This window comes from Cynocephalus volans, chromosome 9 (genome assembly GCF_027409185.1).
Source record: "Cynocephalus volans isolate mCynVol1 chromosome 9, mCynVol1.pri, whole genome shotgun sequence".
NCBI classification, from domain to species: domain Eukaryota; kingdom Metazoa; phylum Chordata; class Mammalia; order Dermoptera; family Cynocephalidae; genus Cynocephalus; species Cynocephalus volans.
Genome location: NC_084468.1, coordinates 39,179,459 through 39,756,174, shown reverse-complemented (window position 1 = coordinate 39,756,174; position 576,716 = coordinate 39,179,459). Strand labels below are relative to the sequence as shown.

General features: G+C 36.2%; 4 protein-coding genes and 2 pseudogenes across 9 annotated transcripts; 4 read left to right on the top strand and 2 right to left on the bottom strand.

Moving 5' to 3' along the window:
• Window positions 1-77,278: 77,278 nt before the first annotated feature.
• Window positions 77,279-102,933, top strand: GNPDA2 (glucosamine-6-phosphate deaminase 2). 2 transcript variants are annotated; one of them, XM_063107568.1, is made up of 7 exons: window positions 77,279-77,399; window positions 80,595-80,756; window positions 84,193-84,217; window positions 85,280-85,462; window positions 91,556-91,740; window positions 96,619-96,793; window positions 101,934-102,933. In XM_063107568.1, exons 2-7 carry the CDS (start codon window positions 80,658-80,660, stop codon window positions 101,993-101,995), a joined length of 729 nt encoding a protein of 242 aa, XP_062963638.1. In that variant the 5' UTR covers window positions 77,279-77,399; window positions 80,595-80,657; the 3' UTR covers window positions 101,996-102,933. The 2 variants fall into 2 exon arrangements, with proteins under 2 accessions (XP_062963638.1, XP_062963637.1); XM_063107567.1 differs by having other exon boundaries at window positions 84,116-84,217.
• Window positions 89,631-125,374, bottom strand: GUF1 (GTP binding elongation factor GUF1). Of its 5 annotated transcripts, XM_063107563.1 has the most exons (18): window positions 124,986-125,372; window positions 123,295-123,406; window positions 123,023-123,171; window positions 122,660-122,740; window positions 121,371-121,448; window positions 120,441-120,524; window positions 116,871-116,935; window positions 116,153-116,356; window positions 114,679-114,818; window positions 113,400-113,523; window positions 112,908-113,040; window positions 111,927-112,070; window positions 111,049-111,182; window positions 108,509-108,610; window positions 107,454-107,573; window positions 105,820-105,856; window positions 104,859-104,999; window positions 89,631-90,079 (listed from the first exon to the last, which is right to left on the bottom strand). In XM_063107563.1, the coding sequence occupies exons 1-17, from the start codon at window positions 125,148-125,150 to the stop codon at window positions 104,862-104,864; spliced, it is 2,010 nt and encodes a 669-aa protein (XP_062963633.1). In that variant the 5' UTR covers window positions 125,151-125,372; the 3' UTR covers window positions 89,631-90,079; window positions 104,859-104,861. The 5 variants fall into 5 exon arrangements, with proteins under 5 accessions (XP_062963633.1, XP_062963632.1, XP_062963635.1 ...); XM_063107562.1 differs by lacking the exon at window positions 89,631-90,079 and having other exon boundaries at window positions 104,824-104,999; XM_063107565.1 differs by lacking the exons at window positions 89,631-90,079; window positions 116,153-116,356 and having other exon boundaries at window positions 104,824-104,999; window positions 124,986-125,373.
• A 14,006-nt stretch (window positions 125,375-139,380) lies between these two features.
• Window positions 139,381-139,900, bottom strand: LOC134386470 (high mobility group nucleosome-binding domain-containing protein 3-like; annotated as a pseudogene).
• Window positions 139,901-155,119: 15,219 nt separating this feature from the next.
• On the top strand, window positions 155,120-177,726 carry YIPF7 (Yip1 domain family member 7). Its single transcript, XM_063107974.1, is given in 5 exon segments — window positions 155,120-155,236; window positions 161,609-161,781; window positions 167,668-167,813; window positions 174,402-174,583; window positions 177,315-177,726. Coding segments are annotated over 5 exon segments (780 nt in total). The 5' UTR covers window position 155,120; the 3' UTR covers window positions 177,478-177,726.
• Window positions 177,727-274,851: 97,125 nt separating this feature from the next.
• Window positions 274,852-310,345, top strand: LOC134385689 (heterogeneous nuclear ribonucleoprotein A1-like; annotated as a pseudogene).
• A 19,663-nt stretch (window positions 310,346-330,008) lies between these two features.
• Window positions 330,009-558,343, top strand: KCTD8 (potassium channel tetramerization domain containing 8). Its single transcript, XM_063108206.1, has 2 exons — window positions 330,009-331,355; window positions 557,075-558,343. The coding sequence occupies exons 1-2, from the start codon at window positions 330,401-330,403 to the stop codon at window positions 557,533-557,535; spliced, it is 1,416 nt and encodes a 471-aa protein (XP_062964276.1). The 5' UTR covers window positions 330,009-330,400; the 3' UTR covers window positions 557,536-558,343.
• The last annotated feature ends 18,373 nt before the right edge of the window (window positions 558,344-576,716 follow it).

Sequence of the window (576,716 nt, the reverse complement as noted above, 5' to 3'; positions counted from 1 at the left end):
GAACTAGAATGTACCAGCTGACTAATAATTCAGATATGACTGCCAAAAAAAAGCTTCCTCTGTTGCCAGTTCTCGGGAGCCAAATACAAATTAGGGAAAGAAAATTTAAGAGAAGGGTAGAAGATGCAAAAAAAAATAGAGTAAAAACAGGCAAGTAGAAGGTGCCGGTTGAAGGTAATGAGCATGATTGGCTGTTTTACTTCCCATGTTTCCACTCAGTCCTGATTTAGTTTTCATCTGCAATAGCTTATCTGAGTCTAGAGTTTGGAAACAAACATAGTGGTGTATTAGGATTAATGTGTCAAAATCATTACGAGTAGAACATAACCATGAGGAGCAAAAATAAGTAATGAAAATTAAAAATTATAATATTTGCTTATATATTTGGTATCATTACACCCCACATCTTCAGTGTCAGACTTTTGTTCAATTTGATTAGTTTGGTTGGTGTTTTAGTCCGTTTTGTGTTGCTATAACAGAAATACCTGAGACTGGGTAATTTATAAAGGAAAGAGGTTTATTTCGCTTACGATTCTGGGACAGCTGCATCTGGCACGGGCTTCAGGCTGCTTCTACTCATGGTGGAAAAGTAGCAGGCAGCCGGCGGGTACAAGCAGATCACACGGCTAGTGGAAGCAAGAGAGATAGAGGAGGTGCCAGGGTCCTTTAAACAATCAGCTCTCGTGGGAACTAATAGAGTGTGAACTCACTCACTACCCTTCCTCCCCCAGGGAGAGCATTAATCCGTTCATGAGGGATCAGCCACCATGACTCAGTTTCCAACACTGCCACACTGGAGATCAAATTTCCACATGAGTTTTGGAGGGGACAACACATCCAAACTCCATCATTCCACCCCTGGCCCCTCAAAATGCATGTCATTCTCACATACAAAATAAATCATTCTATCCCAACAGTCCCAAAAGTCTTAGCTTGCTCCAGCACCAACTTAAAAGTCCAAAGTCTCATCTGAGACCAAAAGCAAAAGTCCTTCCAGCTTTGAACTTGTAAAAGTCAAAACCAAATATATCTACTGCCAAGATACAATGGTGGAACAGGCATTGGGTATACATTCCCATTCCAAAAGGGAGGACTAGGCCAGAAGAAAGGAAAAACAGGCCCCAAACAAGTTTGAAACACAGCAGGGCAGTCATTATGTCTTAAAGCTCCAAAATAATGTTCTTTGACTCCAAGTCCTGCATCCTGGGCACAATTGGGCATCTGGGCCTCTAAAGCATCAGTCAGCCTTGTTCCCACAGCTCTGCCAGGCACAGCCCAGTGGGCCACGCTGGTGCCTGTGGCTTTTTCAAGCCTGCATTGCACATTACCAGTGGCCCCAAAGTTCTGGGGTTCTGGCGGCAGCCCTGCTGCATTGGCTCTACTAGACATTTCCCTGGTGGGGGCTCCCTGTGGGGGCTCTGACCCCACTTTCCTGCTTGGCGCTGGTCTAGTAGATGGCCTCTGCAGTGGCTCTGCCCCTGCAGCAGGTCTCTGCCTGGGCCCCCAGGCTTTTCCATACATTCTCTGGAATCTGGGCGGAGGCTGCCATACCTCCACTGCTCTCACGTCCTGCCGGCCTGCAGACTTAACATAATGTGGATACCACCAAGGTTTCAGGCCTCTACTCTCCAGGGCTGCTGCACGAACCACACTTGGGGCCACGCCAGCCAGAGCAGCTGGGATGCAGGGAGCAGGATCCCCAGGGCAGTTGTGCCCCAGGTCTGTCCTCCAGGATAACTCAGTCCTTCTAGGCCTCGGGGTCTGTGATGGGTGAGGCACCCTTCCAGACTTCTGAAATGCCTGCAGGGCTTTCCTCTCATTTTCTCTGCCATTAGCATCTGGCTGCCTCATCACCAAGATAATGTCTTTAGCATCTGCTTCACCCTTGCATTTTTCTCCAGCTCTCTGCTTCTCTACCACACAGCCAGGCTGAAAAATTTCCAAGTCTTTACACTCTGCTTCACTTTAAATTCTGTCTTTACATCATGATTTTGCCACCAAAACTCATAGTAGGCTCTTAAAAGCAACCATGCAGCTTCCTTAATGCTTTGCTGCCTAGAAATTTCTTTGGCCAAATGCTCTAGTTCACAACTCTTAAGTTCCAACTTTCACAAAGTCCAAGGGCATGGACACAATGCAGACAAGTTCCTTGCTATGGTGTAGCAAGGGTTATCTTCTGTCCAATTCCCAATAAGTTCCTCATTCCTATCTGAGACCTCATTATCTGCATGGCCTTTACTGTCCACATTTCTATCAGCATTCTGCTCGCCACCACGTAAGTTTCTAAGACATTCCAAACTTTCCCTCCTCTTTCTGTCTTTTAAGTCCTCCAAACTCCTCCAACCTTTGCCCATTACCAAGCTCCAAAGATGCATCCACATTTTCAGATATCTGTATAGCAACACCCCACTCCTCAGTACCAATTTTCTGTTTTAGTCCATTTTGTGTTGCTATAACAGAAATACCTGAGACTTTATAAAGGAAAGAGGTTTATTTGGCTTATGATTCTGGGACAGTTGCATCTGGCACGGGCCTCAGACTGTTTCTACTCATGGATGAAAGTGGCAGGGAGCTGGCAGGTACAAGCAGATCACATGGCGAGAGGAAGCAAGAGACAGAGAGAGGAGGTGCCAGGGTCCTTTAAACAATCAAGTCTCACGGGAACTAATAGAGCGATAACTCACTCACTACCCCTCCTTCCCCAGGGAGAGCATTAATCCATTCAAAAGGGATCCACCCCCATGACTCAATCAGTTTCCAACACTACCACATTGGAGATCAAATTTCCACATGAGTTTTGGAGGGGACAACACATCCAAACTCCATCAGTTGGAGATATTCACAAAATAGTATACATGTTTCTGACTCCAGTGAATGATACTACCAATGGTTACATAATAAAAACAATAATAAAAAGATGTCTTATAAAGTTGTGTATATATATGTTAACATTTGCACATATATATATACACACACATATTTGTTGACTTAATTCACAATTAAATGTATGCATTTACTTAAATTGATATCTAGTGTGTGTAAAGCTACATGTCTACACCAGTTGTCAAGTAAGGCAAATTGTAACTAAAGCCAAAAATGTTACATTACTTTAGTTATACTAAGTTTTTATTCATATTGTCAGGGCTAGGGCTTAGATCCCTCAAACCCATTGTACAGACTGGATCATAAACCCCTCACATGTCAGGCTGGGTCACCAGACACCTCACACACAGGTCCACACTAGGTAATTGGGAAAGATCCTAGGAGCCACTGGCAGATGACACAAGCTCAGTCCTCAGCAACGGTAGCAGCAGCTTACAGGTCCGGCAGTGACAGTGGCTTCACAGTGGGTCTTAGGGACACTGGCAGCAACAGCTTGCAGCAACAGCCTCCAAAAACAGTAGCAGCCTCCCCATGAACCGCCCCCCCACCACCACCACCAGGAGAATCCTGGGGCTGGAGGGCCCTGTGGATCAGAACCACTCATCCTTTATACTTACATCCATAACCCAGGACACCTGGGTGCATGTGCGCAATTACATTAGACAATAACCAAGGAATACCTGGGTGCACATGCATATTTACATCAAATGCTCAGCAAGATCCTGAACATCTGAGGGGCCCTGACCATTTTCCTATATCTTCCCCGAAATGTGTCATAATTTCCTTATACATTGCATATATAAATACACAGCTAAGTTACTATTTATAATATGGCATCTAAGAACTAGTAATGAGACAATACCCACACATAAACATGTTCTTGAAATAATTATTATGTGTATACATTTGGGGGCTCTGATGTAATGCACACAAAATATCTTAAGTATGTTTTAGAGTTTTCAGCCTTTCCCTCACTGTCCGTTTGTCAGCCAGCATTTCTCAATGTTTCCAACGTGCAATCTCAGAAGTCTCCTTAACTTACCCCAGATTCTTCTCCTACTTTTCTTTTGATTGAAAAAAGAAATAGCCAAGTGTAGTGGGTTGAATACTGTCCTCAGAAATTCAGGTCCACCCAAAACCTCAGTATGTGACCTTATTTGGAAATAGTATCTTTGCAAATACAATTAGTTAAGATGAGGTCATACTGGATAAGGGTGGACCCTAAATCCAATGGCTGATGACACTATGTAGGAAAAAAATAGGAAAATGGTCAGGGTCCCTCAGATGTTCAGAATCTTGCTGAGCATTTGCTGTAAAAATCCACGTGCACTCAGGTTTTCCTTGGTTGCTATCTAATGTAATTGCACATGGGCACCCAGGTGTCCTGGGTTATGGACTTAAGTATAAAGGACTAATGGCTCTGATACACAGCACTTCTTGGGTTGCTCTGGGAGGCCACTAGGGCAGCTGCTCCTAGCTCTGAATAAAGCCTAATAATTTTTTTTACCCACAGCTCCCAGGATCTTTTCCTATTACCTAGCTTGTGGGCCTACGTGTGAAGGGTTTGTGATCCAGTCTCTACAATGGACTTGAGGGGTCTGTGAGCCCTAGCCCTAGCCTGAAACCCTATAAGAAGAAGAGAGGACACACAGACACACAGAGAAGATGGCCATTTAAAGACGGAGACAGACTGGAGTGATGCAGCTACAAGCCAAGAATACCAAGGATTGTAGGGAGCTACCAGAGCTAGGAAAATCAAGGAAGAAATTTCCCTAGAGCCATCCAAAGGAGCATGGCACTGCAGACACCATGATTTTGGACTTCTTAGCTCCGGATCTGAGAGAATAAATTTTGGTTGTTGAGAGCCACCAAATTAAGTGGTAATTTGTTACAATAGCCTTAGGAAACTAATATACCAACTTTATAGAAATTGTATTTAAAAGGGTTATTAAAATGCAGAGCGGCACTTCTTTCTCTAGATGCAGGTTAAATGTACCTACATTTCAATGTAGGTTAAAGAACCCTTCCTAAGAAAAATCTCTGGGAGGTCACAAACTTCTAAGTGTTTATTCTGGGCTCTAAGCCAGAAGAATCTGGAATTGTAAAGTTCTCAAGAGAGCGAGGGAGACCTAGAAACCACAGATCCCTGCCTTGCCTGGTAATAACCTAACTAGTCCCTGAAATCTCTTAAATGCTAGAGAAAAATGAATGTGTCATTCCACCTGATAATCTCATTCCTTGAACAAAATCCAGGTGCTCATCTAAGGTCGGCACCACAACAGAAAAAAAAAAAAAAATAGATGGATCCCAGTTGGAGTCTCCAAACATCATGCATCACACGTGAACTGAAGGTCCACGGCCCCACTCTATTGAATCACGTTTATAAGCAACAGCAGACTACAATAAAAGTTAGCAGTGTACTCCCATTACCTGAAGGGAAAAGGACAGTTTGCAGCTGATGTATTTGGAACGAGATATGCTCTACATCGTATTCTTTGTATCTCACTCCTTATTATTACAAACATGCAAAGAAGAGTAGCAGAGTAGCAAAATGGTCATTCCTATGGAATTTGAATAGAATTTGATTTCTTTTTATAAAAATAATTAATGTTTCTTGCTTTCTGAAATTCTTCTGTTGGCTTTTGATGATTCACAGAACTACAGTGAGGCGTGAGAACAAGAGACTTAAGTTTATTCTCCCATCTTTGAGCAGAGAAAATCTGAGGAAGATGGCCCGATTTTCCAAATGATATAACACACACAAAGTGCCAGAAATATAGTGTAAGTATCCACCAAAAATTAGATCCTTCCACAGTTACTCTAAAGTCTCCTTCGCCCCCTCCCCCCATCCCTCCCTTCCTCCTCCTCTTCTCACCCTCCTCCTCCTTTAGTGTAACAATCAGAGGAAGATTGCCTTGCGATTCTAGAGTCTCACAGTGACATATTCAGAAAGCAAACTCCTAAATTCTTCTCCAGTTCCCATTGTCGTGTGCTTAGTAGTACTAGTTCTAATAACCAGGATTGTTGCATAATACACTTTAAGGCAGTTAAGTGTTTTCTCACTTTTTCTTTCCACAGAATTTAAAGCCTCACATGTTTTGAATATCTTCATGAGCTTATTGTTTTATTTATCTATTTATTTTTTGTTCTCCTGCTATGATCTGAAAATTTCTGTTTCCCAAAATTTCATATGTTGATATCCTAACATCTGAGGTACTGCTATTAGAAGGTGGGGCCTTTTAAGAGGTGATTCAATCATGAAGGCACAGTCCTCAAAAATAAGACTGATCCCTGTATAGAAGAGACTCCAAAGAGCTGCCCTCCCCCTTTTGCCATGTGAGGACACAGTGAGAAGTCACCATCTATGAACCAGGAAATGGGTTCTCACCAGACACCAAGTCTCCTGGCCCCTCAATCTTGGACTTCCAAGTCTCCAACACTGTGAAAAATGAATTTCTGTTGTCTATAAGCCAGTCTATGGTACTGTGTTATAGCAGCCTGAATAAACTAAGACGTATCGACTAGAGGCTCTTTAAATTTTTCACATTTTATATAAGGATTCATAAAAGAAAAAAAAAAAAAAAACTCTACATTATGATAGTATGTCAAACAGATATGAGAGCTGGCTAAAGAAGCTCCCAGTGGCCAGAGCTGAGACAATTTGAACCACAAAATAAATAAACCACTGCTGCATATAACCCAAACTATAAAATAAGTATCCATGATTTCATACTGATATAAATAAATGATTGAATAAATAAATAAGTAGGGAAGAAGAATAAATCTCCCCTGCAGAGGTATTTCAAATAATTTATGTAGGTCCTGTGCCCTCCAGGAGGTGGAGCTTAACTCCCCTGTCCTGAAGTGTGGGCTCCACATAGTGACTTCCAAAGTATGAATGAAGGACGTAGTAACGTTGCAGTAGAAAAACCTGACAAAAACTGTGTAGCCAGGTGATCAAGTTTAGCTTCAACAATGATAAGGCACTGTCGGTACATAAGTTACATGCCCTTGGTATGATGTGATGAGAACGGCACTTTACCTCTGTGGTCTTCCTCCCAAATACCGATACCCCTGTCAAAGCATGAGAAAAAGATTAGCAAACCTCAAACTGTGGCATATGCTACAAAATACCCAACTAGTACATCTCAAAACTGTCAAGGTCATTAAAAGAAAGGAAAGTCTGAAAAACTGTCACAGCCTAGACTAGCCTAAAGAGACCTGACAACTATCTCAGATGAAATCCTGGAACAGAAAAAAAGTAATATTAGTTGAAAACTGAGAAAATATAAATATAGACTTTACTTAATAATAATAATGTGTAATTCTTATTAATTTTGACAAATGATACATATTAATGTGAGATATTAATAATAAAGGAAACTAGATGTAAGGTATATGGGAACTCTGTACTATTCACTGTAATTTTTCTGTACATCAAAAACTACTCTAAGGGCCAGCCTGTGGCTCACTTGGGAGAGTGTGGTGCTGATAACACCAAGGCCACAGGTTCGGATCCCTATATAGGGATGGCCGGTTAGCTCACCTCCGAGACCATGGTGCTGACAACACCAAGTCAAGGGTTAAGATCCCCTTACCAGTCATCTTTAAAAAAAAAAAAAAAAAAAAAAAAAAAAAAACTACTCATTTTTAATTTTTAAATGAAATTCATTTAAAAATATATACACATGTGTATTCTTGGTTTCCTAACTATAGCAGGCTAGCTTGTCCAGGAAACTCACCCAGCTAGGCACTGTATTAAACCTCAAAAAATCCCTATGAGGTAAGGTTCTATTATTATAGCATTTTTACAGATAACAGACTGAAAAAGTTTAAATAGCCTGCCCAAAGACCTGCCCAAAATGTTGCAGAGCTGGAATTGAAACAGCCCAATTCTAGAATCTATACTCTTAACCACTATCCCTTACTATCCCATAATGTGACAATATACATAGAAAATACAAAATAATCTTTACATACATTTTTAGAATTAATCGATTATTTTAGAAAAGTTATTGATTACAAGGTCAACATAGAAAAATCTATCATATTTTTATAAGTCTCCATAATAAATGATTAGGAAGTAAAAATATTAAAGAACATATATTTACAGTAGCATCAAAATTATAAAATATAGCAAATCTAATAGCAGATGTTTATACCACTATATAGAAAACAATAAAACATTATTGACATAAATTAAAGGCCTAGATAAAGTTAGGAATATAGCATGTCTATTCATGGAAAGACTTGATATTATGAAAATATAAATTCTCCTCGAATTTCTAAAGGATCAACAAAATTACTAAAGGGTGTGGGTATGGCTGTGTGTATGTGTTTGTGTAACTTTACAAATTATCTTAAAATTTATATTGAATGCAATGGACTTAGACTAGTCAAATGTTATTCAAATAGGAGAAGTGAAAGGAATTATCAATTGGATAAAATATAAGAAAAATTACATGTAGCCCTACCTCACATCATACATAAATATCAAAACTAAGTATATTGTAGCTATAAATGTAAAAGACAAAGATATAAATTTTTATAATGTAATATATAATATGAGAATATTTTCATGACCTTGAGATAGGAAAAGCTTCTTAAACGAAGCACAAAAAGCACTAAACATAAAGAAAAATATTTTAAAATTGAACTACATAAAAATTAAAAATTTATATTCTTCCCCTGGGGGGCCCTGAAGACAACAGCAGACCCTGGGCCTTGGCCCCGCCCACTGCCCACCACAACTAGGGCAACAAAGGAGCCAGCCATAAGCTAGACTTGCCTTCCCTTGTCACCCCCTCCCCTGAAATAACATCTTAGAATGTACTTACTAAGTTTAAAAAAAAGAAAAGAAATCAAAGTATAATCTACCAAGCTGAGAGAAGCTTTGTAAACTCCTACCTCTTCACTGAAGCAGGGAAAACTAGCCAGATAGGCTCCTCCTCTCCACAATTAGAAGCCCTGAGTCTACCCTCCTCTGAATTAGTTGCTGCAGGCCACAGAACAAGAGACTCTCAGGTTCCCATTTCCAGATATACCTAACTTGCAAAACACCTAATCAAAATGAAAGTGAAATACATTTTATGCTAGAAAAAAAAAGATATATTTATCAAGGATGACTGGAACTTCTTTAAGTACAAATTGTTCATGGTTTCCAATAAAGTCTTTCTGTACAAGGCAAGACTATAATCACTATCAATACTACACAGTGTCCCAGTTGTGCTATTAGACAAGATGGTAATTAACATGGTCACAACTATAACTGTCAAGCACAAAAGCAATCCTAAGTGTATTTCTGACCCAGCTGCTATCAGCATGGGGTACAAGGATTGAAAATATTGCCAAGAAATCAATCCCCTCCATCAAAATTGAGCTGACTCTGAGCAATAGTTCAGTAGCTTTATGAGAACAAACACAAGTACAGCTAATTGCTAGCTAGAAAATTAACACAAAAGGCTCTATTCCATTTTTCACCTATGGTTTATGTACAGGTGTTCTAAGTGCCTGCCAAGAAAATAATGTTAGATGTCTCAGGAAGCAAGAATGAGGTGAATAGCATCTTTCTGAGTACGCAAAAAGAATATATCAACAGCCAAAACTAGTTACGATCAAGATCATCTCTCTATTTGCAAGACATTTTTTTGTTATGTAAAGCTTCTCATTTCTAGAAATTAATAATGAATGACACTGCCTCACCAACTGGGCAGTGGTGGGTCATTAATATGAGAGAAGAAATCAGACACCAGCATTTTTCAGCAGAATTGTGAACGTTGAGCAAGAAGACTAGCCAGGAAATTACCTGGATTGGGTTATGTCCCCTCTAGGGTGTGCGGGGCCCCAAACAGAAAAAATTTTTAAGCAGGGTCCCTTTCTATAAAAACAATTTGGTTATAAACACATGACAAAAATCCATGCGTCTGTGAAAGATGTAAGCAGGACTGAACGTGGGAATGATTTGAACTGAAATGCAGGCCTGACAAAGTCTTGGCCAACCTGGTGGAGAGCTCTAAAGGGAATATTGTCTATCGGAGTACTCTAAAGTCAGGCCAAAATGGCCAGGTCTTATATACTCCACCTGTTCAGTCATCAGTTGTGGTCTTCACTGGGAACGTGTGTCCTGGAGTGGAACAGCTTTGGACAACAGAGGCAAGTCCTGAAGGAGCTCAGAGCTGTGGGCTGCCTGCTGACTGGGTTGCATGCAGCTAAGCAGCAAGTCCTTCTCTGAAGGAGCATCTACATGATGCATCTCTGTCTACCATAGTCCACACCTGCTGTCACTCATACACACTTCTCCATAGACACTCAGAGAACAGCCTCGCCAGGATTGCTGCAGGCCTCATTTTCTGGGGAAAAAAAAAAAACTTGGAAGAGGGAGGGTTAGTCTTTGGAAGGCAACTCATACTCACTGTCTTTCTCCTCTTCTATCCACTCTACAGTTTCCTATCCTCAGATACCAATTCTGCTCACCTTGGAAGCTTACCTGATGATGAGAAACACTCTCTCATTTCTGAAGTCCCTGAACCATAGTAACTGTGTCCTTCTCAGACTGGGGTTGCTAAAACTGTCCATTTATAGTCACAGTAGGGAAAGAAAGAACAAAAAGGCACTGTCTTGGTCAGTCCAGGCTACATAACAAAATTACCATAGACCAGGTAGTTTAAACAACAATCATTTATCTCTCACAGTTCCGGTGGCTGGGAAGTCCAAGATAAAGGTGCCAGCAGACCTGATGTCTGGTGAGGGACCACTTTCTGGTTTGCAGGCAACTTTCTTCTTGTTATATTAGGGTAACACATTGTTGTGGGTTTGAATGTTTTCCCCCTCAAAATCTCAGGTTATAGTTTGGTTGCCATTGTGGTGGTGTGACCTTTGGAAGGTAATATAGGGCCATGAGGGTGCCATCCTTATGGGTGGAATTAATGACATTATAAAAGAACAAGTTAGTGCCCTTTTATTTCATTGCCCTTCCACCTTCCACCATGTGAGGGCACAACATTCCTACCCTTCAGAGGACACAGCAAGAAGGCCCTCGCTAGATGCCAGCACTTTGATCTTGGATTTCCCATCCTCCAGAACTGTGAGAAAACACTTTTCCATTCTTTATAAGTTACCTAGTCTGTAGTATTCTCTTATAGCAGCACAAAACAAAATAAGACACATGAAAATAAATCGATGTAATACATCATATTAACAGAAGAAAGAACAAAGAGCACATTATCATTTGAACAAATGCAGAAAGAACATTTGACAAAATCCAATAATACATTATGATAAAAACACACACAAAGTAGGAAGAGAAAGGGACTTTCTGAACCTGATAAAAGATATCTATGAAAAATGCACAGCTAAGCTCATATTTGATATTGAAAGTCTGAAAGCCTTCCTAATAAGATTAGGAACAAGGCAATTATGTCCCCTTTCAATATTTTTATTAAACATTTTACTCAAGGTTATTCCTAGACAAATTAGGCAAGAAACAGAAATAAAAGTCATCCAGATTTGAAAGGAAGGAGTACAACTATTTTATTTCATAGATAAAACACTCTTGTATACAGAAAATTCTAAGGAATCTACCAAAAAATTATTACAGCTAATAAATGAGTTCAGCAAAGTTGCAAGGTACAAGTTCAATATAGTATAATCAATTGTATTTCTATACACTATCAATAAATAATCAGAAAATAAAATTAATAAAACAGTTTTATATACAATAGCATCCAAAAGAATAAAATACTTAGGGGTAAATTTAGCAATAAAAGTGAAAGGCTTATACTTTGAAAAGTACAAAATGTTGTTAAAAGAAGTAAAAGAATAACTAAATAAATGGAAAGACATTCTATGTTCATGGAACAGAAGATTCACTATTGATGAGATGGCAATACTCCATGAATTATTTTACAGATTCAATGCCATCCCTATCAAAACTACAATGACTTTTTCTTTTTGCAGGAATGGAACAGCTATAATTAAACTGATTTGGTTGCAACCAAATCAACAGTTAAACAATTTAGATAATTGATCTCTAAGAAGTTCAAGAATAGACAATAAAAATCAGAACAGGAATTACTGGAAGGATGGAGACTGACTAGGAATGGGTGTGAGGTAATCTTCTAGGCTGATGAAAATATATTACCTTTTGATCAAGGTGTAGGAAACATACCCGTAAACATTTGTCTTCACTTATCAATCTGTATACTTAAAGATCTGTGCATTTCCCTTATATAAGTTATACCTCAATTTTTTAAAGAGTACAAAGCCAATTCACCCAATGATTAATTTTCCAAAAGCCAATTCTTTAGTTATAGGCTGACCTTTTTCTCCCCCCTTCCACGAATCTGATTTTGCTTTTTCATATGCAAATGAATGGATTTCTAACTGGTAGCTGTCCCTCTGTTTTTTCACACTTATGTTCTGTACTTGCCCCAGAAGCTCTTAAACCTTAAGTCAGGTGTCAAACCATTTGTGGCAGTTTCATGCCAAGCTGTAGGAACAGGAGTAACGCAGATAGAAACATGATACCACAAGATAAGAGATGATAGTAAACTCCCCCTGAGTGAAAGATCATGCATTTGTATACAAAACATCTGGGTAAGGAAAGAGAAAGCAGGAGAGGTGCAGCAGCAGAGGATGGACCAGGCCACACAAGAAGAAAACTAAACCTTTAAAAAGTTGTTAGAAGAGGCTGGCTAGTTATCTCACTTGGTTAGATGGTGGTGCTGATAACACCAAGGTCAAGGGTTCAGATCCCTGTACTGGCCAGCTGCAAGAAAAAAAAGTTTTTAGAAAGGAGTTGTAAAAATGCTTCCTCATCAAAAATCAAAATGTAACTCCCTGTAACTTCTGAGCTTCCACTTGAGTATAGGAAAAATACCTTGTTTTTGAAAATCCTCTTTTTTAAATCTTCTGCTATATTAAAATTTTACTAACTCTTAGTGTTAAATTCCTCTTCAAGGTCTCTCTCTCTCTCTCTTTCATTTAATAAAGTTAATTCTTATGGTAGATGCTTTCAAAATACTCTAAGCCTATATAATTCTATTAGTCCATTTCTGTTGCTTCTAACAGAAATATCCGAACTGGACAATTTGTAAAGGAAACAAAATTTATTGCTAACAGTTTCAGAGGCTGGGAAGTCCAAAATCCAGGGAGCACATCTGGTGAAGGACTTGGTGGTGGCAATAATGACTGAGGGTGTCACATGGCAGAAAATGGTGGAAAAGAGAGAATAATCTCTCGTGTGCTCTTCTTTTAAAGCCCTCAGAACCACACCTCCATTATTAATCCATTCACTACAGCATGATCCTACAATCTAGTCACCTCTTAAAGGCCCCAACTTTCAATTACCATAATAAGATTTCCCACTCTCAACAGTTAACAGTGGGAATTAAGCCTCAATGAGGTTGGGGGGTGGGGAGCATCCAATCTACAGCAGAGTATGTGCCATTTGCTCTGTTAACACTACATGTATATTTATGTCTCACTTTATTTTCTTGTGATGAAAGTTATTGCAATTCGGCTGAGATTTACTTTTAGATATAATTGACTAATATGTATTATACTTCATTTAGCCTTGTATAAAATACACAAGGATTTTTTTTTTCTTTTTCTTTCTATTTCTTTGGAAAAATATTTTTAGTATATCTGCCCTAAAGAGACCTTATCATTTAGAAAATCATACAGGGAACTAAAAGATGTACTACAATCCCATAACAATAATATTACTGTAATTTGGATGTTTGGGCTTTGCTTGGGTGACTAAATAACAAAAAATAAATAAACTTACTACTTTGAGTTTCTTTTTCAAAAGAGCAATCATTTTTCACACTGTAAAAGCACAGCATCTTGTTCTAGCAAAGCCATAATCAGCCATCATTTTCTTTCACATTTTTATGACAGGATTTAAAATTTGTAAACTCTAATGAAATAATCTGGAGATTGATTGGTTTACTTACTGTTAGTTATAAGCAATCCTTTTAATAATTTAAATGTTTCCCAATTTAAAAAAATAAATGCATTTAAATAGTAACATTGAAATTTCTGTACTTCCAGTTTTGTTGATGTGTTGTGCATCTGAAAATGCAATAAACAAAATTAAAAAGTAAACAAGATGGATATCATTAGTAAATAAGGCAAAGCACAATAAATATCTTTCTAAAGAATGCACAGAATTCAAGCAATTCACAAGAGGAGAATGAAACGTAATCAACAAACTTATGGGGGAAATCTTACGCTTAGAACCAAATGTACGTTAATATAGTACAATACTGTTTTGCCTAACAATTTGTAATAGTCTGTAATGAATTAGCTGGTGGAATTTTAAATTGGAATAAGCTCTGTAGAGTAATTCAGCTACGTGGTATATCAAGAGCCTTAGAATTATTCACACCCTTTGATAGAGCAATTCCAACTTCAGTAATTTAAACAAAGGAAAAATTGGACAAGCACAAAGGATGATTACAGCAGAGCTCTGTTAAGTTCAAATTGTTAACATGAAATATTTTTTGTAACCTCAATATCCAAAATTTGGGTACTAAAGTAAATTTAAAAGGGCCTGTATTTGATGAAATGTCATACAGTCCTAAAAATCACATTCTCCAAGACTTAATGAGTAAATGCTCATACTCCAATTCTAAGTGAAAAAAACCAAAACAAACAAAAACAAATGCTACAGGCACAGTTTGACCAGCTGTATATGAAAGGGCTCTTTCTCTCCTTGGAATTTCGGAGGGAAACTAATTGTCCTCAACGGATTGTGTTTTAAAATTAGTACTGACTGAATCAGAATATACATATGCAGGGGGGAAAAGCCTCTGAAGAGACAGAAGTGTGCCCATGCCACCAACTACCACCTCGGGAGAAGGAAGCCCCCATACCTTATATCACCAAGATTTGTCACTTACTTGAAAATGTTGGTTAAAATGGGAAATTAAAACTACAAATAGAAGGATGATGACAGAAAAATAGATGATAGTTAGACTCAGTTATTCTTTCAGCAATCTTTTGATATATGACCAAGGCATAGTCCTTACATATAGTAAGGACTGCTGACTATAGTTCAGTGCCTTCTTGATGAATAAACTTTATAACAACAACAAAAAAAAATCTATGGTTTCCAGTGTATGAGGGTACTTCAAAAAGTTCATGGAAAAATAGAATTAGAAGAAAATATAAATCTTTCTGTGAACTTTTTGAAGTACCCTTAAATGCCTTAAAACTAGAGGACAACTAAAGTCAGTTGTAAGTAATATGAGTACAAAATCATTTTAAATGTCTCTTATTCCTTTCTTCCTAATCATTTACATTTGACTCATCAAATCCTAATTTGGCAGCAATTTCTTTTTAGTAACTTCCATTGTCTTGTCTTTCCAAAGCTTTCAAGTTAGCCTTTAAAAATAAAGTTACTTCATTTTTTTATCCAGTTATATCTCATTAATTTACAGAAATTTTAATTTTAACTTGAGTTACTCCATATGAAAAATCTGAACTATGTGGCATTAGCTTAGTGGTCAGATCAGAGGAAGGTGAAATAAGCTGAAGAAATAATTACAATTCATGTAAAGCAGTGCTAAACAGCAGATAAAAAGAACAACAAGACTAAACGTCACTCCAAATAATTGAACAAACACCAAAAGCCACCATGAAGCTAAAGTTTAATGATTAATTCTGAAAAAATCTGAATTATTAGCTCTGAATTATTGACACTGAGATTCACAGTAAGGAACATATGGATATGGGTACCCTTTGCTAACAGTATTTATGATTAAGCTACAAACAGTTGAAATGTCTTTCAAGTTCAGTGAAAAGAATATGGGATATAATTTAGAAAAACTTCTACTTCTTAGGACATATTGCTTTGGTTTTCTGCATGTCGTTTCTAATAATCTCATAAATTGTCCCATATGATACATAGTGGGAATTTTAAAACAGCACGTTGCCTCCATTTGTAGCCCCTCACTGACCCCACAAGCTACAGAAGTTTTAATCTGGCTATCTATAGTGAAAACCAAGTACAGGAGAATAGAAATGGATAGAAAGGACAGAATAGAATCTTCCCAAAGAAGGTCAGCTGGGCTCACACTATGGTTTGAGTGATAGTGTCCCCTCCAAACTTCATGTCAAAACTGAACCCTCGATGCAACAGTATTGAGGTGAAGCCTTTGGGGAAGTGATTAAGTCATGAGAGTTCTGCTCCTTATAAAAGAGGCTTCAGAAAGTTTTCCTCTCTTGCTCTTTCACTCTTCTGCCATGTGAGGACACGCATTACTCCCCCCTCTGGAGGATACAGCAACAAGGCACCATCTTGGAATCAGAAACCAGGTTCTTACCAGACATCATAGCTGCTGGTGCCTTTACCTTGGACTTCCAACCTCCAGAACTGTAGGAGAATATAAATTTCTGTTCTGTATAAATTATCCAGCCTCAGGTAATTGCTACAACAGCATAAACAAACAAAGACAGCTTGTTCCACTGCTTCAAAGGCCTAAAAAAGAACACTTGTCCGTTCTTGTTTGATCAATTTGAGAGAGCCAAATTTAGGTTAACTACATCATATACAAATGGCTTCTCAAACTAGGTACTTAAATGGGATATAAGTGTGCCAGAAGGCATTGATGGCTATAAAAGTTTTAGAGTGATAAATTTTCTACAATGATGAAAAATTTACCACAGTTACAACTATCTTTGAATACTATTCATGTGGCTTTCTTTATAAACACTGTTGGGACAAAATTTCCATGGGCTTCTCATGTTTCTGTATATCTTGTAAGCAATGCTACTGACAGATATTTTTCTGGACTATCTTTTGAGGGATGTTCAGACAGCAAGGAGCCATGGTAGATGGAGATACTGTCTCCCTCTGAGGCAGAGGGCAGGTGTGTTTGTAGTCCAGTTTAATAAAACTAATGTCTCCCTTCAGAGCAAATATTAGTCAGGTTTTCTTATGGTGATCTTATAAAAGATTGGGGTTTCCTAAGCATGGGGTTTCTCAGCTGTCATACAAACACACTGTGTGCACAGCATCTACCTGGGCATACCTCTGTGTTGCTCCCGTAGGGCTTGGCCAAGGGCAGGGCAAGGGGATCAGATGGAATGTAAAACTCATGCTGCCTGCCATGCCAAGGGTATAAAATCCTTTGTCTTTGACCTACGAGTCTCATGTTTTCTGCCAGTATCCATGAAACCATAGCAGGTAACTTGTTAGCTTGCAAGTAGTATAAAATCTCAGACCCTTCACAGTAATTGTAAACTTCTGAATTTAAAATTAATATTTTGGCACATAGAACCTCATCTGCCTTTAGAGAGTACTCTGTGTTGACAATACCTCTTCATCTTGCCAGGTGGGCAATATAAATATATGGATTTTGAAGTTTCCTAATTTTAGTATAGTAGATTCCCTGGAATGTGTGCTTCAAAGATTATAGTTTCTTTTTTCTGATATTATTTTCCTGCAAGACACTTGGACTTCAGAGGAATCATCTATTCGCTTTCATATTTTTGTGGACTTTTATATCTCCAGCATTCAGAGAAAAGAATTGGCAAAAAGAAAGATAGTTTGGCCCTTCTTATCTGTGTCAACTGCAGAGGGACTGTCACTTGGCTCATATCACTGAAAACTCTTTTCTCTGATTCCAGTTCACTTCCCTGGCAAGCTGTGTATGGTTTGTTTTAAAATGTACATTGTCCCCGTCAAGGCATATATCCACTGCCAACGTATAAAAAAAGTCTCTTTGTTGATTATTTAACTTTTATTTCCCATATTTCTTGAGAGAACTATTTGAACCTTAAATATGATTATCAGGATTGAATAACTTCTGAATTTAAAGAGATTAATCTTGTGGGTTCTCTATCAGGGGGTTTTACAAATCCTTTAACTGGTTCACCTTGAGCCATAAACATCTCACCTATAATCCTGCTATTGCAACCTCATTTATCTCCCTGTGTATTAGTCTGGGTTCTTCAGAGAAACAGAGCCAATAGGATACTGACAGATATGCACAAAGAGATTTATTATGAGAGATTGGCTTGTGTGATTTTGGAGGCTGAAAAGTCCCACAATCTGCCATCTGTAAGCTGGTAGTGTAGTTCCAATCCAATCCTTAAGATTTGCAAATCGGGGGTCCAATAATATGAGTCACAGCCCAGGTAAAAAGGTGCAAGAACAAGGAATGCCAGTGTCTATGGGCAGGAGAAAACGGATGGCCCAGCTTAAGCAGAGAGAGCAAACTGGTCCTTCTTCAGCCTTTTTGTCCTATTCAGGCCGTTGATGGACTGGATGATGCCAACCCACACTGGTGAGGGCCATCTGCTTTACTCAGTCTACCTATTCAAATGCTAATCTCTTCTGGAAACTACCTCATAGACACACCCAGAAATAACGTTTTACCAACTATCTGTGCATCTTTAACCCAGTCAAGTTAACACATAAAATTAACCATCACATCCTGATTTCACCATTGCCTCCCAACAATCTATTCTACAGATAGGCACCAGAGTAATTTTAAACATGCATTATACCATAAAATATTCTAAACCAAAATAATTATTTTCATTATGTGTTTTCTAATTTTTTTTTTTTTAATAAAGATGACCGGTAAGGGGATCTCAACCCTTGGCCCGAAACTGTGGCCTTGGTGTTATCAGCACCGCACTCTCCCGAGTGAGCCACGGGCTGGCCCTGTGCTTTCTAATTCTTAAAGTGGATCTTAATCAATAAACATGCACAATATGTTAAGTCCTTTCAGTTACTTTGCCATACATTTGTAGCACATACAAAAGAAGAATAGTGCTCAAAGTTAAACATGCTATGAGTATTTCGCTGACCTTGTCTTTATGGCTGAGGTATTTGTTTACTCCTGCTTTCAGAACTTTCCAAGATGAAATTATTGTGCCTCTGCTCTCTGATTTAAAATTTGTGAGCCTTGATTTCACATTCATCTAGATACTGGGTCAAACCCCAAATTATACTTTCATTAGAATACTGATATTACCCACAAGAAGCTTCAGCCTATCTCTATACAGAAATAGAGGGTTTCTATTTATCTAGCTCTTCACCTTAAAATCTTCTTTTATCCCTTCCAAATATCAGACAGGAGTTTTACCCTTCATCAACAACTCAGAACAGCTATACTCCAAGTACTTGTCAGAGAGTAAAGCCACAAAATCACTTCAGATCAATACTTATGACAAACTATTTTGAAAGAAACTATTTATAGATGATTGTCTGAAGAACAAGTCATCCATTCATTCACCTACTCTAAAATATCTCACTGGATTAATTCTAATCTTAACAAAACTCTGAAAGTTTTGGTTTGCCTAAAAGCTTACTGTAAGAGAAATGTAATTTGGCATTAGGCTATCATTCTTTATAGACATAGTTGTTTTTTAAAAAAATAATAAATTGTATCTTGGTAATAATGATAGCTTATTATTATGTGTCAACTATGTGCCTGGCATTATTGAAAAAATCATATGCATAAAATTTAATTTAATCCTCACAAAAAACACTTGAGTTATATCCTATTATTTTCCACATTTTAATAATGAGGAAACAATCAGCAAAGACATTGAGTAATTTGCTCAAGATCATTCAGTTTGTAAATGGTGGTATGAAAAACTGAACCCAAATTTAAGAGCCCATTCCATTAATCATTACAGAAACTACTACTGTAGTTATTTTCAAGATGTAGCTAAGCACAGTTTTTATTGCATTTATATAGTGTCCCCTTCCTAAGGATTTATGAAAGGAATAGCACTTCCACATAAGTAAAAAGAATTATTCTTCTTCTTTGGAGGCAAAAAAATCCTTCTTAATTTTCTAGACATTACAAATTATGTAAATGAAAATTTATTCATTTTTGCACTGCTACCTAAAAGTTGGACCCATAGTCGTTCATATTGGAGAAACTGACCAATTTTATAAAAACACTCTTTGCATATTAGACTCATCATACTTTCTTTTTCTCTATATTAAATACAAATATATATCAGATATAAATATAAATCAGACACTTAGCTAGTTGTTAGAAGTTAGGAGATCTAAGTTGCTGGTGTCCTAATTGAATTTGTCTTTTTATTGTACTATCCTCAAATAGCACAGTAGATGGAGAAGGAGAAGACAAATACAAACAAAAGAAAAAAAGACCAAACATACTTTCAAAGAACTGAGTAAACAGCAGACCACAACAGTGGTTTACTGCGTGGTTAATTCTGAAAAACTAGGATCCTTAACTACAACTCTATAGACTGTGTTTTGGAGTGTGTGCGTGTGCGTGTGCGTGTGTGTGTGTACACACATATACAAGAAAAGGAAGGAAGGAAGGAAAGAACAAAGGAAGGGAGGGAGGAAGGGAACAGAGAGGGGCAGGAATTTCTTAAGTCATCGTGATGGTTAATTCTAGGTGTCAACTTGATTACATTAAGGAATGCTGAGAAACCTGGTAAATTTATCTTTTGAGGTGTGTCCCTGAGGGTGTTTCCAGCAGAAATTAGTATAAGAGCCTGAGTGGACTGGGTGGGAAAGATCTGCCCTCAAAATGGCCTGAACCATCCAATCCTCTGGGGGCCCAGGGAGAACAAAAACAGAGAAACAAGGTGAATCATTCTCTCTATCTCCTGGAGCTGGGATACACTCTGCTCTTCTGTTCATGGATATCAGAGCTCCAGACCCTTCAGGTTTTGGGTCTCAGAACTTACAGCGAGGACATGATCGTTCCCTGGTCCTGAGGCTTTGGACTTGGACCGAGCCACACTACCAGCATCCAGTTTGCAGACCGCCTATCACGGGACTCCTCCTCACAATCACCTGAGCAAATCCCCTAATAAATCCCCTTTCATATATTTCCAAACATACCCTATTGGTTATTTCTCTCTGGAGAACCCTAACTAATCCTGTCAACTGTTAAATTTTTTAAAAGATATCTGTTTTTACCTTATTTTGTGATTAATATAAATTGAGATTTCACTAAAGAAGTCAAGTCTTTTAATATCATGTATGTCCAGTCCCTCTGCTAAGATTTCTTGATGTTATGTCTACATGACTGTGGTTTTCTCCATGTAAATCCACACTCCCAGCCATTGGAACTGGACCGGGAGTAAGCACCTGATAGCAGGGTAGCCAAGCCACCCATTTGTACATGGCTCATGGCCAGGCAAAATGATAAATTTGCTAATCAAATTTTGTCCTCCTCAGCATTTCAAAGAGGAGACACTGAGAGACTATGTTGGTTAGCAGCAGAGCTGCAATTGAAATATATCATGTGATTGTGTCAGGGCATAGCAAGCTAAAAGTAGATAAAGATCAAGAAGAGGTGTTATTAGGTAGAATATGGGACTTTACTTTTTATGTAGTGATCAGGAAAAGTCTTTTTGCAATGACATTTAAATGAAGATATGAAGGAGAAGGGGGGTGTAGTGAGTTTAACAGTATATCCAAGTCTTAACCCCTGGTACCTGTGAATGTGACTTTATTTGGAAGTAGGGTCTGTGCAGACATAATTAAATTAAAGCTCTTAAGATGGGATCGTTCTGGATTAGGATGGATCCTCAGCCCTATGACCAATGTCCTTAAAAGAGAAAAGAGAGGGAGACTGGACACACAGAGATGCAGAGAAGAAGGCAATGTGAAGATGGAGGCAGCCACTGAAGTGACACATCTACACGCCAAGGAATGTCAAGGTTGACTGGCAGACTTCAGAAACTAGGAGAGGGGCTTGGAAAGGATTCTCTCTCATGGCCTCCAGAAGGCTCTGTCAACACCTGGACTTTGGACTTCTGGCCTCTTAAACCGTGAGAAAATTGATTTCTGCTGTTTTAAGTCACTCAGTTTATAGTAATTTACCACAGCAGCCCTAAGAAACTAATACGGGGGCTAAGTCATACACATTTCTGAGTAAGAGAAAAGTGGGTGGTCAGAGATTCAGTGAGAGTATGTATGCCAACGTAGCTTGTCAGTTACAACTCCAAGCACCTGTAGCCAGAGAGTGTTTTTTGTTTTTACGGGGTTTTTTTGTTTTTGTTTTTCATCTTGTACATAGGAAGCTCCATAGAGTCCAGGTGGAGTTGTGATTTGTCTAGTTTTGACCAAATATGGAAGTTACCTGTCAGCTTGGAGGATGGTCTACCCTCATCTCAAAGGGACCTCATACAGGCAGTTGAGGAGAAGCAGAGACACAAAGAAAAGAGGCAGCAAGACCAGAGAGAACACAATAGAGATGAAAGTCAGAAACAGGAAGAGGCCATTACAGACTATATCAAGGCCTTGCATTTTGCTCAGTGATTCTTCTTAAGTTCTCTGAAATAACTGATATAACAAAGTAATAGAAAACTATCTTTCTGGAAAATTCCGATTTACTAGATTTGGGAAAGTACATTAGGCTATTAGTATATACTAACAACTCACTATGAATTAGTCTATCAGCTAATTATTTTTCCAAGTGCAAGGGATTGATAGAATTAAGTGATAATAATGGAAGTTAAGCCAAGAGCAAAGTTTGTCTCTGAGAAGAGTAAGGTTCTTAGCTGAGATTTTATAGCAGATCATCTTCAGACAGAAAAACACACAGGAGTACTGTGCATCTTATCCAGGAGGCCCCAAGAGTAGATAAGGAAAGATAAACGAATTCAAGGCTTAAACATCATGAAAGAATGGAACAATGATCTCATCAGCTTGTTTCTCTGTCTCTTGTGTGTTCCTCTGTATAGATCTTCCTCTTTCACGACCTTTCCACCGACAAGGCTCATTTCTTTCACAATCCATGTAATGAAACAAGTAACCAATAACCCATGGGTCTCCTATTTACAGTCTGGGAACTAAGGATAAATTGACTCCAATTTCCACGTGTATTCCCAGGGAATGGACTCAATAACCCAAATGGGTCAAAGTCTCATCTCTGGTCCAACCAGCTGTGGCAATGGACAAAATTACATAGCAATGATATGGCGACTGTCACTGCAACCCTGTGAATGGACGGGGAGACAGTTTCCAGGCATTACAGTATAAAATCCAAATAGCAAATATAATTATAGTCAGCATATGCCCACCCTGTTCTCTTTATCTCCAAAAAAATTCAGGCATTTTCTCTCCTCACTCTATACTTATTATAACAGATTATATTAGGTTCGTGTAAATGCTGTAACATTTTGAGGCTGCTAATAATATTTGGAGAAATTGATTCTTATTTTATATTGATGTCAATGAGAAGCTCTATTAGAAATAATTTGGCTATTTTTATCAGAAATCAGGCATATGTTTTCTCTTTAAGTATTTCTAAAGAAATAATATAAAATGAAAAAGCTAAACATATTCATGGCCTCTTTCCCCCCTTCACTTTCCTCTCTCTCTCTCTCTTTCAGAGATCTTCAAAAGTTTCTCCTCTATTTCTCTTTTGTGTGATTCTGCACTCTTCTCGAAAGTCTTGGTCTTAGCTGAGGTATTAATATCTCATCTTCTACTTTAGGCTTGCAAAACATATTTTTATGAAGACAGATCCTCTCTTAAAGGGATTTTAGTATATGTTAATATTATTTATGACTATGAAAAATTGGTAAAACTTAATCATCAAATGCTACAGAAATAGGCAGCCATAGCCATTGTGGGGAAAATAGAATAATTTAGTCAGGCACCCTCAACTCAGGTCCGGTTGGGGGTGGTGAAGCACATTTCTTGTAAACAAGTTGTGTGTGGGTGGAGTTAGTGCACATGTGCACCCCTGTGTCTTTTTAGTTTGTTGCTATGTATGTTCTTCAGTTTGTGAAGCAGAAGTTGGCCACAGAGCTCACATCTAAAAATAGAGCATGTTTACTCTGCTGGCAGCTGTTCAGTTTTCAAATGGACTTTGCTGGTAGCAGTTGAGTTCTGAGTTTCTCTGTGGACTGCTTAGCTCTTAAATGTGTGTGTGCTGAATAAAAACTATTCTTTCTTCAACCAAGGCCCCAGGGGCCTTTTTGCTGGTTACCTAGCTCATAGACCTGTGTGTGAAGGGTTTGTGAATGGGCTTGAGGGGTCTGTGAGCTCCAGACCTAGCGCTAGCTCTACAGCGATGAATGAGATGATTTAAAAACTAACAAGAACATAGAATAATTTTTATAAACAAATGCTGGTGTAAAAAGATTTTAATTAAAAAACTGCATCAATGCAGTGACTATAACTACTTAAAAATGACATGGGTGCATATGAGCAACACCTTAAAGGAATAAATAAAAAGAACCAAAAAAAAACTTGTTAACAATGTCTTTAACAGATGGATTTTTGAGAAAATATATTTCTTTCAGAATTGTTGTTATTATTATAATTTTCTTTGCATAATAAATAAATATGTGTGGAAATCTGGTGGAAGAAGAGTTACAAGAAAGACATACCCAGAGCCTCGAGCCACCATTGGTTGCTTTGATTGGGAAATCCTCAGTAGAAGCTCAAGTCTCCTCCCCTGACCCCCTCCCACCACACACTCACATGTTTGTCGCACCGTTGCAAGGGATAATTTTTAATAACAACTTAAAATCATTTTCTGAAGGAACAGAAACATTCCTACTCTCAGCTCATACATTCCTTTTCTGTTTCTGGCCCTTTAGAGAAATAATTCCTTAGCCATGCCATTAAGTTTCTAAATATAGAGCCCTGGTCTTCCTTGTCTACAGGAAGCTTAAAGTCATGTAAACACAACACTTGCTCAAAATTCCTGTGAAGAGCAGTGAGAAACCACATTTCTCCAAAATCCTTATTCCACATCTCCTCAACACTATTCCTGGGTTTTGTTCCCAGTCACTCCTCTCTTATTTGTTTATTTTGTAAAGAAACATTTGTCTCAACCATTTGTCTTCAACCATGTATCTCATCTTTAATGCAGTTTTTTTTCTGATTTACCAAAGCACTAAAAAGAAAAAGTACATGACAACTTGTCAATTCATTCTCCATAACTACACCATTTGCACTGATGACAGTGGTTGAGTACTTTGAAACCTTAAGATTTGGAGCATTAAGATTCCTGTTTTGTAGCCCTTCCAATATAATCTCTCTTCCACATATTTAGAGGAAGCAATTTTACCTCCTACACTCCACTTTATACTCCTTGGATGGGAAATCATTCCTCTTCACAAAAGCTATACTAAAGTGAACCTGTCTACACTGGTATTCCTAAAAATCAATATCAGAATTTAAGCATGGTTTCTTTAAGATTATATCTGACTCGATTGTTTGTCCCCATCTATTTTATTTTATTTTATGTTACTGTAATTTTTTCTGTTTCTCTTTTGACAAGCAGATAATGGAGAAAGAGAGAGGCAGGGAGGAGAAAGGATGCAAGCCTGCACTTACTGAGCAGAAAAGCAGAACCAAAATAACTTTAGCTATTGTATTCTTCTCTGCGTCCACCAAAGGTAGTTTAGTTTCAGGCTGAGAACAATTTGTCTCCTTTTGCTTTAGATGATTCTCTTGCTTTAACTAAGGGGGAGTCGGGGGGGGGTGGACACAATCTGTTCTGAACATTCTTGGGCAAAATTACAAAGTTTAGGTTAAATGAACCTAGAAATACACACAGCACCATTCCGCATTTAGTATAGTTCACAAAGGGAAAGAAAATACAGACACTTTTTATACAGCTTCACATGCTGCTCCTTCTCTTTGCCAGTGGTTTTCCCAGTAGCTCTCAAGCTATTTTAAACACACACAAAAAATACCAAAGTACTGACATCCTTTCTGTGGACAGGAGAGCCTTTAATCTTTTATAACATGCCAGTGAACTTAGTTGGGACATAGTTTGGGGTATAGATTGATTGTGTTTTGTGATACTAGTTTATAAAACTGTCCATGGCACAGTCAACTTTCGACTTTTTGGAAAATGGAAGCAGTAATTGGGGTAGCTATTCTACAGCAATGATCCTTTAGTAGACAGAAATATTGTGACTCATGATAGTCTTAGACCTGGGCAACCATCCATCTCTGGAACAATCTACGTGGCAAGAGGCACCAAATTACATGATACGCTAAGTCAACTTCCAGAGGATGTGGACATAACACCGTGCTCCCCTCACCCCAAATAGCATGGCCGGTACACAATACTCTGGAAAATGAGCTGGGGGGAATAAAAACATAATATGTAATAAATTTTTAAAGAATTAATGGATAATCCAACATTGCGGGGGAGTGCCTGGGGTCCTCCTGCAGACCCAGAAGGAGAAGGAGCTGACAGGATTACCCCACGTGTTGGGACCGAGGGATCTCGGGGAAAAGTGAGCCTGCTGCCCACCAACCCAGCCCCGTGAAAGAGACACTCAGACATGGCAGGGGTTCTGTCAGGGCAGTTCCACTTTATTGCCGTTACACTGCAATTTATATAAGCAAGCAAGTAGGGGCTCTCCATGAACTAACCAATCAATTAAAGGATCATGCAGGCATGCATTTTGTACTAACATGTTGAGCATAGCGATCACGCAGGGTTCACGAGTGTGGAAATACTGGAGGACCAATAAAAACCTTTTGGCTCTATCTTGGGTTACGCCGCCCCTACTTCCCGCCGGCGCCATCTTCATCCTCCACCCATAGGCGTCATGTGGCTCACAGATAATGTTTGCTCCTAAAAATGGGCCCAACATATTATTAAATAAATAATTATATATATCTAGTAAATATTCAATAAATTTACTTTTGGAGACATGTTACTTCTTAAAAATTCTATACAGAATTTTATTTCTTTTTTATGGAGGTTAAATATACATAATATAAAATTTAACATTTTTACTGTACAATTTAGAAGTACTGTTAAAGACATTTGCAGTGTTGTGTAACCATCACCACTGTCTATTTCTAGAACTTTGTACTCTGTACCCATTAAACAATAACTCCCCATGCTCCCCTCTTCCCAGCCCCTGGTAACTTTGCTATATTTTCCATTTCCTGACGTAGTTAGAAGAGGATTTGCCTCTTCTAACTACCTCATGTACGTGGAATAATACAATATTTGTCTTTTTGTAGCTGGTGTATTTCAAATAGCATACATTTTCCAAGCTCATTTATGTTATTACATATATAATATTCTGTTGTATGTACAGGCCACATTTCATTTATCCTTTCATCTGCTGACAGACATTTGGGTTGTTCCCACCTTTTGGCTATTGTGATTAATGTTGTTATGAACATCGGTATACAAGTATTTGAATTCCTGCTTTGAATTCTTTTGAGTATATGCCTAGATATCAAATTGCTGAATCATGTGGTAATTCTATGTTTATCTTTTTGAGGAATTGCCATCTTGTTTTCCACAGTGGCTGCCGTATTTTACATTCCCACCATCAATACACAAAGGTCCCAATTTCATGAAGATACTTCACTTTTTAAATCACATCTCTCTTTCTCTCTCTAGTGTTCATTGAACATTTATTATCAAAAAGATGCCAGGGTGAGAACAAATGACGCATTGTCAAACTTGCATTCTTTGAACAAAAAAATAAATCATTATACTACCGATCAGAGGTTGTATAGTCCAGAATTAAAATTTCATTTTAACTTATTTGTATGAAAGTATGTGTTGCCTATCAGTCCAAATCATTTGCATTTATGGGTATTTTTGTTGTTTTATTCCTGTGCATATTATTTTTAGATCCTAGAAATATCAAAAAATTGAGTCCTTTAGTAAATGTTAATGTTTGCTGTAGTCAACAGAATGCAAACATTGCAAACTATTTTAGTCTGTCTGCTCAATACATAATGATAATAGGACAGATAAAAACAATATAGTTATTATAGCAACAATTACTTTTAAATGCTTACTATGTGGTAAAAACTCAGTTAAGTGCTTAATACACATTATCTATGAATTATAGATGATTACGCCCACACTAAGAATAAAGAAACTGAGACTTGAAGATGCAGGGGAATTTGCCCAGGGTCACATAGCTAGTATGTGGCAAAGCAAAGATTCAAGCTGAGCCTAATCTCTCCAGTGCAGTATATTAAACATCCTCATTTATTTGACAGTGTTTGGTAATGCTTCAATACACAATGCTTTTTATGAGAAAATATTAAGAAATAATTTCATGTTCTACCCTAGCTCCTGGCAGTAATTGACAGTGTTTCAATTGCTTCCACACATAGCTCAGAGCAGCTGGAATAGGGCTATATTGCTATTATTTATCAATTTAGCATGTTATTATCGTTTACTTCTGGGAAATCACATACCTCCCCAGAATATTGTTTATCTATATTTGTTTAATACATAAAAGTTTGATTCTTCCTGCTTTTGAGTATAAAGGCCAGTAGAATTGGAACTAGAACTCTTAATCAATTTTAAGAATTTCAGAAAGTTTAGCAAAAATCCTTCTAAAAGATTTTTCCTAATAAAATCTTCCCTTGGCTTCCACTTTACTAGAGTAAAATCTGAAACTCATTACCTAAAATCCATGACATTTCTCAGACCTTATGGCCACCACTTCCACCTCATTCACACTCCTCCAAATTTACAGGACTCCATAGTTATTGTTCTAACCCACCAAGCAGGCTCCGTCATGAGGACATTTGCACTTGCTATCTTCTGCTTAGGTGTTAGCTGCATGGCTCATATCTTAGTTACCCTTAGGTATTGATCAAATGTTACCTTCCTGACAACCCTCTATAAAATAGCACTACCTAACCCCTCATCTCTACCAGTTGCCAGTATTTACCTTGCCTTGTTCATCTTTATAATACATATCATTATGTGATATATGATATTTTTATGTGTATTATCTATATACTTCCGTAAAAATGAGGGACTTGATTTTATTCAGTTCTGTAGTCTCATCACTTAGCAAGTGAGTGGCTCTCAGTAAAGATGTGCTTGTAAGGAAAGTAGAAAAACCTTAGTTAGGCTCACTCTCCTCACATTTGTTACAAATGGGCAAGATTCAGCACATTCACTAGAAACAAGTTATAAAAGTAGTATAACTGTGCATGTGTGCCCATTAACTGATTCAGCATGATTGTTGTAATTATGTGATGCTTGGCTTGCTGCCGCTATTGTGTATGGAGAATATAAAGGTAAGTGCTCTGAACTGCTGGTCAACAGAGCATGGAGGGTCAGCAGAGCATGTGGAGGGTCAGCAGAGTGGGCGGTAGAGCTCATGTCTGAGGATAAAGCATGTCTGTGAAGCTCACTTCTGAAGAATAAAGTATGTCTACCTTGCATAAAGCTGTGAGAATCTTCTTTCAATCACCTGACTCACAGCCTGCACAGGAATGGGAAGAAGGTTCTGAGATCCAGCCCGACAGTGCTGTTTGAAGGAGGAAAGAGAGAAGTAGGGAGGAAAAGAACGAGGATATAAAATATTTTATTGATATGGAAAGCAAGCAACATAAAATGTCTTTGAATCCAGGAAATTAGTGGTGCTAGCATAGACCTTACTGAAGTACTAGATACTTTGAATCCAGACTGTTGTCATTATGTTAGATTTACAAAGCACCGTTGAGTATTTTCCAGCAGCACTGAGTTTGGAAGATGATTTGGTGAGAGGGAAAGGCCATGCAATAGAAGCCAAAATCAAGCAACATGTAAGAAAGACAATGGAAAGCAACAGGAGAGGTACATCAGATAGCCAGTAGTGTTCTCATGGGTCCTGCTGACTCCACCCAACTTCAGCACGACAGTGGCAGTATTGGATTTTAGATAATAACTATGAACTATTTTTTAATCATTTAAAAAAATGTTATCGTACATGTTTATGGGGTACGATTTGTTGTTTCAATGCATGCATATATTATATAATGAACTAATCAGAAATGTTAGCATATGTATTACCTAAACATTTATCATTCTTTGTGGTTATAACATTCAAAATCCTCTCTTCTGGCTATCTTGAAATATGCAATACAATATTATGAGCTATCGTCACCCTAGAGCACCAGAATTTACTCTTGCTATCTGACTGTAACTTTGTAACTTTATACCAGTCTACCAACCTTTCCTCAGTCCCCTCCCCACTTCCCTGCTTCTGTTAATTGCTATTCTACTCTCTTTTTCTCTCCTTTCTCTCTTTTTATTTTTCTTAATTGACGTATGGCAATTGTATATATTTGTGGAGTACTATATGATAATTGGGTACATTCATACTGTGTGCAATGATCACATTGGAGTGCTTATATATACATTACTTCGAACATTTGTCATTTCTTTGTGTTAGGAACATTCAACATCGTCTCGACTAGCTATTCGAAGATAAACAGTACTTTGTTAACTGTAGTCTCGCTATATTACTATAGAACCCTAGATCCCATTCTTCCTATCTTTCCAATATTTTGTGTTCTTTCCACATTCTCCTCTCTCCCTTCACCCCACCAGTCTCTAGTAACCACTATTGTGCCTTCTATTTCTAGAGGATCAACATTTTTAGTTTCCACATATGAGTGAGAACATTCTCTCTCTGTGCCTGGCTTTTTTCACTCAACATAGTTTTCTTCAAGCTCATCCATGTTGGTGCCAATAACAGAATTTCTTTCTTTTTTATGGCTAAGTAGCATTCCATTGTGTATATGTACCACATTTCTTTATCCAGTCACCTGTGGAAGGACTTTCAGGTTGGTTCCAACTCTTGGCTATTGGGAATAGAGCTGTGATAAACATGGCAGTGCAGGTATCCCTTCAACCTGTTGATTTCCATTCCTTTGGATATATACCCAATAGCAGGATTGCTGGATCATATAGTAATTCTCTCTGTATTTATTTGTGGAATCTCGCTACTGTTTTCTGTAATGGCTGTACTAATTTACAGTCCCATCAACAATATATGAGTTCCCCTTTATCCACATCATTGCCAGCATTTGTTATTTTCTATCTTTTTGATAATAGCCATTCTAACTGGGGTGAGATGATATCTCACTGTGGTTTTGATTTGTATTTTGCTGATGATTAGCAATGTTGAGCATTTGTATGTGTCTTGAAGAAAGTCTATTTAGTGTCTTTGCCCATTTTTAATCAAATTTTTACACTATTGAGTTGTTTGAGTTCTTTGTATATTCTGGACATTAATCCCTTGTGGGATGCATAGTTTGCAAATATTTTCTCCCATTCTGCAGGTTGTCTTTTTACTCTGATTGTTTCCTTTGCAGTGCAGAAGGTTTTTAGTTTGATGTAATCCCATTTGTTAATTTTTTCTTTTGTTACCTATGCTTCTGAAATATTATTCATAAAGTATTTGCCTAGACCTAGGTCCTGAAATGTTTCCCCTATGTTCTCTTTTAGAAGTTTTATAATGTTGGGTCTTATGTTTAAGCATTTAATCCATATTGAGTTGATTTTGGTATATGATAAGAGATAAGGGTCTAGTTTCATGCTTCTGCATATGGATCTCCAATTTTCCCAGCACCTATTTATTTAAGAGACTGTCCTTTTCCTGCTGTATGATCTTGGCACCTTTCTCAAAAATCAGTTGGCTGTAGGTTCATGGATTTATTTCTGAGTTTTGTATTCTGTTCCATTAGTCTATGTGTCTGTTTTTGTGCAAGTACTATGCTGTTTTGATTACTATCTCTTAGTAGTATATTTTGATTTCAGGGAGTGTGATATTCCCTGATTTTTTCTTTTTGCTCAGGGTTGCTTTGGCTATTCTGGGTCTCTTATTCAAATAAATTTTTGAATTTTTTTTTTTTCTATTTCTGTGAAGTATGTCATTGGTAGTTTCACAGGTATTGCATTGAATGTGTAGATTGCTTTGGATAGTAGGATCATTTTGACAATATTAACTCTTAAATTCATGAGCATGGGATGTCTTTCCTTTGTGTGTGTGTCTTCTTTAATTTCTTTAACCAGTGTTTTATGGTTTTAATTGTAGAGCTATTTCACCTCCTTGGTTAAATTTATTTCTAGGTATTTGTTGTTGTTGTTGCTATTATAAATGGGACAGGTTTCTTGATTTCCTTTTTTATCAGTTCGTCGGTGGTATATAAAAATGCTACTGATTTTTCTATGTTGATTTTGTATCCTGCAACTTTACTGAATTTGTTTATCAAGTTTAGGAGTTCTTTGGTAGAGTCCTTGGGTTTCTCTATACACAAAATCACATCATCTTCAAACAGAGACAACTCAACTTCCTCCTTTACAATTTAGATGCACTTTATTTCTTTCTGTTGCCTAATTGCTCTGACTAGGACTTCCAGTACTATGTAAATAGAAGTGGTGAGAGTGGGCATCCTTGTCTTCTTCCAGTTCTTAGGGAGTAAAGCTTTCAGCTTTTTCCTGTTCAGTATGATGTTAGCTGTGGGTTTGTCGTATACAGCCTTTACTGTATTAACATAAGTTCTTTCTACAGCTAATTTGTTGAGGGTCTTTACCATGAAGGATGTTGAATTTTATCAAGTGCTTTTTCTGCATCTATTGAGACGATCATTTTAAAATCTTTCATTCTCTCGATGTGCTGTATTATGTTTATTGATTTGCATATATTCAATCATTCTTGCATCACTGGGATGAATCCCACTTGATCATGGTGTGTAATCTTTCTGGTGTGCTGTTGGATTTGATTTGCTAGTATTTTTTTGAGGATTTTTGCATTTGTCTTTTATTAGGGATATTGGCCTGTATTCTTTTTTTGTTGTGTCCTTGCCTGGTTTGGGTGTCAGGGTAATGCTGGCCTCAGAAGTTTGAGTTTGGAAGAATTCCGTCCACTTCAATTTTTTCAAATAGTTTAAGAAGTATTGGTACTGGTTCTTCTTTAAATGTTTGTATTGAGTAGTAAAGCCTTCTGGTCCTGAGCTTTTCTGTGTGGGGAGACTTTTTATTACTGATTTAATCTTGTTACTTGTTATTGTCCTTCTTAGTCTTTCTGTTTCTCTTTGGTTCTGTCTTGGTAGGTCATATTTGTCTAGGAATTTATCCTTTTCCTCTAGGTTTTCATATTTATTGGTGTATAGTTGTTCATAATAGTCTCTGATGATCCTTTGTATTTTGGTGCTATCTGTTGTCTCCATTTGCATTTTTGATTTTATTTATTTGGGTCTTGTTTTTTCTTGGTTAGTGTGACTAATGGCTATTGATTTTGTTTATCTTTTCAAAGAATCAGCTTTTTGTTGACTGATTTTTTAGAATGTATTTTTAGCCTCAATTTCATTATTTCTGCTTTGATTTTTATTGGTTTTTTTTTTTTTTCTTCTACTTATTTTGCTCTTACTTTTCTAGTTTTGTTGCATTTTTAGGCTGTTTATTTGAAATCTTTCTTTTTTTAAAATTTTTTTTGTGATGAATGTATTTATTGCTATAAACTTTCCTCTTAATATCATCTTGGCTATATCCCATATCATAACCATACCAGGTTTTGGTATGCTGTGTTCCTGTCTTCATTATTTTTAAGAAATTTTTTGATTTCCTCCTTAATCTCTTCTTTGACCCATTGGTTGTTTGAGAGTGTGTTGTTTAATTTTCATATATTTGGTAGTTTCATAAGTTCTTCTTGTTAATGATACCTAGTTTTATTCCATTATGATCAGAAAAAATACTTAATATGATTTTGATTTTTTTTTAAGTTGTTAGGATTTATTTTATGGCCTAACATATGGTCAATCCTAGAGAATGTTCCATGTGCTGTTGAAAAGAATGTGCATTCTGTAACTGTTGGATGAAAGACTCTGTATATCTCTTAGGTCCATCTGGTCTACTGTGCCTTGTTGATTTTCTGTCTTTATGATCTGTCCAGTGCTCAGAGTGGGGTTTTGAAGTCCCCAGCTATTATTGTGCTCATGTCTATCTCTCCCTTTAGATCTGATAATATTTGCTTTATATATCTGGGTACTCCAGTATTGGGTATCGATATATTTATGGTTATTATATCCTCTTTCTGTATTGTTCCCTTTATCATTATATGGTGCCTTTTTTGTCTCTTAGTACAGATTTTGATTTAATGTCTGTTTTATCTGACATAAATATAGCTACTTCTGCTTGCTTTTGTTTTCCATTTGCATGGAATATCTTTTTCCGTCACTTCACTTTCAGTCTATGTGTGTCTTTGCAGGGAAGGTGTGTTTCTTGTAGGCAATATATAGAGAGGGATCATGTTTTTTATCCATTCAGCCAGTCTATGTCTTTTAACTGGAGTATTTAATTTGTTTAAACTCAAGGTTATTATTGATATGTGAAGTCCTACTCATGTCTTTTTCTTGGTTGTTCTCCAGTTGTTTTTTGTATCCTTTGTTCCTTTCTTTCTTAATGTTTATCCTTGCAGTTTGGTGGTTTTCTGTATTGATAAGGTTTGATTCCTTTCTCTAATATGTGTACTCTACCAGTAAGTGTTATTTTAAATTTTTAAATTTTTAAATTTTATTTTATTTTATTATGTAGTGTCCTTTTACCTTGTTTTTTCATGTTTCTTGTTACCCTGTGTTGATAACTGTGCAGCTGTTGGAACAGTCACCATTTTTGAATTTTGTGGAGTGGCTTATGTGGGAAAAGACACATGCAAATGCATACTACAGTGTCAATTGAGTACAGTGCAATGGCTTTGTTCCAGATGAATGCAGTAGTGTAGACTCTATATAGTTTCTTCAGCTGTAATCCACTTTTGCTATGTCTAGGAGTGACTCAGTGACCTATGCTTTGGAGTTTTGTGGCAGTGGTGGCACAGCTTATCCAGGGGAGGTATTGCTGGGTTGATTCACAGGCTGGGGGTATGCACATGCATCTTGTGGGTTGGTCATCTGAGAAGCTGGCCCACTGGGGAAAAGGTTGCTGGATTGATTCTCATGCTGGGGGTGTGGGCATATGCTATTTCAGGATCTCCAGGACTGGTTTTCCAGTGGCAGGGTCTCCATTCTGCTTCTCTGACCAAAGGTTGTCCTGCCAAGCATAAATTAGCAAAGCTGCTTCTCACTCTGATGCATAGATGTGTGATGGCTCAAGGACTTGATGGTAGTTTTCCCAGGGCTGTGACAACTGAGCTGTTTCTCTGAGCCAGGGGTATTGGTTCACTTTGGCTCAGTTAGCTGAGTGCAGATATGTTAGTAGACCTTCTGCTGTGCCAGTTCTTGGGGCCTGATGTGAGGTCATGCTTCCCTCTGCAATTCAAGACCTGGACCAAGGTCAGAGCTGCTGAGCCACTTCTCAGGAAGTGGGTGAGATACTAGGCAGTCCTACAGTGAGGTGAACTGTCCAGCTGCCTCTGGGCAGTGGGCAAGGTCAGTAGGCAGGCCTGCTATAAGGGAGACAGTGCAGCTACTTCTGGGACTATTGGCCAGGCTTTTAGGTGGAACTGTTCAGGATGGAAGCTTTTGGCTACTTTTCTTTTCCAGGAAGGGTAGATGCACTTTATTTCCACCAGCCCAAGGGTAGAGACCTATAAGCTATTTTTCCAGGTTGGGAGCTCAGGTACACACAACTCAGTCAGTTGGAGGAGCTGGGGTTAGAAGGAGGAATGGGCCATCTGCCTGAGGAGGGTCTGCCTGTCTCATCTCTGGCTGGGAACATGTGGGGTGGATAAGTTCAGCAGGGAGAGGGTTGGCTTCACAAACTGTGGAACTAGAGTCACAGCAAGCAGCTGTGAGCCCAGGCTTCATGCCACAGGAATCGGGGCGTTGTAGCCTGTCATGTGAGTGCACTGGGATGAAGGCAGAGACTCAAGGTTGGGGAAGCACCATGCCACTTCCTCTCTCTCCTCTCTATGCCAACATCCTGGGTTTTTATGCTCCACAAGGATCTCACCAGTCTCCTGCTGCACTCCTATGCTCTTCCACTGATAATCCTGTCAATATTTAGCTGTTTGTTAGTTGTTCTGGTCCTTTCCTTAGAGAAATGTGCCCGGGACACCTCTAGTCTGCCACCTTGCCCCACCCACTTCTGCATTATCCCCTCTAACTGTGAACTCTTAATTGGAGGGCCTTTCCAAAAATAGAACATAGATGTGAATTTCTTATTAAAATATTTGTAAATGGATACAGTTTACCAGGCACAATTTAAGACACAGGCACAGCTTCTATACATACAGCTTCTATATACACAGCATAGCCATTCTCACCCTACCCCATTTATATCACCAAGATGCTAAGACTAAGCTCCATGTGAGGTGAAAAAAATGTGTTAGATGAGTGTTATAAATATTAGTAGAAGTTCACAAGTCACCTGCTAAAGATTTTGAAACAAAAGTCATAGTGCGTTTGACAACAGTGCAAAAAATCTCCAGTTTCTCTCCAAAATAAGAGGCAATCTTTCAAAAGAAAGGCTATATGTGCCATTTTTTTGAGTGGCCACATTAAAAAAATGTAACTCCTCCCCTAAACATTCTAATTAAGGCAAGTCTACTCCTGCATACCAAGAACAAGCTCTTGCAGATGGAGCTACAACTCAGCAGCAGCTCATGTTAACGTTTGAAGCTGTAACTTCCTGTATCTCTTTCTGGACAGAACCCTGTTCCCATTAACATGCTGGGGCAGGATGCCTTGTCTCCAGCCCAGCCGTTACTCAATGCATGGTCACAGAAGCTGACAAATAAGCGAATATTCTGAAGTTTAGCCTCAAAGGTGCTCAGAGTTCTTCCAGGTGAGCTTTATTTCTTCTAGAATATTTATTATTTTGCCATTCAAACTTAAATCTATAATGCACCTAAAATTAGTTTTTGTGTACAGTGTAAAGGAAGGGTCAAATTTAATTTTTTATATGTATATTCAAATGAGGCAGCACCATCCCTGTATAATCTATTCTTTTTACTCTTTGATACTATCTAAATAATATTCTAATTCTTCTTGTGTTATATTTGGTTTTCAATAAATTTTTCCACTTTATCTAGAATCGTATTTGTTTATAATATTGTTATTATCCTTATAACGTCTGTGGAATCGGGTCGGCCCTGTGGCTCACTCGGGAGAGTGCGGTGCTGGGAGGGCAGCAGCGCTGGGAGAGCCAAGGCCGCGGGTTCGGATCCTATATAGGGATGGTCGGTGTGTTCACTGGCTGAGCGCGGTGCGGATGACACCAAGCCAAGGGTTACGATCCCCTTACCGGTCACACACACAAAAAAATAATAATAATAATGTCTGTAGAATCTATAGTGATTACCCTTTCATTCCTGATAATTTCAATCTTTGTGGGGTTTTGTTGGCATTAGAACTTTTTGTATTTGTATTATTTTATTTATACACATTTATGGTGTACAGAGTTGACTATCAGTATTTGTGTAGAGTATGTGATGATCAAATTAATATTAGCATGTTCATCATTACAAATCATAATTACTTTTTTTGTCTCTTACCCAATTACTTCCTATCTCCCCTCCTCTTTTCCCACCTCTAGAAACTATACATCTGTTAAACTCCTTCTGAAAGTTCAACGTTTTATTATGGTCTTTCTTTGTTTCTTAGCTCCCACTTACAAGTGAGGACATGCTGTATTTCTCTTTCTGTGCCTGGCTTATTTCACCTAACATAATTTTCTCCAAGCTCATCCATGTTGCTATGAATGGCAGAATTTCATTCTTTTTATGGCTGATTAGTACTCAATTTTTGTTTAACCTTTTTTTTTATCAATCTTGCTAAAGTAGTACATATTTTACAATCTTTTTAATTCTTCTTTTAGAATATTAAAATATATTTAGTAGTTTGTTTTAATTTTTTAGTGACTTTTTAGTTGTAACTTTTGTTATTCTTTGTTGGTTAGACTGAAGGCTACAAAATTTATTCTTATAACATTCTACTTACAATTAATATTACACAACTTTGGGCCAGCCCGTGGCTCACTCGGGAGAGTGTGGTGCTGATAACACCAAGGCCCCTGGTTTGGATCCCATATAGGGATGGCCGGTTAGCTCACTGGCTGAGCGTGGTGCTGACAACACCAAGTCAAGGGTTAAGATCCCCTTACCGGTCATCTTTTAAAAAAAATATATATATTACACCACTTTATGAACTTTGCAAGAATATAATTCCATTTACCCTCCCCCATGTTCTTTTTGCTATTGTTGTTTTATTTTTATATTTTACATCTATATGTGTTATAAGCACCATGATCCAAGCATTTAATATAGTATTGAATAGTCATACATCTTTTGAAGAAATTGAGAGAAAATTCAGTCTCCTATATTTATCCCTATTTTACCATTTTTTGAAGCTCTTTATTGTTGCTTGTAGATCCAGGTTTATATCTGGTGTCATTTCCTTTTATCCTGAATAACTTTAAATTATTTCAGCTGTTGTGTATCTGTAAATGTCTATTTTACCTTGATTTTTTTATATAGAGAGCTAGATATTAAATTCTGGATTGACCCTTTATTTTCCTAGAGTACAGTCATGTGTCACTCAATGACTGAGATACATTCTGAGAAATTAGTCATTTGGTGACTTCGTCCTTGTGAGAACAGCACAGAGTGTACTTATATAAACCTAGATATTATAGCCTAGTATGTACCTAGGCTATCTGGTATAGTCACTGTTGTGTATGTGGTCCATTGTGGACCCAAATGTCCTTATGCAGCTCCTGACAGTTTTTCAAATTTATCATTTTATTTTCTTCTGGCCTCCATTGTTTCTCATGAAAAGTCAGTTTTAATTTGTATCATTTTTTCCCTTCATGGAATTTATGTCTGTTCTTCTACCAACTGCTTCTAAGATTTATTTCTTTACCTTTGGTTTTCAGTAATTTAACTATGATGTGCCTAATGTTGTACGTATGTGTTGTCTTCATGTTGCTTGGGGTCTACTCAGCTTCACGTTTCTATAGGTTGATGTTTTCAGCAAATTTGGGGAAATTTAGCCATAACTTCTTTAAACATTTTTCTTCTTCATTTTCTGTCTTTTCTCTTTGTATATATCAGATACACATATGTTAGTGGTTTGATATTGTCCTACTCTTTACTAATGTTTTATTCGTTTCTTAAAATTATTTTTCTCTCTGTTCTTCAGATTGTATACTTTCTATTTGTTGGTCTTCAAGTTCACTGACCAACCTTTTCTTCTGCCATCTTCTATCTGCTATTAAATCCATCAGTGAATTTTGCATTTCAAATATTATACTAAGTAAAATTTCCATATCTTTATAACATCCATTTCTCTGCTGAGATTCTTCATCTGTTCAGCATTATTTCTTTTGTATCTTTGAACATATCTATGGTAACTGATTTAAAATCCTTTTTTCTAATTCTTACATCTGAGTCATCTCAAGGAATGTTTCTGTTGTTTACTTTTGCTTTTGATTATGGACACATTGTTCTGTTTTTTTCACATGTGTAGTAACTTTTGGTTATACATTGTTCATGGTGGATTGTACAAGGTAAGACTCTGGATTCTGAAATCTTATTCTAAAAATTGCTGTTATGGAGTTTGCAGATAACTACATTACTTACTATGTATCTCAAACTTGTGTGGGTTTGCTTTTATAATTTGTTAGGGAAGCTTTTCTTAAGTTTAGCCTTAGTCTTAGGAAGAATGTTTAGTCCTTAAGAAATAATCATTATTCCTAAGTCATAGGCCTTCTGGGATGTCAATTAAAAGCCTCTCTCATTTGGAAAGATTTAAATGTCAATTGCTGTCATCCCTGTGGTGGGCAGCAATTCAAATCTTTGCTTAGCGTTTTCAACCAACAAATTGTTTTATTCTCCTACATTCCTTGGAATCTCCCCTGTATGGGCACAGTTCAGGTTTATCCAAAGATATGACACAAATTTATAGGCAGATTTTGGACCTTTCCTTTTTAAAAAATATTTCCCTCCTCAATTTCCAGCTGGTTGGAAGTCCTAAATACTGACTCTAATCACTCGAGCTATTAAAACAGTGTCTCTCTGCTTGAGTCTTACCCCCTGCACCACATACAAACACTGGTTATTTATTATTGACAGATCAGAGGCACAAGATCAAGGATACCTGACTTAAACACCTAAGTAATGCTAGAGACTGAAACAGAACAAAGTCAGAAAATGGAGGCTAAAGTGTTTGTCTGAGAGTGAGTCTTCCTTGGCCAAAAGTTGGAAACAGAAAAGAATCCAGCAGCAACTTGGCCAGGAATATTTACTCTTATGGATCAATCAGTATCAAGTAAGTAAATGGGTGGGGGAAGCACTGGCACAATAATAATTCATTAAGCAAAACTGACCAAAAGCATGTTAACCTGATCTAAAATGTCATAAAGACTTTCCAGGAAGCTGGTTCCCCAGGTGTCTCACATCGCTACAAAACAGTAACATCTAATAGCAGTCACTTCCTTCTGCTGTCATAAAATATGAGGGGCATCAAAATAGTGCTTTTGTTGTTGTCTTCATATTTGTCTATCGTGGACTTGAAAGAATAAAAATAGCATCATTCCCTTTCTTCCAAAAACTTTAAAATATGACAGATACTGACAGGCAGTCTTAGAAACTAGTACTAGAAGGAACTATTGAAATCGTGAGGGTTGCCACTTTCATTTTACAAAGGGAAAAGCTGGAGAGTAAGAGACTAGATCAGGTCCCGGGCAGTGAGTGATCGAGCCAGGGTGGAGCCCAGCTCCTGCTCGCCTTAGTCCTCAGCCACGCTCTGTCCACTTCACTGAGTCCTGTCCCCTCCATTATTCTCTGGGGCCTTGGAAAGCATCCAGCCCATAAACTGTACAAATTGGTAAAGCATCCTAAAGTACATACATGGTTATTTGAACGCAATAAGTAGTTACCTTTGAATAAAATTTCTAAAAAAATCATTGGCTCTGTGGAATCATTTAATTTACCAAGGATGTTATTTTAGTCTCTAGGAACCTCTGTCTAAATTTAGACTTTTCCTGCAGCAATGTTTCTTTACACTGTAAACCATATATCATGTTATCCAGTTTCATCACTTTTTTCAGCAATTAGCTTTTTAAAATACAGATAAATAGTGACCCCCAGTGGTAAAACTTCTTAGGATCTCCAAGCTGTAAAGAATGGAAATAAAATGAGATGCTGGTTAGAAACAGTTTCAACTAGTGGTAGAAAATGTGTCCAATAAACATACCCTCACTAAAATAAAAATGAAAAGAACTTAATGACTCTCTCATGTACTTCTATGAACTATCTCTAAAAGAGAAGTGGAAAGTTATTGTTTAATGATGTAGAATTAAATACTATTGTTTAATTTTAATTATAATGAAACTTTTTTCACTTTTATTACATTACAAAAATTAATTTGAGAATTAATCACAACATAACTACTACAGTGTTTAAAAATAACAGAACTTGAACTACATTTTTATAATAGTGCTACTTCAGCAAAATTCAGAACACAATCTATATATTTAGGTTTGTGGATTGACTCATATATATTTAGTGAGTGGGAAACCAGTAGGTAATAATTATTTATTTGCTAAATAAATATTGCCATTTCAAGAGGTATATGCTGAGACTACGCAGACTCCCCAAATTCTTAAATATTATTATAACATATAATTTCCTTTATAAAATACCATAACTACATATAAAACTTTAGTGTCTTTTTTACTCACTTATTGATTTTATAAAACAGATCTAAATGTTTGCACTTAAAAGCTATAAAAATTAATTCCCCTGGAGCACTCACTGAAATAATTTTATGATTCATGTTTCACATTTGTATATAAAACATTTGGTGGTCTTGCTTATGACATACAGCCAAGCCACCCCTGAATGTGACTGTTTGGTCTTAATTTAGACCATGCTTCTATTTTCTAAGCATCTATTTTGTAAGACTTCTTTACTTTCTGATTAGTCCCATCACCAGCAATAGCAGTTCATGTTTTTTTCAGGTGGATTTGCAACAGAATAAAAAAAGTTCTCTTTTTACATTTTTACATTCATACATGATGAATGAAAAACCCTATATCCATGAAATCCACTCAGTCCTTGTGCATGTATGTGTGTGCTTGTGTGCGTGCAAGAGTTTAATCTACAATTATCAAGGATCTTCTGTATTCTATGAAAATTTCTTTGAATCATTGTTAGGGTTTAAAATATATACCAAAACATACACATTTACAGATAGATGTTCTACTTGGATATCATACTGCGTATGGGGTTAATAACAAGATGAACTCTCGTTTAAGGTAATTAAAGTATCAGCGTGCTTTGAAAGGGAACTATTGGTGGTTAATATAAATGTGAATTTGTGGCTGATTTAGAGAGAAATAAAAAGCAAGCTGCAGCATCAGTGGAAGCTGAATGTTTAAAATTTTTAGTATGAGTTCTGTAAGATGTAGGAAAACCAATTCTGACTTTGACAGTAATTTGTTTACTCTGTTTAGTTCAGAAGGACTCTTCAACTGTCCAACTTATTTTGCTGCATGTGGGAAGGGACACATCACTTGCATGTGAGGACCTACTAACAAACTAATAGAATTTCATTTTGGAAAATTCTGGCAAACTGCTACTGGGGGTATTAGTTTCTGGACTTCAGTTTCGAAATAAGTGGTTTATTTATTGAGTAAATAATCATTAAGGTCACTTAGTTTCCCTGGTATGTTAGCATAACAAAAAGGTTGATAAAGTCCACTAACTCTAATTTAATTTAACCCTAAGAATATATTTAGAATAAGTTAGCCCACTTTTGATGTTCTAATTTCCCCCACAGGACCAACACTTAATAAACAAGTCATGGAATTACATAACTGGTAAACAGAACCAGAGTACACAAATGTGTTACTGTTCCACTTAAAGTCAGACTATACCCACTACATAGTATTGAAGTGTGTACATTAAATGTTTGTTTCAGTGACATTATATTGACTATTACTTTTTATTCAGGAGCATTTCTATGCTTAGCAATAATGAAAACTTATATTAGTAACGTGGAGACCCTGAAACATTGTATGAATCATGAAAGATTAATTATAATGTTGATGTAGTCTTCTGTTAACTAGATAATAAAAGTAGCAGTGACATGAATAGTAGTGATCGTAATAGCAACAGTGGCTTACGTTCACTGAGCACTAAGTGCTACTCATTGTTCTTTCTATGTGAGCTAAAACAACCCTATGATGTAGAGATGAGAAAAATAAGCTCAGCAAGGTTATGTGGCCAAGGTCACATAGGTGTTAAATGATAGAGGTTATAAATGTAAAGTCACATAGGTGGTAGGTAGTATAGGGTGGGTATTTAAACTAACACAGGTAAGAAGTAGTAAAAGTTAAGTGTTCAAGGTCAGGCATATAACAAGTGGCAGCAATTACATGTCTGAGGTCACAAAGGTATTTTTGTCCAAGGTCACACAGATAGTAAGAGGTTAGTTATTCAAGTGGAAATAATCGTAGAGGTTATTGGTATAATAATGGCAGTGGTAGAAAGTGGTAGAGGATACATGTCCAAGATCACATATGTGGTATGTAGTAGAACTTATATATCCAAGTTTACATAGGTGGTAAGTGATAGTGTCTCTAGCCTCAGTTTTCTCATTTCTCCTTTTCTGGCATAAGAAGAGATTTAGAGCTGACATGACTGCCTAACCAGAGCTTCATTTCTCAGTGCCCCTTGTAGACAGGTGTAGCTTAGTGATTGAGTCTTACCTGTTGCTTTGCCTCCCACAGATTTGTCACACCTTTTCCCCTGGGTGATGGAGCTGCCAAAGATTACCTAAAGCCCATCTCTTTGAGCAGTGAGAAGCCCCAGAAAGGGGTTAATACCCCAGAACTTCCTCAAGTGAAAGGCATTTCTTCCATTTGGGAAATTAACCACGAATTGGGGTTCTCTTCCTGCATTTATTCTCCAGACCAGCAAGTTACAGGAAGAGACATAGGTGGGGTTTTGCTAAGTACAGTTTAACAAGTTTTACAATAGAAGCTGGTAACATTCAGTAAAAACAAGTCAGATGACATTCTGTTAGGCAATTAAGTGATCCACTAACAAAGGCTTGATTTAGAAACATTCCTTTTTCCTCCAGCAGCTTTTTAGTAACTTTACATATCAATTAGTAACTTGTTGGTCTTTGAGCCAGCAGCCTTGCTGTGTTAGGATTCTTATCTTGCAACAGAGACTCAATAGCCCAGGGGAAATTTCCTGTCCTTTGCAAGGTCAATATTTGAAACTGCAAGGCTTTGGAAAACCAAGCCCTGTGAGATACATTTGTTTTATGAATCCTCTACACTTACCAGTGGAAAGACAGCAGAAGTGACACTCACCATTTCCAGGCCTGGCCTGTAAATTCTTGCACTGAAGTCTTGTGTTCAGGTTCTTCCTTTTTCACAGACTGGAAGAAGGAAGTACCTGAACCCCACTTCACTCAAGCAGGTGAGGGCAATGCCCAAGGGTATCACCCAGAAACAAAGTAGAAGAAGCTTGGTTCTCTAAAGGATTTCCCAGAGCACAGTTATGCACCAACCTAGAATGCTCACCTCAGACTGTAACATGAGAAAGAAAATTTTATATTCTTTAAGCCACTAAACTACTGTTTTCCTCATTACAGCAGCTAAGCCTTCTCTTAACTAAATAGTGAACTTTCAGATTCCTAAAAATCCTACAGTTTTAAATAAATGCAAAGTTGGTAATGTTATGCTCATAAATTAGAAAACATATACAGCAAAAAATGGTTTAATAAAACTAGAATCGCTCACACTGACTCTTTTCCATAAGATGTTTTAGAATGTATGTCACTTCTGATATTCAGTTCCCTGGATTTTAATCACTTTGTCTTTTTTTTATATTATGGCGTCACTAAATATAACCTTAACATCCACAATCACATTTCCTTAGGATTTTAATCCATAGCATGATGTTAAATGAAAATTATAATAAAGAGATTATGGTATTTTATTGCAGATAAGAAGGTGCATCAGATCAATTTTATAGCATTTGAATAACTTTATGCTTAGAATCTGACTAAACTGAAAGAGATTTTCTTCCTGTAATACCAATCACTTGAGTTTTAATGAGTATAAAAGAGGGAAAAATATTGTGAAAATAAATCAACCCATTCTTCATCAGAATAGCAGATTGCAGTAAATAGTATGTTTGATAACTTGTATTATGAAAAATATGTTTGGTATTTTCTTGTTGAAAATAGTTCCATGGAAATTATTCCAATTTTGGCAAAATGGGAGTAATCTCCAGCATCTTGCACATTATATAATAGTAGCAGTTCCATCTTTAAATCTCTGAGTGTTTCGAATTATCCAGTAAGTGCCCATCGATTGCGGCAAGTACAGGCTGGTGTCACAAAAATGTGTAAGTCAGGATTCTTACATTCCAGAAGTTTCCAGTCCAGTTGGGGAGAGAAAACTAGCACATCTGATATTAATTATAAATGTGAAAGGCATTCATAGAAAGAAGAATTCAATACATTCTGAAGTAATTTGGGGAAAATTTCTAGAAAAGGAACATCTTAATTTAAATTTGGATGGACAGCAGAAAGACAGAAATGAACAAAATTAATAAAATAGTGAGACAATTCCAGACCAGGAGAATTGAGGAGATGGAAATTTGGGCCTGACTGGAACAAAAGTTAAGGTTAAAAATGCAAGATGTCACTAGATTATTCAAGACTTTGAAATGTGGGCCCAGGATCTGTACAACACAGGAAACACTAACAAATTATGTTTCCAAAGAGGTGCCTCATTAAATGTTTTAGAAATATCACTATGATAGTTTTATGGCAAATGGATTTGATTTGTGGGAAATTTAAGACAAAGAGACAATAGTTTCATAGAAATATGAAATATACATGTTGATAAACCATAACAAGTTATGAGGATGTAGATAAATTGGAACCCTCATTCATGCTGGTAGGAATAAAAAGTTATGAGACTGCTTTGGAAAACAGTTTGGCAGTTCTTCACAAACCTGGAGTTGCCCTATGACCAAGGAATTCTACTCATAGGTATATACCAAAGAGAAGTAAATGTATATGTCCACCCCAAAATTTGTACATGAATGTTCATAACAGCCTTAATCATAATAACCAAAAAGTTGGAAACAACATAAATGTCCATGAGCTGATGAACATAAGTAAACAAATGATAAGTAAATGTGATATATCCATGCAGTAGAATATTTTGTTTGGTAACAAAATGTAGTGAAGCACTGATATGCACTACAACATGGATGAACCTAGAAAACATTATGCTGAGAGACAGAAGCCAGTCACAAAGGAGCAAATATTGTGTGATTCCATTTATATGAAATGTCCAGAATAGGCAAATCTATAGAAGTAGAAAATGTATCAGTGGTTGCCTAAGGTCAGGGTAGGAGGAGGTCTATTGGGAGTGATTACTAATAGGTAAAGGGTTTCTTTTAGATGTGATATAATGTGTTCTAAAATTTATTGAGGCTATGATTGCACAGCTCTGTGAATATGCTAAAAGCCATTCAATTGTTAGTATACGTTAAGTGGGTGAATTTTATGGTACGTGAATTATTTCTCAATAAAATTATGTTAAAAGAGGATTTATTGGAATAACCATAATAGGCAGCTGGAATGACCTTGGGGTTATAGGTTTGCAAATTTAGCCAGTATATTTGATACTAGAATAAACTCTATACATTTAATGCATAAACAAGCCCCACCCAAATTGAAGGGGAGGGGAAATAGGTCTACCTCTTGATGGAAAGACTGCAAAGTCTCATTAAAAAGGGTGCCGATATGGGGAAGAGTAGATAATTGTCCCTCTGTTTTTAAATCTGAGGAGAATGAGGAAAAGGAAAGCATCAGTAATGACTTTCTCATTTCTTGCCTGAGAAACTGGGAGGATGATGATGCCATTTACAGAGATGGGGCCAGGAGGGTCCTACACTGTTTTTATCTGGAAAACTAATTAAAGTTCCATGCAGGTTTCCAGTCACCTAAAAGATAAATCTACACAGTTCCATTGTTATCTGCTTCATTTACTGATCTATAGACTTCCACACAATATATCATTTGAGGAAAGAGTTCGGCAGATTTTAAAAGTTTGTGGACTACTGTTTACTTATTTTTGCATTCTCTGCTGTTCTAGACATAATCCTTTCCCCATGGTGGTGGGCAGCAATGGAAGTGAGCTAAAAGTAGTGTGATAAATAAAACTGTCCTCTTCCTGCCAGAGGAAACAACAAAGTAATACCAAGTATTCGAAATGTCATGTTGAGTCAGCCTCATATATGAGACTCATAAATAAGTCAATAATATCACATGTTATTGATAATTGCAAAATCATTTACTAAAAAAAGTGACAAGCGGCAGAAAAATAAGCACTTTAAGCACTGTTAAAGAAAGTAGTTGCCAGTGACGGGTTCTACCTGAATCAGGTGGTACCTGAATTATGCCACAAAAAAGCATAATTAGAACTTTCTAAATGATCAGAATATCTTAAAATAAGTGGTGAACTAAGATGTGAGCAAGTATTAAATTTTAGTGCATATTAACCTCTGTACTCTTGTCCTAAATATTCAATTATAACTGTAATATCTTATACCATCTTATACCTCTGTCTTTGCTTTATCCACTGTGATACAAAATAATGGCTCCCAATAGATGTCCACATCCTAATCTCCCAGACCTGGGAATATGTTATATTACGTGGCAAGAGAGAGTTAAGGTTGCTGAGGAATTATGGTTGCTAATCAGCTGGTGTTAAAATAAGAAAATTATTCTAGATTATCCAGCTGAGCTCGTTGTAACCACAAGTTTCCTTTAATGTGCAAGAGGAATCAGAACAGTCAGAACCAGAGAGAGAGCATTATGAGAAAGACTTTGCCGGCTTTGAAGATTTGGATGGGGGCCATGAGCCAAGAAATCCAGGAAACCTCTAGAAGCTGTAAAAGGCACAAAAATGGACTCTTCTTTACAGCCTCCAGGAAGGACTGCAGCCCTGTCTGCACTTTGATTTTAGCCAAATGAGACCCATTTCAGACTTTTGACCCTAGGAACGATAATATAATGAATTTATTTTGTTTTAAGTTATTAAGTTTGTGGAGTTTTTTTTTTTTTTTTTTTACAGCCACAATAGAAAAATAACACAGCCACAAAAATTATTCCAACTTTCCCCAGATGCCCAGAAACTGCTCTCTCCTTACCAAATAGCTTTCCTATTTCAATCACCTGTCATTACTCCCAAACTATCTTTATTTGTAAGGCAATCATTATTATTTGATAAGATAGTGATGTTTTCTATAAATTTCTTTGTCAAAACGATTGCTAGGAAAGGTGTTACAGAAGACAATAAATATTTAAGTTATGATTAGATGCGTATTTTAATAAATGTCACTTTAGACACCAATTTACAAGCAAAATATATATTTTTTTAAATCTTCAAACAGCACATAATAATGTTATGTTTCTTTTTAATATTCAGAAAAAGTTGCTATTTGTGTTGAGTTGATCTCTCCTTTGGAAAAAACTATTTCAGAAAATTAGGCAATATTTGTTTGATTTTCCCATAATAGGTATGTAGGTGAAGCAAAAGAGAATGAAGAGGATTAAAGTAATGTTTCACATCTAATACAATTTCATCAGGATATTTTAAATGTACTTAAAAGACAGTGAAGGTCAAACATAATTGGGAACTGGAGAAGAACTCAAATCAATGTTCATGGATATATAGATTGTTTATGTTTTAAAATGCTTTTATTTCAGTTTCTTTTTGAAAATGTGACACACTTTTCACCTAGACCATAAAAAAAAAAAAAAATCGCTAAGATTTGCCAGTGTACTTGAAGGAAGTGCTTTTTACAAGGGTATAGGGAAAATACAGCCAAAAAGTCAAGTTAAGAAACAAGGGGAACAGAGTCAAACAGGATATCTGTGGTTATGCACCTGGGCCCCGGCCCGAGGCAAAGGGCGGATAGTTCCCAGAAATAGACAAGTCAGTTAAAGTTTCAAGAGTGCCCCTCAGCTGTTTCAAGGACTCCCACCAGTTTCCAGGGTGCCCCTCAGCTGTTTCAAGGACTCCCACCAGTTTCCAGGGTGCCCCTCAGCTGTTTCAAGGACTCCCACCAGTTTCAAGAGTGCCCCTCAGCTGTTTCAAGGACTCCCACCAGTTTCCAGGGTGCCCCTCAGCTGTTTCAAGGACTCCCACCAGTTTCAAGAGTGCCCCTCAGCTGTTTCAAGGACTCCCACCAGTTTCAAGAGTGCCCCTCAGCTGTTTCAAGGACTCCCACTTGACCGAAGTTCACCCCTGGCTTGATTCAAACTAACCAATTAAACTCGCTTCTCGCTTCTGTACCCGCGCTTATTTGAACTGACCAATTAAACTCGCTTCTCGCTTCTGTACCCGCGCTTTTTGCTATAAAAAGGACCCAGGAGCTCTACTCGGCGCGCCAGTCTTCCAAAAGACTGTGTCGCCCGGGTACCCGTGTGTTCAAATAAACCTCTTGCTGTTTGCATCCGTCTTCGTGGTCTCGCTGTTCCTTGGGAGGGTCTCCCTGAACTGACTGACTACCCACTTTGGGAGTCTTTCATTTGGGGGCTCGTCCGGGATCGGAGACCCCCACCCAGGGACCACCGACCCACCAACGGGAGGTAAGCTGGCCAGCAGTCGTTCTGTGTCTCGTTTCTGTGTCTCGTTTCTGTGTCTAATCCTGTGACTCTGACTGTCTTTCTGAGTGCGCGCATTTTGGTTTCAGTTTGTTCCGGGTTAGTCGCTCTGGGAGCGAAGTGCGGGTAGCGAACAGACGTGTTCGGGGGCTCGCCACCCGGCAATCCTGGGAGACGTCCCAGGATCAGGGGAGGACCAGGGACGCCTGGTGGACCCCTTGGCAGAGGATTATTGTGTTTTGGTCTCACCGCGTCTCGGGAGGCGCGCTCTGCCATCGGACTCTTTTTTCTATGGCACTCGGTCTCGTCGCCGTTTCTGGTTTCTTTTTGTCTTAGTTGTGATAGGTCTTTGCGTCGTCGTTCCCCTATTGGAAATTTTCGAGATGGGGCAAGGTGCCCTTACGCCTCTCTCCCTTACTCTAGATCATTGGAAAGATGTCAAAGCCAGGGCTCACAATCTGTCCATGGAGATCAAAAAAGGAAAATGGCAGACTTTCTGTTCGTCTGAGTGGCCCACATTCGGCGTAGGTTGGCCGCCAGAGGGAACCTTTGACCTTTCTGTCATTTTTGCAGTTAAAAAGATTGTTTTCCAGGAGATCGGAGGACACCCGGACCAGGTTGCATATGTCGTGGTATGGCAAGACCTCGCCCAGAATCCCCCTCCCTGGGTGCCACCCTCCAGCAAAGTCGCTGTTGTTTCGGGATCAGAAAATACTCAAAGGCCACCTACAAGGAAGCCTTCCGCCCCTCCCCAACCCCCCGTCCTCCCGACACCAGATGACCTATTTTCCCTCTCTGAACCCCCACCTTACCCGGCGGCTCCGCTGCCCCCTCTGGCCCCTCAACCAAACAGATCGGCACCAGGACGAGCACCCAGTGACCCCAACCCTGAGGGACCGGCTGCGGGGACTAGGAGCCGCCAACCTCGCAGTCCGAGAGGCGACTCGGGTCCTGACTCCACCGTAGCTTTGCCCCTCCGAGCCATAGGGCCCCCAGCCGAGCCAAATGGCTTGGTCCCTTTGCAGTATTGGCCTTTTTCCTCAGCAGATCTTTACAATTGGAAGTCTAACCATCCTTCTTTTTCTGAAAAACCAGCAGGACTCACGGGACTTCTTGAGTCCCTTATGTTCTCTCACCAGCCCACTTGGGACGATTGCCAACAGCTACTCCAGATCCTCTTCACCACTGAAGAGCGAGAAAGGATTCTTCTGGAGGCCCGCAAGAACGTTCTCGGGGATAACGGGGCCCCTACACAACTCGAGAACCTCATTAATGAGGCTTTCCCCCTCAATCGACCTCAATGGGATTACAACACGGCCGAAGGTAGGGAGCGTCTTCTGGTCTACCGCCGGACTCTAGTGGCAGGTCTCAAAGGGGCAGCCCGGCGCCCCACCAATTTGGCCAAGGTAAGAGAGGTCTTGCAGGGACCGGCAGAACCCCCTTCGGTTTTCTTAGAACGCCTAATGGAGGCCTATAGAAGGTACACTCCGTTTGAACCCTCTTCTGAGGGGCAGCAGGCTGCGGTCACAATGGCCTTCATCGGCCAGTCAGCCCCAGACATTAAAAAAAGGTTACAAAGACTAGAGGGGCTCCAAGACCTTTCCTTACAAGACTTAGTAAAGGAGGCAGAAAAGGTGTACCACAAGAGAGAAACAGAAGAAGAAAGACAGGAAAGAGAAAAAAAAGAGACAGAAGAGAGAGAGAGGCGGCGTGATAAACGCCAAGAAAAAAATTTAACTAGGATTTTGGCCGCAGTGGTAGGTGAAAGAGGGTCTAGAGATAGGCAGACAGGGAACCTGAGCAACCGGGCAAAGAAAACACCTAGGGATGGAAGACCCCCTCTAGACAAAGACCAATGCGCGTACTGTAAAGAGAAGGGTCACTGGGCAAGAGAATGTCCCCGGAAAAAGAACATCAGAGAAGCCAAGGTTCTATCCCTAGATGACTAGGGGAGTCGGGGTTCGGACCCCCTCCCCGAACCTAGGGTAACATTGACAGTGGAGGGGACCCCCATCGAGTTTCTGGTCGATACCGGGGCTGAACATTCGGTGCTGACCCAACCCATGGGGAAGGTAGGGTCCAGGCGGACAGTCGTAGTAGGAGCGACCGGCAGCAAAGTCTACCCCTGGACCACTCAGAGACTTTTAAGGGTCGGACATAGGCAAGTGACCCATTCCTTTTTGGTCATACCTGAGTGCCCTGCTCCTCTGTTGGGCCGGGACATCCTGACCAAACTAAAGGCTCAAATCCAGTTTTCCACAGAGGGCCCACAAGTAACATGGGGAGATCACTCTACCATGTGCCTGGTCCTAAACCTAGAAGAAGAATACCGGCTGTATGAAAAGCCGGCCTCTCCCTCCATCGACCCATCCTGGCTCCAACTTTTTCCCACCGTATGGGCAGAAAAGACAGGTATGGGACTGGCCAATAACGTCCCACCAGTAGTAGTAGAGCTGAAATCAGGTGCCTCACCGGTGGCCGTCCGACAGTATCCAATGACTAAAGAAGCCCGGGAAGGCATCAGACCCCACATCCAAAGGTTCTTAGACCTAGGGGTCTTAGTGCCCTGCCAATCGCCCTGGAACACCCCTCTGCTACCAGTAAAAAAGCCAGGGACCAATGACTATCGGCCAGTCCAAGACTTGAGAGAAATTAACAAAAGGGTGCAAGACATTCATCCCACGGTCCCAAATCCATACAGCCTCCTGAGTTCCCTTCCGCCTAGTCACACTTGGTACTCAGTCCTGGATCTCAAGGATGCCTTTTTTTGCCTCAGACTACACCCCAACAGCCAGCCACTGTTCGCGTTCGAGTGGAGAGACCCAGAAAAAGGTAACACAGGTCAGCTGACCTGGACACGGCTGCCACAGGGGTTCAAAAATTCTCCCACTCTCTTCGACGAGGCCCTCCACCGAGATTTAGCTCCTTTTAGGGCTCTCAACCCCCAGGTCATATTACTCCAATATGTGGACGACCTCCTAGTGGCAGCTCCCACATATGAAGGCTGCAAAAGAGGGACACAAAAGCTCTTGCAGGAACTGAGTAAGTTGGGGTACCGGGTATCAGCTAAAAAGGCCCAGTTATGCCAGAAAGAGGTCACCTATTTGGGGTACCTGCTCAAAGGGGGAAAAAGATGGCTGACCCCGGCCCGGAAAGCTACAGTTATGAAGATCCCTACTCCCACAACCCCCAGGCAGGTCCGCGAATTTCTGGGTACTGCCGGATTCTGCAGGCTCTGGATTCCTGGGTTTGCTTCCCTGGCTGCACCCTTGTACCCCCTGACAAGGGAAAACATTCCTTTTACCTGGACTGAGGAGCATCAAAAGGCTTTTGACCACATAAAAAAAGCCTTGCTGTCTGCCCCCGCCTTGGCTCTCCCAGACCTCACCAAATCATTTACTCTGTACGTAGATGAAAGAGCCGGTGTAGCCCGAGGAGTGCTTACTCAGACCCTAGGACCATGGCGACGGCCAGTAGCTTATCTATCAAAAAAACTGGATCCAGTGGCCAGTGGGTGGCCAACCTGCCTAAAAGCGGTTGCTGCAGTGGCACTCCTCCTCAAAGACGCTGATAAGTTAACCTTGGGGCAAAATGTGACTGTGATTGCTTCCCACAGCCTCGAAAGTATCGTGCGGCAGCCCCCCAATCGGTGGATGACCAATGCCAGAATGACTCATTACCAGAGTTTGCTGCTAAACGAAAGAATATCTTTCGCGCCCCCTGCTGTCCTGAACCCAGCTACCCTACTACCAGTCGAGTCAGAATCCACCCCAGTACACCAATGCTCAGAAATCCTTGCTGAAGAAGCTGGGACTCGACGGGACCTGAAGGACCAGCCATTGCCCGGAGTGCCTGCCTGGTATACAGACGGTAGCAGCTTCATTGCGGAAGGTAAGAAGAAAGCAGGGGCCGCCATCGTAGATGGCAAACGGACGGTATGGGCAAGCAGCCTGCCAGAAGGGACATCAGCCCAGAAGGCCGAGCTAATAGCCTTGACGCAGGCATTACGCCTAGCCGAAGGAAAAAACATCAACATCTACACGGACAGCAGGTATGCTTTTGCCACTGCTCACATTCATGGGGCAATATATAAACAGAGGGGACTGCTCACTTCTGCTGGAAAAGACATTAAAAATAAACAAGAAATTCTGGCTCTGCTAGAGGCCATTTACCTCCCTAAGCAGGTCGCCATTATCCACTGCCCAGGCCACCAGAGAGGAAATAACCCTGTGGCGGCCGGGAACCGGAGGGCCGACGAGGCTGCAAAACAAGCCGCCCTGTCGGTCAAGGTGCTAACAAAAACTACAAAGCTTCAAGAGCCAATCGAGCCTGCTCAAGCTAGGACCAAGCCAAGAGAGCTCACTCCTGACCAGGGAAAAGAATTCATTCAGCGGTTACATCAGCTAACACACTTAGGACCAGAAAAGCTCCTTCAACTGGCAAGCCGCACCAGCCTCTCCATCCCGAACCTCCGGTCCACTGTTCAAGAAGTCGCCAATCGGTGTCCAGCTTGCGCCATGACTAATGCGGCTACCACCTACCGAGAGACCGGAAAAAGACAACGGGGAGATCGACCCGGCGTATACTGGGAAGTAGACTTTACAGAGGTAAAGCCTGGCCGGTATAGAAACAAGTATCTGCTAGTATTTGTAGATACTTTCTCTGGATGGGTAGAAGCTTTTCCTACCAAAACGGAAACGGCCCTGACTGTATGTAAAAAGATACTAGAAGAAATCCTGCCCCGTTTCGGGATCCCTAAGGTGATCGGGTCAGATAATGGCCCAGCCTTTGTTGCTCAGGTAAGCCAGGGACTAGCCACACAACTGGGAATAAATTGGAAATTACATTGTGCGTATAGGCCCCAGAGCTCAGGTCAAGTAGAGAGAATGAATAGAACCATCAAAGAGACCTTAACTAAATTGGCCTTAGAGACCGGTGGAAAAGACTGGGTGGCCCTCCTTCCCTTAGCGCTGTTCAGAGCCAGGAATACCCCTGGCCAGCTTGGTCTGACCCCTTATGAAATCCTCCACGGGGGACCCCCCCCCATACTTGAGTTGGGAGGAACACTGGGTCCCGATGATAACTTTCTTCCTGTCTTATTTACTCACTTAAAGGCTTTAGAAGTTGTAAAAACCCAGATCTGGGACCAGATCAAGGAGGTATACGAGCCAGGTGCCGTGGCCATCCCTCATCCGTTCCAGGTCGGAGACCAAGTGCTGGTCAGACGCCATCGACCCAGCAACCTTGAGCCTCGGTGGAAAGGCCCGTATCTGGTATTGCTGACCACCCCGACCGCAGTAAAAGTTGATGGCATTGCAGCCTGGGTACATGCTTCTCACCTCAAGCCTGCGCCACCCTCCGTACCAGATGAATCCTGGGAGCTGGAGAGGACTGATAATCCTCTTAAGTTGCGCATTCGGCGGCGGCGGAGCAAGCCTACCAAGTAATAACCCTAACCAGCCCAACACCCTCACCTGGCAGGTACTGTCCCAAACTGGAAAGGTTGTCTGGTTCAAGACAGAAGTCCACCCCCTTTGGACTTGGTGGCCCTCCCTTACCCCTGATATATGTGCCCTGGCGGCGGGTCTCGAGGCTTGGGATATTCCAGAAATTGATGCACCGGCCTCTAAAAGAGTCAGGCCTCCTGACTCAAACTATGAAAATGCTTATAACCAGATCAAATAACTCCCCTTGGTTGACCACCCTACTGTCAACCATCGCCGGGCCCCTATTACTCCTCCTTCTGTTGTTCACCCTTGGGCCCTACGTCATCAATAGACTAGTCCAATTCATCAATGATAGGGTAAGTGCAGTTAAGATTCTGGTCCTTAGGCAAAAATACCAAACCTTAAATGGCGAAGATAACTTTTAATTCCGCTCTAAGATTAGAGCGATCCACAAGAGAAATGGGGGAATGAAGGAAGTGCTTTTTACAAGGGTATAGGGAAAATACAGCCAAAAAGTCAAGTTAAGAAACAAGGGGAACAGAGTCAAACAGGATATCTGTGGTTATGCACCTGGGCCCCGGCCCGAGGCAAAGGGCGGATAGTTCCCAGAAATAGACAAGTCAGTTAAAGTTTCAAGAGTGCCCCTCAGCTGTTTCAAGGACTCCCACCAGTTTCCAGGGTGCCCCTCAGCTGTTTCAAGGACTCCCACCAGTTTCCAGGGTGCCCCTCAGCTGTTTCAAGGACTCCCACCAGTTTCAAGAGTGCCCCTCAGCTGTTTCAAGGACTCCCACCAGTTTCAAGAGTGCCCCTCAGCTGTTTCAAGGACTCCCACTTGACCGAAGTTCACCCCTGGCTTGATTCAAACTAACCAATTAAACTCGCTTCTCGCTTCTGTACCCGCGCTTATTTGAACTGACCAATTAAACTCGCTTCTCGCTTCTGTACCCGCGCTTTTTGCTATAAAAAGGACCCAGGAGCTCTACTCGGCGCGCCAGTCTTCCAAAAGACTGTGTCGCCCGGGTACCCGTGTGTTCAAATAAACCTCTTGCTGTTTGCATCCGTCTTCGTGGTCTCGCTGTTCCTTGGGAGGGTCTCCCTGAACTGACTGACTACCCACTTTGGGAGTCTTTCATACTAACTACAGCTTAGACAGTGAATCCTTCTAAACCTCAGTTTTTCACATGTAAAAGTGAGTTGATTTTACCCAGTTTATTTCCTACACAGGTTGGTTCTGAGGATCAAATGAGAGCATACATTTAGAGCAACTTGTAACCTACCAAATAAGTTCCTGCCCCGCCCCCCCAGTTCCTACTAGGGCTGAACACCAGGCAAGGCACACAGCAAGAATTGGGTAACATTTCAACAATTGATGTACAGTATGACAGAAAATGCTATGACAGTCCATGTCTAATACACATTGAAAGGGAGCCAGTGAGATATCTCTGTTCCTAGGCAATCAAAGTTCCTGCTATGTTTCAGGAACTTTGCATACTATTTGCTGCACGTTATATTATTTAACCCTCTGATGGAGTTTGGATGTGTTGTTCCCTCCAAAACTCATGTAGAAATTTGATCTCCAATGTGGCAGTGTTGGAAACTGATTGAGTCATGGCGGCAGATCCCTCATGAATGGATTAATGCTCTCCCTGGAGGAGGGGGGATTAATGAGTGAGTTCTCGCTCTCTTTGTTCCTGTGAGAGCTGGTTGTTTAAAAGACCCTGGCACCTCCCCTCTCTCTCTTGCTTCCTCTCGCCGTGTGATCTGCTTGCACCTGCCAGCTGCCTGACACTTTTCCACCATGAGTAGAAGCAGCCTGAGGCCCGTGCCAGATGCAGCTGTCCCAGAATCATAAGCCAAATAAACCTCTTTTCTTTATAAAATTACCCAGTCTCAGGTAGTTCTGTTATAGCAATACAAAATGGACTAAAACACCCTCACAATAACTTGATGAAGTAATGCTATTGTTTTCCTCTTCTGACTGATGAGAAAGACAAGGCTTAGAAGTTTAACTTTTCCAAGGCCTGGCAACAATAAGTGCTAAAAGCAAGGCTCATTCACCTACTTATTCATTTAACAAATATTTACTAAGCATCTACTGTGTGTGAGGCATTGTTTCAGATGCTGGAGTTACAATTTTGAAGAAAACAAAAATACATGCCTTTGAGAAACATATTCTAGTGGGGGAAGCAGAAAATAAATGGGATAAAAAGTTTAAAAATATATATCATATGGTAGATAGTGACAAATTCCCACCAAAAATAAATGAAACACAGAAGAGAAATAGAAGGGGTAGAGATTGAAATTTTAAATAAAATGGCCAGTGAAGTTCTCATGTCAAACATGTTAAGTGTGACATGCTTGTTAGACATCCAAGTGTGTTTGTCAAGTAGGCAGTGAATATATGACAGAAGGTAACATTTTGGTAATTGCCTAAAGGTAGTCAGGGAATATGACATGCAAATGTCTGAGGGGAAGGCATTTAAGAGAGAATAAATAGCAAGTAGGAAGATCCTGAGATGGGAGGTTTGTGTGGCTGTAGCTAAGTGAGAAAAGGAAAGAGCAGAAGAAGATGAACTCAGCAATGTCTGTAACAGGAAGGAAAGGGAGAAGGCCTTTACACAGGCAGCTCTGTTTTTTAATCAGGGTGGAGGATTTTTCCCAGAAGCCTTTGAGCAGATCTCCCCCAAAGTCCCAATATTGAGGACTGGGTCAAATATCCATGCCTTAAATGCAAGGAAAATTGAGAGAGGAAAATCTGGGCCTTTCAGTCTCTATAAAGGGTGCTAGGTTCCAACAGTAAGGAATAGAGGGTTGGGATTGGCTGTTGGAGAGACAAGCAGTAATGATTCCCAGAGGAGTTGATTAGATGTGGCCGCTGAGAAAGAAGAATTCAAAATGAGTGCTTAGACATCTGGGTTGGGCCATTGTCCATATGGTATTGACATTCGCTGAACTAAACAATAAGAAGGAAATGGATTTGGGGTAGAGAGTGATGCAATCTCTTGGAACACATTTATATTTTCAGTAGGAAAGCCAGACCTCAGCTTCATAGGGGTCTGGAGCTCAAGACTGAGAGCTGAGCTAGAGTTATAAGTTGGAGACAATGTAACAGAAGCCATAGAAGTGTTTTTCCGCAGTGGGTAAAGTGACTAGAGAAGACAGCCAAAGAAGGAACGTTGGAAAGAGAAGCCCATTTGAGAGACTGGAAAGGAAAGTCCACAAGGGTAAAAAGAAAAGCAGAAGAAAATAATATTTTATGGTGGGAAAGAGGTCAGTGGCACTAAATAAAAAGATGAAGAGTGGCTATCAGTTTTAGTAATTATATGTTATGGTGAAAACTGCCAAGGAAGAAAAATATCTGGGAAGGTAGTTGTAGAGAATTTTTGTTGATGTTATTTGGTTATTTATTATGCTGTTTTCTTTTTTATTTTATTTATTAATTTTTTGGAATGCAGGCAGTGTGAGCCCATGGGGAGAGAGGTGGAAGACAGGGGAGTAAGAGTGATCCATAATGGCTATACAGTTATAATTTACAATTGTCAGGAAGGGTCTGTGCCTTGGATCTTTATAGAACCAGCACAGCCACCTACCAAGAGTCTAGAGTGGTCAGTGGAGGGAGGTCCTTCCGCCTCCCAAGACATAAAACTTTAGGGACCATTTTTCCAATTTCACCCATGGTTTATTATTGCTATTTTACTCTCTAAAGAATACATTTTGCTAATCAAGGTTAAGTGTTTTGACATTAATTTGTTCACTATTCAGAAAAATGGGTAAAAAGAAATTTAATGCTATCCAAAGAAAAGCAAACTTCCTCTGGCAATGACCTGAGACAGAGTCCCAGTTTGTGTGGATGAGTTGCTATTAAAGAAAAAAAAAATCCAGAAATGTTTTATAACTATTTTGTGTTTTTCTTTTTGAGTTCACCGGTATTTCTGTTAAATCTAACAAATGAGGATGAATACTAAATTCTTAATTGTAGTAAACTTCAGTTTAATGATTTTTTAAAATAGTCTTTGCTGTCTGTTACTGCTATTCTATAGAAGGTCATCCAGAGTGACCTGCTATCCATAAAGAAAAAACAAAACCCACAGTTAATAAGAAAACGCAGTACTACCCAATATCAGTTTCAATTTCGCCCTCTTGTGGATATGTGTAGAATAGCAGCTCTAATTTTAAATTGAAATACTATACTCAACACTAAGCACACACTGTGTCAGGTTCTATGCTAGGTGCTAAGGATACAGCTGTGGACAAGACCTACAAGGTCCCCCTCTTCACTAAGATTGTTTAGTACTTATTTAATTATTCTACTGTTCAAATTCCATTTCAAAACTTCTCTGTATGAAGATTAAGTATTTCATTATATGGTACAAATAGTTTTATCAATAGAAAAGAAATATTGTCAATAGCTTCTTTAGTGTACAACCTTAAATTATAGATGCAGTTTGCCTCTAAACTTTTCTCCTTAGCTTTTAGCGGTAAAAATTTTAGAATACACTGACTTAGTGTTACAGCTATTATTTATAAAGATATATTCTCCAATACAATACATTGTGATGTTTAATTCTAAAGCTTTTATTTACTCTTAGTGCTAGTTGTCATTGACAAGCCTCTGAGGCTGTAATTTTGTAGTTTATGATTCCTGGAAAACTTGTTTTATTTAATTACAGGCAGGGACAGTGCTTTATTCTATGTTAATAAAATTGAAATTCCCTAAATCTCATTATATATTCTTACCATCTGCATTTTTATGATTATTGTCTAAAGAAATCTTCTGAAAATCTCAGTGCTGTTATAAGTTCCTCACATTTTACTGTCTGTTTTTTGTGGTTTTCAGAAACCAAAGTTCCCATTTTAATTTAAAGGAAAAGTGACTATATTATGATGATTGCCTGTAGGTGATATGTGGCCCAGAATGATTCTTCCTATAATTAATGCAAACATGACGAGATGTAAACTACAGTGGGCAGATTTGGCAGAATTAGATTTTAATGAAACACTTAAGTCAGTAATCATCCAGTCCAGTTTTTAGTTACACAAAGACTATTGCTTCACCCTTAGGAGTTAAATGATCATATCTACATCAGGAGATTGTTCTTTCTTTCTTAAGTGTGCAAACCACTGTGCATTATTCACTTAATCAATTGCCTCCCGACTCTTACTGTGATTGCATTTATTCTGCTTCAGTGTTTGGGGGGACGAGGGTATCTAGTTAAGGTTAGTCTTATGAGTGGTGACTTTAGCCCCTCCTCCAACTTTATCAAACCACAAACAACCTCAAATAATCCTAAAATATAGTTAAAACAACAATCTTGCTTTGCAAATTGTAACTTCAAATCAAGTTCCCCAGTCTCTTCTTACAACCAGACGACTGACTCAAAATCCCACTTACATTAAAAATCTAAATGCCCCCATTTTCCCTCAAAGCGTGCATATTTTCTTTAAGAAATGGTTGATGTGAGCATATTCCATTGTCCTGTGAGAAGGCTTTTGTCCCGGCTGACCATATATTCAAATCTTTGGCTAGAATTATGAATAAAAGCTCATCAGATGTTTAGGCACCCTGTATTGCCTGCTTTATGGGGAGGCCTAAGTCATGAGCCAGGGAACCTGATCTGACAAACATTTGCTTCTGCAGGATGCGAAAGGTAAGGCAAGACCTTTGCTTGGGAACATGAAACCCATCTTAGATATCCAATGTCTCTGAGAGCCTTATTATCCTGCTCAATGGGCAGGGGAGCCACACATGAACACATTCTTTCTCCAGTACATTACAGCAGATGTGTACCAGTTAGCAATTGCTCCAACAATGATGTGAACTAAGCCAACCCAAAGCTCGGTCACATTAGAAAGGAGTAGATACACGAAGAGATAGAGAACTGAGGCCTTTTTTCAATCAGTATCCCACAAGATGACTAGCAAAGATGTCTATAAGATTATCTACTTTCTTAATGAACTCTGACCTTACTTTTAGTTTTATTACACACTCTGAACAAGGAAAACTAAAATGCACACACAGGCACACACAAACTTTCCGGGTACCCCCTACCAACATGCATGAGCTCATGCCAATTCACACCTCTATTGTTGCTACTTTTAGCACAAGGATCTTCCAAGATTTAGAGTTACTTCTCATCTGAGGGCTTACAAATGTTTTCATATAAGAAAAGATCAAATATAGAGCCCTATAGTGCACATATGTATATACTTAGAGGAGTTTTGAGGACATCTATGTCAGACTAGCAGAAAAATGTATTAATTTCTTCATATTACATAATTCAGACAAGAAAAATAAAACAATTAAATACAAGGTATTAAGAAAGATATTAACATTTAATTTATATAAAACTTTAAAATAAAATCTTATTTTTATTTCCTGAAAAGTTTGAACTTGACTCTACAAAGATAAGTTTTTTATTCAGTTATATGCTTAACATGGCTACAAGTAATTCTTGATAATAACTTTATAATGAAGATCTCTCTAAAAATTTAAAAGCTACCTTTTACAGGGAGGAAAAATGTTGTAACAACAGGTAGAGGAAAGTGAATTGCTTTTTTCACCAACCACAGCAACTTACTTTTCAGCATTAGACAGAATTTGGGTAATAAGATTTCATTGAATTTTACTTAAAGGATCCAGCCACTCTTTAAACCCAGCTGAGATGGAGTCAGAGGAATCTGATTTATGCTCCTGATTTAAATAACCAAAAAACTGAACAAAGTATGTGAAACAACATCTTCCAAGACACTGGACATCAGACCATGAAGGGAAGTGTCTCCTGAGTTATGGGAAACAAAAGAGCGAGCTCTACAATTGCCCTGGCTTAATGTCTAGAGAAAGCTTGGGGAGAGGAAACTCAGACAGAGGCCCATGGTCTATCTGTGTTGAAAGGACAGAGCCGGACATCCAGGGAAGCCAAGGTGACTAGAGTTCACAGGGCAGAGTACCAAAAGAAGAGAGCTGCACTGATGAGAACTCTGGAGGTCTGAAGAGTGTTCCCCTGCAGTCCTCAGCTGAGTGCGGATCAGTACCAGCATGGGAAGACTATCTGAGGCTAGGGAGAGAACCACCTGAAAGGATTAGAGGGAACAGTATCTGAAGCACACGTGAGGACAGACATAGTGCCTGTTTCCACAGCTAGAATAGGAAACATTACAATTCATGAGGCAAAGGTTAGAATACTAAGAAAGTTCCTGCTTCAGTAAAAGCCCTGCTCTATTCTTATCTAAAAAAAGCATAAAAGCAAGACCCAGAGACCAAACTGTTTCTAAGTAACTTAGCCATGTCCCAGAACAAATCTCAAGGACATTTTTAGAAAAACAATAATGTCCAGTATCCAAAAAGGTAAAACTCATAATGTGAATACCAAATAAAAAATTACCTGGCATGTAAAAAAGTAGAAAAATATGGAAAATAAGAAAGAGGAAAATCAATCAATAGAGATTGAAATAAAAGAAATGATATAATTAGTCGACGAGAACATTAAAACAGTTATTATAACTGTATTCCATATGTTCAAGAAGCTAAAAGAAAGACAAAATGTTAAGTAGAAACATGGACAATACAAAAAAAAACCCTAAAATCAAATTCCTAGAGATGAAAACGACAATGTCTGAGATGAAAAATACCCTGTATTGGATTAACTGTATATTAGACATCTTATTCAGAATCTAGAATGCCAAATACATGCATAGGGCTATGCATATGCTCAGGAAAGACCTGGGAAGACCCTAAGCTCTTGCCTTTGGCTGACAGTTGAGGTTCTGTGCAAGCAAAAAGTGAAGGCTAAAGTAGAGTTGTAAACTTCCTGGCTCAGAGTTACATGTGAGTCCCACCACACGCGCACATAAAGAACCCCTCAGCAAAGCCTGTTTTTTTCTTTCTTCCAGTCATTTAAGGAAATCTCTGTCCAATCATTAGCTCGCCGTTAAACTAACAGAACAGACTTCAGCGGCCACACACACAAAAAAATTTACTTATGACTTTTACTCAGAAATGTCAGTAATGAAACAAATAATAACTACAACAAGCAGCAATGACAAACCCTATGGAAACTAGAAAAGGAAGAGCAAACTAAAACCAAAGCAAGCAGGAGGAAAATCATAGAGTTGAAATAAAAGAAATAGAAAATTTTAAAAATTAAAAAATCATTAACACCAAAAATCTATAACATCAATAACCTTTTACTTTTTTTTTTTTTTTTTTAATTTTATTTTGTCGATATACATTGTAGCTGATTAATGCTCCCAATCACCAAAACCTCCCTCCCTTCTCCCTCCCCCCTCCCCCCCAACCATGTCCTTTCTGTTTGTTTGTTGTATCAACTTCAAATAATTGTGGTTGTTATATCTTCTTCCCCCCCCCCCCGGTTTGTGTGTGTATGTGTGTATGTGTGTGTGTGAATTTATATATTAATTTTTAGCTCCCACCAATAAGTGAGAACATGTGGTATTTCTCTTTCTGTGCCTGACTTGTTTCACTTAATATAATTCTCTCGAGGTCCATCCATGTTGTTGCAAATGGCAGTATTTCATTCGTTTTTATAGCTGAGTAGTATTCCATTGTGTAGATGTACCACATTTTCCGTATCCACTCATCTGATGATGGGCATTTGGGCTGGTTCCAACTCTTGGCTATCGTAAAGAGTGCTGCGATGAACATTGGGGAACAGGTATACCTTCGACTTGATGATTTCCATTCCTCTGGGTATATTCCCAACAGTGGGATGGCTGGGTCGTATGGTAGATCTATTTGCAATTGTTTAAGGAACCTCCATACCATTTTCCATAGAGGCTGCACCATTTTGCAGTCCCACCAACAATGTATGAGAGTTCCTTTTTCTCCGCAGCCTCGCCAGCATTTATCGTTCATAGTCTTTTGGATTTTAGCCATCCTAACTGGGGTTAGATGGTATCTCACTGTGGTTTTGATTTGCATTTCCCGGATGCTGAGTGATGTTGAGCATTTTTTCATATGTCTGTTGGCCATTTGGATATCTTCCTTAGAGAAATGCCTACTTAGCTCTTTTGCCCATTTTTTAATTGGGTTGCTTGTTTTCTTCTTGTAAAGTTGTTTGAGTTCCTTATATATTCTGGATATTAATCCTTTGTCAGATGTATATTTTGCAAATATTTTCTCCCACTCTGTTGGTTGTCTTTTAACTCTTTTAATTGTTTCTTTTGCTGTGCAGAAGCTTTTTAGTTTGATATAATCCCATTTGTTTATTTTTCCTTTGGTTGCCCGTGCTTTTGGGGTCGTATTCATGAAGTCTGTGCCCAGTCCTATTTCCTGAAGTGTTTCCCCTATGTTTTCTTTAAGAAGTTTTATTGTCTCAGGGTGTATATTTAAATCCTTAATCCATTTTGAGTTGATTTTAGTATACGGTGAGAGGTATGGATCTAGTTTCATTCTCCTGCATATCGATATCCAGTTATCCCAGCACCACTTGCTGAAGAGGCAGTCCCTTCCCCAGTGAATAGGCTTGGTGCCTTTGTCAAAGATCAGATGGCAGTAAGTGTGTGGGTTGATTTCTGGATTCTCTATTCTATTCCATTGGTCAGTGTGTCTGTTTTTATGCCAGTACCATACTGTTTTGGTTATTATAGCTTTGTAGTATAGCTTAAAGTCAGGTAGTGTTATGCCTCCAGCTTTATTTTTTTTGCTCAGCATTGCTTTGGCTATGCGTGGTCTTTTATTGTTCCATATAAATGTCTGAATAGTTTTTTCCATTTCTGAGAAAAATGTCTTTGGAATTTTGATGGGGATTGCATTGAATTTGTATATCACTTTGGGTAGTATGGACATTTTCACTATGTTGATTCTTCCAATCCAAGAGCATGGAATATCTTTCCATCTTCTTGTATCCTCTCTAATTTCTCTCAGCAGTGGTTTGTAGTTCTCATTATAGAGATTTTTCACCTCCTTGGTTAACTCAATTCCTAAGTATTTTATTTTTTTGGTGGCTATTGTAAATGGGCAGGCTTTCTTGATTTCTCCTTCTGCATGTTCACTATTGGAGAAAAGAAATGCTACTGACTTTTGTGTGTTGATTTTGTATCCTGCTACTGTGCTGAAATCATTTATCAATTCCAAGAGTTTTTTTGTAGAGGTTTTAGGCTGTTCGATATATAGGATCATGTCATCTGCAAACAGGGACAGTTTGACTTCATCTTTTCCAATCTGGATGCCCTTTATTTCCTTCTCTTCTCTGATTGCTCTGGCTAGTACTTCCAACACTATGTTGAATAGGAGTGGTGAGAGTGGGCATCCTTGTCTGGTGCCTGTTCTTAAAGGAAAAGCTTTCAGCTTTTCCCCATTCAAGATGATATTGGCAGTGGGTTTGTCATATATGGCTTTAATTATGTTGAGATACTTTCCCTCTATACCTAACTTATAGAGGGTCTTTGTCATGAATGAGTGCTGAACTTTATCAAATGCTTTTTCAGCATCTATAGAGATGATCATATGGTCCTTGTGTTTGAGTTTATTAATATGGTGTATCACATTTATTGATTTGCGTATGTTGAACCAACCTTGCATCCCTGGGATGAATCCCACTTGATCGTGATGAATAATTTTTCGTATGTGTTGCTGTATTCTGTTTGCTAGTATTTTAGTGAGGATTTTTGCATCTATATTCATCAAGGATATCGGCCTGTAGTTTTCTTTTTTGGTTATATCTTTACCTGGTTTTGGTATCAGGATGATGTTTGCTTCATAGAATGAGTTTGGGAGATTTGCGTCCGTTTCAATCTTTTGGAATAGTTTGTAAAGAATCGGTGTCAATTCCTCTTTGAATGTTTGGTAAAATTCTGCTGTGAATCCATCTGGTCCTGGGCTTTTCTTTGTTGGGAGCCTTCTGATAACAGCTTCAATCTCCTTTATTGTTATTGGTCTGTTCAAATTTTCTACGTCTTCACGGTTCAGTTTTGGGAGCTTGTGTGTGTCCAGAAATTTATCCATTTCCTCCAGATTTTCAAATTTGTTGGCGTATAGATGTTTATAGTAGTCTCGAATGATTCCTTGTATTTCAGATGAATCAGTTGTAATATCGCCTTTTTCATTTCTAATTTTTGTTATTTGAGTCTTCTCTCTTCTTTTTTTTGTTAGCCATGCTAATGGTTTGTCAATTTTATTTATCTTTTCAAAAAACCAACTTTTTGATTCGTTGATCTTTTGAATTGTTTTTTGGTTTTCAATTTCATTCAGTTCTGCTCTGATCTTAATGATTTCTTTCCGTCTGCTAACTTTAGGATTGGATTGTTCTTGTTTTTCTAGTTCTTTAAGGTGAAGTGTTAGGTTGTTCACTTGCCATCTTTCCATTCTTCTGAAGTGAGCATTTAATGCAATAAATTTTCCCCTCAATACTGCTTTTGCAGTATCCCACAGGTTTTGGTATGATGTATCATTGTTTTCATTAGTTTCAATAAACTTTTTGATTTCCTGCTTGATTTCTTCTTGGACCCATATGTCATTAAGTAGAATGCTGTTTAATCTCCATGTGTTTGTATAGTTTCCAGAGTTTTGTTTGTTATTAATTTCTAGTTTTAATCCATTGTGGTCTGAGAAGATACATGGGATAATTCCAATTGTTTTGAATTTATTGAGACTTGATTTGTGACCTAATATGTGATCTATCCTGGAGAATGATCCATGTGCTGATGAGAAGAATGAATATTCTGAGGTTGTTGGGTGGAATGTTCTGTAGATATCTGCCAATTCCAATTGGTCTAGAGTCTTGTTTAGATCTTGTGTTTCTCTACTGATTCTTTGCCTAGATGATCTGTCTAATATTGACAGTGGAGTGTTCAGGTCCCCTGCTATTATGGTATTAGTGTCTATTTCCTTCTTTAGGTCTAATAGAGTTTGTTTTATAAATCTGGCTGCTCCAACATTGGGTGCGTACATATTTATGATTGTTATGTCTTCTTGATGGATCAGTCCTTTTATCATTAAGTAGTGTCCCTCATTGTCTCTTTTTATGGTTTTTAGTTTAAAGTCTATTTTGTCAGATATAAGAATAGCCACTCCAGCTCGTTTTTCTTTTCTGTTTGCATGGTAAATCTTTTTCCATCCTTTCACTCTTAGTCTGTGTGAATCTTTATGGGTGAGGTGGGTCTCTTGTAGGCAGCATATAGTTGGGTCCTGCTTTTTGATCCAGTCAGCCAGTCTGTGTCTTTTAATTGGGGAATTTAAGCCTTTAACATTAAGAGTTGTTATTGAAATGTGTTGATTTATTCTTAGCATTTTATTGGTTGTTTGGTTGTCTTAGGTGTCTTTTGTTCCTTGCTTTCTGATTTACTGTTTAGTTTCTTTGTTTGTTGGTTCCTTAGGTTGTAGATAGTGTTTTTGTTAGCTTGTTTTCTCTTCATGAATGCCATTTTTATTGTACTAGCGGGTTTAGATTTTTCTTAGGTTTTTATGGCAGTGGTAGTTATTTTTCAGGAACCAAACCCAGTACTCCCTTGAGGATTTCTTGTAAGGGTGGTCTTGTGGTAGTGAACTCCCGCAGTTTTTGTTTGTCTGAGAAATATACTATTTGCCCCTCATTTCGGAAGGATAGCCTTGCAGGGTAGAGTATTCTTGGCTGGCAATCTTTGTCTTTTAGTATTTTGAAAATATCATCCCATTCCTTTCTAGCTTTTAGGGTTTGTGATGAAAAGTCTGATGTTAACCTGATTGGGGCTCCCTTATAGGTGATTTGACGCTTCTCTCTTGCAGCTTTTAAGATTCTCTCTTTGTCTCTGAGTTTTGCCAATTTGACTATGACATGTCTTGGAGAAGGCCTTTTTGGGTTGAATACGTTTGGAGATCGTTGGGCTTCCTGGATCTGAAGATCTGTGATTTTTCCTATACCTGGGAAGTTTTCTGCCACTATTTTTTTGAATATGTTTTCAATGGACTCTCCATTTTCCTCCCCTTCTGGAATACCCATGACTCGGATATTTGAGCGCTTGAGGTTGTCTGATATCTCTCTCAGATTTTCTTCCATGTCCTTGATTCTTTTTTCTTTCTTTTTGTCTGCTTGTGTTATTTCAAACAGCCCATCTTCAAGTTCAGAGGTTCTCTCTTCAACTTCGACAAGCCTGCTGGTTAAACTCTCCGTTGTGTTTTTTATTTCGCTGAATAACTTCTTCAGTTCAGCAAGTTCTGCTACATTTTTTTTCAGGACATTGATTTCCTTGTATATTTCCTCTTTCAGATCCTGTATACTTTTCCTCATTTCATCATGATGTCTAGCTGAGTTTTCTTGTATCTCATTCAGTTTCCTTAGAATTATCACTCGAAATTCCTTGTCAGTTATTTCAAGGGCTTCTTGTTCTATAGGATCTAGAGTATGAGATTTATTAACTTTTGGTGGTGTACTTTCTTGATTTTTTGTATTTCTGGTGTCTTTTTTTTGGTGTTTATTCATTGTGGCAGGGGGTTTCACAGTCCACCGGTTTAAGACTAATGACTAACTAGGATGTTGCTGTGGTTGCCAATTTGGTATGGCTCCCGCCGTGACTGCTCAGTTGGCCTCTAGTGTCTTGTGTGTGTGGTTGCCTCGGGTCTTGGGCTTCTCCGGGGATCCACCTTTCTGGTCAGCTTGTACTCTGCTGGGCTGGTGGATCACGTACCACAGGGTGTGTGATCTCTGTTGAGCTTTCACTTTCTGTACAGGACTTCTCCCCGTTCCGTGTGCTCTGGCCCAGGCTGTTAGATCGTGCAGTGGCGACCCCACCGGGTGTGTGGTTTCTGTCGAGTCTCCGCCTCCCTGGCCGCACGTCTCCCCCCTCTGTGCACACTGTGCTGGGTTGGGGCGTGTCTTCTGCACCCCTCGTCTATCAGCTGGGCCTTCAAGACCCTGCTCAGCACCGCCTCGCCCAGGAAGTCTACCAGGTTTCTGCTAGGCACAGACGACCGGTCTCTCTGGGTGCCTTTGTAGCACTGTGTAGATCTTTCTCGGGTCTTGTTCACCTTTGTATCCCCCCGGTATAAACCGAGTCTAGTGCCCGCCTGCAGCCTGCTCCCCGGCAGGTTCAAGCGGACCTGGGAACTCTCCTACCACACTATTCCCAACCAGAAATTCGTTAGGCTTTTTTCCAAACTGGTGGTCGCAGAGATGGTATCTGCCTCCCAGTAACAGGAAGTTTACCGGGGCCGGAGTCCAGGGTGTGGTGGAGTGACAGTCGGCCCGCCCGTACTTCCTAGCCCTCCCAAAACTGGTCGGGACGCCCCACACCCCCAGCCCTGCCAGAGAACCGTGGAGGGAGTGGGAGAGGAGGCCGGCCCCGCAGGGTCCGGAAAGCCCCGCGCCAGGCCAAGCAAATGGGCTCAGTGATGGCCGAGCAGGGCGGAGCTGCCCGCACCTGGGAAAATGGAGGCAGCACCGGGGCAGTGAGTGGCCTGGTGGTGCAGGCGGGGAGCCGCGCGGGCATCCACCCCCCGAACAGAGCTGTGCCAGGGATCACTCACAGTGCTGTGCCAGGTCGGGCGCTCGCTCTGTCTCTGGTTTGTTGCCTTCCGTGTTCTCGGCGCTGCCGCCTCGGGCTGTTCAGTCGCAGCGCTGCTCGGGCGCTCCCAGGAGTCTTCTTTAATGCCGGCCTGAAACCTCGAATCCTGGATAGGGCAGCTGGCCGCCTTCAGTGCGGCCCCAGCCTCCGGGATCATGGCTGCATCCACAGCAGCCCTGGCGCCGTGTTCCCTGTTTCAAGACTCACTTTTGCAGCTAAGAATCAGTTCTTTTCCTGCTCCACACTTCAAAGCTGTTGCCTGTAAATGAGGCAGCCTCTCCTGCCGGGGGCAAAGTGGCGTTGAGCCCCCACGACCGGCCAGCAGCAGCAGTCCTCCCTTAAGAGATGGCCAGAGGAAGGTCCACAAGTTTCCCGGCTGCCCGAGGCCCAGTGGCCACCTTTTCCACCTCAGCTACTCCGCGCCAGCCGCCGCAGCCGCCGCCATCTTGAAACTCCAATAACCTTTTACTTTTGAAAAGATCAACAAAACTGATAAACGTACAGAAATACAAGAGTCTAATAGATCAAGAATCAAGAAGAGAATATTAACTAACCTCACAAAAATAAAAGGATTAGAAAGAAGCACTGCGAATAATTGTATGCCAGTAAACTAGGCAATATAGATGAAATAAATTCCTAGAAACACGCAAACTCCCAAAAATAACTCAAGAAGGAATAGAAAATCCAAATAAACATATAACAAGTAAAGAGACTGAGTTAGTCATCAAAAATCTTCCCCCCAAAAAACCCAAAACAGATCATTTCACTGATAAGTTCTAAAAATAAAAACCAGTCCTTCTCAAACTCTTCCAAAACATCAGAAGGGGAGGGTACACTTTCTAACTAATTTTGTGGGGCCAGTATTACCCTGATACCAAAGCCAAAGACACCACAAGAAAAGACAACTACAGATTGGTAACACTTCCAAATATAGATGCAGAAATCCTAAACAAAATACTGACAAACCAAATCCAGCCGCATATAAAAAGAATTATACATTACCAAATGAGATTTATCCCAGTATGCAAAGTTGGTTCAACATGGGAAGATCAATATAAATCCCATTTAAAAGAATAAAGCAAAAAACAAACAGAAAACAGGTTATCTTGGTAGACAAAGAAAAGCATTTAGCAAAATCCAATACCCCTTCATAATAAAAGCGCTGAACAAACCAAGAATAGAAGAGGACTTCCTCAACCTGATAAAGGGCATCTCTGAAAAACACACAGCTAGCATTGTACTTAATGGTGAAAGACCGAAAGCTTTCCCCCAACCTTAACAGGACAAGGATACCCAGTCTCATCACTTCTATTCAACTTTGTTGTGGAACTTCTAGCCAGAACAAATAGGCATTAAAAAGAAATAAAAGTCACTCAGATTGGAAAAAAAAAAAATCTATTTTAAGATGCCTAATCTTATATATGGAAAATTCTAAATAATCCACATACACATGCAAAAACTATTAGAGCTAATAAATAATAGAAAATAATAAAATAAAATAATAAATAGAAAATAATAAAAACTATTAGAACTAATAAATTAGTTCAGCAAAGTTACAGGATATAAGATCAATATGTGAAAATCAGTTGTATTTCTACACACTAGCAAAGAACAATCCAAATATGAAATTAAGAAAATAATTCCATTTACAATAGCATCAAAAAGATACTTAGGAATAAATTTAACCAAAAAGGTGCAAGACTTGTACACTGGAAACAGCAAAACATTGCTGAAAGAAATTAAAGCAGAGCTAACTAAGTGGAAAGACATCCTGTGTTCATGTTTCAGTAGACCTAATATAATTAAGGTGGCAATATGCCCCAAATTGATAATCAATGTAATTACTATAAAATTCCAGTGGCCTTTTTTTCGGAAATGGTCAAGTTGATCCTTGCTGTAAAGACAGCCTTTATGGAAAATGATATGGAGGTTCCTCAAACAATTACAGATAGATCTACCATATGACCCAGCTATTCCACCGCTGCAAATATACCCAGAGGAATGGAAATCATCATGTCAAAGGGATAACTGTACTCCCATGTTTATTGCAGTGCTATTTACAATAGCCAAGAGTTGGAACCAGCCTAAATGCCCATTGTCGGATGAGTGGATAAGGAAAATGCGGTATAACTGCACAATGGAATACTACTCTGCCTTAAAAATAAATAAATAAAAATTGAAACAAAAAAATGAAATACTACCATTCACAGCAACATGAATGGACTTAGAGAAAATTATATTAAGTGAAATAAGCCAGGCACAGAAGGAGAAATACCACATGTTCTCACTTATTTATAGGAGCTAATAAAAATAAATAAGTAAATATACAAACAAACAGGAGGGGAGGGAAAGAAGACAGAACAATCACAATTCCTCAAACTTGCTAAGACAAATGAACAGATATGATGTTGATGGGGGAGGGGGAAGAGGAAAGGATAAATTAAAATAAAAAAATAGCTGAAGTAAAAAAAAAAAGACAAACACATAGCTCAATGTGTCTGTGGTCAACTGATTTTCAACAAGTGTGCCAAGACCATTCAATGGAGAAAGAATAACTTTTTAGTATATGATGCCATGATAACTGAATATCCACATGTAAGAGAATAAAGCTGGACCCCTACCACACACTATATATAAGAATTAACTCAAAGACCTAAACGTAAGAGCTAAAACCATAAAACTCTTTGAATGAAACATAAATGTAAATCTTACTGACAAATTAGGCAATGATTTCTTACATAGCACACCAAGATCATAAGCAACCAAAGAAAACAATAGATAAATTAGATTTCATCAAATTAAAAAGTGATCTTGCTTCAGAGAACACTATCAGGAAAGTGAAAAGACAAACCACAGAATGGGAGACAATATTTACAAATCACATATCTAATAAGGGTCTAGTACTGAGAATATACAAAGAATTCTTACAACTCAAAAAGAGCAGCAACAAAATAGCCCAATTCAAAAATCAACAAAGGATGTGAAATGACAGTTCTCCAAAGACACAGAAATAGCCAATAATCACATGAAAAAATGCTCCGCATCATCAGTCTTTATGGTAACACATACAAAAACCACTTCACACCTGCTAGGATGGCTAAAATAAAAAAGATAAATAAGTTTTGGTGCAGGTGTAGAGAAATTTTAATCCTCATGTATAATTGGTGGAACATGAAGTGGTAGAGTTGCTGTGGAAAACAGTTTGGCAGTTCTTCAAAGTGTTAATCATATAGTTCCAATAAGACCTAGGAATTCCACTCCTAGGTATATACCCAACAGAACTGAAAATATATATTCTTACAAAAACTTGTATGTCAGTGCTTATGGCAGCAGGAAACAAACCAAATATCCATCAGTTGAGGAATGGATAAACAAAATGTGGCATATTGATACAATTATCCACAATAAAATATGATGAAGTAGAATACGAATGAAACTTGAAAACATTATGCAAAGTGAAAGTGAAAACATTAGGCAAAATGAAAGTAAGTAGACACGAAAGGCCACATATTGTATAATGTCATTTATGTAAAATATCTAGAATAGGCAAATCCACAGAGAAAGAAAGTATGCTAGCAGTTGCCAGGGAATGAGGTGGGGGAGAGAGAATTAGAAGTGATTGCTAACAGGTTGTGAGGTCTCTTTGGGGGACAGAGACGTTCTGAAATTAGATAGTGGTGATGGCTGTACAACATTATGAATATACTAAAAACCACTGAAAATGGAGAATTTATGGTATGTGAATAGTATCTCTAAAAATTATGGTGAATTTATGTATGTGAACAATATTTTAATAAAAATTATATAATAACCTAAATAATCTTACATCTATTCAAACAATTAGATTTGTGGTTAAAATCTTCCAAAAAGAAAACTCTAGGCTTCCCAAGTGAATTCTATCAAATATTGAAAGAAAAAATAATACTATCACCAATGCAACACAAATTCTTCCACACAACTGAAAAGGAGGGAGTTCTTACAACTCCATGTATGAGGCTAAAATTACTTTGATATCAAAATCAGCCAAAGACTTTACCAGGAAACAAACAAACAAAAATCTACGACTGATCTCCCTCATAAACATAAATGCGAAAAATTTAAACAAATTTTTCATAAATTGAACCCAGCAATGAATATGTAAGAAAGACCATGGCTAAGAAACACCACCACCAAGTCAGATTTACCTCAGCAATGCAAAATGTGCTTGCATTCAAAAATCAATCATTGTAATTCACCTACAGACTAAAATGGAAAGCCGTACTATTGTTTCCATAGCTGTAGAGAAAGTGTTTGACAAAAATCTAACATCCATTATTGCTAAAAAGAAAAACAAAACTATCAGCCATTAGTGAAATGCCTGATACTAGGGGTTGAGGCAGGGAAAATACAGGTGTGCCTGGAGTCTTTCTATATTGGATTCTTCCTGCTATAACGCAGTCTTCACCATTCTACCCTTTTCTTCTTAAAATACATATCTTCTAGTCTTTTTATCTGAGTTCATAAAGCTTAAGTGGTTCCCTATTGCCTACAATAGAAAATCTAACTTCTATGCATAGCCTGCAAAGGTACATTATCATTTCACCTCAATACCTCTTTCCAGGCTCAAATTCTGCCAATTTTCAAAATACATTCTATTCTTAGCCACATGGGAGCCACTCAGAATTCCATGTATATGCCTTTTACTTTCCTGCCTGCTTATCTTTATGCATGCTATTTCTTGAGCTTAGAGAGCATTCCTTTGTATTCTGATTTTGGCAAAATCCACCTTACACTGATTCACTCCTGACCGAACTTCAATCTGTTCTTTACAGGCATAAAGGGTGATTTTATTTTATATACAAATCTGATCATGGTAAACCCAGCTAAACCATTTTGTAGCACATAGAAATTTCATGGGCCATAAGTTTCAATGTGCCATTTCTTATTTTTGTGTAATATATCTGTATAACATTTATCTTTAATAAATTTTTTACTTAAATCTTTTCCTCAAGCTCCATTCCTATGAAAGCAGGAAACTGACACCAGTTATTTTCAGGTTAATTTAATTGTTCTAGTGTTTTCTTAGTCATTTAAAGCATACATTATGTCAATTCGGAGTACCCGTTTTCTGCTCAGGGTGGCATCTAAGATGGGAAGGCTATTGTAGTGTCTGTATCAGAGGAGGCATCTGTTCTGGCATCATTCTCTCTCCTCTGACATTCATCACAGTGGATAGGTGTCTCATCCTGTGTGTTTCTGGTCTTTAGCGTATATCTCCACTAGTATCTGATGAAACATCTTTTGTCCATTGGCCTTCATTAGCATGACACATATTAACTGAACATCACTTCGGCCTCTATGTCAGATAACTGGCAGCCTCCATGTCAGTTACTAAGGATAATAGCATATGAATGTTGTCTGGTGTTTCTCTCCTGTCACCTACATTAGCCATCTGTTCCCTACTACTCCTATGCCTCTGTAATCTTACACTTTTCTGGATTGCACCCTGTTAAAACTTTTCTATCAAACTCTTCAACCAAAACCTTGGTGACATTTCTATGAAGCTTTCCATTTCTCAGAGTTTTATTTGGAGAACAAGACATGGGTCTTTTCTATGCTCAGTTTATCAACAGACATAAAGACATGTCTCAATTACAGGGATTACTTTGCATTATTTCCTTGGTGATGGTGTGGTGGTGATGATTTCACATTTGTATTCCCACAAGACTTTAAGTTCACTGAGAGCAGGAACTGTGTGTCTGTTTTACTCATGTTGGTGTCTGGCTCAGTATTCAATATTGAATCAGTATTTACCAGGAGCCTAACTACTCTCAGACAATATTGAATAGACAAATGAATGACTCAGCTTGTATGTTTCTGCTGTTTTCAAAACCAGTTTTTTTATCTAGTATCAAAAATTTTGTTTCTGACTACAGTAACTTCTTGTTTAATCTAGGTACAAAGAACATGGCAGGTGAGGTGCAAGAGGTGACAAAGAAGAACTTGAGAAAAGAGAAGAAAGGGCATGATATAGTACAGTCAAGGAAGAATTAGCCATAGTCAGGGTTTACAGCATGGGAAGGACTTATTTTTCTTATTAGAAACCCATAAAGAAGTATAACTATTGGGAAATGTCCCTCTATGCTCCAATAATAATATCTGCAAAGCTCTTTTTATTACTTGAGTTCTTTTTAATCAGAGTATATGCACAATAAATGTTTGTTAGATAAATGATAGTACTGGGAATCTAAAAATAGCTTTTGTAAACTGACTCAAGATTACAGTATTAAGAAACCTTTTCTTCTATCAGTGTATGGGAAACTTTGTTTTTGAGGTCATATCGGTGGAATGGAACATCCCACTCTTGCCTACACAATATAAGTAAGCAAGGGGAGTCATTTGACCCAGAGAAGCAGCCCAGATTTACAACCCTGTTGCAGAACTTCAGATGAGTTTGGGGGCTTACCATTTCACATTTATCTTAACTTTGCAGTTTCTGGGGAAACAGGATCTTTGTAACAGCCTGAACAGAAGTGACTCCATTTTGTTAAAACTTTGAATTTAAAAACTTTTTCTCTCCTGTAACCCAAACCACAGAGCCTGGAGCTAATTGCCAGAACGCAATGACTCTTCCTGTCACATTGTACACAAAATAATCACAGAAAATTGTTTAACTCGGGGCCGGCCTGTGGCTCACTCGGGAGAGTGTGGTGCTGATAACACCAAGGCCATGGGTTCGGATCTCCATCTAGGGATGGCTGGATAGCTCAGTGGGTGAGCATGGTGCTGACAACAACCAAGTCAAGGGTTAAGATCCCCTTACCGGTCATCTCTATAAAAAATTTAAAAAGAAAAAAAGAAAATTGTTTAACTTAGATGAGCATTCTTTACTAGCTTACTAACTTTGATCTTATTTAAGAATAACAGGAACTGAACCCATGGAGAATGAAGTATGACACTGGTCAACTCCCACCCAGGAAATTCCTTGAGGATTATTTGAAACATTCAAACATGTCTGAATGACTCCACTTGGTCACCATGAATCAGTTTTCCACCACAGACCCCCTACAAAACCCTTTGGCAAACCTGGAGAGGCAAAAAAGGTCTTTATTTTTATTTAATTATTTAATTATTTATTTTTTGTCTGACCGGTAAGGGGGTCGTAACCCTCGGCACGGTGTGGTCCGCACCATGCTCAACCAGTGAGCACATGGGCCATTCCTATATAGGAGCCGAACGCAGCCTCAGCGCTACCAGTGCTGCACTCTCCGGAGTGAGGCATGGCCCCGCCCCAAAGATGGTCTTTAAGACATAAGTCCACCATTTCCCCAGGCTGCCAGCTTCCTGATTAAAGGCTACTTTTCCTTACACCAACTCTTGTCTTTCAATTATTGGCTATTGAGTGGCAAGCAAACGGACCTTTGGGGGTCTCAGTAACGCCTTGACTTTGCCTAGCACCCCATGCTTGTAGAGAAAACTGTTCCTAACAGAAACCTAAATAGTGTTTCTAATGGGACACGGTGAGGACACACAACCTTTTTCCTTTTGAGTGATTTTTGCTTTAACAATAACTTCCCTAGCTCTGCTTCTTTCCTTCCCCACTCCTGGAAAAAATCTGATACCCCATTCAAAGCTGAATCCCTCTGCTTCCTCCGTTTCTTAGTCATTTAGCACAAGCCAGTACCCTATTTTAATCTCGGTTTCCTCCTACTGAGATGTCCCCTGGTTTCCCATGGTATATGGTTTGGCTTTCTGTAGCATCTTAACAAACTGAACTTTGTTTGGTGAGCTTTATTGATACAAAGCGCTTAGCTCCAAAGGAGACATTCAATAGCTTGGCTAGGTAGGTGGATTCATATTGCCATTATAAGCAACAATTAAAAGTAATATCTACGTGTGAATATTGCAGTCCCACATGCGAAATCTCATAAGCCTTAAGAATCTACTGCAATTCAAGCTCTGAGACATAACAAAAGGAATAGCGACAAGGCGATGCCCCAGAAACGGGAGACTCGCAGGTAGGAGGAGCATCCTGCCGCACGTAACGCGGAAGGACTTGCCGAATCCCGTCCTAGGCGCCCCAGAGGAAGCGCGCATGCGCAGCGTTCGCGAGCCGCGCCGTGTCCCTTTCTGCGCGTGCATCCGGGTCCTTGGGCTTCGTGTTCGGCGCGCCGGCCTGGCTCGCCGGAGGTTGCTGGTTATTGGTTGTTGAAGCTGTTCCAGCGTCGGAAGAGCCGGTGGGTCCGCAGGTGAGTTTAGGGGGCGGCCCAAAAGGGTACTCGGACGGGAACCTGGCTGGCGGTTGCTCCCCTCGGGGTGTTGTGGCGAGGTAGGGACACGGGGCCCTGGGCAGACTGGGGTCCTGGGACCCTCCAGGGGAGGGACGCAGTGGCGGAGGGGGGTGGTCCCGGCCTTGCGCCGCTCACACCTGACTGTCCTCTCCGGAATTGGGCCTCCGGGAGGAGGTTTCCCTGCCCCCTCCTCTTCCGCGGCTTTCTCCTGACACTTCTCCCTACACTTGTTAAAAATTCCTAACAGTCATCCTCATTTGCATTCGCTGTACTTTGCGGAGTGATGGCCCAGCAGCCACACAGTTGGGCTGAGTCTGCAGCCCCCGCCGTCCATGCAGGCACCACAGCCTTCTCTGCTGCTCCTCGTCCCTCATCAGGATCGGTCACCCACGCGCGCGGCCAGGCCACCCCCTGCTGCGCGCACCCTTCCTGGTCGGGGCTTCAGAGACCTTTTCAAGTCAGGTGCAGCGCTGTGTAGAGAAGAGCTCAGAGCAGAGATTCTGAGTCTGTTTGGCCCTGCCACTAACTGGTTGTGTAACTTATGTGGCATAGAAGTTTCCCTCCAGCGCCGAAGTCCTGAACGCTGTGTTCAGCTGCCTTTTCCCCAAGTGATGCACATCCGAAATGAATCAGCACCTGACAGAGATGAGGGAAGGGGTGGTGCTGTGTCTTTTTTGAATGCTGTCTGGTCATGATGCCAGAGAGTTGCATAGGGCCACAGCAGTTTGGATGTCTGAAGATTGGCAAAAACTGAAAAAGGCACTACTTAAAAATCTGAATGAATGTGGTGAAGACATTCTTCTTTCCTCTGGGTAAGGGGATTCATCTGGGACTTTCAGAGGTGAACCCTGCGCCCTCCGACGAGTTTTTAAAAACAAAAGCTTTACTGCACCTTGGTCTGAGACTTGCTTGAACTTCTTTGCAACGAAGTGTATCGTGTTCTTTTCCAAATTTGACCAGATTGTAAGAATCATCTATGATATTTTAAAAGTACAGATTCCTTGGGCCCTATCTCAGATATGTTGAAATACTGTGTCTGGGAAGAGGGGCCTGATAATCTGTATTTTTAACAAGCGTCTTAAGTGATTCTCAACGGATAGGGCATGTTTGGAGCATGGGTCTTTGAGTCAGAAAGACTTAGTTTTAAATCCAGCCTTCTCACTCCCGACTTAATAGCTTTATAACTTTAGCAATAAACTTATCAGAGTTGCAGTTTTCTGTATCTGAAAAGTGAAAATGATAATTTCAACCCTGGAGACTATTAAAGTAAGTGATTCTAAGCCTTTTGGTGATAAGGTCCTTATCTTAATCGTTTTGGTGTCTATAGAACCGAGCATAGTACTTAGCATATTAATAGGTTCTCACAAGTGTGTTGAACTGAGAAAAGAGTTAGCATGCCCAGTACACAAAAGACACTTGTGAGTCTCTAATGCCCTTCCTCCTCCTTATCTTATAATTTTGTTTTTCTTTTTATTAATAATCAGTTTGCTGAATACTCTGATTAGAAGTAAATATATCTTTTGATGATCATACCAGCAGCAGTGTTTCTAATTCTTTGATGTAGCTCTAAAATTGTTTTTAACGTTAGATTATTGATATATTTAAACGGAGGCTGAGCATATTTGTTGGATTAAATTTATGAGTTGCTGTTTAATTTATTATCTGGGAATGTTACTTATTTCTTGTTGCTATGCCACAATTTTAGGTCATGGTGATCATAAATTTTTGTTATGATTTAATTTTTTTGTTTTGTCAGAATTCTAAATCATGTTCTTAAGGTTATCATTCAGATGCCATATATTCATTGTAATGAGACCTTCTACTCCCATTAATTTTAAAAAATTGACTTATCATTCCATGTAAAGTATGTGAGTATAGAACTCAGGAATGCTGAAGCTGTGTTTTAAAAGGATTGGTGTTGGTGACTGATCTATTTAAATATAAAACTAAGAATTAAAATCTGGGAACTGTGGTCATAGAATACAATGTTAATGTTATAAACCTTGATAATACAAAAATAATATATCTTAGAGAAATCAGGAGGTGCAACTTAGTGTAAGAATGCTGATCTCCACATCTTTCATGGTAGTAGGTCAATCCACATTATCTAAAATGGGATCATATAGTTTTAAAATGACTCTGATCTCTAATATTCATATAATAATTTTTCTTAACCTTAGAGTAGTCTTTTTTTTTTGACCGGTAAGGGGATCACAACCCTCAGCACGGTGTGGTCCACACCACGCTCAGCCAGTGAGCGCACCGACCATCCCTGTACAGGATCCGAACCCGCAGCCTCTGCAGTACCAGTGCCGCACTCTCTCGAGTAAGCCACAGGGCCGGCCCAGAGTAATCTTTTAAGAACTAAAATTGCTTTTTGTGAAGAAATCCTACCCCTTCCCCTCCGTTGATCAGCACTTTTAGTTCACCTTCTTTTCTTTTTCTTCTGAATTCACTTTTTATTCAAAGCAGCATGTCTAGCGTGATACCAATGTTAAAAATTGTTACTGTACATCTTATTTATATGTATGCATTAGATAGGTAACTGGAGTGAAGTATACCTAGTAATAATGAAAATTATTTCTGAGTGGGGGGATTTAAACATTGTTCTACAGAAGGGAGATTTGGTTATTATGTTATTTATAGGGAGAGTTGTGGATTTTAGTAACCCAAAAGCTGCTGGGTAATCATTAATGCCATAACTTATAATCAGCAAATGAGTGCTGCTTTGTTTGCTTTTAGGGTTTTTTTATGTTGCTTTAGTACGAGTATATGTTACACCTGTAGACTGTGTAGTGTGGTATCTTTGTAGTAAGATTGCCTTAATTTGAATTCTGGCTTTGTCACTTACTACTTGTGTGACCTCAGTCAAATTATGTGAGTCTGTTTCCTCATCTAAGACTAGATGTTTTATTCACTTCGCAAGATTGTTGTAAGGATTAATATACATACTTTAATGACCTAGCCCACTGCCTGAAACCCAGTGTCTGTTCAAAAGAGAACAACTGTTATTACTATTTTAAAAGCACCGGTTGTATTTGTATATGTGCATGTCCTCCTTCAGTAATGTCCTTTTTAAAATCATCAGTATATTACATTTCTGTTTGAATGTCTGTAAGTTACTTAAAGTGCTCTATTATGGAATTTTCTCAGGTTTGGACTTCTTGTCCTGGAAGCTGTGCATCACCGTAATGAGGCTTGTAATTCTTGATAACTATGACTTGGCTAGTGAATGGGCAGCCAAATACATCTGTAATCGCATCATTCAGTTCAAACCTGGACAGGACAGGTATTTTACACTGGGTTTACCAACAGGTAATAAACACTTTTTTCATTTCAGATACTCAGGTTATCTAAGGTTGTGGAATTGTAGGGTTTCTCTTAGTAAAATACCTTTCCCATTCATTTCTTGTCATATCACTGATTGGACATGTTAGGCTATAAAGCCAGAGATAATTGTATGTATATAATGTAGTATCTACATTTTGTTACTATAGTGTTAAAATTCTATCTCACCTACCATTTAAAATGCAGTAGGAAATATCATCTAACTTAAGTAATGGTCATAATATTTTGTGTACCTTTTTCTAGTAGTCCCTTGCTTATTTTTAGGGATATTGCTTTCACTATTCATATCATTTCTTAATAGATTAGTTTTCTTATTAATCATTAAGAGGTACCTAAAGTATGTACTACTGTCTCTTAATTTCACCATACCTTCTCTTATTATCGTATTAGCCCTTTAATATTTCTTTACTTATTTTCGTTCTATTATGAAGTATTACAAGTGAAAAATTTGAAGACCGGTATGCCTTCATCATAGAATAAACGTAGTATTAATTACGTATTTTATTGGGTTTAGTTTTCTCTTTGAGGCTCAACTAAGATAGTGTATATACAAGTCCGTTGTATACTGTAAATACTATATAAGTTTAAGGTTCTCATAAGTGTGTTTTATCTAAACAGACTATTTTCTCGTATTCCTCCCTGTACATGCTAATTATGTAAAAGCTGTGATCATAATTTTTTTCCACTTGGGTAATTTCCATGAATGGTACTCTTCAAGTTTATGTTTTGTTTATTGTTTTGCTTTTCTCTTTTGGTCCAGGGTAAGAGAATGGTAAAGGAGTTTTTTTTTTTTTTTTTTTAATTAGACACACCAGTAGTGCACACCCTCAGCACTCTCAGTTCTGATATGTGAGCCCTCATGATTGTATATGGCTTCTGTATCATTTTGCATACTATTCACATGGGTTGCACTCATCCTACCTGCCTTAATCTCTTTGTCTAAATTATGATGCAGAAATAAACAGTAATTTGAGTGTAGGGACAGAAGGACTTCAGAGTCCTAAATACCAGCAATGCTAAACACATTTCTGTCTATTTAGATTAACAATGTTTGCTTTATTTTTGATGGTATAGCTGCCTAGTAATACAACTGCCAAGGGAGTATCTCTGGAAAACCTTTGTTGGTATTTTCCAGTACTGTTCTTCATTGACATTGACAGTGTTAATTGTGTGTCCCCACTCCTTTTGAAATTTGAACATACATGTCTGTAAATGCAATAACATGCTGAATGGTAATTATCTCCCCACCAAGCATAATTTCTGGGGAATATCTGTTTAGATATGTTTACTGGAGTGATCTTAATGAACTTGACATTTAAAGGCCTGCAGGCTGTGGGCCTGGTCTGCCTCCCAACCTTATTCCCACCGTTCTGCAACACTGAATTGGGCTAGGCAAATTGGACTACTTGTAGCGTCAAGAATAGGCCTGAACTTGCTGGCTTCTTTGCTTTCACTTATGTTGCTACTGTGTTATATAATGGAATATATATGATCATTGGAACTAGACAGATCTAGATTTGAATCTCTGGCTTCACTGCCATGTGATATTTGGAAAATTCCTTAATAATTTTGATCCAGTTCTTCCATCTTCAAAATGAGAAAACAATGCCAGTTTCACAAGTTTGTAAGATTTACATGAGGTAATGTATAAAAACACCAGCACAGTATCTAGCCACGTGATAGGCATACAGATGTCAACTTTGAACCTCCTCCCCCGTCTTTTTGCTCTTCTCAATTTCAGCTTGCCCCATCTTGATGAATTCCATGTCTTCTTCGACTCATTTAAAATATCATCTTCTTTACTCATTTTTCCAACAAGCAAGACTATTATAGTCATCTTTCTTTGATTCACTGCAATACTCCAGACTTCTTTTAAGTTATTTATAATGTTTTTCCCTGTGTCATGATTGTTTTGTACTTGCTTATTCCTGTATTGAGTTCTTCTAGGATAGAAAAAGTCTGAGTAATCTCTGTTTTATCTCAATCATAGTAGGCACTTGCTACATATTAGTTATGTTAGTAAGGCAAATATTAAAATTAAGTTTCTTTAACCAGTTCACCCTGTACCATATCTTTCATCTTCTTTTCCTTCAGCCACATTGATTAAAAAATAAAAAATGGGTGTGTTTTTTGTCACCACCATTGTGACAACTTCTCACTTTTTCAATTCATGTGTCCGTAAGTTGAAGGATTTCTGTAATTCTTCTCTTGAAACCAAAAGAGACAATATTCATTTACACTTCCAGAAAGGAAGAAGGGAAAGCATATTTATCCATATTTTAGACAGATTTCACATTAGTGGATTATAATTCCTATATGCTCCTTGAGTAGAAATTTTTTGTGCAGGTTTTTTGTTTTGTGTTGTTTTGTTTTGTGATTGTTAGTGGGTGGGTTAGGAATCAATACCCCAAACATGTTTGGGAGGGCCAGGTCACTAGTTATAAGAATGCAGTTAATCTAGTCTTTCAGTTTGGAGTTAAAATGAAAAAAACAGGAAGTTTTGAAAACAAAGAGGGAGGCCATCCACAAGTGGCTAAATTCATTTTTATCTGTACTGTGTTATATAATGAAGCACCAGCAAATAAATATCTTTTCAAATACCAACTAATATTATAAAACATGTAAAAGAATCACATTATAAAACAATAAAATCAAAAACTCAAATGAAAAATTCGAAGTCAAGATCCCATTTCCTAGAAGTCATCTCTTAAACAAATAACATTTCTCTTTCTCACTTTATACATTGCAGTTGATACGTGAAGATTTGACAAAATGAGAAACAGGAGCAACATTAAAATTTTGTAAGACTAATGTTTCTCACTCAGTCATTGCCAGTTTTAGAGTCTGTTTTGAAAATAGGCACACTATTTAAATTTAGCTCCGGTTTCTCTGTTGATTTCAGTAAATGGTTAACACTTGACCTATTTATGTATCATTTATTGTATAACTGAATATTTTTTTCAAAGGACCCGATGTTTATTTTTCTTAGTTTAAAATGTGCTCTCTAGAAGTTTCTAGTCGTAGAATTTGCAGTAGTAATTCCAAATACTCAACAACTCAAGAATAATTTTCCAAACTTAAGTTTGTATTGACAGATTTCCAGCTTATTCAGCAAATTTTAGTTTACTAAAATTTTAAGGTACCTTGTAAAGAGACTAATTCAACATAAATTTGTTAATTGAATATTTAAGTTAATAATTGTTTGCCTAATAAGGTAGAGATACAGAATATTATTAAATAAGAAAAGAATATGTGAAGTTAGTATAAACTTCTTTTAAAAATAGGTTTTCAGGTTATTTTAGAAAATGAAATCTTTATGTTTTTAGGAAGTACGCCTTTAGGATGTTATAAAAAACTAATAGAATATCACAAGAATGGTGACCTTTCTTTTAAATATGTGAAGACCTTTAACATGGATGAATATGTAGGTAAGCTATATTTGAATATATTTAATATATTATTTGGACATGTTATATATTGCATTTTGAAGAAAATGAATATATTCTTAGAATATTAATATATTATTCGAGTTTATTATAAATATAATATGAATGTATTTCTAGGATATAATGTACTGCTTTTTGATTAGATTGGGAGGTTATATAAAAATCTGTATTTTTATGATGACAGCAGAGTATAGTGGAAGGAACACAGGACTAGAAATCAGAAGATCTGCATTCATCCTGGGCTGTGCCACTTACCAGTCATCTAATTTGGAGCCAATGCATTCATATTTCTCATTCTCTCTTTTCTTAATCTTAAGACACAGTTAAAACTAGTATTGTAGGGATAAATGAAGTAATGGGTATGTTAAAGTAATTAGTAAAATAAAGACTTTTTCAAGTAAGAGGCTATATATTAGTAGCCATGAAGCTATTACAATTTATTGAATATTAACTTGCTTAAATGGAAAGATCTATAATGCATAGAAACTCTGTGTTAAAATTTAAATATAGAAAAACATTCTTAATGGTAGCATACATGATAGCCAGAGAATTTTTGTGATTCAATGTACTTTGCATGCATATAGGAAGAATAGAGGAGGAACATGGCCAACATTTCAGTTGAATGGCTAATTTATTTTGAGCATAATGTATAAATCAGTTCCTTTGGTTAAAATTTTGTGTGTTTGAAAAGTGGAGTGTAGTGATTAAGGGCACATGATTTAGACTTCTGGTTTTTGAATCGCAGCACCTTTGTGAATTTCAAGACCTTGGGAAAATTTCTCTGTGTTTCAGTTGTTTATCAATAAAATTCAAATGATAATAGTAATTCAATAGATGTTTTATAAATTAATTGAGTTATTACATACGTGCAAAGTGATTAAAATAATGCTGAGCATATAATAAGCATATATTCCACATAAAAATACTTTTAAATTGAATATGATACAGAAAGGTTGTACATTTTAAATATCATTTATGGCTCAGAAAAATAAACTTTAGATTTATTTTTAGAAATAGTTACATTTTTATTAACTTTATATTTAGGACTTCCAAGAAATCATCCTGAAAGCTACCATTCTTATATGTGGAATAACTTTTTTAAGCATATTGATATAGATCCTAATAATGCTCATATCCTTGATGGGAATGCTGCAGATTTAGAAGCAGAATGTGACGCATTTGAAAAGAAAATAAAAGAAGCTGGAGGAATAGATCTTTTTGTTGGAGGTATGTAAAAACATTTTGTCATTAATCATTTGTTAATATTTGACTTAGGTGTTTAAAATTTTTTTTTTAATCTTACCATTGTGTACTATAAAGAATACCTGCAACTGTCTATATTACCCATTTATTCAGATACTGATATGTTTTATTTTCATCAAAAAATAATCTTAAAATTCTAACAGTTGGAATTGTTTAAATTATGCCCTGAGAGGTAGGTCCCAATTGCTATTAATATTAATCCTGTTTTACAGATGATTTAATTTTACAGAACTTCAGTAAACTTCCCAAGGTCACATAGATAGCAAGTGGCCAAGACAGGATGCAAATTTACATCTGACTATAAACCCCTAATTACCTCTTCTAATACCTCTTTAAGGTTGACAGTTTACCGCATCTTTGAAAATGAGTGATTTGTTTCTTTTTCTAAATGATAATTTTATCTTTTTAATATTTCTTTAAAATTCCAGCCCAGCCTACTTATCAAATTACAGAGTTAAATCTAAAAGTTCCCGTGAAGAACAGGTGGATTTTAGCAGATGACTTAAATTTCATCTCTCATTGAAAAATCAGTTAAGAATGGTGTAAGACTTTTTATTTATCATCAGTCTTTAGTTAATATGAGTAAAGCTATATAATGGTCTTAATAAATTCCAAAGTGAATGAATGTTTAATTGACCAAATTTCACTTATCATTTATATATATATATATATGTTTATATATATATATGTGTGTGTGTATGTATACATAACATACAGTAGAACATAGGAAGAGTCTATTCCTTTATAATGACATGGTTTTCTGTTATCGGTATGAAGCATCTGAGGCAGGTAGCTAATAGCCATTGAAACAGTATTAACGTCAACTAAACTAAAATCAAAATTGTTTTTTGCCAGATTCTTTAGTGTCCAACTAAATATGCTAATGCTCTACATTAACATTAAGTTATCTGTATCTATCTTATAATTAATTTATTAGAAAACTGCTCAAAAGTACATGAATTAGATCTTCAGTAGAGTTGTATTGAGGTTAATTTATGGTTGACATGACCAAGTATATGGTTGTGATGGTTGGATGCCCTTGGAGAAAATTGGAGTTTATAGTTAGACATGAATTTGCATTGTGTTTTGGCCACTTGCTATCTGTGTGACCTTGGGAAGTGTCACCTCTCCCAGGGTGATGGAGATGCAAAGGATTACACAAAGCCCATTTCTCCAGAGCAGTGAGAGGCTCAGAAGGGGTTAATTCCAGGAACAATTCCTTCAAGAGAGAAAGTTTCTTAGGAATAATGCCGAATCAGGTTTTCTCCCAGTTTTTATTGTCGAAGCAAGAAAGTTACAGCAAAGGAACACAGGTGATTACAAAAAGAACAATGAGATAATTGTCATGACAACATTTAGTCTCCCAACCATTAACCTTGAAACTTTTAGCTCACATACTTTCCCATCGGTAGGTTTAGCTGCACCAAGGACGACTGCCCTTAGAGCAAGCATTTTTGCTGTTACAATTTTTTTTATCTACAACAGAGAATTTAGTCCTGGGAAAGTTTTCAGTTTTTCCCAAGCTTAGCATTTCTCAGTGCAATTCTAAAAAGTTAGGCTATTCCTAAACTAAAGGGCTTTGGCCTTGCTAAAACTACAGGGGTGTGGCCCCACTAAGATAAAGGTACTACTAAGCTTTAAGTTAGGCCCCATGAAATACATTTGCTTATTAATGTTAGTATCCTCCACAAGGAAGTTTATTGAAGTTCAGTATAACTAAATCATTTGTAAAACAGGATTAATATTAACTGGATTAATATTAACCATTCCAGAATTTGTTAAGATTAATCAAGCTATAATAGCTATAAAATGCCTCACAGAGTACTTGGTATATAATTGATACTCTGTAAGTGCTACTTCAGTCTTCTTTCTGTCTACACTGTAGATGTTAAAATTATCATTCCTTTGTTTATTTAATTCCTTGAGATTTTTACTGAATTATCTCTAAGGACATCCAGTGAGATTGAAATTTTCTTTGAGAAAGTTTTTATCCCTACCTAGCAGGGCCAATACCATTTACTTTCTAGTGTGGATAGAATGGTTATTTATCTGAGCAAGAATCCAAGTTAGGCTCTTGCTTTTCAAAATAGACAGTTGTCTGTATTTTAAATAAAATTTGCCTATATTATTTCAATAATCCTAGAGAACATTTGCCCACTCCTGTTTTGTATATATGGCTTAATTTTGAGATAATTACCATTTGCACCTGCCAGTATCAGTGCTAAGACAATAGATCCTTGAGGCTATCTTAGGAGTGCACTAATCATCTACTCTTTAGATTTTCTAAACTCAATACCAAAATCAAGTACAGTGACTGGATTATAATATACCTAAACTGTTTATCTTAGTTATATCAAAAAATGTTTTCACTCATTTACTGTTACGTCAAAAAAAATGTTAGTTGTTAGAGGTTCATTATTAAACATGCTGCTTGAAAAATGTCTTCATTTGTGGACTTTTCCCCCCTGTTAATTTATTGACCTTACATAAGAATCCATGTGACAAATCCCTTGTAAACTGAATGCCAGGAAATAGAATTTACTGGAGGAGAGAAACTAAGAATTCTCTAATTTTATTTTGTTTTTCTTCCTGCTTTCCAGAAAGCATTTATAGCTTAATGTAAAGCTTAAGGCTGTAATTCTTCTTATCCAAGATTTTCTCCATTCTCCATGGCTTTAAGTCATTTCTCATTTCTTTTTAGCTAATTTTTTTTTGGTACTTTTCCTCACTGTAAATTTCCTCAGTTCTCCCTTTGAAGTAGGTGGAGCATAAATTGTGTTTAATCACTGATGCTTACTATACTAAGAAGAAACTTGACTTTGTTTTTTAACCAATTTGTCTTAAGCTTCCTGGAGTTCCTTCCACAAAAAAAAAAAAAAAAAAAAAATCTTTTAAGAGAGTTTCCTTACTTCTTCTATTAACATCTTCACTGTAGTCATGTGATGATTCAGGGTCTGACATTTTATATGTTCGATATTCTCGAGAGAGAAGGGTAGGTTTACGGCATATTCTTTGAACTTTTTCCTGTTAGGCATATACTATTACTGGATATGTACTCATGAAAGAATCTCATTAGATTCTTTGTGTTTGTTGATCTAGGTATGTTATCATTGGATTTTCAAGATGAGGCTTGGTATTTGGGTCTTACCACTTACCTTCTTTTGTTCCAGGATTTGGTTAATAAAAACACTAAGAACTGTGCCAAATGGGATCAAAATATCAGCTTTTATTAAAGGTAAAGTTGGAATAGAAATTGCAGGTTGGGCTTGAAGCCAGAATGGGGTTTTCTCTTCTGCCCCTCTGAATTTTAAACAGTAGAACGAGGAGAGCTCAAGAATGTTAATCCACCATTGCTTACTCCAAGGAATTAGAGCAGGAGATCCTTCCCTTGGTAGAGGGATAGAGAAAAGAGAAGATACATATTCTCAAAAGTTTTCATTCTTCCTCTGATGGCAAAAGTGTTGAGAGAAGGATTAAGATGTATTAGGCAATTCCTAACCTACACCCAGCAATAAGATATACAAACATGTAATTTTATAAATAAAATCTAAATATATTAACTTAAACGTATCTTAAAGTATTTTTGTTTTTGTAAAGTAAAAATAAAAGAAGATAGTGGGGAAAACGTTAACCTTCAGATTTGGTTACACTATTGGATTCTTTGGTTTGCTAGTAACAGGAACCAATTAGTGGAACCAAAAGTAAATTAATTTGAATGATTCTGGGATAATAAAAAACTGTAAGAGTTAAAATAACCAAGCCTTTGGAAAAACAAGAACCAGGGAACCTCAGATCTCAGAAGTAGGAATTCATCAACCTTGTCCTACAGTGCTATCATTTGATCCCTCAGTTCTAGATGCCTTCTCTCTTTCTGTATTTCTAGTCAAGGTTCATATCTGGAGAGAGATTCTGGTTGGTTCAGCTTGGGACAGGTGCTTCTGTCTAGACCACAGTCACTTTGCCTAAGAGGGATATGGGGAATTATATTCTAGCCACGGTAGTGAGGGGAACAAAGCAGAAGAGAAAAAGGTGGGAGGTGTGTGAAACTATACTGAGCCGATCAAAGAGCAGAAACCTTTCATTAGTTTATACAGCTGTTATTTATTAAATGCCTTATATGTGTCATGTGTTATTCTAAATGGTAAGGATACAGCAATAAAAATAAAATCCTTATGTTCATGAAGAGTGTATGTATATTCTACACACAAAACTGTAGGAACACAGGAAAGGCATATAATCCAGAAAGTGAGTTTTTGAGATGTGTCATATAGATGCTTATATCTTAATTTAGATTTAAAGGCTGAATAAGAATTAGCCACATTTTAAAAAGTAATTTTATATCAGGAACTTCAGTTTTTGACAGTTATTCATGGTCAGTAAGTAAATGTGTTGACTCTTCCCCATTATTAACCTCTACTCAGTTTCAGTTTAGCTGTACACTTCTGTATGGCCCAAATTACCAGTGAGACCAGTAGTGTTGATCTTAGTAGACTTTCTGTTTTTTCTGCAGCTTTTATTTTCCTGGTTCCATTCTTCTTTGCACATATATAGAGAAATATAAACGTTGGGGTGTATGTATACCTAAGAGGAAAAATGGAACACTTTTGCAGATCTAGAGAGAAATGCATATCTATAATTAAAACTTATGTTTATAACCACATGCATACGTAATAGTAGAAATAATTCATGCATATTAACCACATAGAGGTCTGGCCTTATGACCCCACATTAAAAAAAAATTGTAGACTGTTGTGCTTTAGTCTGTATCTGCTTCATGTAGTATTCATTTCTTTCTTCGTCCTTTAAAATCAGGTTACTCTTAGTCATATTTTACCTGGTTTTAGTCTGGGAAGATTTTGTTAGAATTGTAATGCTAAGTTTCAGTAAAATGCACATACCTTATCATTAAAGGAAATATGCAGAATATAAATGTAAAAGATATTTTAATGACTCAGAACTTTAAGGTTTATTTTTTAATTGAGACTGCCAGAAATCTGACTAGCTACTAAGGTATGTGTATATAAAATGACTTATTTACATCATAGAAAGATTCTCAATTTTATGAAAAGAATTACCTTTCATTTCCTTCAAGTAAGTAATACCATATTCTTTTTTGTATTTTAGATGCAATCCTAGAGTATTACAGCTGGCAGTAGGTCTCTTTTTAAAACTGTGATTGTCACTCATTATTAGGTCATAAAATCAATATAGTCAGTCACATTCAGCATTTCCTTTTTGTTTGTTAATGAAATGGAATGTAATAGAAAATGGCTTATATGGCCCCCTAGTAAGGGAAGTATGGTTTCATGCATTTCTTGTTTTAATTATGTCTTATATTTGTGTGTGATGTGTATAGATTGCAATATCAAATGTTATTTCTTAAAATAGGTTACAGTCAAAAAAGTTTAAAAAAAAACTCCTGCCCTAGATATTACCTTATCCCGTCTACATGTTTTTATAAGTGAGGAAACTATACTACAAAGAATTCCACTAGTTAATTGCCCCATTTAGAACCAAGTAAATGAAAAGTGTGAGTGTAAAGACCACTGGGTTTGGATTAAGAAGACTTAGATTTGAGTCCTGTCTCAGTATTTACTAAATTGTGACCTTGAACAAGTCATTTTTCTTCCTTGAGCATCAAAGTGTCCTTTTGTGTTTTAAAAAAGGTGGGGAGATGAGGGAAACAGATATGCCTAATTTGACCATCTCACAAGATTGTAAAATATATCTGTTGTGATGATGCGTGTGAAAGTGCTTTATAAACTGTAAAGTGTTATACTAATATAAGGTGATACTTAATTTTACTGCTACTATTAGAATTATGCCAGTTCAATGCTGAGCATGTAGAAAACATGGAAATATGTGTTGAATCAAATACAAAAACAAATATTTTAATCCAGTATTAGGAATTCAGCTATAAAATGAAACAAGGTAAGTATGTTTATGATTATTTCCTTGCTCTTAAAATCATGTTGAACTTTGAGAAACTTTGTTTACTTTATGTGAGAAAGCTTGTTTACTTTATGTGTATGTGTGTATGTGTATTTCTTTTGAAAGGAATTGGTCCGGATGGTCATATCGCTTTCAATGAGCCAGGATCCAGTTTAGTGTCAAGGACAAGATTAAAGACTCTAGCAATGGACACCATTTTGGCAAATGCTAAATATTTTGATGGAGATTTATCAAAAGTGCCAACAATGGCTCTAACTGTTGGTGTGGGGACAGTGATGGATGCTAGAGAAGTAAGAATTAAATGTTCTTTGACATTTTCTCTTTGATGTTTATATGCTTTGGAGAGATTATGATGGTGATATTTTGGTTACATCCTATTTGCAGTATAAATTGTTTTCCAGTTTTCGGTAACTTTTGTCAGTCTCATTGACATGTTTAGGAATGAACTAAATTAAATTTTTGGATCTATAAGAATTAGGCACCATTTTTTTGGAAGAAGTGTTTCACTTGCCTATTCCTGCTTCACAGTTTCACGTTCTAAAATCTCACTGACTATATGGTTTATTTTATTGAAAAAGTTTTGTGAAAGGACTGTTGGGATAAAGATGCAATGCTAGTTACACTGTACTACATTTGGAGCCCTCAGGATGGCTTAGTGTAAAGTGCTACATGACTATGTCAGCAGATAGCTTGATTTGCTTCCAACAATAAAGGAACCCATCTAGGGCTGGATCTGTTCTAAATTTGGTATATGTAAGAATGCAAGAGCTCTGAACAGTAGACCCTGCTTAGTTTTTAATTTTTTAATTGACCATCATCTCCTTCCTTGAGAATAACAGTATAAATTATAGTCAGTTCATGATTGTTAAATTGTATGGAAACCCAGAACTCCATTCATTTCTGATAGCAGGATTGGACAGGTTCAGAGGAAAGAGTACAGACAAGGTATGATGAATAAGTAACTGATCGTGATATGATTATATTTAGACTTGAACATTCAAATAGAACTGTCATTCAAAATACAGTAATTTCTCGTTATCTAAAAATCATCGGTTTATGAAAAAAGACATTTCAAGTACTGAAGTTGAAGTTGAAAAGGGATTTTAGAGCTATCTAATTTCTACAATAAGAAACTGAAAGTTATACAGGTAGATTTCTTACTTTTAATAACATTAAAGTTTTAGTGCAACTCAGGCTAATTTTTAGAATGGAAAAAACTCAAATGTTTTTTGTTGTTGTTCAACTTTTCCAACAAAATTATGATGCCTTTCACCTAAAAGTATTTGTTCCCAGCATGATTATAAAGAAGTCATCATAGCAAACTATTCCAGAGCTTCATCATTTTCCCAAGGACCTATCTTAGTGCTTTGATTTTTCACAGCGTTCTTTTGAAACAAGTATTATGTTACCATATTTATTGATTTTGTTATCTTCAATTGTAATGGGCTTAATTTGTACAGATTCTCTTCTGCCAGTGTTTTTTTTAACTCATATTAGCTGCTCTTCAGTGTCATTCTCATTAACAGCACATATTCTTAATTGTATTTTGAATCCATGTGTAGGACAGGTGCTACTGCTAAATGGAAAGGCTTTAGTGGGGAACTGAATTTTTGAATGTTCAGTTCATTGATAAATGTCTTCACATTTTAGCAGCTCAGGTAATGAGGACCTTCTCTATACACCTTAGAAATTATTACAGGTTTCCTTAAGACAGGAATTGCTAGCTAGATAAAGAATCTTACATAGACCACTAGCCTCAATTATTAAACTCTTTCCTTGCCTTGGGATCTTCACATTGATTGTATATCTGGCTCTGAATACTCTTCTTGGGCAGTCTTCTCCATGACTGTTTTTTTAAAACTACCACATCAATCAATAACAGTTACAATAACAGTTACATCTTTGGAACATTCTTTGTAGTTTTATCACTCTTACAAAAAAAAAATTACCTACTCTCAATACAGTGGTAACTACTAATGCATATCTTTAGCCAGTCCTCTTTTTGAAACTGCAGAGAGAACTGCCTGCTGACATCTAGATGTTTATAGACTCCTTATACTTAAACTCTTCAACACGTAAATTAATCTTTCTACCAAAATTGTCTTTCTTCTAAAAATCCCCTCCTTTATTGTATAGCAACACTCTGTGATTCCCTGTTACTCCACTACAAGGTGAAGTTTTAGCCTCTTTGTTTGGCATAAAAGGCTCTGTATTATCAGACTTCAACAAGATTCCAATGATGTCCTTTCATTTCCCTATGCTCCACCCTTACCAAACTTCTAGCTTTTTATTGACTACCCCATAACTGTCTGAAATGCTTCCCTATCTGGAACTTTTCTGCTTATCCTTAAGACTTGGCTTCATACAGGAGCTACTCTAAAGCTTTTCCCAACTCCTCCAGAGAAGTATACCTTCATGTCATCATTTTATCATTTTATATATATTGTTCAATACTGTATATATAATACAGTTATTTGGGTACACATCTGTTCTGGCATTCTTGCCCTCTTAAGGCTGTATGGTGGGTAAAAGCTCAGAACTTAAGAGCTGAAATATTTGTATACTCCATTTGCCAACTCGGTCACATTTTGGCAAGTTTCTCAAATAATTTAAACTTTAGTTTCTTCATTTATTAAGAATTACATTTGATTTAAAAATACCTACCAAGAATGGATGTGGAGGATTAAAAATGAGGTTATAGGTTTCTATAATTCATTCATATCTACTCATTTATGCAATTATTAAGTATTGACTATTACTCTTTCAAATCAGCTTTGTCATCACCTTTTTAACTAGTGCTATTTTTATACATGTGTTATTTCTTTAAGTTGCAAAAACTATCATTGCAACATCTGCCTCAGCACTGGTTCTCAAATATTAGTGTACATAAGAATCACCTGGTATCCATACCCAAAGATTGATTCTTTACCTTTAGGGATTCTGCAGTTTTAGCAAGCATCCCAAATTATTCTGATACAGGTTATCCTTTTCTATAATACAAGACATACTCTCCTTGAGAATAACGGAGCAGGTATAGTAGAAGTAATCACATTAATATCAAGTTACATTCTGAGAGCATTTTTTTTTTTCAATTTCTGCTTTTCCAGATATTTCTTCTTAATTCTCAATTAACAGTTGTACCTATGCCCTAGCCATAGATAAATACCAATGATAAATTCTTCCCCCCCACATTGTCCACCAACCTCCTTTCCTTCCACTTCATAAGGTTAATGCTAACATCATTATGTACTTTCCCTTTCTCATCATCAAAAGTTTGGTGGATGTCTGTTACTGTTTTTTCTCAGTATACACTTGATGTTGAAATTTATTGCCCCCTGTCCCATTATCTTTTTATGGTGTATGCTTCAATAATGAAAGACTATTAGCTCAGATTGTCCAATTGCTACACCTTTTAACAGTTTCTCTCTCAAGAGACAGTGTAACGTAGTTGTTAATTGTTAGGGATATGGGCACTAGAATCAGACTATTTGTTTGTATCTTGGCTCTACCGAGACCTTGGGCAAGTTACAAGATACCTATGCCTTAGTTTCCTTACCTATAAAATAGGGGTAAGAACAGTATCTCAGAGTGTTGTTTTGAGGACTAAATGACTAATTCAGGGAGAGTGCTTACTTCAGTGTTTTAACCACCAAATCATATTTGAAAACTCTCCTGAAATAAATTAAACACCAGAAAATATCCTTCATGTAGCAATTAGTAGATATTTTCATTTAATGCAGTGTGTGTTAAAAAGCGGTATAGAGATTCTTCAAGTGCTGGTCTAAGGACTTCTGCCAGATTGTCTGCATATTAATCACCTAAGGGCTTTGGTTCCTAGGCCTTAACTCCAAACATTCTGAATTAGAAGACCCAGCATGGAGCAAATAACCTGTGTGGTTTTTTTGGTTTTTTGTTTTTTTCCTTCTCTAACATATATATGTCTTAAGGAAAAAAACCATTGGCTAATAATGTCCAACAAGGAAATCTTGCTTACAGATTCATTGATGAGTGTTCTGCTTACCTTATTATATCAAACAGTTTAATTTTTTTAAAAAGATGAATGCTTTTAATGATAGGTGATAGCATATTAAATTCTTCACTGAGCCTAGATCCCAGTACTTAAGAACAAGAAGTAACAATAAAGACCTTAGTGGAAGTTCATACGTATCTGAATACATGTGCTTTGACTATAATCAAGATGTAGCTTCAAAATGAAAATCAAATACTAAATCATGATAAAAAAGAAATGTAATGTCCTCATCCATTAATTTTTTATTTCCTCCAATTTGAGGTCTAGTTATAAAATATGCAATACAAAATTTCTGTGTTGTAAATATTTTAGAACTACAACCACTTTAACATTTGCTTTTTAACAATTATAATAACAAAAAAACATGGTTCAAGATTTATTACATTATATAAACTTATGTGCATAGTTTGAGATGTAAGATGAGATCAATTTACTGCTAAAAGATGAGAAAGAAAAAATAAATTCTGACACAAACACACTCATATTTGCACATGTTCTTTGAATTATTTCATAGGCAGGGATATGAGAGCAAGAGCTTGGATTTTTAAACACATATGACTGAGATTACCCTTATAAATTATGTTCAAATAGACCCCTGATCCTTATTTAAATTTTGTTCCAACACAACTTTAGATTATACATATTCAATGAAATGATCTTCAGGTTTCTCTAGATTACTCTTTAAGTATCTGTTGTTTTAGTCTTTTTGCTTTTCTAAACTATCTGTTGCTTATCTGGACTAGAGCAATTTGGTGTGTCATTCCAGATTATGTAAATTCTTTGAAGACTTTGTAATTCTGCTTTTGCAAGATGGGCCTTTTGTATCTTTTTCTTCATTCTACCAAGTCTCTTTTACACATCAGTATTTACTGTTTTAATAATCATAGGTATTACAATGTATTTATTAATACCCTATAAAAGGATATTATTTTATCCTAAGTAGTAGTTTGTGTTTGCCTGTTACTTTAAAGAGTATAAATAAATACCTTGAACTGTGAAGAAATGTGGAGCTGTTTATTTCCCTCAGAAGAATAAGGACTTTTGAAACTAAAGTCCTTGTTTACAAAAAATAGAGCTTTTTACTCATTTGGAACATGTTTTAACTATTAATTAACAAGTGATGTTAATGATTTTTTAGGTAATGATCCTCATAACAGGTGCACACAAGGCATTTGCCCTGTACAAAGCCATAGAAGAAGGAGTCAATCACATGTGGACTGTTTCAGCTTTCCAGCAGCATCCCCGAACTATTTTTGTATGTGATGAAGATGCTACTTTAGAATTAAGAGTTAAAACTGTGAAATACTTTAAAGGTGAGCATTGAATTTCAAAAGCAGACTGTGAGACGTTCTCTTGTAGATGACAGTTAAAACTTACTATAACTGTGGAGTTAAATCCCACACTATCGCCTATTGAAAACTGGCATTGTGCGGACATAATAAAGAGCCAGTTCATTGAGGGATAATGTTCATTGAGGATAAGTTCACCTCAGATAATAGTAGCTTTTAGAATTTACTATTTTTTTCATGAAGAAAGTCTCTTCATTCTATATTTTCAGTAAACACAATTCTTTTTGAAATACTAAATTTAATAAAATATTTTACAATTGTCCCTCGATATCCACAGGGGATTGGTTTCAGAACCCCCACAGATACCAAAATCCACTGATTCTCAGTCCCTGATGTAAAATGGCATAGTATTTGCCTGTAACCTATGCACATCCTGCTATATACTTTAAATCATTTTACTTACAATACCTAATAACGATGTAAATGCCATGTAAATAGTTGCTATATTTTTTTTATTTGTATCATTTTTTATTGTTTTTTCCCCCATGAATATTTTCAATCCGTGGTTGAGTTGCAAATGTGGAATCTGTGGATATGGAGGGCCAACTGTACTTTCATATTGAATTTACAAAATTAAATAACCCAAAAGGAAATGTATCTGTGTCGTTTCTGGTCTTCTTTTCATGTTTACCAGTCCCACCTCAATCCCTCTTCCCCACCTATGTTTAGAAACTAATCAGTGGATAAGATGGCTCTCCCACTATCTCATTTAGTCTTTACACTTTCAAACAAGTCTGTTCTCATATATTAAAGTTATAGTTGCTAAATGTTAAAATAGTATGGGATAAACTCAGCAAGTAAGCAAGAGTTTGACTGCCCAGACTTCTGCATGTTGACTTTCCTTTTGCTTGTTCCTGTAGTCTAGTTCAGTAATTCTCAACTCTTACTGTACCAGGTTGTGTATAAAAAACAAATGCTTGGTGTAATTGGTAGTTTAAGAGATTTTCAAAGGACATTTTGACTACACTCAATTTAGAACCCATTTCCTGATTAAGAGTAAACTTCGTATATAGACACACACACATAAGCAAGCTATATAAATACATAGTTTTAAAAAGCACCTGTATTTATATAGGTAGTATAAAAAATTACATAATTGATCATACAGATAAGAAAGTGATTCACTAAGTGTGTAGTATATGTGCTACTTCTTTTACATGAGTGTACATTTTTAATCTTTTCACTGTTACAGTTAGATGTTTATTTTAACATGCATTGGAAAAAATATAGTCAACAATTCAAATCTACATTTCATGAATATCATTTCAAGGTTAAAAAGCTACTATGTTTTATTACTTCTGAGACACATTGATTTTGTCTGAAACTGGGATGTCTGTTAAAATTGATGTCATCATAGCTTAGCTAGTAGCCTTTTTTCTTAGTGGTACATAAGATGATGGCACATCTTAGTCTACAGCGTCTCATGTACAGAAATATAGCATATAATCTTAAAAATTGTAAGTCAGTTTAAAAAAACCCAGTAACGTAGTTTATGTAAATATGTGAGTATGGCAAAAATCTTGAAGGTGGTATACAAATGATTGAAGTTTGTCAAACACTGAAAATAGTTTCATATTTTAAAAATTTTTTTTGATTATGGTGTGCTTAAATATTGATGATTATGATTATATTTGTGCTTAAATATTGTATTTTCCTTTTATTAAATATTCTTCAAAAGCATTTTTAATGAATAGTTAAGTAGATGTTTCATAATTTACTTAAGCATTTCCTTATTGTCTAACACTTAGATTATTTTGTCATTTATATTTTTATCATTTAAATTACTAGTTTTGCCAGGCTACAACTATATCAAATTAAACTGAAAAATTGGTAGCTTCTTTGTAATTTGACAGATGGAAGCAGAGAGCATCTCAGTGATGAGTTGTGAATAAGGCAGAACTCTTGGATGGAGTGTTAAGTGATATATTTGCATGTAGTCCTTCAGATTCTATCTCAGATATTATATTCCTTTTAAGTTAATTCAAGGAACATGGCCATTTTCTAGTACCATTATTTCCCAGATAAACCTCTGTTCTAGTCTAAGCTAATTTTGTCACAATTTGGTTTTTACCAGAAGATTTTTACATTTTAGTGATTTTTTTTTTTTTTTTTGGCATCTGGCCAGCACAGGAATCCAAACCCTTAACCTTGGTGTTATAATACTGTGCTCTAACCAACCATTTTAGCAAATATTTAATAAGATAATTAATAATAGCTAATACTTATATGACTAGGCGCTATTCTAAATGCATTATACTTGATTTATTTAATTCTCATAACACTGCTCTGAAGTGGGTACTTATATACCCATTTTCAAATGAATTATCAGGCTTAACAGAGACGTTAAGTAACTTAACCAAAGTCACACAGCTCATATGTGGTCAGTGTCGGGTAACTGAAATCAGGCTTATCTGGATTCTGGGCTTTTGTCCACTCTGTTATACTACCTACTAGAATAAGAAAAAACTCTGGTTATGATATTATCTACAAAACAATAGTTGTTTTATTCCATACCATAATCATTGCTTACAAAAATGGTAAAGACATATGTTAGATAACTTAAATTAGAAGGGATGTAGATGTTTTTATGTATTTAGTTCTTTTAGTTCATCTATTCAAATAAGAAGCTCTTAAACATTTTGAAATGTACTCTATTTATGCGATGATTGCTGCATTGTCTTGTCTGAAAAGGATGCTGTATTGTCCACTTGGGAGCTGTGTACATTTCAGGTTTCAGGAGTTCAACCTCTGTTGGGATACCAGCCTCTGTAAGGATAACTCTTTGGGAATAAAGAAAAATGAAACTAAGATATTATTCTGGGCTATATATATATAGGCCTCATTTTACAGTAAAGTACCTTGATAAAGAGTAATTGAATATTCATAAATTTATGTTTCAAATGTAGTTTTACACATTTGGCATATCCCCATTGAGTTACTGTTACATCATATCAGAATACTGGAGGATATGAATCCTGTAGTTATCATCCATAGTTCTTCAAATTCCATGCACATCACTACCCTTTCTTCTATTATCACTAAAAAATGCCAAAAGGAATCTTTAAGGGTTCTAATTATTTAGTTCCTGAACATGATCTAGATTAATAAGATCCAGAATAATTATTATTGTTATATAAATGGAGGTCTTATTTCAGTAATACCTTTTGAAAGATTCTAGTTAATCACAAGAAAACAAGTTTAATAGTTGGGAATTTGTTTTATTCATTCTAGCTTTCTGTTTTTGCTATTCAAAAAGAATTTCTTTGTCATTGAGTTGGTGTATTTTCGTGACATCATCATCATGGTGCACATTTTTTTCCTGGTACTTTCTCTTTAGGCCCTACCCCAATAGCTTGACAGGAGTAGAATGAGTTCATATTGAGCCAAAACTAAGTTACTTTGTAAAGGCATTAATATTTAGAATCTATGACATTTAACTTTTCTTCTGGCAACATGTCAGGAAGTCTGATGCATCTTCATTAATACTCATGAGCAGGATTTTCTTCTGTTTACTACTTAAGTAGCAATTATTTACTTATGTAAAATTCTTGTGTAGAAAGTCATCGATTTTTACCTGAAGTCATAGTAAATTGTTTATTATTATCTAAAAAATCAAATAATAGAAATTTCAAAATTATTTCTAGTTTGGAAGCTTTACCTTCTATATTAGTTATATCCAATGTATAGTAAAAAACAAACTATGTAAAGGTGTTGGACTTTAATGTTTATTCTGACATTTTAATTTGTGTGTATTTTAAAAATGTATTCTTTCCATGACGGAAGCTGTTAGCAAATGATGGATGAATTGTATCAAGTAGAAAAATGATCCTCTACAAAGTGATCCTCTAGAAAGTCGTATATTTTAAATCACATGACTGAAATTACCCTTACCTTTACTGTCCCCTCTCCTACTGGACCTTACTTGTTAATAAGTATGAGGTGTTGATTAGATCCTGGGCTGTTGAAAAGTCAGTATTCTCTCTTTCCATTGTGCTAGTCAATGGAATGCTTCCTGTCTCCCTCCTTTGAAGACTCCTTAGGATTTTTTTTTCCTGCTACACACTTCCCAATGCTCTTTGCTTATCTCCTAAAAATGGGCCTTCCTCACAGTTTGGATTTTAGGGTGCTTTTTCCGGCCTTCCTGATAAAGAACATCTACTTAGTAACAAGTACCCTATCTCCCCAATCCAAGAACCCCATTATATGAGAAAACTGTGTTATGAGTGCCTTTCCCCAGCCTCGCTGTGTTCTTAATAACCCGGAAAATTTAACTGATTGCTTTAACCTCTAAGATACAAAACCTTTAGTTCACCAATTGGGTTAAAGGCAATCTTTTAAGAACTTTTTTTTCCCAAAGAAATAACGTACTTATGCATTAAGACATGAGTAACTGGAAGATAAGTTATTTCCTAAGAAGCTTTAATGGGTAAGAGCAACTCACAAGCACACAATGCCAATTATAAAATGAAATTTTAAATCTATTTTTATTTAAAGTCTAAATTTCTACTCTAAATTATTTTATACAGGTTGTCTTCTGTATTGTTTTAGTAAACCTTGCTGAATGTGGAATTGTTAAGCTTGTAATCAAACTTTTTTGTAAATACACATGCCAAAATAGTGGAAAATAATTTGACAGATGAATGGATAGGGTAATATATTGGGGGACTAAAGCTGTCCTATCCTAGAGTAACAGCAGTTCTGAGTCACTCACTGGAGTCTGATAGAGAACTGTTAGAGGATCAAAATCAACATGGACTTTTTGATGTGACTAAAATGTATTAACCAAGGGGGTATTCAGATTTATCTTGTCATACTGAAGCTCTCTGAAGACAAAAACTGTTCCCACTTAGTTACTACCAAAGTACTTGTGCACACTTCTAGGGCTATACTGTTTTGTAAATAACTGTAAATTGATATTTGCTAAGTAGTCATAACTGAACATTCTGAAACATTTCTATTTGCATTTTTTCAATAAATTTGACTTTTGTATCAGATGGGAAGAAAATATACTTGGTGTATCTTATACATCTTTTGTTTTCTAAAGTATATGAGATAGTTCCAAATTAACAAAAACACAACTAGAACTTTGCTTTTTTTTTTTAAGGTTTAATGCATGTACACAATAAACTTGTGGATCCACTATACAGTATGAAAGAAGGAAATTGAAGGAGATTGGAGCAAAATTCTGCTTGAATGAACAGAACACTTTTTTATATGTAGTAGGTGAAGCTATGCAATATGATAAAACATGGGGAATTTTGAAGATTGTCATTTTTAAATTCCAATGTCTATGTTAAACATTCCATATTTAGAATGTCTCTCTTTTACACTAGGGTTTAGAAGTAACTGGCTCTCAAAATTGATTGGCTGTTTGTTTATAAAGTACAGAAGCCACATAGCCACCTATAAGCATAGAAATGAAATGTCTGCCTGTATAAAAATCTAAAAAAGTCATTTTAAAGGTAAAGATTTTGTACATCATTTGTGACATGACTCCAGTGGCATATGTAGATTTTTATCTTTTAAGTACAAGAAGACACTCCAAGCCTTTCAGGTATCAAACGGCTGTCATTGCAAACCTTTACTTTTGGAATGCTGTCTTTTTATTTTCCGTGCATTACACACACACACTTTTCTGCACATGGTTGCCTTAGTCCTCTTCATGCAGTAGCATCTGGACATCAAAAGTCCTGCTATGTATATGTTGGTAAAAGAAATGTGAAGAGATGACAGTGCCTAAAAGTATAGTTTACATCCTTTTGGAAAGTATGTGTAAGTGCATGTTTTCTGTGCACCTCCTTCTATAGCACTTTTTTACAAATACGTGTATGCTCCTATTTATATTTAATGACTTGGGTTCATGCCCTTAATATAAGTATCTTGGCAATTATGAGCTTTATACCTAGACAAATGCATAAGGAAATTGTTTTGAGGAATATTTTCTGATTATTGTTAAACTTCATAAGTGATTAGCTTTATTCCATATACATATATATAAAATGTCTAAAAGGATAATATGAAGTGTATATAACAGGAATTATTGTAAACTACTTTAGATTGCTATAACTTACATAATTAAACTGCAAATAAAAGCATATTGTTTTCTATTCTTAATGCAAATAAAGCTTATAATAAATAAGTTATCTAAATTTTATTTCCAGAGGTGAAATTGAAGAATACATGCATTTAAGAGTCCAACAATTAATAGTACCTATGAGCCTGCATTTGCTTTTGGTTTGTTGACATCACACATTTAGGAGATTTAAGTTAAAAGACAATGTCTCTGCCTATAGTTTCAGTCTTGCTCCATGGGGAGTGGGGGGAAGAAAAATGCTCCCTTTCCTTTGCAATTATATTTTATAAGCCCATCTGGTAGATGTCTTACTTATATATCTGCTTAATCGTCTCTGTGATTGAAATGTATTAATACAGTTAAGCTCCTTAAAATATTCAATTAAATTATTTATGAATAATTAAATTAAAAATGAAATAAAGCTGTTAGGGGGAAATATGCTGCATTATTATAGTTCCAAATGATTTAATAACCTTAATAAATGGCTTTTAAATGACTGATCAATCAGTAGTATGTGATACTCATACCTCTGGTAATAAGAACTGTTTACTGCAAACTACCCTAACTACCTTAGAAGATTACATAATATCATAGTGAAAAAGCTAAAGGTATCTGTTTTGGTGCACGGTTCACCAGTTATTTCTGTGCTTTAAATGTCTAAAAGATCTTTCCATTACTTGAGTCCACGTACTCAAGCTTCTTAGCAAACTGCTCTCTGACCACTTTAGCTCCCTAAATCAGGAGCTAAGCTGCTGTTAAGCAAAGCACTTAGAAGCCTACTGAAGACCTGCAATAAGGAATGGTAATTAAGAGTTGGCCTTGAAGAAAGAAGCATTGTTTGAATCCCAGCTCTGTCAATAACTGTGACTCTGGGCAATAAATAAGTTTCAGCCTCTTCCCCAAAACTGTTATGTAGATTGAAAATGAAAAGCATGTAGAGCACAGGGGCTGCCACATTTTAAATTTAATACGTGGTGGCTATTTTAATACTCATATTATTGTTTAAACATTATAATGTTTGCTAAAATCTTAGTAATACAAAGTCCTCTGGGAAATACAACTCCAGATCACTAAAATCATCTGATTGGGAAAGTGGCCATGGAAGAGAAATTAAGCTTATGCTAAAAAATCTGGAAAATGCTGTTTTGGACTATTATCAGTACAAGCCGAACTATTATCTAAAGAATCATAAGTTAAATGAGGATAAAATTCTTCTGAACATAAAAAGCACAGATATTGAACAGTAGCCACAGTGCAAGTTATGTGCCAGGTACCAACTTGTAAATTTCCCTAGGCAATAATGGTAGAATAGAACATTTTGTCTTACAAATTATAATGAATTATTTTTCTAGTTTCAAATATACTGCCACTTTTCAAAATACTACTTGTCATGGAGTTTCATATTTCTTCCGTGTTCTATAAGAGCAAGAAGAGAAAGGGAAGGTATATAAGCTGATTAAGATATATCAGATACACTGATCCAGCTAACAAGTTTGACATTTAGGTGATTGGGAAAATCCTTTAACTTAAACTACATAGAATCTTAAATATGGGGCCTTTTAGTGTAAGAAAAAAATATGCATGAAAACAAGTTAAAATTCACAGAGTGCTTACTATGTGTCATGCATTCTTCTGAATATTTTTAATGTATTATCTCATTTAACCTCAACAATCCATAGAAGTAGTAGTAGTATAATCCCAATTTTACTAAAGAGGAGACAAAGGGAAGTAATTTGGCCAAGGTCACCTTACTACTGAGTAGCTCAGTGGTTGGAACTAGGCAATATGGCTTCAGAATCCAAGCTCTAATCTACCCACTTTTCCCTTTCAAAGGAAAGCCAGTAGGTTATTTAAACCTGAAAACCGTGAAAGTAACAAGTAACTTTTCACTGCTGTCAACATGAAAAAAAGATATATGCAGTTTTTAATTTATGAAAATTATTTTTGTTTTCCCACCAATTATTTGTCAGATTGTGTTTTCAGCACTTTTATAAAAGCATCTTTTGGAACTTCAACATTGCCAATTTTTCTCAATTTTTTTTTTCCTTCTGCTTGTCTCTTCAAAAGTTTCATTTTTCGGGTAATATCACCGCCATACTGAAAAATATTTTAAAAATTGAACAAAGAAAAGTAATCATACAATTAGAGGCATCAATACAATCATAACCACCTTACCAAATTATCTATGAAGAAGACATATGTAAAGTTACCTCTTGAATCTCCTTCCTAGCAGATCCTTATTTTATTAGTTTCTCAAAGAATAATAAAAGCTTTGGGGGGGGGGCAGGGGGTGGAAGGGATGGAGATGAAGATTTCCAAGGAAACCCAGTACTACAATATGCATAGTAAAGGATTATCAATCTCATTACTAATGAGACTTAGAATTTTCGATTACACAGCTACAGTCTATATGACACTCTTAATCACATGCATAAATGTACCCGAAACTATACTAAACATTTAGAAAAAGAATTGATCATTCAATTCTCACAATAAATGAGTTAAGAAAAACTTTTTAGTATTCAAGACAGCAAACTTTAGCAAAGCAATGTAGGAGAGGTAGACTTCAATTCCCATACGCTTCCCTCTGACAGACAATGCCATTGTCTTCAAAATCTTTCACGATATATTAGATTAACAAAACATGTTACCCAGATCATAGAAATAACTTAAAAAATTCTTCCTTAGATAGTACTGCATTTGAAGAAATTTTTATTTATCTTATTTATAGATGAAAAATAAGAAGGTGGTCAAAATAAAGTAATCATGGTCAAGATGAAATTTACCTATTTAGAAAGAAAACTTGGGGATGAAATTAAAGGGTGTAAACCAGCAATAGAAATCAATATATTTATAACCCCTTTGATTTTAAACCATAAAATAGATATAGGTAGAATAAATACAGCTAGATACGTACACATTTTGCCAAAACATTTTTCCTATAGGCTTTCACGCTGTAAAAGAGGAAATGGTGTTTCAGTACATAATTTTATTATAATATTTAAAAAGACTATTTCTAAAAACAATCTCCCCTTTACTAAGGATTTTAATGATAGTGTCTGTATCTATGCAAAGTTGCCATAAGCAAATAAATAGCTCAAATAAATGCTCTTGTATTTATTTTCATATACTTGGCATAAAAGAGCAAACAAATACAACATGACTATCAACATATATTTTATTAAGGAAAAAGTTAAGGCTTGTGGCAGTCCAGTTTGATTAGGCCAAATTTGAGCATGATATGACCTCAAGTACAAGAATTATATAAGGTTATTTCTGGTTCATCCTAAAAATACTGCTACCACTACTACTACAAAAAAATTAAAAATGGTTATCTCATTACTAACTCCACCAATGTGGGTGGTGTGGCTAGGAAGATCAGCTAGGAAGGTAAAGAATTTATTACTAGAATTAGGCTTCTAGAAAAATCAATCTCAAGGTAAACTAATCTTAATATATCCATTCAAGTAATTATAAACTAATAGATTTCTTTAATGTTTCTGAGAAATTCCCAGATCACTCTAATTTTTGAAAATAGCTGCATTTTTATGTAATCCTTAATACATAAAAATCGATATTATTTTCTTTAAGGTATTCTCTACCTCAACACACTTACCTTGAAATGATTATTTGCTAAGTGTTTTAAGTTGCACTTTCCAGATATTTCCTATTTATTGACTCCACTCTACCTAATCTCTGGGTATTCATGAAACACAAAATAACTAACTGAAGTAAAATGCTTTTAGTAAATCAATTTCTTTGCAAATAATAGTATAAAACATATCTCAAGTCTATATAAAAATGATGGTTTTATTTCACCACTACTGATAAATTAGGTTTGGGTTAAGCTAGAATTTAATAACAATTTCGAACTTTTCATAACTGAGGAGATATTTCTTATTTCCCAGATGTCTTAGAATTATTAGGGAAAGGAAATGAGAAATGATGCAAGATACTTCCTGCTGCTTTTGTTAGGAGTAGAGCAGCTTATTCAGTGTTCTGATTTATACATTGCATTTCATGGAAAAAACAAAACAAAACAGTAGTTTCCTAACAAATTAGCATATCTTCCATGTCTACTGTAACCTATGTGAGGTCTCTAATCTAGAATGCAAAGCCTAACATGATATTAGCATTCCTCTCTGACTTAACAACCTCCCTAGCTCTGGGGAAATGATATTAAATGTTTCAGGTAAAAAATCAAATTTTGTGTTTTGGGAAACAAAACCTTGTAGTTTTAGTTTCTATAAGTGTATCACCGAAAGGAATTAAAAATCCTTACACAGGAAATTCAGTAAAATGAGTGGAAATAAAAGCAATTCTTCAAACCAAAATATATTAACTGTAAACATCACCAATGGTGTTATATAAGTGTTTCAAAATAACAGTCATCAATTAAATCAGTGGAACTAAGAGTCAGATAGCTCCATTATACTATTTCTATAAGAATAAAGCCTAGGCTAATGGCAAGTTAAAAGTTTCAATATTCTTCTGTTTCTAGGTATATCATTTCTAAAACCAGCCCAGGAACAAAACTGAATTTCAACTCACGTTTCTCTTGCAATGATCTTGCTTCCAATAGCAGCTTGAATTGCTATCTCAAACAGTTGTCTAGGAAGAGAATCCTTCAGACGTTCACATATGGCTTTGCCAACAAAGTGTGCTTTGTCTCTGAGAAAGAAAAAATACAACTCTTTACATATCCTAAATAAGAATAAAGTATCTTTCTAGTTCATATGCATAATCAATGTAAAGGTGATTTCTCAAGTTCAAATGGAACTTATTTATCATAAACATCTCTTATTCTCTGAATCATGAATGACTTTTGATTTTTTTAAAAAATCGTATCAGCTATTGCAGAAAATTTGGAAATGCACATTAGAGAATAAAAATCATTCTTGATGCCCTTCCCTCACACACAGAAAATCACTGTTAACCTTTTAGAATGTTTATCTTAAACATATGAGGGCACTTTAAAAAGTTCATGGAAAAGCTGATTTAAAATATAATAGGAATCTTTCCATGAACTTTTTTGAAGTACACTCGTATATCCTTCTAATCATTTTTCTGCATACATATTTATATTTAATTTTTAGTTATATGATTATGTATATGATATATTCTACCTTCTTATTTAATAGATGTTTTTCTGTTATTAAATATTACTCCACAATATAGTTTTAATGCTTAAAAACTAATAACTGTATGGGTGCTCCATAATTTATTTTAGCCAACCTACCATTTCTTGAATATATTAGGCTACTTCATTTTTCATTATTATAATTTTTTATGAATATGAAAAACATTTTGTTCTCAATCCTAAATCATAATAAAGCTTAAAAAACATTTACCTTGTTTTACATGTTAAGGTATATATTTCTGTGTATGATATTTCTCTCTGCAGCTATAATTCTATACTCATATTCTTAACAGTCTAGAAAAAGATGTGGAAAAAGAACAGAAGGAAAAACTAGTAGAATGAAATCTGTATTAATCACTTTTGAATATTTTTAAAATCTGGCTATTGAAATAAAAACTAGCAACCAATAACTAAAAATATCAAGTGATTATTTTCACATTCCATGATTAGTTTCTATTCAACTTACTTGTGTACAATAGTTACTAGCTCCTCAACAATATTTCCATTCAGTAGAATATCCATTTTTACAAGTTCTGCAGTCTGATAGCCTGCATCTTCGTAATCAAAACTAACAAAGAAAAAAGTCCAAGTGATAATCATTATACTTCCCAGATTACATTTTACTCTCTTTACAAAATATCTTTTTTCTACCTCCTCCAGTACTCCTCCAAGAAAGATCTATCAAAATATTACATGTATACTTTCATGTGAATGGATGTAAATGTCCACAGCAAGAAACAGACTTCACCTTTTTTACATTTATGAAATGAGGGGCAAAAGCAAGAGGAGTATGTCTAAGGGCAAAGAAAAAGACATTGGTAAACCAGACTAGGAAAATGAATAATTGAAGACAAATGTCACCTTCTTCCCAGGGTTCCCAACAGCTGGTGAGCTTCAGACAACACTATATACAAGTATTAATGGGTCACTCTTGGATTTATGAGTTGGGTTTCTGTTTAGTTTTTTATTACCAATGACAACCCTATATTTAAATAAATGCTACAGCATTGATAAATAGCCATTAATAAGTGAGACTTGGACTTTCTATATGGCTCTTCAGTTTGAACCTTTATAGGGCTTTTGTGAGGATTAAATGAGTTAATACATGTAAAGCACTCAGAGCAATAACTAGTACACAAGTGTTTCGAACAGAGCCTAGCCTAGCACATATAAGCACTTAATTTCATCTAATAGTATCAACATTATGATCAGAGTTTACAATGCTAATCAAAACAGACATGTTTAAATGTTTAACTTATAAAACTGAAGTCCAGCGAGAAAGAAAATTCTAATTATACTGAGAAGTCTTCCCCATCATCGATACGAACATAGGTACTCCTACTGTCAACTTTAAAATAACTGTTGCCTGGAACTGGAAGTATGTTTGGTTTGTAAAGTTTTTTAGTAGGAAAGTAAGAAGGAAACGATAATATACTCTAATACCAGATTATTGCCTAAAGTGTTGCTAACATCCTTTCTTTAAATACTTACCATATGAAAGACACCATGTTAATTAAGTACTATGCAGAATACAGACAGAGATAATAAGACACAGACATACCAGTTGTTTACAGCTCCAAATGATATTATGTTCTGTGCTCCAAATCTGAGAATTTCTTAACTCATTTTTTTCAAAAGAAACCGTTAAACAATTGGTGTCTTGGTTTCCAAGCCAGCCTAATGGAAACCTAATCTCTATTCAAAACACAGGTCTTCTAGTGTTCCCTTCATATGAAAAACACCCATCGTGAACATAAGAAGTACCTTAATTTTAGAAGCTAGAATATTTTATTTTTACATAATTCAAAATAAAACATGTTCTCTCTCAATTTAAAATGTATTTAAGTTTCCGAGTTAAGAGATTTTTAAAGAACATTTATCTAAGAAAGCAGAACCCAAATGTAAACTACAATTGACAGACTTTTGTTAAAAATGTTTATAAATACTAAGCCTAGTAATCATCCTATTAACTACAGTAAATGTTTAACACCATTTGAAATGTTAATTCATTTCAAATTTCATTGCCACTTATTTGCTCAAAGTCTTGTCTGAAAGAAGTGATAGAAGAAAAAAAAAATTGGGTGACAAAATAGAAAAAATAAATTTTCAATGCGAATGAACATAAAGATGATCCCTTGGTGTAGAGTTACTGTATATGCTGACTTTCCTCACTGAAAAGCTCATCCATTAACTTAAACTTCCAGGTCACTGTAGCATGTTATTTAAACACTGGAATTTTTCTTTTAATGTTAATTTTTACATGTGCACATTTATATTTGGGGGCTTTACAAATATGAATGTTCATTTTTTTTCCTCTACATCCCTAGTATGTTTCATATTTCCTTTATACTTAGTATATATACTATCCTATAATATAAGATTTTAGGATACTGAGGGCATTTAGTTATTTGCCCCAACAAAAAAGACTCCCAGAATGTTGTGCAACAGAGTTCCTTATTTGGTATTTAATATTCACTCCTTTCACTTTTATCTGTCTATTCTCCATGTACTCCTCTGAGATACACAATGGTTTTCGTGACATGGACCACTTATTCCTGGGAAGACCAAGTTATCAAGTTATCAAATTCAGGGGCACACGTAGCATCTTTTATAGACTGAACATGCACTTCTATTTTTCAGTGCAAACAGATGCTTCTGGGATCACGTAACATACATTATAAAAGTACCACTGAGGTTACAGTAGCTTTTTGAAATTATGTATAATTCTTAGTCAACAGACAAAAGCAATACAATTCTTCATGCAGAGGGCACTAAAATTTTTTCATTAAAAAAGGAGTAATAGTTTGATGATGAATCAAGGGAACTTTTTTCTCACAAAAGCAAATTATAAGTACTCTGTAACACCAATAAGGCTGTTCCAAGCTTTCCTAACCTTAGAGTATGATTCTCATCTATCTTCAAGAGAGCTGAGATTCCTGAATAAATCTTCCTGTCAATATTTCAAAAATGTTGTCAAGGCATCTGAGGGTCCCATTAATTTTTTACCTAGCATATCCAGAAGACAGGGATTTCAGAGAGTCATAAAAATCTACCACAATTTCATTCAAAGGGAAGAGATATTTAAGCATAACTCTATTTTGATCAATAAATATCATATTCTTCTGAATTGCTCTTCGAGCCTAAAAAGGAAAGAAGAAAATGTTTAATGATAACCTACTCAAATACTGATTTAAACTAATAAAGACAAATATCAATTACCAAGTTACAATCCTAATAATAAAGAGTAGGCAAAATGAAATTTTTTTAAATGGGTCTAGTAAAAACGTGTGAGCAATATTTATAATATAGGGAGAACTACTTTCTATTTCAACTACATTATGCTTGCTACCAAAGCTTTTACTCCTGTGTCCTTAGCCAACAAATTTTTCTTGAGCCAATTTAACTTTTTTAATTACACAGTATTTCATTTAGCAATAAATATAACTACAGATAAAGTCAAAAGTACTAATTTCTTGTTTTACAAATAAAGAAAGTAGGTCCAGAGAAATTAAGTGACTGATCAAAATTACAATCTACTCTGTGACAACAGAATTAAAACTCAAGTCACCACTTGACACACTTTCCAATGAGTCAGAATACGCATATTTCAAATAGGTATTTTTTGAGGAATATGATTCTATACTCTTTGTGGATTACTTCATTTATTACAATGTGGCAAGAACTAATGCAAAATGGGGAATACTTTCCAATTTAAGGTCCCTGAAGTATAATTTTCTTTCAAACTGTATTCAATTTCACATGCTCAAAAAGGCTAAAATTAAATTCAGTGTGCTCAGCAGAGAGAAATGTTTCAAAACCGGAGCTAGGAACCTGTTTACGAAGACTAAAACCTACTTTTGTATTAAATTGTATTACATTTATACCTGACAAAGCATCATTATTTTTCCAGTGAATTCATCTGGTGTGATAATAGTGCCCAAAACAACTGGCTCCAAATATTCTGATACTTTTGATTTATCAGGGAATTGTGCAGGATTGATGATTGTAATTTCTTTATCTCCGTATTCCTAAAATTAGAAAAATCAAAAGAAATCTTAATATAATAATCACTGTTTCTTAAAAATATGCATCTACCTTACATTATACAATTTATTTTGTTATTGAATTTGTTGAAATTCATAAAAACATAAGAGAATTCCTAAAGGTCAGAATATTATCTTAGCATGCTTATTTTTGGGGGAAAAAACCTCCAATTTTAGTCATTTAATATTAATAACAATTATTAATAAATAATATATTCTGGTTATTGATGTTTACTAAACACATTTCATGGTCCATTTAGAAAAAGTATGACATAATACATTTTAATCTGACTCTTACAAGCCACTATAACAACTTTACTAAGTTAATTTTGTTGGAAAATATTTACAGATGTCAAAGTTAGTATTTGTTTAAAATGAACAGACTTTCACATAGATGGAATACAATATTGTCTCTATCATTAATGGGAAATCTAAAATTTCCCACAGCCACAAGAATGCATACTTCACTTTTTATAAGATAAATTATAACCAAAATTATATTTTTCATCTGTATGCTAGATTTAGGACAGTACTTTTATTACTAATTCTATTTCTTACTATCAATAATAGGTTATTTCTGATAATGTGGTGATTGTATCAGGTTAAGGATAACATTGTATAATTTAGTTTTCAAAAAGGTCCTCCATAACTAGCTATAAATAATCCAATTTTTATTACTACTAATGAATCAATAAATATTTAATTAGTTTTAATCAGTAGTCAGCTACTGGTATACTAGTTTCTCTTGCATTCTGCATACACACTTATTTGTTTAGTTTTCCCTTTTATGGTGGTACAAAACAGTATTAAATACTATAGTACCTTTATCAATTTTGCTGATGAAAGAACAGCTTTATATGGAACTGTAGGAGTTGTCAAAATAACAGAAGCATTATATTCTTGCTCTAGTCGCTGGTTGAAAACTTCCATATGCAGTAGTCCAAGAAATCCCAACCTGGGAGAGGAAAAAGCCAAACTCCAAAATGTTTATGTCCCACAGGCTCTATTTTCTTTGATAAGCATACTATTACTTTGTAGGGGAGGGGGTAAAATGAAGACTCATTCAAGCAGTTCACATCATGATTATATGCTAGCATAATTTAATTAAGATTAAAATTTTCGATTGGTGATCTTTTCTAAATCCATATAAAATTTACACATAAAACGTGAATCCACAGTGAAAATAGGCAGATATAAACTTTTAATTCACTTTACACTGATATGAACTTAACTCCAAAAATGTTGAAGAGCAATGCACCATTTAAACTTTACTTTCCTATAAAAATGCGACTCTACAACGTGAATGAATCTTACCTCCAGCCAGCACCGAGGGCAAGGCAACTATCCCGATGAACTGTCACACTGGAGTCATTTAAAGTCAATTTTTCTATAGCACTCTTCAAGTTATTATATTCAGACTGGTCTACGGGGTACATTCCTAGGGACATAATGATTTCTAATTATCCCATGTGATATGCTGCCTACAGACCAAACTTAATATGTATATGTAGTGCTTTTAAGTTACTTTCCAATATTTTACTGACCAAAATATTGGTGTGCTAAAAATCTATGAATATTAGATTAAATTGGCTTCAGAGTATCTTGTAAGTCATTAGCCTTAATGAATATGCAACTGGTTTCACACTCCAAATAATGTTTTTATGTTTTTGCAAAAATATAAGGACAGGAAAAACAAGAACCATGGGAATTAGCCCTATTAGGAAAACATAGTGTTTATTTCAAAAAACAAATGTGCAAGACATTCTGCAACCACAAACGAAACTCTATCAGTAGATTAAAAACATTAGTAGAAATGAAAACTACACTGAACTCCTAATTCTTTAGGGCAGCTATTAATACCAAAGATAAATTTTACTTTTTGTAATTCACTGACAAAAACTATGGGAGTTACTACTGATTCATCAGATTCTCTTTTCTCTGACACCTCTGAAGTTCACACCTCTCAAGTCCTCCAAATCCAAATGACTAACTTCATCTAAATGTGGGGACAAAAAAAGTTCATAATTCCTAATGAGTGAGAAAACGGAGGGCTAGATACCCAGCCCAGAGTAACCTGATGACCTTCCACCAGGTCTTCCTTTTTCAAATGTATTTAAGAACACACAGTAGTAAAAGGTTCTGAAGTTATGCATACTTTAGGTGACACTATTCTGTCATGTCTATATGAGTACATTATGACACTAATGGCCAGCTAAGAGGAGAGCACTCAGTAAATATCTACTGATAATTAGTAATAAAAACATCTAATTAGGAAAATATTTCAAATATAATAAAGGACTTACTCCCTAGAGACACAAGAAAGAAATTCATATTACCATGCTCTGTCAGAGTTTGTTTCTTAAGAACTTAGTCCTTAAGGAGTTCTAAACGATCTCCCATGTAAAATTTTATCATACATATGAAACTATAAACTGATATATAAACAGCACACAAACAAATGCAATGTATCCTGCCATTAGCAGTTACTTAAAATAACCAGACGATATTTATCTTTTAGTAATTTTTCTTTCATCCAAGAGACTTTTAGTTTATATATTCTGGCCCTCAACCTTTGAATTTGTGAGCTCCTCACCTGCAAATACCATTGGTTTCGCTGATTTAAACCCAGGCAAGGGCTCCACTGGTTGTTTATGTAAATATAATGTATCTCCTATTTGAGCTTCAGTGACATCTTTCATTCCAGCAATCAGATAGCCCACCTGTCCTGCATATCTAAATAAAATTATTATATGCAAATATTTACTGCTTTAATGTTTCAAGTGCATGCTCACAATTAGTTCTACCTTCTCAGGAAACTATCACACACTTGCCAAACAAAACCTCATCAAACTAAAGTTAAGTGCCACATATCAATTCTCAAACTCTAAGGCCTACCAGGAAAAGAACACATGATGTCTTGCAATTCATTTCCCAAGGACCTCTGCACCATAAGCCTAAGACCTACTTCATGACTCTGCCCATCTTTGCAAATTAAAATTAAACCTTCTAAAATGTAATATAAACACAGTGAAACTGTAAGTACAGAAGCACAGTACACTACTTGTAATGCCTATTTTAATAATCAGTTGTATTACAAATGTTCTTTTAACAAAGAAAAAAGGGTAAATTTGTAACCAAGCAAAAAAACATGAACTCTCAATAAACCTGACATCTATTTGATGTTCCTCTTGTAGGAAAAAAGCAAATTCCGAGATTTCAGAGTTTTACCTTAGTTTACCAAAAAACATTCCCTACAGAGTAACAAACTAATTTACATTTAGGATGAAGCATAAGAACCTTAAATGAAGATGTGATAATATTCAATATATAATCACAAAATATAAAGACTTTGGAAATATTTCAGTAAAGTTAAAATAGATGTTCTGACTCAAAAAATGTAATGAGCAACATAATGCTATTTTAGATAGAACCCTCAAAGAAAAAATGTAATACCTTAACTTTTACATATGAGGCAAAAGAACCTTACTTAGCTCAAACTATGTGCCCAAGGTCATGTCTCATCAATACCTAACATGGAGTAGGTATTCAATAGATGCTTCATAAGTGAACTCAGATCTATTTTTCTAAAGCATACTATCTTGCTAATCCCACTCCTCATGAAGTTTAATCATGGTTTTCCTATGAATTCGACACTAAAGAATTATTAAAGTTTCCATACTATCTTAGGTTGGAAAATCTAGTCATAAAGAAATTTAATAAATATTGAAAAATGATACCTGATATGGATATGGGTGGAGGGAACTAATTCTGTCACTGCCCCATCAAAAATATCAATATAGGACCCAATTAACCTTGGGTCATAAAATTAGTTATGACTAGTCATGAAGAATAAAAAGATATCGATTTTATTTTATATCCATAGAAGTTTCTATCATCCTTCACACACACAGATTCCTTTTGACAGAGAATTTGCCATATAGTTGCATTAAATAATGTTTTTTTTTTAAGTTTCCAAATTGAGGTCATTGTAAATACAGCAAGTTGAGAAAGAGGCAGAAACAGAAACACATAGAAATGTATATTAATTACAAAGGCAGATTACTTACAATTTATGAGTTGAGTGCTCATTAGGATTCAAAATTCCTACTTCATTAACTTCATATGTCTTTTGAGTATATGCAGATATAATTTTATCTCCTTTGGAAACCACCCCATCAAATAATGCTACATTGGCTATCACACCTCTATATTGGTCAAAGATGGAGTCAAATACCAAAGCTCTCAGGGGATTTTTGCGATGCACTTTAGGACTATTAAATATAAGGCAAAAAAAAAAAAAAATACATACATACTAAATTAAAATCTTAAGGAAATGGCTGCTTTCAACTTAGACATTATGTTTAATTTATTCTAGTTCTTGAGAAAGGTCAATAACTGACAGCCAAAATAAAAGGATCTTTTTATAAAATACAATATATTAGACTTAATTCAACCTCCAGTTTTAAATGAATTACCATTTTTAAAACTTATGAATATAATTGTTCAGTATAAAGCAAAAAATAATAATAATTGCCAATATACTTAAGTGTCTTTATTATAATGATTGTCAAGAAGAGATCCCCATCATCCTTGCCTTTTTTTTTTTTTTTTATTATTTTACTGGACTGTATTTGCCTTCTATATATTACTAAAAGCAAATAAAAAATTTATTCTCACTGACTATGGAATATTTGCCATATCCACTAAGCTAAAATAACAGAATAAATTAATGGTCTTTCAACTATTAAATATAAGTGAATAGTATAAAAATAACAAAATACTTACGGTGGTATTCTTTCAATAACTGCCTGAAGAACACTTTCAACATTTGTTCCAAGTTTAGCAGAAATCTAAAAATATATGTGAAAAAATAAGCATTTAAAGTTAAGACTATATTTTCCTATCCTGACAGGTGATTTATGATCAGAAGAAAGAATTCTATTTTTTTTTTTTTTTTGGACCGGTAAGTGAGCGCACCGGCCATCCCTATATAGGATCCAAACCCGCGGCCTCGGCACTACCAGCGCCGCACTTTCCCAAGTGAGCCATGGGGCCAGCCCAGAAGAAAGAATTCTAAAAGTTATCAATTTGTTTGAAGACTACAGCAAAAGGAAAAACAAAGCTAATAGTATATTGACAAATACCTCTTTCCATTACAGTTAGGTTGTTCTATGGTTCCAGGACTGACTTACAAAAGCATTCTGATTATGGTGTTGTAAAAGCAGTGGACTAAAAGTTCAAAATATCTGGGTAACGACCATGTCTCTCCTTGAGCTTCAATTTCCTCACCTGAAAAACTAAATGATTATTCATATTCTGCCTAAATATCAAAGCTGCTATGGATAGAATAAACAATATATTTGGATGGATGCAACTATAAGGCATGTTACCATTTTATTGTTGTCACACTGAAAAAGCAAGCCAAGACTCAAACCACATGCCTATGACTGACTTTTGTCATCACCAGAAAATGGACTCTCTGAAATCTTGATTTCAAAACCCACTCCCTGAATATTATTAACTTTCGAACTCACTCTAGACCAGGATTTTTCAACTGCAGCACTACTGACATTTTGGGCCAGGTAATTCTTTTGGGGAGGCTGTCCTATGTACTGTTAGGATGTTCAGCAGCAACCAGGACATCTCATCTACCCACAAGATGCCAATAGCACACTTCCCAAGTTTTGACAACCCAAAATGTCTCCAGACACTGCCTTATGTCCCTGGGGGGGTAGGGGGGGGACGACAAAACCAACCCCCACTGAGAATCATTGCTCTAGACTCTAGTACTTTCTTTGCAATAGTCCTTAACTTCTAATCTATTGAATATACTACTTTACCACCACCTCCCCCCGCCCCTGCCAATCCTTTCCCAGCTGGGACTCCAAGGTCCACTATTTACAATTACTCTGTACAACCACTTTCTATTCTCTCCGTAACCTCTCTACCTCACCCTTGACTGAATCCAATCATGTGCTTTCTCGATGCCTATATACAGAGCAGCTTAACATTACCGGAAGAAAATCAAATAAATGGTCTGAGTCACTTCTTGTGAATTCATGACCACAAAACTAAATGTACAATTAACCCTTCCTAGCCATCCCAAGACATGACTGACCCCTAGTAAATTCACATCACCACTTAGTAAGATTATTTCACACCACCTTCCTTTTCAACCCACACATTTTCCACTCTGGCAAATTCACTCTCAGTTGATGACTTTGCTTCTTATTTAATTAAGGAAACAAAAACATCCTCCCTCATCCACATATACAAACCTATCTGCACCATACCCACAACTCTTCTGCCTTCTCTTGTTAAAATCTGAAAATTATCTCCACTTCTCTGAAAAGCCAATCCTTCCATACTTCTATTCTGAATCCTATCCTCTCTCAAGTCCTTACTTATATCACCCTAAATCGATGATAATATGGTCTGACTTCTGGGACCTCTTCTCTAATTACGCTATCTCCCCTGGGAAATCACATCCATTTCCATGGCTTTAAATGCCACATATACACTAGTAACTCCTAAATATCCATGACTCAGACCTTTCCATGAATGCCACATCTCTACTTAGATGTCTAACAGCCATTTCCAACTCAGTAGGTCCACAAAGAGCTCTTTTATTTCCCCCCTAGATCTTTTCCTCCCCTAGTCCTTTCCATATTAATAAATAATACCATTCAAATGGCTGGTCAAACCCAAAGCCTCCTTGATTCTCCCCTTTCTTTTACTTCCTTACATGTAACCCATCAGCAAATCTTATTATACCTAAAAAATACACATCAAATTTATCTTTTTCTCCAATGTTACCACCACACAGTCACAATAATGGTATATCTGTGCTATTCCTGCTAGTTAGTTTCCCTGTATTTCTTCACGTGCCTCACTAATCCATTTTCTATAAGGCAACCTGAATGGTAGGTTTATTTCCCTCTATTGCTTTAAAATCCTTTCATTATCTTAGAATAATTTTTAAACTCTTTAGCACAGCAAAATTGTCCCAGGATGACTTGATTCCTGCAAACCCCTACAAGCCATCTTGTCCAACTTGCTTCCTTTCTGTTCCTTAAACATGCCAAATCTTGTACTAAGTTAGGACCTTTACACTTAACTCTTTCTTTCCTCTTCCTACGAGGCTTTTCTCAAAACTCATCATTCCTTCAAGTCTCAGTTTATCAGAGAAGCTTTCCTTAGGTTACTTCATTGTCACAACACCTCTACGAGAAATAAAGTTTTTTTCCACTGTTAATTATGGTTTTTCACCTAGAACAATATAATTTATTGAACAAATTTCCTTGACAACATCTGTCCCATTCAATAATTCCTATGCATACTTCTTTATTTACTTATTTGCTGACTGCCTTCCCAAGCAGAGAGGCAGGGGTCTTGTCTGTATTGTCCCCTAGTTGGCACATAATAAATATCTGAATGAATTTTGTGAAGATTAAAATCAGAATAGTTAATTGTACTTTAACACAATCCAAGATATAAAACCATAATTCCAGTTGACCACCTTATAATGATAACCCTCTTTGTAATAAAACCATTAAATTCTATGTATTTACCCATGAAAAAAATTACTTTTTAAAGTTACTACCAGGTTATATGTAATCATCCATTGTATTTAGATTATAAAAAACAAATGAAAAAACACTTCACTACCTAAAACTTGCTCTTTCAAAAACCAAATGAGACGGAGAGGAAAACATTATATGGCTGCACTGACATATTTAATACGCTACTGTGCAGCACAGCAGTTTGGCTGTGGCTCCTTAGCAGGCAAAACATCATTTGAAAGGTAAATAAAAATTCAAATTTAAAATGGTGCCAACTTTGATATAAATAAAACCTATTGTTTCCTAACATTACTATAGCCAGTTTTGTTATAAAACAGCTTTCTATCAGTTCCAAGAATGATCTGTAAAAATGCCTTGAATTAGCTGGAACCTTCTCTTCAAAGACAGTATTTCCATATAGGCAAAATCGCATACAAGAAATAATACCGCAGTGAGTTTCAGAAGGTCTACGTTTTAGTTCTGGCAAACTGTGCTAACTAAACTTGTGATCTTAGGAAAGTGATAAAATCTATGAGCCTTAGTTCCTTTAACTATAACATAGCAATAATTTCTATATGTCCTAACAATGTAATATAATCCTCTGGTGAGGATCAAATGAATAACTTTTATATAATAATACATTATATAATATTTTATATAATAGTAAAATAACTGTAAAACCATAAAAGCATTATACAACATGAGGTTATCAAATTCTGTGAAACTTCACTTAGGCCCGTTACCGGAGATTTTTAAAAGTATAACCAATAGTCTTCAAAAAAGGGTATTTTACCTTAATACATTCACTACTTGGAATATCAAACACTTTTTCAATTTGTTTTTCAACCCTTTCAGGATCAGCATTCTTCAGGTCTATCTTAAAAAAATAAAAAATCCACTATATTAGTATAATAAAAATAAAGTGTACTATGCATAATGTGTACTATACTATGTACATATTGTGAATACAATTAAAAGCTTACCTGCGCTAACCTGATGCCTCTATGATTTCTTTTCAAAAGTGTTAAAGTAGTCTATATATAAGCAATACAATTTTAACAAGCATGACCACTGAAAAACAGAAGTCAGGCAGCTGAGCATGCAAAAAATTTAAGCAGTTAGCTTACTCAGGGCAGTAGAAGAGTTCAGTAGTAATTTATCAATTAGTACCATGCGAACTGATTTTAAAAGTTAACATAATATTAAGTCTGACAACAAGCTGTCTTACCAATGGGCGGTTTTGCTTCTTTTAAATTTAACTCCAATATAAAGAAATATAATTTAATGCAATGTAAAGTTCAAAATTAAGATTCTTAATTTATTAATTTTAAAATATGAAATGGAGATTTATAGACAAGAGCTCAGTTTAGCACTGAACTGTTATGTTTCCTGTGCTGTACTGTTGCCTCCCAAATCATACGCTTCTTTTCTTTTCCTTTGCATAGTTTAGTATACCAGACATGTTTTATCTGCCCTGCTTCCTTTTCCTACAGAAATAATCCTCCTGAATTAGATGAAGTGATACCTTCTCAACTATGTGCAAGGACATAGGGATTTGAGTTGCAATTCTATCACATGCAACTCAAAGAGTTAAATCTCACCAATATATTTAATAAATAGCTGGAGATGTCTCATATTAAAAATAGTACACCTGATATCTAAATACTAAATATACTTTTAGAAAGTGAAATAATAAACAGCATTGTCATCTCATTGTAATTACCTTGTTTATAACCGGAATTACTGATAGCTGTGCTTCAAAGGCAAGAAAGAAGTTTGCTACAGTTTGGGCTTGAATACCCTGCAAATGTCAAGATACAAGATAATGAGATGACCATTCTACTGTCTACCACAAAATTCTTAAGTGAAGACCACTCCATAAATCTCCATCAAAACCGAGCCTTTGCATCACTCTAATAATAAAACTAAACAAAATGCCATATATCTGCCTTTCCTTCTTTTCACTCCAGCTTATACCTTGGGGGCCAAAATGAAGATCACTGATGATAAAGCAATAACCACACCAAAAGGAATAAGCCAACACACACTCTACTAAGTTCAAGATAGGGAGTCTCAAGCACAGGTATAGGGCAATCTGTGGAACCGACACTTCCATACATCTGGATCGTTCTCTGTGATAATTACTGTAAGTTCGGGAAGCATTTTTGGTGGGTTTTTTTGTTTTTTGTTTTTTAACATATTCAACTTTTATTTATATTTTTGGAGGGCATTCCCTGTGCCAGGAATTGTTCAGGTATTGGAGACACAAAGATGAAACATGGATTCTCAAGGACCTCAAAGCCTAGCAGAAGACACAGTCATGGAACGTAATTAAAAATGCCCAGTGCTATGTATATAAGGTAGAGATTGAGTTTCCCTTGCAAGATCAGGAAAAGCCTAACATAACCACAACAAAAAAAAACCCTTCATGTTTTGAATGAAGAATTTGCGAGAAACTGAGATATATCAAAAGCTTACTTTAGTATATCATAGCTTTTATAGTCATCTGCTGAGTACGTTTTTATAATTTTTGTTTATACCACAAAAGAATTTGATAATGTTATTGATATATTTAAAACCTAATGCTTTCCAAATTATTGCCTTAAAATCACCTAAAATGATCTGAAAACTAAAGACGTGGTTTTCAAGCTCTGCTAAAAATTAATATGGAAACTTCAGATTAAGAACTGCCAAAACTGGTGGGAGTTTTTTTGGTTGAATGCATCGATAATCCTACATCATACTTCAACAAAAAATACAATTGTTTGAACAATTCTTCTGATCAGCTGAAAACATTCAAAAGATGAACTAGTTAATTCTATTGAATGCTTTAGTGTAACAAAACTTCAAGTTAACTGGACTAAAGCATATGATTTTGGATAAGTAATATATCTACTTTTCTCCAAACACAAAAATTCTATGTCCAAAATACATTTTAAGGAAAACCTTTTGAAACAATGAAATTGGCATGCCACATCACATGTCACATCGTATAAAATGAAAAATACCTACCTCATTTGCATCGACCACCAGTAAAACACCCTGGCAAGCAGAAAGTGACCTGGATACTTCATAACTAAAATCAACATGGCCCTGAGAAACAAAAATATTGATACCTCTAAATGTTAGCTGTAATTTTCTTTAGGGAGGGGCATTATGGCAAATCTATTGACTTGACTTGATAAAAAGTAGTTAAATATAGGTTTCTTTTTTTTTAGCCTGCATTTTGAAACAATTTATATTAACACAGGAACACTGAGAACAGCAAAAGCAAAGGTCTGTTTAATTTCTATAAAAAAAATTAAACAGGGATTTAATGCACTATTAATACAAGACAGACTTTAACAATACATGCAAAATTAATATTAAACTTACCGGTGTATCAATGAGATTTAAAAGGTACTGTTTTCTTTCACAATTGTAAAAAAGAGATGCTGTCTGTGCTTTAACAGTGATTCCTCTCTCTCTTTCCACTTGCAATTTATCAAGAACCTGCTTATTATTCTTTGTTTTATCAATTGTCCCTATAAACAGAAACACATTGATATTTCTCTGAGCTTTAAAACCAAAACTTAAGAGAGTATGGTAAAAGCAATTTGCAATTACTCACTGCCATCGATTAAGCATATAATATAAAATGAAAATACCTGTTAGTTCTAGGAGCCTGTCAGCTAAAGTACTTTTGCCATGATCCACATGTGCAATGATACTGAAGTTTCTAATATTTTCAACAGGAAATATAGACATATCAAGTTTTTCCTAGAAAGGGGAGAGAAATGTCACATTTAGGAGCATAAATTTTGCATAATGTGAAACAAGTATATTAATCCAAAGAATATTCTTTGAATCTTCTTTGAACAATTTCATTTCTAGCATTTACACTGTTTATACTTCTGACAATAAAGACATGTAAGGCTAAGCTCATATTACAAAAAACATATTACAAGAGGATTCATCAAATACATCAGTTTCCCAGTCAAAAGTGACAACAGCTAAGTAAACATCCCTTACTTAATATTCCCCCATATAGAGAGCCAATCAGGAACTGAATTTATTTTCATGAATGGAAAACAAAAGGTACCTAGAACTCCTGAATGGTGTGAGAATGCCTTGTCCAGCAAAATGTCTTAGGGCAAAGGAGCTACAGAAAAAGGTGAAAAAATGAAAGAAAATTCCCTGCTCCTGTCACACCTTTAATCACGAATCAGATCTATTAAAACATCTGTGTTCCTAATAGAGACTTTAAAGTTTTAACTTAGATAAGACTATTACTTTGCAGATTTTCTGAAGAGAAAAAAAAAAAGATCACATCAGCAAAAAAAAGGGCTTTTATCACTCAAAATCTTAAAATATTTCAAAACAAAACGTTTTTTAGTGCACGCATCTCTAAGATTTTACTGACACATCACAAACTGCTGAAAATTAGTATTCAAGTAAAAAATAGAAGAGTTTTGTACTTTAAATATTTCATTTTTTCCAATCAAATATATTAAAATACAGTTGAAAGAAATTCTGAAAAAAAAAAAACAAAAAAAAAAACATCTAATCCTGATGCTTGTCCTGTATATATATATATATATATTTTTTTTTTTTTTTTTTTGGCCGCTCAGTTCAAAGGTATACAGAACTGCATCATTTTTAAGAGCTCTGAATTTCAATACAGATCCATTCTTAAAACCACAGGCATTTTAGAAAAAAACCAAAGTTGATTAATTACACATAAAATCTTATTTTCCCACTGACTCCTAACTTTAATTCAATTACTTCACTTTTCTGCCTGAACTGTATCCCTTCGCAGTTATCAGATAGTGTAGTTTTTACAATTGCTGGACCCTCTACTTTCTCCAACTACAAGAACAAAAAAGTCAAAATTACACAGGTTTGCTCTGGCTGAGGTTAAATGAAATAATAAGGTAAAACAACGAGAAACTAAGACCCAACACTTGCATTTTAGATATCGGACTGAAAAGTTGCACTCCTTACAGTACACAAATGTCGCAAATAGGCATTGGATATTTGATTAGTATCTCATTCAACGAACACAAGGCAGAATCACAGAAAGGTCAAGGAAGCAAACAACTTGCAAGAAAATAAAAGTTATACGAGCAGCTTCCTCAGTATGCTTTTATGAGAATTAAATAAATACACGGCAGACATTACAAATTAGGAAACCTAGGGAGTTCAGTGACTTGCCCCAGGTCACACCAGCGAGCCGTGGGGGATCCAAATCCCTTTACAGAATCCCAGGCTGGGTTCACGTTTCCAGGATCGCATGGAACACCCTCCAAACTTTCCAAACTTTTAAAACATGACCAACTGGACACTAAGGGGCGATCACCTTCAAGCTTGCAGAGCTGGAGAGCCTGTCGGAAGCCCGGAACTCCGCAGGAGCCCGACGGGTTGGCGCGGGCCGGGGTCCGGGCAGAGCCATATTCGCGGCCCCGGTGACCCACGGCGCCAGCGCGCGTCCGCGCCACCAACCCCGGCCCGCGAGGGTCCACATGGCCCCCGGCGACGGAGGCGTCAGGAGAGGGGCCCGCGGCGCTACAGCGCCATACCCCGTGGCTGTTCTCTCGAAGGCGCCCCCGGTAGGGCTCGATGGCCAGGACTCAAGCAGCCTCTCAACCGCACACAGAATGCGGTGGACAGCGTTGCCCGACCAGCGGCTCTAACGCGACTCGGGAGCCGGGGCGCAGCTATTTGACGTCCACACGTCGCACGACGTCGTGACGGCGGCCCGTCTCCCCGGGAGGCACCGGAGCGGTCACGTGAGTGGGGACTTTCCTTCTCTTCCCTAACACGCAGTAGGTAGTAGTATAACACTCGTAGCACAGCGTAGCTTTTATTGCGTGCTGAGCGCAGTGCCCATTCCTTTGCGTTGTCGCTTTCCCTCTCCCTACAGCCACGTGATGTGTGTGCTGTTAGTTCCCTCGAGCCACCTCAGGGAATCCAGATAGACTGACTTGTCCAAAACATAAAGGGAGAGAACGGAGGAGCCTGGTGTGCAGCCCAGCTAGTCTGATTCTCAGGGGTGCACTGCCCGTTGCTCCCCCACAGCCTTAAGGGAGAGCTGGATGAGGAGCCCAGATTTAAGTCACGGAGTAAAGATGCTATTATTAGCACAACATTGGGACTTAGCTTCCTACCTGATGGCAAAATAATGGAACTTCTCAAATCTCTTAGTTGAAATATATTCCTCAGGTTGTCAGTGATTGTGCTGATATAGAAGTGCATCTAAAAGGAAATGCGAGGTAACATTGACTGCAATAGTGAACTTGATACCAGAGGAGAGGATCTGGAGAGGTTGCACAGCCAACCTCAACCCACCCTACCTTCTCCCAGGTTCTTGACTCTGCCACAGGAAAGAATTCAAAAGCAGAGTCACAGTAGAAAGAGAAACATTTTTAATTTAAAGAATAAGAAATCCAGATTTCAAGGGGCGAGTGCAGCCTAGCTCCAGAAACTGAGTGGCAGCTGCACCAAGTTTAATACAAAAGTAGGGAATGCATACTTCATAGACAAAGTGCAGGCTGGCTCCAGAGTGATCAGCAGCCTGCTAAAGGCAAATTTAACACAAAAAAGTGATGTATACACACCTCACAGGTGAAGTAGGGCTGGCTCCAGAGAGAATGCTCAGCAGCCCTGCCTTCTTCCTGGATTCAACTTTTATAGCTTGACTATCTGCACATATTCATGATACCTAATGAATACTCAGCTAAGGGGGTGGTTCCCAGTTATGTAACGTAGCCTAGTGTTAATTGGTCTCTTTGGAGCATGCTCCTCCTTGCTCAAATTCTATCACATGTACCCAATACATTTAGACTATTCTAGGTGCTCTCTAGCACCTCCAGTGGGAAGTCATTCAAGGGATAAACTCCTTTTTATTGAGCATGCTAGGCCACTGAGACTGCATAAGTCTGCCTCCTGTGTCTCAATCTCCACGTGTTGGTACCAAAAATAGTTTCAACAGGAACAGTAGTTCAGGACTCATAGGAGGGGCTTGAGTCCTAGGGGAGTGGCTTGAGACCCAGGAGAGTGGCCTGAAACCTGAACCCCAGTGGAAACTGAGCACCTCCTATCTCAAACCCAGGAAAGTTTTGGCAAGAAGTGAATGTGGAAAAAGCTTCCATCCTGAAAGCCTAATGTCCCCATCATCTTCAAGTTACTATTTTACCAAATGTTTACCTTGGAGAGCAAGAGCATTCTCAAAGTAAGAATGGAGGATAAAGACATCATATCATCATATCATCATGCATCTTATCCTTATTGATTTTCACCATATCCTGTCAAAGTTTAAGCAAGTCAGACACTAGTTAAAGTGGTAATGACAGATTTTAAATAGTGATACTATTGAATAGGGAGGAGGGTGCAGAGTGAAGTAAACTGCACTTGATTTGCACAGAAGTGACTGCATTTTAAACGGAGAGTGAGGGAGTAAGGAGAGGAAACAGCTAGGCTTGACCATAGTCAGGGAAGTGGAAACTTACAAAAAGCAGGGAGGATGGGTGGAGGTTGGTCCTTTGAAACCCATCTGGGTTTACTAAGGGTGCTTATGGAGTTAGGTTCCTACACTCCCCCACACACTGAGAAACAGGGGCACTATCTGCAGATGTTGGCTGGAACAAGCAGTAAATTACTTTGTGTTGGGAAGATAGAATAGTTTAATCAGGCCCCCTTGCCTTAGGCCTGGTTGGGGGTGGTGCAGCACATTCTTTGTAAATAAGTCATGTGTGGGTGGAGTTAGTGTGCCTGCACAGCACTGTGGCTTGGCTGGTATCTGCCTCAGGTGTGCACTACACGCAGCCATGCTCTCCAACCTACAGCTTCCAAGGACCTGTTTGCCAGTTACCTAGCTCACAGACCTGCGTGTGAGAGGTCTGGTGACCCAGCCTGGTGTGTGAGCGGTCTGGGGACCCAGCGTGGCGTGTGAAGGGTTTCTGACCCAATCTAGACAATGGGCTTGAGGGTTCTGTGAGCTCCAGACCCAGCCCTAGCTTGGCAATTGGCCCAGGTGGCAGGATTACGGGCAGGTAAAAGAGCACAAAACTTTGGCAGCCTTTAGCTTTCCCAGACAGGAGCTTAAGGGCTGGAGTCACCATCTTAGGGATGCAGGCTTGAGCTATTAGAAACTATCTTAGTGTTTGTTCAGATCTTTTAATACATGTGTATGGGGGTGGAAAGTGTGCAGATGAAATCATTTGGGCTGAGACTCTGTAGTTTTTATAGGCCAAGGTTGAGGCCTTGCCCAAAAGAGAGCTCATAGGAATCTGATTAGACTTTTGTCAAGGAGAGTCTCCTTGTCAGTCCCCATACTGCTCATATATGTATTTTTTTTTAATTAACTCACCTTTTAGATGTAAATTAATTTGTTTTAAAGAAAACTTGGTATGACTATCATAAGTTGAATAAGCACGATGACCTGTCGAAAATAAAAAATAAGTAAATGTAAGTGTAATGAATAAAAATGTGATTCAATTTAGGGTTTTGTCTCTCTTGATGAAAAAAGGAGGTTAGCAAGCATTAGAGAAGAATTTTAAAATATTAGCACCTGAGATTTTTCTCTTTTACCTAAACAGAAGTATTGAAACAAAGTTGAAAGAAAAGCTTCCTCTATATGATTCAGTGTCCTTAATTCTGTGTCTATATCCAACGTAAAATTATCATAGTACCCCCACTCTTTAGGAATACTGCTATTTTGTGATGCTGCCATATTTCCCAACCTACAAATAAAAAATATTAGAAAAATACTGTGTATACTAGCTGTGTGTCAGGTAATGTACTAGCTGTAGAAACTCAGAGAAATTAAATTGTTTAAAATTCCATAATAGGTCAATGGAAAACATCTGTATGGAAATTCAAATTGTCAGAAACCAGAGCTCATTTCTGCAGTACCTCGACAGCACAAGTTAATTTATAATTCGATATGGGAAGAAAAGGGAGGTGGAGTCACCGAAGCTTCAAAGAGGAGGTATCTTTTCTTCCGTGCCTTGAAGTAGAGATTTTCCCAAGGAGATAACTGGAGCCTAATCAAGCAGAGGGAGGATCGACAGCTTGACACATTTTTTTGGTTTCCAGTGCTATTCTACACACTTTGTACATATCAACTCATTTAATCCTTATAGGACCCTCTAATACAAGTACTCTTATTACTTATACTATACAGATAATCTGCGAAAAATGTAGCCCAGGCTCTTTAGATAACTGCCCAGAGGCACACAGTTAGTGATGGAATAGGGCTGTGAGCCCCAGCAGTGTGGCTCTAGAACTGTACCTTTAACCACTCAACTAGACTCTGCTTGGCTGAGCAAGGGTGCCAATGAGTAAAACATATGGTATATACAGTTAATAGATGCTGGAGGAACATGGCCAAAATTCAGATATTGGTATTTTATTTGAGGCAAGGATTTCTGAAGAGCTCACATAACTTAAAAACTCACAAGTCAAAATTCATTTCCCCCTAAGAATGAACGTATAATAGGCAGATTACATTCTTACGTAGTGTATTAATCTACAACTATTATATGGGATTGATGTTTTGAAACATATTGAAGGGTATATTAGTTTGCTGGACTTCCATAACAAAGTACTACAGACTAGGAGGCTTAAACAACAGAAATTTATTTTCTCACAATTCTGGAGGCCAGAGTTTAAGATCAAGGTGTCAGCACAGTTGGTTTTTTCTGAGACCTGTCTCCTTGGCTTGTACATTGCTACCTTCTTGCTGTGTCCTCCCTGGTATTTCATCAATCCATGTCTGTGTCCTAATTGCCTTTTCTTATAAGGACACCAGTCATATTTGAATTGGACCCACCCTAACGACCAGACTTCATTTTAACTTAATTACCTCTTTAAAGACCCTATCTCCAAATACAATCATATTCTGAGGTCCTGGAAAGTCGGGTTTCAACATATGTATTTGGAGAGTGGAGGGGACACAATTCAACCCATAATAAAGGGAATGAAAAATAAAAGCCTAATATATAAATGATAAGTTTATCATCTCTAAGTTCTGTTTCAAAGTTATTGACATTGGGGAGCATTTTTAGCACTAGCAATACAATTAAAATGCTTAAAATAACATAATAGTCATTAAAAGCACATATGCAATTTTATAGCATATTTGTGTAATGTCAACAAATGACCTCCAATATTGCTGTTAGGCAGCTAAAATGGTGCCACCATGTGTCTACAGTATAAAATACAGCTTAGAATTTATTTTTTAGGCCAATTTTTTAATTCTTCTGTGATTTATTTTCAGACTTTTATATTTTTTCAACTTTTGGACATAGATTGGGGCTTTATAAATACTTTTATATCACAAAACAGAAAGTGTTTGGGAGAGAAGAAGAGAAAATTGGCATGAGTTATATATGGAAAGAACAGTTTGAGACAGTTTGTGAAAGGACTTGAAAAGGGGCCTGCTAGTTAGCTTTCACCATTATCCTGTGCAGAAGCCATTATAACTAAGGAAATAACACAGGTGTTTTGCTTTAGGAAGCTTACTCCGACAATTGTGTGTAAAAGAAATTGAAAAGGAAGCAAATTAGGTGATGAGAGAAAGGGAGGAGAGTTTTCTATTTTAATAATCTAGGCAAGACACAGTATGGTCCTGAATGATCAGTGACATAGAATGAGGATGAAGGGGTGATTGATAGACATTTGAGGGATTGAATTAACAGGGTTCATTTGATTTAGAGAGAGAGGCAGGAGTCCAGGATAACTCCAAATTTTCTAGCTTTGGTAGATTGAAGAGTAGCATTAATGTTTACCAGAATGTTAAACTTCAATATTTAATGTGCAGTAGTTAGTTATAAATGGAGTGTGGGGGAAAAGTTTAGGGCTAGAGTTCTGGAAACCGTCCATAAAATGATACTGTGGTGTTGGATGAGTTTTTCAAGTCAGAGAGTAGGAAATAAAGTTGTTGAGAGAAGACAAAAAGGACAAACTCAATGTATTTTATTGTACCCTCTTGTGAAATGGAAGAAACATCCTTGAGGACAGAGAGTAACTTGTACCGGTATATGTTTACATTTTTTGGAAGTTGCCCCTAAGCATCTGTATTAGTCAGGGTTCTCCAGAGAAACAGAACCAATATCCACTTTTCTCTTCAATCCATTATGCACACCATTGTCAGAAGGAGCTTCCTAAAGCAAAATATGATGTGTGGTTTCTTTGGTTACAATGGCTTCTCACATTATTCAAGGCTTTTTATGAACTGGCTGAAATTGTGTGTGTGTGTGTGTGTGTGTGTGTGTCTGTGTGTGTGTGTGTGTGTGTGTGTGTGTGTGTGTGTGTGTGTGTGTGTGTGTGTGTGTGTGTGTGAGAGAGAGAGAGAGAGAGAGAGAGAGAGAGAGAGATTTTAAGTAATTGGCTCACGCAATTATAGAGGCCAGCAAGTACAAAATTTGTAGGCTAGGCTGGCAGGTCAGAAATTCAGATAAGAGTTGATGTTTCATTCTTGAGTCTAAAATCTCCAATATCTGCAGGGAAACTCAGGCAAGATTTCTATGTTTTAGTCTTGAGGCAGAATTCTTTAGTTTACCTCTTTTCTCTCACCTTTTACTATAAGCAGCAAGGAGAAACCGGACTGCATCTTCAATACTTTATGTTAAAATACCCTCAGCTAAATATCCACGATCATCACTTACAAGTTTTTTCCACTCAACAGAGCACAATTCAACCAAATTCTCTATCATTTTAGAACACGGTTCACCTTTTCTCCAGTTTCCACTAATATGTTTCTTATCACTGTCTGACTCCTTACCAGGAGCAACTTTAACATTCATATTTCTGGCAACATTTCGATTATGACAGTATACCTTTTATCTAAGATAATAGAAGCTTTCTCTGCAGCTCTCCTCTTTCTAAGCCCTCAACAGACTCTCCTTTAACATCCATAATTTTATCAATAATCTCTTCAAGGCAACCTAGGCTTTTTATGTCATGCACGTCCAAACTCTTTTATCCTCTATCCATTACCTAATAACAAAGCAACTTTAACCTTTTGAGTTCTGAGACACAAACTAAGAATCAGACTGAGAGTGTTTTATAATTTACATAACTTGTAAAAATTACCTAAAATTAGCCTTAAATCTAAGGACTCTTGATATTAACCACTTTTAAAGTATTTATGTTCAAGAAAAAAATATTGCGAACCCAAATAATATGAATAAATACTTATGTGCCAGATTGTTTTTTGAAAAAAAAAGAAAAAATGGTCACAGCAATGTTTTGTATGCAACTTACTCCCTCCAGAACCTGGCCACTACTCCCACTGTATTAGTTTTCTATTGCTGTGAAACTAATTACCACAAATATAGCACCTAAAGCAATACAAATTTATTAGTTCATGGTTATGTAGGGGAGAAGTCCAGTATAGTTCAGTTGAGTTCTCTGCTTAGTATTTCACAAGGCTGAAATCCAGGATCTAGTCAGCTGAACTTTTACCTGGGGTCTCTGGGGTAATATCTACTTCCAGGTTCATTCATGTTGCTGGCAGAATTCAATTCTGAGATCCCCACTTCCTCACTGGCTGTCAGCCAGGGGCAGCTTTTGTCTCCTACAGATACTTGCATTCCTTGGCACATGTCCCCCTCCATCTTCAAGCCAGCCATAGTAATCCAATCTCCTTTGTGTTTCAAATGTATGACTTCTGCCACCAGCCAGAGAAAACTGCTTTTAAAAGGCCCGTGTGATTATTTTAGGCTATGCAGGTCATCTTCCTGTCTTAAAGCCAAATGACTAGAGCACTTAATTATATCCCTTTTGCTAAGGCGATGCCCAGCATCAACCACCAGACATATGGGGTAATTAAGCCTTTCAGATGATTTCAGTCCTCAGATTCTGAATTACCATAAATTCTGCCAAGCAGAGCAGGGAAGAGCTTTCTCTATCAGCATGACCCAAATTGCAGATTCCTCAAAAGAAAATGTAATGTCCTTCTTGTTAAAATTTAGTAAGTTTTGAGATGGTTTGTTATGTAGTAATGGATGTGTAGAACAACTTATGTACATATATTTATTTTAGTTTGAGAAATCTTCATTCCTTCATTCATTATTAATCATTCAACAAATATTTTCTGGATGTTTACTATGTGCTGTACACTGTATCAAGCCATGGAAATGCAAACATGAAATAGATATGGTTGTAGTACTGAAAGGATTCACAATCAAGGATAAAAAGGCTTTATATAAAAGATAATATTACAATGCTATTATTGCTGTGATAGAAATATGGGCAAGGTATAGAAGAACAGGCAACTTCTACAGTCAGAGGGTGGTGGTATCAGGAAAGTCTTCTCATGGCAAATGACAGTAATGCTTATTTAAGCACACTGATAAAGGACTTACTATGTGCCAAGTGCTCTCCTAAGCATTTTATAAATATCCCACCAATTAATTCTCAAAACCACCTTATAAGTAGGTATTATTGTCCCTGTTTTACAGAGAGAGATACCGAGTCTTAGGCAGGTTAAATAATTTGCCCAAGTTCATAAATAGCATGTAGCAAAGTGCCATTCAAGCACTACCTGACAGATTTTAAAACTATTCCATTGACCACAGACTTGTACCCCTACATTGAGTATCGAAAGATGTGTCAGTTTTAACTAGGGTGAGAGTTGGAAGTGGGGGGTGGCATTCCAGATGGAACGTATTCCGTGAGCAAAGGCATGGTACATGTCACAAATAGCCAACACTTCCAGGTTGCAGAAATTTAGAGTTTGGCAAGAGATGAAGCTGAAAAGAGAAATTAGGAGCCAGATCATGAAAGGAGCTTGTTGCTAGTAATTGTAGTCACTGCAAGGTCAGAAGGGTTTTAAGCAGGGGAGTAACATGCCAATTTTGTGTTTCATGTAGGTCATTCTGACAGCTGCTTGGAGGCAGGGAATAAATTAGTTTCAAGAAATAAATGATGATGGCTTACATGGGGACAGTGGTAGTGTGGCTGGAGAAGAAATGAATTTGACTACAAGGTAAAATTAGCCTGCCTTAAAAAGGGTATGGAATTTGAAAGAGGTGATTGCCTGTTACAAACCCAGAGTAAAAAAAGATTTTCATATTTCACACTTGGAATGTATCACCTGGCCTCTGATTTATATTACATTACAATTATCACCTATTGGTTTTAAAAGTAGCTCTACAAGGGAAGAGGAAGTGTTTTGTTTTGTTTTACAGTGTTGAGACTCTTGTGGCAGTCTTGTCATATGAAGACCATTTCAACTACCCTCTAACTTTATGAGATATTATTCTAAAACAAAAATCTCAAAAGTAAAGTTTATTGTTTACAAATTCCTAGTGAATTTTACTGCTTCAGGGATTTAGTAATAACTGAAAATGACTAGTCTTTGGAACCTTTCCTTTTGTTTTTGGGGTGTACAGAAACCTGTTTGATGTCCCAGCTTAGAGTCTTTGTCCTGCAGAAATGATGTGCTACTCATGCACCAAATGACATCATACATGAAAGGCCCAGCTACTTTTTTCACCAGTCAGTTATCTTTCATAAACCCCAAGGTAAAGTCCACACAATGGCTGTGGTCTTTAGACTGTCATATATTTGGAAATGTGCATCTGCACCAATACAATTCTCAAAGCTATGTCTTCTACAGAAAGATATGTCACGGAGCATCTGTATTTCATTAAGAAATACACTTTATTAAGAGTTTCAATAGGTTTTGCTATTAAAAATATAAGTACCATAATATGGATATTAATGTGTGATTTTTATCCCCATAAAATACTGGGATGGATAAGATTAAAAGTGTTTAAACTGAAAAATATCCCAACTTAGCATGTACAACAATAGCTAAAAAGAGTATCAATAAAAGACACTCTGGTTGTTAGTGTTTCTGCAGAAAGGTATACTGTCAGCTTTAAATCACAATTATAAAACTTTAGCTAGTCTGTACAATTAAGAACTCCTATTGGCTTATATCACTGCAAAGTCTCTTTAAGGTTTGGATTGATCAGGATCACAGATCTGTTTTTCTGCTGATCCCTTGGTTCTGCCTTTCTCCATATTTTAGTTTAACTCATGTTGACATTCTTAAAAATAACTGTCAGGAGCAATTGAAACACTGTGCTTTCTTATTCAAATACAGGCAGAGAGCCTCAGCTCTCAAAATCCATAAAACAAGCCTTTTTGAGATGAGGATCTGGACCTACTGGTAGTGCTGGGGAAGAAGTCATTCTGATCTAAACCGCATGGCTCTTACACGATGTCAGCAGGGAGTTCTCAAAAAAAAAAAAAAAAAAAAAAAAAAACTGGGTGCTGACAGGAAATGAGAAGGCAGGTTGGATATTGAGTAGCCATAAATGTCCATTACAAGGATTAAAAGATTCATAAACAGTCCCAGAGAGTGCATTTCTAAATGTACAATTGCCAAGGAAAATAGATCTTTATTCTTTAAGGGAATTAATTTTCCTGTGACTTCATTTGTCTTTTTAAGAAATCGCTTTAGCATCTAAATCTTACCTGCTTCATTTATTTGCTCCTTTTTTAAAAAATTCTTTTTATATTAATCATTATTTGTATAGTCCTGATTAATTTTTTCTTTTCTAACTCCTTTGATTTTTAATCATTAGTTTTAGATTTATTACATGCCTCACATAAATATATTTTTGTTCCATAATTATAATTTTATTTTTTATTTTTATTTGTTTTATTGAAACATGATTGATTGTACCTATATGTGGGGTACAGCATTGAATATTGATTCCTATGTGCAATATGTGACATTTAAATCAGAATAATTAGTATATTCAACATTACACAATGGGATCATTTTTTGTGGCCCTTTACCAATTTCTCACACACATTAGTGTTCATTTATTTGAAAATGAGTTACCTTAGGGAAAATCATTTCCTTTTGTGCTTGTTTCTCTTTGGCTATTGTGGAACTTATTTAATTCTTTTTTTTTTTTTTTTTTTTTTTTGCACACAAGGAAAGGAATTGTCACATCTTGAGTAAAGAATATGAGAAATCCTTTTAAAGTTGTACTAGGAACATGAAAAAAGTAAACAACTGTCAAAAGAAAAAAGCCTACAGAATCCCTGTAGATGGCAGTAGATTTATTTGCAATAAAATGTGTTAGCAGACATTTTTGGCACTTTCAGGCAGCATATTAAGCAGCTTTCCACCACATCTCATCAGAAGCTTTTGCTGTGGCCACATTGAGAATGCAAACACTTTTTAAGTGCACTTACTTTCAATATTTTAGTAGTTATAGGAGGTATCTTTATACATCACATAGTCCAGAAGTATAATTTTATTGAAGAGAATACTGAGGTTCAGGGAAGCTAAGTAAACTGCCTGAGGTCACACAAGGGGACAAAGATAGCTTACATTATTACAGAAATACAGTGTTAGCCTACAAGTTTGCAGTAAACAATTATTAGGAAAATCTCTGAGACAAAACTTGGTGGCTGTCTTAGTGGAAAACCTTGATATTTTTCTTTTCTCTGGATAAAGATGAGCTATAGGCCTTCTGGTATAAGTAAGCTAGATAAATCTAATGTCTCCCATTTTTCTTCTTTGTCGTAATTGATGACTTTGAAATAATATGAGCATCTTAATCAAGAGAAGACATTATAATGGCTACTGGTTTGGCTTGTCAGGTAAATTATCTGGCTTTCTTAGAAAATGAGAATTGCACATTGGCATGATATTTGTGAGGATAAATTAGTGAACATTTAATTAGTTTTTAAAAAACTTATTGTAAAGGCATATTTAAGTTTGTCAGTTTTACTAACAAAGTCATTGTATTAGTTATCTATTACTGCAGAACAACACTCATTCATTATCTTAAAGTTTCTGTGGGTCAGGAAACTGTGCATGGGTCCTTTGCTATACAACCAACCATAAGGCCGCAATTAAGGTGTCAAAATAGGATCCACAGTCTCATCTGAGGACTCAACTGAGGAAGGATCCTTTTCTAAGCACCCTCAGTGATTCATGGCACCAATCAGATCCTGTGGTCTGTTGGACTGAGGACCTCATTTCTTCCTTTATGCTTACTGCAAGCCTTGCCAGTTCCATGTAATCTGGGCCTCTCCTATACTACAGCTTGCTTCATCAAAGTGTGCAAGCCACAAAGGCAATAAATAGAGTCTGCTATCAGGATAGAAGTCATAACATTTTGTAACTTAATCACAGATATGACATCTCATTACCTCTGCCATATTTTATTGGTTAGAACCAGTTACTTGTGCAGACTACACTCAAGGGGAGGAGGTTAAACGAGCATGAATACCAGAATGCTAGGATAATTGGGAACCATATCAGAAGCTGCCTATTATAGTTCAAAAGTAACCTTTCCAATATGCCTGTCACTATACCTATTATTCTAAGAGAACCACAGTAGATTTCCACAGCCTAAAGTTCACAGCCTAAAAACATGCTTAGCAGTAGCTTTCCATATAGAAACACTAATGCAATAGAAAGAAAAAGGAAGATTTTAAGCTAGTTTTGTTGTATATAAAGCTCCATAATATACTCAGTTTAGCAATAATGCTATGCCGGAAACTATTTATAATCTATGATTTCTTATTTCCCCAAAGATAATTAAACATATTTATTAATGAGATTTGAAATGCATCTATTTTTTAACATTTGTCTTTAATATTTGGTAAGCAATTAATTTATCAGTTTTTCTAATTGCTGTGATTTATTACTGTTTCTAGCTCCATGCACACACACACACTCTCTCTCTCTATATATATATGTATATATATAAAATTTTATGTATGTATATTAAAGCAAGCTCATGTAAATCATAAAGACCATTACATGATTTGAGAAACGTATTTTAACTAGTCCCAAAAATCACTTCTGTCAAAGGAATTTGGGAATATATGTCTTAGTAGTCTTATCTGTGGGATGTCTGCTGTGAACAGAATACTATATATTCCTTTTGCCGTTTAATAAATTTATCAGTTAACCAGAAGCACAGAGAAATTAACTTATATGGGGATCTTATTTTTAATGAACCTCTGATTATAAATAGCTATGGAAAGAGAAAAGGTATTGTTGAGAGGATTTTACTATGCTATGTGATATTTTAGAGTATATTACTCTGATAAAATGTTAAGAAAGTCTGTTACACAGAAATTTTATTCATAATACATATGCACTAATCTTGATAAAATGAAAAAGTAAAAAATTTGCCCCATCAAGTATTCATTAATTCAGGAAACCTTTATGGAGCATCTACTACATCCCAGGTACTGTGCTAGATGCTATGAAGGATATATAAATGCATATGAGCTCTCAAATGTCTTCTTAGGATGGAATATATCCTCAGACATAATTAGTAAGTAGAAAATGATGATAACAATGAGATATGTAAAAGAAAGATTTCCAATTTAAAGTAGTAATTTCCTATGATATATTTAGACTAAATGCAGTGTTTCACCACAAATGGTTTTAACTAACTGAAGCTGTTAAGCCAACATGAATACTGAGCATTTATCAACCTTAGTTGATAAATGAATGAGAATTTTGAGTGACCCCAGGATATCTGACCTTTACCAGGAACAACTGAAGACTCTTTTCGGACCAGTGAACAAGGGGGCTTGTTGTTAACTAATCTAGTATACATTTATGGACCCTTGTGACCTATTCAGAAAGCAAACAAAAATTCTTAATTAGCATAGCCACCAAAAACTTCCACCACTTCTGTAGCTCATAGTATTTCCTGAAATTTTTCCCTAAGAAAAATACTTGTGGAATTTTTTTCTCTGGTGTGTGTTTTCTTGCCTGGCAAATCAGTGAACTCTGTGCTCACTTCGATGATTACAGCAGTGGTTCTGGTCTTTTCTTTATTACTCACCATCCAGGTTTTGGAAATCAGAGTAAAAACATTGATCTTTTAAAGCCTAAAATTTATCTGTAAGAAATGAGATCAAGAATAACCAAGACTATTTCAAGGCAAAAGAATGGTGTAGACGACAGCACCAAAATTGGTATAATTTAATAAATGTTTTTGCTATAGCTCAAAAAAAATTAACATATCTCTATCAGAAGGAAGATAAATCAGAAACAAACAAGGAAGAAAGAATATTAGAGAGTCAAAGGTTGAAGTGCTCTTTCAGGGTCCAGAGTTGTGAGAGCCTTGAGCCAAGAACTTTATCAAGAGGCCAGAGACAGAGGCACGGGGAATTAAAAAACATGTCCCCATGCACTGACTCCACCTAAGTGATATTCCTTTTGTCTTCTGTGTAGATTTGTCTGCAACACTCTTGGTCAAATGTGCCTTTCTAGGTTTGAATTTTGAAGGTTTGAAGCCCAATAATTCTCATCCCTTACTGAATGATGTCTCCTTCCTGGTGGGAAAGATACAGAATTAGCAAATTATGCTGCTTCCTATTTTTTTTTTTTTTTGCAGACAAGAAAAACCTTTTATTTTAAACCACAAATTGTCAGCAGGTGGCCACAACTATCCATGTTTCATTAAAATCACATAAAACCTAGACACAAAAGCACCACTGATTATTGCTCTAGAAAAACTACATGAAAAATTCAAATATGCACAGTAAAAACACCAGAGTATGCAGAGGACTAAATTTTTAAAACAAATGCATGGAATGCTGAATCAATTTTAAACACAGCTTCCAATATTAAATTGCTATTTATTTTACTTCAGGATGATGGAAATTCCCAAAAAGCATGACTATGAGAGGTTAAAATGTCCATCCTTATATATTTTTGTATGCCAACTAGTAGAGTCCTAAAAAATTAGGATTTACAAAATACTTGGTAAAAATCGCTTTTAAAAGTTGTCCCAAGAGGTACATAAAAGCAACCCCAATTTCTCATGACAATTCATTCTCCCTCGTTATCTACAGATTCAGTTTTCTGTGCCTCTTCAGCTTTAGTTTCACCATTTTCAGATGGTGCAGTACCTTCCTTTCCAGCTCCTGCTTTTCCTCCTTCTTCCCTTTAGCACCTCTGTTAATCTTTGTTCCAGGTTCTTTCTTAGCAGATGTTTTTCTTGGTTTAGGTTCAGGTTTTGGTGGTGCAGGTTTCGCTGACAATCTGGCAGACCGTCTGGTGGGCTCCTGTTTAGTTACTTTGGGTCCATCTTTGCCCTCTGTATTTTCTGGAGACTTTCTCTTCGGCATAATGACTGTGTTAGTGCAGCAAAAAGTAAGCAACGGGCTGGAACTGCTGGCTCCGCCGCTGGATGCTGCCTCGGCCGCCGCAGCTGCTCACGCGCAGGACACGGCGTAGCCCGGCCTCTCCGACCCGCACTTCGGCGGCTCTGCTTCCTATTATTTTTAATAAGATGACATTAAGATACATGTGCACATTTTGCATGTGACTACAAATATATATTGCAACAAATGGAACATGTAATATTTGCAAAGTTTATGTAAAAATTCTTACAAACGACCCAGCCAATTGTGCAGATAAACCCAGAAAAGCAGGGAGAATACAGTATAAATGTATTTACCAAATACTGGTAAAGTATAATATCTTTCATATTTTTACATAAAAATAAATATAAATAGTAGTTCAAATAGTAGTTCTCCTATTGTTTTATGTACTCCAACAGATCATCTTGCACAGCTTTCATGTCAGAGAGTTAGGTGAAAGTAGTGTGGTACATGAAAAACTCTGTTCCCCCAGAGTACATTGTCACTGGATTCCTCTAGTCTCTGACGCTATCAACAACAGGGTCAAGGAGACTATAGTTCTCAGGATGCATAGAACCATTATTAGTGTCTTAGTTCATTCGGGCTGCTATACCAAAGAGACATTGTGGCTTATCAACAACAGACATTTATTTCTTACAGTTCTGGAGGTTGGAAGCCGAGGTCAGGGTGCCAGTATGATCAGGTTCTGGTGAGGACCCTCTTCCAGGTTACAGACTGCCAACTTCTCATTGTATTCTCACATAGTGAAAAGAAACTGAGCTAACTATTTGTCCTCTTCTTGTAAGGGCACTAATTCTATTTGTGCCTGCTGCACCATCATAACGTAATAACCTTCCAAAGATCCCAACTCCAAAAACCTATCACATTGGGTTGAGATTTCAACATATGAATTGAAGGGCACAGAGGGACACAAACATTAAGACCATAATAACTAGTAAGAACCTACATCCCAATCCCACTAAGCTGCAACTCTTCCTAACCGTATTTCCTGACACCAGTCTTCTCTTCTTGTAGGAGTAGCTTTTTCTAAATATATGTTAAAACACAGCAGCAGATGGCAGGATTATTTCTCTGGAACTTAGAAAAGCAGCATCCTTACAGCAGAGGGATGGCTGCTCTTCTATAGCACAAAAGCTGAGTGTCTGTGGGTCTCAGCAATCTTCTTTTCATAAAAATGCAATGGTTAAAAATATTTTTTCTCACTACAGACTCATCAACCTTATAATAGAAATTTCACCTAAATTCCAGCAGAAGTTTGACTCTAAGCATTATTTTTTTTATCTTGTGACTTATTTATCTTTTTCTAAATCCTCATAGATTGTGTTGCTAGGAATTGTGAAACAACTTTCTAGCCCAGTGACATTTTAATCAAGACACCCCCAAATTTTTTTAAAACAAAATTAAATTGTGTTCGTAATATTAATTTGTTACTCTGTGCACTACTTTCCCTAGCTCAGTTTTGTGAGTGAAAATATAAATGCTGTAAGGCAGAGAGTTTTCCTTTATCGAGCTCCTCTTTTTTAAGACAATATTTGACTATATCTTCCAAATTAAGTTAAAACTCTAAGTTGTAAGTAATTAGAGTTCCTAGTACTACAATAAGGTAGAGATATTGTATTATAAAATAGAATTTGTATATTGAAAATTACATTTAAATATGTACTCTATCTGGTCTTTTTCCTCAAACTGTCTTTACTTTCACCCATTGGTCATAATAAAATATTCAAACTAAACTTGGAACATGTGGAAAAAAGTCTTAATAACAGTACAATTACATAGGCAATGAAATAGCAATGTTGTCATAAAAAAGATATAATTATGACAGATCATTGGGTAAGATTTTGCCTTAAATTGGTGGAGAAAATATAGCCAACATAAACATGCCTCTTTACCAAGTGGTATCTAAGGGATTCTAGTGAAAATAGTAAGTGATATCTTGGCAATAAAGTTCATTCTTAGCTTTCTTATTATATTTTTTATTTCTTTATTATAAAATAGAGATGAATGTTCAAGAAATATTTTATCTCTAATCACAATGTATTGTAAAACAGAGCATTTGCAAATATCGCCCCCCATCACCTTCTTTTAATACAATGGAATTTTTATGCAGATTGATGTAATATAAAAGTAAAGTTCTCTGAAAAAAATTATATGTTGAGTGACTGTAAATAATGGACACAAGAATAAATATAAATACCTGCTATTGATCCAAGAATTTATGTAATTCCAAGGAAAGATTTCCTATGAAAATTAATTATATTAGTTTGCTAAATGTATGTAAGTTTAATTTGTTATTACATTTTAAAATCACTATTATGATAACACGGTTACCAAGAATGTACAGCTTAACTACTGCTCATATCAACTTTCATAATTTCAGGTGCAAATTATGTTTTTCCAACTATTCAGTAATTACCAAACTAAAAACTTAATAAGAGTTTAATAGTCTGCTAGATTCTAATTCTTTCTACCAAAAGTGGAAGCCAACAAGAATAGCCAAATTAAAAGTCAAAGATAATTATGATAGTATTAATGAAGCAAAACCCTGTAATTTTTTTCTTGCCATAGAACATATTGAGCTCTTCTAAATTCATGCAGTGAAACAAAATTTTATGCCCATTTTCATGTGACTATGTAATATTCATAGCTGCAGTTTCAGGTTTATAAAATAGAAGCAGCATGGTCTTTAAAGAGCAGATGATCAGGAACAAATCTTATGTGGTACTAACAAAAAGAGCATGTACAGAATGCTGACCAAAATGCATTAAAAAAATAATGGGAAACAGAATGCCTTGTGTTTTTCTCTGCATTAATAGGAATCATAATTTATAGATAAAATGCAATGTACATTAAATTGCAATACAGATAACAGACAACCTGTTCATTGTCAGCAGAAATAGAAAATGATGACATATTTTTCTTTTGGTTCATTGACAGCTCTGTTCAGCTGAAAACTATTTGTGGGGGTTGTAAATAAACATCATTTAGCATTTCCAAACAGGTGTATTCATAACATCAGAATTTTGGACAGCCATAGATAGTATTTCTGGAGAAAGAGTAATGAAAAGAAACTGGGCTGAGTTACAGAATTGATATTCTAGACACAGTTTGGTCACATACTAGGTGTGTGACTTTTACACAAATCACTTACCCTCTCTGACCCTCTGTTTTTATATCAGAAGATTGCAGCAATGGATGTCATATTTTATATGATACTTTATATCCATCGATTGAAATATTGGATTCTGAGTATGCAGAATTAATAGTGTGATCATTCATCCATCCATCTACCATTCATCCTTTAACACAAACGTGTATGGATACTTTTCAGGTACAGGGCAAATTGCTGCAAATATAGCTGTTTCAGCTCACAGTCTCTTCAACAACCTGACAGATCACCAGATAGATATGAAGAAACTGTAGATGGAAATCCTCCTCCTTGATTCCCACTGCTAATTAAAGTTAACAACCATGGAGGAAACTCTTCCCTGATTTTGGCAAGTCACTGTGCCATTAAAGGTATAATTTTTACAGTCTTTTTATGTAAGCTTTATTACCTCCTACCAATCTGCTACTTTAAAAGTATTTCACTTTGTTGAATAATTTAAACGGAAGTCTAAGTGGGAGAGCAGGCTGATAGCAGTGAAGATGGAAGGAATTGTTTAGTGAAAGATGTATTTTAGAGATAGAATTGATAGAATTTGTTGAAAAAGATGATTTCTGATTTGAGTGAATGGGTGCTTTGTGTACCACTTCTTGAAATGAAGAAGATGTGTTGGGTTGGAGAGGGTAGAGATTTTTTAAAAATTCAGTTTGGATTATGTTAAGTTTGCAATGTCTATGAAATAGACATTCTGCAGCTGAGAAGAAAGATCAGAGCTGCATTTGCAACTTTGGGAATTGTATATATACAGATGGTATGTAAGGCCAGAGGAATAGATGACGTTACCTTAGGAGAGAGTTCAGAGAACAGAGTGAAGGGAGGGAAGGATGGAGGGAAGGAGAGAAGGAGCAGAGAAAAGAAGAAGAAAGGAGAGGATAGGAGAAGCGTTATGAGTAGGAGTAGCGTATGGTGTTCTTTACATTTGGTGAGAATCTTTATTCATACTATAAAGCCTTTTTGGTTGTTCAGAACCTAGAAACAGTTATTTAAATAGATAAACTAAAATAATTGATGACACAGCGACTACACTTATCAATCTAAACTCTGTCCTTCAACCTGCACTATAACAATCACGTGATTCATTAATGAAAAAAACACTTCAATGCATATTTCATACATATACAGAGTTACATTTATAAGAGTAGCTTTAAAGTATTCTGGCGTATGTATTGATAGTCCATTAATGCACTTCTCAGGAGACTGAAGTCATTTGGTCTTCAATGTTTCATGTCTTATAGTTCACTTGGGGCTTAGATTAATTTCATTTTTATATGTCATTTTTTGGCTCACATATTCCTTCAATGTATTTAATCAAGCCAGTTTTTCATGAAGGAAACTCTGTTGAAAAGTACAAATCATAAGATAAGTTTAAATTTTATCTAAATGTACTAAAATTGAAAATATTATCTTTGGGGGGCTTTTCAAGATGGCGGCGGCTGCGGCGGCTGGCGCGGAGTAGCTGAGGTGGAAAAGGTGGCCACTGGGCCTCAGGCAGCCGGGAAACTTGTGGACATTCCTCTCGCCATCTCTTACGGGAGGACTGCAGCTGCTGACCGGTCGTGGGGGGTGACCGCCACTTTGCCCCCGGCAGGAGAGACTGTCCCATTTACAGGCAACAGCTTTGAAGTGTGGAGCAGGAAAAGAACTGTTTCTTAGCTGCAAAAGCGAGTCTCGAAACAGGGAACACGGCGCCAGGGCTGCTGTGGATGCAGCCAGGATCCCGGAGGCCGGGGCCGCGCTGAAGGCGGCCAGCTGCCCTATTCAGGATTCGAGGTTTCAGGCGGGCATTAAAGAAGATTCCTGGGAGCGCCCGTGCCGCGCCGCGACTGAACAGCCCGAGGCGGCAGCGCCGAGAACTGGGAAAGGCGGCAAACCAGAGACAGAGAGCGAGCACCCGACCTGGCACAGCACTGTGAGTGATCCCTGGCACAGCTCTGTTCGGGGGGTGGATGCCCACGTGGCTCCCGCCTGCACCACCAGGCCACTCACTGCCCCAGTGCTGCCTCCATTTTCCCAGGTGCGGGCAGCTCCGCCCTGCTCGGCCATCACTGAGCCCTCCCACTTGCTTGGCCTGGCGCCGGGCTTTCCGGAGCCTGCGGACTGGCCTCCGCTCCCACTCCCTCCGCGGTTCTCTGGCGGGGCTGGTGGCGGGGGGGGGGGGGGGGGGGTGTCCCGGGCCAGTGTCGGGAGGGCAAGGAAGTACGGGCGGGCCGACTGTCACTCCACCACACCCTGGACTCCGGCCCCAGGTATACTCCCTGTTACTGGGAGGCAGATACCATCTCTGCGGCCACCAGTTTGGAAAAAAGCCTAACGAATTTCTGGTTGGGAATAGTGTGGTAGGAGAGTTCCCAGGTCCGCTTGAACCTGCCGGAGACCAGGCTGCAGGTGGGCGCTAGACTCCGTTTATACTGGGGGGATACAAAGGTGAACAAGACCCGAGAAAGATCTACATAGTGCTACAAAGGCACCCAGAGAGACCGGTCGTCTGTGCCCAGCAGAAACCTGGTAGACTTCCTGGGCGAGGCGGCGCTGAGCAGGGTCTTGAAGGCCCAGCTGATAGACGAGGGGTGCAGAAGACACGCCCCAGTCCAGCACAGTGCGCACAGAGTGGGGAGACGTGTGGCCAGAGAGGCGGAGACTCGACAGAAACCACACACCTGGTGGGGTCGCCACTGCACGATCTAACAGCCTGGGCCAGAGCACACGGAACAGGGAGAAGTCCTGCACAGGAAGTGAAAGCTCAACAGAGATCACACACCCTGTGGTACGTGATCCACCAGCCCAGCAGAGTCCAAGCTGACCAGAAAGGTGGCTCCCCGGAGAAGCCCAAGACCCGAGGCAACCACACACACAAGGCACTAGAGGCTAACTGAGCAGTCACGGAGGGAGCCATACGAAATTGGCAACCACAGCAACATCCTAGTTAGTCATTAGTCTCAAACCGGTGAACTGTGAAACCCCCAGCCACAATGAATAAACACCAAAAAAAAGATACCAGAAATACAAAAAATCAAGAAAGTACACCACCAAAAGTTAATAAATCTCAAACTCTAGATCCTATAGAACAAGAAGCCCTTGAAATGACTGACAAGGAATTTCGAGTGATAATTCTAAGGAAACTGAATGAGATACAAGAAAACTCAGCTAGACATCATGATGAAATTAGGAAAAGTATACAGGTCTGAAAGAGGAAATGTACAAGGAAATCAATGTCCTGAAAAAAAATGTAGCAGAACTTGCTGAACTGAAGAAGTTATTCAACGAAATAAAAAACACAATGGAGAGTTTAACCAGCAGGCTTGTCGAAGTTGAAGAGAGAACCTCTGAACTTGAAGATGGGCTGTTTGAAATAACACAAGCAGACAAAAAGAAAGAAAAAAGAATCAAGGACATTGAAGAAAATCTGAGAGAGATATCAGACAACCATAAACGATCAAATATCCGAGTCATGGGTATTCCAGAAGGGGAGGAAAATGGAGATTCCATTGAAAACATATTCAACAAAATAGTGGCAGAAAACTTCCCAAGTATAGGAAAAATCACAGATCTTCAGATCCAGGAAGCTCAATGATCTCCAAATGTATTCAACCCAAAAAGACCTTCTCCAAGACATGTCATAGTCAAATTGGCAAAACTCAGAGATAAAGAGAGAATCTTAAAAGCTGCAAGAGAGAAGCGTCAAATCACCTATAAGGGAGCCCCAATCAGGTTAACATCAGACTTTTCATCACAAACCCTAAAAGCTAGAAAGGAATGGGATGATATTTTCAAAATACTAAAAGACAAAGATTGCCAGCCAAGAATACTCTACCCTGCAAGGCTATCCTTCCGAAATGAGGGGCAAATAGTATATTTCTCAGACAAACAAAAACTGCGGGAGTTCACTACCACACGACCACCCTTACAAGAAATCCTCAAGGGAGTACTGGGTTTCGTTCCTGAAAAATAACTACCACTGCCATAAAAACCCAAGAAAAATCTAAACCCACTAGTATAATAAAAATGGCATTCATGAAGAGAAAACAAGCTAACAAAAACACTATCTACAACCTAAGGAACCAACAAACACAGAAAACAAACAGTAAATCAGAAAGCAAGGAACAAAAGACACCTAAGACAACCAAACAACCAATAAAATGCTAGGAATAAATCAACACCTTTCAATAATAACTCTTAATGTAAAAGGCTTAAATTCCCCAATTAAAAGACACAGACTGGCTGACTGGATCAAAAAGCAGGACCCAACTATATGCTGCCTGCAAGAGACCCACCTCACCCATAAAGATTCACACAGACTAAGAGTGAAAGGATGGAAAAAGATTTACCATGCAAACAGAAAAGAAAAACGAGCTGGAGTAGCTATTCTTATATCTGACAAAATAGACTTTAAACTAAAAACCATAAAAAGAGAAAATGAGGGACACTACTTAATGATAAAAGGACTGATCCATCAAGAAGACATGACAATCATAAATATGTATGCACCCAATGTTGGAGCAGCCAGATTTATAAAACAAACTCTATTAGACCTAAAGAAGGAAATAGACACTAATACCATAATAGCAGGGGACCTGAACGCCCCACTGTCAATATTAGACAGATCATCTAGGCAAAGAATCAGTAGAGAAACACAAGATCTAAACAAGACCCTAGACCAATTGGAATTGGCAGATATCTACAGAACATTCCACCCAACAACCTCAGAATATTCATTCTTCTCAGCAGCTCATGGATCAGTCTCCAGGATAGATCACATATTAGGTCACAAATCAAGTCTCAATAAATTCAAAAAAATTGGAATTATCCCATGTATCTTCTCAGACCACAATGGATTAAAACTAGAAATTAATAACAAATGAAACTCTGGAAAATATACAAACACATGGAAATTAAACAGCATTCTACTTAATGACATATGGGTCCAAGAAGAAATCAAGCAGGAAATCAAAAAATTTATTGAAACTAATGAAAACAATGATACATCATACCAAAACCTGTGGGATACTGCAAAAGCAGTATTGAGGGGAAAATTTATTGCATTAAACACTCACTTCAGAAGAATAGAAAGATGGCAAGTGAACAACCTAACACTTCACCTTAAAGAACTAGAAAAACAAGAACAATCCATACCTAAAGTTAGCAGACGGAAAGAAATCATTAAGATCAGAGCAGAACTGAATGAAATTGAAAACCAAAAAACAATTCAAAAGATCAACGAATCAAAAAGTTGGTTTTTTGAAAAGATAAATAAAATTGACAAACCATTAGCATGGCTAACAAAAAAAAGAAGAGAGAGGACTCAAATAACAAAAATTAGAAACGAAAAAGGCGATATTACAACTGATTCATGTGAAATACAAGGAATCATTCGAGACTACTATAAACAACTATACGCCAACAAATTTGAAAATCTGGAGGAAATGGATAAATTTCTGGACACACACAAGCTCCCAAAACTGAACCGTGAAGACGTAGAAAATTTGAACAGACCAATAACAATAAAGGAGATTGAAGCTGTTATCAGAAGGCTCCCAACAAAGAAAAGCCCAGGACCAGATGGATTCACAGCAGAATTTTACCAAACATTCAAACAGGAATTGACACCGATTCTTTACAAACTATTCCAAAAGATTGAAACGGACGCAAATCTCCCAAACTCATTCTATGAAGCAAACATCATCCTGATACCAAAACCAGGTAAAGATATAACCCAAAAAGAAAACTACAGGCCAATATCCTTGATGAATATAGATGCAAAAATCCTCACTAAATTACTAGCAAACAGAATACAGCAAAACATACGCAAAATTATTCATCACGATCAAGTGGGATTCATCCCAGGGATGCAAGGTTGGTTCAACATACGCAAATCAATAAAGGTGATACACCATATTAATAAACTCAAACACAAGGACCATATGATCATCTCTATAGATGCTGAAAAAGCATTTGATAAAGTTCAGCACTCATTCATGACAAAGACCCTCTATAAGTTAGGTATAGAGGGAAAGTATCTCAACATAATTAAAGCCATATATGCCAAACCCACAGCCAATATCATCCTGAATGGGGAAAAGCTGAAAGCTTTTCCTTTAAGAACAGGAACTAGACAAGGATGCCCACTCTCACCACTCCTATTCAACATAGTGTTGGAAGTACTAGCCAGAGCAATCAGAGAAGAGAAGGAAATAAAGGGCATCCAGATTGGAAAAGATGAAGTCAAACTGTCCCTGTTTGCAGATGACATGATCCTATATATCGAACAGCCTAAAACCTCTACAAAAAAACTCTTGGAATTGATAAATGATTTCAGCACAGTAGCAGGATACAAAATCAACACACAAAAATCAGTAGCATTTCTTTTCTCCAATAGTGAACATGCAGAAAGAGAAATCAAGAAAGCCTGCCCATTTACAATAGCCACCAAAAAAATAAAATTCTTAGGAATTGAGTTAACCAAGGAGGTGAAAAATCTCTATAATGAGAACTACAAACCACTGCTGAGAGAAATTAGAGAGGATACAAGAAGATGGAAAGATATCCCATGCTCTTGGATTGGAAGAATCAACATAGTGAAAATGTCCATACTACCCAAAGTGATATACAAATTCAATGCAATCCCCATCAAAATTCCAAAGACATTTTTCTCAGAAATGGAAAAAACTATCCAGACATTTATATGGAACAATAAAAGACCACGCATAGCCAAAGCAATGCTGAGCAAAAAAAATAAAGCTGGAGGCATAACACTACCTGACTTTAAGCTATACTACAAAGCTATAATAACCAAAACAGTATGGTACTGGCATAAAAACAGACACACTGACCAATGGAATAGAATAGAGAATCCAGAAATCAACCCACACACTTACTGTCAGCTGACCTTTGACAAAGGCACCAAGCCTATTCAGTGGCGAAGGGACTGCCTCTTCAGCAAATGGTGCTGGGATAACTGGATATCCATATGCAGGAGAATGAAACTAGATCCGTACCTCTCACCGTATACTAAAATCAACTCAAAATGGATTAAGGATTTAAATATACACGCTGAAACAATAAAACTTCTTAAAGAAAACATAGGAGAAACACTTCAGGAAATAGGACTGGGCACAGACTTCATGAATACGACCCCAAAAGCACGGGCAACCAAAGGAAAAATAAACAAATGGGATTATATCAAACTAAAAAGCTTCTGCACAGCAAAAGAAACAATTAACAGATTTAAAAGACAACCAACAGAGTGGGAGAAAATATTTGCAAAATATCCATCTGACAAAGGATTAATATCCAGAATATATAAGGAACTCAAACAACTGTACAAGAAGAAAACAAGCAACCCGATTAAAAAATGGGCAAAAGAGCTAAGTAGGCATTTCTCTAAGGAAGATATACAAATGGCCAACAGACCTATGAAAAAATGCTCAACATCACTCAGCATCCGGGAAATGCAAATCAAAACCACATTGAGATACCATCTAACCCCAGTTAGGATGGCTAAAATCCAAAAGACTATGAACAATAAATGCTGGCGAGGCTGCGGAGAAAAAGGAACTCTCATACATTGTTGGTGGGACTGCAAAATGGTGCAGCCTCTATGGAAAATGGTATGGAGGTTCCTCAAACAATTGCAGATAGATCTACCATACGACCCAGCTATCCCACTGTTGGGAATATACCCAGAGGAATGGAAATCATCAAGTCGAAGGTATACCTGTTTCCCAATGTTTATCGCAGCACTCTTTACAATAGCCAAGAGTTGGAACCAGCCCAAATGCCCATCATCGGATGAGTGGATACGGAAAATGTGGTACATCTACACAATGGAATACTACTCAGCTATAAAAATGAATGAAATAATGCCATTTGCAACAACATGGATGGAACTTGAGAGAATTATATTAAGTGAAACAAGTCAGGCACAGAAAGAGAAATACCACATGTTCTCACTTATTGGTGGGAGCTAAAAATTAATATATAAATTCACACACACACACACACACACACACACACACACACACACACACAAACCGGGGGGGGGGAGAAGATATAACAACCACAATTATTTGAAGTTGATACAACAAGCAAACAGAAAGGACATTGTTGGGGGGGAGGGGGGAGGGAGAAGGGAGGGAGGTTTTGGTGATGGGGAGCAATAATCAGCCACAATGTATATCGACAAAATAAAATTTAAAAAAAAAAAGAAAATATTATCTTTGGGAAGCTTTTCAGTGAATTTATAAATTGAAAAAAAGAGTGTACCCCGAGTCTCTGCTGTTACAGGAAAGGACCTATGTTCTCACATAAAAATAAAAATAAATAAATAAATAACTTTGAAAGAGGGAATAGGTATGATGATGATCTAAATTTGACTAATATACAACAATTTGACCTTTTCCTATAGCCCTATGAATTAGGACATGAAAGTTGTCAGAATTCTAGAAATCATCATCAGTAGTTGCCCCTTCCTTCTCTCTCCTATCCAGTAGAAACTGAATTCTATAATCTTCTTTCCACATATCTTCCATACCTGTTGAGTCCTTTCTACTTCCATTGGGCCTTCCTTGGATTGGATAACCCACCATCATTTTCCTGGACTGAATTCTCTTCTTATTGATATTCCTGCTTCTGTCTTAACCCCTTCAATTCCTTCTTTCTGCTCCATGACATTTGTACCAGTTCTTCCACTTCCACTGCAACCCTAGTCCAAGCCACCTGCATCTCATGCCTGTGTGATTGCAACAGCCTCCTCCTAACCAGTCTCCCTGTTTCAGGTCTGCATAAAACTGATCATGTTATCTCATTGCTCAAAACCCTTCAATGGCATCTCATTTCAATTACATTAACATCTAGACTCCTTACTTCTGGCCTTTGTGTATGTCCCTGACCTCATTTCCTTCAGCGTTTCCCTAATTCAAAATCTCCAGCCACACTGACTTTCTTTCTAAACCGCAAACCACCAAACTCCTTGACATCTCAAAGCTTTTGCTTAAAATCTCTTCACATATAGTCTTTAAAGTGACTTCTTTTTTCTCGTCAATCTGATCTCTGAGTACTCAAATCCTTTCCCCTTCATACTCTACATCTTAATAGTATATTCTAGTTCGTTTTTTCTTGAAATTATTTTGGATGATAATGTGAGCTGTGGCCTCAGTCTACCAAGTTTCAAGCATTGGCTTTTCTACCTACTAGCTGATGACCTTGAGCAAGTGATTTAATCTCTATTTTCTGTAAAATAGTATAATAATACCTCATAAGGCCATTATTAAATGACTTAAACCTCAAGTTCATAGAACAATGCCTAGCTCATCATTATTATTAGTTGCAGCTGTAGTATAATCAATGTTAACATCTACCCATATCTCTTTAAATACAGGTTTGTTTAGTTTGTCCGCTTCTGTAACCACAATATCTGAACACAGTCTGGTATTCCATAGTAGATCCTCAATAAATGGATGACCCACTGTGACCTGACTAGTGACCTAAAAAGGGCAGCTCTGATGAAAGAAATTCAAATTTTAAATGTTTTTAAACATTGTGGAAAAAATTACTCTGACATTCTGCCTTTGGCTCCAGTTGAAAATTCCTAAATGACAAATAATCTGCCCTCAAACAGCAAATTTCAGTTACTGTGATTTGGATACATAGGAAGTCTCAGGTCTCATAAAATCAACCGGAATCAGTACAATCATGAGAATCAGCATGAAGCAGACCAGAGGGGAACTTAACCTCCAGCCTTGAGGTCAGTATTAGGAACAAAAACACCAGACTCAGATAGAATTGAGAGTATTTAGCCAGGTTACCTGGGTCGGAACTAGAGACGGCTACTGGCAGTGACCCAGTGATGTAGAGAGAGCTTCCTGGGGTGGGGATGGGTCAGATGCCTTTCAGTGCTTAGGATTAGCTCAAAAGTGGGACAGAGCCCGCCCTGCTGGTGAGAAGCATGAGATCATGTTAGTATTTCCATCTTGGCCTCTGCTGGTAAAGTACAAAGCAGGGAAAAAAAATCAGATGCAGACCGCAATTACTCTTCTTAAGTATTGTTCATATAAATTGAATATTTCAGATTTGGATAATACTGACAACACCCCATTTTCATTTCAGTACTAAGATCTTTATGTTAAGATCAAGTATCATATATTGATTTTTCCTGCGTATTATTAGGAAATCTTGTCCAGGTTAAGTACATTATCATAAGCCGTGAAGTGGAAGGGGCATTAAGATTTCTTACTTTCCACTGCTTGCCTCAAATAAATGATCTTATCTCAGATTTCAATGAACATTTACACAAGGAAATGCAGTCTATCTTTTCACACCATAAACTTGTACGTCTGTATGCCGTTCGCTGTGTTTGTAAACCATAACGAGTGTTATAGGATACTGTATTTGGCTTTTGGCAGGCTTTTATTTTTTTTTTTTTTTTTTTTGGCTGTCGCATCTGTTCAGAGTGTCAGAGCACAAATTTAGAAACATATATATAGCCACCACGTCATCTTTTTCACAAACTGATTTGCTTTAAATTTCTCAAGTAAAACTACATTTGTTGGAAGATCTTTCCACATAAAGTATATAGAGGTATGTGTCTGATCCTTCTAAAAGACGTGGTATTTAAACAAAGTACGATGCTGGGTTATGTAAGGACTCTAATACCAATAGTCATATTACACAAAGCTTTGCATGTTATGAAAACTTAGTGTATTCTTGAAATTACTCTCTGTGTTTTATAATAACATTTTTATGGACTGAGAAAGTTATGCTATTAAGTTTCAACTTCTTTAAATTATAAGCTCTTAAAAGATTTATCGCTAAGTTCTGATTTTAGTTTACATCATTCATAGCTACTTTTATACATCTTACAAATGAAAAATCTTGATTTATTAAATCCCATGTATGAATTGCTGCATCTAATTTTAGAAAAGCTTCCCATATTTTTACTGAACTGAACAAATTTCATGTATTTGACAATTTTTACTTGAATGTTTCTGGTTAGTGATGCTCATAGTGTTAAGGCTGTTTATGCAATTTCATTTGAAATTTATTATAAGTAATACTTCATAGATTATTATAATTGTATAGAATAATCCTAGTGGTTTTTAAATTTACTCTTTTGAAATAAGTTTTTCAAAGAAAAATAAAAATTAAAATGTTGAATTGAATAACCGTATCTATGCAATTAAAGAGTCTCTACTCCGTTCTCTGATTTTTATCCAAAGAACCACTATCACCTTTCTAACATCTTCTTCCCCCACCTTTTTTTCTTCTAAAGTCTTTCTTCTCTTCTCTGATATTCTAGGCCATTAGGTCTAATTCAAAGTCATGCATTCCTCTTTATTTTTAGAAATAAGTAGAAACTATGTAGAGAATGCATAGGAAGAAAGATGGTTCTCTTAGCAATATTGAGCAGCACTGAGCCTTTCTCCCTCAGACTCAGCCAAAAGCCCAGGTGCAGCATCCAGGACAAGAGAAAAAGGAAAATGTCAGACACGTTTTAGGAATTCGCAAGCAGAACTGAGAAATGTAGGGTTCTCATTTTGTTATGGGGAGCGTGGAAGCTGTTAGCCAACTTTAAAGCTCTAGGAAAATCAAACTCAAATAGTATTATAATTATCAGACACTTGCCTTCTGGCTTTGCTACAAGAGTGTATATATATATATATATGTGTGTGTGTGTGTGTGTGTGTGTGTGTGTGTGTGTATGCACATATATAATTCAGATATATTATTTCATATTATATGTACACACTCATGTGTGTGTGCATGTGCACTTAAAGTGAGGAACTAACATTGTTTTAAGGGAAAACCTTAATGTTTTCCCTTAGACGTGTACCTAGTTTTAAGCTTTTTCTCTTAAACTGCACAGGATAAAGTATTAGGGGAAGAATATCAGTTCTTTCAGATTAAAGTCAATTTAGTCAAAGTCCTAGTCCCAGTGTGTGAAAAGTTCAGAAAAAGTGGTTGAAAATAACACGTTTTTGTATATTACTTTCTAGCATATATTTCAACATCCTTCTCCAATATTTAATTTATCCCTCCAAGGAATACCTTGTTCTCTGTTAGAAATCCAGCATTAACTGCATCATCAATTAATCTCTGTAAATATATCAAGAAAAGTTTTATTGACTCGTAAATTTAGTAAAAACCATTCTTATTTTCAGGATGTCAAACTTCGGACAACTTGATTCTGATTTTTACCAATCTAATTATACCATTGATAAGCAGGAGCAGTGCTGTAATGATTCTAATGCCTGTGGAAATCTTTATGGATCTAGACAGTAAGTAGTTTGTTTTATTTATTTATTTATTTATTTATTTATTTATTTATTTATTTATTTATTTATTTATTTAAAAGATGACTGGTAAGGGGATCTTAACCCTTGACTTAGAGTTGTCAGCACCTCGTTCTCCCAAGTGAGCCAACTGGCCATCCTTTATAGGGATCCGAACCCATGGCCTTGGTGTTATCAGCACCATACTCTCTCAAATGAACCATGGGCCAGCCCTGTAAGTAGTTTATATTGAGAAAATATGCTCTCATTTTTAGAAGTCTTAGTATTATAGCAAGCATTTCAGGTGGGGAGGTTTCCTTAGAGGAAGCCAAAGTTCTCCTCAGTATGTCTCAGTAAAGTGCCCAAAAGAAATGTCAGGAAAGGGCAGAGAAATTAATCCAGTTCTCTGTGAACACCCTTTATCACCTCAGCTGAAGCCAAATGGATGGCTTGTCTCTTCTTTTCAAAGTATCATTTAACAGGGAACCTGAACACAGGTGCTTGGTAAATAGAAAGCATTTTCCTTTTACCTGATATTTTTCAGGACTCTGCTTAAGAAGCAGGTTTTATTTAATTTAATAAACATTTATTGAGTATCTGCTTGTGTGACAGAAATTAAGAAGGACACTAAAAACCAAAAGATAATAATGAAACCCATATTCTTTTCCCTCACAAAATTTAAGATTTTATGTTGGGGAGTTGGGCAATTAAATGTGCAATTTTAAGATAGTCTGAAAAGTGCTGTCATGGAATCAAGACAAACATTTGAAAATGTGTTAGTTATGTGAGATGAAAATTCAACTTGAGTTGAAAATAAAACAAAATGATTACCAATTTAGTATTTGTCCTTTACTAGTGGCCAAATTTGGCATTTAGAGTGAGAAGAATTAGGTTCAAGTTCTGCATCTAGCATTTGTTGTCTTTGTGACATTGAGAAGACTTAACTTCAGAGTGTCCTAATCTGAGAAATAAAGATATTAATAAGATCTACTTCATGGAATTGTCATGAAGAACAATTGTGATAATATGTAGAAAAGTATATGAAGTATATTCAAGTTTTAAGTGTTTTAAGTGTATTAAAGTTAAGCCACTATATAAATGTTATTTAGTCATATTAACTTTACAGAATCAATTGACACATTGTTGCCAGAAGTCACTTACATGTATTTGGTTTCCAGTTGCTATTTTGTACATTGATTTGCAGGTCTTTGTTTTATTTATTTTAGCAGCTGGCCAGTGCAGGGATCTGAACCCTTTACCTTGGTGTGCGGGTCTAGATTTTAGAAACCTTTCAGAATTTTATATAAATTAAATCACTGAATCTTCAAACAACTCTATTAAATAGGTACTACTATGATCTCCGTTTTACTTATGAGAAACCAGGCACGTATCTCTTGTAAGTAGTAGGGTTTAAATTTTAGCCCAAGGTTGTTTAATTAGTCCCATAACTAGGTTGAGCATATCATTTATTGTAAAATCAAGACATTTTTGAGCATAAAATGGGTGCTGCTAATAATAATGTTTGGAGAATACGAATAAATTTGACCATCCTAGACAAACTAAAAAGTGTGGTGACTGTACTATCCCAACAAGTCTAGGCCGAATAACCTCATAACAAATGTATTAATTCTAGAAGTTTGTTTGGTTTTTTTAACATAGAAAAAAGTATCTTAAAAGTTCCAAATGGAAAGAAGAAAAGAAAGAATAGATACAACAGGCAGTAGGAGGTCTTCTGTTCCAAGTCTGCCCAGGAAAATTTAGACACTGTTTTCATTGACCAATCGCTCATACATACATGAACTAACAGACACTGCTTTCACACGCTTCTTCCTAGCTACTCCTGCTGACTCACTGCTCTAAAGGGTAGGGAAAGGTATTGGTATAGAATGTTTCCAAAACTGAAAAAGTTAAATGTGGAATTTTATCTCATTCATACTCCTATTCTATCCTGTCCAGCATCAGTCAGTCTGCCCTTTATGATGAATAGTTTGGAAGGTCAAGAAAAAACAGAACGGTGTTTGAGGCAGAGGGAGTAGTTTGAACATTAAGATATTACAGGATGGTCACTCAAAATCTACAATTCACAGTAAGAGCTGTCTAATAGGCTTTTTCAGCTCTGTTCTTCTGTTATGTAAAAAGGAACCTTCTGTTTCTATTTTGCATTCTCTTTCCCAGATGGGGTAAGCACTTTGGTAGTATATACATTTTCAGGCTAAACTAAAAACTCCAACAAGAAAAGAAAATGCTTTCTCTATTTGATTGTACATATCAACATTTCCCAGAAGACAAGATAACAAAGAGATGGAAATTAATATAACCAAATGAGGAAAACTCATGATTATATTTTATCAGGTTGATAGCCTAGCTTGCTTTAGATGCTTAGCATTTAAATCCAAGTCCTGATTTGGATGTGCTAACATTTAAATTCCAATGCACACTGCAAGTCTCAGGAATTAGGAAAGGGCGTATTAGCTGTGGTAGTTTTATGAGGTACATAAACATGGAGTCAGGTCAGTGATTTACTAGTGTATATCAGAGGAACTCCAGAGGTTTGATCTTTTATTCATACCATGAATAGTTCAATTAAAATATACCCCAAATCAGAAAGATATTGATCATCCTGGCAAAAGAATTAGGAAAAGAGACAGGAATCCAGAGGATAGTTATAATCAATCAATCCATTTCTATCTCTCTGCTTGCTCACTTGCTCTCTCTCCCTCTCTCTCTCCCTTTCTCTTTCTCTCTCTTTCCCACTTCCCTAAACCCCCCTCCCCAATATATGGGAGCACATTTTAAAAAGCCTGTTTGGCTCAGTGGTATACTGATCTGAAAGCTGGTTGATTGTGTTAACTAAAACAATAGAAATACTTATATTTAAACACAAGGTTTCTTATTTTAGAATGAGCAATTAGGAGCTTTCTCATTTTAAAAATATGTAGCTGTTCAGTCGTTCAGATAGAGATAATTTCCAACCACCTATAGCTAGGCTATATATTTCCACTATATTTTTTTCAATTTTTTGAATGGTATATCTATTCATATTATTTGGAAGGGAAAAAAAGATATTGTTGTAAATGCTGGGAACAACTAGAAAACTCCTTTTGGGTGTTTTGGTGGGAATTTAACAGACCAGTACTGAATCAGCTTTTCTGAATCCCCACACTTGTAGTATAGTCTTCCTCTAGTATTTCAGAAAGAGTTAATAGTATCACTGTACACCCAACTGGACTAACCAGGACCTGGGAATGTTTCATAAGCCATCTGGCCACCATTCCCTAACCCCCACTACCATCAAACTGATCCTTTACAATATGTCTTGTAAAGAGCACTTAGAATGCCTGATTTCACTTGCTCAATTGGGGACTTACATAAGTAAAATGTTTCTAGGAGTCCAGACTAAATTTTGTTTTTAACCAACAAGGTATTTTTGTTGTTGACCTCTCATACTGTTGTCTTATGCTGTTTCAGACGGTGGTGTTGCAAATTCTGAAAACTTTTTTGGCTCCAGGTTTCTGGAGGGTTGCAATGTCACCCAAATGAAAGAAGTATGTAGGTACTTGAATTTCACCCCATATGTGGAAAAAGACTTACAATGAATTGTACTTATTTAATGGTACATACTTCACCACCTAAATTACAGTTTAGCTCTCTGTATGGCACTGGGAGTGAACTCATCACCTGTATTCCCTCAGTGTCAGACTTAAAAAGGAAAGCAGCACCAGTTGACCATCATGATGGGAGTCCAAACCTATGGTTTTGGAAAAACAAAACTTCTCATAAAATATCTAGCTAATGATTATGTTACGGAACACAGCAAACTGACTGTATGCAACAAACATATCTACAAACAGAAATTATTATAACCGAGTCTTCTAAGTAAAATTTTCTGTATTTGCATTGCAAGGCAAATGTTAAGTCCTGCTGACTCAGAAACAAGTAAAAAGTGTTCCCCAGCTTGAGACTGTTCCTTATCTTAACACAATGCCATTTAAGTAAAGACAAGCCTTTGTAGGCTGGTTGGAGTTTTATAACCCATGAAAAGGGGAATATTAAAGAATTGTTGAGCATTGAGAGGGTTTTGATATGCATCAAGTGTGTGCAATTGCTTAGAAAGAAATCCTGGCATGGATATAGTAGAGATACTCCAGGTAGGAAAATACAGACTGGTGGGATGTTGTGGAAATCATTTTGAATGTTCCAGGGAAATCAAAATGGAAAAAATCTAGAGATGCTCAGCACCAAAGGAACACAAACTCTCTGCCTCCTGTTCATGTAAATTTTCTTTGAGGAAGTGACAGACTGGGAGACAGCTATTACAAATACAGAAGATGCTACTCCTGGGTGCAAGGAAGATGTCTAGAGTTCATTACTGTAAGTCTCAGGAAGAAAAGAGAATGAAAATACTTAGCTAATGTTTATTGATCACTTCTTGTGTGCACAACACTATTCTAAGTTCTTTATTTATTTTAGCTCACTTAATTTGCAACCATCCTATGAGTTCTGTTATTATCCTCATTTTACAGATGAGAAAACTGCAGCACAAAACATGAAGTTATTTGCCTAAGATTACAAAACAGGGATTTGAAACCAGGGAATCTGACTCCAGAGATCATGTTTGCTAATCCCTCTACTTGGTTGAGGATAAATCTTGCCACTGGACTATCATTAAAGGCTGGAAAGTAACTCCACATTGTTGGAAAATGTCTTTTTCTCTGTGGGGAGACTGGATCAAAGTAGGTACCCATGCTCAGTCCCCTCATTCACAGAGGTTGCTTGGCAGGTGACAGTTGTAAAAGTTATATTTTCTCAAGCCTGGTCAGTAGCACCTGGGCATGAGTCATGGTGAGGCCAGGCCAAGATGTCAATGACATATTCTTTTTTAGACACTGGCTGAGTCATCTTTCTTTTCCCCTTTTATTCTTCTAGAAAGGCTTACATTGAAAAAAAATATATATTAAGGAGATTTTATCAACCAAAAAGCCATCCAGATTCTTACTTATAGTTTTTTTCTACCAGTACTTTTGATAGTGTGCCTATGTTCCTGGAAAAAAACAACAACAAAAAAAAGATGAGGAATTTGACAGACAGCTAAACGAACATAACAGTAATGAACATATGCTGTAGGGGGTTCAAAAAGTATTACACCAGGACCCTGCCCTTAATGAACGTATGGTTGAGTTAGTGAATGATTAAGTGCATATATCGCTCTAACTCTGTGGCTTTATTTTCCAGAATAGGTTATTTTCTCGGTCAGGGTTTCTCACATAAAGGAGGTTGAATATGTTATTCTTATATTTCATTTGAAGTTTAAAGTTGGAAGGAAAGTATGAAAAGCCATTTTGTAAATATTTTAGCATGAAGAGATCACAGGGAGTTACAAAGTTCAGAATCTTGGATTGTAAATTTACCTTAACCTAAGGGGCTTTGGTGAACGAAACATAAATATGTTAATGGACAACTCTTTATGTTTCTTCCCCTTTGTTCAGGTAAAAACAATTTAAAATGAATAAACAACATCACACACTCTCCCTTTTTCCTTTCCTTAAGTTCCTTTCTCTAGCTCTGGCAAGAAGTTATTTACAAAGATTGTTGTTTTGTTTTCCAAGTTTCTCACACAAATGGTAAAATAAAAAACCAAAACACCATCAAGGAGGTATTGAAACATCATGTTTTGGAAAAACTAAATTGCACATTTCAAAATAGGGACACGAAAGCCAGCTGTAGAACACATTTAGCTAGGTACTCAAAGATGATTTGATTTGTAAGAATTATCTGGGAATGACCAGAATGGAAAATGTATTTCTTTATGGACAGGGGTTAGTTTATGTATTTATTTTTTCCTATGAGTTGACTGTACTATTAACATTATAATTTTTACTTGGTGCTTCCACAGATTTATAGAGGCTTCATGGTTGTTGATTGCCCCTGAAGCTCAGTGAAAAAGTAGCATTGTGTAGGGAGCAGAGCACTACTCAGAAAGCATTAGTCCAGAGTCCAACACCTTAGATATTACTGTGTGATACTGGGCAAGTCATTTGGTCTCTGTGAGACTCTATTTTTTTTTTTATATAAAATGGGTTTAAAAAGACAAGTTTACCTTATAGAGTTTCAATTGAGAAAATATGAGGGGAAAAGCCCAGCACATTACACACACTCGATTAATATGCGATGGTATGGGTCATTCTTCTAGAGCCTTTTCATAATCAGTTGTTTTACTTTTGTGGATTCAAGTTAAATTTTAAGCAAGTTATTATTCTCATGGAAAAATATTCATAAAAACTAAGTAAATTCATGAAAGGAAAATTGTAGTTTCCTTCCTTGATTTGTCATGATAGCCCTTTCTTAGATGTGGAAATATCAGTACTTTTCTTCTTCTAGACAACAAACCAACCAACAGCCTCAGCCTTTTGTCCCACCGGAGATGCTCATGTCATCAGGTTATGCAGGACAATTTTTTCAGCCAGCATCCAACTTGGATTATTATTCACAATCTCCTTACATTGACAGTTTTGATGAAGAGCCTCCTTTGCTAGAAGATAAGTTAAGGAAATGTTATTAATGTGTGTACAGCTTGAAGAATAATAGCAATAATTAGTGCTTAATGTGCGGTCAGCATGCTGTGTACAGTGTCTTATGTGTGATAGTTCCACAAGAGTTTGCCAAACCAAAACACTTAAACCTCTGGAAGTTTGTTGCATGTTTGGGGGAGGGGGGGATTGGAAGTAGATATGTGCTGTTGCTGCGAGATTTCTGCAGTTATTGTTTCTTTGCTGTTTCTTAAATTTGGGCTCCCTGGCCATGTTTAGACAGTAGCAAAGACATCTTTTGGCAGAGTGGTTACATCAAAGCTACCACCCTTCCTACCCCAGTTAAGGAAGCACTTCGTAACAGCATATTTTATTTTCTGCTATGTTTGCAACTGGGAGCAAAGGGGATAGTTTCTCAAGTTAATATCTTTTATTGTTGTTGGCAAGGATTCGCTTTTCTTTCCTGTCTCATATGAACCCTCTTATCTCAGCTTGCCATGCTGAGGTGGGGAGGAATATGATTCCAGTAAATAACACTGCTGGTGGGAAGGAAACCTGGGGACTCTTGGAGTTGAAGGTCCTTAGGGAATTTCAGAGATGTTTCATTCATTATTTATTGATTTATTTTAAATATCCAGCTATCTATTTCTGTCACTTTTGCTTTTAAAGAATGTCAACATGATGCTAGAAGCACAGGTGCTAAAAAACTAAAGCTCAAGTGATTTAAGTTTGGGAGCCAAGCAGAAATATTCACTGATTAATGGCTCCAAGTGTTACACTTCTTACTGTGTAACGGAGACGAAAAAAGGATTACTCAAAGCACCATGAATGCATTGAGAAGCCCGAAGGGTCTGTATCCCAGAGAAAACTGGGTACAGCAGCCATTCAAAGTTGGCTTCTGTTTTTTTATTGTAAAGACAAAGAAGTTTCACAGGAAAATTCAGTTGATTCAATCATTACAAAAGGACACAAGGACATGGGCAGTGTTACAAAAGTTATCAATGGCTAAGTATAGCTTGAGCAATGGAAACTAGTAACATCAGTAAAATTAACAATGTGACATTCCAAAGTACAATTAATGAAAAGCTAAGTTGGTCAAACTGGCTCATTATGTAAAGTATAACCTTTTTTAAAGCAAAAGTTACATTCTTATGATAAAATCTAAGTACAATTATTTCTAAAGTTTCCTCCAATAGACAGCTTGCCCCTAGCAAATATTTTTTCACATCTCTTCCTTCAACAATTCTTAAAATCTCTTAACAGGATCAGTATGACAACCATTTGTTAGCTCTAAAATCATTAAAGTATACAATCCCATACCTAAGCAGTGATTAGAGGTGATTAGATGAGCTCTTGCCCTTTGGCTATAGTCCGTTGCCTCCTACCCAAGGGCTTTTGCCCTGAATATGCATTTACCTAAAAACCCTATTCTAAAAATCAAATGAGAATCAAGATTTCTAACCCTCCACATCCAAGTCCTTTATAGGTAGTTAAGAGAAAAGGAATAGATTAAAATTCCCAATATTTTACATCACATGATCATTGTTTGCCTCAGATGAATACAAACAGTCACCTGGAGTTAAAACAATCTTTCTTTCTTTGCCATAAACATGTTAAAAGGTGAAAAAAAAGCACAGAAAATTATGTAATACATCTGTTGGCTCTTTTGAAGCCAGTTAAGTTTTTGGAACAGTTGTATTGAACCAGTTTACTCCATTTTGCCTCTACAATTAATAAATATCTGAAAATTATAAGCTATTCTCATTAAACATTTTCCTTGACTCACCACCATCTCTGCCTTAAAAAAATCAGTTGTCTAATTCTATTCTGTATAGAACATGGAAAATACAGAAACATATGAATAAAAATATGAAAATCTCTTTAAATCTTGTCTCCCAGATATGACTACCATTAACAATTTGGTATATTTCCTTCCAGCCTTTATTCTATTTTCTTATGAATGTGTATATATATTATGTGTGTGTGTGTGTGTGTGTGTGTGTGTGTGTATATATATATATACACACACATACTTAAAAATGAAATGCTATTTTTTAATGAATGTATAAGTAATGCCTTGGTGAACATCATATAAATAACTTTTGACTTATACAGTCTGATCTTAGTTTGTATCTTTAACAATGAGATTACTAGGTCAAAAAGTACTTACATTGTCAAACTGATCTTGAAACTGAATGTTCCACTACGTTCTTGTAGTATAATATGAGATGTCTTTGCCAATTTGATAGGAATAAAGGAAAAAAGGAATACTTTTTTGTATTTCTTGGTTACTAGAAAAGTTTGACATTTTTTCATATGTCTATCGACTTTTTACTTCTTCCTGTTTTTCATGTTTTTTGTCAGATATCTTATTGGAATCTAAAGAGTTTTCCTTTTCTTGTTTATTTTTAGAGATATTTACATAGTAAAGATACTATGGTCTGAAATATCAATGTTAATTGTTAATATTGTCTGAATATTAATTATTATCTGGAATTTGTATTTCAAACATTTTTTCGTTGCTTGTGTTTGCCATTTATTTATGGGTCTTTGGGGCATATGGAAATTTTAATCTTTATGTTTTAAAATCCAGAATATTTTTCTTGGCAACTTTTCCTTTCAATTGCTCTTTTGTTTAGAATCCAGCTCTAGATACTGCTTATATTCACTTTTTGATTCTCAAATTTTAAAATTATGTTTTTGTTTTGTATTTATATTTTTGATTCGAGAGTTGTTTTAGCTTAAAATATGCATTAAGGATTTAATTTTATTTTTTTTCTTTAATTTAATTTTTAAAAATTAATTTTATTTTTTTCTTTACTTATTTAAAATGTGTCTATTGTTGTATACTACACTTTTATACATCTTCCCTTAATGTCTTTTTTAATTTGAATAGGAAATATATCAGATTTCCCCTCCCACTTTATATGGCTAAGAGCAAATCTTTAGGTCTTTTTTTTTCTCTCTCTTTGTAATTAATCCACCAAATACATAGTATATTAGAAGAGAAAGCACCTAATATAATTTTGCATTTTGAATCTATGATATATCTTGACTTCTGATCCAAATGTGTTCTTCAGATTGGGTGACTTTGTAAAAGCCTCATGCCTCTTCTGTTTAAAGATTAAAAAAAAGCCATAATCATGATTTCTAGGATAAGGTGAAAAATAACATTTTCTAGTTTTTATTGAGCACACACCAAAATGGCCTATACAACTATGAAGCTTTAATAATGAATGTTCTTTGCACAAAAGCATGTTATTTTGAAAATGTGTCTATTTATTCCTTAAGTGCTTTGTAGTCTAAAATACTTGTTTGAGTTTATGTAAGAATGATAATGTTTGTTGTTTGATAATGTACATTGAATATGTTAACAAACTCATCTTCAAGAATAATAGTCAATTCAAGTCTGTCAGGCCAGATATTTGGCATTTCGTATTTGTAGTGTAACCTGATGTTTATATATGAAATGCCAATGTCACAATTTGCATAGAAAATAAAGATCCTAACTCCTTTTTATAGCACATATATTATATACTTTAGTGCCACTAGATGACAGCAAAACAATAAATTTGCATTCAAATTTCACAGCAGTTTCATCTTTTATTTTTATAATAAGGTGTTATACTAGGGTATCTACAATTAATAAATACTTATAATCTCATTCACATACCTTGTAATTAATTCCAAAACAAAATATTATGGAGATATATTTCAGTAAAAAACACATAAAATCTCATTTCTTGTGAAAATATTTAGGAGGTCTTATGTTCACTCACTGTTCCATGACTCAGTGTTGAAACATGCAGAAGTTAATTATGCCATCAAATAAATAGTTGAAATCAGTAATGATGTTGCATAAAGCATTTTTCATCAGAGTTTCTTCAGGAATAATTATGTGTTTTGTGGAAAAAGGTATTTGGAAATAAAGACCACTTTATTGTGGCAAATACTAAAATTTTATTGTTAGCATAAATGTCAAAATTGAAAATAAAGTTTGAAAACGACATAAGCCTCAGGTAAAATTAATTTAAACTGCAGCATTTCTTAGTTTTGAAAGTCTTCTATTACTTTAAAAATTACATTAGACATTCTGATTTTATTTTAAGGTTGATGAATTGTTCATATTCTCCAAAGTGTATGTTCATTAAGAATTATATTAATGCACTGCAAAAATAAAGGATAAAACATGGAAATTGAAATGTAAGTGATTTTCTCACTATTAATTAACTGGTCAAATTCATTCTTTTCAAGCTTGGGATAGCAAATGTCGTCCTGGGCATGAAATGAGTAAAAGAATATCCTTTCTAACCTAGTTCAGACCAGTGTATCTGACCTTCTGAAAATTTCTGGGTTGTTAGAGCAAGGTTATCCGTGTCATGGGAATCATTAAAAGTCCACCTTGTATTCTGAGTACAGAATGTCAGCTTTGCAGGGTATTTAGGTGGTATGTGCTGCTGTGAAAGAAGTTGAGCTATGCTCTGTATCTGATCAAAGAACGGTGCAAAAGCCTGGGAAGGAGAATTGAATGCCTCATACAAATGAATTTAGGAAGATAGTCCTTCACATGGGAGAACCAGGCTCAGTTTTAAAAAGTACAGCCATTATGAGATTAGATGCACAGTGACCCAACCACACTCTACGGTTAAAAGCATACATTTTTGAGGTTCTTGAATGAGATAGTCCAATATGGAAACCTAGATTTTCTATCACTAGCTCTGTTACTTAAACTCTCAAAACCCCAGCCATCTGATGCATAAAATAGGGATAAAAATAACAGTACTAGCTTTATTGCATGTCTGTAAGAACAAAGCATGTAAAAATCTTGTGGAGCCCACAGCAAACACTCAGTAAATGATAGCTCTTTTTAGTTGAAACGCATGTACTTAACAGTAGTTTAGCTTTAGTTCTTCCTCTGCCCCACCCTTATTGAAATTTTAAAATGAAAATAAAGTAACCAGTTTGATTGCTGATTTCCAAATAGTCAAATCATACTCTTCTCTTTGAATGTTCTCTCTTTCTACCAAAAATACATATTAGTTTATATTTACAGGAGTGGTGAGAAAAGAAACTCGTGTGATGTCACTATTTATTTCTATGTTCAGTGAATATCAAATGGCTAGCTGTTAATCTTCCTAGAAATGATATAAGTGGAACAGAGGGGTCTGTGAGGTGGCAGTCAGAATTCTTTAGAAAATAAGCATTGGAGAAAAAAATTAGAAATTTCTAAATGAGTTTGGACTGATCGACTGATTTTGGATATTTTATTCTAACAGTACCACTCACAAAAGGGAAAGGTTAACTTGTCTCAAGAATTTAATCTTTGAATATTCAGACTCAACCTCATAGTGCATTAACCTTGTAAAGATATGCGTGCACATGATTACTTTTACTTGTAGAAAGAGGCCTCCCCTTTTCTCCTGTGTGGAGTTTCAGGCACTTAGCATAAAATTGCTTTTCTCATTAGGCAGAGTCGAATCCCAGACCTGGGTTAATTGAAAAATTATGCCATGGTTGATATGACAAGATTTCAGAAATGTTAGCAATTAAAAATATGGGAAAAGGAAATATCTAAATGGGCAATAGGATGAGACTTTTGGTCTGTTCGCTACAATTTTATTTTTTACTGTATAATGTCAGTTTCCTGATTTCTAACTAGATTTTAAGTTTGTATTTTCTGCATAAATCAGGGAACTTCTATATTGATGGGATTTTTTCTTTAAAATATTTCTTTTAGCTCATTGGTAACGAAACTCTTAAGTTTTTTTTAAAGATTATACATGCTACGTATTCATATTACATAGAACTTTATATAAGTAAATTAATAACATATGTCGACCTGTAATTAAAGAATGTAAGTCATTTTTTTTCTTCTATATGTATATTACCTTTTTCTTTTTCTTTTCGCAGAACTTGGAATCAATTTTGATCACATATGGCAAAAAACCTTGACAGTGTTAAACCCAATGAAGCCAGCAGATGGCAGCATTATGAATGAAACAGACCTCATTGGGCCCATCCTTTTTTGCATAGCTTTGGGATCCACCCTGCTTTTGGTAATGTTCAACAGCAAGCACCCGATTTTAATGCTTTTACTTTCCAGTGTTAGTTTTGAACAGATCTTTGTAAATACAGAAGAAAGTATTTCACTTTATATAGTGAAAATTATTTAATTAATGACTTTATTTTTAGTGAGAGACATATTTAACTGAATTATAGTGACAAAAAGAAACTGCCATTATGTATTACAACAGATAAAAAATACAAATTTAAATAGAATTTTAAAAATCAAACCACCAAGTCAAATTTTCAACAAAGCAAGAGATCACGCCTTTCTTGTTATTAAGAAAAGACTGTCGGGGGCTGGCCGGTCAGGTCACTTGGAAGAGCATGGTAGTGATAACAGCAAGGTCAAGGGTTTAGATGCCCATACTGGCCAGCTGCCAAAAAAAAAAAAAAAAGTCAGTTTGGAATAGTTGAAGGAAAACATGGATTTGGGAAACATAAGGCCTAAATTTTATTTCTTGTTTTCTGTGAGATTTCTATGAAGACACTGAACAAGTCATTTCTCCTTTTTTGTCATCATTTTCTTTGCTGCAGTGTATCTCGAGAGTATTTCTCACATCCTGTAAGATAATAGATGGGTTTCCTTGTTTCTGATTAGGCTACTATGAATAAATTAATTTGCAATTATAACATATGATTAGTTTACTCAACCTATATATTTCCCCTATAATTTTAGTTTTCTACTTTTTATTTTATCTGGAAGTAATGATATTAAGAGTCCCTAAAAAAGGTAATGAAAAATGTTTTTATGCCCAAGGTTAGCAGATATTCTAAGTCACAGTTTAGAAAAATGGTTCCTTTAAAAAAAAAAGATGAAAGAAGAAATGAGAAAAGTTCTGTGGTTTTACACCAAGGAGGGAATGGCAATACATTAAAAACAGAGGATGAAAAAGGTGGTCAAGTGTAGTTTCATTAAGGCACAAAGAGAGATATTTGGTAGGGGACATAATAGTGGACATTAAAGATTCTAGGAAAAGCCCTTAAAATAACTTTTCAGTTCTGTTCCCCTTCTTGCTGCTCTCCACAGTCCATAAAAATAATTTCCCCCAATGTAGCTACAATTTTCAACAGTAGCTGTAAAATGCATTTACAACCAAATAAATTTTCACTTTTCATTTATTAATTATATAATACCAACCAAAATACTAATAACAATCTGATTTCTGCATAATAATATGGCCAATAATCACATCGTATTTATCCAATGCAATCATATTTAGTGATAGCATCTTATTTTTCTTTGTACTACAGCAAATGCAAATACTCTGTACATCAAACACTATATCAACTAGAGTTTTAATTTAGTCTCTTACCTTCTTCTGTCTTTGTCACAGTAATTTGATAATCTCAGAATAAGGTACTAAGTAAGGCTATGTCAATTAATCAAGTAGTAAGAAACAATCAGTCTAAAATATGAATTTATCTTTCCTTTTCAAGTCATTTGTAATTACAGCTGTTTGTTTTTCTGCAGAAGATATTACTCTTACCATCCCTTAAAAAGCAGCATTAATCCCATCAAGATCTCTCTTGGATGTATAGTGTTAGTTGAACTTATTTAAATATCCTCTCATGTTTTAGAAACAAAACAATATAGGCAAAGAACTCTTAACTAGAAGTGAGAAAGTTGGATGTACCCCCAACTTTGTTACTAGCTGTAATCTTGAATTATAATCTTGGCTTTGTATTTCTAGGACTTCATTTCATTTTCTTCAAGATAAAAGATTTTGAGTCATTCTTAAATTTCCTTTCAGTTCTAAAATCTGGGGGAATGTCAAAATACATATTTTCTAAATCTTTATGCAAACGTTATCTCTTGGATTTTGCCATTAGATATGATAACTTCAGAATTGATTATAATGAATATTCAGCAATAAGGACCCCTAAATACTCCAGCTGGGTATTAACTGAAGTAAGATTTAACTTGAAATCCAGTTGATGTTAGGTTAATTCCGCCCTGAATGTCTAAAGGGGTGATTTTATGGCCTGGTACAGGCCTTGTATTAGAGACAACAAAACTAAATCCAAAGGCATTATCCAAATCTGTTCATCATCTCTAGAGGTATGAGATTTCTAGTCAAATACTCATCATTTCTGTGATTTATGATGACATAAAGCACAATACCTTTTAGTGGGCTTTCTTCAGGATGAAGAAGGCAAACCAAAGAAAACACTTTCAAGCACTGCGTACAAATTTAGTTTCACTTATACTTTTCCCCCAAATTATTTTTATCCCCAACACCGAGAAGATAAGTGGTTTAAAGCTATTGCTCTATCTAACTTTTCTGGTGGGGCTAAAAGTATGACCTAGAAAAGCAACATGCATGGCTAATATAAATGTTTAATCAGGAGAATACGAAGTATTTTGAATCAAGATGTGATAATAAGAGTAGTAAAGCGAGGATGTTGAAAACTTTTTAGGTTAAAAAAGATGGAACACTTATTTTTTATTTGAATTATATACTCTTATTGGAATTTGAAACATATTTTTAGAATGGCAGTGACTCCTGCCAAATAAAATTACAATTTATTTTTTTTTATTATTTATTTTTATTTTTTAAATTTTATTTTCTCGATATACATTGTGGCTGATTATTGCTCCCCATCACCAAAACCTCCCTCCCTTCTCCCTCCCCCCCTCCCCCCCAACAATGTCCTTTCTGTTTGCTTGTCGTATCAACTTCAAGTAATTGTGGTTGTTATATCTTCTTCCCCCCCCCCGGTTTTGTGTGTGTGTGTGTGTGTGTGTGAGAATTTATATATTAATTTTTAGCTCCCACCAATAAGTGAGAACATGTGGTATCTCTCTTTCTGTGCCTGACTGGTGTCACTTAATATAATTCTCTCGAGGTCCATCCATGTTGTTGCAAATGGCAGTATTTCATTCGTTTTTATAGCTGAGTAGTATTCCATTGTGTAGATGTACCACATTTTCCATATCCACTCATCTGATGATGGGCATTTGGGCTGGTTCCAACTCTTGGCTATTGTAAAGAGTGCTGCGATGAACATTGGGGAACAGGTATACCTTCGACTTGATGATTTCCATTCCTCTGGGTATATTCCCAACAGTGGGATAGCTGGGTCATATGGTAGATCTATCTGCAATTGTTTGAGGAACCTCCATACCATTTTCCATAGAGGCTGCACCATTTTGCAGTCCCACCAACAATGTATGAGAGTTCCTTTTTCTCCGCAACCTCGCCAGCATTTATCGTTCAGAGTCTTTTGGATTTTAGCCATCCTAACTGGGGTTAGGTGGTATCTCAGTGTGGTTTTGATTTGCATTTCCCAGATGCTGAGTGATATTGAGCATTTTTTCATATGTCTGTTGGCCATTTGTATATCTTCCTTAGAGAAATGCCTACTTAGCTCTTTTGCCCATTTTTTAATTGGGTTGCTTGTTTTCTTCTTGTAAAGTTGTTTGAGTTCCTTATATATTCTGGATATTAATCCTTTGTCAGATGTATATTTTGCAAATATTTTCTCCCACTCTGTTGGTTGTCTTTTAACTCTGTTAATTGTTTCTTTTGCTGTGCAGAAGCTTTATAGTTTGATATAATCCCATTTGTTTATTTTTCCTTTGGTTGCCCGTGCTTTTGGGGTCGTATTCATGAAGTCTGTGTCCAGTCCTATTTCCTGAAGTGTTTCTCCTATGTTTTCTTTAAGAAGTTTTATTGTTTCAGGGTGTATATTTAAATCCTTAATCCATTTTGAGTTGATTTTAGTATACGGTGAGAGGTATGGATCTAGTTTCATTCTCCTGCATATGGATATCCAGTTATCCCAGCACCATTTGCTGAAGAGGCAGTCCCTTCCCCAGTGAATAGGCTTGGTGCCTTTGTCAAAGATCAGATGGCAGTAAGTGTGTGGGGTGATTTCTGGATTCTCTATTCTATTCCATTGGTCAGTGTGTCTGTTTTTATGCCAGTACCATACTGTTTTGGTTATTATAGCTTTGTAGTATAGCTTAAAGTCCAGTAGTGTTATGCCTCCAGCTTTATTTTTTTTGCTCAGCATTGCTTTGGCTATGCGTGGTCTTTTATTGTTCCATATAAATGACTGGATAGTTTTTTCCATTTCTGAGAAAAATGTCTTTGGAATTTTGATGGGGATTGCATTGAATTTGAATATCACTTTGGGTAGTATGGACATTTTCACTATGTTGATTCTTCCAATCCAAGAGCATGGGATATCTTTCCATCTTCTTGTATCCTCTCTAATTTCTCTCAGCAGTGGTTTGTAGTTCTCATTATAGAGATTTTTCACCTCTTTGGTTAACTCAATTCCTAAGTATTTTATTTTTTTTGGTAGCTATTGTAAATGGGCAGGCTTTCTTGATTTCTCCTTCTGCATGTTCACTATTGGAGAAAAGAAATGCTACTGATTTTTGTGTGTTGATTTTGTATCCTGCTACTGTGCTGAAATCATTTATCAATTCCAGCAGTTTTTTTGTAGAGGTTTTAGGCTGTTCGATATATAGGATCATGTCATCTGCAAACAGGGACAGTTTGACTTCATCTTTTCCAATCTGGATGCCCTTTATTTCCTTCTCTTCTCTGATTGCTCTGGCTAGTACTTCCAACACTATTCAACATAAAATTACAATTTAAATTGGACAAACTAGGGGCAGCCTGTGGCTCACTTGGGAGAGTGCGGTGCTGATAACAACAAGGCCACGGGTTCAGATCCCTATATAGGGATGGCTGGTTTGCTCACTTGGGAGAGCGCAGGGCTGACAGCACCAAGCCAAGGGTTAAGATCCCCTTATCAGTCATCTTTTAAAAATAAATAAATAAATAAATAAATTGGACAAACTAACAAGAGAAAGACATGAAGAAAGAGGTCAACAGCTGATATGGAAAGGCACAATTTTACTACCAAATTAATTTAATCCACACCCTATTTGCCCCACCCCATTCATAAAACTGACTTTTAAGACCAGGAAGGTGCAGTTATATGACCTTTGGGTATAAGGAAGTTGCCTTTCACCATTACAACTAGCCCTACCTCAGAATTATCTCATCCAAATACAATTTAAGTAGAATGTTTCTCGAATACATGAATGTGATTTGAAATTGTCACCATTTTCCAAGTGGAGCAAACCTACCCAATAGAGCAATGTGTTTCTGGGGGCATGTCCATGATTAGCATAAAATGTCCGCAAAATAGCCATAAGCATACAAAAGATCTTAAATGCAAATTTATCAGAACCTAATGCTAGAGAGGATTCTCCCAGCATAAGTCAGGGATATTTTATGAAAGGGCTTAGTAGTGACCAACTTCTCCAACTGCAGAAGAATACATCAAAATAGGTGATGAATTTTGAAAATTAAAATGATCATAATATTCTCCATTACTCCTAATACCTGCAAAAAAGATATCTCTGAAGGACTTCATGAATTAAGCCATAGAGAAGGAAAAATGAAAGCTTAAAATGTCTCTCTTTGAATCACTTATCAGATCCTTTGTTGTTTTTGTATAATTCCCATGAAAACCAGGTTCAGCCTATTCAACCTTTATCTAGAAGTTTTAATCAGCTTAACGTTAATATAAAAATAAATGCATTTTTATTGGAGCTTTGGCATTCTCAGGTAGCAAACATTAAAATATCACCTGTTAAATTAATTGTAGGTTGTGATTCTCCCTGCATGAATTTATTGGGGCTCCTAGTCCTTAGTTCCTTGTGGTTGATGGCTATTTTTATGAGTCCTCCTCAGAAGATTAGTGGTGTACTCCGAACACTACTAACTTCCTTTAACAGTATCTCTTTTATCATTCAGTACCAGTTGGTTTATATATCAGCTTTTCAAAAGGTGTCGTTTGTCAACCTGGTAATAGATATTATAAAAAACAAAAAGTATTCTGTGATCAAATAGGTTTGTTATAGCCTGAGTTAAATAGGGTTAAGTTAGTCCTGTTATTTTAAGACTTGTTAGAGCTCCTGCAGTAAATTTTAGAACCAGTCTGCTTGGGTTCAAAGTCAGCCTCTACCACTTAGCTATATATTACCTTGGGCAAGTTACTTAATCTCTATGCACCTCAGTTTCCCCACATATAAAGCTGGAATAATAAAAAATAAAATAAAAACCTTATCTCTTAAGGTTGTTGCATGGATTAAATGAATATACGGAGGATACTTAGAATAGGACCTGACATAGTAAATCCTATAATTGTTTGCTAATCTTACTGGTATGCCTTGTAAATATCAAAGACTAAATTGGATTTTTTTATTCCTTTATTCAATCATTGAATTATTCAACAAAACAGGGATAGAGTGTAGTCTTACTTATACCCTATTCTCCTAGTAGACAATCTGTGATAAAAAAAATATAAACTTAGCAATAGTTTATCTTTTTTGTAGCATGCTTGCCCCGTTCCAAGTATAGTCAAGGGTGTTTGTCTTCAGGATCTGAATTCATATCATAGGCAGTGTTTTTTCTAGAACTCCCAGTCTTCTGCTGATGGTAATACATGCAACGGTCTTGAGCTGACTCTAAAATGCTCTTTACTTTGTTGACATTCTTATTTCCTCTTGATGTTTATTGTATGTTCAAACTGTTTCCTTCTCATTGTTTCAGGCAGGAAAAGTTCAGTTTGGTTATGTTTATGGCATGAGTGCCCTTGGCTGCCTTGGGATTCACGCCTTATTGAACTTGATGAGCCCTACAGGGGTGTCGTATGGCTGCGTGGCGAGTGTGCTGGGTTACTGCCTGCTCCCCATGGTCATCCTGTCCTGCTGCACCATCTTCTTTTCACTGCAGTAAGTGTCTGTGTGCTCTAAGTGACCCCAGAAGCACAATCATCGCTGAGGCTTGCCACAGCAAAAAAAGTCAAGCTCAGTTATCGTTTTGATAGTGGAACTGGGGAGACCAGGCCTATTAAAAGCTACACGCAGATTCAGAAAAGTAGGTCAGTTTTGGCTCAGGTGCTGTTCCTATTTCAATGATTTAAAAAATAAATTAAGCCAAGTTATCTTAAAAACTGGCATTTCTAAAGGTGTCACATTCTTTAGTATGAACTATTGTCACAAGCGATATAACAACTACAGAAAATTTACTTGTTTGATTTTGGAGGAATAAGTGCCTGGTGAACACTGACAAATTGCTTCAGCTGCCAGGCACTAGGCCTTCTAGGCTGGAAGCAACTGTTCCTTCTCAGCAGGGCACCTTGCAGCACAGAATTCCTGGGAACCCTGATGAGGATATTAGTGCTGGAGAACTTGATAGCTTGTATGCTCAGTCGATACATTTTTTTCTTCCTTCACTTAGGCAGTTAGTATTTGCAATTCAAAACCATTAATAAGGATATAGTAGATGTAAATTTCTTCCCGGGGCATATGCATATCACTACCACTTTGGTGGGGGAGAGCAAGTGATTATATAGTCCTGTGTCACCTGTCATGCTCTAAACCCACTTGGAAATAAACATTTGCCATCAGTGCTCATTTTTCCACATCCAAAGAGATACAGTTTGCATTTTCCTCTGGGATGATCTCAGTCTTAAGTTATTAATGATACATTGAATAGGATATGATATCAAGAATTTACCAATACCAAGGATAAGCATCTTAGAAAAGTCTTTAATATTTTTGTTTCATATAATTTCAAATAATTTTTTTCATAACATTATTGAGAATGACTTAGAATTTTTTTGTTTTAATATGGTCTCATTTTTAAAGTAGCATTCTTGAGAATAACTTAGAGCAAGCCCTTGCTTTATCAGCAAGTATTCAAACATTTAAAAAAGTGTAATGTGAGAGGAAATGTATACCTTGAATGTATAAATACAATTTGAGTTATAGGTATATTTATTGAGTCTTATCTGTGGAAAAATTCTACATTTGTATATTGTATTCTTTAGCAAGCTCTTCCATTTACTGTGTTGTTTAGTACAGAAGTTTGACATGTTAACACAGAATTCAGTTCTACTTCTACCTTGTGAGATGCTTTTGCAAAAGAGTATTATAGTCCACCATTTAAAAATTCTAAGTTTTAAACATTATTTTCAGCAAAGTTAAGATTTGGGACATCTTAAATGACTTCCAAATATTAGAGGAAGAAAATAAAAACTAGACCTCTTGGATGTGGGGAATCATCAGAAATCTGGACCTTGTTATTAGATTTTCATTCTGAAATTATTAAAGATGATTTAGAAATACAAATTATATTATATTAAAGAGGAATAATCCTAAATTATATTAAAGGTAAATAAACTAACTGACTCCTAAGACTATTAAACTGAAATTGCCTTTTCAGGCATATTACTTTATCATTCCAGTTAATCATATATGAGTTTACATTTTTGTTTTCAAAAACTTGTACATTAAATTAATGTAGAAATTATAGCTAATAGGTATTAATTCAACCAGTGTAGATACTATCTATTACATGCTTAACAAATATTTTTGTTTATGAATAATCTAAGGCATAATAAGCTATACTGTACAGCTTTTCACTTGTTTTGCTTTGGTTTGATTATTAAAAGTAGATATTTCTATCATTCTCACAAATAATAAACAGAATCCTCAACTTCAGATTCAAACCAGGATCAAGTGAGGCAGGGTGGTTTGATGGTGAAAACAGCAAGGTGCTAGAAAGTAGGAGTGCCTGACCTAACGAATGCCCACTTTCCTATGCAATTTTTGTCAAGTTACTTCATTGCTTTAAAACGGAGCATTGGATATATCCCGAGATCTCACCTGGCTCTCATGTTTTATTTTACTAAATAATGCTTTCTGTTTTACAGATAGGGAAAAATTTTGCTCTTTAACATTCACAGCTCCCTTTTTATTCCCAAGGCAGCTAGGCTTGCTACATTATTTTCCCATTTGTTCTTGAAAAACTGATTGCCTCCACAGTCACTTTCAGAAGATACCAAGTTGAACAAATCCATCCCAGTAGTCTAAAAAATCCACACATGTACTTTCAAAAGGATCTTCAGGGATGACATGGGAGGCCAAACATATATGTGCTTTCCTATTCCATCTGTTTTTACTTGAGCTGTGTCAGGCTTTGCCTTCAGACAAAAACCTGGGATGTACCTGGGAGTAGTGGAGACTAGTCACCCTACTGGAAGGTAACTTCATTTATCTTTCTTCTCATACTGTGGGTTAACTTATGAAGAAAGCAGGGGAAAGAAAATCCGTAGCTATAAGAAAAAGAAGGCTCTAAATAGTAATTGAGAGAATTTCAGCATTTGGAATTTAAATGTTGACAGATGAGAATAATTGCAGGTGATTTCTTCTGTTTTTACTAATTTGAGTTTTACTGAAGTATAACACGTTTAGCCTCCATGGTGAATTTGACTCAACATTTTTCTAACTAGCCTGGGCCTTTTCAGTTCATATAGCTCATCACCCTCATTTTACAAATGGAGATAGAAGTTATAAATTCTGTACCAAAGACATCTCAGAGGCAGTTCTGACTCAATAATCTCTTAATAATCTTAATAATCTCTTTTACTCCTGATGATCTCTTTTGTCTGGGCTATAGGGGCATCTTTGGAACCGCGTTGGCCCTGGTCATCATTGGCTGGTGTAGTCTCTCAGCTTCCAAGATCTTCATTTCTGCCTTGGACATGGAAGAACAGCAGCTTCTCATTGCCTACCCTTGTGCCTTACTTTATGGACTTTTTGCCCTCCTGACAGTTTTCTGAAGAGTGTTTGAGGTGGTGTTGCAAGATTTTGTTTGCTACTCAGATTACTCTGGAAGTGTATTAGCATTCAGGTTTGGTGATGTGATTTCTGTTTTATTGCTATTGAGAGAATAATAAGCAGAGAGACAAAATAGTACTTAAGGACGCTGCTCTAATAGCCTGTTCGGTTTGAGTGATGTTTTGCTTTTCAATTTGGTGCATTAAAACATTTTAAAATACTTTAAAATAAAAAGGTATGTAGTTGCTGTACGGATGGCCTTGCTTTTTTCTCAATAGATGTATTTCTTAGAAATTATAAGTAAATAAAATCAAATGCTAACTGTTGAAAGGAAATCTATAGTAAGCCTTCTGAGAAACTTTCATGATGGTTCAAAGCTGTGTGCACATGGTTAAAAATTGAACTGTTCAGCACCTTTGGAGAGCTCAGGGCTACAATATTATATAGGGTTTTATTTATCTACAGAGTCAAACCTTCTCTCTTTCAATTCACTTAGTTTACCAATTGTTCTTTGGTCCCATTTGGATAATGCACTGACTAACCACTTTTTCAAGTCCTCACTTCCTTCTTACTCGGTTTGGATGCCATGGTCCATTTCTATAATTTCTTCCTTACATATGTCCTCAACAACCGTGCCATTTTCTCCCTCAGTAGATGAAAGTTACTATAAAAAATACCGCTTATTTCACATTAATTGTATAAACATATCTTAAATGGCTCCTGAGTACTGCTCTCGAATCCTACTACATTCTTCTACTCAATTTGCTTCCATACTGTCTGAGATGAACTAATTCTTCAATTGCTCAAATCTCCAACAAACTAGTTCTTAAACTGCTCAAATCTCCAACACTTCTTCCCCATTTCTCACTGTCAACTGATTCTTACTTTATTGAAAAACACAAATACCTAGAGAAAGGTGCTTCATTGTTCCACCGCCATTTCTACCAACCTACACACGTCTTTTCCTGTAAGTATATTCTGGCTTTCCTCTGGTCAGCCTCTGCTCCTCCCCACAGCCAACCCCTCCACCTGCATAGCCAGTATTTTCTCTTGACCTGTCATTCACATCAGCACATAAACATGTTTCACTATCTCCTATCATAAAATTAAAATCCTTTGACATAACATTATTCTCCAGTTATGGCCCATTTCTCTGTTCCTCTTTATAGTAAAAATCCTTAAAAGAGTTGTCTGTGGTCTCCGCCTGCACTTTATCCCCTCCCATTCTCTCTTTCTTACAGTCCAGTCAGGAATTCATCACCCTATTCACCAAGACCACTCTTGTCAAAACAGCAATAACATCCACATCTTGCTAAATCCAATGGTCAATTCTCAGTTTCATTTTACTTGAACTCTCACAGGCATTTATTTGATTTCCCTCCTCAGCAGTCTCCCCGAGCTGCTGTACTGAAACACTTGCTTCTTCCCATGACTTCTGGAGTGTCGCACATTCTTGTTTTCGTTTTTTTGTTTGTATTCCTACCTCACTGGTGGCTCCTTCTCAGTCTCTTTAGCTGGCCTTTCTTCCTCTTCTCACCCTCAAATCTCTTCTCTAATACTTGCTAGATGAGCTTATTTAATTGCAAGCTTTAAAATCTAGTGACTCCAAAACTTTCATCTCCATCTAACACTCTCCTCTGAGTTCTTGACATATATCCCCAACTTATACTTAATGCCTCCATTTGTTTTCCAGTATGATAATCTCAAAAACAGCATACCTGAAACCAAACCCTTGACTTCCACCCTGTCTTACTGTTCCTATTCCACATTTTTCTCCTTTTTGTAACACGAGCAACAAATCACCCAGTTGCTCCATCTACAGGCTAGTCCGTCAGTCTTGATTATGTTTACTTTCACACCAAACATCCAGTCCATAAATTATTTTGACTCTATAATCAAAATATTTCTCAAATATGACCGTGTCCCATGAGCTCCTTCCCTGCCAACACTCTTCCAGGCCACTCTCATCTGTCGCCTAACTGAAGCAGTCTCCTATCTGGTTTCCTACTTCCATGCTTTCTCCCCAACAGGCTTTTCTATATACATGAGCCTGTGTCATCCTTTAAAAATTTAAATCAGTTATGTCAACACAAGCCCAAGACCCTATTATGGCTTTCATTCACATTTACAATAAAACTTAATCTTTTCATAGGTTAGAAGCTTTCTATTCATAGAGTGCCCAGAACAATGGCATTAGCATTCCCTAGAAGCTTGGAATCTCAGGCAGTGTCCCAGACCTCCCAAATTAAAGTCTGCATTTTAACAAGATCCCAGATAATTTATATGAACAGGAGATTTTGAAAAGTGTAAGCCAAGAAGGCCTTGCCTGCATGATCTGACCGTGCTTTGCCTTCCTGACTCCATCTCCTTCCATTCTCTCCTTTGTTCACTGGTTTCATTGATGCTTCTCAAACCAAGTTCAATAAGTGTAAATGATCTTTATCCTTATTCAATCTACCTGCAACAGTCTTCCTCCAGATCTTTCCTATTGTTCAGATCTCTGTTCATATGTTACCTCCTCAGAGAGCCCTTCACTGGCTATTCTTTTTGCAACAGTACACCTACCAGCTTTGCTCAGTCTATTACCTGAAATTATGTTATTTTTTTCCTTTATGCTTTCTATCTATCTCCCTCTGTGGAAGGTAAACACTCTGAGGCCAAAGGCCTTGTCTATATACAACAGTTCCTGACCAAAAAAACCCAAAAAACAAAAAAGGTGATTAATATATATTTTTCGAATGAATGAATGAATAAATGAATATATAAATGAGACTATAATTGGGTATTTATCCCTGTGGCAAACAAGACAACTAAAGCTGCAGCCCTAATGGAAATTACATTGGGAATGGGGAAAAATAGACAACAAACAAGTAATAAGAAAACAGGACAATTACAAAATGAGTATGTGGAAAAGCAAGCAGGACTGTAGTAAAGGTTAGACTTCTATAGTATGGTAACTTATTAACAGACCTGTTAAGTAAGCGTGAAATTTTCTTGCATTCTTGGTCTTTCCATGTGGACTGAGATGGTCCTACTGACACACTTTATGTAAGAAAGGTAAAGCAAGAATGCCATTTATTGTAATGATTTCTCTATACAATCATCCCATTGCTTAGAGATGTACTTACATTATGGACTTAAAATTTTTAACTTTAGGAAAGTGCTTTTATTAAAAATAAAGTTATAGGGAACTATTGTTCTAAATTCAGGATGTAGTTGGCATTTTTCTATGCATAAAAACAGAGACATACACAGAAAAGGTATTATATTTTTTAAATAAAAATTATCTATCCAAAAAGCACATAAAGAAAATACTAAATATTTTTGTAACAGTATGAAATAAGAATAAGTTCTATTTAATAGTTCCTAATGGCGTAATTGTGAAATAACTTAGAATTAATGTAAAAAGAAATGTAGATGATCCATATGAAAATAATGACAAAACATTAGTGGCACATTTTAAGAGACCTGAGTATGCAGACAGAGATACTATATCCCTGCCTAAGAAGATTGGACTTCATGAAAGAATCTCCCCCAAATGAATATGTATATTTAATATAATATCAGTTGAAATCTAAGAGGCATTTTTGGAGGGAGTTGACAAGGAGATTCTTTGGTTAATCTGAAAAAATAGGCAAATACATAACTGTGAAAAATTGGAAACAATCTAAAAATGTATAACAATTGAGAGTGAGTTAGATAAATTATTATTCATCTCTATGATTAAATGCTAGGTAACCATGAAAATATTTTGAAAGAATCATGACACAAGAAAATACATGTATTAAGTTTTTGCAATTTTGATATTTACTGAAGACTTGCTGTGGACTGGCCTAGATGCTTTACATGTATTAAGTCATTTAATCTTCAAAATAACTTTATGAAGAGCTCTTATCATCACCTCCATTTTGCAGGTGAGGCTGCTGAATTACAGAGAGGCTACATCACTTGCCTGAGGTTGTTCAGCAAATGACTTGGATTTGAATCAAGGAAGCCTGCTTCCAGAGCCCATACACACTATACAACACTGTCTGTTAGTGAGCAATGACATGTCTACTGAGATTTATCCTTTCCCCTTGACCATGGCCAAGACTAGACAGGACCAATGGGCTTTACCTGCTAGGGAAAAATTACACAGTAATAAGGTTGAAGGAGAATTCAGAATGTCTAGCAGGACTAAAGTGGCACCTGCATGACTCTTGGGTCCATTTCTGAGCTATAGTTGAAATAAATAATGCAAATTCAGATCTAGTTAGCACTTGTACAGAAAAATTTCACAAAACATAGTTATCTTCCCCATTCCAAGAAGTGTGTGCATTATACGTATTTATGTAGGAGAGTATTTTCTTTTTTAATTTTTCCAACTGTGAAATTTATTTGTGGTCAGTAGAGTGTGTTACAAAACAAGTGATAAAGTAGATGGAAACACATTTGGGGTACACAACTAGAAATACATCTTTTTGGTTTAATTTACTCTGGGAAACTTTTTTCCTTTTCCTTTTCCTCAAATGCTTTCAACTTCTTTTATCTGAAAATGTAACATTTTTTCACTTTTCTGTCTTTACTTGTTGGATGAAAGTTACAGATTACGTGCTAAGGGTAAATGGCACATTTGGAGTCACGAGATGGCCTTCATTTTGACAGGAATGATTAGGGACATGTGCTGAAAATAAAAGTCCTGAATTACTCAGACTCAGGTGCCCCAGTTCATAACAGTTTAACTAGGGCAGTGGCCTTCATAATATGTGATGACAGATGCTTTTGTCCTCTGCGCTGGCTGCAAGTGAGGAATGCCCACTGTAGCACCAGGCTGACAATCTCCTGCTTATCTTTGTCTTAAGAGCACTGTAGGTTCTCCTCTGTTTTCATGACACAATCCAGGGTCTATAGCTTTCCTACTCAGTTTTCCTTTCTGAATGAAAATCTGGAGTGATTTTTTTTTTTAAGTTAAAAAAAATTAACCAGGCTGTGTCACAGAGAATCCATGATGAGAGTGACCAAATAAGTATTTTCAGAAAAAAAAAAAAGAACAGGTTTTTTTTGAAAGTAGAATTTATAGGTTTTTACACTGCTGATTAGCCATGCAGAGTGGTGAAAACATTATAAACAAAGATTTTGACATGGAAGGAAGGAACGAAAGAAGGGAGGAAGGAAGGAAGGGAGAGAGGGAGGAATCAATCCTAGTTTCTAACCTCGGCTCTGTGTGTAAACAGCGTGGTGACTTTGAGACCATTGTGTGGTTTTCTGAATATCATTTTCTTCTCATGGAAAATGAAGTGAATGATACAGAGTTTGCAAGGTCCTTAAGAGAAATAAGATGCTGCATATAAATTTACCCAGCCCAGTGCCCTAGTAAATAGTAATTGCTCAGTAAATGGAAACTTGCCACAGGTGTAATAGATCCTCTGACATGAGGTTGTAGGAAAGGCTGTTTGTTTTTCCATAATATCATAAATAAGATTATGGGTAAAAGATGATGATCTTAATTGATATACATGCTAAATGGAAAACAACTGTTTTGGTATGGCGGTGCAATTCGTGAGGGAGATCACGTCAAGGCCAGCTAATTTTTTTTTTTTTTTTGCGTTACTAGAAATATTAGCACAGTATTATGAATTTGAAAGAAGGGCCTTTGTTGAAGTTTCATCATTTGGCAACCAAGCATCTAAATATCCTTCCTATATTGAATGCATTTCCCATTTCCTAAAGCAGGCAGTTATACCCTCTCTCTGATCTCTGGCAGCTAGTGGCACATGAACTAGGGTGAGCCAGCTAGATGATTTTGTTCAGCACCTGGAATCCCAATACAGTGATCCAAGGTCAGAGGACAGTTAGAAATACTCATGGAAGCAGAAGACCAGATTCTAGCAGTGGTGGTGGCTATGCATATGGAGGTGGGTTCGTATCTGCCAGACTAGCCTTTATCTCTGGCAAAATCTGGGCTATGTCCTACCTGGTCTTTTTTGGATCATGTACTTTTCCCAAGCTTGGTCCTCTCACCTTAAGGTTGATTCTATGATCTATCCTATATCGTTCTTCTAATTTGCATTTTTTAAAATATTAACTAGAGTCAATTTCTGTCATTTGAATGCAAGAACTCTGAAGGTTCCAGTAAACTAGTGAACATATCCTAGTCTTGGTATCACCACACCTTTGGAGTTTAAAATAGATTATCATAATATAGAGGGTTGAAGTAAGTGTTACTCTTCTGTGTGTTGTTTGAGAAGACATGGCTATTGTATTGCATATGACATTCACACACAGAACATTTAGTACCTAAATTGTCACTGTAGAGGTATTATCACATAAAAATAAAAAATTTTAAAAAATACCCACAAAAAAACAGCACTTGAAACTGACTGTAATTTGGGGAGAGATTTTTGGTAACTAAAGTATAATTCTCAGATTCTGAGGATAGATTAAAAACCTAGGTTTTATGTGTCCCAGCAGCAAATCTGAGACTGAAAACTGTATTTGATGGTACATAATGTGGTAAAGAGAGATGAGCTGAGCTAGAAGAAAAGCAGCATGTGAGGAAGAACATGTTAAATATTTTATAGAGGTAGAATCCAGGGCAAGGGCAGAAGGAGTGACAAAGTATATCAGCCAGTGGCAGAGCAGTGTGAGGGTCCCCCCACTGACCGAGTGAAAAGGACACAGAGGACCTCAGTCGCTGCCTGTTACCAGCTGCAGTGAGGTCATCAACTGTAGATACTACAATCTGTCTTGCCTTTTAAAATGTGGAAGCTGGGGAATTCATTCTTATTTAATAAAACGTGTGGGCCTTGTAGATAAACAGCCATTCTGAACTTCCCTCGGAGGGGTCATCTGTTGAACAAACAGGGGTGAGAGGAGCCAGTGCAAGTACAGGCAAAGATGTTCTTGTGTCAAAAGTGCACTAGAGGAACTTTTCTAGAATGCTTTTGGATTTCTGGGATTCACTTAGAATGTGATTGTATAGAGAGGGCTCAAAATGCCATTTAGTGTTTCTATGTTTGATATTCTTCATCTGCCCAGGAGGTTTGCTGGAACGAGTCCAAGAAATGTGTAGAATAAGCAAGGATATTTTTATCACTAGCATTATTTTTTTTAAACACTGACAACAAAAGCACTTATTTCATATCTATTTGGATATGACCCCAGGCTTCTTTCTGCAGCGAATCCTAGACCTGGTGAAATGCTTTACATATCTATACGCTGTACCCTATTTATCTGCCCTGAGTCATGACTGCTAATAAAAAGCATTGCTTAATTAAAGCAATAAATCAGAAATGTAAATAACTACTCCCTGATGAGTGAAACGCATTAATGATAACTTTCTTATTAGAAATCCACTTCCAGCAAAATTTCTCGAATTAAATTCCCTTCAACATAAACTCTTTTCAATAAGCCTCTCCTCATTTATAAAGTTGGATAAACTAGATCCCTTAAATAGCCATTGGTGTTTGCTTAAACATTATATTTTCATGGAATATTATTTAAAAGTAATGAGAGATTCTATTTGCTAATCTTTGCTTTCGATCATAGCTTGAACTAATCTTGAGAAAATTCCTCTTAACCTGAGCAGAATGAACTCATTCAGAATGTTTTAAAATGATCATCAGAACCATCCTGGATTCTGCTCACAGCTTCACAGGACTTCAGCACTAGCAGCCATTTGGTCATGAAACGCCCCTTCTAAGTGACCCAGAGGTGCCAATACTAGGCCTCCACCTCATTTCTGAGTATACGTATATTCCCCTTGGCCAAAAAAGTTTTTTCCAGTCTCTTTTACTTTGGCTTTCTATTTTTTTTTTTTTTTCCTTCGATGGGTAGAAGGCGACAATATACAATATACAATAGACATAAAGGAAAGGTCTAAAGAACTAATATATAGTGGGCATCTATTGTCTCAGTGCTTTATATAGAATGCCTTATTTCACCATCCCCAAAAGCAATGAGACATTATACTAAGGAAGAATCTAAACTAAGAGAATACAATGCTCCCATGGCATCCTGTGTCTACCCCATTGCAGGTATTACTAAACTGTGTTGAAATGTCCATGTATTTGGTTACACCTTCAATGGAGTTTAAATGTCTTGAGGACACTGTATCAGTTGTCCAGGGCTGCCATGACAAAGTGCCACAGGCTGAGTAGCTTAAACAACAGAAATTTATTATCTCACAGTTCTGGAAGCTAAAAGTCCAAGATCAAGGTGTCAACAGGTTTGCTTTCCTCTGAGGCCTCTTAGGCTAGTAGATGACCACCTTCTTGAAGTGTACTCACATACTCTTTTCTTAGCCTGTGGATCTGTCCTAATCTCTTCTTCTTATAATGACATTAGTCATATTGGATTAGGGTCCACCCATATGACCTCATTAACCTCTTTAAAGATCTTGTCTTCAAATACAGTCACATTCTGAGTTACTGGGGGTTAGGACTACAACATATGAATTTTGGGTTGTGGGGGGACACAATCGAGCCCATATTTTTCCATACCCCTTAGGAGTTCTCCCCACCAGCCCCCTTATAGAATCTATCAAGAAAGATGGCCACTGCCACCAGTTCCTTCCCTCTCTGTACACATGTGCCACTCTGCATCTTGAATCTGGGCTGCTTGTGACTGCTTTGACCAATAGAATAGGTGGAAATGACTCTGTGCCACTTCTGAGCCCAATCTTGAAGAAGGCTGGCTGCAGCTGCTTCCTGTCTCTTGAAGCCTTGAACTATTGTATAAGAAGTGCAGGTTACTCTGCCAGAATAAGATGCCATGGTAAGGAGCAGTGAGATGCTAGAAACATTGGTGAAGAAGACGTCTTGGACAGACAGCTTCTACCTTGAGAATATATTGATGAGAACTCTAACTAGAAGTACTATCTCTCCCTTGACCCTCTCTCTTAATGCCACAGCTACTTCTATGCTCATTTGACATCACTGAAATTCCTGTCTCCATTTACCATCTTGAGGATGGATTGGTTACTATAACCTTAGAGAATTATTTTGCACTAGCTCAGTATACTGAGTGGGCAGTGAGGGCCGTCTTGTCTTCTGTCCTTAACCAGCAGGCTAGCTGACTCTGTTTAAAGAGAACTCCAAACCTCTAAACGATTTAACAAAATTAATGCATTTTTTGGACAAACACTTGCACTTTTGTCATAAAACCAATTTCACATAATTTGAAATCTGTTCACTGGAGCAACCATCCACAGAATGGTTCTCTAATATTCTTGAACCTAAAACGCCTGTTAAGGTGCAATTGGTACTGTCAACAATTCTTACATGATTTTAATGAGAAAAAAAATTAAAAGCAGACTTCTTCTTATGACCAGTCATTAATCACTGTAATGATAGCTGGGAAGAAATTAACTCATACTATAACCTCTTCCCCTTCGGAAGCTAAGTAATCACAAATGTACCACAGGAAAATTGGTTACATCTGAACACACTTTTTAAAGGCGTGATGATAATTAAAAGTGTTAAAAATCAAAGGTTTTTTTCTTTTCTGTTTTTAATTAAAACGTGAAACATCTGAGAACTTCAAGTTTGGGGGCAGTACTGCAGGTCTCATCTGTGGTGGAAATATGAACAACTGTTTTGTCCTGAACTTAGCACACTGAGTAACTTATATAAAAGTAGCACCAATAGCATTTAGAAGTCTTTAAGTGACCAAAAATTGGTGTGTGTGTGTGAGTGTGTGTGTGTTTTATCTCTGATTAGTAGTAAGATAACTTTTTACTTTATAAGTTTCTTAGCATCTATTTTTTATGAATTACCTTTTCACATTTTTAAAGTAATCCTTTGGACTATTTCTGACCATCTTGCTTCCAATACCATACCTTCCCGATTTTACTTCTTATATTTTAGATTATATTGAATCTATTTGGCAACAATATTCCCTGTTCTCTATCCCCATAATCTGTCGTATGTAATGTGCTAATTTATTTATCAACAACTCAGAATTCCTTTTCTCTTCTTTTGAGATTTGTATCACATGTACTACAATCCTGGGAATTAAATTTAAAATTTCACCAGTGGGATTCCAGGTAATATTCTGATCAGTCTTTTATGTAAGATGTTGCAGCCTGAAAAGAAGCAGAAATCATCCTGCCTCCTGAGCAGTGGTGACCAAAAGCATGGGTTTCGGCAGAATGCAAATATGAGGCTTTTCCATCTTCTGGGTATTCTCCACCCATCATCCGATTTGGTGCTAAAGGTGGCTGAGCTCATAACTGGCATTTTTCTACAGTTCCCATATAAATTGAACTCTTAAGGAGTCCAGCTCCATGCCCACCTCCTCTGTGTGATCTCTTAGGCTGGACCTCAGGCAATTAAAAGGGGAGAGAAGGCCTCTCCAGGGAAGCTGCCCTCCCCACAGTAGACTTGTTGTAGGGCCAGTGCATTGTAGTTTCCCAGAGGTAATTACGCCCAAGGAGCCAGTCGTCCTGGGACAAGGCATACTCCTTATTCAGCCCAGGAGGCTGCCACACTTCCCAGGCACCTCCTCAAAAACTTATTAGAAACCCTGCCTGAGGCATTGTTCTCCCCTTTGACTCTGTACCTTTCCACTCCTAAGTCTTCCCCCAGACCCTCCTTTCAGGTCACAGATCCAGAAAGAGGCAGGAGGCTTTTGTTTGGGACTCCTCAGTAGTGATAGGATCCTAGACATCTTCACTGCATCTACCTGACACTTGCCTAGTGCTGTTTCAAGGAGAAATATGGAACACTGGGGAGCCCACGTTTCCTTTTTCCCCTTACTTTCATTGTTGCAGTCAGTGAGTAAAGCCTTGACTTATTTTCAGTTTGGCTTCTTGTCCTAATCAACCACCTGGACATCTGATTGCTTGGCCCCTCATCTCTGCTCCCCTGGACTCTAATACCCTGTGTTAAGCCCCTTTCCACATCAAATACCTGGAGTTGTTTCTTGTGTTCTGAGAGAACCCTTGCTGATACGCATACCTAGTATTTCTTCTTTCCCTTTCACTTCACGGGAAGAAATGTTACTTTTCCTGCTCAAGTTTAGCAGTTCATTCTCTTAGTCATTCATTTAAACATATTTATTATGTGTCTGGTACCATGTTATTGTCACTGGCACTGTGTTAGTTCCGGAGAACAGAAGATGAAGAAGACTTGGTCTATGCACTCAAGGAGTTTATTGTCTTATAAGGAGACAGAAATGGACAGATAATTACAATTCAGTAGTAATCACAGGGAGCTATGGGGAAACAGAAGAGGGCCACTCAATCCAGTCAATAGTTACGCATTTACAGAGAAGGTGCTATCTTGGCCCAGAAAAATCATATAATAAAAATGTGTTGAATAATGCTGAATAGAATGGAAGTTTGACAGAGGATGCAAAGCTGAGGAAAACAGGAAGGGAAAAAGTGGGAAAATGTAATGCAGGCAGAAGAGAGAAGAGATCTTGAGCCAAGGACAATAAATGAGAAGCTCTGTGTGTGTAGAGAACCGCAGGCAGTCATATGTTGTCTGACTATTAAGTGTGAAGTAGAGAGGGGGAGAGATGACTCTGGGAGGAGGTAGAAGCCAGCAAGCATAGTGACAGAGTTTGGGCTTGATCTTGAAGGTAATCAGAAGTTATTGAAGGATTTTATGCAGAGAAGTCATTAACTAAAAATAATTAAATTCCTTGATTTTAATGCACCAATCACAATTAAGATCTGCCTGTAATCTGTTGCTGAAAAACCCATGAATTCTTGTAGACATCTAGGTGACTTCCCGGGAAGAAGTAGGGAATATGGAAGCACGAGAGACAAGACACGACTTCTCGTAGCCAGGGACCTTGCCTTCAGACTCACTGGTAACCAGATGAATTAAATTTAACAAATTAAATTAGCCATACTATACTATTTTCACTTCTAAAGTTAGCAAAGATAAAAATGACTTAATACTTAGGCAGGTGTGGTGAGGTAGACAGTTGCAGTCGTGTAAATTATTGCAAACTTCTCTGGAAATCAATTTAACAATATGAGTCAAGAGCTTTAAAATGTTCATACCTTTTGGCCCAGTACTTCCACTCAGGTGGACCATGAAACCAACTAGAAAATAAAATGGCAAAAATTTACATTGTTGTGAAGAATAAATGAGATAATGCTCGAAAAAGGCCTGTAACCCTGCCAGGCCTTACGTGAACTCAGCAAATGTTAGGAATCATTCTTCTTTCGCCTCTTGATTGTAAAGGTGTTTGTATATGAAATAAATGAGTGAACAAAGCATAGTATGTTTTGACTTCCCACTATGTGTCAGGCTATGCTAATTGCTGAACCTGTAATAGTGAATATTATAGGCTTGGTTCTTGCCCTTATGATACTTCTAGTCTAGTGGTGAAGACAGGCTCTCAATAAATAAATTGTGTGAAATATACATGTATGTGTATATGTATATTCTCACACACTCATTCACACACATATGCACATAATGAAGGAAATGAGCATGATATTGAGAGAGAAAAATAGGAAAGGTCAAATTTAGAGAGGCACAGGCAGGGCAGACTTGATCAAGTGAATATTAAGTGGGGACCATGTTATGGACTAAATTGTGTCTCTGCAAATTCATATATTGAAGCACATCTCTCAGTGTAATCATATTTGGAGATAGTCCCTTTAAGAAGATAATTAAGGTTAAAGGAGGTCATAGGGTAAGTGGGACCCTAATCCAATAGAACTGATGTTTTTATAGGAAGAGGAAGAAACACCAGAGCTCGCTGCCTCTCTGTGGGTGCAGGTGGTAAAAAGGCCACATGTGGACAAAGCAGGAAGAAACAGTCTGCAAGCTGAGGAGAGAGGCCCCCCAGAAACCCACCTTGCTGACACTCCCTACTTGGGCTTCCAGCCTCCAGAACTCTGAGAAAATTAATTTCTGTTGTTGAAGCTGCTGAGTCTGGGGCATTTTGTTACGGAAGCTCTAGCAGGCTAACACAGGCCTGAAGGCTGGTTGGAGATGGCTATGTGCAGAGTAGTAGAGGATTAGAGGTGGAAGAGCATTTCCAGGGAGAGGGAGCAATAGACACAAAGCCTTGGAGGCTGGAAAGAGCTTGGCACACTGGGACAAATGAAAGAAGAACCATGCACCTGGGATCCTGTGAATACTTCTAAAATATCTTTGGGAAGTGAGGCCAAGATGACATGACAATAATTATGGGAATAACAAATAGATTTGGGGTCTGATGAACATGAGTTTCAATTCTAAGGAGTACAGTAGGATTGAGGTAGGGGAAAGAGACCAATGTTCTACATGCTGGCAGCTGATAATCACTGAGTAAGTTCAACCTTTGCATGTTACTGGTGTTAAAATCAAAACATAGAGATATGAGGGAAATTAACAGGAATTAAACAGACAAACAACACACTAGCTGATTTAAACACAGTAGCCAGGTTTAAAATCCTAGTTCTCCTACATCCCTTCCAAGGGATGGGATTAGTGCCCTTATAAAAGAGGCCCTGGGAGCTGCCTTGCCCCTTCCACCATGTAAGGACACAGAGAGATGATGGCCATCTATGAATAATGAAGTGGGCTCCCACAGGAAACCAAATATTCTGGCCCCTTGATCTTGAATTTCCCAGGCTCCACAACTGTGAGAAATAAATTTCTGTTTTCCATAAGCCACCCAGTTTATGATATTTTGTTATAATAGCCTTAAAGGATTAAAACACAACTCTTCCTCATGGGCCTTGGTAAATTCTTATGGGTCTTAGTCAATGTTCAGATCCCTTCATCTTGATAATGGATAATTTTGGTTTAGGCATCTTACCCAATTATAGCCAGTGAGATGTGAAGTGATGTCTGAGAGCCTCTGAGAAAAGTTTCTTAGTTTTAACCACAAAGATAAAGAAAAGATAGTCACTTTTTATCTTTCTTCATTGGCACAGGAATATTTGATGACAGAAGCTGTAGAGACCTTACAATAATAATGTAAACCGATGAGCTGATTATAACAGAGTAAGAAGATGGAAAAGCCTGGGTTCTTGCTGATGACTTTGAGCTGCTAATTTAATAAGCCTGGGGTTTTCCTTCCTCAGGTCTTCTTGTTCTATGTATCAATAAGTCCTCTTGTTTGTTTGTCATTTGCGTAGGCCTTCTGTTATTTGGATTCTTATATTTGCTCCTATGCAATTTTTCCATCCCAATTTTTTTCAGTCTCTCTTTCCTCTGGATTATTTGTTATATCCTGTCTTATCTAAATTTTTGTAATGAGCTACCCTGCCTGGCTGAAATTTGATCTGAAGTCTTGTGAAAATTTGTGTAATCTCTGGGAAAAAAATAAAAGTCAGTAATATTTTCTGCCCTCCAAGAGCTGGAGGGCATCGACAATATTTTGAGGCATATTATCTTTAATTTTAAAAAGGTAAATAATTGGTAAGGATATTTTATTTGTATAATGTAGACACAGTATCTATATACTATTTAGTGAAAAGCTGAAGAAACAAATAACTTCGATACAGCTTTTTTAAACTGAAAATCCTGTTTCAGTAATGTTAATTCTTTTTGAATATGTTAATATTGATTTGGGGGGGGTTAACTTGGAAATGGGAGAATTTTCTCCCTATTTCTTTCCCTATGTGTGTATTGAGTGCACTCTGCATATGAAGTTTTGCAAGATCTTATGGAGATGTTTATTTGAGTGCCTGTATGATAAGCAGGTGCTGAGATGCAGAGAAACACGTGGGGCTGAACTGCACCTCAGTATGGAGGAGTGTAAAATAATTGGTTTGACAAGACAACGTGCCTGAAATCTTCTCAAATGCCAGTATTCAGAAGGACATGTATACACGCAAAAAAAGATGGGAGCCTGTTTTAGATTAATGGAGACTAAAGAAACATGACTATTAAATGCATGTGGGACCATGGATCAAAATTTCTGAAAAATCTATAAAGAATATTATTGAGACAATTGGCAAAATTGAATACGGACTATCAAATATCCCAAATGTGATAACCATATTGTGATTATGTGAGAGAATGCCATTGTTCTTATCAGACGTATGTCAAAATGTTTAGAGATAAAGTGTTTTGCTGCCTGCAATTAATTCTTAAATGGCTAAATTTTTAAAAAATGTATATAGATAGAGAAAATGAGGCAAAATGTTAACAGTAAATCTAGAGATAGATTATATGAGTGTCATTGTACTATTTTCTAGCAACCTTTCTGTGGGTTTGAAGTTTTTCAAAATAAAAAGTTTTTCAAAATAAAAGTAAAATAAAAGGACTTAAGCTTGCAATAGATAAATCCCAATTAACTGGTGATATTCTACATATGGTGGATACTCTACACTGGGAAAACAGGAGCTGTTGGACCATTGTGTTCTGAAGTGATTATGTGGTTGTGGATAGAGGGTCAGGACACAGTAATGATGGTTGTAGTGGTATTTTGCTTGAATAGAGCAAACGTGTCCTCTATAAATTTTCTTGGGAAGAGGTATAATGTAGAGGAAGAAATGAGAACTTGGAAGGCAGACCTTCCAGTAAGAAGGATGAGTGTGGGAGGTTGGACCTGACATTTCACAAATGATGCTAGTATCTGTGCAGGATGACACTGGCCCCTGCCACGTGGAATAAGCCTTTTAGCCAAGACTGGAAGTTCCATGTGAATAGTGAACTCACGGGCTTGAGAATTTCTACATCTACAATTAGAGTTTCCTTAAAGTCTCATGAAATGTCAGACTGAGCTCTTCTGTGGGGACATAAGAGTAGGTGCTTCCATGCTTAGAGAAAGCAGTAAGGGAGAATGCAGTACTATTTTCATGTCCCTCCCAAGCTAGGTGGTGACAGTAGTAGTGGCCTGAGGAAGACTACGTGTCCTCAGAACTGCTGGGAGGCCATCAGTAAAAGACTTGATGCTGGAGACCGTAGCTGTATGAACCAACACAGAAAGAGGGAAGGAACCACCTTCACTGGAGACTCACCAGAGGCAGTGGTGGAGGAATCCTCAAAACGTTCTGCTAAAGTATGCCACTCACCCTGATGGGAATTTAGGGTCTTTGTGATTTGGACCATGAATGGCAACATGATTTTAATGCATGTCTTAGTCTTGGCTAGAATCTAATATTAATATGTGGCTAAGTATCATATCTCTCCTGCTTGAATGTATTCTTTTGGCCAGCAATCACAACATTTTTCTTCTTCTTCTTACTGCAGTTGTTTCATTACATTGTCTCTGGTATGTACTGACAGAGACTCTCTCCTTGACCACACTTTAGTCAGACTCTCTGAGACACTTTCTCAACTAGGCCTCAAACTTTGCATCATTTTAACAAGAATCCTGCTGAGTTAGTTTAGCCAGACTCCTACCCTCCATATCTGAGCACCCTTGGTATTTGATCAAATTCCTCACCCTCAGCCATCCCCTGTCGGGCCTTAAAAACTAACACCACCTTAAGTGACATTACAAGCAGCGCCATTATGGGCCCACAAGGGTGTATTAACGTGGCAGCCTAAGATGGCGCAGGGAGGAAGTAGGGTGGGAGTGTCTGCGGGAACCTTGCCTTAGCCCTTATTGGCCAAGTACGCACTTCCCTGCTCGTGAACACTGCGTGATTGCAGTAGCTAGGCATTGAGACAGGATGCATGCTCTCATAACCTTTAAGCTGATTGGAGGATGTAAAAAACCTCCCTTCCCCATTTGCCTTTGAAAGCAAGTGCTTGTGTGATAATAAACGGAACTGCTTGACAGAACCCCCACCGCCTCTGAGTGTCCTTTAATGGGCTGGTTGGGGCCGGCGGCTGTGCTCACCTCTCTTCACGGCTCTCTTCCCCCGTCTCCTTCCAACAGGGACCGGAGGGAAAGAGGAATCCAGGCAATTTGCTCACCCACCAGAAGGAACACCAAGGGAGTGAGGCAAGAGCTGTTCGGGTCTGCCAGCGGTGGACCCAGCAATACCCCAGTGATATCTGATCACCCTAGCCTCCCTTCAGCAAGAATCCAGTCAGGTCAGTTTAGCAAGAAGCCCTCTGTGCCCCTGATGTTTGCTTTTAGTAATTTTCTCTCCACTGACCCCCATCCTGCTTCTGAGTTATAAATACCCACTTGTTCTTGTTGCATTAGGAACTGAGTCCAGTTCTACACTGAGGTCTCTTTTCCCTTACTGCAATGGTAAAAAAATTATTTTTACCACTTTACTGTCTAACTCTGGTTTTTCTTTAACAGTATTAAATAAATATTTCTTGAGTGTGTAGGGAGCCAAAGGAAAACATTTTCTTCATCTTGAAGTCTCAGTAATAAAGATCACTGACAAATTTAGATCAATATGAAGAAAAGGCATAGCAAATTTTATTATTTAACGTGCTGGGAGAGGGCAAGCATGGGGGAAATTACAAGGGAGTAAAGTCCCAATTTTCCATTGGGACACAGACCTTATATCCCCGTCTCTGAAGGGAAAGGGTGGATGAGGGTGTAGGAGTAAATGATTCTTAGGGAGATGCAGTGGGCCTGGAGAATATACAATGCCCTGGGACTAAGTGTATTTGGCTCACAGAGCAGACAATGATAAATGATTTTCTTTAAAATTTTTTGTCACAGACAATATTCTGTGACAAAAGCTAGTCCAGGTGTGTTCACAGACTCTGGTCTTCATTCCTGTGATATGAGTTAAGTTAATGAAGACTCAAAGAAAGGATCAGAGATCACTGTCATCTTCTTTGTTGGGTCTGGACTTTAGGCAGATGAGGCAACAATTACATCCTAAGCTTTAGAGAGTGATGGAGGATGAGAGACAGCGAGGTGGGATGGGGAAGGTCAGGGAACCTCGAGGCTGCTTCTCTGTTTCAGCATGTCAAAGCACCATACTTTGGAGTAACAGCTTTCGGCACTCCAATAAGTGGAACAGAATCTACATCACAGTTCACAACAGTATCAATCCTGTGATTATTGTAACTTTAAAGAAAGTTTGTCTTAACATCTTTGACAAAAGTTCTTAGAAATTATGGCAAAGAGTTTTTAAAAATTCACCAATTAACCACCACTTTGCATTTGTTATCATCTATATACGTTATTTTAAATCCCATAACATCCCAAGACATCTTTCCTTCTCTGAAAATTATCAACTCCTGGGTCCCTGAAAACAATCACATTCTCTAGCTTTTCAGGCTATGTTGATACTTTCTGAATAGCATACTCTGTCAAGGTGCTTATTTTTTTCTCTTGCAGAAGCTCTTCCTACATCCCTAAGTTTGCAAACTGAGTGTTGGTAGAACCTTCTAAAGCCTGAATGAGAGAAGTGTCTGCATTGATCAGTACAGCTTTTAGAGAATGCATTTCCTGTATCCTGCTAACACTGTTGGCAAGATCCCTCTATCTGTGAATTATGAATAGTACTTACATAAAAAGCTTCTTCCTTAATTTGTGAGCTGCATTTCAACGGTGAAGGCCTCTTTTGTGGCTATAATAAATGTCAGATTTGCCTTGTCACATGTGGTGTTTCATTGGGAATGCTGAATGACTACTCTCCTCCAATTTTGGGTTGGTGTCAATAGTGACCCTCTGTCAAAGGATTCTCCTATCTTCAGGAGGCTATTGATACCAGATGCTGCTGGTAAGAAGTATACTTTCAGTAGTTCACATGTTCATCAAAGTTTTAGTTCTAAATGAAGTTCAGATGGTTGTGAGCCTAATCACAGCATACTTGTGGACTTTATAACAACAAACCTTAAAACAGTCTCATTCCGTTAAATGGTTTTTATTCTATCTGTTTTAAGATAAGCAGAAATGCCTTAGCCTACAGATTTTAGCAAATAGGCCAATTGATACCCAACTCTTCAATATGCCTCAAAGCTGCCATTTTAAGCACAGATTCTGCTCAAATTCCAGAACGGAGATAATTTTTCGTTTTGCCACATTCTGTAATCTAGCTTTCTTTTTAATAGCATCTTGGTCTCTCTGCTAGAAGATTGTGTTTGTGAATTAGCAGTAGAACTTGACAAAACCATGTTTATTTTCAGAGAAGGATGATCTAGATCAACTCCATCCTATAAACCTCAACAACCAAGTGATCTTAACATAAACAAAAACTACACCATATATTTCAATCTGGAGTGCTTGAGAAGCATACTTGATAAACTTCCTTAAAGTGATTCTTAAAAGGAACATTAATTAGACAGACACTGAAATACTGATCCTAGCTCGTATATGATTAATTTTCAGTTTCCTTGTTTTTGGAATACCTTATATTGGTCAATCACAGTGTTTCTCATATTCACAAATTTTCTCCTTATTCCTCTCAGCAGCTATAATTCTCAGGATTAATTGCTTAATTGTTCTTGGTACTTAACAGGCAACATTCTTGACATATAGAATCTTATAGGGCCATTTAATAATTCTAGTCTATTTGAGCAGAACTTATTCCACCAGACTACTTCAGTAGACATTGATGGGTCTATGATTTGGTTGCCTTTAGTTCTGATGTTCCTGGTTCAAATACCTTGAGTAAAACTCAGTCATCTTCTCTTCTCCTTATGAAAATTTGTGAATATGAGAAACACTGTGATTGACCAATATAAGGTATTCCACCCTAACTTCTTTAGCACACACCTTCTTTACTTACCTACAATTCTTTTTTTTTTTTTTTTTTTGTTATTGAATCATAATTGATTATACATATTTTGGGGGCTCAATGTTGACATATGTTAATCAAATCATTATTACTAGCATATATATTGTTACAAATCATACGTATTCTCTATTCCTGGTGTCCAATCTCTCCCCATCCTTCCTTCCCCCCTCCCCTCTCTAATTACCCTAGATTTTTTCTCTCCTTCTGAAAGAATAATGGTTACTCTGTTGATTTGTTGCCTTGATGATCTGTCCAATGCTGAGAGGTGTGATCAGGTCCCCTAATATTATCATAGAGCAGATGCTTCTTCTGTCACTCTGAAATGGGCTTTGTGGAGAGAGATATGCTCTTCTTTTTTTAATCTCTGCTGGTGACTCTCCTTGTGTCAATGCACTCCAGTGGTTGGCAGACCATCTGTGTGCCACTTTCATGGCAGCCATGTTTATTGTGGTGGCTGTGGTGGACCACCCACGTGGAGATGATGTTTTTGGCATGCTCCTTGGTGCAGGTGGTGTGCCTGGTTGTGGGAAGTGTTTGGTCCTCAGCTCCATGTTTTGGGTCCCTGGGTGGGCCCGAAGGCACTGGCAGTGTGAGTGGTTGTGGGTGGGGGTCCTGTCTTCAGATCCATGCTTCATGTCCCCTGGTGGGCCCCAAGGCACTGGTGGTGTGCCTGGGCTGGAACTAATTTTTGCCCTTTGCTTACTTGTAACATGGAGGAACTTCCTATGGGAACCAGTACTTGAGCTGTGTGGTTGAGCTAAATTGCTGCTTTGCTGCCATTTCCGTAGGGAAGGCTTTTTGTGCAGCTCAGGTCTTAATGGTTGACCTTATAGGTACTTCCAGCTCTCCAGTGACCTGATGCACCTGGGTTGTGTAGAAACTCTGATCTGGGCCTGAGTTTTTCCATCAAACTGCACCCATGCAATTCTGCATTCCCAACCAGTGTCCTCTGAGTGGTCCTGTGCTGATTGGGTGGTGGATCGGCTGTCCTTGCTGTGTCCCAGTGTTTTCCTGATGGGCCTGTCTCCCCCACTGCCCATGCTCCAAATACTTCCCATGGGCCAGGCCCTGCACCAGTCCCTTGCACTGACTCACCAGCCTCTGAATGGCTCCCCTTTTTCAGCTCTTCTGGCTCCTCACTCCTACATGGGTCCACAGGAACCCTATTAGTGGTCTTGCTGTCCTGGGGGCCACCAAGGCCCTCTTCTCCCCTGCCGCCTCCAAGTAACTTCATCTGACAGGCACAGCTGCGGCTTCTGCTGGCTCCTGCTCCATGTGCTCAGCAGCTTCAGCATTAAAGTGGTAGTGGCCCAAAATGCTCAGAGCAGTTTTTTCTTTCTCTCATCATGGTTTCTCCCCACTTCACGAACTCTGTAGGTCTCTCTTCTTCTGCTGCTGAGCTCCAGTGGCCCCAGCTTGGCTGATGTTACATTTTTATAGTTGTAAATTGTTTGAGTGATGCTGGGGACCATCTATTCCACCATCTTAACCAGAACTCCTCTACTTACCCACAATTCTAAAGCCACTACTGCCTTGCATGATCCAATAAGAACATGTGTGATTGACTCCTCAAGACAACCATCTACTCTGAGTGTCTAGACTAAGCTAACCACAATAATTCCATTGTTCAGAAATGCTAACCATCAAATGTGAGGCTAAGCTGTAAAAATGGGGTGGGGAACTTATTGGAAATGTTTTCTCTTGACCTAGAGAGGGCAATGGGAAGAAGTGATCTCCATCTTTCCTTGGGACATAGTTATGTTTCGCTGTTGCAGCCATCTTGCTAACTGACTTCTAGCCTGATAATAAAACCAATGTCAAGGATGATAGAGAGGAGAGAGAGACAGCCTGAGAACTTGGTGGTGTCTCTTAGCTTTACTAACCAGTGACTTCATTTTTTCTGCTAAATAATATATTTTCTTATTGATTAAGCTAGCAGCTACAAATAACTGACACACACATACAACTCAAACATCACTTTTTCAGTTAGGGTTTTCTTGGCTGTTCTATTCAAAATTGTATACCTCCAATAGTTTATAATCCAGTTTATTTTTTCCTTAATAATCATCATTTAACATGCTAGACAATTGATTTCTATATCTTGTTTGTTGTCTGTCTCACCATACTAGAATGTGGAAGACAATTAGAGGTTCTTTTTGTTTATTTTGTTTGTTTGTTTTTGTTTAATTCACTATTGTATCTTCTGCACCTAGAATAGTTCCTGGAATATAGTAGGCATATTTGTTGAATGACTGACTGACTGTACTTAATAAATATTTATTGAAGTATTGAATGGCCTACTAAACTTCTAGAATTGAAACTAACAGATCTGTACATGCTTAAAACTTTTAAAAATATTTCCAAATTGGTCTTCAAATGAATTGACATAACCTCCCACTACTGGTTATGATAGAGATTGTTTTCTCACGCTCGTACTTATTTTTATAAGTTTTAATACAAACCTAATTGCTAAAGATAATTGACTTACTTTCTATATTTTATAATATTGTATCAGTTTTCATTTATTTGACTGTTAATACATTGAACACACTTCTATATATCTAATAGCCAGGTTTAGGGAATGTGTGACTGAATTGCTTTCCAGGTGCTTTGCTTTTCTTTTTGGAAGCTTATTTTTATTTTATTGATTTTTAAACATTTTAACATATCTGAGTTAGCCTTGCTTTTTGATTTTAAAAGTTTTCTTGATTTATCATTTGCTTTTTAATTTTGATCTATATTTTCTGACATACTTTAGCTTTCCATTTTTATTTTTCAAATCTATTCATCTCTTCTTCCTAGATTTCTCCTTTGCTAGAAACAGAATAGGTCTCTTCCTTTCTAGCATTATGTATTGAGCCTCCATCACCAGTGTTCTTTCGATTGTGGTCTGAAGACCACTTGCAGTGGAATCAAATGGGTTTGCTTATTTATAATGTAGAATCCCAGTGCTCCACCCCAGACTTGTACTAGATTTCTTCTCAAGCAAGGTCAAAATAATCTGCATTTTTTTAAATCAAGAAAAAAAGTTGGTCTTTTTGTATATTACAATTTGATACAGTTGATATATTTTCCTAGTACTTCATTAAGCCTACAATTACTTAGAAATAATTGTAAAAGATCATTATTTTTTCAAAATGACCTGCAAAACTAAAGTCTATAAAATCAATGTGAAAGTAATCTTCCAATCCCTTCTTTGGGGACGAAGACAATTATGAACAAGTTTGTTTTGAATTCCTTAGGATATGTTTTCTATCACAATGAAATTTTGATTATGTCTTACAAATTGGGAATATATAATCCTGTAGACAAAGACTTTGTAAACTTAACATTATTTTTTAACAGAGAAATCTAACAAAAATTGAAATATGAGGTCTTTTGTACAATTTAATAATTTCTTCAGCAATTATGTAGATGATTCATCATGCAGTGTTCTAAAGCTAGTAATAAGGATATTTAGACATACTTTTATTATATAAAAATTTTAATGCATGTTTCTTTACATCATTTAAACATTCCAAAGGAATTAAGGCAAATTATTCATTATAACATGAGCTGAACATAGTAGTAAAGTTATTTTTATTTTATTTTCTGTCATGCCAAGTTCTTTGCAAATTGTTGTAGGGCATAAATTACCTTTAAAATTCTGATCTTGAGCAGTTTGATCTTGTTGATAAAATTTTCAGAAGACATTGATGTCTTCAGAAGTGGCAGCTTTACATCAAAGACGAAAATACATGTTAATCGTGGATGACAGTTTGTCTTATATCATGGCTTCCCATATATTATTGAACCTGACTTTGAAGACGAGCAGGCTACTTGATTCCATTATTTGAAAAGAAAGGATTTTTACAGACATTAGATACAGAGCAATAAATTCTTTTTTTTTAAGTTGAATATAGGCTTTGGTTTAACATATTTAGTGCTTTTTTAATGTGATTCTGTGACGTTGACTTTCCAGGAATGTATTAACCCTTTGAAATATTGTTGAGAACTCACCACAGCAAATAGTCATGGACATTTAGCCTTAGAAGAGCCATTTTGTAGAATACAGCTTTAAGCAGAATGCTAGCCATAAAGAAGTTTTTCTGTAACCTTGGCTCACAGCACAGCTCATGGGAAACCACTGCAGGACTTAGCGCTCAGGAGGAGCAAGAAAATAAGAACTAATCAGGAACTTGGTGAACTAACCGTTCTTCCTTTGGAGTCACCGCTGTCTGGGATCAAGGTGCTGTCCAGCCTATGGGAGCCAGATTAACAACCGTATTCTAAGGATGAATGAAAGCATTACAAAACTGGTCCTAAGATTAAAAAAAAAAAAAAAAAAAAAAAAGCTGGTCAGCCTGCAAGATTTCATGTAGTAAACTTCTGATAGGACTAAACTCCCCCTTTTGTTTCCCATACTATTTCCTTTTAAAAACCCTTACTGAGGTTCCAGAGCCTCTGAGACAGTTTTAGTACAACTGTCTCCTCAGACATCTGATAATAAAGCTTCCTACCTCACACCAACATTTGGGACTTGCAAGTCTTTTGTTTCTTTGAATAAAGAGTGGCCACACTTGGGCAGCAGTAATAATACTTTCTCCTGAAAGTATTATCTTGGATGTAACCTCTGTATATGTTACAGTACATATACATGTACTTTTTAGTGCATGACCTTTCTGCCAATTTACAGAGACTGTGGGATTTATATGAAGGAGAACCCATGGCTAATCTAAATATTTATCTACTTACAATCTGGTGGTATGAGCCAAGGCTCATTCTTTGGACTCTTCTTTTCTATATCAATACTTACTCCCTAGGTAAAAATCTCATCCAGTCCCATGAGCTGTGGATGCAACTTAATGTTGATAACTCCTAAATTTCCCAGGTAATTTGGACCAGAGTAATTGATGCTATATCTCCCTGGGTAGAGTGAAGGACCCCAATGAGACCTCTGCCTGGGAGAAATGCTGAGAGAAATGCTGAAGAAGTGGACACTTTCCATAGGAGGTTCTAAACAGAAAGTAACCCTGGAGGTTCTAGGGACATTTTTGCCATGCTGTGAGAAGAACTGACTGAGAATGAAACTAGCACCAGGAAAAGCACTGCTAAAAGGTGGATAAAGATGGATTTTCAATTAATTTTTTTGAGCACATGAGCCCACACAAGCTTATTCCTGGCCTTTTCAGTAACCTTTTTATTCATAGAGACCAAATTTACCTTTACTTGCTTAAGCCACTTTTAATTGGGTCTCAGTTTCTTGCAAATAAATCAATGACACAGAAAATACTTAATAATATCAAATGGTAAAAAAACACACACTTTTTTCTAATATTATCTCTGATATTAAATAATATGCAAAGAAACAGACTTAAATGAAAACATAAAAATATAATTCTCTTTGAGAAGTAGAATAGGTAATTTTACTTATATGTTCATAATAGGAAAAGCTATATATCTAATTTTATTATAAAACACTTTTCCATTTTTATGGATGACACATTTCCTCTATATTCTTTGTGCTTAAATATGGTTTTGCTTGAGAACTCAATATATTGGGTTATTTGTATTGAATGCATGCTTTTGAGTTCATCTTTAAAAAGGACCATAAACCTGGCTAATAGCTTTTTTTTTACTTTTCGTAAAGATTTTTATTACCTATTCTAATTGTGAGACTTAAAAAAATCTCTCTTTTAAAATTCTAAATTTTGTCTTCTTTTAGTTGCCTATAGAAAATCTCTCTACTGCATGTTCTGGGATGGGATATTTTTATGCATAGACTTTTCTATTTCCCTTTGCCTTTTAGAATGCAACAGCATAATCTTACTTTCTTCTAACTGTTCCTTTAAGTGCATTGAAAGCAATAACTTGTGAATATCCACATGAATAGATATAATAAAAGTAAACAGTAATTGATATTTTTAAAATTTTATTTATTTATTATTATTAATTTTTTTTTTTTTTACATTTTAAGATATTGTTGCAGAGCATTTGGGGGTAGGAGAAGAGGGAAGGGGGTAGGATACAGGGTGGGATAAGAGATGGGCATGGTTAAGGCCCATGGCACCCCTTCATTCCAGCAGGGGAGCCCAGGGGCTTCTGATGGAGATTCGGATGCAGACTTCGAGAGGTAGAAGCACAGTGGGTGCTTCCAGCGGCAGCCTGGTGATCATTGCTGGGCTGGATGTGGACATCAGGTTGTGTGGCTGAGGCCATCGCCCCCCTACCACCCCAGCTTGGAGCCTGGGGTGATTCTGGTAGTGGCTCAGTCATCACTGGGCTGGATGCAGATATTGGGGGATGTGGCTCTCCTTCCCCACCCCAGCTTGTGAGTTAGGGGAGCTGTTTCTGGTCCTTCTAGGTTTTACAGGTGTTCGTTGGTGGTGTTAGACTTTTACTGGTTAATATCAGAAATTTGTTTCTGATCTGTGGTTTTTGTGTGTTTTCTTTCAGTTCTATATTGGATCATTTGCTATTCCCACCACTTAAACTCTGCATTGAAACTAATTTGTTGTCCTTTGGTAATCTCTAAAATGGGGGGACTTCCTGTGGGTACCAGCCCTTGACTCCTGTGGTTGAGCTAAATTGCTGCTTTGCTGCCAATTCTCTGGGGAAGTCTTTTTGTGCAGCTCAGGTTTTAATTGTTGACCTTATAAGCATTTCCAGGTCTTGTGAGGTGCAGCAAACCTGGGCTGTGTAGAAACTCTGGTCTAGGCCTGAGTCTTTTCAGCAGACTTCACCCCCTGTAGTTCTCTATTCCTGACCAGTCTCCACTGAGTGTGCCTGCACTGATTGGAGGGCAGATCAGATGTCCACACTGTGCCCCAATGTTTCCCTGGTGGGCCCATCTCTCCCACCCCCACACTCCAAATACTTCCCATGGGATCGGCCATGTGCCAGTCCCTTGTGATGACTCACTAGCCTCTAATTGGCTCCTTTTTTTTAGTAGTCTGTGGCCTCTCACTCCTATGTGGGTCCATAGAAACCTTGTTAGTGGTATGGTTGGCGTGGGGGGCACCAAGACCCTCTTTTCCCCTGCAGCTTCCAAGCAACTTCATACAAAAGGCACTGTAGCGGCTTTTGCCAGCTCTTGCTCTGTGTGCTCACCAGGGCCAGCCTTGATATGGTCAGGACTCAAAACAGTCAGAATGGTCCTTTCTTTCCCTCGTTGCGGCTTCTCCTGCCTTCATGAACTCCGTAGGTCTCTCTTCCTCTTTCCCTGAGCTCTAGCGGCCCCAGCTTGGCAGTTGTTGCTTTTTAATAGTTGTAAATTGGTTGATTGTGGGAGAGGGTGATGCTGGGTACTGTCTATTCTGCCCAGTAATTGCTATTTTAAGTGCCGCTACTGCTGTCAAAGTTAAAAAAATAAAATAGATTTTTAAGACTTTGGATTTGAAAAGGCTTGGAGAAGACTCAAGCATGATGTAAGTTGGTTTCTATTTTAGCTCACACCTACAATTTACCCAAACTTATCATATTAAAATCTCTAATACTGAATAAATTTTTTATCCTGGTGGATAGAAACTGTATGGTTCATTTTGAGTTTTGTACATAACGTGGATATTGAAAATTTCCATGTGTGAGTAGCTAATACATAAAAGTACATGGAATATTAATAAGCATTTGGATGTTGAAATGCTAATAACAACAGAATTTTTTTTTTCTTTCTGATATTGGGACAAGAGTTTTATTCATCTTAGAAGTTATTTCTGCTCTCAAACACCAGAGTGGTCTTCAGCAGAAAGAAGAGAAACCATCTCTAGGTATTCTCAGGCAGCTATTCAAGAATATTTGTAAGAGGTGGTATTGGAAAAGATTTGTACCTATGGAAAATTTAGCAACCTACAAATCTGTGTTAGGGTTATAGGAATACAGTTGAGAAAGTTTCTGCACTAGAGTCTGCTTGGATCAGTTGCAGAAGAGACTGAGAAATCTCTGAGATTTGCATAGAAGCTCTTATAAAAAGAAGTAATTAACTTGGCATGAACCAATTTGGGAACAGAACAAGGTTAGTGGGTGGTTTAGAAAAAAAGAAAGAGTGGGGGGTAAAAATAGCAGAAGCAGATCTGGACCTGACCTGAGACAAAACAATTCCCTTGGAGTTTCTCAGCTGAGTTTCACTGTATCTGAGAAAGTGGAGGTGCTAATCATTTACCCTAGAACCTTAACAAGTCTTAACTGCTTTTGTATTACTTGTTTTTGTTATGTTTAAAGCCACATGGTTCATTTCATAACGTTTAATTTTCTCTTTTTTTTTTCCCCACCTCAAATTAATAAAGCTTCAGAGATTCTTAAACTGACCAAGAGGAACTTAAATTCTATTCCACTTAGTAGAAAAATACTTTTAAGGGCCTAGTAAATGTCTGGCATAGTACTCAGTAAGAAAGGTAAATAAGACATCACGTCTCACCTGTAGGCACCCAGACAGCATAACGTAGTAAATTAAGTTGCACAAAAATGAGGTAATAGAAGCTGACTTTATTCAGCTTTCAGTGCTGCAGGGGTCAAGGGCTGAAAGACAGGTAAGGCTTGCTCAGAAGACTGTTGCTAGAATTGAAGCTTGAAGAGCAGTAAGAGTTTGTTATGCAAATGAAGGAAGTGGAGATAGTTGAAACTGGAGCAGGGGTGAGGGGTGGAGGAGTAGTCTAGAATCAGGGAGAGAGAATCGTTAAGATCATATGAAGATGTTAATGAACAGGCCAGATAAGCAGCATGGCTTCTGTGACTCCGTTTCTTAATTTTTAAAGATGAAACACATTTACTCATCTTATTCAAGCCTCTTAATTGCTTATTTTAGAAGATTGATTTCGATTTTTTTAAGACATGATTTTTCTCACACTTTGGAAGTCTGCACTCCATCTGACATTAATGGATGGTGATAGTTTGGTCATATGATCACCCAAACTTTGAGATTCTGATTAATACATTTCTCTTGACTTTATTGAAGCATGTATGTGTGTTGTTATTTTTGAGTTTTGTAGTTTTGTATTTTTTTAAGTTGTGTTTCAAATACCTCAGTCCGGGCCGGCCCGTGGCTCACTCGGGAGAGTGCGGTGCTGATAACACCAAGGCCCCGGGTTCGGATCCCATATAGGGATGGCCGGTTCGTTCACTGGCTGAACGTGGTGCTGACAACATCAAATATCTCAGTCCACTTTATCGTAATGCCTAGAGATCTTTGTAAGTCAAAGTGTGTGTGTTTTAAAACCTTATTGTCTCTCTTTTTTTTTTCTTAAAGCAAAACTGTTGGTTAGACTTTGGAAATAGACACATTTGCAGAAGAAAAATATCAGAAGCTGGACAAATAAACCAATGCTCAATAATTATAATTGTTTCGTTCTTTTTAATTGCACTCTGTGCCTTTAAAAATATGAAAATATACTCTTGATACCAAATAGTAAAGCATTTGCAAAGGCAAGTAGAACTCGCTCTTTACAATAGACATGCTAGCAAAAAAAAAAAAAAAAAAAAAAGGGCGGGGGAGAGACTGAGTCAAATTCTGTAACTTTGGTAATATTACTGACCCAGAAATGTCAAAAAAAATTGCGTGCTTCTGAGTTTGCCCAAAACAACAAATCTCTTGGTCCCAGTTTGTCTTTTGCCAGGTTCTGTTTTTTTCCTTTTCTTTTGCTCTTTTTCTTCTTTTAACCAGTGAACAGGAAATAGAACCTTAGATGTTTTAGAATTCTGTGGGTCTCTTTATAGACAAAATTTTCTCGAGTAACACAGTGGAAGAGGAGATCCTCTATGGTACTTAAAAATCAGATCTACCACAATGTTGACTACTGCTTTTATTTCCAACCATTCTTCTTAATGCCTCAGGTTCTTTTTCTTGAAATGGTGTAATTTAGTTATTTTATTGCTACAAGGATCTGTTTTGATTAGTATTTGGTCTGTGATTCTTGTAATCCTTTGTAAGTACACTGAACCTAATTAAAAATATATGAATAAAGAAACTTTTTTGTAATATATTGTCATTGGGACTTTATTCAGTGATGGAGATTTATGTTAAATAATTCTATCTAAAAGTACGGTAGAGTAATTTCTTCCCTTTGTTCTTCCTATCTGCAAATATGCAGACAAAAATTAGTACGTTTTTATAGTTTCCCATTTTTAAGGTTAGATTCACTCTCAAGCCACTTAACACTAACTCCATTTATCTTTGCAGCTATAGTTAAAAGCTCTGATTGTTTTATTTCCTTATTTAAATGGATTGGGAGGTTTTCAGTGACAATAGGTTACCTTATTGACTGTCTTGTATAACTTATGATAATTCTTCCATTGCCTCGTCAGTGGACTACCCATGGTTGTATACAAAGGGGAAAAGTAATTATATTTACTTCAAAAAGAGTAAGACTATTTAAGATATTTTATCATAGCATTCTTTCTTCTGAGTATTTTATGGTTGCTTTACTCTTCTAGAATTATTTAAGTTTGAGTTTTGCAAAAACTAAAGACCTGACAAAGAATTTTTTAACAAGAACATTAGAACTAAATTACTCAACTTGCATTTCAGATCAAGGATGGTGGTTCCATAGTCATGGATGGTGGCCATGAAGATTCTGGAACCTATAGCCCCAGGGAAGAATCAATGAGGGATAATGTTCTACTGTAAGTTGCTCTAGTTAAGTGTCTGGGAGCAATGTTTCCCCAGGGGGCCAACAACAGCACCAAGACATGGAGAAACATACTTGGACAGGCTGTTGACCATGTTGTTGAAATATGTTGTCATGGCTATACCTTAATCCCCCACCCAGTCTTCTTCAATTATTGAATGAATGGCATCAGCATCTTACTGTTGATTTAAGTTTGTTAAAACCAACTTTGGGGATGCCTCATCTATACACCTGAGACATTTCAGTTGTCTATCTTATCTTGTTTACCACTGTATCTCTACTGCTAAGCTTAGTGCATTGGACAGAGCAGGTGTTTAGTAAATACTAGTTAGATAAATGGATGAAAAAATAAGATGCCATTTGATCAACTTGATTGGTGGGAGAAGGCAGATCTACCACTTATATGTTGGGCTGTAATGGAAAACATTAGACATCTCCAAGCTGAGTATAGGGGTAAAGGGTCATCCCAGCAATAATTTAATTTGGGCTCTCTTTTCCCAATCCATACACACATCTTTTCTCATCCCCTTCTTCTGCACCTTCATGCCCGGAGTTTCCCAGAATGACCCTCTGGCTTACACCATTCTCTCCTACGATGCTTTTGATTAAAATTTACAACATATTAGTACTTGAAAGTCCTACCAACTAATTTACACTAATATAAAGTGGATTTAATGTGCATATAAGAGGGATTAAGTTTTAATCAAAAAGATGAATCTCAGCAGACAAATTTGAAGGCTCTGAGAAAAATACTTGAGCAAGAAGTATATTCCAAAATCCTTGAAGTATACTAAATTTTTAGTGTATAGGAATATGGAGTATCTCCCAGTTATGGTGTAAAAATATGCACCAAAACATAATGGCTTAAAATAAAATGTTTTTATTATTTTTCACAATTCTGTGAGTTGGTTGGGCACAGAGAAGCAGTTCTCATTTAGAGTCTCCGACATGGCAGGTTTGAAGTCATCTGAGGACTTGGCTAAGCTGGATATCCAAGATGGCACACTCACAAGGCTGGTGGTGATGCTGCAAATAACTGGGAGCTCAAAACCAGAGCTCCAACTCATGGACTGCTCTTGAGGTTTAGGCTTCTGACAGCATTATATTGTGGCCTTCTCACAGCATAATACTTTCCAAGATGGAAAATTCCCAAAATGGGCATTCCAAGAGGCCCAGGAGGAAACTTAGTGAAGAAGTTTGGGATAAGCCAACCCAAAATATGCCACTTTGATACAGTATATTGATTATTTTGCTCTGAAGTTTCTTGAAAAAACAGCAGATGCAGAAAGAGACTTTCTCTAAACTCTCTTTATCTTCCTAAAGACAAATCCTCCAAAAGGACCTCAATTGTCATAAGTCCCCTTCCCAGGAGTTTCATCAGCCAGGGAAAATTGACTCATCACATGAAAGGAGACTAGAAGTTGATACTACACCCAGAAGCTCTGTCACAACCTGTTACTTCTCCCATCTATTCTTCCAAGGGCCCATTCATCTTTCCTTAAAATTATTTACTCTCCCCTAAGTTGCTTGCTTTTCCCTTCCCCTTGTGCTATTAAGATGGTATATAAACTCTCAAATCTCACCACTGTTTTGGAGTATCCACATTTTTTGTCATGCCCACATTCAGTAATATTAAAAATTAATAAACTTATATAATTTTTCTGTTAATCTGCCTGTTGTCAGTTTGTTTCAGAAATTCAGCTATCAAAACTAAAAGGGTAGAGGGAGAGCATTTTCTCTCCTAGATTAACCTCAGAAATTCTCAAACACCACTTGCACACAATTTTATTGGCCAAGCAGTAGAATCTGGCCTGATTCAAGGAGAAGGAAATTAGACCCACCGTTTGAATTAGGCATGACATGTGAGTACATGGATGACAGGAATTAATGGTGGCCATATTTGGAGATGTCACTATGAATAAGCAACTTAATTGTCCACCAGTTCATCACTTGCAGTTGGGATAATTAAAGTTAGGCAGCGGTTAGGATTACCCATTCTCTGATAAATACAATAGCTTAAAAAAATCAAATGCCATCATTTATTTATTCACTTATCCTTCTAACAAATATATATTGCAGACAAAGAATGATAGACTATAGCCTCTTAAAGTTTACAATATAAGGGGGAAAAAGAGAATAAAAAGTCAAACAAAATTCCACCACTAAGAAATATCCACTTATTTCATTTGGTGAACGTCCTTCAGACCTAGGTATCTCTTTTTCTTTCTATATATAAAAATATTTTCATGTTATTTATTTACATATTTATGAAATTTTACATCAATATATATGCTATGTTAATATAAATATGCAATATAAATAATATAAACATGTCATTTTATAACTTATTTTTTAAGGAAATTATGTATTGTGGAATATATTTCCATGTCAATAAAACTATAGCAGTGTTGCACAATAGATGTTCTTCAGATTTCTGATGGTTCCATGGGCAGGTTAGCATTTGAAGAAAAATAAATGGAATTAGTTTGCATACATATTACAAACTTGAACTCTAAGATTGATTTGATTTTCATAGAAATCTTATTTTGTTCTTAATAAAAATTAATGTTCTCAAGTTTTGTGTATGTACTTAAGGACTACATTGATCACTTGTCTCACCTTATATTAAATTAAGAAGGTGTAATTCCTAGCAAAATTGTTTTCATAGAATTTGCATATTAATGTTTACATTTATTTTGTTTACAAGATTTATCATTTCTGTTGTATTGCTGTAGATCAATAGGTCAAAAGTTGTTCACCGATGGGTAAAAGAAGTGATGAATATAAGAAAAATAAAACTACAATTTAGAATAATGTAATCATTCTAAGTCCATTAACACAGTGCATTATTGTATTACAAAATAGTTTGGTCAGTTTCTTTGGTTGCAAGGAGTACACTTAAGCAAGAGAGTAGGAAGACTCAAAGGAATTGTTCAGAGGGTGCAGTATAAGAGACAGATTTTGGAGGCAGTTCTGTTTCTGGTGATGCAAAGGTCTGGTGAAGTGAAGAGAAAAATCATTGGATATGAAGAGAATGTTTATTTCACTGAGAATGGTGACAGAAATTTGGACTGAAGAGGAATATTCTGAGGCAGGACCTGAAATTCAATTACTTTGAATAGTTCCTCCAGAATTATGTTAAATAATGTTAATAGTAAGAAAGAAATGTTTTATTCCTAACGTTAATATATATGTTCTTAGGTATCACCCTTAAACATGGTCCTAAGTGTTCATTCTCTTGTCTGAATAGAAATAAATAAGTTCCATATTACATACAAGTTTTAGGGAGTAACAGAAGCATTTTTAATTAAAAATACTCATTCTTTTGCAAAGGGATCATGATGATGCATGGTAGCCATCTCTAAAATTTATAAAGTTTCATTACTAAACATATTTTGAAAACACTGGAGTTACCATTTTATATTGAATGTGAGGAAGATCTCACATACACACACACACACACACACACACACAGAGTTTTTATTTTGTTGCATCAAGTAAGCAGTAGTTAAAGCTACTCTTGCATAAACATTTCTTAAACTGGTTTATCACTTTTCTGAAGCTTTTTGATTCATTTCAGTTTCCTCATTAGCTTAAAGAAAAGCCTTTTATGTTGTAAGAACAAAGAAAAAGTATCCATGGGTCCAGTAGGAGTCTTCACCTTATTTATTTCCCAGTAGTCAAAGGTGGATAAAAGTATTCCACATTTTATTTTAACAAAAAGGAAAATTATAGTTTAAAATTCCACAATCTTATACTAACTTATGATTTAAATGTTTAACTTATCTTTATTCCCTCTTGTTTATTAATGAAATTTTTGAAGGCTGTTTTTTCCTATTAGTACAATGTTAGCCACAGCCTATGCATTTCAGTGTTTAATATTCTTTTTATAATCACTTCCTAAATACTTTGAAATTGAGGTCTTATATTCTTCTTAGCACCCATATTATTTTAAGAAAAGACATTTTTTTATTAACATTTCTAAGTGGTTAGATTTTGGTTGTTTATATATATCACATTATATATATGTATATATATTTGTAGATTAGTTGCACTGTCAGCAGAGACTGTAATTTGCATTCCATTTTGGGGAATTACATGCTTTTTTTGTTGTAGCCTAATGCAGGGTAAATGTTCAAAAATTTTTATAAGCGATTTTAAAAAGTGTGTTCTTTATTTATTCAGTGTAAACTTTTATCTATATAGAGCTTTTTGAACAATCAGTTATTCATATTTCTTTATTTCTTGGGTTCTCTTTGCTTACTTGTTTTATCAAAGACACGTCTTACAACGTGTCTTAAATTATCTTTCTAGTAGTATGTTTTACTGTTTGTTGGTTTGTTTGTTTTAAACTTCTGGCAGTTTTTAATCATATATTTCAATCGCAAGGTGATTTTTACCCACATCAATTACTAGATTTTTCTTACTTTAATATAAAAATACATACATTTCCACCATAAGACCATGACTTCCAGTAGTCTTATCTTTTCATCTCCAGTGAGATTATGTCTGGAAAACAATAGACAGAAGATGTTTAAATACTTGGGGAAAGGCGATATTCTAGAGCATAAAGACATGTAGAATGAAAAATGCTGCCTGTTGTAGTTTATTTCCTAAGGAGAAGATAAGGCACAAAGCGTGTTTGTTAGTGATTAATTTACTTCTTATATTTAATAACAGTATTCAGGGTACAAACATCTTTCATCTATACCTCCTTTCTAGAACTTTCTTTTTAAATGATGCACACACAAAAAGTCTTACTTTATGACAATCACCATGTAGACTTATGCAAACTTTACTATAAATAAACTTATAGCAAAACTTTCTAATTTGCAAAGAGCAAGGAACTTCGGCTAACCTAAAGCAATATCCTATTCGAGGAGATATGACATCAGGATTATAATTTATCTAGTCTATTTTTATCTATAGCATAAACTGTTCTTTTGGAAATTGTTTAAAACCACTGTTATATTGCCATCATTGTAATCATTATTCAATATTTACTGACCATGTGCCGGGATCTGTTAAAAAAATTTTATACTCTGAGCATACTGAACAGAGAAAACAGCAGTGCTCAGCTAAATATTAACTGCTATTTCTCTTTCCTTGGAATTGCACCAAGACTTTGGGAAAAGTCATAATTTGTCTTTAGCAATATATCTGCAATGTTTAACTAAAACCTACCTAAATTACTTATTTATAAGGTAAAATTGATAAATTAGGTTCTCCTTGGTAATTCATAATGAAACTCTAAAACTGGATAAATATACTATAAATATTTTGGACATGAAATCTAGCAAAAGACTTCTCACATGTCTTTTCCAAGATATGGGCAAGATGACATATCAATTAAGTGCTTTCCCCTGCATGGGATAGTAACCATAATGAGCTAACAAAAAACAAGTTTATTCTTGGCATATAGCAAGAAGACTGAAAGTGAGAAGTTTGTATTCGTGAAGTGTCTTCATGATGCTGTTAACATCCTGGATCCTTTTACCTTCTTGGTGTGCCTTCCCTAGTTGGAGGATTTTTTTCTTCATGTTGTCATCTAATCACAAAATGGTCGAGGCATTCTCAGCATACTATCTTCTTTGCAAACAAAAGGGAAAAGGAAAGGAAGTAGGAAGGACCAACATCTATATGAGAAAGAGCAAAGTTTTCCTAGAAAGTTTCATCTTATACCTCATGGTCAAATTGAGTAGTATGTACACTCCTAGCTATACAGGAGTCAGAGGTGCTGAATATTTTTCACTGGATATTTTGCCATCATGAGCAGTATCAGGCTTCCTTAGGAAGAAAGAAGGTCCTCATATGGATAGATCACTGCCTAGCGTTAGGTAAATTTTTCTATCTGTGCCCTGATAAAAACAGATGGGCAAAGCCAATGTGAACACATAGGTATCCTTGTGTTAACTCAAAAATGATGGATAAACTGAGTGAATGCAGGCTTATATTAGAGCACAGAGCTTGGCGAATGGAGCATGACTTAGATTTCAGCTCCCACTTACCTCTTGGACAAGATACGCATGTGCAGTGAACAACCTGCATAGCTGTAATGTGGGAGCAGTAGGGACAGGACAAAGGTAAAGTAGGTGATTGCTTTTGGCTTCTTTGACATTGATTCTGTTGGTTCTAACTGCTCTATCCTTGTTCTTTAGGAAGCAAAGGTAATGATGCTCAGCAATTCTATATATTAGAAGGTACTGTGAAGCATATGTAAAAGGTATTTAAAAGACTTAATGAAATTTTCCTGATGCCTAGTAAATTTTTGATAGCTGATGAGAAAAAGGAAAAATAAATCTACTGTCTAGGGATATATGTACAGAACCTCAAGCTATCAAAAGATCTGTTAAATGTGGGATATAATAATTTATAATATAATAATTATTATAGGAGTATGCAAAAGATATATCCCAAGGAGACAATATTCTTCTGTGTAACTGGAAGGATATAGTCAATTTCGCTGAACAGGAGAATACTGAGGCTATTATCATCCATCCTTCACTGTCCTGCTAGATTTAGGGTAAGTTTTTCCTCAGTGTAGAACAATTTAACAATACCAAAAGGAAGCACGCGTGATATCTCTCAGCTATGATTGTATTTACTCCATCTCTCCTGTTTCATCTTGATAAAGACTCTGTCGCCATCATTCTAAAAGTGATGCTGTTTGCAGAACGTAAGATATGACCCTTCTTTAAGTAGAATGCTTGCCAATCATCCTTAACTGCTTTCTTACAAGATACTTTGTGTTTCAGGTAAGGTTATCAAAAATAAGCTCAGCTTTTTCTTTGAATGTGCCAGATCTTATATTACCCCTCATTATTCCTTGCCCTGTCCTCAATTCAGCTCCGGGTATTTTGCCTGATTTTTTTTTTTTAAGAGAAATTTAACAACTAGAATACATGAGTAAGAAAATAGCCTTCAAGACGCATACTTTATTAAAATATCCTATCAAAGCATCACAGAAGGGACTTTAAACAGTCATCTGGCTCAGCTTTTATCCCACTTTGATCATCTGTCAAACCATTGAAATTTGATAGCCATTTTTCTTGTTAATATTTTTCCTCATTTTACATAATATTTCTTGATTTCATTTTGTGTTAATCATCTTTTTGAACAAAATTTTCCATATGTCTATTCACTCATTCATTATTCAAAAATGTATTCAGCATTTATTTTATGCAGTACGTTTTTCTAGGCACTGGTGAATAACCAAGGAGTAACAAGTCCATTTAATACCTGGAGGCAGGTTTCAGAAATTTCAGTATCTTGTACCATGGCTGATTGTGGAACAGTTAACAGGAATAGAAATGGCAAAGTGAGAGAGTGTGAACACGAATAGACCCTGCCTAGACTGAAATTGTTTTGTTCTGCATGTGTATTTGTCCCTAGTTTCAAGTTAGGTTTGGTCCAAGAAACTGAAGTTGGCCTGAGCCAACAGTCAGGAGTTCAAAGCTTTGGGAAGCAGAGAGATAGAGAATCTCGGGTATATAGGGACCACTCCGTTCATTTCTGAAACTGTACTCACAAACCTGACCCATGTTCCCACCTCTCTCAGCTCCTCACGCTCCTTGTCACCCATCCACATGTGTCTGCACTTCTCACGTCCATCAGTCAGTCATTCAATTAACATTTTCTAATTCTGTCTATGCTGTGTATGGCACTGTGCTAGGACCTAAGGGATATAGAAAGGGAACTATAAAAAGAAATGCATTTCTCTGTCTTAGGTGATGGTTCAGTCCCATAGAAGCATAAGAAACTTACAGGAAAAAAAAGGAAAAATGGCATAAGCAGTAACTCTAAGAATCCAGAAGAGATAAATCATCTCTGCCCAAGGTCATCAGGTCATGTAAAACTTAGGTTTTAAAGAATGAGCAGCACGGAAAGCTATTATGGGGTAAGAACAAGATTTCAGCTGAAAGTTAGAATTTGAAGAAGGCACCAGAGTGGAAAGCACCAGGCTTGGTATGAAGAATGGCAAGTTGTCTAGTTGGGTTGAAACATAGTATATGTTCAGGGCAGTAATGGGAATTTAGAAAGCTAGATTTGTTCAAGATTATAAGGTGCTATAAATGCCAAAATAAGGAACTTATAATTTATGTTTTGAAAGCTGTGAGAATCCATTGAAAATCTATGAGTGGTAAAATGATAGAATCAAAAATATATTAACAGAATAAGATTGTGATAGGTGGAATATGGAACAAAAGTGGTACATTCTGAAATCAGAGAGAACAGTTAGGAGATTATCGTCATAGTACAGACATGAACAAAATGTCGGCAGTGGAAACAAAGAAAAGGACAGATGTGAAACCTATTTTGAAGGAAAAATTAGAAGTATTTTGTAAGTGAGCAGATGTAAGATGTAATGGACAAAACTGAAGCAAGGACAATCCCTGGTTTGAAACGTTGTGAAAAGAAGACAAAGCAAGGAGAATTGAAGAGAGATCTTGGGGATTTGTACTGATGTATAAAGAACAAAACTGAGTGAGAGTGGGGAAAAAACACGGTCCTTGCTCTGCTTTCACACAGCGCAAAAGACTGACTTCTGACTTCTGTGACCAAATGTGTAGGGACTTCTCCCCACTGGCAAACAAGCCAGGAATTCTCCAGCAGACTCTAACAGGGTGTCCTCCAATTCAATTCTGACACTACCTACCTGGAGGTAGTGGAGAAAGCGCCAGATCCCACAGACTGAGGGCTCCCCCCACTTCAGTTCCAAGTCCAGTCCTCTAGAATTTCTGGCCAACCAGCTATAAAGTCAGGGTTCTCCCAACCCCCTCCTTGGATTCGATTAGTTTGCTTGAAGGGCCAACAGAACTCAGGGAAGCACATAGTTACATTTACCTGTTTATTATAAAGGATATTACAAAGGATATAGGTGAAGAGATACATAGAGCAAGGTATAGGAGAGGGGGTGCAGAGCTTCCATGCCCTCTCCAGGTGTGCCACCCTGTAGGAGCTTCCATGTGTTCACCTCTCTAGAAGCTCCCCCAGACCTGTGCTCTTGGGCTTTTCTGGAAACTTCATTATGTAGGCATGATTCAAGCATGGACAACCATGTAGATATGTGATTGGACAAAAAAGATGTGATCTAACACTAGCAGACAGAGTGGAGAAACCCAGCAAGACCTGTTTGTTCTGGTTTTTCTTGGTTCCTCTGTGAATTCCTTCCTCCCAGGCATGGGGCAGGGTCCCCACTGAAATGGAGATCTTATGACCTATAATCAGCAAAGGTAGGTCACAGAACTTCCTGCCTCAGAGAGAAAAAGGAGCAGGTGAAAGAAGCCAGGAGAAGGTCAGAGAGTAGCATAATCCAGGAACCGTAGATGAGAACAATGTATAAAAATCATAATGTCACAGGAATCAACAAGGCATTGAAGGAGCAGGGAAGAGAATCACTAAGAGGGTATTATGTCATGACAGATGCAAAAGGGGAGGTTTTCAAAAAGGTATCTGCTGTGTCAACTCAAACTGAAAAGTCAAGAGAAATGAAGATTAAGTAAAGATCATTGTGTTTGGTGATTTGCAGATAATTGATAAAAAAAAAATAGTTTCAATAGAGTGTGGGGACAGAAGAGAGAAAGCAAGGCTTTAAAAGTGAAGCCTCCAAAAGTATAAGCATTGAACATCAACTATTATTCTATGAAGCAGCTAAATGAAAAGGTTTTAAAAGAGCTTGAGAAGCTAGCTAGGTTGAGATAGGAAGTTTTGTTTTATTTTTGATAAAGCATATTTGGAGACTGAGATGAAGGAACCCGTGGAAAAGGAGATGCTGAGGAAGCAAAAGAAAAGAACAGTCTTAAGCAAAATTCATCATGAGGCAGGAGGGTTTGAGGTCAAGAAAAATACAAGAAGAGTTTAGCCTCAGACATGAGGAGGGGTGCTTGTTCCTCTGAAATCTAGAGAAAAGGGCACAGAATAGTGGAAGGTGCAGAGAGGTCTAGGGAGGGAGAGGAAGATGTGGTAACAATAATTTGGAGGTGGAGAGAATAGAAAGGGAAAGCACTTTGATTGGGTGCCTTTAGTCTTCACTAATGTAGGAGAGTAATGAGGGAGAATACAGGAGCATAAGACAGTCTTTCAGCAATCATTGTGATGGGCATGATATGTTGACAAGTTTGCAGTGCACCAATTAGTCAAGCATCTATTCAGTAGTACAGTGTGCCAAGCATGTACTCGGTGTTTTACATACATTATTTTACTTACCAATCTCCACAAGCCTACATGATATGCATTATTGTCCCCTTTTTAACTCATTTGTTTTCATTCTTTCATTGTTATTGATAAAAATACGTATGGCTCTGAATTTTTCTCGTATTTCTGCTTCTAACATATCCCACAGATTTTTATATGTAAGGTTTTCATATCACAATTTTAAATAAATTATATAATTAAAATTTTAATTGTAATTTTAAAATTTCCAAGTAGAAGACTTGGAATTCTTTATTTTTTAAATTAATTTCTAGCTTTACTATATTGTATTCAGAAAGTGCTGTTTGTAGCAATTCTACTTTATGGAGCTTATCAGTGCTTTCTTTGTGATCTAAGATTGGTTTTCTGACTGTTTCTTATACCTTGAGATAAAGGTGTATTATCAAAGTATAAATTTACATGTACATTCATAAAATCTACATTATTATGTTATTATCATGCATAACTTTATTTTTGGTCAATTTGGTCTGTATTTTACTGAAAGCAGTATGTTAAACTCTCCTACTATGTTTTTCTCCCTATGCCTTTTTGAATCTCTTCTAATTTCTGCTTTGCAAAGATGGTTACTATGTTATTTGGTATATAGATATGAGTAATAGGTACATATTTACTGTGACTTGTAGCTTTCAGCATTAAAATGTTTCCTTTTTCTGGTTTAATGCTTTCTAGCTTAATTTTTGATTTGGCTTATCTAATATAAATATTACAACTACACTTTTCTTATTGTTTCCATTTGACTGGTATAACTTTGACTTCCGCTTTATTTTAGTCTCTCCTAATCACTTTGTTCTAGGTGTGTCTTTTGCACACAACATACCATTGGGTATTGCTTTGTGAGCCAAATTGAGAAATTTTTCTTTTACTATGTAAGTTAAACCTATACTCATTCATTGATATGACTGATATTTTTGAACTAAGCTGTCATATAATTTTATAATTATTCTATATATATTATGTTATATTTTCTGCGTTTCTTTCTCTAATGATACGTTTTCTTTGCTCTTTTTAAAAGTTATTTATGTATTTAGGAAGTTTTATATTTCATTTCAGATGTTATTTTTGTACTTCTGTTCATATATTTTAATGTCCTTTACCATGTTTTGTCATGCAAACATTTTATCTGACATTTTAGTGTCAGTCTTTAGTGACACCCACATATTACCTGTACAAAAATCAATAAATTTATTCAACTTCTTTCTTTTCCCCCCCTTTTCCTCTTATTTCTTTAGTTGCAGTACTTCTTTTTCAAAACATATAACATTTATATATTATTCTTTCAATTTTGTCTCCATCTTCACTTTCACCTGAGTATAATTTCGTTTTACCCATAGTCCTTTTGCCAAAGTTTCTCCAATTATCTCTTGGTTGGATGAAGATCATCCTCTTCTAGATTTCTCAAGAAGAGCTCATGGGCACAGAATCTCCCAGTTCATGAATGTTTAGAACTGTTTTTCTATACCCTTGATAGTTGAAAGACAGTTATGCTGGGTATAAAAGCCTTGGTTCAAACTTTCTAGACTTGAGTTTCTTGAAAAAGCTGCTCCATTGTTGCCTTGCTTTGAATATTGCTTTGAAGGTATGATGCCAGTCTAATTCTCTTTTCCTTGTAAATTCTTTGATAATATTGCCTGGAGGTTTTGAGGATTTTTTTTTATCTTGAAAGACTAATATTTTTGGTAGTATATGTCACTGAGTTGGTTTCTGTAAGCAAATTTTTCCAAGAACTTGGTGGGTCCTTTCAGTATGTAGATTGAGGTCTTCTTTTATTTCCGGAAGGTTTGCTTGGGTTATAGTTATAAATATTAGTTCTGCTCAATTGTTTTGTTTTCCTTGTCCAGGGTCTCTAATTATACATATATTCGATTTTTTTTTTATGTCTTCTTGCTTTTTACTCTATCTCACTCCTTTTTTCTCTTTTACTCATTGTGCTCTTTCATTTTTATACACTTAGTTGTTTTTCTGCTTTTATTCAATGACTCTCATTAAATTTTCTTTAAATTTATTCTCCTTTAAGCATCTTATAATGTCACTGTCATTTTTATATCGTTTTGTCTTTTTCTTCCATTTCTTTCCTGAATTTAATTATCTCTCATTATATTCCTTCCTATTTTTGTTTATTTTTGTTCTTAATTTTTGAATTTATGATTCAAAGTGTTTTAGTGTTATAGCTGCAATTGTTTTTAATGCTTTTTAATTCATTGTGGATTATTGTGTTATAGTTTTCTTCTACTTGTATGATATTTTGGGAGGAGCGGTGGTACTTACTAGCAGAATGTTCTAATTCCCATTTTTCTATTTTCTTCTTTTTAGTAGCTTTGTATAATAAGGTGTTGCTTGCATTTCCTTGTTTCTTAAATAGGTATGGTGCTTTGAGGTTGTTGATGAGATCATAGTTCAAGAGCACATTCTGTCAGATTAAAAGATTGCAGTTTGCTTAATGGATTTTTTTTTTCTTTTTTTTTGTCAGTGAGGATACAGTTGTGTCTTTTGACATTTTTAGTTTACATTGTCGTGAAGGATTGTAAAAATTCCCCCATTGCTGCTTTTACCTTTGACTGCATGGTTCTCAAAGGGTGTCCCTTTCTTCCTTTTTGGCCTTGTCTCTCCTAGAAGTATCACCTTTCCAACATGTATCCTTGAATCCTGTGTACACTTTAAAATCTTTTTTCCTGTGATTAGTATTCTAATGCACCAGGACTCTTTTTCAGTATTTTTGCACATAAGGAAGACTTTCTCTTACTGGGGGTGATTTTATCTCAATCTTCTGTTCTCTGTTTAGCATAGTTTTTCTGGACCTCCTCATCTCTCTGCAAAGACTGATATTCAAGGGTATAAATAAGTATGCTGGGAATTGGAATTTATTTTATTTCATTATTATTTTTAAATTATAGGTATGAGGGCTGTAGTAGATTGAATGTCCCCCAAATTCATTGAAGCTTGAATTGTATTCCCCAAGTTTTATGTATTAGAAACTTGGCCCCTACTGTGACCGTTTGGAGGGTGGAAAATCCTATTACAGTAATTGAAAGGTGGGGCTTTGGACCATGCCATATTGAATGGATTAATTATGGTGTCAGGGGCATGGTTCTGAGGGCTTTAAAAGGAGAGCATGGAGAGAGGTTAGTCCCTCTCTGCTCTGCCATTTTCTGCCATGTGAGACCCCTGGGTCACTTTTGCCACCACCAAGGCCTTCACCAAATGTGTTCCCTGGACTTTGGACTTCCCAGCCTCTGAAACTGTAAGCAATAAATTTCACTTTCTTACAGATTACCCAGTCCCATGTATTTTGTTATAAGCAACAGAAATGGACTGATACAGGAAATACTTTAAAATGTTCATGAAAAGATTCGTATTATCTTTCAATTCTATTTTTCCATGAGCATTTTGAAATACCCTCATAATTTAAAATTTGTTATGCTGAAAGGATGAAAGTTGTGTGGTTTATTGATATATTTGTTGTTTATCTGTATAGTTTTGGAGGATGGCTAGAGACATTTGGATTTATACAATTGCTCAGCTACCTGAAAGTCCTCTACTGAGAAAACCAAGACTCAGAAAGTGAGAACAATTATAAAATACAACTTACATATGGTACAGTCACTTAACCACTATCCACACTAACTCTGAAATTATAAATATAGCTGAAATTTGCAGTGCATCCAATCAACATGTATTATTCATAGCAATTAGTCCAGGAAGCAAGATTGGCATGGTAGCAGAATAGAAGAGCAAAATGACCAAGATGTTTTAGGGGAAATCATCACAATTATATGGCTCCATGCTGTCAGGAACATAGTGACTAAAGTCAGAATGGACAGAAAACTGTGAAAGAGAGCAATGTGAAATGAATCAAAGTATACAATGAGAGAAAGCAGTTTCAGCAATAGTGAAGGAGACAAAAATATGGTGGCGTTAGGAGGGTTCCAATTGTTTTCAGGGAGAGAAATCAGCATAAAAATGATGAGCAAAGTCCAGGATAAGCACAATTAAGGAGATAAGTGTGCACTTTTCTGAAAGTTTAGAAGTCAAATAATCAATCTCCTCACCAATGAATATTCTCATCTAAAAAACTGAGATTTGCAATTTGCTTGGTACTTGTAGTCTTGTTCTGAAAATGACAAGAAATATTTTCAAACGAGTAGTCACTTTCAAGTATTAGAGGACTGGAAAAAATAAAGCTGTATAGAGGATGGATGACAATTTTCATTTGAAGTCTCGAAATGAAGTGGATCTGTGAACTTGTAGAAAGATAAATGCATTTGGAAGAACTAATGTATCCCAAGTATACATTGTTTCTGTGCCACAAATTGATTCTGAGCATGACAAATCCAACCTGTGGATTCAGGAGATGCTTAATATAAGATAAGTAGGAGCTCATCAAGTTCCTCAATAAACTTTGTTCTTTCAAAGTATTGAGAGATTACTGAAACCAATCTAAAACCACATCTGTCTAGTGCTAGCCTGGTATGCTTCTTGCAAACAGGCCTAAGGTTTTGAGGTTTGGTAGTTTATTTGCTACTTTCATATTCTTTTCAGGTGGAGTGTGACCTGATGGAACAGGCAGGCAGTGATTCTGTAACCCTTTGCCAGTTTTATGTTTTGGTACTTTATTTCCTTTTAAGACAATGTTTCTTCTATCCATATTTCTAAAATCAATAAATACTTTACTCATAAAGACCAGAAACCCAATTTATTAGTGGGAACATCAGCAATATTTAATTATGCTCTTGCTCAAGTGAAAGTAGAAGATTTTACTGGGGAGGTGTATAGAAAATGTATTGAAATTTAGGGACAACAATCCCTTACCACTTATTGTGAAATAAGTCACTTATGGCATATGGCCAACTACTTCATTTGGCATTGTTGATTGCATTTTCCATCCTGAAAATTCTCTTTGTTTTCATACTCTGACCATCTGACCATTTCTCCCTTTGTCTTTCTCTCCTTCTTGTAGAAAATGGTGGGTTTTTTGGTTTTGGTTTTGGTTTATTTTGTTTTAGTTTTAAATTTGTTTTATTATAGTAAAATACACATAACATAATATTTATCATCTTAACCATTTTTAATGGTATTAAGTACATTTATATTGTTGTATAACCATCACCGCCATCCATCTCCAGAATGTTTCATCTGGTGAAACCGAAACTCTATACCGATTAAACAATAACTCCCCATCCCTCCCTGACCCTAGCCCTTGGCAACCGCCATTTTATTATTTTCTGTCTCTATGATTTTTACTATTCTATGTACATCATATAAGTAGAATCATACAAGATTTTTTTGTGTGTGTGATTGACTTACTTCACATAGCATAATGTCCTCTGGGTTTGTCCATGTTGTAGCATATGCCAGATTTCTCTTTTTATTAAAGCTTGAATCATATTCCATTGTATGTATATAACACATTTTGTTTATTCATTTATTTGCTGATAGACACTTGGGTGGCTCCCGTATTTTAGCTATTGTGAATAATGCTGCTATGAACGCGGGTGTACAACTATTTTTTTGGAACACTTTCTTTTGCAGGGGGGACGCTTTCAATTCATATCAGTATATTTTATCCAGAAGTAAAATTGCTGGATCACAAATATAAATTTTATTTTTAGTTTTTTAAGGAACCACCATACTGTTTTCCACAGCAGCTATTCCATTTTACATTCCCACCAATAATGTACAGCATTCCAAGTTCCTCACATTCTTGCCAATACTTGCTATTTTCAGTGTTTTTAATCGTAGCCATTCCAATGGACAGGAAGTGGTATTTCCTTATGGTTTAGATTTGCATTTCCCTAATGATTATTGATGTTGGGCATCTTTTCATGTGCTAATTGGCCTAACCATTCATATATCTTCTTCCTTGAAGAATGTCTATTCAAGCCCTGTGCCCATTTTTTAATTGGAGTTTTTGTTGAATTTTAGGAGTCCTCTATATATTCCAGATATTCTATTTTTCTCTCTTTCATGAGCATTTCTTTCTTCCTCCATCCTTAAGTTAGTATTTCTCTAAACATGGTCTGCAAATTATGTAATCAGAATCACTTGGGATTTATGTTTGGAATGCACAATCTAAGAATCACCTATTGAATCAGAGGTACCAGACTAGGGATCTTGGATGGTGCATTTAAACATGTTTTCTGAGTGAAACTTAAAAGCATTAAAATATGAGAACTACTTTCTTAAATGCTGGCCTTTTCCAGGATTTCTATCTTAGCTCATAGTTCTGATCTCATGGTATAAGTACCACCTGCTAATATACTGACAACTTTCAAAGGTATTATTATCCATCCTGACTTCTATTTTCCTGTGTCCAGCAGATCTAGACACCTCAAAGTCAACATGTGTAGAAGTGAAGATATCATCTTTTTCTATAAACTGCTCCTTCATCTGTAGTCTCCATTGGTAATGTTGTTATCCATCTAGTCACTGAAGATAAAAACTTGAAAATTAAAAAACTGGAAATAATCCTTATTTTCTCCTTTCCTTTACTTCCCTCCCCAACCAATCAATTAATACATTCAACTGATTTTACCTCCAAGTATTTCTCACATTTTTTTCCACTTTTCTGTTTCAACTACCAATGACACAATTTAAGGCTTTCGCCATGGCTTGTTTAGGCCAACTTCTCTCTCTTCTTTTTAAACCACCTTCCTTACAGCCTCCAGTTTGGTTTATCTAAATTCAAAATATACCAGCTCACAGCCCAACAGGAAACAATGGACACTTTCAACATAGGATAAGTCAAGAAAGCTTTATTCACCAACAAACAATTCCCACAGTTGTAGGTGAAAGGCAACCACACAAATGGTGTAATAATCTGACCAAGCCATTACCACCACTAGGCTCCCTGGGATCAGGGAAGTGAATGGTTACTGGAATATGAAAAAATTAAGTGGGTGCTATGGGTTGAATGTGTCACCCAAAAGTTCATGTGTTGGATACCTGATCCCCATTGTAACAGTATTAAGAGGGTGGGAAATCTGATTATGGTATTTGACAGGTCGGGCCTTTAAGAAGTGATTGGATTGTCAGGACTATGCCTTCATGAATGGATTAATCCATTCATGGAATAAATGGGTTGAAGGTTTAATGGGTTGTCATGGGCACAGATCAGTGGCTTTATAAGGAGAGCACATGAAAGTTCTCTTGCCATTCTCACCATGTGATTGCCTGCATCACCATGGGACTTAGTTCCCACTAAGAAGAAGGTCCTCACCAGATGTGCTCCCTGGAACTTGGACCTCCCAGCCTCTGAGACTATAAGGGATAAACCTCTTTTCTTTATATATTACCCAGTTTTAGTTATTCTGTTATAAGTGACAGAGAACTAACTAACACAGTGGGTGAGTCTGGCTGCTTTGAAAGAAGCAGAGACCTTTGATTAACTGAGGAGGCACACCAGCTCAAGGTTTCCTCACAGGGAAGATGCCAGATAAATACCCTGCCCTCACTCCCACCCTCTTTCAGATCTCCCAACTGGGGTCCCTATTAGCCAAAACGAAATGGGAATCAGAAAACAGGACACGTGATGTAGTCTACATAGGTCAGTCTCCAGGGCAGAGTGCAGAACTGAGAAGAGTGGAGAATAGATCCGTAAGGGCAGTGAAACTATCCCTCACACAGATCTTGCCATGTAGCTCCTATGCATGTAAACAACTGGTTTCCCCCATCTCATATTAGGCAAAATTTCTTTTCTTTAAAATGGAACACAAAGTATCCCTCCTTGCCTCATTGCCTTTTTGCCTGGCCATCTTTGTCTGGTTTACCATGTTACAGAATACAAACTGCATGTGGTTTTATACTCCCCTCTCAGTATTTCTCACCACTATGTTTTCGCTCAGGCATTTCCTTTTAGAAGAAATACTCTCTTCCTCCCTCCAACTTCTCTCAAGAAACAGCTCAGCCATATCCCTGACTCACATCCCTCTCCCCTGACTTCTGCAAAAATTCTGACTTGTCTAGTTATACCTTCTCTGTACTGTGTCCTTGTCTCAATCATTGCTTTTACCACATTGCTTCATTATTATCTATGTGTGTTTTTCCCCAACCTGACTCTGAATTCCCTGAATAAAGAAACAACATCTTAAACATTGTTTATAGTCACAGGGCTAAGCCCAGGGCCTATTTGTTGAAAGACAAAAAAATTAATTAGTAATTTCTCTCTGTCTCTTATCTCTCGTTATATGTGTGCTAATAGTCAAAAGAATCACTTTCACATTTCTAACAAATGGTGCACATCGACGTACGGCTCGGTGGGGCTACAGCCAGCATTAATATTGAAGTAGTAATTGGTGGCCAATTTTTGTTTCCTCTGTAATGGAAATTGATGGAAGGAAGATTCACTGTGGATAATTAGATTGATTTTAGTTTTACCATCTTAATATCCAGACAGTTCTCAAAAGTGATTGTTGTAATTACAGAAAGACAAGTTGATACAGAAAGCCATTCTTTATTTTTTCTGTCTCCAATGTAGGTTCACTGTGCAGATAGAAAGACTTTCTTAATTCTTTTTCTGCTCCTCATTCTCTGTATACCATCCTGAGAAGAGCTGTGTTTTCATTTTATTGTGTATTTCATTTTAATTAACATGTTATCAGTGTAGGTTGAAACATGGAAGATTGAGGCCATAATAAGGGCACACAGAATCAATCATTGTACCAAACAATTTTCATTTAACATCTATCAGGTATATACCTTGACTATAATAGGACAAACCAAGAAGCATAAGGCAAACTCCTAGTATGCATTTCAGAAACAGACTAAAGTTGCCTCTGTAAAAACATAGGTGTATATTAGAGGAGAGACACCTTTTCACAAATCCTGCTTTTTGCTAGAACAGATTTTTCTTAAGTGTGTCCTTGTTCCTCCTGACTGCTCTCCTCCCTTCTATTTTCTCTGCCCTTGGGGAGCAGGTGGCGGCCCAAGTGTCTTACAGACATTGTTAATTTAGAACCAACAACTGTACATATCTTAGAAAGGTTTCAGAATACAGGTGGATATTTGCCAGCCATTTGTGATATTTAGAATGAGTAGAGGCTCTTATTCATTGTAATGTTCTTTTAGTCAAATAAAATGCCAAGAAAATATACTGGCATCAACACACAATCAATTATTTTTTATAATGATGGTGTTCTCGGTGCTATTAAACTTTTAGTTAGAAACAATAAACTCTTATTCACCTGCCTTTTCTCTTTGCCATGGTGCAAAGCACTAAAAATATGGTTTGTGAAGGAACCCATCTCTCATTTATATGGGACAACAAGACAAACAGAAGAAGAAAAACAGGAAGCTCACTTAGAAAATAATAAAATTACTCCTGTGAACAGAAATGAGAGTGAGAAATCACAATGTAAGACATTGTGATATCCTTGAAGATAAAATTTGTATTCTCCACTGGTCCTGGCACAATGCTTTGCATATTGTTAGTGCTTGAAAATTTTGGTTGAACTGAACTTAATTAATTCCAAGCATATATTTCTGCATTTCAAAAATTATTCATGAGAAAGTCTCAGGAGGGAACATATTGATTTAAGCATCAAATTGTATGTTGACATGTGTGCAAATATATTTCCTAAAGCATGTGACACCTAATTAAAGCTAATTCTGTTTGGGTTTCAGTGAATCAAAAAGAAGAAAATATATATGCCATTTTCTCCCCACAAAGACTACACATTTTACTTTGCAACAGAGCATCTTGTAACTTAACCGGTTTGCCAGCAGAAGGGATTGGATGCATTACAGTGTCTTCCTTGATGATGTCCTCTGGGAGTTCGTTTGTGTGGTTTTGTTATAATCAGTTAAGGGTGAAAACAGGTAATCCAAAACTTAAAAACAACATTAGCTTTTAATGAAGTAAACTATAATTGTTATGAGTATGGATGCTGCAGTTAAAATAATGCAATGGGTTTCCCCCAGGCTCTGCCACTTACCAGCTATGGGACCTTGGAACATTCACTTAGCCTCCTAAGCCTTAATTTTCTCATCTCAATATGGGAATGGTAACACTATCTCTATGATAGTTTTATAAGTATCAAATTAGATCATGTATATAAAGTTCTTTGCATGGTCTTCGACACATAGTTAGTACTCAATAATAATTGACAGCTATTATTATTAATAATAAACGATGGAAAATTAACTTGTAAAAGGGCAATAATTTAAATGGATCATTGAAACCTTTCATCTAACAAAAAGCGAGTATGTAACCTAAGATAAAGGCTAACTATTTCAACATGTCTAAAGATCTTGAAGAGTGAAAATGTAATTAATATATTTAAAAAGAGAGTTTGTCAATATAGACAATGGGAAGAAGAAAGAGCCATAGGCAGTGCTCACTCAAGAACAAGAGAGGAAGGGCCCACTGCATCCCCAACTCCTGCCCTCTCCCTTTGACTAGCCAACTTGTGTCCAAGCATCAATTCCTTCAGTAGGTCTTTCCTGTCTCTCTAGATTAGATTTAATCCCTCATATGTGTTGCTTTCTCTGTGTCATAGCTACTTGGGACAAATAACTCTTCTTCCCCACTTGAGTTTTAATTCAAATGAGAATTAGACAAAAGATTATGACACACGGAGGTAAAATTAACACCACCTTTACTAATAAAGTTAATATTAGAGAATGTAGCTTAGAATTGTCACTAGGTAGAATTTTTAACCTGAACTGCAAAATTGGGATTATCAGTACAGGTACAGGCAGTGATGAATCCTTGAGCATAGGCCCTTCTAACCTCAGGGAAACACCTGCTGTCTTCAGGTAGGCAAGCAAGTGAGGAAGGGACTAGAGGCCATGCGTGCCCAATTCAATCATCTTAAACTCACTTTTTAGAAAATTTACTCCTCCTCCCCAGGAGACAAATGAGTGGAAAGATGGAGAAAATCCTGGACACGTTCATGGAAAATCCAGGTTAAGCTCCCTCCACATGGAAGGAAACATTGCGAGTAGGAAGTAAGTGCTCCCTGTATTAGCCAGGGTCCTCTAGAAAAACAAAACCAGTAGGAGACACCAATACACTCCCAGAGGTAGTTTTACAGGTCCAGCATCCCTAATCCAAAAATCCAAAATCTGAAATGCTCCAAAATCAAAAACTTTTTGATCACCAGTATGATGCTCAGATGCAATGCTCATTGAAGCATTTAAACTTTCAAATTTTTAGATTAGGAGTGCTGGACTGGGAAGTATAATGCAAATATTCCAAAATTTGAGAAAATCTGAAATCTGGAATAACACTTCTGGTCCCAAATATTTCAGATGAGGGCTACTCAACCCATACATATGAAGAGATTTATTAGAAGGATTTGGCTTACCTGGTTATGGAGGAGGGCAAGTTCCAAAGTCAGCAGGGTAAGTCAGCAAGCTGGAGACACGGGAAAGCTGATGGCTTATTTCTAATCCAGGTCTCAGGGAGAGTTGACAGTGTAGTTTCTGTCCAAAGGCAAGCAGGTTGAGATTCCAGAAGAGCCAATGTTGTCATTTAAGTCCAAAAGTAGGAAAAAAGCCAATGTCACAGTTTTGAAGGCGGTCAGGTGGGAGAAATTCTCTCTTACTGGGGGTAGGGTCAACCTTTTTGTTCTTTGGACCCTCAACCTACCTCTATTAGGGAGGGCAGACTGCTTTACTCAGTTTACTGATTTAAATGTTAATCTCATCCCAAAACTCCCTCACAGAAACACCCAGAATAATGTTTGACCAAATGTCTGGATAACCCATGGCCCAGTTAACACATAAAACCAACCATCACACTCCCCCACACCCCAGACAATAACAGCTATAACATCTTATTATAATTATTTGATAAATTTCCTACTAGAATGTAAGCTTTGTGGAGGGAAGACATCAGTTTGATTGGTCGACTATTATATCACCAGCACTAAGCACAGTGAATGACTTACGTTAAGTGCTTAGTAGATATTGAGGAATGACTAAATAAACAAAATACTCCACCAGCACCAGCTCAGGTCTCTTGGCTACTATAACCCTGCTGTGGGATTGTATACACCAGGTTGTTACAAACCATATCATTAAATGTTCAAATAATATTATGTTATTATTGTGCATATACTTGTGCAAGAAAATATTATAAGCATTTTATATACAAACTCATTCAATTCTCACACAACAGTCTAGGGGTAGGTATTATCCTTATCACCACTTTACAAAATTGTGAGCTAAGACACAAAATGGTAAATTTTCCAAAGTCACCTGGTAATAATTATAGAAGTAATTATTCTGATTTAATACTCATTACAAACCTAGAGAAAATGAGTGGGTCACAGGATAGGATATCTGCTCATCTTGTTTTAATTATAAATTAATACACTCACATCATTCTGTAGCAGGCTTAATTGGTGAAAATCTCTCCCTGAGACTCAGAGTCCTTTTTTGCAGGTTGTCAAGATCAAATCTCTGGGCCAGCCGAATAAGAACTTTACTGTTTCTATTTTACCAAGTTGATGCCAACCTGTGGAGCTTCTAGGACTGGCTATCTTTTCTCTGATGACAGAGCTATTTCTTTCCAAGTTCCAATAAAACATTAAGTTCACTGAATATTTTAATTTATCTGTCTATACAAGTCTGTCTCCTCTACGAGACAACTGCATTTATTAGAGCAGAGACTGGATCTGACTCATTTCTGTATCATCAGTGCCTTATGCTGAAACCAAGACAGAGAAGTCACTCAACAAATTTCTGTTTGCGTGAATGAGGTATCCATATTCTCTAGTCTGAAATGGGTATCTATAGGTTGAGAATAGTCTCCAGAGTTAAAACAGATTTTAGTTTTGTGCAATACATATTGGTTTGGCAGCAATATGTGTGTACCCTTGATACCTTGCTCTAACAAATGGACCAATTACCACATACATAATTTAAAAGGCATATTTGGTCTGACAATTCATTAATAACATAACTGATTTTCAGCATTTGCTATGTGCTGAAAACTTATTGTACAGAGACCAAAGATGCTTATAGGCTAAACAAGTAAATGGAGAAAAATATCATATAGTTTATCATCAAGAGCCATAATCTGGGTATAGGCCATAAATGCAATGGTAACATTTGGTTAAAATACTTGGTAAAAGTTCCCTAAAAGAAGTTAGACTTTAATTGTTTCTTAAAGAGTTGGTGAAACTGGATAGGTTAAAGGAAGAATAAAAATTCCAAGGTAAGAGAAAAACATAAAGAATAGCAAAGAATCAGGAATCAGGGTAGTAATGCAAAGGGATTTGGTTCAGGATAAAGTATGACACATACACGCATCATCCATAGACAACCAAGTTGATTCTGCCAAGTGTTCTTATAGCCTGTGGTATTTGTTTTGATATTTATTTATGTGATTTTCTTCTATTCACACCATCTGTAGGAAAAATGCCCTTTGATTTACTATTCATACACTATTTAGAAACATAAAGTATTCTGTAAACTGAGGTTACTGAAACACTTTTACTTAAGATAGAAGAATGGGAATTGTAACATAAAGGGAACATACATGGATATAGAAAGCAGTCCTATGTATGAATTCTGACCCGGACACTTACTATACAACCTTGGTTAAACTGATTAACCTCCCTCAGCTTATTTCTTCATTTGTTAAATATGGAAAAATTCTGGTATGTACACATAGAATGATAAAGATTAAATGAGACAAAGATTATAAAAAACCCATTGGCTGCTGCACTGGCTGTTACACTGGTAGCTACATAGTTGTCACTTGGTGACTAATGGCTATTAATAACATTAGGTTCTTTAATAACCAGTAGCACATTGCATTTTGCTACTGGGAACATCCTACTGAGACAAATGCTAATTCACCCCACACTTGGGCTATTTAGGATGCTTGGGTTTTCTTCATATGAAACAAAGATGCTTTTCCAAACCCAAAACATGAAAAGTAAGTAAACATGATCCTTTAAGTGACAAAAACAATAGCAACAACAAACATTGGAAATCATGAATTATACAGCATTTTAATCCTGTGTAGCAAGGAATTAGGGAAAGAATATTCTAAAAGGTCTAGATTCAAGTGTTGCTACTTTTCTTATTCAAAATATTTCAATATTTACTTGTACGTATTTGTGGGATACAATATGTTGTTTCAATAAGTGCATATACTGCACAATGATTCACTTAGAGTAGATAGCATAATTTTGTGCCCATTAGTCTACCACTTTTCCTCCTCCCTGCCCCCTACCCTCTGGTAACTACTATTCTACTCTACTTCTGTGAGAACCACTTTTTTTTTTTAGATTCCACATATGAGTGGTATCATGTGGTATTTGTCTGTCTGTGCCTGACTTACTTCACTTAACATGATGGTTTCCATTCATGTTGCTGCAAATGGTAGGTTATCTTTTTTTTTTATAACTGAGAAGTATTCCATTATGTAGATATACCACCGTATTTTTGTCCATTCATCCGTTGATAGGCATTTAGGTTGATTCCATCTCTTGGCTATTGTGAAGTAGGCTGTGATGAACATGGGAGTGCAGGTGTCTTTTTGCTATATTGATTTCATTTCCTTTGGGAGTATATCCAGTAGTGTGATAGCTAGGACATATGATAGATCTATTTTTAGTTCCGCATGGAACCTTCTATACTGTTTTTCACAATAGCTGTGTCAATTTACATCCCCACCAACAACGTATGAGTGCCTTTTGCTCCTCACCCTCATCAGCATTTAATTTTTTCTTGTTGATAATAGCCATTCTAACTGGAATGAGATATCACATTGTGGATTCATTTGCATTACCCTGATGATTAACGATGTTGAACATTTTTTCATGTGCCTGTTTGACATTCATATGTTTTCTTTTGAGAAGTGTCTGTTCAGGTCCTTGGCTCATCTTTAAATTAGATTATTTGGGGGTTTTGCTGTTGAGTTGTTTGATTTCCTTATATATTTTGGGTATCAGCCCCTCATCTGATGTGCAGTTTATAAACACTTTCTCCTATTCGATAGATTGCCCTTGCTGTGCAGAAGGTTTTTAGTTTGTTGTAGTCCCATTTGTGTATTTTGCTTCAGTTCCCTGTACCTTTGTGGACTCTCTCAAAAAAAGCACTGCCCACTCTCATTTTGTGTAGCATTTTCCCTCTGTTTTCTTCTAATACTTTTATAGTTATGGGCCTTAGTTTTAGGTCTTTAATCCATTTTGAGTGGATTTTTATGTATGGTAAAAGATAGGGGTCTAGTTTTAATCTTCTGCGTGTGGATATCCAGTTTTCTCAGCATCATTTGTTGAAAAGGCTCTCCTTTCCCCATTGTTTATTTCTGGCATCTTTGTCAATAATCAGTTGACTAGGCTCTCTATTCCATTCCATTAATCAATTTGTCTGATTTTCTGCCAGTATCATGTTGTTTTGGTTACTAGAGGTTTACAGTACATGTTGAAGTCAAGAACTGTGATACCTCCAACTTCACTCTTTTTGTTCAAGGATGCTTTAGCTATACAAGGTCTTTTATGTTTCTACACAAATTTTAAGATAGTTTTTCTATTTCTGTGAAGAATGTCATTGGTATTTTGATGGGGATTACATTGAATATTTAGATTAGATTGCTTTTGGTAATACGGACATTCTGATGATGTTAATTCTTCCAACCCATGAACATGGGATATTCCCTCTGGAAGGCTCCTTTCTCTGGTCAGCTGCAGTTACTTGCTCCTAAGTGGGTCCAGGGGAACCCTGCCAGTGGTCCTTCTGGTCTGTGGATTGGTGTGATGTGCTAAAGCCCTCCTGTCTCCTGCAGACTCCAAGCAAGTTCACGAGAAGGGTGCATTGTAGCTTTTGCCAACTCCTGGAAGCAGATTCGTGTGCTACAGCCACTCTCCATACCAAGCTGGCTCAGAACAATCAGGGCCATCCCTACTCTCTCTCATAATGTTCTCTTGCACCTTCACAAGCTCCTTACGTTTCTCCTCCTCTTCCCCCTTCTCTAGCAGTCCCAGGTTGTCAATCTTTGCTTTTTAATAGCTGTGAATTAGTTACTTGGGTGGGGAGGAACACTGGGAATTGTCTATTCTGCCATCTTGATGACATCGCTCCTCCTATTTATTGCATTAAACTTTGAAGGAGGGCTTTTCTAAATTTAAAAATAATAATAATATGTAATATTAAAGAAGGTTGTTGTGCATCTCAATGAACAAGAACTCAGATGTTTAATTTCATTCATTACCCTACATTTTTAAAGCAAAAATATCATAGAAATGAACTAGGTACAAATGGTACAATATGTGTTAAGAAGGGTCCTGCTATGATTTGAGTGCTTGTGTCACTTCAAAATTCATATACTGAAACCTAATCATCAATATGATGATAATAGGAGGTGAGGACTTTAGGAGATGCTTAAGTCATGCAGGTGGAACCGTCATGAATGTCATTAATGCCCTTCAAAAGAGGCCCTAAAGATCTGCTTTGCCTTTCCACCATGTGAGGACACAATGAGGACATCGCCTATGAATCAGGAAGCAGGTCCTCACCAGACACAAATCAGCAGGCACCTTGTTCTTAAACTTCCCAACCTCAATAACAGGGGGAAATAAATTTCTTTTGTTTGTAAGCTACCCAGTTTATGGTATTTTATGACAGCCTCCCAAAAAGATTAGACAAATGCATTATCTTGATTTCTATTAAGAAGCTATTGGTGAAATTGTCTCACAATTAAAAGGTGTCATTATAGATTATTATTATTTCCAGAGTATTCCAAAGGACACTCTCCTGTGGAATAAAAAAATAAACATACCTTCCTTTAGCTCTTTACTAGCTTATTAACAGGGTAAAAACTAGGGAGATCTAAGCTCACATTGTATTTTTCTGTAATAATTTTAAAAAATGGGTGAGAAAGGGAATGTGCTTTCTGAATTGTGCCCCCCCCCCAAATTTATATGTTGAAGCTGTAAAACCCAATGTGACTGCATTTAGAGATAGAGCCTTGAAGGAGATAATTAAGGTTAAATGATTTCATAAGGGTAGGACCCTAATCCAATTGGACTGGTGTCTTTGTAGGAAGAGGAAGAGGCACAAGAGATCTCTCATTACACACAGAATAAAGACCACATGAGGACACAGAGAGAAGGTGACTGTCTGCAGGCCAGGAATAGAGGCCTCATCAGAAACCAATCCTTCTGACACCTTGATCTTAGACTTCCAGTCTCCAGATCTGTAAGAAAATAAATTTCTGTTGTTTAAGCCACCCAGTCTGTAGTATTTGTTGTGACAGCCCAAGCAGACTAATATGTGTATTAAAACATTTCTTAGTATGATTTTAGTTGGTATATATATAATGAATATCAAATTCTTTTTGTAATTTTTTTTTTTTTTTTTAAGTTAACTGGTAAGGGGATCTTAACCCTTGACTTGGTGTTGTCAGCACCACGCTCTCCCAAGTGAGCCAACTGGCTATCCCTACATAGGGATCCCAACCTGTGGCCTTGGTTTTATCAGCACCACACTCTCCCAAGTGAGCCACAGGCCCGCCCTTCTTTTTGTAATGCTAACTCTAACAGTATATTCTAAAATAATGCACATTTTTTATTCCACAAAGTCTAAATATCTTCATACTGCTTAAAGTTAAAAATAGCATGTCTGGGGAAAAGTGTACAAATTTGATATGCTACATGGGTTAATATGCTTTATTAATCATTCATAAAATTACTTCATTTCAATTGTGAATCCATCTAATAGTGAATTAAATGTCCATCATCATAATTGTCATTACGTTACATTGATGCTAAATTGTGTCTAGAGCCAATACATGACTAAAACATAGTGGATGTCTTCCTAATTGTACATGATTCTAATTATAATAACTTGAATTTGACACATTATCTTTCCATGAATTCATTGCATAGTATTTATATTATCTTTTTTACTGGGGTTTAGTTAATAAATCCCAATGCAATACAAGGATCAATTGGCTTTCAAGAGTTTTGTCTTGTCTTTTTGAAGGTAAATAAACTGGCAGCCTTCCTAGTAATGTCCTGGAGACAAATGCCAACCATTCTAAGTAGATTTTCCTCATGTTTCTTCAGTATGTGCTTTGTCCTGAATAAGCTCTTGTCCTGAATAAGAATAAGATTGCTTCCCTTTTAGACAGAGAGAAGTCTGGCTTGAGAAAGTAACCGCTTGAGCTAAAGCCGACCCGATGATTGCTTCCCTTTTAAAGAAGCATTATAGTCAATGCATGGTAGTGGGCACAGATGTGACAATCAAATGATAATTTTCACTTAGCTTTAGAATTATACCATAAGCATAACTCGATCCCCAGTCAGACCTTGCACACTCAAATCCTCTGGTTTCAACCCCAAAGCCTGCTGCGATTACCCCATGGCTAAGTATTCTAGTGGCTATTGGTTGGGGAATTCTGGAGTGAGAAATCCATAGACAATCCTCGTATTTGTTCTTTATTCTGTGTCTTTGGATTTCACTTTCAACGTTGTAGGTGTCTCTGGATGCTTCATGTGCTTATGTCAAAATACAGTGAAAGAATACTTAAATTCCCAAATGAAAATTCACATCATTTCAGGTGTTTCTAGGGCATAAAGTGAAAACATTGTATGACTACAAAAATTCTGCCTAGCTTCTGGAATGTCAGTGATCTGTGGTGTTTCTTTTGGGGCAGCCCAATAACATCTCAGGAACTTAAAATGAAGGAGTACCTTCTGTTCTTTGGATACCTGATGTTGTCTCTGAAGGTTTTCCTAACAGTTCTCTTCTCTATTCAGATTCAGCTCTTGTCTTGATGTCAGGACCTGACAGTTGATTTCCTGGACCTGTAGAAGACTGCAGGCACATATATTAAGGAAAAGAGCTATTACAAGGCCTTTCTGTAGGAACATGGAATAAGGTAGTGGTTGAAGTTCAGTTTAAGCCTGTGTCTAGAGAAAAGACATGAATAAAACATAATTGCACAGGTTCAGGCTGGCAAAAGAAGATTTTTATAAAAGGACAACAACCAGTTCTTCAGCATTGGTCCTCTGGGGCCAAAAACTCCAGCCACAAAAGTCTGGGTCCTGAAAATACGGGTAAAAGCTTTGGCCTGACCTACTTACTCCCTCATGCATAGCCCAAATTCAGTCTGAACTTGGAGATTTTTCAGAATCTCCACTTGATACTGGTACCCTCCAACAACAAGAGGATGGACATTGACCTTGCTTATGCTGTTCAGCTTCCAGCCTTTTGTCAACAATGGAAGCAACAGGTAATGTGAAGTGTAAGATGCTGGGCATCCAAAAGAAAGCAAGTAAAAAAAATATAAAAGAGGCTAAAGACAGTCTTGAATTTATAATAATGTGTCTACCCCCCACCCCATTCTTTCTAACTCTTAAGGGGCAATTTTAAATAAATATGTCATAGCAGGGATAATTATTTTTTTTCTATAAAGGGCCGGATGATAATTATTTTAGGCTTTCTTGGTTGTATGCTCTCTATTGCAACTACTCAACTCTACCATTGCAGTGGAAAAGCAGCCCTTGATAATATGTAAGTGAATGTGTGACTATGTTTCAATAGAAGTTTGTTTATGGACACTGAAATTTGAATTTCATATAATTCACATGTGCATGGTATATTAATATTCCTTTGACATTTTTTCAACCATTAAAAGATGCAAAAAAACATTTTGAGCTCACAGACTGCACAAAACTAGGTGATGGATAGGATTTGGCCTAGGGCCACAGATGTTGACCCTGTTCATAGGCTCATTCGATGCAGAGGTAGAACGACTTCCAATCATCCACTCCTCTTGGTTATGGAGGTCTGGGTAAGTGGGTAATGCTTTGAGCATATTGGAAGTATACCTTGCTTTTAAGTGAGCAGAGAAGAAAGTGGTAGGGCCCCTTAAATGCCAGCATGTGGAAATGTTTGGTTTCCATTCCCAGCATATGGCTGCATCACTGTTTAAACTAGAAAAGGCCATCTTCTCTGAGCAGACAGGATAGAAAAAGGCACCATCTCTGAACAACAACAACAAAAAAATAGAAAAAGGAGTCTCTTCTAGACTAATAAAACTATAAAAGGCCTCTGGGTAGATCCACTGTGCTCTTTCTTCCTGTGGGCCCTTCATGCCAGGACTGCAATGCTTGACAAGGGGAAGGCAACATTTCACCTCTCACTTTCCCTGTGCTACCATATGCAGGAGCTCTCCCCAGTCCTCATACAGACTGATTTGTTCAATTTTCTTTTAGAGAAAAAAATATTCTTATTGCCTAGGATGAAAGCACCTGCCTGCCTAATTTGGGGGGCTTTGGGATAGGAGGGAAGGGCAATGGGGTCTGTTGATGCATAAAAAGAATTTCAAATGTAGGCTGTTTTGAATAAACTATGATTCATTATAAGCCTCCATTTTAAACTGGAGTTTAGGGATTCTCTGCGAAAGACAGACTATCTTCCCTGCTAGAGGTTCCTTCCTCATGTTGCTCCGTCAAGCTCTGTGAGTATCAGTTAGCACTCCGCCTGCTTTTCTTTCCCATTTGTTTAGATCTCTTATTTCTTGGCAGCTTCCCCCATTTCTGTCTTCATTGTTCCTGGAAAGAGAAGCTTCTTTCTTTCTTTTCATTTTAAAAGAAGTGGGGAGAAAAGTGGAAGATAAATCCATTGGTTGGGTTTGCCATTTCGAACAGTGGAATAAGATTTTTTTCAAAAGTTATCAAAATTATTACAATGGAAATAGATTGGACCACTTTGAGAAACATTGCCTAAGTGGAAGTGATCTTCTCTTTCTGTGTCCCTCTCCCACCCACAGCATAGGGTTAAGATTCAGAAAGGGAGTCAGACTGTCAACTACACCAGTCATTAGATTACACCAGTAATTAGCTGTGAGAGATTGAACACTGTTCAAAGTAGTTTACATGCATTATCTTATTTAAATTTCACAAATGAAGTAGGTAATTTTGAAGGTTTTCCCCATGTACAGATGAGGAAATTAAAATCTGGCAAGTTTGGCAAGATTAAATAATATTCTCATGGTCATTACACTATATGATAATCAATACCCTGTACCATATCATTACACTATACAATGACATTATCTCATTGGTTTGTTGTATCAAATGGGAAATAAAGACAAAATGACTGATACGTAGTGCTCAACAAACATTAGCGTTTTTTCTTTTTTCTTTTTCCAACTAGAATTAAGACTAAAATGTATGAAAGTCTGTATACAGCCTTAGCCATTGCCCTTTTCCCACTTAACGTCTTCTCTTTCCTGAATACATGGCTAAACCCTACATCTGCTACAAATCCATCCCTTTCGTAAAAGCTGTTCTAACTAGTCTGATTTTTCTATTTCATTCCCACAATATCATATTTCCTAAAACAATTTAATTATTGACATTTGGCAGTGTTCACTGTTATTTTAAGATGTGTTTTAGTTTTATTAACAAATTCTTTGATAGTAGAGTCATATATTAAATTTCTGTGTTCTTCTCAGAACACACAGAAGAGAACTGGGCAGAGATTAAGCATTTAAATATTTGTTAATGGAACATTTGATTAAGTATAAAGTTCATGAGATGCCCATCTTGAGGTCCATAGATGATCTAGAGTACAGACGTGTCTCATGTGGCATCAGTTTTCCATGTGTTCTAAATGAACCCGAAAAAATGTCCATATAAGTATGTATGTGTAAATATATATTATACATAATAAATACAGTATATGTACTCATTTATAATTACATATAAATATTTATACATTTTATGTATATACTGGTCTCATATATGTACTTTATATATATGAGTATACTGTATGTACATATTTAATGCTAACGTTCTGAAGGGGAGATAAATAGTAAGCTCATTTATTATTGATTTGAGTATAGCTAAGTCCACAACCAAATGGGCAGTAAATGCTTAGTACCATTACTTAATGACCATAACAGAAAAAAAATTAAATCATTTAGAATGTGATGACCTAAAAGTACAAAAATTATTTTCAGATACTGAGAACTGAGCTTTACAATCACCAGTCCCCACTTCCTATTCCTCATTCCTCAGTTTCCTCCTTCGTTAATACGTTCCCAATCCCATTTTCTGCAGTATCACAGGAAGAGAGAGAGAAGTTATACTTGCTGTTTTTGAAATTCTTGCCTTCTTTTTTACACCCAAGGACAACTTTGACCATTGGCTCCATTTTCCCATGCTCACCAAAGAAAAATTAATAAATAAGACATTCTGCATAATTTAGATCTTTACTGCAAGCAGTGTAAAAGAAAGCTTAGGAATGGACAACTTTACTGAATATTTGAAACTAAATACCATCAGAGAGAATATTAATGCTGATTAATGGATTTCTTTGAATGCCTTATTTTTACATAAAGATCAAAGTCAATTTCCCTTATTCGGCAGAACAACATTCATTTAAATTCTCACCTTAATTAATGGGTCTCCCTAAAAGAAGTCAAAACAGAAAAGATTAAATGGTAATTAAATGCTAATTTTGCACAGTTAAAATTACTGCAAATTACATGCAAATTGGAAAACATCATCAGTAAAGGATCTCTCTCTGTGAAACTCCCGGCGCCATTATCTGAATGTATTTTGTGTTGTATTCGGGGAGCATAGTCAGGGCTCTGGGCAGAGAGCAGCCTGTTATCTCAGAAGCCTGGAGTTCACTGTTGTCAAGGCCAGGAGAAGCCTTGATTGACAAAAGTTTGAACTAAACCAGTAGCAGTGGGAAAAGAGAAGGGGAAATAGATATAAGGATGTTTAGAGGTAGAACTAATAATCACTACTGGTCAAAAGAACAAAAAATCTTCTCTAAAAGAAAAGTCATGGAAAGTGGTTTCTGTAGATGGAAATAAATAACCTTAGTTTTAAAATTACCAAAAAACAGTACTATTAGAGAGAATTTAGCCTACTAAAAGTGATGTGAATTTTATAGTTATAAAATTTTATAACTATAAATTATAATTTTATAGTTATAGTTAAAAAACTTCACACAAGATTACAACTTCCATGTTTAAGCTGCTAATTTTAGTAATTATGAAGCTTGTCTGGAAAAGTCTTCATTTTTCTCATTTCTTACTCTCTGTTTCTTGTTTTCCTCAGAAACAATGAAGTACCAAGTACTGTCTTTGAGCAATAAGCAGGTGCTGGTGATTCTCTATTTGTCCTTCCAGATCTGCGCTCTATCCTTCTCACCCTGCTCTGGGTGCCAGGCTACTGCCTTCTGGAGACTGCATCACCTGCACGATCTTGCCCTCTGTTTGGCTAAAGGAGACACCTGTAGGAGATTGGTAGATAGGAAGAGAATGAAGTCGGAGCATGGATTTTCCCCAGCCCTTGGGCTGTGGTTTGGCAGTGGCTGTGTTCCTCTACCTAGATCCACAGCTCCTACTAGGACAGACCGTATCCCATTACAGCTCTTGTCAGATTCCAGGGACAGCAACATCTCTTTGCCCCTGCTCCCCGGCCCCCACCCCATTAGAGGCAGTAACAACTTCTGGCTGCTGGAGTTAGCAATGCTTCCCCTTCCCTAGTTGGTCCCTTTAACTCTCCCCTCAACTCTGAAGACTTTATTAAATGGTCTCAGTTATCATTTCTATGTGTCCTTCAACGATGCCAACTGATAAGACAATTCATATTCCTGGAGCATTAAATCCTCAATTTTCCCTTAAGGTGAGTAAAGGTTCTGGGTTTTTTGGGAGGGAGGGGTTGTTTGTTTGTTTTAGCTCACTTTGTTGACCCTTTGGGGGGGGGTTACTCCATTTTCTCCTCCTCAAATATCCTTCCTCTCCTGTCCCCTCCTCTTAGCCAGGGCTTCTGGACCAATTATAGTCATGTTTATGCTCCTGCAGCACTTTCTCTATGCTCTACACTGACACTTAGCCAGTCCTAGTCTAATTAATCATTTATATGTGTCCCTCTTCTTAGAAGTTCCTCTGCCTTAGTTATCATTGTATTCCCAGACTTTGAATGGTGCCTAGGAAAACCAGTGCTCAATAAATGCTTAGTGAATGAGTTAATATGAGGGTATTTCAAAAAGTTCATGAAAAGATTTTTATTATCTTTTAATTCTATTCTTCCATGAATTTTTTGAAGTACCCTCATATCTTGGGATGAGTTTTCCAAGAGTAGACATAACTTTGTGGTTCTAATGATGTTTTGTAATAGTTGGATATCATCTCATGATAGTACAACATAGTAGTTATGAACATGGTTTAGAATATAAGGCTGGAATCTGGCTCTACCATTTACTCTAGTAAGTGACCTTCAATATACCTTCAGTGTCATAGCATCTTTATTTATAATGGTGATAATAACAATACCTATTTAATGGGATTATTGTGGATTAAATGAGTTGAAATATGTGAAGTGCTTAGAACTGTGTCTGGCTGATAACAAGGCTATATAAATATTTTTTATTACATCTGCTCTTTTTATGGTTCTTACATAATATGTGACAGTGATGAGGGAGTTAAAATATCAAATTTATGGTGAGCAAAGAGGAGATTACAGAACTAATTGCAAGCTGTACATAAACACACCATCAGAGTCTTAATACCTCCATTAAGAGTTTTAAAAACAAATAAAATTGATGATGTGGAATTGTTGTTTGAAAGACTCATCTATTGTTGGGCTCTTAGACCTTATTTATCCTTTGCTAGGGCAGTGATAAGAAGCCTAAGTCAACAAACAGTTTTAAAATTACTTCTGTAGCCATTCAATCTCAGGTAGCACTGTGTGCTGTTTATTAGTTCAATTTTTATGGGATAACCATATTATTTTCTCTGAATATTTAGGATCTGTCTCACTTTGGTTTCCTCAATACACATGATATTTGCTAATCTTCCAGGGGCTTTTGACAAAATTAAAACAATAATGTGGACAAGGCTTCTGGATGCTAAATCCTTCAGTTGTAATCGTTTTATCCTGACAACCATGTCTATCATACTGGTTAGAAGCAAAAGTTCTAAAGTCAGACTTTTGGGGTTTAAATCTCTCTTCCACTTGTTACTGTATGACGTGGGGCTTATTACCGAAATTCTGTCTCAGTTCCTTTACCTGTAAAATTGGAGTGATAACAATATCTACTTCATAGGGATGTTATAGGGATTAAGTGAGATAGTCGCATAGAGCTCTTCGAAAAAGACCTGACACAAATTAAGTGCTCAAATTGTTAGATATTATTGTTCTTTATTTAAAATAAAAATACTCTGAGATAGCTTTATATCAGTTGTTGAAAATATAACGGAACCTTATCAATACAACTTAACATTTTGTTAAATGTAAGATGTGTTGTAGACAAGAATAGAGGGCTACTTATCTTCCCTTTCATGATGACTGTAAATGTAATTTAAATCTACCCAATAGTTCCAAAGTCTCCCTAGCGATACATGAAGGGGTTATTTTAACTTTGGTCATTAAGATTACAAAAGTATTAATAGCACAGAAATTAACTATTTCAAGGAAATATTCCATATTTAGTTATTTGCTGCAATGAGTTTCCATTTTTGATTTTTCCATTTCCATTTTCCATTTTTTTACATAAATGTAAGCCTGGCCAGAAGTGCCTCAGATGGTATTACAGATCCAGTTCCTCCTCTTTCATTGAATGATTTCTACACTGCCTTCTAACCTCCTATGCAGACTTCCAGTCCATGTATGAGTCAAGGGAATTTCTTGGTTCCAGTGTCAGAGCTGATAGACTATTAGTGTGGAGTTCTCTATGTATGACTGCTCAAATTTCAGTCTGAACTGTAGAATTTCACCATTTATACTTATGGTGCTGTTATGATTCTGTTGTTTGGAATTGTTATTGTGCATAACTCTGCTACCAGCCTGATGCCCTTGGGGGAGTGCTTCTCCTTTCAAGTGTTCTTGTCTTTAAAATGGGGCTAATTGTGACACTTAGCTTATAAAGACAGAAAAAAAATAATATTTGTAAAGCCTTTTGGACATTACTTGGCACATAGCAAGCATCATATTAATATTTGTAAAACAAAACAAAGGAAAACAAAAATAAATAAGATTTAGCACATACCTTAAAACATTTTGTCTTAAACAGTGAGTCTTCCAACTTTGGGGGTGACTTTAGGTTCTTTTAGTTGTGAGGTACCAAACCAATAGGACTATATTGCAAAAAGATCTGCACTGGTTGGTTGAAGGGGCATAAAAGTGATTTTAGACTCTTTTTATAGGAAAGTGGACTCCAAGCTACTAGTATAGCCCAAGGAAGCCTATAAGACTTGATGTAGGTGGTATCCTAAAAAAAAAGTGGTCCTATGTACTTTCAGGGCTAACAAGTCAACACAATTCCAGGGATATATGAAAGGAATCAGAAACAAAACAAAAGACCTAGGAAAGTGTTCTGAAAATGCAGTGAGAAGACCCATGTTGGTCTAGGCTCCAGTGTCATGATCCCGTGTTTTTCAACTTTGTTGATTTTCAGTTGCTTCACTTGCAAAATGTGTATAAATAAATACTATCTCTTTAGTATGTACTTATATTGTAAAATTGTTGTGAAGATTACAAGACACTGGGAGTTCTTGTACTGTGTTCGCTGTAAAATAAACTAATACACTATTGCTATTATTCTTATTCTTAATAAGTCCTTATGTTACCATTTTATAAAACCATGATGGTTCATTTTCTCTAATTCTCAGTGCACTGTGATAACCCTAGGGAAAAATTAAACCACAGCAGAGAAGGTATTGTGTATGCACACTATTAGTGAGGAGAATGAAAAGACCCTTTTGCCTTCTATTATTCTCCATTACCAACCCCTGAGAAAAGCGAAAGAAACATTTTTTAAAAATCAAACCTATAAATTTAGTCTGAGACCAAAATCTAAAAACACACGTAGAGAATAGTTCCAAACTTGTTATCTTACCTGCAACTACAGTAATAAGTCATGATGAATTTATTCAAACTTCTAAAAATTTAAAATTTGTCCTACTCTGTATCACTGCTTAAGTATAGTTTGTTCAACATGACATAAAACTGTACTTTTTAAACTTATTCTAAGAGCAATCTTTCAATAGTTTGTCAGTTATTTTAATATTTTAGATTAAAAAAATTAAATTTCACATTTGTCCTCAATTTTAGAAATTGTAATAAATATCTGTTGCTAAAGAAGTGAAGAAATTTATTAAATTTGATTATCAAAAGGTGATTCTAATACAAAATTGAGGAGAGGAAAGATAAGACATAGCTTTTCAAAGAGAAGGGGAAACTTCCCATGCTTAGAAAACAGTCCTTGAAAAATATCTGCCCTTGTAGCAGGTAACACTTAGTTTACATGGCCAGACCCTGGTTTAACAGCTTCAAAGATTTAATTCATTGAATCCTTCTTACAATCCTGTGAAGTACATCCGTTATAATACCCATTTTACACATGAGGAATCCAAGGTAGAGAGAGGTTCAATGACTCACCTAAGATTACATAGTTAGTAAATTGTGGAGGTGGCAATACCTAGAGTACAAATTAAAGTGTTATAGAAAGTGAGTTCAGTTTAAGAAGGAAATTTTCTTTAATTATACCATAATCTTAAAAATATATGAAAACATTTTCATCTATATAGTCTTTTTTGGATGGAAACATCTATGGAACAAGACACTATGAGCTTTACTTAATAGATGAAGAAACTGAACCTCAACTAAAATTAAATGGCCCACGGTTGTAAGGCAGAATGCATAAATGTGATTGTTTAACTGGAATTGTGGAGAACTGTATGTGGCTGCCAAGTTACAGGGTGAGGAACTAAAACCAAACTTGTTCAGCTCTTACCTCTTCCAGTTCAATGTTTCTCCAGCTGGGTTTTGTAGATGTCTGAATGTTGGTGGATATAACTCTCATGTTGTCTAATCCAATTTTTTTTATTGTTTCCTGCTTGATGATAATAATAAGATATTAGCACAACCATACCCTAGATCACGTGGAGGACAGCATTATAATCTAATGATCCTGTCGATTTCAGTGCTCATGATTGCCATGTTCCTTATGATCACCACGAGTACCATATAGTAAAAATCTAATTGTTCTGTACCATTTAGAAAAGAACAACTGTGAAGTTAATACTGAATTGACTTCATACAAAATAAAAATAGTGTCATGCTGCATTGGAAAAGCAAAATAGTTCAGCAGAGAAAATGGTGGAAGATTTGAACACAAGAAACATGGTGGTGCAGTGTTACTGAACTCAGAAAACAAATGCAAAAGTAATCAGGAGCTTATTCATCTTAGGCATGATGAACTAATTTCAGCACAGAGACTCTCAGTCCTTCCCAAAAGCCAGTATAGCACAGTGGACAAGGACATTGACTAGGGAACCAATCAGTCCAGCATCAGCTCTCAGCTCTGCTACTTACTGGATGTGTGACTTTACGAAAGTTTAGTTAACTTTTCTGTGTCTCAGTTCTATCATCTGGAAAATAGGGCCTGTAATTGTCCTCACTTCATAGGGTTGTTGTTAAGGCTTCCATTAATATACATGAAGCATGGAGAACAATTTCTGCCATATGGTAAACCCTAAGTAAGTTTAAAATGCTGTTATTATACATAATTAAGTTACATTAATTTTTAAAACTGCTATGTTGAGGTATAACTGTCATAAGATAAAATACACACCCTTAAACAATTGTGTTAAGTTTTGCCATATGAATATGCCCATGGAATCATCACCAAAATCAAGCTAATGAACATATATATCACCCCTAAAAGTTTTCTTCTGATTTTTTGTAATATATCCGTCCTCCTCCCTGGTGCCCCATTCCCAGGCGACCTCTCTATTTATTTGGTTTTTTATTCTCTCAGTAATATTTTATAGGTTTAAGTGTACGTGTCTTTCACATGTTTTGTCAGATTTCATCCCAAAGTATTTCTTAATTTTAAAAATTTTAGATGGTCTATTTTTAAAATTTTAGCTTTCAGTCATTCATTGCTAGGATATAGGAACACAAGTCACTGTTGTGTATTGACTTTGAATATTGTTGATTAAAATGATTGGAGACATGAAGGAAGACACAGCAGACAAGATGCAGGTGACGAGCGGGGGGCTACTGCTCTCTCAGGCAAGTAGCACCGACCCAGCCGCTGTTACAGCTTTTATTGCATTTAGCAAGCTAGTGCATGCGAGATAAGCATTAATGCATAAATTCTGTTATACTTTTCTTAAGAGCAGAAGGCCGTTACCTCCCTTCTCAAGCACTTGGTTATCTATATTGCGTCTCCTGGGAACATCCCAAGAAAGTGTTCTCACGACTTCAAGCGCTGTCAAGGATTGTTTGCAACCCTTGACATTTCTTGGTTAACTCGTTTGCAAGTTTGCCAAGTGAACACGTCCTTGAGTGCTGTCCACAGAAGTCCATTAACCATTTCCTTCATCTCCCCCTTTTTGTTTTTGCCACTTGCAGTTTAACGTTTTAACAAAGACTCAGCTATATATTGTAAGAAAGCAGCAGCAGGGGAGTTCTGCCACTGTTGATTAAGTTTTACTGGTAACCAAATGCCAATTCTTGCCTTCAAGATATATAAACTATTTTTAGAAAAATTAATGTTTATGGTATGATTTAAACAAGTATATAATGAGCAATTACTTAAACATTTTATCTCACCAGTGGTTTGGTTTCAATTAATTTGTCCAATCATTATTAAATAAGGAAATCGTACACAACTGTGAACATATATAAAACTATTTACAGTGAAGTTTAAGGAATAGTTTGATGAGGAATTAGTCATACCTCCAATCCATGTATATAAAGGATATAAAGATGCAGGAAGTTTCCACAAATCTTTTTGTAATGGATAATATAGTAAATGAGGAAATGGAGGTGCAAATCCTCCACCGTGCCATGCAATAGACTTATTTCCTGTAGTCCTTATAGTATGATTATGTTTATTCCACTTTAGATCTGAAGTGTGGCCTTTGGTCTGAGCAGAGCCAATAGGACTCTAATTAATGACATTTCCATAGGAAGTATTAACCAGGACTTGGGCCGTTTCTCCCCTACAAGTAGTCCGGGGAGCCCATTGGGGCAAGTGATTTAGAATAGGTGTTTGACAGGGAGGAATATGGGGTACAGAAGCGTTTGGATCAAATAAAGAATTGTGGAAACTATAGACACTTAACAAAAACAGTTGTCGTAACTGTTCCTTATTTGTAGTATTTTTTGTAACAGTTAACCATGCCTCGGTGCAATTTTAAGACAATGCTCACCATGTCCAATACAAATAGGAGGTCCCCCCAATCCCACTGTATAATTTGTAACATTAGTCCCTTCCTCTTTAGGCTTTAGAGGTCCTCGCTGGGAATATGGTCCAGGCATCCATCTAGAGTCATTAGTATACACTAACAATGGGGCATCATACCAAGAAATGGCCCGATTAATGGGAGGATGTGGAATATAGGCCCAATAAGTATGATTATCAGCAGTGACAAAACCAACCTGAGTGGAAACCAAAGCCATCATGGCCAAAAACATTGCCGATGCATTACCCCCATGACCATGTTGTTTAGTGATCTTATTTGCTTCTTGAGTTAATTTCTTTATCTGTCCCCAAGTTGGTATAGTCGCCATTTGAGTGCTTGGTAGTGGATAACGAAACATTTTCCAGCTATTTGGGTCAATCTGAAGATCTGCTATGCCTTTCTGAACCTCTTCCATTTCCTTCTTTCTCTTTTGAGCTATTTCTCAGCTTAATCCACTTATCCGGTATCCAAAATGATTCAGTATCTGTGGAGATATAAGCAAAACCTCTGCCCCAATGGTTAACTACCACCAGAAGCCAAAGGGATTTTAGTGTATTATAATAATATATAGGTGGTTGTAGTGGTTCACTAGATACATGTGCCCATTGTCTTTCAGCTGGTGTTGAATTTTCTGCATTTCTATTCAAAAAATTATGAGTAAATAGAGCTTGGGCTATTTGTCGTCTTGGGGATTCCATATAATCTCCCCCTTTTTGTTTTTGTAATAAAGATTTAAGTGTTCTATTATGTTGTTCAACAATGGCTTGACCTGTGTTATTCTAAGGGATACCAGTAAAATGCTTAATATTATAGTCCTGGAAAAATAACTGACATTTCTTAGATAACTATGAAGGGGCATTGTCCATTTTTAACTGTATAGGAATTCCCATGACAGCAAAGGCCTCTAAGAGATGAGAAATAACTGCATCAGCATGCTCAGATGCCAGCGGTGTTGCCCACATAAAACCTGAAAAAGCATCTACAGACACATGAACATATTTCAACTTACCAAATTTAGGAACAATTGTAACATCCATTTGTTATAACTGTAAAGGAGCATTCCCATGGTCATTGCCCCCGGCCGATAAAGGAACTGCATCTAATTTTTGACATATGAGGCATTGTTGTACTATTGCACGGACTTGAGTTTATGAAATATGATAATCATGATACAAAGAGCGAGCATTACAATGAAAACGGGAATGAGCCTCAGTGGCCTACAAAACAGAACCTACAAGAGTATTGATTAATGCATTACCTTTACTCAATGGTCCAGGCAAATTGGTATGAGCGCAAATGTGCGTAACAAAGAGAGGTGAGGAACAGGAGCGAATAACTTGCTGTAGTAAGTGAAATAAAGCATGTAATTTATTAGAATCAGAAGGAACAGTAACAGTTTCTATAGTTTGTACCACTTGGACAGCATATTGGGAATCTGAAAGAATATTTAAAGGAATATTTCCTACATTAATTAAAAGTAAATATATAGCGTATAATTTAGCTTTTTGAACCAAAGTATAAGGACTTTGAAGGACTTTATGGTTTATTATGTCTATATATCCTGCCAGGCCAAAATTGTTAGCATTTGTGAAATAAGTTTTTGCATTAGATATAGGAGAAAATGTAACACAATGAGGAAGGATTTAAGACGTTCTTTGCAGAAATTGAAGCATTTTATGAGAAGGATAATGAGATGTAAAACTTCCTAAAAATTTACTAACAGCCAGTTGCCACCGTACATTCAAAGCATACAAGGATTGTATCTCTTTGTGAGACAAAGGCAGTACAATAATACAAGGATCTTGACCAGTTAACTGACAGAAACAGAGCTGTCCTTTAGTAATTAAAACAGAAATTTTATCTATATATGTTTCCAATGGTTTAGTCGTTTTATGCGGAAGAAAAAGCCATTTAATAATATTATCTTGTTGTAGTAACACACCAGTGGGTGAATGAGGTGTATGAAAAAGTCACAAGTTGTAAATTTGTATAGTCAGTAATTATTTGTAATTGAGCTTGTTGGATAATATTTTACAATTGTTGTAACTTAGATTCGGCTTTTTGGGATAACACTTGAGGGCTATTTAAAGTTGGATCACCCTTTAGTGTTGAAAATAAATGATGCAATGCATATGTTGGGATATTTAATGAAGGGCGAAGCCAATTTATATCTCCAAATAACTTCTGAAAATCATTTAAAGTCTGCAATGAATACCTTCGAATTTGTACCTTTTGGGGAATAATGATTTGTTTAGTAATCTTTTGTCCTAAATAAGAAAAAGGAGGCTGTGATTGAATCTTATCCTCCATAATTAAAAGACCAAAATCCTGAAGTGTGGCATGAAAAATCTGTAACAATTCTGGGCAAGAAAAAGTTGGAGGCGTAGCAATTAAAATATTATCCTTATAATGAATAAATTTCAAATCCGGAAATTGAACTCGTAAAATCTCTGAGCTTGCTCATTACTAATTGTTCTTTTGACAGAAACATGAGGCTAAGCCAAAAAATTAGTATGGTGTTCATTAGGACCTTGCATTATCTTAACAAAAGTTGGGAGGGATTGTCCTGAGTCTTGAATCCGCTGCCAAGCCGTAAGTCAAATTGTCTTTAATTGGGCAAGGGCAGCAGGGTTCATTTGACATTGCTGTTTAAGATCAGACCAGGCACTAGTACCTGTAAGTTGTTCCACATTAGGCCCTTTATTACGCTGATAAGCGTTTAGGCGAGATACCCTTTTTGCTTTATCTCGCCACCATGACTTAAACTGTATGTATTGAGGAGATTTTAAAGTCGTACGAGCAAGCATTTCCCAATTTTGGGGGATAAGTAAATTGTCCTCAGCAAAAGACATTAAAAGTCTAGTAACATAAGGGGAGGCAATACCATAAGTACTAACAGCCTGTTTAAGTATTTTTAAATATTGAAAACTGACAGGATTATATTGCACTTGAAAAAAATCTATTAGGAAATTTTTTATTAGGAGGCATTTTTTGTCTTAAAATGGGAAAATTAAAAAATCCATTAGGAGGCATGTCAGGAAGAGTTTTGGGGGGAGCCCCTGAATCAGCATTTAACATAATTTTTGTCATTTAAGGCGAATTTGGAAATTTAAAAATACGATGTGGAATTACAGGGGCAGAAGCAGACGGAGAGATTGATTTTTGCCATACAGCAGGGAAAGCTTGGGCACCCTGTAAGCAAGCCTTTAGTTTTTGAATAAGATTGTCCAAAACATCCAATTTTGGATCGTCAGGGGTTTTAGGTAATGGTGGGTATGATTTAGATTGAATAAGACATTTTTTTTTTCTAATTCAGGTTTTGGAATCTTAGTCTTATTATTAGAAAAATTAGAATGATCAGCAGACTTTGAATTGGGCATGGGAGGGGCAGAAGGCTCAGGAGGAGTCTCATATATATGTGGAGAAAAAAATTTTCTTTTGTGGCTTTACTGAATCAGATTGAGAATGCCGACTGCTATCATCTGAATTAAATTGAAAAGGTTGCAAGGCTAAAACCACCATGTTAAAAGCTGCCCATTCCTTTGCCAATGTAACTTCTCCAGCCTCATGAGCTCTCCGTAAAGCTTTACCGACCTGCCTCCAAATTTTTAAATCAAATTGGTTCTTATTGTCTGGAGTAAACCAATAGCAATGTTTCTGTATCTTTTTTAATAATGAAAGTAAAACCTTCTCTTTAATTTTTAATCCTGAAGCAGTCAACAATGATTTCAATACTGCCATATAATCACTTAACACTGATCATTAACACTTATCACTTAACACTTAATCACTTAACATTTAAACACTTAACACTGATGGGGAATTCCCCATTATGCCCCGACTCTAAATTTCCCGAAGAGATGGCATAACTTTTCTCCTTCCATTAAAACCTCTTCAGTCCCGTCCGTTCCCACGTCTTACCTTTCGTGCCCCTCCTTTGGGCGCCAGATGTTGATTAAAATGATCGGAGACGCGAAGGAAGACACCCCAGACGAGATGCAGGTGAAGAGCGGGGGGCTACTGCTCTCTCAGGCAAATAGCACCAACCCAGCCGCTGTTACAGCTTTTATTACATTTAGCAAGCTAGTGCATGCGAGATAAGCATTAATGCATAAATTCTGTTATACTTTTCTCAAGAGCAGAAGGCCGTTACCTCCCTTCTCAAGCACTTGGTTATCTATATTGTGTCTCCTGGGAACATCCCAAGAAAGTGTTCTCACGACTTCAAGCGTTGTCAAGGATTGTTTGCAATCCTTGACATTTCTTGATTAACTTGTTTGCGAGTTTGCCAAGTGAACATGTCCTTGGGTGCTGTCCACAGAAGTCCATTAACCATTTCCTTCAGAATATTGTCATTTTGCCAAAATTCATTTATCAGTTCTAACAGCATTTGTGTAGATTCCATCAGATTTTCTACATAGATGATATAATTTGTGAATAAAGATAATTTTAATTATTTCTTTCCAATCGGATTACATTTTATTTCTTTTTCTTGTTTTATTTCCATAGCTAGAACTTCCAGGACAAAATTAGATAAAAGTGGTAAGAGCTCACATCTGTGCCTTATTCCTGACCTTAGGGGAAAAGCATTCAATCTTTCACCATAAGTGTGATGGTAGCTGTAGGATTTTTCATGCTGAGGATATTTTCTTTTGCTCTGAGCTTGCTGAGAGCTTTTAACAGAAAAGACATTCAATTTTGTCAAATTCTTTTTCTGCATATACCAAGATGACCATATTTTTCTTTTCCAATCTGTTGATATGGTGACTGTATCTGTTAGGGTTCAATCAGAGAAGCAGAATCCCTACATGGTCTCATAAAAGATTTATTATAATTATTTGACCTTATGAAATTTGGTTATCTAGTTAAGCAGTCTCTAAGAGTCTTCGTGCCTAATGTTGAAGCTTAAAGTCTACAAGGCAAGCAGTTAAGAGGGAAAGAGGGACTTTGGGTAGGGTTGGATGGAGCAAGCACAAGCTGCAACCCACAAGCGTATGCTGGAAGCCATAAGAACAAACCCAAACCCGTGTCAGTTTCTTGCATCTTCCTTGAAAGCACAGGATCCCTGCCAGAGAAGCTGGCACCCTTCTCATGGAGCGAAACACACACCTGGCCCAAGACTAAAAGGAGCTGAAGGAACTCCAGGTGAAGTGGAGCAGTTGCAGTCTCAGATGTTGCCTCAGACCAGGTTCACGAACCAGCAAATAAGCAACAATGTGTTTGGGCTGCAAAATAGCTGCCGCTTCAATTATCCGCCCTTTAGTCCTTATACAAGAGTCTCCCTTGTGGCCCACTCTAACAAAAAACATGCAAGAATAGGATTCTTGGAAACAGACGAGACAAGCCTAGACAAATCTAGACAAATTGACATGTAGCAAAGCCTCTGCAGTGGTTTACATTGACTGATTTTCAAATGCTACACCAACTTTGTATTCCTGGGACAGATCCTGTTTGATCATGACATATTAACTGTTTAATATATGAGTATTGCTGGATTCAATTTGCTAAAAAATTTTAAAACTTGATTTTTTTTTTTTTTTCTTGTACTATCTTCATCTGGTTTCGGTATCAGAGTAATGCTGGCCTCATAAAATGAGTTTCTAAGTCTCCCTTCCTCTTCAATTTTCTAAATTTTATTTTTTCTTTGAAGAATTTTTTTTTTTTTTTTTTTTTAATAAAATTTGCTATTGAAGAAATCTGGACCTGGAATTTCCTTTGTGGAAAGGTTTTTAACTACAAATTCAAATTCAAATTCTTTAATAGAGAGCTATTCAGGTTATTTTATTTTATTTTATTTTATTAGTGAGTTTGGTGATTTCTGTCTTTCAAGGAATTTTTTCCCATTTTACATGAATCTTTAAATTTATTGGCATAATATTGTTTGTAATATTCCTGTATTATCCTTGTAATATCTGTAGAGTAGTGATGTCATCTCTCTTATTTCCGATACTGATAATTGGTATCTTCTCAGTTATTTTTTCTCCTGATTCATCTGCTAAATATTCACCAAATTTATTGTCTTCTCAAATAATCAAATTTTTTGTTTTATTGATTTTTCTCAATTGCTTTTCTGTTTTCTTTTTCACTGATTTTTCACTCTGATCTTTATTATTTCCCTTTTTTCCTTCTTTTTCTAGTTTTATAAGGTGGCAGCTAAAGTATATTAAATTGAGACTTTTCTTTTAACAAAAGAATTTAATGTTATATTTTTTTCTCTAGGTACTGGTTTACCTACATCTCTCAAATTTGATATACAATCTTTTTATTTTCATTTGGTTCAAAATACCTTCTAATTACTCTTTTAGTTTTAGATGTGATACATGATTAGTTGTTTAGAAGTGTATTATTTAGATTCCAAGTATTTAGGGGATTTTTCAGATATCTTTCTGTTCTTGATTTGTAATCCATTTGTGTTGTGTTCAGAGAACATACTTTGTATGACACGAATACTTTAAAATTTGTTGAGACTGTGTTAGGTCCTAGTATATGATATATCTCAGTAAATGTTCCGTGTACATTTGAAAAGAATGTATGTTTTGCTGTTATTGAGTGGAGTGTTCTATAAGTGTCAATTATATTTCCATATAATTTTCCATTGTTTATATTTTCCATATACTTAATGATGTTCTGCCTACCAGTTTTATCAATTATAGTGTGTGTTGAAATCTTCAACTATAATTGTGAATTTGTCAATTTCTTTTTGCTTCACGTATTTAAAAGTTCTGATGTTGGGTGCATAAATGTTTGGCTGTTTTGTCTTCTTGAAGAATTAATCTATTTATCATTATGAAGTCAATCTCTGTATCCCTGATAATATTCTTCCTCTGAAATATTCTTTGCTATAAATCAGCTTTCTTTTGATTAGTTTTAACATGGTATAACTTTTTTCATTATTTGTTTAAAATTTGTTTGTGTTATTATATTTAAAGTTAGCTTTTTATAGGCAAATTATTTGGGTCTTGCATTTTTATACAATTTGACAATTTCATTTAATTGGGTTGTGAAGACCATTTACAGTTGATTCTTGCTATATGAGGTAGTTATGTTCTATGAAGTTACCATGATCATTGACTTAAGGAATTATTTAAGTATTGTTCCTTAGGGAAATAAAGGGTTAGGATCCTGGAGCCTCTGGTCATAATGGATTTGTCAACTGATCGATATGTAAGCTTGTTTTATGTGTCTTTCTTTTCAAAGACACCTTTTTATATATGTTGTTGATTGATTAACATTGAACTCATGGCCAACAGTAGTATAACTAATGCCTAAATGATGCTTATCTAACACACTTATTGTCTTTGTAATGCACAGCCTTCTTGTACTTAGAAACACTAGACAGTGTTTCAGCACCATGCTTGGGCGGGGGGCATTTGAAATAGCAAAAATCACCAACAAGAAGCACAACAATGCAAAAAACATGGTACTAAATAGACCACAAAAATGAAACTTGTTTACAGTATGAGAGCTAAAACACTAAAATAAACAAACAAAAATCTAAATCCTTAGCAAAGTATTTCAATTTACTCTCTTCTCTGTTTGAGGGATAAAAGAAAACAAAAGAGGAGGAGTAATAACAGGAATAGGAAAAACAAAATGTAATTGGCCTACTGAAATTGTTAGGTTATAGGAAAATCAAGAACATAGTTATAGTACCTACTTCAAAATGCTCAAAGAAATCTGAAAAACATGCTACTGTGGCTGCAAAATACCCAGTAATTTAGGATTTTCTCATTTGTAACTGCTATAGATTCTTTTGCACTCCATAATTCAGCCAGTGACATTGATTGCCTGTTCCTACTATTGCTTCTACTACAGGGAGGAAGCAGATCTGCTCCGCATGTTTTGGCTCTTCACATACGAGAACCCTAGAGAAACCCAGAAGTGGAGCCAGAAAATCACTATAGGGGTCCAAGACACTGCTGCGATGCTCACAGCAAAATGATGGAAGATGGGGCTGGGAGTTACACCTGGTACAAATTCCTATTTTGCTGCTATTTAGTAGCTTGTGATCTTGAGCAAATTACTTAATCTAAGTCTGAAATTTCTCATCTCCAAAATATGTATAGGATCTACCAAACAGGATTTTTTTAAGAGTTATATAAGAATACCTACGAATTGCTTAGCAAAAATCTTCTGCACTTAATAAATGCTCAGGATTGTTTGTAACTTTTGTTTACACTCTTACAGAAAAGGGCAGTAAAAACAAAATAGAGAAAATAGACAATAGCCCTTTCACTAATTAGGGCTGATTTGCAAATTTCTTAAAACTTCTTTCATTTTATTCAAAATAAAACAAAAATAAACAGTTATGAAATGATTTATAATTTACTGTTTCCCCTATGTAAGTTGCTGCTGCTATTTGAAAGACTCACAGTCTCTGAATAAAGTAAATCTGTATTAGCTGGGTGCTATCTTCTAGAAGGAACTCTCAGATGGACTACTAGATCAGTCTTGTCCTAGGGCTCTATTGATTGGGTCAGGCCCAAACTCCATGTGCAGTGTTCCAAAATTTAAATTATATACAATCTGTTTCAGTTCCCAGGATTGATATTTCTCTGAAGTCACATTCATTTGCTATCTATAGTTATTACTGGAGTTTGGGGGGAAAAATTGAGTGGGATATTTTGCACTGAGATGAAACTAAGAGGTGAGATTGTGAGTGTGCTGTTTTGTTGGGTGGAGGGAAGAAGGCTTGACACCTAGATATAACAAAGTCAGCTAGGGTTGGCGGTGGCTCCAAATATCTGGAGGGACTGAAGAGGGACTGAGAATGTTCCCCAGCGAGATACATCTGCCTCCTCTGTACTCCTTGAAGAATCACTACCTGAGCTGAGGAAGAAAATTTTAAATTGACCTACTGAAATTGTTAGATTACAGGAAGATTAAGAATGTAGTTATAGGAACTACTTCAAAATGTTCAAACAAACGTGGAAAATGGGCTTCTGTTGCAGCAAAATAGCCACCGAGTCAGCAGTTAATAGGAAGCACTGCTGATTCTCCTGCATTCCATAATCAGTCAGTGTCTTTGGCTGCCTGGAATGCTAATGAGTTCTAGATTCCATAACCCAGGGACTCTGAAAGTGTGGTCCTCAGCCAGTAGCATAAGCATCTCCTGGGAACTTGTTAGAAATGCAGATTACCCAGTTCCACCCCAGCCCTACTGAATCACCTCTAGGTGATTCTGATGCACTCTCAAGTTTAAGAACAACTGATATAACATGGAGTAACATGGGAGTGTTGTGGGGAAGTGTGGAGAATGATGAGGAAGGCCTCCAGGTCAGGTTCCCAGGAATTCCAGGTGCAAAACCTGTGACAGAGTCAAGCAACATTTGCAGTACAGTTTTATGGGAAAGTTGGGAGAAACTATAGTTCAAACTGAGATGCTGGATGCTCATGGTCCATATGTCTGAGAGTAATGTTTGACTTTCTGCTTAAAAAATCCCTAGGCAGTGTTTGTTATTGATGCAAGTTGATGTCTCTATAGAGAAAATGAATGCTGGAAGAATTCTTGCATAGCTTCTACCTTTCTAGAAATAATGGAAAATATTCTAGACAGAAATAAGATCTGGGAAGGAAGTCAGAAAGCCAAAGAAATTCAAAGGTAGTAAAGAGAAATTGAAAATGAAGTCAGGAGATTGAAAAGTAGAACAATGTAATAAAAAGAGAAAAAGAAGAAAATAAATTCAGGGCCATACTAACTAAATAGAAGTTGTGACCTCTCTTGGGAAAATAGAACAATTTAATCAGCCCCCCTTGCCTTAGGTCTGGTTGGGGGTGGTGCAGCACATTCTTTGTTATTAAGTTGTGTGGGAGCGGAGTTAGTGCACATGCACAGTGCAGGGACTTGGCTGGCATTGACTGCCTCGGGTGTCTGCCATGCACAGCCATGCTCTCCAATGTATGGCTTCCAAGGACCTGTTTGCCAGTTACCTAGCTCATAGACCTGTGTATGAGGGGTCTGGTGACCCGATCTGGCATGTGAGGGGTCTGGTGACCCAATCTGGCATGTGAGGGGTCTGGTGACCCAGCCTGGTGTGCAAAGGGTTTATGACCCAGTCTGAACAATGGGCTTGAGGGGTCTGTGAGCTCCAGACTGAGCCCTAGCTCGACAATTGGCCCAGTTGGCAGAATTACAGGCAAGAAAAAGAGCTCGACAATTGGTGTAGTCAGCAGGATTATGGGCAGGTAAAAGAGCACTACAACTGGCACAGTCTGCGACAAGATTCTGAGCAGTTACAGGGAGCTGAAAGCCCTTGGAAGAAGGAGGAAATATGGCTACTTTTGAATGTGCTGTGCCCTATGGCCACCTTCCTGTTGACTGGGATCTGGTTGCTGCACACTGTACTTCAAGGCAGCATAGACCAGGTACTACAATGCATAAGCCCTTAGGAGGAGGAGGAACTGTGGCTATCCTTGAGCATGTGGTGCCCGGTGGCCACTTTTCTGCTGACTGGAGGCTGGCTGCTGTTAACTATGCAGCAAACTGGTCAAAATTTGTGGCAGAAAGCAGAGTTGTTTGAAGTGCGAATGATTATCCTGGAGGGTGATATGCAGCAACTGGTCACTCCTGCCTCTCACACCAGGGAAGACGACCAACCCAGTGGTGAGTTGTGGGAAACCTGTGTCTCCAGGCATGACCTGTTGTGCATGAGAAATTGAGACATGAGCAGCCTTTGGGACTCGATGGACAACCGGTGGGCAATCCACTGGTGACCCAGCCTGGCATGTGAGGGATCTGGGGACCCAGCCTGGCATGTGAAGGGTTTGTGACCCAGTTTGGACAATGGGCTTGAGGGGTCTGTGAGCTCCAGACCCAGCCCTAGGTCGACAATTGGCCCGTTGGCAGGATTAAGGGGCAGGTAAAAGAGCTTGATAACCTCTTACCAGATAGTTTAAATCCGGACTTTCTTGTCCTTTGTCTAGTATAACAATACCAACAATGCACAATAAACTATAATGAACCTGTTTAATAATTCTGAGAGAAGATGGGAAGCTAAGAAGTACACAAGGCCATAAGAAATGGTTAGAAGTTTGAGATGCTGCCTTCTAAATGTGCCCAGAGACGTAAGGAAAGACCACCAACCTCAAATCTCCTGACCATTCTCTACAGCTTCTACTTCATGAAAGATTAGATAATGTGGGCAAAATACCTATGAACTACACCCGTATTGACACTGAAGTCCTTCATAAGAAGCAGGATAATATGGGAGTTGTTTTTTCTCTTCTTTTCAATTGAAAATTGTAAGTTTGGGAGAGATTTGGGGCGATAGTATCAATAGAATAACTTGTCAAAAGACAGTATTTGGGGTTTTTAGTCTTGACTAATATGAGAAGATTAGATGGCCAGTGAAGACTGTCATAGTAATAGCATGAAGGCTGTAATGGCATTATTATGAAGACTGAAAACATTTCCACCTAGGACATTATGATTTGGTCCAGTGGATTCCAGACAAATGTAGAAAGGAAGAAAAGGTTTCAAACAAACAAACAAAAAGTCTACAATAAAAAATAGATGTGATTATAAAAAAAAACGAATATTGGTAGTGACCAAAAATCTTTAAAAGAAGACAGGAAAGATGAATAAATAGAGCTTTAGATGTCTTTATTTACAATATAATCAATTTTAACAAAAAGAAGTAACCCACATCCCCCAAAAGTCACCAGGCAGTAGGACTTCATGATTGGATAGGGAAATGGAAATATATACCTATTTGAGAGTGACATAATGAGATATAGAACTATGTACCAAGGAGATCCTTTTATGAAAATTCACAAAGCTGAGCATATACATGAGATAGACAGCAAGGGGATGAGGATGGAAGAAAAGAGACATGATATCATTATGGTAACACATTTAGGACTATCTAATCAAAATCAGCCAGGGTATGATGGTTACATGCCCAATATAAACAGTAAACCTGGAGCAGAAATTATTAGTGGTTGGGGACTTCACTTATCTGGACATCTGCTATATGTTTCATTCAGCTAAGGGCAAAACAACTGATAAAACATTGCTAAAAATATCATTTCAAAGGAGAGAGAATCATATTTTAAGTGTAGAAAATATTTTCATGAGATTTAAATTAAATCCCCTACTTCAAATTTATTTTATTTTATTTTATTTTCGTGTGTGTGGCTGGCCAGCACTAGATCTAAACCCTTGACCTCCCTTCAAACTTAAATGCAGGAAAACCAAGACCTAGAGAGACTGTGATTTACTCAGTGTTGCAGAGTTAGTTATACATGGGACAGAAATAAAATGAAATTCCATTTCATTCATTCATTTTTTGCTATGGACTTAATGTGTCCTCCCCAAATTAATATGTTGAAACCCTAATCCCCAACGTGATGGCATTTGGCAGTGGTGTGTTTGGGAGGTAAGTAGGTCATGAGGATGGAGCCCTTCTGATGGAGTTAGTGACCCTATAAGGAGAGACATGGGAAAGATGATCTCTCCACCATGTGGGGATACAGCTACAAAGTGCCGCCTCTTCAAACCAGGAAGAGGGTTCTCACCAGGAACCAAATCTACTAGCACTTTGATCTTGGACTTTCCAGCTTTCAAAATTGTTAGAAATAAATTTCTGTTGTTTAAGTTACCCAGTCTATGGTATTTTTGTGGTATCAGCCCAAAATGATCAGACACTTCAAATATTTAAATATGGGAAATCTAGGTTCCAGACACTGTTCTAGATACTTGGGTATACTAGTGAAGAAATAGACAAAAAGCTCTGCATTCAAGGAATTTATATTCCTATAGTCTAGATGGGGGAAACATATAATAAATAACAAAAAAGTAAGTATACTATCTAATAAAACACAGTGAAATGCACTAGCCACTGGCTATACGTGGCTATTTAAATTTAAAGTAATTAGTAGTAAAAATTCAGTTCCTTAGTCACATTAACCATATTTTAATTGCTCAATAGCTGCATGTGGCTAGTGGCTATCAAATTAGACAAAGCAAAACTAACATGATAAAGGTAGTAAATGTAGTTAAGAAATCTATATAAGTATTAGTTATCTGTAGTATATTAGTTATCCCAAAACTTGGCAGCTTAACATACGTTTATTATCTCACACAGCTTCAGAAAATCAGAAATATGAGAGCTGCTTTCCTGGATGGTTCTGGCTCAGGGTCCTTCATGAAGCTGCAGTCAAGTGGTCAGCCAGGGCTGTAGTCATCTGAAGCTCACTCCCTTGGCTGTTGGCAGGAGATTTAATTATCTCACCACGTGAGCCTCTCTGTAGGGCTGCTCACAACATACCATGTGGCATCCGCTAGAGCAAATGATTGGAGAGAGAGAGTGACAGACAGAGAGAAAGAGATGGAGGCCATACTCTTTTAATAATCTAACCTCAAAAGTGACATTCTGTCTCTTCTATTACGTTCTCTTCACCAGAAGAGAGTCACTAAGTCCAGCCACACTCAAGGAAGGGAAATGAAGCTTCCCCTCTTGAGGAGAGGACTATTAGAGAATGTGTGGACATATCTGTGAGACGATTCCTATCAAGGTGAGGAGGAATGAGCATGCCAGGTCCAGGGGTTGTAGGGGAGGAAGAAGCAAGGTGCAGTATTAAATAGGGAAGTCAGAGGAGATCTCATTGAAGATGAGAGTTAAATAAAGATGTCAAGAAGTGAGAGAGGAGAGGTAATATACAGGGTCCCATAGTGCCCTGGGAAAGCAACAAAGATAAGGGCTCAAAAGCACTTCTCTGGATTTAGAACAAATTCATAAGTAATAAATTGGTAGAAAGATGTCCTTGCATGCTGTTTCTGAGTTCTTAATAGCAAAATAAGGGGCCATAGGGCAAAGGAATACAGATTGAAGAAAGCTAAAAAATATGAAGACTTCTTTGCCTGAGACTGAAAATAAATAAAAATTACCAGAGTGGAGACTGGACATCAAGATATTTGTTTTTGAAGTTGGGAAAACTTCCATTTTCAACATTAAAAATAAGATTGAGACCTAAGATTGAGGCATAATATTCCTTTAGTGAAGATTATTTCTTTGCTCTGAGTAGGACTTTTTTGGTTGTTCCTAATGACAATGTATCTGTGAGGCAGGTACCTACCCAATATTTTTGGAGACTCTTAAGTGCAGTAAAGAAACCTAAATGAAATAGCTCAGCTTTGATATAAGATGTTTCATTTAGTCTTGTGAATTACCTAATTTACAATTTGTAAATTACCTATTTACAAATCTATATCCCAGCGGATTTAGGGACATATATATATCTTTTTCCTAAATATGGATTTATATCACTCTATACCAGAAATTTACCTCAGGAAATAATGTTTTCTCAACAAAGCATTTGCCCAGAGAGATAGAGAGGAGCAAAGAAATACAGCAAGAAGGGAGTGGATGTCACATTTTCAGTTGTCTTTGAAAGAGATCTATCCAGTGGCAAAGAATGAGGTAGGCCTTGGACTTGTGGAGGAAATATTTTCTTCTTTTTCTGAGATTAGGGTTTAGTTCAACCTGGGCTCCAAGCTGTGGACATACTTGGATTAATCTCAGTGGTGGCAGTGAGCTGACCCCTACCACATGAAGGAGGCAGAATGTTGGCTTATGAAGGGGTTCTTAGGCTTCTTAGCTCTAAGAAAAGCAACCTCTAGTAGAATCAAAAATCATTATAAGTGTCATACATTTATTATCTCTGATCTTTAAGGGAGGGAAAAAAAAACCTGTTTAAAAGACTAGCCTGTCCACAGTTAACTGAGAGCTGGCATTGTCTGAGGTTTGTAGTAGTCTGTTTCTGTTGCTTACAACAAAATACCTGGAACTGGATAATTTTTAAGAAAACAAAATTTATTACTTATAGTTTCTGAGGCTGGGAAGTCCAAAGTCCAAGGAACACATCTGCTGAGGGTTTTGGTGGTGGCAGCAGTGATGGCAGGGTATCACATTGCAAAATGGCAGAGCAGAGAGAGCAAGAGACCAACCTCCTCGTTCATCTCCTTTTGAAGCCCGCAGAGTCATGCCCCTGACCACCATTATTAATTCATTCACTACGGCATGGTCAGGGGCATGGCTCTGACGCTGGCATATTGTTATAGTTGTCCTATTTTATTATTAGTTATTGTTGTTAATTTTTTTACTGTGCCTAATTTATAAATTGGACTTTATCATAGATATGTATGTATAGGAAAACATAGAATATTTCAGTACTATCTGTGGTTTTTAGGCATCCACTGCAAGTTTTGGAATTTATCCCTCATAGATAAGGGGAGACTACTGTACTGATGTACTAGAGGGTCATCCCCCTGGATAAACTACATTTGGATTCTTATCTCAGGTTCTATTTCTACAGCAAAGACAATAAAGAGTGTTTTAATATTCATAGATAAGAATAAATAAAATTAAATTAAATAGGGATAAATGTGAAATTCTGTGTCTTTGTTCAAAAAATGTAATGGCAGGAAAATAAGGTGAGAAAAATCTTAATAATAATTTATGCCACAAAAATGTGGAGGTTGTATCACTTTCCTATCTGTATTAGTCTGTTTCTGTTGCTTACAGCAGAAATACTTGAAACTAGGTAATTTATAAAGAAACGATATTATTGCTTACAGTTTCGAAAGCTGTGAATTTCTAAGTCCAGGGAACACATCTGGTGAGGGTCTTAATTGGTGGTGGCTTCACAGCAACACAGGAAGTCACATGGTGGATGGCAGAGCAGAGAGAGACTAACCTCCTTATGCACACTCCTTTTAAAGCCTTCTGAACCATGCCCATGACCACCATTAAGCCATCAATTTATTAATCCATTTTCTAGGACATGGTCCTTACAATCTAATCACCTCTTCAAGACCCCACCTTTCAATTATTACAATAGGATTTCCCACCCTCTTAACACTATCACTGTGGGGAGCAAGACTTAATGAGTTTGGGGGGACATCTAATCCACAACACTATCATTGCTGTAACAAATTAATATAAATCTAGTTGATTAAATTTATTTCTTGCAATTAAGGAGGTCAGAAGTCCAAAATGGGGCAATAGGCTATGTTTCTTCTGGAGGTTCTAGGGAAGAATATGTTTCCTTGCCTTTACCAGCTTCTAGAAGGTCCCATATTCCTTGGTTCATGGCCCCACATCACTCAAATCTCTACCTCCATCATTACACTTTTTTCCTTTGACTCTGATCCTTCTATCATCATCTTATAAGTACCCTTATAAGATTACACCAGGCCCAACCATATAATCCAAGAAAACCTCCCATATGAAGATCCTAACTCAATCACATTTGCAAAGTCGCTTTTGCACTTAATATTATATATTCAGAGGTTCTGGAAATTAGGATACAGACGTCGTTAGGAGGGTCATTATCCAGACTACCACAGACATCTTATTTAACTACAAATTTAACAAAAGTAAATGATGTGATAGAGCTATTTAAAAGATCATATCATAGAAATTAATAATTCAGTTTTAAGTCCACAGGTCTCTCATATAACTACATTTTCTTTCTCAGTGCACAGCTCTAATACCAGATCAAACAAAAGCTCCTCTGCTTAATTATTCTTTTTGTTTATTACAATTCTCTCTCAGGAATTTGGCTTTAGTTACCAGATAGGCCCGTTCAACACACTGATTGATACTCTCAGGGCTGCAGAGAGTTTCCTCCTGACTCTGACTTCCACTTGCTATTTAGGGCTGCTGATCTTTGTGGCCCTGTTGTTATTGGTGACACAACAGGAGAGATTAAAAGATTGTCACTGTTCCAAATTGCTTGGAAGTTTTAGCCCTGTGAATTAGCCTCCCAGTTCAGTGTGTTTGGTCAGTTTCTCTCTCCCATGAGGCTCCTTCCATTCGACCAAAAAGAAAGTCTACGATCCATGTTCCTTACCTGTACCAGCCTACTTCAGCATACCTGAATTTTCAGTGGATACCTAAACAGCTTAGACCTTCATTCACTAGCATTGATAGAGCAAAAACTGATAGAGGAAAAACCTGAGCATGGCAGACAGATAGAACTTTGACAGACATATTGAGCCCAGTTAAAGGAAAATATATCTAACACCAAACGTGAAGTCCAAAAATGCATCATATTCATAGAATAGCAAGAAATTCACTTGGATTCAAACCTTATTCATATTTTCATTGCTCCTGAGATGAAATTAGACAATATTACATAGGCTGTGATTTTCATCACTGTAGCTTTTGTATATTTATGGGCGTAACTTATCTGAAACATAAAGCTGCTAAAATTATTTTTTAATGCAGAAAGAAGCATAATATCATTATTGTTGGAAAACTTACCTGCTGTGCTTGTAATGCTCTTGTTGACTACCCCAGGAGGTTCATTATGATAAATTGATTAAGTTTGTGAACTCTTTGGTGCATAAATGGGAATCACTGCTGAATAAAGATATTCCCTACTTTTTTTCCTAAGGAAGCTCTTTTTGCCTATTCACTACTAACCCTCTCATTAAAAAGAAGCCCAAGATTTGTACAAAGAAAGCCTATTTTTCTTACTTTTTCTTACATCAGGTTTGAAGGTAGTTCCTTCTCTCAGGCCACTCCTTGAAATTAAAAAACAAATTAAAAGACGTCTAACTATAATTATATCAAGGAGATCATATTTCTCAAATGAGCCATTTAAAAGAGGTTTTAAGGTGTTTCTGGCTTGATAACTAAGACCCTTTTCATGAATTTAAAAGTATGTCTATCAAAAATGGCAAACTAGAGGCCCATGTGCCTAACTCAGCTGGCTGATATGTTTGGTTTCATCAATAACATGTTTAAAATGTCCAAATCTTACCAAAGTGTAGTTATCTGTCTTCTTGGGTAATGGGGTGATTTGGCAGCACTGAGCTTGAATTCCTGCCTGGCATCAATGGGATGAAACAAATGAGCAAGTGAGGAGCGCCCCAGTTTCCCACACCACGTGCTTCCCCCCACTCTCTCCTCTAAGTTTCCTTCCAGGCCCCTGTAGGCATTGGACTTTTTTTTATCTGATTTCTTTGTCTGATACTTATTTTGGAATTTTATTGTTTAATCTTTTTTGTAATTTAAACCAGTAAAATAAATGCCCTATCCCTCATATTTTGCAAGGAAAGAAATATCAAGCCATACATAAGTCCTTTTTCTAGATTTCTCAAAAACCTATAAGAACTCCACCACCCTACTTTCTGCACAGTACTTAGCTTGAATCTTCTTCTCAGGCTTCTCACAGTGTGGTAAGGAAATAGATGAGGCAAGGTTTCCAAGAGCACATACCCATTTGCTGGTTGCATAAAGCTGACAAGAAAGAACACATGTCATGTTTCACTCAATTTTGTAATGCCTCTGGGGGAAACTATCCGATGAAAACCAATAGATTTTTGCTTTTAATCAAAAAAAAAAAAAAAAAGAAAGAAAGAAAGAAAAAATACCCCACAAACAACAACAGAAAAACCCCCAATTTCTCATTTTTCCTTTTAAAAAAATCTTTTCAGTATTATAATAAAATGACTCTGATGGTGGGAGTTAAGTATATCTTAATCAGTAGATATTAATTTAACTTTTAGCGTTATAATTTACTTAAGGGTTACTGAACACTCTTTAAATTCAGTTTTCACAGTAAAATGAGATGGTAATATCTAAGCCATAGCATTGCTACGAGGCTTCCAGAAAACGTACTGTAAAAGCTGAACATAGAGAAGGTGAATAATTGGCACCATGTCATTATAATTTGAGCAAAATATCTGCATCTAACCTCTAACTTCTGTAGACGGAAACAGTTGCCAGAACTGGATTTAGACATGTTGCAGTGTTAAAGGATGACTTCTGATTATTAACCCCAACCTTACATGAACCCAACCATATGCTTTCTCTACACCTGCAACCATAAACTCGAGCACAGCTGGGGGAAAAAAGAAGACCCATGTAACTGGCCAGATTTCACTACACATTTTGATTGCTAAATTTAAATAGGCACTGGACACTATCCTATCATAGTTTTCTGTTTGGCTTGTTCTTGTATTTTCTGCAGAAATTGTTTCATAATTTTGCATTTTTCAAAATCCCCACCCTTGTTTCTGCCTTGCTCACAGCTGATGGGCATGCCATATGCTTCACTGACAAAAGACAATTAGTGTGCCGGAAATTGCCCATATTCTCATCAATAAATCTACAGGACACATACCCTTTCCACCTTCCTTTTGTTACAATAGAGGAAGGGTCACTTCTCATGTCACAGGCTAATTTTGCCGTGTTTCATCTTTATTCTGCATTCTCAAGGACTCTGATCCTTAGATATTCTCTCTCTGTTCTCACCATCCCTCTCTCTCTCACTAGATGTTACCTTTAAGCACACAAATACACTTCTTTCATCTTAAACACCTTCTCTCTTCACCCTGTATTCCCTTTCAGCTACTGCCCTATCCAGTGTTCTCATGGCATCCCAAATCTGGAAGGAGTTATTTACACACTCCTTACATCCCAGTCATTCAACTCATTTCAATCTGCCTTCCACCCCACTCAACTGGAAAAGCCTTTTCAACCCAATCAAAGACCTCCATGTGGCCTAATTCAAAAGACAATTTTGTGTCTGTTTCTCAAATTTAATATGCATATGAATCCCTTGGGGATCTTTTGCAATGCAGATTCAGATTCAGTAGACCTGAAGTGGTACCCAGGATTCTGCATCGCTAACAAGGTCCCAGCTGATGTTAATCTTGTTTATCTGTGGGCCAATCTTTAAGCAGCAAGCACTTTCAGATCTTGTGCTTTTCTTTTTTGGGGTGAGGAGGGTTTGTTTTTGTCCTTTTGTATTTTGAAGTTTTTTTCCTGGTTCCTCCCCCTTAAAATTTCTTCTTTGTGCATTGCATGTGGGATCCTTATCTTTCAGGTCTCATTTAAAAATTGGCCTCCTCAAAAACCCCTTTCTAGATCTTGCTGTCTAGAGTGGATACTTCATATATTTTTCTCATTGAATTCTATTCTTTCCTTATACACTTTCTGTTTGTTTTCTTGTTTTGTGTTAACTTCCCCTCTAGACTGTAAACTTCAGAGAACAGGGACCATGTCTTCATTATTCACCCCTCTACTCTAGCATAAAGCTAGGCATGTGGTAGGAGCTTAATGAATATTGTATAGGTAATCCTACATGATCATGCTCTTCAAGTTCAAATTGGAGGTTAAAGGTCCTCAAAAGTGCATTTGCTGATCTTAGTGCTTTTTTCACCCAACCTCATTGTTATGCTTAATTTCCTGCTCCTGTCTTTAAAAATTTACTTCCCATAACTTTCTCCAGCCACACTTTCTACTTGGTGGTGCTCTGAAATCAAACCATAGTTAAACTCTAACCCTTCCTTGAAGACTTCTGAACTAGTACAGCCCAGTAGCTTCTTCTTGCTTGATCCTTTTATAGTGTTTCTACCACTAATGAGAATTTGGTATATAATACTTTGATTAGGTCATTTTTTTCCTTCTATTTATCTCTCCTTCCCTAAGTGAATAGTAATGTCCTGGAGTTCAAGAACTGTATCATAATAATGGTGACAATTTACTAAATACCAATCATACAGTACTTTATGTAGATAACTTGCAATCCTCAGAACAATTCTTCTTGTAACTTTTACTGTGCCAATTTTAAAAATAAGGAAATTGTGGTCCAAGATGTTATTTGCTTAAGGTCACCTGACAAAAAGTGGGAGAGTGGAAGCTAGTGCTCGTTCTACCATCATGCCATTTCCAATTAACTCATGTCATCTCTGTCCTACACAGTGGTCTTCAGCAACCAGCACAACTCCCTCACATTATAACGGTTCAATAACTATTAGCAAAAAAAGCAAAAGTCCTGGCCTATGTCCTCTCTGGAGCATGAATCAGAAGGAGACTAGAATAACTAGAAATTCCAGTAGCCTGTTTCTTTTTTCCAGAGTTATCCATGCTAAATAGTGTGTGACATCAAGAACCCACTGATATCCCTATCTTGTCTTTTCCGTGATCTCCCATATTTAAGCATTTCCTCCCTTAAAATTTTATAACTTTTGCCATTGGGAATAAAAAGAAACATTCTGAAATAAGGGCCATCATGAGAAAAATATTATTCCTTTTCCAATGAGCAGGGAATCAATTTAGTTCCCAAAGCAGAGAAGGAGATAGAAAAGGGGCTCACTGTGCTTTTTAATCCCTCTTGAGTGCTGTAAGGTTTTATTTAGTGGGGCAGCTAAACCCTCAAACTTCTCAGTAAACTCTGAAATTAATCACACAGTGGGGAAGTATATTCCACCCAGCCATTAAAAGGAGAACAGGGCTGTCTTAAAAGCCTACCATTAAGCATACCGTAGAAGAGACATGGGGATTACCTGCTGAAATCATCCAGGTTGAGAGACAAAAAACAAAATAAATAAATAAGCTTATGAAAACCTCAAAGTGATAAATCAGTATCCAAGCAGATTCCCAAGTTGGAGTCTGTCTTAACATCCAGAATTAAAAAGACATCAATTCCTGGTAAATGGGCCTTCATTCCCAGAGCAGCTATAGACAGCACAGGGAGGGCCCTCAGAAAGGACCACCAAACTGCTGCATGTTTTTTTCAGATGCTGTATTTGCTTTATAGGAGCAATTTGCCCTGACATAAAAAAAAAAAAAAAAAAAGAACAGGATTAATACTCAAAGGACTTCAATGTCTATCGCTTCAATGTTTTGTTTTGTGTTGTGTGTATTTTTCCCTCTTCCTGAATTCACCTTTCCAATTTCCTCTGTCTAAAATGATTCATAAAATAAAGCTGGGTTCTTTAGCAGTGTTGACCACAATACCTGGGCTCAGAGTAGCTTGTCCCATCGTTAGACACTTTTATGGGATAAGAAGAGGGAATGATTGCCTTGTGATTCCTTCATTAATTAGTAGAATCCATAGAAAAAGATAACAAGGAAAACTGAATATGCTCAACAATGATTCTTTACATTTCTATTCCAAGGGACGGTTTCAGAGTTTTCATGTAAACGATCTGAAGGTCTCAATGTTTGTTTCTAGTCTTAGTTTTTTCCCCAATCCTCTACCAGATCTAATTGTGTTTTAATCTCCTTTTCCTTTTTTGCCCAGTCTTTTTCCAAAACCAGTGAGAAGGGGGAATTATTTTTGTCAAAAAGCCAATGGCAGTACATAGAAAAGTAATAAACTGAATAATCTAGAAACAAAATAGATTGTCCTTTAACAAAGTTCCACTTATGTTACTAAAAAGAGGCAATATCAGGAACCTATTGTGAATGAGTTGATGATTGTTTTAACTGGGGATTCTCTTTTCAATTGATTTAGGCCATTCAGGGTCTCAAAGTTCTATCACTGAGAATTTTATTGTAGATTATTGGAAGCCTCCAGGATGAGGAGAAGGAGATAAAGAGAAAGGTGAAGGAGATGGGAGGGAAAGAAGTATGCACAACTAAGTAAGTAATTGTTTGTTGACCGTATTATATCCAGGGTCAGAGTGCCATAATGGGAATCTTAAATCTTTTTTTTTATCCAGGTGCAATAATATATGTGTCCTCATGTCCTCTTGCCACTCCTGGCTGATGTCTCACATAGAATGCCTCAGGGCCAGCTTTTTAAATCCACCTAGGCATGCTGTTTCTGATGAAGGTGCAACTAACCCTAGTGTTTGCTTAGAGAAAGAAAGTACTGATTGGTAACTTGGCGAGATATTTGACAGCCACTTGAGGAATAAGTCAAGAAATAATGTTTCCTACATGAAGAGTGATCAGTGGGCTGGCTGTGAGTTCTTGTTAAAGATTGCACTAGTTAACTTAGTCATCAATGTAGCCATTTTACCTCTATGTGTGAAACTGTCACAGAGGTTCTGTATCTTTCGGACTAAAACGGCACATGAAGCACTTACCTCTAAATAGGAATTCTGGTTCTGTGGAAGCAGGAATTGTCACTCACTTTAACTGACTCTGAATTCTGAATTGAAAAAAGTGTTCCATAGACATCTATGGTTTAAGCCACAAATAGTTGATCCTAATTTAATATCAAGCTTTGGAGATTTGACTCACTTTTGCTTTGATTAAATATTGAGATTCTCAGGTCTCAAAGAGTTCGTGTCTTCTAATTGTGCTCAAAGTTGTATTAAAGTAAAGGCTTACAATAAAGCTCCTTTTGAATAAGTCAGAAAAACTGGACTCTACCTTTTTTTCAGAAATTCCATTTCCTGTGATACCTCGAGTTCCCATTTTTTACAACTTATATTGAAGTTTTAACCATTTGGAATAACTCCCTGGATTTGTAAGGTGTTTAATTGGCATGTTTTGAATTGTTTATAATTGTTCATTGAATATTATGACTAAAAGCTTTAAGGCTTGATAGGGAATAAAGAGAGAAGTGGAATATCTCAAACTCATCTTACTCATCATTTTGAGATCTTATTTTCAATAATGTGCAAAATATGTGAGAGACTAGAAAACATTAACTTATAAAATACTGTAAAAATAATTTCTCCTTCTGGAGAAAAACACATGAAACTCAAGTAGTTTGATTTTATAATGCCTCAGATGATTACATAACTACTTTCAAATGATCACAAAAAATTTTAAATGAAGCTTTTGGGAGTAGGCTTAACTTATCTGACAGAGTGGCTTGATTATGAGAATTCATCTCTGAAAATTTTGGGTCAGGGACAATACATGTGTCAGCAAAGCAAGAGAAAGTGCTCATGTGCTTCTAACAGGGGCTCAGCCATTTGCAGAGTTCTGCATCTGTAAGAAGGTCACATCACCGCTGGAGAGGCAGAAACTGCACAGTTTTCACAGGAATGACTAATGTCTTTTAAGAAGTAGTACTGCCTCACAGAAATGAGCAGGCAGTGGTCTTTCATATTTGATACTTTCTTGTTTTCTTTTTCCTTTTTTATTTTTTTAACGTATGATAAAACTTACAACTGAATAGGCCCAGCAATAGAGAAGCAGAATGGATGATAACAGAGCTTTCTAAACATTGGTTGATCATCTCCACCCACCACCTAATCCACACCACAAAACATAAAGCATATAATTAATAATACAGAGCATCCAGCATCATTAATTATAATATAGATCTCAACTGAGAGTTTAAATAAAATTAGATTGAATTTCTTACCCTGTATCCTGTGGAGAGTCTAATGGCTCTGCAAAGAATATCTGTAAATTGGGCAGTTGGGGGTGGGGAGGGAGGGTTACATATTTATAGTCATCTGTGTTATTCAGAGTTCTCCAGAAAGACAGAGCCAATAAGATATCTATATACAGTCATGTGCTGCATAATGGCTGGGGTCATGAGGAAACACATATGCAGCAGTGGTCCCATAAGATTATAATGGAGCTGAAAAATTCCTGTCATCATAGCCATCGTAATAGGAAACATGTTATTCACATGTTTGTGGTGATGCTGACGTAAGCAAACCTACTGTCATACAAGACTATAGCCAGGGTGCATAGTAAGCTATACCATTTAGACTTGTGTAAGTACACTCTATGATGTACCCAGAAGGATAAAATCGACAAATAGTGCGTTTGTCAGAATGTATACTGATTGTTAAGAGATGCATAACTGCAGATTGATAGATAGAAAGACAGATAGAAAGATAGAAAGAAAGACAATAGAAAGATGAATGAGAGGGAGTTTATTAGAGGAATTGGCTGATGTGATTATGGAGACTGAGAAGACCCATGACAGACTGACTGCAAGCTTCAGACCCTGGGATGCTGGTAGTGTGGCTCAGTCCAAGTTCAAAGGCCTCAGAACCAGAGAAGCCTATGGTGTAATTCTCAACCTGAGGCCAAAGGCCTGACAACCTGGGGGACCACTAGTGTAAGTCCTGGAGTCTAAAGGCCACAGAGACTGGAATTCTGATGTCCAAGATCAAAAGAAAAAGAGTGTCTCAGGGCCGAGCCCATGGCACACTTGGGAGAGTGCAGCGCTGGGAGCGCAGCGACGCTCCTGCCGCAGGTTCAGATCCTATGTAGGAATGGCCGGTGCGCTCACTGGCTGAGTGCCGGTCACGAAAAAGACAAAAAAAAAAAAAAAAAGACAAAAAAAAAAAAGAAAAAGAGTGTCTCAGCTCCAGGAGATAGAGAAAAATCACCTTTTCTCTGCTTTTTTTTTGGTTCTCTGGATGGTGGCTGCCCACACTGAGGGTGGATCTTCTCCACTCAGTCCTCAAACTCACATGCCAGTCTCCCCTGGAAACACCTTCACAGGTACACCCAGAAGTAATGCTATCCCAGTTCTCTAGGTATCCCTTAATCCAGTCAAAGTGACATCTAAAATAAACTATCACATCATCTCTAGCTAAAAATTCCAATATTGATGGAAGTCTTTAACCAATTTATGTCTCATTTCCTTGGAGCTATTCACTTCTCTTTGCTTTCTGCAAATCTAATGGAGGAAACCACATCCTTTCCTTGATTTGTTCTTCAGAACTTGCATACAAGGTATTTGCATGGTTAGCAAACTTCAGTGGAAGTTTGGAATGACAAATGGAATATAATGTACTTTGAGGCAACAAATTTAAAGTTTATTCATTAAACAAGAACATAACAGGTACCTGCTCTGTGGCAGACACTTCTATGGGCTGAAACTATAGCATTAAATAAAGTGTAAAAAAGTCCCTGCTTTTAATGGAACTTAAATCCGAGTGGGGAAAGATAGACTATAAACAAATACATTTGTATGTAATATATCAAATAGTATAAAGAAAAATAAGGCATGGTGAGAAAGAGTATAGGGTTATTTAGATCAGGAGTCAAAGTAGACCTCTCTGGTGATATTTGAGCTGAGCCCTGGAGGAAGTCAGAGTAGAAAGGCCAACACAAAAGCATGAAGCAGGAGCATGCATGGCTTGTCCAAGGAACCAACAGGGGGCCACTGAGGCTAGCCGGGAGTGGCCAGGGAAGAGAAAGAAGTCAGACAGGCAGAGGTTAGAGTTTTGGACTGCATATACAGTGAAGCATTGTCTGTGGGCAGAGCCTTCTGAGAACACTTTAGAATACAGGAATCAGACAGTTTCTGACGGTCAAATTGTTGATAACTAGAATTGCTCCTGAGTGCCACCCTGCTTTTCCTCTTCAGCATTCTGCATGACTCTCTTGTCTCCTCATACCTCTGTGGTGGGGCCCATCCAGGCTGTGGAGCAGGCTCTTCCAGTGAGATGGCTGGCCGGGCTTCACCGGCCTCACAGCTGTCAGCATCAGCTGATCCATGCAAATTAGCGTCAGTCTTAAGAAAACTGCACAAGCTTGAGGGCGCTTGGCTCAAGGACAAATCAAGAGGTGTCTTTTAGCATTGTTCCAACTACCTAAATCTGCATCTTTTGTAAGCTGTGTTTTTTTCTTCCTAGAGGTGGTTGTTCACATTGCTCTAGAGATAATGTGTCTGTACATCAGTATCATAAAGAGCCAGGGCTGAATCAGTAAAAAATGAGCTGCTTCATCTGAGCAAAGGTTTGGTGCCAACCTCTCCCTTTGAGACTGAGTGGCAAGCAGTTATCACCTCACAAGTACTTTTTTAATATAAAAAGCAACTGTACATTGTTTTTGCCTTGTATTTCCAACTTTTTAAAGTTGTTCTTCAGGATTCTTAAAAGGACTGTTATGAAAGCATTTTTAAAATTTGGAAAATTCAATGTACTAGAGTACTTCAAAAAGTTTGTGGAAACATACAATTGAAAGATAATACGAATATTTCCATAAACTTTTTGAAGTGCCCTCGTACTTATTGGGCACCTATGTGAAAGTATTGTTACTATATGCTAAAATCTAAAGTCATGTGAGTTTTGTTTTGCTCTTTGTTTGTTTATTTTTTCTTCCATAATGGACCATGTTATAATTTAATAGTTCTCAAGAAAGTAGCTGGAAGAGAGTTGGAGGGAGGATCCTTATCGAAGATGGTAGGGACAGAGAAACAAGGTGGACCTGCAGGGTGGACAAACCATCAGGGAAGTTCCAAGGAGCAGATGATAGCAGAAGGTGCATGCTTACGCTGACAGCTGAAACAGTGGTTAGGAAAGGGACAGAAGGGATAACAGAGAAAACTATAGAAAAACCACGGGAAATCTGACTACGAGGACAGGAATGTAATGAGAGAGCTTAGAGTTATCATGTAGGATGCCTTCTCTTAAAAAGACTGAAAGGATAAAAATAAACTTTAATATCAGAGGAATTTGAGCTAATGCATAGAGTATCAAGGTATGAATTCCAGCACTGTAAAAAGATAAGCCTATTAACTGAGCTGAGGTATTGAAACATGTCATACCCAGCATTATTCCAGGTGTATGGATAGAACTATAAAGAACAAGGTTTTTATGTTTTTGTTTTGTTTTATAGCTCTTGGCTTGATTTGAAAGACATATTTTTTAAAAAAATTTTATTATATAAAATGATAATATTATGGTAAAAATAGGCCCCAGGGTATTATGGAAATGTTAACAAGGAGAGGATTATCTTTGCTTAGGGGTATTGACAAACTAATCCTGGTAAATATTGAAGTCTTTTCTCTGAAGTCACATGACAGATGATGAAAAAACAACTAAGATATGTCCACAATTGCAAAAATTAGCAACTGTGGGTAGAATTTTTAAGGACTATTAAGTATAGCTTGGGGAAATAAGTAACTTCTTCATAGAAGGAAGAGCACAGGCTATAGCATCAGATAAACATTGAGAGACTTATAACCTCAACTTAGCAGTCTGTGCATTTGTAAATCAGACAGTGCAAAGTTCCACTACTTTCAGTAAATGGAATTTCCCATCTTCCAAATTGTTAGAAAATTGGGGTATTGATATTTCATCCTGTTATGGTATATTGATACTCTATTTACATGTGTAGATGGAGACATAGGGAAAAAATTTATCACAAATTTGAAACAATGCTTTCTGGAAAGAGTATTATAGAGTGATAGGACTCCTATTTATTTATAATAGCTACCATTCTTGGTATGGCAAAGAGGGCTCTTAATTTATTACTTTAAAAAACATATATTTTAAGTTAAGACTTTGGATTTTGCAGCAGAAACATGCTTTACAAATCAATATGTGTATTAGTTTTGTTACTGTATTAGCTAAACATTAATGTCTAGTCCAAAGTTTTATAGGAAAGCCAAATGCAAAAAAAACTAGACTATTGGTTTCCAAATAAAAATCTATATTGCTTAGCACTATGTTAGTGTATAGTGCCAACATTATACACTAATGTTATAATGTATTAGGTAACATTTTTCAAAGGAGTGTGGTAATATTGTAGTGAGGAATAACTAAAAAAATATTGGGAAATCTGTCCTCTGAAAATAAATTGAGGAAATAAAGTCTCTATCCAGGTAAAGCACAGAGTTAGTTACTTGAACCTACTCCCTATGTCTAGTGTGCTCCTTGGAAATAAAACAAAGCCAAAACATAGAGAATATTGGGTTCTATTGATAAGTCTATGAATTACCCATAATAAAGGGAAGTTTCTCATAGTGGATTTAAAAGGGAGTTATTGAAAAAGACATTTTAATTGTTCCAAAGATATTTATTGAGTCATAGTATATGCCAGACAATTTACTGTGTGGCAAAGACACAATGGTGAGGATGGCAGATTGTAAATTCCGTATATGATTGCAACAATAGCTCCCATTCTACACGCTGTTCTTAAAATGTAACTTGCACATTCTTCCCATAGAGAGGTGGGGGTCTATGTTTCCTCTTTTGGAATCCAGGCAAGCTTGTGACTATGATGTAAACAAGGCTATATAAAAGGTTAGGTCATGAAGGGTGATACAGCTTCTGCCTGAATGTCTTGGAAAGCTTGCTCTCAGAATCAAGTAACCCCATGGAGAGATCCACATGAAGAATTGGCAGCTAACCCCAATTCTCCAACCACATGCATGAGTCATCTTTGAGTCTAGCCCAAGTCAAGACATTGCAACTGGCATTGCATGGAGGAAATAAATTTTCCCCACTGAGGCTGCCTATATTGTAGTGTTGTGAGCAAAATAAGTGATTGCTGCTGTATTAAGACCCTATCTTTGGGGATGGTTTATTGCACAGCGATAGTTAACTGAAACAGTGAGAAGTCAAACAGATCCTCCTCCTGAAGCTCACAGTGAATGGTGAATGAAACTAAATAAGCAATTATGATATAATGTGAAATTTGTTCTAGTAACAGAAATGCATAATGTACAGGTATATTTGGGGGACGGACTTTAATGTTCAACAGTAACAGCTTCAGAATAAGTAGCACCTATGGTGACACCTACAGAATGAGTGAGAAATGTAAGCAGCATATTTTAGAAATGGAAAAAACAGTTATGTCTTGTGTGGTGTTGGGGGTTAGCAGAATGGGAGAAAAAAGAATAGGAAGAGAAGAATTATGCAAAAGCGAAGTGAAATCAGGTCAAGAAGTTTGAACTTTATCCTAAAAGAGATGGTGATCCAAAAAAATCTTTTAATTAGCTAAGGACTCAGACAAGTTTGCATTTTAGAAAGGTTAAGGACAGAAAGGAGGCAAAACTAGAAATGTGTAGATTAGTTAGGTAGAAACAATAATCCAACTCTTCTCTACCTGCAGGGTTTCTCATCTTGGTTAATGGCAACTCGATCTTTCTAGATGCTCAGACCAGAAACCTTAGAGGCATCCTTGACTCCTTTTAAAGCCTCCATCCAGTCTATTTACAAATCCTGCTTTATCTACCTTTAAAATATATCTAGAATCTGACCAATTTTTTCCCATCTGCTTACTGTGTTATTTTTCTTTTTTCTCAAAACACATATCACCTCATAATATACTATATAATTTATTTATTTATTATGCCTAGTGCTCATTTTCTGTCTTTACTTCTACCTGCTTCCATTCCTGGGAAAATGTGAGGAAGGACAATGAGACCAGGAATCACAGGTTTACTTATGTAGCAAATTACCTTGAAAAGTATCTGGCACATAGTAAGTACTCAAGTATTTGTTGAATAAATGAATAAATTAGCAAAAGATGACAGAGATGGAGGACTGTCTCCCATTCATTCCACAGCATCCTTTATAATTTTTTTTTTTAACAAAACAGATTTATTATTTTTGAAATTTTCGAACACTTCTGGAGGTCAAATTTTCTTTTTCTTTTTTTTTTTTTTTTTGCAGCTGGCCTGTACATGGAACTGAACCTGTGACCTTTGTGTTACAAGCCTGTACTCTAATCAACTGAGCTAACTGACCAGCCCCTGTTGGATTTTTAAAATCAAGGTGTCAGCAGGATTGGATTCTCTAGGGGATTCTCTAGGGGAGAATCTGTTTCTTTGCCTTTCCCAGCTCCTGGAGGCCACCTCATTCCTTGGCTTATAGTCCCTTCCTCCATCTTCAAGACTAGAAGCGTAGCATCTGCACATCTCTCTCTGACCTGTTCCTGCTGTCACCTCTCCTTCTCCCACTCTGACCTTCTTCCCTCCCTCTGATAAGGACCCTTGTGATGACATTGAGCCTACTCAGATAATCTAGCATAATCTCATCTCAAGATTTTTTTTAAAATTTTTATTGAATCATAATTGATTATACATATTTTTGGGGTTCAGTGTTGACATATGTTAATCAAACCATTATTACTAGCATATATATTGTTACAAATTGTACTTATTCTTTATGCCCCTTGTCCAATCTCTCCCTATCCCCCTCTCTCTCCCTCCTCCCTCCACTCTAATTACCCTAGATTTTTTCTCTCCTTCTGAAAGAATAATGGTTACTCTGTTGATTTGTTGCCTAGAATCTGTCCAATGCTGAGAGGTGTGATCAGGTCCCCCAATATTATCATAGAGCAGATGCTTCTTCTGTCACTCTGGAATGAGCTTTGTGGAGAGAGACATCCTCTTCTTTTCTTTGGTCTCTGCTGGTGACTCTCCTTGTGTCAATGTACTCCAGTGGCTGGTGGACCATCTGCATGGTACTTGTGGAGTCTAGCTGCTTTCCTGGCAGCAATGGTTATTGTGGTGGCTGTGGTGGGCCACCCACATGGAGGTGATGTTTTGGGCATGCTCCTTACCTAGTTGGTGGTGGCAATGGTGGTATGCCTGGTTGTAGGTGGAGGGTCCGGTCCCTGACTTCATACCTCAGGATCCCGAGTGGGCCCCCATGGTACTGTTGGTGTGCCTGGTTGTCCCCAGGCTTTCTGGCTTGGTAGCCCAGGGGACTTTTAGTACTTCTAGGTGTTATAGGTGTTCTTTGGTGAAACGAGACCTTTACTATATCAAACTTTGTCTTTGTTTGTGGGTACTCTGTTTTTTCTTTCAGTTCTGTGTTGGATTATTTGCTGTTCCCACCTCTTAAACTCTGCACTGCAACTAATTTGTTGTCCTTTGCTTACTTCTAAAGTGGAGAACTTCCCATGGGGACCAGTACTTGAGCTCTGTTGTTGAGCTAAATTGCAGCTTTGCTGTTGATTCCCTGGAAAGGCTTTTTGTGCAGCTCGGGTTTTAATGGTTGACTTTATAGTACTTCCAGGTTTAGTGAAATCCAATGAACCTGGGTTGTGTAGAAACACTGGTCTGGGCATGGGTCTTTTAATCAAACTACATCCCATGGAATTCAATATTCCTCACCAGTCTCCTCTGAGTGGTCCTGATTGGGGGGCAGATCAGCTGTCCTTGCTGTGCCCCTGTGTTCTCCCAGTGGGACCATCTTCCCCAGTGCCTGTGCTGCAAACACTTTCCATGGGACAGGCTATACACTAATCCCTTGTGATGACTCACTGGTTCCTGAATGGCTCCTATTTTTTAGTTGTCATGGCTCTTTGCTCCTATGTGGGTCCATGGGAACCTTATTAGTGGTCTTGCTGGCCTGGGGGCCACCAAGGCCCTCTTCTCACCTGCTGCCTCCATTCAACTTCATCCAAAGGGTGCAGCTGTGACTTTTGCCGGCTTCTGCTCTGAGCGCTCAGCAGCTCCAGCCTGGAAGTAGCTGGAGAGGCTTTTTCTTTCTCTCATCGTGGCTTCTCTTGCCATCCTGCACTCTATAGGTCTCTCCTCCTCTTCCCCTGAGCTCTAGCGGCCCCAGCTTGGCTGTCATTGCTTTTTAATAGTTGTAAATTAGTTGATTTGTGGGAGAGAGTGATGCTGGGGACCATCTATTCTGCCACCTTGACCAGAACTCAACATCCTTTATAATTTAACACAACTTTTGACTTATCCTTTTCTGGACTGAAATTCTACCACTGCATTGTTTGCATTGTCCTTTCCTTCTCCTCACTGTGATGGTCATTGGAATTTAATCAACTATCAAAATTATCTTGGCTTCTCAGCCAGACCAAATTCCAGATAGAGCATCTCATATATTAATATGTACACCATCCTAGTGAGGAAAATAGGAAGTGGCCTACATAGACATATACAGTGTAAGTGTCTTATTCATGGTCACTTTTTAATCAATATGGAGAAAAACCAGTACTTTAAAGGGCAGGATTTAAATTCAATATATTTTAAGGAATAGATAGGATAATAAAGAGCACACTGATAAAATGAAGTATGAGCAAGCATTGGGTCAGACAAAAACTATCTGCATATATACTTGTAGCAAATTAAAAAAAGCTCTTTCCACCTGTTATATCACAGTTCTGTTTGGTTTCAACCATCCTATATCTGAATTCCACCATTACCTGTTCTACCTGAATACCTCTCGATACCCAGCAGTAAGGAGCGACTCTCTCATCTTTCCTTCAGAATCGCATGACAGTTCATAGTCATCTCGTATTTCAAGTAATAATTCTTCTTTCATTTCTGTTGAGTGTCTGTTGGGTATGTGTTATACATGTGATTGGCCCTAAGAATATAGCAAGAAACAAGATACATATGATTTGTTTGTTCCTGGAAGTTATAGTTTAAGTCATCCAGTAATTAATGGAAGCAGCAACAGTGAACTAAAGTCCAGTTACACGTCTGCCAGTTACTTCTGCCATGCTGTGCAAATACCAAGATATTTCTGGTCTACTGCTGACTCTAGTCTTGGCTCCTTAGGGATGAAAGTAATTAGAGAAAACACAGACATTTTGATTTCTTTAATCTGAGAAGATTCTACTGATCTCATTATTTCTAGTGTATTAATTTTTTTTTTCTTGAGCATTAGTTTGGGGCACTGTTCTAACTGTTGGAATCTGTTGTAAACAAGATACACATGGTTACTGCCCTCATTGATGTTCCATGAGGATATATATATATCACTAGATGATATCCTGGCTTAAGCCTAAACCAGTGAAAGAAACTTTCATGAAAATTTTGTAAGTTCTGATGATTAAATTTTCTCTACCTTTGTCCATTTTTTACCTCCTCTGGGTGCCATGACAAACTACCAAGGGTGGAAGAGCACAGAAGTGGTAAAAATTAAGTGTGAGGACTTTATTGAGTCTTCTCTGCTTTCTTGATATCCATGGTTTGCTACACACCCAAGTTGTTCTGGTTCTAGATATTATCAACCATTCTGGAATTTTCGGTATATAATACATTAAATCTGCCATGTGATCTTAATGCCCAGCCTCTACAAGTAAAAATCCTATGATTTATAGATAGTATATACCAGACAGAGAAAAGTCTATGTCTGTATCAGGAGTGCCACAGAAATAAAATAGTGTGGGAAAATATTCCAAGATAAATAGAAGGGGCAAAAAAGAGAACAAGTCATTTTAAAAACAAAGGGTCATTCAGGCTAAAACATGCTGGAACCATATTTTGCTTCAAACTGAAACAGTATTGCACAATTTGAATAATATATGGCAGATGAGAATTCTACCACTGAACCACCCATGCTAATTTGAATAATATATGGACTGTTTTGAAGAACATTGAAATCTTCCTCTCTCTCTTCCTACTCCCGTGGGTAGCTTCGGTTATCATATTAGGTTTCTCAAAAATATTAAAGTAGTGATAAATTCCTTAAGTTCAAAAGTATTACATAACTATAAAATTAAAATTACAAATTAAATGCAAACAAAGCCATCAAACCAGTACAATTAAAACATCAATGTCAGAGTACTCATGTTTCTGGCCAGACGAAGTCACAAGGAAAAGATTTAGTCTCCTATCTGGAATATGTCTCAAGACAGTGGAAATCAGAAAATGAAAGAGAGTGATCTCTGAGCAATGGAAACAAATACAGTGAACTTTGAAATTGCCCAAACTTGCCACATGAAGAAAATTTGCAGGATGCTAGACAAGGAGAGGGAAGCCAGAGAGAGCCTGGCAGTCTCCCTGAACTGAAGAGACAGAGTTGGGAGTCTGGGTAGGCCAAAGTGGGCAGAAGTTTGCAGGAAAGAATACCAGAGAGCAGAGAGCTAGCAGAGAAAGAACTATTGAGATCTGGGGACAGTTCACCTCAAGTCTTTAGGTGACTACTGATAAGCACAACATGTGAGAAAATTAGCTAAAACTGGTGAAAAGAACCACACAGAGGATTAGAGCAAAAAACTCTGGAGCACACAAGAAAATGAATAGAGCCTGTTTCTGTCAGCCAGAGTGAAAAATGACATAATTAATAGAATATTAGATATCATACTAAAAAGCCTTTTGCTATACTTTGTCTAGTCCAGCCCAAAAAGTTTAAAAGCAATATGCAAAAGGATCAAATTGTTTCCAAATAATTGTGTCCCAGAACAAACTCTAAAATAGTTCTAGGAATACAGATGTATCCTGCACCCAGTAGGTAAAATTTGCAATGTCTGATATTGCACCAAAAGTCTTCAGATATGCAAATAAACAGTGTAATAGACCAAAAAGGAGAAAATTTATAAAAACCCAGAAATTACAGAAGTGATAGAATATTCGCACCCATAGGCAAAACTAAAATAATACTTATCAGATTAAAAATTCCCAAAGGCTTGGAATCACATTTTATAATTTATTTTAAATCTCAATGGGAGAGACACCTATAGTATACTCAACCCATCACTGAGGATGACATAAATGTTAATTTATCAATAACCTGTATGATGTAATAATAATGTTGAAAAAAAATTGGCATACTGTTTTACAAAGTACTTTCACATATATTATCTTTTTAAATCCTGATATAAAACTTGAGAACAAGCTATTTACAGAGAATCTAATGCTAAGAGAGGTTAAATAGCTGTCTTCATATTATAGAGCTAGGACTTAAGTACTCTGATTTACTTAGTCCTTTCCATATATTATATGACCTCCCTGTTTTATTCTGTAATGAAATCTCAAGTAAGAGAGAAGAGCTGATGTTGGATAATGTAGATTTATAAGCTTTATAAAATATAAATTTACATTTTATAAAATATAAATTTTACAAATAAATAAATTGAACATAATATAAAAATTTTAAAACTTAGAGTGGTCATTTTTTTACATAGATTATAATCCTGATATTTTGAGTGCTTTTTGGCTCTATGTTAAGCTATGACTTTATGTTTTCTATAGCAAATATTTAATTTAATTTAATTTAATTTTTTAACAGCTGGCTAGTATGGGGATCTGAACCCTTGATCCTGGGATTACAAGGCTATACTCTAAACAACTGAGCTAACTGGTCAGCCTAACAAATATTTTAAACAATGTTGATTTATTTTAGGTGGTGGACATTCTGGAACTCTTAGAGGGTCACTATAATAACTCCTTCCAAGCTTAGCTGATGTACATTGGGATCTGAAAAGCCTTTAAGAACTAATTAGTACACATTGGCTGTGATGCTATTGAGTTAAATTCCAGATGATAAATTTGTTCTACAACATTGTTTTTTTTTTCCTTTTTTTAAAAAGATATAATTCACATACCATAAAATTCACCACTTTAAAGTGTACAATTCAGTGGTTTTTGTACATTCATAAGTTGTGCAACCAGCACCACTACCTAATTCTAAAACATATACATTACCCCCAGAAGAGATCCTGTACTTGTTAGCAATCACCAGCCATTTCTCCCTCTCCCAACCTCCTGGTAAGTACTAATCTATTTCTATGTCTATGGATTTGCCTATTTGCAATTTCATATAAATAGAATCATCCAGTATGTCTGGTTTCTTTCACTAAGCATATGATTTTCAAAATTTATTCCTGTTGTAGTACGTATCTATCAGTACTTTATTCCTTTTTTTGGCTGAGTAATATTCCATTACATATATATACCAGATTTTGTTATATACCTCATTTGTTATCCATTTATCAATTGATAGTGAGGGTATTTCCATATTTTGGCTACTGTGAATAATGCTGCTACGAACATGTTCATCATGCATTTAAGAAGACTGTGTATTCTGCCATTAGGTGTCATGTTCTACAGGTGTCTGTTAGGTCTAGTTGGTTTATAGTGTTATTCAATCTTCTATTTCCCTGCTGATCTTCTATCTAGTTATTCTAGCCATTATTGAAAGTGGAGTACTAAAGGCTCCAACTATTATTTTTAAGTTTTCTATTTCTCCTTTCAATTCTGCTAGCTTTTGCTTCACATATTTGGGGGATCTGTTGTTAGATGCATATGTTTATAATTGGTATAAATTCTTGGTGCATTGATCATTTATCTTTCTTAAATATCCTTTTTTATCTACTAACAACTTTTGTCTTAAAGTCTATTTTGCTTGATATTAGTGTAAGCATTCCAGATCTCTTTTTGTTATAATTTGTATAGGATATCTTTTTCCATCATTTCATTTTCAATATTATTGTGTCTATGAATCTTAAGTGTTTCTCTCATATGCAGAACATAGTTGTAGTATGTTGTGTTTTTCCCCATTCTGCCAATCTCTGTCTTTTAATTGGGTGGTTTAATTCATTTATATTCAATGTAATTACTGTTTAGGTAGGAGATGTATCTGCTGTGTTATTCTTTGCCCTATACTGTTTTGTTTCTCAACTCTTCTATTACTGCCCTTTTTTGTATGTATTAAATACTTTCCACTATATCTTTTTTAATCATCTTGCCATTTCTTTTACTATATTTTAAAAAATTACTTTTGTAGTGGTTGCCCTGGGAATTACCATTAATCTCTTTATTTATAATAATCTAGTCCTGATTAATAGTAACTTAGCTTGAATAATATATTAAAACTCTGTTCCCATATAACTTTATTTTCCTGCTTCCTTTATGCTGTTAATTTCACAAATTATGTGTTCCTCTCATCTTATATTTATACTAATTGTATCATATATCATATATCATATTTATACTGATTGTATTGTATGTAATTTTCTTTTAAATAATATTAGACCCAAAAAAGCATTAAATAATATAAAACCAAAAAAAAATGCAAAAATATATTTATACTATATTTTATATTTACCTGTGTAGTTGCCTTTACCAGTACTCTTTATGTGTTCATGTGGATATGAATTACTATCTAGTGTTCTTTTATTTTGGCTTAGAGGACTTCCTTTAATGTTTTTCTTAAGGCAGGTCTTATAGCAGCAAATTATTTCTATATTTGTTTATCTGGAAATATTTAAATTTCTTTTTCTTTGTTTGAAAGATTGTTTCGGTTGACAGTTTTTTTCTTTCAACACTTTAATTAGTTCAAGCTACTGCCTTCTGGCTTCCATGGTATCTAGTAAGAAATCAGCTGTTTATTTTATTCAGGATTCCTTATATTTGATGAGTCACTTCTCTTGCCACTTTCATGATTCTTTCATTGTCTCTGACTTTCAGAACTTTGCTCGGTGTGCCCTAGTTGGAGTTTGTTGAGTTTCTTAAATGCGTAGATTAATTTTTTAAATAAAATTTGGGAAGTTTTCAACCATTATTTCTTCAGATATTCTTCCTGAACTTTAATTTCTCTGCCGTCATTCTGGAACTCCCATGACTTGCATTTTGGTATACTTGATAGTGTCCCACAAGACTGATGTGCTGTTCATTTTTCTTCATTCTTTAATCTTTCTGATCCCCAGAGTGGATATCAACTGACCTATCTTCAACTTTTCTGATTCTTTGTTCTGTCTAATGAAACCTACTGTTTATCTCCTATAGTGAATTTCTCATTTAAGGTATTGTGATTTTCAGCTCTGGAATATCTATTTGGTTTATTTTCATAATTCTTATCTCTTTATTAGTATTCTTTACTTAGCAAGACATCATTCTCATATTTTCCTTTAATTCTTTAGATGTATTTTCCTGATAGTCTTTGAAATAGCTGATTTAAAGTTTTGTTTTGTTTTGTTTTTCCGGTAAATTCAAGGTCTGGGATTCATCAGTTAAATGAATAGACAGTTTCTCTTCATTTTTTCCCCCTATATATGAGCCATTCTTTCTTGTTTCTTTGAGTGTTTTGTAATTTTTTTTTTTTTTTTTTTGTCGAAAACTGGATATTTGAAATAATTTAATTTGGCAACTCTGAAACCAGATTCTCCCCACCTTCCCAGGATTTGTTGTTGCTGCTCCTGCTTATTGTGGTTGTTTGTTTAGTAACCTTTTTGAACTAATTCTGTAAATTTAATATTTTTGTTGTATGTCATCACTTAAGTCTCTACTCAGCTTAACAGGGTCAGCTAAAGATTAGCTTAGAGTAAGCTAACAATCGGACAGAGATTTCTTTAAATATCTGTAGCCAATGAATCTTCTGCCCCCACCTCTACCCCATGGGCTCTGTGTGTTTGTTGGAGCCTACCTTCTATGCTCCTTAGTCAATTTACCACTTTTCCTTAGTCTTCATTTCCTGCTTTCAGAACCCTAAGATCAATCAGAGGTGAGGGCTTAGGACCTTCTCAGGTCTTTTCTTAGCATGCACACATAGGATATATGCATGTGGCCTTCTAGATTCCCAGGAATATGTTGGAGCTTCTCAAAGCCCCTACGGACATCTCATTTTGCAACTTTTCATTTTAAACTTTTTTGGTCAGCCTGTTGTTTTGTTCAACTGTTATTTTTGCCTCAGACAGCAGTGTTGTGAAAACATTTGAAAAATAGTCCCCAGAGAGAAGCTTTTAGCACAGGGTAAGTTCAGCTTTCAAATGAAGTCTTCCAGAGAACGACCAGATGCAGCAAATAATTACTCCTTGCTGGGAACAAGGCTTTGAAAGAGTTCCATCCTGTTCTGATCCCTCTGGTCCTAGGAATGTTGGCTTATTTTGAAAGCTGCTGATGCTAGAGAGTGTGGGAGTGGGATGGGACTAGGGTAAGTGAAAATTCCACAAAGCTCACTGTTCTTACTAAGATTCAGCTGTTTTCTTCACTAAATGCTCTCCATTCTCTGAATTGCCGCAAAACTTTGGTTCATTTCCAGAGTTCTGGGTAAAGTTGATTGTGCTGATTTTTGCTAGTTATTTCATTGGTTTTATGGAAGGAAAATCTTTCAAACATCTTTACTCCACCATTTCCACTGATACCATCTCTTAGAACATAGGTTCTTAAACTTTTTTCTGTTTGTGGTGGTGTTATCATTCTGGGATCTTTTTACAGCTGTCATAAAAGCTATGGATGTAATTGTGAGAAAAATCTGTGTATGCACTCACACTATTTTGTACAATATTCTATTGGGTTCATTAACACGCTAAAGTCCCACCATAAAAGTGAGGTTAATAACCCCTGTTTTAGATCCTCCTCTTCTTTTACATGCATCAAACCCTACTACAAAGAACCAAAGGATAAGTCATTCCAGAGAAGTAGCCTAATAGCAAATTTAGTAAGTACATTTAATAGGTAAATTCAGTTGTAGTGCAACCAATTACCTTACCTGGAAAATCATACACCATAAAATTGTTGTATGGATTGCAAGGGAAAATGAATATAATATACCTTAGAATAGTGCCAGACACTTAAAAAGCATTTCAGAAATTCTAGCTGTTAATAACACTATTGTCTATTTACTTTTCTCTTCCTGTTACTCATTTATTTCTTTTCTGAGGAAGTTCCTTTGAAGAAGACCTCATTTGTGTTTATTCTTTTAGGAACCTTTGGAAATATATGTTTTACTAACATACACTATTTTTTTGGAGGAGGTATTTGAATACTAATCACCACTACACAGCAGGAAAGAGTTATTTAACTATCGGATATCACCTTAATTGGAAAGGTGCCAAATCTAAACATAGTTACAAAAAAGTAAAAAAGGGAAGAATTAGGGATGACATTGTGACAAAATGTTGTACAACTGGAAGGAAGGCTCTACAAGTCTGATTTCTATATATATATATTTTCAATTACCTAATTTTCTCAGATATTTGTTAGGTAAAATCCAGATCAAATCTTATTATGTAAACTATGTTTTCATTTCTAAAAATCTTGTGAGAATTTGGTTATAGGGCCGGCCCTGTGGCTCACTCGGGTGAGTGCAGCGCTGGTAGTGCTGAGGCTGCGGGTTTGGATCCTATATAGGGATGGTCGGTGCACTCGCTGGCTGAGCGTGGTGCGGACGACCCCAAGCCGAGGGTTGTAATCCTCTTACCGGTGGGAAAAAAAAAGAATTTGGTGAAAATATAAAATCTTTTTTCTCACTGCAAACAGTAAGAAGTAGACAAGCAGATGGAAGTAATTTAAATTAAAAATTAAAACCCCCAATTCAATTTATGCTCCTAAAAACTATGACTTCTCAAGTTCAGTCATCATAACTGCTGCCAGGGCTTAGTCGTAGTATATATGATCTTCACAGATGACCTAGAGTGGGGTAAATAATAAAATGGAATGAATCCAAAGTTAAATCTAAGTAGTGTCTATGAAATACCTACTCTGTTTGCTATGATGTACTGATAACTGCACTCAGAGACCAAGACACTGAACCCATTAGCATCTGGAAAAATACTTAAAATGTGCATGTCTCTTATGAATACTGATGTGTTTCAGAATGTTAATGAGACTATTTAAAGCAGACAGTGGGTTGGGGAACGAAATACTATACAGTTCTTCCTCACTTAGGACCTTTCTGCAGTCTGTAGGGTCTGGGATTGGTGTACTGGAAGGTCTCTGATGCATAATGAATAGATACTGGATGCTAAGATATTGGATCAAATCACGTAGATTAAGGATTGCTTTATTTTTCAAGGTCAATTTTATAAAAAGACAACCAGGAACAACATACCATAGTGACAATACAAATTTATAGCTTGCCAAAATGTTAGGGAATGCCATAGAGTCTTTATATGTAAATGCATTTATCTTCCTTGACTGTTAGGAGAATCTTTGATATTATATTCCAATTTCTAGATTTTGTTTTCATATACTGTATTTGCTGATCTTTTCTTGTTTCTTCCTTAATAAAGACCACTGAATGTGCTAATTTTCCTGATTTGAGGATCACATATTGCACACAGGTATTGATATTCAATGCTATATCCCACAGATATGTACAATCAATGATGTTTCAGTTAAAAAGATACAGAAAAAGAAAAAAATAATAAACAATGTGATAAATAAACATTTGGTCTGGAGTACTCCAAACTTTAAATTGTAAGAAAATATAGAGAAACAAATGGAGAAACCAGAAAACTATGTTAAAAATCAAAGGCAGCTTCAATTAAGACATAGATTCTAGGATTTTATAAAATACTCCTGATTTCTTCTATAGTATGTTATTCAGATAATTTCACCTTTTTATCTCTCCTCTTTAAGTTAAACCCACATTGATAGTGGGCTAATTCACTCACAGATTTTGAAAGCTTGTCTACGTGGTTTTATAATTAGACCTTGCAGGTAGCAGGAAATTTTGCTTTGCCTTCCCATTTAACAGCTGTGTTCCCAGCTGGGTCTGTTTGTTACGAATGAAAATGGCTCTTTAAATTTACATTCTTTGCATGACCAAGCTTGGCGTCAGATGCAGCTTCCGGATGATGCCAAAGATAAGCACCGAAGGGTGTCAGATGGAAACTCTGGATCATGGTGTGTTAGATAGCATTATCCATCATAATTGTATGCTTCTATAAGAGCCAAGTGATGTGACCAATGGATCTTTGAAAAGTGAATCGCTTCCAGTCTTCAAATGTTTTTATAATGGGATTGAGATGAATTCCCAGGATATGAAGCACAATGAACTGTGAAATATGCAAGAATAGAGGTTGTGGCGATATGATACTTGTAGACCTGAATAATGACATTCCTTTGCTCCAGGCCATAGGCTTATGGAAGAAGTGAATTATTTCTTCAAATTGTACCCATCAAACATCACAGAATGGAATGATGTCTTCCTATTTCTTGATCTTATAGTTGTTTTGCCTTCTAGTTCACCCTCTGCCTTCCTTATTGAAATCAATGGGCTGTGCAGACTTTCCACTGGAAAAGTCTCTGCAGGGTACAAACAATTTACCGAAAATCCACAAAGTTCTATCAGTATAAAGAGGCTAAATAAAGTTAGAAGTTGCTTTGTTTTTTCTAGGCAGCCTTTTCACTCAATATCTATGGAAAACAGTAGGGGGAGTGAGGCTACAAAAAAAAAGCTACTAAGATATAAATATATATGCTGATTTCTCTAAAATTCATTTAAATTATTTTTTATTTTCAAAAGTTTTACCTGTGAAAAAATAAGTTGCACACAATTGAAAAGTGACTTTTCTTTACCTCTTTGGAGAAGAGATTATTAACTTGGAGTTCTTGGACCTCCAATACATTCTTAATTCCACTAACATTGTTGTTGTTGTTGTTGTTGTTTGTTTGTTTGTTTTAAATGTGTGTATATTGTTCATTTGTCTGAGAAGAAAGTTCTTTAGTTATTGTTTGTTTGTTTGTTTTATTTTGTTTTTAAGATAAGATCTTCAACCAGAAACGGTTGAGAACCACAGCTATTGAGCATATTTTACTTTAACTCATTTTCGTAGCATTTTTAATTGAATGAAGTATGTTCTCTCTGAAACGTCTGTTATTTCACCTCTACCTATCAGTCTACAATCACAATGTAGCACGTGAGGAAAAAACCTTCCACTCCTTTGCTCTCTTTCTGGTTTAATGAATTCTCATCGTTCATTATTCTGTTTTGCACTATCTGGTGTAATTTTGAATATCGAGTTTACCTAATTGAAATAAGAAAGACATAATTCATGTATCATCTCAATGAATTAAGTGGGCACTGTTCTTGAGCAGGAATTCTTGGATTAATAACTAAAATGTGGTTTTGCTCTTTTTCTCTTTTGGTATCACAGATATTGCAGTTAGAGGGTTAAGTATGAAAATACCTTATTAGGATTTCCATCAAAAGCTAAGGTTTATTAAAAATAGAAACCATTTAGAGCATACAAAAAGGAGATGAAATTTTAGGTCATGTGACCATGTTTCTGTGCATTTACCTTTCAGCATTGAGATCAGATCCTTAGAGACGTGAGCTCATTTTTCCTTTTTTAATCTAGGCAAATAAATTAGTAGTAATGGTTCAACTTTCTATTCCATTTGCATTAATTGAAATTCTAGCATGAGGCTCCATTTAAAATTTAGCACCTGCATACTTTAGTTAAGACCCTCAAAATGACATTACTGATTTATAATACTTCACTAATATCATTTTTATATTATATCTTTATATCAGTCACTAAAATTGGTTTCACCCATACATAGGAAATAAGAGGAAACAGTGAATTATTGTCAAATCTTTCCCCTCCTCCAGCCTTTTGAGAAGTTTTAGTAAGAAAATTCCACTTATAATAGAGATGATTCTTTAGTTGATTTAGATGATTCTTCAGTTGATTTAGTTGATTTAGTCTTCCTCACATTAGTAACTTACGTTTTTGGCCATTTAATATATACCGGGTAAACACTTTGCATGTATTTCTCATTTAATTCTCATCACAAATACAAGAGGTTAGAGCTATTGTTATTTTATTTCACAGGTGAGGAAACAGACAGAGAGGACGAACCACTTGCCCAAGACTACACAGATTTTTTTTTATTTTATTTTATTTTATTTTATTTTTAAATTTTATTTTGTCGATATACATTGTAGCTGATTATTGCTCCCCATCACCAAAACCTCCCTCCCTTCTCCCTCCCCCCTCCCCCCCAACAATGTCCTTTCTGTTTGCTTGTTGTATCAACTTCAAATAATTGTGGTTGTTATATCTTCTTCCCCCCCCCCAGTTTGTGTGTGTGTGTGTGTATGTGTGTGTGTGAATTTATATATTAATTTTTAGCTCCCTCCAATAAGTGAGAACATGTGGTATTTCTCTTTCTGTGCCTGACTTGTTTCACTTAATATAATTCTCTCAAGGTCCATCCATGTTGTTGCAAATGGCAGTATTTCATTCGTTTTTATAGCTGAGTAGTATTCCATTGTGTAGATGTACCACATTTTCCGTATCCACTCATCTGATGATGGGCATTTGGGCTGGTTCCAACTCTTGGCTATTGTAAAGAGTGCTGCGATGAACATTGGGGAACAGGTATACCTTCGACTTGATGATTTCCATTCCTCTGGGTAGATTCCCAACAGTGGGATAGCTGGGTCGTATGGTAGATCTATTTGCAATTGTTTAAGGAACCTCCATACCATTTTCCATAGAGGCTGCACCATTTTGCAGTCCCACTATACTTTCAGGGATCATTTCTATAGTTCGTCACTACACAGATTTTGAATAGTGAAGCCAGCGTGTTTTATGACAGACGACAAGCCCTTTACTGCAACATTATACAGTCTATTCTAATTATTCCTGGATTCCGTCTTGTGGATTCATCTACTTGCTAAAATGTATTTTTAACCCCTAAATCAATATTTGTTGTACTTTTGTTGTCATTTGTAGATATGTGGTGAAAATTTTGAGTCAATCAATGTGCACATCCCCAGCTGAGACTGAACAAGGAGAAACTCTCTGTTTCAGTTGTTATATATGATCAGGTGTCCTTCTTAAGATCTATTTAGTGTCACATTTTTTGCATTTTTGTGCTTTTTGGCTGATTTCACTATTTAAAATGGCTTCCAGCCAAAACTAATGTCTAGTGTTCCAAAGTACAAGAAGGTTGTAGTGTGCCTCACAGAGAAAATATGTGTGTTAGGTAAGCTTTATTTAGGCATGAATTAACGATACATATGAAAGAAGGTGTCTTTAAACAGAACCACACATAACACAGGCTTGTATATTGATCAGTTGGCAAAAATGTTGCAAGCAGAGGTTCACAAGAACCTAGCCTTGTATTTCTTCTAGGAACAATGGCTCGATATCTGCTAATAAATTTTTCACCATGACTTTACAGAGCAAAACTATCATGAATAACAAGAATCAACTGAATTGCCCTTCAATGATAATCAGCTTTTTTGAAGACAATCAATATCCGCTACTTCATTTCCTTTTCCCCAAAGCCAAGAATTTTGATTCTCACTTTAGAGTAGCTGGGTGACAATATGATATTTGCCTCGGGCTTTGTCTCCAAACCTGGTGCTTTTTACTACTATTGTACATAGCGTGGTCATTACAATTTCCTTCTGTTAAAACTTCCAAATAAAGTACTAATTTTTACATCTTAAATCATCATTGTTTACAGATGATGCAGTATGTGATTATATACAACAAATAAAATGCAGCAGAACAAAACAATAAGACCCTTAAGTAATAGCTGTTCAGCAGTGCTAAAACAGCCCTGTGTATTTTCAGAATATGTGGTTATCTTGGTGAAATCATTTTCAGGGTGACTTAAATGTCCTTTTTCCCTCCTGGTTGTTTTTATTCCACAATCTTTTAACGTCAAAATTTTATAATATGAAATTTATTGTATGGGGTTAAAACCTTCCCATTTCTAACACAAATCACCTGGTTGAGGCAATACTAAGTGGAGTTTGAGTAACCCTTATTCTAATCTAGAGAAATGAGAATTTAAGTCATGCAGGCAGCTTAGGACATTGTAGGGCCAAGATTAGATGGGTGCTACAGAGCAGGAGTGGCTAGGCTCTCCTTGCAATGGCCCAAGGGCTGCAGTGCAGCAGGTGGGTGGACTAGAGGTGGAAGAACTAAGGTTTGTTTCATCTAAGTCCTGTTTTTACTTTGGGTTGACCCTCTTCTGCCCTGCCCTGATCTGCATAATTATGTAAATAGCTTCTAGAGCTCTGTGTTTCAAGTTATGATGCTTGAACTATGTATTTGAAATACCTGAATTATAAAGAATGCATATTTTGGGGTCCACACATACTGAGTTATTGTCTCTGTGGATGGGCTCTGCAATCGCAGGTGAGAAACTTGAAAGGGAGCAATAAACAAAGTAGTAAAGGTTAGTTAAAAAAAAAAAAAAAAAGCAGTCAACTGAGAGACAGAATACTTGAATGACAAGCCCAGGATCTGTTACTTACTAGTTGTGTCACCTGGAGCAAGCCACTTAATCCCTCACTGAGACAGTTGCTCCATCTCTGAAATGGGGGTAATAAGAGAAAGAACACCAATGGCTAAACTATCAGACATGTAAAAATGCTTTGTAAGAATAAAACTCTTGGCAGGTTTCTCTGGCCCAACCAGGTTTGTGTTGGACCCAGCTACCCTTGAAGTTCCTGAAAAATACCTCAGGCACACAGCTCCTGACTTCTATGCCAGAGGCACTATCTTGGAGGGCAGATAGGAAGAAGCAGAATTAAAGTTTACAGGGAATATGGGGACAGGAGAAGTGGAATGACAGAGAGCCTAAGGAATAACAAGGCAAATAGATCCAGAGGATGGGATCTCAATAAGATAATTGGCCTGCTCTCTTCAAGGGCTCAGTGATACGTGATAAAGGATGAGTGTTCAGCATTGAAAGAGATTTAAGGAACATGACAACCAGAGACAATGCATAGTCCTGGTTTGGATGCTGAATTAGCTAAACTCACAATAACAGAATAGTCCTGTTTGTAAAAATCTTTGTTGGTGTGCTTGGAGACTATTTTATATCCTCAAGATGTGCAGTTTAGGAACTTCTGATGAAGATGGCAGAATAGACAGCCCCAGTGTCATCCTCTCTCACAAGCAACCAATTTACAACTATTAAAAAGCAACGACTGCTAGGCTGGGGCCACTAAAGCTCAGGAGTTCATAAAGGCAGGAGAAGCCATAATAAGAGAAAGGAAGGACTGCTCCAACTGTTTCAAGCCCTCACCACTTCAAGGCTGGCCCTGGTGAGCACACAGAGTGAGAGCTGGCAAAAGCCACTGTTGTGCCCTTCCTATGAAGTTGCTTGGAGGCTGCAAGGGAGAAGAGGGCCTTGGTGGCCCACAGGCCAGCAAGACCACTAACAGGATTTCCATGGACCCACATAGGAGTGAGGGGCCACAGACAACTGAAAAAAGGAGGCACTCAGAGTCTGGTGAGTCATCATGAGGGATCAGTGCATGGCCCATCACATGGGAAGTGTTTGGAGTGCAGGCAGTGGTGGAGACAGGCCCACCAGGGGAACATTGCGGCACAGCATGGACAGCTGATCTGCTCTCCAATCAGCACAGGAGCACTCAGTGGCCACTGGTCAGGAATATAGAACTGCAGGGGTACAGTTTGCTGAAAAGACTTAGGCCCAGACCAGAGTTTCCACACAACCTAGGTGTACTGGACCTCATAAAACCCAGAAGTGCTTACAAGGTCAACAATTAAAACCTGAGCTGCACAGAAAGCCTTCCCCAGAGAATCAGCAGCAAAGCAGCAATTTAGCTCAACCACAGGGCTCAAGTGCTGGTTCCCACAGGAAGTTCCCCTATTTCAGAAGAAAGCAAAGGACAACAATTTAGTTCCAGTGGAGAGTTTAAGTGGTGGGAATAGAGAATAATCTAACACAGAATTGAAAAAAAAAAACAAAACACCCACAGATCAGAGACAACAAATTCTGATATTAACCAGTAAAGGTCAGCACCACCAAAGAACACCTATAAAACCTAGAAGGACTGGAAGCCCCCCAGGCTCTGGAGCTCGGATGGGGGTGGGGGCTGAGGGCCTCATCCATGCCCTCCTGGACATCCATTTCCAGCCCAATGGTAACCACCAGGCCACCGCTGAAAGTGCCTGAGTTAGGGTGGGGGTCGCTGAAGGCCTCAGCCACTCCACCTCAACGCCTGCATCCAGCCCAGCAATGACCTTGGAGCTGCCACTGGTCAGGGCCTCAGCCATGCCCCTCTATAGTCTGCTTCTAGCCCCAGCTATGACTAAGCCGCCGCCAGAAGCCCCCTGGGCTCCCCTGCCAGAATGAGGGGAGTGCCACGGGCCTTGATCACACCCCCTCTTTCTCCTCCTCCCACCTTCTCCCCCTGCTCTTTCTCCTCTCCCCCTCCCCCAACAGCTCCACATCTTAGAATCTAAAAAATAATAATAAATCAATAAATTGAAATTTACTCAGAGTAGCTGAGGTGGAAAAGGTGGCCACTGGGCCTCAGGCAGCCGGGAAACTTGTGGACCTTCCTCTGGCCATCTCTTAAGGGAGGACTGCTGCTGCTGGCCGGTCGTGGGGGCTCAACGCCACTTTGCCTCCGGCAGGAGAGGCTGCCTCATTTACAGGCAACAGCTTTGAAGTGTGGAGCAGGAAAAGAACTGATTCTTAGCTGCAAAAGTGAGTCTTGAAACAGGGAACACGGCGCCAGGGCTGCTGTGGATGCAGCCAGGATCCCGGAGGCTGGGGCCGCACTGAAGGCGGCCAGCTGCCCTATTCAGGATTCGAGGTTTCAGGCCGGCATTAAAGAAGATTCCTGGGAGCGCCGGAGCGGCGCCGCGACTGAACAGCCCGAGGCGGCAGCGCCGAGAACACGGAAGGCGACAAACCAGAGACAGAGCGAGCGCCCGACCTGGCACAGCACTGTGAGTGATCCCTGGCACAGCTCTGTTCGGGGGGTGGATGCCCACGCGGCTCCCGCCTGCACCACCAGGCCACTCACTGCCCCGGTGCTGCCTCCATTTTCCCAGGTGCGGGCAGCTCCGCCCTGCTCGGCCATCACTGAGCCCATTTGCTTGGCCTGGCGCGGGGCTTTCCGGACCCTGCGGGCCGACCTCCTCTCCCACTCCCTCCGCGGTTCTCTGGCAGGGCTGGGGGTGTGGGGTGTCCCGACCAGTTTTGGGAGGGCTAGGAAGTACGGGCGGGCCGACTGTCACTCCACCACACCCTGGACTCCGGCCCCGGTAAACTTCCTGTTACTGGGAGGCAGATACCATCTCTGCGACCACCAGTTTGGAAAAAAGCCTAACGAATTTCTGGTTGGGAATAGTGTGGTAGGAGAGTTCCCAGGTCCGCTTGAACCTGCCGGAGAGCAGGCTGCAGGCGGGCACTAGACTCGGTTTATACCGGGGGGATACAAAGGTGAACAAGACCCGAGAAAGATCTACACAGTGCTACAAAGGCACCCAGAGAGACCGGTCGTCTGTGCCTAGCAGAAACCTGGTAGACTTCCTGGGCGAGGCGGTGCTGAGCAGGGTCTTGAAGGCCCAGCTGATAGACGAGGGGTGCAGAAGACACGCCCCAGCCCAGCACAGTGTGCACAGAGGGGGGAGACGTGCGGCCAGGGAGGCGGAGACTCGACAGAAACCACACACCCGGTGGGGTCGCCACTGCACGATCTAACAGCCTGGGCCAGAGCACACGGAATGGGGAGAAGTCCTGTACAGAAAGTGAAAGCTCAACAGAGATCACACACCCTGTGGTACGTGATCCACCAGCCCAGCAGAGTACAAGCTGACCAGAAAGGTGGATCCCCGGAGAAGCCCAAGACCCGAGGCAACCACACACACAAGACACTAGAGGCCAACTGAGCAGTCACGGCGGGAGCCATACTAAATTGGCAACCACAGCAACATCCTAGTTAGTCATTAGTCTTAAACCGGTGGACTGTGAAACCCCCTGCCACAATGAATAAACACCAAAAAAAAGACACCAGAAATACAAAAAATCAAGAAAGTACACCACCAAAAGTTAATAAATCTCATACTCTAGATCCTATAGAACAAGAAGCCCTTGAAATAACTGACAAGGAATTTCGAGTGATAATTCTAAGGAAACTGAATGAGATACAAGAAAACTCAGCTAGACATCATGATGAAATGAGGAAAAGTATACAGGATCTGAAAGAGGAAATATACAAGGAAATCAATGTCCTGAAAAAAAATGTAGCAGAACTTGCTGAACTGAAGAAGTTATTCAGCGAAATAAAAACCACAACGGAGAGTTTAACCAGCAGGCTTGTCGAAGTTGAAGAGAGAACCTCTGAACTTGAAGATGGGCTGTTTGAAATAACACAAGCAGACAAAAAGAAAGAAAAAAGAATCAAGGACATGGAAGAAAATCTGAGAGAGATATCAGACAACCTCAAGCGCTCAAATATCCGAGTCATGGGTATTCCAGAAGGGGAGGAAAATGGAGATTCCATTGAAAACATATTCAACAAAATAGTGGCAGAAAACTTCCCAGGTATAGGAAAAATCACAGATCTTCAGATCCAGGAAGCTCAACGATCTCCAAACGTATTCAACCCAAAAAGGCCTTCTCCAAGACATGTCATAGTCAAATTGGCAAAACTCAGAGACAAAGAGAGAATCTTAAAAGCTGCAAGAGAGAAGCGTCAAATCACCTATAAGGGAGCCCCAATCAGGTTAACATCAGACTTTTCATCACAAACCCTAAAAGCTAGAAAGGAATGGGATGATATTTTCAAAATACTAAAAGACAAAGATTGCCAGCCAAGAATACTCTACCCTGCAAGGCTATCCTTCCGAAATGAGGGGCAAATAGTATATTTCTCAGACAAACAAAAACTGTGGGAGTTCACTACCACAAGACCACCCTTACAAGAAATCCTCAAGGGAGTACTGGGTTTGGTTCCTGAAAAATAACTACCACTGCCATAAAAACCTAAGAAAAATCTAAACCCGCTAGTACAATAAAAATGGCATTCATGAAGAGAAAACAAGCTAACAAAAACACTATCTACAACCTAAGGAACCAACAAACAAAGAAACCAAACAGTAAATCAGAAAGCAAGGAACAAAAGACACCTAAGACAACCAAACAACCAATAAAATGCTAGGAATAAATCAACACCTTTCAATAACAACTCTTAATATTAAAGGCTTAAATTCCCCAATTAAAAGACACAGACTGGCTGACTGGATCAAAAAGCAGGACCCAACTATATGCTGCCTACAAGAGACCCACCTCACCCATAAAGATTCACACAGACTAAGAGTGAAAGGATGGAAAAAGATTTACCATGCAAACAGAAAAGAAAAACGAGCTGGAGTGGCTATTCTTATATCTGACAAAACAGACTTTAAACTAAAAACCATAAAAAGAGACAATGAGGGACACTACTTAATGATAAAAGGACTGATCCATCAAGAAGACATAACAATCATAAATATGTACGCACCCAATGTTGGAGCAGCCAGATTTATAAAACAAACTCTATTAGACCTAAAGAAGGAAATAGACACTAATACCATAATAGCAGGGGACCTGAACACTCCACTGTCAATATTAGACAGATCATCTAGGCAAAGAATCAGTAGAGAAACACAAGATCTAAACAAGACTCTAGACCAATTGGAATTGGCAGATATCTACAGAACATTCCACCCAACAACCTCAGAATATTCATTCTTCTCATCAGCACATGGATCATTCTCCAGGATAGATCACATATTAGGTCACAAATCAAGTCTCAATAAATTCAAAACAATTGGAATTATCCCATGTATCTTCTCAGACCACAATGGATTAAAACTAGAAATTAATAACAAACAAAACTCTGGAAACTATACAAACACATGGAAATTAAACAGCATTCTACTTAATGACATATGGGTCCAAGAAGAAATCAAGCAGGAAATCAAAAAGTTTATTGAAACTAATGAAAACAATGATACATCATACCAAAACCTGTGGGATACTGCAAAAGCAGTATTGAGGGGAAAATTTATTGCATTAAATGCTCACTTCAGAAGAATGGAAAGATGGCAAGTGAACAACCTAACACTTCACCTTAAAGAACTAGAAAAACAAGAACAATCCAATCCTAAAGTTAGCAGACAGAAAGAAATCATTAAGATCAGAGCAGAACTGAATGAAGTTGAAAACCAAAAAACAATTCAAAAGATCAACGAATCAAAAAGTTGGTTTTTTGAAAAGATAAATAAAATTGACAAACCATTAGCATGGCTAACAAAAAAAAGAAGAGAGAAGACTCAAATAACAAAAATTAGAAATGAAAAAGGCGATATTACAACTGATTCATCTGAAATACAAGGAATCATTCGAGACTACTATAAACAACTATACGCCAACAAATTTGAAAATCTGGAGGAAATGGATAAATTTCTGGACACACACAAGCTCCCAAAACTGAACCGTGAAGACGTAGAAAATTTGAACAGACCAATAACAATAAAGGAGATTGAAGCTGTTATCAGAAGGCTCCCAACAAAGAAAAGCCCAGGACCAGATGGATTCACAGCAGAATTTTACCAAACATTCAAAGAGGAATTGACACCGATTCTTTACAAACTATTCCAAAAGATTGAAACGGACGCAAATCTCCCAAACTCATTCTATGAAGCAAACATCATCCTGATACCAAAACCAGGTAAAGATATAACCAAAAAAGAAAACTACAGGCCGATATCCTTGATGAATATAGATGCAAAAATCCTCACTAAAATATTAGCAAACAGAATACAGCAACACATACGAAAAATTATTCATCACGATCAAGTGGGATTCATCCCAGGGATGCAAGGTTGGTTCAACATACGCAAATCAATAAATGTGATACACCATATTAATAAACTCAAACACAAGGACCATATGATCATCTCTATAGATGCTGAAAAAGCATTTGATAAAGTTCAGCACTCATTCATGACAAAGACCCTCTATAAGTTAGGTATAGAGGGAAAGTATCTCAACATAATTAAAGCCATATATGACAAACCCACTGCCAATATCATCCTGAATGGGGAAAAGCTGAAAGCTTTTCCTTTAAGAACAGGCACTAGACAAGGATGCCCACTCTCACCACTCCTATTCAACATAGTGTTGGAAGTACTAGCCAGAGCAATCAGAGAAGAGAAGGAAATAAAGGGCATCCAGATTGGAAAAGATGAAGTCAAACTGTCCCTGTTTGCAGATGACATGATCCTATATATCGAACAGCCTAAAACCTCTACAAAAAAACTGTTGGAATTGATAAATGATTTCAGCACAGTAGCAGGATACAAAATCAACACACAAAAATCAGTAGCATTTCTTTTCTCCAATAGTGAACATGCAGAAGGAGAAATCAAGAAAGCCTGCCCATTTACAATAGCCACCAAAAAAATAAAATACTTAGGAATTGAGTTAACCAAGGAGGTGAAAAATCTCTATAATGAGAACTACAAACCACTGCTGAGAGAAATTAGAGAGGATACAAGAAGATGGAAAGATATTCCATGCTCTTGGATTGGAAGAATCAACATAGTGAAAATGTCCATACTACCCAAAGTGATATACAAATTCAATGCAATCCCCATCAAAATTCCAAAGACATTTTTCTCAGAAATGGAAAAAACTATTCAGACATTTATATGGAACAATAAAAGACCATGAATAGCCAAAGCAATGCTCAGCAAAAAAAATAAAGCTGGAGGCATAACACTACCTGACTTTAAGCTATACTACAAAGCTATAATAACCAAAACAGTATGGTACTGGCATAAAAACAGACACACTGACCAATGGAATAGAATAGAGAATCCAGAAATCAACCCACACACTTACTGCCATCTGATCTTTGACAAAGGCACCAAGCCTATTCACTGGGGAAGGGACTGCCTCTTCAGCAAGTGGTGCTGGGATAACTGGATATCGATATGCAGGAGAATGAAACTAGATCCATACCTCTCACCGTATACTAAAATCAACTCAAAATGGATTAAGGATTTAAATATACACCCTGAGACAATAAAACTTCTTAAAGAAAACATAGGGGAAACACTTCAGGAAATAGGACTGGGCACAGACTTCATGAATACGACCCCAAAAGCACGGGCAACCAAAGGAAAAATAAACAAATGGGATTATATCAAACTAAAAAGCTTCTGCACAGCAAAAGAAACAATTAAAAGAGTTAAAAGACAACCAACAGAGTGGGAGAAAATATTTGCAAAATATACATCTGACAAAGGATTAATATCCAGAATATATAAGGAACTCAAACAACTTTACAAGAAGAAAACAAGCAACCCAATTAAAAAATGGGCAAAAGAGCTAAGTAGGCATTTCTCTAAGGAAGATATCCAAATGGCCAACAGACATATGAAAAAATGCTCAACATCACTCAGCATCCGGGAAATGCAAATCAAAACCACATTGAGATACCATCTAACCCCAGTTAGGATGGCTAAAATCCAAAAGACTATGAACGATAAATGCTGGCGAGGCTGCGGAGAAAAAGGAACTCTCATACATTGTTGGTGGGACTGCAAAATGGTGCAGCCTCTATGGAAAATGGTATGGAGGTTCCTTAAACAATTGCAAATAGATCTACCATACGACCCAGCCATCCCACTGTTGGGAATCTACCCAGAGGAATGGAAATCATCAAGTCGAAAGTATACCTGTTCCCCAATGTTCATCGCAGCACTCTTTACAATAGCCAAGAGTTGGAACCAGCCCAAATGCCCATCATCAGATGAGTGGATACGGAAAATGTGGTACATCTACACAATGGAATACTACTCAGCTATAAAAATGAATGAAATACTGCCATTTGCAACAACATGGATGGACCTTGAGAGAATTATATTAAGTGAAACAAGTCAGGCACAGAAAGAGAAATACCACATGTTCTCACTTATTGGAGGGAGCTAAAAATTAATATATAAATTCACACACACACACACACACACACACACACACACACACACACACAAACCGGGGGGGGGGGGAAGAAGATATAACAACCACAATTATTTGAAGTTGATACAACAAGCAAACAGAAAGGACATTGTTGGGGGGGAGGGGGGAGGGAGAAGGGAGGGAGGTTTTGGTGATGGGGAGCAATAATCAGCTACAATGTATATCGACAAAATAAAATTAAAAATAAATAAATAAATAAATAAATAAATAAAATAAAATTGAAAAAAAAAATAAAATAAAATAAATTGAAATTTAAAAAGGATAAAATTCTTGATTAATATAAAACAATATGTTGTCCCTAGTTTTTGATATAGTAAAGTGATAAATGAAATGAATTAAAGCTTTAATTATAAATTAGAGAGAATTTTTATTCAAACTTTACATTACATAGGGGAGAAATAAGTGTCTGTCTGCAACACAGTGCAGAATGGAGTATGTTAAAGACTCCCCCTACCCCAAGTCTCTTCCTCTCTCATGTGCTATAGATGCTGAAATTGTATCATAGTAGAGAATTTCTATTCTAATCGCCTTTAGAATGTAGATGCAGCTTAGGAGGAAGAATGCTTTGAATATAAATTATTAATAGTTTATGCCAGGAGATGCCAGGGCCAAGGAAGAATACCTTAGGGGATAAAAGGGGTCTTCAGGGTGACATATAAAAGACAAATTTTGCCTACTTTAAACTTGGTCCCTTTATTAATTCAGTGATAATAAAACAACCAACACTCACACACACTCACACGAACACTGTGGTGGAAATTGAAAAGAGGTAACCAATGAAGCATTAGAGAAAGTGGGTAAATTAACTTTGTAATTAAGCCAGAGCAGAGGAGGAAAAGGAAATATTATAGCCAAATGCCAAGACATGTAAAAATTCTTTCATAACCTTGGATGTCATGATAGATGAAGTGATGGAGATAAAATTACAGAGAAGCAAAGTTATGCTGCTCTTATGCACTTCGCTTATCAGCTGATTGTTAACTGTGACTATTGTGAAACTTACAGTGGTGAGAGTCTGGCTTTATAATAAATTCTTGATATTTCTTTCAGCCCCTTTTTCTCCTCTGTTTGCAATGTTCTCACCAACAGGCATCCCCCATCATTTGTGACCCACCTGCATTTCTCTCAACCTAGTCAATACTACCTAATCATTACTATACTACTTGCCCACCCCCTGTGAGACTTTTTGGCAACTCTATCAGAGAGAATCAACAGTTCCCCCTCTTTATGCTGTGAAAACATTTTATTTAGGCCTGTATAAAAGCACTCATAAAATTGCATTGCTTTTATTCTCATACATATCCTTCTTGGTCTGTAGAATGTCAACTCCTAGGGGTCTGCAAAATCATCTCCTTGCTTTTGCATTCCCAGCATTTAACTTAATTATTTCCAAAAATAATTGTCAAAAGAATTAGTACTATGACTATTAAAAATTTTAGTTCATCTTGTAACACCAAGGTCAAGGATTTGGAATACTATATCAGCCAGCTGCCAAAACCAAAAAATTTTTAGTTTGTCAATTTCTTTATACCTGCTAAACTTTCCGTATTCACAAAGTTAACATACTCTTCCATTTTCCTTTCCAGCTCATCAGCAATTTATATCTTTTATTACATATAGGTTAGTTACTCCACTTTTCATTGTAGGTTGTAGTTATGACTACAGCATACTTCTTTACTTTATATAAATAACTTTCTAATTCTGGCTAGATTTTTTTCACATCCTCCCATTATTGAGCTTATATTCTTTTATTTTAATGTCAATAAATTCCAATTTAATTAGTTTTATAGGAACTCCATTACAGAATTCCTTTTAGCTACTCTTTTTTTCACCTTTTTCTGACTCTTCAATTGTCAAATTACTTTGGAATGCCAAATAGGTCTTCCATCTCTCAAAAAATTTTAGTTGCCTCTAACAGATAAATGCCATTTTATCCTCATATATTATCCTGTTCAACATGTCAGAATGATGTTCTCATATTCTTCAAAAATGACATTTATGTAAGAGAGATATTTCTTATGTTTTGAAGATTTAACAAGTAGAACTGCATTACAGAAAATTAATAGCAAATTAATGTTTCCCAATTCTGAAGAAAGTTTTTGTAAAAAATTATCTCTAATATTAACTCTTTATTCATTCACTGAAAATATGTTTATAAGGTACCTGGTATATATAAAATCTATATTACATATAGATTTCTTTTTGGTAGATAGAAGATTTTTTTAATTAATATTTTTATTCAACTGTATACCTCTGAAGGAATTACAGATTTAAATGTGACATAGCTTAGTGATGTCATTGATGTTTGTAAATTGTATGTATGCCATGTTGGATATTACTTAATTCAGAGAATTTCTCTGATCAGGGGTATCTAATTTCACTTCAAAATGAATATTTTTGATCAGTTTTTTTTCCCTATTTTACCTTCATAGAACTTCTACTTACTGTACCCTTAGAAGAAGCAACATTTTCCCTTCCTATATAAAGCCTTGAAAGTTATATTATTCCAGATTTACACCTAAAGATTACTAGATCCTAGAATCCATTGTTTGTTTGTTTCAAAGGCACTGTCACACAAAAATGTTTTACTGCAGTCTTAGCTCAGGAGAAATCTCAATTTAGATTATCCACACATATACGTGTTAGAAGGATTCTTCTGCACACCACCACCTTTCCTTACTTGTTGCTTACTGGTATTCTGAGATATCGCAAGGAGAACAAGGTGGTGGAAAGGTTCTCTATGAAGGACAAGCTTGGAGCAAAACCCTAGGTCACAAGCTGGCATCATCCTTGCCAGCGACCAATGGCGTAAATGTTGGTGGCCCTTGAATGAATGTCTTCCCAGTATAGGTTAAGCATCCTTAACTCAAAAATCCAAAACCCCAAATCATCCCAAATCCAAAAGTTTTTGAGCACCAACATGATTCCACAATCATTATTAATGATACAGATGACTCTGGAGGGAACATTTTAAAAAGTTATCCAGCAGAATGTCTCCTCATCCCTGGAGGACTCACTTCCTGGTCCCTCAACTGCTTCTGATTTTTCTTCCCATCTGAAAAAAATAAAATACAGTGTACAGTAAGATTTTAATCAAAACACAGCATCATAGGTGGAGACCATTGTTGTTTAACAGCTGATACAGGTATTCTGGTGATGTTGCTGTGCTGCTTACTTACCCTGAACACGTTATTTTTTCACTGTATTAATGGTATGTCATATTTTTTACACTTAGTACTTGTAGTGGATTGAATTATGTCCCCCCAAAACTCCCTGAAGCTTGAATCGTGTCCCCCAAATTTTATGTATTAGAAACTTAGCCCCCACTGTGACTATTAAGAGGGTGGGAAACCCTATTATGGTAATTGAAAGGTGGAGCCTTGAAGAAGTGATTAGATTGTAGCACCATGCCATAGTGAATGGATTAAAAATGGTGGTCAAGGGCGTGGTTCTGAGTGCTTTAAAAGAAGAGGAGAGTCTGTCTTTTGCTCTCTCTGCTCTCTCTGCTTCCACTATCTTGCAATGTGAGACTCCTGGGTTGCTGTCACCATCACTGGATAGACTTTGGACTTCCCAGCCTAAGAAACTGTAATCAATAAATTTCATTTTCTTTATAAATCACCCAGTTGCAGGTATTTTGTTATAAGCAACAAAAATGGACTAATACAGTACTTAAGTGTGAGTTAAGTGTAAGAAAATGGTTGCTTATCAGTAGCATATCAGTTCAGAGTCAGTAATAATGGCGATACCAAACAACCACAGATTGTCCACCTGGGTGGTTAAGATATCTATGCAAATATTAAAAAAAAATTCAAAATCCAAAACACTTCTGGTCCTAAGCATTTTAGATAAGGGATACTCAACCTGTACACCAACAGGAGATACAGCTATACCAACACTCAGCCATTTTTCAGGTCTGAGACCTAGGTCAACAGTCTCCATTAAAAGAACAAGTAAAAATTAAAATAGTTAACTTACTAAAATCTTTCTTTGAAATTGCTCTGTAAAATACCAGCCACATTTACATGAGGAGCGTTGGCCATGATGGGCACAGACACAAGTGCTCTTGACATAAATCATTACCTCAAGTCATTTTTGGAATGAGGTGGATTATAAATTAATTAATAAACAACAAGAAAGGCAGTGTCTGAACCTTTTGTGGACGTTAGTGGCATTTGTGATAAAGCTGTTGTTTTTGCCCTTGGTTGTTATAGGAAACATCATCACAGCTAGTCAGTGTTGAAAGAAAATGAGGACACTGAGTAATCATTAAGGAGGATTCATTCAGAGGGCTCACTTAAGAACCTGCTATCCTTCTCCTGCTCCCCCACCCCAGAAACTCTCAAGAAGAAGTTGGAAAGTACTTTAGGAAAGGGTCAGGAGTTTCTAAAGATCAGGTGGGGTAGAGTCAAATAAATATTTATTTTTATTTTTATTTTTTTATTGTGGTAAAATATACCTAACACAAAATTTACCAACTGTAACATTTTGCACATTCACAATGTTATGCAGCCATCACCATTATTTAATTCTAGAAGATTTTTTACCAACCCAGAAAGAAATCCCATATCCTGTAGCAGTCTTTCCCCATTCATCTCTCCTCCAAGCTTCCATCACTAATCTTTTTTCTCTTTCTATGGATTTGACCATTCAGGATATTTTATATACATGGAAGCATATGTGGCCTCTTGTGTCCAGCTTTCTTCACTTAGCATAATGTTTCAAGGTTCATCAATGTTTTAAAAAGTATCAGTACTTATTCCTTTTCATAGTGGAAAATTATTCCATTTTATGGGTTACCACATTCTGTTTATCTGTTTATCATCTGATAAATATTTGGGTTGTTTCCTCCTTATGGTTAACGTGAATAATACTGCTATTATTGGTGTACAAGTTCTTGCTTGAACACCTCAGTTCTTTTGGGTATATACCCAGGAGTGGAATATTGGGTCCTATGGTAATTCTATGGTTAACGTATTGAGGAACCATCAAACTATTTCCCACACTGGCTGCACCACTTTACATTCCCACCAGCAATGTATGAGAATTCCAATTTCTTAACATCTTCACCAACACTTGTTGTCTTCTGTTTATTTTTATTTTTGCTTTAATTTAATAATACAGCCTAGTGGGTGTGAAATGATATTGTGGTTTATTGTGGTTCTAATTTACACAGAAAATACATTTTAATAAATCCTCTTGGGACTGTATTTTCTCACAAGGCTGTCATAGCCTTAAAAAGAGGCTATATTTGAGGAATCTTTTAGGATTTAAAAAAATGCAAAGAGTTACCATCAGGAAACTAATTTTTCCTAAGAATGTTATATTTCTGTTGGAATGTGGGCAGAAAGGTTTTTCCTAGGAGGTGGAAAAGAGCTCCAAGATGATCATGGTTGAATTGTTCAGAAGGCCCAGACCTGTCCAGGTACATTACCAGGGATTATATGCCTTTGTTATGGGGATATTATTCTAGGTGAGTTAACTGGGAAGAATGCAAGCCCATGATTGACTCAAATTTCTTGCTATTTCCCTCCCCACACTGTCAAAGTCAGGAAAGGAAAAAGCACCTCAAAATTATGAATGCCCCAAACTATCTTTTTCCATTAGAAAGTGGGTAATTCTTCTTCCCCAAGCAGAGTAAATCCTCTTCCATGTTGAATTTCTTGTTGTGGGACACTGAGTGATTGATATAGTATCCCTTTTGCCTGGGTTCCCTAGAGAAGAGTCTGGAAAATGCCAAAGTGCCAGAGCAAAGTTGAGGAGTGCAATCTCAGGCAAGTGATAGTGAAGGAAAATGGAAGTGACTAGGGTGGTTTGGACAGAAAGAGCGAGATGATGATAAGTTGCTGAGCTTCCAGATGGCTACAAGGAAGCACATCTGGTCAGTCTGTAGGCCCCTGCTATGAAGACTCTCTCTGAACAGACGGTATTAAAAACATTCATTCATCAGGCATTCTGTTAGAGGGAGGAAGGGAGAGAGACTTATCTGCTTGTTCTCAATCCTTCCCTTGTCCCAGCAGATGAATTTCATCCCACAGGGAATTAACTCCTCTCAAGTAACTAGGTTTCATTACCTGACTCCTTTGGTAGCCACTGGGAAAGCCTTGCAGTTGGGTGTTTCATCCAAGCCTGGAAGTGATACAGAGAATTCAGACACATGGCTGCTCAGCTTCAGTTAGAATCCACTCAGAGCCTGTTACGGTCAATGAGGAAGACAGATGAGCCCGAGGAAGTCTAAAGAGGCACATAATATGTGACTACAACAGAATCGGTGATTAAATTTATACTTTGCCGATTGCTTTGGCAATGGCCTTAACCGACTTTCTAGCTTAATAAATACCTTTTCTCATTTGCATGTTATCAGTTAATTCAAACATTCCAAAACGAAGGATTCCAAAATAAAGGATTATAAGATACAAAATAAAAATAAATCTCTTTATAACATCTATAGTGGCTATACTATGTTAGGGGATTTGATCATGTCAGGTGTTTTGATTATGATAGATGGTGTTAGACTTTTCTCCCCAAATAACACATAACATTTTATCTCCTTGATATCCCAAACTCTTATAGTTATTATTTTTAAATGCAATTATCTATTTTCATATATATATATATATATATAATGACTGGGCCCAATGACAAAAAAAGCCAAAAACTAAAAAAATTAAAAGTTGACTTTTAAAAGCAAAACTCGAGCTTATCCCTGTCTGTTCATGGACGCTGCCAAGGAAGCATTGTTAAAGTCTTCCCACTGCCATCATGTCTAAGTCGAGTCTCCTAAAGAGCCCAAACAGCTGTGGAAGCTCTTCATTGGAGGGTTGAGCTTTGAAACAACTGATGAGTGTCTCAGGAGCCATTGTGAGCAGTGGGGGACTGCTCACGGACTGTGTGGTAGTGAGAGATCCAAACACCAAGAGCTTTGGGGGCTCTGGGTTTGTCACATATGCCGCTATGGAGGAGGTGCATGCAGCCAAGAGTGCAAGGCCACGTAAGGTGTATGGAAGAGTTGTGGAACCAAAGAGGATTCTCCACGACCAGGTGCCCATTTAACTATGAAGATCTTTGTTGGTGGCATTAAAGAGGACACTGAAGAACATCACCTGAGAGATTATTTTGAACAGTATGGGAAAATTGAAGTGATTGAAATCATGACTGACCGAGGTAGTGGCAAGAAGAGAGGCTTTGCTTTTGTGACCTTTGATGACCATGACTTTGTGGATAAGATTGTCATTCAGAAATACCATCCTGTGAATGGCCACAACTGTGGAGTAAGGAGAGCCCTGTTGAAGCAGGAGATGGCTGGTGTGTCATCCAGCCAATGGGGTTGATGTGGTTCTGGAAACTTTGGTGGTGGTCATGGAGGTGATTTTGGTGGGAATGACAACTTTGGTCGTGGAGGAAACTTCAGTGATCATGGTGGCTTTGGTGGCAGCTGTGGTGGTGGATGTGGTGGCAGTGGGGATAGCCATAATGGATTTGGTAACGATGGGAGCGATTCTGGAGGTGGTGGAAGCTACAATGATTTTGGCAGTTACAACAATCAGTCTTCAAATTTTGGACCCATGAAGAGAGGAAATTTTGGAGGCAGAAGCTCTGGCCCTTATGGTGGCGGAGGCCAATACTTTGCCAAACCTTGAAATCAAGGTGGCTATGATGGTTCCAGCAGCAGCGGTAGCTATGGCAGTGGCAGGGGTTTTTAATTAACTTCCAGGAAAGAAATCTTAGCAGTAGAGGAGAGCCAGAGAAGTGACAGGGAAGCTACCGGTTACAGCAGATTTGTGAACTCAGCCAAGCACAGTGGTGGCAGGGCCCAGCTGCTACAAAGAAGACATGTTTTAGACAACACTCATGTGTATGGGCAAAAAAACTTGAGGACTGTATTTGTGACTAATGATATAACAGGTTATTTTAGTTTCTGTTCTGTGGAAAGTGTAAAGCATTCCAGCAAAGGGTTTTAATATAGAATTTTTTTTTTTTTTGCACCCATGCTGGCTGTTGATTGCTAAGTGTAATAGTCTGATCATGACACTGAATAAGTGTATCTTTTTTAAAAAAAAATAAAGATAAAAAAAGCAAAACTCATCATTTGAAAAGACATTGTGAAAGGTAAACTTTTGGTAAACTTACCAAGGAAAAGAGAACATATAAATAAATTAAATAATAAACACAAGGGAAAATAGCTACAGGTATGAAAGATATCCCAAAGAATATTCTGAATTACTAAATGCCAATAATTTGAAATCCTAAGTTAATAGATATTTTTGCAATGCGATACTCCAAAATTGATGCAGAAACAGAAAATTCATACAGATTATTAACTACCACTAAATTCTTGCCCCTAAAAGATGGTTTTATAGGTGAGCTCTACCAAACTATCAAAGAATATGTGTCTATTTTACACAATTTATTTCTTATAGCAGAAAAGAAAAGGAGATGCAAAAACTGATGTTTCTACTGCTTAATATTGTTCTGGAACTTCTGTTCAATTAAATACAAAGGAAAAAGCACATATGTGAATAAAAGAAAAAAGATAAATGTTCACTATTTGTAATTAATTAGTCATTTACAGAGAAAACCTCACATAATCAGCAGACAAATTATTAAAACTATTAGGACAGTGCAGCAAGATCAATATGCAAAAGTCAATAACATTTCTTTGAACAGCAATAAACATTTAGAAATTAAGATAGAAAATAGGACACTTTACAATTATGATAAAGACTATGAATCCTCTCTAAATAAACTACTCCATTCCTGAAGTAAAATATTTAGAATTTATTCCCAATGTCTTGGTTTTTTTTGCTCCCCACACCTAATTTATCATCCTCTAAAATACTTCCCAAATTTTTCCACTTCATTTCACTTCAACTACTACCTCCTTGTTGTAGCAACCATCATGTCTAGATTTCTGTTCAATAAAGTCACCATGGACAAAATTAATAGACAGTTGACAGGCTAGGAGAAAATATTAACAGCATTAAAAAAATAAATTTTAGGGTGTTTTATATTTAATTTTAATTTTAGAATGTTTTATATTTACCAAAGAGTTGCAAAGATAATACAAAGATCTTTTATATACAATTCAGCCAATTCCCTCTTTTGTCAACATATTAGTGTGGTTCATTTGTCACAACTAATGAATCTATATTGATACAGTATTATTAAAGTTCACACTTTACCAAGATTTCGTTAGTTTTTATCTACTGTCCACTTTCTGTTCCAGAATCCCATCCACAATAGCACATTACATTTAGTCATCATTTCTGTCTTAGTCTGTTTGTGCTGCTATAACAAAATATCTGAGAATGAGTAATTTATAAAGAACAGAAATGTATTTTCTCACAGTTCTGGAGGCTGAGAAGTCCAAGATCAAGGTGCCAGCAGGTTCAGTGTCTGGTGAGGGCTGCTGTCTACTTCTAAGATGGTGCCTCTTGCTGTGCACTCATGTGGCAGAAGGGACAAACGGCTCCCTTGTACTTCTTTTTTAAGAGCACTAATCCCACTCCTGAAGGCTTCCCCTCTCATGATTTAGTCTTTAAAGACCCCACCTATTAATCTGTAACACTGATGATTTAAGTTTGAAAATACGAATTTTGGAGGAACACATTAAGACCATAGCAATGTCTCCTTATGATCTTTGTGACTGTGACAGTTCCTCATATTTTTCTTGTTTTAACAGTTTGGAGGATTACTAGTCAGTTATTTTGTAGAATATTCCTCAGCATGAGCTTGGCTGATGCTTTTCTTATGATTAGACTAAGGGTATGAGTTTCACAGTGGAAGACCACAGAAGTAAAGTGCCATTCTCATCACATTCTATCAAGGGTATGTTTTATCAGCATAACTTATCAAAGATGTTAACCTTGATTACTTACTGATACAGTATTTATCAGTTTCACCACCATTAAGTCATTCTTCCTTTATCCTGCCCACACACACCTTTCCATACCTTACTCTTTAGAAGAAAGTCAACTATGAGCAGCCCAAACTTAAGGGTGAGGAGGTGTTATTCTCTACCTCCTCTATAGAATAATATCTAAATAAATTATTTGAAATTCTTCTGCACAGATTTGTTTGTTCTGCCGATGCATTTATGTTTCAATCATTTATTTAAATCATCATGAACTCATGAATATTTATTTTATACTCTGGGCCACTGGAAGCTCTTTAGGTAGGCAACTGTGCCTCTTTGACACACCCAAATGATTGTGTTTTTTGAGAAATTCCTCAGTTTTTGTCATTATTTGTAAGATTTTTAACTGGCAAATGTCTATTAATTTAATTATAGAAGAATCCCAATATAAAAAGTGGGTAAAGGTTTTAAATAAGCAATTTAAACAAGGAAAATCCAAATAGTTGATAATATTCTCATGTTGATTCATAATATTAAAATGTAAATAGAAACATATAGCACTTTATACCACATAATTGGCAAAAATGAGAACATTGAATAAATCAGTGGCTATTAAAGATGGCAGGAAATGGAGACCTTGTACTCTATTTTTGAGTGTAAATTAGTAAACCCATTTTAAAGAGCAAATTGTCAGCATATATTTTAGTAAAATTGAGTAAGTACTCACTCACTCTGGGACACATATACCCAAGAGATTCCTTTGGGTAAATAAGAAGACATTTATGAAGATGTTTATTTTAGTAGTATATGAGTAGAAAAAATTGGAGGCAACCTATAAGTTTATCATATATGAATTGGTGAATAACATGCAGTCATGCATATCATACAATAATAATCAGAAGAAAAAACCCTACATTTACATGCCAAAATGTACAATATCAAAATGTACAAAATCAAAAACAATGTTGCATGGGAAAAATAAGAAGTAGGACATCATTTACAGTATTATGCCATTTATGTAATGTTAAAAAAATGAAAATCAATACTAATTTTTTTACATATATTCATAGAGGTAAAAAAATGTACAGAAATTGATCTAAAGGCCATGCATTCAATACAAACTGTGGAACTTAAGGGGTGGGGTGAACTGGGATGGAAGGTAAAGAGGAAAGACAAGTAAATAATACATTGTTATTTATTATTGATTGTTTTTATTATATTATTTATTGTTAATATATCAATGTATTGGTGCTGTGCTATAAACTGAGAAATAAGATTAACTCAGTTCTTGAGGGTCAAAAAAACTTTCAACAAGAGACTAGCCAGTTAGTTCAGTTGATTAGAGCGCAGCCTTATAAACCAAGGACAAGGGTTTGGATCCCTGGTTTGGATCCCTGCACTGGCCAGCCTGCCAAAACAGAAAAGAAAAACATAGTATTTGGGGAAAAAAATCCTCACCAACACCTCAGTTAAAGCACGACAAACCAGCCAAACATTATGACTGTCATCAACAAAGTTGTAAGATATAAAAAAAGCCATTTTTACGTGAAGTCAGATATGAATATGGTAATATTTATGTTAATATTGTCATTATTCATTTAATAATTCAACAAATACTTTGGAGCTTTGAAAGTATTATAGTTGGGTCCATTGAGGAATAAGAAATGTGTATCTAAACCAAATTTAGGAGTTTTTAAATAGTTTTATCACATCAGCATGAAAATTAAATGTGACATATAACAGCATTTCTGAAACTCACATTAACAGCATATTGTTTTCAGGTTGTTCCTTGTTATTGCTGCTTTTGATTTCAAAACTTACTTCTCATACACTGAAATCATCAATTTAAAATCCCAACAGAAAGTTCATTATTATGTACTCAATTCAGTTCCTTATACTTTATTGCCTTTTAAAATATAATTTGGCATTATTTATAGCATCCTTGTCTTTGAAGAGTAACTCTGAAAACAATTTTTGTAGTTGTTGCTGAAATTTGAGCTTAAATTCTCCTTTCATTTCACTTCTCTCTGAAACTTGTCAGGTTCAACATTATTTTTAGATTCAAAGCTATTATTAATTTATCATTACCATGCAGCTTCTTTTTTATATGCAAAAGTTTGCGGTACCGAAGAGTTCTTGAATGTACCAGCTGTACTATTTTATTGCTAAAATAAAATTAAGTCAAGAAACAGGCCAAAAAATATCCCTCAACACTGACTGTATTCTATAACTTATATAATCTCCTTGTATTATAACTTCTACATTTTATTTGAACACAAAATATATTTCTTAATCTGGTTTATTACTATATACACTTTTTTCATTCACTAATGTATCCCGGAGATCTCTCCATAGTCGTATATGAAGATATTCTTTACTTCTTCATATGGATGTACTATTGTTTATTCAACCAGCCCCCAAATAATGGATAATCAGAAAGGAGAAATGGGTTAGGATACCTTTTCTAGCCTCCAGGCATTACAGCTCCCTCTTCTATTGTTTTTGTGAAATGTTAAAAATAAGGCCTAGAGATATTCTAGCTTGTGGTCCTTCCTAACTTCCTGGATCTTCCTTTTCATTTGTGTCTATTGTCCCTGTTGGGCTAATTTTGGATTTATTCCAAGCGGGTTCTGCTTTCATCCTGCAGGGACCTACGGTTGGTTAGTAGGCCCCACCTATGCCAGCTTCTTTAGACCTCACTGCAGGACTCTTGCACTCACGGCACCTGGAGAAAGTAGACAACCTGGCCGGTTTCAGTTGTTCTCCTGCGGCTTACTGCCCTTTCCAGGAAGTACCTGTTGGGATTCAGGGTTTTCCTTTTCTTACATCTGTGAGATGTCTCATTATTGCCCTCTAATATAAATGTTGGTACTACAACAGATTGTAAGGTTATATAGAGTTTGTTATCAAACCTAGCAAATCAAAAATTGAGGATTCCAGGTTAAATTTGAATTCCAGGTGAACAATATATAATTTTTATTATAAGTATGTCCCATGTAGTATATGGGACATACTTAAACTAAAAAATTATTAAGGTTTAACTAGACATCTTTCATGTTATCTTGTAGCCTAATTCAATTTCTTTCCTTACTTTCTCTCTCTCTTTTTTTTTTTTTTTTTTTTGGTAAATAATGGTGTGATTGTTTTACTATCCTAGTTACTGCATCTATCTTTAAGGATAGATTCTGGGAAATTCAAAAGCAACGCTGCAACCATGGCCATCAACACAGAATTTCTGGGTGGGGGTGGTTGCTTATTTGTGTTTAAATTTTTATATTGGCCACACCTTCTAGCTACTAAATGACTGTTTATTCACTTTTTATTTATTTGAATACTTAATATTAGGGGTATTTTCCAGAAAGATACATCTTTCTACTTTTACCTTTCTATAAATATCCAGGGATATTTATAACTAGAGATGCTTCAGTTATAAATTCATCTAACCCTGCTTTATATATGCAAGGTCAAGGTATTGATTCGGTTGGTGGTAAGGCTATTGAGAGGTCACTGATTTACAGTAAACTACAGATTATTTTGAAGTGATATTCCAATTCAGTAAATCATATAATGCTGTAAAGGGAGAATCACTTATGGCCTTGAAAGGAGAGGGAGATCTTAAGGTAACATTTGAAAGAGAAAAAATGACTCAGTGTCTTACTGGGAAAGAACACGTTCCAGCTGCATCAAGCAGCACCAATCATCCATTCATAAATGTTACAAGGGCAAGGGACAAAGAGAGGAAGACACAACATTTCTAGCTTATAAGAGGATAAAGAGCTTAAGAGTCCTAACTAGAGAAGCAACATATCTATTGCTTAATAGATATATCAACAGTTAAGAAAATGGGAAGGGCTTTTAAAGGTCGTGATAAATTCTTGGAATATCAATTAACAAATACACACACATACATATAAGAGGAAATGCAAGCCTCCTGCAAAAAAGTTCTAATTTTCCAGGCAAAAGGGTCTAATATCCAGACATAAGTAAATGGAATCCTACGTCCCCACCCTCCCCATGTTTAGGTAAGAAGAATGCTCTCATTCCAGAATAACTGAATACTCTAAAGCAGACCTTTCCATCTCATAGGTACAGTTAATACAAAGGAGAACCATAATTACAGACAAAAGGGGCATCACGCAACCACAGAAAATGTACACGGACAACTTCACCTGAAGTGGTTCCTGTGATGGAGGTACCCATTATCTGGAGTGGAAGAAAGTATGATTCTAAGATCGTTGAAGAAAGAGAACAAGGGAGAGACATGAGACTATAATATTATCCTACAATTTTAATGAAGAAGGAATTAACGTCAAATAATTAAGGTACATCTTAACTCACAATGTGCTCCACTATCCCGGGAGGTCACGCAGCAGATGCAGAGAGGCACCAAGAAGGAATGTTATGGCACCTACAGACAGACTGGGACCTTTACAGCTTGGCATTTTAATAGCCACCATCAGAGCTACCTTTTAAAATGCTCTTTTTAATATACACAAGGAAAATGTTTATACACAAGGAAAATTAAGCCATACTAAATAGCATTTACCTTTCTGTAAAGTGTTTTTTAAATGTCATTTAAATATAAGTTTTGAAGTGTTGAACTGCAACTGGAAGAGAGAATGCTAAAAAAAAAAAAATGTTTTCTCTAATAGCTAAAAGTGCTTTCTGGTCAGTTTGATGATAACTTAGGTAGGCTCTAGATATTTTCAAGGCTTTTGCAAACTTCTTTAAATATTTTTAGACAAAGATGAAAATAAATTATGTCAAGCATCCCTTTTAGGAAGAGGAGGGTTTACACCCCAAAGTGGGAGGATTCTCTAAAGTCTTGCACTTATTTCATGAATTGCCAAAGAAGCTATCAGAAGAGAAAAGATGTTAAACACTAAAAAAATCAGGCACACTGATAGAAAATTGAATAATAAATGACAAGAAAAAAATTAATCATCTAGAATGCCACTTTACGAATAAGTTGAAAACCAATCTAAAAGTAAGGAAAATATACCAGAGGAGTGAAAACTACATAGATAAAGAACAGAAATGTAAATTTCAAGTAGGAAGGTAAGGAGATTGATATTGCATTTGTTTTTTGACAAACTATATTGTATTTTACACATTAGTTTTAAATGTGATAAGAAAAGTTCTCTAATAATAAATGTATTTATAATAATAAATAAATTAGAAAACACTGATATTTATGCCTACAGAATATATAAAACTTGATGAGGAGAGGATAGAGCTGCATTGGCCAGTGGAATACCCATTATATGTGGCTGTGAAAGACTTGAAATGTGGCTAGTCCAAGTTGAGATGTGCTGTAAATGTAAAATATCCACAGGATTTCAAGGAGTATGAAAAAATGTAAAATATCTCAATATTTTATGTTGATTATATGTTGAAAATGTTTTGGATATATTGAACTAAATAAAATATATTATTAAAATTAATTCTAACTGTGTGTCGTAAAGACTTTAATCTTGCCCAAAGAAAAGTTTGTTTTATGCCTTCAATTCATTCCTTTGAGGTTATCTCTAAACCCTTGTGATGTGCTGCCTGATAAAACTGCCTTTGTTTGCCTGGAAGTCTTGGGCCATGGCAGAGTCTAATAGTATGGTTTATGATGGGCATTTTGAGTCATATGGTATCAGCTCAAACTTGGAAGTGGCTAGAGGCTAAGATGAGCCTCCTGGGCAGCCAACCATGTCTATATGACTGAGTTCGAACAAAATGTTGGATACCAAGTCTTGGGAGAGCTTCTCTGTTTGGCAGTACTCTGTGCATACTGTATACACTGATGCTGGGAAAATTGGGGCTGTGCATGACCCCACTGAGAGAAGACAACTGGATGCTCTATGCATGGACATTCCTGGACTCTGCCCCACATGTCTCTTCTCTTAACTGATTTTAACCTGTATCCTTTCACTGTAATAAACCCTAACCAAGATTATAACCACTTTCAGTGAGTTCTGAGTTCTTCTAGCAAATTACCAAAACTGAGAGTGATCTTATGGGCCCCAAACTTACAATTGGTGTCAGAGGTAAGGGTACTTTTGGGGACCCCCAAACTTGTCATAAGTGAGAGCGGTCTTCTGGACTGCTTCTGAACTTTGCAACCTGTTTCTCTTTCCTTTGTTTAATATGGCTACGATAGCATTTAACAGTGTACATGTCTCATTTTTGTGACTTACATTATATTTCTTTTGAACACCATTGGGATAGAATCCATATCTAGCAGGAAAATGTGGAGTAAGGCAGCATGAGGTACCACAGTTCAATGAAGGGAGCGATTATTTAAATGGCAATCAGTTTTTTAAGTATACAATATTTAGTTTTGATTCTAACCATCTAGTTGGGACATATTGTCATAGACAGGAGTTTGATCTATGAAAGTTTCAAAAGGACACTACAGAGAGTTTCGAGAAAAGTAAAGAGGTTTTTGTAACTTTGTATGAATCTCTCTGTTTATGATCAACAAACAGAATGAAACAAAACAAGTAAGTGAACAAACCAACTTTTCATATGAGCTGGAAATTAGAGTTAGTATAGGGAAGTGATTACTGTTGTTAACTTGGCAGTCAGACTGCCTGGATTTGAATCTCACCTACACCACTTGCTAGCTTTGTGAATTTAGGCAAGTTATCTAATTTACTGTGCCTCAGTTTAATTCTAAGTAATGGTAGAGATGATGGAGTACCTATTTTATAGGATTGTTATGAAGATTAAATAAACGAAATACTTACAATAGTGCTTGGCACATAGTATGAAGGAATAAGGAGTAAGATACAATTATAGTTGATGTTGTAGACTTGCATAAATGCTGTCACTACCCACCCAATTATCAGTTTCTCCACCCCCCCCCCTTTTTTTAACAGTAGGATGATTGTAACACTCTTTTCCCTAGAATAGTCTAAGTCCCCACAATTTATACAATAAATACAAAATTACTTAATTTGGCATTCTAGCCTATCTTTGGACTCCTTTCCATTCACTCTCTCTGTATTCCATTTGTATCAATTTCTCAAATTCTTCTAAAAACAAGTACTTTTTCTTAATAAACCACTAGCCCAAAGTATTATTTTTTGGCTCCAATCCTCCACTTATTTTCCACCATGGCCTCCCCAGCCATCAAAATCTGTCCAGAGTTCACTTTCTTGGCTTGTTGTTCCCTTAGCATTTTGTTTACATGGTTATTATGGCACTGTCACCTTGGATTATTCATCGGCTCTGGATCTCTCCTATTTGCCCTTCCAGGTCCACTCTTCACCCTTCTACAGGCTGCTCTGTGTCCCCAGAATGCTGACCTGTATGAAATAACAAATGAGCTTCCTTGCTCCCTGGCTTTTGGTTGGGTTTAGTGAGATAATGATCACTGGCAAAAATAACGTAAAATAAAATAGGAGGAGAATGAAATTGTAGTGTTTATTTTTTCCCTTGCTTCCTTCCTCCTGGGTTGCTCTGGGTTGATGCCTCTCCACCAAAGGCCACAGCCTCTTCAAATAGCTCTCTTCATATATCTTTATCTCTGAGGCTCTAGTAACTGCTTCCTCCTCTTGCCCTTCAGACTCAGGCATGCAATGACCCTCTGCTCTTACTAGTCCAAGTGCTTCCTGTATTGCCTGACTTAAGCTCTATACACACCAACTCTTGTCAATTACACAATAGAAGTGTGTGCATTGATTTCCCGCCTGGACCCTGGCTGATACAATGCCAATGGTGCTCTTCGAGAGAAAAGATTAAATGAGAGAAATCCTGGGTTGGAAACATTGAATAGGAAATAATTAATTCAGAACATACATTATGAATTTTACTATTTTTTAATTGGTAAAAGAAACAATTTATATTTTGTTCTTGCTCATATTCTTTTCTGTGAGGTGTTTAAAGCACATTTGACATATTAAATCATTAATCCTGGCCAGGCTGTATCAGGCATCAAAACAAATTTTTAGCTAGACAGGATATAGTTCTGAGGAAAGAGATGTGAGGCAGGAAGCAGAAACCGGCATCTTAGTTTAAGGGGATCAAGATCTGTGCTAAGATACAGGATTTTAAACACCAATACAAGAAAAGTGACAAGCCATCTAAAAACATAAAGCCAGGGAATAGACTTAAGGTTCAAGATAAACAGAACAGCTGAGGAATGCTTCTCACTGAGGTTCTGCATCATTTTTAAGGTGAGCTGAGTATCTGTCACGTAATAAGTCATTGCATAAATATTTATTGAAAGAATTGGAAATGAAATAATGACAAAATGCCAGACTAGGAGGCCTTCAGTGCTCTTCTATTAAGGATCCTTATCCAGATGTCAGATCTTGATATGTGCTGTGTGAGGATTTAAGGTGCAGAAAGGAAAGAACTCACAATTATTGATTGCTTAGTGTGTGCTAAGCACAATCTGGGCACATTTAATCTTTAATAAAATTCAATATGTAAATACTAAAATACTAAAATTTCATTTTTATATGGTAATATTGTGTCTCTAACAGAATAAGTGGATGGTCCAAAGTGAAAAATCCAGAAGCTAGACTGACTTTTCCAAGTGCCATGTAAATCTTAGACTGGTAGCATGTCCACTAGAAATCTAGTTATTCTGATCCCTAGATTTGGATACACATTTCTGGAAATGATTGATTTCATACAGTCAGGAAATGGATTCTTTAGAGGTCAAAGGGCAACAAAATAATCTCTGAGGCTCTAGTAACTGTTTCCTCCATCTTGAAGATGTTTAGTCTAGAAATCTAAACAAACCCTATGTTATTTGATTCCAAACCTGCTAGAAGGCAGATTGGACCATTTCTTGGGTTCTTTAGCTGATATCATTACTTTTATTCACATTCTATTCAAAGAATAGTTCTGCCTCTCTGCCACAGCATATTATATTAACCATCTTCCCATTCTTTGAATAAATAAATAATATGAGTAATATGGAGTAAATGGGAGTAGCATAGGTAATAATCAGAAAAAAAGTGAGCATACTGCTAGACAAAAAGCCCGTACTTCTGCATAGAGAAGAGTGAACTTTGAAACTCACAGATCGAAATTTATGCCGGGGAACTATATCCATTATATAATGATCAGAGTGGAGAAAATTGTTAAAAAACTGGGTAAAAAGTAAATATTTAAGTGTTCACAGATGTATTTGTGTTTACTGGGTCAGCATCTACAAGATGAAAAGAGATGATTCACTGAGGGAGAATGAAGGCTTGCAGATGTTGCAAGCAATGTTAAAAGAATGAGGCAGAGGAGAGTTCTGTATTAACTGGAGCAAAGGCAAATTGGCTGAAGCAATTTATTAGAGCAGAATAAATGATCAAGATGAAAAAAATGGAGATTCTTATTAAAAATGAAGGAAACACCTGGCTGTTCTTTCTTGTCTTTAAGTATTGGTTTAAGATGTCAGACAGCCATACTGTTGAGTTAGCTGCTTGTGCATGTGTGTGTGCATCTTTGTGTATATGTGTCCTGTACATCACAATTAGGAATACAAAGCACACAAAAGTTATGCCAAAGCAAAATGCTACGACTCTATGTACAGAACTCTCTCTCTCTAAATATTGTAAAGGATGTAATGATACTTGATTCTCACAGCTTTTGGGGTAGATTGTACCTTCCAAAAATGGCCACAGCAATACTTTTGGTCCCATATGCTCTTCTAAAATGTTTCCCCTCTCCCTTCAAGAAGTAGAGTCTATGTTTCCTCCTCTTAAAACTGGGAGGGCCTTGTGGCTGCCTTGATTAATAGAATATGATAGAAATGACACTTTGCAATTTCTTGGTCTAGGTTATAAAACATGATAAAGCTCTACCTGTCTCTCTTTGTGGTTGGGCCGCGAGTCGTCATGACGGAAAGACCATGTGCACAGACAACAGAGAGAGAGAGCCCAAAAGGCCCCAACTGTACCAGCCCTTAGCGTTTGGACTTCACAGCCCAGCTACTGTCTTATGTCAACTTTGTGAGAGATCTTGAGTGAAAACCACTAAGCTGAGCTCAGAACCAAAAAGATAACGATAAAGTTATTGTCCTTGTAAACCACTAAGTTTCAGGGTGATTTGTGTGCACCAATATATAACCAGAACAGTATTTCCCAGAAGATATTAGGATGTGTCCATTTGACAAACTAGCAAACCGATCACAAAAGATGCGAACTCTGGATCACTTAGCTTGTCTGTGTCATTGTTAGGTATGGGATTAAAATTCAGAGTTTCTGTCTCTTTTTCAGACCTCTGTTCCACCTTAGTTATAATGGGGAAAAATACAACACACCCTTACATTCACTGACATGAAACCTTATAACACACAATTTACTTAAAAGCTAGATTTTTTAAAAGCTGCTTATTGAACCTGAATAATATAGCGTACTCTAATGGGTGCTCATTAGCTGAATTTATATCCTATATTACAATACTCTTCCAGATTAAAGCTTTGTGCTTTAATTGTATTTTTAAAGTCTGATTTGACTGATGTATTTTTTTAAAGCAGGACTTAGAGATATACAAATATCAATATTTTCCTACTTAGTATTACAAAGAGAAATTAAACAGTACCATCAACATCTATGAGTAGTCTCACCGCTAGTTAGTCAAACTGTAGATCAACAATTTGCCCATCATCATTTTAGGATTCCTCTATGCAGAGCACTGAATTGAAAATAAAACGACTGGAGAATAGTTCCTGTCTTCAATGAGTTTGCTTTCTAGGTACAGATAGAAAGTAGATACATATGAACGATAATTCAGAATACATACAAACCAGAGATAAACAAATTGTTCTTTGCACAAGCTGTATTTAAGTGCTGAGGGAACGAAGAGTGAAGTGGTAGATAGAACTTTTCTTTTTATATAAATATTTAGCACACTTAAATGTGTGCGGTTACAACTTAGGTTATGAATTATGTATCTCTAAATATTTAAGTATTTAGTGATATGGCACTAGATTCATTGTCCTTGTTGCTGAAACTTATTAGCAACCATATGAAATTTGCCATATGAAACCAAATGAAAAACACAGTTGAGCCATATGAAATTGCCAGTTTTTGAGAGTTTTTACAGCAGTGGCTATTTCGTATGGTTCAACCTGACATCTCAATTCAGTGGGGATACTGTTCCAGGCTCAGACAATTGACCTCTGTCAAGGACTTTAATCATCTGACATATGTTCAGTCATCTCTTTAAAAAAAAAAACCTCAATGATAAGAAAAGAGATTTGATTGTTAATAAATGTACACTATAATTTTATTTTCTCAAACTATTAGCATTCCCATCCACATTCTATATTTATAATTTTTAATAGTAGACTACCTGGGGGCATTTATTTTAAATTTTTAATTGCTTCTTTTTAGATTTAAGGTATTTCCCAACATATTGATAACTACAAACCTTAGTTTGAGGGACTAATTTCCTAAATCTAACTCACCCTGTCCTCCCTTTGGGGACAAGCACGATAGACAAAAAAATAATATTTACAATAACCCTATTTTATTTCCATTGTAACTTTATTCAAGGAGCATGAAAAGCCTTATAGTCACTACCTAAACAATCTTCTTGACAAATATAGTAGGTAGGTGCTATAGTTGAAATGTTCATCTCTTCCAAAACTCGTGTTGAAATTTAACTGCCATTGTAACATTATTAAGAAGTGGGACTTTTAAGAGGTGATTAAACCATGAGAGAGCCACCCTCCTAGGTGGGCTTAATGCCTTAATGAAAGGGCTATCAGGTATGTCCTCCCGCTTCCACCATGTCATAACACAGCAAGAAGACACATGTCAGATTCCAGCATCTTGATCTTGAACTTCTCAGCCTCCAGATGTGAGAAAATAAATTTCTGTCCATTATAAATTACCCAGTCGTAGGAATTCTGTTATAGTAGCACAAAATGGACTAAGAGAGTGGACAAGAAGTTTAAAAGTACAAGAAATCATTAAATTTTTGCTATGGTTAGGGTTTTAATGATGGAATCACATTCATCGGTTAACATTCTCTGGTTTAATTAATAAAAGTTTGCAATTCAGCGGGGGGCAGGGAGTGCATTTCCAAGGGAAACTGACTGGCTGTCAAATATAAACATTTTAAACTTATATGTTAAAATTATATGTTAAAAATTGAAACACAGAATTTATAAAATTTATATCATGCATATAGTATCACCAGTTTTAGGCACGTGGTTTATGTTATTTGCAGGGGTTTAGAGTCAATCCAGGATCAGAATATTATCCCCACTCTTCAGCCTAATTAAAATCGTTACCCAGAATGCTCTAAGGCTATGGGGGATTATGTTGCTCTTTCCCCCAGGCTTTGGGGAGCTCAGCCCTGTTTCAAGGGGGCAGCCAGTCAGACAAAATGAAATACTAGACCACTTGCTGCTAACCGTCCCCCCCCCAACATACACACTCCCACACACAATGTATTAAATTAAACAGCCACTTATGAAAACATATTATGTAAGTTAATATGAAAATGGTTTGTGAATGACCTTATTTCACAAACACCTATTGATTATTTTTTACATGCTAGGCATTTTAGAAAATGCTTTGCTATATTGAATCATCATCTATACAAACATGTCTGAATTTCTTTGGGAATTGAATTTCATAGAGTTCTACCAGATATCATCCTAACATTTAAAAGTGCTTGCATAAAATTTTTCATATAGTTCAAGAGCTTGTATTGCATTATATTTAGATATTTAAATTGCTGCAATAAGCTATGTAACATGTTCATCAAGCATAGATACTCTGAGTTTCCTAAATACCTCATTTCCAAAAATTGTTTTATTTCATGGAATCACTGATATTCTCAAAATTGATATGTGAGATTTACAAGTCAACTGGCTTATACTCTGCTTCCCAACTCTCCCTAGATTCTACAGCAATTGTTGAATTTGTAGATGGTCCTTCTTGTAATAAAACCTTTGAAAAGTCATGTTTTCTTACCTAATCCTCAAAACACCTTGGTGGCTTAAAATCACAAATGCTCTAGAACTATGCTGTACAACACAGCAGCCACTATTGGGCACATGAAATATGGTTAGCCTTAATTGAGATGTGTTACAAGTGTAAAATACAAACCATATTTTTACCACCTAGTATGGAAAAATGTAAATTTTGTCTCTAATACATTTTTTATATTGATTATATGCTGAAATGATAATATTTTGGGTATTCTGGCCTAAATAAACTATATTATTAAAATAATTTCAGCTGTTTCATACTTACTTTTGTAATGTGGCTACTAGAAATTTAAAATAGATATGTAAGCATGTATATATTTTAATTAGACAGCACTGCTCTAAAAATTGCAAAGCCTCTTTTACTGGAAAGAATTCAGGCTTTCTGCTTAGAATTACATGATACTTGAGGGTTTTTTTTTTCTTGGAGGGGAGTGGGGATAAAACTTTCAAATGCTTTGAACAAGATAAATGGATATCATGATGGTTTCCTGAAAATTGGAAACACAGTCTTGGACACAATCGAGCTAAAAGTGGTAATTAGACTACAGTCAAAAGACTGAGCAAAGTTAAAAAAGCAAAAAATAGGACTTGGATAAATTAAATCAATGAAATCATATCAGTGTCTAGGATGATAACATGCAACAAAAGAGAAAAATAATGGATGTAGACAGGCAAGGACATTGTGGTATGGACATGTTCTTAATGGTAGGGAATTGTTATCCCAGGTCTTAGGGGTGAGACAATTGGAAGGAAGGTAGTTAGAGCTACTATAATCACTTCCCTGCTTCTGGATACTGGATCTATTTAGTTAGGATGTGGCTCTGCTCCCATCTCTCAGAACAATAGTACAAAACAGACATAACAAACACAGTGAACTCCGTCAAACTTGGATGGCCCTGTTACTGGAAGCATCATTTAAGTGAGGTGTCTGTGGTCTTTATTATTTCCACTGTACCCATTAAGATACTGATATTCAGAGGGGTTAAGTAGCTTTCTGAAATCACAAAGCTAGTAAGAGAAAAAGTTAGATTTTAACCCAGTCCTATCTGACTCTAAATCCCTTTGTTACCTTTTGCGTTCTTCCTCCCTTATCAAAGAAGGTGCAGTTCCTGCCTTTAAGTAACTCTCTGCCTAATGAAGAAATATTTAATTTGTTATTTTTAATTACAAACTATTTATGTGTTATTATCTGGACTCAATATATCCTTTTTGGTTTGATTGCTGTGCTTTTAAGACACACAGATTTGACTGTGTTATTTTAAAATGTGCTGGGTATGGAAGCTGATCTAGTGTAGTTTTGAGTCAAAGAAGTGTGATGCTTTGCTTTGCACAGCAACATAAGATCTTAAAGGACCCATATTTATGATCAACTTGCTCTAGGGAACATTAACGGTGTCTGCGGCTTGCAGCAAAATGGTTTTGATTATGTTATTTGGTGCTAATTGCTCAGTTTACCAAATGGATTGCTCCAAGAATCTAACTTTCTTGCTTTCCCTTTTCCTTTAGATCTGAGTTATTTTTTATCAGAGACAGTTCTCACTATTTCTGATTTTAATTGTGAAGGACCAAGTGTTACTCATCTCTGCAATCTCATGGCTTAGCCTAGTGCCCAGAACACAGGTGATGTATTACCCATCCATTCATGATATGAACACATTTCTATGCAGTGAGCATTCGACAAATAGAAATTTGTTACCTCTTATGGGCTAAGCATCACATTGGGGATAGAAAAGTGCTTATAGTTACATGCCATACTTACAATCTGGTGGGAGACAGGTATACATCAGTGTGATAAACCTGGCCCATGTGTAAGCACAGGGTCCTGTGGGAACACCTCAGGAGGAAACTTAACTAGGTTGGGTAAAAATGCGAAGATTTCCAGAGGAAGTGATATTTAAACTTAGACCTGGAGGGAAGAGGTAAGCAGAGAGGAGGGATTAGGGAGCTGGTGGAAGAGGAAAGACATTTCTAGCAGAGAGAAGGACAGATAAAGACATTCTGGACCTGCAATTAGTTCAGTTTGGAGTTTGGCTGCAGAATATAGTTGGGGGAGGGGGTGAGAGTAAAAGGATTATGGGGAGGGAATAGATTAAGGAGAGATGTTTAATCAGTGTTGAAGGAATAATTTTTGAAAGCAATATATCACATAACACAATTCAGTATAAATTTCAAAGATGATTCATTTAGAGTATAAATTTTAGACCATCTTATCCTGTAAGTATATTTTATGTAATTAAAAAATGAAAATAATTTTCTATTTTCTATAGTATCTGATACTATTACACACCTCATATTTGTATATACATATGCATATTTATTATATATCCACTTCTTTACAGTTCTATGGTCTGCATCATCCTTATCAATAGGGACATTTACCTCATGATAAATGGGTTTCATTAGTAGAGGTTTGATGCATTATTATTTACTCATCTATGAAGGTTATAGTTTCTTATAATTTATCTTTCCAGTAATCATTATTTTAAATCCCCAATGCTTTCTTTCTCCTCAAAAGAGTAGAAAATATTGTATTATTTCTATTATTTCAATGCTGGATTTTAACTGTTAAATGAAGAAGGGTAAAATCAATTCTACATTATTTGATCAATCAGTTTATAAATTTGGGGGAAGGCAATAGGCTTGAGTAAGGGGATGGCATGAAGATTGCATTAGTCTGTTTTGTGTTCTGTAACAGAATACCTGAGACTGGGTAATTTATAAAGAACAGAGGTTTATTTGCTTATGATTCTGGGACAGCTGCATCTGGTGTGGGCCTCAGGCTGCTTCTACTCATGGCAGAAAGTGGCAGGCAGCCGGCAGGTACAAGCAGATCACATGGCGAGAGGAAGCAAGAAGGAAAGAGAGAGGTGCAAGGGTCTTTTAAACAACCAGCTCTCGAAGGAACTAATAGAGTGACAACTTGCTCACTACCCTCATCCCCCAGGGAGAGCATTAATCCATTCATGAGGGATCCGCCCCCATCACTCAACTAGCTCCCAACACTGCTACATTGGGGATCAGATTTCCACATAAGCTCAAACTCTATCAAAGATGCATACTAAAAACCCAGTTGAAGTCTTAGTCCTATGGCAAATATAAGTGTATGCTTTCCTTGGTTCATGAGGCTTTCTTTGCCTCAAGTAATAAAACTTCAAAATTGGTATAACATTTTCTGTGGATGTGGCTTGTAAGGATCAATGAATTAAATATAGTTTGTAATGCTCCAAAGAATAATGTATTAATCATTTATGAAAATTTGAGGTTACAATTGTATCTCAAATCCAGTACAGTTTGTCTGTTTGTTTTGTGAATCGAAAAAGAAAGAATCGTAAGCAGGAATTTTGGATTAAAAAATATATTACAATCTGTATATTACTTTAACTTTTAATGGATAAAATTCATTTATAATATTGTTGTGATAGTTTCTGAAGCAAACTACTTTGTGCCGCAATGATTCTTTGTGTTTCTAAACACAAAAGTATACCCCAAGGTGGATAGCATGTTAGACTCTCCCACAGCAGATTTCTCATTTGCATTTTTATCCTCACTTTTCTTCACAAATAATGCCAATTTTGCAGACTGTATCTGTGCTATGAACAAATGGAAATTAAGGTGAGTTTAAATTCATATGGTTTTTATTTGTGACCTGACTCTTGGGGTTAGAGGAGTAGTAAAATACAAGCCATTTCTCTTGCTCTACCGAGTTGAAAGGGAAATGGAGAGATTAATAAAGGGACTGATCAGGATTAGAAGCAAGGAACGAATAAATTTCCTCCCGGGTTCCATCTCTCCCTCTGTAAATACATATTGAGCATCTACTATGAATTAAATATTGTAAAGATAAAAGAAGGAAACAGTCATGTTACATACAGTCCTTTATTAGTTTTGTGAACTGAAATAAGATTTTAGAGTTTTAAAAATCCTTCAGCTATGTGTCATACATGCCGTTAAATGACACAGTCATGAAATGTGATTGTAGTAGAAGTACGGGCATTTCGCCCTTCACTTCAAAAAGTATCACCAAGCCATTACAAGAGATTCGCCCCCTACGTAGTTTTTTTGCAATCACTGCTTGCACGCCAACGTGTGCAGTAATTTCAGACTAGAAGCCTGGTACCTTTGTTTTAATCAAAACCTATTCTACCCTCTCAGTACCCCGCTTCCCATCTTAGCGAGAATGCAAAAATTAGTTTTACTGGGAAAACGTGGGGGGAGAGAAGGAAGGAAGGAAGGACGGGAGAGAGAAAGGGAGTACAGGAGGAAGGGACGGACAGCAGGAGGGAATGAAGTGAATGGAGAGATGCTGTCCCTCCCCCCGCCCCGTTTGTTTTCGGTGGTTCCTTGCCCGCTTCTCCTGGAGGACTGTCAAGCAGAGTCTCCTGCAGGATCGGTCCTCGGCCCCGCCCCCTAGCGTCGGAGTCGGGCAGCCGGCGACTGGAGCCTATCTCTTTAAATGACAGCCGTGGCTCGGGTCCCAGTCCGGGGCTTGACGTCAGTGCCGCCTCCTGGGCTGCGAGGAGTAGTTAGCGCCACCGTCGGCGCTCGGGGCTCGCGGCGCGCTCGCAAGCTGCCGGGGCGGCGAGTTTTCTTTGCTCGGGCCCCGCCTCCCGCCCTCCCCGCCGAGAGCCGAGCAGCAGCCCCAGATCCTCCCGCAAGTCTCTCTCACACTTCCCCGCCGTCGCCCCAAAGGAACAGCCGCTCCTCCCTGCGCCTCCGCCGCCGCCGCGGCTCCTGCAGAGCTCCTCTCCCGCTCCTCGCTTCCTCGATGGAGCTCGGGCGCCGCCGACGCCGCTGCTGCCCCGAGCCCTGAGCGGGGCCGCCCGGGCCAGAGGAACGCGCCACCCCGCCCAGGCGCACACGGAAGGCCGGGGGCGCGAACGGTGCGGGGCGCGGGCTTCGGCAACGAGAAAGTGCTGCCCTCCCGGTTCACTTGGCAGGCGGCGGCGGGAGGGGGGGACCATGGCTCTGAAGGACACGGGCAGCGGCGGCAGCACCATCCTGCCCATCAGCGAGATGGTCTCCTCGTCCAGTTCGCCTGGCGCGTCTACAGCCGCCGCCCCGGGAACCTGCGCACTCTCGCCCTTCCCCGAGGTGGTGGAGCTGAACGTGGGCGGCCAGGTCTATGTGACCAAGCACTCGACGCTGCTCAGCGTCCCGGACAGCACTTTGGCCAGCATGTTTGCTCCTTCTAGTCCCCGGGGCGGCGCCCGGCGCCGGGGCGAGCTGCCCAGGGACAGCCGCGCGCGCTTCTTCATCGACCGGGACGGCTTCCTCTTCAGGTACGTGCTGGATTATCTACGGGACAAGCAGCTCGCGCTGCCCGAGCACTTCCCCGAGAAGGAGCGGCTCCTGCGCGAGGCCGAATACTTCCAGCTCACTGACCTGGTCAAGCTGCTGTCGCCCAAGGTCACCAAGCAGAACTCGCTCAACGACGAGGGCTGCCAGAGCGACCTGGAGGACAACGTCTCCCAGGGCAGCAGCGACGCGCTGCTGCTGCGTGGGGCGGCGGCCGCCGCACCCTTGGGCCCCGGAGTTCCAGGCGGCGGCGGCGGCGCGCCGGACAAGCGCTCGGGCTTCCTCACGCTCGGCTACCGCGGCTCCTACACCACAGTGCGCGACAACCAGGCAGACGCCAAGTTCCGGCGTGTGGCGCGCATCATGGTGTGCGGGCGCATCGCGCTGGCCAAGGAGGTCTTCGGGGACACGCTCAACGAGAGCCGCGACCCCGACCGGCAGCCGGAGAAGTACACGTCCCGTTTCTACCTCAAGTTCACCTACTTGGAGCAGGCGTTCGACCGCCTGTCCGAGGCCGGCTTCCACATGGTGGCGTGTAACTCCTCGGGCACCGCCGCCTTCGTCAACCAGTACCGCGACGACAAGATCTGGAGCAGCTACACCGAGTACATCTTCTTCCGTAAGTTCGCAGTCTCTGCGTGTCCTGGCACCCCTCGCCCCCTGGTCGGCCCGCGGCCGGTTCGAGCCGGGTTGGAGTCCCGGCCGAGGTGTCCCGGGCGGGAGCGGGTTAACTAATCCGTGCGAGCGGCCCTCCCCGCGCGCCTCCGTTCTGCTGTAGACACCATGTACGTTTTCGCCCCTTCCGATGTCCCTTTCTCGAACTCAGTAGCTCCCAGCACTCACGCAATCCTCTGCATTAACTGTATGAATCTTGCCCTCAGGCCCCGGCCAGCTCCGAGCTGCTCTGGGCGCCCCTCTACCGCGGAGGGCGCGGGGGAAGTCGGAGCACAGGGCTGGGTGCTTGGGGCCTCCTCCATTTCTCCGTTTCTGCGGGACTCCAGGGGGTCAACTTAAGCGGCTCTCCTTGGTGTCCCTCCAGAGGGCAGCATGGCATAGAGGCGTCGCCGCTCACCCCCAGGATTACCTACTGTGGGTGCGGGTCCGGCGCAGGAGCATCCAATACAGGTAGTTTCGGAAGGGGACAACTGGAGAAGTGATGACTGCGCCTTCTCAGCCCCTCAGAGGGCGGGACGTGAGAGCGCCTGGTGGGAAAGAGGTCTCCACTGACAGACGGAAACCCAGATTTTCCCGTGTCACTTACTATCTCCAGTGCAATTGTCCAGTGACTTGTACAGGGGAGGGTAGAAAGAACTAGAAAGTTTGGGTGTGTGTGCACTGCTCTCAGTACGCTCAGGGCTGGAGATCAGGAAGGGGCATGGAGTGTGTGCGTGTGTGTGTGAGAGGGAGGGAGGGAACGAGGGAGGGAGGGACGGGGGGGGGGGAGAGAGAGAGAGAGAGAGAGAGAGAGAGAGAGAGAGAGAGAGAGAGAATGAATGTGAAAATGAGAATGAATATTGTTGTGATTGTGTTTCCTTTCTGGGCACTTCGAGCGCGGAAGAGGGGTTGAGTCCGCATTCCCAGTGTGAATAAATGCAGTGATTTTCTGGAACGAGAGAATGAGAGAAGACTTGGGAAAGCATTTGGCACTCTTTTTGTAGTGCGCTTCTGGAGGGGGCTCTGTAGAGTTCAAGAACTCCTCCACCAGATACCACAATCCGAACCTGCACTGGGGCTTGAGGGTGGGGTCGGGGTGTGGCCGGCACAATTCTCAGTGATTTGCATAAAGTGAGGAAAGCTAAGACTAGAGAGCGATTTGGGCAAATGAAAAGCCAGCTGGAATGGCAGCAGGAACATTACTTGGCAAACGTTTTTCCTTTGGCAAGACATAGAAGCTTTAAAACCTGCCTGTAGTGTTAGGAAGAGCAGCATTGAAAGCCTATAATGGAGACAGACCAGCTTTAGTTGTATTTATTTATTTTGGCAATGCACTCACTCTTTGGGAACTGAACAATTTTCTACACTTTATTTTGACTGGAGAAGTGGAAGGGAGCTGTCCTCACACAGGTGCAAGCTTGACTGGGAGGTGGTTCAGTGTTTGTATTTTCTGTAACCTTGCAGATAGGTGACAAGACACTGGCTCTTAGAGTTGGATTGCCTTTTAAATACTGCTGGAATTTCCTGAGGAAACCATTTCAATAGAGGAGCAAATGAAGTGTCCACTGAAGTGGTAGATAAAAACCTTAATTGTATCAATGGATTATTTGTTACACACTAAAATGACTGATAGTCAGAAAAGCCACCCAAGGGAAGATAATATTTTATTGCTCATATAAAATTGGCATCTCTTCAATATATATTAAGAAATTAATATATTTTAGCATCATTTTTTACATCTTATTCACTATTAATCCGACCTTTATGAGCAACTTCTTAGATTTTTAGACGTTTAAGTCATTTCAACATAGATATATTTCCAAGCATTTCAGAAGATGAGGTGAAATGAACGTTTGCCTTTCTTGTTAGAGAAGATATAACCATGAATGTGCTGCAGAGTTATGTTTCTTAAATTTTGCAATTCTCTCATGGTTTTGCTCTTTCTTTTTCTCCTAGAAAGTTCTGGACTTGAAAATGATCATTACTTTGATTATGAAGAGGTATTATTAATTTTCTCTAAATTAGGAAAAAAATTGCCGTTAGTATGTTGGAGTTGAAAACTTAGCCAATTTAACTAATAGAATAATTTGAGAGATATCTGAAATTCAGGATCTGTTTCACTTCTAGAGCTAAAAAAAGTGTTAAGTAAAATAACATATTCATATTATGAATAAGCACTTGTAGAATACTCACATTACTAAAGATCTCTGAAATTCATTCATAAAAGTCCCAGAAATCTAAGAAGGCAACCTACAACTTTCTTCATTGATTAACCTAAGTTTGGAAGAAAATATGTTAATTCCAGATTAAATATTGTTGTTTTGAAGTGGTACACCAGTCATTGATCAACCAAATGTACCTGTCATTTTAAATTTTTGATGTTAAATTTAACTCGAATAGTGGTATGCATATATTTATGTTTCGTACCTTTTGCGTTATATTTTCACACATTATTTTGAATGGGATTCCTTCTAATATCTAGTGAATGATAATACACTGTAAAATTTGTGCATTTCCGTCCGGTAATGACAGAATGTAATTATCTTATTTGGCAACTCTCTGTTTGAAAAGATTATAAGTATTATTCATAAAAGTAAAATTATTGTGCTACCTTGTTTGTCTACTTATGTTTTACACACAGAAAAGAAACTTGATATCTTTTATTTCTCCTTTTGACACAGTTATTTCAATAAATATTTATTGTCTAACGTATATTTAGTGTGTAACATGTACCAGTTATTTTAACATCTTTCAAAATTCAGATTACATGTGAATTTAGTAGTTTGAAGCTGCTCTAAAAGTGGTAGAATTATAGTTTATACGCTGAGACATCAGTTTGTTTCCTGTTGCCTTGAGTTTTCTGCTGTAGATTGGAAGAGAATAGCAAATGGTTTAGTAATCCCAGACACTGCTGTTTGCCAAATGTGTGATCTTGGTTAAATTACTTTCTTGTTCTTTGTCTCAGTTTCCTCACCTGTATAATGGAAGTTATTATAGTACCAATTTTATAGGATTTGAGAATACATGTATAGTACTTAACTCAGTGCCTATCCCATGATAAAAGCTCAACAAATGTTAGCTGTAACTATTATAAGTAATATATTACAGATTTTATTATTCTTGTCAACATTAAATTTTAATTTTGGTTCAGAGTAAGTATAGTTAATTGTAAAGTTAATTATAAAAATACCTTGTGATTAAATGATACCATACTAAACTTTCAGAAGTTTGAAACAACCAATTAAAAAACGAACTTCCTTCTTGGAACTTGAATTTTTCAGGCCAAACGACTTAAGCTTGCCACTCATAGTCCAGTTAGTTTTCTGGATCGACTACAACAGAACCTACTTCTGATTTAGGGCCAAGAAGTGTTTTAGCACTAGGACTTGAAACTTTGGCAATATTTTCTGATAAATACTGAGCTAGATTCTTATCTCCTTAAGTGCTTGTATCCAAGTCATTGGGTTTTTGTGCTCAAGGTTATATACAGTCTATTAAACATTTAATACCAGCTTCATTTGGCTACATGGACACTTTTATTTGTTCTCAGTCTTAACTCATTATTTATCAAGTCTTTTTAGTACACTGCAACATATACTAACACTATTAAATTCCATATTACTCTTCTAATACTGAAGACGGACTGTTCTTTCTTGGGGGAAACAGAGTGATTTATTGTGCTTTCTGTTTTTGGGGGGTGTCTGGTAAGTATAGTTGTGGCTGTTTTTAGCAACATCTAGAAGACAAAAGGCATTTTATGTTGGCATAGTATTGCATAGACAATAGATAGTTATATGCTTGGAATGTTATATGTAGATTACCCATGGTTAAAATAACATTATATATTTCCTTTATTTCTCATAATCAGTGCATTTACAGAAAAAGTAGTGCTGATTTATTACTCTTCTCTTAATAGTGCTTCAAGTATTGAACTATGTATGTTGGTTGAGCAATTTGTGTGAAAGTATACATTTTATCTAGGTTGTAGTTGATATTCTTTAAGTTTGGTATGTTCTTTTTTGTTGTTTTATTTATGAGAGTGCCAGATCTAGGAATTAGATCTGAACTGGACTGTGAAGTCTAATTTGTCTTAATGGATTTTAATATCCACTCTTTCAAATTCGTTCTGACTTATTTTGCTATGCTGGGTTGGAGAAAGCTAGTTGGGTTGAAAACATTCAAACACCTATTTAGCCCTACTAATTAATGCCTGTTGCATGTCTGTTTCATTAAGAACTTTCTAGAATACATCTTAAAAAAGTCATTCTGCTTAGATGCATACATTTAAAATTGTATATCGTTTTCTATACTAAAAATACTTCTTTTATCACCAAACACCGTTTTATGGAAAATAATTTTGTTAATCACTTTCTTAAAAAGTTGATTCTTTTTCTCCTGATTTACTAGTTATTTTTATAATTATAATGTGAAAATTTCCTCTGCAGCCATATGGCTAAATGGCTTTTGAATCAGTGGGGAATAAGCAAAAGGAACAGATAACTTTTTAAAACATCAAGATCCTGACCCGTGCAACGAGTTCCACTAATAAAGCAAACAGAAAATGATAAACCTTGAAGTACAAAAAGTTAAGAGGCTGTGCTATGGCATCGGCTGATGTTTAAGGGCATTGAACTTCTATGTCTGGCATAATACTGTCTCTAAAGTTATCTTTTTTATAGTGCTGTGGCATTAGCTTTCCTTGACACCCTTTTACAGCTTTGTGTGGGTCAGTCAGAAGCTGAAACACTGAGTGGCTAACAAGCCTTATTCAGCAAGGTTCTTTCGTCTTTGTAGTTTAGGATGCTGGAACTCACAATTTGTGCATTTACCTTGCTTAAGAAGAAAACAAACCTCTGTAAAAAAGAGAAAGGATATGTATGAAATTAGTATCTAATTACAGTATTATCTATTCTACTGTCATAAGTTAGTAGCTGGCATTAGTTAAAAATGTGAAAATGATTATATATTTATTTAAAAGTAGCCCTTTTTATAGTTAATAATTTTATTTGTGGTTAATAATCAATGTATTGTATATTTTGAAATTCCTAAGAGAGTACGTTTCAAATGTTCTCACCACATACACACAAAATAGTAGTCCATTTTGATTATAAAAGTAATACATGTAGTTTTAGGGACTTTTGTAAAGAAAAGTAAAATTTTAAAAATCACCACCAGTAACTGCTAATAAAATCTTGATTCATTTCCTTCCAGTCTTTTTTCTATGCACATGTAGCTGAAAAGACATATTTTTAAAAAGTTATGGCCATACTACATAGATGGCTTGTATCATTTTTTTTCTTTTCATTTTATACATTTAATATATTTATACGTTTAATGACATTTCCCTCACGGTGTTAAAATTTTTATTGACATCTTAGATAGCAGAAGTATAATACATGTACTTTGCCACAGACATTATTACTAATATTGGTGTTGAATGTTTTCCCTGTAAACTTAGAAAGTATCTGATTTTATTCAAAATAGTGTGTAATAAAAAGCGCATTTACTTTGTGTCTAATTGTGTGACAAGTGTTTTACATATATTACTTTGTTTACTTCTCATAACGTTACTTGAACTTGACATTAGTTCCCTAACAGTTCAGTTAGGAAACTATTGATTTAGAGAGGATAAGTCTTAGAGCTGGTATGGGAATGAGTTGGAATTTCAATGGTTCTGTCTACAAAGCCCTTACCCCTAAAACATTTAAAAATAATGCTTGTTTTATGCAGTCGATTTGACAAATATATTTCAGTGTCTACTGAGTAATTAGAACTTAGATCTACAAGCAGAAAAAGTGATATGAACTGTAGATAAATGAACCTAATATTTTTTAATCTATGTTGAATTTCCATAAAAATACAGTAAATGATTTACGTCTTTACTTGCTGAAAGGGTTAATTTTTTTTTTTTTTTTTTAATCAAGGGTACCATTTTCATGAGTATTTTTTAAGTTAAAGAAAGTAAACCATTTGACTCCATTTAACATTTTTTTGGGGGAGCCAGTAATGCATATAGGTTTGATAAGCTGGATTAAATTTAAACAGTGCTAAGGCAAAAAATTCATTTTTACCTTTTATAAATAGAACACATTTTATATGCTCTTTTCTTAGAAGGTGGCATAATGCAGAAGCTATTTTAGTGAAATCAGTTTTGTTAATTATATATAGTTGCTTATTATGCCTAAATATTGGTTAATCTCATTAAATTATATACTTGGTAAAATGAGATTTGATAAAGTATCAAATACCTTCTGGGTATTGGGATTGGCTTCCAGTGCTTTTGAAGCCTTAAAGTATTATGAAGGTCCCTATAAGGAATTTGAAGTATTTGGAAAGTAGCATTTCAGATTAACCTAATCTATATTTAATTACAGATATAATTTTTAAAGCCTCTTTTGAATTAGCTTCAGGGTATTTGAGTGAACTGTCCGTCAACACTTAGCAGCCAGAAGCCTGAAAGACATGCTGGTGGCTTCTCTAATTGAGTGCATTCTTTACACTAGTAGTGAGAGGCTACAACACCAGAGGCTTTGCAAGGACTTACCTAAAGATTAGCATAACTTTATTTACAGTATTGCAAAGTCACTCCAACAACTAAATTAACTAGTTTATAAGTTGTTAGTGTAATGGGGAACCTCCTACCGCTGAACTGAATATAGGTGTCCTGTGCCTGTCATCTGTACACTTCTCATCATTATTTTCTGTTAACCATACAAGTTTCTAATTAGTTTCTGATTACTGGACAAATTTAATTGTATGTTGCATTTTCAAGAATACAAATATATGAAATATTCTATGCCGAGTTTATATCATTTGTAAGTTTATTTCCTGACCCATTGGCTTTTTAGTGTACCCCCGGTATCATAGACATATAATGCTGAGTGAATGCTTGCTGTAGAATCCTTCTTTGTTTAGCCTTCACACTTCTCTATCTTTTCCTAGTACTCTAGGATAGGTCACTCATTGCATTTCCTACGATATGTAATTATGTGTTTTCATGTTGATCTTCTGCACTACCTTTCTCTCTCCTTGAGTTGTTTTCTCAGACCCTGGTGTTTTGGCTAACACCATATCAGGAAAATAAATATCTGTTTTCTGAATGAAAGTGCGGATTAAAGAATGAACTAGAGATGTTGGAGTTTCCATTAGGTAGTTATTAAATTTGAGATTTAGTTTCACTTTAGTTTAAAGTGCTTTTATGGAGCAACTACCAGGCTACAGTACAGCAAGACATACAGTCATGGTTATGACTGAGATCTTGTGTTTAAGGTCATCACATAAGCTTTATGCTATTATAAATTATGTTATAGAGGGGTAATTTAGTATGTTAGCAAGAGGCGGGAGTCATATGTGAGAAGTTTTTCCATAAAAACCTATATGGAATGAAAATAAGTAGTTGTTAGATTTGCAAACATACACACACAGATGTGCGTATTTTCTTACATTTAAATTATTGATGGAATAGAAGGAGTAAGGGATCAAAAATCGACTTGATTTGTTTAACGTATGAGAGATGGTGGGCAAATGCTCAGCCTACTTGCAACCACAGTGATGAGTACCGGTCTTTAAAAAAATCTTGGAATGTAGAGTCATTGCTGCCTCTAGACATGGTCAGGCTCTATTTTGGTGTAAACTAAGTTCAGGACGTATCTGGTTATACTGATAGGTATTTGCAAAGGTAAGGATCCAGTTAACTCTATGTTGCAATCTTTACTCAGTTTTTAAATTTATTTTAATTTATTTTATCTTTAATTGCACATATTTGTGGGGTACAATGTGTTGTTTTTATACATGTATATATTGTACAGTGATTCACTTAGGGTAGATAGCACATTCATCACCTAGATATTTATCTTTTTGTTGTAGTGATTATGGTCAAGATCCTCTTTTCTAGCTATTTAGAAAAATACAATATTATTAACTATAGCCTCAGTTTTTAAAAGGTATCATAAAATGCACTTAACAGATATTACTGTTTACTGATTAGTATTACAATATTAGTTTTATTTATATTTAGTTACCTTGTGTCAAAGTAGTTAATAAAAATAAACCAACTTTGCTGGCAGTAGAGTATACCTAACAGGATGCTTATTAGTTCAGTGCTTATTCAACAATTAAACTTAGATCAAATGTTTGTTTAGCAGTTAACTTAGAATGTTATTTCTACCATAATGTAACCATTCTCCTATTAAACCCTACTTATGTAGGAAAAAAAGCAAGTTAAGTACAACAAAAGAATATAATAAAGAAATATATAGTGTTGACTTCATGTGATTAAATCACTGTTATGTTATTTTCATTTCTTTCACCAGTTACGATAATTAAAACCTTGAGCATATAAGATTCATAATATATTGCTCTTTCTCACCATTTTGCATGATTAGACATGCTTTGTAATTCCTGGTACAAGCAGAAAAAGGAAAGCAGTACTGTGTTTAGGGAGAGACAATGCCAGAATCTCTTGGCCCCCACTCCTAAGAAGCAAATCCTTGAACCTGATAAATGGTTTAATACTTTTTAGTCAGATTCCTTGAAAAATTCTGGCTCTAGCTTTGAGATCTTGGAAAAATAAGTAGTACTCACTTTATAGGTTTTTTATGTGGATTAAATGAAATAATCCATATAAAATACTTAGAATAGTATCAGGCACAAATAAAATACTCAATAGGTGTTAGCTATTTCCATTTATTAGTTTAAGTGCCTCAAAAATACATAACCAATTTTATTTCTTTACACTAATTCTCAGTGCCAGATTTTTTTGAGGAAATTGAAAGCAATACCTATATTCAAAACTGCCCTGAAAAATTCTGTTATCATTACTGAGTTTTTACTTTTTTAAATGTTGACCAATACCTATATTCAAAACTGCCCTGAAAAATTCTGTTATCATTACTAGGTTTTTACTTTTTTAAATGTTGACCTGACAAGTGTAAAATAAATTGTACCTTATTCTAGTTGATTCTTCTTTGCTTAGGGAGAGAAATGCACTCTTCCAGGTCGCTGGTCAATTTTGACACAATTAACAAGAACACTAGTATTTGATGAAAATTGTCTCAAACTATGGGGTATATTTAGGCAATGCATCTCTTAATTATATTCTTTATTTATATTTCTGATGAGGGCTTTTAGCTTTGATTTTCAGCAGTTTTATGCAAGAGAACAAATTGTCACAAAGCCAGGTGGGCTCAAACATTGCCCAGTGTTTGGGCATTTGGCCAAAATTTCAGGCTAAATTTTGGATTCAAATACATATCTTCACAATTTTAGGAAGACTGTGTTAGCTGTCAACTCAATCAGCTTCTATTGAAATTGCTCTAACACATTTTGAATATAAGTTTTCTAATTAGTTGCTAAAGGTCCAGGTATTTGAAGAAAGCAGCGACATAGGAGGCAAATGCTGGCAGACATTCAGAGGTAATTCTCCAGTATTCTGACCTGTTTTCTTCTGGCTGGTGAGGCTGCATCTAGCATGGTTTTTTTGCAGGTGGAGAATAAGGCTCCATGCATATAATTCCAAAATGATGTCTGCTTTTGATATGAAAAGTTGCTACAGCGGCAACTTCATACTGACAAGTGGTGAGAGGAAGCTGGCGTGGTGGTTGCAAGTCATTGGTGTGTGTCATCTGTGTGGTCGTTCTGAGGATCAGTCTTTCTAATGTTGATTCTGATTTGGAATAAAAAGAAAGGTTTGGCAAGTAAAGTCCTTGGCTTATAGTCTTAACCTTCATCTGTATGTAGATTTGTTTTATTTTGTGCTATTTTACTTTTCTGTACTTCAGTTCTTCATGGAGAAATGGTAGAGTTTGATCTTCCTTTTCATCTTACCTTCATGGAATACCGTAAGTAATATGTGTCAAGTAACCCGTGCTGAATAAAAATGGTGTATTTGTTCTTGTTTTAGTGTGTCAGGCTGTCATTTCTTAAAAAGAACGTGTTGAGTATATTGCTATTCATAAAACATTTATTAAAGGTGAATTACCTTTTCACACAGTCTCTCATTTAATGATTTTTCAAAAACATTCAGAAACATAGAAACTATCAAACTGAGAGAAATCCAGGTTAGATTAACTTTAAGCTACTGAATCATATCTCTTATTTAGTCCACTTATATTTTACTCATGCATTCATTAACTGTTGCTATACACCAGGAGTCTGTTAGATGCTGAAGGTATGGTAGTAAACGGTAGGATTTGCAGGTTGTTTGCATTGCTTGGCTTTAGATTACACGTGGTAGATAATTGGCATACAGAGTATATGTGCAATTCACAAATGGGAGACTCTGTGTGATGGCCCTGCTCATGGCCAAAGGTCATCTATATCTCTTACTAACTTCTGATCCCAAGAGTCTAGGCATGATTGTGTATGTTTGTGTGTGTGTGTGCATACATGCGTACACACAAAAGCATGTTTTGGGAGAGCATCAGTGTGATGGTCACTACTGGCAATTAAAAACATTTTCCTTCTGAACTATGGTTAATGAACAGTTTTTGTTAGAAAATGAGATATTATTACTGATATTGACCTTTTGCTAGAAATTGCCTATTTAGAGAAAAACACAGTTTTTTGAAAGTGATATTCTTTATGATCTCTGTATTACACCTGACTCTTTTTCTGAGAAATTTTACCATTTATCTATTCAAGAGTTGAGATTTTGTCATATTTGTTATAGATGTTACCTATCCCCCATGAAGAAATCCTAAAGTCAAGTTAAAATGAAGACTTCTCATTTTACCTTTGGTTACCTTTGACAAGTATCTTATATTTAGTATTAAAGTAGAATTTGAAATAGTTTTTAGGCATTTCTTTTCATTTCAGTCGAGTGGATCTGTGATGAATTGATTTAGCATGCTTCATAGACAGTGGTAAAAAGATATACATTATATTTGCTGGATAATACAGGATATGGACCTTGTTAACAATTATTAATGTTTCTAGTAAACGGGACCAAGGATAAATATGCCAGGAAGCCCTGCACCAAAGTTGCTGTAGCCTCGTATAATCACTCACTTTTCTTTTGCTTGGACTGATGTGATTCTAAAGCATGCGAGAACCATAATGATATTCCAGTTTTTACTTTCTGTATCAGCATGTTTGAATTGTGAAATAAACTTAGTTCTTTTAAAATGTCTGTTTTAAAGCTGCCATGATCAATTGGCAATGATAATGATAATGATAATTCGGTACTTAGCATTTATACTGCACAGCACAGTTAATACCCAGTATTTGGTTAACCTAAAAAAAGGAAAAAAAAAATTATTTATCTTACAGTTGTAGTACACTCACCAGAGTCTAGGGACTAATGGCTATATATTTTTTTTAAAACTGTATGCAGTATGTTATGGGTTGAATTATGTCCTCCCAAAAAGATAAGTTGAAGTTCTAACCCTCCCTCATCCTCATACCTCAGAATGTGACCTTATTTGGAAACAGTGTACCTTATAGAGATAATCAAGTGAAAATGAGGCCATTGGGGTGGGCCCCAATACAGTATGACTGGTGTCCTTTTTTAAAAAGGGAAACTTGTACACAGGGATAGAGACAGACATGCATGTACACAGGAAGAATGCCATGTGAACTTGAGGGCAGAGATAGTAGTGTTGTTTCTGCAAGCCAATGAATGCCAAAAATCGCCAGCAAAGCACCCAAATCTGGGAGAGAAGCATGAAACATTTTCCCTCATGGCTCTCAGGAGGAACCAACCCTGCTGACACCTTGATTTTGTACTCTCAGCCTTCAGTACTGTGACACAGTACATTTCTGTTGCTTAAGTCACCCAGTTTGTAGCACTTTGTTGCAGCTGCACTAGAAAACTATTACAGTCATTTTAAACCCTTTATCTTGTAAAAAAATCTGGGAAAAGCTTGAGAGGCAATGGTTTTTAAATTCCCTGTATTTTTCAGTGGTCTTGTTTATAGACAACAGAATCTACTGTAGCTCATTTAAGCTGAAAATAGTTTATTTAAGTATAATAGATTGCCTGCAGATTGGTTGTGTCAATGAACAAAATTACAACAAATTTAAAGATCTTAACGGGCTTTATTGTGATTCTAGAATCAGGCATTAGGTTATTCTATAAAATAGAATGTGTTCCAATGAGTCCAGCACAGGAGGTTTATCTTATGGACAGAAAGAAGCTGAAGAAAGCAGAAACAAAGAACAAAGCAGATTGGTCATTTCAAAGTTACTTTCCTTGTAAGATGGGGACAGGAAGACAGAATAATAGAAAAATAACTGAGTAGTTAACATCTGGTTGCTTCAAGCTATCTCTTTTGTGTAAGCATTAAAGCAGAGGCAACTACATTATCATACCTATTGAAGATTTAAACTTGCCTGTTTGGGAAATTGGCTGTTATCTTTTCCTCCTGACTTCTAAGGTCAGACCACAACCTAAATGATGTGGAATTTAGCAGGTGTGACTCCATTTTGGTTTTTAGTCTGGTCCATTGAGGCCTAGTGCAGGAATTTAGTCTCAAACAATGGCCCTCTATGATTTTATTTAACAGGTGGAAGGGCTGAGCTTCCAGGAATGATTCCCAACCATGTCATAGACTAGGGCTGTCAAGGGAGGTGCTGCCTTACACGGATCCGGGAGCTAAGAATCAGGAATCTGCTACAAAGCTGCAGGGTCTACCTACACCACTTGTGCCATGATCTACACCCATCAGAATAAAATCCTCAGCACACTTCCTAACTCCCCTTATGCGTTAGTTCACAAGAGTGTCTGGTCGCGGAACCTGAATCATGTGTGGAACCCAGGCCGCAAGGGAGTCCAGGAAATGAAGCTTTAAAAACAAAACAACAGCAGCAAATCCTCAAAGCACGTTATCACATTGGAATATGCAAGGCTATTTCTTATCATTATTTTAAAAGTTTAAATTGTCTAATCTCCACCACTTCATCCCCCATGGGTAACCATTCTAATGTATTTAATGTTAATAGTTATAGTTATGTGTTTTTGAACAATGGGTATTCTGTTTTATCTTGCCTACATTTTTAATTTACATATTTGTTATCTCTCTCATTAAGTACTTTCTTTTTAAGATCATTTCATTGTTATGTACCCATCTAAGCTAATTGGTTGTTTGTAACTGCTGCATGCTACTTTCTGGTGTGTATTTTACCTAAACTCTCTCATTGATCTATACTCAGGTTGCCTTCATCCTGATCATGGCCAAGCCTAAAGCAAATCCAGAATATTATGTTATTTTACTTCTGTGTACTTTAGTATCTAAAAAAAATGTTTTTTTTATATAACCACCATTCCATTATCAATTCTAGCAAGATGAATAATAATTTCTTGGCAATATCTGATACGTAGTCCATAATCATATTTCCAAGATTTCCTCAAAAATATTTTTATAGTTTTTTTTTTAACTCAGGACTATAGATTTTATTTTTATATCTGTTTTCTTTTAATAAATGACAACTTCCCCTCTATGTCTCTGTCTTTCTCTGTGTCTCTGTGTTTCTCTCTTTCTATCTCTATCTCTTCACATGTAATTCCATCAATTTGTTTATAGAAATAGGGTCTTGTTGACTTGATTAATGCCCCATATTCTGGATATGGCTGTTTACTTTCTTGTGGTATCATTTAAATTGTTTCTTTGTCCCTATATTTTCTGTAAGTGGACATTAACTCAACCTTAACTAGATTTATCTTCTTTTTTTTTTCTTTTGGCAAGACTGTTTATAGGTGATTCTGTGTACTCCATTTTGCTAGTGTCCCATTTTTAATGATGCTTTGATTAATTGGTTGATGCAAGTGGTGTCAGTTTGAACCCTCCATTATAAGTTCCCATCGAATGTCTATGTAATAATTTTATCACCAAATACAATTGCTTGATTCAAACAAGGGACTAAAAAGTGATTTTCTAATTTTATCATGTTTTCCACATTTATTAGCTGGAATTTTGTAATGAAGAACTTTCTCTGAAGAATTACTTAAAATATGGTTCACAGAGAAAAGGCAAAGCAAATGCATAATTTTTTCTTAGTTGTCTAATTACATCTAGAAGCCCTTCTCAATGGAATCAGGAAATTTAGTTTTCAGCCATCTTCATGCTAGATACAGCAATGTCTATCCACCATATCCCACATACCCTGTGCTTCATTTGGATTTGGGAAGAAAATCTGAAAGACGATAATTTTTATTAAAATAACTGCAGCTGTATTCATGTTCGTACACATCTCACTTTTGCAAAAACATCATTGCATAAATCTCCTTATGGTATTTCTTTATATACTAATGTATGTATAATGGAAATGAGACTGATAATTTTAATTTCATCATTTTCAGTGCTTCTTATTTGCAAGTAATCAGTGACTAAAAATTGTAGGAAATGGGATCTCAGTTTGGATAATAAAAAATACCAAGGGGATTTTTCTATTGTGGAAGTATGTAGTTTCAAGATAAACATATTAGAATCCAGAATAAATGAATATCTAAAGTGCATAAAGATTCTGGCAAGGAATAGAGAAAATCAGAGGATCTTAGATTACCTTTTGCTTTTGCCACTTTCTAGTTGTTGAATTCATGAAAATCCCTTAAAACCTTTGAGATTATTTCCAATCTCGCTATTGAAGAATGACCTGAACATAAAAAGAGATGATGCTTGTCAGGTGTTTTTAGCATCTCAGTTGAATCCTATATTTTGATATTGAATTAGTAGTTTAAAAAAAAAACCCATAAATTTCTTTGAGGCAAAATATGAGGAAAGTAGCTAAGGAGCTATCCCATTCTCCATAAAAAATAGATAGGATGCAAGCTGAGAGGTCTACCTCAGCTTCTTGAATGCAGACTGAGAGATCTACCTCGGCTTCTTGCCGGGTGAACTGTTGCCTGTCATTGGAATGTGAATTTAAGTCAGGGAAATGCAAGATATAGGACAAATAGAGGAAAATTAAAGACAAATCTAATGCCTATACATGATAATAAATAATGCCAACAAAAGGCAAGCTGCTAAAAAAAAAAAAAAAAAAAAGCCCATGGAGGACAACAAATAGAGAAATTCACTGTTAAGCCTGAAGTGGATGTTTTGGCCAATCAAGTTAAGGGGGGTGATTTCACATTAGAACTGCTCTCTCTTCCCTGTGGAGTGAAGTCTTGCACTGTGTCTGATGCTCAGTACTATCTATCTATCTATTTATTTATTTATTGGTGACTGGCCAGTACAGGGATCAAACCCTGGACCTCGGTGTTATGAGTACCATGCTCTAACCAGCTGAGTTAACCAGCCAGCCCCTATTTCTTTGCTGAAGTAGCAAAGGATGGTATGTACTAGGTACATTTTTTAAAAATGAAATTTAAAAACTTTAAATGGAATTAAAACTGGTGATTTCTTCAGTTAGAGAGGGTGAATCTTTTTTATTCGGTTTGCTCTCCATGCTCAGTAAAGCCTCACACTATGTCTGCACCAAATTGTCATTTGGCAAGTGTTTATTGATTTAATTAGAGAAGTCGTGTGATGAGGAGTAGAGACCTCTTATGACTGAGTTTGAGGAAGAGGGCTCTAGACTAAACCAGAGCTACAGTCACATCCTAGTTTTCTTAGTTAATAATTATGTGACTTTGGGTAAATCATTTATTTTCTCTAAACCTTGGTTTCCTCTTTTGTAAAATTATTAGAATAATAGTACACATTTCAGAGGGTTGCTGTGAGGATTAAATGATAGAATGCATATAAAGCACTTGGCACAGAAACTTCAAAATCAAAGTTCACTAAAGTTACCTGTTTTACTTATTTGAAAAGTGTAATAGCAATAACAGAGGAGGAGGTAATTGCCAAACTGAATGGAGGATTTAGGAAAAGCATTAGAGAAAAGGTGACATTGCAAATTATTGACAGAACTGTGTGCATCCATGTGAGAGAGCTGGGAGCTTTGCTAGTTCATGCAAATGGCATGTTCTGGGAATAGTCTGATGTGGCTGGATATCATGGAATGTATTGGGGGAAATGTCTGGAAATGTAAGCAGAGAAAAGATGATGCAGCACATTAGGTATCTGGCATAGGATTTGAAACCAGAAAGTGACATGACCAAATGTGCATTTTCAAAAGGCAACTATGGCAGCAGAGTGACACATGGAATTGGGGAAACTAAATTTGTTTGTCTAGTTGGTAGCTATTAGAAAGATTCAAGCTAGATGGGCCAATGTGCACTAGTGGAGATAGCGAGCAAAGGAATACATTCTAGTGCTATGTACATCGTGTAATCAAATGAACTTTGGGAAGAAGGAGTTTAAGCATCTGGCAGCTGGTCTGTCATTTATTTATTCCCTTTATCAGGAGACTATCTTGGGGGAATAAGGAGGCAGGTGACCTGATCTAATTTCTTTGTCAACTTTCTAGCAGGAAAATATCTTATCTAGTAAAGCTCTTTACCAGATGACCCTGACTAAAGGATGACTTTATGAGACATGGCTCACTGGAGGATATCATATAAAATATTCATTTTTCTGGTTGTATAAATGTAATTTTTTAACTTATGCACTTTCATCTATGTAAGGAGGCTCAAAAAACCTCCCTTGAATTCCTCATTGATCATTCTGGACCCGAGAATGAATGTCCCACCTGGGACAGAAGGAACTAGGGAGCCGAGTGGGATGTCCCAGACCTTTCTGTTTCAACTGTGCCTCCATTCTTGAAATTATTAGTGAAACTTGATACTCTGATCTCTGACTAAGGGAAACTGATTTGATCACCTGATCCTGTATCTTAGGTCAAACTTTGTGACTTATTGGATGTGGAGAAGATGGAGAAAGAGGTAATAGAGAATGACTCCAGAGTCGGTAATGGCCTTATATAGGGTATGCTGGATGAGTGAGGCCCTGCCTCCATCCCTAAGGAGAGATAATAAGGTCAATTTTAGACCTGTTAAGGTTCAGGTATTGGTGTAACTTTTAGGTGAAAGTGTCCCAAATGCAGGTCCTAGAGGTTAGATAAATGATCAGTGAGTTTGGAGAGGAAGAGAACTGTGCTGAGGCTGTTGAAGGAGCAGGCAGATAAAGAGGAGTCTGGGAATGATACTGAGAAAGGGCCAGTTAGACATTAGGAGTATCAGAAATGAGGAAGGGTCATGGAAGCTATGGGGAAAACAAGTTTTAATCACCAAGAAGTGTATATTTAACAGTGTAAATGCTGCAGAGAGTTGATTAAGGCTGTAGATTAAGATGGATCAGGCTGTAGATTAAGACTGAAAATATCAATTATATTTACGAATTAGGAGCTTATTAGTGATTTTAGAGATAATTAAAGAAAATTATAAATTTGTGTTGGTAACAAATTGCATAACTGGAAGACAATTTCTGGCGTGGATACAGAAGTAGAAAGGGTAGATAATGGTATTGATGCCATTTGTAGATTCTTAGTCTGGGTGTTATGAAGAACAGATCAGAGTTAGCTAAGGATGCTGATGAAAGGGTGGTTGATGCAACCAGTTGCTTCTTTCAGGATAGGTAAAGAAATTTCAAAAGCTGTGATAGTCCAAGGTACTTATGGTAGTATCACCTGGGATGTTGGTTAAAACTGAGTATTTTGTTCCGTACTGAATTCAAATCTCTGGGGGGATAGTGCTTGAGAATATTCTTCTTTTTTCAGGAATCTTTCTGAATTAATGTTTAAGAACTTATCTAATATAAATAATGCAAATAAATGGGTTCTGAGAAAAGTTATGGTCTTGCTAAAATATTAAGTGAAAAAAGGACAGAAAGCTGTATGTATAAAATACTGTTAATTACATTTTTAAAAAGCAAGTAAATATTCATGCATTAAAAAGGCCAGAAGGAAATGCACTTAGTTATATCTAGTTTATAGGATAATGGGAATTTAAATAACCTTTATTCCTTTTTTCATGAATCTTTTAATTTCAGCCTTCATTAGTTTTATAATTAAAATAAATTACAATTATTAAAAAATTCAGAGTTAATCAAGGATATATATTCTTATGTACTGGATTATAGATAAATACAGAGTGTTAAAATACTGGCTTCAAGAAAATGTTTTAATAAGGATAGATGGGAGAACATAAAGGCATTTCAACTCAAATTAGGTACAGAGGGAAAGCTGTTTGAGAGGAACATGGAATAAAAACAGAGCTTTGTTTGTGAAAAATTCCATGTATTTAATAATTTTGCTTAGGGTAGCCCATGCTCTAATACCCCAGAGATTACAGATGTTCAAGCTCTCAACTTTTACTCATTTTATTCACCAAGAGCTAAACTGTCAAAGTGTAATGAAACAGATAATAATAATAATAATAATGATAATAATAATAAGATTATAGATAACTTAGCAGAATCAATATAGTAATGTGGAGGAAACATCAGTCTGAAAAAGCCCGAGGTCATGAATCCCAAGGTATTAAGAAAATCCCAAAGACCATCTTAGAGGAATGGCTGAAATATACCATAGATTTTTGGTCACAAAGGAATATATCTGTCAAAAGCTATTCTGATAAAAAGGGGGTACAGAAGACCAGAATATTCTTTGGAAGACATAGACTGAGGCTTTTTTGTATTAAGTTTTCAGTGGTCAGCATTGTCAGAGCCACATAAGTGACTGTGTTAAATCCACAGATGTTTATTGAATAATCATTACAGGCTAGTGTCTTTAAAGAAGGATATCAAAATGTATATATTGTAGAAATCATCTTTACCTTCAGGGAGTTTATGATATATGTGGGGAGACAAAAGAGATGAGATCTTTACCTTGAGGATAATAGCAAATATTAAAGATGCTGAGGGAAGGGAAGACATGAAGTGAGTGTATTATAGCAAGAAAAAGAGGGGATGGATATTAGAGACACTGTGGAGAAATATTCATTGGGCATATGTGGGGATGGGGGCAGGTGGAAATGCTCTGGGGTGAATCTAAAACTGCTATAAAAAATAAAGTTATTAACTTAAAAGAAACAAAAACTAAAACAAAATTTTAAAAAAGCAAGACAAATTAACTTTGCCATTGGGTTTTTCATACCTGTTCTTCCATATTTTAAAGTTTTGTTGCTATTACAAATTATATATTTTACACTTGTATTTTATAAATGATTGTTAGGTATTGAAATGCTGTTGGTTTTTCTATAACAATCTTGTATTCAGAAAAGTTGAGGAACTCTTTTTAGTCCTGGTAAATTTGTAGATTCTTTTGAATATTCTGCATAAATAATCATAGAGTCTGCAAGTAATGACCAAAAAAAAAAAAAGAAAAAGAAAAATCATCAGGGCAAAGGAGATGGGGAGATGGAGTAAAAGGTGAGTCTGATGCTTCAGTGTTTAGTATCTAGAAGAACTCACAGGAAGATGGAAGACAAGTGGGAGGACTGATTTAGTGGCAGGAAGGAAACGATGAGTCGAGTTTATTGTGTCAAGTTAGTTATTATCGTCATAGCCATATCCACGAGGATTTTTACTTCTAGTCTCTTCAAAACATGCCCTCACGGAAAGAGGGTTCCCAATAAACATTCTAGATAGAAAGATCACCGGGAGAGACACAAAGGTTGGTAATTGGGTTTGGCTCCAAATATTTTTCTGGTCAATAACTCAGGACAACAGAAATAGACCATATGCCATATATATGTAGTTGTTCCACCTCCAAAACTATTAATTCATAATTTCATGGGCCATTATATCCTCCGCTGCCAGCTTTGTGTGATCACTCTGTACCTACTTGTTCTCAGTCTTTTGGCCGGCTTTGTTCACTGCCCTCGTTATCTAGTTTAGATTACAGTTTTGTAATTGTAATGAAACTCCTGGAAATATCCTAAACACTCTTACCCTTTTGTATTTTTTTTTTTTTTTTTTCTTCTCTCCAATGCCTTTTTTGACCCCGGCTCTGATTGGACCCAACTAGCAACTTTTCCCTGGTGTAACCCAGCAGCCCAGCGCTGCTGGAGAAAGTCACACAAAAGAACAACTTACTTCTACTAAATCTATGAACACCAGCCTTAAATAGATCTTTAGCACTGCCTGGCAATTCTACTGTGCTTCTCTCATACCTCTTCTAATCTTCACAGTACATTCTTACTACAACTTTTCCAATTTTTTTTTTTCTTTTTTAAAACCTTCAGGTACCTCACCTATTTCTGACCATCAGTCTTAGCAAATGTCTTTGCCTCTTTGTTTACAAAGAAAAAGGAAGCCATTATATTCATTCATCTTTCTGCTCATTCATCTTCCTGCTGCCAATCGTTTGAAACTGTCCACAACTGAATCCATCTTATCTGCCTTCCCTTCTGTTACAATACTTCCACCCTGGGACAGTTCTTCCACTCTGTGCTCTGGGTTCTGTTACCTGCCATCTTGCTAGGAATGTTACATCGATGATTATTTCTTTTATTTTTTTTGACATTCATCCTCTCTGTCTCTCAACTATATTTTCCCCATTACCTTTCAAACATGCCAGAGTTCCCTTCATTAAAAACAGTAATGAAATGTTCCAAAAGTTATTTCTTATCTTTATCAAAGTACCATCCTACACGGCTGAACTTTTTGAATGGTCCATAATTTTATGCCAGTGTTTCCATTTCTTTTGCTTTATGTTCACATCTCAGCACACTCTAATCTGGCTTTTTGTTCTCAGCACAACCACTTCAAAGGTCTCCAGTGTTTTCCATCCATACCATTAAATCCACTAGGCATCTTTCTTTCCTCATTTATTTCTACCCCTTATCAGCATTTGACATTGATGACTACTGTCTTGAAAAACACCTTCTCTTTGCTTCTGTGCAGGGCTGTTACATATGATTGTTCAGCTCCTGCCTAAATGAGGCATAAAATCTAATGCGTGATCCTCTATCCAAGTCCTGTACAAAAGCATGGACCAGTGTCAGATGGAAGAACGACAGATTTTTATTTTTATTCATCCAAAAGGAACACTTTAGAGTCTTTGATTATATGATACAAAACTGAGTCTATCTCTTTGACTCTTCCTTTTGTTTTCTTTGTAGGTTCATCCTTTCTTCCTAGCATTTAAGTATTGGAGTGACTTTAGTTCTGTTCTGTCTCCCTTCTCACCATTCCCATGTTACCAAGGGATCTAATCACCATGATACAATGCTCATTTATAATCAGATGGCTCTTAATTTTGTTACCAAGCCAAAATGAAATATCTCCTTATCTTTATTAAATGAAAAACTAACTGATTTATCAGACTTAATTTAATGTAAGCATAGTAAGTTGATATTCAGTTTCAAGAGAAGTGGAAGACTGGCTGACTACAGTATATACTCTGTTACCTAAATAATCTATGGTAAATGAGTCCTTCCTTTCTTCCCCTCTCCCTCTCTCCCTTCTTCCCTCCCTCCCTTCCTTTCTTCTTTCCTTTCCAAAATTGGAATGTTTAGGCTACATGGGTGTTTTAGTTTGCTAGGACTGCCATAACAAAGTACCACACACTGTGTGGCTTAAACAACAGAAATCTATTTTCTTGCAGTTCTGGAGGCTAGAAGTTCAAGATCAAAATATAGGCAGGGCTGGTTTCTTTTTAAGGCCTCTTTCTGTGGCTTGTAGATGGCCTTCCTCTTCTGGTGTTTTCGTGTGGTTTTCCCTCTGTGTGTATGTGTCCAAATCTCTTTTTATTAGGATACTGGTCATATTGGATTAGGGCCCGCCCTAATTACCTCTTTTAACCTTAATTACCTCCTTAAAGGCCCTATTTCCAAATATGGTCACATTCTGAGGTACTGAGGGTTAGAATGTCAACATGAATTTTTTGGGGAGACACAGTTCTGTTCATAATAATGGGAACTGTGTAACAATGTGGTGTTTATTAATGTTATTATAACAGATGTCCCTGGTAGATATTCTCTTTGATTAAGTTAGCAGAACTATATATCATTTCCGTTTATTTAGAGCTGACTTTTATAGCATTATAAATGATAAACTACGGATTTAGCTTTTCTGAGCTAAAGTCTAAGCAATTGCTAAACTTATTTTTTGTGGACAAATCTTACTTGTAGAGGGAGAAACTTCAACATTATACCAAAAAGAGTTCCTTTCAATCGATATTTCCCAAACAGTATTTAGGTGTCTTTAATAGTCTGTAAAATGTTAATTTCTTCATCCTTCTGTACAAATTTCTGTCTACAAGTGTAAAGGTGAAACTGATTGACAGAAAAAAGAGAATGGTGGTTTACGTTGTGTATACGTGGGTGTCGGGCCTTAAAAACTAACGCCACCTTAAGTGACATTACAAGCAGTGCCAGTATGGGCCCACAAGGGCATATTAACGTGGCAGCCTAAGATGGCACCGGGAGGAAGTAGGGTGGGAGTGTCTGCGGGAACCTTGCCTTAGCCCTTATTGGCCAAATACCGCGCTTCTGCTCGTGAACACTGCGTGATTGCAATAGCTAGGCATTGAGACAGGATGCATGCTCTCGTAACCTTTAAGCTGATTGGAGGATGTAAAAACCTCCCTTCCCCATTTGCCTTTAAAAGCAAGTGCTTGTGTGATAATAAATGGAACTGCTCAACAGAACCCCCCCCTCGTCTAAGTGTCCTTTAACGGGCTGGTTGGGGCCGGAGGCTGTGCTCACCTCTCTTCACAGCTCTCTTCCCCCGTCTCCTTCCAAAGGGGACCGGAGGGAAAGAGGAATCCGGGCCATCTGCCTGCCCACCAGAAGGTACACCAAGAGAGAGACTGATAGCAAGGCAAGGGCTGTTCCGGTCGGCTGGCGGCTGACCTGACACATGGGGGTCTATCTAACTATATGAAAAAGCGAGGTCATACAGGAGAAAGAGCCTCAGGAGTGCTGTACTGGAAATGTGAACATTTGGGTCACACATCCATATTACTATGTATAGTGGCCAGACTAGTAGATGACCAGTGGAAGTGCTGGGGGAAATAGTAGGAGACCTAGGATAGTTTTCTTAAGGCCATAGATATATCTTTAGAAAAGACTGATCAACCCATATTGGTGAACAGTGTCTCCCTGGACCTAAAGAGTAGAAGACATTCATTGTATAAAATCAAACTAGAACCCCTTTGGCTGGGTTACTTATGTATAGTGTTAAATAAAGCAGTGTTGTTTAGGTAGTTTCTATAGGGTTTCTTAGGTATAAATTCAAGACGAGTTTATCATTTATGTATCACTTAAATATTGATTTTACCATAAGCACCTGAAAATATGTAAGCTCTCTCTGAATGAGCTTTACTATCAAATTAAGCCACACTAATAATTCAGAGGTTTTATTAAATGCCTGTTCTAGAAATGAAACTTCTCTTCAGGATAAAACTTCAAAATGTAACTTTACAATGGAAGGTGTATGAATCTTCTGATTATAGCACTCTTCTTTTTATGTTTTAAGTAACGCTTCTTCTGTTCATAGCTCAGTGGAATTCAAAAAGCTTTTATTTTTTCATCACTCTTGATTCACGTAAACAATAATCTTTTTAAAATCTATTTATTTATTTTTGATTTTTTGTGCAGCTTGCCAGTACAAGCAGTAATCTTATAGTATATTTATTACGTACTTTTTTCCCCCTGCTAACTTTCCTATCCTCCATTTGTCTTTAGAATTCTGGATTCTCCTTTAAAGAGAGATGAAGTTCATTGTCTCTTGTGGGTCATTGTCAAGAACTGCTTCGAGCTTAAATGAACAGAGGAATTGGGTCACTTTTTATTAAGCAGACAGACTTGTAGACGTTTTCTGGAATCAGAGCTGTGTCAGTTAATGGACTGAGGAGAAGCTCCTGTTTCACTGGTATCTTGACAGTTCACACAAAATAATTAACAGCATAGCTGTTTTATTAACAGAGTATCTTGCATTCAGAGTGTTGTCATTGCTTACTTCGAAAATTTCCAGAGAGGAAAAGTGTGTAATTTGTTCTATGTAATGGGTATTCACTGACCGAAGGAAATAACGGGGTTCAACTTTACTAATATAGGTCAGGGTGTCTCAATCTAGGTATTGCTGACATTTTGAGTCCAATAATGGTTGTGGGAGGATTGACCTGTGTAGGATATTTAGCAGCATTCCTAGTGTCTACCCAGCAGATGCCAGTAGCACATCCTCCTCCTTCTCCCCTCCCAGTTGTGACAATGAAAAATGTCCCCAACTGCCAAATGTCCTCTGGGGGGCAAAATTACGCTGGGTGAGAACCACTAACTTAGATCAATATTTAGATTTACCCTGGAAACTGAAGCAATCACATTTATGCTCTGTAAAATAGAGCTTTGTGAGGGTCAGTCTCTTTCCTATCCAACAGCGATGAAAACAATGTCAGCAAAAGCAGCAAGAGCCACCCTTAGGCTGAGGAGATGGAAAGAATATTTGCTGGATATAAGCCAACCATCAGGTACTATCCTAGGCCTTTTAAGCTATTTTATTTGATCTTTTTAATAGCCCTTGTGAAAAAAGGCTTGTCATTCTCAGTCTACTGCCCTGGGAATTGAGGCTCAGGGTAATTAAAGCAAATATCTGACAGGTGGTGCAGTTGGGATTAAGCTGCTAGCCCCGTCCCCAGACTCCTGTGCTTTCCGTCTCATTCTACTGTACCCTGTACCATCTTTTTCTGCAGGTTCCACTGTTTCTGTTAATGACGACATGGCTCACGACAAAGCATTTAAGCTGTTTTAATTTTAATTTTTTGTGTGATTTGTATATATTAATAAAAGTATTAGCTCTACTTCAAATGAAATAGTTTTCTTTTAAAAATGATTACAGTAAAATGGGAGGGGAGGGTTCTTTAAAGTACATCTACTTTTCACAGAATTCTAATATCGGTTTTTTCTTAGCTATGGATGTTGTTTCTGTCTCCCTCTCCTCTCTCCCACACACCTAAATTGAAAATCACACTAATAAATGTATAAGTGTCTCAAAGGTATTCACTCCAACAATTCATAGTGGAGAAAATAAAATTCTCCTATTATATACTCTTTAACTCCCAAATTACAAGAAATTCTTTTTAATAACAATACTTGATAGATTTAAATTGAGTACTTTTCATTGTTTCCTTTGAGAGAATGTCTTTGAGAGAATGGTTAGTAAGTACATGTAAAAACTAAGAGGGGCAAAATTCTCAGCTAAAGATATGACTGTCAAGTTTGAGATTTCTATTTTATCACCAATGAATGCAGTTTATTACTTTAAGTACAGACATTTAGAATTATATTGCTTTGTAATAAAAATAAGAATGGATGGCATGTATTTTAGGAACTGTTAATTAATGCCCATGCTCAGATCAGATAATTGTTGTTGAGCACAGAAAAATTTAAATAAGGGAAAAAAGGAGATCCATAGATAAAATTGGAAACCATAAGCATTATTACGAATGGGCCACCGTGATTTTTTTTTTTGTATAAGAATTCTGGGCTTTCTCCCAGTGGTAGCTATATCAAACATTAGAACATCAGAAACAGTTGTTGCATGTTTTTTTCTCCATGATTTCCAAGGATTTTATCTATTACAAAGGGTGGGTCGGGGATAGGTAGTGATAGGGGCTCTCCTCTCCGAAGCCTAATCTTTAGCAATTTATTCTGTCTCTTGGAAGGAAATATGCACTATGTCACACTCATTAAATACTAAAATAGAGGATGTGAGGAAACCCGGGAGTATCTTATGGGCCAGGGTTTCTTAAAGTTTTGGACTAAAGCCACCACTTGTCTCTGTATTGCCCAGATGTCTGGCCTCACCAGAGATATGTTGAATCAGAGCCTTTGTGGATACACCTGGAAATTTTCATTTTAAATAATATTTTCTTGGTGATCCCTATGCATATTAAAACTTAAGTATACTTAAGGTTCGAAGTTCTGTGGTCACCAAAGTGAGATTTACCCACCCCCGGAAATGCACCAAATCATTCATTGGGGAGCAGAAAGAAAATAAAATTTCATGTATAATTTTTTTTCTTAGTCTTAAAGTTTTTTTTTTTTTTTTTCTTTTTCGTGACCGGTAAGGGTTGGTGTCAACCGCACTGCGCTCAGCCAGTGAATGCACTGGCTATCCCTATGTAGGATACGAACCCGCGGCGGGAGCCCCGCTGCGCTCCCAGCGCCACACTCTCCCGAGTGAGCCACGGGGTCGGCCCATCTTAAAGTTTTTTATATTTGTCTATGTTTTATGGTAGAGAGTGCAGTGCTGTACATATATTGAGGGTGTGTGCTTAAATATGGCTTTATGATAGGGAGTCAAACCCTGATTCTCTTGCCTTCAGCAAAACTCACTTATGCTATCTCAGTCATCTAAATTAAATAAAGTGTAAGAAAATGACAAAAAAGAAAAAAAAAGGAAACTAATTTTAGGAGGTCTTTCAAGATGGGATAATTCCCTTGACTTTCTGTTGGAAATTCACTGCCTACCTCTACCTTTTCTGTTTGTTTTCCTCCCCCTCCTAAAGAGCAGAAAGGCTCTTACATTTGTCAGTGGATGAGAGTCATCCTAGGAACTGAAGACCACTAACTCTAGTCTCTTTTAAACTATTAAATTTCAGTTTTGTTAGAGCCTTCATTTTCCTACTCTTTTCTTTAGTTGTCCTGACAGTCTTATAATCCTTCTCCATGTGTCTGTGTACTTTTAAAAATAATATTATCTGGATTGCTCTATTGGGATTATTATTTTATTTTATTTCACAAAGGAGAATTTCTCAAGATGTTTCTGATCTTTTTTCTGAACACCTGTGTTCCAGGAGGAGGAGCCTGGAAGAAGATGTGAATTACCTTTATATGTGCAGCTCCTCGGGGCTTCACCGTCTCCTGCCAGGACACACTCAGTCTCTAGCAAGTCACCAAACACCTAGCTCGGGGTGGCAAATCATGGCCTGCTGTGTGTTTTTTGTAAATGAACTTCTGTTGGAGCATCTCTGTGACTGTTTGTTTTAGCTATTAGCTATGTCTGTTTTCAACATGGTTGAGTATTTGTGACCAAGTCTGTATGGCCTCCAAAGATGATTTTTTTTTTTTTTAAATCTAGCCCTATAAAAAAAAGTTTGCCCATCCTTGATCTCTTCTTACCAGTTTCTAGATGTATCTTGGTCAATTAAGAGGCTTCTCACCTCCTGTCTCTTCTCAGAAGCATCTGGCTTCTTACATTATGGTCCAGTTAGTAGCATTGTGACCTTCACACTTAAGTAAATTAGAGTTCTCAATCTTCTGTTTGTCCATCATTTTTTGTTTAAAGTTGTGAGTGACAGTTTTTACTCTTTATATCCTCAAGTGATAGCCCAATTCTCTGTCCTCCTTTCCCGGCCCCCCTTACAAGTTACCTGTTAAAGAATCTGAGTGATTTGACTGATAGATTTTTCCCCACAATCTGTTGTTTTTGTGTAGTATTGAGATAATATGGTGCCTTGTTTTCAGAAATTTCTTGGCTTTGTTTCCAAACTTTGCTTTTTTTCTGGGCTTTCTCATTCCTTCCTCTCTTTTGTCTCCATCCTGCTGAATTTTGGTTTCACTCTCAGCAGTTTTTCCTCAGTATGGAGTCCTGTTCAGGAAGGTAGTGTGTGACCTTTTTAGAAGTCACAAGCATTAAACTGTTCCAGGTCCTTCATCTCTTACTGTGGGACCCTTCCACTGATACCCTACTGAAGTAGCTCCTGTCATTCAGTCGCTGCTCTTATGACAGGCCAAGTAGCACTTTTCAGTGACTGACTGTTGGCTATATTTGGGTTCTTTTGTTCTCAGGTTTTCAGCTGCTCTATTGATTTCCTCTCTTTCTTTTCACATGCTGATAGTACCAGGCAGGTTTTGAAGATGTTAGTGGTTTGAGCCCACCTACTTTTACTTTGGGGCTTTGCAAACTATCTTGCCACCTAGTTTTGGTAAATGTCCATGGGTTTTTGGTTTTGCTACCTAGGGATTCATATGTTTTATTTTGAGATTTGGAAGATTCAAAATTATGTTTCCACAGCTGCCACCATTTTCCCAGAATTTCTGATTCAGTTTTTTTTTTTTTTTAGATTAGCTAAGTATGTTAGAATATTTGAGAATATTTTTATATATTATAAGAATAATGAAATAATTGAGTTTTTAAAACAGCCACATTTGGGTTATATGAAAGGTAGTTGTCATGTGAACAAACTGCTAATGCATACATAAATTTAAAAATAATACTGGTGATAATTAATCTTTTTTGATCATTTACCGTTTGTCATGTGCTGTGCTAAGCACTTGTATGAATTATTTTATTTAACCTTAGGAGATACATAGCATTTGTTTTTGCCACTTTACGGATGAGGAGACTGAGGCTGGAAAAGGTTAAGTATGATGTGATCCAGGTAAGGCAACTGGTAATTGGAAAGCTGGAATTCTAGCAAAGGCACGTCTGGTTCCAGAGGCCGTGCCTTGGCCGCTGTGGTACACTTGTGTTTGTACAGCAGCACCTGTTAGTGTTGTTTTCTCTCTTCTCCATTTGCTTACCCACTGCTTTAATCCTCTCTAAGAGCTTCCAAAAATAACCTCCTGATTGTTTCCCAGCTTCCTCCATGCCTGAGATCGATCTGATCTCTTGCTCATCCATAAGAATACAAAACAATAGAAATGTAGACACCTCTATGGTAAGTTCTAACTGGACAGAAAGATAATAGACTGGACAGTACTACAGTTTACATTTAATTGGCACCAGAGAAAATTTCAATGATTCCCCTATTCTTCTGTGTTTATTTTTCGCCTTGTTTTCAATTACTGCCTGCGACAGATCCTTTGTTGAAGCCACATTCATCTACTCACTTTCTGTAGTTTCACCCTTGTTGTTGCTTTCGTTGCCATCTCTTCATTAATATCCTCTCTTTCCATTGTTATCCTTTAAAGCCAGATATTTAGGTGGCCTGCTCTATGAACCCTTTTCTAGGTTCCTCCAATGCTGAGGCACAGTTCATGGCTCCTTAATGGTCATTGGAAAGTGTCTGTATCATAGTGATTGTATCACATTGTATCATAGTCATTGGAAAGTATCTGTATTATAGCATTCATCAGCATGTGTGGAAGTGAGTTATTTGTGTGCCTTTCTGCTCTTCTGGACTGACTTTACTGAGGAGTGGGGCAATATCTGACTAACCTTTCTAACCCCAGAGCCTCCGCGATGCCTGGCACACGATGGCTACTTAGATTAGTTTTGTTGGATGAACCCAATTAGTGTCAATGATATTATATTGCTAGTTGTAAGACTAGTTTTAGCTTCTTGGAAAACAAACCCTTAACATTTGCGTACTGATTAGTTTTTCTGTTATTATTTAATAACATATATTCAAAACTATGTTTAAAGTATGGCTAAACAGGCAAACAGCATTTTTTTAAAACCTATAGTTGCCACAAAATTAAATTTTTATCTTGCATGGCAGTTCTCTGAGAATTATCTGAGCGTAAATAATATTTCTTCATGTAGCTCATCTTGCCCAGCAAAATTAAATATTTTTAATTAACATTTGTAATCAGCTTTTCCTGTTCTCGGGTCTACTGGTTTATTTTCATTTAAACAAATTGAATTGAAAAGAGAAATTAAACACTGCATTTATAAAGCCAAATTTAGATTGATTTTCTTCTCCTTTCGCCAACCTCACATATTTTATCAGTGACAGCAACTTACATTCCCATCATTCATTTATTCGTTTGCCAATTTAACAAATCAAATGTGTATTGAAAGCTAAGTGTCATCTCTAGCTGGGTCTAGAATTTGCCCTAATCAGGGGTGATGAACCCTTTGTATAAGACACTACTTAATTTTTAAAATCACAATGAGTTAGAAATTTCAGGACATCAAGAGATGTGGACTAGACAAAATGGGTTTACTATTCATTCTTTTATAATCAAATATAATCCTAAATAATATTCAGAAGTTAATTAAACTATTTTTGGTCCTCTGCCTAAACATCACACATTTCAGAGTCCTGGTAAATTTGGGCTCCAAGTTAATATTACGCTCTTAATGGCTGGGATTGACAAATGAGGGTGTCTTATCTTGCAGACAAATATTCACTATGGGTTCCTGTTTCAAGGGAGGAGATCTTTGGCTCTTTCCTCTCAGGGTACAAGTTATAGGCCTTTGGATGATGCTGAAACTTTTTCTTTTCATGTAACCTCATTCGAGACACTGCAGAGCATGTTTATCTCTATTTTAAAATAGAAGTACAGGTGCAAGGAAAGATAATTTCTAAAAAGGCTTTTCCCAGGAAATTTGAGGATATCCGATGGTCTCCTTCCTTATTCCAATTTGTAGTTTCTCATCTTGGTCTTAGGGCAATTTGTTTAGGACAGTAGGTAGAGTAGATGTAGTTGGCTAATGCCACCAGCTTCCTGCAAGAAAGGAGACTTGTTTCTGGTGGGTGTCAGTATGTTTTTCATGTCCCATGGAAGAGATTTTTCTCTAGGATCTGCCATAGACAAACCTAAGTTATCTGTAGTTTCTTCCCTCAAATAGTTTATAATCTAACCAGGAAAACATATTACCAAAGATTATGAAACAGTGTGGCAAGTTTGTTTGAGCCAGTAAATTACTAGAATAGATGGTATTATTATTTTATTTTAAAATCATGTTCATAGATAATATTTTCACAAAACACGACTTGTAGACAAAGTGTTCTCCGGGTGAGTAATAGCCTGTAAGCTATAATTTAGACATAATTTTTAACAAGCTTTGCTGTCTAATTTCTGTGGGAGACATAAATTCCATTCTGATAATGAGATAGGAAAAACAAATGAAGAAACCATTCAAGAATGTCAAAAACCTACCATCTTGGGCTATTTGCTGTATAGGTGGAAGTACTTGAAGTCCCCAACAACATCACTGTATTACAGTGTCAAAGGTTTTGAAATCAGACACACAAGGATTCATTTAAGCATTCTGGCTCCTTAACTGTGTACCTTTGGACAAGTTACTTAACTGTCTAAAGCATCATTTCTTCACCTGTGCAATGAGACAGAGATTATTTTGAGGATTTCATAGTATAGTGCCTGACACATAGCAAGCCCTCAAAACATATTTATTATCTTTACATTACTACAATGATGCCCCTGAAGTAGTTTAAAAATATTTAAAATAATTTACTGCATAAATTTATTATCTTACGGTTCTGGTCTATCCACGAAAGTGTCAAAATAAAAGAAAGTGAGATAAAGGTGTTACAAAGGGATCATGTCAGGACACCCAGACCTTAGAAAGAGTGGCCATGGCTCTAATCCTCAGCATTGAGGGGCCAGATTACTCAGTTTTGTTGGGGAGCATCTTTTTAAATGGACTCAGGAGAACCAGGATATGCTCCCTACTTTTGAATCATTTATAGTAGAGACAATGCAATTCTTATAAATGTAATACGGTTCACTGCTCAGAGCACATTCTCCTTATTTTACATGTTGGAAGTCAATTTGATTGTTACAGGTTTGCATGGTGAGCCCAGAAGCAGATCAAAGAGAATTGCATCGTTTTGTGGAATTTTTAAAAAACCCGATGAGGTCTCCTGACCCAGAAGAGTATACTTTTCCAATAATCAGAATACCTCAGGGTCTCTTTCCTTGGTCAGTGCTGAATAAAATTCCTTAAAACCTTTTGCTTTTATTGGTATCATTTTGAAGGACTCTATGAAGATTAGTATACTAGTTTCTCATGGCTGCTATAAACGAATTACCATAAATTTAGTGGTTTGAAACGACATAAATTTATCTTACAGTTCTGGAGATCACACTTGAAATGGGCCTTACTGGGCTAGAATCCAGCTGTCAGCGGAGCTGTGTTCCTTCTGGAGGCTGAGCAGGGCAGTCTCTTTTCTTGCCTTTTCCAGCTTCCAGATGTGGCTCACATTCCTTGCCTCCTGGCCCACTTCTGTCTTCAAAGCCAGCAGTGTAGCATCTTCAAATCAATCTCTTTCTGTCTCTCTCTGATTCTCCTATTACTCTTTTACTTATAAGGACTCTTGTGATTACATTGGGTACTCGTGGATAATGCAAGATTATGCCCTCATCTCAAGAACCTTAATTTAATCACATGTGCAAAATCCCTTTTGCACATATCCACAGAATCCAGGGATTAGGGGGTGGACATCTTTGGGAGGCCATTATTCTTCCTACCACAGCAACTGAGGTAGTCTTTCTTTGAATATGGTAGTACTGCTGAGTAGATAATGGCATTTTCTACATCTAACATTACTACACTTAGATTTTCAAACTGTTCTTTAAGCATTGATTGGGAGAAATCTGGTCTTTTGGTCAGGTTTCTGTATATAGCTCATCTTATCCCTTATGTGTAAAATTTAGTTCAATTCTTAGAGGCTACTGCTATATTCTGTTCTCTTTAAGTGATCTGTTACTTACCAACTATAGATCACAAGGATGTAGTACATATATTTTAGAGATTTCCATCTAGAGGAATGGGGATTTCTTTTCCTGAGTTTGTCTTTTAAAGCTTCAAGTTTCAGTTACCTGAAAAACTTACTTCCATGAAACTGCTTGTTTTCTAAGAATGCTAATTCAGTTAGATATTAGTGTAGCACATACAGAAGTTTCTTAAATGTAACGTATTTTATGATTTGTCTCATTTAAATGTACTCATGCTTCTCAGTGTCAGTTTATATAATGAATTTTCCTTTTTGGGAACTTCCATATGTTGATGTAATATATAGGCACAGACATGGTAGAATATAATAGGTTCTGTTAATATAGGATTTACTATATTAGACAGCAAAATATATGCTCAGAAAAAAACCATCTTTTACCTGAGAATTACTTCCATACAGGCAATATTTTATTGTATTACCTATTCATGCTGTAGATCCTGAACTAATAAATAAATTGCAATGGCAGGGAAGCATGATTATGACAAGGTGAGTATGGAAGGGTTCAGAGAAAAGAAAAGTGTCTGTTTTATATTGAGCTTTGAACTCTTTTTTTTTGTTTTTTGTTTTTTTTTTTTGGTGGCTGGTTGCTACTGGATCTGAACCCATGACTTTGGCATTATAAGTGTTTTATATTGTGTTTTGGAGTAGCCCATTGAATAACTAAAAATTATCTACACCAACTTCCAGGAAAATAGCTTAATTATATTGAATAACTAATTAACAATATGCCTAAGAAAAATGATAGCATTAATTTTGAGTTGTATTTTAAGTGTCATTGTAGTAAGTACTTTATTTTTCATTCATTATTTTTTGGAGGTTTCTCTGTCCAAGTAAATACTCCTAAAGTTTGTAATCTCAGGCCAAGGTCTACTTACCAGATTTATCACAAATAAGTCCATGGCTTTCAAAAGTTGTACTAACTCTTCCGAGCCATTAAGCTAATGCATAGTGTCCCATGGACACAAACATTTTCTCCATGTTTGAGAAATTATATTCTAACTGAGGAAACTATATTCTAATTACCTATTCTTACTTCACTAGAATAATACTTCTGCAGTGCCTTTGAAGTTCTCTATGGTAACTCAAAGAGTCAACAAAAGGTTAGCAGCTGGAGAGATAGTGGCAGTGTAAAGTAGCTAATGTGGTATCTAATAATAATTATCTATTATTTCTTGGACGTGGTAGCTTATTTTCCAACTGAGAAAATTGAATTTCAGAGAGGTATTAAATTATTTACCATAGATTAGTTTGTTTTTTTAATGTAAACAAGATCTCTTCTCAGTTGACCCCATGAATATCTGCTCACAAGTCTCTTTCTAGATTATTTACCCTGTCTAGTTATTATACAGTACCTTCACTCTAAGTGTCCCAGGTTTTATCCCAGGTTCAGGTATCAAAATTTTGTCTCCCTGTAATCCATGTGTAGTAGTTTCCTAGGGCTAGTGTAACAAAGTACCACAATGGGGTGGCTTAAAACAACAGAAATTTATTGTCTACAAGTCCAAAATCTAGGGGTCATGCAGGGCCATGCTCCCTCTGAGACTCTAAGTAGAATTTTTCCTTCTCGTGGTAACTGTCAACCCTGCATTTGTTGGCTTGCAGGTGAAGCACACCTATCTCTACCTCTGTTGTCATGTGTCATTCCCTCTTTCCTCTTCTTAAAAGGACACCAGTCATTAAAACAAGGGGCCATCCTATTTCTTATATGATTTCATCCTAATTACATTTGTAATGGCCCTATTTCCAAATAAGGTAGCATTCTGAGGTCCTGAGGATTACAATTTTGGCATATCTTTTTGGGGAGACATAATTCAACCCACAATACCATGTGTATCACGTTCAGAAAAACATAGGGTCTTTTTTTATAAATTGTGAGTTTTGGCATTATGTTCTCAGCTTTATATCAAGGAATGTCTCAACTAATGATTATATGAAAATAACTATTGTACATTTTGTAAACGTTTCTTCCAAAAATGCAAGATGTTCTAAGAAAAATGGAGCGTGTCATCAAATAATTGTGGGACATACAGTACTGAGTTATTCTACATTTTTATGTGCCATTCCTGGAAGACTAGTGCCCCTTCAGATTATTAAATTCTCTGAGACGTGCTGTGTAAAGTCTATTGAACATAACTCAAAATTCCCCTGACATGATTGGTAATGAGAACTCCTTATCATGTAACTCCCATTATTTTGCAGAACAATCCTGGGAAGTGCCAAATTAGGGATCACAATATACACACTGTTGTTCCTTTGCATTAAGAACTTGAGAAGATTACTTAACCTTTGTATGCTTCAATTTTCTCAAGTGTAAAATGAGAATAGTAATTGTAGATATCTCATAAAAGTGATTGAGACTATTAAATGAGATGATAATACAGGCCAAGAGTATGACCTAGTGTTTGACCATAGAAAGAGCTTAGTACATATTTATTATTGTGATTAGTTTTATATTCTTAGTCAGTGTTTATCACTAAGCTTTAATCCAGAGTGATATTCAGTTCCATCAAACAAGAAGGCCATACTTGTTAGCTTGAACACAATTTCTATTTAATTTATGGATTAAACAGATTATACAGATTATTCTAAAAAAATTTAAGCACTTTTGCTGTTTTCCAGCCTTATCTCAGGAAACATAAAAAAGGTTAGAGTATATTAGAATAAGTGTAATTTGTATAATAAGTGAGGGAATTGTGTAATACATTTAAAAAATAGTTTTGTGGAAAATGGCTAAAATTAAGAAGTTTCCTCATTAAGGATATGAGTCATTTTACTGTGCTATTAATAAAGTGGTATCCTTGGGGCAATTGAAATATGTAAGGTTGAGAAAACTTGCAATAAAAGCCCCAGAATGCTATCCTTTGGATTTTTGTGTGTTTTCTCCTATTATCTATTATGTCAGGCATTGAGTTGACATTTTTTTTCTTTCTATTTTCCAGGTGCTTTATTCCGTCATTTATTTCACCCCCTTGCTCTTTTTTCAAATACATTATAAACTTGGAAACCTGTTAATGAGGGAGGGTTATTCAATTGTTTTTAAAATAATAAAGGGCTGAAAGCTTTTTTTCATGCTTTTTTTTCTCCCCTGCAGATTCTAAGCAAATTTTTCTTTATGGTTGAAATTGCTAGCTTAGTGGCCTCTGTCCAGTTGGTAAAATGTTACTATATTATGTCCCTTAAAAAATGACTATTTTTTTGTTGTTGTTTTGTTTTGTTTTGTGACCGGTAAGGGGATCGTAACCCTTGGCTAGTTGTCTTTATTTTTATTTTTATTTTTATTTTTTATTTATTTTTTTGTCTTTTTGTGACCGGCCGTACCGCGCTCAGCCAGTGAGCGCACTGGCCATCCCTGTATAGGATCCGAACCCACGGCCTCTGCGCTCCCAGCGCCGTACTCTCCCGAGTGAGCCACGGGGTGGCCCAAAATGACTATTTTTGTATAAGCCAAAGATAGCTCCCAAATTACCACTTTGCTATTATTTCTTAGTTTATGAATGCCTTTCTTTCCCCATCAATTCCTCATAATTTCTCCAAATGGGGGCCAACCTGGCTACCACTATGCCTCTTAACAGCTAGAACACTCTAGTCAGTATCTAGTGAACTGCCCTCTCAGCATAGCTTTAATTGTATGGCATATCTCTCTTGAAAACACCACAGATTATGCTTTGGGTCCCCCCCGGAGATATAAAAATGTCATTCTCTTCTTTGTCAATCGTTTTACTTAGAAGAATCCTAATGTTAAAAGGATGATTAGAAATTTTCTTTTCAGGTCCTTCTGAATTCAAAAATCTTCTCACTCGTTTTTTTGACTGTTAAATATAATGTCATTTGAGGGGATTATTAATTTTTGTTTTTATTAATAAAGTATTCTAATTAAATGTGACATATATACCAGTAATTTTCAAAGCTCATAAAATGTATTGGCAGCAATAAAAGTAGGCTACAGAGATTCTCTTTTTGTTTAGTAAATATTTAAAGATTATTTAATGAGTTAAGGTCATAATTTTAACAATTACTTTATATTTAGAAGTATGGACTTAATATTTAGTAGACTGCCAGGTAAAGACATTTGTCCATGCTAGTTCTTTACATACACTGTCTTATTTAATCTTTCATTGGCCACAGAGTTATGCTGTATTATCCTCTATATTGCACATAGTGAAGCCAAGACTCAAGGATTTAACTTGACCTTCACAGTGGTTAGATGACAACACTATTATGAAAGTTGCCTGAAACGTCAGAGTATATTTTTTCTACTCTACTATACTGCTTCTGATAACAAGAAGAGTAAAGTATCAGAAAAGAGGTAAGATGGGATTAGCTCTTTAATTGTGCGATTTCAGTAGGCAATGAGTAAGGGGGGGCACTCCTTGTGTAGGGTGTAGAGCATGGAATAGAAAATGAGCAAGTTAGAGATCTAAGGTTGTTTTCAGAACTCAGAGAGACCATTCTAATAGTAGGGTTTAATAGAAAATAAATTTAGGTAGTCAGTGTTGTCCTTAATAACAGACTGGAAAGCTGAAAATTGTTCCATAGGTGATAACAAATCATTGAACAATTTGATCCAGGGTATTGGAATGCCATGATGAAAGTGGTGACATAGAAAATTTCATGTCATGGCTATATCAAGATAAGTGGAATGAAGTAGACTTTAAGTTATAAAAATGAATTAGGAGTTTATTATAGTAATTGAGATGAGGATGATGAGAATCTAGACTAGGTTAAGAAAATAGAAGCATTTTGAAGGCTATATCTTTAGAACTTGGTTGGGGATGAAAGAAATGCTGAGAGAATGTTGCTGCTGAAATTTGTGTTTTAAATAATTGGAAGAATTGTGGTAATATTGATTGAAATAAGGACAATGTAAAGCAATTATTTTTGAGGAAGAAAAAGTAATGTATTTAGAAAATTGTGGGGTGATGGTTGGACAATGAACTAGATATGTCTAGTGGGCTATTAGATGAAACTGAACTGAAGTGTTAGCTGACAAGTAGAGACAAAAACTTGATAGACATTTATATGCATTTAACATCCAAGATTTGTGTTCTCATATTTATTTAATTATGCTTAATTCAAACATTTAAATACCCAAGTTGAGCTCTTAAAATTAACCTGAGAACAGAAACATTTGTAAATACAATATGTAAATTTGAGAATAAAAATAATGTGAAAACAAGCACAGATGGGATCTTCTTCACTGAAATCATGCATAAGTTTTTATTTTTTCTCAAAAATTTTACTTCAACTTTTTTCTTTTTTCCTTTTCTGGTGAAGACTGTTATTTCCATAGATATATATGCTCCTAATTCCTTTTCTTAGGCTTGGTAGGTAGATCATGTTTGAGTAAAGGTAAGAGAAGTTTAATGCATAAAATTATGCTTTGAAGTTGATGGTCTGAGCTGTTTTTAAGCCATGAAAGACATTCGTCATATACTCTGGATGCCACATGGACTACCAAAGACTCGTCTCTCTTCTGCCCTAAGCTCAAAACTGATATTCACCTCCTTGTTCTTTTTTGATGTCCCAGTGTGGAGGAGGAAGAGGGTATCCAGAGTGGTATGAAGAAAGCAAAGTTTTAGTCTAAAGGAGACATAATACATTTTTCTATTAGCTTTAACTTTACAAAGAAATGAAAAATGAGTGTTGATCTCAAAGGAAGCATGGCTGCCAAAATGTCTTGTCAGTCTTCTAGGATGGCTACACCTTTCTTCTACTCTCGTCCAGTTTTCTGCAACCAAAACTGTTAGAAGGATGGCTCAGAATATAAACAAATGCTTCAGGGTGGGAAAAACCGTATCATTGCTCGTTCTCTGAGAAAAGAGAAGCTTTTCAAAACACTCCTAGCTGGGCCAGCCTGTGGCTCACTTGGGAGAGCGTGGTGCTGACAACACCAAGTCAAGGGTTAAGATCCCCTTACTGGTCATCTTTAAAAAACAAAAACAAAAACAAAAAAACACTCCTAGGTGGAGGGATGATTGATCCAGAAATTCATATTGACCACCCTTAAGACACTTTGTAGTTATCCTGGGTTCAGATCAAAGTGGATAACACCTTTTTCTTGGTATGTGGAGCTGTTCGAGGAGAGCTCCAGAGAAGAAAACAGAAGACAGTTACAAGAGTGATGTATGCCATGCCTTCTCTGCTCTTATGTGATTCTGAAAACCAGGCTGGCCAAATCTTTGACCCTTAATAAGAGCATATTTGTAAGTGATTTTTTTTTTAACCTAAGACCATTCAGGGGTATTCTAAATACTTTTTTCTGTTGTTGTTGGAACAAAAGCTGGTATGTTCAGTCATGAATATTAGATCACAGAAGGCAGACATCCAGATCTAAATTAAGAAGCCCTATGAATTTCAAACTTAGAAAAATAAAATTGCAGTTGTCTACTTCAAAATGTAATTTCTTTAAGCTTCCCAAACTAGTTTTGACCTAAGAAACCCAGAATATTGTACTTCAAACATTACTGAATGAAGGTGAACTGTGATTAGTAAGAAACAAGGGAGGCATTTAGCACCTGAAAGTCTGACCTAAATTCTTCTTAATATTTCAGGGAATGTTCAAAATGAGACTGCTTGACAGACTTCATTATTTTTATGTGACTTCAAAAATGAAATTAAACATAAAATGATAGAATCCTGAATGAATGTAAATTAGGGGATTTCTTGAAATGCAAAACATGAGGATTCTATAAATTAAACACCCAATTTCTCTATCTCATTATTCCCCTGAGTATCTGTCAAACAGGCCAGCTCTTTAGGTCGTTCGGCTTATTTCCTCTTCTAGATTCTGTATCCTTAGCTCTGAGGCAAATCTTGGATCATACCCAACGGAATTCCTATATTCCAGGGAAGCACTATGCATGGTTTATACAATTAGTGTCCTATTAAAAAATGATGTATAGTAGATTTTAATATAGAAATATAAAATGTCATACTTAGTTGTCCGTTTGGTAAGATCAGGCTCATGCAGATATTGTTGATGTCACTAGGCAAATTTTCCCTATTGGTGTTTTCAAAACTTCCTGCGTATGACCTTTTTGTACATAGATAGAAACAAGACATGACAAATAATATAATAAGAATACAGCAAAGAATTTAATGTCTTGACTTTAACAGTTTAATATCAGAAACAAATAAACAAAAAACTAACCTTTTAAATTTCTTGGCATTCTTGGAAACAGTTTCAACATATGATATTTCAGAGATGATTATTTCTTTTTACAATGCAGAAACACAGTGTCAGTAAAATGATTTTGGTTTTAGAGATTAGTCAATTAAACTCTGACACTCTATAAAGACATTGAATCTAGGAAATGGGTCAGATTCCAATTTTTTAGGCACTGAATCCAACACAGTATCAGGAGGCTCTCTTTAAAGAAGAATACAAAATTAATTATGAATAAATACAAAATTAGATACAAAAGTGAATATATATTTCACATGAGAAAATAAATTGCAACAAATTAAAAATTTCAAAAAGATGACAAATGCAAAAATATCACAAAAATCCATAAAAACAAATATTTTTAAAAATTATTAATTGCCTAGCATGTCTATGTTGCCTTTTCACCCTCCCCCCCCCCTTTTTTTTAGTTGCATGCTCTTAGTGTCTGTTTCGTCTGAATTGTGTTTCCCCAAAGTTCATATGTTGAAGACCTAATGTGACTAGTATTTGGAGATAAAGCCTTTAAAGAGATAATTAAGTTAAAAATGAGGCCTTTAGGGTGGGCCCTAATCTTTGTAACAAGAGGAGATTTGGACAGAGACACCAGGGATTCATGCTGACAGAGGTAAGACCATGTGATGTTAGAGCAAAAAGGTGGCAACTGTAAGCCAAACAGGTGGACCTCAGGAGAAACACAAATATTTTCACTTTTAGAGTACTTCTAGAGGTCAGGAATAATTATGGTAAATTCTGTCTGCTCAACTCCATCCTACCCCAGCCAAATGCATTTGTAATTGAACATGCTGCATCATTTAGTATATTCTTGACAAGAGATGCCTTCAGTTTTGACCATATGTTGATGAATTTTCCATTTTACATGGAAGTGTTTGGTAAATGAAAGAATTTCCCGCAGATGAGTTTCTGGCTGTATTCATTTCCAACCTTTTCTTCACTGACCACATGCTTCTAGCACTAGGTGCCAAAGGGCACATTTATATAACAATACAACCTAGACTCTATGCTTTTGTTGTATAGGCTAAGTTGGGCCAGTGGATATTAGGAATGTTCTTGAAAGCCATTTGTACACTGGGATGGCTAACATAATGGAAGTTAATTAAAATCATTTTAATATATCCCACTAAAGGTAAATTGAATCTAATTCAACTTTCCATTTGCTAGTTTCCTGAAATGCTCAGAACCACTTCAGTGCCAGCTGACATGAGGGACAATGAGACAGAAGTCAATGTGGAAAAGACAACAATTATAACCAATTTCAGTTAAAGTTTCTTTTAAAAATTTTGTGAAAATCTAAGTGTAAATACATTTCTAGGGCCCTTCCTAGGACCTAGGGAGATCTGAAGATTAAGCTTTATTAACTTCAGGGTAAGTTGGCCTCTGAGACTCAAAATTTTGCCTAAATTCATAGAGCCATTAATGAGGGCACTATCCTAGACCTCTTTCTCTTTGTCGTTTTCTTTCTTTTGTAAAGCATTGGATTTGTGTGTTTTGATTTATTCTAATATGTTTAAATGTCACATGACAATTCATTTCAATTAAATAGTAATTAAACATGAATGTTATGTTAAGGACTCTAATGCTAAGAGGAAGTAGTCTTGGGACACTTGCATTAATCATTGTTTGCATCACTCTTTTGAGCTAAGGTCATGCTTAAAAAAGGAAATACACATTTGAAGTCAAAAGGCTTAAATTCAGAGATACTAAAATGAAAAATCAAATAACAGCATGACTAAAATCTAAGAAGTTAAAAATGTAACTCCCCGAATTGGCCTTTATTCTGTTGCTGTTCTCCTGTTACATCTTTTTGCTATATAATCATTTAAATGCAAGGTGAATTACATTTGTGAATTTAGTTTTTGCTCCAGAATATAGATTTTTGTTATAAAATTTAGGATTTTAAAAATAATATAGGAGCTTGAAATAACTAAGGGAATCATTATTGGATTACCTTATACTTCAGCATATATTTCAGTTTGTGGAACTTCATGGATCTTTGTATAAAATTATTTTGGGAGAGCTATGTTGCTCTTGACAATGTGAAAAATAGAGTTCACTTGTTCAATACCATAACAATGTGGCAGTTTCTGGATGAAGCAGTGCATATAGAGAGAGTATGAAGGAATGGGAATAAGAAGAGATGCCCAAAAAGAAGAGTAAGTACTGCCATTTATTTAAGATTGAATATGCCCTCTGTCCTGTGTTAAACACTCTACATATATTAACTCATTTAATCTTTGAAACGACTATAAATATACATAGTATTTCCACCTCCATTTATAGATGAGGAGACCAAGGCACAGATAGGTAAGGTGACTTGTACAAAGGTGACTTAAACAAGGTCTTTCTGACTTCAAAGCCCATGTGCTTAACCTTTGGCATATCTGCTCTATGTTTTACACAGTGAGTCAGTGAAAGCTGTAACAAGATGCAAACCAGAGAAATATACTTAAAACAAGCAATGATGAGGACTCCAGTCATTCCACAGAGTTCTAAAGGATTCAAGCTTTCTGATATGGTGATCAGAGGAAAAGTACTGAATGTAGGAATTGTAAAGTATTGCTTGAAAGCTCTCAGCACCATAAGCCTACAGCATTTGCTTATCACACCAAATTGCATCTCAGGAAATGCAAGTTCAGAAACAAATTATCATGTAATTTATCCATTGAACTAAAATAAAATAGCCATTTAGTGAATTCCTATGAGATTGATTGAGCTTGCAGAATTGAGGGTGCTGAGAGAATTGCTTTTGATGTTTTCTTTTTTTTTTTTTTCTCTTTCTTTCTCTCCAGTCTGAACATGATAACAGCATGCTAGAAGAGATGGAAACTAGGAGGCAGGAATATCATGCTTTTGACTTTACATCGCTATCTGATTGAAACATTGGGAAAGTAAATGAAATTCTTTATGGTACTTCAAAAGATTTTTAAATGTCTTATGTCTGATTGAAACACTCAACAATTACTATTGTGTAAGCAGCACAGGCCATTATTTTAGAATCTGAAGAAACTTTACAGAAACTTATTATCAGAAATTAACTATGACTGAGAAAATTCCAGCCAGTTTATTTCTAATAATAAAATAATGCAGATTTATGTGAACAAAATTCATGAACAAGCAGTTGCAGTGTCAGTTACACAATTTGAAAATGTACTATGAATAGTAGAGTTGTTGTTAATAGTAGATGGTCTGGTTTCTAACCAGTGTTGATGTTGTGTTTATTACAGAAGAAATACTGGATTGAAGAATTATAGAGGGAAATTCAATGTTGTTTCAGAGGTCATCTGAAACTTTCATAAGAGTTGGCTCATCTAGAAAAGAAACATATTTCACTTCAATACCCTTTCAATAAAAGATTTATCCCCATCATAGTTGGAAGGAAGTAAGCATACTCCCATTTAAGTTTAGGCCCTTTTCTTCTGTTGTGTGATTCATGCTTTCCAGTCTTAGTTAGACCCTTACTATGACTTGACTGTTCTTTTTTATCTTGTGAGAAAGACTGTGACATTTAATAGGGTATGTTCTTCCAATTTTGCTTTCTCCTCCAGTCCCCAAGCCATATGCTCACTGTCCCCTTTATCTTTCCGGGGGCCATCAATTGTGAACCGTCCTAGCTTTTTCTAATCCTTTAAAAGGGATCATGGGTCTCTTCTTTCCTGAAACTTTGCCCAAGGTAACTCTTCCACCTCTGAGTTAGATCCCATCCCCTTCTGCCTCCTCTGGGATCTTGCTTACAACCTCAGTCTCTTCCTATTCCACTGCCTCTTTTGCCTTTACCTTCATCCAGACTAAAATTTCCACACTCCAACAATTTGTTTTCAGCATTATTTTTATCTGAGTGGTCTCTCTTCATTGCTGTTTCTCTTATTCCTTTCACTTCCAAAATCTAGTTGCCTGGATTTTTGCTCTACTCTGTTATTTTTCACTCTTCTACAATCTGACTTCTGCCCTTCACTACTTCATTGAAACAGTTCTCATCTAAGAGATACATGGAATGACCTCCATGTGCCTGTGATATTTGGTGTTATTGATTTGACCCCTTCCCCCTCCTGATGCTCTCTCCTCCCTTGGCTTCTGTGCCATAGGTCTGTCTTAGTTATCTTCATATAGTGCCCAAACCTGGTTTGCTGGTTACTTTTCCTTCTATTCACCATGAGGCATTTGTAAATATATGAGGCATTTGTAAAGATTCTATCATCAAATCTCTTCTCTCATTTGACTTAAAATTAAATCCAATCTCCTTACCATGGACTCCAAAGGTCTGCATGTTGTCGTCTGGACCCACTCTCTGACCACAACTCATATTTCTCTTCTTCAGAATCAATATGTTTTAGTCACCCTGGGCTTCCCTCAGTTCCAGACACCACACGTGCTCTTTCCTCCATAAATGGAGCACTCAGAAAATGCTGTTTCTTCCACATGGGGTACACTGTACCTGGCTCTTCACATGCATGGCTCATTCTGCAGGTATCAGTTTAAATGACTATCCTCCACAGAGCAGAACTGCTCTCTTGCTCCCCAGTGAAATCAGCTGTAAAATGAGCTCATAGCCAGTGTCCTTCAGAGTTCGCTTTGGATCTTTAATTTTGTGATAGATCTAAGTGACCTAAAGTGACAGAGTGGAAGGCTGCTATAATGGCCATCAAGTGAGATACTTTCTGGTGTCCCTTCATCAACTCTATGTCCCCAACAGCTAAAATATAGTTGATGCACAAAGGATGCTTGATGAATAAATTAGTTGTCACTGTGTGACATAGGGTAAGTCACTTCTCTTTGTACTTCATCTTTGATGGTTTTGCTTAAGTTTTGCTTCTTTCTTTTATTTCTGGTGAGAAGTGACACAGAGAATCTAATCCTTTCAGTGACATAGAGAATCTAATCCTTTCGAAGGTTAAAGAGGACACATTAACTCTTTCAGACAAATGGGCATCTTTTCCTTGCATCCCTCATTTAGTGGGCTGCAGTAGTTGATGTTATAAACCTACTTCCAAGGAATAATTTTTAGGCAAGAAGGAAAATAGATAAAAAGCTTTGAACGCTTTAAAGGCACAGAGCTGTATAAATTCCAGTTATTTACTTGACACATACCATTTTAAAATTTTTGCATGACAGCCTTATAAAATAAAATACATTTCTGACTTTCATTCTCTGAATCCAAGGATAAATGTTTCAATTTTCTATCAATGATTTTCTTTCAGGAACATGACTGTGTAATCATTTCATTGTATTCAAAAAGAATATATGCAGCCAAAAGGAAATTTACTCTTTTTTAAAAATGTAGTTCTGTAATTCATTATGCTACAATTGCTTTGTAACCACAAACAAATTAATTCTATTTGTTAGGTACTATAATTGTAATAAATTGTATTTGAAAGAACAGTTTAAAATTCTTGTAATGTTTTCTCACATGTAAAGAACATTTGTCAGTATATTTTAGTCTCAACACATTAGCAACAATAAATCCTAATTTCTTCTTTCTCAAGAATGATTTCATTCCTTTTGTAAGGAAGAGATACAGGCTCATTATTAAAAAATAGATAAGCAGTACAGAAATATTTAAAGGATAATAATAGAAAAGTTATTTAAATGTAACCATTCAGAAAATACTATTGCAAATATTATACAGATGACATTCTAGTTATCTTTTTATATAAGACTTGATTCCTTAACTTAGTTTTGTGCCATGAGCATAAATTCCTATTTACCAAACTGATTGTGGTTGTGTGTGTGTGTGTGTTTATACATATTTATATGTGTATATGCAGTGGGTGTATACAAAACACCCACATCCACCCCCACACCCGCACACATAAAACCTTTCTATCTACATACATATATGTGTGCATACGTATATGTACACATACATATTAATGTATGTGTATATTTATAAATATTAGAGAAATGGGCTTAATACTTGCTACTGATTTACTTATAAATCATTAAGGATGGTTTTACTAATTGACATGTGATCTATAAAAGGGGCTATTGACTCAATATTTCTGTGGTTTTCGTTTTTATATAAACTGATTCATTTAGGTTTAGGTATGGTATCTTTATGTTGTGTTAATCTGGCTAACAGAACCTGAGAAACTATGGCTTACACAAATTAAGGAGTTAGTTTTCATTCATGTGAAATGGTCCAGATATAGGCAGCCTAGGAATGTTATCGAGGCCCTATCATTTCCCCAGAAGGCAGGCTCCTCTTAGCTTTCTCAGCCACTGTCCTTAGAGTATGATCCTTAAGTTTACAAGCTGGCTACTAGAGTTCAGCCACCAGTTTGCATTTCAAACCATAACTAAGAAGAAGGCAAGGGGATAGATGGGACACATTCGTTGAGTTGATTCTTATTCTTTTGAGGAGCTTTCTCAAACCTCTTTATAACAATTTCTATTTCCATTACCCGGGCTTGAGATGTGTGATGAGGCCATTCCTGGATGTTAAAAAAGGTGGTTCCTCTCACTGAAGAAGAGGGGGAGAAAAGATATTAAGTATGCAGCTAGTGGACTCTGATGCAGATATGTCCCTAATGGGTTAGGGCAAACAAGAATTGACCTGATTTTTTTCTTAGATGTTAATCAAATCATTCTTTTGTGGGTTCTTTTTTTGTGTGTAACATAAACATATATGTTTGTCCAGAAATTTCATGTTATGAGAAGATCCATGAAAAAGCTGATGAGGTTTAGATTTTTCTGACCTGATGTTGAGAATAAACACATGCAAGTATCTGTTTTAATGTGAAGCATTTTAAAAACCTCCCTTGAGTATTTCTTGAGGCAAGCACTGTAGTGGAATCACACACTATCCCTTTACCTCTCTCCCTTCTCTCACTCCTCAAAATATTACCCTCATCTAAGGCCACAGAACTGTGCTCACTACAATCAATGCTTAAATATGGAAGGAGCACAACTCTGCTATTGTCATAATATTGCATCTTTTCCACATTTTGTGGTGTAACTATTTCTGGCAGAAATTGGGATTCAGTGTCAGCGCTTTTCCTATAACTTAGTGGTGATCAGTATTCTTGCTTTGTAGGCTGGGAAGAAAGTGCTGCTTTGTCCATATTTGTTCTGACAATTTGATATATTTAGGTTTATCTCATGAATATCATTTGGTGATATTTTTGGCATTTAGTAAAAATAGATGTTTTTCAGCTGTACGGAGCTATAGTTTATAATAAAATTTATACTGCAGTGTTCAAGGCAGAAATTATGATGAAGCTGACTGTTCTTGCATGTAAGCCTATCTCACCATTTTTAAACTTCTCATTCAACGTAGAGGGAAGTTATATCCACCATTTGGGATTATCTCACCTGGCTATTCTTAGCTCCAGAAGTGTTTTATTATTAGCATGATCAGAAAACACTTATTAAGCATCTTTTTTATGGTACTTTATGTGAGTGAATCACACTAATAGGGACTCTAACCTTTAGAAGCTCATGAATATTGGCAGAGAAACCAAGGTGATTTGAAGCAATTCAAAATCTTCTCCAAGCACACCCAACATTTAACTAAGGTTTGACTTTGATGTTGTGGGTGATCTGACTCAGCGAGAGTGTAAACTCTGTAATGATAATTCGAATCCCAACTCACAAGCTCAACTTGTGTTTTATTAGTATTCAAAATATATGGTCAATAAATATGTTATTTAATATTTATTTGATGCTTTATTTTGCAGAAGGCCATGTACATCACTGTGTGACACTTCCAAGACATGAAAGGGTAGTGTGATTGCTGACTCAAGGACCAACTCTATCTCCTTCAGCAATCGTAATGTCCTTTCTCAGGCACCAATTTAAAAGAAGGAAGAGATTCATTCAAGATTTGGGGGAAAGTAAAAACCTATAGGCCTAGTTCTAGAGTTAATATAATGGCACAAGTCTAAATAATATGATCTGTGTGGGTTGAGGGAAGGCAAAAAGGGCTGCTTGACGAAAAATGTGTTCTCCACCTATCTGCTAAAGTTTCTGAAATTCTCACAATTGACAAGAGTATTTACGAGACTTCTTTTAGCTTGTACTTAAGTTTGGTGTAGGCCTTGAAAATTAGAACAAACCTGCTGTTTGGCTTTAGCTTCATGCTCAGATTTTAGAAGATTGATTTGCTGAATAGCGACTCTGTGTCATTGCTGGCAACTCTGAATGTGTGTGGAATCATGGATTACCAGCATATCTGATCAGTGTCACAGTAATACAAACAAAGTGTGCCATTTGTATTGATTTTGTTAATCTAAACATTCATTTTTTTATTATTTAAATAAAATTTAGGCATGGTAAAATATGCATGAAATTTACCATCTTAACTCTTTTTAAGTGTATGTTTCAGTAGTGTTAAATACATTCACGTGGTTGTGTAGCCAATCTCCAAAACTCTTTTCATATTGCAAAACTTAAGCTTTATATGCATTAAGCAACTGCTACCCATTTCATGCCCCTTTCAGCCCCTGACAGAAACCATTCTGCTTTCTTTCTCTGTGAAGTTGACCACTCTGTTTAGTCAAATGGAATCATACAGTATTTTTGTGCATAGCTTATTTCTCTTAGCATAATGTCCTTAAGTTTCATCCATGCTGTAACATGTATCTGAATTTCCTTCCTTTTTTAGGCTGAATAATATTCCTTGTTGTTTATATACCGGATTTTGTGCATTCATCTGTGGATGGACACTTGGTTGTTTCCAGGTTTTAGGCTATGGTGAATATGGCTGCTGTAAATATTGGTGTGAAAATATCTGTTGGAGATCCTTTTTCCAATTTATTTGGGGTACATACCCAGAAGTAGAATTTCTAAATCATACTGTAGTTCTATTTTCAATTTTCTGAGGAACCACCATACTGTTTTCCAAAGCCGCTGCACCATTTTACATTCCCACCAACAGTATATAAGGGACCCAATTTCTCCACATCCTCCACAAGTCAACCCTTCTTTTCTTTTCTTTTTTTGTTAATAGTAACTATCCTCGTAGGTGTGAGATAGTATCACATTGTGGTTTTGATTTGCATTGACCTAATGATTAGCGACGTTGAGTATCTTTTCATGTGCTGATTGGTAATCTGTATATTTTCTTTGGAGAAATGTCTATTGAAGTCATTTGCCCACTGTTTCGTCAGTTTTCTTTTTTTGAGTTGTAGGAGTTCTTTTATATTCTGAATATTAACCCCTTATGAGATATGAACATATTTCTCTCATTTCTTGTGTTGCCTTTTCATTTTGTTGATAATGTTTTTTGAATTACAATTTTTTACTTTGATATAGTCCAACTTATCTATTTTTCTCCTGTTACATGTGCTTTTATTGCCATACACATGAAATCATTGTTAAACCTAACATCATAAAGCTTCTCTCATTTTCCTTTAAGAGTTTTCTAGTTTTAGCTTTTACAGTTAGTTCTGTGATCCATTTTTAATAAACTTTTGTATATGATGTAAGGTAAGGATCCAAATTTATTATTTTGCTTGTAGTTATACCGTTTTTCCCAACACCATTTGTTGGAAAGACTGTCCTTTCCCCATTGAATAGTCTTGGCACCCTTGTCAAAAATCATTTTAGCATATGTGAATGTTTGTTTCTAGGCTTCCTATTTTATTCCCTTTATCTGTTTGTCTGTCTTTATGCCAGTACCACACCATTTTTATCACTGTAGCTTCATAATAAGCTTTGAAATTAGGAAGTGTGAGACCTTCAAATTTGCTCTTTTTCAAAATTGTTTTGGCTATTAAGGATCCCGTGAAACTCCCTATGAATGTTAGGCTGAATTTTTCTATTTTTGAAAAAAAAAAGGAAATTGGATTTTGATAGTGGTTACATTAAATCTGTAGACCACTTTGGATAGTACTAACATCTTAACAATATTAAATCTTCCAATCCATGAACATGAGGGTGTCTTTTCGTTTATATCTTCTTTTTCTTTGTTTTGACTGGTAAGGGGATCACAACCCTTGGCACGGTGTAGTCCGCACCACGCTCAACCAGTGAGTGCACCAGCCATCCCTATATAGGATCCGAACCCTTGACCTTGGCGCTACCAGCACTGCACTCTCCTGAGTGAGCCACGGGGCCGGCACTATTCATATCTTCTTTAATTTCGCTCAGCAATGTTTTGTAGTTTTCAGTGTACAAGTCTTTTCTTTCTTTGGTTAAGTTTATTTCTAAATGTTTTGTTATTTTTGATGCTATTGTAAATGGAATTATTTTCTTAATTTCTTTTTTGGATTATTCATTGTGAGTGTATAGAGATGCAACTGATTTTGTGTGTTAATTTTGTATCTTTCAGCTTTTCTAAATTTATGTATTAGTTCTGAGATTTTTAGTAGATAAAAATTCATTTTTGAAAATAGATATTTTTAGATGTACTTTAGAGCAAAAAAACTCATGTGTGATTAATACAGTGAAGTATAAGTATATATATAAGTAAAATGCTACTATGAGGAATAGGTGTGAATGCTCCTGATTTTATTAAAAAAATAAGAATTTACAGATAAATAAATTTGGAAATACATTGAAATATAATGAGGCTGTTAAGAGTGAGTGCATTAACTATAACACCAAGGTCAAAGGTTCAGATCCCCGTACCAGCCAGCTGCCAAAACAAACAAACAAAAAGTGAGTACATTAACTAGATACTTAGGAAGGCAGTATATTCTTTTTGAACCCACAAATATTCATACAATTTTAATAATCATACAAGGCAGAATAACAGAGATTACATGACTTTATGATTCTGATTTTTATAAAGTGAACAAAGTTATTTTTCATTTTGAAAGTCTTCACAGTTTATAAGCAAAAATGAAAAAGTATATTAACTTTGTATTCAACATTTCATGAAAGGAAAAGCCCCCAAATCAGATAAGTTATGAACCATCTTCAATCCACATATAATGAGGAATATAAAATGAATAAAGAACAATGTGATAGAGCTAATTGAGATATGCCCTAAGTATTTTGTTTATTCACTGCAAAGTGAGTGTCTCTTTAGGACTGCAGACATGACATTTGGTGACCACAGGAACAGTATGGAAACTCTGCTATGAAATTATCATTCCTGTACTATATTATTACAAATCATACTTATTCTTTTTTTTTTTTTTTCTTTCTTTTTTTTGTGACCGGCACTCAGCCAGTGAGTGCACCGGCCATTCCTATATAGGATCCGAACCCGCGGCCGCTGGGAGCGTTGCCGCGCTCCCAGCGCAGCACCCTCCCGAGTGCGCCACAGGCTCGGCCCTCATACTTATTCTTTATGCTCCTCATCTAATCTCTCCTCATCTCCCTCCCTCCTCCCACCTCTGATAACCCTAGATTTCTTCACTCCTTCTGAAAGAGTAATGGTTACTCTGTTGATTTGTTGCCTAGATAATCTGTCCGGTGCTGAGAGAGGTGTGTTCAGGTCCCCCAATATTATCGTAGAGTAGACACTTCTTCTAGCACTCTGGAATGGGCTTTGTGGAGAGAGACATCCTCTACTTTTCTTTGGTTTCTGCTGGTGACTCTCCTTGTGTCAATGCACTCCAGTGGTTGGCGGGCCATCTGCATGGTGGTTGTAGCATCTAACTGCTTTTGCAGCAGCCATGGCTGTTATTGGTGGCTGTGGTCACATGGAAGTGGTGTTTTTGTTGTGCTCCTTGCCTGGTTGCAGGAGGAGGGGTCGGTCCCCAGCTACATCTGTTTTTACATTCTAAGACGTTGTTGTGGAACAGTTGGGTGGGAGGGGGAGAGAGGCAGGGGTAAGGAAATAGAATAGGAGAAGGAGGAAGAAGGGGGGGGACATGGCTGAGGCCCATGGCACCCCCCTCATTCCTGCAGAGGAGAGTAGGGGGCTTCCAGTGGTGGCTTGCATTGCTAGGCTGAATGCAGATGTCAGGGGGGGTGTGGCCAAGGCCCTCAGTCCCCCACTGCCCCAGCTCAGGACCCCAGGATGTTTCCTGTGGTGGCCATCACTGGGCTGGCTATTGGTGTCAGGGGGCATGGCTGAGTCCCCTGGCCCACCCTCCTCCCTGGCTTGGGAGCCTGGGAGGCTTCCAGTCCTTCTAGGTTTTATGGGTGTTCTTTGGTGGTGTTAGATCTTACCAGTTAATATTAATATCAGACTTTGTCTCTGATCTGTGGGTATTTTGTTTTTTCTTTCAGCTCTGTGTTGGATTATTTGCTGTTCCCACCACTAAAACTAATGTGTTGTCCTTTGCTTACTTTTAAAATGAGGGAACTTCCTGTGGGGACCAGCACTTGAGCCCTGTGTTTGAGCTAAATTGCTGCTTTGCTGCTGATTCCTGGGGAAGGTTTTTTTTGTTTGTTTGTTTGTTTGTTTTTTTGTGCAGCCCAGGTTTTAATGGTTGAGTTTTTATGTACTTCTGGGTCTCTGAGATCTGGTATACCTGAGTTGTGTGGAAGTTCTGGCCTGGGCCGAGTCCCCCATGATGACTTACCAGCCTCTGAGTGGCTCCTTTTTTCAGTTGTTGTGGGCTCCTCAGTCCTATGTGGGTTCACGGGAACCCTGTTAGTGGTAGTCTTGCTGGCCTGAGGGCCACTAAACCCCTCTTGTCTCCTGTCACCTCCAAGCAACTTCATAGGAAGGGTGCATCAGAGGCTTTTCCAGCTCTGGGGGCTCACCAGTTCCATCCTTGAAGTGGCCAGGGCTCAAAATGGTGGGAATGATCCTTTCTTTCTTTCCGTAGGTCTCTCCTCCTCTTTTCCTGAGCTGTAGTGACCCCAGCTTGGCTATTGTTGCTTTTTAATAGTTGTTAATTTGTTGATTTGTGGGAGAGAGTTACACTGCCGACTGTCTATTCTGCCATCTTTACCAGAAGCCTAATATGGTAAAGATTCATATTATCTTTTAATTTGTTTTTCCATGAACTTTTTGAAGTATCCCCGTGAACACATACATCTGCAAAGCTGTGCTTTATAGCCTCTATTTTAGTTTGCATGGACTAATTACATGATTTGCATAGGGTTGCAAAGATTAAATAGAATAGAAGTTCCTTGGCCAAGACCTCATATATATAGTGATAATGTTCAGTATGCAAAAAACTAATAGTATGTCTCAATAATCTATCAGTTGATGCACTCTAATTTCAATAGTCAATTCTCTCTCTCTCGTTTTAATTCATCTGTGACTTTCTCTGCAACTTCTATGTCTGCCAACCTTCCTCTCTAAAGCTTGATTATCCTTTCTACTCTACGAGCACTTATACATACATTTTTGCATTAGTTTGCACTTTAAATTTAGGCCTACCCTTCAGTGTATAGTAAAAACTTGTGCAATCACCTAGAAAATTACAGGTAACCAAGGCTAACGAATACTGACATTACCTACATGATAGACTGGTTTTGGAGACAGCCCAAATTCTGCTGAGAAGGCTGTAATCTTTACTTACCTTGCTTAGGTAGCTATCTAAACTATTTTGTGTTATTTCTAAAGAATAGTATTTGGGGAGAAATAGATTTAGATGTCTTTAACTAAGCCTGACTTTTCAGTGAAATGAATGAGGTGTGTGAAATTTCACAATGTCTAATTCAAAGTTTTATAATAACTTGTAGTATTTATTGGATGTCTGAAATGAGAATGAAAGGAGAAAGAATAAGAGATAAGGAGAAAGGAGTGAGGCCTGAGAAAGTAGAAGGAAGAGAGACAGGGAAAAATAAAAGAATGAGATGGGGAAAAATTCCTGGTAAATAATTTCTTTTCATTCGTTTATTCAACAGATATTTATTAGCTGTTGAGTGCCAGGAATCATGTTAGTCCTGAGCATACACTGATGATTAAATAATAACTTAAAAACAGCTTTTACAGTACTTACTATGGATTGAACTCTGGAATAAATGCTTTAAAAATATTAAACCATTTTATCTTTATAACAACTCTATGAGGTAGGTACTCTTATGGTTCCTGTTCTACAAATGAGAAAGTGGAGGGATAAACAGGTTAAGTACATAGAGTCAGAGGGCCAGTGAGTGGCAGAGCTGGGATTTGATCCCAGGCAGCCCTACTCTGGAGCCCTTAGTCTTAATTACAACACTGTACTGACCTTTTTTGAGGGTCTTATCAACCTTATGGTATTGTAAATGTCATGCAGGAAATGGACAATTAATAGAGACATTTGTTAGGATTAAGATCATAGGAAGATAAGGGAGCAAATAGAAAAGATTTCTCTCCCAGGGTTCCAGTGTTAAGAAAGGATTCCAGAGAAGGTGAGATTTGTACCTGCTGATGGTTAAGTGGAGGTCAGCCAGGTGAGGGGAGGAAGACGGAAGTTCAAGGAAGGGTGAGCTCCATTATTACAGGTAAAGATTTTGCATTTACATTTACTTTGTAGAAGTAAAGTTAAGAAATATATATTTACTTATATATAAAAAGAAATATATATTTACTTATATGAGTAAGTATGTTTAAGTAAATCAATATAATTAAGTATATATTTCTTATAAATTTAGCTTTATATGAGTGTATATTTGTTTATATAAGAGAAATTATTTGCAACAGATGCATCATTCTATATTATTGAAAAGAAAAGTATCCCTCCATATTTTACAGGAGCTGCTTAAACTTATCATATGGATTTCCAAAGCCATTGATACAGCTGAGATTGTAGTTATAGTTGCTCTTCAATGAAAGATAATATGGAGTTATTTCTCTGCACCAAGCATGCAATTTATAATTGTGTCCAAGGTTTTTAAAAGAATTGAAGCAGTGTCTCTGAAATATGGCCTGATTTGCAGAAGCATAAATTAAGACATAAATCTCTGCCTGCAAAGACATCCTCTTATCAGCTTTAAGATCTTTCCTTTCTGAAAGAGTGAAGGATTTTTATTAATCAGTCTTGCTGGATTTTGAAGTGGGTTTGTAAGGTAACTGAAGGAGAAAAATGTCCCAGGTTTGTTTGTTTGTTTTTTCTTTACATAGAAATGAATAATTCTTCAAAGGGTGTTCTCTTATTCTTCTTCTTGAATGCTTCACCTTGTTTCTCTCCTATTCAAATTCCGACTGTCCCTGTAATACGAATCTGCTCTCCTATCATCTCTACACTAAAGCTGACTTGATCCTTCCTGCCCTTAGGTTGATCCTGTACCCTTCCGCCTTGCTTATGCCCATATCTTCAGGATAGTTTTAGCATAACATGTGCATCTGCCTGATTTACCTATAATTTTTAGTACATCTGTTTGTCTTTTTCTGGACTGTGAGCCCCTTGAGAGTAGAGGCTGTATTATATTCAGTTGAATGGAATGCATGATACGCTGTGCTTGTTAAGACTGAATCAACTATACCACTGAAATATTTTCTAATGGAGAATAATGCTATTTCAGTTAGAAAAAGCAAATGCACTGCTCCCTAGAAATGAAGATTGTCACCAATATATATACCTGAGGGTACTTAAAAAATTCATAGAAAAATAGAATTGAAAGATAATACAAATCTTTCCATGAACTTTTTGAAGTACCCTCATATATATGTATATTTTTACCATTTCATGGTCAGGATTGGACTCAAGTAGAGGATTCGCAGAATGTATCTGCGAGACTCACATAAGCATAATCCTTGCATAAGAGCAGAGATTGAGAGAATCAGGCTGGAAAATAAGGCTTAGTCGCAAACAAAATTTTAAAACTGGCCAAAAAACTAATCAAAAATAAAGAAGGGAAGTAAATACATTCTTGTGGATAACTAACAAATGAAATTTGTATATTTCATTTCAATATCATATCGATCATGAGTTGTAGATTTTACAATGTAGATACTGGGGTGCAGCAGGGCTGTAGCTCATAATAATACTAACTAGAGAGAACCACTCTCTACAATCTGGAATTTATTTTCAAATGTGTTTATATTTTAGGATTGGGATCACAGAATATGTAGGTTTGCATTTTTCTTTGTTCACTTAATATTTTATTGGGAGCAATTTCCTATGCTCTTAATATCTTTGAAAAATACTTATAATGACTGCCTATGTTCCATTAATTTATCAACCCATTTATTCAGCAAACACTTATTGAATATTATTGTGGGTGAAGACATGTACTCTACCATAGAGACACAGAAGTCTTTGCTGTCATGTAACTTGCTTCAAAGATATAGTTTATGTGGCTATGGCAGTTAATTTTGTGTCAACTTGACTGGGCTAAATGATGTCCTGATAGTAAAACATTTCTAGGTGTGCATTTCTGAGTGTGTTTCTGAAAGAGATTAGCATTTGAAAAGGTAGACTTAGTAAAGAAGATCACCCTCACCGAAGTGGGCAGGCATGGTTCAATCCGTTGAGGGCCTGAAAAGCACAAAAAGTCAGAGGAAGGGAGAATTCAGTCTCTGCTTGAGCTGGGACATTCATCTTCTCCTGCCCTCTGGACATCGGTGGTTCTTGGGCTGTCAGATTTGGATCCGGACTTATACCATCAGCCCACCTGATTGTCAGGCCTTTGTACTGAATTTCACCTCTGGCTTTTGTGGCTCTCTAGCTTGCACACAGAAGATGGTGGGACTTCTTATCCTTCATATTACATGAGCCAGTTCCTCATAAGAAAGCTCTTTCTTTAATCTGTATATATATCCTATTGGTTCTATTTCTCTGGAGAGCTCTGACTAATACAGTGGCCAGTACTGTTAGGTGGCCACTTCAGCATTCATTTCCACATCCTTCTCCCTTGCCACTTCCAGGAATTGAGGCTGGAAGAGAAATACTTTTTGCACTTCCCTTTCAGATGAGATTGGATGCGTTCAGTGTGGTATGACCATAGACTCACACTTCTGTTTCAGCTAGGGTTGGCAGTATAGCTCAGTTGTGGCTTGTGAGATTTAAGTAGAAGTCTGCTGCTATATTCTAGGAAGTTTTTTTTTCTTTTTTAATAAAAAGGACTGACAGATTGAAATTCTTGATCATCATCCCTTTCCTTCTGCCTTGAAAGAGAATGTGATGTCTGAACTGTCTGCCATCTATTAATTACGATAATATAAGCAAATATTCTAAGAATCAGAGCAGAAATGTAGAAAAATCCTGTGATCCTAGTGGCATTGTTGCGCCCCTAAAGCAGTGCCAGCCACTACTTATTAGTAGACTTACCATGTGAGAAAAATTAATTCATTTGCTTAAACCTCCATTAGTCAGGTTTCCTGTTATTTACAGCTAAACACAGTCCTAATATTACAAATTATGTAGCCAACCTGCTATTTTGGTGTCTTTAGGTTGCTTTCATTTCAATTTTTCAATTATGCTGCAGTGAATAATATCATATGCAGAATTTGAACCCATTTCTAGTTATTCTGGTAAGATAAATTTCTAGATGTATAATTGCTAGATATAAGGATATAACTTTGATGCATTTTGGCCATATTGCTATCTTGAAAGTTGGAAACATTTTGTATTCCCAAATATATGAGAGCACTCATTTCAAGTGATTGGTACTTCTTAACTGTACATTTACATCCATTGTGTCCCTTTAACAATAGTATGGGTAGATTTCTGTTCAGAAAATATCCCCATCTACTCTCTATAAGAAAGCAGGATTAAAAGAAAAGTAGTGGGACACTAATGGATGCCCAGGAAGCTTCTGTCAAAAGAATATTTCCTTGTGTGAACTCTCAGGTGAAAAGATAACTCAACCTTGATACCTAACTAAGGTGACAGAAACAAGAACTGCAATGTCAGGAGACACTTGTTCTCATCCAACTTATAGTTTTTTCATCATTCTGAAATATCTGTATTTTTTTTTTAGCCCAGAAAATGTGGAGAATTTGTATAAATTCCAGTAAAATTTCAGCCAATTGGTATGATATTATTAATTAAAAAAATAATAAACTGCAGTTTCTCAAGAAGGAAATACCAGTGAAAGCAATTGTGTTTGTTAATTATTATAGTTTCTTATTATTTTGTTTACAACAGTGGTCATTAACTAAGTATAGCACAACTCAGAATATCTCATGTGTTTAAGTGCTTTACATTTTGCAAACTCCTTCATGTAAAATGTGTGAATCTGCTTGCAGGTTGGAATGGGTCATTTCTCTTGAACATACTCATCTGGTTTTGAACTATGGAGCATATATTGAAGGAGCAATTATACTCAGATCTCCTAGATAGGAAGCAAAAAACTTTCCTTTGGGAATTGCTTTCCAGAGCCCTAAACAGGACCTAATTAGAAGTACAGACATAACCTTAAAGGAGTTTAAATAATCTCTGTCCAATCAATTAAAGAAGACTATGCTAAGGGAATTCTTCCTCTTTAATCCATTTCCATTCCAATGTAGTCCTTTTATGCTAGTAAGTACTCCGATTTTTTCCCATTAACCGGCAAGGAATCTTTTCATCCCATCTTCCTTACACTGGTGTGAATTCAGCTACTACTTGAATAGAGTCACTGATGCAGAAAACCTGGATGATCAGCTTGCATGCAACTGCAAAAAAGGATGGAAAGAACTAAACAGTGTCTATACTGATGGCTCACTGACATCCAGTCAAGTGCAAAATCAGGTTAGAAGCAGCCCAGTGCAGATACTGAAATGTGCCAGAAGGTAAAATTTCAAGAAAGTGTGATTTCTTAATAATTATGGAAACTAATCCTTTCTCAAAACATTATCATTGCCCTTCATACTTAACTATAACCTGGTTTGAGGCTGCTTTCCCTGAGGCAAGTGATTTTGAAAATACTGATGGACAAAGATAAGTCTACCAGGGTTGTCTCTCAGCTTACTTCTTTACCTTGTAGTTTACATAACAGCTTTTCTCCTCAAAAAACCTGTTCCCGTTCTGGGTGCCAAAATCCATATTTATCTTTCTGCTGCTTTTTTTTTTTTTTTTTTTTGTCGTTTTTTTCGTGACCGGCACTCAGCCAGTGAGTGCACCGGTCAGTCCTATATAGGATCCAAAATCCGTATTTATCTTTCTGCTGCTAATTCTAACAGTCATGGGATCAAAAGCATAGCTTATTCTATCTGTATTTATAGGGGTTCTTCATCCACTCAGATGTGGTCCTGCACTTAATCTCATCAAAAAAGTACAGAATCACTAAGTTTCAGCAGTAATTGGTTGAATTCCAGAGTATGGCTTATGCAGAATCCAATTTGCCCATAAGAAAGATATATATCAGACATTGGAGAAACTGTTTGAGAAGATGTATAGGATGTCTGTGGAAATCCTGATTTTGTCCTTAATCTCACTTGTTGGGCATGACTGCTCATATCAGAGGCCTTCAGCTCAATGCCATCTTGATAAAGCAACCCAAACATTTTTCTGGAGATTTTTTTTCTTCCTCTGTCAGTTTTGTTCTGTTTTATTTTGTGGTCCCTATCACAGTTTAACGTAGCAACCTACAATGATAGCCTTAAAGATTGTGTCAGATCATGAATATCTTTGGATGGTTGATGGTTTCTATGGTGCTATTTGCTGTAGTTTGTATATCTAGTAGCTGTAAAAATATTTAAAAGAGCATCTGCCTAGATCATTAAACCGATAGTCCAAAAAAAGAAACACCATCATCATTTTTTCTGTAGCTGTCTCAGAGGTAATGACACATTTAGTTAATTGAGTGATGGTGGCATTAATTATAATTTCAAGTATGCTGGGGCCAAAAAAAAAAAAAAGTTGAATACTGAGAGAAAATCCCATTTACTCTAATTTTACTGGTATTTGAAAGTACTCTTTAATAAGGCCACTGATAGTATGTTTATACATGACTCCTTGTTCTAAATTTAATGTACAGTAAGTAAACTTAATCACAGCCTCATGTGCTCAATGGATCCAATAGTGGAAGATGAATCTTTAGCTTTGAGATTGATTGGTTGATTGATTTATTGATTCATCTATTCATTCAGTGAGTAATTTATTGAGTTCCTTCTTTGTATCAGGCTGTGTGCTGGCAATGCAATAGAAAGCAAAAATAGACATGTTCCCTGTACTCATGGAGCTCATTGTGAAGCAGGGGAGACAGATATTAATGAAATTTATCATAAATTGCAATTGTGTTAAGAACAACAAAAACAGCAGTACATGATGCTATGTGATTGCATAATGGGGGATTTCACCTAGTTAGGGAGGTTGAGGAGAGCTCTCCTGAGAATTTGATGATTTAACGAACATGAGAATAAGCAGGACTTACCAAGGGGAAGAGGACAAGGAAGAAGGAGCAGCCTATGCAAAGATCCTGTGGCAGGAGGAAGGCCGGCAATTATTAGGGACTGACTCGTATGGCTAGAGTGCAGAGAAGACTGTGGCGCACTGTGAGGCTGGAGCAGGTAGCTGATGGCCATGTATCCAGGCTCTTAATGCATTTTATCTTTATTGCAAGAACAATGGGAACTCATTAAAGGTTTTTAAGTAGGTGATTCAGGGAGCAGAGTAAAACACATACAACAGAATAAAATTCCTCCTCCAAAGAGACCACTCAGACTGTGGGGGTAGAAACAATTAGAGAGTTTGTACACCTGCTGTCTGGGTAGGGCTTTCTAGGACTTTACAAAAGACAAGGGTAGTAAGAGGAAGACTGGGTTGCTTAGTCAGTTTCCAGAAATTGGTAATGATGTTTGTAATTCCACATCCCAGTACAAGGAACTATAATGTTTTAGTCCGTTTTGTGTTGCTATAACAGAATTACCTAAGACTGGGTAATTTATAAAGAAGAGAGGTTTATTTGGATTACGATTCTGGGACAGCTGCATCTGGCACAGGCCTCAGGCTGCTTCTACTCATGGCGGAAAGTGGCAGGCAGCCGGCGGGTACAAGCAGATCACATGGCAAGAGGAAGCAAGAGAGAGAGAGAGAAGGTGCCAGGGTCTTTTTAGCAACGAGCTCTCGCGGGAACTAACAGAGCAAGAACTCACTCATTAATCCCCCTTCCCCCAGGGAGAGCATTAATCCACTCATGAGGGATCTGCCCCCATGACTCGGTCAATTTCCAACACTGCCACATTGGAGATCAAATTTCCACAAGTTTTGGAGGGGACAACACATCCAAACTCCATCATATGGATACAACATTTATGATGAAGGTGATGATTTGGTGAGGTAGGCTAATCCATATGGTATTGTATTAGTCCATTTTGTGTTGCTATAACAGAAATACCCAAGAGTGGGTAATTTATAAGGAAAAGAGATTTATTTGGCTAATGATTCTGGGACAGCTGCATCTGGCATGGGCCTCAGGCTTCTTCTACTCATGGCAGAAAGTGGCAGGCAGCCAGCAGGTACAAGCAGATCACATGGTGGGAGGAAGCAATAGAGACAGAGAGAGAGGAGGTGCCAGGGTCTTTTTAATCAACCAGCTCTCGCAGGAACTAACAGAAGGAGAACTCACTCATTACTCCCCCCTCCCGCAGGGAGAGCATTAATCCATTCATGAGGGATCCACTCCCAAGAATCAATCAGTTTCCAACACTGCCACATTGGGGGTCAAATTTCCACATGAGTTTTGGAGGGGACAACACATCCAAACTCCATCAGGTATGTCTCCCTTATGGAGATCTTCACGCGTAAACTATCTGGCCTAATTTGTTTGTTTGCTTGCTTATTTGTTTTGATGATTTTTTTCTAGGTTTACACTCTTAAAAAGTAAGCTATGAAAATTAAAGCAAAGATTCCCCCCCAGCCCTCTCTCTTTGCACACAAACACAACAGAGGAGCACATGTAAATGTATACATGCAGACAACCAATGTATAATTTTAAGTAAATTGTGTTATAAATGTAATTTTACAACTGCTTTACAAATTTAATTTGTAAGCAAGGTATTTCCTCATCAAAGAGACATATAGCAGCTCTACTTTGGTGATTGCATAGTAATATATTGTAAGGAGTGACCATAATTTATTTAATAGTTTCCTCCTTGATAGACATGTGTGTTACTTCCAATTCCTCCCTTTCATATATATATAAGACTGTAATGAATATCCTTGTACATAAATCTTTTTGTCCTTGTCTTATTATCTCCTTTGGGTAGATTTCTAGATGAAATTTCTGGGTCATTTGGTGTACATATTTAAAATTTCAATATATTTGTGAATTCTCTGCCCTCCAAAGAGTCTGGCACAATTTAATCTTTATCAGTTTTAGAGATAATGTCCTTTATACCACATTTTTGTCAAGGCTGGATAGATTCCTTTTATTAAGATTATTACATTTTGCCTTTCTGGCAAGCTACAGGTGATACTTTTTTGCTATTTTTATTTGTTTTTATTTTTTATTTGATGTCATTGTTCTCAACATCACTGTGTCACATTTTGGTACATTCATTTTTAGGCAATTATCTAAAATGGTTAAAGATTCTTAAAATATTTCAGTTACTAATATAATATATTCTTTCCTTGTAGACTTTGGAGTCATCCTTTTTATTCAGTGTTAATGTAAGAATCTTGGTGGAACCAGATGCAGTTAACATCATAAAGCCACATTTTCCTTGATGTTGTAAGCTCTATTTTTCTCAAGACTAAACAGTTTACAATTTTTTTTTTACTTTAAGAAAATAAATAGACTTTTTAAAGAACAGTTATAGGTTTTCAAAAATATTGCACAGAAAATACAGAAGGTTCCTATATTCCCACCACCTTTCCTGTAAACAGTTTCCATGTAATTAAAATCTTGCATTAGTGTGGTACATTTGTCCCAATAGATAAACCAGTTTTGGTACACTATTATTAACTGTGATCCATAGCTTATTGTAGGGTTCACTATAGTCCATGGTTTTTGGAAAACTCACAGAACAGAATAGTTTTACAGCCCTAAAAATTTCCTGTGCCCTAGTCATTCGTCTTTCCTCCTTCTCTCCCTCTGTGCCCAAACCCCTGGCAATCACTAATTATTTTACTGTCTTTATAGTTTTGCCTTTTCCAAAATGTCATACAGTTGGAATCATACATATGTAGCTTTTTTAGACTGGCTTCTTTCGCTTAACAATATGTATTTAAGGTTCTTCCATGCCTTTTCTTAGCTTGATAACTTATACCTTCTTACTGCTGAATAATATTCCAAACCACAGTTTGTTGGTCTGTTTACCTATTGAAGGAAATTTTGGTTCCAATTTTTGGAAATTATGAATAAGGTTGCTATAAACATTTGTGTGCAGGTTTTTATATGGACATGAGCTTTTAACTCGTTGGGATAAAGTGCAATTCCTGGATCGTACAGTAGAACTATGTTTAGCTTAGTAAGAAACTGTCAGAGTCTCTTCCAAAGTGGCTGTACAATTTTGCATTCCACCAAACATGAATGAGAGTTTCCTGCTGCTCCACATCCTTGCCAGCAGTTTTGCCATTGCTTTGGATTTTAGCCTTTCTAATAGGTGTGTAGTGGTATCTCATTGTTTTAATTTGCAATTCCCTAATGACATGTCATGCTAAGCTTCTTTTCATCTACTTATTTGTCATCTTATAACTTTTTGATGAGGTGCCTATCCAAATTTTTTCTAGCCATGTTTATTTTGTTAGGCTGTTTGTTTTCTCAAGTCTTAAGATTTCTTTGAATTTTGGATACAAGTCTTTTATCAGATATGTTTTGCAAATATTTTCTCCCAGTCTATCATTTGTCTTTTCATTCTCCTAACAGTGTCTTTCACAGAGCAGAAGTTTTTAATTGTAATGAAGTCCAACATCAATTTTTTTCTTTCATGTATAGTGCTTTTGGGTTGTATCTAAAAAGTCATTGCCAAATCCAGGGTCATCTAAATTTTCTCCTACGTTATATTCTAGGAGTTTTGTAGTTTTGTGTTTTACATTTAGATATATGACCCATTTTTAGTTGATTTTTTGTTAAAGGTGTAAGGTCTGTATTTAGATTAATTTTTTTCAAGTAGATGTCCATGTTCAAGTACCACAACTGTTTTTTATCCATGATTGGAGCCCTCAACCACCCCTTTGTTGCTGATACTAAGACATAAATGTGACCATCAATTTAGGTGTTGATGTGAAAGTTTAGCTACTTCTGAGTAGTCTGCTTGAAAGTAATAAAAGTGACTTCTGTGTATACTAAGAGTCTCATTTAGGATGAGATAACGGGCAGGAATGCTTCCATAATGCTCAATTTTAATAAAATGAGTTTATTGTTGTGAACATATAACAAAGGACTATTTACAAGTTGGTGCAAAATTATGAGTGTGTCTACAGGAGGAATTCTATTCACTAATATCTCCCTTCTCTGCCCTCATCCTTTTTACAGTGTCTCATTTTACACAGACTTTGTGATCTTTGTCTTGTTGGCTTGCAGTGAATTCAATTCACTGTTTGATGCTGGAGGCAGAAGGTTTTCAGTTAGACACCCAACTCCTGATCTTTACCTTTGGAGACTAACTCTAGTCCCAGTGTTACAATTTCCAGGAATACATCAAAGATGCATTTTTAAATGCCTCTTTTAACCTTAGAATAAATAGCTTGGAAATATTTCTCTTAGTTTCCGTGCTTTGATATGACTTACAATGGGAAAAAGAGATATAGTTTGAGTTCCTTTTAATGCTTCTCTGCTAACAGTTCTGTGATTTGGTACCATGGTGACAGTCATCAAGGAAATACTTGGGATTAATGGTGCTTTCAGTTGATTTGAAAAAGATATGTATTTTTAATTCTCCTAGCTTTTTGATTAGATTACCATCTTGAATGCAAACTCCTTTCCAGCATAACTGAATTGAAAATATCAATTTCAAGAATCATTTTAATTCATATAACAATCTGCTTCTTTTTGCCCTAATTTTACCAGGTTATTTTAACCCAAATTATAAAAAGAAAAAAAGTAAGGCAGATGGACTAAATGTTATAAATATAGGCATACCTCAGAGACATTGTGGGTTCAGTTCTAGACCATTACAATAAAGCAAATATCACAATAAAGTGAGTCATACAAAATTTTTTATTTCTCACTGCTTATAAAAGTTATGTTTACACTATACTGTAGTATGTTAAGTGTGCAATAGCATTATGTATAAAAAAGCAATGTACAGTCCTTAATTAAAAAAAAATATATTGCCAAAAAATGATATTGGTCATCTGTGCCTTCAGTGAGTTGTAATCTTTTGGCTGGTGGAGGATCTTGTCTCGATGTTGATGGCTGCTGACTAATCAGCGTGTTGGTTGCTGAAGTTTGGGGTGGCGGTGGCAACTTCTTAAAATAAAACAACCATGAAGCTTGCCACATCAATGACTCTTCCTTTAACAGCAGATTTCTCTGTAGCATATGATGCTGTTTGACAGCATTTTACCCTCAGTAGAACTTCTTTCAAAAGTAGTCAGTTATCTCAAACCCTGCCACTGTGTTTTCAACTAAGTTTGTGAAATATTCTAAATCTTTTGTGTCATTTCAACAATTTTCACAGCATCTTCACCAGGAGTAGATTCCATCTTAAGAACCCACTTTCTCTGCTCATCCATAAGAAGCAACTCCTCATTCATTAGTTTTATAATGAGATTGCAGCAATTCAGTCACATCTTCAGGCTCCACTTCTAATTCTAGTTCTCTTGCTATTTCCATTACATCTGAAGTTACTTCCTCCAGTGGAGGATTGAACTCTCAAAGTCATTCCTGAAGGTTGGAATCGACTTCCAAATTCCTGCTAATATTGATATTTTGACCTCCTATGAATCATGAATGTTCTTAATGGCTTATAGAATGGTGAATCCTTTCCAGAAGGTTTTCAATGTACTTTGCCCAGAGGAATTTATGGAAGCTATAGCCTTACGAAATCTATTTTTTAAGTAATAAAATGTAAAAGTTAAAATTACTCATTGATCCATGGACTGCAGAATGGCTGTTGTGTTAGCAGGCATGATAACATTAATTTCCTTGTATATCTCCATCAGAACTCTTGAATGACTAGGTTCATTGTCAATAAGCAGTAATATTCTTAAAGGAATGTTTTTTTCTGAGCAGTGGGTCTCAACAGTGGGCTTAAAATATTCAGTAAACCATGCTGTAAACAGATATGTTGTCATCTAGGCTTTGTTGTTCCATTTATACAGCACAGGCAGTGTAGATTAAGCATAATTCTTAAGAACCCTAGGATTTTCAGAATGGTAAATGAGCACTGGCTACAAGTTAAAGTCATCAGCTGCGTTAGTGCCTAACAAGAGAGTCAGCCTGGCCTTTGAAACTTTGAAGCCAGGCATTGACTTCTCCTCTTTAGCTAAGAAAGTCCCAGACAGCATCTTTCTTCCAATATAAGGCTGTTTCATCTACAATGAAAATCTGTGGTTTAGTGTGGCCACCTTCATCAATGATCTTAGCTAAATCTTCTGGATAACTTACTGCAGCTTCTGCATCAGCACTTGCAGCTTTGCCTTGAACTTCTGTGTAATGGAGATGGCTTCTTTCCTTAAACTTTATGAACCAACCTCTGCCAGCATCAAACTTTTCTTCTGCAGCTTCTTCTCTTCTTCCAGCCTTCATAGAATTGAAGAGAGTTAGGGTCTTGCTCTGGGTTAGGCTTTGGCTTCAGGGAGTGTTGTGCTGGTTTGATCTTCTATCCGAACCACTGAAACTTTCCATCAGAAATAAGGCAGTTTTGCTTTCTTATCATTCGTGTGTTCACGGGAGCGGCACTTTTTATTTCCTTCACAAACTTTTCCTTTGGGTTCATAACTCGGCTGACTGTTTGGGGCAAGAGGCCTAGCTTTCAGCCTGTCTCTGCTTTTGACATGCCCTCCTCACTAAACTTAATCATTTCTAGCTTTTGATTTAAAGTGAGAGATGTGCAACTCTTCCTTTCACTTGATCACTTAGAGACCATTGTAGGGTTATTCATTGGCCTGATTTCAATATTGTTGTCTCAGGGAATAGGGAGGCCCGAGGAGAGTGAGAGAGACGGAGGAGTGGCCAGTTGATGGAACAGTCAGAACACACACAACATTTATTATTAAGTTTGTCATCTTAAATGGGTGTGGTTCATGATGCCCCCAAACAGTCATAACCATAACATCGAAGGTCACTGATGACAGAACACCATACCAGATATAATAATAATGAAACATTTTTAAATAGGGAGAATTATCAAAATGTGCTGCAGAAACAGGAGGTGAGTACATGTTGTTGGAAAAATGGCACCAATAGACTGGCTCAATGCAGGGTTGCCACAAACCTTCAACTTGTGAAAAACGCAGGATCTACAAAGTGCAATAAAGTGAAGCACGGTAAAGGTGCACCTGTACTTCTTATAGCAATTTTAGTATTTAAAAAAATTGTGTTTGGAATTGCAGGGCTATTTCTTAGTATTTAACTGTCTACTATTTTAAAAAAAGATTTTTTTGGTCTTCAGTGGGTTAAAGTTTTAATAACTTTAAAAAAAAAAAATTTACCTTTAACACAGAAGGAACTAGCCACTTGAAGTTCTCCTTGTATTTCCTTTGTAATTTCGTAAAGAATTTGTGTAGATTCTTTTCTTTGTATTACCATTTGAAATATTTATTTTCCATTATGTTTCTTCCACAGTTACCCCTGGTTTTTATTTCATCTCACCTGGACTGTCTTTAAAATAACTTCATGATGTCGCTCACTGTAGTCTTTTCCTCCACTGTTACGCCGCCCATTCTGTAGCACTGCTGGGTCTTCCACAGCACTGCACTGCTTCTCTTTTTGTATTAGCTGTTCTGCATTGTGTCATAGAAAGTGCATGGGTTCAAACCTACTGACTATCGGAGTGATTTTGGACACATTCTTTAATCTCTAAGGCTCAGTGCCCTTATCTAAAAAATGAAGTACTATCAGCAAACTCATAAAAGTTGGCATTGTAATTAAATGAAAATAATGCTTATTCCCTTAATGTTTCTCATCTGCCTAAAGAATGAAGTTCAAATTTCATAATATTGCATCCAAATCAACCCGAATTTGGGCTTAGACAACCTCTCAACACTTGCATTGACTCACCTATATGTGGCCAACATTTTAGCTAAATCCCATTGCGAACTTTCAAACCCCATCCTTGGCTTCTCTGTTTCTGTACTTCCATCTCTATTTATATTTCTGCTACCTGTAATTTCTTCTTTCTACCTTCACCATTTGTTGAAATGTTACTAATCCATCATATCCAGCTAACATGATATCTCCCAATTGCTAATTAAAAGAAGCCAGCCTAAAGTGACACTTTTTCTTCCTGAAATTTGTAGGGCACTGAGATCTTTACTTTCTTAGGACAGTTAACAGTTATTGCTTTGAATAGCAGTTACTTGTAAAGGTCTTTTTCTGACTGTAGGGTATTCAATGGCAAGTCCAATGTTATACTCATGCATGTGTATAGCACTTAGAGCTATATTGGACACAAAGAAAGTTTTCTATAGCCATTTACTGAATTAACATATCATTTAGCTTCATAATATTCATAATTGTCATATTATTTCAGGATTATTTCTCATAACAATAAATCTTTTCCTCATTAAACCATTAAAAATTGGCAAAATTTGATATAGTTGTGTTTGTCTTGTATTGGCTCAAGGGGACTTTGACCCTTTCTGAATGCTGAGTATATATCACCTTTAGTATTTTAAAATTATTATTGTCTAGAAAACTAGCTTGACTTGGCTAACAGCAGAAATGTTTCCTACTGTATCAGGGTTTGACAACTCTACTCGCATTGAGGAAAGGATCTGAGGCATTACTAGTTAATACTTCATAAGTTTTAAATGCCTAGTTCGTTTCTGACCCAAATCCATCTCAACATATTACTGTATTACTGAGAGTCCTTTTGTTCAGAAGAACATGTTAAACAATGATCCAAATAGTGCATAATATCTCATTATACACCATAAAACTAAGAAAGGCTTCTTAACCTGTCTAGTACATTTTTCGTATTTTCCGGCAAGTTTTACCTAAACCTTTCCTGATAGACAAATTTTCTAGTCTTAACTATCCCAAGGGAAGATGATTCCATAGTTTTCCTTATAAAATAAGGATCTTCACAAATGAATGTGGTAAATGAACCCTAGAGCTATCACAGTGACAGATGAAATATGTTAGTGAAAAACTTGGAATAAGTAAGATCAAGGAAGAAAAATTTCACCTTGCTTGAGAATGAGTGAACATAGGCATATACGAGGGTTTTTAATGATGGCTCTCAGGAAGATTCTTCTTTGAGATAAAGAATGAAGAAATGACAGTGGATTTTGATGGAATGAGAAGGAAAAGAAAAGAGCATTTGAGAAAACAGAAGAAGAAATATTGGGAGTTAAATGGAAACAAGCAATGTGGGAAGAAATATACCCATAAGTAAACGAACTATAAAAGGCACAGAAGGGCCCCAAACGGCAGGCTTTTTTAATCATTAAGAGATATTTCACTGTCAATCTGTTGGCTGTGCATTTATATTGACTTATTTTTTAAAAAAATTAAAAATCTTCAAATATTAAATTTTTGTAATACTTTCCTAAAAGGAGCCTTTGAGTATTTCTCTGTTTTCACTTCACTTTGTAACAAGTGAATTAAATATAAGGATTGCCTTTCCAGTCTGGTATCTTGATATTCCTGGTTGTTTGAAAAAGAACACTCAATTCATTTAATAAAGAAAACACTTTTTCCTTGGTCTACCTCTCCAGACATCCAGCAGATGTTAAGGATAATTAAAATTATCCATTAGTTTAGTTGTTGTTTTCCTTCTGGCAGCTTCAATTCTATTTTCTTTAGCTGCAATGAAGTTTTCTTTAAGAATTTTATGAAAGTGTCTATAAAAAATAACTGTGTCACCCTGGATGCACTCACTGATGGAAAGCAAACCATGTGCGCTGAGTGTGGAAAGCACACCTGGGAGCAGGGCTTTTTACAATTTTTCTTCTTTTGGAGACCAGGAATACATAAAACAAATAAAAGTTTTGTAGTTTCTTAGAGAATTTGGATGGTGTATACAAAAAAAATCTGAATAGTCTGACTTTTCGTCATACTTCATTTATAATTTATATGTTTCATATATTCCTTTTTATGAGTAAAATATTTCATTACAATATAAAGGAAAAAATTAGATGTATTGCTGTTAACTTCTATCTACTGAAAAATTCAGTGAAACAATCGTAGTCCTCTGTATAATAAGGGTAAGTACTTTATTCCTAAGAAGTGTTTATATGTGTATGGATCTTTAGTGTAATAATTTAGTTAACTGTGCTTTTAATTTTGCTGAAATGATGTATTATTACTTATTTTTAGGAAGTCACATGTATATATATATATATTTATTTGCTCTGCAGTACATAAAGTTAGAATTCCAATGTATGATTTTATTTAGGCTATATTGTTTCAAAAATATTTAGGGGAAAACAACATGCAAATTTTTAAAAATGAATCTTTTATCATGATCAATGTTGAACTTATTCAGAATGGTCTTATTAAGTGTCTAAGCCTAAATAAAAGGTAACTGCTCTACATAGATTTAATTTATGCTCTACATGAATTAGGTCTCACAAATAGCAAGACCAAAATAAGAGAGTTAAAGAAAGAAATATTTACATAAAAAGAGTTAGTTATGTTGAATATTTTGAATTTTGTTCTACTTCAGTATAACAGAATGTATGTATAAAAATGAGTCCTACTGGCATTTTCTATATATTTTGTTTCCTTCTCAGTCTCTGAGGTATGCCGACTGTACAGTCCACAAGTAACCGATGACTTACACGATCAATTAGTTTTGTAAATAAATTAATATATTCAAAATTTAATTCATTTTATTCCTATTACAAACTTTATCATGTCATTAATTCCAATAAAATATTAATAAGGTAAGAAAATCATACAATTTGATGTTGTAGGGAAAGCTAGTTAGTAAAAGAAGGAACAGTATTTAAAAATCTTACTAATTAACACCACAGTTGAGTGTTTCGATTTTGAATTTCCATACTGGCTAGTCACCAAAAAAAAAAAAATCTTAAATCTTATTAAATACGTGAATCTAGGCAGGAAAAAATAAAAATAAAATAATAAAACAAAGACATAAGTAAAAAAAAAATTATGGTGCTATTCTGTAAGTATATGTGGGGCTTCTAGAGTTTTAAAAATTAGAGAGTAGAATTTCTTAATTTTATTTATTTTTCAGTTTTTAATTTTGAATTTTTATTGCTGTGAAATATAAAAACTCAAAGCAGTCTATGAAACTAATTATACACCTTAATTAACACTGGCAAAACCAACACCTGTGCAACCACACGTGGGACAGGAAAAAGGTCTTTGCCAACACTGCAAAGTCTCCCACATAGCCCCTCTCGATCGCCATCTGTTCTGTGGCCTCCCAAGTTAACTTTTATGCTGACTTTAATGTTACTAATATAATGGTGTTAATTTCCTTCTTCGGTTTATAGTTTAAACTCCTAAGTGTTCATCCCAAACATATTTATTTCACTATTCTTTGCAGAAATGGAATCACACAGTTTGCTTCCTTTCCTGCCTGGCTTCTTTCTCTCAACATGATATTTGTGATATTTTGCTGTGTTGTATATAGCTTTACTTTGTTTATTTTCATTGCTTTATGATATTTATTGTATGGATATTTTATAATTTTTAAATCCTTTCTGCTGTTTATGGGCATTTGATATGTTTCTACGTTTTATCTTCATGTCTGTTGAGTATATACTTAGGTGTGAATTGTGAGGTATGAGTATCTTTAGCTTTGGCAGATAATGCCAAACTGCTTTGCAAAGTGGTCATAATAGTACACTCCCACCAGCTATATGATTATTATTCCATTGTTCCACCTCCTTATCAGCAGAGGAGGTTATGGTTAATGCTTATTGTGTCCTGTTTAAAAAATGTTTCCCTGTCCTGTTTATAAAGATACTTTTCTATACAATGTTCTAAAAGTGTTGTTATTTTGCCTTTTCCTTTTTAACTCTACAGTGTACCTGGAATTGATTTTTATGTATGATGTGAGATAGATGTCAAATTTCATTTCATTCTGTGTGTATATTAAATTGTCCTGGAATTGTTTATTGAAAGAGACTGTCCTTTCGTTCACTGTAAGTGCTGGGTAGGCAATAGAGGGGTTGCACTTTATGCTCTGCGGGGGGGTGTCAAGCCCCAGGTCTGGAAGTCCTGGTCTAAGAGTGATCTTCTCACCAGTGCTCCACACAATGGAAAGAGAGAGAGAATATGATTCTTCAGAAGGGAATTGGGTGCCTGTAAGAAGACAATTTGGATGCTGGAGAGCAAAACCAATAAGTTGTCACTTTTTAGAGGAATATAGCAGATGACAGTTTGATGCTCATAGGGCAGTTTTCTCTAAAGTTTAGTAATACAATATCCAAGATATGGAACCAACCTAAATGTCCATCGACAGGTGATTGGGTAAGGAAATGTGGTATATATACACAATGGAATACTACTCAGGCATAAAAAAGAATGAAATTCTGCCATTTGCAGCAACATGGATGAGCTTGGAGAAAATTGTAAGTGAAATAAGCCAGACAAGGAAAGAGAAATACTGCTTGTCCTCACTTATAGGTGGGAGTTAAGAAGGAAAGACCACAATAAAATGTTGAACTTTCAGAAGGAGATAACAGACTTATACTTACTAGAGATGGGAAAGGGGGAGTGAGCGGGGGCTAGAGAGTAATTGGGTAAGGGACACAGAGAATGATTATGATTTGTAATGATGAACATGCTAATAATATTGATTTGGTCACCACATACTGTACACAAATACTGATAGTCAACTCTGTACCTCAAAAATATGTATAATCAAAAATAAATGAAAAAAGAGGGTTACGTTGTATTATCTTACATATACACATAAGAATAAATAAATAAAGTTTAGTAGTAAATGTGAGTAAATACTGTACTAGGATTTCTGGATCCACCGTTTCTTATCTCAATAAATAGAAATATATATGTGTAAGGAATAAGGATAAGGAATCACCATTATTTTTTATTAATTAGAATTTGTCAATGTATGATAATTTGACAAATTGGTAGTCAAAAAGAGACATCTCACTTTAATTTTTTTTTTTGTATTTTGTTAATGAGGTTATATATTTGTGACTATTTGAATATATTTTCCTGGGAATATCCTTCATTATTTTTAATTGGGTTATTTGTCTTTTTATTATTGACTTATTAGAACACTTTTAAAATTAGTTATAAACTATTATTCTATATTTCTCCTATTGATAATATTTCTTTTTAAACTAGATGCAAAACTAGAAAAAACAAAATATAATAAGTGCTAGTATATAGTATGAACTGCTTACTCTGTGCCAGGCGATTTCCTAGTATCATTACACACACTAATTCACTTAGTCTTCAAAACTGAGCTGGCCAGTTTGCTCAGTTGGTTAGAGCACAGCCTTACAACACCAAGGTCATGGGTTCTGATCCCCATACCATCTGGCTGCAAAACTACCTAGTGAAGTAGATTATCTTCGATTTAGTAGATAAAGACACGGAAGCACAGAGAGATTAAGAAGGTTGCTAGAAGTCACTTAGCAAGTAGGTGGTGAGTTGGGAATCAAACCTCTGTAGTCTGGCTTTTGAACCTGTTTGGTAAACCATGATGCATTACTCATTAATACAGATAGGTTTAATTAAGAAACCCTAAGGAATGATATTTGAATATTTCTTTGTTTCCTGTGCTGTATTGCATGATGTGGGGAATATAGTAGAAATTTAAGTGCTTCTTCATTTTATGTGAAATGTCGAACTAAGTTGTACAGTAACTTGAGAAAACAAAGGAAAAGCAAATTAGTAGATCAAAAATCAAAAAACAAATTGTATGCTTCTGAAATGAGCAAATCTTGCTGAAAACTCACAGATTATATAACAGTAAGGCTTTGTTTTTGGGAGTCCTCCTTATCTTTCTTTGAAACATCAAAAATATGTTGAATGAAAAAGGAGCTTTGGAGGAACAGAGATCACTACATTTCTGATTGGAAAAAAATTCTTTTCTCGAGTAAGAAAAAACAGTAATTCAGTATATTATAGCACGGCACCTAGAGATCATCGGAAACAATCGCTTTATTCTGCTAAAGATGAAAATGAGATTTATGGAGAAAAAAGTGATATGCAACTATCACTCGGTAGCGGTTTGAGACTAGAACTCAAATAACTAGCTCCTAAATCAGTATACTTTTTACTACTCCATTTTTCTGCTGTATGTATACTTTATACTATGGGCTTGAAATAATTTTAAACTGCTAATTAAGCAATGACCCTACCTTGACATTTTAAGAAACAAGTTTATGCTCATATTAAATTACAAGAAGTGCATAGCTTCAAGAGGGGGAAAAATCCTGACCTTGTTAAATCCTTCCTCTATGGATTTGGTAGAAATTTCAAACTCAGTTTCATCTTCTATATTTAGATACTTTAATAGTATTCAGGGTTACCATAAGAAAATATTGCTGGCAGTATTTCTTTCCCCTCACATATATATGTTTATATATATAAGCATATTTATAAATATATATATTGTTTTTACTATACTGTGTAACTGGAAAAAACAAATGAACAAATAAAACATGAAATCCAAATCCAGAACTTCTAAACTTCTCATTAAAGAATATTTATGTGTTTAGAAAGGATCTTAACTATCATGCCAGATATAATTATTCTGTAACTTTCAAGTTTTATTTTGTGATACCAGAGGAGAGCATTTATTCAGAAAGAAGGTACAGTGTATGAAATAAAATCTCTACTTAAAAATATATAGAGAAGTGATTTTTTTTCTCCTTAAATTTTAGGTAAATTATAGAATGTTGACCATTATGTGTAGCATTCTCACTCTCATCCTTTGAAGGATATCCAATTCTGATGCTTCCTTCAAGCAAAGTTAATCTTCATGGACTTAAGCTTGTTCTTTGTTCTTTTTGTTGGAGAATTTGCTTTAGGAAGAGAGTCTTCTGCCATGAAATAGTGGTGTGGACTCCTGCTCAGAACAGAGTATTCTTTTAATACACTTCAGCTGTTTGGTCTTTTGTATTGAGAGCCATTGTGGTTATTTTATGGAATTATCTGTTCCTTAGGTTAATCTCAATCAAGAGAAGAAGAATGCTTCATTCACTTGTTCATTCATGCATGCATTCATTCAAATATTTATTGCCTTCTTTCTCTGTGCCAGGGGTTTGGTAATAATGGAGAAGGAAAGGAGAGAAATCCAGAGCACAGTCTGTGGAGTGGGATTGCCTGAGTCTCACCACTGTACCAGCTGTGTTACCTTTGTCAGTTATTTAACTTTTTTGTTTCTCAATTTTCTTATTTTTAAAAGAGGGACAGAATGGTGTGGTAGAGGAATAGATATGGTTTAATTTATGTAATGTAAAGATTAACTATTTTTACATCTTTGTTTTGAAGATATTTTTGCTTCAAAAACCTTTCTTTGAAATATATAGCATTAAAATTTAGTTTTGTGAAAAATGGCATAACACCTTGCAATGAAGGATAGTTATAAAAGTAATTTCTTATCATTTCATAGCATTTTAGAGTTTTCAAAATATTGTTCTAAACATGGAATCATTTGATTCTAATGGCAATCTTATGTCATAGGAATGGTGATCATTAACGTCCTCACACAGACTAAGCCTCTTATTCCAAGTTACATGAACAGCACTTGTATGAGATGAAGGTGGAATATGGATCACATCTATTGTAGTGCGCTGTTCTTTTCATTTAATACAACCTCCTGGGCACCTGATAGGAGGTAGGGAAACTGGGGATCTAAGAACATGTTAACAGATCTAGTGTTAGGGTCGAGTACTCTTTTACAATTGTCAGCTTATAATGTTTAGTCTTTATATTTTTATTTTGCCATAAAAGAAGAAATGATTTAAAGAAATGTAAAAAGAGATTACATCAGTTATTCTTAATGCACAGAAGACTGCTTGGAATCTAGGATTTATTAAATTTTAGGTAAAGTAGATAAAAGATTAAAGTTGAGTGGGAAGCAGTAAAAAATATTTTTGATGTAAAGTTAGGCACTGTTAAACTGTAGTCGAATTCTGAAATTTATGAAAGGTCAGAGTAAGAGAGTAAGTTAGAAAGATGTATATGATTCAAGTATGAGGGTAAAGTCAGTATGGGACGAAGTTATATGTAGTGTATGCATATCTACAGTTGAGTATGTGTGTGTGTGTGTTTGTTCAACCAACCATCATATTCTAAAAATAGGTAGTGACCATTTTGCACATTATTGTTGATAATAATACTCATATTTTTTGTATTTTCTTAACATTTGCTATGAAGTGTATTGGTTATTTTTTACACTTTCTATGAATTTTCTTTAGTGATTATATTTAACTCTTTCAGTAACTTTGGCTACTCATTAAACATTTTATATAACTACACTGAATCATATGGAATGCAAAGTTGAATTTTTAGAACAAGATTAATATTGTCAATTGGAAAAGTATGCTAATATGGATTTCTCAGTTGATCATGCCTGTGCCCTCAATATACAGACCAAATAACTTTCACCAGGACACTGGATGGTAATTTATTGTTTATTTAGATACTCTATTTACACAGAAGTCACATTCTGACAACCCTAGCTACCAAAACAGAAATAAATAACAATTCCTTAATGGCAAGTAATATCACAAAATCCACATATAATTATAGTGGGATTAGAGCCACCCGTAATTGTGGAGACTTTTAAAATTATGTGTAAATATCTATGTGAAGTCAGATGTTTTTAACCAAAGTGATGTATCACAACGGATTAAATGCAGAAGTAGATATGAAGTCCAGCTGTCTTCTGATAAGCCAGACATTAAAGATATTTGCAAAAATTTAAAAAGAATAATAAAGAAAAAAAATTGTGTGTAAAATTATGTTGGCTAACTTGGTAATTTTGCGATCATAAAATGTTAACAGCATGGATTAGAGTTGCTAAATGCTAAAACACTGTATCATGGTTTCTAATGAGGAAGAAGTCACAAGAAGCAACATGCTCAACTATAAAGCAAATGTCTTCATTGATCTCATTAACTCCTGGAAGAATGACCTTATCATTGCATAGTTTGGTAATAAGTATTTTTAACGACTATATTATAAAGTGAAGTATAAATTATATTTTGATATTCTCTGTTTTAGAAGACAGAGGAAAGCATATATGTTTTGATAAATCTTAACAATAATTAGTAATTTTAAAAATAATGTTTTGTTGAATATAGGATTAAACTTTAATTACCTAGAAACAGAATTTCCATCATTACTATTAGTTACTGAATTCTTCTCAGTTGACTGAATTGTTCATAAAGTTTTGTATTTGAGTTTTTAGTTTTAATACAACAATTGTGCAAGATAAAGCATTGAGACAGCTAAGGGTATTTTATTATTTACTACCTACTTCCTAATTCTTGTTTTTATTCATTTTCCCACAATCATATCAACTTTTAAAGAAGAATAGCGTTTCATAGCTGTCATTTTTCACTCTTTTCTGCCTTCCAGAGCAAGAGCAAATACTTCCTATATTGTGCCAACTGTACACAAGGATTTTTGTCAAATGTTTTACAAAGTCTGTCCCTCATGGAGTCTATATAATATGATACTGTAAGGATGTGCTAAATAAAGCAACACAGCATTGTGCTTACAGGTATCTCTTATTCCTGTGCCTTAGTTTTTCAATTTGTAATATAGGGATAATAATTCTACCTACCCAACAGGACTTTATGAGGCTAAAATGAAGTAATTTTCAGTGAACATTTAGAAAAGTAAGTGGTATACACTAAGTGCTCAATAAGTGGATAAAATAGGAGGATATTAAATGGTTCAAAAGAAGTTTGCATCTTTTTTAGAGATGAAACAAAATATCTGAAATCAAGATTACTGAATTGGATTTACAGCAGTCTATAGAATGCAGAAAAAAATCAATGAGTTTGAAGACAGAAATAGAAACTGTCTAAATTAAAGCACAAAAGTAAAAAATTATATAAAAATATTTTAGACCATTGGGGATCTATGGGACAATATCACATGGTCTAAAGAAGAGGGAGTAGAAAAGTTTTCGAAAAAATACCAAAGTTTTCCAAATTTGATGAAAAAAATAACCAATGGATCTGAAAACCAAACAAACCCAAAAAACTGAGAGTCCAATGCAGAATGAAAATAAAGCAAGCTGAAACAAGGTACATCATTAGCTGATTTCTAAGGACTAGAGTTAGATAGAAAGCTTTAAAAGGAGTAAGAGAAAGAAGGCACATCATATTTGGGCCTGAGTGGGGAGGGGAGATTATGGGGGATTGGAATTACTACAGACATTCCATCAGAAATAATTCTAGATAAAGACAGTGGAATGTCTTTTTTAGAATGCTAAAGTTGGGCGGGGGGAGGAAACTCCACTAATTCTAAATTTCTATATCCAGTTAAAGTTTCCTTCAAAATGGGTGTGAAATAATTTTTTTTCAGAGAAACAAAAACTAAGGGAATTAATTATCAGCAAACCTGCACAACCAAAAATATTAAAGGAAAATTTAGGCTAAAGGAAAGTACATGGAAACATGAATTTAAACAAAGAATGAAGAATGCCAGCAGTGATAAATAATTGGGTACATGTAAATAGATTATCTATTTTGTAGTTTTTTTAAAAGATAATTCACCACTTAAAGTAAAATAATAGCAATGTACTGTGAAGTATGTAATGCATGTAGAAGTCAAAGATGTAACAATAATAGCCCAATAAACAGATGAGGGAAAGTTGAAGTATCCTCTTACATTGTATGTAAGGTAATATCATATTACTTTATACAATAAATATCATTTTGTTTTACATTATATACTAAGTAATGTATATTATTGTACATAGATTATATATAAAGTGTATCTTACATTTTACATAAAGTAATATCATGTATAAAGTACCCATGTCAGTACCCTGTATAAAGTAATAGGGTATGTTTGTAAAGTAATACTGTATTATTTAAAAGTGAATTATGGTAAGTGAAAAATTCATATGCATATTATAAGCTGTAAAGTAACCATAAAAATACCCAGAATAGGAACAATTAATAAGCAAATAATAGAGATAAAATGGAATAACATTCAATTAATCAACAAAAAGCAAAAAGAATAAAAATAAAATGAACAAAGAACATACAAGATAGAAAGTTCAAAACAAGATGATTTTTAAGCCTAAACTTATTGGTAATTACATTAAATCTAATAAAGGTCAGTATCTCAAAACCAATGCTATTTCTATATGGTAGAGACACACGAAATACTTAGGCATATACATGTATTAGGGTTCTCCAAAGAAACAGAGACTATACATATCCTATATATCCTACATATGTGTATAGTACATATATATGTATGTGTTTGTTTATATATATATATATATATATATATATATATATATATATATATATATATATATATATATATATATATATATATATATATATATATGAAGATTTATTGTATAAAGGGATTGGCTCATTTGTTGGTTATGGAAGCCAAGAAGTATCACAATCTGTGGCCTGTAAACTGGAGAACCAGAAAAACTGGGGGCTGATAGTGTAAGTCCTGGACTGAGTCCAGAAGCCCAAGAACCAGGAAAGTGTTGTCCCAGGGCGGGAGAAGATGGATGCCTCAGCTCAAGCAGCCCCTCTGGAGAGGGAGGTCTTCTTTACTCAGTCTACTGATTCAAATCTTTTCCAGAAATGCCCTGACAGATAGACCCAGAAATAATGTTTTATCAGCTGTATGGGCATCCTTTAGCTCAGTCAAGTTGACACTTAAAATTAACCATCACAATGCATAACAAAATACATGCAAAATTTGAATGATGAAAATTATAAATCATCGATGAGACATTATGTAAGACCTAACAGTATGGAGCACTCTACTATGTTCATTGTTCAGAAGGCATGATATCATTAAGATGTGAGTTCTTAATGACATTGTTAGGTTTGATGCAATCCTAATCAAAATCTTATCTGGCTTTTTTTTTTTCCTCTAACAATTGATAAGCTGATTATAAAATTTACATGGAAATAAAAGGGATAACCAAAACCAATATTGAAAAATAAGAAAAATTGAAGGACTTAAATTACCTGGTGTCAAGGCTTATTTTGAAGTGAAAGTAATCAACAAGTGGTATTAGTTTAAATATTGACATAAATATTATTGGAAGAGAATAGAGATGGCAGATATAGACCTGCACAAAGTTGCTAAAACAATTAAATGGAAAAAAGATAATTTAAAAAATTATGCCAGGAAGAATTGGATAGCCACATGCAAAAAGAATTAATTAATAAACCTATGTGAAACTTAACTCCAAATGGATTATAGACCTAAGTGGAAGTATAAACTTCTAGAAGAAAATATTTGAAAAAAATCTAAGTAACATTGGATTTGGCAAAGATTTCTTATAGAATTATAAAGCCATGAAGTATAATAGAAATATTGACAAATTTGACTTTATCAAAAATCATAAGCTTTGCCCTTTTGTTCCTTTTATTTTTCTTATTTACTCTCTATTGTTTATTTTTCTTTCCTTTTGTTGATTAATTAAACATTATTCCATTTTATCTCTTTTATTTGCCTAGTAATTCCACCTATTGTAGATATTTTATTTTTTATCTATGGTTTATAATATGCATATACAGCTTTCACTTATCATAATCTACTTTCAAATCAAAGACACTTACAGATGTGAAAAGACAAGCCACAGTCTTGCAGAAAATATTTTCAAAACATATATCTGACAATAAACTTTACCACAAATATGTACAGATCTTACAACTAAATAAGACAATGCAATTAACTTGGGCAAAAGATTAAAAAATATACTTTAGTCAAATATATATTTATATATATAAATATATTTTTATATACATATATGTGTGTTGATATATAAATTTCATTTATATATATAAATTATAATGAAACTAAAAACATGATACTACTACAGATCCACTAGGATGGCTAAAATTGTCAAGACTTACCATAAAAGTATTGGGGAGAATAGAGAGCTGCTTGAAATCTCATACAGCACCAATTGCTATATAAAATGGTACAACTTCTTAGAAAACACTTTAGCATTTTATTATACAAGGGTACTTCAAAAGATAGAATTAATAGATAATATGAATCTTTCCATGAGCTTTTTGAAGTACCTTTATAAAGGAAACATAAACTACTATGCAAATCAACTGTTCATTTCTAGGTATCTTCCCAGGAAAAACGAAAGCATATATCCACACAGAGACTGGTATACAAATGCTCTACCCAGGTCAAACCCCACCCAGTAAGAGCATAATGCACTCGAGCATGTGAAACATTCACTGAGACCATATGCTGAACTATAAAACAAGTCTAAGTATATTTAAAAGTATTGATATCAAACAAAATATATTCTGTAAGTAAAGTAGAATTAAATTAAAATCAATAACAGATACTTGTATAATATCTAAATATTGGGAAATCAAAGTATGCAATTCTAAATTACCAATAGGTAAAAAAAAAAAGAAACCACAAATGAAATCACAAAACATTTAAGCTGAATGAAAATGATAACAAAATTTTCAGGGTATAGGTAAACAGTGCTTACAGGTAGTACTAAGAGTTTATGTTAGCCGTGTCCTGAGACATGGAGCCTGGGACAGTACCCTCTGCCCACAACCAGGCACACTGCCACTGCCATGGGGCCCACCCAGAGTCCTGAGGTATGGAGCCATGGACTGGACCCTCCACCCACAACCAGGTACACCACCACCACCATGGGGCACTGCCGGGGTCCTGAGCCTTGGATCTGGGGACTGGACCCCCTCCCACAACCAGGCACACTGCCACCACCACTGGCAACTATGCAAGGAGCATGCCAAAAACATCACCTCCATGTGGGTGGCCCATCACATCCACCACCATAACCATGGCTGCCGCAAAAGTGGCTAGATGCCACGACCATTGTGCAGATGGCCCACCAGCCACTCGTGTGCATTGACACAATGAGAGTCATCAGCAGAGACCAAAGAAAAGAAGAAGATGTCTCTCTCCAAAAAGCCCATTCCAGAGTGACAGAAGAAGCATCTGCTCCTCGATAATATTGGGGGACCAGAACACACCTCTCAGCATTGGACAGATCATCTTGGCAACAAATGAACAGAGTAACCATTACTCTTTCAGAAGGAGAGAAGAAATCTAGGGTAATTAGAGGGGAGGGGAGATGTGGAGAGGGGGATGGGGAGAGATTGGACAAGGGGCATAAAGAATAAGTAAGATTTGTAAAAATATATATACTAGGAATATTTATTTGATCAACATATGTCAATGTTGAACCCCCAAAATACATATAATCAATTATAATTCAATAAAAATTTTTTTAAAAAAGTTTGTGTTAGAAAAGAAGGATCTAAAATCAGTGATCTAAGCTTCCATTTTAGATGCTAGAAGAAGAAAGCAAGTTAAAACAAAAGTAATAAGGGATAAGGAAATAAAGACAACACCAGAAAAAAAATGAAATAGAATACCAAAAAAATGGAAAAAATAAATGGAATAAAAAGCATTTTAGAAGAGGTTGCCACAATTTATAAATCTCTAGCTAGACTAATCAAGAGAAAATAAACGACAGATTATCAGTATTTGAAATGAGAGGGGACTTTAGAACTTCCAGATTTTAGAAGAATCATAAGTAAATATTTTTATGTCAGTAAATTTAATTTAGATGACATGGATCAAGGCTTTGAAAGACACAAATTGCTAAACCCTAGCTACTCAAGAAGAAACAAAAAATCTGAATAGCTTCTTATCTATTAATTTAAATGAATTTGAGAATGTAAATTTTGGCAGTTTGGAAAACAATTTGTCAGTCCCTTATAATAATAAACATATACTTAATGACTCAAAAATTCCACTCCTGCTGTTTATTCAAGAGAAATGAAAACATATGTTCACACAAAGATTTGTACGTGAATATTCCTAGTAGAATGTCCAAGATTTGGAAACATCCCCAATGTCCATCAACAAGATAAATATATTTTGACATATTTATATAATAGAATAGTATTCAACAATTAAAAGGAAGAAGTTGGTATCACAACAATGATGAACTTCATTAACAAGATGTACAAACATAGCAGGTGCAGAAAAGTTCATACTTTTAAGATTCTGTTTATATGAAATTCTAGAAGATGCAAATCATCTAGTTCTAGCAGGCCAGTGGTTGTCTGGTGTAAGAGGCACAGAAATTGACTGCAGTGTGACGTTAAGGGAACTTTTTGGGTTGTCAGAAATATTCTATATCTTTATTATGATGGTGGTTTCTCATGTGAATGTATTTGTCAAAACTCAAATACATTGAACTGTATGCTTAAAATGCATGCATTTTATCATAGTTTTTTCAAATTGATAGTAAATTTGAAAAAATATCTAAAGCAAAGTAATCATGACCTGAGACTTGGTGAAAGCAGTTGATATTGTAGGAGAGACTGAAATGGATGCTTACAAAATTCTAGTATTGTTAGACTGAATATCTACTTTGAGAGTACAAGACAGAGAAAGGTGTTTCCTAAAGGTGCCTAAAGAAAGATAGTCTATACCTTTTCATGCATTCTGCTTTCCACCTTGAGTAATGTAGATATGTATAGACCTAAAGTGATTAGACAAACTTTAGATTATAGAACAGGTAGTTGTAAAATGCTTTCCAATTTATTTCTATATTTCAACCATTTTTATATTTTCCCCTTCTTTGCTAAAATATTTATTTTCCTATTATTTACAAAATTTACTACTAAATTCCCTGTCCCTGTTAATCACGGAAGCTTCATCTTTTCCTTGAGAAACTTCAGCATTGCAGGCTGACCATCAGCACATATGTCACACGGCCGCAAGTAAGCATTGCAGTGCTTGAGATGCATTTCAGAGCCCCAACAGGCCATGAAGAAATGTATGTGATTTCAGTATGAGCTGACAAAAGGCTGTTTGATGTGGCTAACACCATCTTCATTTGGGTAAAGCTGGCTGCATTCTAATGCATTCTGGGCTTTATCTACAGAAGTGAGCAAAAGTTTCAGGGTACATAAAATGGAAGCAAATGCTTCCGTCATAGTGGTGACCAGGCAAGAAGTTCTCTATATCCCCAGTCTAATTTTTTTTTTTTTTTGGTCAACTATTTATGACAAAAAAAAAAAAAATTAAATTTGTAAACTATTTTATTTTTTCTTCTTTTTAAGCTATGCCTGTATAAGCAAGGTTGAATGGACATTTAATGGAGTTTGAGTAAACTGGAACAAAAATATTTAATAAAAAATAAATTATTATCTTCAGCTCAATTGAATGTTTATAACTGAGGCCACTCCCCTGTATTCAGCAATGTTCTAGGCAACGAGATAACATAAAGTTAGTGAAAGGCCAGATTCATGATTTCAAGGATCTTATGATCTTTGTCCTATTGTAGCATATTGACGCTTTACATTAATGATATTTCCTGACTTCTTACATTGTAAAAGTAATAAAATATCATTTTTTACACTTCTTTCCCCCATCCAAAGGAAATAATATATGGGGCCTCAATGTATAAAATTAATGAAAAAACACAAGTAGAAGAGGAATATATAAGCCTGAACTTAGTGTTTAATAATTTCAGAAATCTCCATAGAGATCTAGGGTTCCTACTGAAATCCCTAGACCTCCTTGAAACCTTATGGTCCATGAGTACACAATTTAAAAATCAATGACCAAGATAATTTTGCAGCAATCTCTGTTATTTTATTTCTGAAGAAACATAGCCAAAATGATATGAAAATCTAACTTAGTTTTGAGACCAACTAAGTGGGTTTGTTTCTGTTCTTCTCATGTACAAAAAATACTTTTCATGACTAAAAATTGAACTAATTTGAGTCCTGTTGTGAAAATGTCAGATCATCTAACCCATAAAGTTATCCTCAGAACATTGTTTATTTATGCATTTCACAATTATTTACTGGCAACTAGGAGCTATTCTAGGTGCTGAAAATAAAACAGTGAATTAAACAAAGACCATGTCCTTATTATACTTGCATTCTAGGGAAGAAGACAAAAAATCTATCAATTTAAAAATCAGTATGTAAATAACATCAGGTAATTATAAGTATGTGAGGACAAAGCTGAATAAGGGAATAGAATAAATGGGGAGAAATTCCTTTTTCGGTGAGGGTCAGGGAAGCTGAGGATCTATATTTGGAAAGAGGTCTTGAATGAAATTGAGATACTGAGCAAATTAGAATTTAACATCAGAGTGTTCCAACATGAAATTTATTGGTGAATGTGATAAAGGTTGTACACAGGTGATTAGGACAGAAGTCTTATTGGAATGGATAGGAGAATAAGGGGAAAAATGAGGAAGAGAGTAGGTACTGACAGCTCTTCAAGGGCTTAGGCTGAATTAGGGCAGAAAATCAATACTTGTTAAATAAATGATGGAAATGATGTTCTAGGTTTTCTGATCCATTGTAATGTCATTTTACATGTTTGGCAGTTCATAGGTTAGTGGTTGTCAAATGTTTCTTCAAACAATGAAAACCTTTTTGTTCATTTTGCCAGGTATATCTTTTCTGGTGCCATCATACATAAACAGATATCACCAAATGATCTGATGTAGTTGTTAGCTTGCATATCTCCAGATGATGTTATATTGAAATATTTCTTTAGGATCTGCTTTTGCAAATGCTGTGTTAGAAGCTCTACTATTTATATTACATTTAAATAAACACATACACTGATCTTGACCTCATAATCTACTTATTCTAGGAATAAATGAAAACAAATGGGTGCAGAAATGAAGAGAACACATGGCAGTTGTATTAGTCCGTTTCTGTTGCTTACAACAAATTACCTAGAACTGGGTACTTGGTAAGAAAATGAAATTTATTGCTTACATGGATATTTCCCCAAAATGGTTTTGTTTTTAGTTTTAGTTTTTGTCTAATTGATGGAGCAACACCTGCCTGGGATGATCAGAAAGGGTTGGACTGTAAGACTTCAGATGATGGATTCTAACAGCTGACAAGGTGTGGAGAAACTATGGTGCTGGGAAAGTATTTTTGAAAGGGTTAGAGTTAAAGTGTAGGCAGGAAAGTGTGAGACATATTCAAAACATGGAAAATTATCTGATTGGATATATGCAGAGGGGAAAGAAGTAAAAAGGAATTAAAATTTATTAAGTGCTGTTTGTGCTCTAAACTTATCTCAATAACTTTTGCAAAATTTATCTCATATAATCTTATTTTACTAATGAAGAAAGTAAGGTGAGAAAAGTTATATGCCTAGTAAATGGCAGATAGAATCACCATTCCAAAGCATCTCTCTCTCTAGCTCTAAAGTGTCTTTTCCACTGGACTTTGTTGTCTCTCAGACAAACCCAGAAAGAATAATTGGCCCCAGGTTTGGTGGGCATTAGATGCCAAATTAAAGGTTTTCAACTTTGTTTATTAAATAATGCATAATAAATATTCAATAAATAAAATATTTAAAAATATTGGAAGCTTTTTGAACAGGCATTGGTACAATCAGGGTTGTGCTTTGGAAAATTAATCAGATGGCTGAGTCTAGAACTGACTGGTGTGGAGAAGTGAGATAGAACACACCAAGCATGAATGAATTCCAGTCATGTAAGTGGAAGGTGTTCATGTAGCAGGTGGCAGCCCTACACATGCGTTGCTCACCTCTCCCTTTCAGAAAGTGCTGGTCAGCTGCAAGTTGTACAGTTAGTGGACAGCTTCCAGCTGTTAATGCTTTCAGGATCCGTATTGATTTTTGAACCAAGGCCATGCATTTTTCTTGAACAGCTCTCTACCGATGACAGAGCATGTCAGAGGTACTAGGGCCTGGCCATTTCAGCCCAATGTGGGAATCATGTAATGGGCATTCCTTGCTCCAGAGCTTCCCACTGGAATAGACAAGTACCTATCATATCTTTACTATGGTCTGGGTTGCTCTCTGCCTAATCCTTGCTTCCCTTGCCCTCTCTCCTCTCCTTAGATGTTTTTCAGATCTGTATCAAACTCTGAAGGCTCTGCCTACCCAATCTTGCTGCTTCTCCTTTTTATCTTCTACAGAAATTATCCCCAGCAAACCTCATGTGCTCCTAAATCCATCTCAGAAATGTTTGTCTAGGATCACTAAAGTGTGAAAATAAAAAAGTGAAGACAGGTGTTAGAGCTTTTGCAAATGATGATGACGATGATGGTAAGGATAGATGGACTTTAGCATCACTTAAGTTTTTCTATAATCTCAGCTAAAAATAAAACTTATAAATGTGCATTTTCTGGAACTAACAGTATATCCAAAAAAGGTGGATTTGAAGAAAGACAGAAAAAAATAAGGGGAGAAGAAAAAGGAGGCTAAAGGGTAGTAAGAGGAGGACTGTGCCAACAGAGAAGACATTTTCAGTAAGAAGGAGGGAATCAATACCATAAATCCCGCCAAGCTGTCAAGGAGAATGAACACAACCAAAAGGTCATGTTACCTGTTTTTGTTTGTTTGTTTCTGAAATGTAGCTTTGTTCTTAAGTGTGAACATAAATGGCTATAAGCAACAAGGACCAAGAAGCGTCACTAATCTCTTAGGATCTTGGGTCTAGATCTTAATGATGTCAAAAATCCTTAAAAAAAAAATCACTTCCCCTTGGAAACAATAGGTATGGCTTTAGTTAGAAATATTTTGGTAAGAATTAATATATGAATCATAACCAACTGTAGTTAAGACACACAAATATTCATTATTAGAATTAATACCATTGATACAAGAATAAAAACTGAAGATACGCACATGCTGCTGTGGTCTGAATTATTTGTCCCCTCCAAAGCTCATGTGGAAGCTTGTATCCTGTGTGGCAGTATTGAGAGGTAGAGACTTTAGGAAGTGATTGTCTTGTGAAGGCTGTGCCCTCATGAGTGGATTAATACATTCATGGATTAATAGGTTAATGGATAAGTGGGGTATCATGAGAGGGGCACTGACAGCTTTACAAGGAAAGCAAGTGAACATGTTAATACATGCTTTTACTCTTAGACCTCTCTCCACATGATACTTTCTGCAGAGAGTCCCCATCAAGAAGAAGGCCTTCACCTAATACATGCACACACTCACACCCTTAACTTGTATCTGTCTTGGGGATCCTGGCTTGTTTGTATTCATTTTCCACCATAGTTTGCATTTATTTTCCACCTTCATTGAAACAAATGAAACTAAACATAGTATTCCCTTAAGTCGGTTTACGTGTATATTTTCCAGGGTCAAGTGGGATTTTCAGATTAATGTTGCATATGCCATCTGCATTATTGCAGTTGTTTAAAACTGAGTTAAAAAAGGGGAAGCAGAAAAACAGGATTTTGAATAATACTTTAGTTGTCTAATATTTAGCCCAATTAACTGTGCCATTTTCTTTAGTGATTTTCACACCTGACCTACAGTCTTTACCATGCAAAGAGTTTCTGTAATACAATCATTTTAATTATGGTCTTAATTCTATCCTCCTACATTGTCTGAAGCTACACATACTCATTAGGAAGGAATAGTGCATTTCTGAGCAAAATTGGGCTATAATTTTTGTACCTGCTGTGTGCATTCAGAAAACAGTTCTCCAACTATGACATTAATATTACATTATTTATCATGAATATAACTTACCAACTTATTTCAGGTGAAAGGGCGGGATTATGTCCTACAGGGATAATAGTGGTATTTATTTGTATAAAAGTATTGATCTAATTATTTCTTTAATGGTACCAGAAGAAACATGTGGCTGTCTACATTACCATTTGCATGATTCTGTTATATGCATATATATTAAGTTATATTTATGAGACTGATATTATTAAGTTATATTTAAAATAAATTCTTAAATCTGACAAGTTTTATATAAAGTTCTACTATTGATAAATGTCTGAGTGTTGGTAATGTTGACATATTTCTGTCTAATGTAGTTTTCATAAATATATGAAAAATATGAAAACATTTTTATCTAATATAATTTTCTAATTTAGTTCTACTGAGGATATATACAAAACTTCTGACATAAAACACCTTACATGTTACTAATTTACTAGGTTTTAGTGTTAACTAAGCATGGTTAGTTGAAAAAACTTAGGAGTACTTCATTAAACAATATGGAACTAAAGATTTCTCTATCAGATCGGCTATTCCGGGATGAGGTTGGAAGGTCTCCCCTGAGGAGTAGCCATCTGCTCTTGGTCTCTTCAGCTGTGCATGCTGATCCCAGTGCTTCAGTTGCCACTGAAAGCTGTTTGCTTGTCATCCTCTCTGCTCTATGAAGCCATTGTTGACGTTGAAGAACTGACTAGCTCCATCTGCGGTACAAAGCCTGTGTTCCAACCATGATTGTCACAGATCTTGACCAGAGGAACTTGGGTGGCCTTTTCATTCATTGGATATACCTATTGCTGACGTTACCAAGTTTGATAAGGTCTGATTGCAACTTTGAAATAACGTGAGCAATTGCTCATTTCCACAGATTGGCATGATTTTCACTTTAAGAAACACTGGAATTATATCCTTCTTCATAGCATCTGAGCAGCAGCCTCTGTCTGCTTTGGCACCCGCAACCATAACATGGCTGCATTTGATGTTGTGGGCCCTAGTATCATCCAAAATAATATGTCCTGGAGAATCTAAACGCAAAGAACCCTAGAAAATGCTTTGGTACACCAGATTTGTTTATTTCCTGCTGAGCTCAGGAGAGATTCAGTCCAGATTTTGGTAGTCTTGTCCTCTCCTTCCAAGCATATACTTTACTTTTTGTGTTCATAAAAACCAAGGTTACAATCCCAGTTTCTATTACTAAACGTGAGGAGGTGTATTGACTTTAACAAGTTATATGAATGAGTGCCAGTTAGTGGTGACCTGGGGAACTAAGGAGAGCCAGCGCACTATATATTTCTCTTTGTACAGTGCTGTCATCTGTGTTCCAATATCCGGCCAATTTCATGCAGCCACAAAGAGGGTGACATTTGTATCTGTGTATGTTTTTGGTTTGAGTCAGTGTCATCCTTTCTCTGGAACTTGAAGTCTGTCGCTAATAGCCGTGGCCATTTTTTCATTAGTTATTTCAACCATGTGGTGTAGTTGCTCTGGTTGATTAACAAGCCACCAGAAGGTGAGTGGACGGGCTTCAGCTTTAGAGGAAGTCTGGTTGAAATTGTCGCATTGATTAGCACCACAAGGAGACATGGGAGTTGAATTTAAAATATCTACAGGGCTAGCCATATAGCTGAGTTGGTAAGTGTGTGGTGCTGATAACACCACAGTCCAGGGTTCAATATCTGTACTGCCAGCCATCAATCAATCAATCAATCAATCAATCAAATAAAATATTTACAGAATATAGGTGTGTGGGGATATAAAATATCCCAGCTGTTATAGTTTGCTATAACATCTCCCCATTAAAGGAGATAAGGACCTTTGGAAAGAGGACCAGGGCCTCTGGTTACAGTAATTAATTAAGAAACCACATAGAATGATCTTGTAATTTTAAGATCCTTTTGAGAAAGCCAAGCCTTTGTGATATATAAATGTACATATAATCATTTGAAAAAAAGCTTGCAAACTGCCATAGTATTCTAAGGTATGGTCATATTGAGGTCTGAGTCTGCTCAGCTATTCATGTGCAGGTCTAGCTAATGTTCATACCATTCCTTTAATGAGGTAGCAACTTGTTAAAATTAAAGCATAGCTATACAGATTATGATCTCCTTAACTAGATTGAAATCTTCTGTTCTAGAACATCAGCATCTCAAATTTTTAAAAATTTTTTTCATTAGATTTCCTTGTCCCCCAGAATGCAGACTTTATTAATTCATTTCTTTATTTGTGATACACAATTGCTAAAAAGTCTATTTTGTTTCTTGTCTAGAAAATGTATAAATAATTTATAAATTAAATTATGTAACAAATAATTCATTCCAGTGCTCAGCTTTGTAGAGAAATCTTGTACTCACGAATATATAATTGAGTTGAGATAAGAAACAATTAGATTCCAGGCAAAGAAACAAACAAACATGAACCCCTCTTGATTAGAGGAGAGTATATTTGTGTTTGGGGCATAAAGAGAAGGTGCAAGCTTGATTAGTATGTGTACTAAATATATAAATCAAAATATATTTTTACCTTTTTACAGTAAATCAAGCATCCTCATCATACCAACTCTATACAGCACTCAATTTAATATTTTATGAGTACTATATGGTAAATTAGTGTTATGTAAATAGCCACTTAGATAGCTGGGACCTATGGTCTATATATGTTTTAATTATCCATATTGGTTGAATATACCTTGAGAATTTATCACTTAATTGCTAGTGAAACAGAGGTTTTACTTTGTGTGAGCCTGACCAGAGAGTACTTTTGAAATCATTTCCTTAGGGCATTTTATTCTAATCTGCCAAGAACATGTTTGAGAAAATTTCCAATTTTCTTTACTGTGCTTGAATCTATATGATATTAATTCTTCTTTTACATTTATTATTCATGAAAATAGTTTATATTTAAAAAATAGAGGGTTTTGAATAAGTTCAAAATAAATCCTGTGATAAATTAAAACTTAAAGGCTAACTTCTTGTTCTTAGTACTTAATATTTTCAAACTAAATACTGGATTACTAGTAATGAACAAAATAAGTCCTAGACATACCTAATATGAGAAAGTAGAAAGTGTCTAAAATATGCAGGCTTGCAAAACCTAAAGCAGTTCATTTCTATTAAGTTTTAAAGGTATAGGAAAGATAGTGATGAAGTGGTTTCTTGGGACTTGATGAAAGAACACAAAAACAAGGAAAAAGAGAGTAATGGGAGCAGGAGTTTAAGCTTAAGCCCAGTGAGGACAGAGGCTGGATGGTTAGCTCATATGGTTAGATCTCGGTGCTGATAACACCAAGGTCAAGGGTTCAGATTCCCATACAGTACAGCTGCCAAAAAAGAAAATAAAAATAGATAAATAATAAGAACAGTGAAGAGGGGACAGCTTCAACTACTTCCCTATTTCAGAAAATATATATTGCTAATAGAAAGGGGACATTTATAGCAGTGTTTCTAAAACTGTAGCCCATAAAGCACCATCTTTTCACATACTAATGTGAATTCCTAAATATTAAAATTCTGTTTTTAATTTGATGATAATTTTTGAAAAGTTAACATAAGGATATTTTAAATCAACTGCTTGGCTACTGATGTTAAGATAGCAGATCTCATGCCTGTATTTGCACTTGTTTTTAGGCCTGTATTGTAGCACTGTTTTTACATTTTAGCCAATAACAAAGGATGCATCTGAACTAAACCAAGTCCCATAAGGTCCATGGGATTCTGTTTAAGATTCTGTATAATCTTAGGGAGGGGAGGGGGCATTATTTTGGCTGTCAGAAAGTTTAAGAATGACTAGGAAATCTTTGTTAGTTCAGGACCCACATATAGGATATAGGACCTCGAAGATGATAGATTCTTGCCTTTTTAAATCCATTATAACTTGAAGTACTGAGATAAGCCTTAAGTCCTATGAGACAGTGCCTTGGATTGAGTGTTCCCCCCAAACTTGACCCTCACCGTGGAAGTGTTAAGAGGGTGGGAAATCCTATTATGTTAATTGAAATGTGGGACCTTGAAGAGGAATTATAGGTTATATATTATATTTTATATATATTTATATTATATTTTATATTATATTATGTTTTATAATATATATAATATATAATATATTATAAATATATATTATAGATTATAGGACCATGCCTAGGGAATGGATTAAAAATGATGGTCATGGGCGTGGTTCTGAGGGCTTTGAAAAGGAGAGTGCATGAGTAGCTATCTCTCTCTGCCCTCTATGCTCTACCATTTTCTGCCATGTGAGGCCCCCACTTTGCTATAAGGCCACCACCAAAGAAAACCCTCACCAGTTGTGTTCCCTGGACGTTGGATACACCAGCCTCTGAAACTGTAAGCGATAAATTTCATTTTCTTACAAATTACACAGTTCTGTGTATTTTGTTATAAGCAATAGAAATGGACTAATACAGAGAGGAACCAATAATTTTCTGTTCTTTGTTATATCAAGAGCTGGGTGAGCAGTTGCTACTGTGTAGTGAAGGTAGGGGAGAAAAGAAAACAGACTTGGGACTGAACTAAGAAAATAAAAACAGACTTGGGACTGAACTAACAAAATAAAAACATATGTAGGGGATGCCAAAGCATTTAATTCTTTTTGTGTGTTCTTTTTCTAGCTACTTAACCTTTTTTCCCACTTCTATAAATTGGAAGAAAATGATCACACACACATTATCATTTTTTTTAGTTGATCCAGTTTTCCCAGTTATTGAAACACTGGTACATTTAAAACAGTATTTATCTTTATTTCCCCTAGTACGTTTGGATATTTTGTTAGGAATTCTAAAAACTCTGGAATAGTAGTTAGTGCCCCTTTTAAAATTCCTTTGCAATTTGAGAGATCCTTCTGCTATGTACCCAATACAGGTCCACAAATTTATTATATATGAATAAATAGATTGTATTTTCTCTTTACTCAATAAAGAAAATGAGCTGTAGTTAATGTATTTTTTTTAAAGTACATTTTTCAATGTTTAAAGAAGGTGACCATATCACAACTAGTAACCACTTTGTTAACTACAAATTTCTATATCATGTCTGGTCTTAAAACAATGCTAGTAGGTAAATTGGGCAGGTAATATTTCCATTTTGAATGGGGTCAGTGTCACACAGCATTTAAGTGATTTAAACTGACTTTTTTTCTTGTCTCCAAAATTTCAATTCCCCTGCCCTGCAAGTTTGTTGAAAAATAGGAAAAATAAATAAATAAATAAAACTGCCATTTTTCCTTCTTACTGTTTATTCAGAATGTGCCTCCTGTTCAAAAAAGTTTCCAGCTCTTTCTCTTATGTACTCATTTTCTTGTGAGTATAAGGGCTTATAAAGACAGGTTTTTCTGTGATAAGCATAAATTATTTTCCTCACCATGTTCCCTGCCAATTCCTTCCTTTAAAAATTCCAATTCCTTTTAGAAAGTCCTTTGAAAATATATCTACTTTTGAAAAGTCCCCCTGATTAGCTCTACCGTAGACCTCACCTCTTGAACTATTCACATGCCAAATTATTTTTCCACAGCAAATTTTACATACCTATTCCATGATGTTTTGTAAAATTCTTTATATGTTGCATATAAAAAAACCCTTAAACTGAAACCATGCATGCATACGCACATGTAAACATACACATCCATACACACACATGTCCTCAGAGTACACGTCAGAGAAAAAGGCATGTAGTGGCATCTAGCTACTAGTAAGATTTTCCTGCAGAAGGCAAATATACCATGTTTTCCCTAGGGACAAAGAGCAGGTTTCATTTTGCCAGGCTTCTAGGTGATCTGTTCCAGTATTTTTGTTCTGAACTGAATAAGTCTCCTAGAGATACAAATTTCACCTTAATTTCATGATATTATGTCTGTGTATATATATTATATTTTCTAACTGTTATTGGTACAGAGAAAAGTTACTGATTTTTGAACTTTTATCATCTTCCCAGCCATTTGAATGAGATTTTTTTGTCTTTAGTGTTTCAGTGGATACTTTGCAAGTAGTCATATCTTTTCCTATAGTTGTAACTCTTATTTCTGTTTCATGTTTTGTTGTTGTTTTGTAGACCAGAAATAAAAACTTTTTTTTGGTTTCTGATTTCGGTCCAAGTGCTTTTAGTTATTCACCATAAATAAAATGTCTAATTGAGGATGATATATATATATATATATATATGCTTGCTGACTTTAAGGAAGTATTCTTTATCCCTGATTTCCTTATTGAGTGGTACTGAAACCAGATAAATTCTTAATTTTAAGAAGATGATCATTTTCCTAATTTGTCCTGTTGATATTTTATCTTATTAGAGATTATAATATTAATACTTTATATATGAAATTAATTGTGTTTTGGTTTTTTAATTATTGTTTTAAATTCTATTAAATTGGATTTACTGATTTTTTATTCAAAAAGTAAAATTTTTATTTATAAGCTTTTAACCATTTTTTTTATTGTGGTTAGGGTTCCTAAGATTTTATAATTTTTCTATTGAATCAAGGGATGCTTTCCTCCTGTTCCATTCTCTAGAAAATTATCATTTTTCTTGTATCTATATTGTAACTATAGCAGGTGTTATCTGTTCTTTTAAAGCATCATAAATTCACTAACAATTCTCAAATTTACTAATAAAAGTATAATTTTTGTAGAAAATTCTTTCTTTAAAATGTTTCCTGTGGCTAATAGTTTTTTCAGGGTTTTCATCATTTTTGTTTCTTTGTTTTTGTGAAGTATTTCATTTAAAAATTATTTCCTATTTCATTGAAATGATCAAATTGGGTAGCATACACTGGTGCATAGTATCATAATTTTCAAATATTCTTTATGTATTTTACAAAGTTTATTTCTGCTTTCTACTACCTTGTTAAAAAAATGTTGTGCCAGAATCAAATCTAGTTTTTAATTGTCTATTTGACTGGTTTTAATTGTCATATAAACTAGTATTTTTATGTTATTGTTCTTAGTCTAATTGAAATTTAATCATTTTATGAATTTGCCTACTGTGTGTTAGCAATTAATAAATTTTGATATGTTATTCTTATTTTGAGATAATCTGCAGTTGTATGTTTGGGTTTCATTTTGATTATAAAGCAGTTGAGTAATGTATTTTTAATTTTTCGATGTCTATTTATTTACTTAATTAACTTGTAATCCTTGCCACTTCCTGCCCTAATATTTATGGTTTTCATTTTGATGTTTTATTCCTTTGTTATCAGACTGTATACATTAGTTTATATCCAAGATTTTTGTTGTTGTTGTGTTCAAGGACTTTCTTATGTTATTATGTATTGACCCAAAACCTGTGTTTTAAGTGGTAACGTATAGTGGTTTAAAAATATTCCATAAATATACAATTCATTTTCTATCAGACTTTCATTAATGCAATTTATGCCTTGATCAGTACTCTTATAAGTAAATCATTAGGCCCATCTCTAGTTATTTTCTTAGTGTAAATTCTCAGAACTATTACTATTGGGTAAAATTGACAGAAACATGTTAAAAACGAAAAAAAAACTGGTAAGAATTTTATTTGAATATGTCTAATTTACCCTCTTTATCATGTTGTGGTCAGAACATATGTTCTGTACAGTTTCTGCTTTCAAATTTATCAAGGGTTTCTTGGCAGCTTAGTGCACCAGAATGTGTGCTGCATAATGAAGAGAATTTTGTCTTTTCTTCTTTGTTGTATTGCAGTAACTAGAAGATTGCCTGACACGTAGTAGACACCTAATGTACTGAGTGACTTTAAAAAATGTTCAGTGGCTTATTGGAATAAAAATTATAATATCTCTCTGTAGGGTGCTAAGTTCAATGTACTATAGCTATTAATCGAACTTTATTAAGTCTGTTCTTCAAATTCTCTACAGATGTCCTAATTTCTTTCTTCTTAATTAGCTATGAATTGGTAGTGATATCTACAATTGTATTTTGTTCAATATTTCTCATGCTTCTAATAATCTTTGTTCCATATATTTTAATGTTACCTTTTATAGTATATAAAGGATCATGAATATTATATGTTTCTATGAATATCAATTAAGTGACCAACTCTCTCTTCCTCAATTTCTTTGGCACCTCATAATATAGCCATTATTTGTTATTGCATTTGGATTTGTCTTATGCTTTTGCCTTTCATTTTAAAACTCTTTTCTTTCAAAAGTGTCCATCTCTATACATGCCTCTTGTGTCATGAATCTCATTCACCTCAATATAACACCACATGCTTAGCTCAGCTCCTATGTCATCTTTACTTTCTAATCTCTGACATATTATGGATAAAAATGATCATTTAATAAACGTGAAAAAATGGATGAGTGATAGGCTCAGTCACGAGCAGCAAACAGTACTTTATTGAAAGAACTGTCAGCTATATACTTCTTCTTGGTAATCATGGGAAACTTGACCTTTGTTATATCTCCCCAGCTTGTGCTCAGCTCTACCCTGGCCAATTGAGATGACTACTGTGCATCATCAGAAGGCTGTGGGTAAAGCACAATATTAAAATATTGACATGTCTTTGAGGCAGTAGCCCAGGTTTTCATCTAGAATGTTTCTAATAAAAGTGTTCTTTTGGTTTGCTGATGACTTATTTAAGTGCATGATATTCTCCAGACATCCTGCTATTGTATGTAATTTGAGACAGTAATATTGATTACAGGCCGTACATCTTTTCTGATCCCTGAATTGGATTTCCTATCTTGATCTTTAATATCAACCAAGAGATACAGTATTTCCCAAGTTCTGTAATTGTGCCCATATAGTCTAGGCGGTACTATTTCACTGTCTCCTTATAATTAAAATGAGAAGGATTGGCGGATCCTAAGATGGCGGTGGCTGCAGCGGTTGGCGCTGAGTAGCTGAGGTGGAAAAGGCGGCCACTGGGCCTTAGGCAGCCGGGAAACTTGTGGACCTTCCTCTTGCCATCTCTTAAGGGAGGATCGCTGCTGGTGGCCGGTCATGGGGGCTGACCACCACTTTGCCCTTGGCAGGAGAGGCTGCCTCGTTTACAGGCAACAGCTTTGAAGTATGGAGCAGTAAAAGAACTGTTTCTTAACTGCAGCAGCCAGCTGCCCTATTCAGGATTCGAGGTTTCAGGCCGGCATAAAAGAAGATTCCTGGGAGTGCCCAAGCCGCGCCGCGGGACCGAGTGAGCGGCCTGAGGCGGCGGCGGCCGAGGACGGGGACAGCGATGACGCGGAGAAAGAGAGAGCCGGCTGACCCGGCCCAGCCTCGTGAGTGACCCCTGGCCCGGCCCTGCTCGGGGAGTGGACGCCCACCCGGCTTCCGCCTGCCCCACCGGGCCACTCACCGGCCCTGGGGCTGCCTCCATTTTCTCAGATGGTGGCGGCTCTGGCCCGGCTCGGCCAGGCCTGTCCTCTTCAACCGGCTCGGCTCCTCACTGAGCCTTCCCACTTGCTTGCCCCGGCGCGCGGGGCTTCCGTCCCATTCCCTCTGCAGTTCTCTGGTGGGGCTGGTGGCGTGGGGTGTCCCCGGCCAGTGTCGGGAGGACAAGGAAGTACAGGCTGGGCCAACAGTCACTCCACCACACCCTGGGCTCCGGCCCCCGTAAGCTTCCTGTTACCGGGAGGCAAATACGATCTCTGTGGCCACCAGTTCGGAAAAACGCCTAACCGATTTCTGGTTAGGAATAGTCTGGTCTGAGCGTTCCCGAGTTCGCTTGAACCTCCCGGAGAGCTGACTGCGGGCGGGCACCAGAGTCAGTTTGTGCTGGGGGGATTCAAAGGTGAACCGTGTGCTGCAGGCTCCACCCTGAGGAGCTCACGCATTGGTGTGGGAGATAAGACAAGTACACAGATAACCGTGACACCAGGAGGAAGGTGATAAGTCCCGAGAAAGATCTACACAGTGCTACAAAGGCATGTAGAGCGACCGGTCGTCTGCGCCTAGCAGAAACCTGGTAGACTTCCTGGGCGAGGCAGTGCCGAGCAGGGTCTTGAAGGTCCGGCTGATAGACGAGGGTTGCAGAAGACATGTCCCCAGCCCAGCCCAGTGTGCACAGAGTGGGGAGACGTCCGGCTAGGGAGGCGGAAACTCGACAGAAACCACACACCCTGTGGGGCCGCCACTGCGTGATCTAGCAGCCCGGGCCAGAGCGCACGGAACAGGGAGAAGTCCTGCATGGGAAGTGGAAGCTCAGCAGAGACCACACACCCTGCGGTACTGCCCCGTGATCCAGCAGCCCAGCAGAGGCCAAGCTGACCAGAGAGGTGGCTCCCTGGAGAGGCCCAAGACCCGAGGCAACCACACACACAAGGCACTAGAGGCCAACTGAGCAGTCACGTAGGTAGCCATACCAAATTGGCAACCACAGCAACTTCTTAGTCAGTCAATAGTCTCAAACAGGTGGACCGTGAAACCCCCTGCCACAATGAATAAACATCAAAAAAAAGATACCAGAAATACAAAAAATCAAGAAAGTACACCACCAAAGTTAATAAATCTCAAACTCTAGATCCTATAGAACAAGAAGCCCTTGAAATGACTGACAAGGAATTTCGAGTGATAATTCTAAGGAAACTGAATGAGATACAACAAAACTCAGCTAGACATCATGATGAAATGAAGAAAAGTATACAGGACCTGAAAGAGGAAATGTACAAGGAAATCAATGTCCTGAAAAAAAATGTAGCAGGACTCACTGAACTGAAGAAGTTATTCAGCAAAATAAAAAACACAATGGAGAGTTTAACCAGCAGGCTTGTCGAAGTTGAAGAGAGAACCTCTGAACTTGAAGATGGGCTGTTTGAAATAACACAAGCAGACAAAAAAAAAAAAAAAAAAGAAAAAGAAGAAAGAATCAAAGACATTGAAGAAAACCTGAGAGAGATATCAGACAACCTTAAGTGCTCAAATATCCGAGTCATGGGTATTTCAGAAGGAGAGGAAAACGGAGATTGCATTGAAAACATATTCACCAAAATAGTGGCAGAAAACTTCCCATGTACAGGAAAAATCACAGATCTTCAGATCCAGGAAGCTCAACGATCTCCAAACGTATTCAACCCAAAAAGGCCTTCTCCAAGACATGTTATAGTCAAATTGGCAAAACTCAGAGACAAAGAGAGAATCTTAAAAACTGCAAGAGAGAAGCATCAAATCATCTATAAGGGAGCCCCAATAAGGCTGACATCAGACTTTTCATCACAAACCCTAAAAGCTAGAAAGGAATGGGATGATATATTCGAAATAGTAAAAGACAAAGATTGACAGCCAAGAATACTCTACCCTGCAAGGCTATCCTTCCGAAATGAAGGGCAAATAGTATATTTCTCAGACAAACAAAAACTGCGGGAGTTCACTACCACACGACCACCCTTACAAGAAATCCTCAAGGGAGTACTGGGTTTGGTTCCTGAAAAATAACTACCACTGCCATAAAAACCCAAGAAAAAATCAAAACCCACTAGTGTAATAAAAATGGCATTGATGAAGAGAAAACAAGCAAACAAAAACGCTATCTACAACCTAAGGAACCAACAAACACAGAAACCAAACAGGAAATCAGAAGGCAAGGAACAAAAGACACCTAAGACAACCAAACAACCAATAAAATGCTAGGAATAAATCAACACCTTTCAATAACAACTCTTAATGTAAAAGGCTTAAATTCCCCAATTAAAAGACACAGACTGGCTGACTGGATTAAAAGGAGGACCCCACTATGTGCTGCCTGCAAGAGACCCACCTCACCCATAAAGATTCACACAGACTAAGAGTGAAAGGATGGAAAAAGATTTACCATGCAAACAGAAAAGAAAAACGAGCTGGAGTGGCTATTCTTATATCTGACAAAATAGACTTTAAACTAAAAACCATAAAAAGAGACAATGAGGAACACTACTTAATGATAAAAGGACTGATGCATCAAGAAGACATAACAATCATAAATATGTACGCACCCAATGTTGGAGCAGCCAGATTTATAAAACAAACTCTGTTAGACCTAAAGAAGGAAATAGACACTAATACCATAATAGCAGGGGACCTGAACACCCCACTGTCAATATTAGACAGATCATCCAGGCAAAGAATCAGTAGAGAAACACAAGATCTAAACAATCCTCTAGACCAATTGGAATTGTCAGATACCTACAGAACATTCCATCCAACAACCTCAGAATATTCATTCTTCTCATCAGCACATGGATCATTCTCCAGGATAGATCACATATTAGGTCACAAATCAAGTCTCAATAAATTCAAAAAAATTGGAATTATCCCATATATCTTCTCAGACCACAATGGATTAAAACTAGAAATTAATAACAAACGAAACTCTGGAAACTATACAAACACATGGAAATTAAACAGCTTTCTACTTAATGACATATGGGTCCAAGAAGAAATCAAGCAGGAAATCAAAAAATTTATTGAAACTAATGAAAATAATGATACATCATACCAAAACCTGTGGGATACTGCAAAAGCAGTATTAAGGGGGAAATTTATTGCATTCAATGCTCACCACAGAATAATGGAAAGATGGCAAGTGAACAACCTAACACTTCACCTTAAAGAACTAGAAAAACAAGAACAATCCAAACCTAAAGTTAGCAGACGGAAAGAAATCATTAAGATCAGAGCAGAACTAAATGAAATTGAAACCCAAAAAACAATACAAAAGATTAGTGAATCAAAAAGTTGGTTTTTTGAAAAGATAAATAAAATTGACAAACCATTAGCATGGCTAACAAAAAAAAGAAGAGAGAAGATTCAAATAACAATAATTAGAAATGAAAAAGGCAATATTACAACTGATTCATCTGAAATACAAGGAATCATTTGAGACTACTATAAACAACTATACGCCAACAAATTTGAAAATCTGGAGGAAATGGATAAATTTCTGGACACACACAAGCTCCCAAAACTGAACCATGAAGACGTAGAAAATTTGAACAGACCAATAACAATAACGGAGATTGAAGCTGTTATCAGAAGGCTCCCAACAAAGAAAAGCCCAGGACCAGATGGATTCACAGCAGAATTTTACCAAACATTCAAAGAGGAATTGACACCAATTCTTTACAAACTATTCCAAAAGATTGAAACAGAGGCAAATCTTCCAAACTCATTCTATGAAGCAAACATCATCCTGATACCAAAACCAGGTAAGGATATAACCAAAAAAGAAAACTACAGGCCGATATCCTTGATGAATATAGATGCAAAAATCCTCACTAAAATACTAGCAAACAGAATACAGCAACATATATGTAAAATTATTCACCATGATCAAGTGGGATTCATCCCAGGGATGCGAGGTTGGTTCAACATACGCAAATCAATAAATGTGATACACCATATTAATCAACTCAAACACAAGGACCATATGATCATCTCTATAGATGCTGAAAAAGCATTTGATAAAGTTCAGCACTCATTCATGACAAAGACCCTGTATAAGTTAGGTATAGAGGGAAATTATCTCAACATAATTATAGCCATATATGACAAACCCACTGCCAATATCATCCTGAATGGGGAAAAGCTGAAAGCTTTTCCTTTAAGAACAGGAACTAGACAAGGATGCCCACTCTCACCACTCCTATTCAACATAGTGTTGGAAGTACTAGCCAGAGCAATCAGAGAAGAGAAGGAAATAAAGGGCATCCAGATTGGAAAAGATGAAGTTAAACTGTCCCTGTTTGCAGATGACATGATCCTATATATCAAACAGCCTAAAACGTCTACGAAAAAAACTCTTGGAATTGATAAATCATTTCAGTATAGTAGCAGGACACAAAATCAACACACAAAAGTCAGTAGCATTTCTTTTCTCCAATAGTGAACATGCAGAACGAGAAAGCAAGAAAGCCTGCCCATTTACAATAGCCACCAAAAAAATAAAATACTTAGGAATTGAGTTAACCAAGGAGGTGAAAAATCTCTATAATGAGAACTACAAACCACTGCTGAGAGAAATTAGAGAGGATACAAGAAGATGGAAAGATATCCCATGCTCTTGGATTGGAAGAATCAACATAGTGAAAATGTCCATACTACCCAAAGTGATATTCAAATTCAATGCAATCCCCATCAAAATTCCAAAGACATTTTTCTCGGAAATGGAAAGAACTATCCAGATATTTATATGGAATAATAAAAGACCACGTGTAGCCAAAGCAATGCTGAGCAAAAAAAATAAAGCTGGAGACATCACACTACCTGACTTTAAGCTATACTACAAAGGTATAATAACCAAAACAGTATGGTACTGGCATAAAAACAGACACACCAATCAAAGGAATAGAATAGAGAATCCAGAAATCAACCCACACACTTACTGCCATCTGATCTTTGACAAAGGCACCAAGCCTATTCACTGGGGAAGGGACTGCCTCTTCAGCAAATGGTGCTGGGATAACTGGATATCCATATGCAGGAGAATGAAACTAGATCCATACCTCTCACCGTATACTAAAATCAACTCAAAATGGATTAAGGATTTAAATATACACCCTGAAAGAATAAAACTTCTTAAAGAAAACATAGGAGAAACACTTCAGGAAATAGGACTGGACACAGACTTCATGAATATGACCCCAAAAGCACGGGCAACCAAAGGAAAAATAAACAAATGGGATTATATCAAACTAAAAAGCTTCTGCACAGCAAAAGAAACAATTAACAGATTTAAAAGACAACCAACAGAGTGGGAGAAAATATTTGCAAAATATACATCTGACAAAGGATTAATATCCAGAATATATAAGGAACTCAAACAACTTTACAAGAAGAAAACAAGCAACCCAATTAAAAAATGGGCAAAAGAGCTAAGTAGGCATTTCTCTAAGGAAGATATACAAATGGACAACAGACCTATGAAAAAATGCTCAACATCACTCAGCATCCGGGAACTGCAAATCAAAACCACACTGAGATAGCATCTAACCCCAGTTAGGATGGCTAAAATCCAAAAGACTCTGAACGATAAATCTGGCAAGGTTGCCTAAAAAAAGGAACTCTCATACATTGTTGGTGGGACTGCAAAATGGTGCAGCCTCTATGGAAAATGGTATGGAGGTTCCTCAAACAATTGCAGATAGATCTACTATATGACCCAGCTATCCCACTGCTGGGAATATACCAAGAGGAATGGAAATCATCAAGTCAAAGTTATACCTTTCCCCAATGTTCATTGCAGCACTCTTTACATTAGCCAAGAGTTGGAACCAGCCCAAATGTCCATCATCGGATGAGTGGATATGGAAAATGTGGTACATCTACACAATGGAATACTACTCAGCTATAAAAAAGAATAGAATACTGCCATTTGCAACAACATGGATGGACCTTGAGAGAATTATATTAAGTGAAACGAGTCAGGCACAGAAAGAGAAATACCACATGCTCTCACTTATTGGTGGGAGCAAAAAATTTATATATAAATTCACCCACACACATACAAAAAATACCGGGGGGGCGGGGCGGAGAAGATATAACAACTACAATTACTTGAAGTTGATACGACAAGCAAACAGAAAGGACATTGTTGGGGGGGAGGGAGGAGAGGGAGGAGGGAGGGAGGTTTTGGTAAAGGGCCACAATAATCAACCACAATGTATATCGACAAAATAAAATTTAAAAAAAGAAAAAAAAAAAAAGAAATAACTCCAAAAAAAAATTAAATTAAAAAAAATAAAGAGAAGGATACAGTACAATAAGTCGGTCATTTGGACATTAAAAAAATGAAGGACAAGGCTCTATTTTCATCCTGGATAATTGATGGAAATAGTTGTGAATATAGTAGGCATATTGAAATGAACTGCTCACTGCATTTGGCCTCAGTGTTTGTGTATCAAGTGGCTCTCAATTGAGGGTGACTTTGCCCTCTCCACAAGGGATATTTGAGAATATCCCTTTTAGTTGTCACAACTTGCGAAGTGCGATAGGAATGTAGAAGGTAAAGGCCAGGAATGTTGGTAAACATTCTGCAGTTCACAGGACAGCACTACCCAACCAAGAATTACCCAGTCCTAAATGTTAATTGATAGTGTGAAGGTTGAGAACGTCTTGTCCATCATGTAAAACAAAGAGCATTTTTGAAACAGCATATGAATTTGGGATATGTGTGATGTGTGGCACTATAAAATAAAGTTACTTATGGTGGAATTTGTGTAACAGATTTGTCTTTTCCTAACTATTGAGATTTTTTTTAAAAAATAGAAAGTCTAACACGGTGAGAAAGAACCTATTCCTCTTTCATTTAAAACTGTCCTGCCTACTTCATTAGTAGTAAAAAGCAGATGGAATAATGAGAAATTCTGTGTGAAAGTCTTTGTTCGAAGTAAAATAGTACATAAATGTTAGATAGTATTGCAGATGAAGCCAGTCAAGTCAGTAACCATTTATACACTGTGTGATTCTACCGAGAATAAAAATGTTGAATAATATTCCTTTCTTTTTTGTGTGAAGAGACTGAAATTTGTAGATGGGATAACTTTTAGAAACGGGGTACTTGATTTTAATCAGTGTTTAAGTTTTCTTGTATAACAGGGACAGATAAGACTGAAAGTCCTGGACTATGTTCATTCCAGCAGAGAAGATCCAGTGTCATCTGGTAGAAACACACTGAGATTCTGTATAGGCTCTGTTTGGAAATGAGAAATCAATTGCTAAGAAAACCAGGAAAAACATTGGCTGATCTATTTCTGCTACTTTGATAGTTTAAGAACATTGAAATTTAGAGGATGGGTGACTCAAGACTGTGTAGCTAGAAAATAATGGAATCATAAGTGAAATTTAGATCTTCTCACTCCTTAGAGTATTTCTTTCAGCATATTGCCTTAAACATTACATCTGTTAAAGGACTGACTATCTGAGAGAGATTTGTTCTGTGTTTCAGCAGAGGGTATCTATCAGTTTCCGTGGAGTATTATAACTTCTTATTATTTGTGCCTTATTTCAGGCTTTTGAAAAATTGGTTCTTGAAAGATACAATCATTTACATGAACTCTTGTAGAGTTGTGCACTCCCTCTCTCTCTATATATATAGACACATATTGTAAATTGCTATCATCTCAAAATCAATAAGAAAAGTTAGCAGTGAACTTTTTACTAAAAATTAGTAATGAGGTTTGTTTGCAGATTGATTTGAATTCACATTGTGTTACATTCTTGTACCAAAAATAATATTCCATTGTTAAGAGCCTATCTACAATCTGTTTCCTCTTAGTCTAAATCTTTTTCTCAGTGTTTTATAATAGAATAAATAATATTATGTGGGGTGGACATATTTTCCGAAAGAATATACTTTTACAATACTAAGATTGTTAAAGAGTGTAGGAGCTACTTTTATTTCTATCGGCATTGAATTAGAACATCTTCAACACTAGGTGTGTCTGTATGTGATTAATACTCTGGTCCTCACTTTTTCCTAACAGTATTGTAGGATGGAAAGTGAAGACTATGTATTTAGGGCCCGACAATTAGAGTTATTCTCATCAGAGTTATCACCAAACTAAGAAGGAGCATGAATTCAAAAATGTATTTATTTTCGTATTTAATTTTTCATGGACTTTTTTTTAGAAGTCATATGAAGCTATCATGCCTTTTCAGGTTACAGTGTACCTAGGATTATGAACAACTTCACCACTGATGAAAAATGTTAAACATGTTTAATCCACAAAAGTGAAAGTTTCTTTGTTTTATCTTAAAACATCTATTATGCCTTAATGATGTGATGAGGATGGGGGGGTGTCACTATGTGGCATGCCTCATCTCTAGGCAAATGCATTTGTACCAAAGCTCCCTCTTCTCTGGCTCAAACAGGGAAAGGATTGAGGTTCTGAATCATCATCATTAACACATTGTTTTTTTCATTGCTGCCATTATCATCATTACAGCCAGCCCCAGCATGAAATTGAGTTCTTACATCTACTATGTGCCATGTACCTTGCATATGGTACCTCATTTAATTTTCACAGTAATCTTTTTGATTTCATACCTCATCTTTCATACCTAATTTATAGACATATTCACTGAGGCTCAAGAGACGTTAAGTAATTTCACTCAAGTTCACACCTGTGGTAACAGACTCTGATTCATACCCAGGTCTCCCTGATTTTAGTTTCTAGTTTTTTTCTCCATAACTGTATACAACTTTTTTTATCATAATAGCCACTACAAAGATGTCCTGGAGCCTCTGCAAAGCAGATAACCAGTATCCTGGGATACTGATAACACCCATGAATAAGAAAGCTGTGCTGAAAACTGGAATATGAAACTAATCCCAGAGACATAAACTTTTCTAAAGAGTTGTAAACTAACAAGAGAAATTGATGTACTTGGGATCAGCAGACAGATAACACATTAGAATTATCTAATGACAGTGATATGGAAAAGTAAGGACAGCATTGGCTGGAGGTCTCAAACTAATAGTGTGGGTATAATTTTTATAAGTGAGATGTCCACCTGACGTATGACCCACATTTGTAAATCTTATAGGAAATTCTAACAACATATTATTGATGGCTCAAAGACTAACCAAAAGATCCTCCTAACTGCTGTGATTCAGACATACCTATTCTGAAATGTGAGGCTTTTAGTTACACTGAAAAATAGAATGATAATAGAAAAAGCTGACAGGCTTATTGTATTTTTTTCTGAATTGTTGAGATCTTTCTATATAGAACATACGGTGAGTGTAGTGGCCAGATTGTGAGGTATTGAGACATGAGGTTTCATGATATATATCTCATGGTATTCCTGGAAAATTCCAGTAGGTGGAAGCTACTATGGTCTTAAGTGAAAAGTCAGAGTTACATTCACTGTTGTCTCTTGTAAGATAAAATTTATGAGGTCTGATTTAGAATGGATATTTAAATTTTATGTCAAGAAGCCTATTCCAAGGTATGCATAAGGCTATTATTTGGATTATTAAAAATGATTTGCAAATTTAGTGCTTACTACTTCATGAATGTTTTTCTGTATGACCTGTACAAACACATTATTGATTTCAATTACACTTTAAAATCTACCTTCCATCTTCACTGGTTGTAACCACCTTCTCATGTTGGCATTATGACATTGAGAAAAGAAAAAAAATAGTGACTTCAGATCTTTGTATCTTAAGAAAAGTATGTGGATAGAGTATTGTTAATATTACATCTAGAACAGGTGCTCACATTCTCAATTCACTTTGGTTTTTCATTCAATAAATTTGTATTAATTGCTTATGATCTAGAACAAAGGTATTAATGTTGGGTGTTAATGTTTTGTTTTGTTTCGTTTTGTTTTGTGACCGGTAAGGGGATCGCAACCCTTGGCTTGGTGTCATCCGCACCACGCTCAGCCAGTGAGCCTACTGGCCAGCTCTATATAGGATCCGAACATGCGGCCGCTGCACTCCCAGTGCCACACTCTCCCGAGTGAGCCATGGGGCTGGCCCTAATATTTTTAATCTGGTTGTACAAAGCAAGCTAAGCATTAATTGTATCTCTGATAAGAATTAAGAACATGTGAATAATGGATGTGTTACATCTATATAGAGCTTTACATCTTACAAACTGCTTTCATATTCATTAAACTTCATTCTTTTAACATTTCATCTCATCTTGATGTCACTGAAAGTAATACTTACAGAGAGATCCTCTAAAAAGAAGTAGGAGAACGGTAATACAAACTTAAATGTGCAAAATAGTAGAGAAGGTTTTTTTTTTTTCTTTTTTCTCAATACTGCCTAAGAAACTTAACCTTTGCTATAAATGCGATTGATTTGTGAATGATCGTTTCTTGATATCTCAATGTGTTTTAAATAGAAAAGATTTTAGAAGAAAAAAACATCAAGGTTATTTTTTATCTTAAAGTAGAAAATTTATCCTTAAAATACTGAAACCCATTAGCTTTTTCAATATCCTAAGGTAATGTTTACTTCTCTGATGTAATGTTCCAAAAGGAACACTCTGCTTCTTATGGTGCCTAACTATGACCCCAAATTTTAGCAAGATCTTAAGAGAAAAGTTTTAGTCTGTCAGTTATGTAGATGGGAAAACAAATGTGCTGGGAAAATAAGTGACTTGCACAATATGTCACCTGAGTGGCTACAGAATGGAGATTGGAACCCAGTTCTCCTCTTCATAATCCTTTCTTCAGCTTCCATGGAGTGATATGCAAACTAGGTCTCTACTAACAGTCAATAATAAATTTCAGAGCTCTGAGGTTTTAATGGATTAATCAATTTTCCAAAGTAACTTTTGGGTAGTTAAGATTCAACTCAGTAAAAGCTGGAACCATTTCCCTCAGCTAAATTCCGTTACATCTATTACTTGTTGAAGCTTAAAAGCAACTTGCTGGCACTAGTTATTTAGCAACTTGATTCTCATGCTTTCTCATTACTAGTGCAGAATAGATAAAATTTTGTGTTCCTAATGAAAATCATCTAAAATTATTTTTATCGAATATGTACTATCTGTACATTTTATGGATGTACTGCATGTAAAAAGTGAAAATTCCTTTAAGCCGGGAATAGATACACGGAGTATTGCCATTGGGATTGTCAAAGTACATCTGATAATTAAGTGGTCATCCAATTCTCAGTTGTGCAAGGACCTCTCCCAAGTTAAAATGTGTGTATTAGTAAGAGAAGACACATTTAGTATGCGTTAGGAAAGATCCCTTAAAAACAAGCCAGTTACAACACGGTCGCCATTGACATCAACAAACTTAGCAACTACTTGCTTTACTTTCTATTTTTTTGGGTTTCTTTTTTTAATTGGACTTTATTAAAGCATAATTTACATACAACAAAATGTGTCTATTTTTAAGTACACAATTCTATGAGTTGGTTTACTTTTATGTTGATGTTTTGTTCAAAGTGCCTTCCACAGGCAATAATTCTAATCATTATGTTTTTGCATTTGAAAATGAACACAAGGACTTGGATCTATATGCAGGCCATCTAAATATTAGTAAAATTAATAAATTAGTACTTCATGTAAGATAGAGGCATTACTTTATTCCCTGTAAAAGAAATATCCCTGAAGGAGGGCATTAATCCTCAATGTGCCTTGAAAATTAATATTTTTAAAACTTTCTTAAAATTACCAATTTTTTTGTATTATAAGTTGCTTAGAACAGCGTCAGACAAAAAGCAGTGCTCAGTAAATGAGGACTCTTTGTGAGATTCACTAAATCTTTACAGTTGTACAGGTTAGAAACGACTTTATCTTTATCCTCTCCACCCCAACAGATGAGGCTATCGAGGCAGAGAAATGTTGAGTAACTTGCCCAAGATCACACAGCTAGTTAGTGGAAAATCTGGGATGTGAATACAGATAATTTATTTCCAGAAACTGGGTATTCTTAATTTCTACCTTCAGTAGACATTTAAATAAAATAATAATATTTAACATAATAATACTAGTGGTAATGATAAGTAACTTTACCTCAAACTCTTGTGTTATTTCTGAGCCTTGATTATTTCAATATACCCTTAGGGCTTGCTCTTGGTTCCAACTTTTATAAAATCCTCACAACCAGACCTACTGTGGGGAACATTATGAAAACATTCTTATTACCCCATGTACCATATTAGAAATAGTTCACTTGCCAGAAAGTATGAAAAAAAGAATTGTAATTATAAGGAAATAGAGATGGTGAGGCTAAAGTTAACATGTTTAATATATACTTGAAGAAAAATAGTTACTGAGACTAATATGTATGAAATACTGACATCAAAACCTGGCTTAAAGTTGTTTTCAGATCAGTTGCCCAAACTGTTAGAGGTTGATCACAGCAAAAACTGTGCTTTCAATTTCACTTCCTATGGAGTTTGAATTTTCTTTCAGTAAAAATGAGAAAGTCTTTTGACCCCTAACTTTATATGCTTCACTTATTTGAACCGCATTTTTATTTTCTAGCAAATTAAAAACCATATCTTTCAGCACACAGCCCATTAGAGGAACAAATCTTCCTTAAAAGTGCCCCGAAACAGGCTTCATTTTCATCCTTGTGTAATTTTATTTCCAAACTAAGAGCCAACTGGAGCATGTCAGAAACAGCTGATGAGTAGATGAATTCTTACATAACAAGATGATTTGGAAGAATAAAGGGATGAAGAATATGAGTTAGTTAATTTCACTGTCATAATACCTTTTACTCATGCATAAGAATCTTTCTGGAAAATAGCTTGCCTTCAAATGTTCATATATTGGAAAGACAGGAGTATCGGTTATGAACATACATAGTAAATAGCAAGAACAGAGAAAGAGCTAACTAGACACACAACTAGGGCATAAAGCAGAGGAAGAAAGACAGAACTTGTTTACACAAGAAAAGAGGACTAAAAATGTGAAAAACAGAATGATGCTTAAGCTTTAAATTGCTTGGGTAAATGCAATGAGGAACAGAGGCAATTATCTGGTCATTCAGGCCCCAAATCCTGAAGTTAAGCAAAATATACTCATATGAGAGTAGATCATACCATGAGCTTTAATTAATCACTTTCACTAAATGAAACTACTTTAGTCACAATTCTAAATCCATAGGATTAAAGACACATAACACAAATAGGATCCTGGTTTTAAATAAAAATTAATACAAAAAGTGTAGACAATGACCAAATCAGACACACACATACAAAATCATGTTTAATCATAGCATCATTAGTGGTACGCTATTGTTCATGAAGGTAAAAATGATCCAAAATATAAAGTGATATATGTTAAAAATGTACAAAAGACTCATTGAACATTGAAGATGTTCAATCTATTTAAGGAAAGAAACAAGCAAACAAAATAGTACAAAGTTGTGAACATAACAGAAACAGGGATGGCATACAAGGGACAAGGGATATGCATTTCAAACAACTTTTTAGAGCACTTTGTTGATCTGACAATTTGCATAATGGCATCCTTGGTCACTCTTGTTTTTCTTTACATTCATAGATACTGTCTCAAGAAATTGTTTATTGATCCTAAAATTTTTCCCACCCTTACCATTCTTTGAAGATGAAAGGCATATCTTGTATTTTGTATCTTGTATCAAGTTTCTTCCTGCCATGTTTTTGGTGTCATGCCTTGTAACATCAGATTGATTTTATCTCCCTTGAATTAAGGAGATGGGGGTACACCTCCTTCTGTAGGGCTGTACACGTATATAAATATTTTCTAAATATGGGAAGAGAATAAGACTAAGCAAGCATGCTGCTAACATTTTGGGGCACAACATGAGGATGTATATCATATGTCTGAATATTTCAAGATAGGTTTTTCTTCATACCATGACCGATATATTTTCACAAGAACCTAGAGGGCCAGATTCAAATTTAGAATTCTCAGATGCCTCAGAATTCTAGTATATGGCAGTGCTAGGAGAGATGGTCCTCAATCCCCAGTCTGCAGACTTTATTCCATTCTTTTTACCTTGGATTCCTCCTGTATTTTAAAGGGACTTGCGCACACTCTTGAGGTACTGCAGTTTGCACATCTAAGCTATATCTAAACCACCGAAAAACCAGCTGTGGCTAGGTATCTGTATTGGTTATATTCAAACAGACAGATGTATTTAAAGTTCTTTTGCCTAGAATTGTGGAAATTTAGTTAAGCAACACATAGAATTTCTTGCCTTAAGTGAGATTATTTTTTCCACCCTACTTGTTCTCATGCTTATGTAATCTGATGTCATCTTTAAAACAATGGTGTCTGATGGACTTGGCAGATATATTGCTAGATAAAGGCAGTACTGTTCATGGATATTGAGTGAGTTGTTTAAAATTGGTTAGTAGTTTAATGTAAAGACAGCCTGAATTGGAACATTCAGATTCCAAATTCCTTAGTCTTAAAAAGAGAATAAATTGATAATATGTTGGCAAAGGTTAAGCAACCAAACATTCAGAGATTTAAAAGATTCTTATGTTAAGAAAATAACACATTTAACAAAAGTCTCCAAGGAGAAGCCGATATCAATAAGAGAACATTAGAAGAAGAATCTTTATTTCTTAAATGCTATTAGGAACAATTCTCTAGTCTAAGGAGCAATTGCAGGTAAAGTTAATCAAACAGACTTTGAAAGAAATTTTATGGTGGATATTTATTAGTCAACTTTAAGATTGCAAACAAGGTAGGGTCAATTACATACATTCTTTGTCAATATTTTTTGACTTTGCTGGAATGTTCCAGGTGAATTTGGAAAAAATGGAAACAAAATTGTATTCTGAGAGCTAAACTGTGAAGTCAACACATAATAGTTGAGATTAGAGACATGCAAATTTCCCTTAAGAGAAAGATTGGCTTCCTCAATTGCAAGACTAAACTTAATCTAATTGAATACAGTAAAATATCAAAAGAGATCATGTGCCCAACAGAAAGGAGTTAGTCAGAAAATGAAGTATAGAAAAGAGAGAGTCTCAGAATTAATAGCTGACTCTGTCAATCCAAATATGGTCTAGGGGAAAAGATGTCTTTTTCAACAGATTTCAAATATTCCTATCTTATTGGGAAGCTGGTGTGTGCACATCAGGCTGTTTCATCCTGCCATTAATATTTAATTCATTTAACTATCTCTGTTCTAACTTAGTACTCTCTGGATCTTCTTCTGATGAAGATTTTCCTTCCTGTATAGAATGATCTATAATTGCTGAATAAATACACTTGACAGAGTGATACAGACCATGTGGTGATTTTTTTGTTGTTGATGATGTTATATATCAATCAAAAAGCATTCTAGTGTGTGTATGAGACAATTCTCTACCCAGACTTCTTTCTTATTAACAGATCCCTGATATTTTTGTAATATTCCCAGTTTAAAACAAATATGTAAACAAATAATCAAAAACTAAGTTTTCCAGCCTGTTATAAAGGATGCTAAGGCTGGGATAACAACAACAACAACAAACTAAGGATCCCAAGACAGTGGTGATGTTGTGGAGTTGTCGTACCTTTCCTGAACTACTTACCTCTGAATGCTTTATTATATGAAAAGACAAACAAAACAATTGTCTCCTTTGGATTATCCACTATGGGGTCTGCTACTTGTACCCAATCCTAAGTGAGACAGTAAGTCTTAACAGTCAGCCTTTTGAAAATTGTTGCCAAAAAGTTGAGGAACACAGCAAATTCATTAATTAAGTCAGAAATGATAACCAAGTACATACTGTGTGCCAGGTTCTTGGTGGACAATTGTGCACCAGATAGCACTGTCCCTGATTTAGTTGCTCATATAGTTAAAATGGGGGTTAAAGAAAAAAGAAAGTGGGAATGAGTAAAAATAAAACAAGTATTAAGATACATACTTCGAAGGAAATAAACAGAGTGAAATGATAGGCAGAAACATGGTAGGCAGTCTTTACACAGGGTGGTTGGGGAAAGTGGCTATGAACATGTGGCACTTAGCACATGATTGTTGCAAGGAACAGATTCTAGGCATATAGAACAGCATATGCAAATCCTTCTGGGAATGCTGTTTTGTGAGACCATGTAGTTTCACTATCAGGCTTCTCCTGTAAATGTCTTAAAGTAAACAAGAAAAATTACATTAGCAAAGAGGAGGTATTCATAGATTTTTATTTTTTATTTTTTTGTTTGTTTTTAGAGTCGGGCATAAACAGTGGGTTTTTTCATTTCTCTTTACCATTCTTCCAGTCACCATTACACAGACATGTATTATAGATTCATTAACAGTGTTTCCATTTTCTCATACACAACTACTGCTTTACTGTTATGCATCCCAGTATTTCAATTTCAAAACCTTTCCTGAAAATGAATTCCAGCAGAGTCCTCTAAGATTGTAATTATGCTTCCAAAATAAAAATGCTTTATTGGGTGAGGTCTATTTTTCCGTGATTCTCTTTACACCACCAAAATTTATAAAGCCCTATTTCACAATATTTACAGGGAAAAAGTCCCAGTGACTAGGCATACCTATATATCTGAATCATAACATGTATTCTTGTAATTTAAGACAGTACCAGAATCTAAAGTGAGATATCTATTAAAGAAAATTCTGAAGTATTTTTTTCTAAGTGCCCTTGAAAAGAACTTAGTTGCAAATAAAAAATTCTCTCCAGATCTGGTGTTTCCAAAATTTTCCACAAAAGGGACATTTTCTTTATGTGAAATTATCTGAAAGGATTGTGCTGAGACTCAGAAAACAATACCATAAAATATGGTGCTTTGGCATGCTGAGTACTTTGAACTCAGAGTATGTAAGAAAACCTCAGCAACAAGATCTTTCTGACATTCTCCTGCCCTTTGTCCTGCTGCCCTTTTTCCCCAAGGCAGGCCATAGAAGTTAGAGTTCCTCTTCCCCAAGACAGGTCATAGAAACCAGAACCCCTTTCCCTAAAGCCAGCCATAAAAACTAGAATTATTACTATAACCTTTCCCCGCCTTTCAGTCTAGGAGTTGGCCATAAAGAAATTCTCTGACCTACCCCTTGTGCGATAGTTGTCATAAGACCCTCATTCCACAGGGGTCCTACCCAATTCCCAGGAGGAAGGAATATAACCCAGAAAAGCCAGCAAAAATCTGAACAGACAGGACTTACTGGGTTTCTTCACTCAGTCTATTAATATTAGATCATTCCCTTTTTGTCCAGTCACATTTCTACACTGCCGTCCATTCTTCACTGGGTCTAAGCTTAAAAATGGACAGTTTTCCATGTATCTTTAGGTCTTTATTCACATAAAACCATGATGAAATAAAATAATTATGCTTTTCTCTTGTTATCTGGCCCTTTGTTATAGGAATGTCAGCTGTGACCCTTATGATAGGAAAGAAATGGATCATTCCCTCTGTATACCTACAATGGACAGAAAGTATAGGAGGGTCTGGGAGTGACTTGCTCCAGGATCTGAAAATCTATGGTAGCAGGGAATAGAGCTGCATTCTCTAATGGTCCCTTTTTTTGTTGGAAATACTATTGAGAGTCGGGGAAAGTGTGAAAAACAAAGGGTTGGGTGTAGAAACACCTGTATTTTTCAAATTCCAGATTCCTTACTTTTTGGTATTGTGTAATCCTTTGCAACATATCTTTCTGAGATTTGATTTTCTCATCTCTGAGAGGAAATCCATAACAATTCCTCAACTTGATATGAAAATTTAATTGGATAACTCATTTCCACACCTATGGAAGGAAAGAATCAGGGCACAGAAGTATTCTCTCTCTCTATTATTTTATATTTAGACATTTTATTTTTTAATGACAGCTTCTTTTCCTACAACTGTCTCATACCATGTTTTTGCACTATCTTGCATTTTTTCACACTAAACTACTCAATCCCTAAATCCTTTTCTTTTCCCCCTATCAGTCACTTCTTATTTTTAATTCCTTTTCTATTCCTTTTAAACACCATGGTCAAATTTCAGTTAGTCTCTTGCTAATCTCCCAGTCTCTATGGTGTAAAACTTCAACTGTGGGCCTCTTTTTCACTCTTATGCAGGCTGTGGGAAGCTATTATAGAAAATTACAAACTGAAGCTTGGGTCACTACAAAAGAATGGTACCTATCACCGACTGGGCATTCAGTACTTCAGTATTATCTAAGTCACCTCTCTCTTCCATTAGCTATGCAGCTATTTTACCCCCTCTGAATTTCCTTTGTTAGCTAATACCTAATGTACATTCTCAGCTTGTACTTCACATAGAAAATAAGAGTGATAGGATGAAAACATTTGCAACTTACTGCTACCAGTTTCAATTCCTAGACTGCATCCACACCCATCCATTCCTTTTCTCTTCTTGTCTGCTATCTTGACTAAAGTGAATCCTTCCATCTATGCCAGGATTCTATTCTTTTATGCTTCTTCCAGGATACATTTCATAAATTATTTCCTTTTCTTCACCTTTTTGTTTCAAAGTTTCTTTCACTTTTAAATTTGAAATATTCTCTTCTATCTTAAAAAGAAACAGCAACCACAATAAACAAGTAAACAAAAGTCCACAATTTAATCACTTATCACCAGCCACATACCAGCCTATTTCTCTCCTCTCTTTCACACTTAAACATTAAAAGATTGTGTATGGTCACTGCGTCTATTTCTTCAAATCTCTATCATTCCCCAAACTACTGTTCTCTGCCCTCTTTCCTCACTATTCCACTTAAACTGTTATCTCCAAGGTAACCAATGACATTGTTGTTTCTGTATCTAGATCCACTTTTTCATCCACATCTCATTTGAAGTCTCTGTGGTATTTAGCAGTATTGATTATTTGTTCTCGTAAAACTTTTTTTTTTTTTAGTTTCGTGGTCTAAATGACAACTTTAGCTCAAAAATCTAACATATCTTTCCACATTTTTATAGACATATCAAAAATTTTATGAAAACAAAAGATAAAACACTGTTAAAATGATAGTAAACAAGAAATAATACAGGTAATGGATCAGAAATTTTTATATGATAGTTGGAATATAGAAAGCAGACTGCATAGGATTGACGTAGAATATACTGGAGAAATAGGAGCACAAGACACCAGAGATAAGCAGGGGCTTCCAAGGAAGTCCATATATGCTCCAAGTTCAGAGTCAACAAATGGAAAGAACAATGTGAAGCAGTCAGGTAATTTATGAAGTTAACATCTCTAGAACAGTGGAGAGAGATGTGTTCCTTCTTCCTATTGTAAACCAAGTATTGAGCTATTGTAGTTTTTGACATCAAGATAAATTCTGGTAATTCTTTCCTAAACACAGTAAGTGAACTATGTGAGCACTGCTGGTAGTGAGTATTAGAGGATAAGAAAGAAGTTCACAGAACTTAAGGGTACCCTTTACCAGAAGCTGGAAAACTTTTTTAAACAAAGGACTATATAGTAAATATTTTAGACTTTGCAGGCCATATAGTCTCTGTTGCATCTACTCTGTCATTGCAGCGTGAAAGCACCCATAGACAATACGTAAACAAATTAGCATAGCTGTGCTGCATTAAACTTTGTTATGTATGTCAACTTTTGCTGAAGGCCTACAAAACAAAAAAGGAGAGAGAGAAAAAAAAAAAAAAACCTTCATCCAGTAGTAAAAGGATCTCACCACTGCCAGATTAAAGCCTCCTTACTCTGACAAGGACAGGTGTCTGACTTCCTATATTTTAATTTATGCAAATAGGAAGATAACCCATTGCATGCTCAAATATTTTTTTAGAAATTAAAATTGGGCCTCCAATTCAAAGGAGTGATCACCTAGAAGAGACCTACACAACTGATGAGAAAACAAATTTACCCACCCATTTTTATATAACTGCATTTGTATTTAAGTACAGAAAATAACATGACATCTAAAGATCATCAGCATCATCAAAGACAAGAACCAAGATAAATGAAAAGCAAAACAAAGCAAACAAAAACAGCCCTAGAGGAAATAGAGATGTTACAGAGATCAAAAGAAAAGTTAAAAATAATTTTAATTGTCCTTTTAAAGATTTAGGTATAAATTGAATCAGTTGGAAATATTAATTTTAGATTTTCAAAAATAGTGTAGGAATAAAGAAGATAGTCAAAGTCCAAATGGTAAAAGTGAACATAGTTAAGGTATACAGGTAGAAGAAATTATCTCAAACAACAGCAAGTCATTTGAAAGAAAAAAAATCAAGGAAACCTGATAGAATTTAGACAAAATTAACAGAGATGACAATTTTGAGGAAAGTTAAGTATCGAGAAAATGATATTAAAAAAAAACATCCGTGGTGGTTTCCAGGGCCTGGGGGAAAGGCACTGGGGAGGGACTCACTAATGGATACAGAGCTTACCTTGGAGGGGTGAAATGTTTTGGAACTACATCTAGGTGGTGGTTGCACAATACCATGATGTTCTAATGTCACTGCATTGTACACTTTAAATGCCTAACTTGATGTTGTGTTACACTTCTCACTGTGTAACAGAGATGAAAAAAAGGATTACTCAAAGCACTGTGAATGTGATGAGAAGCCCTAAGGGACTGCACCTCAGCAACTCCTCTGTTAGAAGGAGAAAACTGGTTACAGTCCTAATTCAAAGTTAGCTTCTGTGTTTTTTTGTTTGTTTGTTTGTTTTTTATAAAGACAAGGAAGTTTCACAAGAAAAATCTGTTGTTTCAATCATTTCAAAAGGACGCAAAGACACGGGAAGTTTGACAAAAGTTATCTATGGCTAAGTATAGATTAAACAATGGAAACTAGTAGCATCAGTAAAATTAACAATGTGACGTTCCAAAGTACAATTTGTTCAAAGTTAAGTTGGTCAAACTGTCATCATTATCTAAAATGTAACCTCTCCTCAAATGATGTAAGCAAAGTTACATTCTTATGATTAAATCTAATTATAATTGTCTCTAAAGTTTCCACCAACAGACAGCTTGCCCTTAGCTAACATTTTTTCACATCTTTCCCTTCAGCAATCCTAAAAATCTCTTAACAGGATCGGTATGACAACCACCAGTTAGCTCTAAAATCGTTAAAGTATACAATCCCATACTTGAACAGTGATTAGAGTTGATTAGATGGGCTGTTGGCATGCTATCTGTAGACTGTTGTCTCTTAACTGAGGACTGTTGCCCCATTCATGCATTTACCTAAAAACCCTATTCAAAATATCAAATAAGAATCAACGTATATTTAATTAGAATTCACTAAATGGGCTGTTGCCATGCTAACTGTGGGCTTTGGCCCCCTGATGGGAGACTGTTGCCCCATACATGCATTTACCTAAAAATCCTATTCTTTTTTTTTTTTTTTTAACCGGTAAGGGGATCACAACTCTTGGCATGGTGTGGTCTGCACCACGCTCAGCCAGTGAGCGCATCGGCCATCCCTACATAGGATCCGAACCCACGGCCACAGCAATACCAGCACCACACTCTCCCGAGTGAGCCACAGGGCTGGCCCCTAAAAACCCTATTCTAAAAATCAAATGAGAATCAAGATTTCTAACCCTCTACATTGTTGTGTGACTTTCACTTCAACAAATTATTTAGAGAAAACAAAACAATAAAAGCCCAGTGAATATCTGCAAGGAGTTTTAGATGGAGAGTAGAGAGACACTGATTTGCCTTATCTGATGTTGAGCATACAAGGGTGGAAAACCAAGTTTTTAATTTCTGAGCAAGATTAATAAAAAGGACTTGAGCAGTATAATTTTAGAATATCAAGGTTAAAGAGAAAACCTTAAAATCATTCATAAAGAAATTAAATTATGTTGATTTCAAAGGATTGACACTCAAAAAGACATTTGACTTCTCATTAGCAATACTAGACCCTGGAACAATGGCTTCTTAAGTCTGAGAGAAAAATGTGTTGAACCTAGAGTTCTGTTTCTGGATATATTATCAATCAAATGTGAGGGTAAAATACACACTTTCTCAGACATAAAAATAACTCAGAAAGTTTAATGTGCATACACTCTGTGAAAAAAAATCATTTGAGGAAGTTTTCCAGAAAATAAAAAGTACCCTCACTCCCCACTCAACCCCCTAAAGACACTATGGATTATAAAAATAGAGTAATAGAGTCTCATTCAGAAGATGGGAAGGAAACTTGAAACAGGAGTTTTCAATTGCATGATCTTATATCTGTAGGAGTTCAATCCCACCTTTTGATTCTATGGTGCATAATGTTTCCATAATCCTATGTTGAAGTTTGTACACTGGATAACATTTTTAGTATTAAGCTATGGAAATAAAGAAAATTCTCTTTAGTATTTATATTTACAGAAGAGAATGCAAAAGTTATAAGCCTTAAAAATATAATGGTAATTTTTATAAAAATATTGAGAAATGGAAGAAAAGATGAACGAAAGCTAAGTAGCTGATTTCCTAGTTTTGTTTGTTTGTTTGTTTGTTTTTAATCCAGGGCAAAAATAGATAGTATTATGAGGGTACTTTAAAAAGTTTACAGAAAATAGAATTAAAAGATAATACAAATCCTCTCATGAACTTTTTGACATACACTTGTAAAAGTGGTAAGAAAAAGAAATTACAATGTTATGTAAAGAAATAAATTTTTTAAAAATGCAAATCCTAGAAGGAATTAAAATAATTCACTAACAAAGATTTGCGTATTGAGGGAAAGGGAGATGAGAGCTTGAGTAAATTGCCTAAATTTTTCACCTATTATAGGTGAGGAATAATGACGACCTAAAATTGATGTATTGTATAATAAAATTTTAAGTGTAATATTTGGAAACTTAACCTCCAGATTTTCTAAAAATTGAAAAGATTAACTGTGGTTGACTCTGAAGTAGAGGAGGAAGATTTTTCACTTTTCTATTACTTTTTTCATAATGTACTTGAATTATTTCTATAATAAACATTTAAATATAAATTTAAAAGATTTAATTATGATATATTTGTACAATGTAATATGATGCAAACATTGAAAAACATAGCATAGACCTCCATGTACTGATAGTGAAATATATCCACAATCTTTTAAATAAAACAAGTTGCAGAATACAGAATATGATCCCTATTGTGTAAATGCATATGTTTCTGCATGTAGGTGTATTTCCTTGTGCATAGAAATTGCTCGGTGTAATATACACCAAAGTGTTACTAATGACTTCTTAGGATTGAGATTGTGTGGGGTAGAGGGAACAGAATCCATTTTTTACTTAATGCACGTTTTATTACCTGGATCAGATTATAAGAAGCACATGTAATTTATATAATTAAGTAAATTAAAACTTTTAATACTTGGCTTCCATGATACTGCATTTTTCCTCTACTACTTTTCCATGCTTTCTCAGTATGCTTCACTTTTCAGCTGTATGCCAATGACTACAAATCTAAATCATCAACCCAGATGCTTTCTGGAGCTGTAGCCTAATATATCAAACTACCACTAGTTGCATCTACTTGTATGTCCCACAGCATTTCAAAATCACTTTTCCAAAACAGAATTCCTGATTTCTGTGTGTTTCTCCTCAACAACCAAAACAACCTGTATCACTGTTTAGTTCCCTTTTGTTTGTGAATGAGACCTCCACCACACCAGGTGCCCAAACTAGACCTTAGGGTGATATCGTTAATCTTCTGTCATCATGACTGACAGTATCTGATCAATTGCTAAATCCTGTCATTTAGTCTTCTGTAATCTCTTGAGTCTACCTATTTTTCTTTCTTGTACACCTCCACTTTAGATGAAAATGCGTACCATATTTTATATGAACATTCATCACCTGGCCACTGGTTTACTTTTTCAGCCTTATCTCTCATAATTCTCTGACTTGCACAGCCTATTTCATGAAGGCAGAGCTATCTATATTTCCATTTTCTATATTTCCAGGCTTTTCCAAATGTTGTTTTCTGCTGGAATTTCTTTCCTCACATACCTGCTTGGCCAAGTCAGAAATCAGATACTCTTCCTAAAGCATCCTGTACTGATCCCTGTCTCCTTATCTTATATCTATTTATTTGTCTGTATTTCTTAATAGGGTATTGTATCTCCATTAACTCAACCAGTGCCTGGTAAACTGTCGACATTCAATAATTTTGTATTAAATAGATTAATGAATGATATATGTTATTTTTCTAGACAGAAAAGTTATATACTTCATCTAGTCATGAATGACACATAATGATATGTGTCATTTGTCTAGTCAAATGAAGTTATATACTTCATCTGACTTATTAGATGGGCCAAATAAATGGCAGTTTTTATTAATTTTTGAATCACTTTATAAACCTACTTGTTGTTAATGATTAATAGGTAGAAGAAAACTTCTTTTCATTGGGGAGTTTATTGTGAACCAGAAACTGTTGTTGCTTCAGAATAAATAAAGTATCAAATCAGAGAACAGTTTTACTAAAGATTGTAGATACCCTACCAAGGCCAAGTGGCCAACCTACATTAGGGCATCTCTGGCCCACAGACCACATGACCATGTGACCATTACCTTCCCTATGACCTGCTGTAATCCTAGAGAAATATCTCCCACTGTTGATGTGCTCAGTTAAATGCTTTAGACATGCCTAGGTGGTGGTGCTCACATTACATTTGAGGGCTCCAATGCTCAAAGGTTTTAGGGAAAACACTAGAAGTGTCACCTTGCTCAGATTGGAGCTCATGGGAAGATATCAGACACATGTAAGTCTTCAGTGTTCTTGGTACTCAGCAGAACACGTGCTTTGGCTGGGCAAAGCTGAGCTCTCCCAAAGAATGCGTTCCAGGAAAGTGACCTACCTATCCCTCTGCTGCTCTCACTTTATGAGAGATGAGAAGGAAAGTGACCTCAAAAAGAGGGAAAAACAGTCTAAATTTGGAAAAATAATCTGAAACAGGATATCAGCTAGTAAAAGTGATGAGAATGCCAACTGCCTACCAACTGGACACACTGGGGGAAGTTAAGATCCTGCACAGCACTCTTTCCTGGAAAAGGAGGCAAACCCTGGTCCCAGATAGCTCATTGCAAGGCAATTTCAGGAAACTACCGAGACCAATCATCAAACAAAACTGTTTGTCTTGCCACAAAGATTAATATCCATACAAAATACCAGCAACAAACAGAAGAATCAAATACTGTATGAATGTGTTCTGTAGAGATATATTTATGCATAAAGATGTTGTGGAGGGATGCATATCAGACTTCATTATTAAAGGTGGCAGGGGTGGGGGATAAGTATTGCTCTTTACATACATCTATGTAAAATTTAAACTTTCCTTTCTATGTGTGTCAATATGCACTTAGAAGTTAGTTTTGTATTCATATAGTGGCTATGATTTCTCTATTGCTACTTTTTCAGGTTTTATCCCTTAGATAATTTTCATTTACTCTTGCATTGGAAAGCAAGTGAGTGAAAAAAAGAGAGAGAGAAAAAGAGACCAACATCAGTATTAATCATGTCTTTATTTTATTCTAAAAAGATGACTGATTATTGGTCCCCAGAGATTCAAGTCCTGTCTTGAATAGCCTTTCTTTTTGCAGATGAAATTTGGGAGTCTATTCAGTTCAATTTAATAGTCCATTCAAGTGAGCTCCCTGACTTAGAACCCTCAATATTTGTTGAGCACCTAAATGTGCTTTAAGAAACAAAGGCAAATAAAACAGTCCTTCCACTTTCGAGGAGCTCCCAAAGAGTTATATACTTCATTTGAAAAATCTCTGGGGAATATTATCCAAGATTTTTCTACTTCAAAATCTGAAAATACAACTCTCCATACATGCACATGTATTATCTAACTTTTTAAAAATCATAAATTAATACACCTAAAACAAAAAAAAATGTGTTTTGGAACTGAGAGGAAAATGACACATAGAAAATAATTATAATGATCATTTATTTCTGATGGATATCTACCAAAAAAACCCAAAATGTGTAGGCAGTCTGGTTATGACCACAGGTATCCATTTGTTTTCTTAGTTCAGTGCACTTAAGTCTCCTCTATGGTGATGACATGGGATTAGATAATGACAATAAGAAAACCAACAGGAATAAAAAGACAGTATTCCTGTTTTTAAAATCCAATTGAGGAGTTGAGAGATGCAAATAACTTAATTTGGACTTCTGTTTTGCAGATCCTGAATCATAGGCATCTCAGCTCCATACCATAAAGCACGTTTGTTTATTATCACCTTCTTATGGATTTGTTTGGTAATGTCATAATTTGTTAACTGTTAAATACTGTGTGTTTTCACTTGGGTCTCAACATTGTAATGACAACTTCTCCATGTGATTGGCAAAATGTATTTATACATTGCAGTGAACATAGCATGATATCTGTTGGTGACTCTTGAATTTCAAAACAGAGCTTCCTAATAATAAAATTACAGTGGATAGCATTATTTGCTATATATAAATATGATTCGGGGTTGAATGAACAATTTTCATTACCTGACTGATTTGAACATAATGTATATGCAAGAAGATTATCCATCTTTGTGGCAAAAGAAGCTCCTTTTATTACCAGAGAAAATTATTTGGAAAGTGAGGGCAATGCTATGTAAGATAGAAAAATAAGGGAGAGAGATAGCTCATTGCAGATATTATCTTTATTGTCATTTAAATTGGGGCTATAAAATAATTTTGAAAAGTTTAGAGGAGGAAAATGATGAGAAAAAAAGGATATTGAAATAAAAGACTGTTCATGTCTCTGATTCTAAGGATTGGTGGGAATGTTCTTTGTGGAAGAATTTGAGGGTCTATCTTTGAAGGAGTGATCTTAGGAAGTTATTTGCTTTAAGAGGAAGAATTTAGTCAAAATTCAGAACAACATGAAAATTATACCAAAGAGTGAGAATAGGGGGTGTAGAAGAGTGTGGAAGATAAGTAGAGAACAAATCTGCTTTGGAAAATGAGTGTTGTGATAAATGCTTAACATTCCAGTCAGTGGGAAAGAAATGTGTTTAGCAGGGCTAAACTTTTATAGTGAATCCAGAAAATAGTTGATTTATATGTAATGTCTGTACACACAGGCACACACACACACACAAGCAAAATTAAATTAAATTTCTTACAGCATGCAGACTAATGAAATCAAAAGATTTTTAGACATTGAAATAGTATTTATGACTAAAACATCTCAATCACACCTATGGTGTCTGCATATTCGTGGTAACTCATTATGTTGTGTTCCTCTGGTTTACTCATGAATCCGGCCACTGTTTCTTATGGTGTAATTAATATTTCCAGGACTGGTAACTTTGAAACACTGGAGTTTACATTGTTATGATAAGATAGATAGGGTGAAGTAGTTTCTCTTTTTCCCTGAAAGTGATTAACCAGTGATATCAATGGTTTACACTGTATCAGGAGACAGGCTTAGGAGACCTTAGTTTGCTGAAAATGTGATATAAATATGTATTTTTATTTTCATTTTTAATGTTTTGATTATTACATAAAAGTCTCTGTTGCCTTTTTATAGCCCTGAAAATCGCCCAATTCAACAACACTTCATTTTAGTGTTTCTTGGTCTAGAAATTATGTATTAAGCTATCTCTTATTCATAACCAGGTTATACAGAAAGCCCCCTTTGTATAAGCAACATCTATGCTATCTATCTATTTCATTGGGCTACATATATCTATATTTCAAATTGATCTCTAAAATATCACATGTTACAAGTGGTACATATAAACCAAAAAGGCTGTATTACTTCTTAATTGAGTCTAATTTGATAATACTAGGCCCTGTGCTTTTAAAGAATATGCAGTTCTTCTTTTCCCTGTTTTTCTTTTTGAAGAATCTCTCTAAGGACTTAGAAATCTGACAATGATATGAATTATTTGATCAGACTGGTACTTTGATTAGGTACTCTTTTAGGCAACCGTTCCTCACCTCACCTTATTATTATATTAATAGATGCAATTATAACTATATTTAAAAAATCAAATGTTGAAAATTGGGGAAAAGATTATGGGAATAGACTTATGAAACTTATAACTTTTTGAAGGTCATTATTAGCTCCATTTTTATCTCAGCTATATAATTCCAATAGTATTTTTTATAAAATTCCAATAGCTGCTGAATATATTGTAAGTGAAGGAGAATTAAATATAGCCTAAAGTATTTATTGGATTTCCAGAATACTATTGATGCTCAGGATAATACAATTTGTAAGAGATATATCTTACAGAGTCTTTAAATTCTGCAGAATATTACTTTTAAGTTACTGTATCTAAGATAGTTTTCAGATTGAAATTAATTTAGGAGTTCAAACACCTGCTTTTAAATATTAGTTTTAAAATTCTTTAATTTGGTTTTTAAAGATGAGTCAAGGAAATATGCATTATTTGTCTGATCTGTATTCTATTATTAAGATCATTATTCAATACAATTATGTCTTCCAGGTGCTGTGAATCAATCACTGTCACTCTCAGATTAGAATTAGAATGCTATTTGGGGGCAAACTTCTGGAGTTTCTAATTTATAGCTGTACATGTGAAAGATATGCAGCAGTGATATTTTCAATGTTTATTTCTTCATATTTTATTTAATTTTTTTAGTGTCTTAGTGAATATTTTTATTAGTCTGCATTTTTGTTATTGATTAGTGTATTACTTTACATTTAAATTGCAATCTGAGTTTTATTATTTTTATTTTTAAATTAAAAAAAAATTTTTTAATTTGTAAGGGAGAAGCCATGACCAGTAAATAAGATGTGTGCATATTTGTAAAAATATTTACTCTCATTTAATAGTATATTTCTTCTTATAAATATTATAACCTTATCAAAAAAGATGCACCCATAACAAACTAAAATGGACTGGTGAATACTGAAATACAAAATCATATAGACCTTGAACATGGAATAAGTTAAGTTATACATTGTTTACCTTTACTCCTTCTCTATTTGCATACGACTCTTCCTGCTAGCTTATGATTAGTACACAATCTATTATACCAAGAAAATGAGATTTAGATAACTTTCTTACTATCTGATTATGGAACAATTTATACCTTTTTAGAGGGAAAGAGGAGCATTCATTGTGATTTAGTCTCTACTGTAAACATAGATTTGGAGCTTAATGAGCACTTGATTGACTGATTGAATGATTACTTATACTATAGTAATATATCAGTTTGAAAGTTCTGTTGCCATATCTAGCTATGAGACATTGTATTTACTTAAATGTTTTCTTTTTCCATCTTGACTCATGAAAGATTTTATTTAATTTATAAATGCAGATAACTGGATTATATGATTAAATAAAGAAACATCTGCATATTATGGGAAAATAGAGATTTAATTTATCCTAACATTGTATACCCTGGTTATTTGATGTGAGTATTATACCCGATTCTTCATGTAGATATGATAGTAAATGAATAATGAGTTATATATAGCAATGCTTTTTAAATTTTACTGTGCCTCTGAATTGGTCATCTGGTTAAAATACAAATTCTGATGTACCTGTTCAGGGTAGGCCTGAGATTATGCATTTCTAATAAACTTCCAAGTAATGATGGTCCATGAGTCATGCTTTGTATAGAAGGAATATGGATAACTTTATGATTTGGTTCTCCATATTTCAGTTTGTGAAAACTAATTTTTTTTAAAAATTATTTATTTTGACCATATGTTCATATGTAGCTGGCAAAGCATAAACTAAGAAGACTGGAATTCAAGTGATATCTTTTTTGACAGAGACATATGAAGATATTTAAAGTATATTAGAAAAAGCCACAGGCTTTGGATTTGGGAGACACATATTTTAATATCCACCTTACTAATCATATAAATTTGGGTAAGTTATTTAACAGGAAAGTGAGGATAGAATAATACTTGACTGATCTAAAAATTTAATAATACTACCATTCTGAGAAGCTTATAGCACAGTGCCTATCACATATTAGAGACTTAGCAACCATTAATTCCTTTGCCTCTTTTTAACTGACAGATTATTTTCCTATTTTATCACCATCTTATATTTATAATTTCTGTTTTTACATTTATTTTTTCATTTTTTCCACCTCCCATCAGTTTATTCTTATATTCTTTATCTATTCCTTAAGTTGAATACTTATCACTAATTTTTAGCCTTTCTTCCTTTCGAATATAATTGATTGAACAAATTTCCCTCTAAGTGCTGTTTTGATATTCAGTATTGTTTCTCAACTTCAAGTGTTTTCTAATTTCCATTATTATTAGGTATCTAGCAAATGATTTGCTTAGAAATGCTTTAATTTTAGAAAAATATTATAAACATTTACAAATATTTTTGTTATTGATTACCAATTTAATTGCTTCATGAACAGGAAATGTGTAGGATTATTGTGATAGCAGACCTTAAGATTTTTTGAAATTTAATTTATGACCCAGTAAATGGTCAGTTTTCGTAAGTGTCTAATTTATATTTGAAAACATCCATATTTTTCATTTTGGAGTAAAGAACTACAAACATATGCACATATTTTGGATCAATCATGTTAATTGTATTATTCAGAATTTCTACAGGCTTACTAATTTGTTGAATTCTTTATGTATGCTTGATCTATTATTGACTTGGAAAAATATAAAATCACCTAGTATGACAATAGGTTTTTCTATTTTTTCTTATAGCTCTGTCAATTTTTTTCTTTATATATTTTGATACATATGTTATTAGGTGCATATGAGTTTATAAATACGTCATTCTGGTGAATTTGTTTAATAATCATGAAGTGCTTCTCTATCTCTGATAATTCCATTTCTTTTAAAATTTAATATTAGTATAGCTCCATCTTCTTGGTTATTGCATGTCTGATAAGCTTTTAAAAATATCCTTTTATTTTCAATATTTCTGTGCCATTAGATTTATTATTTCTTTTTTTTTTGTAATCAGTAAATAATCAGACTTACTATTCAAAATTATCTTTATCTTTTAAGGGGAGAGTTTATTCTATTTATAATTACTTTGATATTTTATATACTTAGATTTATTTCTACCATGTATTTTGTTAATTATAGCAGTGCCATATTTTCTTCTTCCTTCTCCTTCCTTCCTACAGCTGAACTTTGATTTTTAAAATTCTTCATTTTCTTGTAGATTGCAGTATACATACTGTGTTCTGTTCTTTTAGTTTTCATTTTAGTTATTTTAATCTAAATATTTACTTGAATGAAGCATGTGATTAATCAAATTCTTTATCCTACCCTAAAACAATAAAATATTCTCACAATGATTTAAGTTAAAACCTTCCCCACCAGGTTTAATTACTATTTATTCTACCATTTTGGTTCTTGATTTTCTTTCTCTTTGTTATGCTCTGTAATTTAAAAATTGCTATTATTTTTCTATATAGTCAATGTCTGTTTAGATAAAACAACACATTTATCAGTGTCTTTTATCAACATTCTTTCTTGTATCTGAGACTCTCATTCTGGAATAATTTTGCTTCATCTTAACATTTGTTCATTAGAAGTTCTTTGAGTCAATGAGCTGCTGGTAGAATCTCTGTTTTGTCTGTATGAATATTTGTTCATCAGAACATTTTCTTGTAAGACAGTGTTCTTGGTATAGTAGTATATCATGGTATATAGTTCTAATTGGCAGTTGTTTTTACTTTCAGCACTTTGAAGTTATTAATTCACTCTCCCTGGGGTTCCATTTATGCTATGGTAAAGTCTGTCGATAGGAAACTTTTATCTCTCTCTGGCTAAAATTATCTTCTGTTTTTTACTGCAACTTCAAATTAAAAATTGGCATTTTGATTATCTAAAAAAATTTCTATATCTTCAAATACTACATCCTTCTTTTCTCTTTAATATCTCTGCCTAAAGTTCAAATTCTTTATTCATTACAATTTTCCATTTGTCTTACATGACTCTTAATCTCTCTTTCAAATTAACCATTTCTTTGTTCTTTGCTGCATTATCATTATCTGTCTTTTAGTTTACTTGTTCTGTCCTCAGATGTATCAAATTTATTGTTTAGCCAATCTTTTAAGTTTTTAAAATTTCAATAAGTGTATTTTATATATCTATAAGCACATTTTTGTTCTTTAAAAATTTTTTAATGGCATAATTTACATGCAGGAAAATTCACCCTTTCTAGTGTATACTTCTGTGATTTTTGACAAATATAAACGTTTGTATAGCCACCATCATAATCAAGGTACACAACAGTTCTTTCTCCCCCAAAATTCCCTGTGTCACTTTGGGCTTAGTGAAAACAAATAGTGATGCTGAATGTACTTAAATATAGAGATCCATTTCTTGTTTTGTTTTTTTTAATCATGATTTATTACATTCTGTATTTTTATTCCCACAGCTATCAACATAACAGTGGGAAGCTATATTATAAGAGTTCAATCTGGGGTAATTTAGTACAATAGAACAAGAGGGTATCGATGGCATTATATTACTTTTATCACAGTTTATGATTCCCTTTAAAGTGAGTAGTTTGGTGTGAAACTTCTAAATAGGAAGCTGAAGACATTTAGGGGAATAGAGTCAAGATGTTCTTGTAAGCATGGATGCAATTGTTAATCATTTCCATCATTATTAGCAATTAACCGTAAGCAACCCTTTTGAAGGGGAAATGAAATAAAGAGAAGATACTTATGCTCTTATGAATTAAGGTCTGGTTTAGGCCCCAACACATGGACTTCTCTTTTTTTCCAGCGAAATCTCCTATTCACTGAGGCTTGTTTCAACCAATTGTTGATTTGACTAAATTTATTACCACTTATTTTTTCTTAAAATCACTGAGCTCGGAATAATTAATGACTTTGCATCAAGAGTTTGCAACAAAGGAGTTTGTTGACACAAAGGATGCTTCAAGAGATAAAAAGATTAGGGAAACTATTTTTTTAAATGCAGGCCTTCTATTTCAACTTATCAGTTCCAACTATTGTCCTGATTACATGGTTTTTTTTATTTAATTGCCAGATATGTATTGAGCACATTCTTTGTGTCAGACATTTCAATCTTTGTATCACCTGAAGTGATCTGTATACCGCTCACCCACATTTTCTCATTTTTATTTTGTTCTTTTGGGGCTTATTAAAAACAAAAGTCTTTGATAGGAAATAAATGGATTATTATAAAACTGGAAATATAGATGGTCACTTGGAGATATTTATAGGGTCAAAATTCAGGTGTCTTAAGTTAGGTAATGGCTCCTCAGTACACAGGGTAGTGTTAGAGGCTGGACAGATTTCATGTGCCCACCTCAGCTTAGTGTTATATGATATTTTGTCACCATAACTTCATACATGTTACACTGTTGATTTGCAACTTGAATTTGTATTTATCTTGCAGCTGAGATGTTGAAGCACAATATTCTTTCTGCTAATGATTTGCCAATTTAAGGAAATCGTGCTTTCTTTTAGACTATTTAAGAACATTTTTAAAACATTTAGGAGTTCTTGTTGATAAACCTATTAGTGTAGGATTAGTTTGAATTGATCATTTAAAAAACATACTGTAAGAGTTTAATCATTTTTCTAGTTATTGCATATGATAATATTTTCCCTTGTTGAAATAAAATTGCAGAGTTGATTATTCTCTGCAATCTCTTAATAGGATATTTCAAGTAGGTTTTCATTTAAAAGAGAAGGAAATACAGAGAATAATTTTCTCATAAAATACATAAATAAATATTTATAAAAATATTTTCTGATAGCATGATTGGAATTATATCCATTGTGGAAGGTTCTTTACATTCATTATCTTATACTACTAGCAATAAAAATCATGATTAAGAAACCAAAACAGAAGCTATGTCTCTGATAAATAGCAGACCTTTGGAGGGCTATAATCTATTCTAATTTACTCATAAATGGGTAGACTTAATTATAGTGCAAAACAATGTGTACTCTTAACCTCCATAGTTCATTTTAGACAATTCTGAATTTCCATTACATATGAAAAATAGATAAAAGTCAGTTATTTTAAAACATCACCTATGGCACTAAATTTTTATGCAGGAAGAAAGAAACACACCAGTTTGCTGTCTCACCGTAAACTTCTAGTGAAAATAACTTGTAGTTTTATCATGTGAGAATGTTGCTACAAGAAAGAGGACTTCATGGGCAGTAAAACATGATGACATACCTACTGTTTTGAGAGGTATAAGTAAGAGTGTTCCTTTGAAAAATGAGGTAAAGAGGACCCTTGCAAACATCTGTTCCAGTGTTACATAAGAATTTATATATATATTTTAGGAGTTCTTATCTTTTGGTGAGGGAGTTATTATTTAATACTGTTTCTTTATTTTCTTAAGAAATTTTTACAAATCTGCATTCACTTCTATAATGGGAATAAATGATATCTAACTAATGTACTTTAAAGGAAATTTTAGCAATAATTATGTTTCTACCCTAGTGGTAATGAACAAGTCCCATGGGATTCCCCTTCACTGTCAGCCAGTGTGTGAGAGGGTGACTTAGTCCCGGGGAATCCTTGACCTGTGTGGGTCCAAGTGCTCACTGCTATAGTATCACCTATCAAACCTGCCAGACAGAACTTCAAGAAAAGCCTTTTTTATTCTGGAAGACGATAACCGGGAGACAGAGGGTAGAGTCCCAACTGCCTTCCCTATTGACTGAGGGCTAGGATTTATATAAGTAAATGAGTTGGGGAGAAAGGAAATAGAGTCTTCAGTGTGACAAGCAGCTGCTTCCTGACATTATCTGTGGCACCAAGGTCTCGTCTGGTTTCCATTCCATGATGCTGTCTTTGAGAGATGTTATCAGCAAAACAAAATGTAGAGTCTTCACGCATAATGGACAGCTGCTTTTGATACAATCTTAGTTAATCATTAAATGCTAGCTATGAAGGGAAAACAAAGTTCTATAGTGTACACATGAGTGTGGGGCGTTTTCTACGTTTACACTAGCTGCATGGCAATTTTCAAAGAGCCTTGGAATACTAAGTAAATTAGTTAGATTTCATTGCCATTGAAAACTGAATTTTTTTTTTACGACTGTGTATTTTGTCATGTTTTCACCTTTGTAGGTTATCCATTTACATGAGATAAGTGGCTTTTTCCAAAGCCCTGTTCATTTGTTACTTTATTTATTGTCATTTATTAAATATTTCATGTCTAATTCCTGTGGTGTGTTCTGTTCTTCTGGAACCAATAGGACTATTTAGATCTGAAATGATGTCATCTGTCTTTATGATGGTAGCATTTTGTCACTTGGATACAGAGCCAGTGGATGTGAACTCAAAACTGATACTTAATTTCAATACTTAAAAAAAAGTTCAGTCAGTTGAAGGAGTGTATTTCACGTTGAGACTGTCAGGAAGCAAGTTTTAGGGATGTTCTCTAGGGAGCTATTTCCCATTGTTTCTGGAGGGACCGTCAGCTCTTCCCCTGAGGTGATTTTAATATCTATTTATACCTTATTGCTGCTAAAACAAAAAATGTAGGCAAAGTCAGTGGTGGTGGTGATGCTCTTTTCTCTTCCCCCCTTAATTCTTCTTAATTTCATTTTACAAAAAATAAGGGGTGGGGTAGGAAGGGGCAGGTTATTAGTATGAAGGAGTTCTATGAGGAAAAGTCAGAGACTTTGGAACTTTTCTTTAGGATTCTGGATCCATTTCAGGTGGCATATATAACTGAAACATGTTATCTTCTAATTTCAAAACAGAAGTAGTCCTGACGGACCATTAATGGGAATGGAAGGGGTCTTCAACTTCAGTAGATCTGGGAAGACTACTGTAAACCTTCATCTGAGCACAAAGAGAAAGAGAAACTTCAGACCCAGTGTCCTTTTGTTATTCCTGCAGCATCTTCTTTAGTGTATATTTTCCATTATTACTCTCATTCTATATAGGTTTTCTTGAGTACTGACAAACTCTACATTAGATACTGTGCTACTTGTGAGGGATAAAGAGATAACTAAGGTGGTTCTTGACTCCAGTGAGTTCATAGTCTAATGGCAGGCTCAGAAATGGATACACCAATTATAATATGTCCAATGAAAAGGATGTTGAATTTACTGTGTGCCTTGGAAGCAAGGACTGCCTTCTAATTACAAGACATAAAACATTCCACAGAGAATCATAGATTTTTGCTACAGTCAATTACTCAGAAGTGTTCAAAAGGTATTGCAGAAGTGTTCTATTCCATGGAAGTCTCAAATTCACCATGGAGAATTGGGCATTTCTAATATTTTACCTATGTAAGATAAACATACTCCCTTGTAGTATAAAGAGTCTAAGACATGCCTTATCTCTATTTAGGAATCTTGTTAAGCTCTGCCTTGGGGGAAGCAGATATAGTATTTTATTTATACATTATAAATAATCACAACCTTTACTCAAGATGCCTCTATGGTAAGCCATCTGGGAGGTACATTATTTTTCAAAGATATGTTAAAGTACAAGGGAATGGTAAATTAGTGTTTACCTTAAAAATAGAAAGTATACATATATACTATATTTCATTGATTCTAAGATGCAATTTAATTAATAGGTTTCCAGAGGTAAAAAAATATATATAGAACTACGTTAAATGTAGATATCTATATAAATGTGAAAAAATATGCATGTTAGAAACAGGGAACCATGTTATGTTAAAAAAAGGGGGGGAGAGGAGGAGTGTTTTTTTTTTTTTAACATGGAAAACAGTACAAAATGTAATTTAATTGAAATTTTAGACAGCTATTTTACTTTTACAAATTTTTTAGAAAAATAAATATTCTAGTCTATTTTGATTTAATTTGTATCATTTATTGGGCCTGCCTGTTTGTGGGATGCTTTTTTTCCTATCTTATATTACATGTTTTTTTTTTTCAAATTAATGCTTTGCATTAGTAATATGTTTTATATATGTTATTGTCTTAATTACTGAATGTGTTGAGTTTTCATGATATCAACCCAGAGCTTGGCACATAGACATGCAGAGGATATAATTGAAAGTACTCTGCTTCTGTAGCATTAAATTTACTTTTTAAAATACGGAGTATTAATATTGGAAACTTGTAATATGTCTTACTGATGTAAAATAAAATGGAAAGGGGCTATTTTCTGTTATCTAACGGAGTATTTCAGATTATGCCTCACATAATATGAACTCTGTGACTCTGAGGATAGAATGATCATTGACTGTCATTCTTCTTGGTTTTTTTCTGAGGAAGTATGTATCCCTTGATTTTAGGTTGCCACTTGGGAAAATATTCAAAAATTACTTTCAGAAAATCACAAAAACTAAATATTAAATAAAGAGAAACAAGTACTTGTCAGCTTGCCTGATGCATTTACTAGAATTCAGAGAAAAATATTAGTGGAGCCCACATGGCACTATTCATTACTGTGTAATCTTATGAATTTATTAAAGGTCAGCAAAATAGACACAAATTATATCGGTGTCTGAGATATTTTTATTTTTTATAAAAAAAACCCAGAACTAATTTATAAAATATAATGTTCCATTAATACATCAATTTGATACATATTAGAATAGCATTATAAATGGTTGTTGGATCTCCAGTCCTGATCACAAATACCTAATTAACCCAAGTGATGCTGTTATGGTACTATTGAAACTGACACTCTTTATTTCATTAATTTTTTGGGAAAGCCATTTCCAAGGTCAAACACAGGTCTTCTGTTAGGGGGACTGCATTTTCCATAACTTTTTTTTATATTGGCTATTGTGGCTAGAAGAGAATTGAGTGTGGTTAAGATGGAAAGAAAGGCAGAGAAATTGAGCCAAGTCTCAAGATCAGAAAAATAAGGAAAGATTTATCTCTTGCTTGCCCAACAGAGAAAAATTTTAATCCTTTTATGTAGTGTATGTGTCTAGATTTCAAAAAATATATTCATGATCTATATTTACACTATGATGCTATTTGTTAAATAACAGAATCTTAGCATTCCTTGTTCTGCTACAAAATTGAATTAAAAACAAATACGATAGTATAAGAATTGGAAATAATTAAATCAAGAAAACCATTATTAATGGACAGTCAATTAAGGGAAATTGGTTAGTTTTAAGTATCTTGGGACTTACAATTTTATATCTGTCAAATGACCAGGCTAACTATTTTACAAAAGGAAAAACTATTAAAATTGAATTAATATTTTATGAATCACCAGTATTAATAATTGCGTATTGCTATGCTGAATGTGTCCCCCAAAATTCATGACTTAGAAACTTTGATCCCTAGTGCTGCGGTGTTGGGAGGCAGGGCCTTGTGGGTGGTGGTTAGGTCATGAGGGCTTTTCCCTCATGAATGGATTAATGCCACTATAAAAAGAGCTTGGGGGAGTGGGTTACCACTTTCCCCAAAGTGAGGATGGAAGAAATCTCTCACCAGATGCCAGCCCCTTGATCTTGCAATAACACTATATTTCCACTTTTTATAAGTTGCCCAGCCTGGGATATTCTGTTATAGGAGCACAGAATGGTCTAAGACACATATAAAAATAAATAACAAGTAGTACATCAAAATTTTAGAAAAATATAATTATACTGAGATACAATAAAATATATGTCTTTCTGAAATATTTAAGGTTTTTGTTTTTTCTTTGCTTTCCTTTCTTCCCCAGAAACTGTCAGTGTAATGGTAAGGATAACATCAAAGGACCTAAAAAGAGGGCTCTCCTGGGTCTCACATGTAAGAGCTGTTGAGCCCAGGACCAAACCTAAGATTGCCAGCATCTTAGTTGTAGAAGGCCCCATTAGAGGCTATAGAACTATAGCCCTCTAGTTTTTCCATTTTGATAGCCTTTTATCTTCTCTTGTCCTAGAACATTTTGTCTTACCTCTTCCCTAGTTTTGCGATGTTTTAACGGAGTTTTTCTTGTTTTGTGATTCAACAGATGCGCCTCAGGACTTTACCAGAGAAGAGTGGGACCTTAAACATGAAGGGTGCTTGTTTTTCACTCTGCTTTTAACAAATCAGCTCCACTTTCATCTGTTCTGTATATTGGGCCCTGCATAAAATTCACTTAAGAAAGCATGTCCAACTTTTAAAACTGTTTAAAAGTTTGAAAGCCCATGCACAAATTGATGTATAGGATGTGACAAAGAGTCAGTGTTCTTCAGTTCTGTTGAGGATGATCTTTGCTGAGAATCCAAGTGAAACCGTAGGGGACAAGTTGTCAAGAAAACCAGGCTCTATCAGGACATTTTTTTTTTTTGACTATTCACAAATAGGTGCTCTATGTCATAGTGAACCCATACTTTTATAAACCAAAACCAGGTAATCTCACCAATTGCTGTAGTGCTGGAGAGTGATAAGGAAATGGTTTTGAACTTGAGAAAAGAATAAATATTCTTTTAAAAAATATTTTCTCTCATTACCATGAGAAAATCTGGTTTTGATCCATAAAAGTTTTCGGTAGAATGTGTTCTTATATGCTGTGTGTGCTTTGATAGCTCCTAGGCAACAGCAGACAGGGGGGAATTATAAAATCTCCTAAGGTTTTGAGTGTCAGACTGGCTTCTATTTTTCCTGCATTGCCACAGGACTCCAGGGAACCAGATATACTAAGAGAAGAGATGTCCTGAAAGTAGTAATGTAATTGTTCATATTTCTTTTTGGATATTTACATAGAACTTGCATGTGTCAAATCATTTCCATGATTTAGCTCCTCAACAACAAGATATCACTTACAATTTTGTGAGTCCTTTTACTATCTTTTGTCAAATTTGAAGCAAAAGAGCATAACATTACCTTGATTTAAATTTTTATAATTAATTTTACTTATATAGTGATGTTAAATTTTTGTGTTAATAAAAGAAAATGTTTAAGAAGATTGTTGGACAAATGAATAAATTAAATTATCTCACTCTCAATGCAGTAATTCTTTTTACATTTCTGGTAAAGAAGTCTCCTTTTTGGTTGGCTTTCCACAGGCTGTGGAATATTGTTTTTATGCTAGATCATCTTCTCTAATTCCAAATACTAAAAGAATTTTCAGGTAGCTATGCTCCAATATTTTTAATACCTTGTTTCATTTTTCACCAGTATTAAAAAGATTCCTGGGTTTTTTTTATTCCCATAGATCATCAAACAATTGACTGAAATATTATCAGCTAACCAGCTACCTTACCAGATTCCTATGGGGGGGGCGGGAAGCTGGAAACCTAGCATATGAAGTAATGAATATCATTTGCTTTTCCTTTACATTTTCTTTTTAAAAATCTGATTTCTTTATGTCCTCTGTGTCCTGCTTCTACCAATTACACCTTTACTATTTCTGGGCTTGAATCTATAGCTACTTATAATTGTTTGCCCAGATCAAACATAAACCATCTGAAATCTTGGCAGCAGTTGAGGTTAATAGTCTCCAGTAAGTATAGGAGGTAAATTGATCTGGTTTAAAATTTGGGCAAGCTGAACATTTCTTTTTTGAAATAATTTGAGCTCAGTAGTTTCGTAGACTATATTTGATATTTCTGACTGAAAGAGAAAAGGTCATCAATTAAGAAGGAAAATCTTTTAAAAATAATTTTCATAAGAAAATTATATGTTATGTGTATGGAAAAGTATTAAATTTAAAAAACTGAGGTGTTAGTTTCTATAATAATCCTGTGCTTGGATAAGGTTTCTATCTGTTCCAGATAGTGGCTAGCCAACTATTTATTATATTTTATTTGGGGTATTTTATCAATATCTCTTAATGATCTACAAAAATTATCTACAAGCCCTTAATAAATAGAAATTTGTTTACGTTGGGGCTTGAAAAGGACTTCAAACAACCATAGGAGATGCAGAAAAACATTTCGTACAGTCTCCATGCAAACATACAGCAGAAATCAGTTTAGTCACTTTAGAATTTTAAATTACGATTAAAAACCTTTTTTTGGAAAATGACTGGTATTGATGAGATAAAATTTAATCCTGCACCAAGTTCTGTAATGGTTAGGAAAATGAGGTCTTTTCAAGCTGAGAAATTATAAATGTACACTAAATCTTACTTGATTCTTCTTGAACATTTTCCCCTCAATATACCTAATTCTAATAACTGGTAACTAAAGAAAAAAAAAATTGCCATCTAATTATTTCTTAATGATTTGTAGGATGTTCTGTCTAAGAAGTACTATACCAACTTTGTGTTTTGTCTTTGTATTTAAATTTTCTTATACTTTGGTCTGTGATCACTTGTGCTCAGATGATTATATTAATATATTGTGAGAGTTTATTATTAATGTGGCATAGTATTCTATATAATATTAGTATTATAGTATATCATATTATTAATATATAATATCTTAGTATATAATTATATGATATATTGATATTAATATTATGTATTTGTATATGATATATACGTGTATATAGATGAATATGAAACACTTGACAGTTTACAAAGAATTTCACATACATCAATTTGTTTAAAGCTCACAACAGTCCTGTGAGATGGACAGTATTCCTATTTTACAGATGAAAATTCTGAAGATACTCAGATAAATATGACTAACTAAATAAGACTAAAACCAATAAATAAGACTAAAATGAAAATGTAGACTTTTAAACTACATATTTTTTAAAAATATAATTACTGTATTGTTTTTGTAGTACAAATCATATATACTCATTAGAAAAATTCAAACAGGACTCAAAATCTGATCTTCCAACAGTGATTGCTACCCATCTTCTCTGTCTATATTTCATGTCTATGCTTCTCAATATATATGAACAAAGGAAGAGGGAAAGTTAGATTGCTAGTTTAAAAAAAAAAAGGATCTTTGGAGATGATGTTTTTCCATATAAAGATGGATAACATTGATTTAATTTTTACTTTAATGTAGAACTGAAATAAAAGGAACAGAAGTAAAACTGAAGTCATTGTTGAAATGAATGTTTCTGCATAAAAAGAAAAACCTACCTCTAAGTTTAAGAAAATGGTTATGACCATAGGGGACTGGCATCAATAGGTTTTTGACAGTTTCAACTATGCAGAGTATTCACTGACTCCCTCCTAGGAAAGATGAGGAAACTCACCTTACCAACCTCAATGTTGCTTAATTTTCTTATTTAAATATGTTCAATGCTCATAATTACATATTTTTGACTTATCACTATTTTTCCATTATTGAGCTATTCTGATTAATCTTTTGGTTGGCTAGATTGTATTGCCAGTTGGTATGTATGTGTGTTTTTAAAGAAAAGCTTTCATGCACTAATTATCTAATCTCTTGCATAGTTGACAATGTCTTTCTGTTGATTATAGAAGGAACTCTTGGCTGAGTATAAAATTCTTGATTTATACTTTCACATCAGAACAGTACAGTCATTTCTCAACTATCTTCTAATATTAACTTTATGTACAAGTTGCTAAGTGCCTTTTACATAGGAAAGGATTTGAAATTCTTTGCTAATATGGTTTAACATTTTCCTTTAGTACATGAGCTTGAAGATATTAGGCCTGGAGAAAAGTAACCGTGAGATGTATATAATATCTGTCCATCCAAAGGACTGTAAGCAAGATGGCAACTCTTTCTTATCCTGTTTAATATGGGACCAGATACTCCTTTTCTGTTCCGTCATAGTATTCTATACTTCATTTTATTGTAATATTTATGAGGTTGTTTTATAATCATCTGTGTACAGGTCTAAACTGTGAATTCCTTGAATGCAGAAGCATAACACTCAATAAATGTTTTTTGGTGAGAAGGGATTAGTTTTATCTCCTATTGATTTGTAGTGACTGCCAGGAATACTGTGTTGAGTGTAATTCTGAAACCTGATGGATCAGCAAGAAAGGATATAGTAATCAATTAGTAATGTCTGCTCTGAGCCCAAGAATTAATAGTGGTGCCAAAAGTGACAAATATTATTCATCCTAGATTAGATGCTATTTACTAACCACAGATGGCAGAATCAAAACTATTAGATAAACACCCCAGGAAGTAGATTCTGGCTTAATATAAGGAAAAGTGATTTAATGATTAAATAGATTTAAAAATTGAGTTTGGTGCTAAAGTCCCCAGGGTAGGTGAGTTTCCTTTTACTGGAATTTTTAGCACATTAGTTATCCAAATATTTGAGAAATATTAAACATTATAGACACTTTCAACTCTATGACTCTAAGCTTGTAGGAAGTAGTTTACCAAAATGGCCAAGATATAGTTAAAGAATTAATTTTTATTTATTTATTTATTTTTTAATAACAGCAGAAAAAGTTATTTTTCTTTATTTGGACACATCATCAAGGATTTTTTTTAAAAAAAATTTAACTTCTCAGTATACGTTGCAGTTGATTTTCGTGTCTCTTTACCTATTCCTCTTCCCCCCTTTCTCTCCCCTCCCCCACCAACTACATCATATCTGTTCTCTTGTCTTAACAAGTTCAAGGAAATGTGATTGTTGTGTCTTCTTCCCCCCCACACCATTTATTTGTTTGTATATTTATTATTTATTTTTAGCTCCCACAAATAAGTGAGATCATGTGGTATTTCTCTTTCTGTGAAGAAATCAACCCACACATCTGATCTTTGGCAAAGGCACTAAGTCTACACACTGGGAAAGAGACTGCCTCTTCAGAAAATGGTGCTGGGAAAGCTAGATATGCATATGCAGGAGAATGAAACTAGACCATATACCAAATACCAAATACCATATACCAAATCACCATATACCAAAATCAACTCAAAATGGATTAAAGAATTAAATATACATCCTGAAACAATAAAACTCCTTAAAGTAAACATAAGGGAAACACTCCAGGAAGTAGGAGTGGGTACAGAATTCATGAATATGACCCCAAAACCACAGGCAACCAAAGGAAAAATAAACAAATGGGATTTTATCAAACTAAAAAGCTTTTGCACAGGAAAAGAAACAATCAACAGAGCAAAAAGACAACCAAAAGTGCGGGAGAAAATATTTGCAAAATATATATCTGACAAAGGATTAATATCCAGAATATACAAGGAAGTAAAGAATTAATTTTAAAGCAGAGAAGCACTATTAGGTATATGAAAATAATTTTTAAATTCTCATTTTTAATGAACTCATACAGGTTTATATGGTTTTAAATCTATAAAATATTTAAGTGGCAATAAATGAATAGTCTTTGTGTTATATGCTTGAAGGTGCCATAAAACTATGGTAAATGAATTTCTCCTAACTTTGTAAATAACACTGCCATCTACCAGGTTGCTTAAGCTAAGAAACCAGTAGTTCCATTAATTTCTCTTTTTCTCACTTTCTTTCAGCCAATCCATCAATAAGTCCTGTGATCTCAGCCTCAATCCTGAATCTGCTCTCCATATCTCAGCATCATCTTTCCCTGGTCTATTGCAATATCTCCTGTTTGATGTCTCTGGTTTTTCCTTTACTCCATACCATTCATTCTCCTTCCAAGAACAAAATTATCTTTCTTAAAACACAGACCATGTTGTATCACTTCCCTACTGAAAACACTCCAATAGTTTTCTATCCCAGTGGCATAAAATCTAAGCTTTTTACCTTTACCTAAAAAGCTCTAAATGAATCTGTCACTGGCCCTCTGATATCACCTCTCTTCCTTCATCCATACGCCCACCTCCACTGTACTTTTTATCTGTTAGGAGACTATTGCATTTTTATAAATGAGAAACAAGGTGTTAGTATTGGAGGTGGTGAAAAGTAGTGAGTTATGGATGTATTTTTATGGTAGAGACAACAGCAATTCCTGGCAGATGTATTGTGACAGAGAGGATTTAAAAAGGATTCCAAGGTTTTTGGCCTGAGCAACTAGAAAGATACAGTTTCCATCAATTAAAATGGGAGAGAGTAAGTTTGGGGTAGATTTGGAAGAGATCAGGAATTCCGTTTTGGAGATGTTGAATTTGAGATGTCTAAGTGTTGGGTAAATGATCCCGGAGTTGAGAAGAAAAGTTGGAGCTTGGGTAAGATTTTGTGAGTCGTTGTAATATTCTTGGTATTTAAAGTCGTTAGACTTTCTGCATTTACCAATGAGTGAATGTGGACAAAAACAAGAAGGGACCAAGAACTGAGCAAGAAAGTACTAGAATATGAAGAGGCTTTTGAAAAAAGAGAAAGAATCTGCAAAGGAGACTGAGAGGAGGTGACCAGTGAGATAGGAGGAAAGCCAGGAGTGTGGTGTTCAAAAAGTCTAGTGAAAAACATGTAAGAAGAAATGGGAAAGATTAACTGTGTCAAATTTTACTAACTGGTCAAACAAGATAAAGACTGAAAATTGACCACTTGATTTGGTAACAAGGAGGTTCCTGTTGACCTTGATAGGAGCAGTTTTGGTGGAGTGGCAGAGGTGAGAATGAGTGAATATAAGCAAAAATAGAAGGAGAGGAATTGGAAATGGCAAATATAATCATCGCTTTCAAGGAATTTTACTGCACAGGTTAAGAAATGATATGGGTTGTGGCTAGAAAAGGAAGTGAGTCAAGTTAAAGGGTTGTTTGTTTTGTTTTAGATGGAAAAAATGCACCATGTGTGTACTGTTTGTGTGTTGATGGAAATGCACATGTAGAAATCAAAAAGTTAATGATATGGAAGAGGATGACTAATGCTTGAGCAATGTACCTGGATTTGTGAAAAATAATAGTATTTGCTGCACAAGTAGAGAAAATGGCGTTAGATAATGTGGGAGGCTCATTCACAGGCAGGCAGAGAACATGGATGCAGTTACCGGCAGGTGGGTAAATGTAGAATGGTGTGGAAGTCTGTGGAAGTTCTTTCTGATTTTTTAATCCCCCATTTTTTTTCTTACAGAGAAATAGAAAGCAAAGCCATTAGCTGATAGAAAGTCTCAATTTTTTTCTTCTGTAACATGGGAGGATTTCAGGGAGAATTCAATAAAAAAAGTAAGAGGAACTGGTTTGCAAACTCAAGTGCATTGAATATGGCTATACATACTATTTTTTAAGATGATTAACTCTCTGGTCTTATGTTTCAAATAGAAAAATTTTAACTTTTGTGATATTCTTTCATTATTGTAAAATGAACAAATGCTGAAATACTTTGAATTATAAAATTTAGATATTGAAATGATTGACTAGTAAAAAACATTGCTCTCTGTAGAAGGTTCTATAAAAGATTCTCAGACTAAAAATATCTTTTATTCTTGAAATTTAGAAATTCAACAAGTACACTGGAACTTTTAACTCTAACCATCTGTCATTATTGTTTTGTTAGACATAATCACTCCTTTCTAAAATAACGATTTTAAAATTGATTTGTCTACGGGTATATAGCTGAAGTTTAGTTTAGTCAGAAATATATTTTATTCTTTCCTAGGTTTTCATAGATTTTTTATCAAGTTTGTGTAATTAAAAGAAAAAGAGTCATCATTAATCACTTTGTTGTCTTAGTTTCCCTGTGAACCAGGTCTTTGAATAATTAAAAAAACAAAAACCTTCGACTTTAATGTGATAAATACATTTCTTACTTCATTTTAGGTATGTGGCTTGTGCATTCATATGTTTTAATCTATCGTGATTGACTTGAAGATTTCTTAAAAATAAAAACTGAAGACAACATGATGACTCTGGCACTGAAAAATTATTAATATTTTTATATTTGTATGTCTGAGAAACAGATGTAATGGATACACTGTATCTTTTTGATTTGTGTGATCTCCAATGTTTGTCTCTAATTTCTCACTTTGCTGAAGAGAAAACTAAAGAATATAAAAGCAAAAGAAATTTTTTTTTTTTCTGATAAAGAACTCAACACGTTTTGACTGCTTGGTAAAAAACACAAATCTCGTTTTATTTACTTGAAGTGATTCCATTCTTAGAAGTATGTTCACTTACATAGTCAACTAGAAAACTCAAAGGATCATAATTTACCAGGTTTTTTTTACAAATAATATGACACAAAGTCACTATGAAATTCTAAAGCATTTATATGTATCTATTTGATTCACTGTGGCTTCAATATTTAGTGTTTTTTTTCCTACTTTGATTCTTTAAATATTGTTTAGTCTTGTTTAGTTGTCATAGCACATCAATCTTGAGTTGTTAGTAATTATAATTTCTCAGTAATTCCAGATGAATCCACATTTGCTATACGAAATGCAGAACAATTTCAAATATGCTTGATATTTGTTGAAGGATACTTGGCAGAGTGCATGCGACTTAGAAGAATTAAGCTATGGTGTGACCATATGTAGCTCATCAGACCAATTTTCTTCATTGTTTTGGAATAATGTTTTATTCATTTTAGAATATATATCAACATACTATTCACCCTCAGGGCCACTGTTGTTTAGGCCATTCTTCTGAGGATGAAATAGAGTCATAGAACTAGAAAAATAGTATTTTAAATGTGCTAGACCAGCCTCTTCGTTATACAGATAGGGACTGTAAGCCCTCAAAAGCTAAGGACCTCTTGTTCTAATACGTTTATGGTAAAGGATTATTTCTGTTTTGATGGGAGTAATACTTTTATTTATTTATTTTTTGATAGTTCTAATACTTTTATGGTAAAGGATTACTCCTGTTTTGATAGTGTTTAATACCATGCTATGCTATTAAAGTTGTCTAGTCTTGGTGCAAGATTCTTTATAGCTGCTCTCAATCTTTTCTCTGATGGTACGTTTTTAAGACTAATTTCTACTAGGATTGCTGGGCTAATTAAATGATAGTGGAAAAGCATTTTCCATCATTATGGTTGGAACAGGAACAGTAAATCACCACAAGTATAAATTGGGAACTCTGTCTTAATATCGTTAGGCAGACGGCCTATAGAAACTCTTATCAGTCAAACCCCAGTATTTAATCAGTGTACACACATCAGTTTCTGTATAGCAGTGTCCAGGAGAAATTGCCAGAAGCAAGTATCTCTGTCACTTGAGCCATGCGTAGTTTAATATGTGCAAGGGAGAAAGCAGGACATATATTCCTTCTAAATCTAAGTAGGAAAATATGTATACTTTATGATATGGAAACAATTGAGGTACATTCTATATGAAAAAGTGATTCATAAATTTAACTGTGTTGCAATCAATAAATGAAATTTAACAACCAGGAATGTGAATGTGATCACTGTTATTTAGTTTGGGTGCCAATGACTGGAGATAATTCCACAAATTGACTGAGTTTAGCAGAATTTTAAAGGACCGGGGCATATACTATAGTGGAAGTAACATCAGACTAGACCCCATTGTGCTAATCCTCACTAGCCTTGATTAATTTGTGCCACTTTCGGCAAATTGCTTAACCCTCTTGGCCTCAATTTACTCATTTTTAAAATCAGAGAGCTGGATTTTATATTTGAATCTCATAGATCCTTATACAAACGACAGTTTCCTTGGAGAAATCTAAACATATTCATCTATACCCTAAGCTACCTCTAGATGCACATCTCACTTTCCATGTTACTCTAATGAAATATTGCCTCTTTACTTCTCTTTCCTCTCAATTTAAACTCATTCTGAAATGATGTTCAGAAACCGTAGGGACTCAAGCAGACAAACAAGGGTACTATCTCGGTAGCAGATGGAAAGGATTTCATCTAGATTTGGCAAGAACTGTGGATCATAACAGAAGAAGTGTATATAGCACAGAGACACTTTCAGAGAGTGCAAAAAGAGGACTGTCCGTATTACACTGGCTGGCTCGGAGGGGAGCTGCATGCTGTAAAGTGTATCTGTGCCCTTCCACAATGTGATTCCCTGTGATGGTCTCCCTAGCCTAGGGTAGCTGTGAGGGAGGGCACAAATGGAGGTGTTGATTGAATCCTTCTTCACTCTGGAACATCCCATTTGTTCTTTTGATCCTTAGTAGTGAGATTGATAATTGCCATCACTAAAGTTTGAGTACATAAATGGCCCTAAATCTGAAGAGAGGATGCTGCTCTCAACAGTAATGGAAAAGTTGAGTGTCTGGGGAGAAAGGAAGATATCCTCAATTGCTTTGAAACTTGAATCTGCCAAGTAAAAAGATGCCCAAAGGCTAGCGGTGTAAGTTGTTTTATTGTCCAGTGTCTCCTATCTGTTTCAAGAAACTTCTAGGGCTGTTTTATATTATTGGATTGGAAAAGAAAAGTCAGATGATTCTCTCAGGTTAATACAGGACTAGTATAAATGTGCTTTGGCCTTGACATGCTCTTTGAAATTCCCTAGTTTCTTCAGAAAGGTAAGAGAAGTCTATTTCCCCAGCAATTCCTTTCCACTAGAAATTCTCTAGACTAGGAATTATGTAAGTTTCATGGCATCTTCTTTAAGACTACTGAAAATTTCCCAGATCTTTATCAGTCCCAGGTTAAAGTAGGAGCTAGGGGTTTACATTACAAGTTAATCATGAAAAGCTGGGAACAGATAGTAAACATTTTTGTTTGATTAGTTTTTAATTCATTAATATCTTTATAAATGAAATTGGGATAAAAATGTTGCATTTTATCTTAGTGGATCTATCTAATCTTCTAAGAAGACGTGCAAGCTAACATATCGAAGCAAAGAGTTGTATGTGAGTGTGTGTGTGTGTTGTGTGGTGTGAGCAAAGAGAAGATAAATATTTATACAGACTGAGTTATATATTTTGCACCATGAAGATCCAGCACCCTGCACATGTATTTACTTATTTGGTTCTCACAGTAATCCTTTGTGGTAGGCAGAATTTTAGCCCCATGACCTTTGCCCCCTTGTATTATATCAGGAATATGTTATGTTACCTGGCAAAAGGATCTTTCCAGATCTAATTAAAGTTACTAATAAATTGACTATAAAATAGACAGATTATCTTGAATTATCCTGGTGGATCCAGTGTAATCACGTGGGCCCGTAAAAGCAGATCTTTTTCCCAGCTGAGGGCAGAAGAGGAAGTCAGTGAGCTTTGAGGCAGGACTCCAAGCACTGCACCATTGTTGGCCTGAAGATGGAGAAGACCACACGGAAGCATGAGAGGGAACTGAACTCTTTTAATGTCCTTAATGAACTAAGAAGTGGATTCCCCATCCCCCGAGCCTCCAGTGTGTAACACAGCATCGCCAACACCTTGATTCTGTCCTCATGAGCCCTTACACAGAAGGACTCCATTCAACTATAGTGTGCCTGAACTTCTGACCCACAAAAATTGTGAGAATATAAATGAATGTTATTTTAAGTTGCTAAGTTTATGGTGATTTGTTATGGCAGCCATAGAGAACAAATACACCTTGATGAAGATATTATCATCTTCATTATGCAGATAAAACAGGCTTAAAGACATAGTTTATCTTAGGTCACACAGCCGATGTGTGTAATGGGGACTAAGATCCAGGAGTCTTTGATCCCAAAGCCCCTGCTTTTTCACCTAGTCAGTGCCACCCCTGACTGATTCAAAGAGGAGAGGCTCCCCAATTTAAGGGTACAAGGAACAAGACTAGATAGCAGAGAGCCTGGCAATGGACCACAGCATATCAACAAAGAAAATGTTGGGGAAAGCATGTAGAAGGTTTTGGTAGCCAGTGCAATCTCTCCTCTCTACAGTCAAGCAATAATAGAGACAATGTGGTCAACTCATTGAGTCATGTTTGAGGAGTCAGAAAGGATGAGGACGGAGATAAGGCTTTGGATTGACTGTGAAACAGGTCACTGAGACTTTCACCGTTTCTGATTTCAGATAACTTTTATTTCAACTCAAATACTATTGATCAGCGTAAGTGTGATACGTTTTCCAACTCCAACAGAATTTTAAAGTATGTCTGGATGACTTCTCAGAATGAGGCCAGAGAGCCAACAACTATTGACAGTTTTTTCTACATTTTCTAAACTGTATCCTCATCACATCTATAAATATGCTGCCCCCTTCATTTTTCACATTGCCCTTTTAATCAATATGAAAGTAATTACTATTCTCCTCTATCAATATTGTGACTTTTAGTAAGCATTTCTCTCCTATTAAAAGCACTTCACAGCTATCTTTCTTTTCTTGCCACAGGAATGGAAAGAGTGTGGATTAAGAAAGGATAAATGGAAGAAAGCAAGAAACCCTGAGATATAATGGGAAAGTATTGAGGGGAGACTAATTTGGTTACATAATATAGCATTATTAGTGAATGATTCATGTTGATACATATAGTTATTACATATTTGGATTTTTTCCCCAAAGATTCCCAGCTATTAACTTCTCAATGGACTTGTCTTAATTTATGGATCCATGGAAAAGGCACTGGTATAACTATAACATTCAAACAAAGACAGAAGAGGAAACCCAAAGTAATGAAAAACAGAGAGAAGGAAACAAAAGCTAAAGTAAGCTATTACAATAGATCACATTCTTAGCTCTTGATATTTCTGGAAGGCAAAGCAGCAAAATAAAATTCAAGAAACAATGCTTTTACCTTTCTGCATAAATTTATTGCTATTTCCAGACAGGAAGCTCCTTTAAAAATGGAGTAAATTTACTTTAGATTATAATGATAGAGTAAGAACCCAGATTTTGTAGTCAGGAATATCTTGGTCCAAAGTCCTATTCCACAACTGTTTCTAAATCTCAGGCTCTTTATCTTTAAAATGGTGATTACTGTTTCCACACAGGATTGAAGTAAGAGTTAAAAAAAATAATAACTTGCATAAAATTTTTAGGATAGTTCATGGAAGTAAGTGCTCCATAATGTTCAACACTGATTATTAATTCATTAATTATTAAAAGAAAAACTGGTGGCTAATTCCCCTCTGAACTGTCAACTCCCCTCACAACTGTTGGTTGGTTGTTGCTTAGTAAGCTTTTGTTGAATGACTGAATGAGTGAATGATTTACTCAGTGGATCTGTTTCCTGTGGTGTACTAACAGAATTTCTTGAAGAATCCCCTGGCCTAGACAAGTGAAATATAAGATTAAGCCAAATTAAGAGACTTCCTTACAGTGGAGTTCTATATATACTAATATAAATTATAACTATCTAAGCAAAAGCAAGATGTTTTTCTTTTGCTTTGTGCTGTTTTATTTTGGGTTTTAAAATAACCTTCTTTTCTTTGAACATTTTATAGGATCAGTGTTTTGAGGTACACACTTTAGGAAGTTCTGGTCTGTCATATCTTCTAGCATAAATATCAATAACATTGAACACTTATCTATTATGTAATATTTTCCAAGTACTGTTCTAGCTACCTGTACTAACTGATTTAATATTCAGAACAATTGAATTAGGGCCGAGCCCGTGGCGCACTTGGTAGAGTGCTGCGCTGGCAGCACGGCAACGCTCCCGCCGCAGGTTCGGTGCACTCACTGGCTGAGTGCCGGTCACGAAAAAAAAAAAAAACGACAAAAGAACAATTGAATTAGGTAGAATTTTTTAAAAAAATTTTATGTTACAGATAAATAAAGTTAATCTCTTGCCCAATGTTACAGGGTAAGTATCTGGGCTAGGAGCTGGACCCAAGCACTCTGTCTCAGTGGTGTACCTAGAGTATTTAAAAATCAGTGTGGATCATTTTTTTAACATTTCCATCATCTGTCAGACAAAATTAGTTTCAGTATTATGTAATCATCCTTTTCTTTGTCAATTCATTCTTTTATTTTAAAACGATTAAAATTTTTGAATGAACGATAAATTTGAACTTCATTCAAATTCAGTAAAAGAGTTAGCATAAGACATTAAACTTGTACTTACCAAACAAAAATATTATACCTTGCAGTTCTTACTCTGTTGTACTGTTTTAAAAATTTTAAAACACACACAAAAAAAATAGCAAGTGGTCCCATATAGTGATAGAATTCAAGTAATTCAAGTTTGGTTTCTATATTTTTATAATTATTGTGCCATTATTATTTATTTTGATTATACTGTTTAAACTAAAGAATATGTATTACCACAGGGTAATTGTGTCCTAAAGCAAATTTGAACAATTTCGAATTACAGGAAATTTCAAAAGGAATTGCATACAGCTGAGCCCACTTGGGTCAGAGGCCAGCTGTATAACTGAGAATTCTCTGAATTAATTTTCATATAGAATACTGCACTTATTAAAGTCTACATAACATAAATGTGCTAATTTGAAGCTTACACATAATTACTAAAGCTTGGTAGTGACTGTAGTAATTGTTTAGAACTTAGTTGAATGCAATGTGTTTTCGGGGAGGAGTATCTTATCATGAAAATTGTTTAGAGTCATGCATGCATGGGGATAATAAAAAGACTAACTTTTACATGGTTTTTTTTATTGTTTTTAAATTGTTTACAGACAATGCACTGCCTTTTGCCTGCACGAGGACATTAGGCTTCCACCATGTCACCCTTGGTATGCCACTGCTCTGGGGCCATAAGAGTAAACATCTGAAATATTGACTGGCTTTCATGGGATAAGAAACAATATTTTAGCAAGATTAATTGCATTTTAATACAGACCTTTAATAACCATTTCCTTAACTGATACTAACTGGCTAATTAATGTCTTATGAAAAGTTGTGCTGCTTTTCCGTTGGAAACGTTATGTGGCAGCATTCTTCTTGTTTTCTTTCCAGCACTTTCTGCACACTAGCTTACCTTTCTCTGAGAGCGCCCTCCCCCATTCTGACATCCAGAACTGCCTGCATGCTGCATGTCACGTGCACATGTGGAGTGGAACAGTTGCCGCCTCTTAGAGCCAGTTTATCCTGCTACAAGACACAGAAATAAAAGCCTGAAAAAAGACATCATAAAGAAGCTGTTGTTTTTACATTTTAGGTCCACACTTTGTACTTTAGTAAATGCTTGGCTTTGGTTAAACCACATTTCAACTTCTAGTTTGTACAAGAACACCTAAGTCCGCTTGTGTGCTCATTCACACAGTTTTTGGATGACTAAAGCTTCCCTTCTTTTTTTTTTTTTTTTTTTTTTTTTTTTTGTCTTTTTCATGACCATCACTCAGCCAGTGAGTGCACCGGCCATTCCTATATAGGATCCTAACCCGCGGCAGGAGCGTCGCTGCGCTCCCAGCACCTCACTCTCCCGAGTGCGCCACGGGCTCGGCCCTAAATCTTCCCTTCTAAAACTTTAGCAGTTCCAGAAGACTTTTGATCTCTTCTGCTTTCGTGCTTTTATGCCTGCTGTGGGTACTTTACATCATCTCTGTTTTGTCCATAAAAACAAAAAGCAGGGAGAGAGGGAGAGAGGGAGGGGGGAGGAGGGATAGAAGAAAGGAGGGAAGGAAGAGAGAAAGATAAATTTAAAAGCATTTGCTCATAAGATAATTTAACTGAAGGTTGGGAGCACAGGGAAAGCTTATATTCACACCCCACTACATATAATATTAAGATCCAGTCTTTTGTCGTGTTTTTTTTTTTTTTTTTTTTTTTTTTTCTTTCGTGACCGGCACTCAGCCAGTGAGCGCACTGGTCATTCCTATATAGGATCCGAACCCGCGGCGGGAGCGTCGCCGCGCTCCCAGCGCAGCACTCTACCGAGTGTGCCACGGGCTCGGCCCAAGATCCAGTCTTTTGCATTCCTGTTATCTCTAGCCACTCCAATGCTTACGTTTTCCGATTGATCCCTGTTTCATTCCTATGTTCTTTTTTTAGAATACTTTCTCCATCTTTCTGTACACTTTAAAGAGTAACATAGTCTTTATCTTGTCCCATGAGCAGAAGTTTTATTGTTTGAACAATACCTTCCAATATTAACTTTAATTCTGTATTAGTCCATCTCTGGTGCTTATAACAAGATACCTCATGCTGGGTAATTTGTAAAGAAACAATATTTATTGCTTACTGTTTTGGAGGCTGGGAAGTCCAAAGTTCAGGGAATACATCTGGGAGGGCCTTTTCCTGGTGGTGAATACAGCACTGCAGGGTATCACGTGGCAAATATGGCAGAAGCGGAGAGACCTAACCTCCTCACTAGCTCTCTTTTTAAAGCCCTGAGAACCATGCCCGTGACCACCATTAAACCATTGATGGGTTAATGCATTTACTATCTAAATTGGTTAAACTCCATTCCAAAGGCAGAGGAGTAGATATATGTTTTTTGCTTTCTAACATGTTGCCTGGCCAATCTAATCCTGGTTTGAGACTGTTTTACAAAGTAAATAAAATTTATTAATGATATATTTCCAGTCTCTCACCATGAATGATAGGAGAAATTTTCAACCAAATTTCTGGCATGGCCAAGGAATGACTATATAAGCATTGACATAATAAAACTAAGTTCAGATATTCAAAGCCAATACAATATTTGGTAATGCAGTATGATAGAAATAGTGTGAATATTAGAAGAATGGCTCATATTAAGACATGACCTCAGTATAATCTGATAATTAGAATGATGTCTGACATGGAGGAGCTTCAAACTTGATTGTTTCAAGAAAATGCTGGGAGTCTTTAGATAGTGATTATGGAGATTTTAAAAATGAAAATATGAAATTAATTTTATTACCTTTGAAAAAGAAGAGGAAAGGTTGAGTAGATATATCTGAAAAACACATGACATCACTCAAAAGAATAGTGACACCACATTCTTAGTCTTTTCTAAGACTAGAAGGTGAAGTCTCCTTAAATTACTCCAAGGAAGGAAGCAAGGATTTGAAGTTATTTAGCAAGCCTGTGCGATACCTCTGTCTAAACTCAGAATTATCAAATCTTTGTTACTTTTGGCCAAATGTTCAATTTTATTAAAATGATCTCTGGTGTTAAAGTTAAGGGGTACAGGGAATGGCGGCACTGACAGATAAATCGGTATTATAATCTTTTCCTATTTAAAAAAGAAAATTTAATAGAACTTTCATTTTCTGCTTGTGTATATTTACAAGATTTGAAACAACAGTAAGATTTATTCAAAGAAATAGATGGTTTTAGATGACAACAATCTACATTTTCTTGGTTTTTAGTGTGATTTTTAATAAACCTAACTGTGAGAATTCGACTTAACATCTGCTGATATTGTCAAGACAATTATAAAACGCATTATCATTATAGCATTTTTGGATTATTTATCATTTTTATCATTTCACAAACATCTACATTATTTGCCTTAACTGATAATGTTGGGTATGCCCTGCCAGATGTATTTTTTGCCTTTAAAAATGTTATTTTGCAAAATGCATATTTCTGTAAAGAATTCTTCAATGTCAGTAAGAAAAATTAAGAAATGACCATCTATAAAAGATCCTGGTAGCAATTAAAACTTTTTTTTTTTTGGTTCTGTAAAGGTGACTCATTTTCCCTGAAATCTCCTTCCCCACCCTCATAATCCAGAGGTTCAGTGATTCAATTGAGGGACATTTTCAACCTTTTATTAGACTTCTAATTTGTATTTCAAACCTCTGCACTCTTTCAGTCATGAAAAATTCATTAAGCTTTTACAATGCTAACATTGAAAATGTCTTAGTTGTTTTCTCATAGCAAATATTTATGTAGAGTTCTGTTAATGTACATATGACAAATGTACACACATGCTTTTCTAGCTATAAATTTGCTATTGGGAGAACAAGCTTTTAAATTCAAATGGATAGTCAGCCCCTTTTCAATATACTTATTTTTTTGCCAGTGTAATGGTAGCATGGAGAAAATGATAAATTATATATGCTGAATGGAAAGAATCTCAACTTCTGAATATTTATGAACGTTTGATTTCTTTTTAATTGGGAAATTTTTTTTTTTTTTTTTAGGAAATAAGCTGCTAAAGAAATGAACTGTTATATAACATTCACAATTCTTTAAGTAGATTTGTGATCCACCTATTATTCTCCCATTTTCCAATTTTGTGGTTAGCTATGTAACTCTTCATGTCAAATAAGAAATCTTGTCGTTCTTAATATGAGATGTGACCTAGTAAAGGCTCAGTAGAGTGAGAAAAGGAATTTGTGTTTTTGCTTTAAAGAATTTTTAATTCTCTGCTTTGGTGACATTGCTGTAATAACTAGATTGCAGCAGGTCCAGTGATCTGTGTGTATTTGAGAGCAGAGACCCTAGAAGTCTCACTCACCATTATGCCCCTAGTGCCTGACCCCATGCCTGAGCCAGACTGACATGAAAATAGATCTGTTGAGTTAATCAATGAATCAAAATGCACAATGCTACAACCTTTGTTACCATTAATAAAATCCATATGCTCATACTCCCTATATGTATGTGAGTTTATCGTAACACAAATTCCTTAATAATACTGAGTTTTAAATTGATTTTTTATACTGATTATCTAAAATATTATTCTATACAGATTATCATTTTTCAAATAACTTGAGTACATGGGAAAACACTTCATTCTACAAATATTTTTAAACATCTGATGATTTATAGTTCATCAAATTCGTAAAGTGCCTCATAATAAATTGTCATTGTATATTAGTTTAGAATTCAGTATGAAAGATGCAACAAATCTATTCTGATCCCATAAAATATCCTAGAAGTACCTTCAATTTTTTTTTTTTTTTTAGTTCAGCTTATTTGTTCATTATTTATCTTTCTGAAAAAGGTCTATAGAAAATTGTTTCTGTTGCTATTTTTCGGGGGGTTTCTTTTGAAGCCACTGTAGATTAACTCTGTGTGTGTATTTACCGAATTGAACCATATGAAACTGCCAATATTTGACACATATGAGGTGACTTCATAAAGTTCAAGGGAAAATGGAATTAAAACATAAAAATAAAAAAAATAAACTTTATTTATAAACATAAGCTCCATCAAGTTCAAGACACCTGTGTAAGTGATACCAGCCGTTGAGTCCATCCCTAAAAAGCTGGAAGTACTGGAAATTGAACCATGTCAATGCAGTCTTTTTGACTTTATTAACAAAGGAAAATGGGTGCCATTTGAAGAGTTTTTTAAGATTAGAAAACAGAAAAAAGTCAAAAGGACTTTCAGGTGAATACCTGATGATTTCCCATTGAATCTGTCACAAAATTGCCCTTATTTGATAATAGGAATGAGCAGGAACATTGTGATGAAGGACTCTCTGGTGAAGATTTCCTGGGCATTTTTCTACTCAAGTTTTGACTAACCTTCTCAAAATACTCATAATAAGCAGACGTTATTAGTTTTTTGCCCTCCAGAAAGTCAACAATCAAAATTCCTTGAGCATCCAAAAAGACTGTTGCCATGACCTTTGCTCTTGACCAGTTTTCACTTTTCCTTTGACCGGACAAATTCCACCTCTTGACAGCCATGGCTGTGATTGTGCTTTGTCTTCAGAATCGTACCGGTAAAGCCACGTTTCTGCTCCTGTTACAATTCTTCAAAGAAATGCTTCAGGATCTTGATTCCACTAGTTTAAAATTTCCTTTGAAAGCTCTGCCCTTGTCTGCAGCTGATCTGGGTGTAACAGTTTTGGCACCCATCAAATGAAAAGTTTGCTCAACTGTAACTTTTCAATCAGAAGTGTGTAAGCTAACCAGTTGAGATGTCTGTGGTGTTGTCTTGTTTCTTCTGTTGATTGTTGGTCCTCTTCAATTAGAGCATGAACGGGGTTAATATTTTCCTTGCAAATTGATGTGGATGGTTTGCTGATATGGGCTTCACCTTCAACATCATCTCATTCCTTCTTAAAACGAGTTATCCATTTGTAAAATGCTGATTGGAGGGGGGAGCTGGCATTGTCCTCATAAACTTTTTGTAAATTATTATTAATTTCACCATTCTTTCACCAAGTTTCACCATAAATTTGATGTCTGTTCTTGCTTCAATTTTAGCAGAATTCATGCTGCTCCAATAGGGACTCTTTTCAAACTGATGTCTTTCCTTCTTAGTGCCTCAAACTAGATCTTGTTCAGACATGTTATATAACAAGTTAGTACGAGGTTATTCTGGTGCAAAAAATTTTGCACTAGTTGCAAAATACATAGTTATTTCATAATATGCATTTTCCATGACCTTTTTGAAGACATTCATATTGTCAAAAATAGCTGTTACTTGTGGTTCTGTATACATGGGCCTCTGTATACATATGCCCATGTTAATGATATTCCAGTTATTTATTAATGGATAATTAATTAATTAATTATTAATAACATTACAGTTATTTATTTTTACTGTGTGCTGACACTTTACGTATGTCATCTCATTTCATGCTGACAGCTCCCTGAGGTATAGGTACTCTTATCATCTTAATTTGAGAGAATAATAAGCAGGGTCACACACTCAGTCAACTGTGGCATAGGGATGTAAATGTTAGAAGTCTGAGTCCAGAACCTGTAGACTCTTCATCATTATGCCATTCTGTCTGTCACAATGAAACAGTTATTAGCAAATTAATTGTGGGTATACTCAGTATATCTCAATCATGATTGATTACTGTTTGTTAGGTTGGATATTCCTGCTAAAGGACTGGCATTCTACATACATATTGATTAAGGATGAACCCCAAATGGAAGAATTTTGAAGTTCATTATCTCTTCTGACAGGCAGTAACAGTTATGATAAATTAAAGTCTCAATTAATAATATAAGTGTAAACATGACATCGATTTACTGTTAATAGTTCTTTATTTATGGATTTAAGCCTCGACTTGGTTACTAAGTTCATGCCTCTATGTGATATGTGTAGAGATTATACAGTGTACAAACTTCATTTTTCTTCCTAAAAATTTATTGAATAATTCTGGTAGTCAACATGTAGGATAACTATTTTCATATTCAAAGGGTGAAGGGAAAGTAAGAATGAAATAAGAAAAATGTTGGGGAAGGCACATTGGGAAAAAGGAATGATATTTTGAGAATAAACTGATTTTCAAAGAACGATTTTCTCCTTTTTTAAAGGTAGTACACGTTTGAAGAGAAAATTCTAAACATTATGACATGAAAATCATATGGGACAAATAAGCATTAATAACATATATATAAACACATCTCTTAGAAAGTAAAGTTATTGGGGCAAATATGGTTGCCAGTGACCTATTATCTGTGTTTTCAGCAGTTTTTCCTTATGTGGAATACATCACCTATATATTTTGGAACAGCATTACCCAAGGCATTTGAAAAACTGAACTGCTTGTACATAATAAATGCACAATGAAAACTTCTAAGAAAAGGCCTAATATTGCCTTTTAGGACTCTACAGTTTAATGCAGGCACTCTGATGAGGCTTGACAAGTGCCTTAATGTGAAGCGAATAAGAAAATATAATACTGACTCTAGCAACCCTATTACGTGATTTAAATTTTGTAATAAAAGGGCCAAGTACTGAACTCTGGCTCAAATATTAGGGCAAGCTAATATTTTTTTTAAAAAAACTATTATGGAAAGCTAATATTTAAAGTAAGTTTTAATCTTGAACTTAAAGATTGAGGAAAGGAGGTGACTATTCCACATTATTTAGGGTTAATAATGGTATTAATGATAACTAATATTTATTTAGATTTTAAAATTTGCTAGATACAATTTAATGCACTTTTACCCTTGTTAATTAATTTAATCTCCATAATAACCATTTGAGATAGAAGCTGAAATTATGTGAATTTTACAGATGAGAAAATTTAGGGAAAAAAAGATTAGTAACTTACTCTAGATTATTAAATTATTTGGGCACAGTCAAATGTGGTGCTTATTCCAGTCATCTGGCAATAGTGTGAGACTGGAGACAATTCCCTGTGAAGAATAGAAATTCGAACTATATAAAGGTCATACCGTCAGGGACAACAAAGAGCTTTCTTTGGAATGCCTTAGGTTTCTGCTAAGGAAACTACAGCTACATTTGGATGTTAGAAGCTGTTGGATGTGGGGAGCAAGTATGTTGATGAATGGATGTTTCTACTTCCTATCTTGGTGGCAAATTCAACTTCATGTGCCATTTGAGGGCTATTGACTGGTGATTCATTTTAAGACATTGCTAATCTAAATAATAGTTTTTCATATTTTTAAACCATTTTCCCTAAAATGGGTATTGCCCTTCCATCCTTCCCCTCCCCTCTCCTCCTTTCCTTTTCTCCTGTTCTTTCCTTTTCTTCCCCCCTTTCCCATCTATTTTTACTACTCTTTGTTCTTTCTAATATCAGTGTAAAATAATAAATTGTATATCCATCCATCTGTAAACAATAAAAATGCAGTGTTTGTATCTGGGTTTAAAAGGCTTAAAACAACAGCAAACAATAAAGAAGTAACCATTTTTAGGACCCAGAACATCAGTGCTTTCTCACAGAGGCAACCCCATTAATATTTATCCAATGTCATGACAACATTGGTGTTCCATTTATTGTCTTCAAAAGAATCCAGAGATATGGACATGATTGTATAAGTATTCTTTGAAAAAGAAAACAGACCCATTCCCTCATCTACCTAGATTTTCAACACAGAAATTTATGTTTAGCAGAAGAGAGAAACTAGATTTTCAACATGATGTTATGCCTAAAATATGACAAAATAAAGATTATCAAAATATAAAGCTAAAAAAGAAAAATACCATATGCTTTCCATTGCTGCCATGGAAGAAGAAAGAACATGTCAGAGTGAAATTTAGAATTATCACAGGCAGAGTAAAAAGAATTACATGAAAATCTCATAGAGCAAGCAGCCCCATGCCCTAAGCTGATCTTTTATTATGGTAATGTAACATATTTCTAGTTTCATAATACCAGCTATTCCACTTTGCTCAAGTTTTCATACAAATTGCAACAACATCAGAAAGTCTCACTTTGAAGTTTGAAAAATACTCTTGAGAATACTGAATTTTAATTTTTGAGCAAGGAGTTACACTTTCAGTGGGAAATTCCAGGCCACATTTCATCATTCTACGTGTGTGTAACTATCTTTAGTGACAACTAATTCCACTTAATATTTTTTAAAAACCCAAGGGGGGGGAATATAACCATTTTAGAAAAAATTTTTTTAGATCTATAACATTGTTTTATTGTTTTATTCACTATAAGATATTGACAGAAAGGTGATTTAAATAAATTCTAATTCACACTGTCTAGAAGTTTTCTCATTAAAGACGAAATAACAAATTATCTCTTTTTTATTAATTTAATTTTAAAGAAATGATGTGCTTTTCTTTAAAGGGGTGTATTTTCTCATAAGTGTACAATGTCTTATATATTTCTACTGTGAATTCTACCTTTTTTCCCTTTTCAGAGATTTCACTCATGCAGTTATTCTCTCTCTTCTTTATCACCAGTTATTCCTTGTCTTCTAGATCATTATGAACCTTGATGATCATTGATAGAAGGGGTGTGGGCAGCTTCTCTCTCTCTCAGCAGTGGCTTCATTTTTGGCTTTAAAAAATCCTCTGAAATCTCTATTTCCTCACCTCGCATTCACTCTTAAGTCCACTGTAATCAAGCTTTCTTCCACATCACTCCATTCAAAGTCTGGTCAAGCTCTTGTGAAAGTTCCCATTGATTTTCTCATTGTTAAACCCAGTGGCCCGTGTTAATCTTTCAGAAGCATTTGATAGAACTCTTCACTTTTCTTCTTCTAGAAGTCCTTTCTCCCTTTGGTTTCTAGGACACTGTATTCTCCTAGTTCTTCTATCTCAATTTTACTCCTTCTCAGTCTCCATTTCTGGGTCTTCCTCATCTTCCTAACATTGAGATTTTGGAATGCCCCAGGGCTCAGGGCTCAATTCTGAGACCCCCTCCTTTTCTATTTTATTTTATTTTTTATTGACATATACAAATTGTATATATTCGAGGTGTAAATGTGATAATTTGATATTCATATGCGTTGTGAAATGATTACCACAGTCAGATCAAGTAACAGCTTTTTTTCTACAGTGGAATATTATTCAGCCATAAAAAAGAAGAAAGTCCTGCCATTTGTGACAGGATTGAAACTGGAGGACATTATGATAAGAGAAATAAGTCAGACACAGAAATACATATACTGCATGATCTCACTTGTATATGGAATCTAAAGAAGTCAAACTCATAGAAACAGAGAATTAAACAGTGGTTGCCAGGAGCTGGAGGTGAGGGAAACAGTGAGATGTTGGTAAAAATGTACAAACTTTCAATTATAAGATGAATAACTTCTGGGTATCTAATGTGTAGCATGGTGGCTATAGTTAATAACGCTATATTGTTTACTTGAAATTTGCAGAGAGTAGATCTTGAGACCTCTTCTCCTCTATTTACATCAACTTCCTAGGTGACCTCATCCATTCCGATGGTTTTAAATAACATCTATATGCTGATGATGGCTAAATTTTGATTTCTAGAACCAAACTTCCTGTTGAAATCAAGCCTTGTTTGTTTAACTGCTTACTGGAATCTTTACTGTATCTCTCATAGGCATTTCAAACTTAATGTAGCCAATCACTTGATTTTTCCCCAACTCAATGAACACCACTATTAGTTCACCAGTGGCTCAGGCCAAAAACTTTGGCACCTCCCATGAGTCCTGTTCTTTTTTTCTTTGATATCTCATCTACAAACCATTAGGAATTATATTAGCTCTACCTTCAAAATAGATCCTAAATCTAATCACTTTTAATTCCCACCACCAAGACCAAAATCTAAATCACTTCATCTCTTACGTGCTTTAACTTAACAGACTCTAGCTAATCTCCCTGCTTTCAGTCTTACTTCATTGAAGTCTCTTTATCTTACAGCAACCAGAGTAATCCCTTCCAAAATTAAACCCATATATTATGTCACTCATTGCTCTTAACCTTCCAGTAATTTCCATCTCCCTTAGAATTTACCCCTAAATTTTGGTCATGGCCTGAGTGATCCAGCCTCTCGGTAGCTCCCATAATTCTTCTCCTTACTCACTTAACTCCAGCCACACTGGTCTGATTTTTGCAAATTCTGAACATGATGACATTTGAGGCTCTTTACTTTTGGGGGTTCCTGCACTGGAATACTTCCCTTGCAGTTGTTTGAATGCCCTAACTCTGCCTTTATTCATGCCTTTGCTAAAATGACAGCACCTCAGAGAACATTCCATGACCACCTACATTAAGACCCTACTCTAATCTCCTTTACCCTGCTTTATTTTTTTCAAGTACTTATTGAGTACCTGACATTATATTTTATACACTTTTGTTTATTAATCAACCTTTCTGTATGGAAGGTAAATCCCATGAAGGTAATTTTGCTGTTTTGCTTAATGCTAAATCTCCAATGCCTAGAACATAGTAGGTGCTCAGTTCACATATGTTGAATAAATTGTGTTTATCACTTTCATATTCCCCTTACTCTCCTATGGTAGAATATTTCCCAGAAAATATTCAATATACTTTCTGATTTTACCCTATTTTTTAATTAACCATTCTCTTATTTGCTTTAATAATTATTCTTACATTTTGACATAAGATATTTATTTCCACTCGATTTCTCATTTTGCTTACCAGGTTAGCCTTTTTAGAGTTTCAAAAGCTAGTAACTCATTTTCTGCTTGCCCTCCTAAAACCTGAATAACTTGTAAAAGCTGAAGTGTACGTAGAAAAAATAGAGTCTTCCTGTCAAACTTTAACCAGTATCAATGGAGCACATAATTATGTTTTCAAAATATTTGATTTAGAAAAATTGGAATAAATATTGTCCAGTGTTTCTTAGGTAAGAGAGATCATAAAAAACTCAATTACCACACAGAACAGATCCATAAAGAACAATTTGCTTTTAGACTTTTTTTTGTTCACATCAGAATTTTCTTGCGTTAATGACTTTGAACATTTCATGAAAGTGGTGGTAAAATTAAGGCAACTTCTATGGAAGAAAAATATCATCTGTAGAGAAAGAACTGGAAATTAAAGTGTGGTTAAATCTTTTGCTCCTGACTTGCTTTAGAAAGAACTACATGACTGAACAGATTATAAGAAATTTGAACAGGTTGTCAAGGAAAAATATATTTCTATCTCAAGAGATTTTTGTGAATAAAGTAGACTGTTACTTTTGGGATGGTTGAGGTACTTGGATGTAGTAGGATGAATTAAATTAATCTTATACTTTCTTCCTGTTCTATTGAATCTCAATAATCCTATGGCCATATTGTTACTTGAAAATGGAAGTCAAAATTTCATTTGCTTTATTCAGAGTGTTAATCTGACAGGTTTATACGGGTTTTATAGTAGAAACTGCTGATGGTATTTGAGGGATACATTATTTCTTCATGGTACAGGAAATTTAAAAAAAACTAACAAAAACAGATGAACAAACCAGACAAAACCAAACCAGAGAATCTCTTTTGAATAAACAAACAAACAAAAACTCCTGTAAGCACTACCTGAGACCCACAATGGAGTCTTTAGCTGAAAGTTAAAATGTTATTGTCATTTGGGAATTTTGAAAAGGCCGCTTTGCCTTCCAAAATAAGTTTCCCAACTCGGTTCATTAATTGTGGAATCCCATATATTTAGAAACTATTGGCTGTAAATGATACAATAACAGTTAAGATTTGTGAGCGCTTACTACGTGTCAGGCACTTCACACTAGTTTTACAAGGCAGGGGTCATTATTATTCTCATTTTATAGATAAAGAAACTGAGACACAAGAACTTGCTCAAGAGCACACAGTTTTTAAGTGGTGAATTCAGATTGTAACCCAAGCACTGTAGCTAGAAAGTCTACATTTTAAACTTGACTCATATGTCAGAATAGGTATCAAATACTTTCCTCTTAATCAATGGATTAAAGGAAGTAGAACCAGTAATGGAAAGTGAGGTAAGGATAACTCCAGGTAAATGTATTAAATATTCTATTTTTATTTTAAGGAAAACAGTCTCAATCAGGTTATTTAATGTTTAGGATATTCAATAATAAGCACATATAAGTCATTTAGGGAGTGGAATCACCTCCTTTTGCAAATAAACGAGCAGGTACACAACCAGAGATTGTGGGCACTCACAAATACTTCAGCTGGGTTGGAGAAAGATGAGACATAGTTTAGCTCTGTCTTTCACCTCCCTCTACCTGCAAACAGGTATTTATTAAGCCCTTTTCTAGTGTCCTGCTTGTTAAAACATCTTTATTAAGATATAATCCCACATATCATGAAATTCACCCATTTATAGAATATAATTTAATTTTATTTAGTATATGGACAGAGCTGTGCAGCCATCACCAAAATCTAAGATTAGAATACATATTCTGAACATACTGAATGCTCAGTGTTTCAACTCCCAGTTCAAGTCTTCATATTCTGAATACTCAGATATTCCCTTAAATTTAAAACCACAAAATGAGCTGGAGAAATACATAATAATATATTTATATAATATGTTTATGTCCATGAATCAGGACTTAGCTGGGTGCAGGGACTTTTTATTCGTTTTCTAAAACAGTATTTCATACACAATAGGCAACTTAAAATATATTACATTTACCTAAAAAGTGGAAAGGAATTCATGAACTGGAAGAAATATAGAAAACCACAATATAATAAAGTATCTTTCTTCCTGTTGAAGATGAGGTTATTCACGGATATCATCAGCCTGTCTTGGTACTTGACTCTTGTAAAATGGGAATTCAGGTCAATGGAGGAAAAACTTTCGTCTCTTGACAGTGGGATGCTTTTTGTTTTTTTGTTTTTGTTTTTGTTTTTTTTTTCCTTTATAAAGAAACCCACTTCAGTCTGTAAGAAAATTTAAATGCAGCTTTTATTTAGGTTTGCAAACTGGGGAGACAACCTCAAGCCTGAGAAGTAAGTCTGCCCAATAAACAGAAAAGGCGAGGAGGTTTAATAGCATAAGTTCAGGGAAGTCTAAGCAGTAAAGAAATTCCAAACATTGTGGGGAGATGGAATGGATAACTGACATATGGAACAGAAGGTTTCTCAGGACTTTAACCATATTTGTGGCTACTCTAATCTACATTGTTTAATTCATAAGTAATTCCCATATGTTTAACAGGTCTTCCCAAGATTTCTCTAAACAATGTTATCAGCACTTAACTACACAAGAGGCTGTTTGTCTAGCTGTAACTTCTAGTGAAGGGGCAGTTTCTTACACTAAAAGAAAACAAGTCAATTAAGTTCAAAAGATAGAGTTGCTGTGATTCTTTTCATTTGTTCTCCTTTCCTGGCCTCTTTTCTTCTTCCTCAAAGTAAAGAAGGAAAGTAGGGTTCTTGTCCATTACTCCCAACTCCTTTTTAAAGCCTGGATTATGGCTGCCTTGCATCTTATTCTTCTACTGTCTAAGCAGAGAGCAGATGGCACTGATGACATCAGAGTGCCTAGTAAGCAGGACTCCAGTTTCTAGGCTTGCTAGAAATTGAAAGATGTGTAACTAAAAGTTACCTAAAAGTGCAACCTATATTAAGGCTGTAGTCTCAATAGGGACATGGGAAAAAATAATTAGAAAGGAAAATATGGTTATTTTGTCAGCTTTGGGGGAATGTTTTTCTATATGTATTTCAATTAACTGTTCAGTTAAATGTGTATGGCCTCAAGACAGGGCCCTAGGGACAGCCCTAGCCTCAGGTGAGGCCCCTGGGCCTTGAGAGAATATTTAAATTTTTAAATAAGACCTCAAAATGATCTTTGTTAATATTTTCGATAAATTTATCCCAATTAACTTTTTAAATCATTTACATTTTTTAAATATTTAAAATTTTTCACAGATTTTAATCATCCCTGTTGTCAATCAAAAGCAATTTCTGGGTTACATTTTTAAATTTATTTTTTAACTTTTTATTGAAATATAAAATACCATGAATCTGATGAACTTTCACTAACTGAACACCCTCATGTAAGCATAATCCACATTAAGGAACAGACATAAACAGCACCTGAAAACCCCTCTTTTGCTCCCTTCTAGTCTCTAATCTGCCCCCAAGGATAGTAACTATGCAAACTTTTTATAACCATAGTTTTTGTTTTAAATTTTATGTAAGTGAGATCATACAACAGTTACTCTTTTGTGTTGAACCTCTTTCTCTCAACATTGTGTTGGTGACATTCATCTTTATTATTCCTTGTATTTATAGATGGCTTATTCTTATTGCTACATAGTATTCCACTGTGTGAATATACCATAGTTCATTCATTCTACTATTGATAGGCAATTGGTTTCAAGCTTAGAGAAACAATAGTGTTGTTATAAATGTTCGCCATACACATGGTGAATGTACTCTCTGTTGGGGTATACTGAAGAAAGAAATTGTTGGTTCATGGAGTGTATTCGTTTTCTGTTGCTCCTGTAACAAATTACCACAAATCCAATGGCTAAAAACAATACAAATTTGGTATCTTAACAGACCTGAAAGTCAGATGACTAAAATTGGTTCTGACTATGCATTAACAGTTCCTCAAAGCCCATCTAGCTTCTGCCCACTACCAGTACACATATTTTAGGTTTTAGTTACAGTAGCACCCCACTTGCATGATCAGTTTCTGTTTTAGTAACAAAAACTCAATGGCAAAGTACAAAAATAACCATTTATTACCTCCAAGGATCTCTGGTTTGGCCAAGCATTTATTCCACTGGCCTCAGTTGGAGCCTCTCATGTGGCTGCAATCAGAGGACAGCTAGGAATAAAAAATCAAGATGCCTTTGCTTACACATATGTCTGGAGAATTGGAAAGGACCAACAGAGAAAGGCTGGGACTGGCTATGAGGGTTGCTTCTCTATATGGTACCTAGATTCCAAGAACAAGTATATAAGAGAGGGAAAGTGATCACTCTTAGAGGCTGGGCCTAGAACTGGCATGCATGGATGGCATCACTCCTGCCATATTCTATTGGTTGTCATTTGGGAAAACCAGTCCAGATATAAGGAAGAAGACACAAATTACAACACCAGTGGGGTAGCAACAACAATTTATGGCTACTTTTAATCTGCTAGAGATAAATTCTTTTAAAATCACAATTTACTAAAACTGAAGAAAGAAAAAAGTAAAAATCTGAATAGCCAATAAATTGAATTTGTAATGAAAACTTTCTCATGAAGAAGACCCCAGGTCCAGATGTTTTCATTGGTAAATTTTATTAAATAAGAAATAAAAAAGAGCAACAAAATCAAAACTGATTCTTTGAAAAGACTCATGAACTATAAACCTCTAGTGAGGTTGAACAAAAACAAAGGAGAAACGTCATTAATTTTAAAATATGTTAAAAATAGCAAAAGCACTAATGGAGTTTGGATGTGTTGTCCCCTTCAAAACTCATGTGGAAATTTGATCTCCAATGTGGCAGTGTTGGAAACTGATTGAGTCATGGGGGCAGATCTCTCATGAATGGATTAACGGTCTGCCTGAGGGAAGGGGGATTAATGAGTGAGTTATTGCTCTATTAGTTACTGCGAGAGCTCTTGTTGCTTAAAAAGACCCTGGCACCTTCTCTTTCCCTCTCTTGCTTCCTGTCGCCATGTGATCTGCTTGTACCTGCCAGCTGCCTGCCACTTTTCCACCATGAGTAGAAGTAGCCTGAGGCCCATGCCAGATGCAGCTGTCCCAGAATCGTAAGCCAAATAAACCTCTTTCCTTTATAAATTACCCAATCTCAGGTAATTCTGTTATAGCAACACAAAATGGACTGAAACAAGCACATAATGAATAACTATTCCAATGTCTATGGAACTTTGACAATCTGATTTGAGGAAAAAATGGAACAACTTTTAGCCATTAAGTGAACAGAATCAATACATTAAAGGCTACACTCAAAAATAAAACTAAGCACTGGGCCAAGAAGGTTTTAAAGGTTAAGTTATAATAACACTTCAAATTGTCATTCCATATATTATGTGAGTTATTGCAAAAAACAGGGAAAGTGCCTCTTTTCATTTTGTGAGACTGGTATATGATAGCAAATGTTTACATATCTTTTATGAAAAAAATTCATAGACTATTTTATGTATGACTGTAGATATTAAAATATTCAATAAAATACTAGCAACATCAGTCCAGGAGTGTACAAAAAAAATAAACTGGGACAATGTAAAATTTATTTTAGAAAAGGAAGAATGGTTTAATATTAGAATAATTTATTATTGAAATTCTCCACAATAAACAATGAAGAGGAAATAACCCCTCAACACATACAAAAAAGCATTTGAAAAGTTCTACACCTAATCATGCTTTAGAAGGAAAAACAAACAAACAAACAAACAAATCTCAGTTAAACTAGAAATAGAAAAAAATCTCCTTAATTCAATGAAGGTTATCTTCTAAAACCTGTAACATACATTCTCCTTAATGGAGAATGTTAGAGACATTTTATTTTAAAGGAGAAACAAATAAGGAAGCCTATTATCACAAAAATCTATAGCTTTCATAAATGTCAGCAATAAATAATTGGAAAATTTAACTTTAAATATTATTTATAATAATAAAAAATAAGTGTTGGGAAAATAGAATAGTTTAATCAGGCCCCCTCGCCTCAGGTCCAGTTAGGTGTGGTGCAGCACATTCTTTGTAAACAAATTGTGTGGGGGGGGTGGAGTTGGTGTGCATGTGCACCAATGTATCTTTTTAGTTTTGTTGCTATTGTGTGTGCAAGAGAGTTGGTGAAGCAGTGCTGGATGGCAGAGAGCTCATTTCTAAAAATAGAGCATGTTTACTTCCTGGCAGCTGCTCAATTTTTCTTTGAACTTTGCCAGTAGCAGTTGACTTTCTGAGTTTCTCTTTGGACTGCCTAGCTCTCAGACATGTGTGTGCAGAAATAAAGACTACTCTTTCTTCAACCAAGGGTGCAAGGACCTTTTTTCCAGTTACTTAGCTCGTAGACCTGCATGTGAAGGGTTTGTGACCCAGTCTCGACAATGAGCTTGAGGGGTCTATGAGCTCCAGACCCAGCCCTAGCTCTACAGTAAGGTACCTAAAAATAAATCTAACAAAAGTTACATAGAATTATTATGGAAAAAATAAGTAAAATCTAAAGAAAGACACAAATAGATTAAGATCATGCTCATGTTTATAAAGATTCAATAAAATAAAAATGTTGGTTCTACATAAATTAATCTAAATAAGCATATTATTTTCAATTTACCAGTTGGTTTTTGTTTATTTGAATTTGTCAAATAGATTCTAAAATATGCATGAAAAAGTAAAGAGAAAATAGTCAAGTCTTAATATTTTCATGGATATAAGGGAAAATTCACAATACTAAATGATGACTTACTAAAAAGATATGGAAATTAAAATATTTTGATATCTGTGAAGAAATAATTATCTCAGTGGAAAGTAATAAATAGCCCCACAATAACTTCACATGTAGGAAGAATACTAAGTTTTGCAGATGGCATCACAATGCAGTGGAGCAAAAGATAGACTTTTCCATAAATGACACTAATAAAATTGGCCATATGGAAAAAAGAAATGTAAAGAAGAAATCACACAAAAAATTTTTATGATCTTGAAATAAGAAACAATTTCTTCAATAAGAATTTTAAAACATAATTTAAGGAAAAGAGTGAAGAATGATCCATTCACATATATGAAATTGAAGAAAAAAAAAAACTTTAGACATAAGAAACTCTAAGAAAATGAAAGTCAAGTTTTGAATTGGAGAATATGTTTGCATCCTGTGTAAATTAAATATTGCTTACTTCTCAGAATATGAAGGTACTTCAAAAAGTTCATGGAAAGATTTGTAATAATTCTATTTTTCCACGAATTTTTTGAAGTACCCTCATACATAAAGAAACCTCTGCAAACCAGGAAGGAAAAAAGCACAATTTAATAATAATAAGCCAATGACTCGATGAACCAAAAGTACATACAGGAAATTCACACATGAGGAAATCTGAATGTTCAATAAATATATAAAATGGTCATTGACTTCACTCACGATCAGAGAAACACAAAGTCAAATGTAGAGAGAGAATTGTTAGATTTGTGGGTAGAGAACATGGACTTCAGAATCAGACCACCTGGGTTCAGATTCTGGCTCAACTGCTGACTACCTGAGTGGTCCAACCCTGGGAAGGTCATTTCATCTTTGAGTCTCTGTTTCCTCAGCTGTGAAATGGAGATGAAAATAATACCTTCCTCATATGATTAAAGGTCTTAGGACATATTAACTGTTTAGAATCATGCCTGACATAATAAGCATTCCATAAGCCTAAGCAATTAGTATTAAAACAACAGTGGGATTTTAGTGAACTCATCAAATAGGCAGAAATCATTGTGTTACCATATGTGGCAAGATATGAGGAAACAGGAATTGATATATTTCTGGTGAACACATAACTTATAATTTGATAAACAATTTGGCAATAGTGGCAATAGTAAAATTGAAGATACACACACTGTAAATACTCAGAATTTCCACTTCTAAGAGTCTAGAGAGAATCTCACCTTGGAATATGTGTAATTTTACCCATACACATTTTATACAAGTGTACAGAGATGTGTGTAGCCACACTGTTTGTTAGACCTTTTCTTAAAAAAGTACAGATAATGTGGAGTGAAAAAACTGGCTGCAAAAGTTTGTGTGCAAAATAACTCATTTGTGTAATTTAAAAGACAAAAATGTTAATTTACATCATTTATGGATACATGTACATGTAGAAGCATATATATATGAACGATAGACACCAATTTTAGAATACTGGTTACCACTAGAAAGGATGAAGGGAAGAAAGGTCTAAGAATGAGATAATAAGTGTAGCTTTGTCTAAGTCTGTATTATTTTATTTATTAGAGAAAGGAAGGGAGGGAAAAAGGGAGAGAGAGGGAGAGGGGAGAAAGAGAAAGGGAGAGAAAGAAGGAGAAAATATGACAAAATATTAATATATTTATAATTTCTGTGGTGTTTATGCTGTCCTATAAAATTGGGTAGAGATCACAGGGTTTGCAAGGTATAACCTGTGGACCAAATCCTGCCAATTGTTTGTGTCAAGTTTTATTGGGATAATACCATGCTCGTTTGTTTACATGTCGTCTGCTGGTGCTTTTGCCTTTTAATGGCAAAACTGAATAATTGTGACAGAGACCTTATAGGTTGCAAATTCTTAAATATTTCTTATCTGACTCTTTACAGAAAAAATTGCCAATTCTTGGTATAGAATGCAATTTGTACTATTCTAATATATTTAAAGTATTTTATAATTTAAAACATACGCATTACAATGCAGTGAATTGATTTTTTCAGTGATTTTATTTGAAGGCCTTGTTGATGTCTGATTTCTTTCAAACGTAAAAAGTCAGCAAAATCTATATTCAGTCATGAGAAAAAATTCATTAATCTATATTTCTTTGTTCATAAGAAATAATGAGAATATAGGTTTCTTGCATTATAATCCATGCCCCAAATAAAATTTAATGAAAGTCCTACTTTTCTCACTGCAGCTCTTAATCCTAGAAATTGTCAAACCTACTTTATTTACTCCATACCTGTTTCTGTAATCCAGTACTTGGGAGGCATAATAGGTAACATTTAATAGATAATATTTCAATAATAGGTAATATTTATTTAGCTGAAACCTGACTATGAGGGGGGATCGTGAATTAGTAAAGATAGGCTAATTAGACCCTAAATGTAATGACTCAAACACAGTAGAATTTTGTTTTTTTTGTTTTTCTTTGCTCTAAAGAGCCAGAGGCAGGTGCTTCTGGGGGGGTGCAAAGACTCTGCTCGATGGGGTTTTTCAGGGACCCAAGGTGGTGGCAGCTTGGTTATTGCCCATAAATGGATTTAAGGTCCCTTTCTGTGTCACCATTCCAAAGAACATTGAAGGGCCCTCTTTGGAGGCTTTTTGAAACAGTACTGGATTGTGGCACAGAATACATGTGCTTATTGGAGATAATTTGGTCATACGACCACACCAAACTGCAAGTCCATTTGAGAAGTGAGGCATGGCTGGGTAGCCATCACAGCAATGATGCAGAAGCAGAGCACACCTCAGATATGGAGATGATGGTACAGGTAGAAACTATAGTGTATACATCTGACAGAGGATTAATATCCAGAATATATAAGGAACTCAAACAACTTTACAGCAAAAAAACCAAATAATACAATTTAAAAATGGGCAAAGGAACTGAATAGGCATTTCTCAAAGGAAGATATGTGAGTGGCCAACAGACACATGAAAAGATGCTCAACCTCACTCAGCATCCAGGAAATGCAAATCAAGACCATTTTGAGATACCATCTCACTCCAGTTAGGATGGCTAATGTCCAAAAGACTGAGAATGGTAAGTGCTGGAGAGGTTGCAGAGAAAAAGGAACTCTCAGACACTGTTGGTGGGACTGCAAAATGGTGCAGACTTTATGGAAAATGGTACAGATGTTCCTCAAACAATTATAGATAGATCTACCATATGACCCAGCTATCCCACTGCTGGGAATATACCCAGAGAAATGGAAATCATCATGCCAAATGGATACCTGTACTCCAGTGTTTATTGCAGCACTATTTACAGTAGCCAACAGTTGGAACCAGCCCAAATGTCCATCATCAGATGAGTGGATAAGGAAACTGGTATATCTACACAATGGAATACTACTCTGCTATAAAAAAGAATGAAATACTACCATTCGCAGCAACATGGATGGACTTAGAGAAAATTACATTAAGTGAAACAAGTCAGGCACAGAAAGAGAAATACGACATGTTCTCACTTATTTGTGGGAGCAAAAAAATAAATAAATAAACACACAAACAAATAGAGGTTGCAGGGGGAAGAAGACAGAATAATCACAAAAATTCCTTGAACTATTTAAGTTGGGGGGAGGAGAGGGGGTGGAGAGGAATGGGTAAACAGGCATGAAAATCAACTACAATGTATATTGAGAAGTAAAATAAATATAAATAAATAAATTAATTAATTAATTAAAGACTAGGAAAAAAAATAAAATAGGCCATTAATTTTTTCTTTTTCTTTTTCCCTTTCTTTGGGGTGGTGGTGGATGATAATGTACATGGGTGGGAAGTGGATTTATGGGTGGAGCACAGGAACAGATGACCCTAGAGAATAAGCAAGTCCCCTACTGTTGAGGTTGCCAGAAAAAAATACAGGATACCTGATTAAATTTGAATTTCAGGAAAATAACGACTAAATTTTTAGTATAAGTATTCCCTAAATATTATTTGCTAAATCTGATAATACTGCATATCATAAAATTCTTCCACGTGCTAAAAAGCTTACACTCATTCTGGTAAGTAACAGTGAGTCTTTAAAGGTTCTGAGTTGGACATATGAAAGTTATGGTGATATGAACATTAAAAGCCAGGATGTATAACCAGAAGTGATTGCTGGATCATATGGTAGTTCTATTTTTAATGTTTTGAGGACTCTCCTGTTCATTGCAGCATTATTCACAATAACCAAGATATGGAAACAACCTAAATGTCCTCTGATGGATGAATTGATGAAAACAATGTGATATATATGCCCGCACAATGGAACATTATTCAGCCTGAAAAAAAAAAGTTCTGCCATATGTGCCAACATGGATGGATGTGGAGGACATTACGCTAAGTGAAGAAAGCCTGTCACAGAAGGACAAATACTGCATGATTCCACTTATATGAGGAATTTAGAGTAGTTAAACTCATAGAAACACAGAGTAGAATGGTGGTTGCTAAGGGCAGGAGGGAGGGGAAAATAGCGAGTTGCTGTTCAGTGGGTATGAAGTTTCAAACATACAACAAGTAAGTTCTAGAGATCTGCAGTAACACTTTGTACCTATATGTAGCAATACTGTTTTGTGCATTTAAAATGTTGTTGAGGGTGTATCTCATGCTGTGTTCTTATCACAAAAATAAAAAGAACTATCATAATAGCACAGTAAAGAGATATTAGAAAAACAATAAACAGTGGCAAAACAGTGTCAGTGGAAAAGGAAAATAATCAGGAAATAATCAGAATCTGGAACTAATAGGAGTGAGGACCAATTGTGTGGGAGGAGCATGGATCACTAAAATTGGATCCAAGATTTTTTTTTTTTTTTTCCACTTGGGATCATTGATACCATAATCGGAGACAAGGAGTAAGAAATAAAAAGCAGATTTAGGGAGGTGAGGGGCAGAGCCATTGGGGGAGGCATAACATGATAAGTTTGAACAGGTTGATTTCAGTGATTTGTGAGCCATCAGATTCTGATGACAACCAGGTCGCAGACATATGTAGGGTTTTGGAATTCCTGCAGTTCATATGGATTTGAATTGGAAATGATCACTACAAATAATACAATCAAGACTGGGACTTGTCAAGTTAAAAAAAAAAAAGTGAAGTTTCTGTGACAGTTTTGTGGAATGCCATTATTTAAGGGTAGGCAAAGCAAGAAGATCCAGCCATGGTCAAAATGAAATAGCAGAGAACAGAAGGGAAAACTGGAGCAGAAGATGGCAGGGAGGCCAAATGTGTTCACATCTCAAAAGCCACAAGGAAACATGAAAAGATCTGGGGAAAGGCCACAAGATTTGGCAACAGTGCATAGTTGATTTTAGCAAGGGTATTTCCAGGGGAGGGTGTGGGGGCAGCGATGGAGGGATGAAGTAAGACAGACGATTGAGAGTGAATGTGAACAGAGGAATTAAAAGCGTGGAGGATTGATTGCTCTTCAAAGAGGCTTGAACAGGAAAACTGTGAAAGAAAAACAGTAGCTAGAAAGGGAATCCAAGCCAAAGGAGGGTTTTTGGTTTTTAGAATAGGAGAAAATTAAGCCAGGTTCATCTGAAAGAGTGGGTGTTTGCAGATAAAGATATAGGAGAAATATGAGATGACCAATGGAGGTTATTCCTTGAAGAAGTGGAAAACAATAGGTTAAAAACTTATGTGGAAGGACTAACTTGAAACCAGAGGAGAGGTACCTCTTCCTAAGAGATGGAGACAAATACGAGATAAAATGTAGATAAATCTGATCATTTGGAGAGTTGTAATTTCAACCTAATGACTGCAGATGCCATTTTAAGTAGGAGATAGAATCATATGTCGGAAATGAAAGCATTTGAATTTGGCTTATTTTGAGGATTATTGCAAAAGTTTGGGTTGGATTTCTAAATAGTTTGAATCAATGGAATGTTAGGGTAGATTGGAAGGATTTCTTTCCCATGTAACAGAAATAACTACATTGTCCAGATGTCTTCACGTATTGGAATCTGTTATAAATCCAACTCAGCAATTTGGGGGCCAGTCATCATATTATTTTCTCTAAAACCACTCCTCACTAATTGAAGATTGTGTCTTTTGTTTGTTTTAGTATTTACTATGGTCTATAGTAAATACAAAATAATAGTGAAGCACTGTTCAAAGAAGTTATGAAAAGCTAAAATACTGGAAGCATATATGAAAAGCATTGAGAGGATTACACAGGTTATATATTATGTTCTAAATCCTTAAATTATTCAAATTTGTTTCAATTTTCTGATCTATGTGGAGGCATCTTAGCTTTAAAAAATTAATTCCAGAATGTTTCATAAGAGTCAGCTGATTTTTCTGCAATCAGTCTTCTACTTGATTTATTGCTTGATAAGAAAAAATACTAATTAAATTGGACTTACTGCTGGCATATGGTTATTGGAATATTGACATTTTAACACCGATTAGACTACACTCTTAATCTCATTTTCTTGATAGTCTCTTTTATCACTTTATTGGATTATGAGAAGAATTTTATCTTTCTTTTCTACTTAGGTCTTAAAAATTTTTATCCAAATAAAATTAAAGAAAAAACTCACATACTGTTAACACTTTCTGTAAAAGCCATAACATATATAAGAATCTACATGTATGTTAACTCAGACACTATGTACATTGTTAGCTAAATGAAAGTGGTTTTTTTTTCTTCTTCTGTCGTATCGTTTTCTGAGGTTTCCAGACATATATAAGTCTATACATTTTGATGTTAGTTGCCAATCTTAGTCTCCTTTGAGCTTGGTATATCTTGCATTTTTTTTTTTTTATAGTCTCAATGTACTGGTGCTAATATATGTATTTTAAAACATGCTGAGGTCTATTAGATTCATTCCCAGTCTCCCTATTCCTTTTCCTAACCCAGAAAAAAGGCTGGCTTTAATATCCCCTATTTTCAATATTATCCCATCTATAATGCTCCTTTTTGGACATGTTTTATAGACTTTTGAAAGTCAGAAATCCAAAAGCTTGCACTTTGTTTTTTTCTATGTTAGGGAATTGCTAGAAGAAAGAAAGGTTTAGTATGTTTATTTTACTCTAAAAAAAGCTGGGGAAAAAAATGTGTGTTAAAAAAGTTTTCTGCATTCAAGTTTCAGAACTATATTAAAAGAAGATGAAAGAATCGGGTTCTCATTTATAGATATTTAGATATTTATTATTTGTGTTTGATTATGAAGATGAAGCCTAAGCAAATAAAAACAGAATGCTCAGTCAAATTTGGATGATGTATATAGTACAAGTATGTCCCAGTATTGCATCGGCGTCTGGAAACCCTACCTGAAATTAGTCAGAATGTGGGTGATAAAAAAGGAGTGGAAGGAAGCCATTTTCATCTTCCCAAGTCCATCACTGCAGGGCAGGAGTGAGAAGAAGACTCTATGGGAGCAGAAGCATGTAGTAGAAAGCTGTGTTGGGCGAGACTGTCACAAGAGATTTATCTTATAAACATTATCATAATTCTAAAAGAAAATTAAGAGGTTTTTCTAGACACAATGAAATAAAAAATAAAATAGCTAACATGTAACTTGTATTGACCATGCACTTTGTGGCTAGGTAGTCTTCTAAGATTACAAACACACACACACACACACACACACACACAGTCTTTAATTAAGTGCAAACTAATCAAATATATATACACACACAAATGCACACACACACACACACACATATACAAACACACTCATTTAGTCTTCACAAAATCTTCTGTGATTACCTCCATTTCACAAGATGGGGAAACTGTAGCATAGAACAATTAAGTAATTTCCAAAGGTCAAACAGCTAAATAAATGGCAGGGTCAGGTTTGGACTGGTCGGACTGGCTCCAGAACTAATTCAAGAAATACTTAAGGGGTAGATACTATAGGCACTGTACAGTATACAAGGATGAATATTATTCATGTACTCTTTTTTATTTAAAAAGCTCTACCTATATAAAATCAAATAAATATCTTGTATGGTATTGAATTCTCAGTTCAGTGAAGTAGACTAGACTCACAGGTCATAGCCACCAAGTATCTTATCCCTTAAATGGCTGGCAGAGTTAACTAGCTCCCTAGTAGAATGTAACCAAACTTCTGAGAGTATAGACCCACATAGTCCAGCCCACATAAAGTAACTTGGTGATAAAAAAGGTTTCATTGCATACAAATGAGTGGGCATGAAATACTTGCCTGCAGTGGATGCCTATAATGAAAGTGCTTTTATGATCATGTAAGTAGGCTTCTACCCAAGGGAATATCATTATTATTCCCCAACTCAGTCAGTGCCTTGACTGAATCCTGTGTTTATGTTCATGTTCACTCCAGCTGCTGATCTCCATATCCTGCCCAGTGCACATAGTATGTGCCCCTTAAGTATTTCTTGAATTAGTTCTGGAACCAGACCAACCAGTCCAAACCTGACTCTGCCATTTATTTAGCTGTTTGACCTTTGGAAATTACTTAATTGTTCTATGCTACAGTTTCCTAATCTTGTGAATGGGGGTAATCACAGAGGATTTTGTGAAGACTAAATGAGTGTATCTGTATACGTATGTGTGCACATTTGTGTGTAAATATATTTAATTAATTTGTACTTAATTAAAGAGTGTGTGTGTGTGTGCGTGTGTGTGTGTGTGTGTGTGTGTGTGTGTTTGTAATCTTAGAAGACTACCTAACCACAAAGTGCATGGTCAATACAAGTTACGCGTTAGCTTTTTTATTTTTTATTTCATTTTGTCTAGAAAAACCTTCTAATTTTCTTTTAGAATTATGAAATGTTCACAAGATAAATCTCTTTTTTTCAGCCACTTTGTAGCCCTATGAATTTTCTAACTTTTGTGAAGTATACTAGTGTTATAAATACAATGTAGTTTTTTCTTAAATTAAGAGAAAATGCATGAAAACTCATAACCAGTGCTTATGAGCTAGCCTAAAAGAAAGCAATTGAAATATAGATTAGAGAATTAGTAGTTGGCAAAAATGAGTACAATACAACAATGAGCTTTGAAACCAAGGGTGGAAAGAGTTGGTATGGTGGGAACTACAGGAAAATGAAGTGTGTGTTTTGGTCTCAAGACAGATTGTGGTTCTGTCTGAGATCATAGAGAAGGTACAAGGGGGTAAAGACCTTGTTACTTGTCTTCCTCTGAACGCCTTCTGACAGATTAGGTCACATAACAGAAATTCCTGTTTATTTCGGGCAATTAAACAATAGCCACTGGTACTGTGTAGAATCTGCACATCTCTACATGGGTTATTTTGACGATGGCCAGCTGATCTTTAGAATTGTAACAATTTCAGTCCTGGAAGCATTTCAAATGCTGTTGAGTCTGGCTCTGGTCTCCTGACAATAGCTGATTCCTGTCATAGACCTTGAAAAGACAAGAAAATCATTCAAGAACACAAACAAGAATAAAATCCTGGGGCTGATAACAATTCTGATTCATGGGTGGAGGTAAAGACATACATTAGAAACATGCTGGGAGCAATACAAGAGGGTGGCGAAAGTGCGTATAGTGTTGCATGATAAGCCTCTGGCAATCACCCACTCTTAAAACTCCTTTTCATCTCTGCAGAGAAGGGGACAGGGAAAGGAGTTGCCAGCGTCTAGAAGATGCAACAACTGCGAACCGCAAAGTCCGTTGGTCTCTTAAGAACAAATCATGCAAAAGTCACTTGATTGCTGGTTTCATAGAGGAACATCATGTGTGGCTGCTGAGAAGGCAATAGTTATTTCAATTTCAGTAAATCGTCTATTAGTGTCTCGTGCAGTTTTACAAGTGGATTCGAACAGGCTTCAAAGTGAACCTGTTTCCCATAATGGAGACTGGCAGTGGGGTCCTGATAAATGGTATTATGCAAAGTGCTCGTGACTTCTGTAGGAGTTATTATTAAGTTCCATCTCCAATTTCTTTATTATTGAATTCATATGGGGAGGTAATTGGCATGAACAGAAGGCAGCTTACCAAATCCTGGCATGAGGTACCCCCAAGACCAAGAGAAACCAGGTATTAAGGTTAGAAGCCAAATTACTTTAAATTTTGGAGGCCTAGTCTGAGATGATGGCTCAAGCTACGCAAAAGAACTGGGCACACATCTCACTGGGGGAGAAAAGAAGGCCACAGTAGACGTAGAAAAAAAAAAAAAAAAGGTAGAAAGGAACAATAAATAAAAAGTGATGAATGTCTCTCAATTAAATTCTGATTGGCAAAGTTACATTCCCTTTGATAAAATATCTTGAAGAGTCAAATGGACAGAGGTTTCTTTTCTTTTCCTTTTTTTCCACCAAAAAGCTAGTGTCATCTGGTGAACAGCTTAATAATCTTCCACCTTAATAAACTTCCACCATCCACACCACCCGATATAAGGACCCAATCTATCAGACAGTGAATTCTTACATAGCACCATTCCTACGAATAATTGTCAACAATTAATTAATGCTTACGCTGTTCTTTGGACTTTCCATATGCTACCTCATTTTATCTTCGTGATAACACTACGAAATCTGTGCTAGTATTGCCTTTATGTTACTACTGAGGAAGCATGGCACAGAGAGGTTAAGTATCTTGCCTAAGGTCACCCCAGTAAATGGGCAAGCTGGAATTTGAGACCAGTGGTCTGGTTCCAGAGGTTATGTTTTTCACCCCAACACCTCCTTGCTTTGGAAGAGTGGAATTTAGCTACAACAACATCGAAATCCTCTCTGAGGGATAAATACTGCAGGTACTCACTCATAAGTAGGAGCTAAGAGAGAAAGAAGGAAGGAAAGAAAGACCACAGTGGTGTGTGGGACTTTCAGAGGGAGAGAACATACCTTGGGAACAAAGCAGAGTTGGGGGGAAAGGGGAAGGGGAGAGAGAGGTTGGGTATAATTGGGTGGGGGACATGGGGTATGATCGCAGTTTGTAGTATGGGCATGCTGCCAGTATGGATCTGGCCTTCACATCTTGGGCACAAGGAGTGACAATCAGCTTTGTATCTCAGGAGCAGTTATAACCAGTAAAAAAAAAAAAAGAATCCTCTCTGAAATTTTACAGCATATAGACTACAATTATTTGAGATTTGAATCATGCTTTAGATTTTACCAAGCAATGAGACCACATTAAATTTTATGTGATGCTCCCCTGGTGAAGGGACAGAGCAGACATTGATACCCTCATTCATACAGATGTTCATGTTGTTTAAGTTCACCCCTGAATGTGACTAGTAATTTGTGGAATGCATTAGGTTCCAGGTGCTCTGTTTTGGGGGGGGTTGGTTTGTTTTTTCTCCCAGAGCAATCTGCTCCTACTATTCTTCTGCCCAGCATCTAAGGGTTTTCCTCTAGAGATAAAAGCTAACATAAGACTGTTGGATATGCAACATTTATTTTAGGAATAATTTATAATTTTAGAAAATTCATTATACATATAAACATGAATTATATAGATCCAAAAAAACAGAATAATCATGTGAATAGGAAAGAAGCAACTTCACTGTACCGCAGCAGAGATTTTTTTTTAACTTAAGCCCACTAAAATGAAATAAATTTGTTTTTTTCTTGAGAAATAGAAAATAAACTACTAAAATTTAATGTATAAATCAATTTATTTTTTATAATGAAATATTTTCTTGAGATAACTAAGATCCTGTATACCAAGACTCATAAAAGCTGTTTAATCAGCATTTCTTCATATATACACACGGTGTGTTAACAATTGGGTGACTATGTGTTATTCATTAATCCAACAGATAATTACTCAAACTCTACTAAACTCTGTCGTAAATAGTAGGTGAGCAAAATGACACAAGTGTCTAACTTCATGAAGCTATAGTCTGGATTGAAATAGTCATTAACTGTGATAATCCTGTCATTAAATGAAACCTCACAATTAGGATAAGTCTGAGAGCAAGAGGGAGAGAGCAAAACAGAGAGAGAGAGAGAGAGAGAGAGAGAGAGAGAGAGAGACTTGAAGCTATGAGAGCATATAAACACTATCCGTTACCTAAGCTGGAGGGTCAAGGAAGCTTCCCTGAAAAAGGGAAGCTCAAGCTGAAACAGGAGTCATGAGTAGCAGTTAACTAGGCTAATGGTGGGAAGAACATGCCAAGCAGAGAGAACAGCATGTTCAAAAGTCCTGTGGCAGGAAGAAGATTATTGGGTTTGGTACTTGGAGAAGATACAGAGTAGGGGAGATTGTGGTACAAAATGAATCCAGAATGGAAGAAAAGGCCAAAGATTCTGCCAGAGATTTCAGACTTCATCTTGAGAGCAATGGAGGATGTTGGAAGGTTTCTGTCTTGTTTGTTTTTATTTCTTGTTGTTTTTAATAGTTTGTTTGGTGAGGGAGTGATGACAGGAGCAGATTTTGGTGTTGTGTACACATGAATGGAAACTGTGAAATTTAGACCTCAGCTGCTTCCTCTGTTTCTGCTAATCTCTATGCAGGGCTTTTCTCCTCCAACACCTGAGATTCATTTAATGCGTCATCTCGCCCCTTCTCTGACGTGCCTGCTCAATCCAAGTGGGCAGATTAGAGTTCTTACAAAATGTGTGTATGCTCAGGGTTAGGGAATCAGGAAAGAGAGATTTCTTATGTGATTTCATTCTTCAAGATAGCTGTTGCTGTGTTTCTTTTCAGAGTATAATAATAGAGATCATGTCTTTCTCCTTCCAAGTTGCTAAACAGTGGAATGATGTGTAAGACAGACGAAGATCAAACATGAGCTTTATTATTGGAATATCCGAGTTGAAGAATACAGCTAACATCTAGGTCACAATTGGTCTTCCTGATACTGTTCCCTGAATTAATAATTTTACTCACCCAGAACTGTAGTCCTCTCCACCCCATCCCACCAATTCTCACCTCCCAAATAGCAACCTGTAAGGTCACAGTCTGTTCTAATGAGTTTTACAGAAGAGCAGAAACTGCTGTGTATCCTGTGAAGGAAAATGGGAAGAAAGAGAGAGGAGAGAGACTGTACAGACCCACTCACCAGAAAGACATCATTGCTCCTTCCTGAGAGAGGAGTGAGAATGTGGGGGGAAGAGAGGCATAAAGGATTCTTCCATACTGCTCCTCTTAGGAGTGCAGTGGAAATTTCTCCCGCACTGTAGAAACAAGTGGTGTGGTGAATAAATGTTCCTGCATGGATTTTTAGGTATATTTTTATTTTTATCAGTTTTATTTTGTTTCTTCAATATCTTGAATCCCAGGGTCTGGGCTCATCCTCCTGGTCCTTCATGTAGTCACACTTACATATCAACATGTATCAATGTGTACATTTCAGGCAAATTTAAACACAGTATCCCAGGTGGAGAAGAATTACAGCTCTTTTCCCCTTTATAGAAATAGCTTCAAAATTACATATTTACATATGCAAGGATTAAATACAATCAACTCACAATTATTAGGAGACCCAAAAGGGGTGGGAGGAAATAAGTACTTCTAAAATTGAGCTTGTTTCCAAAGTGAACTCCTCCTCTGTCTCTTCTTGTCTCCTTTTTGAGTGAGCACCACAACCACTGTCCACTGGTGGCCAGAAACCATGGAACCATCCTGGACTCCTACCTCTGTCATCACCTGCAGACTCCAGGAGGCTGACTTTTGTTTCCTGCATCAGCCATGCTCCCTTGCTCCCCTGCTTCTGGTAGTGTTCAGGCAGTGGGAGGCAGTGAAGGATGTTTTGAGCACAGGAGAATGGTGAGGTCAGGGTATTTATTCCCCTGCTCCTTCTCTCACGGCTGCAGGTGGGCAGTGGCCAAGCCCCTGCTGGGCAGCCCTCCCCTCAGCCCCAGGCACTCTTTCTGTGTCAGGGTAACTGTGACATGTTGTAATGGCATCCAAAGTTTCATTCTCAACTTTGCCTCTTTCTTGATGGGTGACCTTGGACTGATTTCTTAATCCTTCCAGTTCTCAAGTTTCTCATGTATAAAAGGTGTTGAGGCTTAAATGAGATATTTTCTATTTAAAAATTTTTTTTTAAACTCAGCAAACTGACTAACATGTTTTAAGTGCCTGTTTTTCTGTTATTACTAATGTATTATCATCTTCATCATTATTGCTCAACAGTAGTTAATGATGATTCGTTGTTTTGATTTAATGATTTTATGATGTTGATTTGTTATATTAGACAAGAAGCAAACTTCACCCAAATGAAGTTCTAATGATTCTTCATATATGCTACTCATTCTTTACACCATGGTCCAAGGCTAAGTTCATCTGCCAATCCTGTTATTAAAGAAAATGTCAATTAAAACTGAGCTTAGGTCTGCATTTTTTAGAATATTCCTTAATTTTCCCCCTATGTAAAATTGATAATTTCAGTAGTAAAGTTTTTACTTTCGCTAGGTTCACATAGGAATGTAAATGCCTTGAGGGCAGGGACCTTATCGTTAATAGTCACTGCTGTTTCTTGGCAGGGCCTGGCATATAGTGGTCTCATATATTCATTGACTAAAAGGAAGCAGGGAGGTGGGCAAAAAAAGTGACTTTCAGTTTTGCTCTCTAGCTGAGAGGCAAAGCAGAGATGCAATGCCATCTAGTTGTAGCCTCCTGTTGCCCTTGGCCAGTGATGGACTCTGCTGATCTCCCTTGTCCAGTTGGTACTTATTAATACTGCTAGAGCAAAAGCAGCTCCAACTTTCCTCCATTCATTCTAAAAGGCCCTTTCTTCAGTTATTTCTTTTGATACCCATCTACCAAAGGACACCTATGGGGACCGTCTTTGTTATTATCTTCAGAAGTGTCATTTTCAGAACACATGGAGCTCAGCTTTTGTGACTTCATCTGCCCTGAGGTGTCTTGCTTCATCCTGTAGAGTCCCAGCTCAAATGGGCCCATATCCAAATGCTAATCATCACACTTGATTTTAATTGTTTATCTTCTTTATTCTAAATAAACTCCGTAAGAGTGGAAACCAAACCATGTCTTTTGTAGACACCACTGTATCTCAATTGCCCAACATCGGTTTTCTGATCTATAAAATTCAGACATTGATAAGAGTAACTCTCTCATGAGATGTTTGGAGGATTAAGTATCATACACAAGAGGCTTAAAACAATGCCTGACACATGGTAGTTGCTATTCATAAGTTTTAGCTCATATTATTAAATCATTTAATCTTATAATGTTGATAATATTATAAATCTCATCTTACAGAAAACTAAACTGAAGCACAGAGAGGTTAAGAAGTTTTCCCAAGGCCCCCAGATAGTAGGAAATACTCAATATGTTGAACAAATAGGAAAGTGTTTAAAAATACCATATGTACAGATTGGCTGTTTCTTTATTGAACTGTTGTACCTCTTGTTTATGTCAGTAATTCATGATTTTAAAGAAGGCCTGTTTCTTAGAAAATGATAGTTAAAATTCTCAAAGACAATATAACGTATGTTTTTCCTTTTTCAGAGAATAATAGAATTATTATGGTAAATTGTATTCTTAATCTAAATGTTTAACCTTTGATATCCCCCCCAAGATACAGAATTCATATACAAAAATAAAACAAGGACAAAACAACATAGTACACTCAATAGTTTCATATGACAGCAGCCTGGTTTCTATCCTTCAGTTCATTGTATCTAAATTTGGGGCAACTGTATTTGCTATGTTAAAGCCAGTTTAATCTTAATGAAATCAGGAATTAATGGATTAACATGCTGTATGGGTTGCTGAAGTGGGAAACAAACCCAGTGGAACTGGAATACCACGTAGCACTGAGATGAATTAGGAGCTACTTGAAAAAAACCAATTATGTTTGTGATTGCTAGATTCACAGAAACAAACACTCTGAATTGAAAAGAGAAACAAAAATGGTAAAATAATTGATCTTTAATAAAATATTTTGAGGTTTTAGAAGATACTGAAAAGTCAGAAAATATTCAGGCAAACCAAAAAGCTCATAAAATAGAGAACCCAGATCAGAATAGTGTAAAGATAACAATTAAAATGAATAGTACGGAAACCACATGGAAAACACATTATCTTTTACTCTTTCTATAGAAGGAATTCCAAAAGTGAGTACCTAAACTAAGTAGCTTACTTGTAGAAAACAACAAAATTAAAAATTAAAAACCCAAAACCAAACATATTAAAATAGCTAAGTTATCATTTTAAAAATTTTACACTTATTAAATAGAGCATTACATAGTTTAAAAGGTCAACTAGCACTATAAGTTTTTTAACAAAAAAATGAGTTCCTTGCATTTTCTTCTACTTTTCCACTCCAACTTTAGCTCCTCAGAGGCAACCATTTTCTACTTACTCACTTGTTTGCTTCATTTATTTCCATTTTTTTTTAGCAGACTCTGAGATATCAAATAGTTCCATGTTTCTAGATAATAAGCATTTAATATCATTTTATTTAAATATTTAATTAAAATAGGTACAAATAATAATATAATGAACCTATTTCTCGACTTTAGAAACAAAACACACCAGCTGCAGTTGGATTGCTCTTTCCCCAAAGGAAACCACTATCCTAAATTTGTGGTTTATTATTTTTAGTAAGCTAGCATTGTAATAGCTCGATCTGTCTTTGTATTCCAGAGGGTAAAATGAATGCAACGTTGATTCTTCTATTATGGACATGTAAACACTGCTGAATTCCTTGTCTTTTGTAAATTGAGTGGAATGTAATGGCCCACTTCATTCTCTAGCTATGCAGGTACCTTGAAAACTGAGGTGTGCTGATGGCTGCCAGCTCTATTAGTCAGGCTTCAGAGACTGATCTCGGTAGGCAGACTGGGTCTATAAGGAGGCAACGTGACATGATAGAAGGAGTGGGGCAGAAGAGTGAGTTTGAGTCACTGCTCTGCTGTTAGAGGTTCTTTTGACAGTTCCTTAAACCACTCCAATCATTAAGAAAGGAGGGTGAGAACTTAACTCTGGAAGAATAAAGACAAAATCTTAAGAAGTTAATCATTAAGAAAGAGACATAGGAATATTTGAATAATAAAAAAGAGCCTTTTGGTCTAGAAATTGTAATTTGTGAAAATGCTATTTCTGAATCAATTACTTAAGACTTACCTAGATGTTTTCAAAAAGTAGATGTCATTTCAGACTCATTAAATCACAATTTCTTTGGTGGGGGCCTAGAAATTTACATATTTACAAGCAACCCTTCTGCTTAAATGATTCTGATAATGTAAATGAAAGCTTGGGAACTAGTGATAGAGACAACAGTATTCAATTTCATTATACAAACATCCAAAGATACTGAAGAGGTTTCCATTTCAGCCCTTGACTTCTAGACCAGCCACTGTTCACTGCCTGGAATCAACCTGAATTGGTGACAACTGGTTTTTCAATGAGAGAGAGAGACTGATTTTTATTTATTCATTCCAGAAAAATTTCTTCATAAGAAGTTGAAATTAAAAGCATAGTATAGTTAATTTTTGGTAGAACTGCCTTTCTGATATATGAAAAATATTAAAATTATTTCATAAATAGAATGTAAAATTGGAATTCTCAGTACTCCTAATATAATGCTGAAAATTTTAGACTACATATTCAAAGATAATGTTCCATTTTTATCAAATATAACTTTAGGTGATTATTCATCATCATTGTTTGAGGAAATAAGATAAAGGCCATGATATGTACTATCTCAAGTAAATAAACTAAAAACCAAGACTGAGCATCAACCAAGTCAATACTGGTAAATGTCATAGAAGATTGTATAAAAACTTTATTATAGATAAATCCCTTCCTGGGTTGAATGCTTTGCATCCACATCTATAGGCTTACAGTGCTTGCTAATTATAGTGTTCCAAATTGATTTTCCATAAATATCCACTTAATGTGTTATAGCATTGATTGAAGCAACTATAGAAAGACTTGAAAATCAGAGATAGGGCCTGTGTGGAGAGGAATGGGGTGAGATGTATAATCTTTACCTCACCTATATATGAAACAAGTCACGTGGGAGCTGGAGGATAACTGGGATTATAGAATAGCAACCCACTTTTGGCGCAGGTGTTTGGAATCCAAAATAATTTCCTAAATGTGCTTATCTGAGTTTGTCATTACCACTTAGCATCTCTGCTGCCCAGTGGAGGAACACAAAACAAACACAGATAATTTAGAACCAAATTTATAAATTTGCAAGCAAAATCAATTTTTCAGGGTGTTTGCTTGGAACTTTCCAGCACAGATGGCCAGATGGGCTCAGAAATCACACTCTTTTCGATCCACTATGCTTGAGAGTCTGGATATTCCAAAGTGGTAGCTGTTGAAAATTATGTATTCTAATAAAACCTCTAAATCCTGAAGACAAACTTTGAATATTAAGAGATTTTAATCGCAAAGCCAAACTGAAAGTTTGGCTCAGACATTTCTCCATGAGAAAGAACACTCAGGGTATAAGCAACATATCGGTCCTTAATTTTGAGGTGCCAGATGAGAGGTTCTGAATCATCTTGTCTTCTGCTGTATGTTTCTGCCTGTCACTCTGTCTCTTCACATCATTAAAAAATATTTTTTTAGAAATATTTGGAATAACTCATAATCTCCAGTGAAATACCAGGTAAATAATGCTTCCTGGAACATGGCTGTATAATCCAGATGATGGGAGATGGTGAAATCTGTACCAGAAGGTGCCATTTGCTTGGGAATAATTATATGATGCATAATCATGTTAATTATCTTCATTTTCTTCATAATTATTACTCCAAATATTTTATCCCTGTATTATCTCATTTGCTTTAAATTGGGAAATTGAACTTTATATGAATAATTTATATAGTCTCCTTAGCTATATGGTAAGGTCCTCGTGGGCAGAAAAAAAGTGACCACCTTCTCTTTTTATCCACTATGGCAACTAATACTGTATCTTGCATATCTTAATAATAACATTAAATATTTATATAGCATTTATCGTGCTGGTTGTAGTTCCCACTTTAGATGCAACTCACCTGATCATGATAATAATTCAGTGCCATAGGTACAGACATTACCTCTGTCTTACAAATGTGGAAGTTGAATAACAAAGCAGTTATTCAATTTTCCCAAAGCCAGAGCCAGGAAATAGCAAGGGTGGGATTTAAACCCAGGAAGTCTGGCTTCAGGATCTGTGTACCTTAAATCCAAAAAATGATAATAAGTTGGAAAATATTTGATGATTTATTTGCAAAACTTTCCTACTTTATATGAAACATAAAGAACAATCATTCATTCACTCGCCAATTGTTTATTGAGGTCCTTCAATGTGTCAGTTACTGTACTATGCACAGAGGGACTAAAGCAATAAATGAGTGAGACAAGTACCCTGTTCTAATGGAGGTTACAATTTGAGGAGGGAAACAGACGATAAACAAGCAAAGCTAGCCTGTGATGGGGAAACAGCGGGTGATATCAGTGTTTTAGATGGGTTGGCCAGGAAAGACCCCTCTGAGGAGGTGGCAATGAGAATGAAAAAAAAGAGGAAAAACCAGACATGCAAACAGCAGAAAAACACTCTAGGTGGAGGAAAAGGCAGATGAAATCCCTAAAGCAGGAAAGAAGTTTGCATGTTTGAGGAACAAAGAGAAAGCCATATGTTTGCAAATATTGAAGAGTGTTTTGAGTAAATACTGTCTCCCCAAAATTTATATGTTAAAATCCTAATCCCCAGTACCTCAGAATCTTACTATATTTGGAGATAGGGCCTTTAAAGAGGTAATTAAGGTAAAATGAGGTCATGTGAGTGGGCTCTAATCCAATATGACTGGTGTCTTTAAAAGAAGAAGAGATTAGGACAGGCGGAGAGAGAAGACCATATGAAGACACAGTGAGAAGACTGCCATCTACAAGCCAAGGAGAGAGACCTCAGAGAAACCAACCCTGCTAACACCTTGATTTCAGACTTCTAGCTCCAGAATTGTGAGAAAATGTTTCTGTTGTTTAAGCCACCCAGTCTGTGGTACTTTGTTAGGACAGCCCTAGCAAACGCATCCAGGGAAGGTGGTGTGATGTGGAGTTGGAAAGGTAAATGGGGCCAGATCATGACTGTGCTGTTAAGAAGTTTGGATTTCATTTTAAGGACAATGAGAAGCCAATAATCAGTTTTAAATAGGGCAGTGGCTTTGTACGATTTGTGCTTTAAAAGGATCACTAGCTGCCTTATGAAGAGTCTTTAGATAGACAAGAGTGGCCACGGGAGTATGCAATACATCAGGAGAAAGAGGGTGGTGATTTGGACTAAGGGTGTAGGCACTGGAATCATAAGAAATGTAGATGTTTGACCCATATTTTAAGAATAGAAGCAACAGGATTTGTGGATGGATTGCATCTAGAGAGTGAGGGAAAGGAAGGAATCAGTGCTGACTCTCACACATTCTGGTTTAATATGTTCATGCCAAAATTATACTGTTTGATGGATACTTCTAAATGCTATTTTTATGATGTTCTAAATCATACTTCTCCACAGATAATGAGAATACTGATAAACAGTCAAAGGAAATGCTTACTGCATTGCATTTGTAATATGGTAGGTGGATTTGACCGAATGCAACTACAAACACTCTATAACTTGGTCCCTCTCAAATCAATGGTTAAATGGTTGGATCCACAAATCCATAGTTATTGACTAAAGAAAAGATAAGATATCACCTGAGAATCATCTACCCATTTATGTCCAAAAGCCTCCTATAAAAATTTTCCAATACTGTCAGACAAAATCAGGAGTTGAAGAACTATAGCCCACCACCTGTTTTTGTAAATAAAGTTTTGTTGGATCACAGCCATGCCCATTCATTAACATTGTTGTCTATCGCTGCTTTTGCCCTGTAATGGCAGAATTGATTAGTTGTAATGGAGACCATATGGCCCACAAAGCCAAAATATTAACTATCTGGCCCTGTATAGAAACTGTTTGTGGACCCCTTGATTAGATAGTTAAGTTTTTAGAACCATAGCTACTGGCTCCATGATATTCCAGGAGAAGTCTATATCTGAAAGTGTGTTCACTGATAATCTGGGTCCATATCAACACTGCACATGTAAAGACCAATGTTTAAAGAAGTTCTGAGGATACCAGAGAAAGGGCTCAGTAGAAAACCAAGTGATGAAATCCAGACATACTGTATTAATTTCCTGGAACAAAGTACTGCAGACAGGCTAGCTTAGTACAACAGAAATTTGTCTCACAGTCCTGGAGGCTTGAAGTCCAAAATCAAGGTGTCAGCCGAGCCATGTTTCTCTGAAACCTATAGGAGAAAAACCCTTTCTTGCCTCTTCAGCATGTGCTAGCCCCAGATGTCCCTTGGCTTGTGGCGGCATAGCTCTGATCTCTGCTCCATCTTCACATGGTCTTCCCCCTGTGTGTCATCACATCATCTTCCCTCTAAGCGTATCTTTCTCTGTATCTGAATTTCTCCATTTATGAGGGTAACAGTTATATTTGGATTAGGGTCCACCCTAATGACTTTATTTTAATTGTATTACTTCTGTAAAGATCCTATTTCCAAATAATGTCACATTCTGAGGTACTGGGGGTTAGGACTTCAACAAGTCATTTTTTGGTGTGGAGGAGGTGGACAAAATTTAACCCATAACAGAGAATTGTATAGCCATACACATTCTAATATTATCACCTATTTGTAACTAGGACTATCTATAAATCATCTGTACTTCGGGGATATTATCTCTCATGACACATTCACTAAGTCCATTCCCTACAGCATCCAAATATCAATCTTGACAGTGTAGGAGCAGGAAAAATTCTAGATTCCTTGCTTATAAAAACATTTCCCATACAAAAAAATTCAAAGCAAAATCCAACAGAAAGGGCTTCTTGCTCATCACCACAGTGGCTAGAAAAGGTATTATCAGTAATGTAAACTTAATAAATGATATTGTCAGAAAAGTCAAAACAGAAATCAAGTAAAAAATATATCATGAATACCTGATAGACCATGTTAAAACCTAATAATAGATTTTTTATAAAAGTGTTACAAAGGTTGAATGAGGGACAGAGCTTAAATCATTAGGAAGGTAGTATAGATATGTGCTATGAAACATGGCTTGGGAGAAACCACTGACTGCCCACCAAAAATTCATGCTGTGTACTAATATGTAGAGTTGTTGTCAGGGAGTAGGTCCTTAGCCAGGGACCATATTTCTCAAGTCTTGAAATTATGTGGTGCCACACAACTAGGTCTCAGCAATGAAATGTGGGCAGAAGCAATGTGTGTGACTTCTTTGGCTGAAGGGATTAAGAATCTATGTCCCTTCTCTACTGCCTCTTCCCCATCTGCTGGCTAGACATGGATGCCCAGGTTGACCTTGGAAGACTTGAATGACTTTCTGAAGCAGACTAGCACACTCACCCCCTCACCCCACAGCACTGACCAAGAACACTTGCATTGAACTAGAGGGTGAACAAGAAATAAGTTTTTATTCTATTAAGCTATTGAAATTTCAGAGTTTGACTGTTTTAGAAGCTAATATAATCCTAACAAATACAGATGGATGTCATTGAAACTGTAAAGATAGTGACAGAATGAAGAGCTTTCCAGAAGAGGTGGCATAAGGAGTAAAGGCACAGAGGTGAGAAATCACTAAAAAAGGTGTAATTATAGATAAGCCTAAATATTAGAATTTTTATCCATACAATGGAGGTTTTTGAATGCCACAATGGGTATTCATATTTAATTCATAACACAGTAGAGAACTGTTGAAAAATTAAGAGCATTTATATATTCAAAGGCATTCATATAATGATTTTTAAATATTTACTTAAGTATACCACATCTCATTGAAGAAAGGATTATAGCAGCTTTTGAGCTATTAATTCCAGCAGTGGTGTGTAGGAAGAGTTGGACTGAGAAGAGAGAGGAAGATAGAACCTCACATAAAAGGATATTAGAATACTTGTCTAAATTAGGGATCTGCAAACCTCTCTTAAGAGCAAGATAATAAATATTTCAGGCTTGCAGGCTACAGCCTGTTGTAACTACTCAACCCTCCCTTTGTAGAATGAAAGCAGTCATAGACCATATGTAAATGAATAGGCATGGATGTGTTTCAATAAAACTTTACTTACCAAAACAGTTAGTTGGCCCATGGGCTTGAGTTTGCCCCCCTGGTATAGATGGAAGAGTAATAAGACTTCAACTATGGGGATAAGGAGGAAAGGAATGTGACACATATTTAGAAGTCAATCAAATAGAACTTGCCTTGTTTGTGTAGCACTTACCATGTTGACTCTAATAATCAACATACTTCTTTCTCTGCCACTAGGCTAGGAGCTCTTTGAAGTAAAGGCTCAATTGTATTCACCTTTGTATTGAGAAAATAATAAGTACTCAGTGAAATATTTGTTTAATTAATTGGATAAATTTTGACTGATTGAATATGAAGTGTGAGAAAAAATTAGCAAAGATCCAGAGGGTATTAGTGTCTAGTAAGCTTGGGTGAATGGAAAATAATCATGCCATTATTAGAAATGTTCATGACTTTGAACAACATATTTAACCCTTCTACACCTGGATGTCCCAAAGGCATCTCAAAATTAGCAGATATAAAATGCCATATTTGTTTTCTCTTCCTCCTCTACCCCCAAATCTGGTCTTCTGTTGTTCTCCATTTTCATCAATGTCTTTGCTGGAAACAGACAGTCTTGTTCCTTAGTGGAATAAAGAGAACACAATTTGGGGAGAAATCTAAGACTTCAGACACTCCTGTGGATCCTGTCTTCAAACTGGCTAGAAGACAATGGTCTGTGACAAAAGTTGGTCCAGGTGTGTTAACAGACCCCAGTATTCCTTCCTGTGATATGAATTAAGTTAATGAAAACTCAAGGAAAAGGACCAGAGATAACTGTCTTCTTCTTTGTTGGGTCCAGATTTCAGGCAGATGAGGGGACCACCTTCATCCTGTGCTTTGGAGAGTGGCAGAAAATTTAGAGACAGGAAATGGGGAAGAAGTCAGAGAGAACTTGCCGCTGCTTTTTTATTCCGGCATGTCAAAGCACCCTATTCTGGGGTAACAGCTTCCTGCACTTCAACATAGGAAAATAAAATGAATCTTTGACCATAAATCAGATTATCTGAAGTCTATTCAGTGAATACCTGTATATCCCCATCTCCAAAGAATCCCCAAACTATCCCTTTTTTCTATAGGCCCCTTCTTGGTAGTCAGGATTTTTAAACATCACCTCTTTGGAATTAAGCTATAAAATGGAGGGGCCCTGCTTTTCCTTTATAGTTCCTTTAACCTCTCCTGCCTTACTATCCAGATTGCAACCATTACTCCAAAAAATGAATGAGCATGCTGTTTTCTAGATCTTGTCATGGGTACCACTAATTGAATTTAATGAGATCATTCAGTCTTTTAGGATCAGTTTCCCTAGGATGGCACATTGTTTAGATCCATCACTCTGATGGCTCTGCCTCTTTCTCTACCAGCATCTCATAAGTAGGCATTCCCCTAACTAGTGTAATACTATATGTGGGCTCTACTATATTTACCAGGCATTACTGGGAATTTCTCATTACAAAAGAAAACCCATAGTTCAGCTTGGAGAATGAACAATGAGAGAATGAGGTACAACAGACAAGTGGCATTTTATTTCTGGCTTTCTGCATCCTTTCAAAGTAAAATGCTACAATAGCCATTTAATAAGCTATTTAGAATTTATCCTTTAACTCAGATGAATACTGGATAAATTTCTGAATTCATTTTCAATCTAATAGTAAGGTCCCAGGCTCAATGGACAGTAAAGTCAGTGGAATTAGTCATGGCAATTTCACACACCAGATGTGCTGCTCTGTCCATATACGTAGAAAAGTTGTGCTTTCCTTCAATATGAGTGCAGAGACCAAGTATTATAATTTTTTTTTATCTTTGATATCATTTTGTACTGACCAATTTTGGCTCCTTCAACAATGAAATAATAGTTTTCACTTACTGGATATAAAAGAACTTAACAGTTTTATATTCATAAGTTACACATTATTGTGGTCTGAAACTTACAGATAATTTGATTTGTAAAAATGTTTAGATTATCCTCACTTTGGGGAGGGGGAGGGGCTTTGAGAGTAATTGGGTAGGTGACACAAAAAAATTGTGTTTTGTAATGATGAATATGCTAATAATATTGTTTTGTCATCACATACACAAATACTGATAGTCAACCCTATACCCCATAAATATGTATAATCAAAAATAAACAAATTAATTTAATTAAAAAACATTATCCTCACTTTATTCTCATTGACATAGATCAGTTTTGGGAAAAGTTATTATAAATTTTATTTTTATATAGATCTGGTGACCAAACATTATGTCTAATAGTCACCATTATGACAAATATTTAATTATAAAGTCATTAGTTTCCTAGGGTTGCCATAAAAGTTACTACAACTTTGGGTAGCTTAAAACAACAAAAAATTATTCTCTCACAGTTCTAGAGGCCTAATGTCTGAAATCAAGGGGCCGTCCTTCCTCTGAGACTCTGGGCAGAATCCTCCCTTGCCTCTTCCTGGGTTCTAGTGATGGCTATCAGTCCTTGGTATTCCTTGACTTGAAGCTATATAATTCCACTGTTTGCCTCCATCTTCAAATGGCATTCTTCCCTCTGTCTCTATGTGCCCAAATTTCCCGCAGTGTATAGGGACATTAGTCTTAACATCATATCTTAACTTGATTACAGTGGCAAAGACCCTATTCCTAAATAAACTCACATTCACAGGTATGAAAGGTTACAACTTGAAGATATCTTTTTGGGATATACAGTTCGACCCACAAAATAAAGCGAATAAAAATTAGAATTTGTTAGTTGGCTTTCACTTCATGCTGTCATTGTTAATTGCTTAAAATGATCAAACTTATACGTACAACATCTAAAAATATTGTACAGATAAATTAATTGCTAATCATGGATTGGGCATAAAATCAGAAATAAAATTGAAATTCATAATATAGCATTTTTCATCTAGGATATTGGAAAGATTTTGGAATTATTCTTTAGCTGAGAATCTCACTTTATGCTGAGTATCTCTAACTCTTGTATCACTAGGTCGCACTGACCCAGGGAGAGCAGAGGCTGGGGCTTGAGGAAAGGGAGTTGTGAAAGCCTTTGACTCATCAGCACTAAACAAACACTGATATTGTGATCGAACCCAAGTCCGGCTGCCTGCCCCAAACAAAAACAAACAACTTAAAAATCCAATGTTGGTGGAATAAGAAGTCAGCTTTAATTCAGGAATACTGGTGACCTGAGGAGAAGTCAGGCTAACCCATCTCTCCAGTACACCTGAACGAGAGTGGCCAGGCTAAAGCCATCTCCAAGACTCAGGTTTACTGAGGAGTTTTTAAAGTGGGGGTTGAGGGAATGGAACGTGGGAAATGAAAAGCAGGAGGGAGGGGCACGTGTAAGGAGCCAGGTGCAAATTCTCACCGAGGTTCCCTCTGGCTTCTGTTCTTGTCCTTGATGTGATCTTAGGGTCCTGCTTTGGGGTGGAATCACAATAGCTTTATTGATGTCTTCCTTGGTTTCTCAGGGTCTGGATAGTATGTGTCTTGTGGGAAGCTGGCAGCTCCAGGCTGACTGGAAAACAACTTTTTGTTTAGATAAATAATGTCATCTTGCCCCATAACCAAGGTTCAAAATGTCAAATAACCATGGGGAAAGAGGGAACTCAGAGAAAGGTACGCCAGGAAAAAAACTGTCTTTTAAAATTTTTCTGCAGCTTAAGTGATTTTAGATCCCAACATGGCCTCAGTCCTGCTCTCTCCAACAGAATGGCACTCCACATTTCTTCTCTTACCTTTTGAGACTTCCATATGGGGTGCTAATGTTTCTTTGTTTCTTCACAAATATTCCTCTCTTCTAGCCAATGAAATTTCTCTACAGACACATTTAACAATTCCTATACTCCCCCTTAATTTTAGGTCAAGAGTCATAATCCCTGCAGCCTGTCGTTCCAATAGACTGATTTTTTCTCTCTCTCAGGAGTCTTAGGGATTCTTTGAAAAATGATGGTTAGGGGGATTGGACCTGATGTCTCAATATGTGTGAAGTGAATATGCCAGTTGGAGTTTCTCCTAGTTTCTACCACAGTCCTAAATAAGTCTATCCCATGATAGGCTCTCAAGAAATGAAAGTCCTGGTGAGAACTATCTACTTGACTCTACAGTTGAGGGTCATTCTTGACTCTAGCTTGCCTCTTACTGAATCCTCTCTTATTTCTACAGTTCTAAAGGTTAGTTTTTAAGAAATTTTGTTAATTGCTACCTGGTGTGATGAACAGAGACCTAGATATATTTTTGTGTTCCTTAGTGCACTGAAAGGAACAAGGGGCATTTATTTCTAGATGAGTGGAAAGATCATTTGGTATTCAGATCAGGAAAGGTGAATCTCCATTTACAGAAAAATATTAATAACTCCTAAAGTTCATTAAGCCATTTGCGTATATTGTTATTTATCATGCTCTCTCTCTCACATACAAATGCACACACCTACACAAGTTTAAAACAAACAAAACAGCCAGAACAGAATGAAGTTGTTTCTGTTGTGGAAGCCAGTGATGACTTCAGTGTATACTAACCGATAAGTCCTGTCATGAATCTTTTTTTTCCTTCAGGTGTTCTCAAGCCAGGTCTCATGACACACAGGTTTTGTTTTATAATAGAGAAAAAAAAAATTAACTTGTTTAATCCTGAAGCAAAAAATCACAACTGCAGTGTGTATTCAGTTTAGTTTCTTCCCACAGCCCTACAAACCACCATGTATCCCACCACCTATTCATTCAGAAATATTGTTATAGCTCCATTAACTGTGTAGAAGTAACTTCTACTTTATTGGATTAGGGTATTGGATTAGTAGTGTCTTCTACTTTACTGGGTTAGTGACTTCTACTTTATTGGGTTAGAAAATAGGATCTTTGTTGACCTCATAAATGTTATTGTTATCTTTTAATCCCAGCAAAGCCTGGTAATAACATCACAATGATATTAACACGTTATATAACTCATTGGCTTACCATATGAAGTGTTAAGAGGTTGAAAACCAGCATTCAAACATACCCACTCATTTCTGTGAATGAAGAAGGCACTTTAGTTAATAGGAATAAGAAAACTAAGTTGTGAAATGTAAGATGTATATACTGATAATCTCTATAACATAGTGAACTCTCTATATTTTCATAAACTCTAGTTTAAAATTGCCACTCAGAAAAATTTAGTAGCAGAAATAGTTTTCACAAATACTAATTTCCTTTTCTGCACTGATTTCTTTCATTCAAAGTCTTTCTATATAAAAATTGGAAGTGCCTTTTGGCTTCAGTGAATGTAAAGAAATTGCCTCTTTCTGCACCTTACCATATTATCAGCCTTTAGGTATTTTTTTAATCTAATAAGACATGACACCACAGAGTGCAACTGTTTCTCATCTTATAATCTAAGAAAGACATATCAATGTGAGCAGACACCCTGCTCTTTTCCACATGTGGGTTCTTTCCTTTATAAAGAACTAGACAAGTTGACATTAGTCCACTAGTTTCCAAAAAACCCTTTTGTATTGTATAATTTTGGATTCATTAAATCTCTGCATAAGGTTACTGAAGTGTTACAAACTGGGAGGTTCTCAAAACAGACTTTGGCTAAAATTCACAATCAATTCCACATAGCCTTTTCTGTTAATTCTCTAAAGAATTTTAAATTAGGAATTTAACTTATTAAACTCCCAATTAAATATCATAATTAGAATATAGAAATTTTTAATTTAAATGCCCTTAACTTTCAATTAAAACTGATGCAAGTGTTTTCCTATAAAAATTATAAGCAATTTAAAAGAACGTTATTAACATTTAAATAAGTCAATAATTCTATCATTTAATATAAATTTTATTTAAAATTAGATTACTACTTTATATTTTTTAAATTAAGAAAATACTTAAAAATGAAATATTTTTCTCTCTGGATTATGACATTTTATTATTTAATAAATTGTTTGCTATTGGTTTAGTTTTATAGTGGTAAAATACTAAGCAGTGTATCATTGCTCTTATTATTATATGTATGGGTCATTAATATATATGGTTTTCTTTTTAAGCAGAATTGGGAAGACTTTTGATATAGAGGACATTGCATTTTTGTACACTTGAGACACTGCATAAAGCAAAAAGTGAGGAGAGACAAAGTAAAGAAAGCAGGAACTGAAAAGTTTACATGTGTAGGGGAGGGGAAAATGGCTTTTCTCTACTCTCCTAGCTTCCTTGGCTGGGCTACAAATTAAATTGACATAACACATATTAATCAAAGAAAAATAATTCTAATTATGTATGTGCACACAAGAGTCCCACAAAATATGAGACCCAAAGAATGGCCAGACGATTGAAGTTTGAAGCTTATATAGGATCCTGAGCTACAGAAAAAAATAGAGGTGTTCACAGGTGAGGGAGAAGGGGGGCAAATTATGGGAAGGGGAGGGGAAGAAATGTATGTTAAATAAAGGTTAACACAGTTATGCAGATAAAAGTCTCTCAGATGGTGAAAGTTTTCTGAGAGTAGCTCTCTTCCAGGTATAGATGGCTTTACTAATGAAAATTTCCTTACAGATATAAATTGTATTTACAAAAAGGGAGTTTTTCATAGCTGCTCCTGTGTCTGTGGTTCCTCAAAATAACCATCTCAGAATAATCAATATGCAGAAGAGGTACATTTTAGGGAGGCATATTCTGGTCTTGTACAGTCATGTTTTGGAGCAGTGTGTCCTGAACCCTAGCACATAGATCATATTGATTCATAAACAATAAGAAAACAAGTATTGGTGCTTAGAATTCATTTATATATTTGAGGGATAAAGGGGTAAAGGTATGAGGGTAGGTATGTTGCCTGACCTCAAGATTTTCTAGTCAAGATATGGAGATAAAACTCATACTCGTTAAAAATAAATGAGCTATGGGCCGAGCCTGTGGCGCACTTGGTAGAGTGCTGCGCTGGGAGCGCGGCGACGCTCCCGCCGCGGGTTCGGATCCCATATAGGAATGGCCAGTGCGCTCACTGGCTGAGTGCTGGTCACGAAAAAGACAAAAAAAGTAAAAATAAAAATAAAAAAAATAAATGAGCTATACAAATGAGTATAAATTAGTGCTGATGAACTGGGTAGTTCATATTATGCTATACCTTGAGTTTGAAGGAAGAGACAATAATGAGCTTTATCCGTTAAAGATAGTTGTAATATTGTAACAAATGGAAGAAACACAGGAATTGGATTTAGAAGTTATGAGTTCTAATGCCACCTCTACTATTTATGACCTGGGTTGCTTTAGAAAACCTGCATGATCTTTCTTTTAGTTTTCTTACTTATTGGATGGGTAGTTAGAAGACTTCTTTTTTTATAGCAGTAAAACCTACCATGTATTATAAAGAATAATCTTGCTACAAGTAGGTCATTGATAAACTACAATAAACAATATTTAAAGATTCCTGGGCTTCTAGGAAACTATGGGAAATCACCAAGGGTCAGAAAAAGAAGGAAGAAGAGGACAGGAGAAGATGGGAAGTGAATCTGAATAGTGCCTATAAGCAAATGTGTAGCCAAGGTTTGTATCAGGGCGAATACCAGTAAGAGAACTGAGATAACTGAGATCAGATAGGAAAGCTAAGCCTACACTGTCACAAGGAGGAGGAGCCAACTTGAGATTCTGCACTGTTCTAGGCTATTGAGGGAGAGGTGCCAATTTCATGGCAATCTTGACTTAAGTAGGAGGAAACCCAAATCCTCTCTCTGAAAAAATAATCTAAATTTAAGTCCTAAAGATTCTCATATATTAACCTGAACCAAGTATGCTCACAATTAAAAAAAACAAAAAATTTATAAGTAAATAGGACACTATTAGTGAGAATTAATATGAAAATATAACTTATTTATTGCATAAATATTTTATATTTAGAAATTGTCCAATTCAGAACATAAAATAAATATACAAAAATATTTAAAGGATAAATAAGAACATACAATTTAAAATGAAAAGTAAGGAAGAAACAAGAAGTTATCAAAACTGGCTTGCAAAGAACAAAATGTAACAAAGAACATAGTTGAATTCTTAGAAATCAAGTTAGAAAAAAATACAACTCAGAAATCAAACTAGAACTTTCAGAAATCAAAAATATAATCATTGACAAGAAAGATTCAAGATATGAGTTAACTACAGCAATTTAGACACAGATAAAAAGAGAACTCATGAAAATGAAGATAGAACTGGAAAAATCCTATAATACAGTTTTCAGGGGAAAAAAGGAGATAGAAAATATGAAAGAGCTTAAGAGACATGGGACATGAAATAAGAAGTTCTATCAATAGAAAAAGTAGAAGAAAGACAGTATTTGAAAGGCAATGATAAAAATCATTTTAAATTAAGCCAAACCTGTAAGTTCACCAAACCAAAGTTTATAATTGTATAAATCCGAATAAATAAGAATAAATTGACACATACCATATTGTAGAGAAACTGCAAAACAAGCAAATAAAAATCAAAGGAAATAAGACAAGAGAGAGAGAGAAAGAAAACGTTCAGAAAATTTTTTCTGAAAAGGACAAGAGTAAAAAAAACAGAGTTTTAGGCTGTTTGTGCTACAAAGGGTTGCTGTCTCATATTGTTCTTTTTTTAATGGCTTAAAAATATAAAAATGATTCTTAGCCTGAGAGCCAAGCAAGAATAAGCTATAGGCTGTGGGCTGTAGTCTTCTGACTTCTGCTAAAAAGAGTCACAGACAAAAAAAATTTTTTTTAAATTACCTAAATGACAACAGACTTTTGTATAGCTACAATGGAGTCAGTAAACCAGAAAACACTGGACACATATCTTTATATTACTAAGAAAAACCTTTTAGTCCACTTAGAAGTATATCCTCAGCAAAATTGTTTTTTTAGGAATAAGAACAAACTTTAAAAAATAGATTAATAAAGCCAGAAAATTTACTATCAACAGTCTTTAAAAATGCTATTAAAATATTTTTTAAAAAATAAAATCAAATCACTCTAGCAGAAAGGCCCAAGAACATAGAAAACCTATATATAAAATGATATATTATCCAAATATAATACTAATTATAATGTTTAAGTTGGAGAATCACAAAATAAATAAATAAATAAAGCAGAAGTCAATACTGGCCAAGAATAGCATGTAAGTAGAAAGGGTGGTGGCAGAGTTCAAATATTCTAGTCATTTGTATTCTACAATAGGGTGTCCAAAATATTCATTAACTTTAGGCTTGAAGTCTGAGATATTAAGTATTCATAGTAAATTTTTATACCCACTAAAAGAATAAATACAGAGTATCATTCCAAATTGGTTGAAGAAAAAGTATGAAACAAGAATAAAAACTTAATTAAATTTTTTAGTCAATAAAAAAAGTAAAGAAGAAGAAAGAATGGAAGTAAATGTAAATTAAAACAAAGTAAAAATTTAAAAATATGATGTTAATGATCCAATTATTGTCAGCAATCATAATAAATATAAATGGACTAAAATTACCAGCTAAAATTCACAGATTTTCAAATGAGATAAAAAAAAAAAATGAAAATCCTTTTAAACACTTTACATGAGACACATCTAAAACATAAGGAAATATGAATTTTGAAAGTAAAAGAATGGAAAAATTTATACTAGGTAAAGTCTAATAAAAAGAAAGCAGTGAATTTCTTTTTAATTTAAACTTTTTATTTTGAAACAATTATAGGTTCACATGCAGTTGCAAGAAATAGTACAAAGAAGTCCTATGTAACCTTCATCCTATTTCTTCCAGTGGTAATATCTTGCATAATTAGAGTACAATATTACAACTAGGAAATTAACATTGGTACAATCCATTGACCTTATTCAGATTTTACTGGTTTTATGTGCACTAATTTTTGTGTGTGCATTTATTTCTATGCAGTTTTATTACATACATAGATTTGTGTAACCACCATAATTGTCAAGATGTCAAGATACAGAACTGTTCTATTACCACAAATATCCCTTGTGTTCTCTTTTGATAGCCATACCCCAGCCTCCATCTCTATCCCTTGGCAACCACAAATCTGTTCTTTATAATATTGTTGTTTTCAGAATATCATATAAATGGAATGAAAAATGAATTTTTAAGATAACGAATACATTAGGTAAAAAGAGGAACACTACAAAATTGAAAAATTTGAATTTTCCAGGAAGACACACATATTGTTAAAATATATAATAAAATACAATAAAAATAAGATAATAAGTATAACAAATAGCACAAAATGTATAACTATGAGTACAGATGGGGAATTTTACAGATTACTAACATGAAGAGAGATTTCTATTTCCTCTTTTAATTTTATATATATATGTCAGACAAAAAGATCAGTAAACAAAGAAAATCTGAGAAAATAATGTGGCATCATCTTATAAAGTTAAATTATTTTGGCTTATGATATACTCATTTTACAGAATTCTTGTATGTATGTATCAGAAAACATTAGTCAAAACGTTCACAAAAGCACTGTTCATAATAGCAAAAAACTGGAAACTGTCCTAATGTTCATTGATGAGAGAATAGATAAGGTGTTTTCAAACAACATAGTATATAGCGGTGAAAATGAATGAACCAAAGCAACCCACAACAACATGGACGAATCTTAGAAATATAATGTTGAATTGAAAAAGACTACTAGAGTATGACAGCATTTTAGTGAAATTCAAATACAATAAAACCTAGACCAGATATTACATGTGTGTGTGTCTGTTCATGTGTATTAAAACAATTTTTAAAACAAGGGAAAGTTAACAAAAAATTAAGGATAATAACTACTGATATGTGATATGCAGGGGTATGATGTCAAAGAGAAGCCATAGGTTGCTTCAAGGATTCTTAAGTTTGGTGGCATGGTCACCATTATTTGCTGTATTATGCTTCAATACGTAACATATATGTTACACGTGGTTTTGTATGTATGAAATAGTATTTCATAAAATTTTTAAAAATAAATTACATGAGCCTAATATTTCTGTCATTCTAATGGTATTGTAATGATATTTTAAGGATAAACAGAGCTAGTGAAAGGTAAAGCTTTTTGTCAAATTCAGTATTGTGTACAAATATTAGGCAAAATCATAATAAACACATTGCTGCCTCTGCAAGACTGGTGAACTTTGACCCTGCTGCAGTTTCAACTTGCCTGGGTGACTAGTCCTGCTGTTATTTCCATTGATGGTGATCTTGACTCTTTGCCCACCTTCATAGAGAAAACTTTTCTATGTCTTTCTCTCTTTTATGACTTGAAGCAGAAACTTTCCTAGAAATTGAACTACAGAGTGCCTTGCTTCAGGCCCCAGCCTCCCGGCCTATTTTAAAAATGGAAACAGTGGCCCCCTCCTTCCTATCTTCCTATTAGAAATGGGGTTGTGCCCTATCTCTTTATCTCTACAAGAAATTGATTCTGTTCACTTCTGACTTTCACACTCAGGAAGCTTTCTTCTAGCATTCATTTACCAAATTTAACTGAAATCTTATAGGGGTTTCTTATTAAAAAATTTTTTTCTATGTGATTATCAAAATGCATAGTGGACAGGTGCTTTTTGAGGCAGACAAAAATAATGAAATTACAACAAAACAACCACTTGCTTTTATAACAAACTGCTTTATAATTTCCTGATCACTTTCATATATAACCTCATTTGATAAAACTTCTGTCGGTATTTTATAAAAACATTTTCCAGATTATCTTATTGCTTTCAAAAAAAAAATGACTGTGACTGAGAGCAAATGTATAAAAGAAAATGCCTTAGCGCTTTGTGTATCTATACCTATTTCTATCTTCATGCATATTTATAGAGAGAGGAACATAGAGAGAACAAATGCATGTGGCAAAAGAGGGAGAAAGAACACCTTTTTTCTAAACATTTCAGAGTGGCAGAAAACATTTTTAAGAATTGCTAAGAGGTAATGATATAATTAACAGTTGAAATATTTACACAATGCCCAGAAAAAAATGTATGTTGGGCATTCAAATAGGAAGGTCTCAAACTGAGTTTAGAGAAGTTAATTTGCCTCCTATTTATTCTATTAGAGCTTTGCTTCTGTATACCAGTTCTCTGCTCGAGGGCTCACAGCAGCTTTGAAATCATGGAGTTATCTAGCCAGAGCTCCATAGTCTCCACTGGTCTTCATCACGCAGCTCTTCAGCTTTACAATTTCACTGACCCAATCTGTCCAGGCTCCTTAATGTGTCTCTGTCCATATGTATATTTTTGTTTTTCATTCACAATATTACATTTTTATTTTATTTTTCCCACTGATTTGTCCTTGTCAGTTCAAGCCCCACCATGCCTCAAGACATTCACACCCAGTTTTAACACACAGCGAGCTTAGTAATTACAGGCAAAATAGAAATCTGTATAAGGAATCTAGAACAATGGCTAGCAAGCAGAAGCGGTTCAACGGGTGCGGTTGTGTCTATATCTGTATTCATGTCTATCTCTATGTCTACAACTATGCCTGCACCTATCTGTCTATATCATGTATGTGCATAAGGGGTCTTCAAAAAGTTCATGAAAAGATTTATATTATCTTGTAATTTCATTTTACCGTGAACTTTTTGAAACATCCTCGCATGTCTAATATCTATACTTTTATCTATCTTCATCTATGTCTATGGAGAGAGGAACAGAGAGAACAAATTATGTGGCAAAATAAGGGAAAAGGAGAACTTTTTCCTAAAGTTTATAAAAGAAAATGTTTACTAGCTTGAAGAGTGTACTCAAAGAGATGAAAATCATATTTGAACATGATATTCCCTAGTGGGTATCTTGCCTTTGAACAGAAATTCTGAATCTCATATTCTTTTATTAAGTGCTCCAGCCCATCACATCTCTTTTCTCTGTTCCTCATTGCAAGAGAAGCTGTTCTAAAGCAATCCCTGCTGTGTATGCATAATAAAAACCCTTCAGAAAACCCCATTTTAACAGATCATTAAATATTATTGCTTATGAGGGGGTAAAAATCCGAGATTCCAGATCAACACATTTTTATGCTTTTTGTTTTAATTTTTCTATTAGGATACTTAAACAGAAAGTGCATGTCATTTCTAAAATAACAAACTCTCAAATAAAATCCACATGCAAGGAAATTGAATGCTTCTTAATAAACAAACAAACAAAATCCTTCCCTTATTGCCTAGAGATTAGGCCATGGATGAAAGATGGAGGTTGAACACGTTTGTAATTTCCTCTGTCCGGACACCAGTTATCAAGTCAAAGCTGACAAGCACTGTAGAAATAAACATATCCTCCCTAGTCTTTTTTCTAACTACTAATATGATGATGCAGCCCTTGCTTTCCTCAGTAGTTGCAGTATTTATAGGTAGGGGAGATTTTAATTGAGTTTTATGAGGACAAATGAATTGAAGGACAGGGCAGTTTATCAGTGAGAATTTAAGAGGTACAGGACTTCAGTAACTGCAGCCCTATTATCCTATTCTGGACAAGATCCTTTTCTTTTAGGATAAAACAATTTGCATACATTATACTTTTGGAGCATATCGAACTTCTTGTTTGGTGCTATTTTGCAGTTTTTAATATAATTTGTATTCTATCTTGAGGCTGGATATGATGATCCTAATTAAGGAATGCTTCATTTTATGAAAATAGTGATAAGAGGTGAAGTTGAGGATTAAAAGGCTACTCATTAAGATGCATTCTGGTGGTGCTGCAGTTTTCTAAAGGTCCCTGTGGCTGTGCTCCCAGGTAATTACTTCCCCTGCTAGTTGGTCCTTCATAGCACCAGGATACACAGGGACAAATATGAGCTATGACATCAACTGGTATTGACTCAGTAAAACTGTTGTAAAAATAATTGCTAATGATGCCTTTGGTTAAACATTGAATGCAATTACTGTATTACACTGATGGTAATGATCAGAAACTGTTTTAACAGAGGAAAGAACAGAATAGTAGAGAGATAATTGCTGAGGAAATTAAGAAAATGTCTCTTCTATGAAAGCTAATTGGAGTCTCTTATTAAAGGCTGTGTTCACCTTTTATACCCAAAGAGGAAAACTCTATGAGGGATACGGGATTTCTTAGCCTATCACTATCTCCTGGGATTCTTCAATACTTGTCTGTTGAGCTCCAGAAGTCCTCATGTCACCAAATAGGTCAAGTGTTATCACCTCAGCTCAGTCTTCGTGCCTCTGTGTTTATACTGTTAGCAATTCAGCAGAAGCTATTCCCCATGCTTGCAGCACCTAATAAAACTCCTCGGGCAAAGCAATTTCATCTTTCAGCATTATCCTAGGCTTCCTGTAGAGAAAACAGTGTGTTTTTCTGTTACAAAGGAGTTTTTGTTATATTACCTTCAATGCTTGTGTACGAGTTGACATAAGTGTCATATGCTGGCAGGGTTTTTCCCACACTACAGAATCAAGGAGATACATGTTTGTTTAAATACATTAACTTTTTACATGTTGATACACATCTGGTAGAAAACCAATTTTGTATTACAAAGATATAGGAGAGAGAAGGATGTGTGAGGACTTTTCAATAATCCATTCACTGATTTGTTTATTTAATGCATATTATCAAATACCTATAGTATATCAGGTACATGGGATACAACAGGTGCTGGAGTTTATATTCTAATGAGGTAGAGGGAGGAATAAACAAGAAAAATAAAAAGTAAATTCCATCATATGTTGGAGGGATCAGGAAGGGGAATCAGGAAGAAAGAAGAGAAAATAGGGTGGTCAAGGTAGAACCCACAGAGAAGATAATATTGATCAAATATATGAAAGATAAGATTTAACATTCATATATTTTACCATTTGCGTTGAACTTAAAGATTTATTTTAAAATATTGAGTACTTGCTGAATGCAAAGGACAACACCTTGTGAAAAACACATTTTAATTTGTATTTTACCTACTAGGAATCAAACGTATGGAGACTTCAAGTAACTTGTTCTAGGTTACACAGGTGGGAAGTCACAAGTGTTAGAACCAAGGCCTTTGACATCTTCAAGTATTAGATTTCTTATCCAATACTTGGGCACAAATATACTATCGCACAAGCTTGTGACGTGCAGCTCTTTCAAAAAGACCTGACAAACAGTAAAAATTCATTTTGAATAGTTACTATTGTTTTTTTATCTTCTTATTTTTTAAATGATAATAATCCTACTGTTTGAAAAATACTTTACCTGTAGTATAGCTCATGTAATCCTTACAACAACCCTTCACAGATGAGTACACTCTGATTGTAGGGAGGTGTTTAAATAACTTCCCTAAGGTCACCTCTAGCCAAGAAGTGGCTAAGTCTGGGCCTGAACCCAGGCATCTCTGCTTGAAAGCTTGGGCTGCTAGCAACTGTTCCAGATACAATTCTTTCTCAATTAGAAGCTTCCAGTCTAATTGGGGATAAGCGGAGATTCATAGGCGTTTAAATGATATGATGGAGGGGGGGCTCTAGCTCCCAGAGTACTTAAGGAGAGAAATCAGCATATCTGACCAAGGACTGCCTTGCTGCAGCACTTGGGTCACTGGATAGGTAGCTCTTCTTCCAGCTCAACAATCCACACGAGGCCCTAGACAGAGGCAGCAATAACCTGGATACTTAATGTGCAACCATTTCATCTTGATTGCTGGCAGCTGTGACCAGTGGGGACCCATGCTGTGAGCTTGTGGTGGAGGTTGTTTTGAGTCAAGGAAATAGATAACAAGCCTTGCCTGTAGGAAACACTGGACCCTAAATCTCCTTTCTGTTGAGATGTTTGCAGATTTCAGAGCAAAAGGGATCACCTGATTCCCTTGTACTTGTTTCTCCCTTTGAAACAGTAATGAAATGGAGTGCAATTAGTAGAGAGAGTTCCTTCTCGAAGGTCACTCTACTAGTTGCTAGCCGAATTGAGACTTGAAACTGGGCCTCTTGCCACGTTTCTCCACCTGCGTTTTTACTCACCAAACAATGCAAACATATTTATTGTATTTTTTAAAAATTAAACAATGTAAGGAAAGCTTCCCTTCGCTGCCCCCAATACCAGGCTCTTTTCCCTAGAGAGACTATCAATATCAGATTGGTGTGCTTCCTTTTATCCTTCATCATCTTTTTGGGGGGAATCTGCTTGTCTATAGAAAGATGTATTTTGCTTTGCTCCTCTATGCAATGAGGGATCTGGCCCCATTGAAAGGAGTCTGTAATTGTCCAATTCTATGACATGGTAAGTAAGTTTAATTCTGGGGTGTAGTTATAGCAAAATCATTTCTCCCTCACACCTAATCCCAGGTTTTCCAATTATTTCATTACTAATAAATGTGACATTTTGATCTCCATCAGCCTGACTGCTTTATCCTTCAATTGGGTCAGAATACATTATGTTTGTTGTCCTTGGTTTGTGACTTGTCTTTAATGTTGCGATGGTACTTTTTTCCATAGAAATTTTATATTTTTATAAATCAAATCTGTCCTGCTTTATTGCTTCTGGGTTTTATGACTTGAAGTAAACAGCATAAAATTATTTTTAAAGAACTTTATATTTTCTTCCAGTGCATTAATAGTTTTATTACGTTTAGTTCTTCATTTTATCCAGAATATATTTTTATATATGGTGTGAGGTAGAAATATATACACTGACTCTAAATGGATAACCAGTTATCTTAATGCAACTCATTGAATAGTGCATTCTTTTCCAAACAAACTAAAATACCATATTTCTATAGGTACATGGCTTGGTTTTTGCACTTTTCATTCCATCCCACTGATGTAATTTCTACATTGGTACAATCAGGATAGAGTTTTAACATAGGGTTTGATATCTAGGAAGATAAGTTCCTGATTTTTTCTTTCTGTTTCAAAATATTGTAGGTTATTTTGATATAATTCTTTTTCCAACGTATCAGTTTGTCAACTTACATAAAATATTTTGTTTAGATGTTTAGATTTATATGAGTCTTCATTGCATATACATATATTTGGGAGAGGTTTATATCTTTACGATATTATTTTAGAAGGAAAGACTTTGTGTCTCTCCATTTACTCAGTATCTCTAGGTTCATCAGTAAAGTTCAATAGTACCACATGTTGGTGCTTTTCTTCATATACTTCTTGTTCAGTTCATTCAAAGTTAATTTGAAATGTGTGTTGCCACACTGTGTGATTAATTTTCTATTATTTTTTTTAAAATTAATATTGCTGATGTAGAAGAAAAGTGGTTGATTTTTCTTTGTTAATCTGTGTCCAGCTTCCTCATGAAACCCTTTTATGAGTTTTTCAGTCGTTTTAGGTAAACCATGTCATTTGAAAATAATATTTCCTTTGTCTCTGCCCAATATTTATACTTATTTTTGTTTTCTTTTTCTTATTTTATTGACTGTATCCATCAGTATAATATTGAACAGTGGTAATAATAGCAGATTTTTTGACTTTTTTCTGACTCTAATAAAAATACTTCTGATACTTCACTATCAAGTTAAGAAAGTTTTTTTTTCCTCTCAATTTCTAGTTTACTGGGGTTTTTTAGTTTAAATTAAATTATGGGGATTAGATTTTATCCAAAGTTTCTTTATATGTATTGTGATGATTATGTTATTTTTCTGATTTTATCTGATAGCATAATATATTATGTACTTCATGGTGATAAACTGTCTTTTATTTTTTTGAGATAAATATTACTTAGTCATATATGATTCATTTTTGATACATTCTTGAATTCTATTTGCATATGTTTTGTTTAAGATTTTCACATCTAGGTTCAGAAAGCAGAGGGACCCACAATATTCCTTTTATGTGCATTTGGGTTTTACGTCAGGGTTATTCATGCTTACGGAAATGGTTGGGAAACTTTCTCTTATTTTCTGTGCTTTGAATGAATTTGTATAACATAGATCTTATCGGTTTCCTCAAGGATTTGTTTCCATAAAGCCATTTGCACATGCTTCCTTTTTAGGACTAGATCTTGAAATTATTTCCCATTTTTAAAAAAGTATTTGCATTTCTTTATGATTTCTATTTCTTAGCCAAATTTGATAGTTATGTATTTTAAGAAATTATTAATTTGAAATTTATTGATGCTAATTTACTGATAGTATATTTCCATCATTTTAAATATTCTCTGTGTCTTAATTATTCCCACATTCTCAGTCTTAATGATGTCTTCTTCCTTTTCTCTTTATCAGACATGCCAAAAAATTGTCTATTTTTTCAGCAATAAGCTTTTCATTTTATTGACTTTCTGCATGTATTTATTTCCTTCTTTGCTGTTTTCTACCTTTCTTCTGTATTAAGCACCTGTTTAATTTTATGTTATTTTGATGTATTCCAGTTTGTTGAGTTGGATGCTTACTTAAATGCTTAGTTCATTTATTTTTAATCTTTTTTTATTTTTGATTAAATGTTCTTAAGACTACAGTGTTCTTTAAGGCTATAGCTTCTTTTACTTTGGGTGTCTTCTATAGGTTTTGGTGTGTAGTAGCCTCATTAGTCTTCATTTTTAAACAAGTTAGTTAAAGTCTTTTGTTGACATAATTTACATGGCCCAGTGCCAAATGAAAATGTGGGATTCCTTGTTCAAAAGAAGAAAACAAAATGCTACTAAAAGCACTAAAAAATAAAGCTTTTCTTATTCTTCTGTGGTCTCTCAACTTGTTATAGTGCTTGTGTGTGTGTGTCATAGTATTTTTTATTTTCTATTTAATGCAGCTCTAAGTAAAGAAAATTTTAAATTTTAGATTATTGCCATGGATTTTACTGTTTATCTTTACATTGTACAATACCTCTTTTAAATGCAAATATAAGAGCATTTAACTCATATGTGGAATCACCAAAATTACACAGTTGGTATTCACTTGCATATCATTTCTTACCAGAAGAGTGAAATGCTGCTCAAAACTAACCACATTTTTATTCCACCCTTGATATGTCAACATTCTACCAACACTGTCTACCTTTGGCTTACTGCTGAGTAAAGAAAGACTAAAAGAAAAAAGAACTATGGGTTTTCCTATCTTTTTCTTTCTTTCTATGTCATCATTTTTAGCATAGTGATGAGTGAGAAAGGATATGATAGAATTCCTTGGTCGTTATTATTGCATAGAATGTCATTGCTTTCTTTCTGCATTTAAGCAAGTTCTAGATGGAACATAGAATGTGGCCTCTGGGGGCTGTCAGTGGCCCCCTCTTCACCTTCCTCCCCCCGCTTACTCAGTGTTACTGAAACATACTTACTTATACAAGCTTTGAATGTGTTTGTTTTACTGTTCATTTACTTTGTTCCATTTTACCTTTTGCTTCTAACTATTCGATGTATGCCTGTTTTTCAACAAGAAAATATCCTTAGAATGCTATTACTTCCTCAGTCCTCTCACCTCCCCTGATATAACCATCTAGATCTTGGTTCCAGTTTCCTAGTAATCTTTTTATATTATGACTTAACGATTTCTTTTTTCAACATTTTCCCTTATATTATTTGTCTTTTTTCTTAGATTTAGGGGTCAACTTTTTTTTCTGACATTCAGACAAGTATATGTTCAAAAGCATACCAGAATATCCACTTGGATATGTTAAACCCTCCAAATTCAATAGGTTTATAACAGATGGATTTGTGTATGTGTGTGTGTGTGTGTGTGTGTGTTTTCCATAAACCTAGTTCTCTTCCTATATCTACTGTCTCCATATGGCAATGCCATCTAGGCTATTATGAAAGGCAGAAACCTAATCATCATTGATACCTCCCTCTCCCTGACACCTCCCTCCTCTTTACCCACAACCAAGTCATCACTAAATCCTGAGGTTTTTTACGTTCTAAAATTCTCTAATATTTTTCACTTCTCTTCATTACCAGCAGCAGCACCAGCAGCATTTTACTCTGAGTCATCATCTGTCACCTAGAAAACAATGAAAAGCTTCTAACTGCTACAGCCCTACATGCCCATGCTCAGTCTCTTTCCAAGCTGTTCCTCACTCAAATCAGGGTGATTATTACAAGTTACAAATCTGATCTTGTTCCCCATCCTCTCTGGCTTAAATTGTTTTGATGTGTTTTCTCTCTGCCTCTCTCCCTCTCTCTCCCCTCTCCCCGCCCCATCTTCTCCCTGTCCTCCTTTCTCTCTCTTTCTCTTTCCTTCCCCAACCCCCAGTAACATTTTAAAAGGTTTTGTGAGAGCTTGGAGAATACTAAAGGAATGGCTCACCATCTTGCTTCAATTCCTTCCATTTTTCCTCTGTCTAGGGCAGGATATGTTCTGTGGTCTCTACAGCATCAAAAGCATGATGCCATATTCCCTGGTGACATTCTATAAACACACACTACCAATAAAAGTAGTGTGGATTTAACTCATTTTTCTTTGTAATTACTTTGAGTTCACTAGTATGCATAGTGCTAAAAGGTAATATTTTAAATAAAACTTGTATTACCAAAAATTGCATTATAAAATAATCTTTTCATTATTAATTGAACAATTATACCTCCAGTTTAGTTCCTTGTTATGGAAATTTTCATTCTAAAAAATGCATATATTTGAATTTTTCATTCAAATAGCACATAATTCTAAGTAATTTTTGTAGAGTGAACAGAGGGTGTGCACCTCGATTACTTTTACTGAATTACATGATGTCAAAGTGAAATATTAATTTCTGAATCTTGCATTCTCAGCACTTCGTGGGTGCTTCAATATGAGTCATACTGAGAAGATTCTCTGTTACTAATGCTTTATATATTTAAGACTTTCTATTTCCAGCCTTTTAATAAATAACCATTAATATATCTTGTAATTAAATATGGTTTTCCAAAAGTATTTCCAATGCAGGTTCTTTCTTGACATAACCATTTTGATTCATCCATATAGAAGGTGTTACCAGTACAACTTTTTATCTTTTAATGGTTTCATTAGCAGCATTTCACAGTGTTTTACTTTTAATCTATAAGCCTTTAATGGCAGAAAAAAGATTAATGTACTGCTATTGAAATATTAGGTTTAGACTAACGTGCACTATAAAGTGACACGAAAAGTTTAAGGCATCTCAACACTGACAGAATCTACTCATTATTTAATTAGGCTCCAAAAGCTCTTAGCAGAAATTTCTGACCTTATGTCAGAACCTTTTCTGATCAAGTGATAAATGTCATTGAAAATTTCAGTTTTAAAGGTGCCTTATTGTACAAAAATAATTCTGATATTTTGAAAATTATAGTACCTGACGAGTCATGAGTCCTAAGACAATTCCCTCATTCACTCTGTTCCTTCTCTGTTATGTTCCTTCCACATCTTTTTATCTATTGTCCTAATTTCACTCTGTAAATTTTACAGTAGGATTCACATTTTAAATATATAATATTCCTTTTAACCATAGTTGCTTCTACGGTGGGCTCATCTAATTAATGTAAAATATTCTTTCTTATTGGTCTGAATTCACAAAAATACACATTTCAGAGGAGATTGTGACCTAAGCATTTGTTTTGAAGTGGAAAAAAATTAAATTTGATAAATAGAGATTGTGTAGTTAAAGTGGCTTGGTCCCAATAATGGTCACCATGAACTGAATTTGAAAGCATAGTCTATATTTTCATACGTATAGCCTTGTAAATTTATTTTTTTGTTAAAATAGCTAGACAAGATATAAAATAATGCTATATTGCAAATGATCTAAAGAAATACTAACACTCAGGTTTGGTTAAAGCACTTTTTTCTTTCTTTTTTTTTTTTTTTGGTGGCTGGCAGGTACAGTGATCAAACCCTGGATGTTGGATTATCGGCACCAGGTTCTAACCAATTGAGCTAACCAGCCAGCACTCAGTTTATGCCCACTTTTATCCCCAAATTTTCAGATATGCATCTCAATTTTAACCTTTAAGGGCTTGAAATTTGTGAGTAATTATAGTTCTAGTTTAGGATTTCAAGAAAGCTGTTTTAACACCATTTTCAGGATTTTTGAGGCAGCGAATCTAAGAGCTTAACTCAACATAACTCTGAAGTCAGGCAGATCTGCACCTGAATACTGTCTCTGACACTTCCAAATGTGACCTGTCAAGTTTCATAACCTCTCTAACCTTGGTTTCCTTGTGTGTAAAATAGTCATAATAGGCATCTACTTTATTAGGTTATTATGAGGTGTAAATGAGATGCTACATATAGTGCACTAAATGTGGGGTCTGGTCAATAGTATGCATTCAATAAATGTTAAATATTATTACAACCTTTAACACACTTAGTAAAATATAAACTAAGTAAAATTGTCCTGATTCCATCACTAAGTTTGTTTCTCTCGTTTCATTATCTCTCTTATCTAGTGGCTATACAGGAAAAAGTGACACAGTGACATGTTGTTATGGGATGTTGTGAAACACTTTTTTTATTGTAAAACATCATCATTTCTATATTTATGCACACTTGCATGATGAAGTATATATCGGGTGTGTGTGTGTGTGTGTGTGTGTGTGTGTGTGTGTGTGTGTGTGCACGTGCGCATCTTTGTGTTTACCTTTCAACTGTATCTACTTCTTGAAACAAATATTTTCCCCCAGGACACAGGAATGGTTGAAGAACTCAGTCTAGTCCAAAAATAGTGCCTTACCCACCCTGGCCACAGGTACAGGGCACACTACTCTAACTGAAATAACAGTAAGTCCCTAAGATTCTTTAAATTGTTTATATTAATATCATAAAAAACTGCTAATTCATCATAATGAATTATATAGAAAATGCACACTATTTTTTTTTTCTGTATAACTCCAAATTCCCTCCACTTCTCTAATCAGTAACATAAAATTTACATTAAAAAGTACGTGGCTTGAATAGAGGGTGGTAGGGGGTAATAGAAAATGAGGTTTGGAGTTTAAGCTAGGTCTAAACCTTGGGTCTAGTATTCATGGAAAAGTATTGTCTATGGAGCTAAGAGATTTAGATATGTTTTTGAAAGCCATTGACTTTTTCTGAGAACAGGTACTAAAATAAGAGCCATGTTTCAGTGCTACATAGTTGGGATCATTGCCACAGTATGGATAGTAGGAGGTAGAGATTAGAGATGAAAGATCTCTAAAAGGTCATTGCAATAGATTCAGTAAAAGTTAATGAGCTTCATAACTGTGAGAGTGAAGCCTGAAGAGGAGGCAGATGATCGAGGCATTATCAAAGTACACTGAACAGGATTAGGTAACTGTTCACATGCAGAGGGAAGCAGCAGAGGAGTAGGAATAAGAATAGCAAAGATGACTCTGAGATGTCAAATTCGTGTGATTAAGAAGACAATGGTGAGAAGAAAAATAGAAAACACAGGAGGAGCTGGTTTAGAGAGAAAAAAATAGTTGAGGTTATTTTTTGACATATAGTTTTTAAAGTCTAGGAGATGTCCAAAAGGCAGTAAAATCATGGGACTGGAACTTCAAGGAATAATCAGGTGCTAGAGTTGCGTATGGAATCAGCTATACAGATGAGAAACAGTTCTGTGATTATGTGTGTGTGTGTGTGTGTGTGTGTGTGTGTGTGTGTGTGTGTGCGCGCGTGTGCAAGCTGGAATGGGTGGGTGGGTGGCTGTGTTTATGTTTGTAAAAAGAGAGAAAAAATAGTGTATTGTGGGAACAGAGATGAGGTGAGGAGACTATAATCCTCATAATGCAAGTAGTGGTTGATCTATATAACTGGGAAGCACTTATACTAGAAATGATGACTGTTTTCCAAAATCTTAAGGGCTACTAGTTGAAAAAGGGAAATAGATTCATTCTATACTGCTCCAGAAGGTAGAAATAGGAGTGGATGACATTATTTGAAAAGACATTGACAATCTGACGGAGCCTGTAAGAGATTTTTTCTTAATAGAAAAAGTAAAATCCTATAATTTAGATCTAACATCATCCAATAATTAAGGTTTATATTATGTTATTATGTTCACTTATGTAAGATGACGTAACTCATCATCTACCAAGGGTCAGGCATTAGACTAAATGAACTTGTGTTAGTTTCTAATGGCTGCTGTAACAAGTTACCATAAATTTGGTGGCTTAAAAAAACAAATTTATTCTCTCACAGCTCCAGAGGCCTAAAGGCTGAAATCAGTTTCACTGGGATAAAATCAGGGTATTGGCTGGGCCATGCTACCTCCAAAGGTTCTAGAGGAAAACTTGTTGCTTGCTTCTTCCAGTGTCTGGTGGCTGCTGACATTCCTTGATTTGCTGCCAAATCACTCCACTCTCTGCCTCTTTGCTCACGTTGCCACCTCCTCCTCCTCTGTGACAGAGCTCCCTCTGCCTCCCTCTTGTAAACATACCTGTGATTGAATTTAGGGTCCACCCAGATCATCAAGAATAATTTCATCATCTCAAAATCCTTAATCACATCTGCAGACTTTTGTCATATAAGGTGACATTTACAGGTTTCAGGGATTAGCACCTGCTGTCTTCTGGGGCTACTTTTTAGCTTACTTCAAAGCTCAAAGCTCTTTCTCACACATATCTTGATTTAAAGCAATCCTAGGAGGGAGGTGCCGTATTTTTAATCCTTCTTAAGCAGAATAGAAAAACGAGTCTTAAAGACACATTTTGGCACCTAGCTAGTAGGTGTCAGACTTCAAGCACACTTTTGCTGTTTGCCAAGGCTGGGCACTTTGTTTTTAATTGTACCACTAAGTCGAATTAAATACTGCTATAAGCATATATGCTTCCATATTCCATTCATTGTAATGATTCAGCTCTGAGCCGCTTCCGTAACAGGCACACTTTTATAAATCTCAGTGTGCAAAGAGGTGTTACTCACTTTAAATAGTATGGTAGCTTCAAGAAGTTGTATCTTGCTGAACATTTGTTGGAAATACTTGAAAATGTTTATTGGTATGCAGGCACTCAAGATATGAAATCTGACAAATAAAACTCCCCTCAAATATGGCTTTTTGCTGACACATGCTACTGCTCTTGGAACCCTAGAGTGTTATTAGCCTGTTGTGGGTTTTTTTGCTGCCTCATAACCTCTGCTTCCCCTATTGTCACAGAGTTTTTTCCTCAGGCTCAAGGCAGCTGTTTAGTATTGCATAACAGGCAATGATAATTTACAACCAGCCTGGTTTTATGTTCACATAAATTTGTTATACACAGCACATCAAAAGTATACCCCAGCCTATATTTACAGAGCGCGCCTTTTTTTTCCCCTCCCAGAGCTATTGGATGTGCTGTATAGACAACATCTCATTAATCCTTGCCAAGCACCTTGTAGGTGTTATGATCCACATTTTATAGGTGTGAAACAAGCAAGTGTAGGCTTGTGTTCATGAATTTGGAAACCAGATAAATCATTCCTCTCATATACTATGTGTCTGTGAAAAAGGAGGTCATTAGAAGGTGGCTAACTAGGCACGTGAAAACAGCTCTGACAGCATCAATAGATAAGGAATGGTAGATTCAGATGTGGGAACTCGGGAATGAGCAGGGAGTTGTTTTTTAGTCTATATTCCAGGGTCCAAAAGGAGCCTATGCATCTTATGAAGTTTTTGTTTTTGTTTTAAGCACAAGAAGGGTGAATGTGACATAGAATTCTAACTCCCTTGAGCAAAATGCAGAGATGAGTTTTAAGTGAGCAGCTCTTGCAGGATGTCTAACAATTTTGCATGTGATAAGGCTTCTGAGTGATCAAGTGAACACCCAACAACTTTTCTACTAGATTCACTTAGGTGCAATCATCAGGTACTATTATGTAAGTAGTAATAGAATTCTCTGCAGAGCAAAGAAAATAGTTTTTCCTTATTACATGTGGTTCTCAAGTGCTTTTTATTTCTTTTTAATAACCTACAAGGGAAAATGTGGGGACCTTCCCAAAGGAATATTTTCGCTAACTAGAGAGACTGTCAGTTCCTATGACTCACTGCTAAAGGTTTACCTTCTTTTCTTCCCTAGTTTTCTGTTTGTTTTTGTTACACCCCTTATGCTTAGTTATACTTAGGTTTGTCTTCTTTAGTTAACATAAAACAAAGCAAAAGAAAAAAAAAACTTCTTTGGGAATAAAACAATCCCCTATGTGCTTACACATTGTTTTGTAGATAATACTAATTTCATTTAATTCAGTTCAACAGCAACTGAGTTCTTATGGACCTAGCCATGGGGTGGTACTTCAGGAAAACAAAGATAAAAAAGAAAGAATCTCTGTTCCATAAGTGACTATAGAAGTCTGTGTGTGTGTGTGTGTGTGTGTGTGTGTGTGTTTTGTGGGCAGAACATAGGGATGAAAATTAAAATGAGTACAGAAATAACCAGTACTTTGAGGTAGATCCAAACGAAGTGCTATGGGTCATTAAGAGAGCAAGAAAGCACAAGAAATCAATCACTTCTAAATGTGAGAATTGGAGGTTTTCAGCTGAAAGCAACATTTGGGACAGATTTTGAAAGGTAGCCAAAAATGGTATGGAGCAAGGAACGAATGCAGTTCAGAGGGAAGGCCACAGGTGTGGATAAAACAAGGCATTTATCAGAAACACGTGTATTTTGGTTGCTACATGGGGATCACTAAAAGATAGGCTAAAATAATCATTTGGGTCACACTGAGGACAGTCTTCAAAGACAAAATGTCATATTCAAATTTTATTCTATGTTCAGGTCAACTATTAAGAAGGTTTTTGTGTAAGGGATATACTTGATGGAATTACACTTCAGGAGTATTTATTTAGCAATGGTGTGAAGAAGAATTTGAAGCAAGACTAAAGTGGAGTCCAAGAACTGGTTAGGAGACAGAAAGAATGAGAAACCTGTCAGAAGTGGTGAAAATGGGAACAGAAATGAAAGGACAGATTCAAGAGCTGCTGTAATAGTAGAACTGACAAGACTTGACAAGTGATTGAAAATAAAAGATGAATTCATTGGGTATCCAAAGGTAACCTCTGGCATCATATTCAGAAATAAATGAGTCATAGGAAGATACTGAATTGTAGAATGAGAGGAAGGCAATAAGATTTTCTTTTAAAACATCTTCCGAGGTGTGTTCCACTGTTTACATTTTCTCACTTTTTTTTTAATGCTGCATTACATTTGCTTATTCACTGTATTAGTATTGTTTATTCAGTGATAAAAACAAATCAGCCTCCTGAACTAGGAGATACAAGGAAACATCAGATGCCTTCTCTGCCCTCATGAAAATTATAACCTTTCTGAGGGAGACAGAACATCAGAAGTGTGCATGGGGACCGATTTTTGTGTGGGGATAGTGAGAGAATTCTTACTTCTATATGGTCATCTAAGTGAATATTTAGTAACATAAAAGGTGGTGAATGCTAAGTAACAAATGAAGGATATAGTCAGTAGTACTTACTATAGAAATTCAGAGTGAAGAATATTTTATTAATTTGGTTAAGCAATTACTTTGATCGAGGCAACATGATAGGATAGAAAGGCACCATTTTTGCCTTCAAGGAGTTTACAATTTAGAAATGTGAAGCACTATAAATAAACAAGTACAATTAAAAAGTTAACAAGAACAGGGAGAATCAGCAGAGTGTTTTAGTGATAGTCATGTCAGGATGAAAGAAGGAGTACCACATGTTTCCCTTTTCAAATTGCACTTTTCCTTATTCCCTTTCACTCATAAAAGTGGCAAAGTAACGCTAACGGAGATTATAGAAAACATAAAGAAATAAATTCAATTTTTGGCAAATATAAATTGATTTTTATTCACTCAAATAGTTTCTTACTCTAAGATGAACACATCTCCTATTTGACCTCTAAGTTTCAATTTAGCGTGTTAATTTTACTGATGACTTAAAATGACACCTATTCCTTAGCTTGCTCCAATCACAAATCAGCCCTTTTTTTTTATTTTACTCTTTGCTCCCTTCCCCATGCCCTGTTCAAGCTTCATGTGCATTTGCACTTACCACCCCTAACCTGAACTACCTGATGTCGGGGACGGTGGTAGGGTGTGTGTGTGCGCGCATGTGCGTTTTCCTCCCCTTGTAACTAACACCATGCCTTGTACATAGGAGGTGCTCAACAAATGTTTGTAAAATCAAGATGGAGATTTTTTTTTCCTTTTGACTCAACTGCTTAATACTTAGAAGCATGTGGTGATAACATTTAAGATAGATTGGTTCATTCTGTTCAAGTACCACATAACCATTCACACACACCATTGAGTTTAGTACTATGAAAGGATAATTTCCCTTCTGGGAATTGTGCCTGTTGCAGAAACATTTTACATACTCAGTCCTTTTTTAAAAAATCATCACAAGGCAGGTAAAGAGATTAAAATAAAAGGTTTTTTCAAGTGTGCAGTTATACACAGAGTTCATTTGGTAATGCTTGTGTATTCAAAGAAAAAATATAGAAGCACTCTTACTGAACATGCCCACATTCAAAACCCCAGAAATGTCATGGCCTTTTTAAGGACAAAAGTATTGACATTTAGTTACTGTACCACACTATCTACCTGGAAAAAGCTATCTTTTCCTCCTTGGGCCGGCCCATGGCTCACTCGGGAGAGTGCGGTGCTAATAACACCAAGGCCACGGGTTTGGATCCTATATAGGGATGGCCAGTTGGCTCACTGGCTGAGCGTGGTGCTGACAACACCAAGCCAAGGGTTGAGATCCCCTTACCAGTCATCTTTAATTAAAAAAAAAAAAAAAAAGCTATCTTTTCCTCCTTTTTATTTCAATATAACGAAACCCAATGGAATTAATAAAAAGTTCTGTTTTGCTAAGTTTTGGCCCATTGTGATACCTTTCATTTTTTTAAATTTTACTCAGTGTAATGTTTTTACTATTGCTTTTAATTCATACATTTTTGATAACTTATAACAAGGCCTTTATGTTTTATTTCCTTAAATTCCTTTTTTGGCATGAAAATTTAATACTTAATAGTTTCTCAAATCTAATTCTATATACAGTAGATGATTCTAGACCATAAATAGTTAACTTTATTATATGGAACTTTGAAGCTTACAAATTGCTTTCACATATATTATCTCATTTGATTCCCATAAAACTAGATATGACTATTCTTATTTCATTTTTAATAGATAAAAAATTGAGGCCTAGGGAAACTAAGAGACTTGCCTGCATTCATATGTGCATAGGTAACATGTGCGAAGCCAAAACTGGATTCCTCAATCAGTGCTCTCAATATTCAACAGATATGCTGTGCCATGGCCAAATAGCGCATGAATATTTATGCTGAATAGTAATAATGAACATTTTTGAGCATCTATACATGCTAGACTGATTCAAAGTGCTTTACATGTGTTAGCTCATTTAATCTTTGCCCCAACTTTTTGAAGTTTAAATATGAGGAAATGGAGGCCTAAAAGAAAGTAAGCAACTGCCAAAGAAAACACATCTAGTAAGTCGATGAACCAGAATGTGAACCTAGACAGTCTGCAATATGCTGCCATAAACATCATTCATGCTGCTGACATTTTAGCAATAAGAATAGATGTAATTACACAGACATAAATTGATAATGTCTTTCAGGGTTACACTTCCTTTCTTTCTTATGAAAAGTTATCCTTGAATCTTGAAATTCTGTGAAGTAGTTTAGATGGAAATTGAATTTGTTTCCCCACTCTAAAAGGTAATTTCTATTCATGGTAACTTTTTGATGTTTAATGTTTAATATTTGATTAGAATGTTACAGCTTAGAAAATCTCTTCCTATTAATTATATCATTTAGAACTATAGAACTTTACAACATAAAAGAACTTAGGGTCTTACTGCAAAATATTAACCAATGAGGAATGAATATTATGTGACCAGCACGAAGTACGCGCTTAGTTGCAATGGCTAGAGCCAAACTCAAACTAAATTAATGAGTATAATATGTGTGCGAGTGTGTGTACTGACTGTTTTTTAAAAAATAATTGTAGAGAGGCATGACATAGGTAGCTGGTTTGCAGGTCTTTTAAATAAGGCTTTACTTCCCTCTGAAAAATGCTCAATGGATAGAACATTCTGGATGGATATCCTAGTCTATTTAATGGCAAATCACCAAATGAAAAATTGATTAATTGTCCCCATATTTGAAGGTTTCTAGGTGTATCTATGTATTGAACACTTTTAAATAATTAAATCTTTTTTTAAAGATAAATGGGTATGACATTTGCTTATTCACTGATTTGTTGCTTATACTTTAATAATTAGGGATGAGTTTGTTTATGTAATGGAAGAAAACCTAGCTAATGAGATCACCAAAGCACACCTACATATTTTTTTTTATACCAAGCCTTTGTGCTCTAACTCACAGGGCAGAATGCTTTTGGGAAGATTATTCAGGTATATATTCGATTCTATTACTAGTTTAAGAGACCCAGAGAGATTTCTAACAGTCATGCTATTCCCATATATGTAAGATTATTTAAATTTTCATTCATGTGGTGCTTAAGGTATTTCAAGTGGCTTTAGTCCACTGAATTGAATGATGTAAAATTAAAGTTTTAAATTATCCCTGGAAGCCTGCAATTAGCAGTCATCCACAAGAAAACTAGGCAACTAGAGTAAATCATTATTTCCTCTGAATTAATTTATTTTTTTTCTCAATTTCATGTCATAAAAAGATATGAATCAGTTTATGTTATTGTATCTTAGTTTCAACTTAATTTAAATTCACTAAGTCATGAATAATAATTTAAAGTACATTTACTCAAGTAAGAATAAAAAATGCTGGCATAAATCAAAAGGAGACTATTAGTCATCACTAATAATTGATATGGAGAACTATCATATTATTCTATACATTCAAAAATGTAGACAAAATAAGGCTGGCCTCTTAGCTCAGTTTGTCAGAGGGCAGTGTTACAACACCAAGGTCAAGGGTTCAGCTCCTTGTACTGGCCAGCTTCCAAAAAAAAAGTAGACAAAATAAAGTTAAGCATTTTTCCTTAAGTCATAATATAAACTATGAACCTATTTGATCTGATTGGGAGTCCACTTTGCCTAAAGATAGCTTATTAAATAGGAGTACTAAAATGTAAAATATATTTATTTTTTTTAATTCTAATGTACAACTATTCTAAGTTCTCTTTTTTAAAAAAAAAGTTCTTAAAATTATAGTAAATCCAGGTTCTCATCCTCTTTTCTTCAGAGATCTTAAACTCTACAGAGAAATTTTTAAATTTCCCATGTACTTAGTATTATAAAATACCATAAAATAGATCATATTTCTGACCATATTCTGATTTCATCTTATTTGTCATTGGGGTGGGAAGAAAGGGATATAGGTGATAAAAAGAGTGGCAAAGAAAATGGAGAAAGAATTGAAAAAAAATAGCTAGTGTGAGGAATTCAGTTAGGACCCATTTTGTTTGAAATGTATCTTATATGACTCATCTTCCCTCAAAATTATAGGAATTCTTGGCCACACATGGGCAGTATTTTTCTCTGCCTCTTTTTATCCTCACTCGCTTGGAATTAGAATGAGTCAGTGAGCTTCATCAGAACAGAGATCTCGTCTTATCCATCTTCGTGTCTCCTCCAGATCCTAGCACAGTGCCTGGCACACAGTGGGTGCTCAGTACAAAATTGCTGGCTGAACTCATTGATGCCTTCTTCAGAGAAGTCTTCCTAGATCTTCCATCTTGCACTACAAAAGCAATGAGGTTCTATCACATAGATGTTGTATTCTGTAGTTTCTGTATTTTCTCTGTGTGTTGGGGGAGGGGCTTTTTATCAATAAATTGTAATGCTATTGGTCATAATAACTGTATATAATTTATTTAGCTAATACATAAACTTTATAGAACTCTGTATCCTCCCCAGCATCTGTCATTAAGCATTTTTCTCTCCCAGTGAATAGAAACAGAATGAAGCATTTGCTTTAGTAGTATCCAGTATCTTTTTTTCTGTATTGTCTTTCACTTTGATGTTATTACTCTTTTTCCTGGGTGTCTCTATCTAACACTCTATCTCCTTGCCCATTAAAAGGAAATGATTTTTCTTGTCATTCATTTATCCTTAAATGTAAATTGGTTTGCTCAGATATTTGCAGTTTATTATATTTCCTTCAGTCATTATTGGGAATAAAAATTGGAGAGTCCTCTGATAGGGATTTTTGGTTAAAGTAATGCAGAAGATTGATAGAAAGGGTAAAAATCATTTATTTATATCTTGTGCTGTATTAGGGTGATGAGTTTTATGCTTTTTGGGGGATCATATTCAGCCATAAAGATAATTAGATAAACAGATGCTGCAAATCCTCCACCACCCCCTCTTCCATATGAATGTACATACAAAACCTTCAGCACACTGAAATAAAATCTCCAGGGATGGACATGAACATATGTCCACTCAGAAAATTCCACTGATACACTTTGATATACTCTCATTGCTGAGAATCATTACTAGACCCTTTTGTATGGCTTCTTATTTAAACTCAAAATAATTCTGTGAGAGAAGTAGCCCTGTCCCATTTTGTGGATGAGCAAATTAAGGCTCAGAGAAGCTAAGAATCTTGCTGAAGGCCGCAAGGCTAGTATTTGCTAGAAAGGCAGAATTTGAATCCAAGTCAGTGGGACTTCAAGCCTATTATTTTTTCATTATTATTACTGTGAAAATCTGGTACCACTAAAACTGATTCTTTGAAGTAACACCCCTCTAATCAATGCAGAAGTTGGGTGGTGGCCAGAGTAGGTCTATCAGTCAGGGATCCAGGAAGAAAGAGAGGGCATACCCAATTGGATAATTTGAGGGAATTTAACATTGACAGTTTACAACAGTGTGGGCAATACTCTAGGGCCAGTTACAGTGGGCATGGTTAATACCTGCAGGCCTGAAGGTGTGAGCTTCAATATAATAGAATTTGGAGAGAAGACTAATGGAGGAGGGAAGGAGAGGGAGAGAAGGGAGAGGGAGAGAGCTGCCTGATAGGGCTGTGCCTACAGAGATGTAACCAGATCACAGCAATCCTGGGGGACAGGGGTCGTGAGGATGTTGTCTTGCTAGTCTTTGCATTGGCTGAGTCTGACTGTAGGCCAGAAGGCAAGGGAGCCTATCATCCACTCAGGACAGGGGAGGGTAGAGAATGGATCTGAGTAGGTCCAGCACAAAGTGTTAGCACTGCAGCTTCTCCATCCCATCCCTTAGCCTAACCCCATTCTCCCTTACAGTAAATGAAAATGGCAAAGCTTTCAAAAAAAAAAAACCACCAGCAACAACTCTTATTTTAAATCCATGCTTGTGAATACTTCTGGAACATACTAGTACACTTTCTTTTTAAGCAGTTATAAGCATCAGCATTTGTTCTAGTGTCACTGTATTGCAAAACAAGATTAAAATATTGGCTAAGACCTTCCTTTAAATAGGTACATATACTCTAAGTTTTAGGGGTTTTTGGGGGGGGGAGTTGGCTCACGTTAATACTGAGGTACAGTTTACATATAGAAAAACTCACCCATTTTATGCATGCACTTCTATCAGTTTTCAAAAATGTATACAGTCTTGTAACCAACACCACAATCAAGATATAGAATATTTCCATCATTCCAAAAGGTCCAAAGGCTTTTTAAAATCTTTAATCCCGCTAACTAAATATATGATATCAACTTTTTTTTTATTTTAAATAGGAAAATTGGTGATAGTAACCAGCAGTGTGTTGTACCTAGTAGGTGCTTTTATCAAAAGTATTTCATTTGGTTTGTCTCCTCACTGTTCTGAGTAATATAAACTACTCATGTTGGTTATTTCTTATTTTATATGCAAGAACTCATTTCAATGGTTTATAACCTTGGCTGCACACTGAAATCACCTGAATCTGTTAAATGGCACAATGGCCAGGTGGCACCCCATTGAATCAGAATGTCTGGGGTTGGTTCCAAGGTCTCAATAATCCAAAACTTTCCAGGTGATTCCAATATGCAGCCAAGGTAGAGACCCTTTGAATTAGACCAATTGCTCTGAACTCTGGCTGCACAGTAGATCCCCTGGGGCAATTGTTTAAAAGATACTGAGCCTTTCTCTCATTCTGATTTATACAACTTGTTCATAAAAGTTGACTACAAGGAAAAATAAGATATGGGTAACTTAGATCTCTAAATGGGTAGGCTCCATTTAATCAAGATTTTATTACAGTTCTGGGTGTATGGTAAGCGTTCAATAAATGTTAAATGGAGATCCTAATCCCACAGTGGAGTCAAGGAGAATAAAATATGCTCCCTCTTAGAAATAAACTATTTGTGTATTTGAAATAATTGTCTTGACAAACTATCACTTTCTGAAAATTGTCCTCTTATGTAATTTACCTCAAATGGTAAGCCTTGTATTTTAAGAGAATACTATATTTCAACTATATTTTCTCACCGTAATATTAGGCCCACATTTATCTTACAGCAGTTTCATAAGTCTCTCCAAGGAAATAGACAGGAAACCAGATTGAGACTGAGGATAAGATTTAAGCCAGCCTCCCACTTGGAAGCATAAATGATGCTATTGCACCTCTGGGCCTGGTGAATACTGCTACTTTGTAAAATAGAGCGATTGTACTCTCCTGCTTTTACAGTGGCAGAATATATGCACAAAGAACACCTAATGCAGTGGCTAGAATAGAAATGAACTGTGTCTAATTAAACAGATATAGGACTAGCAAAACATTTACATATATCTTTTTCAGATTTCAGAAACTAGCAACTAAAATAACAAAAATCTTCTTTTCAATATAAAGCTGTTGATGATCTATTATGTCAAAAATGCTCACTAAGCAAACATCTCAAACTTTGTTATAAATAATTAATCAGTATACTGCATGTTTCAATGTACAAAAAGCTCTAGATGTATTTAATCCCTCAATCATAGACTAGTGTAACAAGACCATTTTTCTTTAGGTAAATGTTTTTGGTTTAAAATAGAAAATACAGAATTTATTTAATTTGACTTTTTCACTTCTTAATCAATTGTTCTATTCCTTTTTTTTTTTTTTTTCCTTTTTAGGACCACCTCAGAAAATAGTGTCACCTAAACAAGAACATGAAGATAGGAAGCACGACAAAGTCACGGATAAAGGAAGTGAAAGTGGGACTTCTTGTAATGAGCTGTCCACTTCCAGTTGTGACAGCCACTCAGAGGCGAGCACACCCCAGGACAACCCACCCAATGCCCAGCAGGCAACCGCTCACCAACCTAACACCTTAACATTGGATCGTCCTTCCAAAAAAGCACCCGTGCAATGGATGCCCCCACCAGACAAACGCAGAAACAGTGAACTCTTTCAGACACTCATCAGCAAGTCCCGGGAAACAAACCTTTCCAAAAAGAAAGTCTGTGAGAAGCTAAGTGTGGAGGAAGAAATGAAAAAGTGTATTCAGGATTTTAAAAAAATCCATATTCCAGATTATTTTCCAGAGCGCAAACGCCAGTGGCAATCTGAACTGCTGCAGAAGTACGGGTTATAGTAATTCTCACGTTCCTGCAGTATTTCAGTGACATTCGATGTTTACTACAGTGTCACCACCTGACTGATGTCCTAACAATAGTCAGTGTGATTCTTGCTGCTCTTCCTTTTTGTGAACAGTGGATGTTGGGTAGTATTTTCTTTCATTCTTCTGTTGTTATTGTTTTCAGAAACTTGACAAAAAAGGAAAAAAAATGAAGCTTAATAAATGCGGAACCAAAATGGTGTATCTGATTCAAGCCATTTTGTAAGAATGAAGGCAAAATGTGCATGATCAAGAAGCTTAAAATCTTGATTTTTGAACTGTGGTCAACTGGACATGTTTGTCATTTTGTAACTCACCAAAAACAAATCATCATATTACATTAACTAAAATGAAAATATGAATGAAGCAACATCAAGAAAAATTTTGGATGGTTGTTTTATGACCTAAATCCAAAACTGTTTAAAAGTTAATGCAATAAAAAAGTATTATTTTTGCATGATCACAATGTTACAAATAAATCACAAGAAATAGGGAAGATCTGTTTGTTGCTTGGAAAGAAAATAATTACAAAAAATAAAGCAAAAAAATAAAGTTTCAGGCAAAGCCTATAATATAAGCTGTCTAGGAGATTGAATTTACTTTGTTCCGGACCTGTGATTTTTTTGTGTATGTGTATGGTGTTTCTGTATGTTAAGATGGTGTAAATATGCCTTATACTGTTGTGTTATAACATTGACATTCATCTATTAATGCTACTCATGATTATTTCTGTGAAATGAGTCTTTTACATGAGGCTGTGAAAATTGATATAATGATGCTCTGAAAGATCCTATTATCTTGTTAATCAAAATAATTGAGGGAAATGGTAAAGAGCTTTATGTATTTATTAAAAAAGGAAAATGTATCTGAACTTTTTGACTTCTACTGACTCTTCTTTAAAAATATTAAATTATTATATTGTCTTCAATTTTCCTTTAAGACTCGAAGCCATAGAAGGATCTGCTTAAACATAATGTTGACAAATTTAAACATAATTTAAAATGGAGATAGAGTCAGATACAGATAGCCTTGATACTGATAAATAATAAACCCTTAGCACACAGAGAAGAAGACCTCATCTGAGAATGCACTAAAATTTTATTTTAGCTGACAAACAGATGGAAAGCCTCTCAGAAAACAATTGGGAAGTTACCTCTTAAAAATCAAGAGACTGAAATGTCAATACCAAGCTAAAAGGTCAGTCTTTACAAAAAGTGATTTCCTCCTGGTTGTATATGTGGAAACAAGCTTTCTTATTGTAAGCTGCACAATTTTGCCTTACCATCTCCACAGAAAGAAAAACACAGTATTATAAAATTTTGCTGAAGAATAGGCTGAGAGAAAGTAAAAATATCTCCAAGAATTATAGAAGTCAACCTCCTCTGTGGTTAGTCAAAATGGAAGTTGAACAGCACTTGTGGAATCATTTCTTTCAGCATAATATAGAGAGATAAGCATAATTAACTCAAAATTTAAAAATATATTTGTAGATTTCTCAGCTTACCATTACATAAAATATCATCTACAGTAGACTGTTAAAGAAAATCCCGATATGAGATTTACCTTGAATTATCTATCAGGCTTTAGCAAAAGAGCTACTCTGAAGATCTGAATTTCATTTTGAGAGGGTTAACAGTTCAACCTGACTTAATGCAGCTACAGTCCACTGGTGAGTGGATAGAAGCTGGTGGTTTGGTTACCACAGTTCAAATCCCACCTGTTCCACTTACTGTCTGTGTGATCTTAGGGGTAGTGAGAGTAATAAAGGTATAATAATATCACAGAGAAGATTTGTATGATGTAATTAAAGTAAAACTTCACTATCACTCCTGGAGCTGGAAAGAAAAAAGAAGGTAGTAGCCTTACTGGAGTCCAAGAACCAGCACTATCAAGTGGGGAATTTGGAATAGAAAAGGACAAGCTGTCCGGTAAGAGTTATAGCCTCTAAAGAGTCACAGTCATTTCAAAAGATGCCTCCCAAAGCAAAGAGAGAAAGAGAAATTTACCCTAGCTTCCCACTTCCTCCCACATTCTAATATTCCACAAATACCTTCCATTTCCCAAATATAAGTAGGAACCAGTTGGCAAAGGAGCCTAGAAAATGTAATTTATACAAGTAATCCCCTTGTGATACAAATCCCAGCAGCAAAGAGCAAAGAATGGATATGAAAAATCCCTTGCCTCTGCTCTAGTTTTTTCCAACACAAAAGTTCAAATAGAATTTCGATGGAAAGAATTTGGTAACTGGGGACTATTTCATATATTTATCTCTACACCCTAAGAAAAGAGATGCCAATGATATCTATCCCTATAGTCCTTCGTTCTAAATTAGAATAAAGGCTCTGAACCATGGGATGGAGGGGAACCTATTTCAATAGTAGTCTATTGAGCACTTATCATACATCAAACATTTGGCTCAAAGGTCAAGAACACAGAACTGGGTGACTGAAAAAGAAAACAAAATTTATTGCTTCCAGTTTCAGAGTCTAGGAAGTTCAAAGTCCAGTGAACACACCTGGTGAAGGCTTTCTTGGGTGGTGACTTCAGTGATGACAGTGTATCACATTGTGAAAATGGCAGAGCAGAGAGAGACTAACCTCTTCATTCACTCCCCTTTTAAAGCCCTCTGAACCACATCCCTGACCACCATTACTAAGCCATTCACTACTACATGGTCCTACAATTAATCACCTCTTCAAAGTCCCATCTTTCAATTACATAATAGGATTTCCCATCCTCAACAGTTATAGTGGGAATTAAGTTTGAGGGGTACATTTAACCCAAGGCACCAGCTATTTCCCTTGACAGTAAGCTTATGATCTAATTCCCCCAAACCATTATGCTTTTTCCCAGAGGCTGTAACCTATAATCCTCAGTTGGGATTACAAAAGGACTAAGAAAGGCAGCTAGGATAGGGGCTCCCCCGTGAAGGAAAAGGTGACACTAAAATTTAAAGGTGAATTTGGCTAAAATTGATATATAAAACTCCCTTTCCAAACAATAAGGAGATACAAATTCTGATAGTTACCAAAAGTCAAAAGACTGAAAGCAGGCCCTAAAGTTGAGTATTTATTCTCTCTCACATGGTTTACCTTTTGTTATAGTAGACACTCAACTTGTGACCTGATGTGTTATTGTTGCAAGCTCAGGTGGAAGCATACTAAGATGTAAAAAGGAAATAAAAGTCAATTGTGAGATTTTTTATTCTGAAAAAATGGATTAGATATACTTTTTCTTATTCTTCCTACTATGTACAATTCAAAACCATAGATATTATATTAGGAGGGAAAAAAAAAGCAAAAGAAGACTCGTAAAGGCTGAGAGAAGAAGGGAAGAAGGAAGGCTGGCTAGAAATATTGGGACCCAAGAAACAACATGGTGGTGAGCTCCCCAGGTTTTCTTTTTGCCTCAAATATCCCACACTTGGAGCCAAAGAAAATGGCTCTAAAGATGCTAGACAAAGGCCCAACAAAAGACTGCTCTTTCTAGCCAAAGGACCAGAAAAGGGGTAGCAGGCAGAAAACTTTTAGATAATAACTGCTCTGCTGTGTCAGGTTTGGGGAAGGTAGACACAATTATATTGGTCATTTTAGTGCTCTTTACTATTCTAGAATAAAATCCAAATACTTCAGCACCACCTTATAGGCCCTCAATAAAGTGGCTCCATATGAATTTACCTCTGTTTGGCAACAAACCACTCCAAAACTTAGTAGCTTAAAAAAACAACCGTTTATCTGCTTGCAATTCTATGGAATGGCAATTTGGGCAGAGATCAGTTGGACTGTTCTTGGATTCATCTCACCTTGCCTTACTCACCTGGACAATCCTGGTAATTTGGCAGGTGCTGATAATCTGTAATGGACTTACCCCATGCTTGGCATTGACAAGCTTCAGTCATGCACGGTATCTCAGTTCTACACATATCTTCTCCAGTAGTCTAGCTCAGACTTATTCACATTGCAACAGTGTTCAGAAGAGTGTTCAAGGTTCTGGAGGCAGAGCGCTAAACTCATACATCATCATATCCATCTATCTGGGATGGTCAGAGCAAGCCATCCCGAATTTAAGGAGTAAGGAAATATGCTCTACTTATTCATGTGAAGAGCGGCAAAGAATTTGTGACCATTTGCAATCTATCATAGTTCCAACCCACCCTTTCCAGATACAATTCTAGAAGCAAATTCTTTCCACACCAATTACTAGTGGTTTGCTATGACTTTACCCACACCCTAAAATCATCACCAACTCCCACCCCTCAAAAAACCCAAATACCTATGAACTTCATCCACCTTTTGAAATCTTACTCATACTACAAGTTTGAATCCAAGTGACACCTACTCTTCAAAGCCTTCCTTAACCCCTCAGGAGAGAATTGCTAATTATTTTATTCTCATTTGTGTCAGATTACTTTAAAAACATTCTTGCTGTACGTATCATTTATGTTTCATAATGTATAAAGGTAATAAAGTACATTCATTTTTTCCCATTAGATTGAAAGATGTTTTATATAGGTTAAAATCTTACTAACTTTTCTTTGAATGGGAGAAACAATGAGTAGACAGTTTTTGGCACACAGTAGGTACAGTATAACGATTTTGGCAAATTAATAAACATCCTTTTCAATGCAAGAATCTCATCAGTGGTCCTTGCTAGATACTCTTTCTGTCTCACTAGGCTTGCTAAAAGCCATTCTACAATGTTTTCAGGCTAAATCCCACTCACTGAGCCTACAATGTAAACCCCACACAGAGAGATTACTCAAATAAGTATTTTAAAAATATTTCACAATTTGTTTCAATTTGAATAAATGCGATTTTGGAATTTCCTGCTCAAGATGCAGTTAGTAGGCCTGGAAATTATTTCTTCTCCCTGACAAATGTTTACCTTTTGTTTGTTATACAGCCCACTTAACTTGTGATCTGGCATATTAGTGTTTTTTAGATTAGATTATTTAAACAAATTTTTCCGAAGAAGAGTTATGGTCATTTCAAAGAGGATGCAATTTAGAAGAGTTTCGTATAAAACCCTTAAACATCAAATCTATTTTCTTCAAATGTATTCTCTCTTTTCATTCCATAGTTCTAAAAACACTCACTTTGAAGCAAAACATATGGAGGTTAAAAGAAACATAAAACTGCAGGGTTGAAAGAATCTTAAAAAATCATGTGCATTTTCTACGTAAATGAATTCAAAGTAATCTATGCCTATTTCTAGAGTGCCTAGTATGGGCAAGGTACTCTACTGGATATATAAAAGATATAGCAATAATAAAAATGCCTGAGAGCTTACAGACTTAATTTCAACCATAAGATGTGTACACAATGACTATGATACAGTGTAGGCTGTGGGGTTGGCTATAATAAAAGTTCAAATATTGCTACATGGCTGGAGAGGAAAAGACAGCTTTATGGTGGAACTGGAATGTGAGCTGGGACTTGAAGGAAAGAGGATCTGGATTTGTAGATATAAGGATGTTGAAAAGGAGACTACACAAGGAAAGAAAAAGTCTGTAAGTTTAAATATGTAAGAGAATTGCAGCTGAAAATATTCCAGAAAATTTACACAGAAATATTATTGAATATATTTTTGAATACAAGGTTTTCGTGAATATATCATTTTATGTTGAATATGTTAATGTAGGCTATGTTAATAATAATCTTTATATTCAAGATTGTATTCTTATGAGTAAATTCTTTTTATACCCCCTCCGTCTCTTTTTCTCCAGTCTCCAGGTGCAGCAGCAGGGAGCTAAGGCAAATTAAGTTTTCTTTAAAATGCTTTAGAAGAAGACTCAATGGAAGCTGATCAGTTGAAACTAGTGAAAAGAAACAAGTGAATTAGAACCTAGAACAACAAAGTATTCCACGGGGCGGGGGGAGTATTTCAACGCTGACATTGTCTTCTGACATTATTTTGAATTGTCAGTGCATGGTGGTAATAAAAAGCAAATTAATTTATAGTCAGTTTTATAGGCATTTTAAAATTATCTACAATTATTGCTTGTACTTGGAGCAGATTGCCCATCACCTGTGCTTGATACACACTGCAGTTCAATGCAGAAGACAGACTAGAAAAGACAATTATGGTAGAATTTGAAAAGGGCTAAGCCAGAAGCACATAAAAGCACTGACTTGACTGCAACTGCAAGTTCATACCTTCAACATTTTCCACTTCAGCTACAGTGGTAATGACTACACTGCTCTCTACTTTCAGTCTTTTTCCTTCCGGTTCATTCTTCATGTTGCTAGAAATGTGATCTTCCTACAACACAAATTTTTCATCTTTTTTTCTTGCTTAAAACTCTTCATTTCACTATCAGGGAAAAAAACTTACAAAAGACTATGTATAACTAACAAAGCTCTCCATTCTCTGCCCCCTCTCTTTCTCCTGCCTTATCACTATGTACCCACATATACACACACAGAACACACACATACACTCACACACACACACATTTGTATCCTTTTTTACAGCTATTTCTAAGCACTTGCAATCCTCAAGTAGAATTTGCTGCATTTTTCTTTGTGACTACCAATATAATATTTATTATGACAGTGACAAAATTCATTAACATGTGTGTGTGGTCTTCCTCCACCTTCCCATATCTAAAGGTGAAGATTTGCCAGCACAGTTCTTACCTATTTGATGATACAAAATAAAAAGAAATTGAGAATGTAAGGAGCACGTACACATCTATTCCTACCACATTTTTTCTCTTTTCTCTTTCTCCGTCTTGTCTAAGCAGAATAAGCAATAGAAATAGAATGTATGTATTTTGCAAACCCTAATGAAATAATGGATCTAAGCAAAAGCCATCCACAACAGCTGCAATTATTATATGAAGGAATAATGGGAAACCTTATAATGAGTGGATTAGGCTGATAGTATCTGATCAAACTGCCGAATCTTAACGTCACGCACAGGATGACAACCAGATATTAGTGCCTCCTGATGTGAAGCAATATGAAGCTCACAGTACCACCTCTGATGGATTCTTGAATCTTACAGGCCTCTAGATCTAACCACCAGTAACATTTTAAATGACAACAAAATGATGCAGTCAGTAATTTCCAGAAGGATGAAAAGTCTACGTGACAAATTACTTTATTTCTTCTACAACAAAATGGCCAGAGAAAAACAAAGAGGGAAGAAGAACTATATTCAAAAAACGTATCCTATACATGCTATATGAGGAGCTTATTTAGTTCCCAGTTTCAACCAAACTAACTGTAAAATTGTCACCATGATTAACATCAACCTCATCATCAAGGAGTTTATCCATTTTACATGTTTAATGATAATAAACAATTACTATTTTTTTTAACAATGACATTGTGGATATGTTGGAAAAAAAGTCCATATGTTTTAGAGATACTCTCTGAAGTCTTAAAGGATAAAAAAATAAAATGTCCAAGTTTACCTTTAAAATAACACATGGGGGAGTAGCAATGTGTTCAAAGCAAGTCTGGCCAAGTTGAAAATTATTGAAGCAGTGATTGATACTCATGGTTTCTTTCTACTTTTGCATATGTTTAAAGAAACGCATAATAAAAAAGTAAACTTTTTTAAAAAGCTTTTTGAGAAGTGGAAGAATGTTGACCAAAGAAATACCATAGGCATTTAGGGCAAAACTGAAAAAGTTGAGAACACTTTTGAGGTTAATAAACAAGAATTTATAGTGATATCAACTAATGCTGTGTGTGACTTTCTGAAGCAGTGCTAGACTCCTGGGTTGGAGGGTAAGGGTTGGGATGGGAGCACAGAGAATGGATACAGAAATAATTATTTATATGCTTGTTTTTAATCCATTAGAGAAATGTAATGAAATACAGAGAGGCCAGAGAGAGAGGAATATTAGTGAAAGTGTTAGTTAAGTGATAGCCCTTGCAAACTCAACCGTATTTTAATAAATGAAGTGAATAAAGAAGGTAACATATTGGGGGTTAGGGAAGGGAGTAGATGCTGGCCTGCAAATCTCATGAAATCAAAGCATAATCTCAGAGAAAGAAGTTGGACATGGAATATAGAAGGAACAGAAATTATGGTCAGAGAAAGGGATTCTTTTAATTAGTGATTTTAATAGTTTGGATTTTCAAGGAAATCCAGAAGGGCCCAAATCATTTGAATCTACTTATTTCGGCATTCTTGGCTAAAGATTTGATTTATTATAATTCTGACCCTATTTCATGATAGATTACACTAATTGTTCCCTAACAATTCTTCCTATATCCTCTCAAGCAAATAATTTATATTAGGCAAGATTACTTTTCATAAAACACTGCTGTCATAACATACTCCCTCACTGAAGATTCTCAGGTGGCTGCCTGTATACTTCCAGGTTATATCCAAATTTTCAGTTTGTCATTTCAGTCCTCTCTCAACTGGCTATACTCTGTCCATTTCACCTTCCCGGTCACTCATTCCAATCAGCCTCAGTTCCAATTGGACACATCCTCTTTCCATTCCTTCTTTTCTGTTATTCTTATACTCCATATTCAGAATTTCCTTTCCCCCTAATGTTTTTCATAGCAAATCAATAATCTCCTCAAAACTCAGCTAAACACAGCATAACAAACACTGCCTGGATTCAAATTCTAGCTTGACCACATAGTAACTAAATATAATGTGGTGATAATAATAGTATCTATCCTAAGAATTATTATGAGGGTTTAAAACAATAATGCGTTTAAAACTATGTTTAGCATTGCTGAAAAATTTTTTCAACTGCTTACACAAAGACCTCCTTGCCATGATGATATTTCCTTATTTAATTTCCTTTAGTAGAGATATATTATTGCTACACCTCGAAATATTTCCATATGGTGCCCTAGATTTGTACTATAATTACATAAAAAAAAGAGTCATGACCTCTATTATTTTTGTTTTCATTTGCTTAAGTACTATTATGCTATTATTACTTAATAAAAGTTTATCATTAATTGAATACCAAACATCTATATTAAAGAACAAATAAATATATTAATGAGTGAATTAATGAACGAAAGATTAAACAATGTAGCATTAATGTGTAAAATGAAATTTCAGGAAAAATGAATTATCTCAAATTCCCAACTTGTTCTACTGTAGGGTGCTAATTGTTCCCTCAGGCTTCAATCTTAAGGCTCCTGTGTTATGGCCTCCCGTTGACTATCCCTTACCTTTTGAAAGAAAGCAAACCAAAACGCTGGGTACCAATCAAGCTTTATTAGAGGAAAAGGATCTGCCAGGCTGCTGTCAAAGTGGAGAGCCGCACAAGGCTTCTGGGTGGGAGGGCTTTTAGGCTGTAAGGAAGGCTGACGTGATCAGGGAGGGTTTTGGTGCAGGTGTGGAAGACAAGGCTGGCTGATGCAATCAGGTGGAAGGTGGCACCCATGTGGAAGCAAAGGAGTTTCTATTTCTCAGAAACCACAAGGTTTCTCGTAAGGGAAAGCCATTTTGTGCTCAGTGTGTGTAAAATGGCACCAGTCATGTCCAAGATCCATCACCTTTCTGCTTCAGAAAACCAAAGCATATGTATTTTTTTCTCATTATAGTTGTTCCTTGTTTGTAAGAAAAGTTAATTTGCTATGCAAACTTTCAAAAAAATATACAGTATTAGAGATGTTTTGAAAACATAGCTAAGCTTCAAAGAACACTTCTATGTCAGGGAAATCTTAAAAACTAAACTCTAACCCAAATCTGTGTTGACATTTTAGATGTTGCACATGTAAATATTTGCTCTAACAATCTAAGATTCTGATCTATCCATATGAATGTATTAAAAACCACATTATCAGAATGTAAATATACTTTGAAATTCTGCTAAAGATTTAAGGGGCAAGAGAGATCCTATTATCCCAAAGGTCATATTTTCCCTAACTATTGTTTAATATTATGACATCTTATTAATTAGTATTTTAAATGTATATAAAAATTGACATCAATTTTTTGTCTTCTCTAATGAACAAATGTCATCAGTGTTTTTGTTGTTGAGATATTCACCCTTTTAAAGTATATAATTAGGTGGTGCATAGTAGATGCACAAAGTTACATAACTCTCATTAGTATCTAAATCCACAGCATTTCTGTCATCCTATGAAGAAAGCCCCATACCCTTAGCAGTCATTTCCTAACCCCCTTTCTCACTGACCAGCCCCTGGCAGCCATGAATCCATTTAGTTTCTATGGATTTGCCTACTCTGGACTTTTCAGTAGTTATAATCACACAGTATATGACCTTTTTGTGTATGCCTTCCTTTATTTAGCATAATCTTTTCAAGGTTTATCGGTGTTGTATCATGAATCATATACCATTCTATTATATGGGTCTATGACATTTTTTAATCCATTCATCAGTTGATGAACTTTTGGATTTTTCCCTCTCTTTGGCTATCATGAATAATGCTGCTATAAACACTTTGCACCAATTTTTGAGCAAACATGTTTTCAACTCTCGTGGGTATATACCTGGAGTGGAATTGCTGGGTCATATGGTAACTCTATGTTTAATTTTTGAGAAAATGCCAAATCGTTTTTCTAAGTGGCTGTGATACTTTACATTTCCAGGAAAAATATATGAGGGCTCCAATCTCCACACAGCCCTGCCTCTTTTTTTCTTTTCTTTCTTTAAATTTTTATTATAGCCATCCTAGTGAGTGTGAAGTGTATTTCATGAAGATTTTGATTTGCATTTCCCTAATAACTAATGATGTTGACTATCTTTTTATGAGCTTTGCCATTTGTATATCTTCTTTGGAGAAATGCCTATTCAAGTCCTTTGCCTATTTTTGAATTGTAGAGTTTGTCTTTTTGTTATTAATTATAAGGATTCTTTTATGTGTTTTGGATATCAGATATCAGTATCTGTACAGATATATGATTTTCAAATGTTTTCTTAAATCTTTGAACCAATAGTTCTTTCAGACATTAGAAAGGGGCTTTGGTGTACACGTTAGAGCATGCCTTGACATTCAGGCAGATGATTATTACTCTGTTTAGCTTTCATGTACTGCTTACTCAGAGGCTGAAGGTCAGCTAGTGGTGAGAGCTTACGGCCTTTCCAGGTCTTCCCTGGGCATCTGCAGAGGCTTACATATGCACATGGCCTTCTAGATTCCTGGAAACATTTTGGAGCTTTTCAAAGTCTTCTTTGAATATCTCATTTCAGTTTTACCTTTTAATTGTTTTGGTCAGTTTATTGTTGTGAGAAATGCCCTCACTCATCCAATGCCAAAGGACGGACAGGGAGACACGAGGTACAGCAAAGCGAGACTTTAATTATGGCCTTGCAAGGTTCAGGTGTCTGAAGGGCAGGCACATGGAAAAGGGCTGTAGCAAGCAATTTATTTCCTAGTACACAAGTCCCTCCCCTCCGCTTCCTCATTGGCTGAGTACTATGGGGTGCACAATCTTCCCAAAGGCTAAAATTTATTACCCCCTTGCAATGTAAGGAATTTCTTTGGGGGCTCAGGACAAGCCCACGAAAAGGCATGCCTAAGCCCTGTGAAGGGAGAAACACCAGAGAATGAAGAAAACAATGGGGGCTAGTAACTAATCACCATCTCAATAAAACACACTCAGATAAGTCGTTTCTGAAAATGAGTCACTTAGATTATTTTCTTACACCGTTTGCCTCAACTGTTATCACTGTCTCAGATAGCTATGATGATAAATAATTGCCACTGATTATTTCCAAAAACATCCTCAGGAAAAGACTGTTCACACTGTGGGAGGTCTTGAAACAGAGGAAGTCTAGTTCTGTGAACCAAACCCACTCCATTTTCCCTGCAGATGACACTTTGTTACTTTTCCACTCTTCAGTCATGAGACCCCCAGGGCAAACGATTACTCCATGGGCTGCCCTAATAAAATGGACTGAGATAAGAGAGGAAACAGATATTTACTGAGTTGCAAAACCCATCCCCAAGGCTTGTTTATCATAACTGTAAAAGTTACAGATTAACCTTAAGACCCCTTTAGGAATTCCCACCTGAGCACAAAGCATCAAGGTGACTACTACAGTGACCCTTCTGGGGTGACAATGATGAACACTACTGCCATCCTTGACCTACTGAGCATGCACCCATGATGCAACTAGGAAGAGCAGAATGGACCACCTCCTGTGATGCTGGCCTGTACCCCTTAACTCCTTTCCTTATTAAAGACTGTGAACAACTGACCTCGGGGGGCTGACTTTACTGTCGCCACCCCACTTATGCATAAGTCTAGCTCCTCTTTTAATAAAGCATTGCTTGCTTTACTGCTGGGTACATTGTTCATTTCTATGACTTTGGAATCCAAGAGCCTAATTTAATCACTGGCGAAAATTGGAAAGCTTTGGGCACCAGAGAAGACTCTAGCTGGCTGCAAGAGGCAAGTGGCTATTGGGACTATTTTGCTCCCACGTCTCCACTGCTAGTAAGTCTGTCCTGGAGTCCTTGACCTAAACTCTGGCAAGGCAATGCTTTATTCTCTTTTACTCTCCTTTTCCCCCCTTTTTTCCTCTTTAAATTGACCGCCGGACAACTACAGCTTAAACTCCTCTCAACCTGTGAGAAGCTGCTCCCTCTGGCCATCAATGGCTTGCCCTGATGGGGAACCAGCAGAGGCGGGAAAGCCAGTTCTGCATGGTGCAGATCTTGCTTGAGCAGGTTCCTCCTGACAAGGGATTCATTCCCACGCCACACAGTGACTGCAAGTCTGGAAGCCGCTAAAATTCCCTTTACCTTTCTCTGATTTTCTGAGCCCTCTTCTGCTGTTTGGTTGGACTGTATCCACTACTATGTAGGTGCGCCCTGGAGGGCTCCCTGGCTAGGCTTTGCTTCTGATTTTCTGAGCCCTCTTCTGCTGTTCTGTATAGGTGCACCCTGGAGGGTTCCTGGCTGTGCTTTGTTTCTCTGATTTAAGTCTAGTCAGTACTTTCCTTCTTTGCGCTGGTAACAGTGAGGAGAACTGCTTTTATCAATTACTGTCAGTGGAATAGGTTGACCCCACCAATTGGGGCTAGGATAAACTGGACCCCACTGTTCCTCTTTTCTCTTTATTGTTTGCTTGGTTAGACATTTAGTTGGGTACTGGTAATCTGAGTAAACCTTCCAATCCTTGCACCAGCTTTTGGACTTTCAGGTCATTTGTTTAATGCGAGAGGGCAAACCGAGTCTGGCCTGTCAGTAACTTAGTCAGGTCAAATTAAAATGAGCCTTGCAAGTGGGCTTTTCCAGGAAACCACAGGAATTGCTTTGGAGGAGTGCCAGCCCTGTTTCATTCCCTTCAGAAGATGCTAGGCTGCTGGTTTTCACTTTGATTGCTGGCTTTTGGTTTTCAAGGCTAACACAAAGCTAGGGAGAGGAGTCTTGGACTAGGACATATAAAAATGCCACAAAGTTCACTCTTCTTACTGAGAATTTGCTGTTTTCCTTGAAATAAGACTCCCCAAAGTGTTGCAAGTCTTTAGTTAATTTCTAGAGTTTTAAAAAAGTTGATTTTGACATTTTTTCCCAGTGTTTTTATAGCTTTTATGTTTTTATAGCTGTTTCGTATGGTTAATGCAAGGATATGATCAAAGCATGATTTCACAAATCATGCAGTTTATTGCCATACAGATTCTTTTCTTTTTTCTCACGATGCTCAAAGAACAGGAGAATCACGAGAACAAATTTCACAGGGAATACACTTGACAGATGAGGCACATTAACCATAGAGTGAGCTCCAATTTCATTTAGAGTCCAATTATTAAAGTTTAGTTGCTCGGTTAGGATGGAAACAAGCCTCTGTGGATGTAAAGAGTCAGGGCAAAGAAATTTATACCCCAAAGCGAAGGCCTCAGAAGCAACCTCAAAAGCAAAGATTTTCTCTGAACTTCTCCTTCTGCCCTTCTGTCTCTTAGCTTCATTCTCCCTTGAGGCAAGCCATAGAAACTAGAATACCTCCTCCCCAAGATGGATCATAGAAAACAGAACCCCTTTTCCCCAAAGCCAGCCATAAAGATGAAAAACATCCTGTTATCTTTCCCCTATCTTTTTGTCTTGGACCTACCCAAAAAAAATTCATTGACCTACCTTGTCTGATAAGAGTCCTGTTCCATACCCAGGAGGAAGGAATGCTGCACAGAGGGGCCAAAAATAATCTATTTTTGTCTCTGAAGAGACATGCCTTGCTCAGCCTATTAGCATTAGAGCATTTTTTTTTTTTTGTCTAATCAAATTTATACATGGCTGTGCCTGCTTCATAGAACCTAAGCATAAAAATGTACAGTTTTTCCTATACTCTTCGGGTCTTCATTTTGAGGGCTCCCATGTCATGTCAAACTATGATCAAATAACTTTGTTATGCCCTTTCTCCTATTAATCTGTACTTTGTCAGTTAGTAGTAAACATTCAGGGGGAGGAAGAAAAGTATTCCCTTGGCCTCTACAAAAGTATAATTGAAGACTGAGGCTTGAATTTCCCATGAAAGGTTCTGGGAAAAGATGGTTTGATCAACACAGTGGAGATCCACAACTACATTCAAGGTCTCTCATTGCTAGACAGCCATGCTGGTGTTGGCAGACAAGCCTTTAGAAAATTTCTGGAAGGCTGGCAGAGAGTAGTCCTGCCACAGCCTAAGCTCTCAATGCATCTGCAAGATCTTGGGCTCATCTGTGTTTTGGAGTCTAGTAGTTGAGGCCGATAACTCACATATGTGGTCTGATAAGGTGTGATGTAACATTCCAGTGGGGAGGGGGATTATACTCCATGTTCTTATCACAGCAAAACCTATGTCACTCACATAGCAAATCATGCACATGTCTGGAATCATTTCAAAGCTACATAACAGGAGGAGAGAATTTTTTGAGGTCCTTATTTTTTCCTACTCTATCAGTGTGTTTTTGAAATTGCTATCATCTTAATGTTTGTCCTTTTCTGAGGATATTCTTTCATAAAAAGGAAATCACATATTTTCTATGCACAGAACAGCTGTACACATCCTGTGGTATTATACAGAATCTTACAAGTTAAGGTCATTCCCTGCATTGTCTTCCCAGAAGTCCCAATTCAAATTCAGCAGAATTTGACTTGTATGGAACAGAGATCACAGGAACAATCATTTTCCTCTTTATTTATATTTTTTGCTTCGTGATTTTATCACTGTGATTGAATTAAAATCTTATGATGAATTATGCACCATACAAAATCAGACTGCAGGAGAATAAAATAAATCAAAGAATATGTGATATGCTGAAAGTTGCATGTCTCATAACTGAAAATACTGGCGGTTCTGATCTAATGATAATAAAAACACTAACTGTTGCATCTAGATTTTTTTTCCTGGACAAAGAATGATAGTGGTCAGCAAAAAAATCCATTTTTCATAGCTGCCTTTATTGTTCTAGAGTTCCCTGCATTCTAAACATCTTAATAATCACTTCCCTCAGTACCTAGAAATCATGTGCCTGCACGATAGAAGCCAAGCCCGAAGCTGTCACACTAAGTAATAAATCCAATCACTTCAAAAGAGCTCATATCTTAGTCTTGATTAAATCAGGCTACAGTAAAAAAGTCTGCTGTTTAGAATAGTCATCTTTTTCAAAACTCTTGTCGGTGGAGGAATTATTTAGGTTGGAAAGTTCTATTAAGAGAAACAAGATCACCAGCGGCCACTGAAAGTGCAGGTTTAAGGTGCTGGTTTATTGGTAAAGGTCTGGTTTACCTTGAGCAGGACATGTATAGCTATACGTGGACTGACTCATAACAAGACAGTATAACATCCTTTTAGAATCCTTTTAAAAAATAGTCCTTTTCAATTTGAAGTCCAAACAAAATGTCTTCTCACTCCCCCCTCAATTTCAACTTTAGACTTTTTCCTATTTGAACTGGAGACACTACAAATGCAGGGACAAAGCGACCTTCTCGTAGTCACGTGAACTGCTCATAAGCACGTTAGCAACACTGGAGCACAAAATTCTGAGTCTACCCATACACAAACCACACTTAGTTGATCCAATCTCAAACCAGAATCTTTTAAAGAATTAATAACTCCTCACTGAAAATGCTCTTTTTTGCCACCTGGGGATGTGAAGAAAATGAAGCATGCCATAAATATGCTATTTTATATTCAAGAAACTTGCTTTTAAACGTCATCATTTGTAGTCTTAAACATCATTTATATAAAGATAAAAGAATATTTACTATCTCAAAGAAACGTGTAGGTCATTATTTCTAGAATTAAAAAGAACAAAATAAAGATTAAATCATTTAATTCTCTAAATGTTTAACTGAAAAACTCTTACTTAAATTGTGTGCTTTAAAAAAATTGTTTGTTTCCTAGATTCCTTCATTTAAGAGTGGAAATCACCTACATTTGGAGAGTAGACAGGATTTGTCTTCAATGGTGAAATTTCCATTTCGCATGAGTTGTTGTCAATGTCTGGGTACTGGAACAGATGCATCTCCGGCAGTATATAACAGTAAAGACACAGTTGAGATTTTGATTCTGAATAATCAAAGTTTCTGTGATGCTCTAGTATTCTTTTTCACTACATCCATCACTGTATCTGTTTATCTGTTCTCTATTTGAAAAATATTATATCTCATGTGTTAAATAGTTACTCCACAAAGCACTGTGAACATAGAAAATACCCCACAGGTTGGATTTATGAGCTGGTCATATTGGTTTTTAAAGTATTTGTTTTTTGACTTGAGCAATTAAAATAAAAAAATAAATAAATGGAATCCAGGCTACAGAACCTTAATTTTTACTTATATTTCTACCTACCATTTTATTTGTACATTCATTCATTCATTGTTGGGTTTTCATTCACTTGTTTAGTTTCATTTTTTTTTGTTTTTTTGACTGCCAGATTAGATATTGATGCTACAGCCGATGAGTAAAAAAGACATAGTGGCCTCACAGAGTTTATCATCAGTAAATAATTCCAAATATAAAATAATGCTGACAAAATGGAAGTACAGGTGCCATAGGAGGTACACGGGCCTCAAGTGAGCTGTGATAAAAATAAAAGGTCTACTAGAAGACATCTGGCCCTGGATCTGAAGAATTAGCAGAAATTTTCTAGACAAGGGAGTGAAGGGAATGACTCAACGGTTTTTTTTTTCAAAGGAATACTTTTTTTGGCATTTTCAAATTCAGGACAGAGACTTGCACGAATGAGAAAGTAAAAGAAATACAGAAAGTAGAATGTAGAGAGATGAATCTGTAGAGGTCAGCGGAGACCTGGACATTGTGGGCCTTTTAAGACATGTCAAAAACTATAGATTTTTTTCCAGGAATGATAAGAAGCTAATGGAAGTTTAGAAATTTCTCTTTGGTTGCAGTGGGAGGTAAGAGTTCATGTATGATCACCTGGAATTCTATAACAGTAATCCAGGGGGAGAGATTAAGTATGTGACCAGGGTGGTAGATGCTGGGTATGGGGAAAAGTGAAGTAATTGGAAAGGCCCAGGGCTGTTGGGAATATATCCTTTTCTTAGAATATCCCCATACGTGTGCCTCTGGTGGGCTTAACCCTTTTATAAGCCTTGTATAACCACTATAAATAACTTTTTAGTGGGAATTAAACTGTAAGTAAAGAGAGCAGCAGATGCAATTGGAATCCCAGCTCGGTTATTCACTACCTAGCAGCAAGTTCCTCCTAGGTTAGGTAAGTGGTGACCTGCAGTATCTAGCAGAAAATACAGATACAAAGTATTTTATAAATTACATAGAGAAATATCTCCATTATTAGCAGAAAGTGAACTCAAGTACATTAGTGGCAATAATCATGCACCTGGAAGAAGATAGGCGTGTGCAGAAGGGGAATAAATTATTCTTAAAGAGACATTCGTGAAGAGGAAGTTTAATACTCCATCACTCATTCTAAGTTACAGTCTATTGACTGTCTCACCTATTTGTCACATCAAACATCTGCAGAAACCCATTACACTGCACAAATCAGTTTGGAGGGTGGCTTTGCAACTATAATACCAGTCTCTCTTTCTATCACATACTCTGTTAACATCACAGCATTTCCTGCCTCTCCTGTGAAGACCACCAGAAAGCTGACCTAGCACTGTCCAGCTGCTTTATCTATAACATATTTATCATTTCATGTCATGTATCTCTAGGAAGGACCAGAAAAGTGCATGTCTAGTGGCTCAAGTCTCCCAAGATTAGTGCACAAACTTCTGTTTTTATTTTCTAGCAATATTGATGCATCTTTGATAACGGCAAAAACAAAATTTACAACTGCCTCTAAATTAAATGACTCTGCAATTTCCTAGCATGAGTCCGTGTTTTCTGAGTTTCCACTTAGGAAATAACTTAAATAATTAAAGATTGATGCTGAGTCTTTTCATTTAAATGACTCTTTGCTCCAAGAGAAATTCTAAATAGCCACCTACAAATATCTTCCTATAATTTCAGAAGATGAGGCCATTGGAGTGTTTCTCTGGATTCCACTAACTGATCTTTTGGATGGAATTCAAATGTAGCAATGATTAGAAATGGGACATCAGCTTGCGCATAGAGAGCTACACTTTATTTTACTGCCAAAAGCTTTCTTTCTTCAGGGAGCCTTGTGCATTTGCTTTGGCTAGCAATTCTGCAAGGCAAAGGCTAAAGGAAAATGTGCTTTTGATCCTAAAACTGTGCCAGTTAATGTCATTGGCGGTAGTTGCAAAGGGTTTTTTCTGTGTTAGCTTTTCCTTCCCTGCTTGACTTTGCTGCATTATTCATGATCACCTTTAGTCCATCTGGCAATACTTTTCTTTTTCTCTTTATTTCCAGCTCCACATACATGTGATATCATCCCCAAGCCTGGCGATGTTCGTTTAACCCCTCTAGTGCAGAAAGCAACTAATGGAAGCTGTTTGGTAGAATCTCCTTCCATTGTTTCCTCACAAGCCTGATATGAGTGACGAGTTGCTTAGACAGCAATGTTAAATAGCTACAGTTGTCTGGAAATCAAACCAGAAGTCACACTTGTAGGACAGTCAAATCAGCACCCTGCTCTCTTTTGTGCTGATTTGACTGTCCTTCATTGTGATTTCTGGTTTGATTCCCAGCCACCTGTAGCTATTTAAATTTCCACAGAATTTCAGATAACCATGGCTGTTTATATGCTTTAAATAAGCTGAACGTTGCTGTGAAAATGGCAGTATGTAGATAAATGAAAAGAATTCTGGGACATATATTATGGCAAT

Bases quoted from the DNA above. Each gene is read 5' to 3' on its own strand.
- GNPDA2 (XM_063107567.1), top strand. From the start codon at position 80,633: ATGAGGCTTGTAATTCTTGATAACTATGACTTGGCTAGTGAATGGGCA. The intron at 85,463-91,555 runs GTATGTAAAAAC...TTCTTTTGAAAG, and splicing joins AATAGATCTTTTTGTTGGAG to GAATTGGTCCGGATGGTCAT. The intron at 91,741-96,618 runs GTAAGAATTAAA...ATGATTTTTTAG, and splicing joins CAGTGATGGATGCTAGAGAA to GTAATGATCCTCATAACAGG.
- GUF1 (XM_063107563.1), bottom strand. From the start codon at position 125,150: ATGTGGACCCTCGCGGGCCGGGGTTGGTGGCGCGGACGCGCGCTGGCG. The intron at 116,357-116,870 runs GTAAGTATTTTG...TATATTTAATAG, and splicing joins GTTATTGAAAGAATACCACC to TCCTAAAGTGCATCGCAAAA. The intron at 112,071-112,907 runs GTACTATAGTAT...TTCTAATTTTAG, and splicing joins CATCAGCAAAATTGATAAAG to GAATACGGAGATAAAGAAAT.
- KCTD8 (XM_063108206.1), top strand. From the start codon at position 330,401: ATGGCTCTGAAGGACACGGGCAGCGGCGGCAGCACCATCCTGCCCATC. The intron at 331,356-557,074 runs GTAAGTTCGCAG...TTTCCTTTTTAG, and splicing joins CACCGAGTACATCTTCTTCC to GACCACCTCAGAAAATAGTG.